Source organism: Prinia subflava, chromosome 4, assembly GCF_021018805.1.
Source record: "Prinia subflava isolate CZ2003 ecotype Zambia chromosome 4, Cam_Psub_1.2, whole genome shotgun sequence".
In the NCBI taxonomy this organism is placed as follows: domain Eukaryota; kingdom Metazoa; phylum Chordata; class Aves; order Passeriformes; family Cisticolidae; genus Prinia; species Prinia subflava.
Window position 1 is genome coordinate 33210830 of NC_086250.1, and position 490842 is coordinate 33701671.

General features: G+C 37.9%; 3 protein-coding genes across 8 annotated transcripts; 1 reads left to right on the plus strand and 2 right to left on the minus strand.

The window, feature by feature from the left end:
* Window positions 1-65669: 65669 nt before the first annotated feature.
* On the minus strand, window positions 65670-302490 carry TMTC2 (transmembrane O-mannosyltransferase targeting cadherins 2). Of its 2 annotated transcripts, XM_063396395.1 has the most exons (12): window positions 301984-302487; window positions 201395-201965; window positions 162504-163332; window positions 148485-148599; window positions 139264-139349; window positions 138230-138414; window positions 136558-136636; window positions 122940-123061; window positions 108086-108167; window positions 95140-95254; window positions 88200-88263; window positions 65670-68568 (listed from the first exon to the last, which is right to left on the minus strand). In XM_063396395.1, exons 1-12 carry the CDS (start codon window positions 302064-302066, stop codon window positions 68389-68391), a joined length of 2511 nt encoding a protein of 836 aa, XP_063252465.1. In that variant the 5' UTR covers window positions 302067-302487; the 3' UTR covers window positions 65670-68388. The 2 variants fall into 2 exon arrangements, with proteins under 2 accessions (XP_063252465.1, XP_063252466.1); XM_063396396.1 differs by lacking the exon at window positions 201395-201965 and having other exon boundaries at window positions 301984-302490.
* A 62536-nt stretch (window positions 302491-365026) lies between these two features.
* METTL25 (methyltransferase like 25) lies at window positions 365027-418747 on the minus strand. 5 transcript variants are annotated; one of them, XM_063396401.1, is made up of 13 exons: window positions 418495-418747; window positions 413460-413624; window positions 408797-408897; window positions 402469-403095; window positions 402111-402255; window positions 391773-391867; window positions 389484-389513; window positions 388325-388398; window positions 386104-386197; window positions 375161-375235; window positions 374470-374541; window positions 372762-372881; window positions 365027-372287 (listed from the first exon to the last, which is right to left on the minus strand). In XM_063396401.1, the coding sequence occupies exons 1-12, from the start codon at window positions 418745-418747 to the stop codon at window positions 372783-372785; spliced, it is 1830 nt and encodes a 609-aa protein (XP_063252471.1). In that variant the 3' UTR covers window positions 365027-372287; window positions 372762-372782. The 5 variants fall into 5 exon arrangements, with proteins under 5 accessions (XP_063252471.1, XP_063252469.1, XP_063252470.1 ...); XM_063396399.1 differs by having other exon boundaries at window positions 365027-372376; XM_063396400.1 differs by lacking the exon at window positions 365027-372287 and adding an exon at window positions 372610-372673.
* On the plus strand, window positions 418705-425337 carry CCDC59 (coiled-coil domain containing 59). The gene is made up of 4 exons (XM_063396403.1): window positions 418705-418951; window positions 420223-420445; window positions 421216-421315; window positions 423972-425337. Exons 1-4 carry the CDS (start codon window positions 418822-418824, stop codon window positions 424131-424133), a joined length of 615 nt encoding a protein of 204 aa, XP_063252473.1. The 5' UTR covers window positions 418705-418821; the 3' UTR covers window positions 424134-425337.
* Window positions 425338-490842: the final 65505 nt, after the last annotated feature.

Below are 490842 nucleotides of genomic sequence, written 5' to 3' on the forward strand. Positions count from 1 at the left end.
AAAGCTGAGTCTTACACAAGGACCTCTATTCCCCCTTAGTTTAGAACTTCTCACAACAAAGATTGCCCACAACCTCTTTTGACAGCTGTTTTCCAGTCCTACTCCAGCTGCATCTTCTTTCTCTCTCTCTCTCTTTCTTTCTTTCTTTCTTTCTTTCTTTCTTTCTTTCTTTCTTTCTTTCTTTCTTTCTTCTTTCTTTCTTTCCTTTCTTTCTTTCTTTCTTTCTTTCTTTCTTTCTTTCTTTCTTTCTTTCTTTCTTTCTTTCTTTCTTTCTTTCTTTCTTTCTTTCTTTCTTTCTTTCTTTCTTCTTTCTTCTCTTTCTTTCTTTCTTTCTTTCTTTCTTTTCTTTCTTTCTTCTTTCTTTCTTTCTTTCTTTCTTTCTTTCTTTCTTTCTTTCTTTCTTTCTTTCTTTCTTTCTTTCTTTCTTTCTTCTTTCTTTCTTTCTTTCTTTCCTTTCTTTCTTTCTTCTCTTCTTTCTTTCTTTCTTTCTTTCTTTCTTTCTTTCTTCTTTCTTTCTTCCTTTCTTTCTTTCCTTCTTCCTTCCTTCCTTCCTTCCTTCCTTTCCTTCCTTTCTTCTTCCTTTCTCCTTCTTCTTCCTTCCTTCCTTCCTTCCTTCCTTCCTTCCTTCCTTCCTTCCTTCCTTCCTTCTTCCTTCCTTCCTTCCCTTCCTTCCTTCCTTCCTTCCTTCCTTCCTTCCTTCCTTCCTTCCTTCCTTCCTTCCTTCCTTCCTTCCTTCCTTCCTTCCTTCCTTCCTTCCTTCCCTTCCTTCCTTCCTTCCTTCCCTTTTCCTTTCCTTCTTTCCTTTTCCTTTTCCTTTTCCTTTTCCTTTTCCTTTTCCTTTTCCTTTCCTTTTCCTTTTCCTTTTCCTTTTCCTTTTCCTTTTCCTTTTCCTTTTCCTTTTCCTTTTCCTTTTCCTTTTCTTTTCCTTTTCCTTTTCCTTTTCCCTTTCCTTTTTTCTCCTGTCCTTTCTTTCTTTCTTTCCTTCTGTACTTGATGGTGAAGCCACAACTTGAGCACTGTGTGCAGTTCTGGGAGCCACAGTTTGAGAATGTGAAGGTCCCTTCAGTGCATCCAGAAGAACGCATGAAGAGCAGCTGATGAAGGGGCTGAAATGAACATCCAGTCCTTACCTATGTGAATTTTTAATTTCCCAAGCCATCCTGCAGTGACTCAAAATTTCTCCAAGAATTCGTTTTAAAATTATGCTTGAAAATGAGCATAGGAATGACTAACAGCTTATTTTATTTCATATTATGATTTCTCTCTTGGGCAAATATACAAGGTAAACCTTCATCAAACAAACTTATTCTTAAGAAATTCTTAAATATTCTGAGTCCCACAAATCTCACATTTTTGTCTCGTATTTCTCTAGACAAATAGATTCCTTATTGCTTTACATCAGACAGCACTCATGAATTTGTAGTATTGTCAACATATCTGCTTTGTTTCTTCCCAAGACTGGAATGCTTTTCCAATCAATCAATTTTTTTTTTCTTAGAGAATGGAAAGTCCCACCAGAGCATCAGAATAAGGATCAGGACTGAAACAAACTTTGTTACCCGCAGTTATAGCTATTAATATTATCATACTTGTATTTTTTCAAAATTTCTGGTAATTGCAGTTCTATATCTTTGCATGTTAAGAGTAGGAAACCCAATTTCACAATAACTTAGGGTCCCTTATTAACTTGGACATGAAACAATGGCAGGGAAGAAAGGCATTTCCAACAGTTAGCAGCCATGTAGAAGACATGAGTTTCTCATTCTGCCATACGTTCCATACATTGCCTAACTCTGATGTCATTACTTCTGTTAATGACTATGAAAAGATGGAAAAATAAATAACACAACTGAATGTTTTAATGCACATAAAGTTGCATTTGATGATGCCATAGATTTAGATGTCTGCTTAAAATATTTTACAACAAAGCCTTTCCTTGGCCCTGTAATAGTGAATCAGAAATTCTTAACCCAGGTCTCTTACAAACGTTATAAAGAGTGATGGTAGGAGTGAAGATTTGTTCTGAGAGACTAACAGACTGCTCTTTAACTTTTCAGCAAAAGACAGTACCTCACAATATGCAATTCACAGTTTCAGCACATAATAAAATATTTTAATTTCCTTCATAAGGCTCTTATATGGAACTTTGATTCTCTTAGTGACTCATAGGATGCCAGGAATCATCCTTTCCAGAAGCACTTATAATTTAAAGAGTTCAGCCTTTCAGAGCTATTATTTATTGAATCTTATCAGAGCCAGAAGCTCATATATTCCTTATGGAATGACAGTCTTCGTTGTATAATGTGAAGCTGGTAGATTCAACTGTTGAAAAACATCCTAATTTGCTTGGCTTGGATAACACTATAACACAATAATCCTTCAGCTTTGTTAGGTCTAGCATTTGGATGAGAAAAAATTCACAGGAGCAAGAATCTGTGAGTGCATATCACTTTTCTTAGAACACCCAACCCGAACTGTGTTATCTGAGTTGATTTTCAGTGGCCTGTTGCACAGTGTCTCTTGCAACTCCAACCGCTCAAAGAACTCTCATGAAGGAGAACTAAAGTAAATACCAATCTTTCAAAATCCTGCACGGGATCTTTTCATGTCAGAAAATGATTAAATGCTTTCCATGTGGGACACATGAGGAGCACTTTGCTTTGTGTGTAGAAGACACTTTGTTTCTGTCAGTCTTGAATCTTTTAGAAGTATTTGGTTGGATAGATGATGGTATCACAGTGATCCAAGGAACCATGATAATTTTTGGCTCTCAACACTGGGAATGTACTTCATGCTTTTACCAATACTTAGGGACATTTAATATCAATAACATTATCAATCAATGTATCAAAAATAACTCTTTTATATTAATTTTTGCAGTGTAAATAATCTTACAGCATTTGGGTATTTATTTCACATCTGTAATATTTTGTCATTTATATAACTTAAATTTAAGTAAGCAAAGAAAGCTTTATTTATTATATGAAGAAGAAATACACTACAAATTTTAAAAGGTCTTCAAAGAACATTATTATGAAGGTATTTAAAAATCTGTGTTAAATGCCTTTGAAATTTTGTTTGGCTTCTAAGAAGAAAATAATAAAATTTACTGTAATTCAGATGATCAAATTCACCACTGATTTGGACAGTGGAAAACACAGAGCCCAAAAGAGGGAAGTGTTACAGCCAGCAGGTATTATGCAGACTTTGATGCATTCAAATATGTACTTTTTATAGATATGTACAGATCTATGTTCTCTTCCAGAATTTTCAGTTTATCAAGATTCATATGCAATATGTAGTTGTTTCTCTGCACACTTCTTAGTTAATGAAAAAGTTGCACTACTATTCATAATGAATCATTATAAATAGTATTGTATACTACTCATAATGAATTATATGAATGAATCATAATGAAGCCTTTTTTGCCAGCTTACATTGATGATTTTCATATCTGATGAACATACTTTTTTATTCTGCTGTAATTCTGATAGATTAGTAGGATTACACATAATTTTAATTTCATATCATAATTCAAAAAGATGTCCATGTAGTTAGATCAAGTATGTATAAGAATCTGGAATACATCTTATGTAATTACTCATCCTTATTCATAAACAGTAATAACATGAGCTATCATCTTTTAATCTTATCTCTTGTCAAAGGTCCTTGCTTTTAAGAATGACAAGGACACTAATGTTTTTCAGTAGGCAGTATCTCACTGCTGCATCAACACACAGCTAGTAGCCATCAAGCTGACTGAGCCAGTTGTATACAAACATGCAATGCAGCATGGCTGCACAGAATACCAGCTCGTACATTTTCACTCAATGCAATGGAGAAGGGATGTGTATCCCACCAGATGTCATGGGTTAGCACTGGCCAGATGTTAATGCACCCATGAGTGTATGTTTTTCTTAATGAGCTAATGAGCTAGTGAGATGTGGTCAAGAACAGAGCAGAGCAGGCTTAAAACTTGAAAACAGAGAACAAAACTTTATTACATTACATAGGAACAGAAACAGAAAGGAAAACTCTAAACACACACACAAAACATAAATGAAACCTTCCCAGAACATTTCTTCTCCTCCTCCAATTTCCACCCCTTACACGTTACCCTCCATAGACCAAACCCTTGGGTTTTAAATCAAACAATCACCACTCAAAAAACTAATCTTCAATTCAGCAAGGGAGAGAGGAGCCTCTCTTGCACCACAGACTGCTCCTCAGAAAACACGGGTCCACCCCTTATGTGTTTCCATGTCACCCGTGGCACCACCCGGAGAAGTCTGCCGTGGTGACGCCCTCCTTTCCATGTCCAGTGTTCTCACTACTGTCTATGGGCTAAAGCTGCATATTGGGCTCTTTTAAGGATGCTTGCATGCTGAGCTCTCTCCATCTTTCCCCTGGGGCCGAGGGTTCTAAGAGCAGGTCTCCCCTGAGGGCAGAGGGCGCTACCACACCCTCCCCCTCTCTTCTCTATTCGCTCCACTCTTAACGTGCCAGTCACTGTAGCAAAAGCAGAGGCAGCTGTATCCACCCAAATGCAGTTTATGTTCAAAAGAGACTTGAGTTCAGTCTATGGCTAACATTATGCAAGAAAAGTCCAGCTCAGACAATTCCCTGCCCATCGGGTTCTTTTCCAGTTGTGCTTTATCATCTCAGTCCCAGGCTGTTTTTCTTTCTCTTCTGAAACCACTAGCCATGAGAAGCAATGTCTGGGAGAAAATTTTCCTTCTGCCAAGAAAGGGTTAACAGTTCCTGGCTCCCGGCAGGGCGCTGCAGGCTCAGGCACTCCCAGGCTCCGCAACTCCCACACACGGCTGGGCACCTTCCCCCGGAGCGGGGTAGGGGGGGAGGAAAGGCACCTCCACAGTTTTCCACCCCTCCATCCTGGATGGGGCTGGCTCAGCTCCAGTCCTGTCCTCTCTCTTCTCCCCCCGGGGCCCAGCTTACTTCAGCCTGGCCGCGTGGTTCTCTTCAGACCGGCCACGTGGCCCCCCTCCCCCACCCAGCCTGGGTAGGGGAGGAGGGAAACCGTGCTCCTCTCTTGAAAGCAGAGCCAGAAAAGAGGAAGTCCCTCTGGGAAGCCTCGCTTTTAACCCCTTGTGTCCTCGGAGGCGTGTCCAACCCCTCAGTGGCCACTGATTGGTTTGACCACAGCCTCTTGAAAAAACTCACTTCCCCTCAAACCAGTACAGAGACTTGAACTGAAGTCTTTACCAAGGCACATTAAAATCCTGTGATTAATTCCCAGATTATGAGATTTATAAGACTGAAAAAGACAAGCCCCAATTTAGAGATGGAAAAATGGCAAATTTTATTATTGTGTAAGGGAAATGAACTCCCATTGATTTTATAGGAGTATCAGTTCCCAAACTTATGTTAATTATTAATAAATAATAGTGTATGACTAGTGAGTCATTTTCTTCAAGACTTAAGCTGATATTTTATTTCTAAAAGCAGAGTTCCATCCATCCATCCATCCATCCATCCATCCATCCATCCATCCATCCCATCATCCCCTGAAGGATCAGGAAATCAGAAATAATAATTAATAAGAATATTAAAAGAAACATTCTTGCTAGGAAGAGACCTGTACATTGAAATATTCAATACTAAGGTTTGTAAATATTCTGGGATTTTATTTTGTGGGACTGAGGCTGGTCCTGCACATGAAGAAAATTAGCTGCAGAAATAGTGCACATCTGGAACATATCTTCCAGTGTGATGTCATCAAAAGAAAACCCAGTTCATGTGCTCTGGCTTCCTTGGAAGATGTGTGAGAACAATAGACAGATTTCACACCTAAAACCCAGTCCTCAACTACTGTAAATCGTAAAATTAGATACATCCTTAGGTAGCATGGTAGGGTTTAACAGTCATAGAGTGGAAAAATAAATGAGTGCATGGTAAGTCAATGACAACTATAAGAGTTTCCATCTTTGAAAAAAAAGCATAATTCTAATATTTAGGGAGAGCATGGCTACTTTGGTTTTGAGTTTTGTTATCACTAAAGGCTAATAGCCTGATTCACCTGAAATAAAAATTCCTTTATTGTAAAACACTGCTTTCATAACCTGGAATTTCGAGGACATCAGAAAGAAATTAGATTTAAATCTTAAAACATGAGCAACAAAGACATTTTTGTGGAGAGAGCAATGTGTCCAGAAAGTTACCAGACAGAAATGACTCAGAAAGACCTGAGTATCTTATTATCTGAGTTCAGCGGAATGGATAAATCAATTGCTGCAGCCCTTTATGGTAAGTGTCACAGTTAAGCAAGAAATTAATATGTGTCAGCTGTCCTTTAATGAAAAGCATGCAGTATCAGAGGGAACTCTGCTTGCTGCCTGACTGAGGCCACATCCAGTACCGACAGGGAAAACCGCCACCGTGCCGAATTTGTTACACCGTGTGAAATTGCTGCATATGGTTACCTTGCAAAGGTTAAAGAGACTCCATGTAAACTAACACCTGCTCTTATGACTTTGCCATGAAACCTGATGAATTATTCCATGATGAGAATATACCTGGGAATTGCATTCCAAGGTGTACGGGAGGAATAAAATAAAGGTATGAAGGATCATTTGTACACGAGTCAGCTGAGAGACTTGTAAATCTTTGGAACTCAGGCTCATGATTCAATAATAAAATCATGTTTATTTTTTTAAGCAAGGGTAGTTTTCATATTGCAATGAAATCAGAGATCCTATTAAAAAAATTCCCTGTGTAAATTATGTGAATCTTCATTAATTCTATTCCTAGTACCAAATCTATGATATCCTGGGGATACTCCTTCAGCACTCTGCACACAGTATAAGAAATTTTATGAAAAAAAAAAAACAGGGGATGAAATCCTGAAAAATCTGTAAAAAATCAAAGTTTAATGTGTGCTGCAAGAAGTGCTGCAGGTATTCTACACTCTGTTAAGGGGAAAATAAATTAAGTGATAGGGTATGTAAAGCTTGATAGATAGTAGGTTACTGCAGCATAATTGATATCAGAATCTGGCCAAATTCACAAAATATGGAAGCTCAGATGGGAAAGCTATCCACAACCTGACACCTGTTTTTTTTCTTCTTTTTCCATGGAAGATTTCCTTCTGAATCAGAAAGTGCACATTCCTCTTATGATTTTTAAAAATAATTTTTGGCATTTTCTGGTTTTTTTACAAACCATTCAGCACAATCTTTCAAAAGCATTGAGATTACCTAAAGGAGTCACTCAGTCAGTCACTGTAGATAAGTTATTAAAACTGTCTGTTACTAATTACTGATCCATACATTACTGTCATGTCATTCAAAACTACACAGCCCACTTAAAACCTAGGGAGCTATGGTAACTTCCATCAGGTGGCAAAGACAATTGCCCATCCATCTCCACTGATATGTGGCCACAAGTGGATTTTCTCACTAATCTCCAAATTTTCAGGATTAGGTAACAAGCAGAGAAGTTTTGATTTAACTACACAGAGTCAGAATATGGTCTTTGCTACTGTTTTTAAGACACAGTTTGTTAATAAAAAAATATTAAAAATAATAAATTGGAACTCAGCCTTTTCATTATCTAATTATCCAGTATCAATTAATAAGGTTAAAAATCAATCTGTCTTCCAGCAGATTATATGTTAGCATTATTTTCTTTTGCTGTTTATTCAAAGAAAATATCTTTTGATATAAATGTCCATATAATATGTAATTTCAAAGAAATTATGATACCAATGTACATTAAATATGCTTTAATTATAGAATAGCTTAACAAATTTCTATTACTCTCATCATTATATAAACTTGTAAGGTCAATCTTCTATCCTTAAGGGAATTTCAGGAGGCACTGCAAGAATTTTCATATTACAAAAGGCAAACTTAGCTGCAATTCTTATCACAGAATTCTTTAGAATATAATATGAAAAGTTATTTATAATGAAGAATGAGAAAGATTTTTAAAGCATGTAATATTTTACTTGTGTATTTAAAATACTCATTCCAAATTTGGTGAAATAGCTCTTTGCAGATTTGAATTCATAAAAACAAGAAAAGGTTTTTTTCAGGCCCATGCCGTACTTAACCATCACAGGAACTCTGCGTGCTGTCTCCTAAATCAAGACTTGTATGCTTGAATTTGATGGGTATTCCAGTTTCTCAAAAACAGCTCAGCTTCCAGATTTACAAGCCTGAGAAATAATGAAAGCGGCTAACATTTAGGGCAGGAATAAAACATAGATCAAGTTCAAACACACTAGTCAACTCAAAGTGAAGCAGCCCTATCAGCTTAAAATAAAGTTGATATGGCCCTATCAGTCATATGAATTTTCAGCATAAATTTGATCACAGCTCACAATGATTCAGATGTTTAAATCAGATTATTTTCCCCTGGTTTATAATACCTCAGCTGTGCTACGGATGTCTTCTTCATTTCAAAAGTCATGATCTGTTCCATCAGCATGGGGAGAGTGCTGTCACTGCATATTATTTTGACTGTGATATATCTTACTGACAACATCACCTCCTTTTGATTTACATTGACAGGACCTAAAATACATAAGTGGAACATTCTCCAAGGCATATAATCAATTGCATCTGCTTCATTTCTGGTATTTCCTTTGCCCTGTTTATACCATTACCATCTCTGCTGAAGCTGTGTTATTATTATAAATGTTTCCAGGAACATATGTTGGCATCAGCTCATAGCACTGGTTCTACAGCACTAACAATTTAAAACCTCAAAGAAATGTCAGAAGTATTGCTACTTTATTGTTCTAATACTCAAGTTATTGTGGCAAATAAGGTGATGAAACATACACAGCAAAATCCTCTGTAGTGTTTTGTTGGTTAGTGCAAAACAAAGTAATAAAGACATGCCATTTTCAAAAATAATTTTAAAACTCTTATTGTCTTGGAAATATGGTAATTAGACTTTTTTTACAAGAGAAAAATTAATGATGCTCAAATACTAATATAGCTAACTTCAAGGAAAATGCTTGTGTAAAAATCATTATCCTCAAAAACTATTTCAGATAATATGACTAACAACAAGTGAAAAAATTGTTTTATTTTTGAGATGTCTGTATGTGCACTAAATTACTCATGTATTTTCTGACATAAGTATTCACATGCCGTTAAATAGCACAGTTGAAAATGAAAGGATTGTGTTAAAGATGGAGGGTAGAAAATGAGCTGGAAAAAAAATCTGATAAACTACAGGGAGCTGAACAGTGGAGAGGAAAATCTATGCATAATTTAAATTAAACAGCATGGTCTGACATAGTTTTGATAAATGGATCAGTCTGAGCATTCTAAAATACAATAATTTTTGTTAATGTGCTTATATAAGACGCATAATGATTTATGAAGAATATCTGATATAAATAACATCAAACTGTTTAACTATGGTATAGACTTGTAATTGTTCCAAATAGTTATAAACAAATAAAAACCCATTAACATTTAATGTGTTCAGGTAAAGAAAGAGAACAGTCAGTGCAACTATTTTCTTTTAGGCAGCTGAAGAAATGATTTGCTGAATCATGCTAAAAGTCTCCTTTTGGTGAAATTCTAGAAGAAAATGATCACATTTTATAAAGAGATCCAGTGAGGAGCTTGTTGAAGTTTATCATTGGAAGTGGTATCAGGAGCAATGAAAGCTAATGAACAACGAAAAGAATTACTGCAGGTCATTTGTGAGCTGCCTACAACTCCCTCATGATAATGCCAAACATGCAATAAACTCAGCTCTATGCTAAACTCCATGTGTGTGGACTGTGAAAGCTCAACACATTAAACCTGGTTTCTGAACAGTGTACATAATTCATATTTCTTACAAATCACATGGTCTACGAAAATGACTGAGGATTTCTTTAGACTAAAAATGTATGTATTAGACTTAATTCTAATTAAATTCCAGAAATTATTTAAATATCCCTTAACTGGAAATTTAGCTTATCTTTAAGAAAGAAAATAATAAAAAACCCCATATGTGCTATCACTGTATTAAAAAAGGAGAGATGTCAGTATTTTCAAGTTAGAAGTGCATATTTCTTGAGTAGTAAAGGACATGTAGCAACTTTTGGATTCTGTGTCTAAATCTGGTCCCTTTTCTTGAAGTTTTTTTGAGATTAAGTGAATTATGTAAAAATTGTAATTTTAGGCTCTTTAAAAGCTCATTTCCATGGAAGAATGAAGGAATAGGGTAAACTGTCATGCAGCATTAATCATTCTGTAATCTGAAATTACGCAATTTCAAGGTCTGATCTACCATATAAATGAAATTAACATCAAAATATAACAGCTCCATGGGCAGAGAAATTTGTGTTATCTTAATCCAGTAAGGACTTTTGCATCATCTAATTCCCTAATGACAAAACACAACTCCTTGACCAAATAAATCACTTAGCACTTTTCAGTGTTGAAGTTTATTATGCCATTGTAGAGGATGCCATTTTATTTAATAATGCTTATAAATAACAAAGGATTTCCTTATATGCTCATTTTTGGGAAAGTGATAAAATAATCTTATTGATTGAATCACTTAAACTATACTTTTGAGTTATTCATATAAAAGTGTGTTTGGGTCTTCTTCCTTAAAACCTGCAGGTTTTAATGGTGCGAAATAAAATAAAAAAAGCTGTTAAAAAGTTCATATTAGTATAATCTAGGTACATTTATCAGGTAAATATTCTCTTACATACATTTTCTTTAACTCCTAGAAGAATAAAATTGCTTCTAAGAGAAGCAGAGAACCATCTCTAACCACAGAGATGGTTTCTGCCACTCACTTTCCAGGGTTCTTGAAAGCCAAGCTTTCCAAATATCAGACAAATGTTACTGACATTCAAAAGGCTCCTCTAAGAAAAAAAATGGACTCAAGAATGAATCAATTATAAATACATTACAGGATCCACTAAATAAAATCCCTGTGAATAAATCATAGAATCACAGAATCGTAGAATATCCTGAGCTGGAAGGGTCACATAAGAATCATCAAAGTTCAACTCCTGAAAAAAGCCCAACCATCCTTGGTAGAACTATGCTAGGCAAACAGCTCACCTACACTGGCAGCCACAAAAGGATGCATGCAGCTGAAGCATCTACTGAAGCAAACTGCTTGCATTTTTCCTGTGTTTCCTTTCCTCATTGTTCTGAGCTTATGAAAATAGACTTTAAAATCATTTTTCAAATAGGGAACTTTATTTGTCTATGATTTTCTCTACCTTTCACAGTATCAACACAGATTTCCTTTCAAATTGTGCAAACATCAAGTTAAAATCTTTACAGTGGATTTACTAGCAGCCATGCACATTTTTGTATCTTGACTGGCAGGCATATACTTAAAACAATTAACTAAAGATTAGGTTTTAAAGTGGTTATTAAACCTTTCTTAAAACTTGTGTAATATTCTGCAGGATTTTTTACATTGTTAACATTCAGAAAATTATTTCTTGATGGGGAAATATCTTTTGAGAACTACTTGAGTGCAATTTCTGCAAAAAGTAGACTAAAATATACATTACATACTTCAGTTAGTAACAAAAACAGTATTAAGACTGGCAGTCAGGCATCCATTTTATATTATAGCTACAGTGTTTGTGATACTTAGTTGGTTCACAAATGCTCCAGGAGAATTAACTTCCAGTCTAGAGTAGAGAAATGGCCAGCAACATCTTGTTTTGATGACAAAAATGCACAGTTTATCTGAAAGAAGTGGGAGATAAGTTTCACACAGCTTTATTAGCTGCTTAAAGATAGTTATAGACAGTCTTTTAAATGAGAAATTGCAGCATTTCTTGTATGTATCAAGAGTTTAGTGGTGTCAACTGTAAGCCTAAAAGGGACATCCAGTGGTCTGAATTCTTCTGCATATATCATATATATGTACACTAGCACATAAGCCCATAGGTAGGACTCAGCATCTTATTATAGGTGCTTTAATATATCCATATAGGAACAGACAGCCATCACAACATGTCCTGGATTGCTCTACCTAAGGCTTTTAAGCAGTGAAGGAGATTTTTTTCCTTACCTTATCTTCACATATGATGTGCTAGGACAACTTAGTATACAGAAAAGATTTAAAATACTTGAAAAAGGATTTAGGGCATTCAATGATGAGCATACAGAGTGCTACAACTTGTTGTGTAAAAGAGATCTCTGGATCAATGCTAGCTCAGATGTAGATGCATTATAATGACAAATTTGATTATAGAACTGAATTTTGTTTTCAAAATACAATTTAATTTCACAGATTTTCTGCCAGTTTATTTCTTCTTGAATATTTAAATGTTCAAAACCTGTTCTTCCAGAAACATAGCACTTCCAGATGGAGCATTAAAATATAAGTAAATCTATTTTAAACTGAAAACAAAGATGTTTAATTGAACTAGTTTAAGCCTGCTGAGTCTAGAGAGACATGTAAAAAATAAAACTGAAAGTCATCTTACCAGGCAGGTTCTTCTAATCTTGCAGGATATTAATCATGCCCCTTGCAATGAGAAAATTCTATTAGCTATTGCATTTTAAATGATGTGCAAAACCATTGAAAACAACTTATTTTAACAACTGTATTATGTTCAAAGTTTTTAATGGAACAATTGGATTCAATACAACATGACATAAAACACATTTGCTATATATACATAGGTATATAGAAGCTCTGTATTTGGGTGACTGGTCATACATTTGGACATGTTCTTGGGCAGTCAGGTTGTGCTCCTTTTCATTCAGAAAGTGACTGTGTCCCTCCACTACAGCTCTAATAACTGAGCAATAGTCTCACAGTGAAAAGATTTTTATACACTGGAAACATCATACACTGTGAAGGAACCAAGATAAATAACCCGTCAAGATCATTTATGTCTCAGCTTGCCAAACTTACTGCAACTGAAACATTTCTGAATGGTATCTAAACTGCTACATTTACCTTGCAGCCAAAAGTGCAACCTAAATTAGAGTCCAGGCCCACCATATTTTATGTACTTCATTAAGTCTTTGGATTCTATGTCCATAATAAAGCCAAACATGATTACTATTAGCCACTCAAGGAAATTGGGCTATATTATAATCTGTGTTCACCACCTAAGTGATGTGAAGGTTTCAATTTCATTCGAGAGACTCCAAGAGCCTTCTGCTCCTCATTTTGCACAGGATTCAGAAGGATCCTGATTTTGGACACCATACAGCTAACCAGTTTTAGTAGCAATTACTAGCTGGTAATTTTTCCCATTGAAAAGTACTGAAAACAAAGGTGAGAGTACTGCAAGTCAACACTCTGCACTCTTGCAACAATTGCAGACATACACATTTGAGCTTCATGTCGCTGACAGCCCATTAGAGAAAGCTTTATATGGAAATTTTATGTCTGCTTTCCCTCCCCAATACTGTACACTGTATTCAAATATCATAAAGTTTTTGGGAAAGTAATCTGGTAGGAAGGGATACTGTACTTCTGATGTTTTGTTTGAGTACATTACCCAGTCATTCTCTGCAATGCCATTTCTCTCTTTTCCATAGATACAGAAACAAATTCAATGAACAGTCAGGCTCTGAATTGGCTCCTGCTCAAATGGTAAGAAATATTTTGTGCTTGTCTCACTGAGAATAATCACTAGAATAAAACCAAAAAATCTTATTCAATATATGTGTTTCAGTGACTTTGATATTTTTCACAATGTATCTCTTGTATATATTGGACTTTTTATTTCTTTGTTTTTGTTGCTTTTGCTAGGCTGTTGAGTAAGAGACACTTTGAATGAGAAACTTAAAATGACAGCTCAAATTAAGTTTTCTAGTTATGAATTTAACCAGACTGCTATTGGACACTACAATCAGTAAATACTAACCGATTGTTAAAAACAAATTCAGACATGATTAGCTGTGCAACATTTACGTATATACTGTATTACTGTAAAAGCTCTGTTTTATTGGGTTTTACTAACCAAGTGCTATTTCAAGTGCTTATAAAATCTAACTATGCTATTAAATCTGGCTCTTTAGCCTGAATGTGATGGATTATGTATTATTCAGTTACTATTTGGGACTGCTGTATGTTGACCTGGATGTTGAGATTGTTAGCATATGGCTCTGTTCTGCTACTGGCAGGGTTGGGTTGTCAGTGTCTTTCTGGCTGTGCATCAGTGAACTCATGCTGCACTAAAAACCAGTAAGAGAAATACACTGTGCACAACAGTCCTGTAAGCCCCCATCATACAGCAAAGGCAGCCTTTCATCTTCTGTAAGGAAGAAATCAATGCCTGAAAATGACTGATAGCCCCATCTTCAAGGTGACTGAAATTTAAGTTTTGACTCATGGATTCAGAGAACTTCTGATGTATGAAGGGACCTCTGGAGACTGCTCAGTTCAACCACTGTGCTCAAAGCAGAGCCAGCATTGAATGTCTTCTAATACCAGCTACATTAGGAAACTTCAACATGCTTCTTTGAATGAGACAACCAAAAAAACAGAAGGATACCCTGGCATTAAAATTCTTGCTAAAAGACACCATTAAAAGATGTTTTTCAGATAAGATGTTTTGTGCCCAATTCAATTTATTACATTCTGATAAAAAAACAAAGCACTGTTATCCTTACATATCCTGCTTGATCTTCAAAACGCATACATTTGTTTAAAGAAGAGTACCCAATTTCTATTTAAAAGAGTTCTTGCACATGATTGTAATATTACAGCTTCCAGATTTACTCTGCCTCAACTAAACACGACAGGCTGAGGGAAAGAGGTTTCAGCTAACACATTATAGTTCAAGCTGGAGTACGTGCACAGTTAGTAACAAATGCTCAGCTGATCAGTAGTGTGTTCATGTGCAGTTTTGGTTTGTATCTGAGACATAATGAGAGACAAAGGAAATCCAGCACCCACTGCCATTGGAAGGAGTGTCTAATGTGAATCTGTGCTAAGAAAGTCACTACGCCATGCAAAGTATTCCACATCATCAAAATGAGTCCAGAGTTACCAGATGCTTTTTTTTTTAATTTTATTTTTTTTTTTTCAGTAGAAAGTGTTCATTCTTGGTTTATAGAACTGAGTCATCACTAAAATCATGATGACTTGGAGCCGTCCATGCAGATGCTCATACACAGTTAAAAATGTGCCTAGGGAAAATGCCTGCATAACTACTTGCTAGATTTAAGCTTTGAGTGTGAGGAAAATGCATGAACAATAACTGAATCTCACACATTTCCATTTTTAGTCTGAAACTCCCCATCTCAGTCTGTTCGGAGAGGTTTCAGATTTTATTGCCATGGTAGTAAAAACAATGACCCAATATTAAGTCCCCATCCAGCCAGTGAAAATTCCAAAACCTAAAAGGCTGATCCAGTAAGATATTTAAACCCATGTGATTCCTTAGTACAGAAGTAGACCCATTGAAGTAAACTAGAACTCTTTCTTTCCTTCAAATAACAGGTTCTCTTAGGTCCCAGTTTTCTGCCAAACTGAGACCTAAGAGAAAGTGTCTCATAGAAAAGAAAACAGCCCTAATTCCTATTTTCTGTTGGGGACTATCAATTTCTTTCCCTAAGTTTTTACATCTGGGCTCAGACTTGCTTGCTTAAGTAATTCAACTGGCATTAGAAACACATAGATTTATTTTTTTTTTAAGAAAGGCTAAGTTGGAGAACAAAAAACTTACAATGAAAAGAAAACAGCACAGCTGAAAACCAAAGAGAAATTTTTCCAAACAACTCTGAGGCAACTCTCCAAATTATTTGTGTTCCAGTAACCCCCTAGATGAAACAGATAATTTCAGCATAGTTAAGACTATTCAAAGATCCAGTGAGCTCCAATTATTCATAATAAATTAAAACCAAACTGTTTACTGAGATTTTTTAGGGAGGCTTTCCCTGATGATACAGAACATTCCGTGACTACATCTTCAGTATACACTTTCATTCAGAGAAGATGAGCTATTTTGTGTGATCAGATGGCATCCTTGTTCAAACCTTGCTCTGTAATGCACAATATTTTAGGCAAATTTAAATACTAGCAACATAATAACTTTCAAGTTGTTTCTGAGCTCTTTCATCAGTAGAAATGTCAGCATATAGAGACGCATACTGCTTGTAACTTAGTATACATCAGATTTTTTTTTCATTCTTGCTAATGTGTTAGGTGACATTGGACTTGACTTTTGCCCTGTTTATAGCCTTCTGACAATACAATAATGAATTATTTCTGGGTGTCTAATTAATACCACACTTTTGCAGAGGGAGTTTTATGACTCACCAAGACCACAAAATCATTATTAGAAGACTCACCCTATATTGTTTTGTCAGAAAATTCTGATTTATGTGTCACCTACTGAAATTTAGTGAATTCAATATGCTTCTAGTTTTAGCACAAACAGGGAAATGCATCTTGTTTTCACATCCTGTCCCTCTAATCACATTCTTCCAAGACAATAAATATCCTACACCTTGTACCCAACCTAGCATACGCATAATAAAATCAAATAAATGTGTTTATGATACCACAACATGTTTTTAACAAATGGATTTTGAAGATCATCAGTCCTGGGAAGGTAATTATATGATATATGGGGTCCACAGTGGCTGTAATCTGATTAGAGAACTGATAGCATTAGTGTTGACCATGAACTTGGAATACATTCTTTTTTACTCAGTGCTTGTTTTAGTGAAGTTAGATTATAATTTTTATGTATCTGTTCCTGTAATATAAATGATTGCAAGGTATAAACTAAATATTACTGTCCCTAATATGTTGTTCCTTTTTTTTTTCATTTTTTATTTTATTTGATTGATTGTTTCAATTTGTTGATGGCAAGAACCTGAAGGAGCCACCCATTATATCAAATATAGATTCTTCTTCTTGAAGGAAATCATACAACAGCTTTTAAGCCTCCCCTTAAAATCATTCAGGCATATTTGGCTCCCAGTATTGCGAAGTAGCAGACTGGTCCAAACCTCAGTCACCTAATGGTTAAAAATCTTTATACTAATTTCCACCCTATACCTATATGACTACTTTGCTCACCTATGTTCACATGCCAAGCACTAGTTTTCAGCTAAAATAGTAGTTTTATTCCCTAGTGTTCAACTTCATGGGCTTTTTAGAGTGAAAAAATATTTTCCAGCCTTTCATTTCACTACCATAATTAAGACAATCCGTTCTAGCCTCCTCTCGTAAGGTTAGCTCTCCAAACTGCAATCAGCCAATACCTTTTCCTATGCTCACGAGAATATGAACTTCTTCTAGACCATAGGGGAGCAGAATGGAATCCATTCTCCTCCGAACTGAACCCAGTATCTTGCACTACTTTCTCTAGTGGAATTGCATCTCGTTGTGTTATCTGCTATCTCTGTTTTCACAGCTGAATCATGTTGATAGCTCACAGGAAACCTTCCATAAATTAAAACATACATATTCTTCACATGCATGATTATGCATGGTATTTTGTGGAATGTTATATTGTTTAAATTATCATTGATTATATACAGTTATTCTTGATAGAATTGCATATGATTATATCTTTTCTAAAAAATTTGATTTTCATTTCTCTGTTTTTTGTGAAATTTTGAATCCAGTCAGTCCCGAGACCCACCTTTGCAAAGCTTTCCAAAGTAGTGTATGCAGACAGGCTGCTTGTTTTTCAATGCCTTCCCCCCACTGCCTTATTCATCCTCTTCTATACATTTCTTCTGAAGTCCAGTTTAAGTAAAAGATCTTCAGGTGAAATCATTACTAGAAAATACACAACAATTCCTTTGCTTACAAAATTAATTACCCAAAAATGTACTAGTTTTGTCAAATATAATCAGCCTTTGGTAAATCCGCTTTCCATCTCCTCAAGTGTCTTGATTTATTGTCTTAATATTATCTGAGAATAATTTATTTAAACTAAGTTACATTCATTTAGTCTTCTGAATGACTTCTTCCTTTCAACCAGCAAAAAATCAATGCTAATGAAGATATAAATACTACTGTTGAGATGAAAGAAAAAGCCTGTTAATCTAATGAAACCTGTTACATCCATGTTCAGTTCCAACACTTCCCAAATATGTCATACTGCCCACCCTTATCTCTAAATCTGGATTTATTCCCAAAAAATAGTGCAGGAAATCGTACATGTTTTATCCACTGCTACTATGCCTATGCCCTCAGCTTTATCCAAAAGGAAAAAAAGTAATAAAAAGAAAATAGTGTTACTTAATTTTAGTGGCTTTTTCCTGCTCACTGAAGTCCCCAAGAGCTGATTAACAAAAATGTTTCTTGGTGCTGGTCATGACCATTTGTATGTTGGTACAGAGCAAGTATTTAGTAATACTGGGTCAGTATTAGTAAACATGCATCAACAGCAGGGATTTCTCATTGTGCTAAAGTGTCACAATGGGAAAAGCTTCCTCTGCAAGTACAAATATATCATGTAATTATCAAATCAAATTAACTGAATTTTTTTTAAAAAAGCAAGGTGTTTTTGAAGCCAGTCAAACTCATTTTTTGTCAAACAATACTTTGAAGCAACTGAAAAAGCAAACTGAAAGCTGAGCCCATTTAACTGTGTGCTCAGCCTTAAAGTGAATTCTTTCCCTGAGAAAACCTCCCTTTGATTTTGGTATAAAATTTGCCAAAGAAAAAAAATAGGAGAAAATTAGCCAGAAGCTTTGCCTAATATAAAAGAAGAGGAAGAAATAACAGAGGAAAGAAGTGTTCCCTGAAAATTTTTAAGTCACATAACGTTAGACATTTTGGTGAATATGGCCAAATGACTAATATGTATAATTTAAATGGTTGAAAAAATATTTCAGACGAGTATTTGGCAACTGTTATTTAACAGTTTACTTAAACTTCCTTCTTTCCTTAAAGATTAATTTAACCTGTAAGATTTTTTATGATAGTGTTCAGAATGATGTGGAAAGCAGACTGGTTTATAGTTTGAAAAGTATGGATGGAACAGTAGCTAGTGAGCTATAGGAAATTGAATTTTTTCTTCAGTAAATGTAAATACATTAAAACTAGGAAATAGAGGGCATTTAACATCTACTTTGTAATTCATCTTTAGAACTATTTTATGTTTTTTTGTTTGTTTAAAGAAAATAAAATACGAATGTACTTTAAATTATTTTTAATAACATATACCAACAACATTTTTTAAAGTATCTGGTAAAAAATAATATAAAAGATACCTTATGTCAACATTTCTCTTTTGCTTAGGGTAAAAAAGTACCTCTAAAACTTCCCTCCTGGTAATATCACCTGTTAATTAACCACAAAAATTCCAGCGGTATGTCAGATGATGTAACGTGGTTTAAATTTGTGTGGCTTTCAGAGGCCTGTTAACATTTGAACATTTTAAAATAAACATCTTAAAGCCACATCCTAAGTTTGGGGATTGAATTTGCCTCCAAGGGAATTTGTTTCCTTCTATTTTATCCGTTTCGGTAGAGAAGACCAATGCCTGGTCCCAGTAAGTTCTCTGGACCTGGAACCCTGCTGGTTCTGGTCCCTGAAAGTCATTTCTGTCTCTCTCTCATTCAGCCTCTCTGCCCACCTGAACCCCCTCCCTGCATTTCTCCTTCTCCAGCTATTCCCTCTATTAATACGTATAAATTCACTCTTTGTGCACCATATTCATCTGCAAACTGGATACATATTAATGACCAGTCCTGACTCTAAACATCCTACCAAAACAAGAAATCTAATAAAATTATATTTAAATGGGTTTTCTAGAGAATATTTTATAGTAAGGCACCAGGTAGGCAAAAAGATTCACTACCTTCTTAAGACAGCAAAGCCATACGCTAAAGCCAGATTGAAAGTCAAAAGCTACTTCTTTGTTCAAGGGTACCTACCCCACCTATAATCCTATCTAAATTCAGAATGCAACAAAACAGCTCAATCATCAAAACTTGAGTGAAAAGCTGTGCAGTATATATCTTACTGCCCTTGAAAATGAACACTTTGGGGGCAGGGGAGCAGATTTTTTCTGACACTGCTTACCAAGTCTCTTTTCCAGTGCAACACTTCCTCTGAATCTTTATGTAGCTTTCAAGTGACAAACTTCATGCTTTTGAAAGCTGTCAGTGGCCTGGTTGGAAAAGACAGAGTGGGAGAGGCTGACAAAGTCAGTGCATTTTGTTTACAGAAATTTTGCCTCAGTGATCAATAACCATGTGGAACAGAAAGATGGTTTTATTCTCCATTTGACGTGGTGCCAGCTCCATTGCCTAAGGACTTTTTTCACTGTCAGACATGTTTTGTTCTAGTATCTATAGCCAGTTTAACAGCAACATAATGTTTTATACTCAGAGGTGCCAGCTATGCTTTCACGTTTGATTTGCATTTATTCCATAAAACGTCAATATTCTAATATGCTGCAGCACCTGGCTTTAAATCACTGGCAGCAACATAAACCTGCTGAATAACAAGTTCAGACTCAGAAAGGAGACATCAGAATGTGGTTTTACTGCCGAGTTTCATTTTCTAGAACTCAATCTTCACAACAGAACCTCAAAGATGATGGCAAAGGTTATTAGTATTCTCAACTATTTAATAAATACAGGTACTTGTGGAAGCTTGAGGTGAAATAGGCAATACTGCTGAGAAGTATGTACACCTTCCCTTCTCCACTTAGATTTAAAAAAGGTGTAAATATGGATGGGGTACGGCATACGGAAAAGCCCACACATGTATCTGGTTGTCACACTGACATTCACTAACATTTATGTCAGGAAATTCTGGCTTGGATTTAAGATTTTTAAAATATTAGTCTGTGTTTATTTTCCTTTGGTAAAAGAGGTTTTTCTTTCAGATTTTCAAGATGAGTTAAACTCACGACTAAATGTTGTCATCCTACCCTGATCAACCATTTTCATACTGACAGCTGAGCTGACACAGCTGACTTGCCCTGGCTGGGACATAAAAATGCATCAGCTCAGTGAAGAACAGTGCTAAAAGTGTGATAGTGGTCAGGGAGACCTTCCACTTATTCAGCAGCTCTAATTCACCTCCCCTTAGCTCTATGTCCCTACCTTTAAAATATGTCTCTGCTGCAGACTACCAGACATAGAGGTGTGGGTTTGGTAGTGTCAAGTTCATGAAGAAAAACCTAAGTAGGTGTGACTGTTTATAAAAGGAATAATTCCAGGGAAACAGTAGGTTGTTTCACTGAAATGGAAATATAGATGAAATGTGAATTTCATTACTTAGATTTAACAGGAAGCCCTGGGTTGTTTTTCAGTTTTGGTTCATTAGGACCAAAAGTCTTAGAACCTGATCTGCTGATGTTTTAGCTAGGAAAACAGAGCTTTAAAAACTCTGTCAGAAGTGGTAATTATGTCTATACAGACATGTCTTTAACTAAATGAGTTCAAATTTTTCCTTCATGTGGGATCAGGTAACAAACAGCCCATTTATCATTGTTCAGATCCTAAAGTTAAGTCTTTATTTCCTTTTATGTTTCTTTCCCCATTGCAAACTAATGGCACATTTTTCTTAAATACAGATTATATAATGAATATAAGAATTTAAAAGAATAAATCATTAAAAAAGCAAGCATTTTGCAACATTGTTGTTTCTACTTGGAAGCCAGTTGTGTAAAACTGTGTCATTTCCAATTACTGTAACTTATTACCTGGAAAAAATGGACTTTGGAAGATAGAAACCAGAATTTATAAGTGTTTTTACCAACTTTGTGGGCTAGCACTGGATCAAGGGGCCAGAGAGGATTATTATTTATACAAATTTTAATTTAGTCCCCTGTGTTAAACCAGTGCTCTAGGAATGAAGTGTTGATAAACAGAAGCTCACCAGTTAGAAGAAACAGATTAATTCCTAGTCCAGAAGCAGCAGAAGACTGAACTGCTGTGAAAATGGCCTTAGCTTGTGACTGCTTTTTTGGTCCTTTTTTCAATTTCTTTATTCAGGCCCTTCCACTTTTTTAGTCCAAAAGCCCAGAAGACACACACACTAAGTTTCAATTTTAGTTACTTAAAAATATCAAGCTTCTGGAAAAGAGATAGGTTATCAAATCATTTAAAATTTTGGTAAGATTTTAAAATATTAATGTATGTGAAAATTTGGAGGGCAAAAACCACAAAAATGTCGCAATCTCTCAGGCTGGGAGGGATTTTTTTCTTTTAGACAAGTACAAAACCTCTTACTAATATTTTTGCAACATCATCACTCATAAAAGGGTTTCTGCTTTGGATAAGACTCTGAAGAAATGTTAGAAAACTTGAAGTGGAATTTCTTTTGTTTGCCAGAGCTTCACAAAAATAAGGCAGTGAGATGCATGGAAAGAAGCTGCTTTATAGCTTTGTTTTTTCCTCATGGAACATAACAGAAGGAAATGTCAGGGCTCTCAGAAGGAAACAGTTGATAGGCAGGTGCTAAAATGATTCAACAAAATTGAATTTGACTTGGGCAATTATAGTGTTGACAGTGTGTGTATGTGTGTGCATGTATGGGTTTTCATAAATTGTTTGGCACGCTCAGTGATTAGAAAAAGGCACCCAAAGTTAATACAAGATTTAGTACAAAGGAACACAAAACCTGATAAAACTATTTAGCAACAGCACAGCATATTTTTATTTAAGAAGCAAGTTAGTCCACTGGTTGAATAAAATTATATTGCAGGGTGTTACACCTGATCTTTTTTCAATTTTATCCTGTTGACCAGGCAATGTTAATTTTGTGCTTAGTAAAAATAAGGACATGTTTTCCAGGAAATAAAGTTAGCTTTGTTTTTGTTTTTTTAATTAATTGTTATGGGAAATAATCTCTGGAAGCCAGAGCAGCTTAATTTCTGCTTATAATTATTTAGGGCCTAAAATGATCTACAGATCTTTAGGGACTTAAGAGTCTACTCACATTTTCTCAATACCAGTACAATTCTTGGGTTTGATTTCTCAATTATCAGAATATCATCTTCATGCACTGAGAATAAACAGTAGAAAGTGGATTTTTTTTTTTTTCCAAATGTGAACACAGCTAGATATTTCTCCTGGGTGATACTGTGAATTTGAAGCTTCTGCAGTTTTACTTTGGTATTTTCTCTAGGATCCACAGAGAAATGTGGAAGGGTCTGTGTCGAATATCCTGAATACTGACACTTTTTGCAAAGGTGTCCTGGCAGTAGCTTTAAACCATTTTGCTATTATTTTTGAATGAAATTATTTCATAGAAGCATTCTAGCTGGTGCAGGCTATCTGTTCTAAGTTTCTCATTATGCAACAGAGTTACAGAGGGGATATCAAGGTCATTGAACCCATCCATCTAATATTTCTCTCTAACTGATATAACAGGTTTGGTCAGCATGATTGGTTTTTTACTTACCTTTGGAAAATTGTTGGGGTTTTTTACTACAATTATAGATAACTAATATTAAATTTTATGTTAAAGTAAAAGTATATATTGAAGTAAGAAAAATATGCTTTAAAAATTAAGGAAGTGAGAGTTAAATGTCCCAACCTACAAATAAAGAAAGGAAATTAGTAGAAAATCTTGTCCAACACACCTAGATAGAAAGATGTGACCACTTGGATGTAAACAGGTCATGTGGTGAGAAAATGTGCACCACTTCTGTTGGGGCATGTTCATTTCTGAACACTGAAAAAGGAAACAACCTTCCCAGTATCCAATGGCCTTAAACTTGATGGAAACCCTCTTACCTTCCTGACTTTTGATGTTTTACTTCTCACTCTTCACACCTAATGTATAAAATAATTAAAAGCATCTGCTTAGAGGAAGGAATTTAGTTTACAGGTATACGTTTACTTTGGATATTTATTAACCTTTATATTTTACAGTTTTCAGAATTGGTTGCCAGCTTTCTTCCTTAGACTAATTTTCTAGGTTGAGAATGGACTTGGTTTTCTTTTCTTTTGCTGCTGCACATTACCTTGCGTGACTGCTTGGGTCTAATTTGTGCAGCACAGGAATAGCTCATACCTTATTCTCTCTCTCGTTAACTGTAGAAATACCCTCACAGGGGAGAAGGTGGGTGCCATTTCCTGAACAACAGAATGAGATGGACTGGGCCCAAGAACATTCTTCAGCATTTAGACATCAATTTGGCAAGGTATGAAAATATGGATGATGGAACATATCAGTTGCTAACAGCCAATCTACACATTCATGAGAATCTACAGCTGGTGTAATTTAGATAAGCACAGTGCAATTAGCAGAGCTGGAATTTAGATAGAACAATGGGGCTATCCCTCTTCCTCTTGAAAATATCATCAGGAGACTATTTTTAATGACAAGCAATTAATATCTTGATTAAACTCTTCCGTGAAAAAATTCAGCTCCAACATAATGGAAAATTATGCAGGAACATTAATTTAATTAATATTGGCAAATAGGGAAGAATATAATCTTACAAAATGCCACCATTGCTTGTTTTAGACTCTGAAAATATCCTATTTTATTGAGGTATATTTTGTACAACTGATGTTCAAGGAGTAGATTCTGAAATGTCCTCCTTTGTTTTATATGCCTACAGATAATAGAAGCCTTTTGTTGAAGGATAGTTTATGGTTTATGTCCTCATATTTAAAGGAGAAAAAAAGGCATTTTACAAGTCCACATAAAATAAAAAGTATCTGATATACAACCTTCAATTCCAAATAGGAACACTATCCTGTGACTTCCTTAAGCAATAAACTACCTTTTTTATTGATTCACATCCTTCAAAGCAGAATAGTTTCTAAAACAATTTATACCTTTCAAAGGGAAAAAAAAGTCATTTTAGACCTGCCCAATCACAGGAACACATCTTGTCAACAGCTCTGCAACAAGATCCAGCAGATAAGTGGTGTGTAAGGAACACTAATCAGGTTTCTGTGTAAACAAAGTGCACCTCCACTTCCAGTTTCTGGAAACTTATTGTCCAAACATTTCACTAAAACAATGACTGCCTTTTTAAAAGTCTTTCTGCCTAGGGTAAGAGATAAGCTTGCAAGTTAACTTTCATGATGTGTTTTTGCAAGTACCAACTCTATTGCTGCTATCAAGCAATTGCTCAATTTGTGTGAAGTGATTTTACAGTCGGGTGATTTGGGTTTCTGCCATTCTAATATTTTAGTAGGAGAGGTATTTGTGTGCATGTTGGTGGTTGTGGGGAAGGAGAATCTCTTCTGTGGTCAATGTGTTGGTATTTTAAATGTTAAGGTAGAGTCCAATAAAAATATTAGAGGCAAGGGCTGCACACTTTCCTCGTGCTCATCTCATTTCTCTAAAGCATACAACAAAGGATGCTGAACACATTTATAGCACAGTGCACTCACTGAACTGTTGGATACCTAATATCAAACCAGCACCAGCAAATGCAGTAAATTCCTCTGAGGCAGCAACTTCAGTGCACAGATTCAGAAGCAGAAAGTCCAGTGTGTCCACTCTAAATTCTGAGCTCTCAAAGCCCAAGAAACATGAAGCCTAAGGCATATAAATTACAGGTCAAAGTAGATCTGTGAAGTTTCAAGGCTTCTTGTTTAAATATTGACCTAGAGAAACAGACAGATGTTAAAGGGTGTTTGGTTTGTATTTCAACTTATTACTTCTTAAACTACAAATTACAGTCTGCAAAGAGAAGAAGTTTTCTGCAGCACAGTGGGAGGATGCTGTGTTTCAGAAAGCAGAGAGGAATGTGAAAGGGCAAACAGTCCCAAATTCTCTGTCCACACAAACTAAATTCTGTATGGATACCTGCTCAGGGAAGGACAAACCAGACCTTCAAATCCCAGAATCCTCCTGGGATTAAGAGCTCTTAAACATGAACTTTCTCCATCTCCCTAAACTTAAAATTTAATTCCAAGTTTTGATCTTCTTTCTAATTCTTTCTAGCATAGTCTAAAGAGAAGACTAGTCGAATAGGAGAGAGGGTACTTGACAGTCTTTCAGACAATGTAGTGTAAAAACATGGGAATTATCCTTTATCTTCTGTCCCAAATATTTTTCCTATGAGCCTACTCCCAATTCTTATAAATGATCCAAGGCCCTGTCTCTTTTCTCCCTGTGGATGACTCCTCACCCCCTGAGTGGTTTGGAATGACATTAGAAATCTCCTCTGACATTACTGTGTCTTCAAAGTGCTACAACACTGGATTCCTGCCATAACAAAGATCATCATATCCTCTTTCCTCCAAACACCCAACCTACCACTAATTCCTGAGCTGAAAATGCCTCACCTTGTCACAACATCCCTATTTTCTCTATCAGAATTTCACCAAATAATCCTTGTCTCCTTCCCCATTTCTTCTTGAAGTTTCTTACATAAGTAACCCAAAAAAGGGCCATCTTGACCCTTCTGTTTCAAAATCATGCTCAAGCAGCTAGATGTTACTTCTTAACTGTTTCCTTCAATTTTTGTCTGTCACACCTGTGAATCCTCCACTTATAGCTGCTATGAATGCCAAGCTCACCTGTGAACAACTGAATCTCCCATTTGGTTCAAAATTATTGAAAGCCTTCAGAATCATCCTTAGAGAGGTAACTGTTCACTAAATCCCTATTCTGAACCAGCCATTCACCTAAATTTGCCAACCTTATTTTTCCCAGGGAATAAAAAAATCCAGATATAAATATTGTATAGGGTAGGACCCTATGAAAGGGAAGGGATTGTAAAGAACATACCTGCGGGAGAAAAAACAAAAACAAACAAACAAACAAAAAACAAAAAAAAAAACCACACACAAAAAACCCCCCACCAAACAAACAAACAAACAAACAACCCCCAAAAAACAAACAAAAACAAACCAGAAAAAACCCCAAACCAATGGTCCTATATTGTTTGCTTAGTCTCTAAGGAAGAAATTGCATACTAGGATGAAAGGTGTATATGCTTAAGATGTTAAGATGTAGTTTTCTTTCTCTTCCAGGTTTTCCCTCTCTTTCAGTAACATAAGAAACAGGCTCCAGGCAATGGCAGCTGTGAGAAATAGTTCCCTTGGTGTCTCATCTGTTAATTTGGTCTCCATCTCAGGCTGCTAGCTGTACTCAGCACAGCTCACCAACTGGGCAGCTGTTTCTCTGGCCAATTACTTGCACACAACCTGTGGGCTCCAGCAGGGAGAGAGGGCACTGCCGGCCGTGAGAAGCTCTGCTCTGGGATATGCCAGGCACACTCAGCATGCATCCAACTCAGACACCTGCAGCCTTCCTGCCTGGGACCATGGAGAGGTCTGACTCAGGGCAGACTGTCTGATGTTCTGGAAAAGAGGGAAGCTGGTAGGTATTCACAAAACTGAGAGATTTCACACAAAAATAATATTGACTCTCAAACAGCCCTAGACATTTACAAGATCTGAGAACACTTTCCAGCGGTTTGCCTCAGGCAAAACCATAAGTACCCACCATTTTTCCACACATTCTCTAATTGCTGTGGCAGGAGACCCCACTGTGGGATTGGCAGTCTGACGCAGCCCACTCCAGCCACGTTTCCCAGCAGCCCAGCCTAGGGACCACAATCCCAGGTGCATGGCACAGAACACTGCCTCTGCTCCAGGAGGTACCAGGACCATTTTTAGCTCAATTTCTTTCTGTCTGCCAAGTAGCACTGGGTTGGTATTTCCTGTGGAACTGTGTGGAGCAATGTTTTGTGCCAGTGAGGAGAAATAGGGAATTCAGGAGTCGAACTGGTAGCGATTGCCTTGCAGGAAAGCCACAACTATCAGAAGGTTGTTGGTCTTTCAACAAAAATGTCTCCCTCAGGTTCCTACATACAATTATTATGGATTAAAACTCCATTTCCATACATATCTCAGTAAGATTAACTGGACAAAAGCTTTCATTTCAAGTCTTTATGAATAACTTCTTCAGAATAGCCCTTGTGCTTTAAATCCATGCCAGTCAATTCCACACCAGACGATTCCACAGTAACTTTCACATGGAGAAGCTCCCCACCCCCATTAAGGACGGTTTAAATCCTTTTTGTCTTGCAGCAACAATAGAAATCTGCAAAAAGTCTGTTGAAGGGTCCAGATAGGTTGTACATGTGGTGATTTCCTACTCAGTAGGAAACTTTGGGAAAATGGGAACTTTGCTCCCATTCATTTGATAAATAATTTTCTGCAACATGTTATTGGCTCAAAGGTTATCCAACCTTTTCGTGCAAGTCTATGCATGGCAATACATATGCCAAGGTGGTAACACCTTGAATTAACAGAGATTTCAACAGCCTCTTTGGAAAGAGTGTTGTTTTTTTAAGTTTTATCAGAATTGTGATGCAAATAAACCCTTATAATGTCATTGGCTTCATAACAGCTGACAACATTTGCATTTTTCTCAAGTTTATCTCCACAGAATTGACAAGAAGTGGTTTTCCCACATCACAGTGCTACTAGCAAATTGTTTTAAAATGGTTAAGATAATGTCACAGGAATATTCATTAATATGACAAAATTTCTTTTAAAGGTGGCATAAAGCCTCTTTCTTAGAAATTGAATTGAATTGAACACCTGCCAAATGCATCTTGTGTCAGCAGAACTCTATTACTGTCTCGGGTTGAAAAATGTAACCAAAGATGTGTATTCTATTTTCATCTGTTGAATCTGGTTGGGAGATATTGTTCTGCATCTCTTGTAACTCTAGGGGTGGAAAGAGGGCAGATGCCCTCTGTTAATGGGACACCTGATAACACCAGATAAGGCAGTGCTTTCTTGTCTCTCCTCCACCCATCCTCCTCCGAGGGACATCACCTGTGAATGGGCCATTTAAGGCCTCTCACAGGACTGATAACATCACCTCATTCCATTGGGAGATGCTCCACCCAGGGGGAGGAGCCAAAGCCTTTCCAACAGCATAAAACCTGCAATCCCAAACACCAAGGGAGCCTGTTTCCACTGGATTCCCAGAGGAAGACTGGACCCTTTTCTTGAGGATCATCTGTACTCCAACGGCACCACATCTGTCACTCTGGGAGGACTTATCTCAGGCTGCTTCCAACACCCTGACCAACAGGGTGTCAGGTTTGCATTCTGACTCTGTCAGTGGTCCTTTGCACTATTGCATTTATCTTATTTTATTTTTATTTTATTTTTATCTTTCTTGTTGTTTGTTCTCTCTCTATTAAATTATATTTCTGGCTTGGAGTCTCACTGGTTTTGCTTTCAAACCAGTACAACTACTTACGACAATATTCCCGTAGACACTCTCAGAAGAACCTGTAGGGTCAGTTGGATATAAATTAGTTCCTACATGATATTTTGAACACATGAGAATAGAACATGTTACTATAATCTCCTGATCTGATTTTCCCCACTTAGAAAAATCTTAATGAATGACCATGGTAGCCCAGCTAAAAAAATGTTTGTGTTAAGGGAGAGCTTTTTCTAAATACAATAGTTATTCCATTTTGAAATGCAATTCTCTTTTGACATAATTAATTTTGCAAATGGATTCTCATGTGGAATTATTCAGGATAAGCTAATTTCTTATGTTACCAAGCTTTAATGAAGCTTCCCATCTCCTATATAATAGACAAAGCAGTATCACCTTTGTACAGACAACAAATTCAAAGGAAAACTGAAGCTATTGGAAGGACTTGAATTAAGACCTCCAGACACTCTTGTATGCACACACTTTGCATTAACTATCCCACTTCTCTCCTTTATAGGTTTATAACCTATCACAGGTGGTGAAACAAGTAACAAAATTGTGTGATTAAAACAAAAATATTTTCTATCTGTAGAAAATCGTCATATTGCTAAACCAAAATAAATCATACCAAATTTATTTATTGGTGACTCATAACTAAAAAAGGGGATTTTTTCCCTTTTAAATGACTGTTTCTTTTAAGAAGAAAATTTGACAAAGCATAGAGATTGCCATCTGGACAAGCAATCCCAGACATACATTTCTGAGACAATAAACCAATAATGTCTGCTAACATACGTATTTATATATTCTTATTGCTTAAAAAAGTAATGATGTCATAATCATGTTTTGGGGTTTGAAAAACTTTTCACATGTGCTTGTTCCCTTGAAGCAATTGTTCATGTCTCCTTTTGGATAACTTATTGACATACACTGAGTATTTATAAATGATTAAAAAATATTTTGCTAATACTTTCCACAAAGCAGGCTGCAGTAGCATTTAAATAAATAAAACCACACTTACATGTCAGAGCTTAACTGAAGTCAATGACTACAGGAATAAACTATTTACTCAAAACAGTGTTATTAGATTAAAACATTATTACATAATAATTTCTCACTAGGATTGACAATTTAATATCCATTTTCTTCTCATAACTGCAAAAATCCTTAATCAAATCCAGTAAATCACCACAAGTTGCTTAAACCCCACTGGCATTAAAATTGTTCTTCTGCTTTTAGGTAGCACTAACTGTAGCTTTGTGTGTCCTCTTTCTTCAGATGACAATTATTTGGTGTACTTGAGCAAGATGAACAACTCCATCATAGTGGACATCCCAGCAGCTTGATTGGCACCAGGCAGAACTCCAGTGTAGCGGTGTGTGACTCTCTTCAGTCCCAGGGCACACAGCGGCCAGGGGTGCGACACCTTCCCCCTGGGGAGCTCTCACCTCCCCACCCAGGGACTCCGATGTTCTCGGCAGTGTCTATTTCGGAAGCAGAGATGGAGTGGAGGCGAGACGGGTCTTGGGGTGAACTGAAGAGGTTTATTAAGGAGATGAGCAACTAAAAGACAACACCCCAAGAAGCCCCGAGCAGGGCTCGGGCAGTGGGTTTTATACAACAAGCTTAGGGGAGGGGTAAAGGGAGCGGTAAATTTAAAGCAACCAATTAGGGTCTGTATCTAGGGTGTTGCATCCGCGGGTAAAACTAACAGAAACCAATCCAGGATGTGTGGGATGGGTTTACACAAGGCGGGAAAGATAATAGACAGATAACTGAAAGTCACATAACATAACAAGTGCACGCATAACTTAAAGCAACTGAAGGAGAGAAAGGAATACTAATGAGGAGGATAGGGCTACATAGAACTAAATTAAGGGCACATAAAGAAGGAAAATGGGGTATGCAAAACTGAGTTATTACAACAAATATGAAATCATAATAAACTAAAAATAATGCACCGCCACACTCCAGCTGCTAAACTTTAAGTTCTTTAAAGCAGTGAATAAGAAACCAAATTTGCATAATAAATTCTTTTGTCTTCATTGAGATTGCTCATATCATTATGGAATTTGATGAGTGAATAAGGAGTCAAAAATCTGACCATGAGAAAAGCAGCCTCATTAAGGCTTATTTCTCCTTTCTGAAAAGAGAATGGATGTGAAAGTATAATGAAGTATCTCTGTGAATTGTGAAGCAGCAGCACATACACACAGAGTAACTGCCCTGTCTGTACAAACTGCAAGATGCATGCTCATACTTGAAAAGGAGTTCCTTGCAGTTCATTTTGCAGAGAAGATAGAAATGGTGCTCATTCTTGTCTTGAAATTGTATTATTACATGAATGGTAAATATTGCTTAAAATGTGACTGGAGTCACTGATTATTATATCTTGTTTCTATTGGCAACTGAAGGGTTGAAGGTACTCACTGACACCAGCTATTAGTGGTCTAACCTTTCCACTCTGAAGACATGAATTCAAGTCATGCTAAGAGCAGGTTTTGTCCTGGTGCCCAAGGACACAGTTTGGCATGCATATTTATAAAACTTGTTTAGAGCTGGACAAGGTATGCAAGCCTTGCTCTCAGGAAATCCATGACAGCTCTCCTTTTGGCTTCCACCAGCTAGGCTTTCCCCTAAGGACAAGAACATAAAAGTGTCACAAGAGATCTGCCTAAACTTTAGCTTCCTCTTTGGCTCTTTCACTTCTTGGCAACACTTCAATTTTTCTTGGCCAGCTTTCCAAAATTCTGGCAAAGAGAATACATAAAAAAAAGAAACAAAGCAAAAACCCAAAACTTTGTCTTGCCTCTTGACTATTTCAGGATCTTGGTTTTCCTTTAAGTTGCATCTGATTCGATCTATTCTTTCTTGCACCAGCCAGAACAGTCCCTTTGGGACATTCTCCTGACTCAAGAGCCCAGAAAATTTTGGACTCCTTTCCTTTCTGATCTGGCAAATCCTCTGTACCAAAGGTTGAGCAGTAAGTGGCTTACATCCAGTAACACAGCAGTTGTTTCCATAAACAGATGTTATTTTCTTTTACAAAATTTTCTCAAACTTCTGAAGACTTTACTTGATTTACTTATACACATGGGGTTTGCTGCTTTTTATCAGGCCCCTCTTTTTACTGAAATCTCATTTTATAGCATGTTTTCTGCTTGTGTCAGTTGCTGTCCTGTAGGTGTGTTGAACTTTAGCATGGTGTTTAGTTATAGCTGTGAGCTGAATGAGCTTTCTGGTGAATTACTTCAGACAAAGCAAGGATAGCCTCTGGTGCCATTCTCTGCAATTATCCATTTTAAGAAGCAGCCACTTAAAATGTCAAGAAATAGTTTTCACAAGCGCTATATGTTTGTATGTGCTACAAGTGGGTATCAGAAGTCCCCACTTTTTTAAGAAGATGGTACATTTTTCTAAGTAAAGGGGCAGAAAACATTTTCAAAGACACAGGACAAAAGAGGTGTCAGACAGCCATCAACCCATGCAAATTTAAGGACTGATTTCAAATTAGTGATGTATTAAATCTAATTTTATGTCAGATAATGCATGAAAAATCAGACCAATCATGTAGGTCAATATTTTGCTTAGATTTGATATAAAAAAAATTAAGCTAAAAATAATGCAAATTATGACTAACTGGAAAGCTTAGCACACAAGGTATGAAAAATATGTAAAGAAGCTGTACGTTTGTGGGAGAAATTCTTATTTATACTTGGCTGGTGCAATTTAACCAGGAAGAATTGTATTTAAGGCATTTTGAAATAAGCAGCATTGTAAGTGGATATGTGTCTTGGGGTCACTTGATGATGCTTGTGTTCCCAGTTGCTTGGTCTGTTTATGCCACATATTAAGTTTTGCACCTGTAAGACTGATTCTGAGAGCCAAGCAGGGGGAGAGAAGAAGTATGGAGTTTGTTTTCAGAAACTGCACTTGCTCCCCTGTATTCTTCTCTCTCACAGACTGTGTTGTCTGCAGCACAGACAGACAGCAGCAGAGAGCTCTCCTTTGCTTTTAGGTAGTTTTTTAGCTAGCTGAGCCAGAGAAGTTCCCTGGACTGTGGTTTTTGTTCTTCTTAGAACTATTCAGGCCTGCTCTGGACTGAAAACCCAGGAAAACACCAGGAGCTCACACCTGTGGCCCACCAGGGCCCAGGATGGCATTTTCCAGCACAGAAGGGACTGAGAAGACACTGAATGAGCCAAGCTACACCCCACGATAAGGACTTTCTGAAATTGCCATCTCCTCAGAACAGCAAGAGGTTTAACTCTTTAATATTATTCATTTTCTATGCTTGTGAATACTTTGCTTGTTAAATAAACAGGGTTTTTTCACTTTTCTCGAAGGAAATCTTTTCCTGAACCAGTAGGGGGAGAGACCTCTTGAACCTGCTTTCTAGAGGGACCCTTTTTGGAGGTCTTCTCCTAAAATTTGCCCTAAACCAGGACAAATACATCTTTTGGCACTCAGCGTGTAGCTCAAGAAAGTGGAAAAAACCTGTACTGATTGATTTTGGTCATGCTTATTCTGTATTGGGATAAAGCAGTCAGTAGCCATGTTGTTGCTTGAATTCGTGATGTCTCTCTGGGTGGAGGCCTTCATATGTCTCTGGTCTCTAGGCTTTTCTGAGGTTTTATTACCTTTCTGGTCCCTGGGTTTATTTTCTTATCCAGAGATGGCTCCAGTATTGTCCCTAACATGCACCTTTTACAGTAGAGGGGCCCAGATTAGAGTAGCTGTTGTTCTGGGCTTGGTGATAATGATTTATAGGAAGTTTACAAAGGTACTGGAGTTCGTTCCATGACGCGGCCTGGCGGTGTCCTCTGAAGGCCACTGACCCCCTCTGGTCAGCTGCTGCAGGTCTTCGGGGTGCCGCGTCCTTCCGCGGCGAGTCGTCCTTCAAAGGACGCTCCTTGCCTCAGAGGCACAGGCACTCCCCAGTGATTCAGCTCAGTTGTGAAGCACGGTTGCCGGGGCACCCGAGCTCGGAGGCCAGCAGTGCCCTCTGAGGGGGAGCAGGTGGAACTGCTCAGCCGGGCAGATCTTCTTCTTCCTCAGGCGGCGCAGAAAGGAGAGGCGAGAGTCAGATGGATCCTCCAGGGCCTTCTTTATTCCGGAACCAACGACCTCCGAAGAACCCTGAGGGCTCTCAGTGCCCTGCTTATATAGGGACTAAAGGGGGCAGGGCCAGCCACTCTGGCCAATCAGAACAGGGATTGAGAACTTGGCCAATCAGGGGAAGGATCCAAAAGTGCACCAATCAGGGTGCAGGATGACAGGGAAATGTAACTTGGACCAATAGGGAAGAAGCAATTAACATAGGGGCAAGGAATCATGGGTTTTGCTCTGGGGAGGTCGCCCTAACAACCTTGAACATGAACAAGGGAGACTCCCCAAAGGGGAACACTGTTGGCTCACAGCATATTTTCTCTCCAAGGGAGAGTGCTATTCTCCTGGAGGGCCTCTTGGGCTCCCACAGTTCCAGATATGCATGGTTTATGGTTTCTTCGTCCTACCCTGCATCGCAATTCCAGTAGCCTGTTTTGGGGATTTATTAGTAATTGCACTCAGTTTCTTAGAGGAGGAGCAGGTGATAAGGCTTTTCAGCCTTTCCTTTCCTTCTTTTCCTTGGAATCCATACATCACGTTTGGAGAATGTTCAGTTTTCCTGAATGTTAAAGAGACCACCTTCCTGGTATTTTATCTGGTAAGTTTCCTCTCCATGGTCTGCAGTGTGTCCAGAGTGAGGACTGAGATTTCCAGAGGAGCTGATGAGACCCCTGACCTAGGAGTAGATGCAGGTGTGGAAAATCCTGAGTGGTGTGGAGAATGGGAGGATATGGGCCAAACCGTGAAGGAATTTTCTGACCCTATAGCTTGGGACTTTCCATGGTAACAGTGTGTATGAGATTGCTGGAGTGACAGATCTACAGATGGCAGTGAATTTTCTCTTCCTGAAGAATTTAGCATGCCAAATCTACCATCCTGGAAAATGGTTTGTTATTTGCTTACTTCCACAAACGTCAATTCTATTCAAATTGTTCTTAAATAGTGTCAATGTTGTTGTTTTCTTCTTTTTTTATGGGAAACTGCAAGGATTTATCTTCTCCTCCTCTTAAAAGCAGATTTGTATTGAAGGCACACATCACTCTCTGAACTCAGTTTCATCTCCTGAAGGATTTGGTTCTATGGTCTACAAGAAGTGCTAATGATTGACATTAGGGGAATTCTCTGCTGCTGGTAGATTCTCCTGTCGCTGCACAAAGCTGATTCTGTTTCCGGGGTCAGTGAAAGGTGCAGTGCTCTGTGATCTCAATTCATCTTCATCACAGTACACAGCCAGTGACGAGATAAAGACACACTCCTGAAACAGTGCAGAATTTCAGAGGGAAACTCCACCCTTGCAGAGCATGAGGTCAGTGTGATTTGTAATAAAGACGAGAACAGAACTCTTTGCATAAATAATTTAAATGCAGCAACTACTGTAGCAACCACACAGAATATAAATTGCTAATTTCAGAGAGTAAATCCCCTGATTTCAATATCAAACCATTAGGAGGCTGTATTTGTCAGACCACAGCCTGTGCTGGCATGGCACAGCTCAGAGAAACTAATAGCACTTCTGCATTCAAATGGTAATTACAAGAAGTAGAAAACCAACCGCACCTTAAACCTTCAGTTATAAATGTTCACTTTTCTCATAAATGAATAAAACAGCACCCTTTTCTAAGGAACACTTTTGAAGTGCCTGTACAGTTAAATGGAACCATTTTGCATGCATGCTTCGACACTCCGCTTCGCACTTTGCCCAATCCATTGCTTTGAGCAGATAGGTCATGGTGATTCACAAGAGTTCACTTCCCCTGGAAGTTCACTATCCCTGCCTGCTCACAGGCACTGCAGACTGTGCACCCTCACGTGCATCTGATGAAGTAAGGAAAGCCATGGGATGAAAGAAAAAAACCCACAGAAAAACCATTGGCTACTAGAGATGTAATGAAAATAATCTACATACATCTGGAAGTCCAAAGTTGAGTATTATTTGAAAAATGCTAAGTAAGTTATGTAAAACAGCTTTTGTGGCATTTTTGAGATTAGTTCCTTTCAAAGCAAGACTTCTAAAAACAAACTGGGGGTCTCTACTCAGCTTTTTATCCTCAGGTGAAAAATGCCATGTAATTTTCAGCCAAATTCAAAAGAATAGGCTCGATTAGCTGCGTAGTTGATTTGCTCATCAACTCATTCATTCTAGTTTGTTTGGGGTTTTTTTAATGCCACTTAGGGAAACTCATAATGTCCTACTAGGACATCTTTTCAATACCAACCCTTTACATACCCAGATGATTCTCTTTGAAAAAGATTTTTCTTATGGTTATTGGTCCTACCTATGTTGTACATGGCCTGTATGGAACAAAACAATAAAGAAAAATTCCAGCTTTATGCATTACTTCCACTTGAAAACTACTCCCTTTTAAGACTCTGGAAGAAATGTTTTTGTCATTCACTCAGTCACACGAGAATGGTGAAGAAGAGAAGATCTGGCATGATTGCAATAACTATGATTTCCTGAGAAAACACTATAGATTGTGAAGATCCCATCTGACTGTTTTCTAGACAGAAAATAAATATGCATTTACAAGAAATGTAGACTGAGGCACAAGCAATTTACTTTATCATACTTTTGATAACCCTGGTAAATCGAAACAAAAAGGTAGAAAGGCAAATTATATTCTCATATTTTCTATTTCACATATAATACCCCAAACACCTCTGCTTAGAAAATTATTAAAATGATGGAGTTGTGTAAAATGTGTAAAATAAGAGATTGTCAGAGTTTCAAACAAGTTTAAGAAGAAAAAAAAAATCAAAGGAATGCTGGTGGCCCAATGAAATTCAGGCAAGCATAAATAGACAAAGTTCCCAGCATAATCTGGTTTCCAATGTGGTTCAAATTACCTGTGTTGGGGGTTAGATTTGTTTCTTTTTACTTATAGAATTTTTCCCCATAAGTTGCTGGGAAATGAACTACTGGGTACTTGTGGGTACTTAAGCAAAACAAAGTGGCCAGAGGAGAGAAGTGTAGCATTTGGCTACACTTCTTTGGTCTCTGGGAGTTTTCTTTCAGAGAAAGAAGATACTGTGAGCTTTGAGGGCAGGTGAAGGACAGGGCTTGGGGCAGCTGCACTGTCTCGCTTTCTGCATCGGAAGGAGCAGGGTCAAGCTGCTGTTTACTGCAGGGAGAATTCACTGTCACCACCAAAGTCCAGTCCTACCTAGGCATCTACCACCATCTGCTCGTGTGTCCAGGAATTCTGAGCTTGCTTTCTCCTGCCCTGCTGGAGCTGGGCTCCCGCTGTCCTGCCCCTGCCACTTCTCCAGCACAATCACTCTTTTTGAAATGCTGTGGCCCTGCACTCCCTGCCCTGCCGGGACTTCCCACAGCTCCAACTACCACCACGGAGCTTCTGGTGCATCTCATCCACCAGCCCGGTGTTCCTGATCATTCCTGCCATCCCAGCTATCACCACAGAGCTTCTGGTGCATCTCATCCACCAGCCCAGGATTCCTGCTCATTCCTGCCATTCCAGCTTGGTGCTCCTCAGAGTCCTGCAAAGACATCAGGATCAACTGCCCCAGGGTTTTGTGAAGCAAAGCCTCTCCTCTATCCTCTCCAGTCTCAGCTGGAAAGGCCGTCACAAGATTCCTGGTTCTGTTTTGTTGTTAATGCTGCAGTTGTCGTTTGTTTGCCTTGTTGTACATACTAGTAAAGAACTGTTATTTCTATCCCCATACCTTCGCCTGAGAGCCCCTTAATTTCAAAATTATAATAGTTTGGATGGAGGTAGTTTACATTCTCCATTCTAAGGGAGGCTCTGGCTTTCCCTGGCAGACACCTGTCTTTCAAACTAAGACAGCCTGAGAAGGATGGCAGCAACCACACCCAGCAGCTGGCACAGCAAAAAAATATGGTTGTGCTGCCTATTTAAAGCATCCCTTTGTATTTTTCTGGACCAGGAGTCAGCCCTTTCCAGCACGGAAACAGAAGGAAAGGAGTGACAAAAAAATGAACATTATCTTGTACTCTGTACAAGGGCCACAACAGTGAAATTCTGATAACTGATAGAAGAACTGAAAAGCAGAGTACTTCCCTGAAACAGCAGACTAGTTTCTCAATGGTTTTGGATTTGCTCACAAAGGAATTTGCTTCACTTGTCTGTTCTCCAAAATAAACTTAACTCACTTGAAGCACATACCATATACCAAAGTATATAGAGTAAACTGAGATCCCTATATGGTAAATAGAAGGCAATCATCCCACTAATTTGAGTAATGGAGAAATAGCAGGACCCGTATCAGACTTCTTACTCTTCCAAAAACCCTGTGGAGAGTGACTTCTTTGTCTTACCACCAGCATTAATAGCACCAAAATTCCCCATTTCATTGTGGGAAAAGTGTTTAGATGATGATGTCTTCAGGGCAATTTGCCTTCCTGATGAGAAAAAAGCCCTAAAGCTCCTTATATTGCTTACCTTCAAAAAAGTGCCTTTAGCACCTGAACATACTTACAGAAAGCAGTTTCCATATGACAAATTGTGGCAGACCGATATAATTGCTACATTTCACATGAGTAATAATAAAAAATCCAGATGCCAATGTAAGACCTTTCTAACTGTCAGGTTTGGCAGACCAAAGTGACAGTAAATGTTTATCCCATCATTACCTTGATTGACAGAATTGTGGGTCTTTGTGCAGATGAGCATATAGTGCACCTCCTGCACCTGGTTTGATCTTAAAACCAAAGGAAATAACTGATGAACATTAGAATAGCAGAATTTGACTTCTCATGAGATTTCCTAGAAATATTCACACTTATTATCAAGCTTCAAATACTTTTTTTGGCACACAAACACATGAATTTTGGTCACTCAGACTCTTTTTGTAATGTGGACTCTGAATGTGAACAACAGAATTAACATCTTCTCCTTGCAATTAAAATCCATTATTTTCCAGATTATGTTAGTTGAATTCAGATAAAGGGTAATAAAAATGTTAACAGAAAGACAGAGGGAGACAAGGTATGAGTGACCAGAGTGTACTGGTCTCCATGTGTTTTTCAAGAGTTGCATGATGGAAGCAATAAAATTAAGGTGATTAGGTTAAAAGTATATAGATGTGATGTAATGTGATGTAGAAGCCTTACTCTAAAGGAAATTGAAGAGTACTGATGTCACTTCTGGTGTCATGATATTGGTTATGTTAACACCAGTTCTTGCAATACAAATACAGTAGGGAATATTAAACAAATTAAAGCAATTGGGGTTCTGAATAGAATTCATCAGGCCAAAGCATAGTGATAAAATAACGAGACAACAAGAAATTACCAACGCACAGTGTACCTTGTGGGCACAGTGTAAAAAGAATTAAGACAAAATGTTATCTCTAAGTGTGTCAAATTTTCTCCTTGGCCAAGACTACCAAGTCAAAGCAGGACAGTTTATGGCTGTGTTGCCTACACAAGCTGTTTCATGCTAGGTTGCTTTCCATTGCATCAAAATTTTCTTCTTCACTGGTAAATTCTCATGAAAAATGATGTGTTTCAGTGCTTTGACTTTACTCATATCTCACTTATCACAGCAAGAAGACTGACTGAAGAATTCCAATCAAACGCCTGCCTGCTTTCTAAGCTGAGTGACAATCTAAAGTTGCAGTTATTTACCCAGCATTTTCGTGGTAAGCCTGTACGATCAGCCAGGAAAGATGATCAGTGTGCAGCTGAACACATCCAATGTCAGCTTAGTGGCATGGAAGAATGTACTTCCTTCTCTTCTCCTGGACTAATATACACACATGGAGTGTTTCAACTGCTCCTGCTCTCTTTAGGCTTGCCTAACAAGTTCTGTACTGCCACCTTTTCTAAGTACTTTTAATTTACATTTAATTCTTATTTAATTCTTGTTATGCAAGTTATTTCTTACAAAAATAAACCAAAAATTATTTTTCTATTATTATAAACTTCACTTCTACTATCCTAGGGCCATAAAAGAAGGTCTTATTTAAAGGACTTTTACAGCAACAGCTACTGTATCCAAGGTTTTCTCTCCCATGATATTCCTGGGTCATTTACCTTCTCTCCTTCTGCTATTGTTATGTCTTCAGAGACTAACCTGAAATTGTGGTGATTGCTGATATTTTTAATGTGCTTTTCAGCATTTTCCCACTTATTTCAATATATTAAACTCTTGGTTTTTTGCTCTCCTTCTATCTCCCTGGCTCCCTTCATCACTAACACCACACCACCACCATGCCCCCTGCCCTTAGTATCTCTTCATGTAGAAGAAGGTATAATAAATGCAATATATAAATTATATCTCTAGAATCTCCACATGGGCATTCAAAGCACAAACAAACTTTGTTTTTTATTCTGCTCAAATAAAATTTTCATAGTAGAAATAGATAATTTATTTTCCCAGAGAAGTATTGATTTAAGTTGTAATAAGTTACAAAAGTATTGGAAAAAAAAAAAAAGAGTACAAAAAAAAGAGTACAATCTGACTGCACTAATAGATGTACTATTTCAACAGCTGAAAGCTTATAAAAGTATACCTAACTCTTTGTCAACTACAATGTTTTGTGACTAATGAAGCAAAGCAATTTTGAAATAAATGACTGATGATCCTCTCTTTCCTGAAAATGTTCTTCTTTCTGCCTTGCTATATTCTATTTTTTTGACACTTTTAAATATTTTATTCTAGTAATACACTGAAAGCTCTGATTTAGATGTTTAGTCCAGCATAGTTCCATTTAGACCTGGACTTCAGACAGATGAAAACCTGAATTGGATTTGCTTCTTATAAGAGCAAGGAAAGATTTCAGAAATTCCTGATCTGCACTAAATCTGTAAATAGTAGACTGTCTTGTATGAAATCCAGGCTCTGGTGATTAGTTTTAATTCAGTCATCCAAATTAATTTGTTTGAACTGTCCCACTTTCCATAAATAATTAAATCTTCTTTGGACTGCAAAGAATAAGACTCAAGGAGGATTTTAATCTAGGTCTCCCACATCCTGCCTAATCATTGAGCTTTTCAGGAATTTTCCTTGAAAAGAAATTACAGACAGATTTCTTTTTTCTTTCTTCAAACATACAAATGCAGTAAAAATATTAATTTTTACAACTTATCAATTCTTTTAGAGAAAACAGTTGCTCAAATGCAGAGAGTGGTTTCCATAGGGAAGAAGAAAACCCCTGCTTGGTGCCCTGGTAAGCCTCTTTCTAAATACAGTAAGCAAAAGGCTACTCACATGTTCCCTCAGTTCAAGCATGTAAATCATTGCTAGAAGGTTTCTCATTCTTTGTGTTACTACTGGTTGATTTTTGGTGCAGGAATTTTTAATATTTCTAATCGTTCTCCCCTCTCCTCAGACCCCGCCTTAACTCCTCCCTACACTGGGGGGTATAAATACCCCTGTCTGGCCCTGGGCCCCGCCTTTTGCCTTTTGCCCCTTGTTGCTGCCTTTCTGCAGTTTGCTGTAATACAGTGTACGCCGTATTGTTTGTTATTTTTGCATTATTAAAATTCCCTTCCTGCACAATCGGATCAAGGCTGCCTCTCTCTATCCAGTTGCCATTGGGGCAGAATCCTGAGGAATCTCAAAGGGTTTGATCATCCAGACTCAGATCCTTGGGAGTCTCACTCAAAGATTCCTGCCCAGTTTTCCTCAGAAAGGTGACATCATTCAACATCCAACTGTTCTCAGTCCCGGGTGCTGCCTCAAGCTGTCCTGAGGGACCAGTGGCCACTGGTGGGGTCAGAACCTTCCACTGGGAGCAGCCCCAGTCTGAGAACACCTCACCTGTGGGGAGACCTCAGGGATGTAAACAAACATATTGGTTTGGATTTAGCAAGAGTATTTATCTTACCCAAGAAGAAACTCATCTGAGTCTGTCTCAAGGTTGCTGTTTCCCTGAGATTCTCCTTGGGGTTGCTGGCCCCAAGGTAATAAGGTTTTTCCCCAGGGTTGCTGTTCCCTGAGGGTTTTCTCTGGGTTGCTGTTCCCAGGGGTAATAAGGTTTTCAGTCTTCTCTTTGCCCTAAGTGTTACACACCAGAGGTAGAGACGACAAGCTGAGTCTGCCGGTGCACATTTCCAAGGTTGTTTATTCTTCATTATCTCAGTCCTTTTTCAGCTCTGCCAGGGCTCCCTGGCAGGGTACCTTATCTTAGCTCTTTCTCAGCTCTGTGAGGTATCCCCAGCAGAGCAGGCAGACTGGGCGGATCAGAGAGCCCCACACCTTATGTACGGTATCTTTGACCCAACCACTGTCTGAGACGTATTTTTTATTTATAAAATTTTACCAATACCTATTACCTATACTAACATGTCAGTTCTACTCTAAGCCAATCTCTAAAACCCAACTCAGCACAAGATGGGGGATGAGAGCAAGAACAAGGAGGACAGGGGCCACTCCCCAATTCCTCCATCTTGTCTCTTCAGCCCCATATGCTAAGAATCCTAATTTCTATATTTATATTCTATAATAAACCATCCACTACTTACTTTAAATTCTTAGGATTTGTGATTCTTCCTGCACGTGAGTGTTCACTCCCATGGACAGCAATCAGAGTCAGTGTTCTCCTGGGATCTGTGTGGGTCTAACTGACCCCCCTGTACAGATCCCAGACCCCCCTGTCCGGTCTCCAAACCCTCCAGGGTGGCCAGAGGGATGTTCTAGACTCCGACAAGTCTGCAGGTTTGCTCGCTTTTCCTTCTCACTATTAGTTTTTAAACAAATATAGGTTCATTAACTCTTGACATACAATTTTGAAGCAGCAATTGATTCTGAAACAAGCACCAAAACAATTAATTTTTAAATTGACAAAATGAAACATTGTTCTTCATGATTTTTTCCAAGGTTGTTTTCCTTGGGTTTTTTTATGAATATTGTTAATCAGATTAAGAATAAATTCTCAAGGTTTTCCTTTCGCTGGTATCTGCTTAGTCATAAATCTAGCAGAGTACCTGCACATAGGTACTGACAATATTTGACAATAAAACACAATAGCTGTTGTATTTTATTGTCAAAAAGCATTATGCAAGACCGTTGTTTATATGAAAAAAGTCTAGCGATTTGAAAGAAAATATGTGGCTATTTCTTTTTCCTGTTGAAAGAAAAACATCTTGAATGTGGCAAGGCTGTAGCTTTTAAATTTCCTTGAACTTAGCCCATTTTCCACTATTCTGTGCAGGACCTGACATTGACAGCCAGGCATTATTCCACTAAACCATCACCCAGGAACCCTGAAGTGTCTTCTGTGATAACCTCTGAGATGTGCTAGGAGGTTTTTATTTTATTTCACATAAGCAGTTTTTTGCTGAACTAGGTGTTTTTGAAGAACTCTAGTTTTATGGGCACAGTCCTGCACCTTCAATAATTGTAAGTACCAATTAAATTTTCACATTTTCAGTGCTCAGTTATACATACAGAAGCTGACATTTGCCCTAACAATTAGGTTGTGGAGGCAAAGCCGTAATCACAGAGCAGCACACTGGCTCACACTCACTTCAGCAATCGACACCACAGCATTTTTAAAATGCCTTGTTCCCAGCCAGAACCTCTCATTCTAACAAGCACAATGGGGGAAATTTGCCCTCCTTTTGGACTGCAAGAGTTAACACTTCCTAAGTATCTGAATTGTTTCATCACATTGTACACCTCAAACAGTAACTGAACTTATGCAACAGGTTTTTTGCCCTGCATTTGAGTTACAGATGTGGAACTAAGTAGAAAGGGCCCATTGGGATTAATCTCAACTGGCCTTGATCCTTAAAATGCTTGTTCACTGAATAATTGCTTGTTCAGTGAACATCCCTTCAGAAGCTGTATCTCTGTTCTGTGTACCTCCATTCTCTGCACACCTCAGCCATCCAATCTGACAGTGCCATTTTCAACATTCACTAATCAGTATTAGGTAACATTTCTGGTGAAAGCAGAGCTGAAACAACAAGTTTATACATATACTTATAGAGAGTCTTTAGTCACACTTGATACAAAGTGATACAAAATTCCTAAATGTGAACCATAATTATATTAGGCACCCAGTAGAGTTGATTTAAATGTGATTTAATTATGTTAAACTTTCAGGCCAAAGATTCTCTGGAAAGGATTGTCTAATCCAGCAATTGGATTAGCTGTTTCACTCATTTTAGTTTCATTAAAATGCACATTTATTATCTAAGAAATCAGAGTATAATACTAAAAATACATTTGACTTTTATCTGTGCTTTTATTATTTTGTGGTTTAATCACATTTACAACAGATAATTTCATATTTTCTAAATATTTGTAGTAGTTACAGAAAAAAAAAAAAAAAAAAAAAAAAAAAAAGTTACTGCCATTTTCTTGTCATCTTCCTTTACCCAAAGGGTATGAGGACCAACCAATGCCTTGAAAGAAAGAGCCCAAGACCAAAATTCAGTCTGTGGCTGAAGAATGAGGACGGGAAAGGATTTCCCCATAGCAGCGTGGAATGGATGCTCATTCACAAAGCACCAGGTGGAGGTTGCTCTGTGCTTTCCCTCATACAACATTTCAAGTATCTGGCAGCCTTCCAGTGGGCATGGTGAGTGCTTTGGATGACTACATGCTGAAGAACTTATCTATTGTGTTGATCAGTCATTTCTTTCCTCTAGACAGTTTGGCCTGTGCTAGACCTATGCATAGCTGCAAATATGCAAGATTGTACATAGATATAAAGAGCAGAGGGGGGAAAAAAAAAAAAAAATAAAAAAAGCTGAGGTACAAACATGTAAATTACTGCATTACATGCTTCAGATCTCCAAATTGTTAATATTCAGGATAATATTAATTAATTTCACTGGAAATTTAATAAAAAGAGAAAAGTAGTCTAATGAAGAAATAGCAACTCATTCGTGCAAAACCAAAATTCTGTAAAACCAAACTGTCCTAAAATAAGCAGAAAAGACATGCAAATAAGAAGCAATTCTGCATTGTTTAATAACAATCAGTTATTCTCATTTCCTAATATGAAAGGGAATCTTTAAAGCAGACTAGAATGCAATTAAGAAACATCAATATGAATGATGTGCCTCCTGTTTGTTTCACTGCCCATTAAATCAAGCTTAGTACTGTAAACTGATAGAATAAACAAGAGCAGGCTAAAAAGGAGTAACTGGCAGTGCATGACTCATGAATGAGAAGTAGATTCCACCACACTGTTGTCAGATACAGCATTCTGTTGATAAATGGAGATGAATTCCTGGTTTCCTTTTTGTGCCTTTTCTTCAACCTTCTATTCTTTGTGTGGGGCATGGTTTGTTTTTCCTGACAGTTTGAGATTTCTGAGCTACTGCATTATGGTGCCAACACACACTGTGCACAGTAAGTGAACAAGAAACAATCTGGCTGTTGTTTCGTGCTTTGCAAATAGCAATTTTCTTCCCATGACTGTATTTTAGATCCTAGTACCAGACGCCTGCTTTTAGAAAGCTAAATGTTTCTGTCCTGATTTTGTGTGTCTAAGATTACAATTCTGATGAAAAATCAAAATTGTCATCCAGTTAAAATAACAAACTATGCAAATAATCAGAATATGTCACAGCACTACTTCCACAAACTAGAGTGAAAAGAATTGCTGTTTCTGTTTATTACTGACCTTGGCTTTCTGAAGAATCCAGCTTCCAGTTACTGAAGTGGGCTATCAGGGTGAAATTCATTCAACTAAATTTAAATCAAGGAGAAATTTAAAAGAAATTTTCATTAATTGTACTTCATTATTACCTAGCATTAAAATAAAAACAATTCAACAAATCTTTTAAATTTAACACACATTAGGTAACAAAAATAACAGATTTGCTGCTCCCACTTACTCTATTTAGACATCCACCAGCTATGGTTAACTTGAAGCCAAATTTCCAACAGGAAATTTCAGATCTTTTGCCAGATAGTAATGGTATCATGTAAAGAAATGCCTAAAACAAACTATATATGCTATAAATATATATGCTATAAATGATATGCCAGATGCTATTAATGATACATTTCATTTCGTTTTAATAGGCTATTTACTGCATGATCTTTTATTATAGATTATCATAGCTCTGTTGAAGTCAATGGAGCCTGTTTATACCAGCTAAATCTCTTCTCCTTGCCGTTGGATAATTAATATTGCTTTTTAATATTCAGTAGAAAAATATGTTGTGATATTGAGGGGCATGAAGAAAAGAACAGGCAAATAAACATTAGAACTGTGTTGGGACTTTTGCAAGGGATGTTGAAAGCCAATATTTGTGTAGAAAAATAAAAGCAGAAATCTCATCATAATTGGTTTACAAGATATTCTGGCTACTTTATTTCAAGATATTTAAATTAACTCCCAAAAATGGAGAGAAGGGAAAGAAGTAGTAATGAAAATGAGCCCTGAATAAAAGTAGTCCTTGATCACACATGTGAGGTAAGAGGACTAATTACCTAGTCGAGACATTATTGAAGATCAGTCTGATTTTACAATAATGACCATTCTTAGACACTAGATTACATAAAATAATCCAGAATCATCCAATTTAATTACTTATATTTTTGTCTCTTCAAGAATGTGACAACTTCATTCGTAAATAATGAAGAACATAAGCTGCTCACATACATCAGCCTTCACTGCACAGTGTTGTTGCTGAAGTAGTATGTTCTTTCTCTTCTGTTCTAACAGATCCCTCTGTTTAAATTGCTGAAAAAAACAGAAGCCATAATGACCTTTACAAAATAATTAAACGTGATAATTCTGGATTATCTCTTAATTAAGACAGAGCTTTGAAACACCCTTTGTGATTCTATCAACAACTGCCTCTAGATAATCTGGGGATAAAACAATTAATCTTTCCTTTTGATTGCTTTCCTTGATCCGTTTTCTGAAAGCAGGTATTAACATTATTTGCCTTCATCATCATCTGTCTGAGCACTTGAATTTAGTTTTATTTATGGGTGTATTCTCATATTTCCAATGGATTTGGAACAGATTTTCAAGATGTTTCTGTCATTCATCAAGGGTTTCCACACTAGCCACATGGAGTTTTCGTGTGTTAAACCCCTTGGTTGGTTCCTGAGAACAGTCATATTTTGATCTTGCAGTTTCAAATGTCTGCTATATAGGCGCATTAGTCTCTGTATTCAGTGTCATAATATCCGAATAGCTGCTGTCAATCAGTCAAAAAGTAGTGGCAGATTTTGGAAAGGACAGAACATGTTAAGGAAATTGGAGTGAAATTTTACTTTACATGATTATTTTAATTGACCTACTTAATTAATGGAAAACCACACAGAATGACTTTAAACCCCTGGAGATCAATATCATCCCTTTTACGTTCTGTATTAGCTCATTTTGGGAAGCTGAAAGTCTGCCATAGAATTGGCCTTACTGGATGTAAAGGTTTTCTAATAGATTGGAAAACAGGATTTATTTAAACCTTTTCTGAAGAGGCTTACACATGTATTAGTGCTTTATTTCTCTTTCATCCCTATTAATCTCTATGAGGGTTGCTCATAAGAGCCAACATTATCCTAACAAGGCCAATCTTTCCCTGTATATTCAATTCAAAAAAGGTGGAGGGCCCTTTAGAAGAGCTACGTCAGGTCTATCTTTCCCAATTAAATTGTAGCAAGAGTGTAGGGAGTTTTATATCACCCTCTGTGAATATCCTTCTCCAAAATTTTCCCATGTAAAAATAGCTATAACAATTTCAGGCTGTTTCCTGTAAACTATAAAATAATTACAACTACCATTTGTCTTTCTTTTCATATATTTCATGTTATCCAGAAACATATTAACACTGAAGCTGCAGTTGATTACTAACAGATATATTGCAGGGACAGATAAAATTTTATAATGAGCTGGAATGAACTGAGTTCTACCAAACCAAGGTCAAGATTATTAAGGAGGATACACAGAAATTACTGCTCTATCAGCAGTCATAGGTGGAAAGTATTTGTGTTACAACTTTTCATTAAAACAGGCTTGTCAAAATGGTGCATGTGTTTTCTTGCTGGTAAAAGGAAATGGAAATTTTGTTTACATTGATAAAGAATTTATAATACTTACACTGTGAAAGCTCCCATCTTTAAGGAATTCCTTGACTTTAAATAAATGTCCTTATTAAATATTTTGTTAAGATGAGAGGAATATGTGGCCCAGTAAAAATCTGTTAAATATATCTGCATTTAGGTGCATTTCTGATGATAAGCACCAGGGAATAAAATGGAGAAATCATTATGTTTCATATTGAATTTCTTCACATGAAACACCTGAAGAGTTTGTGGACTGTTGAGAATAACTGAAACACATAACAACATTGTAGATTTTGTGCATTAGAAGTGTTATGCCACCACTGAAATCAACCTATTATTTTAATGGCATACTTACCACATTCCTGAACTCCTGTATCTTGAACATAAAAGAATAGAGGACATTATGGTTAATTCTGAATAGTTACATTTTCATGTCTGGCAAGAAATAATTTAAAAGCCAGTATTATATGGTCCTTCAATGAAACACTTACTACAGAACATCAAACACTGCCTGTGTTTGTTTGATAGTGATTTTGGTATGCATATAACTAAAAACATTGAACTCTACCTATGAAAGTGAGATTTTCCTTTTTTGCCTACTTTACAGGAGTAGAATTTGCTACTGGTTCCACTCTTCCTTTGTAAGTCTTCTCAAACCATTTACTGGTATTTCTTCTGAATGACAAAGAGGCATCTGAACACTTCTGTCTCTTCTAATTAGTCTGCAAACTCCTGAGACAAGAGGTTGTATCTTGTGTGTGTGTGAAGAATAACAAACTCTTGCTAAGGTGTGAAATGCTGGCATTTCCCCTTCTGTCAGGTTGCATAGAATGGCCTGTCTTTTACTGCCCCTTCCTTGGGCTGGAGGAAGAAAGCCAACTGAATCAGGAAATTGAACCAGGAGTATCTAGAAGGTGGTCAATAGGAAATTGTTTGCAGTTCAGGTTGTCCCAAACTGATGGCTGATGACTCTCTTTTCTCCTAAGAGGCCAGTTCATGGGATTATAAAACCACAGTCCAACACTACCAAAGTCAATGAGAACACCATAAATAATTTACTCCAAAAGGATGGAAATTGAATTCAAGGGGAGAAAAGAGTTATCATGCTGCTTAACTGTTTTTTTTTCTGCTCACATAGAAAATGTTTCTCTCTCAAGGATTAAGAATGTGGGAAGATAGTGTAAGTCTAGCATGTCTAGAAATTGTGAAGCTTTGAAAAAAAAGGAGACACTATGAGCCCCAGGAGATCCACAGCTCAAAGCAGATATCTGGAGATGTAGTACTCTCAAACCATTCATTCAGTGAGGCTCAGAAACTCTGCTGCAATTTCAAAGTGTATGTACATGTATAGCACTTGTTTAATGCTCTACTTGACATATCTCATATTATAATCATACTGCGAAGTTTCTCTTGTCTCAACAGCCACAACAAAGGGCATTGCTGAGCAGTACCCAGACTACCATTTGAAAAGAATTTGAGAAGAATGAGAGAGTGAATGCAAAAAATGGCACTAGCTTTATTTTCTGACTTCAGATGGTAAGTAAAGTATTCTGTGCCATCTGCTGAACAATTTGCCTCCACACTGTCTTGTCTGCCACTTGTTTAACATGTAATGTTATATGTCACTCTGACAGGAGTGCAACATTAACAGGCCCTCACAGGGAATGTCTCGCAATGAGATGACAGCTGACGCCGGCTCTGCCTCTGAAATACCGCCAGTTTCTCTTCTATCCTCCAGACTCATTTCTCAAGATTATTAATGATAGTTTGAGACTGAATTTGCAGCACACTGAGTTTAGCTCCTGACAATTACTCCCTGTCCTTTCCAGAAGGGAGGCCTGTGGGTGTTATGACAATATCATTTTATTATTTTAGCTCAGATCTTTTTTCCTCGCTGTTTTTTATCACACTCAATCTGTCATCCTCTCTGCCTTTTTATGTGATTTTTTTTTTTTAACTTAACATTGCCTCCTTATAAAGAGACCTCAAGAGTCTATGCTCAATGTCTTCCTGCTCTGCCATCCCTACTTTTGACACATGGTCACACCGAGGAATCACTGTGGCAGGGTACAGAATTTTTGGACAAGGGGTGGCTGTTCCTAGTTATGCCTGCTATTAATCCAGACCACAAAATTAGAGGCTGAAGCTATATCATACATACTTCAAACTGGAAGTATCCCCAGATACTTTGAACAGAAAACTATCTATGATCACTAGCTGTTTACTAGAACAACTGTCATGGTTGCTAGGTTTATCTCATTTTTGTATGCTCCTGTCAGACCTGGGTCCTGTATTAATTTTTATGGGTTTTTTTCACAAGTAGAGTCAGAAACAAATAAAAATTTTCAAATAATAATTACTGATAAGTTTGCAGGTCCAGCAGCATTAAAAACATTTCATGCTTTCTCTCTTTGAAAATGTGATTCGCAGTCCTGTTAAAATAGAGTATTTTACATAGTAGTTGGAACAAACCATGGGAGCAACTTCATTAAAAAAACAGTTATAGAGAGGTTATTGAAACAAAGGTAGCCCTAGCACTGGTAAGGCTTATGAGCTCCAGCATGGCAATGCATTAACATGTCTTTTTGGCTTCCAGGCCAGAGCTGGCTTCCATTCAGACAGCTCAGTGTGCAAGCAGATCAAACGCGTGACTGTCTGCACCCGTCTGCGCAGACAAAGCCTCGGCTGCTTTCTCTGGCTCATCCTGCTTAGGCTGGTTTTGATGCTCCCCAAAGGAAACACACTAAAGCCATTAAAAGTATTTATGTGTGCTCTCCTAAGGCCCCAAAAGCTAAGTGCTGGTGGTCAGCAGGTCTTCCATCTCTTTTCTTGTGGAAAAGACTCTGCTAAGTAATCAGACCATAAGCTGAATGCTCATTCGATTACACACCACACACAAGCAAGAAATTACCAGCGACTGATAAAGGCTCAATATTAGCTTTACTAAAGAATGTGCCATCTTGCTAAATTTCACTTAGAAATGGAATTAACTACACTTTTTAACTTACTGTATGCACAGATCATCACAGCTCAGGTTTGATCTGGCAGCAGTAGTCAGAACTCAGTGTAATACAAATCAGCCCCGTGATGAGACAGGCTTCCTAATAAAAGCAGCATATTTTTGCCAGTTTCCACACTGCAGAAAAAGTCAATGATCTTTATTTTATCAAGAAGTTTCATCACCACATGCTGCTATCACACCATGTCTGAACAACAACAAAATGTTCCTTTGTCCTGTTGTGGAGTCACCATCTCTTGTGGAAGTGTTTACCAATGCTAAACATGCTTCTTCATCTAAGAACCATAGAGACTAGCTCAAGTTATCCTTGGCTTGCTTCAGTGGAAAGAGTCAAGTTTCATGTCCGACTAGCCAATATTCGTAAGTTTTCAGATATCTATGTCTAGCATGTAAAATGTTTACATGAACCCCCTGACAAAAATCACAGCATACAGTTTTGCTTTTCTTGCACAACAGAGTACTTCAAAGCAAGGATAAATCTTGCCCAACCATTAGATAACCATTTTTATGCAGCCTGGTCTGAAATTCTTTTATAGATTTTCACATAGTAAAGGTCCAAAGCCCACCCTGGCTTCTACTCTAAGATGCTATATTACATCTTTTTGTGCCAAATATGTTCAGTGGAAGCACAGAATAGGACAGCTACATTAATGATATTAATGATATAAAAAACTCCATCTATTAGAACAATAGCTACAAAGCAGATTGTAATTACAAATTTAAGTCATTCACATACGTTTGTACTCTCTTGTTCCCCAGGAAGAAAATAAAAACAAGCTACAGGACAGCTTTTCAGGTCAGTTTATGAACTTCCACAACATATTCAGATACTACTGTAAACAAAGTCATAAAAAAAATTAAAAAAAACAAAACACAGATAACACAGTAGTATTTCCAATGCTTAAAGCTATATGTAATAAACATAATATTAAATTCCAATGGTCCATGCTCCCATTGAGTCTGTAATTTTGCACCTCCCAAGCAGCTGCATAAAATAAGGAGATCCCCATTTGTTATGATTCTAAATAATTTTGGATACAGTAAGATGAAAGATACAATGTCAAGATACTCTATTTCTGGGTGGCCAGTTTCTAGTTCACTGCTTTTGATGGTTTGTTCCTTGATGTCAGTTTCAAAATATGGTTTCGTTTATTGGAAGATTTTTGTTATAGTACTTTACACTGATCTCATGACCTCCCTTGATCTCCAGGAATCCCATATTGCAGCAGGAAGTGGGTAACTGAGCAAGCAACTACTGCACAGAACCTTGAACATAACACTATAAAGCAGTAGACTTCACAGGGATTCTCTCTTTCCAAAAAGAATTAAGACAGGGTGTCGTCTCAGCTGTGGTTTCTAAAAACCTTGTGAATCTTTGGTACAAGAATAGGGGGCTAACCTCATTATCTTTCAAAATTTCTAAACACATAATTGCATCTTGCTGGCCTACATTCCTCTGGCAGATGCAATTTGGTTTAGTACTGTTTCTCATTGACAAAGCCAAAAGCCTTTGAGCTTCAGTTGTTCTGAAGTGTTAAATATTGCTTTGTTTTGCTTCAAAGGCATTTCTGCCATGGGAAAATTATCACTTTATGACCCTTCTGCATGCTGCAGGAATGATGGGACATTAAAATATTCTGATAGCCTCGGGAAAAGGTATTAGGGAATACACCCGTATTAATAAAATAGTGAGTGGTGTTTTAAACCTTCCTTTAAATCAAAGCTCCTTATGTGACATTGAAATCCACAGAACACACAGTGCATGAGGAGGCTGCTGGTATTTCTCAGCTTACTATATAAGGAATGGAAGTTTTAAAAATATCAAATAAGAATTTTACTATGTGAAATTTTCCTTCAGTGTTAGAAATTGGGTCCGAAACACCTTACGGCATATACCCCAAAACTATGAATCCAGATTTCAAGTCTCAGAAGAAAAACCTGCTAGCACAACTGAACCTCTGTCCATTAGGAAAATAGGCCTGTGAAGCCCAGAGCTAATGAGGCCTGGTTTCCTTTGGGTTGTGCCTAATGGACGTGTCCAAAAAGGTGCAACCTCTTGTTTTCCAGCACTGAAGTTCTCACTCTGCAGTCTGGATTTGCTTTCAATATTTCTCTCCCAAAAGGACTGAGGGAGGGGGAAGATGGGGGAAAACACAATAACAGAATCTTTTTTTCCACTATGCAGCCGCCTATTTTCTGGCTAATAACAGTACAACTACATGTAGGTCACTCTTGATAGAATGTGGCCAAGAAAGGTTACAAGGTGGTAAGAGCAGAATGGATAGACATCTCACCTCCTCTCGCTATCAAACTTCATCCATATCCTTCTGTTTCCAGCCAAATCTTCCCAAAGTTCTTCTGCTTGATGCTTGATGGTCTTCCTTAACCGCTGTTTAGAAAGCCATTCTTCATCATGCTGATCACAGTGTCACGATCCAGGAGTGTGCAAGGAAACAGACACTTCAAGAGGTAAACATGTTTGCTTATGCAAAACTACTAATGAGACAAGAAAGTTAAACTGCACACATGCCAGTCAACAAAGGGTTTTTTTAACCCGATGTTGGGTAAAACACTTTGTTAACTTCAGTTTATGGAGGGTTTTTCTAGTTTCTTTCAAACGCTTGTGCATCAGGTATTTTTTCCTCCTCTCTCTTACCCTTGCTTTATATTCCTGTCAGTATTTGATAGTCTTTTTTAGGTAAGTTCACTTGTTCTGGAGAAATGCATTCCTTCATCACTTTAAAAACAAGGCAGCAACAATGAAAGATGTCATCAAACTTTTAAGGAAGCTCAAAAACAGGTTAATCACAAAGAAAGAATAAAATCTATTCTGTCAAAATAATGGATTAGACTTCTGTCAGAGGCTTCTGAAGTAGAAGCACAAGTAAATCAGTTTATTAAATGTTTGAAATTAATTAACTATAATGAAATGGAACTGCATAATGACTTGTAATCTTGGTATTTTAAAGTAATGGATCATAAACTTCTTAAAGAAACATATTTACTGAGCAATTTCAAATTGAGAATATTTTCAAAACATAACATTTTAGAAATGGATTGCCTCTCAACCAACTGAATAATTCCATCAAAGTCAAGAGCACTTGGAAAAAAAATCTATCAAGGGAGCAAGAACAGTTTAAAAATACACTAAACAGAAAGCATGACAAAATTTCTCTGGAATGTTAAAGGCTAAATTAAACATTAAAAAATGAAGCATCAGTATCTCATATGTGCCAAAACCCAACTAGACATCATCAGACACCTGGAATTAGGAAAAATATAGACTATTTTACTCTTTAGAAAGCAAGTCCTATGTGTACTCAAAAACACTGAGATGTTGCACGCTTTGTTATGGGGACAGCAGTGAACCATCTCAGCTCTCTTGATATTCAAAATGAACTGCTTGGTGTCCTCCAAACTGCAGACAGAAGTGAGGTTGTTAAACATCAGTGCTAGAGTTATCACTGAGATGATACAACCATGTAAGTATGGAAAAAAAATCATCCCAGTTCAGAATTAACATTCATGTATTACCCTTAAACTGAATTGATAATTGGAAAGTCCTAAGCACAAAACAGTTTAAACTATAATTAAATCAAATGTTACTCTTCTGAATTATGTGCAGTTGTGGGAAATTAGGAATCTTTAAATCACAAAAGAGGAGTAGACCTGTGGGTGAAATCAGACCTGTTCTCACCATGAAACAAACGCTTCCCCTTAAGGTTAATGTTGTCAGACTCATCTTTGTTGTAAAGCTCCGGCTCCAGAATGTATTTATCTAGTATCAAAAATAATTAGTGAGCACTCCAGCTCTTTGAATGGCCAACTTCAGTCAGAACTATCTTGAGTCCAAACATAAGAAAAACAGGAAACCTCTTTTGAAACCTAAAAGTGTTGCAAGATGCAGTGACTAATAATATTCGTGTCTCTAACCCACTGCATAAAGGTAATTAGAACTAGTAATTTGCTTTTTTTGTCTCTTTGCAGGCATTATGAAACAAGGATTAGCAAGTACAGAATCAAATGCAGAGCTAGTAGCTATTCAAATAGTTTGGCATGTGTTTGCCATCACTGATTCATCTGTAGTGAATAAAAGATGCTGTTAAATTTGTGTGGGTTTTCTTTAAGGGCTTACTTGGAAATAAATCCATGTCCTATTTAATAATATTCATTCTTCAGCATGCTTTCCTTTTTAAGCTTGCAGTAACAAAAAATAATTATTGCTATTCATACTTATTACCTGTTATGAGGAATAAATGACACGATAAATAACAAGAAGAACCTGGGAACTTTGGGTTCAATTCTGTACCTTAGCTTGTAGTGGGACTCTATGGTTTTTCTAGATATTGAACTGTAATGTGTGGGCATGGCTATAGAATGCAATGAGTGTGGGATTAATTTATCATGTGATAGACAGTTGGCTTTCAAAAAGTTTACACTTCTAATCCTTATTACAGCACTGGACTGAAAACCAGATATGATACAAAGGCCATTTTCACTGTGTTCCTGTAATACATTCTCATGTAATATCCTCTGTCCTTGAAGTATCCTATTCCTCCTGCTGTTGATGGATTGCATTAGGACACAGTAGCTTTTCTTTGACCCGTTTCAAATGTTCTGTGTATTTCAGTCAGTGTTCTGCTATGCTCATGGCTCTCCAGACAGATTACTGCTTGTCCTATTTGGATCTCATTGAGCTCACCTAAAATGGATGTGATCATATCACAGTTTGGTTTTCCTAGTCCTCTTTTTTATGCAGAAAATACTTTTCTTTTTTTTGTTTTGCTCCTAAGAATTACATTTTTTAAAGGATTAGAGATTACCTATTCCAGAATGAGTACTGTGATAGATTACATTAAGGAAAGGCCTATCAGTAGTTCAAATCATTCTGGCTTCTCAGATGGAATAATTGTCCTCATTCACGTGCTGTAGGCATGAAAGACATCAACTCATACAATTACAGAAGCAGCTTCAACAAAATGAACTTGTCAATTTGCTTTGTTAACACTTAAATAAAATTCTAGGTCAGCCTAGGATTCAGCTGTATCACTTCCAGTCATGTTAACTTGTACATCATCAAAAAGTAGATTTTTGCTTTCAGCATGGATAATATTACATAAGTTACTGTAGGTCAGCTGACATACAGTAAACATCCATTAAAAAATTGTTTAGATGCATCAAGTGTGAGGTGACTAGCCTTAAATTAAGCTTCTTGCATTTTTGCTTAATTAAATTAAATTAGCCCATGTTTGCAGTGACTGTTGGTGGTGACTGAACCCCAGCTGGAAAATATCCTGTAATAGCCACAACAGTTTAAAGGCAAATCAACTGTAAATTTTGTACAGGTTTGTTGGCTTTTTGTTTGTTTAGTTTTTTTGGGTTTTTTTTAAAGGAAAAGCTAAAAAAACAAATTACAGTAATTGATTTCTCTGTAAATTGGTTCTGAATTGTAAGATCTTCTATGAGCTTCAAGCACCAAAACATCCTTTGTTAATCTAACAAGGAAGTTTGTAATGAAAGTGCTGCCATCACTAATGGGTTTGAGATTTGGGAAGCTTTCACATTTCAGGTATGTAAGTTGAACCTGTATCTCCACAAGAACATTAAGCCCTGATCCTTAAGCTCCCCAGAAGCCTGCCCCTGCCACTGCACAGACCTGCACGGCAGGGAGAAGCTGAGCGAGTCCCTGAGAAGCTGAGAGGTAATCCACACGCACAACAACAATTAACCTTCCAACAGTTCTATGAAAAGGTAGAGTTCACCAATACGTAATCAATACTAAAATTGAAGATCAGGGAAGATCAAAATACTGCATGTTAGATTCAAAAAAGACTGCTCTGCCCCCCAATAAGCCGCGTGATTCATGAATTTTTAAAAAGCAAGCTTACTGCTTCAGTCATTCTTCAGCTGAATCTTTCAATTGACCTGAAAAATTATTTGCTTTGCCTTACCCTGTAAAACTGGAATCTGCCAGCTGAATGACCAGCATGGTGGCAGAGAATGAACAAACCTGAACCTATTCAAGAGGTGGGAGGTGAGGCTATTAGAAAATTCAGGGAGGGAACTTTTGGAAAAATGAAGTGATCATGCAATAAATCACAGCTGTGACAATGAAGGTAAAAGAGAACTAAACACGAGAACCCAATCACTGAAATTAAAAATTAAATTAGAACAGAAAAAGACATCCATTAGTGGAGTTATTTTTGGATATTTTTTGGTAAATAAAGTGAGGAACACATTTTTTCACTAAAAAGTTAAGAACATAAAAACATTTAAGAGGAAAAGGTTGTTCATGAGGTCTGTGATAAAAGAAAACTAATTATTAAAATACAAGAGTTATTATAACTGGACTTTACAAAAGAAATGTGTAACAGGCATTAAAGATACATTTTACCCTCATCCTCATGAGATAGCATATTTAGAACTAGATTCTTTGGTTTATATCAACTACAACCTACTCTTTTTTATATTAACTTGAGGTTGCAGAAATCCACAGAATTTCAAGAGGCTTGGTATTTATTAGGGGTGATGATTGTATTAGTGATTTCTCTCTTTTTGTGTGTAAAAAACACCAGTTAAAGAACTCATCTAACTTTCAGAAAATACAACTTTTTGTTTCAATTACATTTTGCTAGAGCAGAAGTAAGTTTCAGTCTGAGAATCCTCCTCTTCCTCTTGATTACTTGGCTTCATCCTATCAATCATAATTATTATGTTCCTGGTACAATAATTACAGTTTTTAATCAATTTTCAAACATTGTGCAGTGGGCTGCGAAGTGCATTTGAAGCCCATCATAAGAGAACTTATACTGAAAGCAACTAAAAACTGATGGTTTTTGCAGAATGGGAGGAGAAAGGGTTATACATAGGAATGACAGATCATCTTCTTATCAGGCTTTACCATTAATTCAGTAAAGCACGGAAATAATTACAAACGTGCACTTGACAAACTGAACATAAATTAGTTCTTAGTTGATTACTCCAGTTGCCTTAACAACAGAAGTTCCCCCAGCATTTGGAGCGAATATCTCTTTCAATAAATTTTATTTTCCAAAACATATAAGGAAAAAAATTACTTTTCCAAAGCACCCTTGTTATGATTTGATAATGTGATCTTGCACAATAAAACAAAAACTCAGTTATTGCGTGCAGCCTTTCTCTGCTCCAGCACTGATGTTTAAAGCAGCTTCTGTCTTGATGCTCTTAAATAAACACAGCTTTACATTGCCTGAGAAAGGCAGTAAGCTCCATCAGAAAAACAGTGTACCTGAGTTGTTTCTAGTGTAAAGACCACTACATATCTGTTCCTGAACAAAGTATGTGTAAGAGTAATTTTTATCATGCTAGGAGATCAGAAAAATAATCTGCAGAACCAGCACAAAAATGTTGGTAAGACCTTATCGCAAACAGTTTTCTACAGTGAAAGTTTAGCCACTAAAGTCAGTGACAAAACCATTATCATCTTCAACTGGGACAGAATTCCTTCCTTACAAGCCAAGTAAGTGAAAACAGCAGCACATTGTCTGAGAAGCAGCAGAAACTACAGCAACAATTTCTGTTATTTGGGACCAGGCCCACAAGCAGAAGGACCCTTGAGAAGTTTCCTGTTTGAAATAGTATGTTTATTTATTTTTTCCAGGGTTGTCACATATACTGCTATGTCTCACTCTCTTAGGATTTTGTTAGTAATCAAAACTTCTCTCTTCAAGAGATTTATTGTCCTCTCCCAGTTTTCAAAGTACCACCAGGACAGAAATGTCTGGCAGGGGAAATTACTGCCAGGAAAGTGCCAGCATATTAAAGTATTTATTTAAAAGACATAACTACCTGGACCTTTTCCAGCATTTCAGTATTTCAGACACAGATATAATGTATCTAATACAGAAGGATTGGAGCAAACCACAACCCGTTACCATTGAACTTTGCAGTGAGTGACACTCCACTAAAAACCCCACCCTTCAGTTTTTCTAATTGGGTATCCAACCTTGTGAATCAAGCAGGCTCCAAGGGCTCAGGTATATGCACAGAGTTAGTTACCATCCCCCTTGTACCAGGTCTGCTCCACATGCTCAGAGTAATCATCAATGTTTAATTTAACAGATGGTTGGAATCCGCACGATTCCTCTTACGAGGTACAGAGCATGGTTATACCATTTCCAGTGCTGAATTAAAAGTAGAAATCCAACACCAAGTGATGCTGCTTATTCAGAATAAGTTAATCTATCATTTCTACAGCTGAGTCTCTCTGTTCTGAAAAGTTTGAGGTAATTTCATGTTTTAAGTATTACTGTCTTTTCTTGTCATTTAAGAGGTAAGACCAGAGGTGCATATTAAAAAACTATTAACCTTGCAATGAAAGTTAGATTTGTGTACCCTGTTATTCTTACTTATAGTCCCTTGAATGAAGCAGAAAAACTAATTACTTTTATTTATACAGTCCCATTAGAGCACTTTACGGCCAGCTGGAAGGAACAAATCACTGCTCTCAAGACAGTACTGTCTGCAATGAACATAGCAGGGCAAGTAGGGAGAAGAGCCAACAGTGGGAGTGGGGTTATGGGAAGATTAAGGTTAGGGAAGTTTGAGAGATGATCTCTTCATCTTGTCACTTCCTGAGATTCTAAGCAGGGAACAGTCAGATGAGTATGTCAGCTTGGGATGTGTCAAAAAAATGTAGTCATGTAGTCCCATTCAACCCAAATTTCTAAGAGCCCAAATATCAGTTGGTGTTTCTACAATAAGGACTAAAATGGGGATTTCCTCCGTGCTTTTTCTTTAGATGTTAGGGAGTTGTTATGGCTACTTTACAATTTTGAAGGTAGGAAAAACCCCAAACCAACAGAAAACATGTTTTTGAATCCTCTAGCAAATGAGATCAGTAGGTTCAGCAAGGTGTCTGAGATACAGCATAGCTTTACAAGGTAATAATACATGATTAAAAAAAAAAAAATCTTTTTGAATTTGTACACTTTGATTATAAATGTTTTCAGGAGGGTTTGGTCCAGTTTTGCTAGTTTTGTATTTTGTATACCTCAAGCCTAATGAGGTTCCTGGGATTGCACCTCTCCAAAGAAAAAAAAAAATTATATAATCAGTATAGGTGGTCCTTTTCATATTTTACTTTTTAATAAGATGAATGAAACCATGCATGATTGCCAGCTTCCCTCTCCTCACTGGCCATTCTTTGGGGAACTATCAAGGTCCAGCCTGTTTCTCCTAGCTCAGCCTCCCCCTATGGTCAATGCACACTTGTTAACTCTCTAAAGGTATTTACAGTAGAAATTATGTAAGTCATTTGTAAGTCCCTGTGTAATCTTTCTAAGCATACCCTGCTGAGAGACCAAATCTTCACTAACATGGAACAAGCTATCAGCTTAGGCAGTCAGAGACCCAAGCACCCCACAAGCACCACATCTTCCTGCTTTGGGTGCTGGAAGGCTGTAACAGTTCAAGAGATGCAGGAAAATTTTCTGATGTAATGCTTGCCAGTAGCCATTTTTAAGACTTAGTATATTATATTCTAGGTGTTTCAGGGATGACCATAATTTAGTTTATGCATTTCTTTCAGAAAAAGACTTGATCTTCAGACTCAGATGGGCTCACCTGATATCAGGATTATCAAAATTATGGTAAATGTCCTAACAGGCTGTAGCTGGCATGATCGTAGAGTGAAGATCCTGCTTCATAATTTAGTGCCTCTTCCAGGGAGAGGTGAGATGTTTCCTTATCTTCACTTGGAGTTACCTGGGCCCAGGTGTGTGCATCAGTTTTCTGTGGAACTCTGAGAGTTCTTTGTAGCTAATTATTTATTTATATGGAAACAAAGCTAAAAAAGTAACCAAATACAACCACAAGACTTCTCCTTCCTTTTTCTTATTTCTAAGCTTCTCTCAGAAGAAGAGAAACATTGAAAACATGATCTGTTTGATGACATCTTTAATTAGTAACTTCTCAAAAATTTGAAAATATTATACCTTAAATTTTAAATTGGACATTAAAAAGTGCACCGTAACTGAAATGATGATGACAAAACCAAGGTAAGCAAACAGCAAAGCACAACAGAACTCCAGTAAATATTATTATACTGATCAGTATAAAAAGTATCTGAGTAACTAATCTTTTCACAAATCTAAGTATTAATAATCATATTTGCAGAGAATTCCTTATCTTTCCAAAATCATGATCTTCATTGAGTTAAACAAAAATCTACTTTGATATGTTCACCTCTAATTGACATTTATATATCACTACTGAAAGTCCACAAAAATCCTAAACAGTACCCATCTGAATTCACATAACTTTTTTTCTTCTTCCTATGTCAGAGGGGAAATTTTCATATCAATCAGAATAAACATTACAGTAAACAAGTGATTCAGAATAAGTTGGGTAAATATCTGCAGAACTGACAGGAAGATTATCAGGCTGTGATGGTGCCAGTGGGACACAAAGGTTCACATGGATGCAAAGCATGTCTTTAGCACAATGAAGTGCAAAACCCATCAACTGGATATCAACTTATTCTTAGAATGCTGAAGCCAATTGTAAGTAATCAAACCAAACTGAAATAAAACAAAATTTATTTCTTTTTGGCTTTGGCTAAAAAAAAGTTGTTCCTTTTCTGGTCTCTAAATAATTCATAAAACTAACAGAGGAGATGGGGGAAACAATTTTCTATGCAAGAATATCTAAAGACTCTTTTAATTAATGAGAAATATCAGGAGACATATTCCATTAAAAAAAAATCAAGAAACATGAATTTAGCTAAAAGATTAATTACCACTAAAATTTCATAGAGAAATGGCATTTTGGAGAGAGGAATAGTAATTAAAATAAGAGGCAGAGCCACTACGCTCTATGCATGAATTTTAAGGCATAAGTGCCATTCATTGAGCTCTATTGCTATTAATAGTATGTTTATTTTAAAAAAAATAGTAATTGTTAAAGTCTTTCATTAAGGAAAAGGCCAAAACAGGCTATGAAATTATGGTGGTTGAAAAAAAAAATCCTATTCTACCATCTTACATCTTCATGCTGTCATATCAAAACATTCTCTATCACAATAGGAAAAGCAACGCTGTATTCCAGAAACTGTGGGTGTGCAGAAACGAGACACTTTGGCAATGATTTACTTTGCATATCAGTATAAAGCAGAAAAGGGAATTGATTTAATATAAGGAACTATAGACTGAATTATACACTCATGTACTGCAGAGAAACTTATGGTTGCGGTTGCAACAAACCTGACCAAATAATAAAGGAATCAATTCTATGAAAAGCTAATTTCTCATTGTAATAAAGAAAAATACTGGGCAGGCAGGAACATCTGTTTTCAAGAAAATGAGAGACAAAAGAAAATATTTCTCCAGAAGAGGATAAAAAATGCTTTGCTGACAGGAGAAAAAAAAACCTAGAAAAACCAACAAGGACCCTCAAACAATCTCTCCTTTCCAGGATTACCTGTTGCAGCAAACCACTGTATTATTAGGTTGAAAAATCTGTTCACCTAGGTTAAATAATTACTCATAAATAAATAAAAAATTCAAAACTGAGACCAAGTTTAGCCATCAAAGCTCCATTTCTATCTAGCTCTAAACAGAATCTGTAACTTAAACTACTGAAACTCTGCAAGAGAAAAAACAAAAATATCCATGTGGGAATTGAATGTCATCAGGTAAAGGACCAGTGATGCAAGGAAAGACAGACTCACACAATTCTATCAATTGAAGAAAACCCCACATCTGCTCACAACATGGCTTCCACACCCATTTCTTCAAAAGTAAATCTCAATTAAAAAATATAAAATCTGTGGTTAAATGCACACAGATAGAAATTTGTATGTATAAATAATTTAATCTCCAGCCTAACACATAAATATCTGTCAGCTCAGTAACTTTTGTATGTAAAACCAGGCTTTGCTACTGAAACTATATTCAAAATAATATGAATATACAGCAAGAGTGAATGATTTAATCTATTTCATCTTAACTTTTCTAGAAGCTCCACCATGGTGTTTCTGCCCTTCTGAAAAGCTTCCTCATATGTGACCTTTAAAGCTGTCCAGCTCTAGAACTACAGTACCACTGAAGAGAGTGCACAACAACAGTGTAAATAAGATAAAAAATTTATCTTATTGACTTGAAATGTGAATAAAAATACAATTTCAAAGGTTTTCCAACCAAGTGGCTTAACTTGAGTCACACATTCAGTCTTTTGTGGGTGTCATGGTTTAACCCCTGATGGCAACTAAGCACCACAGAGCCACTCACTCTTTCCTGGTGGGATGGAGGAGAGAACTGGAAAGGTAAAAATAAGAAAGATCATAGGCTGATTTAGGCAAATTTTAATATTTAAAATTTAAATAAATTCAATACGTTAAAGAATATTATTATTAATAATAGTAATAATAATAATGGAATATTACAAAAACATGAGAAAAATAAAGCCCAAGAAACACAAATGGTACAAGTGAAAAACAACTGTACACCAACAAACAATCAGTACCCAGATAGTTCCCAAGCAACAGCTGCCCCCTGCCAAACTCCACTCCAGTTTTATTGCTGAGCATGAAACCATATGGTCTGGAATATCCCCATGGTCAGCTGTCCTTGCTGTGTCCCTTCCCAGCTCCTTGTGCACCCCCAGCCCCTTCGCTGGTGGGGCGGTGTGAGGGGCAGGAAAGGCCTTGATGCTGTGTGAGCACTGCTCAGCAACAACTAAAACATGCCTCTGACATCAACACTGTTTCCAGCACAAATCTGAAACACATCACCATTCTAGCTACTGTGAAGAAAATGAACTCTATCCCAGCCAAAACTGGCACAATGGGGAATATATTTTTATGTCCTGAACTTTATAATACTGTTTCCAAGGCCAGCTTTTCCTGTTGGCAATGTTTGGTTTCAATTTATTATTTTAACAGAAGAACTTACAACTTTTTACAAGTCTGTATAGCTTTGGGGTTTTGTTTTGTGGCATTTAAAAAAAAATACTGATGCATAAGCTTTTCCGTATTTTATCCTAGAATAACTTGCTCTTGGAATAAAGTCTGTCCCTCTAAAGTTTGCTAATTTCCCCCAAAATGTCTGCCTCTGCTCCCAACCCGCCCCCCAACATCAGATGTATTCTATTCCTCTAACCACATTCTTTCAATGTCACCCTACTGAATCTCAGGGAGATTAAATGTTCAGTATCTGTGTGAAGCCAGGCGGGGACTCTTCAAATTGCAGGATCAGTCTACCTAGGGGAGCCTATCTGATCATAACTGGTGCCTGTTATCAGATGTGAACTGGAAGCAGTGTCTCTGCTATGCTATCTGTCTCTGTCAGGCAGAACTGCTATGGGAATGCCCACAACAGAGTGCCAAAGCCAGATCCAAATGAGCTGGTATACTTACACAGATCCATTTAGTGCCTTACCTTTACCCTAGCTGAAATCCAGAAGTGATACAGCCATCCATACCAGCTACCGAGAGCAAGTTCAGATGGGTCTGTGAAAGCAGGACTAAAAAATCACCAGAGAGCTGTCACGTGCCCTCATCAGAAATGGAGATGTAGCAAGTATCTGTTGCCTGGAAGTGTGATTCTTGGAAAAACAGAACCATTGGAAGCAGAGCACAAGGCAGATAGAACAGGATCTCACACAGAAGGGTTCAGGGCTAAGGTGCCAGAGCAGGAGCTCAAGCCCACGCTTAGACTCTACTTCCACAAGAAACAAGTGACACAGTTCAGATGATTCCTTTCATACTCTGCATTCATCATCTGCCATTTATCAGCACCTGCTCAGGCAAGCAATTAATACAATAAATAACGTGTGACAGGTGAATTTGCAAGTCAGTGACTAAAAGACTGCTCTGCTCATGCCCATGTATGTTTACCAATTGTAGAGCAACCTATCAACGCAACAGACTGCAGCAGAACTAGGAAGGTATAAGAATATTAGCGCTGCATGGAGCTAAGCAGGCTCTGTCCATAGAAGATTAAGAGAAAGCCAAAAGGCAAAGGAACCATGTCCTTTCATAACATCTCTGCACAGGAAGGCAGATTTGAAACTCATCATATGACATCGCAGCATGAGGAAAAGGTGACCTCAGACATGCAAAAGACCTTGTATGTCAGCAAAATCTTCTCTTCAGCTTTTGTTACCAATTATATTTTAGCAATGTTTTTACTGACATCATGTTTGTATGGTAATATAAATATATTTTGTAAATAAATTAATCAGCTTTTATTCCTATAGAGTTTAGATACAATAATCAAATATGACAGCTATCACACCCTTTTGGCTAGATTTAGTGAGTATCAATATTAAAAAGTGCTTTCAGGGAACCTTTTTAAAAATATCCACTGAAGTCTAATTGCAATAGAGTATAGAAGAAAGCCAAATGTGACAGGTTGTTTTTACTTATGCTATACATTTCTCCCTTACATAAAATAATCAAGATTACTCATTAAATTAGAACAATTAAAAAACCCAAAGTGCTGTTACAGTAACACAAAGGAATACACAGGGTATTAGTTATCAATGCTTTATTATTGAACAAAATTGAAATTCTTTTATCTGGCACATAAACAATTATTTCTACAAAAAGGAAAGCCTACAAATCTGATAATTTATACAAATAACAGTTTTTCAAAAAATAAAATTTTAATTTAGTAAACTTGTCTTGTGCTCTTTTTTTTTTTTTTTTTAGCACTGTCTGCTATAATCCACCACAAATCCCTGAGCAGAGAGACATATTTTAAACATGTTCTAAATTGATCCCAAAAGAAGTTATCAAGCCAGACCTATATAAAAAAACGTATTCAGGGACATTCTTGGTAAATTTATGGTAGTCCTTTTTTCTTTTTCTTTTACATTTCTTTTGTTTTTTGTTTTTTTAAAGAAAAACAAAACCAGATAACAACGCAAGTATGACACGATATCACAGGAGTGCTCCCCTCTTCCCCCTTTTGTGCAATGAATAAAAATTAGCAAACAAGAATAAGTACAAGTTGAAGGAGACAAATAACCTGGTGAATGGTTAAGACCAAGAAGCCATCGAAGTTTGATGGCTGTTGAGCAAATAAAGCTGCAGGATACCACAGTTCTATACCAAGCTCAGTTACAGTTACTATCTATTTCTATATCTTTTCCCAGAAAGTCAATAAAGCAGGAGAATAAGTTCAAGCTACCATTGTAGTCTAACACTGGTTTCTACGATCAAATAGAAATTCAAATTTTGATCCTTCAATTTTGCTTTTCCAACAAGAACATTATTCGAGGAAAACTTGACACACACGACAAAACCAAATCTTGCCCCTCTGGCCCTTCTGGTGGGCCAGTTGTAAACTTAGCAACTTACAGTATTTTAGTGAGCAAGAGGAAAGAAAAGGAAGCACACATAACTACAGCTTTTCTACTATACTGACTTTGAAACAGCTATTCCCCAATCTATTTCAATACAGATTTAAAATCCAAGTGTAAGGGTAGAATGACCAAGAAGGTAGAGTCTAACTCAAGTGTTTCCTTTCCCATTTGGTACATACACTAACCACAAAACAAAAGCGAGTAAAGCCAAATAAAAGAAATAGCAACACTTAGAGACTGTTGTGTTAATGGCAGGTAACATTGCTGCAGTCAAGTAATAAATAAATAAATACAGCAAAGTGTTCTTTACATTTTTGTTGGAATGGTGCTCAACAGTTAAAAAGGAATACATAAACTAAAAACCCCAAATCCCTTTTCAGTAATAAAGAGTTTTTAACAAAAGATCCTGAAGAAGCTTCAGTTCAAGGTGCTCTACCAATTTAACATTTCATCTATCATTATGAAAGGAATACTAAAGCAGATATCAAAGGGCCATTAAATGAAATAGTAGATTTTCTTACAAGCAATAATACTTATTCCAAAGAAAGAAAGCAGTTAACAAATGGCCTGGAAAAAAATTACTAAAGCTTCATATGCTTCGATTTAAAATAAATTATTTTTACATTTAAAATCTGAAGACTGGAACAGTAATAAGGCTAAATCATTCTGAAACAGAAGTAAATTGAACCTCACCAAAAGCATATTTAGATATTTGACAGCTCTGCTGCTAGCCTGTGTCAGAATACAAACAGAATGCTAATATTTGCTTAGATTCTGAATAGGTTTGTTTAAAACACCAACAATATGAAAAGTAACTGGCAACCATCATTACTGATTCCTCTTAATCTACACTATTTTAAGCATGATCAAATTGAGTCCCTTCATTTATTTGCTAGCCTCATCAATGCATAACATTCTCTTTTCTCTGAGTTGCTCATGAAGTCTCATTTTAGCCTACCCAAGCACTAATATTTTCAAATCTCATTTTAATTAGTAATTGCAAAAATATCATATGCAGAGCCCAATTTAAAGTTGGACTTATCTGATAGCAAAGTAAAGAGAGTCAACCACATTATTCTATAATACCAATTATTTTTTTCTAAGATGACAGTCTGACCACACTAATTTGGCATCAGGGCAAACATCCCTCTTGCCTTTATTACTAAATCACACCTCTGGTCTTCTTTTTACTAGCCTACATACTACATCTGATGTAAAATACAGACAGCTCCTTGGTCATTCTGTCTACCTCACAGAAATTTGACTGTGTATCTCCAGAAAACTGCATTATAAGTTAACAAGCTGAAGTGACAGGCATATTCTTAGTAAACAACTTGCAATGCTGTCATCTAATAATGTGACAGGTTTGAAAAAAATGGGCCATTAAGTTGTGAAATTGGCTAGCAAGTGGTTCAAAAGTGAGATACAGCAGCATTAAGACAAACTGCAAACACACTGGATTTAGTACACATTTTAATGAGTTACAGTATCAGCAAAATACTTAAACCTACTATTACCACTTTAACTCCCATATGGCTTAGTGTATACTGTGTGATTTTCCCTTCATATTTCTATGACAGTATACATTTCAAATACCCACCCAAAAGTAAGCAATATGGGATTTGCTATTATTTATCAAATATACCGAAACAACTTATCTCACGTGCCATTGTTCCAAATATTTTTGTTGCGTAACAAGTTCTTCATGAATCCCTCAAAGTCTCCCTTTTTCTATTTCTCTAGCAGAACAGCTTCTCCTAGCAGCAATTAGGACCTCTGATCCTTGCAGTCAAGTCCAGCAAGTTCTCTGACCTGACAACTGTGTGGAAGTTCTAGTTCTTGGGTTTAATCACTTTAAGGAAAAGAAGTTCAGAGTTTTCATCATCATGTTTTGGATGTTTTCAAACCTTGTTTCTCCATGATATTCCACAGTTTGCGAAGATTGGACTGGGTGATGACATCATCAGGTTTAAGTTGAAGAGCAAGGAGGTAGTTTTCTTCAGCCTCTTTCAGTTTGCCGTTCAGATGGAGAATGGCTCCAAGATTCATTAGGGCAGCTGGATACTGGAACCAATAATAAAAAGGAAGGAGGAATATTACAAATATTTTCAATTTTTCTTTTTAGACAATCTTCTTCCACTTAAATTACTCCCTTATGTTTGCCAATTTTTCATGGAAGCAATTTAGTAATTTAAGCAAATACAGATAACAAGAAAAAGTTTCTGAACAGCTGCTGTGTAGTCTGTGCTTTAAGCAGGTCAAGCTCTGGTGCCTACAGACATAAGACTTCTCTCTTTAATGAGAAAACATAGAACTCAAAAAGCTTTAAATGTGGTAATGCTGGCACAGCACAGGTTCCAAGAGAAAATTAAAGTAATCCAAGAGTGAATTAGCAACAAGAACTTAATTTTAATCAAATGCACTGTTAATAAAGAGTTTATAATCATTGGGAATAGTTAACACATTGGAATTTAGCCCTTTCTTCTCTTTGTCTTAATTGTAACTGGTAGAAAATACAGCCTGCTCTCAGATTCTACGGATGTTCAGGGATTCTAGGATATCCATCTAGATTCAGGCTGTGGCAATTATTTCTTAATGAATGATTGAATAAAATAAACAGTGGTGAAAAATGCTATTTTAATAACAAAAACGTTAAACTTTTGTAACAAATCAATTTAAAAGCTTACGTTACTAAAATTTTTATAACATTTAGCTAACATTTAGAAAACTGAAGAGTCTAACCTACCTTTTGGCACCATAGGTGTTCATGTCCTAGTGAGAGCAGAGTAAAGGCATTTGTCAAACCAGCACTTTGCATTTTAAAGAAAAATGGGAAAAAATACCACACAAAGTTTGCTATGGTTGTCATCCTCAGGTCAGTCTAAGTTTCAATGTGCTTTAGGAAAACTCACTTTCGAAGTCACATAGTTTTGCCTCAGAGGATAAGTGTTTCAAGCCACCACTCATCAGTGTTTTGCACAAAATAATATTCAAAATGTGAAGCCACATGGCATTTCAAGTTCAGACTACTGTGAGGGTGTGTTGGCATGCTTTAGGAACTCTCCAGTGACAATACATTAAGGAAAATGCTTAGAACTGGAACAGGTTGCCCAGAGAAGCTTTGGAAGTGTTCAAGGCCAGGCCTGATGGGGTTCTGAGCAGCCTGTTCTAGGTGTCCCTGCTTATGGCAGGAAGGTTGGCATTGATGATCTTCAAGGTCCCTTCCAACCCAAACCATTTGGTGACCGTATGAAAATACATTAGGTAGAAGTAAGTAAGTAAGTACTACAGTTGGTCATCCAGGCAATAGGAAATCATTATGATGAGGAAGACTTACCTTTGTTCCAAACCTCTCCACTACAAAGTTAAACTCATTGATCTTTTTAATCAATCATTATCCTTTTTAATCAAGCTTCAACAAAATCCCTATAATTCTTATGTCCTAAACCTAAATTCTGTGGTGGAAATCTTGTTAGATAATTCCAATGTTTTATATTCTCATACTATATATTCACACTTTTTCAGCTTTCTTCTTGCTTCTTTTAACCTATTAATATATGCCTCACAAAAACTCATAAAGATCTGAAATCCATCAGATTTTCAGAATAAATGCCTTAGAGAGTTTCAAAATTAAGCTAAAAAAACCTAGTTCAGCACTCCTTATTGTAACATCACAATGCTAATGAAGAGAAATCTGAAGATGTAATTTTTAGATTTACTTTTTCTTGCCTTACCCTGACAGATTTTTCCCACCTTCCGCAAGTCAGTTACTTCATTCTACTGCGAATCAAACAAAAACCACCAGCTGGGTTTTATACCATTTTATCAGTTAAATATTCATCAAAAGAAGGGAAAGTAAGCCCCTGAAATTTAATCTATGTTATGAGTAACTCATATTGGCAGCCATATTTTCATAGCTCCACCTTTGAAATGCCAGTCTTGCATACTGTTTTGTAATGAAATAATATACTCCTTAATTGCAGATGTTCTGGGCACTAACTGAGGTTATTAAAGTGAATAATAGCAAAATTGGTTCCCATGTACATTGATGACTGTCTAAATAGCCCCATATCTAATTTATTTTTAGACTTCAGATTGAGAGAATTGTCTCAAATCATTAGTAGGAATGCCCATTCCCTTTAGTCATGCTATTTGTTTAATGAGAGTTCATGAATGAAAAAGCTTTCCTAAAGTTATTGACTGAGAGCTGTCCTCTCACTTGAATTTATTATAACTCTGTGTGCTTGCACTGAGACAAAGCTTACAATAGGTAAGGACTAAAAAAAATCTTAAACCTAGAAAAACTCATATAAATAAGACTCATTTTAAATGTGCTCAGGGCTAATTCTAGAGCATTCACAAAACTTACTGCGCAGGAAATAACTCAGTTGTCTCATATGGCTTCCAGAATTCCTCTCCATTTCCTCCATACCCTCCTGGAAATATGGTGTATGTATGGGACTAATCAAGAACATCATGTATGTAAGACTATGTGCCTAGCTAAGAAACGCTTCTACCATCATGTCTTTAATTTGATATATTATTTCACAAAAGCAAGCAACAGAAACAAATAAAATGAACAAACTGCATGCCCTTTAATTGAAATTTTCCAACTTCTGTACATAACTTCTGTTTTCCTGGAGGCCTAACAAATTCTAAGCCATTAATGTTCTACACAATGTATCCACAGAAAATGTGAACTGATAAATCATTTCAGGTAGTACTGAATGTTCATTCCAGCTCCTTTGCTTTTTAATAAGGAAGTGCATGGGATTTTGGAAAGACTGCTCCCTAACTTCCTAGGATATCAGTCACCCCAATATCTATGGTTTACTGTAACAGACACAAGAATTTTGCACATCTGCAAGATTCTACATCAGTGCCACTGCTCTCTGGCATCTACAAAGGATGGTCAGAGGATAAGAGAGCAAGAGACATTTGTGGTAGTTTCCCTTCACATAGATTGTCTTTTATTAAAGACAGCTGATAAAACTTTTCAGTACGTTAACAAAGGCAGTCAGCAGCTACCACTGCAATAACATGGGACTTGTAGCACTGTATAACAAATGACACCACCTACTACTTCAGAGACTTGAAAGGAGAAACAGGCCTGCCTTCATTTCCTTGTGGAGACAGATGCTTTACATCAAAAATAGCTGACTGGCATTTCTATTGAAGTTATAAATGCTGTCTTTTATGGTCTATTTGGAATTATTCCCATTATTAGCATTTTATCATGGTGTGCTTGTTTCCTTAGTGGTTTTTGGAGGGCGGGGGGGGAAGGTGCTTGTGGAGAGGAGGGGAAAGGAATAACAGAGTAGTTAATGAATAACAAAATAACACAAGGCAAGCATTTAGTTGCTTGAGGTGGTTTTAGTTTACACTGATGATAATTTTTTCAAATTTTCCCTTGAGTACCAAAATAAAGGGAGAGTATTGGGCCATGCAAAAATCCTATCAAAAAGTCCTCTCTAAAATTAGAGAACCATAGAATCTTCAAATAATTCAAAATCATTCTGAGTAGTATTTCAGGATTACACCACTGTAACCATATACAGTGATGGACCCACAAACAGCAAATGCCATAGCAGAAGTACACTCCCAAACACAAAAGGACAATTTTACTCCTACCTGGTCAAAGAAGTTACGGAGAGAGAAACAAATACTCAAACAATCTAGCACAAATATACCTTTTGCATGGCAGAGAAGTATGAACAAAAAACAGTCTGAACACAAGCAAGGAAACCTGAAATGGTTTTCCTCAAAGCTCTGCTTACAGATGACCTTCTCTGCTCAACATCCCAGAGATCAGGGCAGTAGATTCTGAGATGGAAGTGCATTTTGATGCTGGGGGACTTCTAAGGAAATTATGGCCACCTTTACTACAGTAGAACCACAAGTACAAGATGTTTCTCAATTACCCATTTTAAAAAGTCACTGAAAAGATATTGCCAAAATCCATCTTGCTCTTGAAGAATTACTACTGTGTCTGATTCTGTAGATGTTTCAAAACAACCTCAGGACTGTTGAATGAACACTGTAATAAGGGTGGCCAACCTACCAGAAACACAGAGGCTGTGTATTGTTTTAAAAAAGTGCAATTAAGGACACTTATTATTTTAAGATTCCTTTTGAGTTAAAGAAGGACACAAAACGTCAATCCCAAATGAATATTTCATGCCAGCACTTCTACTTCAAAAGGGGTAAGAATTCAGGTATTTCTCTTTAATAACTGAAGACACATAGGTGGTACAATGACTGAGTAGTCAAACAGCAGAGTATTAGTTTTAAAATGGCTCATGAGTCATGTGAGGAAATAATGGTGGACTGCTGCATCTGATCAGGGGCCACTAAGTAATACGCTGCCATGCCCTTCTTTATCCTCCTACAGGTATGGCAGGAATTTTATCTTGAACTTTTGTTACTGGTGGAAGGAAAAGTAGGGGTGGAACATGCTGAGAGATGATTGCAGCCAACTGCATCTTACTCTCCAACGTAATACGTTGACAACGCTGTAAATTCATCAGTGGCACATGGAAGCAGACCTTTTTATCAGAGTGAGCTGGTGTTTCAGATAAACCCAGCAGCAGGTACGGAAAGAGACTCACATTTCTACCTGGTTCTCTACACTATTAGGCTTCTAAAGAACTGCAGTTTGCCTATGCTGTGTCTGGTATTTTGTCCTAAATGGTACATGAACCACAACTAAGACACTGATCTCCAGTAACCTGGCTAAGACAACTGAAGTAAATTGCTTAGGTACTGATAATTTGGTGCAAAAAACCATTCTGGATCAAGATGACAGGATGTACTGCAAAGTAGTATGGATCAGACAGAATAAAAAAACTAAAATTCAATGTTGAAAGGGATTTCCTGTGTCATTAAACCAGACAGCAAAACATTCAGTTCTGCTGGAAAACAAATAAACAAAAAAATCAGCATCTTTGCAAGCTCGTAAAATGGAAAAATGCTCTGAAACTTTTCCTTTACAATAGTTAAGTACATCACTCAAATTTCAAGTTTGCTTATGAACAATTTTAGTAAGCATGCTTTTGTGTCAACAGCTTTCAGTTTAAACAGTTAAGGGGGGAAATGCAGAGGAAAGCATTTACCCTGCCAGCATTAACTTGAACGCAGAGCACTGTTTCCATGGTTGTTATTAGTCAGAAATGGACCTAAACATCTCTGCTGCAAAGGAAACCTGTGACCCAGTCTAATTACTTTAAGAATGAGTAACATAAATAGCTATATAAATATAAGGAACAATAATCCAAGGCTCTGTAGGAGAGTGGATCCTTGGATTAAGTCACCATCTTTAAGAGCAGTATGTTCTTAACACCAAATAGGGAATAACCTTACCTATTATTTATTAACATGTCATTAAACAGAAAGAGATCTCACTCATTGTTCACCAAATTAACAAATTATTGATTTCCAGGGAAGGTGAACACTCTGCAGAAAAAAAGGACCTCCAAAGACATAATAAATAAATAAATGAATAAAAACATTTTTAAAAGTAAATAGGAATTAAATAGTTTCTGTTGAACACTGTTTACATATAGTCTCAGGGTAGGACATTATATTGCTAATTGCTATATATTGCTAATATGCTAATAAGGCAAAAAATCAGAGTGAGTTAATATCTGGTCACCTTAACAGCTGATGATACTACATGATGAAACATTAGGTCATACATTTTTTCTTTCAGGTTTTTTTTACTTTACACTTGGATACCTTCATCTGGACACCTAAAGCAGGTGGCACTTCAATCCACCTGGTAAAAGGAGGATATATACAGAAATTGTTTGTATGCATCTAACCTTGTGTATTTTGAAACACTGGAGACTCTCCTACCTCAAATTGCAAACTACATGTGGAAATTAAAAAGTGAAGGAAGTGTTTCTCACCATTTTTCTCGTATTTATGGGTAACAGATGTGTGAGTCTTCATCCACAAGTACACCATGAAATTATTCAGTTTGCTTCTGGATTGAGACATCAGCATCATTAAGGAAACCCACAGCTGTGAGTCAGGGAAGAGTTCTAGACTCAGGAAGGAAGCATCAGGCAGTCTTTGTTTCTCAAATTACCACATCAATAGGGGACATTTTAGTATCAAAGTTTTCCAGCTAGCGGAGATTTTTTTTTCCTCAACACCTTGCTCATCTCAACCCTCCAAGACTGCTCAGTATATTATAAACACAGTCACCCCAAACCAACCAACTGCATATGGATACATGTTACATCTGTATGCTGAAAATCTATCTACCATTGGCCTTTGTGTAAGTACAGGGTAGGCCGGTTTACAGATCAGCAAGTTAACAAAAGCATGTGTTACAACTGCTAAAGGCTGTGGATCCTAACAGCTGAAAACATCGCTCAGAAATGTACTTACACTTGTAATTTCTGTGTATCTAGACTTTTTTTCTGCAATGGTCATGCATCAATTGCTTTGGTTTATGCTTAAGAAGTCTCCTAGTAATCACTCAGTTTATATGGAAACTGTGTTGGACATTTTTAGATAACATTCTTGTATTACCATAACAAAAGCTAAAGAGGAACATACGTTATAAGCATTTCATACTACAGTTGTATTTAAAAAAAAAAAAAAAAAGTAACATTTTCCAGACCTCAAAGTGTTTCTAATTAAACTTCTTTGCTTTACAGTTAAATGTTGCCATCAGTACAGGATACGATAATCTTGTTCAGTTTTCCTTGCACTGTAGGATTCCATTCAAAACAACAAAAAAATCGAATTATTTGACTTTTGTTTACAGAAACCCAACTGTGCTGTAATGTGTGCAATTTGATGATTTTAATATATAGTTATGATTATGTTATAAAACACTTAACAACTTATTTACCTTATCCAACACAAATATGCTGCATACTTAGTAGAAGTCTGTACTTCAAGAAAATTAAAAACCTGGTGAACAGAAATGTCATCTGTAGTATCATAATGACAAATAGAAATTGCTCAAAATCTTTCACTAACAGAATTTTGTCCTATTAAAACAAAGTAAGTTTATTAAAATGAAAATCAATTTGTGAGTAAATGTATTTTTGCCTGCATTTCCTTTCTAAATCTTGGAAAACAGAAAAGCAAAGGACTTTGTGTTGTTGCCTAAAGACAAAGCTCACTTTTAATTTAAAAGAAATGTAAAATATTAAAAAAAAATGTAATGTACTTCACCCCAGCAGGTCACATGCTGTGCTGATTACAATAGCTGTCCACATTAACACAATCAAAACTGGCTAATCTTCAGGGAAAACACTAATGCACAGATCATCAGAGTTTTTAAGCACAATTATACTCACACTATTAGCATTCAAATATGTTCATTTTTCCAATCAAGTAAAATGTCATTAGAAAATAAAAATGTTTGTTGAGAATGAATGCACTATCCATTTATTTTTGCCCAGATACTCATCAAATACATCAGCACACAGAGAAGGTTGTAAGCTTTTCCAAGATGCTTGTAACAGGCATATTGCCTTAGCATTTCTGGTTTTGAGTAGAATAGACAACAACTGCAGTTTCAGAAAGAAGTAATGTTGATTTCTAGCCTTGAAAATTTAACTAAGTTCTAGCTAGGGGAATCTCAATATAATGAGATTTCCAATATTTTGACTCATATGTTCTGGTAAACATAAAATTTCCAATAAGCCTTTGCATCTTTGGCTGACAACTGAATTAAATGCTTGAGAACTAGATTAATATTGGTGTGACTGTATGTTTTCCCAAACTATTTAGGTATTTGTAGTTATAAGGCATTGCTTTCAGGGACACTGTGTAAACCAATATGCAATCTGACATACTTGCTCTGAGCACAAAGAACAATAATCTTGTTAATTTTTTTAAGGTTTCCATCATGCACAATCATTATTAAGACAGCCCACAGAAAAAGTGTGGTCTTAGGGCATTACAGAAAAAACCCACTAGGAGATTCTGAGGCACTGCATATTTTTTTCTTCCCTGTTATCCCTTTTCATCTGGTTCCTGTCACTTCCATGCTTTTTACTTATGTAATAAGGTTATACCCAAACTTGTCTTGAGTTTGATTTCTACGCACAGAATTATGAGAGCAGCTGAGAAGAGAAGCATGTACTAGAGGTCTTTTGCAAAATGCTGAATTATGGTGTTCTGTGTAATTCATACAAATTCATGCCTTGCTTTTTGGCAGCCAGTAACTTGCAGGTGTTCCCTGTATAGTATTTAGCAATTAAATGCACAGTACACATTAAAATTAAACTTCCACAGTAAGTGCACGGATTTAATTTTTATTCTTACAGCTTAAAGATTTCAGGGCTGCAGTTTCTAAAATTTGGTCTTTTGATCGTTAATAGTAAGACCACTGGGAACTAATTGCTCACTAGGCTTTTACAAGGCTGTGATTTCTAAAAAATAAAATTACTTGCAGCTAGAGTAGCCTTATTTACCACATCTAAATAGTGACACATTTGTTTACAGTAATTAATATCAATAATAGCAAGACATGTTCAGTGGTAGATCTACACATTCTACTCTGAAAGACTGCACTTGATGCAGCATATGCTGACAAATGCTGTTTATCAAACAGAAGTTTTCTGTATTTGTCAAACTAAGCTTTTAAGAAATGGACACATGAAGCAACAATTTGAATAATATTTTCCTTTTTAAAAAGGAAATTACATCTAATTAATTACATCTGAAGGCACGAGAGGACAATTAATATTTGTAGAACTAGCACCAAGAATTCAAAGTTCAATTCCTGCTTCTGAAATTCAGTGTTAGAAATTATTCAGTGAAACCAGATGCTTGTTCCAAACTGGACCAGAAAAAGCCCTCTATGGCTGGAGCAAAGTATAATCCAGAGCCAGTAGAATTGCTAAGCAATTTTGTACTTCATGACTCAGGTTATTTTGCCTTAATTTTTGCTACACCTATCACCCATTCTATATGAACACCACAGGATCCCACAGAATTTGACTGGGTTCTACCAGTGAACTTTCTGTTCAAGCTCATTTTTCTACCCAACCAAAAAGTTTGTCTCCTGTGCAATTTCCATAATCTCTGTTCAAGAGAGCATTTTCTTCCTCTATTATGGGTAAAACATTCAATTTGTGAACTAATCAGCAAAAAAAACTCTATCAATGCAGCTATCTGAATAGAATTTTCTAAACAGAATTAATGAAGGATCATGGATCTTTCAAAAAGGACAGAAAATATCTGATAATTTTAGGTGTATTTAAAGGCAGTCAGAACGTGAAAAAATACTGAGTTGCAATAAAACTCCACCAAATAACTCCACCACAAATATATTACTCATTCACCCCCACAGAATCTAAGAGACATTTAGCAAATCTTCCAATGGAATTTAATCTAGGAGTTTATTATGGATTTTATTTACTGTTGCTGTTTTATTGGAAGGAGTTTATATTTTCTTTCATGCTGTAATTGTTTGCAATGAGCTTGAGGCAGCCAGATGTTGAGGCAACTGGCACTGTTACAAGCCATAATGTCAGATTAAAGTTATTTGTTGTTAAGGAAGACAATCCTTACTGGAACACCTGAAGAATTAGTAAAACTTCCTCATCTTAGTAATAAAGCTGTTCATTGTACAGGAGACATTTCAGTAGGGCAGGTACACTGGAATGCACATTTACTCTCCAGTAAAACTAACTGTGGTAAAGAGAATCATGTGAAGGCAAAATAAAGACGTAATCAATAAACAGTGAGGTTCAGACAGTCTCAAAAATGGACTGCTCCTCGGGGGAAAGAAGCAACTCTCCACCCCCTTCCCACCACACCTTCTTATCTGCAGACATCTGATCCCTGGACTAACTTCCCAAGGCAAAAATAGGTTCAAACTGACACTGAAGTTACTCTTAAAAACAAATTGAAAGCAAATTACTTCATACAGACACCTGCCACCCAACCCCTTCCTAGCAGTCTGCAAATGTACAGTTCTTCTCAGGCAGATCTCAGACCAAAACCAGCTTCACCACAGGGCATTTCTCCTCTATACACAACACTAAATTCAGCCTAAAGGTGTGGGAGGGTGGGGAGACGACCAGTTGTAGCAAAACCATCTTGTGACAAAGCAACTTTCTCCAGAACTTATGGGGGAAAAAAATATAGCAGGATATGTCAATAAACAAATAAAATCATTCCTAGACTGAGAAATACATCAGAACTACAGCTTAGGAAGAAAATTAGGAAGTTATTTATTGCAAAACATCACATTGAGAATGTACAGTTGTTGGGTTTATTTAATGGGCATTAACCCCATATTCTTACGAGTTCTAACTGCGTGATAAATCCATTGCACTGTTTCTAGAATCAGCACTAGAACGCTCAATTAGGAAAAAGCCTTGCTTTTTAATTGAGTTCAAACAGATGGTTTAATTTCTGAAATGCTAATCTACTGGTGTGAGTTCTTTATTTCATGGCACTTTATTTCTGATTGACACCAAGGGCAAATTTACCAGGCAAAGGCAATCTTGGTCTCTCTGGCAACTGATGTAGGCAGCACAGTATCCCCTGCCACATTACTATCAGACTGTAAATCACAATCAAGTGCATCAATCCATCCATGACATGCCATCTTCAATTCCACAATTTCAGCAGAGATTGCATCTTACAAACTACTACCTCTCATCATCTCAAAGCATAATGATTTGTTTTATTTAACTCAGTAGTACAAGTCTAGACTATTTTGTTTCCTATTAATTAGTTTCAGAAACCTAGTTTTCAAATTATTCAGTAATCATTAAATAAAAACATCACAGTTGAGTACAAACACAAGCCTTGTGCAGTACTTTTCATTCTTGAAGAGTAAGCACAGGAAAAAAGACTATCTTTCTACTAAGATGTGGATGAGAAACACTAAAATACTAGATGAAACAAATCTGCACTCCAAGGGACAGGCCTTGCTGACTTCACATCTTTTTTTTTTCTTCAAGCAATTTTGATGGTGCACTGAACATATCTATACATGAGATAAAGACTTCAGACTGGCATAATGAAAATACCTATTAAAAAAATATACAAGATTTCCATTCAAGTTAATTAAGGTGCAGTCCTACAAATTTCTGAGTCCAAGTCTTGACAATGAAATAGCTCAAGTATTATTTGGTATGAGAATGCTTTCACTTTGGAGAATTTATGAGCTATCCAAGGAGAATTACATCACCTAATTGTACTAGAAGAACAAGGGTAAGTGCCCAGAGAGAAAACAGAAATTATAAATTAATACTTCCCTAATTAACTTCTTGAGAAACATACTAAACCAACAATAAACATGTATTTTTGTGAAAACATGGCCTTTCTCTTTTTTTGAGATTTAGTCACATAACATTTTGAACCTGTGGGCAACAGAGCCTCCAATGGAAAACGGTTGCATCAACCAAAACACCCTGGGGTACTTTTGGGCTTTTTGTGAAGAAAAGAACTTTATCAGCGTCTCCAAGCAGCACAAGGGATTGCCATCAGACATACTTAAAACCTGGTATGACCTATGTGCTACGTGAACAGTGTATGAATTATTGGAGAGTTTCCTTCTCCCAAATGATGTGTTTAGCACAAAATTACTGTTTCAAAAGTTCTTGGTAAGAGTAATTTTTTAGTTAATGGAGTTCTGAAGGTTAAATAAATTAGAGTTAGTATATAGATGCCTATTTCCAACATTTTTTTCCCTATTAAGTAAAAGCGTATCTATACATTTCACTGTTCATGAAGTTGAATGACTTGAAAAACACATTATGCCATTAATTTAACCATAGAAGGACTAATATTTATGGGACATTTGTAAACATTTTTATAGCTAAAAATGAAATGAAAACCACTCTGAATTACCATGACAATGAGTCTCTGGCTTACTTTGCCGAGTGTTTCTGGGTATGCAGCTTACTGCTTGGAAAACTTTAAGCTAAGGATAGCTAGCTCATAGCTGCTTGCATACTTTCACATGAAATCAGAACACAGAGAGTCCAAATTATCTCTCATATGCAGAAACAGAAGCAACTCTAAATGGTGGTATTGCAATGCAGTATCTGTATAAGCGGAAGAAACTTGAATGTTTTTTCATTTCAGTCATTTACAACTTACACAGACAAAACAGTTCTGTATTGATTACAATTTCAATGTACAACAAATTATTCTAGATGGGGAATAAACAGCAACTTAAATACATTTTAATTCAATGTCAAAGCTCCTAAATTACACTGAGCAAACCAATTGATCTCATTTGCGTGTTTAACTGCTTGTACAATCAAGAGAGTACAAATCAACTCCCCATAACCCAGCTCTCACAAAAGTGAAGATGAGAACTGTGATGGCAGGATTTCCACCTTGTTCCTCTGCATCTTACACAAAGATGGATCACAATACTGAGAACTAGATTTAGGTGTTCTATAATTGCCCAAAAGCACATTCAGTCTTTGCTTTTACAGAGCTGCTACAATGCAGGAGAAAACATATGTACGGTTTTCTGGGGTAAGGCAATAAATATTCTCAAATAAATATTTCCCAAAGGAAATTCAGTGTTTTCCACAGCTGAGTAAATCAGTTTTCAAATTATATAACTCATTCTGATATTGTACTTCAGGTACAGGTAAATATCCCCATTCCAGTAGCCTGTATTCTTTCTTTGTCCCTTGATGGAGATCACAGGGATGGAAAACACTATATGAGGTTTTTCAGTTTTTTGTTTTTGTTTTTTTTTTTTTTTTTTTTAAGGTGGGAGACATTAATCTCTGCTGAGGTAGGAATACTTTAAGATTCAGAGAAACAGCCTGTATAGAAGCCTGTCTTGAAGATGACAACTGTGCACAAACCCCCTGCCTAAATGTGTAATAAAAATATTTTGGAGAGCTGTGAACAAATATAATTGAAATTACAGAAAGAAATAGTTTTGTTGAAAGGAATAAACACTCATCTTCCCAAATAGCTGGATGTAAATAATGTATCTGCCTTGTACTTAGCACCAGACAAGAAGGACCTGAAAGGGGTGAAAACAATAACAAAAGAAAATTGAGCTGGGGACTAGTAAGATTTTTAAAAAGCTCAGAGGAGCAGAGAGACTTTGTGCATGGATAAACTCTTTACATGGAGCAGTATTGCTGTTTCTGTGCAAACACTGAAGTCCTTCTACCTGAAATAAAAGGAAGCTTACCTGAATTAAAAGGAAAATTAATATTAACTGAATTAATATTCAGTTAATATTAATTTTCTTGAATTTTTCCATTCTGCACAACCTTTAGGCTAGATCATCTTTATACTATGCAGACTGAAAAATGTCACAGCTATTCTGATATCAAATCTCAGAGTCATTTTTTATGGTGTTTCAACAGGGACAGTCTAACCAATTTACAGTAACCAAGAAAGGGCTCTCTTAACCTCTTGAGATCAGAGTGATGTCCTCTTTTCAATAAGGGTGTCCCATTATCTCCTCTCCCAGTGGAGCTGATCTATGCCTAAGCATTCTACCCCTCTATCTGTCTGAATTCAAACTTCTAAAAGCACGTCATCTGGAAATACAGTTCTCATTAGCCATGCCTATTCTTCTTAGGAAGCCACAGCAGCTGTTTTAGTGCCTGAAAGTCCACCATGCCCTGTTACAATTGGTTCAGTCTTTGGCAGGAAGAGAGAAAGAACCGGATCCTGGGAAGTTTTCTTTTTCCTCACACCTTCAACAGGAGCAAAGAAAGGGGGCATTTTCAGGAGGCCAAGAGCACTGCTGGGCTGGAAGGGATTCACAGCCATTCATATTATTGAGACAGAAAGTTTGGCACACTTGAGAGGAAGCCTTGTACAATGCAAGGCTTAACAGCAGCTGGTGCTGGTAGTAGGAGGATGTGCAGCCCTGACACAGGGCAGGAGAAGCTGGGAGCATTTCAGACGGCACACAGGCAGCGAACAGAAGCTCCTTCTGCTCCACAAGGCCCACTTTCAACTTTCAGTACAGGCAGACAACTGAACAGATGAATCTACTGGATCTTTGCTTAAAAATACAGCTCTGTGGTCAGGCCATAGCACTGGCAGATAACTATATGTTGTAATTATATGTGGATTACTATATGTTCATTACTGCCATCACCAGCAGATTTAACATAGCAGAAGCTCTTTAAAAAGTTAATGAAAATTCTCCCTGGCAATAACAGGACATGTCCTTAACAAAGCTGGCAAAATGCATTAAAGTTTTTCCCCACACAATTAGTCCAAATCCAGTAAAGCTACATGAGGCAATTACTGAATGTTTATGAGAAAATCAAATAGGAAAAACTGTCACAGAAACATTGAAGGAAAAAATATATAATAAAGCAGATCTTGATTACAAATGTTTCAAGAGAAAAATACTACATTTACTTTATTTTTTAAAGATGTATGTACTATTGGAAGTATTTTATTTTAGAAGTCCTGTCATGAATAAACCCCACGAATTATGAACACTTTCCCTAAGAAGGCACTGAAAGCATGTTAACTCCAAGGTGCCTATGAAATTACAGTCAATTATGTAGAAATCATTAGCATTCCTCTTTCACCAGTTAGCTTGAGGTAGAGCTTATTGCAAGTTTGGAGCCCTTGGCATGAAATCTGTATTCCAGCATTGGGGAAAAAAAAAAAAAAAAAAGAAGCACTTGTAGAAACTGCTTTTTAATATGATATTGTGTTAACTGATTACCTAAGTCCTTCAAGTCAAAAAATGGTTTAGTCCCCCACATCATGATTAAACCATCTAGTGGAAATTGTGTTTATTTTGCTTATAGGAACATTTCTCCTTTCCCCCTCACTCTGTGTGTGTGTCTTTATGTATGTTGTTACAGTAAGACATTTAATCAAGCCCTTTTGAAGTGCTGGAGTGGAAACAGCTGTATCTGACAATGTGCTGATGACATGGGGCTTAAAGCTGTCATGAGCTCCAGATTGCAAGCAGCACTAATATGTGGTTGGGATGGTAGTGACTTAGAGGTCATGGCACCTCGGTGAGGAATGCTCCTAAGCCAATCAGCTCAAGGTGGTGGCTCCAAGTCTTAAGGCTCTGGTGAGCTCTCTTTCATTTAATACTCTTGAGGTCACACTTCAAAGTGCCCTTTCTTCTCAAAAGCCATTGGCCATATGTGGGGGTTCTAGAGCAGGTTTTTAAAGACTGGCTGCTTCAAGCTCAGACTTAAAAAATTAGAAACGCAGCTCTATTACACAAATGATATCTTAAAAGTTGTTCAAAGACTGAAGCTGAAGTCAGTATCTTACACTCTTGTAAAAAGCATGCCAATTTAAAGACAGTTTCCGGATGACTGATTTTTCCACAACAAAGCAAGCTTAAAGCTCACATTTTAGAGTGCCTAATGACTTGATAAAACTATTTCCTGCTTTGTGAAGATTACAATATGTAGGGCACCGAGAAATTATCTCTGAATACAGCTTTTCTTCAGCAATACTCACACTCAGAATAATTACTGTATAAATGTCCAAGAAACTTATGGTTTCATTTCTTCATGTAACTGAATTTGTTAAAATTAGACTGATGTGATTAATATACACTCAAGCCAACGCTGCTAGAACAAACACATGTGCCAATGAGGCTCCAAAATGATTTTGTTTTGATCATGGAACAACACACAATGCAGTAATGTACTTTTTGGAAAGCATTCATAAAGATCAAGGGGCTAGGAAGGCTAATCTCTGTAGGTTACCTACAAAGTTGAAGGAAGAAAATAGAGTCCTGTAAGAAATAATTAATTAGAAATAAAAGTAGGTTTGTTTTCAGAACTGGTTCCTGGATTCCTCTCTACCCCTGGGCTTGGAAGTCGACTCTCTGAGTGCTAAAATAGATATAACCTTGACAATGCTTGCTTCTTCAGTAAAGTTAAAGACAAATTGTTCTTATCTTCAAAGCAGCAGTGTGCTCTACAGAAAACACTGTTCTTCTGAAATTTGTCTGTAAATTACTTTCATGGAGGATAAATACCCACCAACTGTAAATAAGGCCAATTGTGAACATTATTAAGAGAACAGCTAGGTCTATATTTCAAACACTAATACAGCCAGACTTGTTTTTAATTTGCAGCCAAGCTCCCTTTCATCTGGTGCAGCTATTGTATCAAAATGTTTTAATTCTTTTACCATCTGCAGACAGAATGTGAATCCAAATGCAAGGATGGTATTCAAGATGTGGATATACATTTTAACGCATCATTGCTGTATTCATTCGTTCCTTTACTGAGCATATTTTTCATGCAAATACTTTACTCAATGTAATAAGGCTTGTAATGAAAAGAATAAATTGTATTCTCAGACCTCTCAGAATTAGTTCAGTGATGGATGAATCATCCCCAATATTGCAAAAATACAATCTTTTTATGCTTGCTTTCTTAAAAACAATAGCCTGCAAGTTTCAGGGAAGTTACATTTTCTGTAACTGAATACTGTGTTTCTGGCAATGTTTTTAGCTGCCTTAGTCACAACTTTTCTAAAAATGGATTAGTTGAATGAGCCCATGACTGAGACATTCAGGCATATTGGTGCTCACTGCTGTTCTCCCATTCTGAGACACTGAAATAAAAGGGCTTGTCTAGGAGACAAACGCAAGAGTGGAGACTGCTGTCTGGAAAAAGCACTAAAATAGCCAATTAAGTATCTCTGAAAGTAGTAAATCAGATTGCCATTTAAACTGGACATGGGTGTAGAAAAGCTCAGCAGAGCAGTTTCTGGATCTTAAGGGCTTATACATTAGGGAGCAGATGAGGAACTGTTGTGCACAGAGTATTGCTTCATTCCAAAAGCAACAGAAATGGTTGAGAAACCAAAGAAAGGGATGCAAAAAGAAAACAATGCTGAGAACAAAACTGTGTCATGATACCTAAATGAGCATAAAAAATTCACTAACAATCAGCAAATATTGCATTTACAGTATTAATAAAATCTCTTATTGCTTGTAAGGACTGTATCTTATAGTAGCAATATTTGAGATATTACACAATATGTAATATTTGTAAAGAAACAGATGCAAGAGAGTGGAAATCGGAGTTTTGTTTCAGGCTGTGCTAGGTGAAAATCTCAGGAGCCAGGCATTGGTCTAAAGTTATTCTAAAGAATAAGTGATAATTTGTCTTGGCACAGTGAAAGAAAGAAGTTGATAACAAAGAAATGCATCTTCAACTTGGGATATGGCCAAGTGACTAGGGAACCAAAGGAAGAAGACATACTGAAAAAAACTGGAGTGCCAGTTTACTTGGGATGCTGCTCCATAATTCACTCATATCAAACAGTATTGCTTAAAGCACCAGAAGAAGAAAGACTCTTGTTAAACAGACCCTTTGAGCACTTAATTATACTAGTAACAAGGCTGATCCACTGCACAGAGTGAGACTTTAATGCTGTCATAGTATTCTCACTGAGAGTCAATTTGGGGACAGACCTATTAGTAGCTAAACAGATGTATACAAATGTACATGTAGGTATGTGTTTGTATACATGGAATGGTAGGAATCTGTGTATTATATCACATGACTACATGTAGTAGTTTGAATTTTCTGTCAAGAAATGTTTCTAAACTATTAGTGATGGATAACAGAAAAACCCCACAAAGATCCTTCAAGCACTTACTCTGTTTAAGAATATTTAAGAATATTTCTTTATCATCTTGACTCACATAATTCTGCTGATCCTTCATATTTGTAAGACAGTGAGAGGATACACAGGACACATACAAAATGACAAATCAACTGTGGGCATTTTCAGGCTGTGAGTATAGTTTCTACACAGCTCTGGACTGGGCCACTGCAGTCTCTAGGACAGGACCTGGATACACTCTAAGCAGCCAGTTCAATCAGCACTAGAGAATAGTTCTGGGCACATTTAATTTATCGGCACAGCTATGAAGAACACAGTTGGTCAATAATTTTCATTCCATAATTCCTTTGGAAAGATTGGGAGCTTCTTCTGTCTTACCATGTATCCATTAAACTGCTTACTACCAAGTAAGCCTCCTCAAGTGGCTTCTTTGCCTCTCAGTCTGAAACTAGTACGGTAAATTTGAGAGTTAATAACAGTAAGAAAATATGTATGACTATTTCTGGGTTTTTTTACATTTTTCAGACACACCCCTGTAAAGTCATCAGACAGTTGATAATGGCTGGGAAAACAGATACAAGTTTCCCACTCTGCACCAAAAAAATATTATTAAGTTATTAATAAATTAAAAAGTCGAGAACCATATGTACAGCATGCTTAGCTAGAAAATTAAACTATTATCTTCTATATATATAATTATCTTTTGAAGAAAGCTGAACACCAGTACCAATTAGATTTTTACTTATGCTAATCAAAGTTAGAAGAAAGTTTCTACAATAAATTGTTTTGATAATCTTATTCTTCAGAAAGGATACTTTGGTCATAACATGTAAAGCTTGTCATCAATAATCAGAAATACCTAACCTTTAGAGTACTATTCCTATGAGCTTGCTACCAGTCACTCCAAAGCTCTCTGACAAACCTCACACATATAACCATATTTATATAAGGTTATACACAATAAACTTATTTCTTAGTTTCTGAGAAGCATTTTGAGCATACAATGAAGCACAGGAAAGAGAAATTGTACCAATTTGCAGACAGCTGAGGGAATACTTTCAACATTAAGGTATCCTCTCAGAAAAAAAGGCAAAAAAGTCTTGCATTATGCAAGCATTATGAATCACAAAGTCTTCATTGTTATTTCACAAAGTATGAAGTCATGAAATAAGTAGTTTTTTGAGAGTTCTTAAGCAACAGTATGAAAATCTGTAATTTCATATGAATAAGTTATTACAGGGGTTTTTATTATGATTTTATTAGCTTGCTTTGAGTCTTAGCTGTTATTGCTTTTGATTCTTAGCTCTGAAAACTTTTACTTTTTTTTTTAAACTTGATTTTTTCCTTTTTTTTACTGCATTTTCTGACTTGTATCCTCAAATTTGCCACTACAGACTTCTGTAACAGAAATTTTTCTGGATTTGATTTATTGCATAGACAAAGTGTATGTATCTAAAATAAATTCTGCCCCATTTACATTCATGACATTTTCCTTAAAATGTGAAGGTAATTGAAAAGAAATGTAATATTAAGTAAAAAATGGTAAGTAAATTTATTTTATTTTTTTAATTCCTGCTGCAATGAAAACTGGAAATGAGCTTCCCTTCTTAAAAAGCATCTGTCACTTAGTCCTACATATATCTGCTCAAACAATATGTATTCCTTTGCCAATATAGAACTACATCAGAGATCAAATCTTCACGTTTGCTGAACAACATTTGCCAGAAGTTCGTGACAGATGAAAATGCATAAATGCATTATTAAAAATGCCTTAAACTGTGGCTCACAGGATAACCTTTCATTCTCTTTTACTAGTAAAGAGATGGAATTGGAAAATCTTTCCAAACTTAAAACATTTAAACATAGATAAATAAATCTAAATCTAGAAGTCTTTTCCAAGTATGTTAGCCAAGTAAGATTTATGGCTAGACCACTTCACTGAGGCAACCTGAAAGTGCAGTGATTGGTTTGACAAATGAACAGCTTTATCTGACGACCCAATAATTAACTATTAAATGAACATACATAACACAGGCTGAGAGATCAAATGCTCCAGCAAGAAGCTCTCCTCAACACAAAGGGTTCAGTACCCTAGCACACTCATCAACTTAAGTAATGGATATCATTAAGAAGGTACTTACATTAGGTCTTAATCCTGCTGCCATTTCATAATACTTCTCGGCCTCTTCATTAAGACTGGCTTGTCTATCAGGATGGAAAAGAACACCATAATTACACCCCATTTTCCTTACCTAAAGAAGCATAGCTAAAAACTAAACACTGCAACTACTCCTGCTGCTTAAGGATATTACCCTAACAAATGCACAAAATATGTAAATCTGAAAGTTTTCTTGTAGTTCAGAATGTCCATTAGCACAAGTCCCCTTCACTTACTTCATTTTCTTTTTAGTTCTGCAATGATGATAGTACATAATGGAAAGAAATACAGGAGGCTGAACACTCATCTCAGGCAAAAACAGAGACATACCAGTCTTCACCAGAAGAAAATGTGGCTCATTTTTTGTTATCAGACATACTTTAAATTCTGACACTGTATATTATATCATAATGTCGTTTTTCACTTTGTGCCCTCCCAAAACCACTGTAATTCCAGTAAAAAAAGGAAAAAAAGTTAGAGAACATAAAGATTTCCGAAAACTAGGTTTCCATGATTGACAGAATTTGTTCAGAAAAGAGTTCTAATTTCAACATTTACTCACATAATTCTGATCAGGCATTTAAATGTAAATCTCATATTCCAAGACAATAACATGAGTTTCTGGATATCTGAAGCAGTATTAGCTCATCACTTTTTCTTCTCCTTACTACTACTGTCAGCATCTACATGCTGACAGTAGTTTAGGTTTTATTTCTTCTTCTTCTGGGTTTTTAATTTCAAATGTCTTCAAACAAAAATGCAATATGTTACCAAAGAAATCCAAACAAGTTTTTGTATCAACAGGCGTTTTTTACACTTCTCTCAAATTCCTTTGTTCTCCTTCTGTCTCCACCTTCTTAATTTTCTCTTAACTATTCATTTTGGCCACTGGTCCAATGAATATCAGTTGATTACATACATGTCAAGAGAAAGATGGCAAATCTGTATGAACAACCAAGCAGGACTCACAGGTGGGCTACTTATCTTCTGCTAAAGTTATTTGCTAATTTCCCATGAAGCATTAAGTCCTTTCACAGGGGAGTTAGGATGGGAGATCTTCAGCATATTTGTGTTAGTTATGTGATTACAGATGCATTTCTGTGATACAAAATGGAAACATTAGAAAACAAGGATAAGACTGTAGGGTTGGCCGTTCAAATTCTTTCTTTCTTCTTTTCCTGCTTTTGCAAATAGTTACTAATTCAAAAAGTATCAATCAACGGAGCACTTGTTTCACGTTGCTCATTACATGAGCCTTTACATTATTTGTTATCAAATTGTGTTCTAATTTTGTTTCTATCCACCCAGATTTTAAACATTAGCCACATAATACTTGGATAGGGAATTAATCCCAAACAACACATTTTGACAGCTATTGGTCTTGGGAGGAGAAAGGATAATCCCTTTGAAGTTTCTCACATAATTCCTGTGCAAACTGAAACCATTTCATGACTAACAATTTGCTAAATAGAACCTGGTTTATATATGTTAACTGTTTTAAATTACTTTGCACGTTTCATTGACTCAGCAGTCGCAGTGGTTAGAAATGATTGAATGTCTAAAAATATTCATTCAACCTGCTTCTGAATCACTCCTGCTGGGCATCAGTAGCACTTGAAACGACTACAAAAAATAAAAAAATCTCATACTTAGGAATTTCAGGATTTACAACAAGGCACTATAAAATGAAACATTTTACAGAGCTTTTTTTTTTTTGTTGTTTGCACAAAACTGTCAGAAACAAATCGCTTCTGAAAGTGGTGCAATAATATACAATAAACAAGGTGCCTTCCCCAAGAGGCAAATACAAACAGTACACTTTACCTTCAAAAAGATTTGCTGGCATGTGAGTGTGGAACACATTAAAATCCTGTCCCCCCTTTCAGCCAGTGGAAATACACGGCCAGTTTTTGTGTCACATGTACATCTTGAAACAAGATCATTAATTGCCAAGTTGAAATCCGTTTGAATATATAGCTTTCTGCTAAAAACAGTTTATAGAAATGAATGCACAACACAGAAACCTGGTCAGGAAAAAGCTAGTTCCATTTTTGGGGTGTTCAGCAATAGTACCTTTAGCTAAGATGCTGCAGAATTCTGGTTCCCATTTTCACTGCAAATGTAAACTAGAAATTAATTATGTTAAGCCCTGAACCAGCTTTCCCTTGAGAAAAATTAAAGGCACAGAGGTAGGAAATTGCAGTAACCCTATGCCACTGAGCAGTAAAGAGCTCTGGATCAATGTCAAATAATGGAAGGATACTATTAAAAGTAACATAACTCACATTAGAGTGAAATATTAGATAAAATGTTGATAAAAAAACAGTGAAGAAGGAAAGGAAGCAAAGAGAGGTTCAGAAGAGAGTCTTTTTCATAGTTATAAGCTATATTTTAACCTCTATCCCAAGCCTTTTCATGAGGAATCACCTTGAAAACAGAAGTGATTTTCCCCACTAACAACTAGCACCCAATCTCATATTAAGGGAAAAAATACTTCCACTTTTTATTCTCTCATATCTCTTAACTTCATATCTCTCTGAGCTTCCAGACCAAACAATTCCCCATATTTAGCTCCAGCTGACTAACAGTGACACCTAACAAATGTGCTTGATGACACATCACTCTGAGATTCTCCAGCTATAATCAGTTTACATTCATTTGATTTTTACATTATTCACTGGAAAAAATGCTGTTGTAAAAGAAAAACACAACCAATGCTGACTGATTTAGATACATGTGAGTGGGAAAGGTTTCGTTTTAACCTGCCTTCTGCTTGATACAAGGCTTCAGACTGTTAATTTTTACTATAAAATCATAGATGTCGGCACAAAGAAATTTTCTTCACCATTTCCTATTTTAAAACACTGAATGCTGATACTTGGCATTCTTAATGGACCTTTTTGTGTGATGACAAAATTATAATCAGGTTTTATAATCAGCTGCTCTGTTGCAATGAACCATTCATCCTCAGCTTTTTGTTTTAAAAATCTATATAGATTATATGCTTTGCCATACATACATATATATTTAAGCATATAGATAGTAAATAAAGGATGAATATAATCTGTTCAGACAATAACATAGGGTTAAGATGTGCCTATGATACTGTATCAATTATACTCCATGTTTGGTCAGTGCATTCTGGACAGCCAAAATACTCTTACAGAAAATCACTGAAAAATAAAGAACATGTCATGTAGTATTGCTCTAATTTAAGACTTCTGTTTTCAACAGTCAATAAACATCCCGTAACTTCATGTCACATGAGATTTTCCCAGAACAACCCTCTCACAAAGCATGGAAAAACAATTACTCCTACAAAATGTGTTTTTAAGCAAAGAGGTCTTTTTCCTAAATTTGTTTTCATGTGGAGGCAAGGTGAACTTCTTCTCCTGTTTCTAATTATTGTGGCGGTGCCACCACACTGCCACCCTTCATTCTAGAGATGACCATTCCTCGCCCCCAGCAGCTGCTGAAGGCAGCTCAGCTGGTCCAGGAGAGCTCAGTGAGGCGTAGCCCTGCTAACACACGGCCCAGGCACTGCAGCTCCACCGCGCAGCACCGCACGCGCCCCGCGCCTCTGCCCAGACACCTCCCGCTCCCCTGCGCAAGAGCACGGCAAACACCACAGACGTAAAACACACGACCAGATACTGCCTCAGCAACCACCCAAAGGGCTGCAGGAGCCTTGGAGAAAGCTGTCTGGAAAAAAAATTTGTTGAGAAAATGAATCTTACAGACATGTAGCATGCAAGTTAAAAGTTACCAGACTGTTGCAAAGAAATTAATTGCGTTCATCCCACATCTCACCCCTCTTACAGATGCCTTGAATCATCTTGCATTGCATTAACAGGATGCTACAGAAGTAATTTAGGAAAAAAAATAGTAACTATAATGTAATTAGGAAAGGGGAGGTCTCTCAATAATGCAAACAGAACTAAGTAATTATTTTTTTTTACTTCAGATTCAGTAACAAAGAGAGAAAATCAGCAATACTGGAATATCTGATTGGAAGAGCAGACATTCTTCTTGTGACTGCTAAACTGAGAACAGGCTATCTATAAATACAGCTACTGCATTTAGACCCAGTTAACAATTCTGTTGCACATTTAAGAAAAAGATTATTAACTTGCAGCACTCTAGTTCAAAATTCTCAGAAGCTGTTAATTTTTATTTAGATTGTATTTTAATTTAGTTTTTTTTCTCAGCAAGGAGGGGGATTTAAAAAAGACTAAAATATTTTAGCACTAGACTAGAAAAACAAATTGCATTTTGAGAGAATGGTACGTTTATTTTCCATCCAAAACAGCTGAAAACCAAGAAACGTCTTCATATTTCTCAGTCTTGTGACACTGCTTAGGCTAATGGTGGAAACAATAGGAGAGGAGGGAAAGATGATTTCTTCCTAATTCAAAAACACATCATTGTGTAAAATATTTGACCTGAAAAAGAAAATATCAGAATACAAAAATCTAAGCTTTTGTTATTATCTTGCAGTCATTTTGGAAACCTTGCATCATCCACATTAATATCAATTTCTGTCTCATTCTACAACACATCTTTAAAATTTATCCCGTGTCTCTCACAAGAGTCATTTCATTTTCATGCTCTGTGAACTTCTGTAATGTATTTTCTACCTCACAGCTGTGCAGTTCATTCAAAATTCTTACTCTTTTACCAGTCAGTTTTTATAGCTCTCTAGGGTACCTAAAGAGCATTTGGTCACCTACATGAAATTATGTCAGCCTTTCATTTATGACTGTCTTTAGCATTCAGTTCCTAGCAGTGTCACTCTGTGCCAGTTGGAGTACTACCTTCTTTCTGTCCTCCTTTGTGTCTTGGTATCTGTTTTCTTCTTGGAATCACCTCAGCTCTCCATTGCTCTAAAGATCCTAAAAATCATCTGCTGCTGAAGAGCCAGACTCCTGGTGAATTTGTAGCTGCTCTGTTCCAGTGAATGAATATGCATTGCCCTTGTCTAACAAGTATTACAGAAGCAATATATTTGAATTAACTGCGAAGTAAAGCCATGAACAAGGATGGACACTAAAATCATAATTTTTAGCAAAAATCAGTCAGATGCTAACACATGGGGTTTTAAGCAAATGTTTGTCAGCACTGACTTCAGCTTTGCCACCCTGAGGCTTGCTAAATCCTACAGATCACTTTAGACCCTCAGAGAGTATTAGGAAGACATTATGATCTTCCACAAAGACAGCTGAATATTAAGTGAAAAATTAGATCAACTGGGTAACTCATAGGAGCACAAGGGATTCTAGCTAAACTAAAGCAGACCTATTTTTTAAAAGTGTTTCAGTTTGGTGCATTTTTTTTGTTTTTGAAGCTTTTGGCTTTGCTCTTACAGTAAAAATTGAGAAGGTAGAGGATCACTGAGAGCTCACTGCTTTCAAGGCCTCCCAACAGTACACTCCCAACCAGATCAAGCAGGGTAACCATGGCTGATGCACAGCACAGCAGCATAGCTGTTATATTAAAATTGAAAAAATACTCATATCCAGATGTGAATATATGTGCCTCAAAGATCTCAAATGCTACATTCAGTGCTCACAGAGAAAGCAGGAGATTTATTAAACCTGTTTCTAAAATAGTACTGATCTACACCACCACATTCTATAATACACACAACCATACCACTAAACCACCTTCTACAATATACTCAGTAAAATCAGGACTCTGACCCCTCCACACCTTTCTAAATTCAGCTGTCATACCTAGCCTGCTATGCTTCTGTCTGTGAATTTGTAACATTAATCTAAGTGTTTCAAATTACTGAATTCTGTCTTGAGAGATATCACCCACAAAAAAATCATGGGGAAGGGAAAGATCCTTCAAATAGCCCATATACCTCTGTCAGGTCTGACTATTATTTACCAATAAGCCATTTGTCTTGGTTTCCTTTCTAATCTACAAGCATTAAGTTATTTTTAAAAAATAACTTTTGGGGCTCATTTCAAAATCACGGCATAGAAACCATAATTCTGAAACACAGCTTCTGAAACTTGCTTGCAGATGATTCTACCTTCTCTTTTATACTATTTGCTTTTTCTTTCATTTCTTATTTAAAATGCTAAAAGTATAATGGAGCCTAGGAAGATATCTTCAGTAATTATCTCAAGAACTGTTTTGTGGTAATGAAGTATATTTTTTAAATTTCTTTTTTCATGCATTTTCTATGCTTAGATACCATCTAAATGAAATCAAGTATCCTTATAGCTGTTAAGTGGACAATAGACAATTATTAGATAGTTATCCTAGAAATAAGCATGGAGGATACCTATTACAGTAATGTGAGTTTAATGATAATGTTAAACTCACAGACAGAAGCTTAATGTTACTGAATAACCAGGTCTGACAGCTTTGAAAGCTAAAGTAGAAGTACAAAGTTTTGTTCTATCCACATAGAATAGAATTAAATATAGGACTACACTTTAAATTACAGATGCTGTGAATAGTGAATTATCAGCCTGGGAATATTTAGATTTTGAATTATCATAATGTTCCCTACTGATATTAACAATATTTTTAAATATTCTCTATTTACATCCAGATGAGAAATATGGTCTCGTCTTTTCAGTTGCTATGCACACTAAAATTTTAAAAATCAGGTAAAAGGAAATCCTACAGAAGGTTCCTCACATGGAAGCAAAATGCATTACCTGTTTGTGAACAACAGAAGTTTGTAAGGTAGGAAATTATGATATGATAAATAGAATTTAAGAAATGCAAAGTGCTAAATGCCACAACAATTTAATTCTACTTCTTTGTATCTTATTAGCAATAATATGGAATTATTCAAAAGAGTTGCTGGGCTTTAAAAGAATTCTGCATAAGCAAAGGCTACAAAGACTTTTTTCCTCCAAAAGAAGAGGAAAATCAAGTGAGGCAGATGTACAAGCACTAACCTGAGCATGTGGGCTGCATTGAAAACAACATCAAATTCCGTATTATCAAGTTCAGCTGCTTTCTTTGCCATTTCAGCTGCTTCTATCAGGCGAGATTCTTCTAGGAGGAACTGACCTGCAATGGAGTACATGAACATCAGCACACAGAAAATAACTGATGTAATACACTTCAGACAGTATAGTCAGGAAAAGGAAGCACAAAAATCCCACCAACCCCCAAACTAATAAACCAAGAAACAAATCAGTGTTTCAGATTCAATCTTTAGTTATTTGTTGATCTGGTCTGTTTTTCAGTATCTTTGATATATAGTCAATGTAGAAAAATTGTAATGAATGTAAGAAGTAATAACAATATTTTTGGAATATATTCAAGGAAAGTGAGACTGATAGAGTAAAACTCAGCCATCAAGAAACAATACTCCAAAACACCAAGAAGCCTGCCATTTGAGAACATGCCTTTCTGGCTATACAATTACCATATTTGCTTCATCAAAACAAATTGAAATAAAATAGTACCTACAAATTAAACACATTCCCAAAGCATATCCCAAAATTTGTTTTAAAACATATCCCAAAATCACATAAAATGATAAATTTTTGTATACATATATGGTAACATTTTTTAAGCTTTAAAATTCTAAGTTGTATTTAGTTTAAAACCAATATATGTATATAAGTATACCTTAATGGACTGGTTTTTTATCATGTATTTCACTAACACTAAAAGAATCACAACAGGCATCTTTTTTCAAGTTTCCTGTATGATACTTACCTCTCACATTAAACAAAAATAGAAGATGGCTAAAATCAAGTGACTCACTTTTTACAAATTACATTATCATTACCATTAAACCAAGTATAAACTGAAAAGAATGAATAATTTAGCATTAACCAAGCTTTAACTGAAGTACAGTAGTTTCAAAACAAAACATGTAACATGCAGTAAAACTCTATAAAAATGAGTTTTCCTTTGAAGAAGCAAAAAAAAGAATTTGGAAGGTATTTTTGCTCCTTTTAATGCTCAACCTTATTTTTGCTCCTTTTAATGCTTTTTCACATCTAATCTGTAAAATATGTCATTTTTTTCAACATTTTTTGTACAAAATTCAGCCATCTAATCTCTGTGCCTACATAACTTTACATTTGGAAGAGCTATCCCAAAGCTTAGTGATTACACATTCCAGCATCTCATCCTTCCCTTTTTGTCTTACTCTGTAAAGTAACGTGTCTCAACCGAAATTCCCCCATGCCACACTAACCACAAGCCTCATCAGGAACCATGAGCAAATGGTATCCTGTCATGGTAAGGGATTTGCTTTTTTTCTTTCCCCCTTCCCTCATGCATTTCCTGTTGCTCACATATTGCTGTGTGCTAATGTGAAAAATTCCCCTAACCAGAGCTAGCAAGGTCTGTACATCGTGAACCCAGTGATGCTTTGGTACAACAAAGACATTTGCAGAAGGAATCATTTCAATACAAAAAGTGATGAAAGGCAGCTTTCTTAGCTTTTTGTTTTCTCTGTGGATACATTTCAGCTTGGGAGAGTTGGCAGATTATTTACTCAGTCTCCTATATCTAATTATTCAGATCTGCAAAACTTGTAAAAACATTTTGGTACCTTCCTGCATTCACAGCATAAGGTTTGCTTGCTTTAGTTACATTCACACTCTAATATGTACCACACTTTGATGCGCTACAACGCTTTGTGCTCACTGTGTCCAGAAATAGATGGTTTACAAAAAAAGCCTTCTCACACAGGAAAATAAGTAAATAAATAAATAAAAAGAGAGAAAAACCATAAGAAGACAACATAGTTGGAGAACAATTTGGACCACAAGAAATTAATTTGCCTTCCAAATTGTAAGTCAGTGGCTGAACTGTTAATGGAAGTCTCTTAATGGAAATTTCTTCTACAGGGAAAAACATTATGACAAAAGCTGGAAGTTTACTTTTTTCTTTTTTTTTTTTTTTTTTTTTTTTTTTTTTTTTTTTTTTTTTTTCTTTTTTTCTTTTGGGTACCACATCAGGGTATGCCTATATGCAGCCAGAGAAACTCAGATTTGAATCTGAAAATTCTCCATGTAAATCTATCAAATAAAAATTCACATCTTTCGATTTGGGCTGAATTCCTATTTTCTTTAAAGTGCAATTTTTGAAATAAGCTTGACCAACTAATATTCCAATTCTCTTCCAATGAATGAAGCAAAACAGTTTCCCAAATCTTGAGGTCCATGTAAAAGCAAACCAGCCATAAAATGTTAACTTTAAGGTACTTTTGCTAATGAAATTCCTGGATTAGCAGAGTGAAACACTGGTAAGTGGATGTGTTACTAATACATTCAACCAGGGGGAAGAAGGAAGATGTAAGTAAAACTTTCAGTTCTTCAAAACAGAAAATTCTAGCACTGTATTTTATCATACACAAGTCTCTCCCCTCTACTGGAGGTGGCAGTAACTCATGCTGAGTGGGTAAGTAGCAGATGATGCATACATGAAACGAACTGTGTTATCCTCCATACACAAGCCCTTAGAGAACTCCATTTTTGGGCCAGTTCTCTCCATAAATGACTTGGATGCAGGTCTTAATGGCATACTAGGTAAGTTTGCCAATGACATGAAACTGAGAGGAGCTCTCAACTCCCCTGAGGGCAAATGCCAGATTCTGCACCTGGGATGGGGCACCCCTGGATGTACAAACAGACTGGGGACTGAGATGCTGGAAAACAGCACCATGGGAAGGGACCTGGGGATCCTGGTAGATGGCAAGTTAACAAGAGTCACGGTACCCCAGCACTGCAAACCAGCTGAGGGGGGTGATTTTCCCACTCTGGTTTGATCTCACCTTGAATATTGTGCACAGTTTTGGGCACCATAACATAAGAAGGTTATGAAGCTAGCTACTAGAGAACATCCAGAGGAGGGTTGCTGATCAAAGATTTCCTTAATTGTATGGGCTACAAATAAAATATGCTGCAACTTTCTCAGTCAAGTGAAAAAGTCAATACCTGAGTGTACAGGTGTGTGGTGAGTCGTCCCCTGCCAATATCCAAGCACTTACACAGGGTGAGGGGAGAAAACAGAAGAGCAAAACCAAGAGAATCTCTGTGTCAAGATAAAGATAGTTTAACATAGGGAAGAAAAAACCCCCTCCCAAACTAAAACAGCAAACAGCAAAGTGAAAGAAATTTCTCAACAGTTCTCACAGGTAGAGTGATGCTCAGCCAGTCTCCAAACAAAGCCACCTCAGAAGCCAAAACTCCTCTTGTTTCTCTAACGCAAGTTTTAATTGCTGAACATGATGTTATATGGACTGTTATATCTATCCTTTTGGCCAGCTCAGGTCAGCTCTCCAAGCTGCATCCCCTCCCAAAAAGAGAAAGCCTTCACACTGCTCAAATACTATTCAGTAACAGCCAAAACACTGGTGTGTGTTATAAAGACTGCTTTAGTCAAATCCAAAACAAGGCATCATCCAAGCTGCTATGAAGTTAACACTATCCCAGCCAGACCTAGTACAAGGTGGAAACTTTCAGCTGAAAATTGATTTGCCAAGTTCTCCTGAAAGGCAAACTAATTTTATTCACACCTCTCAATTTAATTTAAAGCACCTAAGTAGAAAAATACCATTTTGAAAACATTAGCTGCCATTAATTTTAATCCGATATACTACATTCATTCAAAAATGAGCAGGATTGGCAGTTTACTGCTGCACTTTTTTCATTAAAAAACAGACCTGAACCTTTCTTGTCAAAGCCATGAAGAGGTTTTCCCAAGAGAAGAGCACTAGCAGGGTGTAATATTGGCAAGGTGTTGAAGGTGGATCACAAGGTATGATCCACAAGCCCCTGCATCCAGGAACCACTTGTGTGGGTCGAAATTTATACGTAGGATTTTCTTCTCTGACAAGCAGCTGGCAGACCTCATGATTTATGAGATACTGCCCAACATAACAAAGAGAGCTTTCTTATTGCAGGTGTCATGATTCCAGCTCTTGCCAACAACATAAATTATAGTAGCCTGACTGTTTTTTGGAATCACAACAGCTTTTGAGAAAACACCTCCACACACCATACTTTCCTATCTAGAGGAAAGAATATTTTTTATTACTCTTCTTCTAAACTGGAAGTGGGAAATCCATAGTCCAGGAAAAGATGTGACTTTCAGAAACACTGTTCTGTGCCTAGAATGTTACTTTAAAAAATTTTCCACCTTTCTTACTAGACAGCCCAGAGGTAAGAGTAAATATGTAGTCAAGACCTTTGATGGCAGAGAACTGATTCAATATTTCACAATCCTTTCAGTACTTTTTTCCTAAACTATCTAAGAATCAGAAATAGTATTAATGCTGATGAAATCTGTACCTGCAGCCTTGTTCAAATTTACTTTTCATTGCAAACCATCAACAGTGGTTTTGAGTCTATATGTGACCAAAAACTTTTGGGGCAAAATATGCAATCTACTGAAAAGTAAGATGTAAGTATGTATAAGTAATTTAAACAGGAATAAACAATTTCCAGTTCCCAGCAGTTGAAAAGAACAGTTTATTTTCATCTTTTATCAATTTTAAAAAGCATTTATCCACATCAATGAAAGCATATACCTCCCTATCCTGTATCATTGTCTCCCTAAAACAATCATAAACATTTGCAAAGCACTTGTTAAGACAGGCACCACCAACAATTTAAAAGCCATACATCTGAACTGGTAATTCTGCTGCTTTATTGTAACAAGAAAGGTATTAATTGGTTGGGATATGTCTGTGTGTAAAAATCTTTTATGTTCAGTGCACAAAGGCATTAGTGCGTTTCTCTAGAATGGGCTAAACTATTCCTTGCATTCACTGTGAGCCTTTATTTTACTATATAAAAGTGCAATTTGCTTAATTTACTAGATAAAAGTGCAATTTGCACCAATCCTTTAGTAGAAATGTTCCCTCTTTTATGCACTGGCAAACATACAAAGGTACTCTATTCCAGAACAGAGTAGATTTCTGAAATAGCTCATCTTGCTGGTTTTGCTTTTGAAAAGAACTATCTTAAATGTTCTCAGAATGCTGCTGATTCTACATTTACTCAGGTTGCCATGATACACTTGTGTGGTGACATCTTTAGTAATCCAAGCAAAACTGAGTTAACTACCTTCTGAATAATAATGAAAAAAACTTCCAATGCCATCCTAACAAGTGCTGAACATGGAAGATGTGATAGGAGAAACAAAGGCAACTTATATCACAGTCACCTATATGGTAGCAACAATTCAGGTTTTGCTGCCCCTTGTATCCCATTCCAACTTAATCTAAAGGTGTACTCTTTGTTTCTTGCTGGAAGGACTTCTGGAGACTTTCTCCCTTTAATTAGTTTCCATAAAGAAAATTCTTCCATGCAAATAAAATATAATTAAACACTAGGCAAGCCAGTGGGTGCTGCAATGTTATTATACACACTGGCTTAGAAAAGACTTCTTTTTGTTAGCCTTTTTCTTTGTCTGAAAAACTTATCTGTTGCAACTGTGCTAAATATACCACTGGATGTCATTCAGATCACAATCACAGATAAACAGAAAAAATTTACTAGCAAACCTTTGGGACTTGACTAAATCTGTGACCACATCTGGATCACTGGAAGCTCGCACCAAACCAGAAGATTAATGATTAAAATATATACTGCAGAGGATCTCATGATTTACAAATATTGAAGATCCTGAACTCCATATCACTTCCCAGACACCTGATGATGTGTCAGGTTTGTAAATGTAAAATTTGGCTGAAAAAGAACTATTCAGTTGCACTTTTGTAGCAGGTTCATGCTATCTCTATAAAAATCCCCATGATATAGTACTCATAGGTCAAAACATATGATCATTAGCAAAGAAGCCTCCAGCATTGTTCGTGTTCATTTTTCAGTCCCTACAGAAATGCCACATTTTGGCAATATGGAAGAAGCATATAGACACATTTCTAACCCTGTATCTGATCTGCACTATCTATATCACATCTCTTGAGAAGTCCAGTATATTGTGCTGAGGGAGCAGAGTCAACCACATGTTAGAGATGCCAAAATGATTAGATTTAAAGCTAGACCCAAGGGATGAGCCAGAAGCATGGAAATTCCACAGCATTTCAGGTCAGTGACCTAGCTTGCTTGAAAATGCTCTACTGAATTTGGAAAAAATAGTTATTAGAGTGGTCTGTAATCTTCTTGTAATGCTGCGTGATAACAGTAGCCTGGAGAGTAACAAAAAGGACTTAAATTTGGTAGATGGTTCTGAACAGCTCAGTTCTTGTCCTCAGTTTGGAAGCAAAAAATACTGTTGGTTTGTAGTAGCTGAAGATTTTCTTAAAGTTTATAGAGAGAATTCTGTGAGTAGAAAGGTCAGAAGCTTAATGAAGTCTTTCTGTAAGACAGTTACATCTTCTTTTTTCAGGTGTAGGAATCCTGTCTTCTTGGAATTGCATTCATTGATATTGCAGGAGCAGGTATAAGCCACAGAACAAAGTTGGGACCCTGATTTGATGGCACACTAACCTGTCAGTCAGAAATATGATAACCCATTCACTGGATTTATGAATGAAATGAGTATTACTCATTTCATTGACAAACGTGAACACTGACCTACTTGTGGACTAGGGTGACATTTCTACCATCCACATAAAACTCTCCTAAGGAAATCAGTAAGATTTCATGAGTAGGTCACGGTTGATGTTCTTCTTTCTTATAAATACAACATTGATACAGATTCATTAGTTCACTGCTTTCTTCATAGGACCTTTTCCTTACATTTGTGGGCAAAATAATTTTTCCCTAGGCTGCTCTTCAGTCAATGAAGAGAAGGACCACAAAGCTCAAGCACTGAGAACAATGTGACTACATGGAAATATTATAAATACAGCACAAAGAATCATTTAGGTTGGAAAATACCATCATGATCATCAAGTCCAACCTCTGACTGACCACCACCATGCTTGTTAAACATAATACTAAGTGCAATTGATGCCTTAAGTTTTAGCTTTCATGTTTTTCAGATTCTGTGCTGTCTAGGTGTGTAGTTCTGAGCCTCGTATTAAGTGCTATTAAGCTTTCCTCACAGAGCACGTAGACAAACAATTCCTTTTCCTGCTGGAGACCAAGGACAATGAGTACAACTTTCAGGCCCAAAAGCATAAACAATGGTGGACTGAAGGGAGGAACAAGAAGGATGAGACCTCACAACCTGAAGCTATAACTGGACAATTAAACCCTGGTTTAATCACTGGTTGCCTGGGAGAAGAGACCAAACCTCAGCTGGCTACAGCCTCCTTTCAGATAGGTGGAGAGAGTGATACGGTCTCCCCTGAGCCTCCTTTTCTCCAGGCTGAACAACTCCAGTTTTCTCAGCTGCTCCTCACAGGACTTGTGCCCCAGACCCTTCCCCAGCCTTGCTGCCCTTCTCTGGGCATTTTCCAGTACCTCAAGGTCTTTCTTGTAGTCATGGGCCTGGAACCAGACACAGGACTTGAGGTGTGGCCTCACCACTGCTAAGTACAAGGGGACAAGCCCTGCCCTGCTCCTGCAGGTCACACTATTGCTGATCCAGGCCAGGATGCCATTGGCCTCCTTGGCCACCTGGGCACACGCTGGCTCATGTTCAGCCACTGTCACCAGCATCCCCAGCTACCTCATCCCTTGGGCAGTTTCCAGCCACTCTGTCCCCAGCCTGCAGTGCTCCATGGGGTTGTTGTGACTGAAGTCCAGGACTTGGCACATCACCTTACGGAACCTTAATCTAAGAAAATATCCAAGAAAAAAAAAATGAAGTCACACCTGTAAATCTATAGATTTTCTCACATTCACTTATACATGTAAGCCTAAGACTTAAAGACTGAAAAAAACGGTTCTTCAAAACTCACTGCTATCATATTTCAATGAAACTTTGATGCTTAAACCATAGCAATTCCAACCCATTTTCAGGCTGTGGTAAAGCAGCCATCTTTGGAAGTAAGACAGATACAAAGTGCTCATAAATTTAGGTGAAAATTTAGGCACCAAAAAGGGCTAAGAGCCCTTTGCAGAAACAGAGATTAGGAAGATTAGGATGAAATTAAAAAACAATAATAAGAGTAGTTAAGAAGTTAAACTTGTTTAAAAAGAAACAGATAATGTATAAAAATAACTCCTGAATTAGCACAAAGTCAAAAGTGAAAGGCAATATAAAAACAAAAGTGTATTTAGGAATATGTTAATCTGTTCTTAGTTCAATGAGGATACAGCTAATACACTTCAGTTCCATGTAATCTGAAAGTCTCTTAGTTTTACATCTCTAACTGGGAACACACTTAAAAAGGCACATGATCAATGTGAACTGCCAAATTAAGTGAATGCATAATTAATATAATGAGAATAATGCATTTTTATAATGAAAAAGGAATCTTTAAACAATTTAGGGTTATTAGAAACAATGTATTATTCACAGGAAACTATTTTAAAAGGAGGTCTCAACAGCTATTAATAAAACATAGTTAACTGGAACATCCTATTGGGTTCTAGACTTTTCTATTCCAATTAAGCCATTACAAATACAAGGGAGAATGGACCTCTACACACATTTATCTTGAAATCTCACTCCTTCTTTGTCTCTCTCTTTTATTCCCTACTCCATTTTCATAATTTTGGAGAGAGGCCACTATATGCACTTTAAGAGACAGTGGCAAAATCTGTTTTTAGCAGACAAGTAAAATGAACTCTGCTTTAGTGGGTTTTTTTGTGGGGTTTGTTTGGTTTGGGTTGTTTTTGCTTTTTGGGGTATTTTTGTGGGGCGGGGGTTGGTTTGTTTGTATTGTTGTTGTTTGCTAGATTTTTTTTTATGATTATTATTATTTTGTTTTGTTTTTAAACAGCAAATTATAAATAAAATAAGACACTTCTGGAGATAAACTCTTTACACAACAAACATCACTGTAGATTTATTGTGGTTTTCATTTAAGGGAAAGCTAGTGTGGAAAGCTTTCAACAATTTCAAACTCCTCAATTATGCTGCATCCTACTTTACTGAAGAATTTCTTTTGGTTTATTTGGTTTTTTTAGAGATAAGCATGTAAGTAAGTATGTCACTATTTGAAATGCACCTCATCTCTGCGCACTGATGAATTTTATACATAATCTTTCTTCAGCTTCTCCTGAGATAGGCTCAGTGCAGACAGAAATGGAAACCTTTACCTCCTTTGTCATCATATATCCAAATACTACATCCAAAACTACATAGTCTCTGAGCCATAAGGGCACTTGTCTGACCTGACTGAACAGCCCTATGTTGGGCACATTTGTTAAGAAATTTAATGTACTGACTTCTTTAGATGCCATTATGTTCTTAAAATATTTATAAGACAGTTTCTTTTAACTTGTTTAGTTCATAGGTACCTCTTTGTAATTTCTCGCACTGACACTTAGATTCATCCCTTTCATTTCATCATGGCAAGCAGATGAGAAAGAATCAATAGTCCATGCAGACCACCTCAATTATGTCATCAATCTGTCGATGACTGGCATTACCAAAATCTTGCAGGATTCAAAATGGCCTACTTGAGTTACATGTTCAAAGTAGAGTGGGATGCATGACTGGCAATATCTTGAGTAGATGTGGGTATGACAGTTTGAAGAAAACTTTCCCAGAGGAAAAAAATGGAAATTCAAAAATAAATAAATGTTAAGTTCAACCTCTTTTGGTCAAAAGTGTTCATTTTAGGTAATCTTTAGAAAATATGTATTAAAATTATCTAATTAAAAGCTGCAAACCTTACAGAAGCATTCAAACTCAGTATCCAAAAAAATCCTCCAGCGTTATAGTTCAAAAACATGCATATTGTGCATTAAAAAAAAAAGTACTGGTGCTTCTTCACTCTTTCCTCTCTCACTTTTTTTTCTTCCTGATTCATGAGAATTTTCTCTCTTCCATCTGTGAGGTGTTTCTGGTAGCATACTGTGTACTCATCACTCATATATTTGTTAAGACAATGGTTTTGCACTAAGTTCAGATAACTGGCATATGAGAGGAAGAAAGGAAAGAAGGGCAGAAGAAAAGTGGTCAGGTGAGCAGCAGCCTACATCTCCATCTGAGAGGGGACTGCCATCCTCTATGGTCACTAGAGTATAAGCCACTTCCCCTTATGTCCAATGAAGTGGCATCATGTCAGCAGTCTACAGGGATTTATATCTCTCAGCTTTTCCACTATTTTTCCCTTCAGACATCTTCAGGCATAATGAGTCTGGGAAAAACTGCTTAAAACTTAAATCCCCTTAAACCCAAAGTCAGCCAAGTACCTACATTAAACTAATTATAATGCCAGCTTGAGCAGAGAAACATGCTGTAGTGGTATCTTTCAAGGAGCAACCATGAAACTGTTCCACTCCCTCCAAATTTTCATGTGATTAAATAAGCTGTCTCCTGCACTAAGTCACACTTAAAAATAGCTTCGGCTTACGTCTTGAATTAAAGCACATTATAATACAAAGGTAAGCCTCTTAGAAGATACAGCATATTGACAGATTTTCTCATAGCTCCAAGAAAAGTCCAGAAGGTTAGAAGTCAAAAAGAACATCTGCACAACCTGGAAGCACAGATTATAAGTGTATGCAATTCATGTGCACTTGGAGGAAATCTTCAGTCCATTTATTCCTGCTACTCCATCAACACCCTGTTATGTCCCAGCTGACCACTCTTGTCATTTGGCTGCTTTGTGAGGTATGTGTTTTTTTAGGACTGATGCCAACTACTTTATTCTCCCTTCCAACATCTTCATGCTGAGAAAAAAAGAGTAATCTCTAAGATTTACATGCAAAATATGGATGTATTTCCCCATAATTAAACTCTTGGCATATAGGTTGTAGAATGTACCTGTGACAAGGTGTTGGAACAAATTAATGAGATGGAGAGGTAAAGCTTCAAGTGTTCATTAGAGATTCCAATGGATTATTTGGAATGCCCCTGGTAACACACAGTACACAGCTCTCATTAATTCAAGAAATAGGTGGAAAAGAGAAGAGAAATAAAGGTAAGAAAAAAGGAAAGGAAAAAGGGAAAGAAAGAAAGAAAAAGCAAGGATAATTTATTTCAAATTTTATAAAGTCCTGTGCCCAAAGCAATAAGGTTTTGAGATCAGCTGTACTACACAGACACAAAAGGTAAGCAGAAGTAGACCATACCTGTCTCATAGATACTTTGTTATAAATGTAGAATAACATCATGGAATCCGTGAGGTGATCAGAAGTTATATAATGAAAAGATTTCACACACATTCAGAAGAGCTCTCTGGGCATAATGCTCCAAGACCTAGTGACTAATGTTAAAGAGAATCTTCTTGTGTCTATTGCCTTTCAGCATCCCATTTTACTATGCTGTTATTCCAAACACTGACTAATTTTTACCCTTCTCTCCTAACCCGCTGAGTGGGACCTCACTTATGTTGCAATTATCACCTCTGCATAATTACAGAACCCATTTTTTGAACCTGGGACACAATAAAGGACAGTTTTCCAATGTTTTTAGGGAATAATCGTAATTAGGAAATAACGCACCACATTAATATTGTAATCTGGTAATAAAGAAGTATATCAGACATGAATGATGATTTGAATAACAATTCTTTTAGTTTATCGGGTGCTTGAAAGTGAGACAGTGGGAATATTGCAGGACATAACAAGCAAGTTAATGAGTAATGAGCAAATAAGAAAAGAATTCTAGACCTGTAAGGACAGATTTCTTAAAAACAAAGGCTGGAAGGGGCTTGAGTACGATTTCAAGAAACAATCAGCTGTAGCTTTTCCTCATTATCTTGAGATATACATGATACTTACATCCAAATGAAATAATGAGGTTTATATGCACAAATATGCCTATCATCTTTACTTGTACAGGCATAAATAGAAGACAAGGCTATGAAATGCAATGTTTCACAATGCAAAATAATGCAACACTGGGCTACATTAATTTAAACACAATGACATGTTCTAAGTCCAAAGGTTGATTCTGAGCGTCTAACATACAGAATTTCATACTGCATAGGACCAAACAAATACAACATGTGAGCAATTCAGACAAAGACATCACTGAGTAAAAACATGATTATTATGTGAGATTGATTTTCCCTCTTGCCCACTAATTTTTTATTTATTTTACCAGTTGGAACCAGAAGAGGAAATTCAAACAATATACAAATATATATATAGTGTGCTTTGTGGTTCCCTACCTTCTTCCTAAATTAAGATGAAAATTATTACTTTCTATGTTCCAATTGGCACAATGTATTTGTATTTTAAGATTTGTCCATTATCAGCTTTAAAATACAGTAAGAATTAATCCATAAAGATAAATTTTTGTTCCCTGAATCTAAACACATATGGAAATGTTTTTTGCACATCTAGCAAAAAACAATCCAAAGTTACAGATACCTTCAAATTAACTGTGTGCTTTATGCAACATGCATGGCTTAAAAGGAAAGATACAGCCAGCTTGTCAAAACCTTTTGTAATACTTAGCCATATCAAGCCAAGAAGGTATTGGAAGGAGGCAGATGTAAGGCTTGTAAGACACTTCAATATATGGAACTCATGCACACTAAAGTAAAACTTCTGGTTGCCCACCCACCAACAACCAGTGAAGTCAGGCCAAAACTGTTAACAATAATATTCCAGGCCATGAAACTTTGACATACAGCAACAGTCACTTCGTTTCTTTCCCAGAGAGGCAGCAATACTGAAATTCCTCTCATAGGAGGAAAGCTATGCAAAATATGAAAATCTTCACCTGTCCCTCTAGAATGATTGAAAAATTGTAATGAACTAATATATGGTAGATTAGCTTCTTTGCTTTTAAAGAAGACATTTTGCCAGTAGAACTTTTCAAATCTTTAATCACTTGGAGAGATTAACAGCAAGCCTGGAATAGATGTTGAAATCCTATCTATCTGAAACATACCATAATGCATGTAGCAGTTTCCTTTGGTAGGATCCAGCTGAATAGCCTTCATGAAGTACTTCTCTGCCTCGCTCTTGCGCCCCTAAAAAAAAGAGGGGGGGGATAAAATTATTTTAACAGTGTGTCACCCTGGAGCGCTCATGTACAGTTAAAATTTCCAAATTCCAGGCACTGCAGAAAAACAACCACTATTATCACTAGACTTTAACCTAAATAAATACGAATGTTTAAGTGCTACAGTAAGTGGTCAGCTACTTTATGGTGCAGATCTCCAGACTGAGGAAGAAACGTATCCAACATCATCAATGTCCAGGAAGTAAGGAAGTGGTAGAAACATATTGCAAAAGACATTGTGAAGGACTTTGGGGTGAACATCAGCTCCATGTTACTTTCCTGGACAAGCATTATACTTACCCAAGCTAAAAATGAAGGGAAATTAGGACAGAGCGTTAGTCATGCCCTTAAAAAAAGTTGGTGGGGGGTGGGGGAGGGAAAGCATGTTATGGTTTTACGAAATCATAGGACCCTAAGTTCTCATGTTGAAAAGGACCCATAAATATCATTCGCTCCAACTCCCTGCTCCTCACAGGACTACCTAAAACCATGTGACTAAGTGTTTTCCAGATACTTCTTGAGGTCTGACAGGCTGGGTGCTGTAACCACTTCCTCGGAGCCTGGTCCAGTGACCAGTCACCTTCACAGTGAAAAACCTTTTCCTAATATCCATTCTGAATGTCCCCTGATGCAGCTCCATTTCTTCTCCTTGTATCCTAAATAACACTTATACACAGCCAAGGGTAAAGTTACCACAAATGAAAGTGCATAAATCAAAAATATTTTAGGGTTTAATGCGGAAAGTAAAAAAAAAATATGTATTTTTGATTTTAGTGTGGGAAGTCAAATTTTATCAGAAATCAATTCTGACAACCATAAAACAACTGTAATAGAAAGGGTAATTTTTAAAGACAATGGTTAAGGGTATGACAATTGGTGAGGGAAAAAAAAACCAAAACCAACAAAACTAAAGCATAACAGAACTGATGGTAAAAAGAATAGACATTTTCTGATACAGGGATTTTATTATTTGGAATCCCCAAATCACTATAGTTCCATTATGGTATAGATATGCCAGAGCAGATCCATTAGTGATCATTATCCTTGAAAAAACAGCAATATTGGATTAGTCTAGTCTGATACCCAAACCCAAATCACTATCACATACTCAGTAAGACACCTGTGACCTGTTTATCCCCATTCTCATGAAATCAGCTGCTGTGGTTTGTGCTATAAAATAGGCAGCCTGCAGAATAAAAAAGAGTTAAGCTTAACCCCTGTGGAAGAAAGGCATTGTGGTCTGCATCTCTCAAGTTGCCTTGAGTGTTATTTCACAGATACAGCCTTATAGGCTTTCTCAAGTTTTGTGGTCTGGAAACAGACATGGCACACATCCTGCACTATCCCACAAGTTAACATAGGAATAATAATGAGGTCTGTTCATGATTACAGCTGCTTTAGATTCTCAGTATTTCCCTCAGGGGTCTTAGACAATAAAATAGAGCAAAAGAAGTTGTGCAGCACACCAAGAACTATATGAAGACCAGGTTCAACCAAAACCAACATAGAGGCCACATTTCAAGAGATCATCCTGGCAGAGATATGAGCAGGCTTAACATTCACAGGATTCCAATTTCACAAAATGAATGTTCATTGTAGGTAAAAATTCAGCCTTTTTATTTAGTAAACTTTTTTTGGTAAACCCACATTCCTTAAAGCCAAATCCACATGGCACAAGGTTCCTTTCAACCAAAGGGTGCAACGACATGATAGAGTACACTATCTTATACTGCAGTGGCTCATCCTGCTTTATTAAAAAATTCAAGCAACAAACAACAAACCCACAAACAAAAAGCCCAAAAGAAAAAAAACATATGACACATAGCCCAGACTGATTTTTCCTCTTTTACTAGTGCAGAAAAGACACACACACACATATATATATATATATATATATATCTGTCCTGGTTTGAGAGGAAGTGAGTTTTTCAGGAAGCTGAGGTCAAACCAATCAGTGGTCAGGTTTAAATGTTGGCACCTTCGGTGGCCACTGAGAGGTTGGACACGCCTCTGAGGACACAAGGGGTTAAAAGCAAGGACTCCCAGATGGACTTCCTCTTTCTGGCTCTGCTTTCAGGAGAGGAGCACCTTTTCCCCCTTCCCCTGCCCAGCTGCCCAGGCTGGGTGGGGGAGGGGGGCCATGTGGCCGGGCTGAGGTAGGCCGGGGGCCCCAGGGGGGAAAGAGAGAGAACGGGACTGGAGCTGAGCCAGCCCCATCCAGGATGGAGTGGTGGAGAACTTTGGAGAACTCTGGAGGTGCCTTCCGTCCCCCCCACCCCACCCCCCTTGTGCCTGAGCCTGTGGCCTTGCCGGGAGACAGAAGCTTTTAACTCTGAGGCAGAGGAAAACTTTTCCCAGACATTGATTCTCATGGCTGGTGGTTTCAGAAGAGAGAGGGACAGCCTGGGACCGAGATGATAAAGGACGATGAAAAGAACCCCCCTCGATGGCTAGAGGTGAAGAGGAGTGGCTTTTGGGCTGGACTTTTCTTGCATAATGTTAGCCATAGACGGACCCTGAACTCTCCTGAGCATAAATAAGACTGTATTTGGGTGGATGCATTTTGGCTCAAACCCAAAGACTTTGTGGCCTGTTCTTGGAACCCTTGGCCCCAGGGGTAAATGTGGGGGTGACTGCTTGTCCCAATATGAGAAGATGGCTGGTTTTTGGTACTTGTCCAAGCATCCTTAAAAAAGCCCTATATGCGGTTTTGGTCCTTGGATGGTGGTGAGAGCACTGGACATGGAAAGGAGGGTGTCACCCTGGTAGGATTCTCCAGGTGGTGCCATGGGTGACATGGGAACACGGGAGGGTGGACCTGTGTTTCCTGTGGGGGGTCTGTGGTGTGAGAGAGACTCCTCTCTCCCTGGATGGATTGAAGATTGTTTTTTTAAGGGATGATGACTTTGATGGGGAACCCGGGGTTGTGGAAGGTTTAAGCAAGTAAGATGAGGGTAATGTGCAAGTGTTAACTGTTGAGCATGTAAGGGATGGAAATTGAGGGGAGGAGAAGAAATGTTCTGGGAGGTTTTCATTTCTGTTTCTGGGTGTTGGGTTTTCTTTTCTTTTCTATTGTCTGTTGTTATGTAGTTTAATAAAGTTTTCTTTCTATTTCAAGTTTTGGGCCTGCTCTGCTCTGTTCTTGATCACATCTCACAGTAGCTCATTAGTAAAAACATACACTCATGGGTGCACTGGCATTTGGCAACCCATGACAATATAAAACACAGTTTTTTTAAAAATAGCATGTAACTACAGTTAAGAACAAAAAATGAAGAAAATAATCATCAATTAAAACAATTGGCAGGGTGAGGTGATAATCAAATACTCAATTTTGCACATTTAAGTCTAAGGTTGGCAATCGTGGTCTGGCAAAAGTTACAATGGCTTATCTAAGTCTAGCATTGAGAATTCAAAATGAGAGGCACTAAGCATATGTATCATTAATACCGACAGAATGAACATCTACAGATTTTGCATAATTGCCTTTTTTAACAGACTAACATAATTCGATTTAGCTGTTTGCACTCTGTGTCTATTTCTAGAACATCAAAACACAGTTCATTGAATACAGTCACAAAATTGTAGCCTCTACCTACAGCATTAAAGGCCACAAACATTTGTCAAACATGATTAATTTTTATTTACTGCAATCGCCAAAAATACATGACTGCTCTACTCTTTTTGTCACTTTCCAAATGGCAAACTGCACTCAAGTTCAGGCTAGTCAGAAGACCTACAATACATGATGATGACAGGTGCCAGCATACATAACATCCAAAGAACTGTGCTATTTACAGGCTCAAATGGTCATTTCACAGATAAAGGGGAGAAAAATCTTTAATTATATCAACCACGACATGAAGTTATCTGATTAAAAACAATCAGCAAAGCTCCATTTGTTCATGTTGGCCATCACTTTCATTTATCCACATTGGTCAAAAATTATTTTAAAAAATGAATAGAAGTGTTTTCTTGCAGACTGGCATTGTGAGGAGCCTTGCATCACATCAGCTAAAATGTCCTCTTTAATCCAGTCTACTGCTAAAATGTCAATACCTCAGCATAGATTTAATACACACTATTTTTTTGTGTCAAAATATATAAAATACAACCACTTAACAGAATCAGGCTGTTTCACAATTTAAACTTAGTATTTATCAACTTTTTTTCAATTATCCAATATACACATTAGCTACCCAACACAATGCAGACACTGTGTAATGTACTTGACAGTAATCCTGTCATTGTCCTTTTCCCACTGTACCTTCTCAGTGTTAAATAAAACACATGGTGTAAGGGAATAAAATTATAATTTTTAAAGAAAATCCAAATAATTGTTTAAACAGCTGAAAAATACTCATTTGGGGCAGGAAGGCATTTGGTGTGTGTGCTCACTGTCACATGAATTGACCCATACAGATGCAGGAATTGAGAGCCACTGGAAACCTCCCAATTTCTAGCAGCAGAGTTTGCAGTCGTATATGCACAATGACATGCTCTGGCAATTTTACAAAGCAAAAAACTGTAAGTTTACAACCACACGATAGCAGACTTACTTGAAGGATAAAGAAGTTATTCACAAATTTTAATGAAAATACTTGACAGCCCTGAGGATTAATAATGGGATACAAAATACCTTTCTCCTCTTGGCCACCAGTTACATTAGCTACAGGTCAGTAGCTAATGAAAAGGTGCTGTATGACAGCTACTGGTCTGCTCAGCAGAAATGAGTGAGTGGTCCCAGCCCAAGCCCTAATGGAGATCCAGATGCACTGGTGTATTTATGGCTTTTCAGTGCAGAGACTAACAAGAGAGAATCATAACCAATGTCAATCTCCTTGCAGAAGAAAAGAATTTGAACACAGTGAAGATGCTTTAATAATTGATTTAGAAGACTGGCTGATATTTGCCTTACTGGATCTGGACCTAAAGCATATAATGAGGACAAACTTTCTAGAGTTTTCCATTAACAAAGAAAACATCAGTCCCCCTCTCCCCCATCTCATGCCCAAATTAAGATGAATTATCCCTGACTACCATCTTCCAGCAACACCAACAAATCTAAAACGAAAAAAAAAAAGTTTTAAAAGTGCAGGTAAGTAACCTACCAAAATAAGCTGTCCTGGCTTTCAGAAATACCTCCATCTCCACAAATCATGGAGACCCTAAATCAGAATGGCTGGGTGCTTGCAGTTTTGGAAGACAAACTGTTATTTGTTTAAATATTATTTCACAAGCTTGATTTTTAAGACCGGTTCTTTGCAGTTGACTGAAAGAAGTTTTTTGTTTTGTTGGTTGCTTCTTCGCTAGAGACCAAAACAATGTATCTGTGCTTGCTAATATGGTCAGACATACGGCTTATCTGGGCTTTCATACAAATGAAACATAAATGACTGTTATGATCACCAGAAAAAATGAGAGAGATCCAGCTAAGGACAGTTCATACATTAGTAGAAGACTCTATTTATCCTTAAAAGCTGAGAGGAAAACACTGGCATTTTGATATCCACCCCAATTTTTTTCCTCACTTTTCTGGTAAACTGTGCCAAATTCATGTTGAGGCAGCTGTTGTACTTCAGGCTGCTGGAGGCCCAGGGACCCTGCAATGCTAGTAAAACTGGAAAAGACTAATACAGCTGAACAGCTCTGAATAACCCTCCTGTGGAAACTATGATGACACAGTGGCAACCAGGAAGGTGGTTCAACAAATTAGGTGGTCTCTGCAATTTGAACCAACTTTATATTACATAAATATTCATCATTCTCAAAACTTATGAGGGTTTCACCAGTAGGACACAGACTTCATTCTTCAACATAGTTTTACCAACTGTAACTGGTAATAATGTGATTGCATAAAGAACTTAATTTATGCCACAAATGCAGTTGACTGTCACTCTCCACATCTGGTTTTTTTTTTTTTTTTGGCAAGCATTCACATTTTTAATAAAACAGATTCAATTATGAAAAGATTTATTAATGGAAGTTTGATTAAAATGTGCACACTGAATAGAGAAAAACAAGTATTATGTTACATGTCTTTATTCTTCCTCTCTAGAACATTTTAAAGTCACAGAAAATTCAGTGATAATAAAATAGCTTGAACTGAACCTCTGACTTCCTTTCCATGTTTCTTTAACTTATTGCAGACCTGCATATCCTGTTTCTAAACCAGTTCCTTTTGCCTCACAAAAGTTGTGACAACTTAAATGGTGTGATACTGAGTAAATGAGTAATAAATTCTTCAAAAGCTTTTACTCAGCTGGACTAATGAAACAGGAACTATAGAGTTGCATCTTACAACGATGTCATTGACACAGGCAAGCTCTCCACCCCGGACAAAACAAGTTTAATATCTAGTATTTAGTAGCTAAAGGGATTCTTCTTTTTTCCTTCATTTTTCAACTCTTCTCTCTTCACTCTGAATTACAATATAAATATCTTTTACCATAATTTGTATGTGAAATGCTAGACGAACTGAAATATACAGGACTTGGATTATTAACATCAAAGGTCTAAATATTATCTCAGTTTCTATACTTCCTGTGCATTAAGGAGACAAATCCTGCCTTTTCATCTCATCTTTATTAAAATAAAATAATAACAACCAAACATGGCAGAGAACTTAGCTCAGTGTCTGGGAGCATGAACTGGATTATTTTGGAGGAAATTGCACTATAAATCTTTATCTACCAATTCAAAGTAATTCACCATATATTAAACTTTGTAATAAATGTGAAGCAACTTTCTTGTTATTGTCCAGTGTGATACATCCATGAAACTTTGTCACTGAGTTCATGACTAACATTCTCCTTCCCAATCATTTCACTGGACCAGGGTCCTCACAGTACATTGCATACTGCTTGCATAACCCAGGACATAACCTAGTTGCTTTTGGAAACAAGCCTTGGCAGAATCAATAAAACGTAACCTCTTCTTTTAGTTTAATACTCTGTTTGCACCTTAAGTGGTGCCCTTCCATCTCAATATATAACATTAGTCTTCCTTCAAACATCTGCGGATTTATGTTGAGTAAAAATCCATCTACTAGCTTCACTACTACTGAAGTCAGTGTGATTCTTCCATGAGCCAAGGTTAATTGAGACAATAGTAACATGAACTGTGTTCTTGTGCGTACATCTGCAGTGATAATTAAAGGCATGATAACCAGAGAGTTGAGATTGAAGCACTGTCCATTGACTTTTGCAGGAATCTACTGGAGCTTAAGCATTTTTGAATGTGACATCACTGCATGTGAGCTGATACACTGATCTAAAACTTTAAAGCACAACTCAAAACTTTACTGGCTTGGGACATGATTGAGACACTACCAAGCTGATATTTTCTTCAAGTATTACATAAAAAATGAATCAACAATGTATTAAAGCTATTTGACATCCATTTTCTTGGTTTATGTGCTCCCTATCACCAAATTCATTGTTGCTCTACTGAAGTATTCAAAACAATATCAGAACAAAAGCTAGGGACACTGGTTTTTTTCTCCTTGGAGGTTTTTTTTTTTCGGTTGTTCTATTGTGGTGGGGTTTTTTGGTTGGTGTTTTTTTTTAATGATGCATCTATTTTTAGTCTTTCTTTTGGGGTAACTTGAAGTCTAGAAGGAATTTACCACATTACATCACTGCTGGAAACAAGAAATATTGTGTAAAGTCTTAAGTAAACTTTTAAAGAATGGATTTCATTCTATACCTTATGATTTATTTACTGTCGAGACCCTTATGGAAATGTTCACTTCTGTCATTAAGCTTTTTACCATTTTGTACCAAAAATATGTAATGAAATGTGAAGTAAATTTCCAGGTTAGTCCCTTTCTTTTCTGTTTAGTCTTAAACCACATTTTATTGTTTTTGATAGAGAAGTGTATTAATATCTACATTTATTTCACTGGCCAGTCAGTAGAATATAAATTCAGTGTTTTCACATGCTGTTTTCACTGAGTCCTATGTATTTCTAAATTGAGCCTATTTTTCCTTGATTACTGATAAAATTACTACACACAGAGTAACTACAGCAGCTATATTCAACCACATAATAAAACAAAAAAGATCTCTCTTTCGGAGGGTTAGAAATAGATGATCTTTAAGGCTGCTTCCAAACCCAAAGCAACCTCTGATTCTTTTATGAAAGCAGTTTACCCTGTGTCAGTGATGTTCTCTGTAACAAGCTTTAAATTTATGTTGAGTAAAGTGAGAAGTTTAGGGCTCCCCCTTTCCTGCCTACAGGAAGTTAGAAACACAATACCAAAGATGAGATCCCTAAAGGAGGCTAGTGAGGGGTTATGTGCATAAATACCTGTTCCAGAGTCATTTATGACCGAGACAGATATGCTATATTTAAATGAAAATATTCTGGTTTACAATTAATTCTATTACAACTGGCATGCAGCCAAACACATGTCCTAAGGGGACTGGAAAGTGTATCTATGGATGCAATACCTCTGGCACACAGCCAGCCTCTGAAGAAATACAAGCACAATAGATGTCAGCTATTGAAATTTCCACAGTTCGGAAATCCTGTCATTCAGACTGGAGGTGTTAAAGCTCCAGATACAACAGATAACCAAACCCTTAAAAAAAGGGCTCACACTTCTGAAGTCACCCACCGAAGAGGGAAACCCCTTCCTTCTAGCCCCTACAAATGAAGTGCTTGTAAGCTGGAAACAAAAATGAAAACAACTCACATTTTGCAAACTCAGAACTAAATACAAGCAGTGCTTGTATTACTTTTAACCCTCAAGAGATTTCACGTGTCAAGAAAGCTCAAAGTGTCTGTGGCAGGCTCCAAAGACAAACTGAATACAAGACAGAAGAGCAGTAGTGGCTATTGCTTGGCTTAACTTGATTTCTTAGGCAAGGCACTCTCATGGATTCAATATCATTTTTATATTGTCATGATGTGACTTTTACTGAAATATGCAATTTTCATTAAAAAAAAAAACTTCCTAGAAGCAGTACTAACAGCCAAGGGATATAGTTTCCCAAAACAAAATACCTAAGAGGTTTGCTGATCTAATTAAATTGACCTGTTTAGAAAATGCCTTTTCACTAATTAAAGATTTCTCTATGTGTAGGCATTTATTGGTCCCCTAAGTATTACTGAAAATATTTTTGTTTGCTTTAAAGGAGTTGATTACTGAAAGAAGAAACTGTTCTAGAAAATCATTACTAGATTTAACATACAGCATTTCAATGACTGTCTTAAAGACAGTCACGATTCTTTTGACATCATGACTGTTCTCGCTCATTCCTCTTTCATCTCATTTGTATAAATCTAGAGAGACAGAAAAAAAAAGTAGTAATGAACCAGCGACATTAAATGACAATATGACAGATTTTTCCAACAGAAATGCAAATTTCCTTTCTGTGCTGAAACACCAGCAGCAAGTAATCACAGAAATAGTAAACGTTGAATTAGTCTATTCATTGTACACCATTCTCCTTTTCCCCTGCTGTCCCATTCTTTTCTGTTCTTCCCATCTTCCATTTCTTTCTATTTTGTCATTTATTTATATTTATTTTGAGATGACAGTCAAGCACTACACCAATTACTGAATACAGTAGGGTATTTGATAGCAACACTCAGAGTAATTTCAGAACTAACCAAAAATGGCAGGATACCTCATCGGCCTTCTGTTTGTCAGAAATATAAGCAACAAGCAACTGCAGGCAAAAATATGGTCACTCACTGAGGAGCAATTATTTCAAAACTTAAGAAAAGTACTAAACTTCAATGTTGATACTTTTGAATGTCACAATCCTGTAAATTTTATATTAATCCAAAACACTGCCAGTCTCTATCATGTCTATGACTGTCTTTTCCCAATCCCCTTTTGAAGAAAACATTTTAAAATAAAATATTTTATATTATAGATTCCAGAATCTTCTAGGATGATTATTGCTGAATTTAATAGTTGGAGCTCCAGCATCGGAATTTTACAAGGCAAAGTAAACTTTTCTTGCAGCACTTTGGGCGAATTTCCAAGCCAGTAAAAAAAGGAGATTAACAGCACTGTGCGGAGCCATGTAAAATGCAAGAAAACATTGTGCAATTTTTTCAGAGAAATACAGCAAAGCCTGTAATTCCTAGATGCAACACACTAAATGTTACAATATGAGGCTGTCCCTAAGTACTTAAGCACTTAGAGCCACTCCTGCAAACTATGCAGGGTCATTTATGGGCTCAGCTTCACTCGGATAAAACAAAACTTAAAAACATTTATTTGTAATTGAAATAAAGCTTCTAAAACTAGCATGCTACTGTAGCAAACAACCACTGACTGATGGCCGAGAGGCCAGACATCAGGAGGGAATGTTTCTTAAGTCTTATCCTTAGGACTACTAAAGTGTGAGGAAGAAAAAAAAATTAAAAGCCTTACTTGCAAATGATTTTTTAGCATGATAGCCAATGCCTTTTCTTCTAGAAGGTCTGCTCATATAATGGAAAATGAATTACAGTACATGCTCAAGGCATCACCTGGCACTGTCATTTTTGACAGACTCATTTTTATCCTAAAGCTGGGAGCTTTTCAATTTTAAAGCCTTTTAAAAAATTATGCTCTTCTTTGTAATGCAGAAATAAATTACCTAAGCAAGGGATGAGGCTCAGATGCTGCGGTATGAAGCTACCAGAAGATTGGCTACATCAACTAACATGTCACATTGAAAAATAAATTCCTCAAGTAATTTAACAAGTTAAAGGCATGAAAAGCACATAATGCTAAAGCACTGCAGTTCTAAACGGCTACATGTTGTTTCAAAAATATAAAAAAGGACAAACCTAAGCCCCAGACAACTGGCTATTTTCCAATTATTCTAGTAACTGAGCTACTAATCATGATTTTCAACCACTAAATTATGCTGTCCTAACATATTTTCAAGAAAATTGTAGCTTAGTGAGCTGTAATTCTTAGATATAAACATATAACATGAACTAACATAGGAACTAGGAAATTCTTGTGACTTATGATATCAGGTAACAAGATTGTAAATTCATTAGCTATTCCTCTGGAGCTCCTAAGCTGGTCTGATTTTTCCTGCATATACAGCAGCATGCCAAAATCCATTTGGGCATTACTTGTATCTTTCCTAGCCTAAATGATTCTCTGATTCTATACGATGCTGCTTTCAGTAAGCATTAATACTGGCAACAGACTTGAGAAGGCAGAAAAGCTGAGGCTAAAATTAAGCCACTTCATTGGAATTAAAGTAAAGAAGTAAAACACAGCTGAATTTGTGAACTTTACAGGTCTGACTATACTGCTAAGGGCTTATATATTAGAATTGCCTTTGGCTGGAATTTAGGAACTTGTCTGGAAATTACCTCCTCTCTTCCCTTACACCCTCAATTTCACTGATGGAAAAAAAAATTATCTATATTAGCAATTACATCCACCCTTCACTTCCTCAGTGATCTAACGTTTCTCTCTTAGAAAAGAGACACAGAGAAGTGTTATTAACAGTTTTGTCTCAGTACCTATATTCAGAAACAGGTTTGTAAAAAGTTCAAAGGTTTGATTCCAAGAGAAAACGTCAAAGAAGCCTCTAACACATCTCTTCTCTAACATGCAAAAACTAACTGAAGTAGGCTTTTCTCTTTCCTAAATTTACAGGTTGTGAGAAAATTATCATTAACTCAGGTAGCAAAGTGTAACAGAAGAATAAATCACAGTGGTAGCTCAAGTTGGGGTTGGGCTGAAATAACTATGCCAAAGGGAGCTGCTCTAATCCGAATCCAAAGGAAGTTTGTGAAGACTTCCAGGAAGCATGTCAGTTACAGTAATTACCTATTTGCATTGGGAACTAATACTAGGACAGTTCAGTGTGCCAGTGTGCCACAAAATTCATTTTGTGAATCACAGAGCAGACAGTAACCTGCAAGACTGATTAAGTGACCAAAATGGAGACTAAACCCGCATATTTTACTGCCAAATGTCTGCATCCATTTTTTTCTGAATATTTTTTCAGACCTGTAACTCAAAGAACTAATTGGAATTAATGCCAATTTTCAACAGATAAAGGAACTTTATTTTTCATTCATGAAGTAACCATCAGAAAAATATTGTGCCTAAATATCTGTAAATACTTTGTCATCAAAATGTTCCTTGCTATATGTTTATGAAATCCTGAAACTCAACAGGATATCAGCACCATCTTATACTGCTGGCAGTAGAATGGACATCAACACTATCTGTACATATTGCCATGAATATGAGAAGCAACAGTAGTAAAGAAAAAAGTAGTAAAGAAAAAAGTGTCAAGAGATGATAACAAACAAATGTGAGAAGAATAGACTACAATTATGGCACAGAGCAAGTACAGGAAAGCAAGTGTGTGTTGAGAAAGGAAAGGTATTTTATTGCCTATCACAGTGCAGTATTCAGTGTTCAAAGCAGTTCTTCTCCTTGCTGAGGTGCATTCTTCCACAAACACAGCTCAGATGCTCAAGGCACAATTCACCCCAATCATATCTTCTATTTATATCACCAGAGAAATGTAAACCATTCAATTCTACTGTAAGGACTCATGCGGATTTTTCATTGTTTCCTTCTAGAAGTTGCAATAATAACACTAAATTTTAATCCTATACCTGTACTTTCATAATGAGGGGACAGAATTAAAAAAAAAAATAAAAATTGGTGGCTCACAATGTTTGTACACTTCTGGGATTTGTGGATTTTGTTGTTTTGAAGAAAACTGTGAGACCTTGTTTCCCAGAACCATTGCAAAATTTTCCCTAACAGACCTCATATTTCACGCAATCAGCAGTCAAAAAAATTAACCAGAGGAGTACTGGGGTAGGGGTGAGTGTGTATGTGTAACAAAAAGAAACAAACAAACATTTGGATTTTATTAAGAAAACTCTTTACTACCTGTCGTGGCACCAGAACAGGGTTAATTTGCAGTAGCCAAGAGGGGGCATGTCCAGGACCCAGAGGTTATTCTGCACCACCTCCCAATCCAGGAAAGGGGGAAAGGGTTCGCTTCTGGATGGAGGAGTATGGTGGCACAGTCAGTATTGCTGGGGGTTTCTGTGTTGTGAGCATTCGCATGTGAATAGTTCACCTCTCTCGTGCACTTTGTTATTAATATTGTTGCTCTTACTATTTGTTTTCTTATTTCATTACTGTTTGCAGAGAATTGTTCTTATTTAAGCCCACGATCCTTACCTTTTGTGCCTCCAATTCTCCTCTCCAGCAGGAGGAGGAGGGAGTAGTGAGAGAGCAGTCTGTGGTTTGGAGTGTTACAGTGGGAACACTAAATTCAGAAATACTATTCCTAAACCACAACTTCCCCACAGCAATTCCAATAAATTAGCACTTTTATGTCAAAGCTCTGCTAAGAAGAAGCCAATAACATGACTTTCTGCTATTATTCTTAGGTGCAAGATACAAAGATATCTGCTAGAAAAGCAAGGTAAATAAGGAATTTTCCTGTACAAATTATTTGTAGTTCTATTCTAGAAGAAGGTAAACAGTGGGCGCATGTATTTTTCAATATCCCAGCAATTTTAACAGTACCTGAAAATTGTTAAAAAAAAAAAAAAAAGCCTTTCAAAGATGTGGAACTGACAGGCAGTGGGGATATAACACTACCATCTTGACTTCCATTACAACTTAAAACCTTCCCTTCCAGGCAGCTTTTGATAAAGCTCTGCATTTAACATTACACGAAAACACAGACCAGTTTTAAAGTCTTTCAAACTATGTTGTCACCTGCTACGCATACAGAAAACTTTTGTTGTAATTCCTTCCCCTTTTCCAAATTCAGATACTTTTAACGCAATGGATCTCCTGAAATTAATCATGAGCTATTGTTTTCCACTGGAAAAGACATTTTTTGCTTTAAGACTGGACAGCATAATCAACCATAGAAAAAACTTACCACTGAGTGAAAAACTGAGGAATGTTCAGCTGAGGAATATTCATACTGGGGCACAAGAACTCAAGAAAAATACAGAGGTGTAGCAGTAGAGTACAAAAAGAAAATATGAACCCACTGAGGTAAACAATGAAAGTAAATGTAGATTAGATAAAAACAAAAGAAAAATGGGAATGAGAAATGAAAAACAAATGATGGGCAGTTTAAAAAATAATTATTTGAATTAATAAAATAAAAATCCAATTTCATCTTCAAAATGTGTGAACATCAAGGAGGGGCTGGCACTGCTGTAACTACCATATGGGATTAGTTTAGCTGCAGCTACAAGCACACCTGCAGCCAGATTTAAGCAAATTTTACATAAATAAAGAAGTCCAACTCTTCTGGTTTTTTTAGAACTAGCTCTTAATAGTTGAGTAGTTCCTTTCACATGCTGAAAGAGATACTCCTAAAGCATAAATTCAAAGCATGAGATGTTATTCACAAAGTATACGTGACACCCAGCCACAGGCTGCTTCAACAGCCCTGAGTCACACACTGAATATCTTACAGAACTAATTCCATCACTTGTCATCCAAAGAACTTACAATAAAGGCTTTATCAAGAGAACTCCTTACTGTGCATTACAAAGTTTCTGTGCCATTATTACTGTCTTTTTCCAGCACAGAATTGGTACTACCTCAAAAATAGATGCAATGTCCCACAGAAAAAACCCCAATGCTGTCAAAACCGAAACTGTGACAAATCAGACAATACTCAATTTTCAGGCTAAAGCCTTCCCATCCCTTTATCTAACCTAGTCAAAGAACCTGAGACCGCTTCCCAGGAGGTGCTGATAAACTCACCGTCAGAGCCAGCAGTTTTCCATAGGTGAGATGGGCTGGGATGTGGTCGCCCTTGGATCGCAGTGACTCCACATACCAGTGCTCTGCTTCGGGCAGCCGGCTCATTCTCATATAGGCTTCTCCTGCAGGGTCAAACAAACGCTAGTGAGAATGCCACACATTTCTCAAGGCATCCATAATTCGTTTATATCGTAATTTTCTATGTTTTAAATGTGCAAAGATCTAGAAAAAGGTGAAGTGATTTGAACACTTGCTACCACAACCACACACAAAAAGCCTTGGAGACACTTGAGTGAGGAGAGGCCTTTTAGCGCTTATTAAGGCCTTATTAGGGCTGGAGTAGTATAACTCAGATGAAAAGTATTGTTGGAATAGAATTGTCAGAGAGAGTACCACCTGCTAAGCTTTAGTCAAAAGTCTCAAAGTATGAGAAATTTTACCTCATTTACTTTAGAAAAGCTACTTTTCCATTGCTCTACATTACAAAGCATGGAATAGCAGGGAGAACATGGAAAATATTTGCTTTTAATCATAATAACTCAAGAACCTAAATTTTGTTTCAAAAACTAAGGAAGTTTAAGAGAACAGTCCTGAAAGTATATTGAAGGGAGGGCAAGACATTAAAAACCCTAATCTCTGAATGTAATTATATTAGGTCATCTGCCCCAACTTGTTTAAATTAAAACATAGCATCCATGATTTTAAAATTGCTAATCTTAAGAAGTCACATACAAAATGACTGAAACTGAACATTTTTCAAAGTGAAATCCTTTACAATGAGAGGCTGAGACAGGCAACGTCGAAGAACAATATATATGAATGGGATGTCAGAAAGCCTGTTATATGTTTTTATATAAAATATATATTAGTGTTAAGACAGATAATTGTAGTCATGAAGTTTCTGAGAGAGTTTAGCATACACAGCAAGAAAGTCTTTCTCTTTCTTCAAAAAGCAAACAAATTTCTCAAAGGTTGGATCAAGATGAAACAATTATGTAATGGTGAAGAATAACAGCTTTCAGATTACCACTCTGCTCTTACACAACTCTTTCACAAGGACTCTGGATATCAACGTGCCTTTGCCTAGGTCAATGACAGTCTGAAAATGCCAATTGAAATTTCAAGATTTCATCATCCCAGCAGCTGATCCATTTCTAATGAATGACTACGTATCTCCCAAAAATTATAGAGTTACAGGTTATCAAATGTTACTGTTGGAGGATCAAGAGACTACAGCTGACCCAAGTAAAGTTCAGCTAAGCTGTCTTCAGGGTCTGTTCGCAGACCCTCCAGTTCTGCGTTACATAGAAATTAATAGTTGTGAAGGTACTAGGGAGAAGGACCAAAGTTCTTTAATAGAGATTGAAACAAACTACCACACCTCTAAAACTTGGAGAAAAAGATTCTCAGAGAGGAAAAATAAGTAACTCATAGCATGAGATCTATTTTATCTCTTTATCTTGGATATTTACAGAGGCTATGGAAGATTTTCTTCATAAAAGAAAATTGGACAAGGGCAAGTCAGATTTTTTTTCTGTCTTTGTCACCAGAGGAGAAGGATCCCAGGCAAAATGTGGCACATAAGTTTTGAATTTCAGGAGTTAGGGTGTGGTGCATGCAAAATGACCAAACCTCAGACCACAGATAAAATTAGCATAATGTAGAGACAGAAGTCATGCTGAGCCAAGGCTAAAGGAAACCAACATGATTGCTAAGAGCAAATAGACTGATTTCAAAAAAGCGTGCTGTTGTTTGCATCCCTGTTTGGAAAAAAAGTCTAGTTGTTCTAAATCAAAGACCTACATATCTTCCTAAATCAAAGATCTACAAAGCATTTCGTACTCATGCACTGGTCTGGATCATATTACTTAAGCACTCAAGTAATTCTGCTGCTGTTTAGGGCCAAAAAGACAGAACAATTCCCTCCAAATACACCCAGGCTAAATTAAAAAAAAAAAAAGTCCAAAAATCCAAAGAGATAACAAACCCCAAAAAGAACATGAACATCGAATTCAGAGATAGTAACTTCCCATGTGATACTTCCACTATGTCAGCATTCACAAATAAGTGACATAACATTATACTTTTCTGCACCGAAGTCATTAAGTGTTGAAAGGACAGAAAAAGCCAGAAGTCAAACTCTGTGCTCTTCTCAACTCCTCTCCCTAGCTGCATGCTCTAATGCAGAATGTTTAATTATTTGATTGCATACTATTTTTCTCACGGGCCCCTGCTTTGTTAGCATACAGGAAATGAGGAATCCATATTGTCCTTTTCTTCAAGTGGAAAATTCCACCCCAACCTGTTACAGCTTGGCATAGTTTCAAGCAATTAACAACAAGATGCTTTAAAGAGCAACGTAAGCAGCCGTAAGTGACGGAGCTATTATCTGTGGGTGGTAAAGGCTGAACACACTGCCAAATATAAAATAGATCCAAGGTTTTCATCTCTTTTTCATTATGGATTCTGATATAAGAAGAGATTAAAAACTTTGGAGTACTTGCTAATTCAATTTTTAATAGGTTTTAAGAGCTCAACTACTTCACAAACTACACTCATAAAAGTTTGAGGACATTTCTGAGTGGGGCACCTAGAAACAAAGCTACAATATGTCAATCTAAATATCAAACTGTAAGGAAAGAAACTCTATTCCCCTAAACTTCACAGAAGAAAACTGGGAGGAGCTGTTGACTTCCTTGCAGGCAAGGAGGGTCTGCAGAGAGACCTCAACAAACCAAAGAGCTGGACAAACATTAACCATATGAAGCCGACCAAGGGCAAGTGCCAGATTCTGCACCTGGGATGAGGCAGCCCTGGCTGTACTCCCCAGATCGGGGAGTGAAAGGCAGGAAAGCAGTGCTGCATAAAGGGCCCTTGTTGACAGCAAGTTGAACACAAGCCAGCAGTGCCCTGGCAGCCAGGAGGGACAACCCTGTCCTTGGGGGACATCAGGCACAGCATGGCCAGCCGGGCAAGGGAGAGGATTGTCCTGCTCTGCTCTGAGCTGGGGCAGCCTCACCTCCAGTGCTGGGGGCAGTTTTGGTGCCACAATACAGAAAAGATGAAACTATTAGAGAGTGCCCAACAGAGGACAATGAGCATGGTGAAGGGCTTTGAGGTGAAGATGTATGAAAAGCAGCTGAGGTCACCTGAGCTGTTCAGCCTGGAGCAGACTGAGGGGAGACCTCATAGAAGTTATAACTTCATTTGGAGGGGAAAAGGATGGGCAGGCACTGATGGCATCTCTGTGGTGACCAATGACAGGATCCAAGAGAATGGCCTGAAGTTGCATCAGGGGAGGTTTAGGTTGGTTCTTAGGAAAAGGTTCTTCATCCTGGAGGCAGCTGGGCACTGGAACAGGCTCTCCAGGGACATGGTCACAGTACCAAGCCTGGCAGAGTTCAAGAAGAGTCTGAACAATACTCTCAGGCACATGGTGTGACTTTTGGGGATAGTACTGTGCAGGGCCAGCAGTTGGACTCCATGATCCTCGTGAGTGTCTTCCAACTCAGCTGATTGGGCGATTCTGTGACTCTTTGGCAGATAATTCTCTATAGCTGAACTTTTTTTTTCTGAGGAACCTGTATCAAGAATTCCTATATTATAAGTAATTAGAACATAGATTACTACAGAAGGAAGTACTGTTATGGGGTCTATTATTAATTCCATTTTCTAAATGAAGAAAAGAAAAAGTTGAAAATTGACAGCAGCTCCTACCACTGCCAAATTCAAAACCCAGAATAGAATCAAGCAACAGGTAATTGAAACATTAATTCAAACAAGTAAATTTATGCATCAGGCTGATGCAATTTAATAACAGCTATGCCACCTTGAGATAATTTTGCAACAAAATGTCAGAGAAAACATGTATGGGTGGATTTCTGTAATTCAGGATGCATTTGTGCGTCTGAGATTTAAAGAAGAAAGAATATTTGCTATTTACAATCATGTATTCTTATAAACTTGCAACAGAAATGATTTAGGCACTAGAAAGGTAACAAGAGTGTCCATTGGTAGAAAGTATGCAAACCAACACATAAGCAGATTTCTATATTTACTTTAACACTTACTTTCTTTGCAAAATCTTTCAAATCTAATGCTAAAAGTTTGAAAGATCATATGGACACTTGATAAATAAAACTTGTCAGATCTGTAAAGTTCAACAGAGGTAACAACGACAGAGAAAGAAATTAATGGCAGTGAAAACCTTAAGTTATAAATGGCTATTTATTTCCAGTCCCTAATCTGTATCAACACAGACATGTGCGGCATTGCCTGCACAATGAGGGGTGGTAATAAATCCAGCAGACTACTGGAGTAAAATGGGAGCAATCAGTATTTCAAAACTGTTTCCAGCTTCACAGGGATTAGTTCAGTTAAAGTTTTCTGAGTTTTATGAACCCATTTCTTGTCATATTCTACTAGAAAGATCATATATTATTAACCTGTAATTCTCATTTACTAATGTAGTGCAAGAAAAACATTAATATGCAACTGAAACACTATTTAAAGCAGTGCATAAAATGTTCATTAACATTTCTATTAGTATTTTCAAAGAAATCAGAAACAGGATACCTTTTAGCTAGATTTACACCACCAAAATTAAAATCCCTATACTCAAGTGGATTTTATTTAACACAAAGGTAGACCACTTGCAAAACTACTGTTCACCAACCGTATTTTCCCATATTTGCTCATAATCCTTGGAATTCAAAAATAATCCTTCAAAATAAAACATAATCCCACAAAAATACTAAACTAGCAAAAAAACTCCCCACTAAAATCATGCCAGGATATTAATTATAGTTAAATATATTTAATATAGCATTAACAAAAATTAATGTATAATTAATAATAACTAAAACCCATAACAATCATAATAAACAGTAAATATTTATATTAAATAATGATGCTAATAAAATATTAGCTTGCAAGCAACCATTTTCCCTAAAGGCTAATATTGTACATGATAATTAAGTGAAATGTGTTTGTAAGAAAAATAAATTCTAAAAAAGAACACAAGATGTTCCAATACATATCACATATTGTTAAAAAGCAAAATTAGGTAGCATTTATGTGGTTCTAGCTTAAACCTCTCATCTGTTGACTTCACTTTTTTTTTTGTTTCAGATGCATGTAGTCATACCAAGTAAAGCTCATATCCTGGTAGGGAGCGTGCCATACTTTCTAATCAGAAAGTACAATAGAACTGTGGATGTATAAGCACTGTACCTCCACAGGTGTAAGGTTCCCATACTTTCAGATTAAGAAGATAGGTCCCTCCAGTGGTCCTCCTTTTAGGAAGGAAAAGACAACTGAAAAATTATCTACATACAGGAGACAATGTAGGGTAAATATGCCTTGCATCATCTTTATATATGCTAATTATCTGCCCCTCAAATTTCAGGCTGGTAAAAGTGTAATACAGAAAACATAAAATTTGAATGGACAAGACACCAGATGTCAAAAAACAAAGGAACACAGAGATGTCCTTTGAAAATAAAAATCTATAATATATACATTCCATTGGATTTAAATTTAATTTTTCCATCATTTCTTTTATTTGGGAATATAAAGAAGTTGCCTTAGAAAATGATGAAGAGTCCCTGTGCATTGCAATACCACAAGGAGTTTGTGTCTTTGATAATGCAACCGTGCAGCTTTCTCATGCAAATCAAGGCTGCAGATGTGCTTACCATAAATGCACCTCTCTAGATATATGACTTCCCTCTTTTTTCCCTTTGGTACCAGTGCATAAAATAACACCATAAATCCGGAAGCACAGTTTGATGTTATAGTATACTGATGTATAAGATATACTGCAACAGATTAACAGTTTTGGTTATAAATATGCAGTGCATGCACATCTTCCCTGAAACAGCTGAAGCATGTGAACATAGTGAGCATCAAGTTCTGCACAGGGCAAGCATATTGTGAGTCGACTTTTTTTTTTTACAGAACAATTTCCTTGAAGATTTCAAGGAATGTATTGTATTTTATTAGGGTTTTTGATGGATGGGAGTCAATTCACATTTACTTAGGCTGAACAAATTCTCATAGGCGTCAATTAGCTGAAGCAAAGCCTTATCTGATTTAATTAGACCACTAAGCTATTTTTGAAGGAAAATACCCAAAGTAGAAAACAGATATAAATGAAGGGCAAAATAACATCAGTTGCAGCATGGAACAGCATGGACATTGCACAGCTGTTTCCTGCAGTACAAAGGCTTCCAGTGGAAGAAGTATACTGACAAAAATATTTTTGTATACAGTATACAAAATTGAGCTCACACAAGATAGGTAATTTCATCTCCATGCCAGTATGGGTTTCTTTAAAACTCTATTAATACCAGCACTTTCTGTAGAATCGTGCCTAATTGGGATCCCTGTAGTCCATTTTCAGTACTGAACCATATTTTTGGTCTGCAAATGTTATGATTATATTTATCTTCACATAAAACCCTGCAGGTTGAAATAAAAATGCATTTTATCCTTAGAACCAGCTTTTTACTTCACACTGATATAGATCAATAGTCCAAAGAGATAAAACTAAGAAAATCTGGGAACCTGGGGGAAAAACAAAACCAAAACCAAAACAAATAAACAAACAACAACAACAAAAACAAAAAACCAAAAAAACCAAACAAAAAAACCCACAAACCCACACCCACCCCAAAACTCTCAAACATTGAACCAATTACCATCTTCAGCAATCCACTGCTGTTACCTTCATACCCAGCTTGATTCCCTCAGAGCAAAGTTAAAAAATCAGGAGACATTGCAATCAGATTGAAGATTCATACTTAGAATCACAGAATCACAGAATCATTTAGGTTGAGAAAGACATCAAGCATCAAAATCTAACCTTTGACTGAACATCACCTCAACACCAAGTGTCACATCCAGTCACTTCTTGAACACTTCCAAGGATGGTGACTCCACCACATCCCTGAGTAGCCCATTCCAATTCTTGACAACCTTTTCAGTGAATAAATTCTTCCTGATGTTCAGCCTCCCCTGGCACAGCTTGTTCTTGTTTCCTCTTGTATTGCTGGTTGCCTGGCAGAAGAGACCAACCCCCAGCTTGCTACTTTCAGAGAGTTGAAGAGAGAGAGAAAGTCTCTCCTGACTCTTCTCCAGGCTAATTCTGCCCAGCTCCCTCAGCTGTTTCTTGTAGGACTTGTGCTCCAGACCCTTCTCCAGCCTCGTTGCCCTTCTCTGGGCATTCTCCAGCACCTCAAGGTCTTCCTTGTAGTGATGGGCCCAGAACTGGACAGAGGATTCAAGGTTATGGCCTCACCAGTGCAGAGAACAGAGAGTCAGTAACTTCCCTGGTGTGGCTGGCCAGACTACTTCTGATACAAGTCAGTATGCCTGGGCACACACTGGCTCATGTTCAGCTGCTGGTGACCAACACCCCCAGGTCCTTTCCAGTCACTCTTTCCCCCGCCTGTGGTTGTTGTGACCTAAGCACAGGACCCAGCAATTCACTTTATTGAATCTCATACAATTGGCCTTGACCCAACATTAACCCAGCCTGTTCAGATCCCTCTGCAGAGAGAGCTTTACTGCTCTGCAGCAGATCAACACTCCCAACCCAACTTAGTGTCATCTCTGAATTTACAGAGGGTGCATTCAATCCAGATCATCAGTAAAGATATTAAAACAGGACTGACCCTAATCATCACCAGGGACTGGCTGCCAGCTGGATATAGCACTTAGCTACTTAGCTTTGGACACCAGAGATAAACTATCACAGTGTGCAAAGTCTGAGAGGGGGAAGGGTTAAAGCATCAGAATGAGGGTGGAAAGGGGGAGAGAAGGAAGCCCAGCATTTTATTCCCATCACCACTGGAGACAACACCATTCTTATTTCCATGGAACATGTAATAAAATGTAGGTATGGAGGAAAACGAACCCTTTTCCCATCCAAGCTAGTTTTAAAAGAAAAAAAAATATTTGTAATGTAGACTTAGTAAGAAATTGCCAGTAAAACTTCATGAGATGCATACTGATGACCAAAGCTTAGATAAGTGCAGGTACCATACTCTGCATAAGTTATGATGGGTATGTATTTCACAGTTTAATCATCTTTGGATCTTATAAATTAAGTGTTGCTCAGCATGCACAGTAAAACTATACCAAAGGGTTTCCTGGAGTTCTAGACACTATTTTGAAATGATTCAATAAGAAAGCATCTAATGGGAGCAAGGGGTAAATGGGATAGGAGCCTTAACAATATTAACAGGTTTGTAGAAACAGCCACGTTCACCCAAAAGCATAATCAAGTAAAGTGATAGCTATGTTACAATCATCAATACAGAAAGTCTCTCTGCATGCTAAGCCTTTGTACTTACAATACAAACCTCTGCACCAGATGTAAAATCTGGCTCCCCTTTTCTGGACTGTACACTTGTGTATGATTTGTTTTCTGTCCGTGTGCAATCCAGCAGATTCGCAAGGAGAAGTTTAAACTTTGTGCATCGTGAACTGTATTCAGTCCTGCAATGTTAGCTTTTTTTCTGACTTGCATTTCTCATAAAAAATGTTTGTAAGGCTTTGCCTGAAGTGCATTTGAAAATAGACATTCAGATGTTGGTTAGTAAGGGCAGATGAAGTGCAATCAAGACATTTGTCTTTATGACAGTACCTTGCCAATCTAAACCTGAACAGTGCCACCCCACCATTGTTCTTGTTACTGTTTGGTATTAAAAATAAAGCCTCCATGGCCCACTTCACACCACTTAACTGTCAGGAGTATGAATTACTGTAGCAGGTGGCCTAGTGTGGTTTTAAAAGCAATGTAATACAATCAACTGTAGAATATCAGATTTCAAGGAATGCAAAAGACATCTAGAGCAGAGGCTGATCCTTCAGCAATCCTAATATTGGCATTAAAGTGTTCAAGATCCCACAGGGACCATTTTATCTTTTGACCTCAGGCTTTAATTGAAACTTTAAACAAAATATATTACCTATTTAATACAGCTAAGCTGGACTCTCTCCTTTGTAATGCAAGTTACCATGCCAAGCAAATTAATCTGTGTAACCTTAGCATGTACTTTTTAATTTACATCAAAGCAATATGGTATACAGAAAATAAATATCAAGCCAACCTTATACAGCTTGTTGAATAATTATTTTGATCCTAGTTTTAAAGCTTCAATTTTTAGCTGTTTTGGGTTCTCTTAAGAAAAAAAAATGAAAAGGTTTTATTTCTTGATACAATGCCAGAGAAACATATGGTTTCCTTAGCTGAGTTGTTGCACACCTGGCAAAATAAATCACAGCAACAGGAGACCAAAATCTCTGCAACTTTTTCACATGCACAAACTGAGAACATCTGATGGGGGTATTACAGCCCTGTATTTTGTACCATGAAAAAAATGCAAAGTCAAATGGATACCTGCTTCTTGAGCCCCAATACTTCTTTTTCCCATTAAGATGCAATTTCAGAGTGCTTTAAGGATGAGTCTGTCAGGCAGACTGACGCACCAGAGGAATGAGTCACTGGGCCTGTCAGCAAAAGGCCAATAGCAGGAAGCACAGGAAAAGAAGTGTAACACAAACAGGGAAAGCAGGTGGTGTAAAGGCTTAGCACTGTTGGAGTGTTAATGCTACTGCACTAAGAGTGCTGGAGATCAAACCTGATTCAGTTTAAACAGTTCATCTCCTGTTTATTCTCTTTCATGTAGGTCATATACATCATACAGGAGAAAAAAAAACTTTCCAAAAAATCTTCAGTTACATGAATGGTTATTAAAAATTAGAGGAAGCACTGTTTCCTGATATGGCATGCCAATATGTAGCAATATGTGTGCCACTCAACCAAGCAAAGAGATTGCCAGAGACTGGGAATACAGTCATGACAATAACAACCATAGCAGATAATCCTCAAACTCTTCCTGGATTCCACGATAAGTTGTGAATTTTTTCAACATTTAAGGAGATGGGGAAGACTACTTCCTTCTGCTACTTCCCAAGCAGATTGGGAGCACTCCCCAGTTTCTCCCCCTTCCTCGCCAGCAATGCACATACAAAGAGTGGGGACAGCTCAATCAGGTTTATGCTGTTGCAAGTGCATGAGACAGGACTGGCCTATTTCAGTTCCTCTAGTCTCCCTTTTAAAGGCAAGAAAGTGGGCAGACAAGTTTATGTAATGCTGTTTATCAAAGAAAGTGTTATAGCAAATGTGTTTATAATTTTGTCTTGAACATCAAAACAGAAATAAACACTCCAGGCGGCCTTCTGATACTCAGTGACACGAGCTGCAAAGTGGATGCACTCCTGATAATGGATGTGGTTGCCTTGTTCTCCTGGCACATACAAAGCAAAGAGAAGACTGAAAAGGTATTTAGCATTTATCTCACCCAACTTGAGCTACTAAGTTAGTCATCTCAGCTACTTTTAGAGGAGAAGTACGTTTTCAGGGATTATGTGTATAATCATAAATAGATGTCTAAATCAGAAGGGCTTCATTGTGGTATACCAGAGGTATAAATCCTCACTGTGGCTGTTGCTACCAGTTATCAAGGATTCCTCTTCAATACTTGTTTCACTCTTTTTTATAGGCTCCTGAAATACCACAGACCTGGTACCTAAATCAGCTGAATGTTGCAGAAGGATTTTTGCCAGCCTATACCCTCTTTTGATTGGTGCCACGAAGATGGCTTCAAAACAAACTGAGGCATGCAAGAAAAAGTCATTTATCAACCAGAAGGTACTGTACCCTGCATGTACACCAGAGGTATGGTTTTCTTTCCAGACTATAAAGAAGCATAGCTGCCTAGCTCTGTCCTATCATCTCAGGTAGGAGAGACTAAATGCAGCCATGTAGGCTTATGTAGACACATCCAAAACAGCTTTGAACGAATCAGTCTGAGTCCTGTTAATACAGCTGCACTGCATTCTATTCCAGTCACTTTAGGTAGCCTCTTGGATTGCCTTTGTGGCATTACCTACAAGCAACACTTCAGCAACCAGTGTGAAGCAAGCTGTCTTTCCTGCAAAAGCTGCCATCACAACAGCAACCAAAATACAAATATAAGATGGCTTAATGGTAAGTTGAAATTCTCATAGCTCCATAAGGAGCTAAGGTACACTCAGTTGACCATGTCTTGTTATGCCACCAGGACATCCATGAAGTGCTGGCAGCAGCTTAAAGGAAGCAGAAGCCAGAGTATGGGCTAAGGAGAGAATGGAGGAAGTACAGCAGGAGCCAAGCCTGGGCAAAGAACTGAGCTAGTCTTTGTGGTTTTGTGAGTTAAAAAATGCAAACCCCAGGAACCGAGTGAACGTGGACATCACAGACTGTGCTTAAAAGGAAATTGAGAAAGGCCTCCAGAACCTCAAAAAGCAACCAAAAAAGGGAAAAATCTAAAAAAACTTACAGGTCATAGTGGTTTTAAAGATAGCATCTATTCATTGGAAAAGAAAAAGAGCAGTCCAAGCCTGCTTTGCAATGGGACAGGCATTACATGCTAGAAACAGCACTGGTTTACGTTTTCCAATTCTGTATTCTGAGGACCACTTTAATCAGAATTATGATAAATGCATCTACACTAAAGAGGGCAGTCAAACCTCAGAGAATTTGCTGAAGCACTGCAGTATTTCAGTGGTCACTACAGGACACTGATAGTAAGCAGAGGTTTCATTCACACTGTTGATACCATCACCAAATTTATCAGCAAATGCTGACAAATTGTCTTGGGTTAAAAATGTAACCAAAATGTATATTCTATTTTCATCTGTTGAAATCGGTTGGGAGATATTGTTCTTTATTTCTTGTAACTCTAGGGGGGAAAGAGGGCAGATGCCTTCTGTTAATGGGACAGCTGATAACATCAGGTAAGGCAGTGCTTTTTATCTCTTTCATTGACTTCATCTCCTCTTCTGGCGGATATCTTCTGTTAATGGGCCATTAAGGCTCACCACTGCCATGACACATTACATCATCCCACTGTGGGATGCACCACCCAGTAGGGAGGAGCCAACCATTCCCTACCCAGATAAAATGGGGACACAGGGACCCCAGAGCAGCCTGTTTCCACTGGATTCCCAGAGGAAGACTGGACCATTTTCCTGAGGATCATCTCTACTCCAATGGAGCCACATCTGTCACTCCAGGAGGACTTATTTCAGACTGCTTCCAACACCCTGACCAACAGGGTCTGACTCTGTCAGTGGTTCTTTGTACTATTCCATTTATTTTATTTCATTTTCTTTTCACCTTTCTTGTTGTTTGTTCTTCTCTCTCTATTAAATTGTATTTCTGACTTGGAGTCTCACTGGTTTTGCTTTCAAACCAGTACACAAATAAAGCTGATAAACAATAATTTCACTAGGACTGACAATGAACAAAAGTATATGTAATAATCAATTTGTGCAATTTATGGATTTTAGCCATTAGCATCAATCTGGTAAAGCTTAGTGTTCAGGCAGAAGCAACTCTCCATTGAACTGTATGAACTGCTAAGAAAGTGCTTAGACTGACATTAGGTACTTGGTCACTGTGGCAAGAGAACTACTTAATCTAGCATTTACATTTACATTTTTCAAACATGGAGTATCAGTTGCAACTACAATTTTACTTTTTCCTGTGCCCTAGTACTTGCAAGGTACTAATAAAAGATGCCATTCCTGAATAAGTAGTCAACAACTGTGTAAAAGCAATTGGTATCAACCAATAAATTCCCTTGTATGTGAGGCATTGGCTGGGGGGAACCACACAAAATCCCATATGCTTCCTGTTGATCCTCATTGTTTCCACAGATATTTTTAATTGTTCCGCTTTGAACTACTTTAAAGGTTCTTACATGCTTTTCTATCCCAAAGAAGAGAGTACTAGGCCAAACACTGAGGTTGCTCAGCAGAAACACATGAGCTTTGAGAAAGAATTCCACTTACAAGCATCTCTGGAACAATAAGAAGCAGCTCTCTTGATTTCAGATCTGAGTACTAAGTAATAATTCATATTATCTTCTTTCTTTTATCTGTTTAATGTATTCCATATAAAACTGCAATGAAGAATCTGAGGAACTGAAGTTAAACAAAAAACACCTCCCAGATAAATTGATGGTTTTTTGCAGTACTCAAAAAATTCCTAAAATTTTGAAGGACAGATAGCTGGTCCTGGAAGAAAAGTAAGAAGAATTGTCTCATTGTAGACATGTAAACTAAAGTACATCAGCTGGAAATAAGTTTTTGGCACAACCTAAAAAAAAAGTACAACTATCTCTGTGGGTCTGTTTGAACACCTTGTTGGTTTACGAGAAATTTCAACATCTAACACCCACATACATGTGGGTACATGGGGCCTCCAAAGTATTGGATGAGAGATTCTAGAGGCAAAGAAAAACACTAAATGCATTCTAAATGTAAAACTGCTACATTGACACTCCTAAAGGCATCCAGTGTCTAAAAGTCTCATCATCTATGGTACCTTATCCAGCACTGCAGTTGTTGGCATTTAAGCTCTGAACCTAGTTTGGCTTGTACTGAAGGTAATGATTTTTGGGATTTATTAGTCCATTAATTTGAGCACCAGTTGCCTGGATAAGGTCTTTTGTTTCACCCTGGCTCCTCAAATATCATTCTGAAGCACCACCAATGCACTTACCCATCATGTTATATAGGCTCTGTGGTGCAAACTGCCTCGGCATTTTCTGTATTGCTTCTTTGTAAACTGTAAGGGCCTCCTGAAAAGAGACATAGGTGGGAAAACACCAACTTAAAAAGCATCCTTCCACATATACAGTAAAACCAAACTATCTTCCTTCCCCAAATGAAAGGTGAAGGGATAGAGAAAACACATCAGCATCAAAAATGCCACAGAAAGTGCAAAATTTCTCCTTTTAAAAAGGTTTTTTACCTGAATTTTACCAAATTCAGTGAGGCTTATAGACAAGAGACCAAGTTAGTTCCAATATTGCAACTTCTTTTCCAGGCAAAAGTAACAAGGAATTTTTTATACGTCTTAATGACTGTTTTATAAACATAAAATTCTATAGGCTGTCAAAGAATATGGAGTATTATCAAACTGCAGACAAAGGACATTCAGATGATTAACTACACTAAGTGACCTACAAATAAAGAAATCATTGTCTACTGCCACATAATAACAAAGCATAATCCTCACAACTGAAGCCTGCTCCACAGAAAGAATGAGATAAAGTCAAGAAAGCCAAAACTGGAATCCCTTTGCAAATACGCTGTGCCTTGAATCATCTGATCACACATTTAGTCATTCACCACTTTGGATGCTTGCTGATCAGTCTGTTAGCTCTGCATCAAACAGTCACAGCTTATAAAGGCTTCAATGACCACCAGGAAGAAATGTGAAGTTTTATAATCTTAAAAGCTCTCATATTTTGCAGGTACTGAACTCCAACTCTACACTCTATTGGCTGTGCAGACACATGCTGCTGTTCTCTGTATGGATGCATTAGCTGTCTGTGTTTTAACCAATTAGTAACTCCATCTGACTGAGCTGGATGCAACAGACAGATGACAGGGAATCTGTCCAGCTTGTGCATGCCTGATCTTGAACAGCTGACATAACTGTCATGGTCAGGAACATTTTACATGGATCAAAATCACTCACAGCTCTTTTTCTGAAGTATGCCTGACAATGCAAAGAGAGAATGAATTTCTTTCAAATACTGCTAAAGGGCAAACCTCAAGTGAATGTCCAGTTTCAGTTAAGTTCATCAGGGAAAATTGAGAGGAATCACAACAGTCACAGTTGCATGTTTAATTGAGATGGGATGGCTTGGGTGCAGTTTATTGTTACATTAAAAATATCCAAACTTTAGCACTTAGGTCAAGTTATCTGAAAATAACACACACTCAGTCACCAAAGTTTTAAATTATTTCAACTGGGTCTTATTTTTGGAGACTTAAATGCAAGCATAATTGCACCTTTCCAGCTAATGATGGACTTACTGTGTTTTGAATTACAATGCCTCTACACTTTAGGTTGACTGGCCTTTAATCAGGCTTTATCCTTGCATACCCATATGGGTACAAAGCCAAAACCAATGAACTAACACATATCAGATGTGACCCCTGCTAATGTTGACTCTGACATGAGAACATCACACTGCTAATTAACAGCATTACACCAGTGGCTGTAGAGAACAAATATTCTCTGTAGAGAATGCTAATCTTGATCTGGTGAAATTCAATCAGTTCATGTATGTGATGTCTTTTGAAAGTCTGGGTGGAAGCAGTATGTATTATTTGTATATGAAGGTTCTATAAATATATTATGTACAAACCTGGAGTCTTACCTCATAGTGTCCTTGTTCATGAAAAAGTTTTCCTAAATTATAAAGACAGCTAGTAACAGAGCTTTTATGAGCATGAGGATCTTTCAGATTTTCATCAGGGATCTCTGAACACTTCACAAAAGTCCTTCTGGCTTCCTCTGTCTTCCCTTGGTTCATCAGGATGATACCAGTATTTAAATAGGCAGCTGTAGAGAGGGAAAAAATGTTACCTTTTAATGGAGTTCTATTATGCTACATCTATTGTTTCAATTCTAAATAATATCTGGTAGAGATCCCATGATTATCTAATCTGGTTTTTGAATAAGATAGAGCACTCACTGGTGTGTGAACATGTAAAATATTCAAACACATAAAAGGTAGAAGTTCAGAGGCAAGGAAAGAAGAAGGTGACATAAAGACTGAGGGAAGGAGTCACTGGTTAAGCAGGGTGTTCCATTTTGTTCCTCTTTTTAGGACTTTATAAAGTATATAGCACCACTGTTTGAAGTGTTACAAAAAATATACATAAAAACATTTATACTTACAGAGAAGATTAATACTGAAGGTACAAAAGTCTCAGCCACTTCAAACAGCACGAATTAATTTTGGAACCTATTACTGGCAACACCCAAATGATTATTCTCCATTTTCCCCAGACAAGAAAGAAAAAAACGAAAGGACTAAAATATTTGTATTATTCACTCACATAACTATCAGGGACTGGCTGTAAGAAACAGAAAACAGAAGCCTGAAAATTTGGGCAGTAGTACCTGTAGCTCAACACCCCAGACCAGAAGCATTTTAAGTTCTAGTAGTGCTGCTGAATGTTAATTCATTATCTCCTTCTTACTTGTATCATATCAAATGCTGATTAGTTGTTTACTAAGAAACAACTTCCACTTCTACTAATAAACTGTTTTCAAGGGCCCAATTTCACCTTTTGCTTTCTGACTTAAAAGCTTCTGAAAAAAAAGAAAGTGTTAGTAAAGAGTAGGAAAATTTTCTATGAAAACTATAGTCAATATTATACAAGCTTGTATAGTTAAAATACTTACAAGCTAGTGTGGGTCTGCTACCAATTGCCAGTTTATAGTAATGCAATGCCTCTGAAAACCTGCTGTTTTCCTGAAGTAGTAATCCTCTGCATAAGGGAAAAAAAAAAGAAGGAAAGAAAAAAAAAAAAAAAAAAAAGGGAAAAAAAAAAAAAAAAAAAAAAAAAAAAAAAAAAAAAGAGAGAGAGTGAGGTGTGAGGTTCCTACAAAGACTAACTTGAAAACAAATACTGAAAACAAAACTTGGGTAACAAAGACAAATATGTTTACTAGTATTTCAGAGATACAAACACTCACTAACAGTTCAGTGTGAAAATTATTCCATGTATAAAGATGAATTCATAGACATCAGGTGCATCCATATGGCTTTAATAAAGCAGATGTTAAACAGAATAGTTTTGGCTTTCTTAGAAACCAGGAGATTCATTTACTCAGTTGAGAAAATGTTAGCCAGCAAAACTTTTAAAAGTGGATAGAATATGGAGGTATTTGTAAGTTATTAATGATTAGCCTGGCATATTGTCTTATAAGCAGCTCTTTTTCAAATCCTGATTAAGTTAAGCATCCAGCCCTTCACATGTTATGTCAAGGACTCCCCTTGTTGAGCAATTGCACTAGATTATTCACTGTACAGCTAAGGACCTGCAACAGTTCTGGTTTTCCCAGTATTCCTTATATTCTGAACAAATTTACTAACTGAAGAGGTATTAAAAATTATACTGAATACTTCCAGTTTCATAATAGATGGGCTTTAATTTAGCTTTTAAGACAAACACCCTTGTGAATTACGATTTATACCAGCCACCCACAAATTTCTGAGAAGTGGTCTGGATATCACTGACATGAATGTACACTGTATGCTTAAATGAAGGCCCAAAGCATTACAGTTTTCTGAAATTTCAGACGACTGAAAAAGAGCATATACAAATATATTAAAACCAGAATGATTTAAAAAACCTTAAAAAAATTAGTCATTTGAGAGTGGAGACTCAGACCTCAGTATCCAGAGGTAAACATCCCTTGTCATATAACTCAGCTCCAGGAAAACACAGCTCTTCCTCTAAGGTGGAAGCGGTACCATATTTATTTGTAGCTTTCCTAACCTACAGCAATTTTCTTTTCTTCCTCTATGTTTTTATATGCTGATAGCTTCTTGAACTGCAAAGAGCTTGGAATTCTGTTATCTCTAGTCTCAAATCAGAGAAAATTTTATTCTCCTCCAACATCTCAGGAAAACTTTTTGAATGAAACTAGTAAACTTCAAGGGATGAAAAGAGATGGGCAATTAGCTAAAGCAGCCACCGCCTATGTTGTTTGCTTCTTATCACTGGGTTAGGATTTAACAGAATTGAGGAACATATCCTCTTTTTCTTCTATACTGTCCTATCAGCATCACATGACCTCACTTTAAAACTGTTTCCCAATAAACTTCAGATTAGGTAGTAAATATTTTTTTTAATATTAACAGAACATATATTTAGTAGGTACTTGCAGTAAAGTAAGCGATGAGGGAATACATTCAGGATACTTTTTGGCAGGGCACCAAGGTTTGCAACTACTGTCAAGTACCTTGCGAATGGCAAGAGGTATGATCATCAGGATAGAAATAATATTTTCTAAACTTTCTAGAAGTTGAATTTTGTTTACTCTAAAAAATTTTATACAGTGTCCTTACTTCAAGGAAGATTAATTATGGTACTTTGATCCTGTTTGCTGTTCACAGCAGGAGAATTAACAGAAAAAAATGAGGTTCATGGTCTGACATTTAAGCTGCTTAATTTTTTAAAAAGCAACAAACATTCTCACACACACTTTTGAAACAATTATCTAAGAAATTCTATTCTTAGTTTAGTTCTGGAATAAATAATATAACATACTGAGAGAAGTAATACAGTAATGGGTCAACTTCACCAAAACAAATTACTTTGGTTAAGTGCACAACATTTGTGGTTTTGCTATTAAAAGAACTTTTATCTGTAATTATTGCAAATCAATCTTTTCTATTCACTACATGCTCTAATACTAACACTTTTATTAACTGAGATTTTGAGAGGCATTTTTCCTTAACTTCTCTCCCAAAAGACTTTTTTTTAAAAAAGCTGTTCCATTAACTGTCAGTCTGTTGGTGTGTCTCTCTCATAAATATAACCCAAGCAGCTCAGATGAAAGACTGAATGTTGAATTCCAACTAATAATTAGTGTTTTATTTGTATTTGTTATGAGTTTGGGAGAAGAAAGAGAAGAAAAATATAATTTTAGCAAGGCATGAAACCGCCTCTTCTCCTTGTGGAATTGGTCCTGATTGATCTCTAGTTTCCACTGTAGCTTCTGGCAGTACAAACATTACTAGATTTACAAGTGTCCAGTTCTAGTTTGAGATTAAATAAAGTCAGGAAAAAACTGACTTCTCTAGATACAGTGGAAGAACATCCCTCAGCTGGAGTTCACACCTTGCAGGCACTGCAGTTCCAGTATTTCACCCCTCTCAGTGGCCAGGGCACTTGGGTGTGTAAGGAAGTGCCCACGATAGCCAGGAGCAGATCTGTTCTTGACATGTCTTTCACTTTGCTTACATTGCAAAATGGCAAGTGCTCTTTGGAGATTTTTGGCAAGGGGGAGCAGGAGCAGAAAGACCACAAAGGCACCTTCTCACAATACAGTGAGAAACACTGGACATAAGCCAGAGGTGGAGCAGAGCACTCCAAGGGGGTGCACAGCAGACATATGTTGAGTATGTACCTAACTTTAATGGTTACAAAGACACAAAGCCTTCCTTTCTCCTTACTCAAGGATGAACAAAGGAAAGAACATCCTTCAAGTAAGGATGCTTGATACAAGAGTAAGTTCAAGTGATAAACTTGGATGAAGACCTTAAAGTCTTTCTGGCACTTTTAACTTTCTGAAGTTACTAAAAATGCCAAACTAACTAAATAAAAAACCCTAACTACCAAAATGCCTCACAAAAAAAAAACAAAACGCAGGAAAAGTTGCTTCAAGTTGATACTTCCAAAATGTATTCTCTCCAGCTCACCTTCCCAGTTGTAAAGCAGACAAATAAAAATATTAAATGACATGTGCAACTTCTGTGCAAAGACAGTTTACTGGCATAACTGGAAAAATGTGGCTTCTGTAGTTCAATAAGGCAAGTACCATGAAAGAATAAATGAACAGGAGAAAGATCATCACTGTGTGGGTGATCACACACTGAAAGATAGTCCAGAGAGGTTGTGGAGTCTCCCTCACTGGCGTTAGTCAGAAATTGTACAGACCCAATCCTGTGCCACTTGCTCTGGGATTACTCTGTTTGAGTTGGGAGATGGGGCCAGATGACCCACTGTGGTCCCTTCCAATATTACACATTCTTTGATTCTATGAAATACATGAAGATAAGAGTATTTGGAAAAGCTACTTAAACCATAGGACACACAGTGGACAGTTGTAAACTGTCCATGAATTAATTTAAGATTAATTAGGAGACAAGTTCTAACTATCATAACTAACAAGAGCCTTACAACAGATTTTTTTTTTTTTGGCCTGTATTACTTCTAGCTACTTTTACATGGAGTGTTAATAATTTATAAAATAGAGGATATGTGCTGACTGCTTGCAGAAGTAGCAAACTTCTCCAAGTGACTTAGGAAGTGGCTCAGAATCCTGTTTTTTAAATAGGAAAAAAATAAAAAGAAAAAAATGAGAAGGACTGACTATCTGGAAATGTTGCATATCATTTCTGTAGCTAGAATTGCTCATTTAGTTCATGCAGGAAAACACTTCTCCCCAAATGAGATGTTTGCAACCTTCCTGAGTTCTTTAAGCTGCCAACTTTAACCCATCTTGCATTACCAATGAAAAATCTTCCCATCTTCCTCCTCTGCTTTGGCTTTGACCAAAAGTCACTAAATACTAATGGCACAAAAATGTTTTCAGAGACCAGAAGGCAGTCACAGAATCTAAATAAGCAGTAGATGGTCTATGGTCTTTCTCAAGTTTCATAATAATTTCTTCCTGTTGGTAATCCTATTCTAGTCAGCTGGTCTGCTTATGAAGCAAACTCCTCAGTGACTAAAACTGGCATAAATTGGCCAAGTACAATACACAGGAACTGCAACTGTCAAAGTATACATGTGTGTTAGTGAAATATTTATAGCATTTTCAACCCAGGTACAACACTGAAACCGTTTAATCAATTTTGTTTACTGGTTTATAACAACTAATATAGGGCCTGTTAGCTATTACTTTGCCATGACTGCGGTTCTCCCATGCCTTAAGCTATATTTATCCCATTGATTTCAGGTGGAATTATCTACAAAGGACTATATCTACCTCAATGCTGCACTGGCAAACAAAGAAAGGAATGGAAGAAAATCCTTTTATTCCCCACACAGATGTGTCTCCAGTCACACAGCAAGAGTGGATGTGCTTTGCCTAAGGCAACTCTTTCTCTGTCTTTTGCAGGACTAGTGGGTTTTCAGAAAGGTAGGTATGGATGCTACCACAAAACACACTTTTTTAATCAGTAAGAACCCAAACATACAGAGAATAACCATTTCCTTTGCAGAACTCACTATGTAATCCATCACTTCAGTAGTAAAAAAACCCAAAAAATGAAAATTAAACAATCACCCCCAAAACAACCTAGTCCTTCAGACAGCGCAGTAAAACTGTTACATTCTCCCAGATCTGGGAAGAGCTTCCCAAATGTAAGCAAACTCATCAGCAAATGTAGTCTTTTTTTTTTTTCCTGTTACTGGTACAGTTTGGTTGGGAATACTACCCTCTCAGGACCACACTAACTTGTACAACCTCTATTTCCCTGACAGAGGGAGGGCTGCTGTGAGGATTAGGAACAGCACTGTCTCTCTCACTCCTCCGGACAATGGGCACTGCTGTGGTGTGTCTGCAGTCCTCAAACCAGATGCCTATTCTCTCTCATGTGCCCCAGCAGTCAGTACAGATAGAGAGCTGGACAAAACTTCCTACAAGAGGGGTCTTTCTTGAAACTAAATGGCAGATGCAAACCATTATTTTCCCTATTTTATAAAATGGTGGAAGTTTATGTAAGGACTATAAGTGCCCATAATTTCAAGTACTGAGATATATAATTGAATAGCTAGGTCACTGAATGCCTTTCACCTCTCAATATGACTTTGAAAACCTTTCATATAGGCCCCACAAAATGTCCCAGAGAAGAGTTTTGCACTGCAGGAAACCACAAGTCACCTAAGTGACCTTTGGGTGCTACCTCAAGAGCCAGTGTGACAACACAGCAAGATTGTATCAAGACATCTTTGGTTACAGCAAGACACAAATTTCAGCTGCCATCTTTGACAGAGGAAGAACTAGCTGGCCAAGCAGATTAATTCCAAACAGGTTTGCATTCACAGATGAGAAAAACAGTAACCAAGTACTTAGACACCAGATGACACACCCTCTTTGCTTTTTAACTCAACATGATGAATGCTAAAAACTTCTGGGCTATCAAGGAAAAGGAACCATAACCTTGACCTGTTTCCTACTAGGTGATTGCTGCAGGACTTAGTCTGGGGAAGGTTCAACCACAGCTCAGCACAGGTTTGTAGGTCAGTCTGCTTTTGGAGTTTTTTGTCTCTGATAAGGAGCTTTTTATGCCAGCATCCTTAAAAGGCAGGGAACACATTTTCCAACATATAAGCCTAACAACAACAGAGAAGGAAGAATTTTGTTTATATTGATTTTTAGCTTAGGATGCAGAGTTAAACTTTGCTTGTAAAACACTGCAATCCTAGACTTTCTAGGATAGGGAGTCTTCAATAGTGGCTGAAATTTCTAACAGAAACATTAAAAAAATCCACATTTACTGATATAATACTCTAAGTTTTCCAATGTAAAGTTTATGGAAATTCATAATCCAACCTTATTCAAAGAAATTAAATATAACAAACTCGTACACACAGTCTTATATCAGTACAGGCAAAATGAGATACTTCAGGAGAGAAGGAAGGGGATGGCTGATTGCTAAAAAATCATCTTTTATAGGGCACTGTATACTCCAAAATCACAACATTCAAGCAATTAGTGTAATTTGAAAGGAATATTCAATATCTTTGTCAGATTGAGAACATTAGAAACTCAAGGTATAATAGATTACTAATGTGGATGACAAAAGAATACTCTAAGCACAGCCAAGCCTAAACACAAGTGAAATAATATATGCAAAACTATCCTTTAACTGATAAACAATTTTAGTTTAGACACTAATTACAAGCAATTTGAAGCAATACAAAAACACCAGAAGCTTTAGGTAATAATAATTAAGGTAACAAAGACTGAAAAGCCAAAGCAAATTAAAATAGTTTGGTTTTAAATCTACTGAATATTGTGTTGTTTGAAAGAATAAACTTCTCATTTCTCAACACCTCTGTCCTTGGTACTTCACAGCATTAAAATATATGGTTTTCTCAGTTAAAAAAAGCAGATAAAGATAGGTCATTTTATGCTGATTTACTACCCTATGAAATTTAGTTGAAATCTGAAGAGCTACATAGCTCTGAGAACACAAATACAACATGTTCATAATCAGGCAAACCTTCAAATGCAGTAGTCCCAAACCTTTATGTAGTTATGTATTAATGCATTTTAATTTTTTTTAATGGCATAAGCAGCTGTAACTCAGACCCATAAGGTATAAGTCAAAAAACAAAAATACTGAATTCAGCCATTCATCTAGTCTGTTAAATTCTTTGGATGTTAATGTAATCAACTTCTAAGCTAACCTCACCTCTCAGTTTATTGAAAAAGAAGGAAAGAGATCCAGCACTTCTGTTTATGTAGTTTCTCTCTTTGATTGTTATCCATCAAAATTGTGAGTTAAACCTTAACAATTTGTTCTTGAGCAGAGAGCAGTTGGATTTGTTATTCCTATGAGTAAACAGTGAGCTGCACATGCCAATTAATTTGCATCAAATACTGAGGCATAGGTGCTTAGAAACAACAATGAACATGTGAAACATACACAGTGCTTCTAAATAACTGTAAAGATACCTTTTTCCTGGAGTTCTATGGAGTGATTGTTTTAGTTTCAAAGGCACATACTGAAAACCAGAAACAGCAAAACTGACTGGTCTCTTGTAAGCACATATAAGACACATTTTCCATTACAGAGGATTTTTGTAAAGGGCTCCCACAGAACTGCATGCCAAGGATGGGTTTAATTTGCAAAGGAGTTCTTGAGGATTTGTGTTTGAAAGAATTGACTCATTTGTGTATTATCAAAGGACACTTCATTTACCATCTATTTTTCATGTTGGATATTGAAGCATCCAACACTGAAAAAGCCTACAAAAAGAAAAAATGATGCAAGCTTTTTCAACTACTATTGAATAACTGAAGGTTTTGTAAAGCTTGTTTAAAAAAATAAGGAATTCTATTTTATTCAGTGTAGTAGTAGAAAGGCTAATAATTAAACTTTACTTCTTATGCCCTATATATTCCAACCAGCATTTAATTAAAATCCTTCCACACAAATTCAGTAGAATTTCAAAAATTTTTTGTTCAACAGAGATGAAGGTTTATAGACATATATTTTGTGTATCAATTGAAAACTCAAACACTATCAGCTTATTCTGAGAAGAGCGAGAAGACTGAAATCTGACTTCTTTTATGCCCCTATCTTTATCATCCAACCCCCTTTCCTCTTCTTACCCCAGTATTAACTTCGGCTTCTCTCTACAACACTGTAAGAGACAAAGGTAGTGTACGGGCATACAAAAATTTAACAGTTATAATATTCACCTTCAAAATGATAGCATATAGGAAATATACATGTATCAATCTTGTCACTTTATTTCATACAGTCTTCTGCTGGGTTCAGAAGTTATTTTTTGAATGTGAGCAGAAGATTCCTCTTAAAAATATGTTTTTCATACTCACTGCCTAACAGAGAGGGAAATCTGCGCATACATGTATTTTGGCAACTAAATGATTACTAAAATATATATACAGTAAAATACATATTATGGAATATGGATTTCATTTTTGGAACTGGAATTCTATCATTAAATTATTTTGAGTTTCATTAATTCAATTCATTTGCTTAACTAAAAGGGAAATTAATGAAACGGTCAACTTCTTCCTTTTTAAACAAGGAAAAAATTTGTAAAAGATACTATTATGGTAAATTTCATTTTCAATTATATTGAATTGTATTATAAGCAGTAATTTTAAACTGGACTTATAGGCAGAACATTATTTTTTGATTGACTGATTGATTTGAAGAGGCTTACTATTTGAATGTAGTTTTTGCACATTTTATCTTACAGCCACACTTGTCTGCTGCATGCAGGATGTTATTTTCTAGCGGCTGCTGACGGAATGACAGTCACCTGGATTCTGTCCTCCACACACATCACGAGACAAGAGCACACGGCTGGTGGTGACCGGCTTTTCGTGCAGCAGAGCCCTGCTCCGAGGGCTTGTGCTGGCTGGGTCACAGCAGGAGGGGGAGGAAGGGCCACGGCTGGCGGGACAAGCAGGGGCAATGCCCAGCAGGGACACCAGGGAATCAGTCCATCCCTCCCTGGTGGGACACACAGCACCGTCCCACCTCAGTGTGAAGCTTGGCACGATGCTCACTGCTGTCTTCATGATTTGGTATGTTAACGAGATGGGAAATCTTTTCCCCTGACAAATAATTATTTTGATGCTCGTGTTATTTATCCTCTTACTCACCTACAACAGGGTTCAAGTAATTAAACTTTATTTAACCTATGCTGCTCTGAAGTCAGTCACAGGAGAAAAGTAATTTGCTGTTTTAACATTTCAGACCTCCAGAGCTAATGGAAGGGTATTGGCCTATGTTCAAAAGTGCTTACACCCATTCTGCCCACCAAGTGTTATTCACATTTAAAAAGGAAGTCTAAATAACACCTCACAATTTAATTGAATTTCAAACAGATGGAGGGCTCCAGCTCACAACTCATCTATTGGTACTTTGTTTATTGTAGGGGTTTTTTTTCTTCTTTTGAAGCAAACAGATTTGTAGGTTTACCCTTGTCTGTACCGATTATGTGAATATACAATAATGATGACCAAGAAAAAATCCTGTCCACCCCATAGTTTAAGGAGCACAGTTAATGAAATTACTATTACAAAGCAACAAATAACATTGTCTCAATTTCCAGCAAGTAAATCAGTAGCTCAGTAGGTTTCAGAGACAATTCAACCCCAGGACAGCCACACATACTTACAAATTATAAAGCATATCAGCCATGTTGCTGCGGTAGTACAAGGCATTTCTATAGGCGCTTTCAGCTTCAGAAATCTTGCTCTGGCTCTTGAGAACATTTCCAAGGTTACCCCATGCTGTCAAGAGGAGAAAACTATTCAGAAAGAGCTACAATCCAATTACACATGACAGAGTATGCAAGTATCGGGAAGTTTCTCAGGGAGACAAACCCCACAAAGAAACTATTTTTATAGAACAGGAGGGGAGGTTGGTTATTTTTTTTCCCCAGCCCTCTGGTTCTCTGCATCTTACTGTGAGACTCACATTTCATAGAGGTGATTTACATGCACTCTGCATACATATAGCTTTCAGGTGGGAAAAGGAAGTTTTTTACAAAAACATGTCTCTAGAAATTACTGTAACAAAGGGAAAGGACCATTTTATTTCATAACACCTATAAATAAAAATCTCCAGAGTCAAATGTGGAACTGAGGCATCTTTCTAGTTTTAACATTTTTTAAGCCTATTGACTCTAAACAGCAAGAAAATTTTCCAGAGTAGACATAGTCCTCACTGAAGTATTAAAAATTGGCATATGACACAGGAATTGAAAGAACAGTTAGGTAAGTAACTAGTATTAAAAATATGCCATATGGATATACACACACTACACAGATCACTAAAATGCATTTTTTTCCTAGTAGAAAAACATTTGGTCCCTTTCCATACAATTTATTATACAATGTGCTTTTACAGCCCATCTATAAAGGACTTTAGGTAAAAAATTGTTTAAAGCTCCACATGTGCTCCCTTTGCAGTTTTGTTGAGTGGCACAAAAGCTATTTTAAAAAGAAATTGGAACTAACATTTTATGAAAACACAACCTCTGCTACTCAGAATTTAGGAAGCTAATTTACCAGGCATTACAATTACAGTATGTGTGAACACAAAAAACCCCACCACATTATGCTTATAAATACAAAGTTGTTTCATAAAGAAGTACTACTTTCACAGTTATTAAATGAAAGAAACCAATGGAAAGATGATGTGTGTCCTTTCCACCAAACACAATATATGTCAGAATATTCCTCCCTCCAGATGCACTTAAACATTAGCCTAAGTAGCAACTAACTCTGATACTTTAGTTAAGCCTTTTTTTTCCCAACAATTTGCATCAGTTCTAACTAATGCAAAATTTCACGGTAGTTTTAATTTAACACTGCTATGCAGGTTGATAATTGAGATAGGCTTTTTTTTTTCCTCAGAAATTGCATCACTTTCAAGCTGCTGTGGTTTGTTGCAGAATCATCCTACCAAAGGGATAGAAACAGCAGCAAACACAGAATTTCCTCTTAGCAGAATAAACTAGTCATTGCTGGGAAAAAATTAATAAATCCATTTAGAATTCATAAAACCCATATTATTCAACTGAGCACAGCATATTCTGTAAATCAAAGAAAGAAAATATATGCAATACTTCTATAAGAAAAGAAATTATTGTTTCAGTGAGTCAATTCATTTTAGCCTTGTACTTAATGAGAAATAATTTATCAATATTTATCAATAAATCAACAAAAGTCACAAAATGTTCCATCATTTTGAAATACAGCTGCTAAAACTGTTCTCAGGTTCACTCAACTTTTGTACTTGGCTAGCATATGTGCATAATTCTGGAATTTCCCCATTACTGCTACTCTTCCCTTTTTACACAGGAAAAACGGTGGAAGTACTAATGACAGTGACTAGCCAGTCTGCAGGCATTAACCCTTGGAAGAAAAACACAGACTTTTTAAAAATGAATTTGTGAAAATGTAACCTTATTTGTCTTCTGCAGTAAACAAACATTCAGTTTCCCAGAACTGCATGTTTCATATAATCTATAGGGACTTTTGTTTTCACTCTAATCTCCCCTAGCAGAGCATTATGGAGCTCAAATGACCATTTGAGAGATTAATAATAATTTCCTGCCACATAGTTATTTATTACCAACCATTCTGAAGCTCAGTAAATGAAAGGATGCATAAAGGATGATTCAGTTCACCTTTTCATCTGTTAGACTGGAAAGACACTGTTAACACTGCTCAGTTTCTCCTCTACACTTCATTTCACCCCATAGGCTCTAATAGTTACCTAAGTTAACATAATTAAGATAATATTTTAATTTAAATTTTTCAAAATAATCGGCATCAAGCTTTTAATATCAATCAATAATTAATCTGCATTCTTTATTTCAAATTTATTCCATTTAGACTTTTGTCTAAACTTGTAAAAATGTGAATGCTTAGCCTTATATGATGCACTAGAAGAAGTGAAAATAGCAGAAAATAGCAAATATAAAACATGATAATCTGACAACTTATCATTAATGAAAATATGAAAACCAAGTCTTGTCACTTATCCAAACTACATAAATTTGATATAAATATTCCGTCTATTTAAATACAGAACTTGTTAGAAGAAGGATCTAGCTGTGGCTGGTGATGAAGCTACACAGAACATGTGCAGAGATGGTACTCATACACCCTAGGAGTTCAGAACAGCTAATATCTGTTTATCCTCCTGGGTTTTGGTGTCTGAGGAAGCGTAAAAGAGGTTGCTGTACATACATGGAGAAGAGGCTACATGAGCTACTCAAGGAATTTCACTCCTCCCTTGTCTTAAGTAATGCTACTAACCTTCAGGGGGAAAAAAAAGAACTTCCAAGTACTAACTTCCATATCATAAGCAAATTTTTTTCTTCAAAACTGTAATAGCATTGGTTCAGCTTTGGGAACATTCAGAAATAGATGCAAGGTTATACCTAAAGTGAGTCCACATCCCTGTTAAAAGCCCACCCTTATGACTCCAACTAAATTCTAGCACTCAACGATTTTCCATCTGTACATAGTAAGAAAAGAAAAATAAATAATCTTAAAAGAAAAAGAAACTAGATCAGTAATTCTAGAATTTAGAATGGATGTTTATTCCAATTATTCTTTATAAATATTTTCATATTAGACCTATATTAGCTAAGTTGCAAAAGGGAACATTTAACATTCAGAAGATACTAAGGTGTACATATATATGCCACATTTTAATCTTTAATTAAAAATTCAAATTTCCTCACATTAAAGACCTTATTTGCACAAGAAAAAAAGAATGCTGTGAATGGAACAGCTTTGCAAAATTTACTTTTTACCTGTTGCCTAATTCCCTGTCCACAAACTATGAGACCAAAACAGACCCAGATCTTTAAGAAATAATATTTCATCATGGCATGGGAACAAACATAACATTCACATCTCACTGACAAAACAGTCAGTCCATTCAAATTTTATTTAGCTGCCTATTTTTCCATAGATCATACTCAGTAGTGGTTTTATTAAAATTAAATCATATGCCCATTTTTGATATGGGCATATATTAAAATTAAATCCATTTCATCACCTTTATTGTAAGTTAATTATAAAATGAAGACTCTCCTAATGCTTGAGAAGTCCTATGTTAGTTACATATCTCTGCAGGAAAATGAAACTTTTTAAAGGGATTTTGTTCTTCTGTTTGTTGTTTGGGAATTTTAAAAAATAAATAGCAAAAGAAATGCAGCACTAAGTAGGAAAATAAATAGTTGTTTAAGTTCTATAATTTTGACCATATCAAACTAGATCTCTATTGAACTTTAAAGATTGCATTTATGCCACCTTGCAGTGAGAGTAGGTCAAGTTTTCAGGCATTCAATTGCTTTCAAAATGAAAATGACAAATGTTAGTTTCACATTTTAGTGTAACATGCTTAGCTTCTCAACTATCTCAGTTAAACTGATTATTAAGATTTAACAAGACTGAAAAATGCCAGGCTGGAATATTAAACCTTCTCTATGCACTTTCATTCTGTAAGAGTGAAAGACAAACAACAGCCCAACAAAAACAACATTGTCTAATCTAATCAGCCTGGATTTAAGAAGCACATTTTCTAAAGAAAATTAGTAAACTTTCAGCTTGCAACTGACTATGAAAATAAGTAAGAAATAGAAATGAATGTGTAGAAACATCTTTATTTAAATAAAATGTTCCCTTTCTACTGAATCAAAGATCATGCTATGCTATTCAGTGAAGATAATAGGCAACAAAGTGTCATAGGAGTCAGATGGGTTAAAAGCACGTATCTTGATTTCTTGATTCAGAAGTTTGCTTCACATTAAAAAAAAATAACATTGAAAATCATTAACAAAGATAACCCAAAGTATTAAATTCCAATTCCTACCTGGCACCCCCCTATAATCCATGAAAAATTAGGTGATAAAGAAATCTATTTGGAAACTGCCATTCTAATAATATATCTGTTGTCCAAAACATGCTGAAACATGAAGAGGAAAAAATCCAACTAGAATTGCCTATTAAATGACTCAAATACATCCTGGTAAACATTTAAAAACAACATACCAAAGAAAAGGAAAATGCTGCCTTTCCTTGTATGTTATGAAAACATACTTGAAAACTAATGAAACACAATGCAAGACTTAAAAAATTTTTGATACTTAACATTCATTATTCACATGAAATTATTATAGTTTGGTAATACTGTTCTTACCTTATGCTATCAGATTTACTCACACAAGCTAATCCACAAATAGATGAATGCATTAATGAGCGTGAACTAGATTATTATTTGAGTAAAACAAACTGCTCGAACAAAGACTGAAATATTTAGGGAACAGCTCAGTAATTTGTAATCAACTTGTCAGCAGTTCTAAACTAGAACCTTTAGTTCACAGAAAAATGCACATCAAGCCAAGAAAACCTCTATGGAGCTTTAGATATATTTGTGTTATTATTTATTATTCTTCAGCTTGTGAAATTAGAAACAGCAGTTCCAGTTTGCATTTCCTCTCTTTAAAATCCTTCCACATTTCTTCTGGCTTGTCTATGAAAAAGAAGTGAAAGCATGACAACTAGAATCTCTATTTTTTCCTTCAATAGCGTTTAAGGATGAAGCAATGCTGGTCCAGAAAGAAAAGCCTTCACTTTTTTTCTTCAAGGGGGAAATAGTTTCACCAACAGAGGAATGCCAGGCTTCCCCAAGAAAACCTCTGAAAGCTCAACAGCACATTCATAAAAACATAATGAAGAGTTCAATAGCTGAAACAGTTATTTTACAATACAGAGCCACTACCACTCAAAAAATAGCCAGAAGATCAACTAGATCATGTTTATTAAGTGGTTTGAGAATGATAAAATGTATGTAAATGTTACAAGTTGCTACTTTCAAAGTGGGACAGTTTTTGCATAATTTCTGAACTATGGCTTGTATAAGGTATTTATATTTTTCCTTTTATTTCAAAGCAATAATTATTTTTTTAAAATATGCAACAAATTCATGCATATAATTTGCAATAATTTTCCTCTAAAAATTTCACCTGTTAATAGAACATTTTGCTCAAGTTACCTCTTTTTGCTAACTCAACCCCAAAATTGCCCAATTTCTTGTTTTCCAAAGGGATAATGGTTTCTACATAACCATAATTTATGTGTTTAATCTACTTTGCATGTTGATTTTTTTTTAATATCAGTGGGTATGTGGTAATTTTGAGACATACTGTGTTAGAGATCTATCATCTCTTAACTTTTACATATTCTTCTATTTATTAAGGCTGTTATTTAGATAATTTGTTCAACAGTTCATTTGTTGATCAATTGCAGGGCTTTTGTAATGACAGCAGGTGGAGAAAAAAACAGAATTGAAAACTATGCACTGCTTTGAAAGCTATCCAGCAGCATGTCAGCGTGGGTACTGACCAACTCACATTTGGCAGGCAGTGCTTTGGTTTTGTCTCTCAGTTCTGAAACCCTGATGCAAATGAACGTGGATGCATGCTCATCGCTGCTCTACTGCTCATACACCCCCTTCACCCTCTGTGTTACAGAAAATTAACTCTTCCTCCTCAAAGGATGGCAGAGTGACTCTGGCAGCTCAGTGAACCTCAGAGATGAGACTGAGCAGCTGCTAGTGTTCTTGGGCTTCACCATTACCTATCATCCTACAGCCAGTCAAGTTCTGCCACAGCCTCCCGCACACTCAAATGATTTTTGTGAAGAGTATGTCATCAGACAACTAAACTGATCCAAATTAGGGAAAAAGGATGACCACAGTACCTCTGACATCTGATCTACTCACTGTTCTGTTCACAGCAGAGCCCAATCACACCTTTGCACAGCTTTGTTAGCTAAGTGTGCACTGCAAGTGTGTGAATGCTGCAAGACATTAGTGCCACGAAGTTCCCATTCCATGAAACTTCACAATGGTCAGGAACAGAGCCGTGAACAGGGCTCAAAACTCTCACCATATGAGGAACTCTATGAGGAACCTCTCACTATATGAGGAACTGTATTTTATAGAGGCAATGCATATAAATCATGCAAAAAAATGAAAGCAGGACAAAGGAGCAGAAAAATACAAGTGGAATAAGAGGACATATCGGGGCACCTCAGTCATCTCAGGATGAACCCTGAGGAACTCTTCAAAGCCTCATAGTGACTCAGACAAAGAGGTGGCCGTGTACTAAATTTGTCAAATGATGTAACCTTCTTAACAGTAGGCTTCTAAAAAAATTTTCTATGATACATTCAAATTATCACTTATGCCCCAAGTGATGAAGTGCAAGCCAGCCACTGGTAACAATGGCAGGGTGCACTGGAATGTCAGCCCTGGTTCTCCAAGCTAAGAGTAGATAGATCATTGTGGGCTTCCTCCCAGAAAAGGGGAACAGTGAGCACAGTGTCCTGGAAACATCCCAAAGGAGCCACGGCGAGAAGAAAAATCAACATTTGGCTTTGTCAAACCAAGAGAATCTTCAGATGTACTCAAACAATGTATGCCAGACTTGGAAAACTCAAATTAGTTCATATCCAGGTAGCTGGCTTTTTGTAACACTTCAAGTTGTCTGGTGTTGTTTGTTTGGCTTTAAATCACTTAGAAAGCCAAGACAAGAGCCTGTGAAACTTTGCCAGCTGATACATACACCCATTGGTATGGAAATATAGGTGGCAAGAAGGAAGGTAGGTCATAAAATTATCTCCTTCATTTATCAGTGAAACTAATTAAGGACACTACAACTATTAACTAGCATTTTTAATGATCCATATTCAAAATGCCTTCTGTATTTTAAGATCTCAAAGAAAAGTTCAGTGTGCTAGAGCATCTAAGGAAAGAGAAGGAAATGGCATTGAGAATTCAGTCATTCTGTTTCCTGATCTTTTCTGCAATTTAAGACAAAACTATAAGTAAGCCTCTTGTGCATACTGTACATACATCATTTACTGTTTGGATGCATGACAATTGGCAATTATGACAGTTCAGGCTTAAGTAATAAAACTCCCATTCCAAATTCCATCCAATTCTAAAGGAGGGGCATTTGAAAGGCAGGAAAATGATGACATGTAATTCAGGTAAAAATTTTAAATAAAGAGGACTTTTCCCAAGTTATACTTTTTTTTTAAAAAAGGGAAAATAATGAAACAACTGGATGATTATCTCATGCACTTAAGCATGCTCAGCCTGAGAATCAATCCAGATAATCCCATTTTCCTATAATTAAAAGTAACTCTTTCCATCTGAAAAAACCTCAGGCTAATTCTGCAGAACACACAAATATAGACCAAAGGTCACTCTTTAATCAAACTGAAAAATAAAACCTATCATTTTCTGGAAAAAAAAACCCAAAACGTTATGCCATTTTGCTTGATATGCCACAAAAATTCATCTTGCCAAAGCTGATTCCTTCTTGACTGGGCCTGTTTGTTTTGGGTTTTTTTCCTACACTGTAGTTTTTAGCCCAGATGAGCTTCTTGAATTATTTTGCAGAACACCTCAGAGAAGACAGGGGAAGATGTAACAGTCTGACTGGCCTATGTCTCACTGTCTCATATTTGTACCTTTAAAAAAGCCTAACTATTAGTTAATAACAGTTTCTTTCCAATCCCCCTACACTTTAAGATTCACACATTAGAGATACCGTTGTACTGCACTCCAAGGAGAAAAAACCAAATCCTTGTTTCCAGACCTCTACACATATATAAGGGAAGAATACCAAGCTTTTTCGTATCCTGCTGAAGAAGAAGCACATCCCACACTGACTTGGGTTTCAGAGGAAATTACAGCACTTCCAAAGAACTGGAAGAGAGAACACTCTTACTGCAGAACAAATTCAGAGTTTGAACTGAACTGTAAACCACTTTCCTTCAGCTCTCCACCATATTTGGCATAACCAGACTATTTTGCTGAGGGTGGGCTGCCTGTGGCATGCTCAAATGCCCTAAATAACTATGGCTGTTTCCCAAACAACTTACAAATGACCACTCCTTCTACACTCTTTAATCATCCAGAGCAGCACTACCAACCATTTAGAGAGCCCCACACTGTTTTCAAGGGAGTAGGCTTTTTATGTAACTATCAAACAGTTCTATGTGGTTCATTTGAGCTAACTCTTGCAAAGCTGTGTCCTGGTTCTGGCCAGGACAGAGTTAATTTTTCTACAGGAGCCAGGCAAGCTGGTGCTTGTAGTCCCAGCTACCCTGGCAGGCATGGCCAGACCCGAAGGTTATTCTCCCATCACTTGCAAGATCTCTCTCATTCCAGTCAGGGGAGAAAGAGGGCATTTGGGAGAGTCTGGGATGGGACACTGACTTGGGTAGCAATATTCCTAAACCACAACAAGCTTTTAAGAGTGGCAGATATAAAAAGTATTTTAAGAACTTTGAAGAATCCCATAGAACATTCATCCTTCAAATTCTGATATTTTTGTTATGAACAGAGACACCAAATTTATCATGGTATATCCTGCATAGTTCATATGTAACAGTCTAATAGGGTCATATAACATTATATATTAAAAACGATACTTTCAATGTGTAATTCTAACCTATGATTTTCTTACCTAAATAAGATCATTTGATCTCCCATATAATAGCTCTTACAAAGGTTCTTACTGATGGCTGGAAACATTTTACACCATTGAAAGATGATATACCTTAAAGTAATTTCTTTAAAAAGTAGCTAAAGCTGAAAATTATTATAGAAGTCAAGGAAAATATCCATGCAACATTAAGTCAAAAAAGACTAAGTACCAGAAAGTTCTGGCAAAGATATTGGGAATATTGGTGATTACTTGTTACTATGTTTCCCTGGCAAGTTCTAAAAACATTAACTAAAAAGAATGTCAAGAATCACCATAATGACTATATATTCTGATATATATTTATTAACTGGTTTAAAAGGGATATTATACTGCCATAAATACAGAGACATTTTAAAACAACCATGAATCATCAAAAAAAACCCCAAAAATTCAAATATTTTATGGTAATAAGTAATGTGAGTTCCATTCCAGAGTGAAAATTAAGATTAAAACTGTTTGCTAAAAAACTGCAGAAGAGTTCATTGGCAAATTAAAACTAACTCATAAATACCTAACTCCAGATGGTATGTTCATTTCACTGGTATTTCTTAACAGTGATAATATGAAAAACTTTTAAGTGTACTTATAAGCAAGTTTTATATGACAACCTGTATACTGAAATCAGCTTCTCTCTCAAGCTTTCTTCCCCAAGCCTATATTTTCTATTCAGTGCAATGTTATATTAATCACACTGATAATTTTATTATTATTGACATTAAATGAGCCAAAGGAAAAAGAAATAACAACTGTACAGAGCAGTACTTTGGAATTTTACTGACAAGATACATATAAAAAAACCTGAATATATACACCAAAACACTGACACGCAATCACAAATGCTCAAACTATTTTTAAATGCCCAAAGTGGTATTTATTAGGACACACACTGCTATATTTAGGATGTATTAAAAAATATGTAGGGAACAACAAGCTGTGTGTCAGAGCAATAGCTATTGAAAGCTCTCAAGGTATTAGAGGAAATCCTATCTGCATAATGTAAACTCTTACTAATAAGTATATTTGAAGAATGCTGTACCCTTAAGTATTTCATCTCCTTTGGTTTCCAATTATCAGTAGTGATACAAAAATAATAATAATGGAAAATAACATTATACTGCACCTTTTTTGTTTGTGGGAAATACGGATTCTCTACCTAACTTAGCATAAAGTATAGTAACTGTTTTTCCTCACTGAACTGTTAGCTGAATTTTCAATGAAACATCCACTTAGTGTAACAAGTCAACTATTTCCTGGAAGGATCCTCAAAGTCTACTTACAAATGTAATGGTACCAGGAAACTAAAATTTCATCAGTAAATATGACCAAGCAACTAATACCTCTAGCAGTTTAAGCCTCTCTATTTTCTACTTCTTTAATCAATGTCTGTACCAGGTAGGGGAAATATAAAATAATGATCTTTGATGTTCAGATGTGGGCTGCAAGGCATGAAATGGCCCAGAGGAAGATAGCTTTTTGAAGCTTATTTTTGGTACCACAGGGAAAACTAGAGTTAATGAGGCATAATAAGCACAATTATTTCGTGTGTCATTACAATTTTATATTAAACACAAGGTAATCATCACTGCAGAATGACCCTCAGTCTGAGAAAGACTTGACAGCTACCACCCACTTTTAACTTTTTTGTTTGTTTTTACATTTTGAGAGGCCTCCTTTGCTGTGAAAGAACATTCAGATAATGAGAATGATTTCATATCAGTTGGGCTGTTCATTAAGTTGAAGGCAGAACAGAGAAACACTTGTGTCTTTCCCTCCCTACGGTCAAAACATGCATCCACCCACTTCAGAACCCATAAACTAAATTAGTCTTGCATATTTCTCCCTTAAGTGCTGACAAACTGCAACAAGGTACTGCTTGGATCACTTTGAAGTTATTTGAAATACTAGTCATAATCAAAACAGCAGAACAAGACCAGTAAAGATGCAGCTAAGGCATCCTAAGATCTCACAAGGCCTCCCTCAGTACAGGGATGGCAGCTGCCTGTCGCACAGTGAGGCAGCCAGGAAAGCTGGCACACACAGGGTAGTTAGGAGGCAGCTTCACCACCTTCTTCTCACTTGACTCCCCCACTGTGCATTTTCAGGCTTTTTTAAGAGGTAATCCATGCCACATGCTTTTGAGTATTTTTTCCACATTGTCAGTGCTTGACTAAAACAGCCTGGAGAAATGTAAACTGCAGAAATGCTGTGGCTGCCTGCAGGAGCAGAGGTTTCTCACCTGCAGCAGAACACTGCTGTGTCTGCACTGCCTGCAAGGGACCCTGAAGGGACCAGAAAAAAGTACCAGTCAGGTGATTATCACCCATTTCTTCACTGAGGATTAAAGATGGAGAAGCTGCTGAATATGTTTGCCTGCAAGTCCCACAGCAGCAGCAGAGACAATAATCTTACACGTATCACAACACAGAGGACCTGATAATAAACCACCACCAAACGAGACAACTCCATTTGCAAAGCAGCTCAGCCACATTAGTACACAAATGCACACATGCTAAAGCTTGCCTGGCAAATGCCCTTATGACTACAGCAAATCAGCTCAGTGTTGCACAGCATTCATCCTGCTAGCCCAGAATACAGATGGATCCAGAACAAAAAACTCATCTTTTTGTTTTAGTAAAGCTGGTCTTCACAGATTTCTATTTCTTTCTCAGTTTCCACACTGTGAGCTTTTCAAGGAATGCCTCATTGCCTTTTAGATTATGACAGAAGCAGCTCTTGCTCAGAAGAAGTTCTTTTCAGGAGATGAGAGAAAAAGTAGAACTATCAGGGAAAATGATCCTGCCACTCCAGAATTTTCAGAAGTAAGAAAATATTATTAAGGAGAAACTTGCTACTAGTTGAAGAAAGCAGAGAAATAAGGAGAGACAGCCTCTTCTTAGTAGCCTAAAAATAAGGAAAACACTTCTCCACTCTACCATTTGACTGAGCAGCCCATTGTCGCACTCTCTGAATAGCCTATTTAGCAGTAGCATTCATAAAACTAGAAAAAAGAGGCAAACAAAAAAAGATGTTTTTCCTATGTCAACCTCATTTGATTACTGAAGAGTATTCTGAACTGTTGATCTCCTAATGATTTGGCAGGATTGGCAGACAGTCTAGTCCAGTCAGGCTTGCCTGATTATATAAGAAATAGAAAATAAAATTAGCATAGTCAAAGCCAGAGATAATCTTAGAAGTATTCACAATAATGAACAGAATTGGGTGAAAGGTCACATTAGCCAGGGGTTTTTTATACTCAGCCTTGTTACAATGTGTGTGGGCTAGTAAATATTCAGAAGTTTAACAGGATATTTTAACCTGATTTATTTAAGTCAGCTCAGCCTGACTTATCATTGCATCACATTGACATACTGTCTTTCTTTTACACATATTGCAAGACACTTAATGTCAGCTTATATGCCAAGAAACCAGAAGATCATATACACACGAGTGTGCATACTGAGATGTGTGTGATGAAAATAGCTCATCCTGTATCCTGGGAGCATGATACCCAGTAGTCTAATTTCCATACAATGCTGCAGCCAACCCTTCTGTTGGACAAAAACTAGCGTAGTTTTTTTTTGATCACAAAATTTGGCTCATTGCAAGCAGACAACTATTAATGTCTGGAGATCTCCACCAAGGTTAAAAAATGGAATATGCATTAGCTAATGAGGTGCATACACACTTTTCTTTCCAAGGAATTCCAGTGTTTTAATACAAGTTTTATATTGTCACTAAACCTGTAAGTCTCTGAGCTTCATATAATCACTGGTGTGCTGCCTCACTGTTCAGTTACTTAATTTCTTGCTCTCCTGTGCTAGTTTTGAAAAAAGAAGTAAAACAAATGGCATATGCTTGTTCACAATTAAAAGAAGTCACTTACTGCAGCAACAAGTTTAGTAATTTTCCTAGGGTGAGAAAGGATATGAAGAAGAGTTACAAAATCAGACTGACAAACTACTAAAATGCTGCTTTGCTAGGCATTTTATCTGCCAAATCTACTTTTTCACTCCCTATCAGTTCACAGTAACCACCTGCATTTGCCTCTTACTATTACAGCTTTTAGACTATAACTGTCTAACCAAAATGCACAACTCTATCAGCAATGACTTCAAATTATATAACAGGTTTCTGAGCAGAGGTCTGAAAAAACTCAAATACTCAAGTGCTGTCAATTTTTTTCTTTCACAGACAAGCAAAGCAATCAACTAATCCCTTCTCACTTCTGAGGAACTGTGAATAAGGAAGGCTTAGTCAATGTCTACATTAGACTCACAGGTGATATTTTGACCATTTTCAAATAAACTTGCATGTGTGCCAAGAGCAGTACAGCCAGGCAGCGTGGAGTTCAGGATCCAAGCTGGATCTGCCATACATGCTTGAAACCACAAAGCCACAGCTAAGCATTGTTACTGATACCTAAATTAGCAGGTTTACTGCCTGTTTGGATATGTTTACACTAGCTGAGGGCACATCTCATTACAGCATAGATATAACCTTTGAGACATGGCTGGGCAATGTTACAAATAGCTGCTATTTTCTCATGAACAGAAAGGCATAAGTATTTGACAATAACTCTTTACAGTACTTGCAGGCAGGGGGAACTACAGTAATTTCCTAGGCTCAATTATATGATTTCATTTCCTCATTTTTATTATGTAGTATTGACGTTATTTACATCAGACGAAATAAAGGAACAGCACTTACCTGATGCTGTCCTTGACTATTTCTTTTCTTTTCTAATCACAGAAAACAGAACATTTGGTAAATTAACGCAAAGTCCTCATTATCATTCCAAATGGAAAATCACCAGGGTGGTCTCTATAATACTAATAATGTTTCTTTAATTTCAAAATATAGAACTAGTATCACTGAAAAAGAAAGTATCCCCTTACCTTAGGGTCTCCTTTTTTCCATGTTAATGTCAAACCAGTAACACTTAATCAAAACAGATTCCTGCTTTTCCCCATTTTTTACTAATGCACATACCACTGCAACTTGAAACGACATTTCTTAAAGTATTCTCTCTAGAAGTAGCTAGTAAAATCAGACAATTCAAAGGCAAAGACAGGAATAAGTAAAGCATTCCGAATAAAGAGCAAAAATTACCTTTAGCAGGGTTTACTTTTATCCCTGATCTGTACAGCATCTCCTCATTCTGCCAGTCCCCATTCCTGACAACAGTCTTGAGTCCATAGAAAACAATTAATGCAGCAGTGGAACAAAAAACCAAGTTCTTCAGAAAGCGCTTTTGGGCTTTGACATAAAGGGCCCTGACACCTACTGTAACCAGCAGGCAGAAGCCCATACTAGGAACATACAGCACACGCTCTGCTATTACAAAGCCAACATAGAAAAACAGGTTTGTGGCAGGAACGAAGGGCACTATTAACAAAGAGAGAGACAGAATGACAATGTTCTCGGTTGAAGGAAGCTGCAGTTTCTGAATTTCATGCTTTTTTAGGCCATTCTCTTCTTTTGATGCTAAGCTTGACTTCACCTCCAGTGTCTTGTACTCCATCTCTGGGTGGCAGCTATGCCCATTAGCATTTTGCTTGCCATTCATTACAGTTTTCCCATTGCATTCTCTCTCATTGCTGGAGCCCTTCAAGCTAAAGTAGGCAAGGAGGAGGAGTCCTGCATAGAAGGCCACAGTGTGTAGATTCCTCCAGTCGCTGACTGCTTTAAGAAGAGGCACAGCATCCATAGACCAGTCAAAGCTGAGGGTATCTGGGCACAGCAACAGCCAGAGGTTCTTGGTTGGCAAGTAAAAGAAGGTCAGGGTTCGTGTGAGAAAACTGTCTGAGTCAGCGGCTGGATTGTCAGAATTAGAAAAACTTGGGGGCTTGTTGCCCATCCAGTATAAGCGAACACCCAGCAGTGCAGTTCCCCAGGAGGTCAATAAACCAATGCTGAAGAAGAGGGTCAAATTCTTCCTCTGAAAAAAAAAAATAGGACAAATCAACACTAGCTGTGTAAATTACATACAAAAAAGAACCAAGAAAATATCAGATAGAATTTTTTTTCAGTAATGGAAACAAACACAATAGATCTCCATCTCTGACATTTGGACCACGCCATGTTGGAGTACATTGCTGACTACAGACTAAAGGAACTGGCTCTTTCATTTAGGCTGTATCAAGAATGCATCAGAGTCAAGCCTTCAGATACTTTAGGGCTGTCAGTCCTTGCTTATGATTTAGTTGTGTAACGCTCTGGAAACCCTTATTTTAGAGAAATTTCTGGAACCTTATATTAGTTCCTACATAACTTCCCAAATCCCTTCTCTGTTTCCGGCTGTGACCAAAACATCAGTTTGCCTTAGCTAGACTTAAAGTCTAAAGGATGTTCTAGTTCCATTTCCCTTAATCAAAGTCTCTCCCGAGGCATTTCACTAGAGAATTGATTAAAATTTCCAAGAAAGCAAGAGAGGAAAACAGACAAAAATTCCATATTTAGGTCTCCTAACTTCTACCTATTAACTACAGTGATCACTTGGAGCCTTCAGATCTACCTACTACTGAAAGTCCCACTTCATTTTCCATAAGAAACAAAAAGCTTTTGTGCTAAGTTCACCTCAATATGAGGAAGGGCTTCTTCACATTGAGAGTGGCAGAGCACTGGAAGAGGCTGGCTGCCCAGGGATGTTGTGGATTCTTGTTCTCTGGAGACATTCAAAACTCACCAGGATTTGTTCCTGTACAGCCTGCTCTAGGTGACCCTGCCTTGGCAGGGGGATTTGAACTGGATGATCTCCAGAGGTCCCTTCCAACCCTAACGATTCTGTGATTCTGTGGTCTCAGAGCCAAACAATACATTGGGGGTTTTTCTTCAGGCACACCATAATAAGCACTCCTCACATCTTCATATGCATCTAAATAACATTATGGGACGCAGGCAGCTGACTCCACCTACCAATATCATCATGCTAGCAACTTGAAGAATTTGCACATATTGATGGAATAACTGAACGTCTTTCAGCAGGAGCTGCTTCTTGGGTAAGCTCTGCTCTCAATTACAGCACCCTAAATGAGAGCTGGTTTACATTACTCTCTCTCTATGCAGAAGCTAAAATACATGTATTTCTATATTTCACTTTCTCATATGCCTTTTGTAAGAAAATTTAAAAAAAACCTATCTGCCAAATAGTTCCAGATACAGAAGTGCTTTGATAATCTTTTCCCCATTATTAGAAAGCATTATTTGTCAATCATTTTTCACTTCATTAGGTTTGTTTTCTCCATTTCACACTATACATTCCTGAGATGATTATTCAATGTTTACTTAGTTATTCAGAAGCAGAACCTCACAGTAGAATATTTTATCTTATTTCTACAAAACAACCCATTTTTCTCCTTTGTGGGTGACACCAAACCTTGATTTCATGAATTACAGGTGATTGTGTTGCTCCATTTTAGGTGAATTAGTAATAGTTTTCTACAGTTTACTGATGTTCTACTAAGAAGACACAGTCGAGGAATGATAATTTATAGTTTATCTTATAATATATGAGGAAAACAATTATACCTTTTCACATTTCTATAGAGTTCCTCCTTGTGAAGTTTAAAATATTAAACATCAGATTCATTCAGTCAGTTATGCTACATTATGGAATTTAATGGAGGCATTAGTAGGGAACAAACAAATTCATACTGGAAAAATTCATTCACTTGGATTGCAAATATCCAAAAGATGCTGCCACTTTTTATACATAAAACAAAGCCTGGGTCCAGATTTAATTTGCCATTCTAATATCAGTTTGATTTACTAGCTTTTTTACATCCTGGATAATCCACAATGTTTTAGTAATATATCAATCAAAACCCTCATCTACACATCATGATAACTACATTCTCTGGAAAGCCTATTAGAACAACTTACTTTTATTTGTAAGCTGGATAATACTTCACAACTCACTTCACATATGGTCTCATCCATGCTTGCCAAAACTATTTAAATGCTTTTAATGTTATAAAGCTGTGTAAACTGGTTATCACTGAAACTCCCAACTAAGTTTATATTTGGAATACAAAGATTATTCAGATTTCATGGATTTGCATGTATGTCCTCGCATTAAAACCTCATGTCCCTGGTCCAACTTGTCCTTTTAGTCTCGTAATATTTTTCTACATGAATTTTTTTCTGCCCACCCTTCTGGCTCAATAATTTTCAAACTCACTTCCTTCAAACATACATATAAACAACTCTCAAATGTTAAACGTGACCAATTTGCTGTTTCGTACATCCTTCTTATGAATCCCTTATGAAGAGGCTGCAAAGGCAGAAACAAGCTGGGAACTGAAAGATGATTTTTTTTTGTTTGAGTTAGAAATAGTCTTTTCTGGAAGGCTATATACCACTTGAAAGAGTAAGATATCCCAAATACTAAGGAAGTGTTGATTAAGACATCCCAAATACTAAGGTTTGATTAACAGATGAAAAGTGAGCCTTCATGGTCTGATTAGGCTGCTTTGTTATTTTTTTAATACTTATTTAACAACTGGAAGAAAATCTCACTTTTCTGAAGTCCTAACCATTGCACTTTTCAATTAAATGCCAAGAAAGTCCACATTACAAAGTTCTCTGACAAAAGCATGTGAGACCAGATATGCTATTCCTCATGGATAACAGTGAAACCTTCTAAAAATTTTCAGATCTTCCTCATATGTTAACCAAATACTAACTATTAGAAGTTTGCTTTTTGCTCCTATCCCAAAAATGTTAAAAATCTGTAGCTCAGAGCTAATCAATCTTCACTGCTGGAGTAACTATTTGCAGCCTCTCTTATAAGTTTTACATTTAATGCCTGTAATATCTGTATCCTCACACTTGTAGGTTTTTCAAAGAACTCAGATTATCCATATACAGGTTTGTGTGTCATGCTGTAACAAAACCTTTTTTACCATTTTTTAAGCATTTTACATTATTTTCAAATGAAACATCTAAGCATTCACTCATAGAGCTCAGAAATATCTGAGTAGGTTTACCACCCCAGCATATCAATTTATCATGCTGTAAGGCACTAGTCAACTGGAGACTGAGGTAGATTCTTAAACTCAGTTAACTGACCGCATGAGTGAAGTGCAAATTTCCTGTTGCTGCCTCAGACACAAATGGTTTGCATTCTTCCCCATATTTCACACGTGGATCTTTTCAACAGCCAGTAGCTATACAACCTTTTAAAATTAACTATATGTTAAGTACAGTTAGCAGTAACCTGTAAAACACTGACATGCCATTGTGAATTTTCATATTTCAGAGGAGTTTCAGTCTAGAGGCAAGAAAAATCTGTCCCTAATACTTAAACATCTGACACAACCATTTAAAGTATGACAATTTTTCTTTTTAAGTTTTCAAATCTCACATTGGCCTAGAAGGGAAAGACAAACTCATTCCCCTTTTTTTCCTCTCTCAACATTCATGACTTTTGCATAGCTTTTATCCCTCTGTGCTAATATAGTCACAGATAATGAGAAAGGTTTAGCATACATTTTGGCTTTATTTTCTTTAAGAAAATGGTAGAAAATCATTCCAGCAATTTATTAATATTGAATAATATAGCCAGTTCCCCAGTAGACTTTTGCCTCCAAAGGAAGTGCTTTCAAAATGAACTCTGCTCAGACAAGCACTTTCACTAGTAACTCTTCTGAGCCTTGTGGCAGCCTGTGCTACTCTGATCTGATTGTGTACATTCAGTGCAACCCAGGAGCAGAAGAGATTCTCTTTAATGCTTGGCAGAAAGGATTTGGATTACCATACTCATGAGTCCTAATCCAGCCCTTCTGCCATATGTTTTGACACCCCCATAAATCCTCCAGCCTTTCATAAGTAGCCATTTTCATCTGAGGAAAAAAAAATGAGCACTGATTTAGATGAGATTTAGCATGTCTCCTGCCTGCTAACAGGCAAGTACTACCACTGCAATTTTGGTCTTTGTGACTGTAGAAATCTTTTTCATCACCCAACCAAAATCCATCTGCGTGACCCACCCACACTGCACATTTCCCTTGCATTAAATCCTAATTCCTCACTTCATTACATTGCCCTTAAATAAGGCACTGCAGCAGATTTCTTCATTGGGCAGCCACTGCCAAAACTCAGTCATCACTTAAGTGGTATCCAAAGCATCTTCAAAAGACACTGTTCTTTTAACCTCACATTGTCCATTTCACAAGCAGCATTAAATATTGCACATGACTGAGATAGTCCAGATATCAAAATCATCACACACAAAATATTATTCTTAGTATTCAGGAAATGCAGAGATGAAAGAAGATGTGTCATCAGGCATTACTCACTGGAATTTCTTTTCCAAATCAGAGTTCCTTAAATATATGTTGGCTTGAAAACTGGGACTTCCAAAAGTAGTAAAATGCTGCCAGATCACTAGACTGAGAGCATCTTCTTCCCACACTAGGTAGAGGTTCCTGGATAACAGATCAGCCAAGCTGGAGCCAAACTACAATACGAAACATATCCCCACCAGGAATGAAGCTATTTGCTACAACCCCTGCTGGGTCACAGTACTGAGACAGAAGTGGCCTTTAGTGCTGCCTGATCACCTGCCCAGTTTGTTCCTGCTTGCATGACCCACTAAATGAAGTTTACTTATTTTCACTGGTGATGCAATAACTGACCTGAAGGTATGTTTTTCCTCACAGCTGAAACTCTGTCAACAGCTTGTCAAATATTGGGACCAACTGTGCATATTTAATGACATTTATTTCTAGGTTATGACCCCACACAATTCTTCTCCAAGAAGGAAGTCAGTGCATTCACAAAGCAGATTATCTGTACATACTTTTATAGTAATTAGCCTTTAGCACAAGTAAAACAGTCCCTATTACAACTGGTTTCCCTTACATTAATTTGAGTTATAAATACTAATATTAATATGATTTTAATATGATTAATATATATGATTTTAATATGATTTTTTAATTACCAAAACAAAACAACAAAATCACAAAGACTCTAACCTCTCCAATGTAAAATAGTTATAAGGACTACAGGGGAAAAGACAGACTGCATTAAGATCAGAAAGTGCGTGAATGACTGGAGACAGTACAAGAACGGGAGGACTTGATACGGACAGGAGAAGAGAACAACAAAGCCTTCGAGAAGTAGATAAAAGATGTAACTTAGCAAACAGAAGTCATGCAAAACACAAGCAGGATGCCAGCTCAGCTCTGCAAGACTGACAAAGGAAAACAATGATATCACACTTACTCAAAAGTGGGGGTTAAGTAACAGCCATCTGAAAAGGACACTGGACACTGAAGACCACTAAAGAAGACCCCAAAGAATCATAAAAGGACTTGGATAAGGTCTGTGACTATGTAAATAAAGTAATACAAATATATCAAGCAAGTGGGGATAGCTAATGATATGTAATTAGTGCGTATGATAATAGTTCTGTTTACCCAGCACTTGGGGTACTTGAGTGGAAGGATCCTCTGTGGACCTGACATTGGTCTGAACTTAGGCTTCAGGCTATGCCTGTGTGAAAGGCAGACGAGCAACTTTCTCATGTTAGCCTGAGAAATCCAAAGGAGGAATTCAAACAAACCTTGAGAAGTGAGAAACCATCCACAGGTGGTGTTTTTCCAACATATTTACTGGAAAAAAAATGTTTACTGAAGGGTGTAGACACTGAATAACCAATCATGTTCTTTGTACCGAACTACTCTATAAAAGTAGAATTTTGAAGAATAAAGTGTACTCTCATCTTTACCATCATGGAGAGTCATATTGTTATTTCTGTGCCATCCGAAAACCGTAACAACAATCCTCCAAATGCCCAGCGCTGCAATAAAGAATGACTGCTTTGTAATACTCAAATCTGCATCAGAAAGTTTATATTTGGCCAATTTCAGAATGAAAATAAGTCAGCTTGATAAATCTGTTTTCATGATCAGTGCAAGGAAAGGCTTTCTCTAAGTCCACACAGCTGAAGGCTGTGTGACAATGGTGATGCCATGGATATCTACCCAGAGTTAATGTATCTATCTGCAGCAGCAAGTACTTTGCAGGAGATTAGAAACCCATTGGGACCCAAAGACATTCCTGGACTGTCAGACTGCTCAGGGATGCTGTCCAGCACTACTGCTACCACTGCACTGGTAGACAGGTGGTCATCATACCTGCATTTCATTTAACAAATATTGTCTCATTCAGAGGTTTTGCAGAGAAGGACGAGTGCTGCACTTTCCATGCTAGACAAAACCTTGAGAGCTCACTGAACACACAAGTATGTTGTAAGGCAGAAATGGTGTTCAAAATGATTTTGAAATAACTTAGAAATGTTAAGGAAAATAAACTTGTGTAAAAAGCAAGGGCAACACTGTTTGCTTAAAGGTACACAAGTATGAGAAGTGGAGGAAGTAATTGGCTCATCTTCAGAGAAGCATAAGGGATCACCATAGATCACAAGCAACCCTTTTAAACCACTGCTAGAAAGGTAAACACTGTACTCAGGCTATAAATGAAAGCACGCCCTCCAAGATACCTAAAGTAATTCTTCAACTCTTCTCAATACTACTAAATACTAAAAGAATCTGGTTCCAACACAGATCTTTCAGAAATAAAAGAAGGAACTGGATAGAGCAACACGACACAGTAATTTGTTTAAGTTCAAAGGTAACCAAAGGAAGATTCCAGCTGTGTAAAATGGAACTAGTTTCTGCCACTGCCATAGGGACTACAAGGAAGCAGGTCAGTCTCACTGATGAGTGGTACAGCTGAGGTGGGGAGCACAGTTCAGCACTACACCTGAGCAGATGGATCAGGAGGCCTGCAGAACCCCAAGGAGGAAGGAAGCCTTGCCCCAGTCTCGCTGGGAACACAAAGGCTGTACCTGCTGTATAGCTGGCCCGTCCTCTTGCGTAACAAATATACATGAAAATGAGTACCAACATCTAGGCTCACAATATAAATTATATCTTCTTCATCACATTAAGCAAATCTGACCTGACAATGCAATTTACTAAAGCTCTGCTTATTTGAAGGGATAGACATCCCGTTTCTCTTCTTAACAGTTTCTTCTCCTCTTCTATACAATGTACTGCCATGCTTAAGAAAAAGATACAAGTATAAAATGGCTCCTAAGAGCACAGACTGCAATCCCACCAACCCAACACAAAAACTTGTTACGGCACATTTCATGTTTCCTACATTAATAAGAGGGCAATAAAGGAAAATTCAAGCCTACGAGGTGGTTAAATAAGCAGTAAGAGAAAAGCACACATTGTTGGAATGCAAATAGACACACATTGACCAATGGATTTTATGAGCAAAAATGTCATTAAATCCCAGATTAAGCCTCTGGCAATGACTAAACAACTTCACCAACCCAGTAGAAGAACATCATCAATAACCAATTTCTGCACATGGGATAAATAGCAAGTTGGCTCTAGGTTTGACAAAACAACCTCTCTAGGTGTAACAGAAGTCTGTCAGCTGGAAGCCCATCAAGCTACAGCAGGCAGTTGGTACAGTGGATAACAGGATTCTGGATGGATCGTGGAAAAACAACCAGCATCTTATGTGTGGGTCTTTTCGTTTTTCTCTTTGCCTACTGAAAAAAAATCAAGGTGTTTTGTTTACCTTGTACTTTTAAAAAGCATCAAAAGAACAAGCAGCAAAATTGTCTTGAAACTATACTCCAAACAAAGAAAATACATTACAATTTTGAATGTTTAATTGTAATTCTTCTAGTAAAGCTTAAAAACCTAAAACATTTCAAAGGGAAACACAAATAGTATTGAAAGTCCATGCAAAACAGAGAACCTGCTTATCAACTCAGAAGGCATACTATTAAGAAAGATCCATTTAAAATCTAGCAGATACTTGTTTCCTTAAAAAAATATTTAAAGCTGATTTTTGGTGCAGTTTTTTTTATTTTCAGATCCAGCAGTTTAACAGGATAAGGAAAAGATTGTTAAGTGACTCAGAACCTATCTGTGGGACAAACTGAATACAGGCTAGTTGTAACCAAAAAGTTATTCAAAAAAACTCACCTTCCTTCTATACCCCCGGAGTACATTTATTTATGAGAAGGCACCATAGGATGACCAAATAACATTCCCAAGTAGATAAGTATTAAAGTAGATAAGTGTTATGTTTGAAGACAGTACCCTTTCGGAGTAGGAATAAATTTCACAGTATCAGCTACTTACTGGGCATTTATTTCATATGCAGTGCTTATTATAAATAGCACTGAAAGACATCTCCTGCAGTCTGGATGCAATCTCTGTTTAATTACTCATTTTTCTATGCTCCACTAGGATCACAGTTCAAAAAATGGGAGGCACGAAGAACTGGAGAAGCACAGCAATGACTAGCAGTCTTGGAAAGCCTTAACCAAAGTGACTCACGCTGAGAACGACACACCTTCAAGATTCAAAGTCCCACCAACAGCAGATGAAAGGTAATTCACAAAGAATGCTGACAAATGGTACATCATCACTACTGATGAAAAGCTTTGTTCCCAGCTGTACTGACAAGAACTTCCCTCAAACTCCTAGTCAAAACAAGCAGTCTGAAGCACATCTACATGCCTCCTTTCTCACCTAAACTAGTCTTGTTTCCACATAGCTAACCAAGTAGCTATGAAGCACTACCAATTAAATTCTGGATATATGTGCTTGAAAGTTTAAAGACTAACACACTGGAGTAAAAGACAACAACAACAAAAAATCCCCAACCAACCAAAAGCACCCAAAACCAACCAACCAAACAATACCTCATAAAAGAAATTAAATAAACAACCTTTGTAAGACCTGACCAGTAAGTACTGCAATCTTGAGAAGCAATACTGGGAAAACTACCATTTTAATAAGAACTTAATTTGTTCCCCTTTTTCATTAGATTGCAAGCTTTTTCATAGAATTGGTTATGGTCAAAGACTAATTTAAAGAAAAGAGAGCTTAGTGTTTTCTATGTTAATTACTGGGGAAGCTTTTTGTATTCATTCCCTATGGAATACACTAAGCAGAAATGGGAATGAAAACCTATCAAAAAATGAATAGAGAAAACAAATTAAACTTTCTGCAGAAAACATTCTTGGCTAACTACATAAGTAATTACTGCTCAGTGATAGCAAAAAGTGTTGCAAAGATATCACAGGAGTAAAAATGCTCAAATATAAGAACATTTAGCCAATAATTAAAACTTCTAACACTTCAAAGGAGAATTTTCTCAAAAGTATGTTTGATAAAGTAACAGAATACACCTTGAATGGGATGTCCTCTACTTTGTTCCCCTATACATGAAATATGAAGAAAACTACAAAAAACATTGGTGTTAATTTCTTTCTCCTCTTCCTGTAGGGATCCTTTTAAGGTGAATTTAAAAGGATATTTAAGGATAGCCTTTTAAAAATACCAACTGCATTACTAGAGTCTGAATCAGAGACAGAGTAAAAGGCAAAGCATCTCCTGACCTCCATATTACAAAACCAAATCTTCAACATTTTAAATAGAGATTAAAAATGGTGAAGCAGAATATCGATGACAAAACTTACTTCATGACACAGAATGTCGTTATTCTCCATTAAGCTAATGTGAAGAAATGAGGCCGTTTAGCAGCAATCTCCTGTGAACCAACATGAAAATACTTCTCAACCATTGGGGGTGAAGTACTTAAGAGGTCAGTTACTGGTAGTGTAAGAGGTCTGCTGAAACCCCTTAACCATTTACATTAAACTTACTTGAAAGCCTGCACAGTTATCTTGTTTAGCTTAAAAAAGATCTTTAATATTTCCTGTGAGGTAATGATCTGTAGTCAAATGAGTCTACCTGTAAAACAATCCAGCTTCTCTGAAGGAAATGAAAAATCCCCTACTCCTTTAGAAGACAGGAAGAAATTAATTTTTTCTTAAATACATTCAGTATCATTATCAAAATCTTTGTTTTAAATAAATTTCTCATTTTTTACAGACAAAATAGAAGAAGAAAAAGAAGCGCAAACAGAAATCACGCTGTCTGCATGTACTCATCCACATCTACACACACAAACACACAGAGCTAGCCTTGGTAATTCCTGGTTTGTTCAGGTCCAACACATTACAAACATGTTTTGGGCATCAAGGACATAAATGCAATAGTCTTTCCTTAGTGCAACTCTGGTGCAAACAGCCAGCTATTTTTAAATTTATTCCAGTCTCACTAATGAGTGGAGTTTGGAAGTACAGTATTTTTGAGCCATAAAGAGATGATTTATAATGAGAAGTCACTCAGTAGGAAAGCTAAAGTACAGCAGTGCTCTCTGCAAGTTATCGTAACAGAAAGCTATTTAATGTGTGTGGGTTTCTTCAAGAATTCAAAAAAGGCAAGATTTTGAATAGGATGTGTTACATTATGCAGACACCCACATCACTGAACATTGCTGCTACAGTAAAAACCACCAAAAGAAAAATCCTCAAAGTTGTTCTATCTGGAGGTTTTGGCACATTTTTAAATAAATTCTTTCAAATGCAAAACATAGATTTCTAGAGATTAGCGGATAGACACAATTCAGTATATAAAAACTGGAAAGTATTTAAAGTCCATGCAAAACAGAGAACAGTTTAGTTCAATGAACTAAACTAGGTTGCCTAAGGTGAGGCACTCCATAGAGCAAACAAGAAAAAAATGTTTCCTGAAGAGGACATTGTTTGGCAAAGACACAATGAAAGAGCAGAGAGGTACTCTTTGTCAGCAAACTCAGGAGAGGCCTGAGTTACTCGCAGTTCCCTGCTCTGTACAGCACTCTCCCTGCTGGAGAGCCCTAAGGGTGCTGATGACTCAAATCCAGTTACACACAAGCACAAAGCCTCCCCTTAATCCACCTCCAGATCAAAGCTACATCCATCCTCCAATAATTATTTAAAAATAAATACATTTTCAGTAAACTATATGCCATAATCTTTATGCATGTGATGGGGACATAAGGGCTTTGCATGCTAGAGATCATCCACCTTGGCTTTCGATTAAATTATTGAGTTTGCTAAGGAAGGATGCCAGCGAGAAGGTGGGAAGAAGATAGTGGAGCACAGTATGCCAGAATTCTTAAAATCAAAATGTAGGCATAACTGATTCAGGTTGGATTTTTCTAATGAGTAAATTTAGACTATGGCTTCTTGATAACAGAAGAATTTAAACAGTGATGATGCAGTAGGAACTTTTTTTATTTTTTTCCTGTTGTTTCCAGAGTGATCCATTCCTTGTGCAGAGGGACACTGAGTTAGCCCAGTGGAGTGAACAGTGTATAAAAGTGGGAACCCAAAGAAAGTGGTTAACTTTCTTAAGCCGTGACTGCTACCAAAGATGCCTATCAAAATGTGACTTCCAAGAATATCACTAGGACAACTGCAATCTTCCACGCATGGTAAAAAAACCCACATCCATCCCTGCTTCTGCAGCAAACTGAGACTTACAACAGAAATACTTATCTGAGAACAGTTAAAACTGTTATACCTGAAAAAGTAACATTTCATTTTCCTAAGGCTTGCAAAATAAACAAGTTCCACTGAACAGAAGATACACAGTCTACACTAAAATGAGAAGTCCTTGAGCTATCACGCACAAAGAAGGATTACATGGCCACAAAATTCCCTCTCACCTGACAGTCTTAAATATTCCTCCTACACCAGATGCTTGTTTTCAGGGTCACTACACAGATTACCTAGATGTCATGACAGTAAAAGCTCCAAATTTCTGAATCTTTCAGAAAGCTGTGACGTATTTCTTGTCCCTTGGAAGTAGGCATATCTTCAACTTCAAGATAATCCTCAGACAGTAGGATGAACTTCACTGCTGTGTTTGTCTGCACTTCAAACCATCTGCCCAACCCACAGATCCTTCATCAGCTCATCATTCTCCTTTTAAAGGCACCTTAAGTCTTCCTATGAAACCCTCTTCTTCTATACCTCATAGATGATAGTTACACTCAAATCACTCCAAAAAGTGAAAATTCTTCAAAGTTTTGCTGTAATTACCAAGACAAAATGCACCTGATAATAGATCATGATGATGCTTTTGTCACCAGCTCTGACACAGATATGCTGAATGATACTAAGCAGACTGCTTAACCACCTTCTGTCTTCTTTTGCTCTAATACTTCCATATTGCCTCTAAATTCAGTCACTGCATTCCTAACAGGAGTAGGAATTTGCAATTATGCTTTCTATGGAATTTAAGATTCTGCCCATACATAAGTATCTATTATACAGAATCATAGAATCATTAGATTGGAAGAGACCTCCAAGATCATCAAGTCCAACCCTAACCTCAACTAAACCACAGCACCAAGTGCCACATCCAGCCTTTTCATAAACACATCCAGTGATGGAGAATCCACCACCCCCCCAGGTACACCATTCCAATACTTAATTACACTTTCTATAAAAAACTTTTTCCTAATATCTAGCCTATATTTGCCTTGGTGCAGCTTAAGACTGTGTCAAATACAAATAATTAAGCAGTACAGACAGCAGTGAACTCTTCTACAGTGTGATCTGGAAATTGTCATCCAACATGCTTCTGTTGCATATTTATCCAGCCTAAGTAGCAGCTGTCAATGACTTCATTTTCATCTTTCCTTGCCCCTTGCTCCTTTCTCTGTTTCCTTCTGCCAAATATTACCCTGAAATGCAATGCACATTGCATTGGCTTTTCAAAACGATGCTGCCCACCATTTTACATTAAGAGACAGAAATGACAATTGCTAAAATTTTCAAGAGTCTCTATGAAGGGACCTTGAAGTTTTTCCAGTTATTAAAAACTACACCTTTCACAATTCATAGATCTAAACAGAAACTAAACTGTAACAAAAACCCTGCAGTAGTATTTGTAGATCTTTGAAACAAACTCAGTATTTTTGGGATGTAGTCTGAGGTGATCTCTGAGATTAATGTTTTTGATACTAAAATGATTAAAACTATGAAAATTATAAAAACATCACAATGGTCAAAATCCATTTTTAATCACCTACCAGCTTAAAAGTATTGACATTTCAAACATTTGAAAGTTTAAACTTAAAGCAGAGGCTCTACAGAAACCATCACTTTGCCAAGGCTAGTTGCCAAATTCCTCAGAAACCATACTTGTCTTAATTTCACAAACAGAAGAATCAGGCAGTTGAACGTTTTTTTTAGAAGACAATGTATTTTTCTTCCTTTTTCTCAGTAACTTTGCAGAATTATGAAAAAGCCTCCTTTTTAAGAAAAAAAACCAGAATATCCACATTTCAGTCTCTATGCATTACCTGTGATTGACTCCAGACTATACAGACATTCTCTTCCAAAGACCACCATGAGTGCACATGATTTGAGTCCTTTGTTTTGGAGGAGACCTGAGCTATGCCATCTCACTGAGTAAGAATCTTAGTATCTCTTTGAGCATATTCTCATCACACAGAGCTCACCATGCCTACAGCTCTAACGATGCTGGAGCACACGAGGAATAAAACATCCTGATGACAGAGAAGGAGAGATGCACAGCTGGAGAGGCTTTACAAACACTCTGCTCATAAACTGCTTAGTGTATGCCTAAAACGAGGTAAGGATGGTATTCAGGCATCCAGTTCAGCTGCAAGCAGCAGATAAAAGGACCTTAAGACACAACTTTTGGACTTGGGTAATGCAATAGTATAGAATCAACTGTGTCCCTACCTCCTCGTTTGCATCTTGGCCAAGGTTAACATACTTTCCACATACTACAAGTATAAACAAAGAGGAGTTTAAATCAAGAGTTAAATTATGAAGAACACCTCCTACTGCCTGCAACAGGCCTCCCTTGGACTGGAGCATTAACAGCTGGGGCTGACCTCACTTCAGTGAAACTCACAGTCAACCTTTGGGTCTTATCACAGAAATAACTGGAAGGCTAGAAAACCCACTTTATTTTAATTTCTGTTACTTGCTTTCTGAAATCCCAGATTAAAGAGGTTTACATTCTTAAGCACTGGCCAAAACCATGATGACTACATATATCAGTTTGGTTTGGGGTTTTTTCCTATGAAAGCTGAGATTCTCACTGGGACAGATGTTACAAGTGTGTAGTTTGCTGCTCACAGTCTACTGTACATGTATGTTTTGTTAAAGGGCTGTGGCTTGTCAAAAGAGCACTGGGCTGGCTGCTTGTCTTAGCAGGCAGTTTTTATGCACTGGTTGAAGCGGATGTTGGGAAGGAGGAGGGAGCTTGCTCTCAGAGAGCACCGAACTGGGAAATGCTGCTGCAGTGCAGGGCTCAACAGGGAAAGCTGTGGGAAGCAATGAGCCATGAGGAGGGAAACAGGAGGCTTGAAAAAAGGAGGGAACTACATCACAGAGACAACTGCAGACTTTCCTAGAGATCTACAGGAGACCACAAAGATCCAACACGCAAAAAATAAGAGGCTTTTTCCTTTCAAGGATGACAGTAGACAAGGATTAAACCTGCTTTGAAACACAATTATTTGAATATACACCACCCAGCAAATCTGCTCTCTCTTTTGTGAGCTTCTACTTTATTTTAATATTTATATTGGAAAAAAAAACCTAAAAAAGTCTTAAAGATTCTTGGGGTATTCTCTTTAATGGAAATATCCAGACAGGACATTTCTCAGAGCTCTGATATAGCATTATTGGCCTAACATCTAAAGCAGGAAATGCTAAGGAAACTGACACAATTTGGAACTGCAGGATGAGCCTTCTTTCTCAAGATGCAAAGAGGTGCTTTCTTTTCCACTGTAAATAAACTATTCTTTCTACATGGAGGTTCCTGTTTGTTCTAAAAATGCCACTGACCCTGGCAGAAAAAAACCTCACTGAATAAAAGGCCAACTTATCTTTACGAGAGATTTGATTTTTCAAATAGAGAAGATCAACCAGCATTTTGAAACTAACAGCAAAAACCTTCCATTTCTCTAAGGTCACAAGCAAAATCAACATATGAGGAAATTTAGCTCCACAGAGAGCAGAGATTAAAAAGCATGCCCAGAAAGCTGGACTGCCTTGCCTGGGATCTAAGCTAGGATACAGTCCTGGAAGGGTTTCCACCAGCCCAGGACTGCAGTGTCAGGGTGCAGATGCTCAGTATGCGTGTTCATAATCTGCCACTTCCTCACCAGATTCAATTATTGCTTTTGAATCAGTTGCTTAAAGGACAGGAAATTAATAACCAATTTTGAATATTTAAGAGTCCAAGTTAAAAACCAAACAAACAAAAACCCAAACAAACAAAAAACACCACCAAGACCCAAAACCCAAAACAAAACAGAACAACAAAAAACAACAAAAAACCCCTAAGAGAAATGTAACTGGAAAAGTCTTTCATCAAATGCCTGTTTTGTTTGCAACTGGCTCAGGACATCAGAGGATTAGTTCTACAAACACAAGAGTGACAACAGTGGCAGCTTCATGAGGGGGAAGGTGGTGAGACAGCAGAAATGTGCATTAAGATTCTTTAAGTTCCTGTGGATGAGTACAGAATAATGTAGGATGTCTAAAGATTTTGAAGGAATAAAGTTCTCTACTAGAAACACAGATGAGTAGAAAGGGCTTGAGTTTCATTTTTTGAATGCCTTATTTGTTCATTTTTACCCTGAAGCTACCTAAAAGCTGTATTTTAGGTCAATCTGTCTCTTGAATATTTCCCAGCAGTGGACTCAAAGAAGGGTAGTATCTAACCTTTTCTGATGATGCAGCTATTATTGCTAGAACATTTGCTAACTTCTTAGAAGGTAAATTTTCTTTTATCCCACAATTACAATTCATGTAAAATTTATATTTTAAAATGTTAATAATGCTAAGCATGCTGTCTCCCCTATCGCTATAGCCTGGAAAAGGTTGTTTTACCAACCAGTGAGAAAGAAATGGTTTTGATTTGTACATCAAAATACAGACTTCTAAATTTTGAAAAGAAATAGAAATCAAAAAATGGAATATGGCTACTAAAAATTTCAGCATTGTTTATCTCATGTTGTCTTTCTGTGACAACATACCTAGTTAATAGGAAAAGGCTTGTGAAATTGAGAGCATGCTTTAAAGAAAAATACCTTCAGATGAGGACTTATGGATATACAAGTATGGTTAGAAAAAGAAAAGAAGCAGCTAGGAGACGCTTTGTTCTTGAAATTTCATTTTACAAAGACTGTGCTCCAGACAAGTCACTTTGACACCTCAGCACACGTATGTTTCAGTGCCATCTAGCTAATGCTTAAGTTAACTTGTATCACTGCACAAGGATCTTTGTTTTCCTGCAAATATCCTTTCTTCAATAAAAAAAAAGAAGAAAAACGGAGAACTGGCATATTGGTTTTTCTTCAGATCCATCAGTGTGTTGAAGCGTAAGGAATTTGAGTTGTTCTTGAAATACTTGAGCTTTGATGCATTTATGTAAGGAATGTTAAAAATGTAACCCCTAAACCCCTTTATGCTGTGACTGAGTTCTTGATCTGGACAGATCCACATGACTGAGTACTTAAAATACTGCTCTTTCAAGTATAAACATATTAGGTGTCATTATGCAACCCCTCTGTTAAATTGTTTTGTGCCAGATATCAATGGAACAGTTGAGACAAAGAAAAAAAAAAGAAAAATAAAGGAAGACCTTTTAAACTTGTTTCAATAAATGCAAAGAGTATTGATTTCTGCAGAAAAGAAATTTGTAAAAGCAAGTGAAGAATGTATTTTGAAGAATGGTATGCTTTAAATCCTCTGAAACTTTGCCTCTGCCACAGTATAGGTTTCCATATAAGAAAAGATATCTTCAGTCCTGAACATGTCGTTGTGGCTGTGTTTACACTAACTAAAAATGTGAAAGCTCTTGCCAAATTTTAATCAAAATTCTTCAGATTAAAATAATTTGACAGGCTGACAATTCTCCCTCCTTCCCAAAACAGATGGGAGGAAAAATAGTTTTCTCTGACTCAGCAAGGTGATTTTATATACTCTAAATATCATAATTAAATCATAGTGACCCAGTTTTAAATCCTTCTGGCTTGAAGGTGTACCTTTCAAATGTCTTTAGAACTACCAGACTATCCAGGATATATTTGCTAAGTTATGCCACAGAAAATCTCAGAAAATAATAAACCTAAAACCAAAATATGCTTGTTTTCCTCTGTACAGTAACTGGATTTTGGATTGCAGACTGAGAGCATGCAAAATGAATATGCTCAGGAAAAAAAAACACCAGCAATTCGAAAACTCTGTTAAGTGAAGTGAAAAACAAACAAACTAATAAAAAACCCACCAAGAAGTTGCGAAGTTGCAAAAGCACCCACTACATGGTTGGGGATCATTGCAGCAAGATTAAATGTATGTACTAGATAATTCTGCCATGAAGTAACTCTTTTCATCCTATGTTCTTTTTTTGATAATTAATTAATTTCCCTTCACATACCTAGTAAAACTTTTTACCAGCAGTTTAACAGGTTTCTCAAAGGACATCGCAAAACTTTTCAGGAAGGATATCCTGAAAAATAAGAAATGTCACCTAACAAAACATGGGTGGGATTAAGACCAAACACAGGAACTTGCTCCTGAGACCTGTTGTGTTTCCTCTAGTTGAGCAAAAAGCAGGATCTAAAAGCTTCTCTAGCAAACTGATCTTTCCCTCCTCGCCCTTCCACGTCAGTCCCAGCTCTTCTACTCATGCCCACCTTGATTCTCAGTACAGTACAGACCCCTCTTCTCTCCTCACCCTACCTACCAGCTGTCCCAACTCAAACTCCCTCTTTAGCACCCAACTGGGACAGCTCTTCGTTCTGCAGATTGGTAAGGAGTAAGGGCACAGCAGGACAAGGCAGCAGTAAGCACAACAAGGCAGAACAAGCTTTGCACGGCACGTGTGTGACAGTGAAATAAGTCCCTGAATAAAATGGGCTGGTAAGTGGACTAAATACAAGGTGTTTAGCACAGTGACATTTTTGGTAGACTATACTGTTTTAGACTGAAGGACAGTTTCAGATACTGCAGGCCGAGAGAGCACACATAGAGTGAATTGGCAGGGATCTGGCTGGATGAGCTACGAGAATAACTACTTAAGAGCTCTCCCATTCTGCTAGGCACACAATCTCCACAACACCTAAAGAGACAACAACTTTTTTCATTGATTTGGGGGTTTTTGGTGGTTGGTTTGGTTTTTTTGCAATTGTAAATTTATCTGGTTGAATAAAGCAACTGTTCTTTAGCTGACCATGATAGCTTCCAACTGACAAAAACCATCAGCTTACACAAACTGATCTCCTTTTGTGAATTAACAACCTTCATTGTTTCATTAACAGTAACTGCTTAGGGATAAGCCTGAAAGTTTCCAGCAGAGTCTAAAGAGGGTTAAAAAAAGCTTTGAGAAATCCAAGCTTAGCTTTTGGGGTGGATAAACAAATGAAGAATGAAGGAAGCTACTTGGTGATATTTTTGGTTGGCTAATCGTCTTTATGTTATCTGAAGTCGAAAGTTTCTCCTAAGCCTTCACTGGTCTGTACATCTGAACTGAAAAAAAGTATTACTAGATATGTCTAATGGCTGTTTCCACAGCCATAACCATGCCCTTTTAACAGTACTTCCCATAAAAAAAGAAGATATTAGGAGGATGTTAGCAACTGAAGAATCAGAACAGTCCCAATCATTCACTCAATACATAACTGATCTCAAAGTTACCCCACATTCCGCCACTGCATGTAGAAAATAAAACACATGGTGAAGAACACAAAGAGAAATTTTGTACAGTTAGCCTATGCTTGTTATGCAAACACTGAAAGTTACTGAATGGCCACAAGAGTTGTACTTTGCAAAGCAGCACCTCCCTATGACCAGCCAGTTCTCACAAGCCAAGCCTTCTGGGACAGTGCTGAGTCCAGCTTTGTACCTAGACAGAGTTGTGCACATGGTACTTGGCCACAGAGCTCTGTTCATAGCCACTATGACAGACAATTCATATAATACTTTACCCCAGAAACAAAGTTAAAATAGGACTATGAGCCTGGGAAATGTAACATATATATCTGGGAATGCAAAACTTTTCTTAGGAATTAGCTTAGCTTTTTTTACCTTCTCATGTCCATCTTGGATCCTGCTTTGTACAGCCACAGGAGAACTAGAAAGAGCTTGTACAAAATGTTGCTGTCTTCCAAAGATTTATTTTAAGACCCTACTATCATGGAAATACTTTCATGAATAACTTAAGGCAAAGGTAGACGGTTTTTTTCTACATCATATAACAAGCACTTTGTACACATTAAACACAGTCTTGAGTGAACACCTAAAGAAGATTAAAAAAGTCAGAAATTATTTAGAAAGTGATCATCTGACCCCACACAATTTTTCCACAATGGTTGAAAACCATGACTATGTGTTAATTCCATTGCCAACACTAACATTCTTAAAGACACCTTCTACTCTGTTGACCTATGAGATTAGACAACTTGTCCAGTGGATTAAAGTAATTGTATTAATTCCTAGATAAATATGTCTAATGGGAATTCTGCCTGGTTTAGCCATCATGCCTGAGCTGAGGCACTTCCATCAAGTTGTCAATTATCTCCTGATAGGCTTTCACGATTCATGACCCTGCTGGGAAATGCTGGGTGGTGCTTTACCAGGTGCAGCACTCATACAGAGAGCTGGAGGAGGGAAGCAGCAGGGGAGGCACTGGGCAAATCTGTGGAATCTGACCTTTTGCTTTGGGCACCTCTGTGGATTTTTGCCTTGTCCCAGGTGGCCAACAGCCATGCTATTTTATAGAAATCCTTTGTTAAGTATGTGTGATATGTTGCAGCAAAAGATCCTAATGGATTGCACATCTGGCATAATAGGCAAACATGGCCCACGTGAGGCCCCAGATTTGTAGACCAGCAAGGACCTGTACAGGTGGGAAACAACCACTGCTTTAAGAGAAAATCTCCATCGTGCCAAACTAACATAGCTGCAGCAGAGTGAATTGTTGATGAGTAACTGCAAGAGCTGTTGACAGATGTATGGAGATAGAGCAGGTTTTCATTACACTACAGTGGCCAGTGCAGCAGATAAAGCATGAATGAAGAAACTTACCATTGACTAGCACAGATATTTCCTCCAAACCCATGAGATATATATATGCAAATCACATTTCTCTAAAGACTAAGGTATTTCCAGTGTTTAAACTGCTTTCTTTATGGTTATTGTAATTTGACAAAAGTGACTGGAGTCTGATACAGTTAATCTACATAAAAGAAGGGGAAGATCTACCACTTAGTTTAACTGGCACTCATTCCCCTTGAACGAATGAAGGCTTAGTGTAATCTGAAAGAGAGATAGATAAGAAAAATTACTAAACAACTCATTATAATGGAGTTTAATTTAGAGTGTAAAATTACAAATGGAAAAGTTTCAATTTTACCACTAGACAAAATTATCATATTCCAAAATTCTTCCAACACCAGGTCTTTTCTTGACACAAATTACTCTTCAAAATTTTAAGACTGAATATCCCATATAACTTTTTTTCTGATTAAGTCCTATCCGGAAAATTTCTCAGTAAAGGAATCTCATAGACAAAAGAGATGTCTTCTAGAATTGCTGATCTCTTATAAACTTTATGAAAGGATTCATACTTGAAACCCAACACCAAATCCTTCAAGAAAGAGGAATTTACACCATAAATGCCATTTACAGACAATCCCGTTCCTTTCTATTTCTCACCCTGAACTCTTGTGAGCTGTTTGACTGTACTACTTCCAAAAATGTGTCAATAAACTTATAGCAAACCAGCCTATAGAAATTAAGCTTTTTAGAGGATAGCTACTTGTGAAAATCATGGAAACAGTCTACTGTTATCATTCCTAATCCACAGAAAAATAATCTAGACAGACTAATGAACTTGTCTAGGGTAATAATGGGTCAGTGGTAGAAGCTGAAAGAACCTGACATTGCCACAACAGTTTAAAGCATGTTGGTAAACACAGCACATGGAAAGTATTTTAACAGAGCTACTAAAGCAGAGAGGGGTAAAGGCAAATATTGTCAGATTCCTCAGGGGAAAACCTACACTTTTTAGCACTGCCCTGTGACATAAACATTCCTTTTTCTGGTAAATTTCTGCTATAACCAGCTGCAAGAACAGCAGTCACATTATTTTGCCATTTCCTCATCACATTTTCTAGGACTGACAAAAGCTTCTGTAACTATTACAAAACCAAAACAAAATGAAATATATTATTCTAAAATATTAGAACATTTAAAAAACTGCTGTTTTCAAGAAGCATTTCCTGCAACTACAGCTAATTATTTTATTTTCAAAGCAAAAAGAAACACATTTTCTTTGAAAGTTCTGAAGTAGCTTTGGAAAACCTATAAGGGAAGGGATTGAGAACTTCGATCAAGTAGCCACAAAGAACATTCTGCCTTAAAAATTACAAAGAAAGGAAAAAAGAGGGGGAAAACAATTGCTAATTATCATCTTGGGAGCATTTTTAAGCGGACTGGCAAAACCAAAGAATAAAGTGACTCTGTGTCAAACAAAAGATTAAGTATCACTCCTTTATATAGTGACTCATAAATACTAGAAAACCTAAAGAACATTTTTAATAGCTCCTGTAAGGATTTAAAACTTTGGCCACAAACTGCAGAATCTTTCAACTAATTGATGAGCATTTCTCTTCTTACTGCATAAAATGAACTTTTGTGTATATGCATAGGATTCAAACTTTCCCCAAAACTGTTCACTGACTATTAGTTTTGGAATTCCCATGCAAAAGCAAGAGAAAGCAAAATTATAAGAGAATATAACATGACTTGGGTCATAGTGAGCTCAAGTCTATATGGAGAGGACTAGTTTTGTAGCAATCAGTTTTAAGCATTGCCTTTAAAAATAAATTTTAAAACAGACTGAAAACATCCCTTCTGACAAATCCTATCCAGTTATTTGTTTCTGAATATTTTGAATGAGGAAGATTTTGAGTATCAGTGATGAGGACTGAAAGAAAATTTTGGTTTCAATTTAGATGTTTCAACAGAATATTTCCCTATTTCTACCCTTGGGAAATAGGAATATGTATCAGCATAAAGCTTATGTATTTCTGGAGGAGTGCAAAGCAAACAAACAAACAAACAAACTTGTAAGCCATCTACACACAATTAGTTTGCACACATTAGCATTAATGAAGCCTGCCTTCCCCCTGACTGTACATACCACGGCAAGAGACCTCATGCCTGATACAGAACTCAGAATGTGTTGCTGCTGCTTGGATTTCCAGTATCTGAAAAGGTGCTCCTGAATTATTTTTCTCTCAGGGAAACTTGTCTCTTCTCTATTCCTATTACAATTTTAATGAAGCTTTTAAGTGTTTCACCTTTGATAACATTGTTCCTCTGTCAAATTGGCTTCTCCTTGACTGATGGACACTAAAGTAAGTAAGTAAGTAGAAAGGTGGACAGAAATTCCAAGCATATTAACGCAATCTGTGTGTCTTTTAAAATAAGTTTAAACTAAAACTAGTTTCTGAGATAACACCATCAAGATATTGTTACATCACTAAAGATCTTCTGTGAGATAGAAAATTAGCAAATTTTATCTACAGTTCAGGAATATCAAACCTATTTTCTGTCACTTTATGATCTGTGCTAAATTTTGACCTAAAAAACATTTATAGCCAGGCTATAAATTCTAGAAGTAAGTTTGAAACTAACATCTGTTTGTCAAGGCCACTTTAGGAGGATACTGGGAAGAAAGTATTAAAAATATTATTTTGTTGAATAGGTAGAGAGAAGACAACACTGAGATGTCTAAAAATTCCAAGTTTCAAGTTTTATCAGGAAGAGTTTTGAAATTAAATTTCTTCTAGAGTACAAAATAGAACTTGAAGAATTAGAAATGGAAGATACTCAGAAGGAAACACTATTATGCTAATCACCTGTAATTGCCAGACATAGGGTTTAATATATTTCTATTTCTCTGACTCATAACAAATTATCTGCTTCCAGTACTTGGCATCAGGTCTTTGGTTCTTAGAAGAAAGTTCCTAAATGCGTTGTCCCCTGGCCCCTCCACACAAGGAGAATTATACTGCTGAACCAGTCCATCCCCTTGATTCCTGGAGCCCCCAATGACTGTGACAGACATCCTGGCACCCCTTACAGTGCTGGGCTGACAGGATGGTACTTTCATGGTTCATGCCTGAAATATGGTACCAGCAGTCATGTGAGCACTTACAGATTAGATGCTACAACTGTCAGCTTATCTTTTCCCACCAGGTTTTTCTTAAGCTACCTCAGTGATCCAGATCTCAACAAGCTTTATTCTTGCTTGCTATTTGAGGTGTGCCCTGGGGTCTGAAGACTGCATTATAAATATAGTGACTGATCACTTTTATTAATGATGTTACCTTCGGAATGACAAGTTTGGTTTTACAGTGGTATCATACAAAAGGTAGTTCATTAAACAGAAGGCAGGGGACTTCAGCTTTCTGTAAAAAACATATCATTCACTAATTTTGAGGGACAGTATCTTCCCTTTTAGGATTGACAGGCGGCAGAAACAAGAACCTCCCAGTGCTTCACACAGGTTTTTATGATGATTTACCTTACAGGAGAGAGACATGACAGCATAACTTTCTGAAAGGTTAGTAATATCAAGAGATAAACAATGAAATATTAAAATATGCTGAAAGTTCTTCAGCTTATCCCCTGAACCCAAAAAAAATCTGCTGCCACTCAGCTGTCTAGGCGTACTAATCAATTGTTAACATTTCCCTAAATAATAATTGACAGTATGAAGACTGGTGAAATACACATTTATAAATCTTTCTTTCTAATAAGACACTCTACTAGACCTAGAGAGCAACATACGTACTGTTCAATCTCACTGACAAAGTAACTGTTCACATGGTTGAGAGATATGTGGGCAATTTGCAGGTCTTTCAGGTCCAGCGATTTTTTCCTACTTCATTTCCTCACTGGAATTTTAAAGATCATATATTTAGATAAGACTTTAAACTTTTTGGCTTTAGGTTATCATTGATCGCACTAAAACAGGAATAAAGAGTTGGGTCCTTGGGACAGTACAGAGCTAACATGAGAGACATGAGAGCAACTGTGTTTTGTCCTTCCTAAAAGAAAGCCTTCTATGACAAATTTACAGTCTTGGCATGTATAAATTAACAACATTTACGTTTGGCCTGCATTGTTCTTCTAAAGCAAAGGGCTATTTTGCAGAAACTAGTTAAATAAAAGTCTTGTCACATCTTGGCCTGATCTGTTGTATGTTTATGACAAAGTCTGGACTGACATATCTTGCCAATAGGCTTCTACAGCTAACTTGTATTTACACCTCTCTTTCCTTTAGATTTACATTTTTACAGGATATGTTTCTTGTGACAAAGCATGAAGGTAAAGACAAGCTCTTAATATATCAGATTATGAATTAGAAACACATTCCACTTCCACAATTTATCTAGTTTTTTTTCTCCTGATAATGACACTTTCTGATCTGGCTCTATTCACACCATAAAAAAGGTTTCCATCTTAATTTGAAGGAATATTCTAAACACCTGATATAAAAGGTTCATTCCTTGCTACAGAACAAGAAAGAAAGTCCCTTCAAGCATTATGTTTATATTATTCAATTATTTACAAATTAGCAGTGAACTCTCATCATCATGCTTAACTTGCATATTTTGTTTTCTCGTTTCCCTTATTAAAAAAAAATTAGAAGCACCTAGCCCACAATTTTGTGCTGCTTTGGCTGGTTTCTGAACTTTTTTAGCCATAATTATCTCACATGGAGAAAATTCTGAAAAAAAGTTTTAGCTTTTAAATATTAAAATGTTATATACCAAGAAATAACTTCATTCTTGCATTATGGCAGAATGACACAGTCCACAAAATCGATTTCAATGACAGTTTCTCTCCTATCACAGCAAACAGATATTCAGGTTGAATTCACTGATCCTTATCTTCAGGAAGATATGGCAGGACACATTTTCATAATTGGCATCTTCAAATTATTCCTCTTCTAACATCCAGTTCGGATTTTGCAACACCACCACCCATGATTTCTTTACACAGCTGTCCTTTTTTCAAACAAATCCCCTGCATTAACTAGCACTTCCTTCAAACAAATTTTCATATTCATATTTCTAATCAATTTTTGGTAGTAGTTCCTAAATGGTTGCATATATCCTCATAAAACACAGGACTATAAACCCTCTTTAATGCAATCCCAAGGGCAGTCTTCTGAAGTAACAGCTAATAGCATAAGTTAGCAATACTTTGAAGCATTAAGTGGAAGATAGAAATGGCAAAGCTGTATCCTGACTTTAGGTATGGTAATTATTTCTTATACCTGAGTGAACATCTGTGATCATTAGTTTTAGATTACAATTTCTCAGAAGAAAATCACTCTGATTTCTTAAAGCCACTCTGAAATTGCACATCATTAAAACTAGGTCGCATCCCAGTTCCAAATGTGTATTTGAGCTCAACAGAGCACCTATTAAAGAAACATTTGGCATCGTAAAAATTGCAGCAGATGGGCAAGGTGAAAAGAGGCACAGGGGTTGAATCTAGAATGTTAAAACGAAACAAAAAAACCCCTACCCTTTTCAGATCCTCTGTTCTAGCAAAAAGGCAACATACAGAACCACAGACTATGCTCTAGGCACCCACATATGGGAAGGGACCCACAAGCATCAATATCACCTCTTAGCCCTGCACAGAACCATTCTCAAGAGTCACATCGTGTGCCTCTTGTCCAAACGCTTCTTGAACTCTGTCAGGCTTGGTGCTGCCATCACATCCCCAGGGAGCCTGTTCCAGTGCCCACCCACACTGGGGGCAAAGAACCTTTTCCTGATATCCAACTTAAACCTCCCCTGACACAGCTTCAGGCCATTCCCTCAGGTCCTGTCACTGTCCCCTGAGTTTCCTCTTCCCAGGCTGAACAGACCAAGTGACCTCAGCCATTCCTCATCCTTGAGCTTCACTCAAGACTCCTCATCATTTTTGTTGTCGTCCTTTGGATGCTCCCTAATAGTTTAAGATCTTTTTTACGTTGTGGCACCCAAACCTGCCCCCAGCACTGGAGGTGAGGCTGCCCCAGCTCAGAGCACAGCAGGACAATGCCCTCCCTTGCCTGGCTGGCCATGCTGTGCCTGATGCCCCCCAGGACAGGGCTGGCCCCCCTGGCTGCCAGGGCACTTACACCTAAGTAGGCTTTCACTAGGAGTTTGTATTTCTGCAATTAACAATCGGCTGTAGCAGCCAGCTACCAGAGGAATGTATCAGCTTACCAAAATACTGCCTATAGCAAACATGAGAGAGTTAAATTTTTTGCAGCTACTGACAGTACTAACAGGGAGGAAAAATGAGGAAAAACATTACTTATTTTCTTTAATGCACAGAAAAACTAGCTTCCTTAAAAAAGACTTCTAGTATTTCTAGTTAGAAGATTTCTGAGCCATTTGGCTGCATCTCTTCATGTTGACGGGCTTGGAAGAAGTCTGTTGATGTGAAGCAGTAGGGCTTTGGGACTCACAAAAAGGTTAAGTCTGCATTTTCAGACACGTACATTTGGGGTTCTTTTAAATACCTTTTCTTAGAAAAAACATTAGCATTTTAAATTATTTGTGTATCACAGTAATATAACATTTAATCAAAATACTGTAACCATGCCCAGAGGATGAAGCAGCAAAGCAGAGCACCTGACAGACGCACTTATAAAGCTCACCCCGAGGGTTTGAAGCTGTCTGCTACACTACAAGCAAAACAAATAACTGTATTAAAACATGAATTCATTACTCCATGGAGGCAGTATGTTGATTGCTAACCACCAATGCCATGGAATGGAAGGTCACATATCAAAAAAGATTTTCTAAAATTTCACTTTTCATTACTCTGCCAAAATTTACAAGAAAAGGTACAAACGCTGCATACAGTAAGGACAGAGGAAAGGAGCTATATCATCTGGCTGATAAGAACAATTCTGCTGATCAATACAGAGCTATTTGACCTGTACAGGTTCCCCAGTTTTCATACACTCAACTTTACAACCAATGTGGGTTTTTTTCCACCTTTACTAATTTCTCCCTTTTTCCTTATAATTTCAGCAGATAGTCCAAAGACTTGGACTTAAGCAGGCACTGAAATTCTTTCATTTTAAATATCACAGGCAGCAAACCAAACATTTTAATTAGGATTGGTATAGACCTGAAGCTAAAAACACTGAGTAATGAGGAGTAAGTCAAAGAGCATTGTCTTCATTAATAAACCTACTAATAAATCTCTGCTGCTTCAGAGTAAGGTTTTATTCTCAGATTCAGGCCTTAGAGACCAACCTGAGAGGAGAAGGACACATCAACCCTTCTCGCTGCAGTGAGACCACAGATTGCTGACAACATGCCCTACCATGAGCAGGGCAGTGCCAGGGCAGAAATGGTTATTTAATAGGATCTACAGCTAATATAGTACCAATTTATGGTGATCTATATTGGAGTGCAAACCATTTTCTGGTCTGAAAAATAAACAAAACCACCTTTTTTAAATCCATCAAAGTTGCACCTAGAAACTGCATCTTCAAAATACATCAACACAGAGCTATCAAACCAATAATCAAAATATAAACAGATATTAATTGTGCTTGCTCTTCTTATTTTGGTTTTTTTTTGGGTTTTTTTTTTTTTTCCCTCCAACAATTGGGTTATATATAGTACCTAAAGTGTAACTGCAGGTAAGAAGTGGGATTATAGGTATCATGTAATCTGCCACAACTGCAGTCAGGACATAGTTTTATCTGAAAGTATCCTAACACTGAGTAAGAAGCACAATTTTGAGCAAGTAAGGGATTTTTCTTCCCCTTTTTCAAACTTCAGTACTAGAGAGGAAATTCTGAAAAGATTTATTCTACAGATTTGTAAAACAGAAAGCAAATTAAAAATTTCCAAAGTTTACCTCTAAATTATTAACAGTTCTTTCCTATTTTGAAGGGCCTGGGATGATAATAGTGCTAATTTATTTTGACTACAAGGTGTCCTGACAAAGGGAGGGCTCATAAATACTTAAGATCAAATTACAAAATTAGCAGATATGTACCATCTGGCCAGCCTAAAACTTTGCGCACTAGTATCAGTCTAGTATGAGGCAGCCAAGGACCCTAGGCACTTACCTTGCCTCTAAATCCATTTTTGCAGCCAGTACCAAGGTCCCTAAAGTTAGCCAGCTTTTACAGAAGTTGACTGAAAAAATTAATCGTGCTTTTCCAAGCAAATGTGTCACTACCAGAACAAAGATATACGGAGGAGGTGTGATTGGGATATTTGTGTTTGTTTTGAGAGAGTTTTTAAATTTTGGGTTTTGGGGGGATATTTTTTCTTTTCTAGCTTGGTGTAGGGAGGGTTGGGTTGGTATGGTATTGAGTTATGTGAATCAGTAAGAGATCAGAGGAGGGGCAAAGAAGCAAGGTAAAATATATATTATGCATGTACCTTCTAACTGAAAAGGGTTTAGAATTGAGATAAAGATACATAGTTTGGTAATTTTTGTTCTGGAAGAAATTGGGATTTTCTTTGTAACTAAACAGGATTGTGTAATCATGGAACCTGGTGTCTTTCAATCCATATTCTACACCAGAATATCCCACAACCTATCAAGTTCTTGGCTAACAGCTCAGATCAGAAGAGGTAAAAATGTAATTGTTTAAACAAAGAAACAAACAAAAATCACTCCACAAGATTCCTAATGCAGACTTTCCACAGATTTCAAATTATAAACAGCCAAAAACGCTATACATGAAGTAGTCGAAGAAGCAAGAATTAAAACTCAAAAAATTGGCATTTATTTTGTTTTAAAACTTCTGAGAGATATTTTGTGGTGATGTTTTGCTACTTTTAATAATGTTTTAAGGAGAAAAGTTTCTAAGTATAGAGACAGAACTAAAATAAACATATATTTTAGGAATAAACCATAATCTCAAAATCCCTACTAAATGAACACTGCTATTGATGCAACCTTCATTGTACTCTACAGCAGTACAAGCTGCCCAGGATACTTTTAAAACATGCAGACTAAAACATGCAAAAGATTTATTTATCACCCCCGAAGTCCTGTTTTCTGGGAGAGGAAGAATTTACAGAGGCTCAGTAGAATTCTACCCTCTCTTTTCCCTTGGTCTCTCACTGCCTTTATTAATTCAATATGTCCCTACACAGTCAGTATCTCAGTCTAAAGACTTTGTTGCGATGGGAATTTATTTCCATATTTTATTGTCAAGGAGATTTTGGTGATTAAATGTCACAGAAGCTCTGACTTTTGCACAACCTAATCAAATCTACAACCTTAAAAAAAAAATCTGTGTATGTGTTTGAAAGTCTTACAGTTCTGATCATAAAAAGGTACATATGTTCTACCTGGCATTTAAAAGCCAAGTACAAAAATTCTCTCTCCCTTCCCCCAAAACCTTCTGGATAATTTTAACATCATTTCCGCATGCACATTTTCAATTAGTTTCCTAGAAACTCAAGAATAAAATATATTTTGTTTTTCCTTTCTCCCAATGAGGACTATCCACAATATCAAGAGGTTCTTCTCTTTTGTAAGTGACATTCGAGGTTAGTCAGGATGAAAATTCATCTAGTAGTAACTGACCCATAAAGACAGCTACAAAATTGCAAGCATGGGTTCCTTCCCTCCCCATACCTAATCTATATTGCAGCTGGAAAAAAGAAATACATGCAATAGGTACAAAATATTGTTCAGTTCCTCTAGTAAATATGCCAAAAAGTGTTTGCTGTCTTCTATCACAACTGGCTATTTCCACTGTAAACCTCATACTTGTACTTCTTCCCTTTTTAATATTGGAACTGTCTACACAGGTTAATGTTTAGAACTACTCACTTAGGAAAAGTGTGTATATAATCCTTAAATCATTACGATTTACATGAAACTGAGCATAAACCAGAAAGTTCAAAATGAAACCTAGTATCAGAAAGAAATCTCCCTTGTGGCTCAAGGTTTCTGTATGGTTCTGTTCCTTAAAAGAAGTTCTCACAAGTTCAGAACCAGATCTCATGTTTGTGTACCAGGAATGGCTCTGTCTTGTGTAGGACTCTGGGAACACAACTGAGAGTGCAGCTCTCTAGAACAGACTCAGGCAACGCTGTCAGAGGACTAAGTGCTGAAACTTCATGTGACCACAGTTAAGATGTTCAAAAAATCAGGAGACTGATCTTCACACTTGCGGCAGCCTTTCCCAAAGGTGCTGTAACAAACTGCTGGAAGAACTCAGAGCATCCCGAAGCTGCACCTGCTCCCTAATCTATCTGACTCTGATTGAGGACAGATTTCCAGGTTGTTTTTTTTTTTCTGATTTCCAGGTTTTCCCCTCTTCTGGCACTATTATTGTATGCCCTGACTTCTGGGAGCAAGAGGTTTAGCTTGCTGTTTAGCTGTGACTGACCAAGTGCAATGGGTTCATTAGGTAAAGCTCACCAGGACTTACGAGCATACCGCACTTCATCAAACCAGGACGTTTAGGTGTCCAAACATGACATTAGGAGGCTAATGTAAAGTACTTATGATTGAACACACAGTATAAAGTATAAACTTTCTGTGTGGCATTTAACAAGCACAGTCCATACTCAATGAATCCAACCATGAATGCATGCATTTTAACAATGGTACTACACTAGGTTTAAGCAGAAAGGCATAATTCCTGAGGCAAACCTGCACAAAAGAAATTACACCAAATTGAAATGTTTAACTCATTAAAACACCACTGAGCTTTAGCACTGGATGGTGTTTTTCCATTCCGTGGCCAGTACCTGGTCAACTGACCCATGGGAGAAGCAGAGCCAGAAGGGAAAGGAACACTGCTTTCTAGCTGGTGAACAAATGGAAAACTGAAGATCAGCCAAAGCTACATATATATACTTCTTATCCCTCGAAGTTTGCAGAAACTCAAGTCCCCTTACCACAGCATAAAACACATTTAAATATTAAACATATTGAACATTGATTAATCATACCAAAAATCATGAAATTTAACTGTTCTTTAATATTGGTATTTTAAACAGGAAATTGTCAGCTTCTAGGGAAATAGTTTTACAGCATTTCTTTAATTAAGGGAGCTAACTAATCACCAAGATGAAAAAACCTACATCTGTAATAATGTCTAATACTCTGAAACTCAGTTGTTAGACAATACGATAAGCTTGGTGCTTTCAACTGATCCCTTAAATATTATGAAACCATTAAAAATTAGGAGAGTAACGTTTTCTGACTGATATTATTTGCAAAGATTTTGTACAGTCTAAAGTAGCGAGCCCAGTACCCTGTAATTAAAAACCACCATGAAAAAGTCATGCTGTTGATGTCAGTAACTGGCATGTAACCTCAGAAAAATAAATGCTAACAAAAACTATGCAAAGCCTGTGGAAACTTTCTTAACTTGTCCCTTTTCAAGAGATCCCTTTTAAGCCAGGGAGAATGTGCTGGTTTTGTCTGAGATAGAGGTAATTTTCTACATAGTAGTTAGAATGGAGCTATGTTCGGATTTGTGCTGGAAACAGTGTTGATGTCACAGGGATGTTTTAGCCATTGCTGAGCAGTGCTCACACAGCATCAAGGCTTTTTCTACCCCTCACACCGCCCCACCAGCAAGAGGGCTGGGGGCGCACAAGGAGCTGGGAGGGGACACAGCCAGGGCAGCTGATCACAGGGATGTTTCAGACATATAGCATCATGCTCAGCATATAAAGCTAAGGGAAGAAGCAGGAAGGGGCAGATAACCAGAGTGATGGTGTTTGTCTTCCCAAGTAACAGCAGGGCATGATAGAGCCCTGCTCTCCTGGACGTAGCTGATCACCCTCCTGCTCATGGGAACCAGTGAGTGAATTCCTTGCTTGCTTTGCACACACAGCTTTTGCTTTACCTATCAAACTACCTTTATCTCAGTCTCTGAGTTCTTCCCTTCCCCATCCTAAGGGGATGGAGTGAGCAAGGGGCTCTGTGGGGCTGAGGTGTCAGCTGAGGTTAAACCACAAAGAAAAATGGAATAACACAGCATACTTTGTATGCTACCATGCAGTGTAAATCTTACACAGGACCGAAGACAGTAGCAACCTTTCCGGGGCAAACTAACCTCTCTCTGGTAAATTGAAGGTTCTCCACAGTTCCTGTCAATATGAAAAGTCTTCTCTCTTTTGTTATGTACTTATTCATTTATTAAAGAAGACTGTCTTTTTCATCCTTCTAGAGAGGCATTCTCAAATATAGGCTTCTAAATATTACTGTAGACTTCAAGTGGATAGATAAAAGTAACGGGGATTTTAGTGACAATTCCAATGAAGACATTATAGATTTAACATTAAAATATAATCCATATTATGCCAGTGTCAGCGACTTCAGCAAGGCATCTTATGATTCCTCATTTTTAAGAAGATACAACTCTGATAAATTTGCCTTAGGATGCTGTATTTCTGTCATATGTGATCTGTTACAGTGGTTCAAATCACCCCATGAAAATATTTTCAGGAAACAACAGCTATTTATACATATTGATGTGCAATTCAGTACCACTCCACTGACATCACAGAGACCTGCAGGAGATCAGTATCTCTGAGAAGATAGTAGAGGCTAATCTTGTTTTTCTTATTTCAGGATCAAACAGAAAAGCAACAAGGAGCTGTGGGAACTACAAGAAACAGCAGTATTAGCTGCTTGAAATTGTCAAGGGAGAAGTAAATTGGAAAAAGCTTCTTTTGTCTAGGAAATATTGGGGGGGGTGGGGGGAGTGATGGTCAAGACCACACAAGCCTCATGCTGTTGACATCCAGCAGAGTGAAGAGAAAAGCATCAGGCTGGCTCATCTGCAAATATGACCAATGTATGTGCAGGCACATTCGTGTCATCATCTTCAGCATTTTGTACAGCCTTAAAGCTGACAGGAAAATTAACCCCCAGCTGACTACTGCAGAATGAGAGATGCTAGGGGCCCCAGCTGGCAATGGAGCCCCCAATCTCCTCCACAGTTCTTGAAATGCTAAGGGTTACCCAGCCCACAAACGCAATATTTAACAGCTCAGTGCACTTGAATATGTGGCTCTTGTTAGACAAAATGAACCCGTGAGAGGTCAAATCACGTTTTGAATCTGTAAGTTATTTATTATTTTTAACTGGAATAAAAGCAGTCTCTGTGAAAAGCATATTTACTAAATATCTGACTCCAAGGATGAAGTCTGTACTGCAAGGGAGTAGCTGCTACCCTAACAGTCTAAACACTGTAAATACTATACTTCAAAGACATGGAGACAAGAATGGACCATGACCACCCAAAAGAGAAATAACTTACAAAATAATAGGTTTCTGATCAGTTGTGCCAAAATATCAAGACTTCTGGGTAAATGCAGCATAATAAAATTCCTTAGATGGTGAGAAATGAGCAAAAAATAAACCACTGAGTTAGATTTTAAATAATGATGAAACACTACTGCAAAATAGCATAACTTGCAACTGAAGAAGAGATGAACAATAAGCAACATTGACTACCACATTATTAAGGCTTTAGAGCTCCTCAGAAGAGAAGAATAAAAATTTAAATTTAAATCAAGGGCAGCGTTTTATTTTGACACTGCTTTTCAAAGCACAATAGTTCTAAAAGTAGCAACTTAAAAGACTAAAGAATGCAGAAAGCGGCTTACTTGAAGTTTCTCAAAAATCAGCAGTTTTATCTAATACCCAGCAGCATATCACCCACAAGTAAGACCATTCCAAGACCATAAAAGAAAGAAGAGTTTTATAAAACTTGGTTTGGTGGTTGATCACATCATCCATGGAGGCCCCAGGTTTATATCATTACCTTAAATAAAATATAGGCCTCCAATAAAACTGTCTTTTACAAAACCAATACTGTTATAATAGCACAGGAGGCTAGATAAGGCATCCTGCAATCCAATTTGTGGTTTATGTTAAGCTATAGACACCAATAACTAATTCCACATGTGAGACAGACCTCCCAGAGGGAGATTTTAATCAAATAAGTGATGGGAAAAGATACATTTCCTTATTTTGGTATAACAAACCCCCTGTACTAACAATATGTTGATCTGGTAAAATGTTACTGTATTGTAGCAGTGCAACATTAGCAGAATTTATATCTGGTTTAATTATTTCTGTACAGCAGCTTGTATACGTAAGCCACAGAGCATAAAAACTTTCTCACTGCCACTACATTAAAAATTATTTTAAATGCATTTGCCCCATCTTTTTAACTGCCAATGTTATTCAGATCCACTCACACTTTGAAAAAAAAAACAACCAAAGAACCAAGCAAACAAAAGAAAACCTAAAAAACCCACAAGGTGAATAAAGAGCAGCACAGTTGGGTTTGAATCAGCTTTGTATTATTAATTGGACAGACGACTGTTGATTAATGCTTCTGCACTCAAGCTGAATATTGAAAGTACAAATAATTAAGCCTCTGTATTTGCATATTTTCTGTAATAACAAACTTGATCACAGCTCTCTCCCATATTCAAGCTCTGCCCCCCCAGTCCTACACTTCTGGTGGTTTAACTTGCACAATTCCAGCTGCTGACAGGTATAGTCTCTGATACCTGTCACACCTGGCAACTCAATCTGCATACCCGCTATGCAACTTACACTGGAAATTACTCAATGCCTAGAACGCCAAAAACTAAAACAAAAGTCTAACTTACTTCAACAAGGAATGCTTTACCCCAGTAGAACACCACTTTTTCAATTACTCTCATTCCAGACAACTCATTTATGACTGCAATAAATATAATGTCATCAAAATCTTCTGAGTCAAAGACAGTGAATACCTTCATGTCAGCCAGTCAGAATAAAACAGAGATAACCAAATGAAATGGAGTCCAGACTGACAAACTTTTCCAGCCAGGGCTAGAGCATCACAGGCGGACAGGGATATAAGACTTGGGAAAAGAAAAAAAATCAACAGCCAAGTTCTCCTGAATAACCAACAGACATGACTGAGAAAAGCGCTGGACAGTTTAATAAGTGGCTACAATACAAATTTTTAAGATACCTCAAGAATAGCTTCTAAATAAGGGGTAGCATTAATCTGCTCAGCTAGTGGTCCAGCTTTGCAGCTACCTTGTTCAGAAGTCCTGCCAGTCTACTCAAACTGCACTAGGATGTTTTCATGTTCTGAATGTGACAAATCAGGATGCATTTGATAACTGGTCTTGTGCTGTAGCCATCATTTTATATCACTGGATACTTGGCCCAAAGATAAGAACACAATGGAAAAAAATAGGCTTGTCACCCAACACCATATCCTACCATCAGCTGGAGCATTTTTCAAGTTGCTTGAACCAGTTCATACTTTATTGACCATCCTGAAGATGGTCAGTAGTTTTAATGTTCTTTAAACACAAATAATTGTGTCTCAGTTTCCCCAGTGGTATATTCAGTCATAGTTTTCAAAGCTGAAAGCCACAGTCTGGCAGCATACCAGCCCATGTCTCAGCCAGCCACTCCCCCAAATCCGTCTCTCTCCATTCCTTGTTTCTGTGCCCACACTGCATCTTTCCTCTCACTGTTAGCCAGTACAGCTATTTGTAGGGCAATGACAAGGACTGAATATAACTGAACTGACTCAGCTTTAAAGTAACTCCTAAAAGATGTATCTGGGATACTTGGGAAAGGGGTGTAGTATTTAAAGGTTGTTTTTTTACCTGCATTTCCTCTCAGTTCAGTTTGCAGCACAGCCTAGGAAACAGCTGTATCAGCTTGTCAGGGCTGAGCTAAAGGTTAGGTAGACTGAAAGGGACAGGATCTTTTACTGTTCCATTACAAAGCATTCAGTTACTGCTTACTTAGGTAAGTAAGGCTTGGCCTAAAAAACTTTTAAATTATTTTCCTTTCTTTCTTGGCTCCATTCTACACTATTGCCCTCCAACACACTACAAAAGGCTACAACTTTTTCCTCAACTGACCTTTTTGATGTCTTTTTTTTCCCCTTTCTCCTGAAGTTGCCCTCTCCCAATATTAAACTAGGAAAACACAACAAATTCCAGAACAGGTATATGGACACAAAATTCTTCCTAATTTGTTCTGGCTGAGCAGCCAGAACATATGTGCAAGAAACATGCAGCCTAGTAATTTAGTGAATTAAAAAATGCATTTCTGGCCAATTAATCAAAATATTCATATTTTCATTCAATGTAGTCTCTTCCCCATAAAACTGTCTCCAGCAAAAATTAAATCTCCACAAAGGTCCGTAATCCACAAACAGAATTACTATTTCTAGCATTACAGATGAAAAAATAAATTTTCAAAGACACCGGCTTTCTATTCAAGACAACTCTGATACTGGGTGCAAAAACAGCTCACAAGCCAGGCGTCCAAATTTAGAGCTCCACACCTAGGAAGAGAGAACTTGTGTTCAAAAAGTTTGGATGTGGAAGCTTGGATTTCACCTGTGTCATTCAGGTCTCTTCTGGACCAATTTTACTCTGGCCCTGGCATGGAAAAGGAGGGAAAAGGTTTTCTCAAGTTTTCTCAATTAAAAACCCCACCAGAAATATCTGCAAAGATTGTGGGTTTCAGCAATGAACATTCAATAATAAAAACTTTCTAGATGTTCAAAATTTTCTGTACTATGAATCTTTTTACCACTGTCTAAATCCATAGGATAGGGTATCACTTAACTAAACTCCTTGAAGCACTTGAAAAGGTTTTATCTTTGTGCCTTTCAGCATAAAGTCTGCTGTTTCCTTTAAAGGAAAAGATAAATACAACAACCTAATCAGTGTCCTGTTAGTTTCTGCTCAGTATTAGATGCACTATGCACCATACAGTATTTGGCTATAGACACTCAGAGGTCTTACATATGTCATTGTACACAAGTAAAAAAAAAATAAAATACGTGTGTATATATATATGAAATTATTCTTTCCTTTTCCATTTTGTCAGAAAAGAGCATAATAACTAAGTCAACACCTTAGAGCAGTTTAAGAGGAAAGTACAAGTGACTGGGTGTTTTGGGGTTTTTTCTCTACTATTTTCTTTTATATTACAGCTATTGAGTCTGTACAAACAGAAATCATTACTGCTTTATCAAAAACTACAATTTCTTTTCAATCCATTTCGAAAAGAAATCAGAATTTTCAAATAAGGTGTTTGAGATAAGTAAGAAAATTTATAGAAAATTTTATAAGAAGAAAAAACAAACTTTATTTTTGCAATCCACAGCCAACTGAAAAATATGTCAACACATATGAAACACTGGTGTCCTTTTGTTAAGACAGTATTTTTCTGAAAGTCAGCCATTTCACTGAAATTACATATACTCAGCTTTCTCATTTGTACAGCAACTGCTGTAAAGGACTCTTGATTTTAACTGGGGTTTCTGAATACCACTAAAACACACAGTTTTTTGTAAGCTAGAGGATTTGGTGACCTTGTTTGTTTGCTTATTTTATTTGTTTGTTCTTGGGGAAGAAGTTAAAAAATAGGAAATACTTACTTTATTAAGGCAGTAATACATTTCAGTCATAGCTCCTACTAGGGGAAGAAAAAAATACATGCCAAAGGCATGCACCAAGTCCTATGCATCTCTGTTAAACTAGAACAATAAGTGTTTTATCTTTGCCTCAGGGAGCAAAGCTGATGATATCAGCTGCCACACTTGCACGCCTGACCAAACTAAGCTGAGTTTGCAAGATGCAAGAGGATAAGAGCATGAATGAATTCTTTGCAAAAGGCAGTCAGATATCCAGTGCTTGACTCAGATATCCAGTGCTTGACAGTAAATAGAATGAGGAAGCTACTGGAAGTAAGGAAAGTAATTGAAAAAGCTCATCCCCAGCATTGAGTAATAGCAATGGCTAAAAACACATTGCTTAAACAAAATGTAAAAAGACCATACGAAAGCTCTTGGAATTTTCTTTCAGCATTAAACATCTGTGCTTATTTTTGGGAGCTGACTAAACTACTAAGAATTATTGTGTACTCAAAAACTCCTTTAGCACCTGTGCAACAGTGAATGGTACCTCAAAAATAGCTTACCACAAAGGAGACTCACCTTGTATAAAGCAGAAATGATCTGATGCATTTTCAGGCGATGAAATACAAAGATATCGTACACAGCTGAAATGGCCAGAACAGTCACTCCTTGCTCCTTCCACAGCATGCTGCATCCTGCACACAGCCCTGCTCCCAAGATCCAGCCCCAAGTACTCGGTGAGGAACCTCTGGTAGAGCAGTGCTTCACGTAACACATGAGGGAAAGCAGAAAGAAGAGGCAGGCTCCAATATCCGCCCTCCCTACGATCCCTGCTACGGCTTCCGTGTGGATGGGATGAGATGCAAACAGCAGGCCCGCTATCAAGGTCCAGTACCCATCGCCAAAGAGAATCCTGGAGAAGTTTGTGAAAAGGCCAGTGACTGCAGCATGTAAGAGGACATTTACAAGGTGGTAGCCCCATGGGTCCATTCCCCCAACAGCGTGGTTAATGCGGAAGGAAAGTGTGCAGAGAGGTCTGTAGGACTTGTGGCTCCCACTGTGAGTAAGCAGTGTCCCCCAGAAGTCATTGTAGAAAATATGGATCCACGGTGTCTCAGGCAAAAGGTCCTGGTTCGTCTTGATAGCTCGACTACAAAAGACAAATAAAAACCTCATTTTAACAGAAGAAAATGGCTACAAATGAAAGGCTGTGAAAACGCAATCACACTGCTACAAGAAAAAAAATGGCATTGCTTTGGTGCTCCTTCAAGTTTTGAATTTTAACAGGAGGTGTTAAAAAACTACATATCTATCGACTTCCTTCTAGAGCAAAATTTCCATATAAATTGGCTTTTAAAACGTTAGAAACAGACATTATGCTGTTTCCATTAAATTAAAACACCCTTCAGTGACATTCTTCTGAGTCTAACCCAGGAGTAATCAGTTAAGATTTGATGAGTTATAATTAAAATGTAAAAGAAATATGAAAATCTTGCAAACATTATTGTTGAAACAATGGATCCTCCAGTACTTCAGAACTAGAAGCCCAGCTGTCCTTTTACAGTGAAACTTTAATTTAGATGTTGGAATGGATTTTGCTAACACGGATAAACAATAAATATAGAAGTTGGTAGGAGTGTGGAATTTTCTGCTTTTGGACAGGTCACTCCCCTTGTATAATTGTCTTGTGCATATTTTGACTAACATCATTTTCTGCAACACCTTGCTGAAAACAAACAGAACATTTTACAGATGAAAATACACTTTCTTTTTAAATGTCTTCCTTGTATTTCCAAATGAGGATGAAAAAACGTTTTACATTGTATTAGTTTATGAATTCAAGTCTGGCAGCTTGATTAGAAGAAAAATGCTGCAGCTTTCACCATTTATGCTTACAACCACACTGGCAAAAACTCATGCCAGCCATTAGCAGTCTCTAAGCCTAATTCATTACTGTAAAAATCTGTCTCCTATAGTGTTTGTATAAATCCAAAGATTTGCATTTAAATTTATGCAGTGGGAGAAGGTGTGAGACCTGCTTAGTGCAAAGAGATGACTAGAATTTAATTAGTTGTATTTAAGCAATTATTTAAAGATGCATAGTTGTTGTTCTTACTACTGAGCTTAACTCATTTAGCATTTATTTTATTAGGGTAATTAAGAATCCAGCCAGCTCAAGACTCTTCTGTTCAAAATACTAAACAAGAGGGATGATTTATATCTCATTCCCTACTGAAGGCTTCTTCCACCTTACCAATAAATACCCTCCTATAATTAATAATTTTTCAGTTCAGATGAGGAAGGAAAAAAAAAAGTTGTGAAACTCAAGCCCGCATTTAAAATGTGTGACTAATTCATATTTCAAGACTCCCCTCACACTCTCCAGTTCCTTAGAACCTGTATGCAAAACTTTTTTTTTTTTTTTTTTTTTTTTTTTTTTTTTTTTTTTTTTTGTCGTATTCCTTTCGGGAATGTTGCCTTGTTCTGGGAAGAAAAATGCTCAATACTGATATACTGCACCACAGAATCTCCATGCAAATACTCCAAATACCACACAGCTCAGCATTTCCATTGTCCAGAGCATCCTGCTGTAATGCTTTCAGACACGCTTCCTCTCAGCATGTCCTTTTGTCTCTGAGCACAAAGAGGTTATAGAGAGGTCAGCTTAAATCCTTTAAAGATCTGATGATGCTTTTTAGAATATTTCAAAATTTTCATTTTGACTTCTGCTTATGTAGTGGATCAGGTTGCTTTTATTTGTTTTCCCAACCCCACACACATTTTTCTCATTTTAGGCGAGTCACAAAAGAACACTGGAGGAAAACAAGATCGTTGTTTTCACATTATTTATCTTGTCTTTCTGTGTTGTTTTTTCTTGAAACCTAATTCCTCTGTTTGTGATTTACATTTGTAGTATAACTCTCAGAAACACTATCAGAAACCCAGGAATTTGGCAAAAATAAAGCAGGTGTCAGGCAAGAGAGACTCCTTTCTCTGAGAAAAACATAATATATTAGCAACAGGCTCCTAAAGGCTAAGAATGGCTATCAGGTGTCAGGATTTAGAGTTGAAATCCTGAACTGCGAAAGTGCTTCTTCTTGGGGAAACAATAAGAAAGTGGCAACAACATTGCCAGCACAACCACCCTCCTCCGAGGCAAAGCATTCTTCTACACAAAGAGCCCACAGTTCCTAGGTTGTTCCCAGGAAATGGTAGCTTTTAGTATTTCTTTTGCCTTCAATGTAAGATGATAGTTTTCATGAAGGAAACACTCATATTGAACTCATCCCCACCAAAAGTAAACTGTTTGTATCATACAGAAACCTAATGTACATTCCTAAAGGCATTCATTCAGTCAAATCTTATTCACAGCTTTAGCAACAAATTTCACACATCCTTGATTCTTTTCTGTTTAGACCTGTCCATATTAAAAATTAAAACAAAGAAAGACAACAAAAAAAGGCCCCCACACCAAAGAAAAATCAAAGTAGGCCCTGAAGATACAGTATTGATCAAACTGTACTTGGGTACAGATTTCAGCAGGCAGTTCTATAATACTCCTAGTTTCTTGTGCATATCAATGCAATAAATTCTAGTACCTATCTATCAGCTTGAAGAATAGAGAAGCTGATAGTCCCACCTTATTCAGTGTTTAGTCAGATCAAATGCTGTATTTTCTACAGATCAAAATTTTAAATAAAGTTAAAACTTCTTTCTTTATGGTTTCCATATGGTTCCAAGGGCACTAAGGAGCCTTGACAGTCTGATCCCCATCCCAAGGTTCCCACACCCTGCCCACAGTGCCAGGACCTCATGTCAGGTCTCCAAAGCTCCCCCATTGCTGCCCAGGACCTCATGTGAGTCACCCAAGGCCATGTGCCCCCGCCCCAGGGACTGCTCAGCAGGGCCAGCCTTCAGCTCCCCAGGCCCTACCCTGACAAGGGTCTTGCTGAGCTGAGCCTGTATCCCAGCCAGTCCTTGCCTCAGGGAAGTACCCAACGCTCAGGGTTTGGGCTGTCCTGGCTCCTGGCTCTGGCAAGGCTCTGTTTTTTCTCCAGCTACTGAATCACCAAGCTGTGAACCATGTTTGGTCTCCAGTTCCAGCAGCAATTCTGAAAGCAACACCCCCTCACAGCCTGGTAGCAGTGCCAGTAAAGCCTCCTGTGCTAGCAGCCACCCTCACTCTCTGCACATAGAAAATGGTATTAATTGCTGGCTCTGGAAAAGACTCTGGGATAAAGGAAATTACAAAATGCCATATTAGCCTTGCTTACTGCTTCACTCACAGTTTACCTTGAGGTAATGTCCTGCAAATTAGTCCAATCTTGCTAATAGGCATAAGAGAAGCTCTTCAACTGCACTCATCATTCTTCTCCAGAGCTGCAAACTCTGCTCTTGCTAAAAGGCAGTAGGTCACCTGAGAAAGTAATTTCTCAAAATTCCAACATAATTGGCATTTTACTTTCAAGCAGCCTCTGAACAGGGTTGCACACTCAGACAGGGAACTTTCTTTCTTCGATTTGCAGTGCCTGCCCATTTTACACATCCCAGGACAATGGGGTATCTTATTCAGTATACAACAAATGCACATGGTGGGGGCAGGGGGAAGGAAAGGAATTAGATTCAGTTATCAGTTCTTCAGAAATAGAAGGCTGAAGAAAGACAAAAAAGTTGTAAAGACAAAATCATCATTTCTAATCCACTTGAAACAACGCTTCTGCCTCCTGCCATAAATCATGTATTTGCCACAGGTCAGTACACACCTTGAGCATGACTCACTGAGCTTTTATTCATCAAACCTAAAAATGCCAGAGATACAGCTATTCACACGTGCAAATACACATGCATACACACATGAAAAAATTCCAGATGTTTTCAAAATTAACAGCTATATACGTCCTAAACTTCTGTGCTGGTGTTAAACTGATCCAGGTGTTAACACTAGGGCAAAAAAACAGATGCGACATTCTAAAGTGCTTTAACGAGTTAAGCCTTATATCCAGCTTCAGTATTGCTAATGGTCCCCATATGCTGAAAATTACCATCAGCATTTGAAATAGACAATATATTTTAAAGGAAAAAAGAGAATTCCCAACTGTGCACACAGGAAGCCATTGACGAGACATCTCCCACATAATAGATAGTCAGTGATGGACTGGCAAGGTTGAACATGGAGGTTCATTGTTGTTTTTCCTCTGTCATTTTTAAATGGTATTAATTTAGTGCTTTGTTCTTGAATAGCAATGGGAAAACACCCTAGGGTATTTTTACAGTGGATATTAATGAGACACCCTAGGGATGCTTTCAAGACTACATGTTACTTATATACACAACAAGACTGAAAACACATCCAAGAGCCTACTTGCTTGAGTACAAACAGCTTCACATTCCCAAAACATACAGCAGCTAAGTAAATCCTCCAAACTACTTACAGGTTGTTAGGTAGGTGCTGGTCAGAAAGCAGGGAAGTAGAGCTTGTCATACCTTGCCTGCAGAATACTATGTGTATATATACACACACATACATTGTCTGAATTGACAGAATAAAGTCAGAAAATACTACTAAATATGCAGAGCTACCTTATGAAAGTAAGAAGCTTAAATACATGAAAACACATTCATCTAAATGTTTAATTATAGACTCAAGGGAACTATTTGCCATTCTGGCAGAATTCTGGTGACAATTACGTCTAATATGTCGTGTATTAAAGTTCATCTTTCTCAACAGCTGTTAAAGTGGAATTTACATTCAAATCCAGCAGGTAGCAAAGTTTTACTTCACAAAAACAAAACAAAACCCACAACCAACCAAAAAAAACCAAAACAAAACAAAAACAAAACCCAAAAACCCACCAACAAAAAACCCCACACCAACAAAAACACCACAACAGAAGAAGAAGAAGAAGAAGAAAGACCCACCACAAACAACAACAAAAGAACACTCACCCCTAGAAAAACAACACCTAAAAATAAAACCACAAACCTCTACGGTGTGTATCAAGTAGAGACATCTGCAGGAGACTAAAGTCTGTGCAATCCTCTGAGTTTCAAGATAAAGCTTTTTGTTTGTCTCAAGAAAATTTGTTCTTAGTGAATCTCTAAGGAAAATCTAGTAATTCAGCTGTTTTCAGAAAGGAAATACTTGGCAACAACTAACTAAGTGACATATAGGATCTGGAGCTGCTAGCTGGTTCTGAGAATGGGTCTATACATACAGATTGATGGAAACACCTAGGTTCAAGTCATATTTCAAACTAATTAAAGGAAAACAGAACATCACAAAAGGGAAATTCGTTTACTAGAACTTTGTGTCTAGTTAATTTCTGCCAATAATATGGTCCTTTTCTAACTACGGAAATAGCGGAATTTGGAGTTCAAACACTGAAGACAACATATAGTTTTAAAATAATTTTCCTATCTTATGGAATTACCAGTGAAAGCTATTAACTCTATACAGAGTTAGTACAGGACCTCTGGAAAATATGTTAACAAATGATAATATTAATTCTGTGTTTTGGACTATGAAAGTAGTTCTACAGCTAACTTCAGTTTAGTACCAGGACAAACAGGAGCTACAAGTAACAGGTCTGTAAATGGTGTTTTATTTGTAAAACTTTCATGGATGAGACTTTCCTGAATTAGATATAAACAGAGTGGAAAGATGGATGAGTGAGACAACTGTAACTACACCACTAGAAGATTGCAACCACTGCCAAAAACAAAGAAACAAAAATACTAAAAACAAAACAGGAAAACCTCAGAGAAAAACAGTAAAAACACAAAGGTCATGGTATAATATATCACAGAAATTTTTGTATATATTATACCACACAAACTTTCTAAGATTTTTCTATGTTGCACTCTGTCTTTTAAAGAAATTGATCTTTTAAAATAAGCAATAACTTGTTCCTTTTTTATTTCCATCAATGACTTTATCTGCTGTGGTTTGACTTTGTTTGCCAGTAATTGACTATGATCCAGCAGCCCATCAGCTGCAGGCTTCTAGACTTCATACTTTTGCAACTAAAGATGCAGAAGGTTATTCAAATAAGGAAGTGGTGGCAACACTTACATATAACACTGAATGCTATTAGGAATTCTTTAATTACACTGAAGCATGCTGCATCTACTGATTTTCTTATTGACGAAGGAGCTTTGAAACCTTTATGTAACTACAAGTTCAAAACATTTTGGTTACAAGAAAGTCAAGATGGCCTTAAATTTTTTTTTCCACACAGAATATAAGTATTTCAAAAGCTAACTATAGAGATTTTGGACTCTTTCTCCATTGTATAAGCCGTTCAATTTCTATGTAAGTCCTCCCATGGGGAAAGAATACGGCCTTCATATTAACTCTAAATGTACCTCACTCCCCTAGATTTAAGATTTAGCCTGACATAACAAACACTAAAAGATGGACTATGTGCAATCTGAATCCCTAATTAATTCCAACTACCTGGCATAGTATTATTTGATTATTCATGCATAGATTAAAACAAAAACCAAACATTGGTGGGAAATGAAAGAAGTAATTAATACTTTCATATGCTGGACAGTGGGACACCATCATTGTCCTCTTAAGAGACAAAAATGTAAGAACCAGCTCCTGTCTTTGTCTCTGCTCCCTGAGTTTCTACACCACAGCATGTACCATAGGGCTGTGAAAAGATACTTTCATTCCTAAATCAGAAATGCTTTCTACTATTCTCACAGCTATTTTATAACCTAGCTTCACTCCCGACTACACAATGCAACACAAAGTTGCTAATTCTGTTCTTTGGAAACTTCAAGATACTTGCTTTTACCTGATAAATATTCTTTCAAACATCTGAAGTTGTTCTTTAAAACATTCTTCTGTGCCAAATGACTGCCTAGCAATAACTCACAATTTGTTTATTTTACATATGTCATATCAGCTTCTGAAACATGGTTAGAATTCATAGCTGGAACCTCTGTTGCCTTTTTCAAATCTATTTTAGATTATAAAAGTGGGCAGCAGATTTTCTGTTTTGCAGTACAATATGGCACCACATTATTCCTCTTCCCCACTTCCTGCTGAAAAAATCAAATATAAGTAATTTTTGCCACTCAGTACAAGGACAGATATTTAAAGGTTTGAGAATATAGCAATTAGAGTAAAAGTGTTGATTTTCTTGCCCAAGTTAATAGTATGTATATTAAATTATGTTTTTTGACAGGTCACCTTCTGAATATAAAGCCTTTCCAAGACACACACATTTTAAGCCATTATCTGAAAACAGAGGCATACATACTGTAGCACTACAAAAAAAGTTTATCAGCCATACATCAGTCCCATGACTATTCATTTCTCCATTTTTTTTCAATACATGGCAAACTATGGAGAAAATTAGGTTCAGCAATTTTATTTTGGAACAAGTATTTATTTTCCACATTTGTTTTTTGATAGTGAGCATTTTCAGGAAGTTTGAGGACATTGTACAGAATTATGCCTAAGGCCATGACTCTTGTGCACTCTAAATTCAAAGCCTGAAATAAATTTTAGGTTCTGATTTTGAGTTTTTAATTTTAGGGAAGCACTGAAGAGAATAACCAGGAAGACATATCCATACAAATACAGAAATAATGAGCTGAGGAAAAACCACTGAACCACAATATAACATACAGACACTTTCCTTTTCTCATTTTTTGAAGGGCACGGAGGATAAAGAAATGCAACAGGATTTTGGTGCATAAGTTTCCTTCTTCAAGTGTTTTATTTTAGCAGGAAAACCACCCTTCATTAACAAAGGCTGATCTAAACTTAGTTTTCCTGTTTTAACTGAAAAGCATTATTCAAAATCTAATGAGTGAAAACAATTTGGTGCATGCGTATCCACAGAGGTCAATTGAACCTTCACACTGTCTTTAGAACTCATATTGCACAAATATCCATTCTGGTGGAGAGGGGAAAATAATCCAATCACAAAACAACCCAGCTATCCCTTGTCACGTTCATGTTATTCACTGTAAGAATCAAGTGATTCAGAGAAGTCAATCCCACCTTGGCTTTAATTATCCACAGAACTGCAAGTACAAACTGTGCCACACTACAAACTATCAGACATGCACTCACCCCAAATTCTCCTGTCTCCACAGTCTCCTCTTCCCTCCCTCCAGATACATAAATACATAAAACTAATGTTCTGACACACATCAGTTGTACACCCTGTATCACTTTCCCTACCCAAAGGGTATCATGTTAGCAGATTTGTGGGGTAGGTTGTTTGGGTTTGGGGTTTTTTTTTAATAATAGTGTACAGAATAAGCATTTTCCACTTAGGTTAAGTCTGCTTTGGTATCTTACAGATATTGATGCTGAGGCTTTAAAAGACTATTTTGAATGGCAAGAAGCTAGAATTCTTGCGTATTTTTTCTCCAGTATTGTCCATTTTTAGTATAGCTGCCCTCACAAACTGCCCAATTATGTATATAAAAGATTGCCCACAAATACATTAGCAGACTAAAAAAGGTACCATTTTTAGACAGTAAGTTCTGCTTAAAATTTTTCTTCCCTGAAATCAATCTGCTCTAAGAAACCAGATGCCACTTGTCTTTCAAGTCACCACTGTCCTCCTAGTCTAGTTTATCAACTTGCCTGATACGCAATCAGTGATGTTGTAGTCATAGTCCCACTCAAAGGCAGAGATTAAATAAGGGTAAGGGAATCCTCCCTGAGGATTATCAAAATTTATTCTGTGTCAGCTACAAAGTCCAGCTACACTATCATGAACCAAGAGATGTACTGCCATTTCAGTGAAATACTCTTGAGGAAACACAAAAAGAAAAGCAAGCTTAACTTGATGGAAAATGCAGCAAGAAATGTCAACATATAGTTGAGGTTTATATTTCTCTGTAATGATAGTTTACTCACCACTGAATCAACCAAAATAAATTTTAAGTACCTTCTCAGAGTATTCTGAATTAAAAAAACACTGCAGCACTTTTCCTTCTTGGATGCCTATTAAAAATTCCTACATAATATATGAAGGGCCTAAAGTCTGGCTAGAAAGCATTTATGACAAAGTTAGACTTACCTTCAGTCTTTGCATAGACATGTCAGACAAATTCCTGTACGCATTTTTTATAATTTTTTTATTTTTAGCCAGGAAAAAGTAAGACTTGCTACAGACTTATGTCAAAACCAATTTCTATGAAATCTGAACTCTCACAAAAAATTAAAACAACCCAGATAATTAAAACCAGTACTTGTTCATGTGAAGATGTGTAATGACTTCTAGTCAACAGAGAGACTGTTCAGCACAGTCCTGAAGCAGGCTCCCCAGGAAAGTGGTGAAGTCACCATCCTTCCAAGTATTAAATATATAAGCTAACATGGCACTCTGTGGTAAGGTCTAGTGTGCATGGTGGTATTTCACCAAAGATTGACTTGATGATCTTGGAGATCTTTTTAAACGTTAATGATTCTATGAATGAACTACACTTGTTCTACTCTGCAACATCTTTATAGAGAGCACCGTGGGATGCCCTTCAAAAATGTACTTTAACAGAGCAGATGGCACCCACACATTTGGAAAGTGGGAATCCTACTGAAAACAGCTGAAATTATTTTTACTGATTTGTTTCACCTCTGTGCCTCAATAGTTTATAGAGATGCAGGAGTTCAAAAGACTAAAACAAATTTCATGGCATGCCATAGCAATTGTGAAACACTAGAAACTGAAACCATAGCAGTGTTTAAAATACATTTTATTTTTGCTGAATTGCTTGGTTAGAGCATCCAGCTAGCAGGCAACAGTTTGGGAGTGACATCAAGACAACTAATCACAGTTATTGTGGAATAAAAATGTGTTTTACAGTTATCATTACAGGCAAGTTTGTATCAAGTATACTCTTGAGAATTTTACTGCATGCAGTCAAAGATTGAGGTAAAAAGGCAGGAAATGACAAATTAGTTGAATTATGTTATCAGAACCCACAGGATCAAATTCTGATTTCTGCTATATTAGCTTTAGTTCACACTGGTAGTGGAATAACCTGCACTTTATGTCACTGAAATCAGTAGGTTTTACAATCAACTGCAATTGGTATAAGCTTTTATAGCCTTTCTGTACACCTTTTAGACTTCCAAGCATAAAAACAAAACAACCAAACCCCATTCCTTTCTATGTTTTAGAACAGCTATCAGGAGGCAGGCAGTTAGAAAGAAGGATCTCAGACAGCAATTCAGGTAAACTTAAGCCATAACCTGAATCGCAAAACTGATCAACCTTTCATGACAATAAAACTAGAGCCAAGTCAAGCTGAACTACAAAAGCAGGGAGCTTTGAACTGAGACGTGCCAGACTTTCAAATCTCTGCAGTTCTGTGTTTGCCAAGTGCTTGCGTTCTTCTCCACTAGTGATTTCTGTGCTTTTGGGTTTTTTTTTCTCCCAAGTGACTATAACTTTCCAAAGTAGTATCCTTCTACAAATGAAGGTCTGAAGATCTCCTGGAAGACCAAACCAGTATTTAACGGCTAGGCTTAACTGTCCACTCTAACATTAAAGCACAACCACCCTCGACAGCAGCACAACAAAGGACTGCATTTTTTCCAGGCAGATCAGAAACCCAAGTGCCACAGAAGGTTATGGTACTTCATAGCACTTGCCTTTAGACAATGACAGCTGTAAGTTATACCTAGAGAGACCCATAGAGGACAACTGATCACCCACAAAGGTTTATGAAAGGTTTAAAAAAGTGAGTAGTTAGCTTCTTTCAGTAGCCTTCATTAAGTCTCTGAGAATAGAATTTATGTAGTATTTTATCACAACAGAAATTGGACCTTATTTTTGGGGGTTAGATTTGCCTCTTTTTCACTTACAGAATTTTTTCCCATAAGTTTCTAAGAAACCCTAATGACAGTACTTAGCCAGAACAAAGAGAGTAGTTGAAGGACATGGCAGCACAAGGCTACACCTATTGTTTTTGAGTCCCTGGGAGTGTCCTTCAGAGGGGAGAGATGATGAGCTTTGGGAAAGGTAAAAAGACAGATCTGGGGGAGGGGAGCTCACTCTTGCTCTCAGCACCGAGGAGGACGCTCAAGCTGCCCCCCGGTGCAGGGAGAGTTCGCGGCCCTCACTCTGCCTCTGCCTCATCCTGGGAAAGCTACCGTCATCTGCTCCTGTACCCGGGAATCCTGAACTCGCTTTCTCCAGCCTCCCCCCACCGCCGCTGCTTCTTCAGAGCTTTGAGGTTCCCCTGCTACTCTGTAGCCCTGCCCTGCCCAGCCCTGCCGGGACACCCCTGCTGCTCCAGCTGCCAGCGCAGAGCTCCTCATCTCATCCACCAGCCCGGACTTTCCTCCCTTCCAGCTCGGCCTCTCGGAGCCCTGCAGGGGCACCCAGATCAAACTGCTCTGGGCTTTTTGTGAAAGAAAGCCCTCAAGGTTCTTGGTTCTGTTTATTATTAATGCTGTAGTTGTTGTTTGTTTGTTGATTTGTCATATATACTAGTAAAGAACTGTTATTCCTATCCCCGTACTTTTGTCTGAAAGCCCCTTTAATTTTCTAAATTAGAATAATTTGGAGGGAGGGGATTCAAATTCTCCATCTCTAGGGAGGTCCTGCCCCCTTCCTAGCAGATACCTGTCTTTCAAACCGAGACATTTATCTATCAAAATTCCAGCACTGCCAAAGAACAGTAATAATTTTGCTCCTCTTGCCAAAGCAGGAAGATGGCTTGAGATCACAATAAGAAGAAATTTCAAACATGGGGGAAAAACCATAGATTAAGAGGAAAAACATGCAACTCAGGGCAATGAAGCTGATCCATACAAATCAGAAACAGGATGCCTTGGAGAGGTCAGTTGGCACTTTCAGACTTCAGAAACAAAAAAAACCCAGTGGCCTCTGTGTTGTTGCACTTTCTGACAAGGCAAATGTATTCTATTCTCTTCAAGTATCTTCTATGCATATGTGAGAAGATGAGAAATGCAGAATTTCACCTTGGATAAAAGTAGCTTTAAATTCACATGTCTGAGTTTGAACTGAGATTCTTTTCTGCTAGGGCATGAAGACATATTATATAGTATGACATAAATGATGTATGATATGATATATGATGATATATAAAACATATGTTTTATGTACTATTTAAGAAAGAGCAATGTGATGCCTTTTTTTATCCAAAGAGCAACGGTCCATTTGATTCTTTACATAAACTAAGCAGATACCTATTGCCTACAAAGCAAGAGGAAGACTACCTCTTCAGAGTTCAGGAGCCCTATTTACTGTCTCCCCTGTCACTGTAAGCCACTGAAAGTTTCATAAACAAAATTATAGTTTGCTAGGCCATATAAAACACCGGGATGTATTATTTCTGCATAATAAAATCAACCTAGACTAGCACAAGGAATAAGCAGTTTCTGCTCTTCCAGACATACTTCTTTTTCTGGGGCTCTACATTGATCTTACTGCAAAATAATCAGGAATTCAAGATTTATTTCTTACCACAGGAAATCAGTTGTCTGGAATAATACAGTGCTGTGTATGCATCATAACTTCCCAAGTTCCTCATATGCTGTGGTACACAGAAAGACACTGTGTACAGAAATTAATTATGATACAGCCAATAAATAATTACAGCTATGCAACCCATTTGTACCATCCACTAAGACAAGGTGGCTGCAAACGCCTATGAGGATTTCAGTGTATGCTGCCATGTTCCTTTAAGGAAATCCGAAGAAATACTGAGACAGTAAGATATTGCTATCCAACTATTTTAGAAAAAATTACCTGGATGATGAATGCAATCAGCCATAAACACCTCATTCAAATCAACTCCACTGCCCCTTATAGTTCCTTCCTCACGATAGTTTTAGGACAAAAGAATGCAGAAATTGTTGTGGAACACAGGTAGCTTCTGGCTCGTAAGAGGCACTGGGAGTCCACAGGAAACCCAAAAGCTCACCATCACGTTTTAAAAGTCAGTGGAAGATAGAAGTCCCATTCCCTGCAGCAGTCTAACTAGGAACTGCAGCAGTGCTGAATATGAGCCTTATTTCACTCATTTCAATGAAGACATTCAACTGAAATCCCAACCTTACAGTGAATGCTTAACATCGACTTCTAAGAAAGATAAAACAGAATTTCTAGAGACACAAGCAGCTGTTAATTTAATATTACAGGGCAACAAAACAGGTGAAAGTTTTTAACTAAACAACCCTTCTGTAGACTGATATGCTGCAATTTTATGTGTAAATCAAGCCAGGTGACTTATTTCTAGTAAATCTGAAAATAATAAAATTGGTTTCAATGACCTCAGAGATACATATGCTTATTTGTGGTTATGGCCTCAGGCAACCCTGAAATCAGTCACTCCGTTAAGTCAGAAGCATGGCACAAAGCCAAGCTCCTGTAAGAGTTAAAGGTCTTGCACATACTTTCTTTGTGTGTTTATTTGAATAGAATGGTGACTTTGGGTTTTGGGCCACCCATAACTTAGAGACCTCCCATAACATTTAAAGGAGTTGAATCAACTGAATCCTAGCATACACGAGTTATCCTTGGGACACTAGCTCTTTAAACATGATGTAAAATCATTGAAAATTGAAGCAACAGGGAAAAAACATCACAACAGAATTTTTCTGGAGATATTTTAATGTGTATATTCCTCTACAGATGAGTCAGGCAACATTTTGGGGATGATTTAATTACAATAGTAGAATAAAGAACATAAATGCCCTTACACAGCCAAAAGAAATACACAAACTGCCCAATACAATAAAACAACAAATAATGGTGGTAATTATCGCAAAACAAAGAAAGTAATTCATGCCACCATACTTGGGGGGGGGGTTGGGGGGGGGTTGGGTCTTTTTGGTTTGTTTTTTCCTTTGTTCAGGTTGTGGAGTTTTTTATTAAATAAAATTAACTCCTTTTTCCTTTTCTTCTCCAGAGTCACAAAAAGAAGCTGCAACAGCTAACTCATATTATCAGGAACACCACAATGATGTGGGGAAATCAAAAACAAATTAAAATTTAAACCTTCACAAAAACCAGCAGTCGTAGGGGCAACCTGATAACTGAAGAAACATGCAATCATTTTCTCATTCTGGGGTCCAGAGCCTGGAAAGTAATCATGAATTACTTTTTCATTCAGACGCTTCAGAAACATTTTGGTAATTTTTAATTAAGGGAGTTTTCATAGTACAAGAAAACTTCAGACTATCTTATTTCAACCTTTACAGCTGAGGTCTCTAAAATAAGAGAAACTCATGAGAGAAAAAAGCTATGCCAAATGATGAGCAGGAAAAAAGATGTGTCAAACTTGTTATCACACATAACAAGAGCTATACTTACTGCACTGTTTTCTTGCTGGTGATACTGCTATCTACCATAAAAGGTATCTCTCAAAGGCAACACGTCTCACATTGACCCAAATAAAGAGAATGAAGTTTTTAGTACTTCCTAATAGCAGTCATCCTTATCCATTCTAAAATACATGTGCCATGTCTATATTTCAGACTCTAAAGAAAAGTGACCAAACAAAAGAAAGCAGCACGAAAAACATACTAGAATAGGAAAAAACTGTGATGATTTTTTCTTTGAACAGGTACCATAATAAAGGCTGGCAGGTACCAATTCCAGCAGTACCAGTTCCAGCCAGGTCAACTATCACTTTGAACAGCGTGCAAAAAGTATAGAAGTGTGACATACACTGCAATTAAGGAACTGCTGTTTTAGATAGTTCAGTGCCTGCATCTAAAGTTTCAATTTGATTTCTGCATTACTTCTTACTAAATGCCAAGGAAGGAATTCAGTGCAACTTTCAGTAATAATAAATATCAATTAATAAAACCGAATTATTATTATTATTACTACTATTATTAGAGCAACTTTTAAAGTGCTGTTTTCTCTATGGCCTTAAATAAAGAGAGGAAAATATTGCTATGAACAGCAGACACTGAGTTCCTGAAACTCCACCTTTCCTGGGATCCAAAAGATTGCTAAAAAAAGAAAATGGTTGCTCCAAACTGAATTCTGCACAGCTCTTAACATCAAATGGATTAACTCAGAAAGAAAAGTTGTTAATTAAACACAGGCTAAAGACAATGCATCTAACCAATTGCATCTGTGATCTGAAAAACTGCATCTGACTTAATGCTGAGAACTAAAGCAGGATAGAAAACATACACAAATGTTTAGGTTGCATTGATAAGTAAATGTTCTAATGGCCAGCTCAGCTTAAGTGTTAAAAATGGAAGAAAAAAAAAAAAGCCAAACTTGCAGCAGGGTATTTACCACATAAGGCAGAAGAGTTAAGTACTGATTCTTGTAGCAGTTTACCTGCAGTTTATTATGTTCTCTTCATCAAAACAGCAGAAAAAGTAGTTTGCAGATACTTCACTCTGATGTGACACCTCACTGGGCTTCCTTCCCACCGTGCATGTTTTGCCTTTGTGGAATTAACTTAAAGCCAGGAACAACAATCCACCTTTCCTCTTGGTATTTATTACATGGCTTCTTACTCTGTGGAGGATGCTGATGTCTACTAGGTATGTTTTTGTAATTTTTCAGCACTTAAATAGATGCTGTGCAATTACTTTTAAACTGAAGTTTCATGGTGATTTTTTTCAAGCTCAACTGATTAAAGCTTGTTCAAAGGATCTTGAAGAAAATATATTATTCACCTTAATAAGAATTTATGCAAATCACTGCCACTAGCTTTTACAGAAAAACCTTTTCAATTAATTGTAATTAGGCTTTTTTGTTCTAGGTTTCTGGGGGTTTTGCTACTAGAAAATTGTAAGAATGGATTGTTGGAGGTTTTATTCAATTGTGGAAAATAAAACTTCATTGTTGTGATGTAAAAACCCCTTTACAAATGAACTTGTAAGTGCAGAGCCCTTTTCGTCTCTGCCATTCCGATCAGGTCTAAATATATACCCTCAGCTATCTGTGACTGGAATGAAGACACAGCAAATTTGTCTCTGGTGTTGATATACACAAATTACTCCTTGGCTTTAGGAGAGTGATTTTATAAGAAAAATAAATAAAATTATTCAAATAAATAAAGCATTCAAATATTGGCATGTCTTTCCATCACTTTAAAAACCCTTACAAATACGCAAAGATCTCTCTCTAAATATAATATTGTAAAAGTATTTTTGGTACATATTTCAATGCCATTTCAGTGTCTTTGCATTAATATTTAAAAAACCTTGCTTAAGTGGATAACTGTTCTTTGAATATCGCCAGAAATATTCCAGTAGAGAAGCTGCAACAACTCAGAAAGAACCACACACTTAGCAGTAATAACATCTGAACCTTTTTTACAGGTATAGATTTACAGGGAGGAAGACACAAAGCTTCATATTGTAATATTGCAGAGTTTATTATGATTAATAAAGAAGCTTCTCACATAAAAGTGAAATCCTTATTGCATTGCAACTGATTTCTTAAACCCAGGTGATTTTAGCTCTTCCGAACAGAGAGCTACTGAGCACCACTTTGGTTCTCATTTTATTAGCTGAGGCAAGGGAGGGAAAGTGGGAGAAGATTTCTGTTACAATCCTTCCAGTGGAGCATTTTTAGAGAGCAGCACACATGCAGTGAGTCTTGAGTCTTCCCATCAGGCTGGAGTAGAGCAAAATCCTGCCACTGCTTCATTCCACTCTCTTTCTCCTTAGTGAAATAGCATCCCTGACCATGGAAATAATCACTCAAACTTCATCCATTCTATTCATCAAACTCATGATTAATTTGAGAGAAGGAAAGACAATATGGGAAGCAACTGCAAGGCTCTTAGCTAGAACTAAAATTCAGAGAAGCTATTTTCTGTCTGCTCCTATTTCTCCCTTGAAGTCATTGGATTCCAGTCCTAGAACACCAGTGTTAAAAGCAATCTAACATACCTCTTTCTCTGTTCTTTCCATTCTTCAGGTTTTCCCATGCTGGAGAACAGTAGGGGCAGAAATTAGGCAAAAAATGAATAACTGCCTCTAACAACCCATGTTCTACAAACTTAGAGCTACTCATCGACGACAACTGCCTTCATGCCCGTTTTTCAAGTCTTCAGGCATGGCATGTTTTCTGCTACAAAATGGAAGTTCTAATCCACACTGATGGTTGCAATCATAGCTCCTGTTCATAAAACAGAGGAATTGCACATAGAAATATTCCCTCACCTGTGACAATTCTTTAACTCTTTGTCATTTAACCAGAAATGAAAGAGGACTTTCTCTTGGAAAAGCAACTGTGAAAACGACTGACTGGTTCTAGGTTTATAGCCTTCTCATCCAGATCAATGTGCTCACAAAAAGATATTAGTGATCTCCAGCTGTCAGCTCTACAAAAATCAACCAGAGTTCTGCAAATCAAACTGTTCCCAAAGAAGCCTATATGGCCTTTGATTTAGGAGTAAAAGTTTGGTGGACTAATTACAACTGCAGTGACATTCATATAATGCAGTGTTAAACATCACATACCACAAGATATGCATAGGATACCACTTCTGTGCTCAAAAAAGCAACACTGAAAATCAGTGTACAGGACAATCAGTTTGAATTGAACATAAAAACAAGAGTAAGGCTTTGAAGGAGCAAGCAGATTCATTAGAAATTAAAAGGCACAGCAGAATATTAAATAGCCACATATACAAGGTGAAACTGTTCTATGCTTCTAATTTTCAGGCAGGATTTGACAGCTAAAACTTCATTAGCAATTCTCTAGGTGATGTATGAACCAGCTCAGCCTCCCATGACAGTACCTGTTCTGCAGGGCCAGTAGTAGTAAAACTGACATAATAGGTAGAATTATAAAGACAGAGAACACCACTTTTCAACACCCTCAATAAAGCTGATGTGGTTTATCTTTAAGCAGCCACTTGGCCCTTTCGGAAGTGTGGTTATGGTCAGATGACAGAAACCACCTTTTGAATTTCAAAATTCACTGCTAAAAGGATATTATGATGCAAAATTACATCTCCTTGTTTTGCTATTAACACTATCTAAGCTGCCAACTTCTTTCTGAGAGTAAATCAGATCGTGTTTTACAGAAAAATAACTTGCTGGGGATTATTTCTTTTTTAATCCAAACAACTAAAATATTCACCAATTTCCTAGATCCCATTTGCATGTAGATGTGGCACTAAGGGACATGATTTAGTGGTGGTCTTGGACTCCATGATCTTACAGATCATTTTTCAACCTAAAGGATTTTGTAATTCCATGACTTCTAGGAAAAGGTACAATAACTTAACAGCCACTAGAAAAGTGTTCAGGAGACAAGTCCAAATGATTAGGTATCTGGAAGATCTTTAGACCTGGGGTAAAGTGGTTAGTATAAATAAAAACTCAGGCATTCCGAAACAAATATTCCTGTAAAGAATTATTTCTACATGACTGATGCATTATTGAATAATTTTCCTTTTGTAAGACTCATCTAGCCAAACAAAGATAATCTAAAGGAAGAAAATTACAGCAGCAGAGCAATCTAACATTCAGTAAATTTTCATGCATAAAAACATTCAATACTATAATGGCAAACTGGCTTTACGCACTGTAATTTCAAGAACTATGGTTGCTGAGCCTCAAGTATCTTTCTGCTGTAAGGCTTCATGCTTACTCTGCTGTGGTCATGCCGTTCAACATTTCTTTAGTTCTACATCAGATTAGAAGACATTTCTCTCTCCTCCAGCTTTTATTTTTCCTTGTATTCTATATTCAGCCATTTCCATTTAAGACTGTAGTATTACTAAACCACACTGGGGGAAAAAATGTTACACAATAAATAATACAATTACTGCTCCATGCTAAAGAAGTGAAATTTCAATACAAACACATTAAAATTCTCCAAATACATGATGGTCCTAGTCAGAAACAAAAACTCCATCCAATAAATCTTTGGGACTTTTTTTTTTCCTAAATCACTTCCTTTTAAATGCCACAATAATCTAAAAATTAATCAAATTACAGGAAATACTTTTTTCCTTGTTGATAGCTGGACTGAGTACTAGAAGTTCTTCCCTCTCTGCCCAAGTGTCAATTTAAAATGCAGTAGTCTTAGGAACTTAAACACTCTGTGAAGCAGGTGATGAAAATTTCAAGCAATCTGCCTTTTTGGATTGTGCCACTTCTTAATAGTCTGGCTAAAAATGTCTTCATAGCAAGTTCTAAAATCTTGCTCCTAAAAGCAGGTCAGAAGACTTTTACATCTGACTGTGAGCTGTTGTGAATACACACCCTCTCTTTTTCCCCAATTACATCAACAGATTTATCATCAAGCATATTGTTGTTTTATGTTTTTTTAATGTATGTATAAACTTCAAACCTTACAATGTCTCTCTCTAGGCACCACAAACACAATAAATATATTTATGCAGAAATCAGACAGCATAATTTAGGGGGGAGGAAGGAAAGAAACATGGGATTGTTTCTAGCATACTACTGCCCCATTATATCCAGGAGAGCCAGGAGTCTTAAGAGCAAGCACAGTCATCTACTGTTCTTTATGAACACAAGTTAGAATTAGCATACTACATTACACTAAATAAAACAGGTTTTTAATTTAGAACACCTTTCTTCAGTCATTTTTTATTGCCTTGTGGGGACATTCTCAATACTGCTGATGGATATTTAGACACCAAGTTTCTCACCTACAGAATGGTTACAGGGGTGTTTTGAAAATTAATTAAGGTTAATATAGCACTTCGAAAGTGTAAAATACTACATAAATACTACAGGGATCCAGTTAATAAGAGTAGTAGTTAAATCCCACTCATCATACTGAACGTAAGCATTTTATATTTCTAAACTTCACAGACTGTCTATAAAAAGCCTGACAAACATATTAATAGGCATTGACAAGCACACTAAAAGCATGGACAGCCTCAACTTGTTCCTGTAATCAATTATGAATGAAGTCAACTCAGAATAGTCACCTCACAGTTACAGAAACCCCCACAAAATCACAGTTCCCAAATGAAAAGGAATGAATGAGTGCCTTTTTGGCTGTTGTAACCCAAAAAGTAATAGAGGACAATGAGACTGCTCTAACTACTGTGAACTTTGAATCATGTTTTAGAAGCCAACATTTATGAGCTGAATAACAAGAAGAAGCTAGTATCTTCATTACCTAAAAAAATCACTGCAGTAGAAAAGGAAGATCCCTTCACAGCTCCTTGATATCTTCTCCCTCCTCCCCACCACCAGTTTCTGACAATAATATGTTGATTGATTTTCACCTGTGCTGTAAAAATGTCTGGGTTTTAAAGTGTGAAAGGCCACCTGAAATAAACATGCATGCTATAGCATCTACCTGCTATATACAGCCTACATAACCGTTACCAATGCAACAAATAGATTCCTTTATCTATTCAAGGAATCAAATCAAGAAGAATATTTATCAACTTTGAATTTAACTGTACAGTTGGAGAAAAACATCACTTTTGGACAGCACTGCCAATTCCTCAACAGAAAAAATGAGTCTGCAAGAAAGGACCAGTGTTTTTATACACTCTATCCCATCTTCTTGTCGGTCATCCTCCACCTGGCTATGTTTCTCAACAGTGAGATTAAACATTTCATTATGCCTTTATTACAAAAAAAAATTTAGCCGTCTAACAGGAGAATTTATTGTCTTCAATATTACGAAGTCTCCCATTGTCATGGTTTAACCATAACTGGTAATTCAATTAAAATTTACATTGGCTACTAAAACCAGGTAAACTTGCGTAAGGATAGATATACAAATGTATATCTATCCTTACGTAAGGATACTCAAAAAGTCAGTAAGAAATCAGCTCAATTCTCTCTGCTACTACTTCCAGATAACACAAATAGGGCCTGCTATATTCTGTAGAAGCCAATACACTTCAGAATTCAAATGTCTGGTACTACTACAGAGTCGAAGTTTGATGCAATATGAACATGAAATGGGTTCCTAGCATTCACATTTCACTTAAATCTCTAGTTCGAGATGCTTGGCTTCAAGACTAACATTAAAAGAGTTATGACTTCATTTCAGAACAGCATTGCTGTTCTGAAGACTTTAGTAGCAACTTTCACCACCAGTGAGTTTTCTATTCATAGAAGGCAATAGCAGTCAGTCAGATGTTTGTTTAGGGGGCCATACCCAAAAAGATACCTAAACACATGCTGGGTCCTGCCATCACCACTCAGACAAGCCATGCATACCGCTACCTGTTCCCAATAGCAGTGCTATTTATGCACTTGATTTCTGCAGCCTACATTTGTCCACCACACCTGACAGGATCCATTTTATTGGCACCTCCAAGTCTCCAGGGTCTTCTCACATTTATGTACAAGTCATAGTCTGTCAGAAACAACACTATTAACTACAGTCAGGACCAAAAATGGCAAGTACCGGCACTGAATATGACCTGATTCATTTCCAGAGTAAGATTTCCCTTTAGAAAAAGATGAATAGATTGCAAAGCAATTGGAGAATAAAGAGTGATTATCATAGTCTAATGGCAATAAGACCACTCCTAGAATACTGTAGCTAGACTACTCCCCCCAATACTACATTACACTACTTTTCACTATCATTCCATATGGAAATAAAATACTTGAAAAACTGAATATATTAGAACCCCAAAAGCTAATTGTTCTGTGATAAAGTTTTTCCGTTATTAAGCTAAATATAAGTTCAGTTTACAATGCTGATTTAAAAAAAAAGTACTTTAAAACCTCTATGGAGCCCCTGCCTTTTCATGCACTTTTTTTTTTTATAATTAAAGTTGACTGAATAATGCTATAATCCTGATAGTAGCAATGGTATAATGCACTGGCCCCCGGCTTTTTTTGCAAGACCTGCCCCGAAGAGAGAAGTCAAAAATCTTCTGATCCATTTACTGAAGCAGTTTATCTACCTCTCAATCAATTTTTACTCCATTCTCTGTTTCCTTTTAAAAATATCAACAACAGACATGGAATAAAGCAGGAAAATAAACCGGAGGGGATAAATAAAATCCCTATGAGTTACAAACAGAAAGAACAATGTAAGCAACACTTTATGACACAACAGTATAGTAATGTTTCCTTTCTTCAGGTTTTCAGGTCTTCAGGATTCTTGAATGCAAGAATAAAAACCGAAGACAAAAAATGTAATAATTACAGTACCAACACATGAAAAAAAAAATCGTGATTCTTTAAAACATCTAATTACCATTCTGCCTAGGGGCAGAATTGTTCACTTGGAGTCAGATTTTATTAATTAAGGTTCTGTCATGAACAGTAAAACTACTTAATTTGTTGCCGGTTCACTGCTTAAATGATATGTGCTGAACATTTTGTTAGGGAGATGGGTAAAAAGGTTGTCCCTTAACATCAGCTGATTGCTGCAGCTTCAGGTCACCATGAACCATCTGGAAGAGGAAGAAATTACGTCTCCATGTCCCAAAGACTGACAGAAACCTCCCAACCTGGAGGAGCTTATGCAGCTCGCTTTGCCAAGCACATTACCTCTGTGGTCCAATGAAACACTCCTTAGAGACCTGGTACCCATCATCACCATTTGTCACGCTGACATCAAGCAAAGGGGATGCAGCTCTAGGCTTGGTAGTGAACATAACTCAAGATTACCAGAATTTTAATGCCCACCAAAATCACTGAAATACACAGAGAAATTCTTTAGGGTGTGACTTTAAAAAACTTTTTGATTCATAATTACTTCTTTGTAGAAAGGCAATTGAAAAAAAAATTATTTACTGTGCTGCAATAATGAGTGCTACAAAGACCGTGAGGAGCTCAAATGCTATAACGATGTAGGATGGAGAACTCAGATTCAAACGCAAGAAGTAGAGTGAAGACAGAACAAGCACTAACTTGCCTGACAAATGAAAATAATTACAAATAGTCCTTCCTTTTTCCTTCATGTGTTTTTGTTGGAAGACATTAATTTGATGGAATGCAGAGGGATTACATCAATAACGGGAAGAGTACAAGTAATACTGCTAAGATATTACATGTTTCTCTCCTGTTGAAAAGAAAAATAACAGCTCAGTGTTTGGGCTTCCATTCAAGCTCTGCACTGAAGGTACTCATACCTGCAGAGGATTCCTTTTGGGAATTTTCCTTATTCTGTTGTGGATGGAGAAGAATAAAATTATTATGTAAGTAAGCAAAACAGCCTTGGAAGAAAAACATTAAGCACTAATATTTCCACTGAACAACATTTCAGGGCAGACAAATTGAAAAGACACATGCAAGAGTTAAGAGTACATGGAAGTGCATATCTGGATCTTACTTCACTGATGAAAATTGGATTTTGTTAATGAATCAGTTTCAGAAAGACCTGGATTTTTCTGAATAGGCTAGCAATATGAAAAATGGAAGTTCAGCAATGAATCAGCTGGATTTGCAAACAATCACGTTTTATACCAAACACTCCTTTCAAACACTTGTGTCCTAGTAGCACATAAAGTAATTTATAGGCTTTAAACATACCATATACAATGCAGAGTTGCTGCTCTATACAATAACAAAATGATCTATAGAATAACAAAATATCAGTCATGTTAGCCATTAATTTCTTTAAAATCTGATCAAAAAATTGACAGAAGTTTGGAAGTGGTTGCTACTGAACATATATACCTAGAGTCTGCCGTGGAGGTACAGAATTCTTTATTCATACATGTATTACATATATTCACATTTTATTTGTAAATAATGGATTGTACATTACTTATAATACCAAAACATGACTTTTATTTTTAGAAAAACAGATCTTGTGTGACCCTTTCCATGACCACTATGTGAAATGTCCATGTTCCACCACACACTTGAAATAACTTGAAGTCTGCAGTTATCAAACAGTAGCATATTTATGGCATGCCAAGTGAGATGGCACATGAAAATCTTTTCAAGCACAAAAACAAGATGCATGCATTTCTCATGACATTCAAAGACTGTCAGGAAAAAGCAGAAGATGGAGGGAGGCAAAGATTATCCAGTTAACAAAATTAAAAGTATGGAAAGCAATACAGAGTGCACGCAGATAGTGTAATTTAACAATGTACAATTGTAAGCAAAAGCTATCAGCACTAGCACCCTTAATTTCACATAATTTTTTTGAATAATCAGCGTGAATTATGCCTGTTACACTCCTGAGAATTCCTGCTTTGTTTTCTTAAACTTTCTATGAAGTTTATTCCCTACCTCTCTTATTCAGACTAAGTGGCAGCTCAGTAATTTCTGAGTAAGTGGCAAAGACATCTTTATTCAATTCTTCCCCAGATTAGCTCAAAAGGACTTTTACCCAAATGCTTTTATACAAAAGCAAATGTCCCCAGTTCTTAGAAGTCTCATGTAAAAGTCTAACACATCATTCCATGGAAGCAGCATCCAGGGAAAGAGGCATCTATTCACACAAAAAACACACACTTATGCATGGCTTCACAACACAGCCCGCGCAGAGTTGTCAGGCTGTTCTGCCAAAGGCAAATTAGAGCCTTTGAAAGGGAATGCCTACTTTCTGAAGCTGGTACTCAAAGTCTGTTTCTTTTGATACATTTTCCAAAGAGTAACAGAGGCCCTCTGTCCCTCCCACATTTCTGGACTATACAGCAGTAGATCAGTGAAAGGTCACGGATCTGTGAATCAGCTGTGTGTGATACGAGGCAGAAGCAAGGCTGTGCAGCCAGTGTCTGAAACACTTGGACCACAGCAGGAGAGCATGCAGCAAGGGCCAAAAGAGTAAGCTTATGCTGAGCACATAAAACATAACAGGTCTGTAAAGTAATGACTTCCAGCCTTCAAGAAATACTCTGTAGCATTCCAAATCAATATAGCAGCCAGCTCTTTGCCTGCCCTGACCTCTAAGATGTCACCTCTAACAAATGACCCAGATGACTATTATGCCTTTTTTTTTGAGAATAAAGAATTACTCTTTGGCCAGAAAGACAGGATGATTTAGGTGTGAATGAGCATATACTACAGAATACTTTCAGCAGAAACAAAACTATGAAGCAAATTTTACAGCAAAGGCAAGTGAACAACAGCAGACAAGCACTACACAGAAATCAAACTCATCCTGGAAGCCTCTAACAGCTGAACAGATGAAAAAAGTGCTCTGCGACCCCCAGCACACACCTCCCCAATCCAAGATATGTCATTACTTGCTTGGACCCACATATGCCCAATTATCTTCCTTCAACAAGGGCTGTCCAGAAAATAGTAAAGACCTGTATGGCCATCTTTTCCTGCTACCACCAAACTATAAAAGGTGAGGGAGGAAAAAAACACCAGGGACCCTGAATCAAGTCTTAAATAAAGGAAGAAGCTGAGACAAATTGGTTTTTTTGTAATTCTGCTGATCAAAAAACAAGAATTAAAATCATTTCCACATCTCAGGCCATGAAGATGTACCTATCCAGAATGACCTGGTAGCCCAGACTGATCATTCTCATGCTCAGCATCTGCACATCCACAGGACTTCAACCACAACGGGGAAGAAACAACTTACACAACCCTTCTCCAGCTTTACCTCTTGGGTCTTCTGAAGGAGCATTTGAAAGCATCAACGCTTAACATCTGCACCTTCCATGCACATGTACCTACCTGAACAACCACCCCTCATGCATCAGCTCGCCCCTGAGGTAAGCTCCATTCTTGACTGCACTCACAGGACAAAGATGGCAGTCTGTCACCTCTGACTGCTGCAGGGCAGCGTAAGAACATTCCAGAAAAAAGTCAGGAATTCGGTTTGGGTTAATCTACCTCTTTTGGTTTACACTTATCATCTCTACTTGAATGAATCTCTTCAGCACAAGGTCTTTCTCTTGGGTGTAATCACATTAGATGCCACACAACAAAGTCTGTTCTTAACTGGAACCCCTCACAATTCCAGAGCAAGTACAAGTGACAACAGAACCCTTTATTTTCCTCACAGCTATTGAGAAGGTTGTGTGCTTTCAGCTGGAATATGGTGCCTCAGCTGGGAGGAGGCAAGGGAGGGTGACAAGGAACAACTTCAAGCTTTAAGACTTTTAAAACATTCATTCCCATGTGAAAGAACACCTGTCTGTTCAGCTATCTCTGACTATCTCACTGCAAACAGCATATCAAGACAAAAAGCAGCAGCACTCATTATCAATCAAAGCAGTCTGCTATGAATTACTTTGTTATCTCAAAAACTCTAAATAAATGGTATTACCTAAGTATTTCCCAAAGGAACAGACTATACAAAGAATGAAGCAAATGAAGCCAAAGGGCAAGGTCTTCCCAGCAGCCTTCTGACATTGAAATTTATTACCAGGTTATAAATATAATTAAAACCTCCACCCCCCAAAACTATTTTTCCCCATACTCTTCAGGGAAGAATCCATCATAACATTTAGTATAAAATCATTATTCCGCTTTTAAAGTACTTTTCTGAAAAAAAGAAAGAAAAAAAGAAAGAAAAAAACAAACAAAACAAAAAAAAAAAAAAAAAAAAAACACACAAAAAAACCAAAAAAACAAAAAAACAAAAACCCAAGCTTTAAGTGATCCACCCCAAGCTTTAAGTGATCATTATTCTGCTTTAAAGTACTTTTCTGAAAAAAAAACCCAAGCTATAAGTGATCCACACATTCATATCCCCATATATACAAATGTAATTAGTGCCACAATGCATCATTTAAATAACGAAATACAAGGATACATCCAAGTACAGAAGCACCTGATCTTGTTACAGACAGGCTTCCATTCATCCACATAATCTTCGTAATTCTAGAAGTTTATAATCTCAGTAACATCAGATGAGAAATTCAAGTATGCAATATATGCACCATGCTTTAAAATATCAATGGTCTACCCCAAAATAATCAAAATTTCTACATATTAAACTACTAAGGGGTTCGCATGCGGCAACATTTAGTCTACGCATGCATTCACACCCCATGATGGCAAAGCTCTCGTTCATGAACCCACCAATGTGGAAGTTTACATTACATTACAATAGACTGAAGACAAAATTTTGATGGTTTTGAATTTCAACTGACAGTGCCAGTGCCCTGAAATGTTTTAGACAAAGGTAAGATAAACTCAGCTTTGATTTCCTACACACCACCTATAAAACTTATTACATCTACACTTGCTGCTAAATAGAAAAGTTTTTCTTCCCATAAACTGCAACACAACTAAAACAAGCAAACAGCTTACTTAGCTCTCACATTTGAGAGAATCAGGAGAAGTGTGAAATGGGGCAATGAACCCAAAGTAAAAAATAGCAACTATGGTAACTGTTGAAAGGAGTGAAAAGCTGAGAAAATTAAATCAAAGCCAAATGGATGATACCACAGAAGAGAAATACTACATGAAAGAAACACCGTAATAATACCAAATTAATAAAATAAACTATTTTACGGTTTCTAATATGCTAGATTAAGTATGGTGTATAGGAAGAAGTGGACTTCTTTATTCAGGAAGTTTTAAATCCTCTAAATTACTTTCACGGTGCCATTTTCAGTAACAAAATGTATATGCTTTACAAAAGAATGTAACTGAAAAAAACCCTAAACATACGAAGATATAATTTCATTCTTTGCTAGTCGGCATCAGAATAAGAAGACACCAGCACTACCATTTCACTGGAAAATATCTAGCTGCATCATTCATTACCACATACCATCAACTTGAATTGCGGTTTTCTACAAAAACCCTCTTTTATTGAAGGGTAAGCTGCAGCATACTTCAAAGTGAAAAATATCTGGATGTTGACGACTGCGAGGTTGAATCTACATGGAGAGATAAAGCATTTTGATGAGCATTACAGGGATGAAAAGAAGCACAGCCCTTACAAATGAAATATGGCCTCCCTCCACAGTTAGAACTCTTTGGGAGAGTTAAGAAAACAGCAGGCAAGGAAGCAGCCCTGAATGTAGGTTACATGTCCTACATCAGAGGCTGTTTAAGAAACAAACAAAACAAAACACAACCTTGGTAACCACAGAGTGAGTAGTAAAGTCCTGTCACAGTCTGAAAGCCAGCCAACAGGTAGGAAGCAAAGGAGTATTAATAAATGGCAGACTCTCAGCACAGAAAGAAGTTAACAGCGGTGTGCCCTGGGGAGCTGTACCGAGACTTACACTGCTCCATGTATTTATTAACGACCTAGAGGAGACGGGAAAAACGCTGATGGCAGGAAATTATGTAGGTTAGTCAAGATGAAACAGCACTGTGTGCAGTTCCAAAGCAGCCTAGCAAAACTAGCTGCAGGTAAATCTTCCTGCATATTTAAATAAGGCCTATCTATGTACCTTCATGAAAGACAAACTGCATATAAACTTCTAGGTTTACAGTTAACCTCTCAAAAATCTGTTCACTACCATGGCTAGTGCAAGTATGATAGTGAGTCTTGTTTTAATTTGCATTAAGTGGTAGTAACCTTTTCTGTTGATCAAAATCCTGATACAAAACTTCAACAAAAGGAGAACCAGATATAATACTTTCAGACAGAGATAAATGTAATGAAATAAAATTAAACCAGAAAAATGCATGTATTATAATACTAACAAGTACACTAAAGGTTTGGTATCATCTTAACAAATTCAATTTTGGTGATTTCTTCCAAAAATCCAGGGAATTTCCAGAACCACACACAGCTTTTGATAAAAAGTTCCTGACCAAAATACTGCCGTGAAGGATGCAATTAAAAGAAAATGCTACTTTTAAAATAAGACAGCTAGAAAAAAGACAAACCTTATGACAGGCTCAAAATATTCTTAACACCATTGGAATGTCTTTAGAAAGATCCAAGAAGCATCTCTGCTGTTCTCATTTCATTAAATTATTGAAAAAAAGGTGTAGGAAAAGCAAAAGGAACAGTGAAAATAAAACAAGTTTGCTGGGTTAAATCAAATAGTAAAGATTATTGCCAACTTTGAAACATTGCAGAAAGTCCTCACAGTATTTCGCAGGCAATTCACTACATGAAAATCATTAAATTAGCAAATCCTAACATATTCTATAGATGTACATTTAGTCAACTAGAACATACCCTGAGTATACTTATTTATAAAGTAATGGACTCAGACCTAGCTATTGCCATGAAAAAGAAAAAGAAAAATCTCAGGAGTTATTAGATACTCATAAGCTTGAGTTTTAATGCTGATTTATTACAAACTTCAAGTAGAATATAAGGATTTTTAAAAAAATAAAATTTCATGCTGTATACTTGCACATGTACCCATTTATTTATTTATTTAGAGAGCCCATGCTCTCTTTGTTTTTTCTCTTAATAAGGAAACATGAAATCATACAGATATAAAAAAAGGATAAACATATTTCATATAAGGAGCAGCTTAAGAGATTGAGAACTTGCAAATTGGAAAAAAAAACCCACAAAAATGCCATGAAACAGCTATGTGTAAGCATTTGGTGGTATGCAGGAAGTGAACTACAAAGTGAAGGTTTTGCTTTATTCTTTCTAACACTCACTAATAATATAGGTATTCAGTGCAGATCCAAAATGCAGGTTCTTGGTATTAAGGTTCCAAGAAAATATTACTGTGTTTTCCTCTGCTCTCATTCACATCTTTACTCACCTTCTGTTCACTCCTGTGAGCACAATAATAAGATGGATAAGCAATTTGATCTAGTATGACCACTCATACATTCTTATTAGGGAGAAAAAAGCTTATGATCAAAGAATGCTGGGAAAACTATTACAGAAATGACAACTTGGAGGTTAAAATTTGTACGAGACAGCATTAAAAAACAATAATCTGCCTCATACAATAGTCTTTCTGGGTTTTATGTGCTATAATATAAACATCAAATGCTGCTGATAATTAGCACAACAAAACTTACTCTCCATAAATTAAAAGGTTTACTGATAATTTTAACATGCACGCATTGCATGTGACAACTTAAAGGTAACAGCACTTCATCAAAGATGCAGATTTAGAAATCTGGCATTAAAGAAAAGGTTCTGTTACACCTCAAATTTGACTTTTCTTTACCTTGCATTGTACAGTCATTTTTACCAATAGCAGAAATGTTGGTAGAAAAGCCAACAGAGAAAGTCTAAAATGCTGCCAAATTAAGAGTGTAGTGACTTATACCTACTCTGCAACAGCTGCAGAGTAATTGAGCATTAAGAACTGATTTACTGTGAGAAAGAGAGGAAAGAAAATTACCAATTATTTAATGACCTTTTCTAACCCCACTCCACTGGAGAAATACATAAATAAGTAAAACATTCAGGATGCAACAGGAATAATGAAACAATGCTCTTACACCAAACTAGTGGGGGAAGAGAGCTCTCTAATTTAGACGAAAATTAAAAAGAACAGATTTCACTGTAGAAGCAAAAAAGTGAAGTAGGTGGAATTAACTCTTGGAAGACATTGACTCCAACAGTTTGGTAAGAGTAGCAACAGAGATAAGAACAAAATCCATAACTGTAGCAAAATAATACAGCATTACAAAGGGTATCACTACTCAAGTTCAAGGATTTTTTTAAACAACCTCTAGACAGTCTATATTTAGCTATAAAATCAGAGATTTTTATGCTAGTCCTTATATAACTTTACTCACTTTTAGAAGAAAAATATTTACATAAGTAGATCACAAAGTTTTTAAAAAACTTTTAAAGTAGCCCTTACATCAAATGGTTTCAGCATACTAGTTTCAAAATCCACATTAAGAAGTATTTTATGTTGTATCAGAATGTTCATGTAATAGCTCAAAGAGTCACAGATTCTAAGCAAAAATTACTCTGATTTTTATTTAGTAAAAATGAAGCTATTTGGAAGCAAAGTAACATTCATCTGTAAACCAGAGAATGATGAAGGGGTGAAAATCTTGATGCTGCTTTAGTACGAGAAAAGCTGCACTGTGATTAAAAACACCTGAAGAGATCCTATGTGTCATGACATTTTTCTTTATTACAGTTCTTCCTCTTGTTCACTTAATAATAAGGTATCTTATAACTATAGTCATAGACAAGGTGCATGCCAAATACATCAGCCAAAGCACTCTTTTTTAAAAATGAGTCGACAAGGTTTCCTGTTTAAGAGCAATTTGGGGCTGTGATAGAATCACAGAAAGCTCAGCAGCAATCATTCACAGCAAAGACACCGGAAATAAAGCGCACACACATGAAATCCACATTCCTACATTACAAACCACAGACACATGCGCTAAGAGGCTTTTACCCCTGTAATTTTTCTTCTATGGAGTAATTTGTCCATCTGATGAACAACCAAGACAACTCACTGCAATCCAGTTATTATAGAACTTGTCTAAATTTTCAAGCACACCAACAAACACTTAACACAGTAACTGTGTTCACACACAAAACAGAGTAATATTTCAGGTAAAATCAGGCAATTTGACTACTTGTCAAAATTACTTCCTTGTACAACAAGGTGATGGAGGAAAACAAGTTGATATTATCTTTTTGAAATTTAGCAAAGCTTTTGATACTGTCTCTCACAGGACCCTTCTGAACAAAATGTCCAGCACACAGCTGAAGAAACACATCATGTGATGGGTGAGCAGCTGGCTCATGGGTCAGGCACAAAGGGTTGCAGTGAATGGGGTGACATCAGAGTGGTGACCTGTCACTAGTGGGGTTCCACAGGGCTCCATCCTTGGCCCTGTGCTCTTCAACATTTTCTTAAAGGACTTGGACACAGGACTGGAAGGGATACCAGGTTTACCACCTCATCATGGTCTACAGGTTCCTCACAAGGGGAAGCAGAGGGGCACACACTGATCTCACTGGTGACCAGTGACAGAACCCAAGGGAATGGCCTCAAGTTGTGTCAGAAGATGTTCAGGTTGGCTATCAGGAGAAGGTTCTTCACCCAGAACATGGCCATGCACTGGAACAGGCTGCCCAGGGAAGTGGCAAGAACCAAGAACCAAGCCTGACAGAGTTCAAGCATTTGGACAATGCTGTTGGGCACACAGTCTGATGCTTGAGATTCTCCTGTAGGGCCAGAAGTTTGACTTCAATGATCCTTGTGGGTCCCTTCCAGCTCCAGATATTCTATGACTCTATGAACAATAATCACCCCCTGCGTACTGCACTCTATGTTCATATCTGCAATTTTTAAAAACAGTCAGCAGGAAAGTAAGTTTTCCATCTTAGCTGACTGAGTCTTTCAGCACTGTCTAATCACTTCCAAATAATAAGGCCCACAGCTCCTAATTAAAAAGAGACTGTGCAGAGTCTTTCTTGCTCACAAACTTCACTCAAGAAAGCACTTAGGTCTCACAAACAAAATTCCTGAAATCAAAAGCTGTCACATTTTTCAATTAGCCAAGACTATTTCCTTGACTAAGCAAGCTTTATACACCTGCAAATATGCATATACAACTGTTTCAGCTGGTTTTGAGTACGGATATTCTGCAAATATTCATTTGCTAAATACATTAAGAAATCTAACAGAAATTAATTTTTGTGCCTTTGTTAACTCAAAATAGCATGGATTTTAAAAATGGTTCTCAATTTATAATGGACTCATAAGAAAACTTTTTATGTCATTTGTAACACTACTCAAAAGAGGAAAAAAATCAACAGCATCAGCCGTTTCTGAACAGCATCATCATCAACCTTCCTCAAAATGTGAAATCATCATGCAAAGAAAAAGATAGAAAATTATAATCAGAAATTTTAGTTCATATTCTTTCCAAGCCATCCTAGATATCCAAGGACATATCTGTGAAGTTGATACTAGCCTTACTGAGATGGACTTAGGCAACTCAGTTTTCTTTCAAAGTATTTTATGATATATTTACAGGATATTCCAGTTCATTGGTGCAATATAACAACATTATACAAATTATTCAAAAAACAAAAATTCTGTAGGCAAGATTCATAGTTTTAACAAAATCCTGCACAATAAAGAAAGAATGGAAACAGGTCATTTGAGGATAATTTGAACATTGTTTTTGGTTCTATTTAGGCAGCTGCTGCAAAATACTCAAGTTATTTTCTGAAGCCCTGAAACCTAATGCCTATCAGTTCTTCTGTGCTACTGTTACAAAGAATGCAAAGGCAGCCCAGCACACAAAAAGTCTTGCACTATTTTTTATGGCAATCTCTGTGTTTTGAATCAACAGCTACATTTTAAAAAATTAAACCAAAATGTGAGCATAGACAGGCAGGACACCACCATGCTCCTTGCTGAATGTGTTGCCCAGCTAGTCAGAGACCAAGCCAATGCTAGTGTTTGAGCCCTTGAGACTTTAACCTCATTGCTTAATGACTACATAATGCACTTGGTATGGTAACTGCTCACAGTGCAGGCAGTGAGGGCAACTGGGAAAATGTGTTGCATCACTCCGTTTGGGACCACCAATGTGGTCTTTAGACAACATCCTGCTTTCAGGAGAACATGGCTGAAAACAGCTCTCTAATTAGCATCAGACAGGCACAAGCTGGAGCAGAAAGACAAGGGTCAAACAGACTGAAGAGCAGGTCAAGCCACCAAAACTCTATGGGACAATACAGAAGCTATAGGGCAGCAAAGCTTCTTGTCTGTGTAGACAATAAGCTATGCTAAAATCTCTAAACTCTCCTCCTCCCTCTCACTGCCTAACCCAACCTAAAGGAGAAAAAAATTAAATGGCTCTGTTGTTACTGTGACACGATCACTAATTTGCAGTTACAATTCAATGAAAAAAAATCACAAATAAACAGAGGCCAAGACCACATCATTTCCAGTCAGAAATGTTCATGTTGTATTTAAGGGCCCATAACATTAACATTATGTTATATTTAATGTTTATGTTATATTGTATTATATATATTAAATATATAAAATATATTTAATATAAATATATTTAAATTTATGTTTTAATTAGCTGAGCATTAAGAAAGTACAAATATTCCCTAAAAAAACTTCACACTACCCATTATACAGAGGATAGAAAAAACATAGAAACATTTCTGTAAGGAATCAATCATATGTATTCAATGATTCTGATTTATTTAATTACAAGGACTGAGGCTTTAATGATTTTTAAAGGTAGCAATTTTAGTTCAGAAGGTTGTTTCTCAAAAGCAAAATTACTACTGATTGTTGCTCCTAAGTAAACACTCCTCATCCCTGAAGAGATTCTCCAGTGAGAATACTTCAAACTTTAGATGTCTACCTTTGAGAAATTAGCACTCATCCAACTATTTCCAAAAACAGCTTTAAACAAGTCATGCCCATACTGCCTATTTTTCCTGCGGCTTTGAAGGGAGTCCAGAATCCTACCTTAGATGCTAACATCTAAGCTGTCTTGCTGGTGGACCTCTTTTTCCTTTTCAAATTTCATGTAAAATTGAGGTACACGGTCTGGTTTTGCTGAACTGTTACAATTAGGACATGTCATAAACTTCATATCTTTCTTAAACTTTGATGAAATGCTTGTACTTTTTCAAAATTTCCCTGTGGAAAAAAAAATGGCGGGGAGGGAAGGGGGACAGGCGGGGAGAAGTATTGCTCTCATCAGAGAACTAAACTTACCTGCAGCTGCTTTGCTCAGGAACAAGCTGTCATCAGCCAGCAAGACCATCACTTCTCATTGCTTCCCCGGCATCAAATCAAACTTCTCTAAGCCCAAAGGGCCAAACCTCAATATAATGCATAGCAAAGGCAGGAAATGGCAATGGGAAATGAGTGTATGCTGGGGAGATGTGGAGGGCAAAAACCAGGTTTACACACAGGGGAAGAGAAGGGAACTAAGGCAGTAGGAGAGCAAGGGAAGAGCTAGACCAGTAAAGGCACAGGAATGTTGTGCATCAAAAAAAAAAAAAAAAAAAAAAACCTGAATGGGAAATGAAATGGCATACCAAAGATTTTATGAGTCCTCTTGTATTTGGTGTTTTGTAGTGATTACTATAAAATGTAGAATAAAAAATATCATCCATGTGTTAACAGGAGTAAACACATGGAGTAAAAAACAGGGAGTAAAAAAACCCCCAAAACAAAACAAAACAAAACAAAAACAAAAAAAACCAAAACCAAAACCAAAAACAAAAACAAAAAAAAAAAAAAAAAAAAAAACAAACAAACAAAAAAAAAACACCAAGCACTTCCACCAAGGACTCCAGTTTTCTCCTAACCAGCTAAGGAACTCTGCCAAAAAGTGATTAATAAATATCAAGACATCATGTAATTATTTTATTTAAGAGGGTATACACTGCATTGCTAATCCTGTAAGCCATGTACTTATAAACAAATAGGAAAACATTATTTTAGGTTAAAAGGAAGTAAAGGAATGTGTTTTTAAAAATACTTCCACATTTTGGGATGCTTCAGGAATTATCACTGTTTGTTTTCCAAAAAAAATTAAGTGACTAAATGACTAGACCACTAAAAATATAATGAGAGTAAGAGTAAACAGGTGGTCACTGTTCCAAAGACAGTACAAGAACGCACATGAACAGAGTCAGAGCTCAATGACCAAGAGGAATTAACCAAAACATTACGATAATTCTACAGCTCTAAATTCATAGAGGGAGGTGGGAAATGAAGCCTTGGGAAAATGAAAGAAAGGCTTGCTTTTAAGAGTCAAATCAGAAGTCATCATTCACATAAAATTAACACTGAAGAGGAAATTCAGAAAAAGTCAATATATGACCTGACTAAATATTGTTGGCTTCAGACTACTTCAAAACCTAAAAATTTAGGGCAACAGATGTTCCAGAATAATATAGGTCAGAAACAGCAGTTCAGCATGTTAAAATAAATCACCGCTTTCACATTTGAGTGTTGTTTAGAGATAGATGAATTGGAAAGGGAATAACCTTTCCAAACAGAACAATGCAATGGGGCCACTTTAAAATAACACCTGTATATTAACTGTTTACTAACTCGCATATTTTCTATATTACGTATTTTAAATACAGTGAATGCTCTAGAGATGGTGACATTTAAATGCAGATCTATATTTCTATTGGTTCAAGCTGAGAATTTAAGAAATACCTCATGCTATGTCTTAGGAGTGATAACTAACATGGTGCCTGACTTTCAGGAAATTTTCTTCCAAGAAAGGAGAAAAAACCCAACTTATGCTTGTAGCACTATACATGCCTAATACGTGCCATATGTATTATGTGTTAAATATGCATTCAGTCATTGATAGGAATTTTTTAAAAAGTCACTAACAATTCAGAGTTTGGAGTACATTTTTGTCTTGAAAAACAGTTTTTGTTTTTGGTGGGGTTTTTTTGCAATTTCTTTTTAATAGCTTTTCCTTATGGAGTAGTTTTGAATGTAATGGGGCAAAAACTTTTTTTTTCTCATTGCTTATGTGCAATATAACACTATGCTGCTTTGAAGAATGGAAGAGAATTTAAACCTCAGGGAAAGCCCGTCTAACTTCCTTTTTCAAGGTCTATCACTGAAGTGAAAAGACTAATTATTTCAAAGCTTCATGAGACTTATTTTCATGAATTTTTAAATCAATGAGTTAAACAAAGTTGAGGTGGGAGAAAAGACAAAGAATAGAGGTGGCAATTAACCACTGGATTATCTAAGATAAGCAAGTAGCAAGCTGTGCTAAATATTTCAATCAAAGAAATTAAAGAACAAATGTTGTAACAGCAGAGTACCCGCTCTGGTTTAAGCAATTCATCAGCACCTTTCAAAACAGCAGTTTGGGTTGTGGCTGAAAAGGAAGACCATAGATTTTAAAATTAACTTCAGAAACTGTACTTAAATGAGTGTACCCTAGTAAGAAGGGATGGGATCCACCTCCCTAAAAGGGCAAGAGATTCTTTGACAGGCAGCTGGGCAAAGTGGTCAGAGGGGCTTTAAACTGAAGAACACAGGGGTTAGGGGCCGATCTACTAGAGAACAGCTCCATAAGAAAGGACCTGGGAGGCCTGGTGGATGACAGGCTGATCACGAGCTCGCAGTGCCCGTGTGGCCAGGAGGGCCAGTGGCACCCTGGGGTGCATCAGAAGAGTGTGGCCAACAGGTCTGGGGAGGTGTGTCCCTCTGTTCAGCCCTAATCTGGAATACTGGAATATCTAGAATATTGTGATCAATAATTCTGGTCTCCACAGCTCAAGGAACTGCTAGAAAGGGTCCAGCAGAGGTCACAAAGATGATGAGGGGTCTGGAGCATCTCTCCTGTCAGGAGAAACTGAGGGAGCGGGGCGTGTTTAGTCTGGAGAAGACTGAGACAGGATCTCATCAGTGTATTTAAATATTTCAAAGGCTGCTGCCAAGAGGGTGGTGATGGACTGTTTTCAGTGGTGCACAGCAACAGGACAAAGAGCAAGAATCATTAACTAAAACACAAGTCTCACCTCAATCTGAAGACCTTCTTTACACTGAAGGTGGCAGAGCACAGAGCAGACTGCTCAGAGAGGTTTTGGAGTCTCCCTCTCTGTAGACAAATCAACCCACCTGGGTGAGTTTCTATTTAACTTGCTCTAGATGACCCTGTCTCAGCAGAGGGGTTAGCCTAGATGATTTCCAGAGACCCCTTCCAAACCTACCTATTCTGTGATTCAGTGAAATAAGTCTATCAACAAAAAGGAAAACAAATTTTCTGCATTTTCTTTATAATTGCTGCTCCTGTTTTCTGCTACTTGACAGAAGAAGTGACCATGTCTATAGTTAAGTGTAATTTAGAAACCTACAAACTTGCTCTAATTTTGTTGGTGCATTCACTCACACCTCCTCTAAAAAACATTACACTGCATTCACATTCTGATCTGCAGCTCCATCTATTATTTTATCTATTATTTTAATGCTTTTGGAGGAATTAAAGCAAATGCATTATTTTAGACCGAGCTGAAATTTTACTATGCAGAACCCGCATTTAACATATCCTGCATAATAACCTCAAAATTCAGTATTCTTTTTCTTAAAAGCATTTATTGAAGAGAAACTTTTGAGACAATATGCTTAAAACCTTAATGCAATTCATTTATTTGAGAGGGATTCATTTAGGACAGGCCTTTAACTAAAGGATTCCTTATCTAATTACACAAAACAAAATCCAATCTTTCTGCTTTTAAGTTACGTACAAAAACTTATTTGTGATATAATTCCACAGCTGGCAAAAGCACAGCTTGCACAACAGTTCAGAATTTTGCTAAGCTAGACTTGAATACTTTGTGTTTCATACATAAAAATCACAAGTAGCAATATACCTCAACTTCTCTAACAACAGCTTGATCTCCTAAGGCCATTCCTCACCGACTTCAGTATAGAAAAGCTCTGAAGTACTAAGGAATAAGTGGTCAAAATTATTCCACACCTGTAGAGCTACAAGAATCTGATTTAAGGAATTGGAGACTATGTATTTATTCATCTCCCCTTCCTTCCCCCTTTCCAAATGAGACAGTTTAATCATTACCTGGCACATGACAAACAGCTGGAATTTGATGCTATTCCCAGCACTGATCAATCAGGACCTTGACACTAGATGGATGCATTGAGACCCAGAACATTTTTAAGTGCAGGCTTCAGTTCATATGGAGCTGGCACAGGTTTCACTCCCCCCTATTGTTCACCAGTCCATAGAGAGTCCTTACAGATGCTGAAAGTTATACTGCAGCGAAACCAAACCTTTAAAAGAGCAAAAACAGAATGGGATTGAATGAAGCTGCAAACCAGAGTGAAGACAGCCTTTAGCAAGATTCTCTAAAAAGGAAAAACAGGCTTAGTATTTTGCAATGACATAATAAACCCTCCACGAGTTTGAGACTTTTCTTCCAAAAGTCTTCACAAATCTGGATAGAAGCCTGCTTTGCACAAGCAAGCTGAATTCCAGAATACTGACTGTAGCACTTCATTCCATACCTGCCAGTTTGCTGACTGTCACTGTAATCTCTTCTGAAACATCGCTCTGCTTGCAAGATGTAATTAAAATGACTGCAAGGGTATTCGGTCTTTCAGAGAAGATGCCACATACTGTAATAAGTAGCTATTCTGTCCTCTACAAAACCATTTTATTAGCATGTTTGCTTATTAAGGTATGGGGCAATGGATGCCATTCAGAAACTTAGTGAGAATATTTGTTGGACTGTGCTTTTTAAGGTCTCCTTACAGTGTCTTCATTAGGGCGCTCAAATTGCATGTTGGCTGCTTACAGATTTAACTCTGGAAGCCACTAATGGAGTTTTGCAGCACCCTACAAGAATGGCTCAATTCCTTCCTCCCTCACGTGAAGCAGAGTGTTAATTTGGTTTCTATACTGCTGTTCTGACTGAGGGCCTGGGACAGATGAAGAACAGAAGAGGCAGGTGCTGTGCAAGCCAGAGAAAGCTTTGCCAGTACGGCTCACTCCCTACCTACAGCTACCCACCAGCTCCAGCACTGAGTCTCTGCCAAAGACAGGTTGCCAATGCTGTCACAATGTGTGATCTATCTCTGATGCAGACAAACATCCCATAACTTATGAATCCCATAAACCCTATCTCACTTGTGAGTCTTGCCAGAATGTACATGTAAGAATAAATAAATAATAATAATTTAAAAAGCAGCTGTTTAATGTTAAAAACTATAATAATTAAGCATTTTTCTTTCCTTTCTCTTCTGCACCGCTCCAGGAATCAGAGAAAAGTCAAAATGAAGAGAGCAGAAAGGACTTCTCTTTTCTCACACTTTTTAAACACAAACAGCTCTAGCTGGCAAACCTACAAGAACCTAAACCACACGTAACTAAAAATAATTTTAAAAAATCTACATTTCAAAGAGAAGACAAGCTATTATTATAAAACAATAATAATAAAGCCCCTGTACTTCGGAGACATGATTAGAGTCCAGTCTCAGAGTCATATATGATTATGGATATTAAAAAATTGTTTCTCAGAGTATCACTAGGGGAACAAGCAGGTACTCCATCACATGTTAGTATTTCATATTTATTCTCCTAATAAGATATTGGTGTTTGACAGAAGATTCTGCATCTCATCATTTTCACTGGTGGGGGAGCTACACAAAGCTGGGGGAGATACACATTATTCCCTTCCTTTTCATTCCTGATCCCACCAGGCTTTCTCTTTTACACTACTGAGCAGTTTCAACATAAGCACTGTCTTTAAGCGCTTCAGTTGCTCAACAATACCAGTTGAGTTAAAAGAGGAAAATACATAAGGTAAAACTCTTGAGACTCCAGAGAAAAAGAATTTTTGTTTCATTTTGAGGAGGAATCATCAAAAATACAAGAATTTTACTTTAAATCTCAGGTGCCATGTTATACCAGGGAGACTGCTGCTCATCATCCTCAGGACCAGACAGATTTCCCTTCCTTCCTGCTCAACTTCTTGTGTCTCCCCAGGTATGTCAGTTTAACAAAACAAACAGAAACAATGACATCCTTTTTCACCATCATGAATCTTCAAGGTTGTTATCCTAATGCCATCTGCTCTTGCCTGGGTAAGGAGAGCTTCCAAAAGTACAAGACGCTGTGAATGACACTCATCCAGGCTCAAACTCCAGCATTTCCTCAAACAAGTACAACAGTGTTGGTGCTGGCTACCACAATGGCAGAGCAGTGGGAAATGTTGACACTAGCAGTGGACATTTTAGCGAGTATATTACAAAGAGAAGAGAGTTTTTTAGCTTTTATGTAGATCCATGTCTCAAATGGATCTGGAAATAGGGATCCAGAGCTGAAATACTGACAACTGCAGAGACATTCCAATAGGCTCTTCTCCTACCCCTGACAGGCTCTTTCCTTCTCAGCCTCTCTTAGAAGGCTCAGATGCACAACCACTACCTGAAGTTCACTTACATGGGCAGTTCCAGGAGGAACATTCTCCTATTTCACTCCAACTCTTAGTGCAGAGACAGAACTGGGCATTTCCAACTTTTCCTTCTCTACGTGAAGGCACAGCTTCAGTAAATTTGAGCGATTATTCTCCTCCTTGCTCTCATAAGCAAGTGGCACACAATACCAATGGCAGTGCAATATGTAGATGCTGCTTTTTATGGTTAGAATCACCATTTGCATGGATCCAACGAAGTAAAAAAGCAGGAAGCACTTCAATCTTAAAATAGTCTCCACATGGTTTTATAGCATGCTAGCATCCATTATCCTAAGCTTGTATTCCCCAAAATGCCTTTTCTGACAAAAAAAGACTAGACCATTGGTTGCTCATGACATCACCACACAACTATACTATAGTAGTTACTATAGTAGTAACTATAGTAGTAACTATCAAAACAGAATGATAAATGTCTTCAGGAGTACATCACAGGGCAGACACATAATAGGAGTACAGTTGCTTTATCGCTGGAATAGGGATTTCTTGATAAACTTTGGAGTTTGGATCATATTTTCCAAGCAAATTGTTACATTGTTTATCACCTGAGCTAGGGAAAGTAAGCAAGCTGGCAAAAGACAGGAAGGAACACGTCCAGTGATACTGTGAAAGCTGGCAATATTATAGATAACTTAACACAGCTAAGAGACTATTGACCACCCAGAACTAATATGTATGTGAAGTTCAGCCAAAACAATGTCAAAATTGCAAGTGTTGAAGTGCCAGAGCTGGAAGAAAAAGCAAGAACAAGCTATCAGTTGATTAAAAGTTAAAGTCGTCACTGTATAAGCTACTCTGGGAGAGAACACAGGGGCTCAGCTCTTGAGAACAGCTTGAAAAGCACTCCTATGCTCACGAAAATAACAATTACACTTTGGAAACACTCAACATCCCTGTGCAATTGGCAGATAGCAAGATGGCATATCAACCAAGGAAATAAAAAAGGGTATTTAATTTGTATTAACATTTTTCTCTTAGTTAACTTAAATTTTCCCTAGAGGTCTACACAGGAAAAACAGCACACAACATTCAGTCAATGAAGAGCACTCAAACTTACGAGAGGCAAACAAGCTGAAGATGAATCACATTTTGAGTGTTTTCTTGAAAGTGTTTCCTCTAATTTCAAGTAAGTAGTTGGTTCTCACCTTTCTTCCATTCAGCAAGCACAAGGAACAAGAACGTGTCTACAGCAACTGCAGTGCTGAACAAGAAAGCAACAATATTAACTTTGAAGCTGCAGAGCTGCCTGGATCTCCTCTTGACGTCTATCAAGTAACAGCACTGGCACAAGGTGACAGGATTCATTCTCCAGCGTAATTGGTTGGAATCAGGCTCTGGTTAAACTTGAAGTGAATCTGTTGGCCACTGCTCAGAATATAAAACACATTTCACACCACAAAACCACCTAACATTGATGCAAAAGTAGCATAACACACCCACCAGTACCAATCACATGGATAACAAATGTTAAGCCACTGGCACTCTGTTGGACATCAAGGTTATTTGCTATTCTGGAAAAAAATTGTACTGAAAAAGTGCATCAATAATGCAAGAAATGTGGGATGTAGATGATCCTGATGATCATAGTATTACCTTGGATGTTTTCTACTTTGTATTATGAATTATCCTTACTCCTCAAGTATCCCTAGTAAATCACTCAGCTCTGCTTCTGGCACATGCACATAAACCTCACATGCAAGATTTCACAGCACAAAACACTGCAAATACAACTTGCAACACACCCCTCAAATAGTTTTTTTAAATATTACAGTTCATCTACAGCTAAAAGGAACAAGGTGTTCCTGAATTTACTATTTCTTTCTACAGATGTTCATACAATAAATATACACATGAGATCCACTGCACATGGGGAAAAGAACCAGGAAAGGACTTTTGCATATTTTACCGGAAATACGAATTTGCACGGTTTGAGAAGTGTAAACATTTCACTGTTTCCTAGAACTCAAGTTAAGCAACAGCTAGACTTTTAGTAGGGAATTTCATTAACTGGTCAATTAACATGATATTGTAAAGCTCCTTTCTATGTTTGAAGTACTTTGTACATATTAACAAAACAATTTTTATACTGATAGCTACAGAAAGCAACTATTAGGCAATGCAATATGTATCTCAGCCCTAAATTGCCCTTCACTGAGCATGATTATACATTCACACCAATCTGACAAGATTACTGCCTGGGATCACAGATATGCAAGAGATATTTCCAGAGGTTCACTAATGTCTTTTTTTTCCACAAGATAATTATTATATTAGTTCCACTCAACCACTTAAAAGGATAAGGTATACAATTTGTTTTTCCAGAGTTCCAGAAATAAGAGTTGTGATGGACAAGTCATTGAATGGTGAGGGATTTTCCTCAGAGACAACATGACTCTGCTCTACCTCCACCTTACCTGCAAGCAAACCCTCCCCCCAACTTCTTTAAATGACAAGTGATTTTGCTTGTGGTTAGTACAGCTTTCTCAACACATTCCTTTCTTAAAGTGGTTTACAAAAGAATATCCATAAACAGAATTTAATTAACTTAATTAACAAATCTGACCTTGTGACTGTTCACACCCTGTCTTCCTTTCTTGTATTTTGCTTGTATATTGCACATTATGTATTTTGCATATTATGGCCCAGAGACAGACAGAACGGAGTCCAGTGTTTCATTCATAATTTTTTTTTTATTCCAAACAACACAGAATCCAGCTTTGAAATCACAGCACTTCCTTAAATTCGTAAGGCCTGATTTTGATTAAGCAAAATTAACCTCACTGTATGAGAGGTCTCTAGGGAGGAAGTAAATAGTTCCAATTTTTTGTCCAAAATTCAATTCAGACTAGGTGAATGTGATCACAAGGAAGTCTGAAAAAAAGACTGCAACCCTACGAAGAAAAATTAATTGGCAAGTTTCTTATGCATGCAAGTAGACTAGGCCTATAATAAAGCTGTAAGATGAGAAATGTTTGCATGGCTGAATTACAGATCATATTCAGAATTCCCAAGACCTTATGAAAAACAGATTGCATGAAGGTAAGGTAAGGTAAGGTATAATGAGATTTAGGTCTGTTTGGGGTTTTTTTGTGCAGGGGGAGGAGGGTAAAGTTTTTTTTCACTTTTTTGCAAATAGGCAAGTAAAAATTTCATTGTTTCACTAACAACATTAATGTATTTACAGCTGCTTATATTTTGTTATATGATCCTCAAAGAGGAAAAAAATTGCCCAGTATATAACTGTCTATATAACAGTATATTCAGCATTATTATCTTTTGATTTGCAGCTCTTCAGCACAAGGAAGAAGTTTTGATTCTTATTGTTTCTTCAAGACTGTTCCTTCTTCATAGACCGAGGACATGAAGATGCTAATTACTTTTATGTGTATTCCTCCTTAATAATTTAGTAACAGCAAGGATTGTCACTTGCATTCAAAGTTTCAGATACTCTGGATATAGATCAAAAGACATCACTGGAACATGCAATATGCTTTGAAATTTAAATATCAGCATAAATTGGATTTATTTCTCTAAATGAGAGAAGCTGTGACAACGTGTAAGGAATTCTACATCATCCACATGAGGTTTCAAAATTTTTAGTTCCTATACCATCAAAATCATTGCCATAACTCTCACCCTTACCTCCTTTTCAAGTTCTGACATTTCTTTTAACCTTGTGATCTCTAATAAGGTTGTTCTAAAGAATTTAGGGATCGGTGAAGTAACCTGGTGAGTATGTCCAGGTCATAATTCCCAATGGTACCTTTTCGTTTTCCCTTTTTTTAACCAACAAAACAAAGAAAAAAGGATACCTCTCAGTCTAGAAATACTGACAAGACACTGAAGCTCCCTCTCTCTGCTTTATTCAAGCTTAAGCCACGAGGAGGTAACAACATGAGTACATGAGAGTCTTTCAGGCAGCAAGGCTAAGCCTGGCCTGGTGAACACACACCTCTCACAAAACCTTTTCAGTGCTCGTCCCTCTCTACAATGCACACATGATGAAGACTTAAATCTTTGGGGCTTGAATCCAAGGTCTGATGAGGTCCTCCCAAACAATGTGATACTGCTCTTCACTCCATCCTATTATACCAAAATAGTTGTTCAGATTTATAATGAGTAGCAGTTGAGAACTATTCCAGGTTGTTACTACAATACGCGCAAACCTGGAGTAAGCGACCTCCGCTGGTGCAATCTTTCCCTGGAATTCACTTGCTCCCACTGTTTACAATACTTGAACATCAGCTCTGAACCCAGCAAGATTGTTTTCCCTGAAGCACGTTCTAAGTTTCAACCACTTTATCGGATATTTAATCTTACTCACTAAGTGAATAGGCATTAAACCTGTGTGTTGGACTTACATGAGACTTTCTGCTGTAATAAAGTATAAACCAATATTGATTAGTATTTCAGAAAAATAACAAAGAAATGAGAATTTTCTTCTCTGAGATTACAAAACAGAAAAGTTAAAATACTTGAAGAAACTGTACCCATTCTCTTAACAGACTGCACACTCACTACACATATTATCTGTTCCCATCATGCCTTTTTTCCATTACAATTCATTATATACTCTTTTAAAACCTGTTGTACACAAGCACATCATCATAACATGCAAATTCTTTAGTTGCCAACTTTATTAATGTGGGTGAGCTGCATTGAATAATGCTGCTTTTCTCATTTGCTAAATGAAGAACACTGAAATAATCCACAGAGAGAGAAAGAAACAGGAACTGGAAACCAGACAGCTTAAGTCTCCTCTTGAATACATATATTTAGCATTAATAAGTGAGGATGTAAGACGGGTATGTATATCTGGAGATAGCAATAAAATTAAAATTTTATATATAACATATAACATAGATTTAATTGTCAATAGTCTTCCACAAAAGCACATGGGAACAGTGAATGTACCAGCACACATGCATGTGCACACGCATTTTAATGATTCTGTCCTAATTTGCACACACACAATTTGGAAGGAAAAAAAATAGCATAAAGGCTTTTAAGGTTTGGAATGATTGTACTTGAAGTACGCATGTAAGAACTCTGAGAATGCCTGCTCCAGTGGAGTTTATAGGAAGAATGAATTATTTCCTAGGCTCTTACTCCAGGATCCTAACATCCTGTTGGAGAGCCTGTTTACACAATGCGCACAGGAAGCTGACAAGTTTAAGGCTCAGAAGTTCAGAATATTCTTCTTGGATATTTGTATAATAAATGTTCATATTGTTTTGACAGAACTATTTTTCCCACATCCTAAATATAAAGCTAAAACTGCTACATGATTTAATGTAGACAGCTGATGGGAACAAGACTTGTACATTTAACATCAACTTTCAAGTTTAAATATATACTGACATACATACAGAAGATCATATTTTCTTATTTTTCATTTGATGTATCTTGCTTTCATTCTCACATATGGCTAAGATCAAGGGAGAGGGGTTTTGTAAGGAGGTTACAAGCATGCTTGAAGATCTTTCTTTAAAACAACAAGGAACAGTTTAATTTGTGGACTCGACATTAGGAAGCCAACAGCTGTAGAAAGCTCATTTCATTTGAAACCCTATAGGCAAATGCTCTTGCAGTCTCCAAAAGCTACATCAAATCATACAAACTGTTAGCAAGATGTTGTAGTCAAACAAAACTTGCTTACACTCAAAAAAGATCAACATATGTAATTCAGCTCTTGTGTCAAAGTGAAACAATCCAATATTTCTTCCAATATTTTCAGGAAGAATTAGTATACACAAATTTTTCAAGTAATTACTTAGCAAAGATGTTTGTGTACATCATAGAAAATGAAGAGGAACTGAAGCAAGCTCAGACTTCTGCTTACTTGTAAATATTACAATATATTGCATGATAGCAAACCAGAAACTTTTAAAACATTAAATACTGTAATAATAAATTATTTGCTTCTAGTTTTTACTTACTTACTTTACTTACTACGCTTCTAGTTTTTATTAAAAAACTAAAACTAGTGCACCTATGTCACTGCAGAAACTTGCTTTAAAAACTCATAGCAAAGCCTGCTAGCTTCATCTGGAAGAAAAGCAGCCTTCAGTCCATCAGGAGGCACACTTTTTTAGAATATGATTAAACAAATTCTGTGACCTCTAATCAGATCAGGCAATTCATTTTTTAAACTTTGAGATTAGCTATTAATCTACTTACTTGAGTATATAAAAATGAAAAGTTGATCTGAACTACGAAGAATTTCTTGTGCAGTTTTCACTAAACAGTTATTCAGGTACTAAATTACCTCAATATGTAACCAATCACCATAATCTTGTTGAAAACAAAACTGACATTTTATGGGAATGCGAATGGCAGTTCTTTTAAGTACTGTATATCCTCTCTGGGGACATAAAACAATATCCTTTAGTATTCTGCGATAAATAAAAAAAGGTATATTCCCAAATTTCAGAAGGCAAAGCCTATACTACCCAAATAGAGGGAAGCATCCATAAAACAGGAACAGACTGTCAGGGTAGCAATGACAGCCTTGCTGCTTTGACAGACTCATGTTTTGCATACTTATCCTCTTACAAACTACAAGAGGTTTTAACTGTAAAGTGTCTAAGTAAAATACACCGCTTACCTAACTAAATAGCAAATGATATTTTACCAGCAAATGCAGCTGATTAGTAAAACTGCATTCATTGCTTCCCAAATTCTAGAAATCAAATTTAAAAACAATGCTTCCAGAAGGGCTACAAATTTAGTACTTGTCTTGTGAGACAACAACTACAGGGACCTGGTTACACATAGCTACAATATTCTCACATGTGGTTTCAGTTCTTGAAATGTTAAAACGAAGCCATGATTTTAGTATCCATTATATGAAATTTGGGGAGTCCAAGTACTTTACTGTTTTAACGAACTTTAAGTTACTCTCTCAACCTTTTCTTTTCCGTTTAAGAACTATTTTCACACGTTAGTTGGTTTTTGAAACCTCTAGCCCGAGGCAGTAGTACTGACTAGCATTCACACAGGCTACTGCTTTCTACTTTTGGTCAGCCTTTGGTCAGATGCTTATTTTACTGTTCATCTACAGAATACTGTGAACCAGTAGCATCAGCTTGCTTCAAATATTGGATATCGGCAGCATTAAATACTATATTTGCTTTCTGCAGGCATTTCACTCAGAGTCATTTACAAACCTTGATGTAACAAGACTTGACCATACTGACACAGCCTGATAATAATGGCATTACATTTTACACAGAAGCTGGCAGTCAGAAAGCACGGATAGGTATTCCCACACAAGCACAAACATTATTCAGTCTTGGACCTGGATAACTACTAGTGTATACTGTGAGCACTTAATAAAAGGAAAAAAAAAAAAAAAAAAAGAAGGTAAATATTCTGGGTTTATACAGTAACAGGAAAAGTCTGATGATCTACAAGAATTCTAACTATTCCAACTGGTTTTGTCCATTTCATTTTATAAAATTACATATGCCAGTAGACCCCCCCATTCTAATGCTAAACAACAACAACAACAACAAAAGGCCTCTAATCTTTCCTCCTTCTGTCCAAGCTGAGATCTGCAAAATTATAATATGCCAGGAAAAGTCTGGGCCAGAAATGGAAAAGTGCAACACTCATAATTAAGATAATAACATAATTAACAATCATAATTTTGCACCACCACACAGAAATAGCAATTTCATCTACTCTAAGGCAGACTGTGGTGCTATGAAGACAAACTTTTCACTTCACTTGTCAGGTGTTAATGCTTCAATTTCACCATTTGCTTTGTCTGACAGCTGACCTTGAGGTACAATTCTGTCTGCAAATTCTTTTTTTCCTAAAATTCAAACCATGTAGATACTCTGTCACTTACCCAAGCACCTTTTTTCAGATTCTTGTGCACAATGCAGCACATACCATATACAGAATTATCGTAATAAAGAATTATGGTAAAAATTACCATAATAAAGAAATTGGTACCAATTTAAGAACAGAACCATATTGTATATCCAAACCTTACTGCACCTATGAGCTTGATATCACATTCAAAACTATTTAAATGGGTAAAGTTGCATTTATTTTTACTTTTTCCACAGAGGCCAAGCTACTCCACTGATCATCACAAAGACTATGGAACACAGTAGGAGAAATTCAAAGCATTTCCTCTAAAAGTTATCTCTTCTGTACAGAGCCCTTTATGCCTCTTCTAAGTTGGGCAGGAAATAAAAAATTCAGCTTATCTGTCCTGAACTTCTTAGTTGGTTTAGTAATGGGACAGAGGAGGATTTTCAGCTATGCACTGCAATATGAGGGGCAAACTAGAATTTCTACCCAAGACATTAAAGGAAGGTGACAACATTCAATGTTTCACTATTCCTCTTATTAACAAGCCAGAAAGATTAATAATTTAGACTAATGAGGAGGGGGAGATTTCATCTTCTTCTAAAGCATAAGCAATCTATCACAACTATCGAGAGAGGATGCTTTAATGTTTCTACGTACTGATGTTCTCTGCTCAAGCACTTAATATCTTATCAAATCTCCACAGCCAAGTCATGACAAAACTCTACCCCAAGTGAGACTGGCGGAGTGCCACTGAGATTTATAGGTATGTATTTCTCCACATCCTTATTTAACATGGTATATATGCTTACTAAGCAAAAGCCCCTGATGAAACAGACCATTGCAGAGATATTTCCCCCACCTCAGACTTATTTTTTTGAGGCTAATGGCTCCTTCCCAACTCCTAAAACCCATAAGTGATGTACTCAATAGCTAAGAACATATGGTTTGTGGTTACATACTGTCACACAAAGCAGATGAATCCCTCCAGACCAGCCATGTACCACACGCTCTCACAGTAGACATGATTCTAGCCAAATTTTTCCAACAAAAAAGCCCAGCCACAAATTGTGGAGGTCATTTCAGTTCAACTGCTAAGTGAGCAGCTCAGCTTTTAAGACTCAGCTGGCTCTAGACTCTGTAGGCTTTACTCAGCTCTCCTTTTTCATCTTTTGGAGAACTCACTGTCCAGTTTGTATTGAATCAGATTCATACAACTTTAGAGCCTCAGAGCCTAAACTAGATATGGGCCAAAAGTCACTGTCAAAAAAGTACAGACCATAACTTAAGCATGGAAGTTGCTGTAGCCAGAAGATTCACTAATTGATCCATCTAACCAAGTTACACAGCAAAAAGAAAATCTGACACCAGCTATTTACTGATGGCGGGGGAGGGGGGGGGGAACGGACTAAATCAAGGGATGAATTTGAGCTCATTTTCTTAATTATGAATTTAAGATGAGAAGTTATTTTAGAACTTCATTTTTTAGAGTGCTACTTAGAAATCTCCCACTATTTTCATTATAGTCTTCCAGTATTCCTGGTGTCCAAAGACTGAGAAATAATTTGTGTTAGACTGTTTAGAACAGCAAAACGCTCAAAAAGCCTTTACTAACATTGCTGATATTGAAAACTGTGCTTAACATTTGAATGGCATCTTACCCAGCTATCAGCAAAATGCACCATAAGACTTAACCTATATCATCACTATGACTTAGAACAGCTTTTGATTGTATTTGTATCTCTTTGTACATCTCCCAAATGAAGTAAATTACAGAGAATTAAGAGTTTTACTAAGATGCAGCTTGTTGGCAGCATGAAAAGTTTCCTATGCTTGTTTTTATTTCTGTCATTAAAGAACATTTTTGTACCCTGATAATGATATCATGTATGATGACCCCCAGGCTTTACACTGTCATCCTCTAAAGGCCACAGTTCCAAAGGCAAAAACATCTATACCACACTTCAAAGCAATGCTCCTAAGCTAGCTCTAAGCAGGCATTCTCCACAATGACAAACATCAGCCACACCAGATGAAGATTAGTGAAGGGTCAGCTCTAGTAAGATAAACCATCACACAAGAAGGTAACCAGGAACTTCTGCCTAGCCTTGAAGTGACCACATACTTAAATATACTCCAAATATCTACAGCCTACACCCCACTTCTTCCATTTTATGAAAGTGGGTATTTGCAATCTGAAATGCCCTGACCACTCTCTGAAACTGCTTGACTGATTCAGTCTCACCCACACAAAACATCTCCATACCCTCTTGATAAGCACCACAATTCCAATCTTTTATGGTCGCTGCAGTCACAGAATCCATGTCAGGGTTACAAGGGTACACAGAAAAGAAACTTGAAACCACTAAGTCCCAGGAACAAAACCCAGTAAGCACCAGGAGTGCTAAAGGCAGAGTTGTTCTACAATGAATCACTAAGGAACAGCAAAGCTCTCTGGCAGCTAAACTTCCTCTAAACACACCGGCTGGAGTCATCTGCTGCAAAGAGCTGTATTTGCTGTTTCTTTTTTTGCCCCATCTGTTTAAACAGTAGAATCTTGGAAAGGATATGATCAAATTGTGATTCCATGCTCATTTGAAAAAGGAAAGGCTTTCAGTGCTAGAGAATGAACTGAAAAAGAGAGTACATTAAAGAGCTCATTCACTTTAATTTTTTTTTTCTGTAAAATTATTACATACCAAAAGTTTTGTTCTGTTTGTATCATGTGAAATGTTGCAGACATACAAACTTGATGAACTAGGAGGCACCAAAGATATTTTTCATTACCTTGGACAAGATTTGTCCCACAGATACCCAAGAAGCCCATTTTAAAGTCTGTGCTTTTTCTTTTCTGTTTACAGAAATCTTTTTAGAGAATGCTTACAATTAGCAGTCTTGAATTCCTTTCTTGCTATACACATGTTAATGAAATATTTTTCATTCCGTTCTGTTCTAAATTGAAATACTAAACTCAGACACATTGAGCAGCTGTATGCTCCTTGACCAACCAAAAGAGATAAAGAACTGGCTCTAAACAACTAGCAATGACTTGCAACCATTTCAACCATTTGCACCATTTCAGTTAATATCACTGCAAATACATTTTAAATGTAAACAGTCTTAACTGTATTTTCATGTCTTCTTTCCAGAGATCCAGCTTGGAGATCAAGAACACCATTTATATTTACAACCAAAGTGATTGGCTTCCACCTCAACGTGTACACTGGACTCTAAAGGAACTTCATAACTTGGTTTGACATTAGTTCAATGAAAGGCCAAATTTTGAACAATTATCACATCTTTAAGATCCAGTTGCCTGAAGTAAACAAAAAACTTCATTAAAAATTCTCATCTCACACCCCAGATATCTGGACAGCAGTGTGGCTACAGAGAGCTTCCACTTCAGCAATGCATCAGAAGCATTTTCATCCACAATGAATAGTGATGAAAAGGTACTGCTCTGAGATAACTGGACCTCTGTTGCCAAGTAAAAAAAAAAAGATCCTAAATATTTTATTTATTTAAAATTCATTGTTACGGTAGGCACTTTTATTCAATGTCAGATACAGCCAAAACTTCAGTGCATGTATGTGAGTTTTGCTATTTAGTTTTAAACTAAGAATAGATTTTCAAGACAAGAAATGCCAAAGCTAAAGATTTGTACTTGCTAAAATCGCAGAGCAAAAATAGCAGTCCACCCTCACTTTCCCACGAGAAGCTTTGCAAAAACATTTTTAAACTCAATTCATGAATTGTTATCCTGTCTACCTCTGAAAACATTAGTTACAAAAATTCTAGGCTGAATGATTGAATTTTCCTGTGCCAATTTCTCCCCTCCTCTATAATTTGAAGGATAACTTCCCTCATAAAAAAGCTATTCTGGTCTCTTCCTAGTCTAAGGGTACAGCTATAGGAAACTTCCTTCTCCCACTATTTTTCTTCCTAATAGATGCAAAGACTGATCTCTGATAAGACATTTAGTAATGGTAGGTAGGCAGAGAGGAGCAGAATCCCTTTTGCTACACTGAGATTAAAGGAAAATGTTGATTCAGGCCAGATCAGCTGTCAAACAGCTTTATGCACAGAAGTTTAACATTTGTAGCATCATCTTATTGCTACCCACTACAATCATTACACATTCTCTTATGCGAGAAAGAAAATATCTGTCACTTTCAGTTACAATAATGGGAAACACTCACAAATCCTTAATTTGTGATAAGTAGCTTTTTATGTTGGCATTTCCTCTGTACTTCATCAAGCCCACCCTTTGAATGAGCCAACTGAGCATCTCCGTGAATATCACTCACAACATGGTATAGCTGAAATACGTCCTTGCACAGATTTCTTAAATTCCATCTATTAAACATGAAGTTCACCATAGATTTGTTACACTCAGTAATATTGGCCAGCACGTGACGGTTACAAACTGTCAAAGGAGAAGCATTTCACTGCAGGGCACTTCAGCACACTGCACCAATTCTTGAGATATCACTCAGTGCAGGTGTCACTTCTCCCTGTGCCAGGAGTAGGAGGAAAGAGCTGCAAATAGAGGACAGAAGATGCAGCCTGGCATCAAAGCCAGCTTCTACCTTTACTGTATCTACACAAAGTAACTTCAACCAACTCCAACTTGAAGCACCTCAGAATTTCTACATAAAATTAGACTGTCTTGTCTCCCCCTGTATATATTATTTTAAATAATTCATTGCATCCCAAATGTTTCTGCACAGAGCCTACACATTTCTGTTCTGCATGACTACAGCATTGTTTTTAACCTTTCAAGAAAGAAGTAGTTTTATTTAAAGATTCCTTCTCATACTGTTTTTTCTCTTCCTGATAGAAGTGAATATCAATCTTATTAAAGTGGAGGAGAGGAGCACTATGTATGGTTAAAAAGTGATGTCATCTTTGAACTTATTTTGCCAATTTTGCACCATCTCCAAACCGTAAAAATATTACTCCCATTTTACAGATGGTGCTGGAACAAAGTCAGATTTGCCATCCACTTCTGTTACACGATGCAATGAAATCTATTTACCTTCAGGGCTACACAACAGCAACACACTTTGAAAAGTAATATTACCACTATTTCAGTTTTAGATGGAAGAAAAAAATACTGTTCACTACCTTCACCCAAGAAGAATTTTGAACACCACACTATCAAAACCAAGTGAATTAAAAGCAGCTTCTCAATAATCTAGAATGGGGTACTCATATCAACCCTCAGTAACTTCTCACTACTATTTCCAGTGTCAGCATGTAGGAAAGGAGAACACACGAGCTCTGCTCTTACACAAGTAACATTATTTCAAGTACGTTCAAGGCTTCCTTAAACATTTTAAGATAAATCAGCATGGCAGACTGTTTCAGTTTTATCCTTCTTTGCAAAAGGAAGTCACCGTATCCTTGGCTACAAACCATCACTCCTGTAGACTACGCAGATTTCCTGCAATAGATCTTATCTAACCTTCTTTTGATGTAGGCAGAAGACATATGTCATTAGATGATGCACAGCATTTCTTGTTTCTACTAATCCAAGGTTATTCAGTACACAGCTTAAGGGATCAAAGAGATGAAAAGGTCATGTGTTAAAACAAAGGAAAAAAATGCTAAGTTTCTAAGACTGCTATCTATAGCCCTTCCTAATGATTATATGTTACTGTAGCCATCCTATTGTCAAGACAAACACCAAAATGAAAAATACAGATTTTTTTATTTCCTCTCCCCCTGTACAAACAGCAATAAAGAACAGGGTAATTATGATGTGTGTGTTAATATGCAAATTCAAAATAATGATAATGAAAAGTATTGACAATCCTTGTATCTTATCAACTTAGGACAAAAAAATCTCAGCAGTACTTATTAAGTAGCAAAACAGGACACCAGCAAAGATGATCAATACAAATCACCTCAAAACCACTACTCTGCATCTGGTGCCATCATCTATCATTATGGGATAAAAATGCTTTTCAAATAAGCTAACATTTCCAGCAGATTGCATCTTTCTTGGTTGACCTTCAACTACAATATCATCCCCACCCCCTCACCACTGCAGGGAGAGTTTACAGCAGAGCTAGAGACAAATCTCACAGCACCAAAGCTGTGCTTGCCACCACTGCTGACCCCTAAAGCCAGGAGGAAGATCAATGAATCTAACATTATTCATAACCTAGAGACACCTGCAAAGGCAAATAATACTACGCATCTTCTTTCAGTCTAATGTCTTTCTTGCTACAGGATAGCATCTGCTTGATTTCACCTGTAAAAGACATAAATTGGAGCATCTGAAATATGTAATTGTGGTTGTGATGATTCCTATTTTGCTGTGAAGCTAACTAATGGAACAATACTAACACATTACATCAGTTATATGCTTTACAACCTAATTGCATTGTTTCTCAGTTTGCGGTCTGATCTGTCCCTGGAAATGCAGTTTATTTTTCTGCACAAGAAAAGAAATGATACCATGAATATATTTCAAAAGCAGATAAAACAGAACTCCATTCCTAATTATATTAAGAGGAAATAGAAAGGACCGTTTGTCTGAGACAAAAGAACACTGTGTACCATTTCACTAAAGCAATGCTGGGTGAGATCACTGGGCTGTTTTCTCCCTAACATGTTTCATCCACAGTTAAATTTTACCTTTTAATAGTAAAGAGCATCTACAACCAACAGCATTGAACAAATCATTGAACCTGACCAGAGGGCAAATGCGCTCCAGAAACAGCGCCCAACAGACACGCATGACCGGCAGGCATGTGAACATGCATCAATACATGGCCAAACCCTTCTTGCTATATACTCCTCTCACCAGACTGAGCTCCCAGGATACTCACTATATCCCTACTCAGAAGTCAGGTGTCAGGCTTTCTGTATGCAGTTTCTAGAGGACTTGGTGGGGTTGCTTTGCTTGTTTGCTTGAGGTTTTGTTTTGCTGAGGTTTTTGTTTGGGTTTTATTCCCTTCTGAATCAAGCAGGATAGCTGAAGAGTGTACATATGTCAATAGCGTGACTATAAAAAAATGAGATGAGGTTTTATGATATTTCCCAGTGTTCTCAACCCATGTTAAGACAGAAAGCAGGATTCTATCATTATTACATTTCTAGGTACACACCAGTGCTTTTAAAGACACCTCATTGTCCATGAGCACAGGGAGCAGTGCTGTTTTCACCAGTGCCTCCATATCCCAGATTATCCCTGAAACACGTACGGTGCAAACTGAGTAAGGCAGAAACAGAAATCACTGAATGCTCACCTCTGTGGAACTACTTCTCCACCACACATGCCTTCTAATTTCACCACCCACAGAAACTGCATGTCATGGGGAAAGGATATTTGAGCCATAGGGTATAGTTTGAGCTACACATATAGTCACAAAATGACAGTGATTCAGGCCCAGAAGAAATAGGAAGAACTTGGAAGATGGAAATGAAAGAACATAACCCCTGGTTTAGGTCAGTCAGAGAGACCAACAGGATTGCCAACTAAAATAGAAAAAAAAAATGGAGAATGGAAAAGATACTAAAACAGTTCATGAGCATTTTTTCCCCCTATCCTATCCATGGCTCCACTCCCCATACATTCAAGTCCTCAACATTCTATAGTCCTGCCAGGGAGTTGTTTTGAAAAGGTAAGATCTGGGACATGTGAAAACAATCCCAATCGCAGACAGTAAATTTGAGCTGATGATCAGCCCTATTGGTTTTTTGAAGGGAATGTACTGATTAACAGTGCTGTCCAATAATATTTCCCAGTTTCTTTTCCTATATTTAGTTCACAGCCAATTGAAAAACAAAATTACTGTGTTGCTGAGGCACAAGTTTGCTCACAGCACCAATTAAAAACTTTCCCTCCATCTCAGCAAATATTCAATTCAAAGGTAACAAGCTGCACAGAGGGAAAATGTAACAATAAAATCCAGTCAAACAGCCCAAGTTGAAAGGCTACACTATACTAGCTGCTAGAAATTTTCACAACAAAATTCCTGACTTTTTAAGCTCCCTTTCCCCTAAAAGGTCCCTTTCATATACATATTCCTTACACTTCCATTCCACATGCATAATACACCTGGTCTGCCTGGCAAAGAGAGGCAAAGAGACCAAAACAGATTAATTTTTATGCATGCAAAAATGTACTAACATTCTCCAGAACAATACTGACTGCATGACAATACAAGAATGAAAACTTTATGGTAAGTTGTTATTAAAACCCCCGCATAATATGTTTGTCTAAGCACGTGTAGTTCCTTAAAGAGAGAAGCCAGCTTTGACAGCTATAACATGTTTTATGAATACAGCAAGGCTCTATATATTTTCTTTTTATCTTGGCTCATGCAAATAGCTCTATTCAGTTACCAATTTATTCAAAACTGATGAACCTCCAGGGAGTTGCAAAAACAGGAAAGCTTATTTTCCAGTCCATCAGTAAAATGAAAGTGTGATTTCTCTTAGTTCCACAAATAAATCTGGAGGGAAGATGGTAAGCAAAATTAATTAGGTCTAGTCCCTCAACTACAAATACCTCCCTTGGTAAGAAGGCATTAGAGGGAAGGCTATTATAATTTCATCTTAGTTATTCAGTATATATAAGGCAACAAGAACTTTTAAAAAAATAATAAATCCATCATTCATAAGAATATTCAGTGAATCGGCATAGACTCTAGGTTCGGAGAGACCTTTGGAGGCCATCTCGTCCAAGCCCTTGCACCAGACAGGGCTAATTTGGAAGCAAGATCAGTTTGTTCCATCACCTTTACCAGTCTAAGCTGCTTAAGGGCTCCAAGAGCAAAGAAATCTGAGAAACATCTTCCAGTGCTTAGCTACATACACTGTGGGTACTTATTTGCCTTCTACCTAATCAGAATTTTCCTTCAAGAACATGTGACTGTTGTCTGCCATTTCGACTAAATGTGTCCAAGATCTATGCCCTTCTTTAGAGAGCTCAAGTCAGCAGTCAGACCCCCCCTTAGTCCTCTCATCTTCAGCTTGAGCCAATACAAGTTCCTCAGCCTCCCCCCTTGCACTTCCACCTTTACCCCCCAACCTCCTCAACATTCCTCTGCTGGACTCGCTCTTCTCCATAAATTTTTCTCTTGCATTGGGAAGCTCCACACTGGATGCAATTCCCCAGATGCAAGCTCCCAAGGCACCAGCTAAAAGGGAGCCACTGCTTACCTTCACCTTCTGGCTGCACTTTTCCTCATATGGAACACTACCTGGTCGGCCTTAACTGTCTCACAATACAATATCCAAGATACTGCAACAATATTTTACTGAAAGTAGCCTGATAAAAGCTAAAAAACAAACAAACAAAGAAACTTAGAGAAAAAAAAGCAATTCAAAATGTCACTCAGTTTTATAACAAAAGAAAAACTAACACTGAACATATACATTGGAAGAAGAAAAAAGTAACAAAAAAGTTAATTTTCATACTAGGTAATTATATACTTAATCACTATCCAGTATGTCATGATAGTTAGAGATCAAAAAGAATTAAAAGTTCTTTAATTTTTCCTGATTTTTTTTAAAAAAACAATTATTTGGGCAATTAAAATAGCATTTTAGAATCATTCTATTTGGATTTAGCCATTGTGTAGGAAAAACAAAAGATGTTGTCTTTTTTGTGCTGTTTTTCCTCAGTTCATATTAGCTGCACTAGATATACCCAGATCCTCCAAACTGACAGAGGATTAAGCTTTTGAAGAGGCTGCCTGAGCAGCCTAAGCAACGGCACGCATGGAACCAGCGTCCTGTCGGCCAAACAGGCTTTGCTCTGAAAGGCAGCTGGCAACAGAACTGTGGTTTCCATTTGAGTCTGAGGATCAGCAATGAAACCCTACTGATGAACTGCACAAAAAAAGCTGAATTCGCTCTTACGAACCCTTAAATCACAGCAAACTTAAATATCATGAAGCACAAAGTATTTCTGGCAAGGCATTTCCTTATAGACTCTTAGAGAAGACCAAGCCATCTGCTTACTCAAAAATCAATCCTGAAAATTAAATGAAACAGGATAGTATTGCATGAGATCACAAGAATAGCACTTTGGTGTTGCAGAGCAATGTTTTGCACATGGTTGAGCTCAGGATGATGTGACTCAGTATGAAAATTACAAATTTATCACCATCAGTGAGGATCTAAAATCATCATTCAGAGTACTGGTCCAGGAGAAAAATAAGATAAAAAGGAAAACTGGAAAAATGCTTTAAAAATGCTTTTTAGCAAGAGTCAGATAGCAATTTTGCCAGCCTTACAGAAAAGAGAATCTGGCAAGATAAAAAAGCAGCCAGTTTACTTATCTGGAAATCACATGAGTACATACCAGTGGACCAACTTTGGGATTTGGTAGCGACAGTGCGCTGCATGAGTGATTTTCTGGAATCTCAGCACATCACCGCAAACATTACTCATACTAGAAGTCTGATTTTGCTCATAATGCTTAGAATATTAGTTTTGCAATATTGAAGTGTTGTGCTGCAGCAAAAATTACCATGTCTTTCTGAAACAAATGTTTCTAGCCATTTTTTGTTTCTGTTCACTGTATAAAAATAAAACATTTGTATCCCTTAGATGTAAATGATTTTGGACATTTGGGAGGATAAAATGTTGGACTACCTGTCAGTCATAAATGCTATTTACACATTTTGAAAGGTCTGTATTCTCTCATTCAACTTTTTTTTCATGAAACGTGAGGTATCAAGCACTGATTCTGCTCTGAGGCTGCTTCTGGCTGAAAGCCCTGTTAAAACAGATATTTTGATTCTCACCTAATATTGTAAGTGATTTTAACAAACTAGTTTCAGACTAGAGAGATGACAGGCAATATCAGATGAGCATCTTTGACAATCTGCATTGTAAAGAAGTAAAAACATACATTGTAATCTGCGTTGTAAAGAAGTAAAAACCTTTACTGTAAAACATAATAGGAGGCTCAATACCTTATACATATCATGTTTTCAACAGTTCTTTAGTTTTCCCCTTCCTAGGTTTTTTTGTTTTGTTTTCCAGTTTTTGATGTGCCTTTATCTGTGTTTGATTAAAAATGAAGGCTAGTCAGCAACCAGAGAAATGTAGTTTACTCAAAAAACCAAGCAAAAAAACACTCAGTGCAATGAGGGTGCTGCAGTGCCCATTTATGCAGCAGTGCTGAATCTCATCACTAAGAGATTCTCTTTATTTTTTAAAGAAAGGCATACTGATCTTAAAAAACAGTAAAAAAAACCAAACCAAACCAAAACAAAAAACCAAAACCAAACCAAAAAAAAAAAAAAAAAAAAAAAAAAAAAACCCAAAAAAAAAAACCAAGAAAATAAGATAGCAAATGGTTCAGCTGGTAACACCAAGCTTTGAGGCTTTGATTTGCTCCAATACTTGGTGTAGGTGAACACACATCCACTTTCCCAGATCTTCAAAGTCTCCTCTTATTCCCAAGAATCACATCAGTGAGGGTACGGACCAGAGGTCTCCTGACCAGCCACACCCACACGCCCTACCCCAGCCAGGGCAGATCCTGAAGCTTCCCTGAGCCTGTGTACCACAGGGCAGCAGCGGATGCTCCCAGCACACAGCCACTGCTCTGCTTCCAGCAGCAAAAGCTCACGGAAATCCAGGTAGGATAATCACGTACATGACTCACTGGAGCCCACCTGGAAGCAACCCTCAGAGCAGCACCGGTATTGGCCACCAAGCTTCCCACTCTACTGCTGTACATTAACAAAAGGGAAAAAAAGTATAAAGTGAATAAAATACCACATTTTTCCTTCTCAGGATTCAATAGGATTATTGCATTGTGCATCATTACAGAAATCTAGAAACAGCATGAAATAATAATAAAAAAAAAATTTAAAGATGCAGAAGCAACAACACTACATACATTACACAGAAGTGTTGCTTTTACAGCCTGACACTTTTCTATGGAAACCAGATTTTATGTATTTATTCCTTGGCCATGAACAAACTGCAAATATCATCAGGCTTTTTAATAACCTGATGTTGTGTGTGATTGGTTTGTTATCTGATGTACTAATTCTCCTGTAGGGAGTCAGACTGTAAAATCTTGCCCTCTAATTGCATTTTTTGGCTTCAATTATTATTGTTATTTATTTACTTGTGCTACAGATACTGCAACTCAAACGTCAACTAAATAGAAACTTGCTGTGCTTATAAGGCAGTCTGACAGCCCTGCCCCCTCTCCCCTCAGAAAGCTGATGAAGTGAACACTGAGGAGCACTTCAAGAGAAGTGGAGGAAAGACAATTTGGCTTTTCAACTTTTCCAATGGCACAAGAAGGTCCTTTTTTCTGGACCAAAATTTGACCTTCCTCTGGATAACAGAATGGCAGGAAAAGCACTTATAAGCACAACCCACCTCTTAGACTCACTTCAAGCTCTTTTAAGACACCTTTCTTAAACACCAGTGTCCTTTAGTGGGGATGTAGAACTCGTCCAAAACCCAGAGAATACCAATTTTAATAGACAAATGTTCAAGAAACCCACTCACCTCTTTTTCACACTATACAAAAAAAAAAAAAAAAAAAAAAAAAAAAAAAAAAAAAAAAAAAAAAAAAAAAAAAAAGTGAAGTGAATGGGAATGATCACAACTGCAGAAATTCTGCATTAGGCATGGAAGCAAATACATCTGTCTTCAGCTTTCTAGGAGCCACAGATGTGCAGACTGCAGGTCTTGATTAAAAACAAAAGCTGGAAAAACAGAAAAGTACTTGAGCAGAAGTGTTGTATAACCCTAGAATATATTTATGTCCATAATTTAACACTTTTACAAAAGGGATGAGTGAAAGATAGATGCATCTAGTATAATTCAGATCATAGGATGTCGTAACATTTCTTTCATGTGAATTTATGTGAAAATATTGTTTTAATGATTTTATTCAAAGTCCTTTTGGGCATTGACAGTGCTTCAGTTTAATATTTTCTAGTAGAGCATGCAGGCAACAGCAACAGCATACTTGCCTCCTCTTTTTTTTTTTACACTAGGTATCCATAACATTTTTTTGACAGACTTTGCAGCAGATACTCCAAGAACAACTGTCTTACATCTGTATATTACCTACTTCCAGAAAATAGCATCTGGGGATTTAGCAAACAGAATTTTTTCCCCCTGTGGGCTAGATTTTGGCATTAAAAAGCAAATGCTGAGCCAGAAGTTTCCCTCACTAACACAAGTGCTAATTCAACCCTGCAACACCTCAAAATGAAGTTAATTCACAGCAGTAGAGCTCAAGGTCACAATCAGACCCTCTATCACCAACTAACTAGCAACCCATTGTTTAAATGTACTCAGCATCCCTACACACTCAAATGCAGAGAGGCGACCTTTTCCAACTCAAAAATACAAATTTGCAGCCACTCCCACACGCTCCCATTTTCACGTCCCTCTGAACTGACAACATGGTGAAAGCATAACCAGCCTCATACTCTCCTTTATTTGACTTACACTGCTACAGGAGCATCTACCTCTTACTCTCTATGTCGGTTAGGAGATTTCTGGTTTATTTTTAAGGAAATAATTGCCTGGGTATCTTTGTAGACTGTGTGTGTAGCTGCTAGTTCAAAGTCATGTAACCGAACATAGTTTCTCAGCACAGGTGTCTAAACTGAGCGTGGGTTCAAACCAATCTCAAATCAGTGTTTCAAGAAAGACTTTAATTATTAATATAATTCTCATGTAAGTGTCACTTGTCTGTAAGAATGTATTTTAAGTGTCATGCCTACTGGAACTATTGTGCTGCCTGTGCAGGATTCTCTGCACACATAAATCAACGAGATGTCACTTACTGAGAGATGGCACAGAAGGAACAGGAGAGCCCACACATGCAAACACACAAGATTATATGAAATATGGGGTGGTCGTGGAATCACCTCATGCACATCCCTAAACAGAGAAGAGTTTCTCAGTTAGATGTCTTTGTTAGTGATTTTATTACAAAATATTTACCTGAGCTCTTTCATGTTTCCATTTTGTGCAAGGAACTTCTAAATAGCTCAAGTCTGCTATAAGGATGGGACAGAGGCCCTATTATACATCAATTTCAAAGGCACAGCCATATTGAAAAATGAAGAATAGATTATTTCCCCTAAGTCAGTACAAACTATTCCTCCTTCACACTTAAAATATATGTAAACTGGGGGCTAAATAAAATACTGTGTCTCACTCCTTTGGTTCATGCAAGGAAGACTCAGAGAGCCAGCATCCTTCCAGTGGCTGCCTAGCATAAGGAGGCTCAGAAACATGAAGAACACTCCACAACACAGCTACCGGCACTCCCTTCCCAGATCCCAGTCAGACTCGGACTCACACCCAGCCCTCTCCCACTTTTTTTCCTTTTTATTTCAAAATATGATCTCTTACCTTTCAGCAAAATGCTGTAACTTCCAGCTTTCCTGCACTCAGTGGGGAACAGACTCTTTCCTATTGGAACTATTGTCAAAACATACTAAACTTGCAGTCAGACAAGAAATAAAAAAGGTGGGAAGAGAGCTGGAAGGGCAGACTGGGAGAGGCAGGATGCTCACTTAGAGAACAGTAACCTTGACTCCAGTCTGATGCTTACTGAGCATATGAATAATTTTGCTAACCATTTTAGGCACTTTTATTTCCAAATATTACTGCAGGACTAAAATCTTCAGCCCAGAGCTGCAAATCCCATTACTAAAATCATGGCACATTACAACTGCACAAACATTAATAAGGCTAATGCAATCACATACCTCGATTTCTGAAAATCACACACAGTAAAAATTTCCATTTAAAAAGTTCAAAGGGTGAAATAAGAAATATGTAACGTGTCAGAGCCAAAGACACAATAAACAGCACACATACATCTCTTACTATCAGCCTTCCCCACAGACTCAGAGAGTCACATCTGCACACAAAAGAAACAACATAAATGTCAACAGACCACTTCACGAAAGTAATAAGCAGCAACACTGGATCCTAAATTCTTGCTACCTGAGTTACAAAGTACCATTATTTTTGCTCAATTTCACAGTGGATCAGCCGCCTGGGGATGCTGAAGCCTATCACTGGCTCCGGCTTTCTCTGGTGTCTCCCAGGGCCAGTTATTCTCACATCCTTCACACTCTTTGCCTAAAGCCTGGAGGCATTATTCCCTGTAAACAGTCATGCTGTTTCTCGGCTTAGTAACCATTCCAAAGACAACAAAGTAATTCTGTCCTTCAAAATGCACTCTGGTTTCCTATCAGGTGTAAATCCCTACAAGATAATGCTCAGAGCCCTATTTCTGCCTGTTAGTACTAGAGACCAGGGGAAAAAAAATCAAAGCCTTGTTTTGTATTTTTTGTTCTTCTGCATGTTTGCTTTTTAAGCACACATCAAATTCTTTGATACTGTTCTGTGAACACTGAAAAGAAAAAAGAATGTGCTTCTACTTCCTGTATTTATGAAGAAAACAATCCTCTTCTCAACAGAATGTTTTAGATCACTTTATCACTTGAGAGGACTTGACAAGAAATAGTACATTTGCCAAAAGTGACTTCCATCCAAATACCATTGATTTCACACACAGCAGAAAGGTGGACGTGAAGTAATTTTAGTCACAAAATAGGGGGATGATTTTCAAAAACCACTGATCTGCTCAAAGCTGCCTTCAAAAAGGAAAAACCAAACATGTCTATATTGAAGAACCAGAAGACTATTAAAATATTTTCTAATAAACACCACATTAGAAGTTCAGAGTCACAAACAATGGCAGAACAATGCTTAGAAATTTGTTTTCAAAGACACATTCTTAAGTACATGAATTAACCTTATTGTTGTTGTTGTTATGATAATAGCAAGCTGAAAATGGTGAACTGTGAGATCATGAAAAAGCAGGGAAAGGTTTGTTTTTCTTATCTGAATAGGCTGCCAGGCTATCACCAAAGGCTTCTAGATGAGTAGAGCACCAGTGGACCAGGCACAATGTGATTATATTAAAAAAATATATTTCATTTATGTAGTCTTGTGTCACATGACTGACCTTCATAACCTTTACTTGGACAATGGTTACAGACTCAAGCAAGGCCACCACTTCAAAGCCCCCAAAATGTATCCAGAAATAGCATTTGATCCTCACCACAGCAAAATCAGGCAGATGTGCAGGTTCACATCACCAACAGCAAATCCTATAATCCCTCCGTCCACCTTCCAGGCACAATGAATGTGATTTGCTGCAGATGACATTTCACACAGTCCCTCTGAACTTCTCAATCAATGTCGCCCTCCCTCATAAAAACCCAACTGTTCAAATAAATGCCACAGAGCACTGCTGTAGCCATGGCTGCATCTTGCACCGACTCCAGAAGGAAGAACCAAGGTAGTTACAATGACTCAGAAGCTGACAGCCCAACTGCTGATCACTGGGAACAAAGAGCAACCAGGGTGGAAGCAGGGCATTTTAGGAGATTGCCCAGCTGACAGTTGCATATTAGCAATTTTCTACTGGAGAAACGTGTGTCCTGCAAGTTCTGTGGCCTCTATTTCCTTCCTGCTGTAGTCACAGGTTCAAACAGGAAACACATCCTCCCTAGGAGGAAAGCACCTTTTACAAGCATCCCTCCTCTCTTCCTCCTCCAACTATAAAAACAATATAGCAACAAAATCATCACAGTTCCTGGTCAGCTATCATGTCCGGTGTAGGTGTGCTCTCCATAACCTTAAATGACAGAAGACTCTGGGAACAAAGGGCTCCTCTTCCAGAGCTCTTCCTCTCATCCTGCCTTCTTTAACCCACAGAAAGTCAGTATCACTGGAGATGGCCACAAGCTGCCAACTCCTACATATCAAAACAAAACCAGACTCACCTTTCAGTGAGCACCAACCTCCCACTTCTAGGACTGTCATCAGGCTGTGCTAGCTATTATTTGGTTTATAGCTATTGTTGGTTTTAAACAGTAACTATTACACTAATCCCGTTTTTAGGGCTGCGAAGGACCTCCTGAATCTCAGACATGGCAGATGCTCCCACATTCCCTGAAGAAGTTTGAGGGCTACTCAAGAAGTCTCAGGTTATACTGTAGTAAAGATGTCAAGTGCTAAGTGTAAAGAGCATTTTAAAGACAGTTTCCTGACAAATTCAGTGTACCAGCCACCAAAAACAAATGCCCATAAGAGAATGTCTGGTATAGCAATGATGTAAATTTCTCTCTCATCTTTATTTTATCAGATTTGAATGGAAGCCAAATGGGACTCCTGACAAAATCTGGAGCCAGCTCTTCAAAGAGGGGAGGGATAACAGAGTGACTGGCAAACATCTCCCCAGCTTGAGTCACATCTGCATCTCCATCCATCCATCTGTTACCACCTGCAGCTGAGAAAGCTGCCGCTTTAGGAGCAGACCTTGACTACACTCGGATAACCTTTGTTGTTAAGGAATCTGAGCTGTATAACCAGGCGGGAACAACATGTCATTTTTTTTTTTTTTTACTGTTTGATTGTTATGAAAAGCTAAAAAGCTGCTAATTCAAATGGGCAAATATTTCAGCTGGGCATTTCTCCTCTCTACTCTCCTGACTCTCAACATTTCCTAATTAAACCATGGTTGTACGCAGATCCTTATTATGTGTCATCACAAGCTACAAAGGAAACCACTTTAACTCAGCCCAAAAAAAACTAGGAGCATCACTGAATTAAAAAGTATTTGGGAAATCATAAAGGGGGGAGAAGTCTTCATAAATTTTTAGATACCTTTTTAACAACCATTTAAAGTCAGATATGTTCTAGTTCCTTCTTTTTTAATTTACTGTGTTAACACAATGCAAAGTAGAATTCCCAGATGTATACACAAAAAGCTGTAACAATTATCTTACTTTTAATTCAATGTTTTTAGTATATATTTTGAACAGAAGGCTCTTTAAATCAAAACAAGCATTTTATTTTATTAGTTACATGGTAGTTACATACACAGCTACGTTTTTAACTTACTCCTTCATGGAGTAAGTTTTTTTATTCTCATGAAAAAAAGAAAGGAGATGAGTAAAATTTACTATGCATATTTTCTCACAAGTTGTATTGTTTACTTTACCCCTCAAAAAAAATTTAGGAAATATCAGCACTCATAGTTAAATGCTCATAAAGAAAAAAATACTATACCCTCCTATTCAAGATTAGGAAACATTTTAGTAGCCCCAGACTTTTATTCCCAGCAGAAGAGAAGAAAAACGCAGCATGTGTTCATCAGACTGTAAGCACCTCCCTCTTATCAAAATATCAGTGCCATCAGAGATGTCTCTTATTGAAGTTTGCAATAATTCAGAGGGAGTATTAGACTTGATCACTTCTCATTTTGTTTGTTTCCCTGAAACAGCATAAAATGAAGGTACAAAAGCCAACCTTTTTACCTTTACACAACCCACAGCCTTTAATGCTTAGATCTTAAAATCCGAGGCAGAAGGAGAGCACAGGAAGAATACCCTCCTCTTGATTATTTTTTAATATAAATTGAAGGTTTAAAGGTCTACATTCTTTTTGCTTCAACGTAATTCTCTTTCTATTATCATCAAAACCAGATTCAGTGAGTAGAAAAATTTTGCCCCCTTAGAAATTTTCAGACATTGCCCCAAGTGAACCTATATTTATACATAGCCAAAAGCTCTGTTTTTCAGGGTTTCCTGAAAAAGGTTACCAGCTAAATAAATTCTCTTCTATAAGATGTGCTCTTTGCCAGAAACTCAGAGAATACCCTGACTGTGGATGAGAACAGAGTTTAAGGAGAGTAAAGTCAATATAACCTTCTCTTCCTAAAGTCTGGGAAAACAGAATGACTTCACAGCCTGCTTCAGAGCTAATCCTAGTGTAGATCTTTTCATATCAGTGAGAGGGAAAAAGAAACTAAGTAAATTCTGAAGAGAAGAAAATCTCAGAACCAAACAGCCCAGACCCCTCCTAAGCAGCCTGAGTTTTTGGTTTCTCTCCTGAAGTCACATTTCATGTCATAGGCAGCAGAAGACACCTGCTTCTGAGAGCCTATTCATAGATTCTCTTGCAGACTTTGCAGACAAAGACAAGTTACATTTTTGAACTCATACACAGTGGTAGGGGCCACCTAGCAACAGTGAGGGATACCATTAACAAATAGCACACTCTCTTCTTGCATTAACTTCATTCTTTCCAGATATTTAAGGAGTGGTTTAGAACAGCAGTACAGTAACACAGAAATCAAGACCAAGATCTAGATTAAACTAGGTGACCAAAACATTACATGCAGGTGAAAGGTCACCAGTCAAAACTAGTGACCGTATCTCCCTTGTGTGAAGCAAAGGAGATGAAAATACATGACTAAACATAGCCCCTTCTCCTCACTGTTCGCAGTGTATCATGGAAAACCAGTCAGCCATCCATCAATACTGATAATGTGCTTTCTTTTATCCCCAAACTCTACCAGAGAGGTGTCCTTTGTTTCAAGCATACACCAAACAAGTTGGTAAGATCCTTTCTTATCCAGTAAAAAATCACAAACAAACAAACAAACAAACAAAAAAAAAAATTAGAAAAGGAGGGAGACCAGGGAAGAACAGAAAACAAGACATAGTACTGTACTCCACTCTTCCTAACTACTGGTATGCACTCATCATTAACAAAAAAACCATCACATTACTCTCATATAATCATATAATAACTTCTAATTTGGACAAAAAATAAAATGTTATAAATAAACAAATTTGATTTGAAGCTTGAAGATTCATGATGGGACCTATGCAAACTGAAGGGGTAGCTATATAACCATACAGGGAAAGTATGCTGTCATCCTTTGCAGATTAGCCACCAAGGAGTGCAGCATACTTCACTTCTGCTTTACATTCTGCTATCCATATGATTTATACATACGACAGCCATTCATTCTTTTAATGCCTTTGATAAAAGCCTAACTTAAGAATGTTAAACCCTACATGAACCACGATCTAGTTATTCATTATGTACTTTAATGCAGTGCGTACCAGAGCAGTCAGATAAATGAGTCTACAATCGTTTTTGTACATTTTAAGTATAGCCTTATCTCCTCATTTGCTGGCTTCTTTGATAGAACTTCTAACTATGACTAACATGCAGGGTACACAGTATCTTAAGTACCATATCTGTGAGAGGTGAGAGCTTACATTCACCAGTTGAAAGTCAACAGCAACACCATTACTTTGCAAAATGGGACAAAACGTTTAACAATTTTTGAAAAGACAATGTTTCTTTTCCTGCTTGGAAGAAAAGAAAAATAAATATTTGGGCCTTGCAGTCTTAAATGGAAACATTCCTAAATTTCTTGCCAAGAATTTTCCTCCCCTACAATTAGTATACGGTACACCATACAGTTTTCTTTAGTTATTTCCTGATAGCATGTTATTTCTCCTCACCAAGAACATTATTGTACTTAGTAAGCATAATTTCCAGCAGAGGACTGAGACACTACACCATACCAAACAACTCCTAGCAAGGCACTTTCCAATCCTTCCACACTGGACAATGGCAATGTGATACAGGGGTAAGGATCTGGCTTGCTATCAAAGCTAAATGCTGCAAGGACTTATCCTCAAACATCAGAGTTCAGCAATGTCAAGATAAGGCACATAAATCCTTGATGTACCTTCCTTAACTAAAATTTACCACTTCATTTGCAAGCTACCTTTGAAACAAATGTGAAACTGTCCATTTACAAAGCTGATTCTTGTGCTTGCAGCTCAGGACAATCCACGGAAGCCTAGCTTGATGAAGAATGTGATATAAATCTCTGCTCAAGAAGTATGCAAGGCTTCCTGTATCAAGGAGGTTAACACATTTGTTTCTAAATAAATCTCCTAGTTATTAAGTGGTGTTCATACAGCTCTGTAAGGCATTTTAAAGGTAATTAACATTCTAGGATATCAGGCCTTCTTTTGGAAAAGGCTGTACTTTCCCTGAGTTCAGAACACAAATGGATTAGTTCATGTGCAAATTGGATGCACTACTCACTGACATAGTAGAGATTAAATTTCAAATCAATCTTACATTACCAGTAATGACAATACTGTCAAAATAACAGAACTCTATAAAAACATAATATGCAACAGATATATGCCTAACATTTCAAAAATTATGAATATATCATTTAACAATCTTGCAAAACAAAACAAAATTGGAAGAAAACGCAACTATCATGTATCAAGGACACCAAGTCCTAAGTGATACAGAAGAAATTATCTTCACGTAACTAAGTTGGGAACACAGTCCCTCAAAAAATGTTCCCTGTGTCTTTGGTCTTTAAGTATTTTTCTATACTGACAAGAAGATTAGAAGCATACCTGAAGGTCACCTGGAAGCACAAATTAGTACTTACAGACATGATTTTCAATTAAGCAATATTCTTAACAACAAAGGAACGATGCTTTAATAGTAGAATCTGCTTTCACTGAGAAATCGGTTCTAATGTCAGGTAAAATTTTACTGCTGGTTTTATTGCTAAAGTGCTAAGAGTACTCAAGAGGGCACAGAAAATTGGGGATTTATGTGGAACAAGAAACACAGATGGAAATCACTTTTAACTTGTTTATCCATGAATCCAACTCAATTACACACTCCAAAAAATTCTTTCACTATCAAATATTAAACAAAATTTCATAGAATATTAAAAACCAGCCTCTCACTGTGATGCAAGAAACGCATTTGATTTACACATATTAATGTAATTATGCAAATGTCAAAATTTTCATCATGTCCTGCAAATAGTTCCATCCTTTTGGGACTTTCATCTACTCAGTTTATTTTAAAATGTGTTTTTTCACCTCTTAATTGATTTTCTTCTGTCCCGCCTCACCTCCAGGAGTCAGCAAGTAGGAATTGGTGTGATATCTTCCTTGCTAGCCAAGCACACTTCTGACAGCAGAGTGCAGCTGTAACTAAGGATGCCCTCAGTCAGAGAGAAAAAAAAGGCAGGAGAGGAAGACAGAAAGCCAGGCTGGCCTCCTAATCATTTGTTCAGATTCCTGATGCTCTGATGAAGATGCAGAGTGCAGAGTCACCAACACTTCTGACAACCTGGGCATCCTCCCAACACACCTAACACACACACGTGCTAAAGACAAGCTGAAGCCCAACCACAAAGTTTGAGACAGACTGTATTTCTAAGGGCATTCTTCATGCTGTCACTCACCATCAGTGCTCAACAATAAATCAATAATATAAGTCATAATTATATTCTCTGCTTAATAAAGCAGCCTCATGCAGCTTCCTTCCCTTCCCACCAACTGTGAAACTTAAAGGTTCAAGAGAAAGATGCTTATATGAAAAAGGTCATTTTTTTGTCTTTTTCTGCAATAACATGAGCACTATTAAGTTCAAGTGCACTTCTCATGCTACAAGCTTCCTCCACTACAGAACACGAGCACTTAAATGACTTTGCCCATCTCCATTTCTCCTGCACTGCATATCCTTGCCCTGTCTTTCCACAGAGAAAAAGCAGAGGCCCCACCACAAAACCCATTCCCTCATTTGATTTTTGCTCCACAGGAGACAATGATGTTTTTGCCTAGGAAGAGATACAAGGGCACTGTCTTCGCAAGAAACTGTTTCCATAAAAAAGAACAAAGAACACATGGCCACAGGGTACCCTGTAAGAATTCTCTTATAGGAAACCATTTCATAGTGTAATCAGAGAATGCTGGAGTGATTGTACATTCACCTAAGCCACTAAACCCACCCTGTTTCCATTTCACTGTCAACAATGACTTAAGGTAAGACTTCTTATCTGAACAAATAATCAAATTGCTTTAGGAGTCTCAGTTTTACATTATTATACACCATTATATAAGCACAATGGCAAAATAGATGTTATCTAACTGATAGAAGGATTCCCAAATCCTTTGAAGAGAGATTGTCCGTTAACCATAAAATTAAGTAGGCCATGCAATTGCACAGCAATGAAGTGGAAACAAAAAGATCACATTTATAGAGGAGATTGGTTAAATTACTAACCAAGAATATTAGACATGGAGGCATGGTTTTAAAAACATTACTGGAGGCAACAGTATCACAATGCAGAAACGCATGCACATGGCATGGCAATACTTGACAAGATCCCTGTGCTGCTAGCAGGATTCAGTTGTTCATGGAGGGATCAGACCAAAGGCTATTGAAATTCAGAAAAGCAATACATTGCAGGTAAAGTGATATGGCAGCTTAAAATGAAACAGTTCTCAGCTATATGTACCCAAAGCATTTATGTTTTCTTTTTCTTTTAGCTTAGCCAACACATCTTTTAAATAGCAATGATGATATCTTTAAAAATTAGTAAATTGTCTTTGAATTATTAAAAAAAATGCCACTAGGAGCATGTTACTTAACATTACAGGCAAATTGACAAAGCTACTCCCAGCTTTGATACCAAGTATCAAACCAAGTGATTGCAAAACCAACTGTGGACTAAGAACAGCATTAAACTTCTGAAGTCAATTTTCTATATACACGAACACGTGTGCAGTATCATACTGGAACACTGCATCTGCACAGGACAGACCAGCCAGTTCAGTAACATCATCCTTGAAAATGGTCTGTGCATTTTAATTGGTTTTTTCCTCAGGCCATCTATCTATGCTGTGGAATAAATAAAAAACAAGCACACCCAAAAGGCAGTAAGTGCAAGCCACACTGTATTTCAGCTCCTCTGAAGATGTGCATTCACTTGGATTTTATTTCTCTTTTGCACAGTAATTCAGTGACAATTCTTTCTTTTCCATGCAGCATTACTGAGACTCGTAGCTGCTGTGATAACATATGCTCGAGAAACAGCTGTATCTCAGGCAAAGAGACTTCCTAACAATTCACTTCACAATGTCTGATTGTTCTGATGCAATTCGATTGCTGCTGCCGTGGTGGAAGAGATATGCCAGGCTTCTTAAACTGTTTAGAGAACACCAAGGCAGAGGAGATATAAGCATACAACTGAAAATTCTCAAGATGGGAACCTTGTCAATTAAGAACAAACTGTTACAGGCAATAAGCAGCTGCTAACCACTTCCATAGGCTGGGAACAAAAATCACATTGTGTCATAGAGCTCCACACACACTTTCCACCCTATATCCCATCACCATCAAAAATATCTGTGATGCTGTTTCAGATTTAAGGTATTTTTTTTTCCTGTCCGTCTTGAACTCTGTCATTTACAAATACTTAACTTTCACAACGATACTGTGAGGCATAAACTCCTTTTTCATTGTAATTCAAGACTCAGCTTCCTACTCCACTACTTGAAATGAAGAGCAAAGCAAGACAACTTTAGAGCTTACCTGGCACTACTTATTCTCTGATTTCCCTATCCCCCTTTTTTTTTTCTCATCTGGCAAGCATTTCAAAATTTAGCATGCAAGTTAGACAGGCTCAATTCAATTTCTAGATTAGATTGTTTACCCTAGATGTACGAAGCACTTTCAATCCAGGCTCCGAGATGAGGGATGTGAGCAACTCACAAGGTTTTTGGCCCTAAACCTTGCAGATTTCAAGAAATGTAGGGTCTGAAAAACCAGAATCTTACCCTTGTGTCAAAAGGCCAACATCCCTTCTCCATCCAACCCACTATCCTTCATGCATCTACGTTCTCTGGGTCAGTGCCAGGTTGTCTCAAAATGCCCCCAGGGAGGTTGAGAAAGGAACTGAGAAGGCCAGAAATGGTGAAAAAAAAAAGCTTTGTAAGAAGCATACCCACCACCTCCAGCTGATTATATGGTGGTATCACTGAATAATTGCAGCAAAAGGTTTTCTGGGTCTGCTACAATCATGCAAATTTGGTTCAAAATGATTCACAAAGGAGTTACTAAATGAGCGCTGACAGCCTGGTTTGCTAAATTTCATCCAAGCATCTTTCTCCCAATCTTAGAAATACGATAATTGTCGAAGCCTCTGGTATTTCCCTATGAAGAACAAATTACGCTTCAATGAAATATGCAATCTCATTCCAACATACTGAGGCAGAGTCAACCCTGCTTAATATTCCACAGCCAGTACCAAGCAGCTCGTGGAATCCAGGGTAGCTCTGGCAGATGAAGCATCCCCAGTAGCTGGTAGGCATTTGTCTGCCTCCTGCTCCATGTCAGGGATGCCAGGCGTATGAGGAATGCACGTGCTCCATTGTGACAAAGCCACCTGTGCAACATCAGCAGTGGGCTGTCAGCAATCAATGGGATTGCACTTACTAATGTATCCAGAGAGTCCTGAGTCCCATTGCTGGGACGTTTTTAATCACTGCAACTTCATTTTGAATTTTTGACTCCCAAGTCCATCAACAAACATAGCAAACTATTAATTAGGATACACTACCACCATTTGAGAGAAATTAAATGAGATAAACACTACAACAGGTGTACACAGGCAGCCTGCAGTAATCCTATACACTTACCTTGGAAATCCACATTTCAGTTGATTTCTGATGAAAGCTTATCCCATTTCATTTCTATGTCCTCCAGACTTTGAAGGCAGAAATCAAGGACACCTTTTAAGAAGCATAGATTACAAAAGGAGGGACTTCCACATTCTACCCTTCAGCTACTAAAACTGGATTGAATTTTTAAGCTGCATTAGATGTGCTAAGTTAATTTTACAGAGTGAGGGCTTGCATTAGAAGTTGTTATGATTTTTTTAAGATCAAGTGGTGATATCACATCACATGCATGCCTGCTCCTTCCTCTTTATTTTTTAGTATTAGGCAAGGCTTTTTCTCCTTCCTTTTTCTCCTTAGTAGCTAAATCTAGAGCATAACAAAGGATTCTCTACCTAATTTGTCTTCTAGTAAGGCACTGCATTCCTAAACAACCTCTGGGTGCATTTTTACAGAACAAAGAAGTCACAGTACTTTCACAGGTAATGTAACACTTCACATTTTTCTACAGGACTTTGAAAACATACCATGGTGCTTGCAGTAGCAGCAACACAAAAACAAAACCACAGAAAAACAGTCTCCCAAGTGAGACCACAGTGGGAAAGCATGTATTCCTAGAGGAGAATGTTGTTCTCTCACATTTCCCAACATTTTTGTAAAACGAAGCCAGGCAGAATTAGCTATTATCCAAACACTACTTACTCACAGAGCATGGCGTATTTCTCATTCCGAGTGCTGCTCCAAGGGGCAGAGAGGTCCCTGGTCTGACAATAGCCTGCTACCAGGTGGAAACAATTAAGGAAGGAAGCTCTCCTCCACTCCGCAAATTATTTCCTAGCAATCCCCACTAAAGCTCATGCCACGACCTAATTTAACCACTTCACTTGCATCATGTCTCTGCCTTCCTGCATGCCTAGGAAAGACAACTCCATGAACTCTCCTTGTTTCTACAGAATATTTTGATTTCTTTCCTCTGTCCTAGTTAGAGCTGTTCTTAAAAATCAGTCTGACTTCGTCCTGCATCTGAAAGCTGAAATAAGGAACTTTTTTTGTTGTGAGTCAGCCTAATGCTGTTTACTAGCAATGTATTAACTTAGAGCAGCTGAAACTTTAGCTCAGATATAATGGCAGGGTATTTTCCTGGATTTTTAATTTTTTTAAAACATAAAGAACAGAAGAAGGGAATCAGCATAAAAGATGATACCACTGATTTTGTGATATTTTTCTAGTAACCCTGCTTAAAAAACACTGGTATTTGTGTGCACAGCAGATCAACAATAATGCTAGTCTCTCTCTACCTTATCTTTTTATGAGGTAGTTTTCTCATGTAGTATTACAGGCAAAGAAAGATTTTTAAAACAAAGGTTAACATGGTATATTCTGCATATTTTAGCAACACTATTTGGTCATCTTCAATATCTTTGTCCTCTAAAGCAAGAAACTAGTATCCACCACAACGATTATTTCTAAAGCTTATTAATAAACAACCACACTCAAGTTAAAGGAGAGAATCCTCTCATGCATGTAGGAGAAGCAAATGTTTTAAAATATATGACTTGAAATACTAAGCCATTATGAAGGGAGACAGAGAAGGGGAGAAGCCTCTCTGGTAATGAAATTCATAGAGCCTGCACATCTTTTTTCCCTCTGAGCAATATTCTTACCCCTGTAACAACTTTGTTAGACCTAAATATTTTAAGAAGATGAAGTTAGGCAAAATAAATCTTGCTCATACTGCTAGTATGACATCAGGCTCAAGTTTTTAAATCAGAAGCGGGTTACACCGCAAGAACTATCCTATCAGTATCAGACACCACTGAGGACACACACACAAGAACATAGCAGAAAAAACTAGAATTCAAACTGCTTCCAGTTATGTTTCCTCTTTATTCAATAAAAAAGACATCACCATGCCTGCCAACATCAAAAATAAGGAAGAATATCGCTTCCTGTCTCTTTCTCGGAAATAGCTAAGGGAAGAGGATGAGGATGAGGATGCAGCATCATGATCTCAACTGCAGACTAGTCACTCCTGAGTCTTTCACTGACATCCTGAATTTGAAGAGGAAGGAAAAGTCATCAGTACCTGACTTAACATCACTTTACAATAAGCACATATACTCAGCGCATGCAGTAAAACTCTCAAGTTCAATGCCCTTAAACACACAAAGGTAACTGCAACCACAGCCTCTGTATCTTATTTCCTAAGTGCATGGACCAAAGGAAAAAAGAAACTGATAAAAATAACACTTCTCACTATGAAGAGATAAAGTAGGAACGAAGTAGCTATGAATGGGACATGGGGAACAGCTCCTCCTCCCAGGGATGACTTCCAACACCAAAGGAGTTGTAAAAAGCAGCAGCAGGACACACAGCAGGGAGAACTCCAACACACTTAATCCTCAGTCAAGGGGGCCCAGCTTAGAGAGTCTGTGGAGCTTTTTACACCACCACAGGGGCACAGAGTACCTAATTACTTGCTATAATACCAAGATCCATGAAATAGGGAGTTCACTCCTCTGTCACCTTGAGAAGAAAGGTTTGTAGGGGCTTTTAGAGAGGGAGGAGGTGTTAAAATATATTTTAGTTCCATCAAAAAGATTAGTAAGTCCTTGAATATTACATCATCCTCAACAACTGAACAGCCTTGCTCTGAAAATATGAAACTTTAGCAAAACTGTCAACCCCATAACATAATCATTGCTTTACTTCCTTGGCAACAAAGGAAATTTTTAATGGAAAGAGATTTAAAGTACAGTGTGCACATTCCTCTCCAGATTGCAAACTTTTCCAATAGACTCTAGTTACAATACATCTGCTGACTATCTCTTCTAGAAGGGATTTGTAAGGCCAAATAGGTCAAACGCAATTTAAGAACTTACAACCCCACTCAATTAAAAGTACATTACTCTGAAAACAGGAGTTCACCTCCAGCTTCTTCTTCATACATGTTCAGGAAAGAAACTCCAAAGAGGTCAAGAAAAAGCCCTTAAACAGAAGCAGAATTTGATGAAAAGCACAAACTAAGCAAATGTATCTAGGACTTCTGCTTACATACATCTGTGCTGGGGAAAACCCTACCCTGAAGCACAAAATACGTGTCCTCTATCTGCACATTGGATAGATGCTAATTTAAAGCTGACAGTGTGCTTAGCCTGTTGTCTTGACAGGTAAAACTAATAAATGAATAAACAGAAGCGTTCTGCAAATATATTGTCAACTATCAACAGAAGGAAGTACTGCAGTAACTAAGCAGATCTCTTAAGGTTTTGCACTGCCAGTAATACGGCTAATAATACTGCTCAGCAATTCAAAATTAAAACCACTCCAAAGAACAACTGAGTAAATAGCAAAACCAGAAAATACCAGGAAAAGAGGGAAAAAAAAAATCTCTATTTATTTGCCTTAAAGGACCTCACAATAGGTCTGCCTGCATTACACCAGCAGTGCCCAGCTACATCAATGCAAGGACTCAGGTAAAGCTGTCTCACCAAAAGCAGTTTTGTGTCATTTGTTCCAGGGTCACTTTCAAGACTTTCACTAAAAAAAAAAAAAAAAAAAAAAAGGTAGAAATGTAACAACAGAAAAACCTAGACAAACTCAATACCCACATCAGAACGAAAAATACAAACCAAAACCCTACAAAGACACAAACAAAACCAAAGAAACAAAAAGAAACTTCAAGATCTATGAATTATCAGACTATCCATGAATTATCAGGAACCAGAAAGTACAGCTGTTGAGAAACTGCATTTTACAGCGGCTAAAAATACTCCTCCCCATTGTACATTATCTCCTCAAACAGGAGGAACATACATGAATTTAGAAGCTTCAATATTTGGGCAATTCTTCTGGTAGCAAGAATGTCACAAACTGGAATTTCTGAAAATTTCCCTGGATAAGAGACTGTAAATCTGCAAGACCCAGAGATATCCACGGGACAGCAAAGTAAAGCTTGACCAGGCTTAGTAAAGAATGGCTAAAGGAGGATTTGACTGAGGTCCCCACCCAGCATTCACAGAGTGACTGTGGCACACTAGGAGTTACACACACATCACTTTTCAAAGCACAAACAACAGTCAATATGTGAGAAAAGCCTTCTTCAAAATCAGGGGAAAACTAATTCAAACACTGCATTTGCATTTCTTTCTTTCCTGTCACCTTTTTCAGATGAAAAAGGAAAGGGATAAAAGATGGACTCGCCTTTCCAATACATAAATACATAATTCTTGCTTTGAAAGACAGAACAGAACAGACACATTAGGTATTTTTTTTAATTTAGAAAGCCATGAAGCACACAAAAGAAACAAACAAGCATAAAGGGCTCTGTTTCACTCTGGGTTCTTAAATGGTGATAGGATGGTATTCATAACACTGTGCAAAAAAGCACTTAGGTACTAATTCTTCCCGGATGCACCAGCAGTTCAGGCACCCCTCAGCAGGTTCCCATGCTCATGCCTCGTGCCTGGGTTTCAGCAGCCAGAAGCAAGTGTGACCCCTGAGGTCCCCAGACACACTGTGAGTGGGGACTCAGGCTGCTGCTGTCACCCACAGCTCATCAGATCAGTACTGCCAGCAGCAGGACAAAGAGAAATGCTTCAAGACAGCCGACTTCGGAGCTGAAAACATCTTCAGACAGGAGTTTCTGATACCTCATGGAAGGGTCAAAGCCAAGCTTCCAAAGCTTCCACCTGCCACCTAATATCAAAGCCACAACCTAAACATTTTGGTAACAACAAAAACCAAGGGAGGAAGACAAGTTTAATGTCATGACATCTGCAAGACTTTGCAGAAATACTTTTCAATCTTGTACATGTACCATTCATCAGCTATGCTGGCATTAATACTGCACAGAGGGCCCAAGGGTACAAGGGTTATTGCAAAGTCCAGTTCCCCAAAGAAGCGTGTTCGTAGATTGAAATAATAAGGCATAATCTTTGTATCACCCTAGGACATTTCTAGACATTGAAAAAGTTGCTATTAATCCAAATGACGTGGAAGCTGTAGAAAAGGCAATCTGCAATACCTACACACTTGAAAAGGTCTCATGTACCAGGTTCCAATGCTGAAACTACTGATTTGCCTAGAAGAGTGGAACATTATGTCAAAATGAAAAGAGAAAGTAGATTGTGCTAATAGAAGTTAAACCAAGAATAATTTAAAATTAGAAGATTAACACTTTACCTGTAGGAAAACAAATTATTTTAACAGAAAATTATGTACATGAAATGTACGACACGAACAGCAGTTAATCCAAGCAGTAAATGTTCAAATTGTCTATCAGTGTTTACAAAATGATTTAATCACCTACCCTTCTCACTGCCAGCCTCCTCACACTGCGGATCAAACATTAAGCCATTTCCAAAACAGTTCAGTGGGGATGCTCTGTAGGACAACTCAGTCAATGGCAGAGCACCCTTCCTATGTACATTTAGTTCACATATGCATACTGAAGCTAAAAATAATAAGAGCAAACCTTTAAGAGACATGTTTTCAGGGACAGTGAGACATCATCTAAAATAAGGGATGTGCGTTCCACTGAGCCTGACAAACAATACCAAATACAACAGGACCAACTCAGCAGCTCTGTATTTTTGATCTCTTGCTGCACAGCACCCAGCTCCTCACCAGACATCCACTGACAACACCTTCTGCATTGGATCACAACAACAGACAGCAGGTCTCAATCAAATATGAGTTGATGTACATCAGTTCATCTACATCTCATCTACAAACACCCACTTTTTCCCTCTAGCTGTCGCAAGCAGGGATGCTATCAAAGGGAACTGCTGACATCGTATCACTACTCCATACTCAGGGGCACTGGGGACAAGGCACATCACTGAGGGACTGGCAATAGTGGGGAGGACTGCCTGTTACTCATCCTTGGAAATCAAATCGGGGATTTGATTTTGACCCTTCACTTAGCTGAAATAGGGCAGTGGTACACAGGTTCAATGAGGATGATGTTACTCTTCTCTCCAGCAGCTCAGCAGGGGTCAGGGCCAGGTTTCTAGTGTCCCTGAAGCCAGAGGAATCAAAGGGAAACTCCGACAGCTGCTGCAGGATTATCCGAGCAAAGCAGGCAGGGAGGACAAGCCAAAGGCTTTTGGCAAGGCTGACACACCAGTTCTGCAGCAAACACTCTTGGAAATCAGCACATCCTCAGGACTGCAGATGCTCCAGATCTAAAGGTGGTCCTGACCCCAACAAGGGAAAGATTCTCAGACCTGCCCTGCTGGCAAAGGTGTCCTAGAGAGTGTACTGCAGCTCACGAGCAAAACTGAAGAATAGAACACATTTTACATAAATACAAGGGTTTCCTATTATTTTCTACTTTATGATCTCATAGTTTTCAATAACTTCATGTAATATAGAAGAGACACCATTACCTGTATTCACCAACATCAACTCTGACTCTCATTCTGACTAAATACTTACAAAAGTGAGAGGTAGCAGGTTACATGAATTATAAGAATCAAAAAAAAAAATCGGATTTCGAGACGAGAGTAATGACATTTAAAGAATCCAACCCATCACTGAAGATGCTTTCCTGCAAGACAAATACAAGCCCCAAGCAGGTTTGTCCTTCGCCCATAGAAGCTATGTTGTAAGAGTGAAGTTGGAAAGAATACGTGAACATAGACAAAGCAAATGACAACAATAAAAAAAATTTTAAAAAACAAAACATAACCACAAAAACCAAGAGACAGAAAAAAATTAATATTGACTTGTGAGAAGATTAGTTGAGCTTGTATCACTTTCACAGTTCATGGTCTACGATGATATGAAATTACTTTTATTCCCAACATCTTTTTCTGATAGGATTTGGGTTTCGTTTGATATTGAAAACAAGCTTTCCCTAAAGATAAAAAAAGAGAAAAAAACCCAAAAAAACTCCATAACACACAGAAGAAAGTAATGATGAAACAACTAAAACGGAAAAAAATTGTAAAATAGTACTGAAAACCATGCATAGAATTATTTACCTAGAGAAAGCCATAGGCTGGTCTTTGTTAAAGATGCAAATTTTATTCAGTTAATCAATGGATGAGTGCAACTTCAAATATAACACTCTGAAGGCTCACATCACCACCTCAGGCAATTTCACAGATTAGCTAGTGGCTGATGGTTCCAAGCTTAAAACCAAAGTAAATATTTATTAACATTAACTATTCCATTTTGATTCAATGATTTAAGAAATATAACTACCTTCAGGAAATACTGAATCCCTTTTCTCCTAGACATAGTTACACTGGAAGAAGAAAACAGAATTTTCCAAAAGCTTTCTGAAACATGAAGGGAAAGTTATGTGTGTGATTTAAATACATTACAAAAAAAAAAAAAAAAAAAACAAAAAACCAAAAAAAAACACCACGTACAACAGTCCTTTATTAAAAGCAATTAATTTTAATTGTAATAGTCAATCCTTTAATTATGGTTGATGAGAAACACTGCACACAATTTGCTTTCTCCACCACAATGCTCCAGATATAGATTTTCATTATCTCATCAATACCCACAGCATGAAGTAATCAGAAATAAAACATGAGCAAAATGTCTGAGATTTTTATGTTCTTGAAAAAATAAGACAGCCATACCAACGTTTAGGTTTATACAAGCAATCCTACTGAGTAAAATAAAAAATGGGCAGGGGTAAATTGAAGTATGTTGGTTTTGAGTGGGGGCTTTGTTCCAGAATAGTCCTGGTCCTGGTCTCTATCTCAATCTCACTTTTCTGGCTACATCTGCCCTGAAGATAGAGCTACAACTCTAGCATATGCCAGAAATATAACTTCGATTAACATTGAAGCACACAAACAATGCTGTTTCAGCTCAGATTCTGAGTATATTTAGATCTTGGAGGAACTCAAAAGTATGCATTGCCCATATGTCACCCTGGATGATTTCCTGCTTTTAGTCCTTTCTTAGGTCGGACAGATTGCAGTTGTTCCTCATATTTATAGAGTCTCCAAAACTTCAACTTAATTACCTTGAAAACAGAATATTACTGCCACACGAACTTTAGATAGTTAACCAAAACAAGTGATAAAATCATTATGAAAAGTACTAACATTCCTGAATGCTCACCATAGATAATTTTTTTTCTTTTACTTTTACTTATAATAGGTCTTATAATTTTGCCATTATCTACCTACCACTTGAATTGTTTTCATAGCATTACCTTGACCAACACTTTGGTGTGAGCAGCACTTCCAGGGTACAGGAAAACTTTCTGTGCAGTTGCTACTGGCTCACCCGTGAATGGATGCTGCTCCCACACCACATGCAGACCAGTTCTGCCACTAAGTACAAAGCCAATCTCACCACGCACAGAATACAGATGCCCTACAAGAAACGCTGTATCAGCTCAAGGTGAACACAGGCCATAGCCATCAGCACTTCTAAAGCATTCCTCTTACCTAAGAAAATGGCATACTAAAAAACCAAAATGGCAACAACATGAAAATCTCACTATCTTCTCCCTGGTTTAGAATGAGTGGGAGACATACAAACAAGCTAACAGGGATTGGGAATACTATCGCTATTCTATTTTTCATGGTAAATTGATAGGTCCAATTATATAATGCATGTCTAGCAAGATCATGCCAGTATTAAACATCAGGCAGCATATGGGGAACTGCAGGAAAACTTATAAAGCCTCACTCATTGCTCTTGAGAGCATTCACCAAACATTTCAGTAAAACTCCACACTGAGTTGGAGTCTCTGAATACATTAATTGTGGCTACATGACCACTTCAGACCACAAGTTTTGGAAGCCTGGGAGTATAATGTGTCTTTACAAGTAATTTCTTCTTTAATGTAAAAATTAAAGTTTTCCTTTGTCCTTGAAGCTAAGACATGGTAGGAAAGAAGAGGAAGCCCAAGAAGAGAGAGAAAAGCCTATCTACCTGGAATTAAAGATGTGTGTCTACGATAACAATAACCTAAGCAAACAGGAAAAAGAATACTTGTTTAATTCATAACATTTAATCTTATAAATGTATGCCACATGCTGTGCAGTGCCACATTTGACACTCACAGACAGTTCTCATGTTGAGAAGGATTTGAAAATTTTTTCAGTATAAAGTATTCAAAGCACAAGGCACAGGGCCACTTTCAAGAGTTTTCCATAGCTTTATATCAACTATTTCTTCATACACATAGCCCTAAAAATAGCCTTGTCTCTGATGATAGTTCAGCTTGCACTTCCATCCAAACCACTATTGCCAAGAGGAGGTTAAAGCCTCACGCTTCATTAGCCACACAGCAGCCTTGGCAAGGGCCAGCTCAAAGCAGCAGTGCTCTGCATCATCACCGTCTGTCCCAAACTAGGAATTAGTGCGAGGAATAGCCAAACAAGGCAATCATAAAACTGCAGCTTCTGCAGCAACCTAGTTTTTGCACAGCATCAGCTAAGTCTCTGTCTTCAGTCACATTGTTTAATCCATTTTCCCTTCCCAAACAATTTACCTCTTTTTTAGGTCTTACCTCTTTTTTAGGTCATGTTGTGTCTTTCTTCTTGAATGGGTCTAAATGTATTAAGTGAGTCATTGCTAATTTCTCCTGCTTTGGTTCCAGCATCTGTTTTCAGTATTTGTCTTAACAGCTTTCTGTTGTAGGAAACGAGAGGAGAAAACCACCTAGGCAGACAGAACAGGTTAGAAGAGCAAGATGAAAACCCATGAAAGGCAGGAGTGAAATCCCCAGAGACCTCTCTGGACAGGCTTCCTTGGTATCCTCTGACCAGATTATCTGCACTGGCTGCTTACCCTCACTTACCCTGCTAACAGCCATCCCTTCAGACCTGCTGACTGTGCCGATGGCGTGATCGATCTTAGGTTTGCTCCCATCAAGCAAACAGGCTTAGCAGTTTGACCCTGTCTGGCTTCCTACAACAGGAACAGTTGAGAATGCCAAAGCCTAGAGATAATGTATCTCAGCAAAGGCAGCAGCATTCGTACTCTGAGAGCAATTCTTCTCTTAGCTTGTGTACTGGGCTTGGATCTTTTGCATCTCACACACCTAAAAGCCAACAAGGTCTGTATCTCATTTCACCCTTCTCTTTATGTCTTCTGCCTTGCCTTTTCTGTTCACCAGACCTCCCCTATTTGACACCATAATGTTTAGAGATGGCTCTTGTACCTGCAAACACTACTCAGTCTCTAAAACAAAGGATCACTATGCATACACTGCCTCTTTTCCACACACTGCTCTTCTCATACCTTTTGTCCAAAACTCCTCGGGGCAGAAAATCTCTTGTCAAGAGCTCCTGAAAGCACCCTAATGTATTGCTCCCTGCACAGCTGGATAAAGTAACTGAAGTGAATGAAATTGCATCAGTATCTTGTAAGACTGAAACAAATACACTTTAAACCTTAAAAAAAATCAAAAAAGACTGAGTAAGAAGTACAGAAGTATTTGCTCCAGTCATCTGGGCACACAACAGCCAAAGAGGTTGGTACCAGCGCCAAACCTTCTACCACCTTGCTGCTTTACTTCTCTGCCTTTCTGCCCACTGCACCAAGTCTCTATTCCCCATCAACAGCTGGACTGCACAATCAGCAGCAGAGTGCAGCTGGGATGTTCTCCATTCTCCCAACACATAGGCACTATTAGTCTCCAACATGGGGAAGAGACAGGGTTCTACATCTACCTGTGAGAAGAGAGACAGCAAAGACAGAAGAAAGCTTTGCCTGAGTCTGACCTCTAATGTTCCTTCTATCACTGGCATTCAAAGCCATACACATAGAGAAAAACACCCTGAGCATGCCAAAATGAGGTCACTCAGAACAATGAACAGTAACTATTATTTTCTTAAGACCTCAACATTTCTCTCTTTTCGTAAGTTCATTGTACAATAGAGCAGGTTGACTTTAAATGAGAATTAGGCTGCAGCTTTTTAGTATGCCCCAGGTAAAACAAGTGAGCATGCACAAAGGGCACCTGAGAACATTATCTGCACATGCACTATTGTGTAACTGTTTCCATAGGCACAAAGGACTGTCAAGGTGCCATAAGACCTCATGCTAATTGCTTTGTGTATGTTATGAAATGTAAATTAGGACTCCCTCAAAAACCCAGAAAATTGCACTTATCTAAATCTCACAGGATTATAAGAGGGCAGTCATTCAATAATATTTCTCACCAAGAAATGTGAAATTAGGCTCTGCAAAGATGCTCTGCACAAAGAGAGACAGATCTGTTAGTGTATATAACAGTTGTTTTGCTGCACATGCAGCTCCACATCAAAATTGCAAACTGGTGAAACATCTGGAGGGGAGAGCCTCAGATGGTGAGAACCATCACAAATATAGTAATACCCACAGCGTTTCTTTACCAAGTGTGATGTATAATTACGTAGTTAATATACATGATGATTAAAACAGCTGCCACAATTATCAAATGTTGCATGACTCCTACGACTGAAAGAACAAGGTGTGGCAGCTGCCCTGTAATTTCTATTTTACCTTCCCTCTTCCAAAAGGAAGTCTCCTGCCACCAAGTTTTTTCTGAATAATGAAACATAATAATGATACTTACATGTATTTGTGCCAAAAAATATAAAATAAAAACATATTACAAGTACATCCCATAAATATTTTAACTGCTTCATTATTTAGGACCAATCAAGCATTTTATGAATTGTAGTAATTTATGATATTTTATGTACTGCAGTTGTTTATGCACAAAATGGTCCCTACTTCCTCACTGTGGCTCTTCATCGTTCAGCAGCACGACAGGTCAGACTTCAAACCGTGTCGCAAGGGTCTTATTCTCATATCCTTGCAGGCCCTCTATCCTGCAAACACTCAGCCATGTGTTCATGTATACAAGTAGTCTCACTGAACTCATTCATGAAATTCTAGTCTCATTTAAACTGCCACAGGTTTTACCATTGATGCCATTTAGACCCAGATTTCATCTAATGGGACTATTTACATCTGAAAAGCTGAACACATGTCCAAGTGTTTGTAAAACTGAACTCCCAACAGCAAAGCCAAGGCATACACTGCTATTTTATCTCTTACTAGCATGTCAGACCTGCAAAATTATTTGCTTTCCTTTTGATTTTAACTAAGGACAAAACAAACAGATCATCACTAAAGCATATTATTAAGTTATATTTATGCTTCTTTTTGAATATTACTAAGCAAAATCCTCTCCAATCTGCAGGAAATAGTTAATGCATTGTCTATGCACAAACAATGACTCTGCTTAGCAGAAGAGTTCACTTGTTCATTTGTACTTCAAAAAAGAATACATTTTAGGTAGCTACAAGAGTAACAGATTAGTAAGGTGTAGTCTTCTTTCTTTAATTATAACAGCAGCAATATTCAACTAATCTAAATTGAATTCAATTACATCAAAGTTCAGTCAGTTTCTGAAGCAACACCTGAAATATAATCTCTGCATTTGTTTTCTCATTTAGTTTTATTTTAAAACACAGATCGTGTAATCTGACCAAAGGAGCTAACTTCAAACCTTCAGCAGAAAAAAAGAAGGAAACCCAAATATTGCCAAGTCAGAAGTGATCCTTCACTGCAGAAAGTAAAAATTTACCAGTTCCTGATGCAGTTCAGAACAATGACTAAAGAAATAAAGACTCCCTAAACACAAAACAAACAACTTGCTTTTTCTGATTACCGTACTTCTTACTATATTTATAAGCTCAGAAATTCCCAAGGGCGTAACTGGATAATTTAATCACTCTGTTGGAAAAGTCACTGATTGCAGGGCCCATCCCTTTACTCTATCCATGACCTGTGCTGCTGGTGCAGATATAAGATAGCATGTGAGTACAGACAGGATGAAAAATTATGTCTTTTATTGTGTGTGTATATATATATTGTTAGATATGCAATTAAGTATGCATATTAAATGCAACCATCCAGTTATGAAAAAGGTTCTTTTCCATTTTACAACACAAAATTCACCATAACAAGAAGTCTTCCTTGAGCACTTATTCTACAAATGTGCTCACTTACTCTTGGCAAAGGACTAACTGGTACAATTTCAGATTCATTCTTAGAATTATCACAGTATCTGCTCTTCCTTAACAGGACTATTCTCTGCTACTTCACACACTTTATATAGGATTTCAGTCCAAGAAAAATGAAGGTGGAAAACAAATACTCTCCACTACTACAGCATACAGCAGCATATAAAGTATATTGTACATTTCCATACTCTACACACAGATGTTTCCCCCCGATTTCTTATCTTGAAAGAAGCATGCAAAATAAAGTGCTCTCAGTGCCCTTGTTCAAGCAAAAACCTTCAGCCATCATCCCACTATGCCACACAGACCAGATGTCCTTAGAATCTTGACCACACTAAAGATCCAGAGAAATTTGCATTTTGAAGCAGGATTGTTTCAGTTACACTAGACAAGCAGGAAAAAAAATTGGTAAATTATTAAATTATTTCAATCACACTCATCAGTGAAAATTCTCCCCCACATCACTTAGATTTCTCCTTAAATATTTACAGAAAGACTAAGGCACAGGCGTTAATAAAATAACTCTTTATTCTGGAATCCTGTAATCTTTCCCATACTTACATTTACCTGTGTCTTAGTTCTTTATTTATACTTCAGAGTAATTTCACTTATTTGGAAAACAGTCCCCTAACATTAGGATTCAGTAGTAAGAAACTGAGGTTTAAATCTTTTTGCTGTAAAATAAACTCCTGTGCTTTTTCACATTATTAACAATTAGGAAGCATAGTATGAACACAAACTGAAGCCCCCTGCCTATAGTAAGCTACAACACAGAGAACCTCAACAAAATCTACAAATTTCAGTCTGCAAAATGTTCAGAACAAGCCAAGCACAGAATCAAATTGGTAGATTGAAATATCACACACAGCATGTGTTTCTGGAAACTGTGCCTAACAGGGTGGTACGTTGCACCAAGCTACTGCATGAGAGCCTTTCAAGACACGTATGGTACTCATCACCACCTGCAGTACCTGCAGATCTGTACTATCCAAATTTCCTGCTTCCAGAAGCCTTCTTCTCCAACACTATTGTCAAGCAGCACCAAGATCTAGAGCTGCAAAGAGCAGAAAATCTTTTTCCCTGCAAAATTAGTTTATTTCTGTACACATGAAGCCAACAGCTAAAAATTACAATAGAGTTAACACTTATCTTAATGGTAGATGGACAAAATACTACAGGCATTCCTATACAGTCAGTATTTTCATCATTTTTCAAGAGTAAAATACCAAGTATTAATAATTATTAGTTTGGTACACTAGCAGACTATGCGTATGGCACACAAATAGGTGAAAGTCAATAGCTTACGGCCTTTCTTCTTTGTGGGATTCTCTCCTCACCTCACCACGCACTTGCCCAGCCCCTAAATGAGGTGGCCCTCAGCTGTTCTCAGACAGGATTGTTCATATTAATTGAAAACTGAACATTTAGGAAAACAATGGAAGAAAGAGATGACTGTCCCCTAGAGGAGAAGAGTTTCCTGAAAATTCTCACAGGTTTACTGATGTTAATGTATAAACATCACCTTTTTTATCAATAAACTATTTTCTTTTATCATGTGTTACAAGTAGGCTCTAAATTCCAGAAGACTAACTAGCTTCCTTGGTCACTGGACATTCAATCCTTCCTTTTACTTTTAACCCTGTATCAGTCAGGCATGAAACTCCAGTTACTCAACTCCATCAGAGTAATCCCAGGTTCTGCTTAGAACACATACAAACCTACTCATTCAACATTAAACAAAACTGATTTAAAGAGACTTTCACAGAATTGCAGCTTTGGGAGGGACCTCTGGAGGTCATCTTGTCCAAGATGCACCCCATTCTGTCCAAATAAAGTATGTTCACCTGGAGCACGTTGCACAGGATTGTGTCCAAGTGGGTTTTAATTATCTCTAGAGAAGGAGAATCTCCAAAACTCCTCCTGTCTTTTAGTTAAAGCAAGTACAGTGCTACAGCAAAACACACTCCAGAAAAACCAAAACTGCTCCAGCTAAGCAGCATCTAGACACCTCACAGCTCTTGGGGAGGGGCAAAGTATACAAAACAAGTTCCTTTCTTTAAGCCCAAGCTGTCATTTCAAAATAGCCAGTACCCTTATGAAGGCTTGAGCCACATGCAACCATCCAGCACAACAGAATGTTAAAGATGCGGCTTCAGCTGCCACAAGTTTGCTGTCATAATGACCAGGAATAGGGCGGGAAGAAGCAAAGCAGTGAGAGATGTAGTGACTTGCAGCAGCACTCAGGTCCCATCCTGACACACAGCCCCAGGCTCATTTGGGTAGAGCAGGTACCCATCTGAGGCTTCACCTGCCGGCCGTACTGCACAAGCCACATCACCACAACCACCCCATAGTGGGAGCTGCTTTCAACAGCCAGGCAGAGCAGGAATGTGCCTGGCAGCAAACAGCAGTGCAGACAGAACTCCAGATGACCCAGCTTGGGCTTGGCTTTTTTACCATGAGCGCAGTAACGTGAGGAACCATTTTCTCTGTGGCCTTTCCTTGTCCTTAAGTCTTTCATCTTCTGGATAAAAGTATATTTTGAGAACTCTCCAGAAGCATGATGTTTATTAAAGAGAAATACTAACATTTGTAACAAGCCAAGTGATTTACATGCAAGAGATGAGTAATGTACTGTGAAATGGAATAGAACATATAACTACATCTTTTCACAAAAATAGAAAATTTATTCAAGTACACTGGTGTTACAAAGAAGCTATAAAGAACTGTGCTACAAAATAAGAGCTGCTAGACACAAAAACGCCATTTGATTAAATTTTTTCATTATGCTCTAAGTATTTTTTCTTTCGGCAGGCTTTATTTATACAGCCATGCAGCATTTAAATTATTTTTTTGGCACTGGAACCTTAATTCAGATCAAAGTGATTTAAAAAGCCAAAGTTTTCTTCTCCTTTAATTACAAAAATGTAAGACATCAGAAGTTTAATTACAAATAATTGGTAAAAATAAGGAAACCTTTCTTCTGCAACTAATGTTAATTTTGCCAGAGCAACCTCCTTTTCTTTCTTAAAAAAAAAAAAAACAAAAAAAACCCCACGAAAAACAAAACAAAAACAGAACAAACCACCTTTAAAAGTTACCTCAAGTACAACTGAAACTGTTTGAAGAAAATGAAACACATACACTGAAAATTCATGGAACTTATTACAAGGAAATTCTTGTTACAACTCAAGATTTTGCAGTAAGGAAATACATAGATAGAAGCATACCATACCTAGAAGTATCTTCCCAGTGTTTCTTTTTGGCATGGGAGCTGGAAGGAGACCTAGAAAGCCAAAGAAAGGACAGCAGAATGGGAGCAACCTTGCTAGAGACTCACGAACCAAACTTCCAAACCAGAAATTATTTCAGAGAGATGATTCTCCAAGATGATTCACCAACTAGATACTGACACCAAAAAGGTCAGATGGGCCAATACAGAGAGGCTTAATCCAAGATATAAATATTCTTATCATTTTAGTGGCATCTAGAGTGCTGTTGTGAAACACAAAATTGAGGCTTGTTAAGATCTTGCCTCAAATATGAGTCTTATTTCTTTATCTTCGTATATAAAATATTAGAACAATCAACACTGTTGCCATACTTAGTAGTAATATCAAATAAGTACAATGTCAAATACAAGAGAAGGTATGATAGCACCTTCCCTGTCATATAACTATTGGAAATGACAGGATAAAACAAGGTACAGTGGACCTCAATTTTTTTTATTTGAAAAGAATCTGTTTTTAAAAAGAGTATGAAGCATGAAAAAAAGAGTATAGACCAGAACATTCATAACCTACAGAACAACAGCTGCAAGTTCCACCCACAGAGTCACACTCAACATTATATGGGCTCCTTCTACTTCAGTAAGGGAAATCCAAAGTGTTATTTGGAAATAGGAGACTTAGGAAAGTTACTCTAATGGCCAGAAGTGACTGCAGGCATCTCATCTGAATTTCCAACTGGACCTAATCCTCTTCTCAAAGTAGCCCAGTACAAGTCCCCTCAAACAAAGAAGCCAGCCAAACACAACTGATTCTGACCCAGGAAAGCTGACAGGCTGTGAAATGAAACCAAGAATATTCCAAGGTTTCCAAAGTGCTACAGTATCACAAAGACTAAAAATACCCACAGGATCAGTCTGTGGAGGAGAAACTACTAAACTGCCTATAAAGGCACAGGCATTGTGTGCTTCAAAAGGAAGATTTTTTAAGTGCATTATTTAATGTACTGCTTTGCACATTTGGCAGCAAGAGCCTCCAATGCCTTTTCAAAGGTCCAGCAGTGAAAACAGTACCAAACTATACACACACAAAAGACTTGGAGGAACCCAAGTTAAAGTCACAGAAGTGGCAGACTTTTGAAATTAATTCCCACTTCAAGATTTCATGTGAGACCTGAAACAAACCAGTTATTTATCCAAAAAAAAAAAAAAATTAAATTATCCTGGATTAAGAACTCCAGTTCTCCCCAGCTTGCCTCCAAGACGTTGGTTATTACTTTACAATCCAATGAATTGCACGTTTCAATGCAAAGTGTCTACAAAAAGCCTGTCAAGTGTATAGGCATTAATACAGTAAAGAACTTCAACTTGACAACTCACAACCTCACTTACAGCAGGTTGAACCCTAACCATGCTACAAAACATCTCTGGGAAACACCCTGGGGTAAAATGCAGGCACAGGAATTACCACAAAACAAGCCACACACTGAATATTTACAATTTAAATGACAATGGGACAGACCTCCTCTGCCTACCTTCTAGAGGCAACTTCAGCACACCCAATCTTTTCTACACACAAGCTGGTTTCCTCCCAAAGCCTTTCATCTCCTATTGGAATCTGGATAAAGACATATCAAGGGGCTCTTTGATAAAAGCAAAGAGTTTCGTGCTGGTTGGCTGGATTTCAGGGCTTGGTTTTAACCATGATATTCCACAATAAAGGGCTTGGCTGACCCCTATCTACAGACAGGTTTTTATTTTCCTTAATTCTTAAAGATCTTTGTAATAGACAACATCCAGTAATTTGGGGGTTTTTCTTCCTTCCCCCACTAGGTAATTATGTCACCTTAAAACTGCTCCAATCACCAACTTTAAGAAACTAATTTCAGTGGAAGAGTATTTCTTAGTGCTTTATTCATACACTAGAACTCCATGTTGGCTTTTTTAGTACCAAAGTAAATAACCATTACCAGCTTCAGTAGTTGCTAAGAAAACATAAAAGCTATTTTAAAAAGCATCAGCTGAGAAATATTCCTGCACAGAAATCAGAGGCTGGATGCTGCAAAGGCACTCCTAATGCATCATGACACTGGAAGCGCACACATTTAGCCCAGCACCACCTCCTAATAAAAGTACCTGATCCACAGAGGGCTCTCTGTGAAGCCATACAGCTTTGTGCTACATTCCCTTGTATCAGAGGGAGAGAAACAAGCAGTTAACTCAAGTTACACTTAGAACAGGCAGCCAAGCAATCAGAAACACTATGTACAGAAATTAAATGCTATCTCTAAGTTTGGGCTACAGATAAACATTTGGGTGTATCTTTTAGTTAGGTATTTGAGAGTGTTCAGAGACTAGTCCCCCACCTAAACACTGGGTGCAGGTGATTCTACAGCAATGACGTGGAAGGGGAACACTGGAGTCTGGTTCCTGGGCCCAGCTTCCAATTATGAACTGCTATATGTAAAAAGCCAGAGGTCAGAAGTGAAGACTGGACAGAGGTCTAGGAGGGCATTGGCTGCTGTTGAATGGGTTTGTTTCCATGACAATATTGGTCACTGAATAGTGATCCTGTTTCAATAGTTCAAGTTATTTTTGAGGATTTAAGTACGTAAATTACCAAACTGCATGAAAACAGCATCCAGGCACTGGCAGGGACTTCACAGCAATAGTTCTGCTACCAATTACTGCATTGTTCCACTGGACGCAAATTGGACTAGCTGACTAAAACATGTAGGAGCTAAAAATCATACAACCTTCTCATTAGCAAAACAGCCAAGAGTAACACTAAATTCAGAAACACCAATCCTGGACACAGGATGCTAAATTCAGAAAAACCTGTTCTCCCTTGAAACCCAGGTCAGAGGTCAGGGCAGGGCTTTTGGGGTCCACTGACAAGTTGGTGAACAATAGGGGACTCCACAGACCAGTCCAGTCATCTAGAAACAATAGTTTGTACCATCATATAGAAAATCCACGTTCAATTATCTGTCAGTCTCTGGCTTCCCAGGCCAGCTGGGACTGGGAATGCTGCTGAGGCCAATGCGTTTAAATCCTGGAGAGAAGGAAATGATCTGAGGCACTCAACAGTGACCCCCGTGAATATATTAAGGAGCCTTTGTGGCAGACTAATAGCAAACCTGTCCAGCTCTGTGCTGGAAGAAAGATGCCATAAAAGGCAGGGTCTCAAATTTTAGCATACAACAGAATTCTGCTAATTAATATAATGCTAGTATATACACCCACAGTGTTTTTACAGATTACACTGATTCTTAACAGTTTTTGAAGCATTAATATGGGTTACTTGAATAAACCAAAATAACTATGATATAAAAGACAAAAAATCTTATGCTGAAAACACAATATTTCCAATTGAAAAAAAAACCAATTAAAAAGATGAAGAAAGGAAATACAGGACATGAAGATAGTAAATGAGTACTATTTACCTCCAACTGAAACCTGCCACTATTCTTGAAAAATTTCCTCATGAAGCCACTAAGACAATGAAGGCTAACAGAGTAATTCATAGTGTCCAAGGGAACACAAGGATTAGTATTCAAGGAAGCCACTTTTACTTTTTCTCCCTCTAAAAGCTTAATGAGGCCAGGAATGGTCAGTGAAGCATCACTGATGAACCTTCCCCAATTACAGAGGAGAAGAGGCTGGGTCACAAAATTTTATCAGCTTCAAACAGTGATTTACCAATTTTCTTTTTCCTTGAAGTAAAACAGAGATTGATAGATTACTTGATCCTTGACTGTTGCCTCAGTGATCCAGCTTGTTCCTTTGTTTCACAATCAGCTGTCATATACAAACAGCAGCAATCCTGTGCTAGCCTGAAGCACCCTCTGAAGACAGAGCCAAGTGCATGTCGCTGCCTTTGGAGATGTCTGTCATAAGCCATTCATAGGTCCACAAAATATTTCAACTGTCCTGAAGTAACAAACTGAGCAGTAGAGTTGACATGTCAAGCAATATTTAGGATGCCATTCCAAAGAAACACTTTCCTCTGACTCTTCAAGTTTCATTCACCAACAGGCTAGCCTTTGGGGAAAAATGGTTTAGTATAGAGCTCTGCAGAGGGTGAAACTGGGAAAGAAATTGCAAAATTTACACCTTCTTACTGGGGAGGGACTGCCTGCACAAAAAATAACACATCTTAAGTCTGGATGACCATCCTGAGACATGATAAGAACCTGATCTAGCAGATGTGAAATGACATCCTACAGCCATCCTGACTTAAACAACCTGCCCACAAAACAAGCTTCAACTCTAAAGGTTCATAAGGAGAGTGTATATGATCCGCCACCCCAAGTGGGAAAGCAGAAGGAGTCAAAGGTTGCAACGCCCCAAGGCAAAGAATAGGCTTCCACAATGGAAAGAGATTCCAAAATTTATTTTAAAACTTTCAGCATAAGGTTCAGGTCTCCAGATAAAATACTTCCACCTTTCAAACAAGCACTTCAGACAAAAATTAGTGTTAAAAGAACAAAGGAGGAAATGGGCATTTTAAAAAGGTTTCTTTTCCAAAAAAACAGTGTTATCTCAAAATCTGAATAAAGCCTATAAAATATTTAGAAATAATTTAAAAAAAAAAAAATCTAATGTAAAACACTAGCCCAAAGAACAGATTCACTTTTACACAAGTAACAATAACACTAAGTATCTCTACCTTCAGATTTAGTCTGTATCTCCAGCTTTGTTTCTGGAGCAACTCTCACCACAGGTTGCCAGCAGTCTTGCCTCAATGTCAGCATCAAATATTTCAGCTAAAGAAAGAAACTCCATAAACAAACAGCAAAGTCTGATTCAGTCAACTTCACAGAATAAAAATAAAAACCAAAAAACAAAAGAAAAAAAAAACCCACCCTTGCAGCAAATAACAAGGAAAGGGCAAACTTCCAGATGGGGGAAGCAAAGGAGCTCTAATTCATCACTCTTGCAGCTATCAGATGGCTAACAAATTGAGATGAGATACTTCTGTGCCTTTCAGCGACTTTCGCTCTGGCAAACTTAAAGGATTCAGAAGTGCAGCTGGAATACATATGGGAGATGTTGGAGAAAGTTGATCATTTGAATTTGTAACTCCATTGTGTGCTGGAAGAACTTCCTGCAGATGAGGCGCATCCCGTCAGTGACTCAGGGAGACTCTCCGTCTACTAACAGGCATGAATTTATTCTCTGAACCAGCTACCAGAAGTGACATGCTTTATGTCAGTGTTACATATGCAATAAGAATCTTAAAATAAAGCCAGTGGGGACTTAAGTTCTTTTTTGCTTTCTAAAACCTCTATACTACAGCATCTCAAATGGAAAAAGAAAAAAAAAAAAAAAACCAACAAAATAAACCACCCACCAATATTTTGATGAAACTAAGATTTCACACTTGGATCAAAGTGTTTCATTCCACACAATTTTTTATGCAGAAACCATTTTTAAATCAAAAGCCAAATACATATTTAGGTTATGTTCAGCATTTATACATATTTAGGTTATATTCAGCATTTAAAAAAGAACTGGTATTAATAGAATATTATTGTGCCAGGTTCATCCCATTAGACAATCAGTTACTTGGTTAATATAAGTGAACAACAAAAAGTCAACTACAAACCTTTACCAGACAGCCTAAGTTACTCAAGCATCTTCTCCGAGTTACCTTTACTCCTTTATGAATATGTTCAAGCTCCTGTTTCATATAAAAATTATCTTTATGGTAGTTTGAAATTAGCATGTAAAGACGCAACAGAGGCAACAAAAGGAAAACACTACAGAGAAAATACACAAGTTCCTGTCTCCCCATCACCAACCTCAATCCTGGATTTCAGAAGATTGTAGCTACCTGTAAACTGGAGCTACTAAAAGCTACTGGAGAGGTGTACTTGGAGCTGAAAAAACTGAGAAGACGACAAAAAGGGGCTATAAAAATCACAAATGTAAATTAATAATCAAATATACATACACAACAAGGAGCCAGATGGTGAGTAATTTTCCCCAGTGCACTTACACTTGTTCTTCTAGTGCATGTATTTGGGTCACTTGCTAGATTAAATCTCATGTGGCAGACCCAACAGAGGTACTGTCAAATGTGTAAGGGCTCGGCCTATTTTAAAATGATGCAAGTCTGACACTACAGGGTGAAAACATTTAACAGGATTTTTTCAACACTGTCTGGAATATTGCCCAGTGACTTTGAAACAGGGCTGATGGATATTTTCTGCCATCAGCAAGGCTGCCCCATTCAGGCCTGCTAAATAAAATGCAGTGTAAGCTAGAGAAAGCTGGTCTGTGCTACCAAATTTCTTGGAAGAGCCCTACACAGACACAGACAAATCTGTACATATTTTCCAGAACACAAATTTTGACAATGTGTCACTGAGACAACACATCACTCAAAGCTTCCAACCATACTCTCCCTAAAATATGCCTTTCTTCTGAGATTCAGAAGGAAGGACCACCTCAACAGATGAGTTGCTTTTGCCATGTTCACTGTAACAATGCATGACCTTGGATACACACCACCCCAGCTATAAACCGACAGTGACCTGTCTCAGTCAGCACAGGCCACAGGAAGGATGACAGCTTCAGTAAAAGGCACCTGCAGGTCAAAGTGCCAGGTGGGCTTGGTGGGGCTTAAATGACCGGCAAAAGTAGTCATTCCTATACAGCAATGGGTCTCCTTGCTGTAATACTGGTAGACACTAGCATGAAACACAATCTGTGTGCAGAGATTAGCCCCCCTTCATCTAGTAGGAAACTGGATTTAATACGGTGCAACAAGCAAGACCTTCAGCACATCTGCAGGAATGGAAATTGCATTTCTCCACACCCAGAGAGAACTCATTTCTACTGTTATCAGTTTCAAGATGATTTTGCTTAACAATAAATAAACCTTTATTAAAAAGCAATGTGAGCTACTGTGGCATTATTTTCCCCCCTTTCTCTATTCATCTCTTGTTTTGGGTTACTACATGCCACATTCAGCTTCAAATAAACAGGTAAAAAAGAAGGGGAAAATACATCTATTTGCCCCTAGCTGAACAAGGAGGTTTTGAGCTGGGATGGGGAAACTCTCAGTAATAATCTACACACGTAACTAGGAAATATCACAGTTGTCTGTAAGAATGTGGCAGGGACAAGGGTGGCAGAAGCTTGTGTTTTCTAGGTCTACGTCTACAGAAAAAAAAATCAACAACACTGGCTCTTGTGTTTAGAAATTGACAAGTGACACTTTGATTCAAAGTAATCAGTAAGTCAACTGCTCAAAAATATCTGGATTGTACCGATTATGTGCAATATATCTGCTTAGCCTGAAAGAAACGAGTTAGGCAGACTAATGACAAAAAGTAAGAACATGTACATTTGCTTGCTCAACTTCCTCAGGCTTAAAATTCATGCTATTTCAGTTTAAGTGGGTAAAGGGTGAAAAACAAAATATTGAATCCTTTGATACAGAGTGAAAGCCCAAACTAAAGCAAGTTTGTTATATCACTCACTGTTCATACAGTCTTTAGTTTGGCACCATGCTGCTGCTAAAATACTACATCTTACCATTGGAAAATTGATTTTGCTATAAGAAGTTTTATGATGCCACTTAATCTTGCCCAACCTACATAAAAAAATACAGAAAGCAATTACAGACACCCTTTATGTGTTAAGTTTGGTCACTATATTAAAAAGAGAACAGTGTGATGTAATTTCAATATAATAGCAAAGGAAGTAGGAAAAAAAAACCATAGCAATATGCTACCCTCCTGAAACAGACATTGCTGGTTCCCAGCATAAATGCACAGTCTTGGTTCAGTTCAAGTTAGCAGCATAATCCATCTCCCACATGGAGGGCTGTGTCCTGCAGCTCCAGCATCGACCTCCTTTTCCACTGTTACATTTCAAGCCGGCTCCTGCAGGGCAGCAAGATTCTGTGATTACAGTTAAAAGAATACTTTGGGTCTGAGAGCCTGCCTCTTTGAATAGATAACCCTTTCTAGTTCAACAATCACTAGCATGGAACAGCTCTTTCTGCCTTGTCCCTTCCAGTGCTGCAATTGAAAAACATCCTAATTAGATGACCCCACATACAGATGTGCCACTAACTGGCTTTCAGAGCACTCTAGTCAATGCCTAAATCTTAGCTAGAATGATGAGAAGTACTTTATTTAGTTAGGAGATAAACACATGAATAAAGCAGTCTTTTAGGACACCTTTTAAACAGTGTGGGATTAGTACTAGCAAAATCGGTGTGTGATTATCTTTTTCACACTTTCAGAGATGCCACTCAAATACCACTTTTTTCTAACTGCATTAAAGCACGCTCAGGCAAGATCAAGAGTAACCTTGACCTCCACATCAACAGCACCAGAAAGTACTTCATACTGCTTTCCCTGCCTAGTCCATTTGAACTGGCCCGCAGGACAGGCTTTTAAGCTTGTGCTTAAACAAACCAGTTTTGCCCAAACATCGCAATATATGCTATATAGGGTTATATAAATATTCCACAACTCCTACAGTTCTTAACTATAATAAGCGGGTTTAAAATAGCATCACTGTATCAAAATATTCACCACTTCCTATTGATCCAACTCAGACCTGACATTTCAGGGCAACAGCAGTCTTTTCTCTTTCATTGTTTATGAATTAAGCTTCAAAACTTTAAAACAGGTTTAAGAAAAAGAAGTGTAGAAAATTGGAAGACTCACAGAAGCCTAAAACCACTTAATTGCTCGCAAGGCTTCAAGTACATGTAAATGACCTGGAGGGCTGAAGCCTGAATTGCCACATTCTGCAGCCAACTCAGTTCCCAGCCAGAGACCTATACCAGGAGTAACACTTGGCATTTGCTTCCAGTATAATAGGTTTAATAGTAGTAAGCCTTGAAAACAGGGGGGAGTATTCTGGAAGCGGTGACAGATCTTAAACACGGCAGGTGCACTGCAATACCGCTTAAGGGAGAAAAATTCCAAGTTTAGTAACTAATTACTGCAGGACAGGCAGGTTATTTTCCAAGGCAAATGCCTAATCAACGACACATCTGACCCTTTCGCATCCCATCAGCGCGCCGGGAAGTTCAACTCATCCAGCAAATATCTTCCTGATCAGGCATATCCCTCATCCCTCTCACGCCAAAGGCTCCAAGGCACCGACCCCGCCTGACAGCTGCTCAGGGAGTTCGCTGGCACCACGAACCTTAGCCTCGCCGTAAGACCCTCCGCTCACACACCTACCCAGGGGCACTCCCCGCCCTCGCCCCGCACGGGCAGCCCCGCACGCGTGGCCGGCCCCGGCTCCCGCAGCATTCCAACCGCGCTGCCGGGACGGGCCGGGCCGCGCCGGCCGAGCCGAGCCGGGCCCGGCGGAGCCCCCAGGCACCCGCCCGCGGGGCAGACGGTGTCTGGCCACAGAGGAAAGAGGCCGATGAAACGCTGTCAAAGTCAATCCCAGCTCACTTCTTGGATGGTTTCATTCCAATGGAGCATGAATCACGCCAGGACGGTTTATAAGTTTAGCCAGGCGTGCTGTTCTCCCTAATAATACATTATAATTATGCATCTGTTTTAAATGCGATCAGATTAAGTCACCGGAAAAGGCACAAATCGGAATTTCCCCCGACTAAGAACAGCGCCTTTCCGCAGCTCCGGCGGGCAGGTTCGGCCAGGAGAGGAGCAGGTGGGCAGCCCAAGCCCGCCCAGCGTCGCTCCCGGCCGGCGGGGCTCCGCTCCCCGCGGCCGCCCAGCGCAGCCCCGCAGCGGACGGCAACTTCCCGTGGGCGCTCGGTCCCGGCGGAGCGAGGGGACGGGACGGGAGGCGGTCGGGCACCCCGCTGACACCGCGCATCAGCCCGGGACATGCCAACTTGGAACGGCGGGTCCCTTCCCGCTGCGTGGGGCTAGAGAGGAGCGAGTCCGAGCTGTCAAAGCCCCGGGAGCAGAGCGTGCCGCCGCGGCCACCCGGAGCTCCGGAGCCACCGGGACCCTCCGGCGCCGCCCCCGGCATCAGGAGGGGGGAGGCTGAAGCTTCGATCCCGACAAGTGAGCAACCCCCGCCCGCCCAGCCCCGCCGCTCCCCGCCCTACCTGTCATCGTAGCAGAAGTCGGCGCTCAGGGTGTTGAGGTACAGGGCGAGCCCCACGGCGCTGCTCAACAACTCCGCGATCATCTCTCCGCCTGCCGCCGCCGCCGCTCGCACCGGGGCAGCCCCCTGCCCTGCCCGGCCTCCCGCGCCAGCCCCGCCGCGCCTGCCCCTCGCGCCGCTCCGCGCTCCGCCGGCGGCCACAGCCTGACGGCGTCCCCCCGCTCCGCCGCCCCTACCCCATGGCAGCGGGGCGATCGGCGGCGAGAGCGCAGCTGGGCTCAGCGGGGCGGAGCGGGACTGAGCGGAGCTGAGCGGGGCGGGGCGCGGCTCCGGCTCTCCGGCTCCCGCCTTCCTCCCGCGGCGCCCCGGCGCTGCCGCAGCTCCGTTCCCGGCCCGCGCCCCCCTCGCTGCCGAGCCGGGCGCCGCCGCCGAGGCTCTGGGAGCGCCCGCGTGGGGCGCCCCGGGCTCCCACCGCGCCTGCGTGCGGGCCCGCCCCGCGCCGCCCCTCCGCGCCCGCCCCGCGCCCCGCCCCGCCCCGCCCCGCGCGCCCGCGGCTGAGGCGGCCCCGCGCCCGCTCCGGCACCGGCCGGGCTGGGCCCCGGGCTGCGCCGGGTTCCGCTACTAGCTGCGCACTCTCAGGGTTCATTTTCCTTCCCTTTTTCTCCTTTTCCCATTTACGTTAGCCATTCTGTTTTCTTTTCGACTTCTCGTTCTCATTTCTTTCCCCTTTTTTCTCTGTTCCCCTTTGCTCTTCTTCCTTTTCCCGTCTTTATTTTCCTTCTTTTCCTGTTTCTCCTGCTTTTTCTTTCTTTTTACTCAGCCCTGCTGAATAGGTCAGATTAGTAGGAAAGAGAAGGGCTATACCTACATTGGGGGTAGGATGCCAGAGCAGCGGTCTCCACAGCGCACTTGCCCATAGCGTGCTATTTCTCCCTCTATCAGTGTAAACATCCATAGGGAGCTCTTAGCCTAGCTTAGTTAAGCAAAATCACTGAAACTTGGCAGAGGGGGTCGGAAACAAACACACCCCAAGGCAAGGAGTGCTGCGAGCTGGTGCTCCCTCAGCACAGCCCCACAAGTGCTGCCCATAAGAGGAGGGGGTGGGTACAGCCAGAGATGCGCCCTTTGAGTAGAACAGATAAATAGCCTGGAAAGGAAAGCCAGCTGTGGAAAATAATGCACTGAAACACTGAAACAGTCTTACAGAATTCATGGGATATAGAGGCATGAAGTTATGGAGGGGATTTGGGTCCATCAAGCTGATTATTTTGTTTTATAGAGAGTTTTTAAAACGTTGCCTCCTTTCGCTGCTAGCCAGCCCATTTATGTAACTGTTTCCTCATGATTTCCATCAAATGGCACATCATGCTGTCCCAGAAGAATGGGAGTCTGTTCATCAAGCTGTGTCTAATAAATTGGGGAGCTTTTAACAAGTTTTCTTTCTCCCCTATGTGATTATTTAATGCTGTTCTTTGCAACCTCAAAATACACAAAGTGCATTAAGACCTCTTTTCAAGCAATGCTTAAAGTGCTCCTGGGAAGTCTGCCCCAAGTGTCACAAACATCTCAGCTGCTTCTACTTAGATTCGGGGAGTGTGTTATCACCATCAGTGGCAGTAACTGCAGACATGGGGGGAGGGTGCATTTTTTTCAGAATATGAAGGCTTTGAGGGGCCTTATTGAACCCATTAGCAGATCACATTGAGCTGGCATTAAACTTTTCAGCCTGAAGCATTGAACACAGTAACCTAGATTTTAAAGAGTTAGTACTCTTTGTGAGAAGACCTGTGATCCTTCCTTTTGAACACCAATTCTCAGTATGTTTCTGGACCTACTGCCAAGATCCCAGTCATCACGACTTAGTCCTTGCTGCAGTGGAATTGCTGAATTCATGCACTAGGTTTGTACAGCTCCTTCTTTGGAGCATCCTAATAAACTCTGCATAAAAAGCAGAGCAGTGTAATTGCTGCTGAGTCATAGTGGCAGAAGCCTCTTGTTATCCATCAAAAGCATATGTATTTTTTTCTTCAAAGAGGTAGGACTACTGACTGTGGTAGATGAGGTCTGGCAGAAAAGCTCTAGAAACAAAAGAGATCCTCCAGGAAAAAAAAAAAAAAAAAAAAAAAAAAAAAAAAAAAAAAAAAGTTTAACAAAACCAGGCACTGTCTAATAAAAGCAAATATCAAGAAAGGGTGGAATGAAATGTGTAGACTGTTTAGAGTGTGCCTGTTCCCCAGGACATCCCAAGTGCTCCAGGGTGACTGGAACCAGCCTGTCCAAGTAGATTTAGCTGCACTACAAGAATCCACAAAGTCTGTATCTTGCAGAGACATTTCTCTATAAACAAAGGACGAGATTTCTCCCAATGGCAAGAGCTGTCTCCAGTGGAGATAGCTTTGTAGAAAGATACAGATGGCAACATGTGCATGTACCACCCCACCTGTCAGCTCTGGGACTCCACAAGCCAGGCCATGCCAGGGGCAGCAGACAGAAACAGCCAGTGCAGAAACCTGGAGACAAACTGAACATAAAAATTATTGACCCTGTTAAACAGCACCACAAAAGAAAACAAGAGGGTAGAAATCAAACCATGATATAAGAATTCCTTCTCTTCTTACTTAAAAGCATTAAATGCATGTAGTTATGAAAAACAATATATTTTACTATGTCATTGGGAGATATCAGACAGCATTCTGACTCAGAGCAGATTTACAATGTGACGTACAGAAACCACAAGGTGTCAGAAGAGCTAATTTAGAAGTTCAGATCTGTCACTAAAAAGACATTGCAAAAACAGTCTAACTCCAGAAAGTCACAGGCTGTGATGCCCGGAGAGAGGGAAGAGGTGTAGGGTTGTAATAACACATAATAATAGCAACAGTAATTGTAAAGATAACTACAGTTACATAGTCTAACAGCTGATCTACTGTGTAGAGCTTAGTAGACAAATTCACTTTGTTTTGCTTTATTGCAAATATGACAATCACAAGGATCTGTTTAATACCAGCTGGGAAATTTCTTCATTAAAGACATTATGGACTCTGAGTCACAGTGTTACAAGATTTTTCACCTAAATGGTGCCTGAAAGATTAAGTTGTGGCACAGCATGTAGAAATACATGTCTGTCACAGTGACAGATTTGGTTAATTGGTCACTGACTATGAGACCTTAAATGTCAGGGTAATGCATGTGGTACAGATCCCTCAACAGATTAGATTAGACACTTCAATTTCTATACGCTGGGTTCGTTTGCTGGAGCTTGTAAAAAAAATTTGTGCCAACTTCCTTAAAGCATCTGAGAAGAGAAAGGCTGACCCCTTGAAAGCTGCTGGAGTTTTGATTAGAATGAGGTAACTGGTTATTAAATGTTACTATAGTAATAATTAAGTGGGATTTTTAATTTTTTTGCCAGTTCTTATGCTCGGATACCACCAAAGAAATGTCGTAACATACTGTGCCTAATTTTGAACAATCCAAATGACACCCAGAGATGTAGCTTAATGAACCTCAGAATTATAAACTTTGGTGCATTTCGAAACATCCGCGCAGTCAAGAATAAACTGGTGTTATCTAAGAAAGGAAAAAGTGATTTTACTTGATCAAAAGTGGAGAAAGAGGAGTAGAGCAGAATGCTTTAGCCAAGTGATGCCTTCACAATTACTCAGTGATCCAAAGAAGTAAAGTTGTTGAATTCTGTGGACTAGGATCCAAGCTGTTGTTTTCCTTTCATGCTAACAAGATCATGTTAATCTTCAAAGGCACCAGTATTTCTGCTTTCTCTAAGAAACTGCCTTTTTTTTTTTTTTTTTTTTTTTTTTTTTGCTAGTGTTATGACAATAGTAATATCAGCAATGACAGCCAAAGTAAAAATAATTTGCAGCTCCAAAACGGTAAAATTTCATGGAAATCTGTATGAAATATGACAACAAAAACGAAACAGATGCAGGAACAAAAAGTACACACAGGACTTCCATCAGTACTTTGAAGAGATTTTAACTGAACACATTTCCTAAGGATGTCCATTTCTGGGAGGCACCAGTTCCTACTTTAGATCAGTCAGTGGAGCTAGAGTATTGCTGCAGAGCTGGAGAGAGAGAAGTGAGAGAAAGGGAGAGAGGGAGAGAGAAAACCAATGCATTTTTAACTTGACCTAATCTAATTATGCAGACTCTCTCTACAGAGAAACAAAAGTTCAAGGGAAATTTCTTGTATGCACAATGCATACAGGAGCATTTGTGTGACTCATAGGTGAACATATCTCACTGGCAGAGAAAAAGGTAATTTTTAGTTTCTTCTGAATTTTCAAGGATTATTTTTTAATATTACTCTATTCTAGACTAATCCTAATCTGCTTTGCATATTTATCTCCTTTGTCCATTGAGATAACCCAAAGAGAGATCAAAAAGAATTTTTAATCCTTCTTGTTCAGAGTAAGTTGACAGTATAAACTTACTAAATGCAGATATGTCTATTTGTCATCTCCCAGAACACGATCCTCTTACTGGTTTTCTCATGCTTTATAAAAATAGCAGTATAAAACACAGTTTGGGTTTGTTTTTTTTTTTTTTTTTGGAGGTTTTTTGGTTTGGTTTGGTTTTGTTAGGCTGGGCTTTTTTGTAGTTCTTTTTTATCAAAACAGCTCAAAGAAATACAGATTCTTAAAAGATGGCTCTGGAAGTAAATTAGAGTTAACCTCATTTTATATAGGTGGAATTCAAGGCAACTGTCATTTGTGTCAGTTTATTCAAATCTTATGAGAACTCTACAGCAGAAGAGGCATCTATTCAAGGTCCCAGCCATGACTCCAAGTCATTCATTTGCTTTCATCATGAGATCATCCTTCCACTCACAGTAAATGATATTTCCTTAGACAAAACACAATGGAATTATCTCAGGGACTAATTTGGCCTAGGACGCTAATTCTGAGAAAAGTCCTGCTTGACAGATGGATGCCTGCAACATAACCAAGAGGTCTGTGGTGCACAGCCTGGATTTTGTGCAGGTGGAGGATAGGGAGTATGAGTTGTGTATCATATCCTGCCTCTCATCATTTCTTGGCAGCTGTATTGCCCAGTAGATGGAAAAGTTTCATCAGCAGCTGAAAATCTGTTCCTTGTCATCTTCCTTCCCATGGAAAGAAGCGAATCGTTGTGCTGTCCATAAGTCCTCGACTTCTCAGGCTATTGACATTTCCCCTGTGATGCAGATGTTGAAAGACAGTTTTTACTCTAGCTCTGTCTACTTCTACTTTATTTGTCCTTCAAATGTACAACCTGGGATATTGGCTGTGAAAACTGGACAAAAAATGATCCATCTCTATGGCAGCAAGATCAGATCTTCATCCCACAGCAGAGCAAAAGCAGCCAAAGATGCAAGTGTAATTTCCACCTCAATCCCTGAAGATTTTCTGTGGAATAACCTAATTTACTTCTTTACTTCAGTACAATCCTGCCTTCCTGCTGTATAAGCATGAAGTAAAGCCAGGAAAACCATGATGACTCTTATTTCAGAGGGAATATGTCAACATTACCAAAACATATCTAACACCAGCACAGTTCTCAAGAGTTAAATAAACAAGGGAAAATTATTATAGGGAGTAAACCTTTGAACCCCTCTAAAGAGAGTCAGTTTGATTTTTCATAATAATATTGGATCTAAATGACACTTTTTACTGCAATATAGACAAGCCCAGAGAGGATAATTCAAGGAGTTCTAGGTTCTTAATTAACAGTATAGCAGAAAGAGCAACTAAATTAGCAGGAAATAATGTTTCTTCTCATTTGCTTGGTCAATTAGAGGAAACACCTTCTCTGTATATATGAAATCCTGAATTAAAATCTCAGATGGCCTCTGTCTCCATACTTCAAAATATAATTAGCACATGCTAGCAATAAAGTCATATTAAATTGAATTTTTAATGAAATAAACACATTTTTGCATTTTTTGTGGTTTAAGGGCATTTCTGCATTGACTTAGAGATAAGGCAATTCCTTCTTTTATTTTCAAATATGGTAAGATGCAAAATATGAAACATGAGGGGTTTTTTGTGCACAAGATTTGTAGAAGTTTAATCAGTTCAGCGGAGCATCTGCAGCTTTTAAGTGACTGCAGTGACTCAGGAAATGCAGGTGACCCAGATTTCTCCCCTGCTGTGTCACATGAACAGATAGATACAGAATTGTATACTCTCTGGGAACAATGAGTCGATTGCTTGGCTTCCAGCTATTGCATTTACATGCTGGATTCCAGTTACATTGATGTGTTCCATAGGATGCAATGAAATGAAGGTTATAAACTCCACTGTGCACACCAAAAATAAATTTCTTTGGAGACTCTATTCCAGTACTTTTCCCTCCCATGTACATTGGCAGAGAGGAGAGAAATCCCTGTGTTCTGCCAAGTAGCAGCTTTCCAATTTATCAAATATCTTCTTATTTTTTATTCTAGTAATGTTTACTGACTTTTTTTGCTTGGAAAAGTATACCCTGGAAAATATACCTAGCTCTAGCTGCCATGAAATTTACCACCAGCAAACTGGCCCATTTATACAAAGGTCTTTCTGCACTTTTAGAAGCAAATTTTAGAGATTTCTCTAGTGGCCTTGAGGAAAATTGAGCCTCGTGAGATTGTTTGTGTTATAATTTTTAGATAAAGTTGGTAAAAAGAATGTTTTTCCTTTCTATTTCCATTAGGAATTTTTGGAAAGCAACAATGTCCTACTGAATATGTCTCATGGAAAATACTGACTTCCTGTGTTAAGGCCTTAATTTAGTTTCCTGAATCAGCTAATGAGTAAAAGATGCAACCTGCATGATCAACAATACGATTTTCCCATATGCTGGCTACCATGTGATTAAATCCTTACTTTGTAGGGCAGGTACATTGTCAGAGATTTTGGATCATGTTTGCAGCTGGTATAACTTGTCACATCTTCAGCAGAAGTGTCACAGTTTCAATCATCTAGTGTTTATTCCTTACTACAGAGGGAGGCAGGAAAAGAGGTAAACAGGTCTAGAGAATGTTGACATTTTGAATTCCTTCCTACCATATTTTCACAAGAAAGAGCATTAAATTTGCTGTGTAAATAGAACCCAGATATTAAAATAGCCAGGTTCTCTTATGCATCAAGGAGAAAGAAAGATATAGACCAGAATTATTGGCTTTCTGTAATATTTTATATTCAATTTTCTCTTGTTACATTCATGCCATGTAATTGTGTGCACATGTGTACATGCGTGGTCTTTATTGTGCAGGGTTGCAGCCAGATTCTTGTTCACATGCCAGAGCTCTACCGGGGGTTCAGGGAGTTGCTGCCGCACTCTCCTTTATTCTGTGTACAACAATGAATGCTCCTTCCCATATCTGACAAATACATGGTTTGATCCCATTGATATCCATTTGGCATCAGGCTGCTATTCACTAACCCTTCACCACAGCTATTAATCACGTGAACACGCAAGGTAGGGCTGCTCAGTTGTCTTGTGCCATTAAAGTCCATCACTGAAATACATTTTTCCAGGCGATTCCTGGCTCTCCAGCAGGAGAGCCTGCTATTCCCAGCACCCACAACATATAGGCCCATCCAAATCACCAGGCATATTCCAATTGTTTTGAAGAAACTGTCTTTTCCATTACCTCAGAATTACCCCCTTTTTCCCCAGACTCACCCTCAGCACTGCACTGTTGTACATTGCAGCATATTTTAGCGAGGGACTTGGAAGAAGCCCACACACTTTAGAATGCCATTTTGAAAATTTAACTAACTGCAAATTCTTCATTCTTCATATGGTTTGATCTCAGAGACTTTCCTAATTTGGGCTGGTTCAGACAGCTTCCATTAGCAGCAGCAGATGGTAGTTGGCTACAAGGTCCCTGTGACACAATCCTCTGTGTGTACAAATAACCCACAAACAACCCACAATGTACTTTTTTCCCCTGGCCATGGCTGAAATCAGATAAGAAAAAAGGTTCTTTATTTGCAATTCCAGCCCTCTTTCAATAAGAATTTAACTTTAGAAGGGTTCTGACAAAAGTTAGTCATAAATACTGCCAGATAAATGTTGCCCCAGGGCTACCAAGCAGTACTAGCCAGGCAAAAGGACTACCAAATAGGACTCCAAAAGTGCTGCTGGTAGCCCAAGAGCTTTACCAGCAAAAAGAAACTGAGCCATGTGCAGGTTTTGTGAATGAGGAGCAAATCCTTAGCTAACTTACATCATCATTGCTTTGGTACAAAGACACCAAAGCTGGTGTGACTTACATAGGTTATCTGTAAATGTACCTCTGTCTTTGCCATACGCTCTATGGGGAGAGTGCTATAATGTTATTTATACACATGCCATAAGAGAGAAATGTCTAGTTTTTGCACATATTTGAACTCAGCTTGAGAGAAAATTTCTGGTAGTCTCTGTAAGATGCTTTCTGAAAGCAAACCTGCAGTGGCAAAACATATGGAATAACAAATTATTTTTCAGTAGAAAAAACAAACTCTTGTCACAGGGACAGATTTATCTGATTCATATTCTCCAATGTTCACTTTTATTGCAGCTTTTTAAGCCAAATGGTTTCGTTTGAGTTTATAAGTTTTCTGATGTTTAAAGATTGGCAGTGGATAGACAAAAACACTCATAGCAGAGGACATGATGGAAAAAAGGGAGAACAGGGTTGCAATGCTGAGCTCAGGGTCCTGCTGCAGGCAGTCCTGGAGGTCAGTACCCATTATATGCAGTGCCCAGTTTCCCAGTTATATTCCTGGAGGTATTTCTTCTGGTGTTCCTATCACAGAATTGGATGCCTTTGGATGCTTTTTAGAGCATTTAGGGAGTGCAGAATTACAGAAACAGATGTCAAACATCCCTAATTCTCAGTGTAGCCATTAGAAATCATGTTTTCTTAATCCTGTTGTCAAAATGGAGACAGGACAATCTTTACCACAATTAATGTCTAGCATTTTCCCCAGCCTACTTTCCTTATCAGGTGAAATGGTGAAGTGTTTGGGAAGGCCTCCAAAACTGAACAGCAAGCTCAGCTCTACACGCTCAGACAGATATGCACTCATCACCACCAGAAAAGGTTCCTACTTGGTGCTGTACTTTTAGCAGGTCTTTAAATGCCCAGAGCACTGCAGCAACAACTTTTTTCTCCTTTATATGAGGAATAAACATGTGTGGCTGCACAACTTCAGAAAGGATGAAAACTTGTCTAGGTTTGTCAAAAGAGTTTGAGGAACTTGGAAAAACAATAATTTTTTTAAAAAAGTAGTATTGCTGTCAAAATTGACCTTTATTCTAAATGAAAAGAAGTGATTACACAGGGCATGGCTATCCACCCTTTCCATTAATCATTTCTGCTGGAAAGTACAGAGGGGAGCATACAGTGATTAATCCAAAAGCAGTGGGAGGATGCAGTCTAGAAAGGGCACAGAATTCCCAGGTCCAGAAGTTCTTGGTATACAGTAGAGGATGATATCACTTCAGTAGGCAGTTACAGTTCAATGCCACATTGTCAAATTTTACTCTGTAAGTATATAATATAACAGATCAAGAAAGAAGCATGTTGTTCTTTCTAAATCACAGGGGTTGAAAGGTAATAATTTCCTCTGTCTCTCTTTCTTCCTTTCTGATTGCAGTATTCTCTCTCCTCAAATCCTAAATAAAGCTACCCTAGAGCAAATGGTTTAGAGTGTCTTCCAAAATGCCTTTGAAGAATTGATCATGAATTGATGAAGGAGTTTACTTTCAGGCAGTATTTTAAGTTAGAGACATTTCATAACAAAAAAAGGAACCATGTTTGTTAGCAGGTGCAGAGGATAACTGTCTCCTTTCACTTAGAGACACCCCATCTATTTTCAATCTGCTTTCAAGTTTGCTTGAGATTATTTTACCAGTGCAGAGGCTTAGGAGGTTTTAGAAAGCATGTGTTCCTGCAGTTTAGAATATATACTCTTGGTTTCTCGTATTCTTAATCTGAATTGATTTTCCCCCTGTAACACAGAAAAAAAAATCAATTTTCCATTATGTTTTTTAATCAGTCATAGTAAGATTTAAATGGTCCTGGACATTGCAGGTAAAAGAGCTGATAATCAGGTGGGGAGTTCTCTCATTTATTACTCTGAGTTGACAGGGGGTTAAATTCTCCCCTTAGCATCCTGATGAGGCAAGTAGAGCAGTGGTGCAAGTACAGTGCTTGCCAGAGCCCTGCCAGGTGCTCTTAGAGACAGTCTGCCATCCTAGAGTAGCTCACACTGATGACCAAGACATCTAGAAGGAAAGAAACAGCTAGAAAGAGGCAACAGCCTGCTGTCAGAAGCCTTTAGGATGGGGATGTGATTCTCCAATCTAAGCATTAGTTAGTCACTAGCTGGGAGAGCTTGATCTGCTGCCGTATTACAGAGATGACAAGAAGTGCTGAGACCAGGGCTGCCCATGCAGTGACTCACCCAGGGCCTGAAGCTGCTTTCCTCAGAATCAATGGGAGCCTTTCAACTGGTTGTACAGCAGGAGTTTGTTCAGCAGCTACCCCTGCGTGCTGGGAATTATTTGTCCAGTGGAAAGTGTGATGAAAAAAACAAACATTCCCATATTCATCATCCTTGATTGACAAGAAAGAAAGGACCCTGGTAAAATAATGCAGTTTCAACCAGAGAAAAGGACACTCATGGAATCTGAAGACTGAGATAAACAGATCTTTTTCTTTCTTGATCATTAATTCAAGGTTAGGAAACTGCTCTATGCAGTAACTCTCTGTGGCCACAGCTTCAGTTTCGCTACTATGACTCACCCTTGATTACTCTTAGGTAAGTGCCAGATGCCTTCTCATTGCTCTCAAGCTTCAGTTCAGCAAAACTCATAACCATATGCCTAAATACATTTCTGAATAACAATGATCGTCACAAATAATTAAAATTCAAAGCACACTTAAAGGCATTGCTGAATCAGGGACTTCATGCTCAAAATGAGTGATTAAAGGATCATAATCTAATTGTTTTTGCTGACAATGTGACAATTTTTCATTGTATCTATGTAAAATTTGGATATGATTTAATTTCATTAAAATGAAATTAAAGAACACCTTTAAACTAGCTAATCATTATGGTACTGAAAAAAACCCACCAAAATGAAGGCTCAGGTCTCTACTGGAAGCAAGGGAATTTAATTGTTCTATTAATCACACTTTTGCACTGACCGTGACATTAAAGTGTAAAACATCGATCAGTGGTACCTTCCACATAAGTCAGGGCAATTTATAAATCTTCTCCAGATTCTGTGACCTCTCTACTCTGTACCTCCAAAAAGAGGCCAGTGCTGGGCACTCTCCTGTAACTGTCATTTACAGGCTCTCAAGGCCATTTTCTCAACCACTACTTTATTTATCTATTTATTTATTTCAGATATCTGAATGGTGTCACAGGGATAATAGGGCAGAAGATCTTAGAAACAACAAGAAAATGCTGCCCCTTGGTGGTCACTCCTTCCTTATCACTGTTGGATGGCAAAGGACTAGTTACTAGTCCCTGGTTCCACCCCGTTTTTTTCAGGCAAATCCAGCCAACTTCCATCACTTCTCGGTGTCAGTCTCCTCTCTGACTCACATACAGAATTTGCTTTGCCTCCATGGTGCTCTGGGTACAGTGTAGAGGTATGCATGAAACACAAAGAGAGTTGAATCCTTCCAAACAGTTTGGGTAAAACACCCGTTCCTTTTTGCTTTGGCAAAATACTAAATGCTTCTGCTGTGCATGGTTTCAGACAACACTAAGTTGCTAACAGCAATCCAAAAAAGCATTGCTTTTCTGTAGGGATGTTCTGGCAGATCCCATGCTGTAGCTTTCCGGCCATTGAGCCCTATCAGAGATATCAACTAGAAGTCATACCATTAGGTTAACTGCATGCACTGAGAACAGCAGGGTTACCTAGACTTGTAAATCGAGGTTACATGTTTTGTGTTTTACTCTATTTTGCAGTATGTTAATTTTTAGCAAAAAAGCATGTGACACCCTCATGTGCTGCAAGTTTATCTTGTGCTAGTCCACCTTGTGATTCTTTCTGTTCATTCCCGTTGACACCTCAGTAAGTGTTACTCTTTGCCCAGATGCTGGGACATCAGGCTCACCTGCAGTCTTGTGCAGCTGGACCACTGTGGCTCACAGACAGTGTGACCCTTAGATTTTCTTTTTCATCATTGGGTGATGGTGATCCAGGGGTGAGCATCTACAGACACCAATCACTTTCTGACATAATCCCAAAGACTTTTGTTTTCCTTAGCTGACAGAGAACCCTTAGCCAGCTGCTCTCCCTCATAAGGTCATTTGCAGGACAAAATGCTTTCAGACCCCAATTGATCTTACAGACCACTTTGTGTGATGGGTAACCGAGGAATGGCTATTTAAGTCTAGTTTCAACTTTCCCTCCTGCTGCTCTGCTTTTCCCCCCTTGTATACACTCCCCCAGGGATGCTGCTTTCATTGCTGTCATCTGTCCTGATCCATCCTTGAGAACACGGAGCCAGGGTCGCCCACATAATTCCTGGTGCTCTGTGAGGAAGTGTCTGGGTCCCTCCTGGATATTGCTTGGCCGCCTCAGTGATTTTCTGCACTCAGGCACTTCTTCCTCTCTGCCAGCAAGCACACTTTGTGGTTTCCTGTATTTGGCCATTGGTCTAGACCACATGAACTCCTGCTATTGTTTTGTTGCCTGCTTTAAGACCTTCTGCTAGGATGCACTTTTACCACACCCAGATTTTGTTGATGCTCTTTCAAGTCTTCTCATGTGATCCTAAGTCATAATAAATCATCCCTCCAGGCTTTGTTTGTGCTTCTTACCTCATACTTCCTGCTCTTGTATCGCTCTCCCTTTATCAGGAAGATAAAATGACCAGCCACTCTTTAATTCTATTACTTGAATCTAGCCTTGTGACCCCTTAGCTCAGCACCTGCTGCTTGGTAAGCTGAGGGTACCACAGGCACAGACCAGACTGTATCTGTGAGATAGCTGTCCAAACTGACAAAACTTCATTTTTCAGGCCAAAATTAATCCCACTTCTCATGGGTAGTTTTCCCAAGCAGAGCCATATGATTTGTGGTTGCTTTCCAGCATAGTTCAGAGAATACCCCTCTCTCCACCAGTCCAGTGAAACTAGGTCATTCTTAATTGACATGTCCTGTCTGCCTTGAGGGTAAATGGCTTCTTCAGCTAGATTATACAGAGGTTCTTTATCTTCTTGAAACCACTCTAAAAGCTGATAGACAGAGGTATTCCAGCTTCTAGTCTTTACTTGTGGGATGGGTAAATCATGAAGGTTTCTTAATCCTGGGTCCTGTACAGTAGATTATTTTCTGCTACACTCAGAGTGTCAACAAAAATACACATCTTAAAAATATATAAAAAATTAATAAAAGTATGCATAGTAAAATGATTAGGGGAAGTGGGGAAGAAGATGATTGTGATGGAGGCAGAGAAAAAACTACATACCCCAGCGCCAGGAGTAAACTGTCACAGGTCAGTACTTCCCCTAGGATATGCCTGGGCATCCATTGCTGCTCACCACAGTGCAGCATTGTTCACTTTTATCTCCTTCCAGGCCTTTTAGCTTATTCATCCAAATATCACTATCTCTTAAAGTAAGCTGGTCATGTAAGAGTTATAGCCACTCTAATATTAATCTAGCCACAAAAAAAGCCTCTGCCATCTTTCCTGGATTACATTCCCTAAACACTCTTCACTCCCTTATAAACAGTAATGCTGGAGCAGGGGGGGGAAGTGTATTTTTTTAAAATGCATTTTACTTGAGCTCAGCTTAAGGTGGTTTTTTTACCGCCAAAAAAAAAGCAAACACAAGTTCCCAAGTCTACTGTTCAACAGGGAAGTCTGACAGACAGCAGCCTTTTAAGTTTTAGCCACTGTGTTCTTCACCTGTCTGTTACAGGCAAGAAGTTTAACATGAATCTGCTTCTCTCCATCTTCAGGTTTCAACTGGATAAGTGTAAGTATGGATCAATGACTAAAGAAAAGTGGCTCTTGCAAGATATGGACATTGTGAAGGCTAAGTTCTTTTCAGTTTGGGAAAGGACATTAATTAGTTTTTGATTTGTGTAACATTTGTATTTGCCCCTTTGCACCTAAAACACCATACGTACGCATTTAATATGTGAGGATTGACAAAAAGCAACACAGACCAACTGTCTTGGATTGCATTTTCCATGATGATTATCAAGGCAAGAACCAAGAAAGAAGGAGTTAAATATTGAAGCATGGTTGTAGAGGCTTTATGGTCTTCTGGAGCATGGCAGAAGTATGTGCCCAGTTCTGCATTTCCTGGGGTTAGTCTGTGTCTAACAAAGCCTCACTGACAAGTGTCCAGCCTGGACACACACTTTTTCCATTAAAAAGCAAGTAGCTGGAGTATCTTCTCTTGTACACCCAGATCTACTGGCAGTAATGAAAGACACCAGGTTTTTAAAGGATTGTTGTGCATTGCATTATTATTATCGGTTATTATTAATTATTATGTAGTATCTACTACATATTATATTTAGTACATATTTGACATCATAACTTATTCTTACATACTCATTTTTATCTAATATCATCAAGCTTTTTACAATTCTAATTCTATTTTACTTTGTTGGTTCAGAGGCAGTTATCAGTAATACACTGATAACACAGTAACAAGTGGCAAAACAGATAAGTTAAACGACCTGTGCACAAATTCTTGGAATTTCTGGGTCTTTACTCTGATATTGATTCTATTTAACAGAACAAACCACATGGTAAGCAATTTTAAAATCTTTTAAAGTTTGTTGCACTGTGAGAGGGGAAGACAACATTTTCTAAAATTCTGCATCCTGTCTACTTTTCAGTGTATATTTCAGTAAGAAATGCCCATGTATCCAAAGATAATAAAATGCACATCAAAGCCTTATCATCAATGTTTATCAGAAAACTCATAGCTTTATAATTTGTACAAATATAAAACATAGTTTATTAAGCTATAATATCTGTAGTACCGCTTATATTCTTGTATGATATGCTTTATCTCAATTGTTTTCTCATGGCACGAGAAAACATAAATAGAGGAAGTATAGCCTATTTTAGAAGAAGGTTGAATGTAACTCTTGGAATGTCATTGTGAGAAATGTAAGAATATGGTGACTTACCAAATTTATGTAACATAAATTCCAGATGGTAGTCAAATGAGTAATCATTTATGTCAAACACACACGTGACATTTTCCCTGATTCAGAGATTTCACTCTAGCTCGCACTTTTGGTTTTAAAACTAAAGAAACAATTTGATGCAACCACAAATCTTTTGTATGTTGGATCAAATTAATGATTATTAACACACCTGTTAAATAAGCAAATATGTTAATAATAAACCTGCTGTACACAAACATACATAATTTTCTCTGGTACTGTAAGAGTCATTTACACTAAAAGATTTGACAAGTTAACTGATTTAGTGCACGCAAAAGAAAAGTGCAGAAGAAACTCTCTAGCTCTCCACTTCCCAACAGAAAATTTACCTTTCAATTTACCTTTCCTTTAGACTTATCTGGTAGTTGTACTTTCCCACTAATTTGTTCTGTCATAGGAAACCTCATCTCTATCCATTGTGTTAGGAACTTACATTCTCCATTCTTACACTACAGAATCCCATTTTTATGATCTGAACTTGGTGTTAATGGAAGTTTTGTCTAAGGCCTCAGTGAGGCCAGGGCTTTGGATACAGCCCAGTTTCTTTTAGTAATTAATATAGTACTATAGCTACAGTCCGTATTTACGAAAGAGTCAGCAGGCGTCAGGAGGCAGCTGTGTGGAAAAGACGATGGGGGAGAATCAGTACTGGCAGTGCTCATTTTCCATCTCTCTGGCCCTGATTCAGCAGAGCACTTAACCACATGTTTAATTTTAGGCGCATGAGTAATCCCATCTCTGCAGAGCAAAGTGTGTGTTTCGTTCCCATTGACTTTAATGGGGCTACATAAAGACCCATCAAACCTTGTGTGCCGAGTGTGACACTTTCACCACTGCTTCCACCTTGCCCGCCCCTGCAGCAGGGCCTCTGCTCTGAATCTTTGCAAAACGCCAGAGCTCCTTTTGCTCTGCAACCCCATGAGCCTTATGACCTTGTTCCACCCAACTGTGTCCTCACAGCTGCATCTGGCCTCTGGGCAAATGCACTGGGAGTAAGTAGGAGCTGTGGTATTTATTCAGAGCATTTCTAGACCAACATAAACCAACTTCATTTTATTATCCAGCTTGTGCAGTCATGGTCAAATATTTTGCTGAGTCAGGCTCTACCATCCTAATCAGCTGAGATTTCAAGTAAGGATACTGAAAATAAGCTGAGTTGGAAGGCACGCACAAGGATCATCAAGTCCAACTCCTGGCCCTGCATAGGACATTCCCTAAAGTCACACCATGTGCCTGAAAGTATTGTCCAAACAGTTCTTGAATTCTGTCAGGCTTGGTGCTGTGACAGCTGCCTTGGGGGCCTGTTCCAGTGCCCAACAAGTAAAGAACATTTTTCTGATATCCAACCTTAAGCCCCTCAGCACAACTTCAAGCTGTCAACGATCGCTACGGAGCAGAGATCAGTTAGCTATCCCAAGACTGGATAAATACATACCCCTGATGGACACTACACAGGACATATGCTTAAAGCAAAAGAGGTGAATGACTAAAGCCCAGATCCACAGTTCTGCAAGTCCTATTTAGGAGTCTGATTCTGCAGTTATTAAAGTCAGTGGATGCTTCCAGTAAAACTGGAATCAAGATAGGTCTTCATTCAGTTTAAATATTTAAGCAGATGTTTACTTTAAGGACAAGATTAAGTCTCTTTGAAGTCACTGGGAATGAAACACATGCTTAAATACTTCAGTGAATCAGGGATCTATTCCAGCTTTGGATCCACAGTACTGAAAGGTATCAACAGAGGCAGTCCAGCAATTTCCTGTTGCTGCCTACATCTCTGGCTGCAGCTATGATATCATTATCAGCTTATTTTGATAAATAAAGTACTCTTCCCATTTCAGTATGTTTTTCCTTTAATATGGAGGATACTATAAGTATGTAATTGTTGCTGGATTAATCATTTTCTGAAGTGAAACTGCATGCATGGAACCTGACGCTGTTTTATTCTACTTCAGCCTTTCTTTAGATTTTTGCTCTGGCCCATTGATTGAATCATGACAAATGATTTCTTGAGCATGCTGACTGCATTCAGCCCTGATGGCATGTGCAAAAGCCTGCTTGTGATGGCAGATTTCATTTTCAAAACTTGCAAGGGTTATTTATGAGAAAACAAAAGCCCTTTAAGAGATACCTAACAATGGATTCGGCTAGTTAGTTCATTTACTGTGCAAAAGAGGAAAACAATCAGCAGCTCTTTCTGCCTGTGTTCTCTTATGAAATAATACATTTGGTTTTGAGTCATCAGCTTATCAATCTTTCATGCCAAACTGGCTTTAGAGGTAAAGACTAAAATCTTTACTACAGCTATTATTGCAGTGCCAGTCAGGATAATGGGATGCATAATTTGGCAGTCTGCAGCCATAGAAGGAAGCACTTTTCACCCATTAGAATAAAAAATAGACTTTTTGACTAGAGATCCTGGGGAGCTCTGGAAATGTCCAGGATCAACAGACACAAAAGCCACTCTCTGTTGGATCGAGCCCAGTGCACATTATTCTTATGTCAGATGTATAGGAGTACAAAACTGTACCACAATACATTGAAAAACTTTTCCTTCACTTGTGCACAGTTGGAGAATAGCTTGACTTTGGAATTAGATCTCTTGATCAACGTGAAAAATACTTAATATTTTGTTTGGAAACTCATTGTGTATGGCCATATACGAGAGGCAATAGCTTATAAGAAATAGATGTGACAAAGTCAATAAATGGCATTTTCAAGGCTGACAAGGACTCAAGTTTTATAAAAGTAAAGCTGTCTACTGGGTATAGAAAAGGCACTAAAAAATAGGGATTAATGAGATCATACTATTTCATTTCAAGGGCTGCATTTTTGATTTGAAAGCTTCAGTCTTCATAGGATTTCTCTTTCAGTTTATTAAAGTTTGTGGGACTAAAAGAAGCAGAAACTGGTAGAGATGAAGAAAATTAACAAAAAAGTACACTGTGTACTGTATGTGCAGCCATACACCAGTTCATGGCAGCCTAGCCAAGGCACGTGGCTTCCTTCAAACAAAACACAAGTACATTTTCTGTAAAAAAAGGGAGTGTTTCAGTAGAAACTTCTCCCTCAAAAATGTTTCAGCCATGAGAGAAAATATTTATAAATGTAAACAAATTCTACAAGCCTAATAATCCATCTGTGAGATTAGTTGCACTGAGGACAAACAAAACTATTCAAAGTGCTTGAACATTAAAAAAAAAGCCAGCAACCAGTGGACAAACTTTTGGTAAAGACAGGCAGCCTGTAAATAAAAGTTCACAACAATAAAACCACAAACCAGTGTTCTGTTTTCAGTGCTAATATGCATTTGAGACCTTTGAAAACTGTTGCAAAGATATTTGTATGTCTTATAGGCTCTGATGTTAAAGGAAATTAGGCACGTGAATGCTTCTGAAACATTGTACAAGATTCAAACTATTAGTGATCTTTAAATAGCATTTAAATTACATGGACACTTCCAAATAAGAATTTCATGTTACTCTGTTATTAATTTAGGCACTTTTTAAAACAGTGTCTGATTAGCCATTTTTTCCAAGGTGTATATTCTGACATACATTTTAGTACATTACCTGACTCGTATCAACAATAAATAGAGATTTTTAGCCATGCTAAAGATATAAGAATACCCCATTTCTCCTTATCAGGTTCAGGGACAGCTTTGTGTATAAAAACAAAGGCAGCTTTCTCCTTCATCAGAACTCCTACTGTACCTTTGCTAGAGGACATGCATTGGCTGCTCCAGAGGCAGATGCATCTCAAACCACCACTTCATGGAGAATAAATCTTTGATTTTACCTTCTTATCCCATTTCTCTGTGGCAGCTGCAGAAACAGGAAACCCTGCTGCCCAGGCATTCTGTTTCAGTGCTTTATTTGGGGTCTGTGAAGGCTGATGGACTGAAATGAATGAAAATGAAGGTCCCTGAAGGAAGACCAGTGAGAGGTCCACAGTTCTCCCCAAAGTCCCCTAGGATATCCCAAATTACCCTAACTGCTCCTCTCTCATTGGTGTGTCTATGCCAATACATGTCATGCATATACTGAGCTCATTCTTGACTCACAGGCTTTGTTTAGAGAAAGCTGGCAGGGCTGAGAATATCTTACTTTAAATTGTCTTGTGGTGGAGGATGATATAGTGTGAATACCAGAGGAGATGACTTTCCAAAAGTGCACCGAGTTGAGAGACACAGACATTGTCAAATGCAAAGTTTTTTACTGTCTCCTTACAAAAAAGAAAAAAAAGGCTGTTTGCAATATGCGAGCCCTGAAAGCTGAACCAAAAATAACAATAACACATAGACCCTCTGGCCACAGAGTGAGTACTGTGTGAAATATAGAGGATATAAACACTAGCATTCCTGCTTGAGTTAGGCAATTTGCTGAAAGATATACATGGAACATAAAGACAGCCCCTTTCATCTCACTCCTTTAAGTAATATGACAAATAAAAAGTGTGCTTAAAGCTTTAAGATTTATTTGGGAAGAAAACGCAGTGGCTTTCGTCCACTGTGTCCTCCAGTGCAGGAACGAAGATTCAAGAATGAAGGATGCACATGCTCTAAAATTAACCTTCAAAATCTAGGGCTTCAGCCTGAGATTTTCAAGCAATAGATGCTTTCACACCTGTCTTAGGTTGCAATGCAAGATGTAACCAAAAGTATATATTCTATTACCACTTGTTAAAACCGGGTGGGGCAGTGTTCTTTATCTCTTCCATGACCCATCCTCTGCCCAGGGAGATATCTCCTTTCTTGAGCATGCTGACTGCATGGGTCATTAAGGCTCACTGCACGACTGATAAAATTACAACATCCCATTGTGAGATGCTCCACCCAGTGGGAGGAGCCAAGCATTCCTACCTGGATAAAACCTGAAAGTCAGAACACCAGGCCAGCCTGTTTCCACTGTGTTCCCAGAGGAAGACAGGACCCATCTCACCACCACTGGACCTTCAGAAGAAAACTACACCATTCTACAGCATCATTGCTCAACAGAACCACATCTGTCACTCCAGGAGGACTTAATTGGACTGCTACCAACACCCTGACCAACAGGGTGTCAGGTTGTATTCTGACTCCGTCAGTGTTTTCTTTTTGTTTGTTTGCTTTTTTTTGTACTACTACATTTTCATTTTAATTTTGTTAGTAAAGAACTGTTATTCCTATTCCCATATCTTTGCCTGAGAGCCCCTTAATTTCAAAATTATAATGATTTGGGGGGAGGGGGTTTACATTCTCCATTTCAAGGGAGGCTCCTACCTTCCATGGCAGACACCTGTCTTTCCAAACCAACCCCCTGTTTTGGACAGGCTTGCAGCAATGTGCTGTTTTCGGCTGCTCCTGTAGGTGCAGGATGGTGAGAATCTAGGGAGACAAGCAGACAGCTGAGATGTGCTCCACAGGGAGGAGGTATTGCAGGCACTGTAGGAAGGGCAGGAAAAGGTGGTTGTAAAGTGCAAATATTTTCAGTTATTTTAGTTATCATTTCAGATATTTTAGTTATCATTAACCTCTTGTGCTAGGAGCACCTGATCATTCTCAGTGAAATGTACAGCATACCAACCTGGCCTTTCATCACAAAGAGAGATCATGTCCCACTGTGAAAGTTCTCAGATTTTTCCCTTATTGCTTAACCCAGTATTTTCTGTCCTTGTTCATGGTCCTCCATCATGGTCACAGAGATAGGTCCAGGGCAGGCCGAAGAGGGAATCCCATGTGGAACAGATTATAAAAAACACAAGTCTGCATTTGTAGACTCTTTGAACCTTCTAGTCAATATAGAATTTATTCTGCTTATCCACTTCCCTTGAAGTCCATCCTCTGGACAAGACCTGTGAACTCATTTCCCTGTTCTGAACACTTTCATCCAGGATGCAGCATCTGGAAGAGCCCTTTGATTTCCATGCTGCTCTCTGCACGTGTTGACTGCACAGCAAAGGGAGAGTGACCAGTTCATATCAGAAGGGGCATGGACTCAGATCACAGTGAATGATTTGCAGACTTTAGTGGTCATCTGCTGAAGGTGGTGGCAGTGATTTGATAGAAGAGGGAGAATAAAGAAATATCAGGCTTTGTGCATAAGAAGGAGAGAGACAGCCAGGCTGTCTTGTTGATATATTACTGCCTACTTATGGCCTCCATCACATTTCTCTCTCTTCAGATTGTGCAGCCAAGCGGGGCTTTGGAAGACTTCTTAAATATTGTAGTGCCAGAATTATTTTCCCAGTTTTCCAGACCAGGCTTGGTGTATCCTCTCACTTGCAGTCACACTAATCTGGTATTTTATGCCCTTACTTCAGTTCCCATGGTGTGAGAGCTGGGTGTGTTTTAATGAGCTTCAGCCTCATTAAAAGCTTTCAGGAATGTGCAGGAACTTCCTGGTACATGAAACATTTTCCTATGTCACTGCCCAGGAGTGGGCGAACATCTGGAGAGTGAGAGACAGTCTGCTCAATGAGGGTATTTGGCTCTTGGGCTTGTCACAGAGGGTGGAGAAAAAGGATCCTTCTGTCTTTGGCATGGAGCAACAACATGAACTGACACTTCAGAATGTCAGAATTGACATTCACTAAGGGCTCTCCATGTCTGTTTGAGAGAGACCCTTGTCAGGACTTTGTCCTCAGCTGGGCTGCAAGCTTCTCACAGGAGATGTTAGAGTCTGCACTATATAGTGCACCATTCTTCCATGGGAGCAAACTTCCTGTGCACTAAGAGACACAGGCAATGCCAGTTAGGGTAAGTCTGTGAAGGAAATAAGCAGGCAGACAGGTATGAGTGTCTGTTCTGGGGCTTCAGGATGGACACCTGCAGGTCCAAGTAGTGTTACAGCTGAGGACAGAGCACAGGACTGTTAAGTGTTGCATTATGGACCAAAAAAGAGCTTGTGAGCTGCTGCTTCAACACTTTCCTTCTGCCACCCACTGCAGCCACTCTGACTTGGCACTAGCATGGACAGTGAGAGAAAAACTTGAGCCTTGAAGATGCGTCGGTGTGCTCACAGAGAGCCAACGGGCTCTGTCACCGCTGGCCCAGACACAGCGACAGAGTGTTATGGGGTCAGTCTGCAAGCTCGCAAGCAGTACTGACTCCCGTGGGTTCTTTGCCTGGTAGAGGCTTATGCGAGCGATGGAAATCCGACGGCAGTGGAAGAAAGGAGGAAACAATTTCAGACGAACAGAGGGTTTATTGCAAACACCTCCTCAGCCCGAAACTGCTCGGGGGGAGAGGGGTGCAGGGGGTTTTTGTCCAAAGGATTTGGAGGGGGGACAAAGGGGGTGGCCAGCCAACCGGGGCAGGTTGCCAGGGGATACAGGTGTAATAGAACATCGCTTGGACTAATCAGGGGAAAAATAGGAGGGGTTTACAAAGGCGGGAGAATTGACAGACAGCTAACCGTGTGTGTCGCATGGCAGGTGCTGGAGTCATGTGAGTTAAACAAAGGAACAATCGAGGCGTGGGATACAGGGAACCCAACAAGTACAAAAGTATAGAAAGCCTAACCGATTAAATTAACACACTGCCACATCTCCCCGTTTTCTTTTTACTAAAAGAACAGAAGTGAGGGGGGTCCGGCAGATGCTCAGAGTCCAGGTAACATTTGGCGAATCGAGGTGGTTGAGCTGGCCACTAATCGTCTGCGAGGCTTTCGCCGTCACTTTCTTCTTCAAGCTCCTTTTCAAGCTCCTTCAGCTCGTCTTCAGGAGCCGTGACCTTGGCGAGCCGAGCAGCAGCCGGAGAGGGGGTAGATGTGGAACTTAAAACTAACTTAATTAACGATCTCCTGATTAGTCCGAAAGCAAGACAAACAATTAAAATAATAAACAAAATCAACAGACATGTTTTTAAAATGGACCCGGCCCATCCAGATAAACCCCAACCTTTAAGAATGTAAAGAGCACGGTCGGGAGGCTTAGCATCTTGGGTCCGGGTCTGAAAAACAAAACTGGGGGGCCAAAAATTATTAACTTGGGTCACAGAAATAGGTAAAGGACAGGTCATGGTCCCATTCCCACAGGATGGGAAGAGAGGGTCTGGAGGAGACTCGCCTTCGACGGCGGAATGCCGCCGAAGCCACCTGCGGGACGCTGTCGTCACGCTCCCTCTTCCTTTTAATGAATGGTTTTACCCATTTGGCAGGTACCCATTTGATCCCGGTAGGCGTGAGGACACAGGCGTACCCACGCCCCCACGTCACCAGCTCAAACGGACCTTCCACCTTTCCTGACTCAGGCGATCTCACCAGCACCGGGGGCTTGGGATCGAACTGCCACTCCTTGTTGCACCCAAAGTGTATGGTAATGGGCGGATTGGGATTTTCAAGGGAACAATTTAGAAAATTGATGACATAAAGGGCTCGGGCTAATCTGATTGCCGGCGGTTCCACCTTTAATACCTGTTGCTGCTGTTTAAGGACCCTCTTGACCTCTTGGTGTGTCCTCTCTACGATTGCTTGGCCTGTGGGGGAGTGGGGGATGCCTGTCTTGTGCTCCACTCCCCATTGCTGCAGGAAGCCAGCAAATTCCTTGGATTTGTACGCAGGGCCATTGTCTGTTTTGATTCTCTTGGGGATGCCCATGAATGAGAAGGCCTGAACAAAGTGTTGGATAACATGTTGGGCCCTCTCACCTGCGTGCGCAGAGGCATAGACAGCGCCAGAGAAGGTATCGACGGAGACGTGAACGTACTTCAGTCTCCCAAATGATGGAATGTGGGTGACATCTGTCTGCCAGAGTTCACAGCTCTCCAACCCACGAGGGTTGACTCCGGCATGCAGGGTAGGCACAGCGTGGGACTGGCAGGAAGGACACGAGCCAACAATCGCCTTAGCTTGTTGACGTGTGAGGTTAAAACGTCTAGCCAAGCTAGGCGCGTTCTGATGGAACAGCTGATGGTTGAGCTTGGCCTGCTCAAAAACGTCAGGCAATGGGGCTATCGCTACAGGGGCAGCAAGAGCGTCAGCCCTCCTGTTACCCTCAGCAATAAACCCAGGCAATTCAGTGTGCGACCTGGTATGCATCACATAAAACGGTTGCTCTCGGTGGGAGACAATTTTGACCAATTTCGAGAGCTGCTCATACAGAGCTGTGTTGGACACCTCTTGTAAAATTGCCTGATCTGCTCTAGATACCACCCCCGCTACGTATGCGGAGTCGGTTACAATATTGAGAGGTCCAGAGAATCTCTCAAGTGCTCTGACGACAGCGGCCAACTCGGCTATTTGAGGTGAACCCTCAACTACTTTAATATCTGCCTCCCACTGCCGAGTTTCAGGGTCCTCCCAAGTCATTACTGACTTATGAGAACTTCCGGACGCGTCTGTAAAAACTGTCATCGCATCGAGAGGTCTCCTGCTCTGGACACTCTTTAAAGCCAATTTAAATGTTACGTCTGAATTAAATAGTTTGTGGGCCGGCCGATGAATTGAAATTTGGCCCGTAAAGGAATCTAGAGCGAATTGAAGTGCTTCATTTTCCTGAAGCAGGTGTTCCAACATGGGTTTGGTCATTTGGCCTGTTGACAATCCAATTGGCATGTGAATACATTCGAAGTCGCACCCTGCCAAATCTTTCATCCGCGTTCTTGCTTTGCGGACGAGCTCAGCCATAAGCTCTTGTGGCTGTGTCATTCTTTTGGGCCGATGGTGGCTGAGAAAGACCCACTCTATAATAAGAAGAGGGTCCTTTCTGCCTTGGCCCTTGGTGTTGTGTGCTGATGTTTTTGCACCCGTGTCCCATTGAAAAATGATCCCATGTAGATGTGGCAGCTTACCCAGAATGATGAACCGAAAGGGAAGCTTGGGATCGCATCTGTGTGCCTGTCGTGATGTCATTGCCTGCTGGACCTTCTCCAACGCTGCTTTTGCCTCTGCGGTAAGCACCCTAGGAGAACTGAGCTCCCCTCCCCCTTTCAATAAATTGAAAAGAGGGGCTAGATCCTCCGTGGTCAGACCTAGCCAGGGCCTTACCCAATTCAAGGCACCGCAAAGCTGATGGGCGTCCACAAGGGTACGGACATTTGTCCGAATTTCCAATTTTTGAGGCACAATGGTCCTCTTACCAATCTCCAGGCCCAGGTACTTCCAGGGTGGCATCATTTGGATCTTATCTTTTTGCAGCTCGAACCCTGCAGCAACTAACGAATTGGTTACAAGGTCAAGCGCTCGCGTAAGTTCATCTTCGGTCGGCGCGCAAACGAGGATGTCATCCATATAGTGGTGGATGACAACCCCCTCCGTGGCTGCACGCACAGGGGACAGCAAGGAAGAGACGTACTGCTGACACATCACTGGGGAGGCTTTCAACCCTTGCGGTAGCACTCTCCAGTGGTACCTCTTCCTTGGGGCCGCCCGGTTGATGGAAGGAACCGAGAATGCGAAACGCGGGGCATCATCCGGGTGTAGAGGAATTTGGAAAAAGCAATCTTTTATGTCAATTACAGCCAGATTCCAATTTCGTGGCAGCATGGTTGGGGAAGGCATCCCAGGCTGGAGAGACCCCATATCTTCAATTACTTCGTTAATTTGGCGGAGGTCGTGGAGGAGGCGCCATCGTTTTTTGTCACTCTTTCGAATGACAAAAACGGGCGAGTTCCATGGAGAATTGGTCTCCACGATGTGACCTTTAGCTAATTGCTCCTCCACGAGCTCCTCAAGCGCCTGTAATTTCTCTTTTGTTAGCGGCCACTGCTCAACCCAGACTGGTTTATCTGTCGTCCAATTCAGTTTGAGGGTCGGGCGCTTCTCAGCAGCCGCTGCCTGAAAATTTTGCGAGGGGTCGGGAATTTCGATTGTGACCCCCCACTGAGCCATGAGGTCTCTTCCAAGCAGGGGTTCCTTGTAATCTAAAACAAAAGGACGGATGGCAGCCAATTGTCCTTTTGGCCCCGTAATTTTTACCACGTTTTTCGACTGTTTTGCGGATTGGAACCCTCCTACACCTTGGATCTGCCCGTCCACGTCCTCCAGGGGCCAGTGCGACGGCCATTCCGCGGACGGAATGATCGTCACATCTGCCTCTGTGTGAAAAAGCAGATCTTTATCTATTGATTCATCTCCCACAGTGAGCGTACATCGCACCAAGGGCTTACGGGTGGAAATGTGATGTACAGCATTTACAGTAAAGGTAAGATGTTCTGGGTCACCATAAGGAATTGCTTGTGCGATGACCTGGCCCTCGGGTAAAAATGTGGGCGGATGAGTGCAGCGCAGCCAGAGAATGAGGGCCCTGGGGCTATTGTGAAGTGTCCCCGGGACTACCTCAATCTCCTGCGGAGTGTATTTGCAATCACCGACGATGATGAACTTACCTTCGCCAGTCATTGGCCACTGGTGTAACTTCTTTGGGTCTATGGTCACAAAATGGAAGTCTCTATCCGTCAGGTACAATGGTCTGGTGAGATGCAACCTGTAGGGTTCAAAAAAGGAAGAGGTGGTGAGAATAGGTTTTGCTATATCATGTTCAGGTGTTCTTGAGTCTGGTGTAGAATGTCCATCCAATTGACCCCCTTTGGAGTTCCCTGCCCGGTCTACCCGATTGGAGTCGTCGCGCTGGGTGGACCCGCGCTCCCCTTTCAGTTTTTTTGCTGTGCCTGGGAAGGCACCGGTGTTCCTGGAGATGTATTTTGAGTCCGCTGTAGTAAAGGTTTCTTAGGGCAGTTGGCAGTCCAGTGTCCTTCCTCATTGCAGAAGAAGCAGCGACCAGGGCAATTGCCGAAGGAGGGTTGCCGCCGAGGCGGACGATGTCGAGGCCGTTGGGATGATTCTGCAGCACGCACAGCCTTGGGCGGAAAGGTTGCCTGGGAGGGTGGTGGTGGGTTCCTCCGGGCAAGGAAGGGCACCTTCATCTGGCACACCTGGAGCATGGACTGGAGAGTGCGGGGCAGATCTGGGGGAAGACTCAAAATTGCCTGTTTACACAGGTCGTTAGCATTAACGAAAACAAGCTCCCCTATAATATCTTCCCGTGCACTTTCTGTTTTAACTTGAACTTCCACTGCTCTGGTGAGCCGCTCTACAAAGGCAACAAATGATTCAGAAGGTCCCTGCCTAATGGTGGTATAGGGTGGTAATGGTGCGTCTGGCTGCAAACAAAAGAAAGCCTTGCAGGCTATATTTTTTATAATTGAAAGGACTGCTGAGGGTATTAAGGCTGCCTGGGACTCAGGGGAAACATAGGAACCTTCACCAGCAAGCAGCTCAAGAGAGAGGGGATTGCCCTCTTCATCAATGGCTGGAAAGGGCAACTGAGGCATTGCTTCTCGCAGGGCCTGTTTAAATGCTGCATCCCAGAGCTTAAACTCTGTGCCATTCATCAGGCAAGAGAAAAGCTGCCGGAGGTCTGCTGGAACAACATGGACACCTGCGAGATCAGCAGTGAGGAGGCCACGGAAGTAGGGACTCTCCCTGCCGTATTCCTTGTGCGCCTTGCATAAATCCCGAATGATGCTTTGGGAAAAGGCATGCCAATTGGGTTTTGGTGTGTCACCACCACGTGTTCTGCGGTAGGTGACAGGCGCAGCAGAGAGAGTGACCCCCGGCTCACCCTCGCTCATTTCTTCCGGTTCCCAACCGTGGGAACCAGAAGAGAGGGCGTGGGAAAATTGCTGGCAAGATGGCGTCCTTCCGGGGTGGGGAGAGGGACTCGGCCCCGCCTCAGGGGCGTGTCGAGGGGCAGGGTGAGTGGGCGGGACCTTTGGGGAGGCGGGAGGGGTCTGGGAAGGGGCTATGGGAGGGGCGGAGGGAGGAGCTGAGGGAAGGAAGGGGTTGGAGGGAAGAAAGGGGTTCAGGGGATGGGGGAAGGGTGGCGGCCACGTGGAGGAGCGGGCGCCATTAGGTGGGTCACTGCCGCCATTTTGTGTCCAGTGTGACGCGTTTAAATTAAACTGAACCTTGGGTTTGAAATTCGGGGAAGCAGGGGGAAGGAAAGGTCCTCGGTCAGCTTGGCCAGAGCCTTCCGAGGGGTCCCCAGCAGTCTGTCCCAGGCTACTGGGGCTCGGGGTCCGGGAATTTTTCGGAGAGTCTGGGCTGACAACTCTCTGAGTCGCTGCATTCCTCAAAATTCCCTTTCTCGGGGCAGAGGGGCTGGGATTGGGTTGAAGGGAAACCGGGGCTAGCTGGGGTTCCTGAAAGCTTTTCTGCACTCCCTTTTTTGTCGCTGCCGTCTTTAATTGCAAAATTAAAAAGGCTAATTTCTGTGTGTTCTTTTCCCCGGCGTTACCTAATTGTAACAGTTTCTTTTCCGCCAGCTCCCAAAACCGGGGGCTGTGTACCATCGGCGGGGACGCCGTCGGGTAGTGCAGGAAAAGCCATCGGACCAGCTTTTTTAAACAATCCTTAGAGAACTTAACTTTATTAACTTCTAACAACGCAACGCAACTGTAAAACACTCCTTTCTGGGAAGCAGACAGAGAAGCACCCATTCTGCCTGCGTGATTTCTGGAGCTAGCAAACGAAAGACGCAACGAAAAAAAACCCGCCGCCGCGCTTTTTAAAACCGCTGTTTCACGCGCCCGTCCGCTCTGCAAAAAGCCAGCGCACGCGGCGAAACCGAAACTGGCTGGCCGGCGAAAACCCGCGCCTGCCGGCAGCCGCGCTGTGCGAGCTCGCGCTTGCGCACAAAAATAAAAGCTTTAAATCAAACCGAGGGAATGAAAATCCGCCAGGGGGGGGTGAGCCCGGGACAGGGGCCAAAAAACCCAAATCCCGGGGGCCGCGCGACCTCAGCCAGGGGGGTGCTGTTCCCCACAGGCTGCCAGAAAGGGAAACGCCGTCCCCACTGACCCGCCCCGCGGACTAGGGGGGTCTGCTTACTTACGAACCCCTGGCGCGGTGCTTCAAAGCTGCTCCAGAAGATCCACCGCCGGAGAAGGACCGTCTTCGGGACGCGGCGGAGACGGCTGCCCTCCTCTTCCCCAGGGAGCGATCCCTCGCGGAGGGCGCTCAAACCCGGGCCGATGTGACGTCCAGGGATTATTTCAGGTGAGCTCAGCTCCTTGCTGAGACGCACCAATCCTGCCCGTGGGCTCCGTAAAGGTGCTGAAAGCCCCTTTCCAGTGCCGAACGGTGGGCGCCACACGTGCGTCGGTGTGCTCACAGAGAGCCAACGGGCTCTGTCACCGCTGGCCCAGACACAGCGACAGAGTGTTATGGGGTCAGTCTGCAAGCTCGCAAGCAGTACTGACTCCCGTGGGTTCTTTGCCTGGTAGAGGCTTATGCGAGCGATGGAAATCCGACGGCAGTGGAAGAAAGGAGGAAACAATTTCAGACGAACAGAGGGTTTATTGCAAACACCTCCTCAGCCCGAAACTGCTCGGGGGGAGAGGGGTGCAGGGGGTTTTTGTCCAAAGGATTTGGAGGGGGGACAAAGGGGGTGGCCAGCCAACCGGGGCAGGTTGCCAGGGGATACAGGTGTAATAGAACATCGCTTGGACTAATCAGGGGAAAAATAGGAGGGGTTTACAAAGGCGGGAGAATTGACAGACAGCTAACCGTGTGTGTCGCATGGCAGGTGCTGGAGTCATGTGAGTTAAACAAAGGAACAATCGAGGCGTGGGATACAGGGAACCCAACAAGTACAAAAGTATAGAAAGCCTAACCGATTAAATTAACACACTGCCACATGAAGACAAGGAATCCTATGGTGATTCAATCAGAGATAATTCTAAAAATATACTATTAAAAATTACAATAAAATAAAATCTTTACCAAGTATTCCTATACTGACAAATCTGACTGTCGAGAGAAGGGTGTCACTGGTTCTTCTGGTGGCATTCTCAGAGAGCTGGGAAAGGGAATGAATTTAGCAGTCCTAACAGAGAGAATGGCTGTAGGTGATGATAGACAATAATCTAAGGGGTCAGGGACCTTCCAGGTTCATCTGCAGGTGATACTAGGCAGATATTTTGCATCCAATACTTAAAAATAATTGCTCAGAATATAAATCCACCTCAAGTGCCCACAGAAAGAGGGGAAGAGAGTATGTGACTGAGCAAAAATGAGAATAAGGCCTCATTACTGCAAGACACCTCAATTTGTACACTTGCCCAAAGAAGTTCTCAATGAAGACTCTACAGTAGAAGTCCCTGTAAAACTAATGGTGGGGATCAGGGGTAGGGTCAATGAATTAATCAGAAGTACTTTATCGCCAGATTAAGCCTTTATATGATGCCAACCAAAACAATTGTCAGTTAAACAAGAATGTTTTTCATTTATTATATTTCATTATATAATGAATTGGTTGTCATTGGTGTGACTTCAGAAGGCTGCAAGTAAGAAATGCAGACTAAAGCCAGTAATGTACAAACTAAGGTGTACAAAGGAATACATTCAAAATGCTAATCATGGGGCTTTGGGAAGCAGGCACAAGGAAGAAAAGACAAATGAAAAAGAGATAGAATAGTTCTCTGCAAATTTATGGTGTGCCCTAGAGACTAGTTATAAGAAATAAAAAAGCATCACAGAGAGATCTAGCAAGGCTAAGGTGTACTGGCCAAGTATAGAAACAGTGAAATGCTGCAAGTCATCTAGAAGAGAGCTATATAAAATTATCTACCTTCCTAGAATGAAAGTGGCTGAAACAGCTCCCCACTAAGCTTCACAGGGTCTGCTGCAGTCACAGATGATCACATAATGATTTTATGCCCAAGCTGATTTTGAGCCAATTGTGGTGGCAGTACCTTAGCTGTCAGCCTGAAGGCATGCTCTCTTGAGGAATGCATGTGGTGCAGGGAGCTCGATTTGCAAGCTGCAGATTGACATGCAGGTTTAGCTCTGGGAGGAAGCCCGAGACAAGATGCCATGAACTGCCAACCTTTTGGTTGGCAAATGGCACAAAGAAGGTGGTGCCAGCCAGCTGGATGGACCCTGGGAAACACAGCAGGAAGGGAGGCCTCAGGAGCAAAAGGGGGACTTGCACCTGGGTAGACTTTGAGGGTATGAAAGCCCAGAGGTTCCTTTGTTGGGGGTTTCTCCTTGGAGGCACCAGCCTGGGCTGGTTTTGTGTTACTGTGCTGTAATGAATGGCTTTATGGAATGAGACATCTCAGACTTTGGTGTGGGAAACCTGGGGTTAAACCAGTCAGGAACCCTGGTCTGACTGTGAGTGGGGTGTGTGGGGCACCGTGGGCTCACTGGAGCTGCAGAGGGGCTTCAGTCCCAGACTGCCAGAGAGTCTTGTGAATGCTCAGACTGGGTAGTTTCCTTAACAGGTCTGCCAATTCCTGTTAGGCTTTCAGCACACATTTGGTTTCCTGATGATCCTGTTGCTAACTGGGAAAAGTCAGTAGATGCACAAAACCACTGCTTAACATCAGCCTCTCCTTTGCCCTAGCAACAGATGTTCAAGTCACTGAAAAAGAAAGGAGGGCAAAGTACCCCAAGAGTAAAGAGACTAATGCATAACAAGACAGCTACTAATATGGCTAGAAAACATGCAGGCATGGATCTTGACATGTTTAAATCCATTCTCAAGGTTTCAGTATATATGATTCTGGGCCTCTGTCTTTCCTGAACAACCTGGATAGGTATTCAGTGAGTAATAGGTAGGTTTCCTCACAAAGGTATTACTGTGACCCCTGGCTGAAGGGGAGTTTTGCAACACCTCTGTGAAACACTGGCTTTCTGATGCTCTCTGAGGTTACAGAGCTCTCCAATATCTTTCACTGCAATTCATTTCTCAGTAGAATAGTATTATTCCGTACTGTGTGAATTGCCTCAGGCTATGCAGACTGAAAATACAAGACTGCTGTTTGTGCAAGAAAAAACAGAAATGAAAGAAGAAATTTTTAAGACAGTTCTTTCCTTGTGAATTCTCTTCTAAGAGTTTCTGGACAAACCATAACTGACCTGAATGTTGGAGATTTGAGGTGTATACATCTACACTGGCATCATGTATAGGACTGCAGGATAATGTTGAGATAGGCAAGCTAACTTTAATTTAAATAGCTCAGATACTGAAGTAGCATTGAGAGCAAAGTATCACCAGCTTATAAATAAATCCTTAGTCAGGAACCACGACTATCAGAGGAGGTTAGAATAACATTAGGTAATGGACCAGTTTTACACCTCAGTTGATTTTCTTTATTGTTTCTTCATATTACAGCCTTACATATCTAAAAAACATGATCATTTTTACTCTTGTTCAAAAACTCCAAATAAATAAGAATATCAATTTGTATTCCTTACAGATGCAACTTAGTTTTCTAACCTTTATTTTTCAGCAGTCAGTGGAGCTATTTCAGTGTAGCTAAAAAACTGATTTTCAGGTGGTCCCATGAGTCCTTGCTGCCTCCAAAGCCCCATTTTCTGATTCTTTGCTATGTTTTTTTCACTGGACCCATCAAATTGTTTGCTCTAGTCCTATAGAGTAATCATGTAAGGCCTGTGCCTCATGAAATTTTGTGGTCTGCAGCTGGCATAATCCAGCCATGACTGGTACTGGCATGCCACAGTCACTGCAGTATCAAGTTGTGCCACTCATATCACACAGTCTGCACTGTCCAGAACAGAGTCATAGAATCATAGACCTATAGAATCATAGAACAGCTAGGGTAGGAAGCGATCTTAAAGATCATCTCATTCCAATCCTTCTACCATGGGCTCCATGCCACATGGTTTTTGAACACTTCCAAGGATGGGACATCCACAACTTCTCTGGGCAACCTGTTCCACAGTCAAAAATTTCTTCCTAACATCTAATCTAAACCTACTCCCTTTCAGTTTGAAGCCATTTCCCCTTGTCCTATCACTACAGGCTCATGTAAAAATTCCCTCTCCATATTTCCTGTAGGCTCCCTTCTGGTACTAGGAGGCCACAGTTAGGTCACTCCAAAGCCTTCTCTTCTCCAGCCTGAACAATCCCAGTTGTGTCAGCCTTTCGTCATAGGAGAGGTGCTCCATCCCTCTTGGTAGACTCCTCTGGACTCTCTCCACCAGGTCCCCGTCCTTCCTGTGCTGGGACCCCAGAGCTGGATGCAGCACTGCAGGTGGGGTCTCACAGAGCAGAGGGACAGAATCCCCTCCCTGGCCCTGTTGCCCATATCATTTTGGATGCAACCCAAGATATGTTTGGTTTCTGGGCTGTGAGTGGACACTGCTGGGTCATGTCCAGCCTCTCGCCCACCTGCACCCCCAAGTCCTTCTGGGCAGGGCTGTTCTCAATCTGCTCATCCCCCAGCCTGTACTGACCCCAGGTCAGCCCTTGTCACTTCATGGTTACTCCCATAACTAAGGATTTTAACTGAAAACTCAGAACAAGCTTGAAGACTGAAAAAAGCACATTTGTTTCATGATATATAAATAGTGTCATCTGTAACAATCAGATAATGGGTATAACAATAACATGAATATCATTTGAGAAACTGATTTTTCATCCCTGTTGTGCAATTTATGCTAGCTCAGTTGTTTTACTTAATTTGGCTGGGATTACCATTAATTCATAATATCTTAAAATGTGTACAATGACACTGGAGTGGATATCTAGGTCAGGCCCGGTTCAGAGGGAACTCATTCTCTAGGGACTATGAAAAAGTCACTGCAGAGTAACTGCAGAGTAACAGGGCAACTAATGCAGCCCATGGCTTTCATCGACTGTACGAGAACTTCACTGGGTAAGATGTGAATTAATGCCTCAGTCTACTCTACACATGTTCAGAAAAGGAGGATTCATGGCAGTTTATTCAAGTTCAGCTTCTTGCTCTCCAGGATCACTATTTCATGTGAAAAATGGTGTAAAAAGCAGTCCCACATATACTTTCCTGCTGTTGTTCAAAATATCTGCACTGTGTTCTGCTCCTCAGCTGGGAAAGCTTGCCTCAGGAAATATCTGAATACAGCCAGACAGAAACCAAAACGGGGCTGGAAATAAGGTCTGTGTATCAAGGAACTTTTCAACTATCTTTCCTGTAGCTCATCATCCACAACCAAAAATTTAGAATAAGGACTAGGATAATCACAGAAAATTTGTCAGGCCTATTGACAGAGAAATTCAGCCAGATCTGCTGACATGAAACAACTGGAGATACTGAAGCCCTTAATAAATGGCCTCTCCTGATGAGATTTACAAGAACTCTTGATCTGCCATCATGCTGGTTGCATCTGTCACTTGCACCTGGTATGAATATCTTAGTTAGATGTCATATATCACTTTTATGTGGTCCAGCAGGACAGCTGGAATTACTTTACCTTTGTGTCAAGACCTTTAATAGTTAAATGTGTTTTATAAGATTCATCTGTGCCATTACTAGCATCATTTAATGTTGGATTCTCCTAAAACAACAGGCAGTCTGAAGCAGTCTCCTCCGCTGGTGAGGCTCAGCTCTTACTACCAGTATTGTAAAATTATCTGTGTTTCTTTCCTCCCGTTTACAGGTTGTCATGTACAGAGTTGGTTCGAGGAAGGGAGATCCTCTGGGGACCTATTTCAGCCATTATCTGGAGCTTGTATTTTGATTTAGGCATTTTATGTGCCCCTCCTTGTGGACCACCTGCATTTCAGAGAAGGCTCTTCCTTCACAGATGTTAGGATAGATGAGCATATGACCTGAGGTTTCCATTATACATTATTTCTTTCTTTGTTCTGATGCTACTGTCACTACAAATAGTGTTTTTACCATATCCTGATGCAACAAAACCTCTTGATTTCAAAACCACAGCTCAGCCTGTGTCAGCTTGGTCCCCTTCCTCAGCAACAGCTCTATCTCCTAATGGCTCTCCAGGTGCACATGGAAGTCAGGAGACTGAAGTGCCTCCACTCAGACGAGATCCAAAAGAGAGCCATACAGACTGGAGCAGTTGCATAACTTAACCAAGACGAGTAGCTATCATTACTAGGGCAACTTTCTGCAAATGAAACTGAACACAATTATCAACATGGCACAAAATTTGGATCTCTCTATTACAGACCTTCTCCACAGTCAGACTGCCCAAATTGTTCTATGGAATGCTACCCATTTCAATTTAGGCAGATTTAAAATGGAAGAGCTTCAATTGCCATGTGTGATAATAAAGGTAACTTCCTCACTGAAGTTATTTGCTGCAAGGTGTGACACAACTGTGTTTTAATACTCAATGCAGATACACAAAAAAGTGACTTTTACAAGTATTTAGCAAGTCTCCCAGTCTATGATTTTGGGAGTGTATCATCACTATGATTCACTCCCTAGATTTATGAAGCACTTACAGTTTAACACAACAAAATAATCAGGCATGTCACCTGCAATTGAGTAATCAATACCTATATCAATTACCTATAAAGCAAAAACTGTGGATCTAAATCATCCACCCATTTCTCCACTTTCCTTTTAAAGTTACATTTCAGCTATAATATTTACATCCCTGCAAAAAATGCTATTGAATCTCTTTACCTAGAATTATTATAAGATGAATATTTTTTTTCTGTAATATGTTACATGCTAGGTAAGAGTCTAATAGCAAAATATTAAAGACATTATTCTTCCAGGTGAATAATGACCTTATCATGTTCCCTTTTCCCATATTCATAGGCCCTTGACAATATTCCTTTAAATTTATTTTCCTTCAATGTAAATTCATGATTCAGTCCTCCATGTAGTATTATAAACCAGTCCGTGACAATGAAATGCTGAATTTTTCCTCTCATATAATGGTTCTTCTCCTATTGTTTCCCAGTTTGAATTATTTCCATGTCTCCTTTTCCCTTGCACACTAGCCTAGTGAATCTGAAAAGGATTTAGTGTGTACCTTTGTTTCTATCAGGCCTTGTTGTAGCTTTCCTTGTTCTTTACTTTTTATCCTCTCAACTGTCTCTCATGGACATGCATTCAGGTATAATTTTTATTCACTCAGTGAATCCTTTATTTCGCCAGGGGAAACGTAAAGAGGACTTTGTGTCAAAGAGAATAAGATATTGGGTGAAAATGCAGGGCAGGGCAAACAGAGTGGGAGGAAGGGGAGGCTGAAGAAAGGCAGCTGACAGCACAGGTGAGCTGTGGAGGGGTCAGTGCTCCATGGAGGTGATGGTGCATGATGGTGGCAGAGCAAGGCAGAGCAAGCATGACCAGAAAGGGCAAATACAGCTAAGGTTCGCTGCCTTCTGCTGCTCCAGGGGAAAAAAAAAAAAAAAAAAAGGCAAGGGAAAAAACTCAAGGATAGCTGGAGGGAGTGGGGAGAGGGAAGAGTGATGACAGTGGGTGCGAAAATCTCTTAAAGCTCTTGGCTCTGGAAGGGCCTGACTAACCCCTTCCATCTTCCCACTCACATGGGCTGAACCTGGCTTTCTCTTCCAGCTGGCCTTTTCCATTGGCTAGAACTTTTACTGAGATGAGCAGTTTGCAGCTTATGCATTTTCAGGAGTAATTTAAATTTAATTTTCAAGATGTCTCTCCCCATTTCTCTCCAAAGAGTCCATGAAGGAGTGAACAAATTCTTTGATGTACATTTCATTAGGAAACCTACTCACCTCATAGTCAACATCAAAGGAAAACTTTCATAAAAATACAAATGTCAGTGTAATGAGCCCCAACAAAAATGTGTTGAAAAAGATGTCTTTGGCCATAGGTGAACTAAAAGAGGAAAAAGAGAGGGAGATGTGATAAAGCATTCAAGCATCCATAGAAAATATGTGCAGCTTTAGAACCCACATGCAATAAGTCTTCAAAAAAGGGATATTTGAGCACTTCCAGAGCACTTGGAAATGATGATGAAACACCAAGGAGGGAGAGGCATCCATGCGCAATACAGTTATAAACCTGACAGATCACTATGGTGTTGAGAAAAGGAAAGGAAAAGAAGTCACAGAAAGAACAATTTTTTTCAAAGCTATACTCTCTTAAGCCATGCCAGCTCAGCAGCATTGGAAAAAAGTAATACACTAAGGTTATTTTCATGTCCGGGACATCGTGGTAACCTGCAAGTTTATCTGGTGACTGACACAAGCTGTAGGAAAAGAGAAAATGCATGACCCTGGAAAACCTACTGAAGAAACATTAACAGTGAAAATTAAACATTAGCAGTAAAATTGAAAAGCAATTAGCATGACAACATGCTTCATTTGAATAAAATAAGAGATATTAATATACTGAAAATACTAATAAAAGTAGGCCAGCTGTGAAGCTATTCTTTCTTGTCACCTGTCTTTGCAGCATGTCACTCTGAACTTCTTCAGAATGTTTATATAGCAATTTTTACACCCTTCTATGAAAAGATGAAAAATTATTGACAAGGTCACTTCTGAAATGCAGCTATATGAGATCAGTTTGTGGGGATCAAGCAAAGGTGACAGAAGCATAGTTACTGACAAATTGAAAATATTTTGAATAAGGCTGTATTTGAAAAATATACAGAACCTGTTAGATGAGAAAATTATCCCTTAAATTGTATCGAGTAAATAAAGCAGAGTGTATCAGTCCCTTTTCCTTGACCACACTTCTTCTAGCTCTTCATCACTGAAAGTACTGTAGGTATTTCTACTGACCTAAGTTTTGCACACTATAAATCTCAATAGTGTAAAAGTTCTCTATGTAGCCAGTGTAAATAATAGCCAAAACAAGCAAGAGTAATATTAATAATAGCTATAAATAAATTAACCTTATAAACTTGGATAGGATTTTCCATTTGACAGAGAAAAGATAAATGGAGAAATAATTACTTTTTACTGAGCTGAGTAGAAGTGGTCACTTAGTAAAGCAAGACTTTTAACAGGTCTTGCTGAACTAGTAAGCCAGGCAAACTTTAGGAAAAAGCATGTTTTCCCAAACCCTCAGAAATTTCTTAAAAATGTTAAAAAAGCATTCTACAAAACATCTATAGTTCCTTACCAAAATTATTTCAAAGTGATGCATTCGCTGGAGCATTTCTCAATATTTAAATAGAAAAATACTTATCATCTAAGATATTCCAACTTAAGCCCTTTTATCTATGATTTTAGCTAGAGGATAAGAGCTCTTCTGTATGCAGTTTTCCTGCCATAGAAACTCAGATGAAGTGTGATGGCAGGGAAGGTAGCTCTGTTGTGTCAGAAAAGATTAAAATGTGAAAAGCATTAACTATCCTGAAGTCCTTTGAAATTTGTGTCTCTCTTACATGTCTCTTTACTATTGCCAGGAGATCATTTCTCACTGAGTAGCTGGTTTTGACATGAGATTCAAAATATAGTTTGGTTCATGCTTTTTAGGGCTCACATTAAATGCAGTGCGCTTCCTCTTGGAGTGATATTGATGGGAAATTTTTGTAAAAATCTGACTTCTGGAAAGGATTGTATTCCAGCATTAGAACATTTCTAGCAGGTTCATTCACGGCTTACAAGGAAAATGTTTTTTACTACCTGCTGGCTCTTCGGACAGCCAGGCTTCCTGGTGGTAGAGTCACCTTTTTTATAGCCACACCGTATGGACTGCTAAAAGGGAAAAGGCTCCTTCCATGCCCTGTGAAAAGGGTTTTTCTTTCTAATGACCTGTCTCCAAAGTGCCATGAAGGGATTTAGATTCATAAAATTTCAAGACCAAAAAGAAAACTTCAGAATCATATAGACAAGTTTCCTTTGGATCTTAGATTTCGTGTGCTTATCCCTGGGTCAGACCAAGTAAATGCAGCTTAACACAAGCATAAGACATAATTTTCTCTTGTGTTTACTACTTCCATTTTCCTGTGGCTTACTACAGACCAAAAGCACCACAGAATGGCAGTAGATTTCCATATGAATCTTGCCTCCCTTTTCTAACTGGAAGAAAAGTCATGAAGTGACAGCTGCATTGAAAATGACAAAGGAAGATATGATAATCTTTTAAGCATGGTTTAAGGAAGTATCTCTAATTCTGCTCACAGACTTGACTAGCACTAAACCAAGCTTAGTGAATCTGAATTAAAGCAAACTAAGTCTTGGGAATTCATGGAGTTCTTCCATAACACAGGGTATTTGTTTTCTATTTAATTTTGCAGAAGTGTTTTATAGTACCAATCAAAAAGTATATTCCATAGAAATGGACATGGACCTCAGACAAAATCAAGACCAGTTGACAACAAAGGTGCAATTTAAAGGCACAATCAAGAAGCACTTGAAAAAATAACCACTATTTAAAACTTGTGAACACAGATTTCTAAGCCCCTTTCTTTTCTAATGCACTTATTTAGTGTCATCAAGATTACTTTTTTCCCCCCAGTGACTAATGAACTGTAGGGGTTACAACACTAGGTTATTTTGCTTGCCTTGGGTATCTAGATCTTATAGAGACTTCTCTGGGATATTTTCACTAGGAAAACAAACTCATTTTGAATCCAGATATTTTTTTATGGGCTATAGCCACTAGCAAGGAACACACTATCCTTTCATTTTGCTCAGAAGGTTTTTTTCTCTCTCGTCTTCCAGTGTTCCCTCTGAGCTCTGCATTTGTGGCTATTTCATCTTGAGATTTGACCTTTGACTGATTCTTTGGTATTTCTTATGCCTCTTTCTTCCCTTTTTCTTTCTTTCACCACAAAGACACAGGCAGACAAAACATCATAAACAGATAGGTAGAGTTGTCCCGCATCTTTCCCTTCTTTCCCTTGCCTTGCCATGCTTCTTAAATTCAGGCTTCCCTGGATCTGCCCAAAATAGTTTTCCATTGCTCCTTCTTTTGTTAGAAGAAAAAAGAGGCAACAGCTGAGCCTCTAATTTACTCGGAAGAAGATGTGGTTTTCCTTTTTGAAGGTCCCAGCACATCAATGTGCTGCCCAGCACCCCTCAGTGCTGAAAGTATGGCTTTACTTCTGCAAGTTAACTGTATCTTCAGGAATCTTAACTGCATCTTGGATTTTGTCTGATGCTAATTTATTAAAGTTATTGAGAAAATGGGTTATTAAAATAAGCCTTGTTGTGGGTTTAAAACAAATACATTTAGTTTTAGAGTAAAAGCTGGTTTAAGATAGAGATAGCATGGTAATAGTAAGATGCAGGTATTTCAGTTAAAAAGAACTAGAAACCACCATGTCCTTATCTTATGTAAATGTTACATTGTGAAAATACTCTCAGGCTTAGTATGACTTAGCATGTGTAACATTTCAGCTGTTATATTTCAACTGTAATAACAAGCAAAGTGAAATCTTAACAGATCTTATCAAATCACCACAATCCCTCCACATTCAAGGGCAAAATATCTCCTCATGAGTGCTATGTACTCTGTATTTAAGGGTTCTTCTGGGGTTTGGGACATATATCTTCCTTTTCTTCCGTGTCTGAAGGAACCATCAAAGTATTTGCTAAAAACTGGCCCAGTGTAAGTTCCTGGGAGCTTAAGAACACTGTTTCCTTGTGGATTACAGCTGGCAGCTGTAAGGTGTAAAGTTTTACAATTTACAGTGCTGGAATTTCTTCTCCATTTTAATCTCCACCACTCAAACCCCCTTAGTTTTCATGGTGAGCTGTGAAACTTTAGATTACTGGTTAAATAGAATGTTCTGCCTGCAAATATTATAATGTATATATATGGACCAGAGGGAATGTATAGTAAATGAATGCAAAATACATTAATATTGTCTAGTCTGGGGAGAAAGGGTGAAACTGCAGGGAATTTTAAGCAGTTACAAGAACTGTCATAAGGATGAAAGATAATTTAAAATGTGAATTAATCTTTTTCTGTCTTTATAGAGAAATCTTGCTACAGTCAGTGTTGAACTAGAATACATCTTTAACAGAATGGGCATATTTTTCCATTAAGTTATTTAGACTGATTTAAGATATCTTTAGAAATGAGTTCTATAATATTTTACAATACTAATTTTCTCAGATTGAGTAATTTAATTTCTGTGGCCTTCTATGCACTTGTCCCATTGGATTCATTATCATTATGTTTTTGCATTATTTTTACAACAGCTGGACCACATCATTCCCTTCAGTGCTACAATCCTCAAAAGAGAGTTTTAGAAGAAGACAACCTGGTGAGGACTTCTTTAGAGAGAGATGCAGGCTCTTCCACTGGAGAGCTCCAGTTTTCTTCAGTCAAAAAAGGCACTGAATTATTAATTTTTTCAAATTGTTAAGCAGATGACTATGTCTATTCCTGCTTGCTTTGGCCTCAGGCAAGACTTCTGGCTTATTGACAAAGTTGCTTTATTGTACCTGCACTGTATGGGGTGTCCTCTGGCTCTGCCTGACCCTAATAAAACCCCAAAGAGACTGAGAAGAAATAATAATATCAGGACCCTAAAGCACTTGTGACTAGAATGGATGTTTGCCATTTCCCTAAGCTCCATCCCATTCACTTCTCCTTTAGCCTGTCCAGTCTTCCTTTAATCCCCGTGTAGGAATTATGTTTCCTCCTGTCTAGCCTGTCAGCAGATGAGTGTGTAGTACAACCTACCCCTGAAAGAACCTCTGAGTGGAGATGCCATGTGCATACAGTAGGTATCCAGTCAGGGTATTTCAGTGACAAAATGCACACACATATGTGTCCCCCTTCTTATTTCAGGAGACATGCCACCAGCTATTTCTACAGGCCTAAAATGATGGTTAACACACTTTGTGCTGATCCAGCTTTGCCTTCATTTAAGAAATGGCCAACAAAAGGCCACTGAAAACAGTTCAGAGAGAGTGGGACAAAACTCTTATCAGTCATTAGGCTTTGCACCCTTCTGTTCTCAGCCACAAAAGAGATATAAAACAGCCACTTTGATAAAACACTTCACTCACAAACCATTTTTAAAATAACTTCCTTAAATTAGCTGTGGCTTCACATCTCTAATTTAATCTCTGTCTCTGCAACAGCTCCCTCAAGGCTCCTCACTGACACATGCTTGGTCTCTCCCTCTTCTTCAGCCTAACTGCTGTGCTTCTGCACCAGTCTCAGAACACAACATAACCTATGGACAGAATTTCAGCTGCATTTGCAATTTCATCATCTTTATGAGATGAAGCAACACCTTGACTTTGGTTTAAAACTCACCCTTCTTTCATTTTATGCTAGTTAAAAAACAAATGGAAAAGCCTCTTCAATCAAAGACCTACAAGAGACTACATACAAAATGCTGCACTCCAGTATTTTGAGAAAACTTAACACTTAGACAACTTTGTGTTGGCAACACTTTCACGGCAATTGAATTTGAATTATTGAGTTCCCCCTTTCAAACAAAATCAGTTTACCCTATATTTTGCAGATATATTAAGGCCCTATGGATATTGTTGTCCTTAGTCTGAGAACATTCCTTCTACAGACTCTCCATGAAAATACCCAATTGCAGCTGAGTACACTGTGGTATCAGCAAGAAGTTGTGCACTGTTAGGAAGGCAAAATACATTAAGAGAATTCATATGTTTTAAACTTTGTAATCATTTGTGCTAGCAAACACAGCTTACCCTCTTTTTCACCAGCTGGACATCTATAGTTAGCATCGTGGTAGTTCATACATTATTTGTAATTGTGCTTAGCATGGAGCTTGAGCTTTACTTCAGAGCTAAAATGAACACATTTGGATTTCACTGTATTGTTAATGTGTTTTAAAGGGCATAGATCGGACATTTTGCAATTTCTCTCAGAGGGACTGGACAAATTACAAGGAATAGTGTAGGATGATTAGTTAAGCAGGATAGTTTGCAAAAAGATTTCCAATTCATGGCAAGAATCTTGAAATGGTTATTAATTACAAACACTTTAATGTTTGTATTCTCTTCCCAGCAGTCAATTATTGTTGCAGCATTTGCAGTGTTCCTCCCACCATATGCAGCCATTTGCTGACTAGAACTCTTTCAGAGTTTCAGATCAGTTCGAGCCAGTTAGGTGACTTGGTGCCCAGCCCACTTCCCAGTTGAAGTCTGGAAGCAGGTGGAGCTTGATGTGTGGTGACCTCTTCTTCCTGTGAACTGCTATAGTCCTACAAGGTTTAACAAAACACAGCACTGCAACAAATGTAAGTACTTCAAGAAGAAAACACAGAATACTTTTTCTGCAATGTTAGCTTGGACTACTTTGGGAAGGTTTCAGATAACCACCTGCACAGCAAACCACTTGAGTCTAGAAAAACAGTGTATCTCAAAGAGGGTGTGCCTCTTTCACAGATTTATAATAGTATTGGAACATTTCAGCTGAAATGCTGTCCAGTGTAACTCCAGGTGTTTGGCCATGTCTGTTGTTTACCCAGATGAAAATTGTGCATATTGAATAAAATACACTATCTGTAATTTCATTTTGTGAAAAAACTTCATTATTAATTTCTAAATTATAAATTCCAAAATTTAGCATGCAATAAGGTATAGAAGCATGCCAGAAATTATTTTCTCTGTGCAAAATGCTATCAACAGCTTATCAGCAACCCATAGATTCTCCATACAACATTCTCTCATTCTCACTTCCCAATAATACTGCAGAAAGAAAACTGTATCAATACAAAATTATGACACCAAGAACAAGATCCATGACTTTCACTCACGTATGTTTTGTTGCAACCTTCAGACTCTTTTCAAAGTCTGAAATGACAGATGATATAGAAGATGGGAATACCTTAGTCAATATAAACAGTGCTACCACTTCACTCTTTTTCTGGAACAAAAGACTTTTCCAGGCTACCTTTCTTTTTCCTTGTCCAGTCACTAAGGTTATTTATATCCTTTCCAGAAAGTATGACAGCACCCATTGCTGAGTGACATTCAGTTGCTGAGACTGTGATATTTGTCTAGGACCCTTTGATAGATTCAAGATTAAAAACATCTGACATGCCACATCTCTTCCAGGGACATTTTATGTCATGCAAGGCCTGAACAAAAGTCATTTGGCGTTGGTTGAGCCCCAGGAATAAAATTAATTTAATAAAATTCTGTTCAGGATAAAATATTTTAAAGAACTGATGTTGCCTTTACATTCCCATTTTCCAGCTTTATTCTTCTATGTTCTTATTCTTCTTTTAAGTGACAAAAACAAAACAAAACAAAAAAAGGGGAATCAGGGAAAGAAGAGAGAAAACCCAAGCTGGTTTATAAATCCTGAAACTCTCGCATGACTAAGAGATTAAGGTGCATGAATGATTCCACAGGTTAATTGCAGGTTAGTACTTCATCTGTGCATTACTGCATCTGTGTTTCATCCAGTATAAAATAATCCTCAAAGATTACAACAAGAGCACCTGAAGATTATTGCAGGATGCCAAAGGGGATTTCAGATATGCAACACCTCTAAAGAGCAAGTAAATGGTCCCTGGGGCAGAACAGCATCGCCGAGATGATTCCACGCTGCACCGCGGCCCCTGGAGAGGGCTGGCCCGGGAGTCCTGGCTAAGCACTGCCTGCTCAAACTGCTGTGGCACAACTGAGACACACAGAAGTTTTCAAGGAGTTTACTGCACCCAGAGGATCCTTGTGGATCTCTGAGTTTGTTTGGCTTGGTTTAGTTTTCTTAAAAAAGAAAACAATTACAGCAGGGAAGAGGTAAGGAACATTTCCTTTCAAGAACCTGTAAGGAGGCTTTAGTGAAAAAGGGAGCACTTTTGCAGCATGCTTTTCTGCCCACAGTCTGCACACACACAGGGCGTGTAACACCAGGAGAGGTACAGGGGGAAGGAAGGTACACTGCCTGCCAAGGCCGCCATCCTGGGGAGAGAGCTGCTGCCACTTCCCCTTTCCTCTCAAGCCTGTGGGGGTGGCCATTTTGTGGGCAGGGCCAGCCGCCATTTTCCTGCAGTCGGCAGCAGGAGCCGCCATCTCGGAAGGGGCAGTACCCCAAAAATTCGGGTGTCTCTTGGTTCTCAGGGAAACCTGAGATTTAGCAGTTTTGTGTCTAGGTATTATTTACTGTCATCTTTTGCCTGTTGCAGTTTTGCTTGTTAGTAAACTGGGTTTGGTGGGGTTTGTTTTGTTTTTCCCACTTTTATCCACTGGTATTTGTTCCTTATTGGTGGAAGGGGATTGGTTGGAACTAAGGGGAGGTAACTCATTTTAGTGTGTCCACCTCTTTAAGTTATCTTAAACCAAGACAGATTATTATTGCTGCTCTCTTTCAGAACATGAGTCAAGGTCCTTCAGGGCTTTCCATGAAACATTGTAGAAGTTAGTGCAAAAACAGTGCTCTAAGACACCACAGTTACCTTGGATTGATAGTCTGCACTTAGATCAGGAAAAAAATCCAGTAATATCCAATAACAAAATACCCCATAATACAAGTGTTCATAATTATCAAAGATAACTATGTTATCATAGTTATCTTTTTTTAAAGAGAATTTAAGTTGCTTTTTAAAGGAAATAACTTTAAAAATAATAATAATAAGGAAGACGGTTCCTATTAAGCCTCCCATTCAGACTTTCTCATGCCTGCTACTGTTTAGGCAGTGAATATTCAATATTCATGAATATAAACATGATTTGTAACATCTGTATACCAGTGGTAGAATGTTAGCAAGACATTTACACTCCTTTGTTTGGGATATATACATTTTTACAAAAAGAGAAAGTTTCCCTTGTGAAATTCTCCAGAGATAATTTCACACTCCAGAGTCTGGCTTTAAAAATATTCTAATGTCTATCATATGACTTCTCAGAGCAGAAATGGAAGGAGGGAGTTTCCCAGCCCACAGCCAAACTTTTCTACCTTGCTAGAAAACAACAAAAAAAAGAAGTTTAATTTGTGAAACCACTTTACAGCCTATCTTCTGAACAATAAAACCAAAACAAAAGTTGATTGCATCTGGGTTTGTCAGTATATAAAAATTCCATCTTCTGAGTTAAAATTCCCCTGCTCCGTGGCATTTCTTTACTATCCCATTTAAGTTAGATGAGGTGACATGGCTTATCACATGACAAAGTCACACTAATTTACTCAACCACCTAGTCTTTAACAATCACTTGCAACCATGTGAAGACTGTTATTTCAGATTCCCACTCTTTATTTTTGTTCTTAAATTAACTCAAAATCATGACCTTAAATGACCATTTAAAATTAGTGCCTACCATTTTGTGCCTGTTCCCACAGGTTTTAATGTGTATTTTCAGTTAAATTAAGAATTTAACGAAGTGGAAAGTTTCTCAAGGTAGAAACCTAATCTAAACCAGTTAGTTAACAATAGCTAGGAAGGGTGATACCACACTTGCTGGTGTGAGGTGTGTTCAGCGATGAACACTAATAAAGACTAAGAAAACAACCATCTGTGACCTGATTACACTATCTTTACGGGCATCTGGTCACAGCCAAACCTCTTAAAAAGTTTTATCACCTAGATAATATCATTACCAAACTTGGGTGTGCATGCTCATATCTCAACATCTCATCTGCTGATGAATTACCTAAAGCTACCCTTCTTGAATAGCAGAACCACATCTTGCTCAGTGGCTTCAGCACACTTTCTTACCTTCTGGTCAATTTGTTGCTCTGCACTGTTTGCAAGTAAGAGCATAAATAATTTTGGTAATCATTTTCCTCCAACTTACCACTTCCAAATTTTTCTCTTCCTGAGTCTCAGGTTCCTATCCTGTATAGAATTCTTTACATGTTCATCACTTTGCACTTAGAAAGAAGCTCTAATTTGTCTATTGACTTTTAGCAGTTCAATCACTAACGTGGAGTTGGTAATTACATGTCAGTCACAGCTGGCAGTCCTTCCTGACTTGGAAGTGGGAGAGAACTCACAAATTCAGGATTCATGGAAACTGAAATGAAAGTTATAAAATACTCTTGACAGAAGGCACAGGATTGCAGAATAGTGAAACCATTTTTATCACTTGACAGTGTAGAATGAAATATAGTCTGTGATACACCAAAATGCTTCTATGAGAATTTTAAAGTTTTACTGCAAATGCACGTCTGTGATATGAAATGCAGCCTTCCTGTGATTGTTTTGTTTGATTTTTTTAAACCAAGCTGTTGTGTGTTATTGTGGTCCGCCACGTGATTCTGTCGTCAGCACATCAATAATATGTCCAGTTCCTTTGGAAAGAGAATTCTTTATTAAGAATTAAGTTATAATCTTTAATTGGATCTGAAGCATTTCTCTTCTGGGATGAGAGCTGTTGCCAGTGCGCTGAAAAATGCCATTAAAAATTCCCTCTGTCATATTCCTAAATCTTAATCTGAATAACTGTCACATTCAGACTTCTCAATCAGCACAAAAACAGTCCATCTCAGCTTCTGTATAGATAAGATAGGTAGGCTTGAGTGGATTAGTCTATCCTTTCCTGGTTCTTAAGTGTTGCTACATACAAAATACAGATTCTCTGCTAAAACTACATGGTATGAACAGTCAAATGGCTTCAGTTATCCTGTTATGTCCACATTTCAGATTGACTCAAACCTTCTCTTCTGGAAAGCCTGTAAGAGAAAGATTAATGGAAAATAGGAAGCTTTAGAAAACACAGACATCTGGAAGTAAAGATATCATAGTGGTGTAAGCCACAGTGGAATAAAACATTTGTTTAATTCAACATTTAGTCTCGAAAGCCAGTCAATATGGAAGGAGGGCCAACAATTTAACAGCACACAGTTGTTTACATAAGGTCTGCTGTGCAAAAGAGTCATCCAACTTTTTTGCAAAACCAGCAGGTGCTGGGTGTGGTGAACTGTCAGAGGACCCAGTCCCTGATTCTAACTACCTGTCATGACTCACATGATCCTGAACCCCTTCTGGCTGGCTGATGACCTTTGTCACCTCCATGAGCCCCTTCTTGCTCAGCCTCTTGCAGTAATGCAGGGTCAGAGAGGTGCAGGGAGGAAACCAGCAGTAGTGACTTCACAGGGACTGCCCACATCTACTCCTACTGCTGCCCAACACAAATCCTAGGGCATGTCTCACCTGGATGAGTGCAGCTGCTGCACTATGGGAATAGCTGGCACAAAAATTCAAGTGTGGACATGCAGGAGTGTTATTATAAAAAGTTCCTAGCTTTGAATATGATGAACTGTTTTGCTGGTGATGTTTACATTGTGCTGATTTTAATTTCCCACTCAGCAGGTTGAAAAATTTTCTTCCAGACTGTCTTTCTCCTTAATCATATAAGTCTGTTTCTAATTGAAGCTGATATTAAAATTAAGTAATTATTTTTCCTAATGGCATTTCCTGTGGTGCATTAGAATTCTCAAACATCTTTCTTTGTACAGTAGCATTGTCAATAGGTAACATAACAACTACAAGTACAGTATTTTTTAGCATTCTGATTTGCAAGTAGCATTGCACCATGAGAAAATTATCCAAAATAATTTGCCCTGTGTGATCCTTCAGTGAAGAACAGAGGTTCAGTTTAGTATTTTGTAGACTTTCTACACATGAGAAGACTTTATCTAGTAGATGGCTTGGTAATAGAAAGTACTTTAGAACATCAATAAATGACACTAACAAATGCAATCTTTTCAGCTACTGAATTTAACTTCTGTTAAATTTAAATACAATTTAACTGTGTGTTTAGGCAAGGTTTGAGAGACCAACAATGATTTACCAAATACTGGTCACAATTCTGTAGTGCAGTGAGTCCCCTCCATTTTATTCAAGTCAATATAAGTCAAGAGTATTTTGCTCTTTGCAGAACTGAATGATAAGATCAAGGATTATTCTATGAAGAAAGAAAATCAGTTGGGGGGCATCAGGTCCAGTCTCATAAAGCCACTTTCAAGCTTATGATTAATTAAGCTAAACAGTAATTAAAAACCCCCGTACATTCAGGCTGGAAAGAAGAAAAAGAGGGGGGAAAAAGAGAAAGGATGCACCAAAATCACCTTGGGGGGAACACTGGATAGGCAGCAATTTTCTAGTCTGAAGTTTTGCAATAGAAGTTAGCAAATATCTAATTCAAGCATAAGAATGCAATGTAGGCATAAAAGCTCATTTCCTTTGTTCAAAATCCTGCCAGCTGATTTGACACTTTTTCTGTTATTAATTTAATTAGAAGAGCAGAAAAATTAACTACCAATAGCAATTAAGTAGTTTAGGATCCTAATCAACTTCTACTTTATCTGACCGAATCAGATTTTTCTGTGTTTGAGAATCAGGTTTCATTCCAGGATATAAAAAAGAAGCAACTGGCAAAACAATAACAAGGTTCAAACTGTATTAGGAAAGACTGCAAAAGATTTGTTATTTTACACTGAGCAAAAACAGGTTTCTCAAAAGCATGGAAAATTCCCAGCAAATGAAACCCAGGTATCATGCACACTGAAAAGAATGTATCATAACTTACACCTCTTGGTCATTGCATGTTTCAAATCATACATGGACCCAATTTAGTAGAATTTCTGAAAGAGCAATGCAACTTAGTCCTAAGACTTCATGTACAGACTGCATATTTCTAGGGTGGTTAAATTCTAAAATGTCTCACTGTTACCCATTACTTAGGGAAACAGTGTTTGAAGGAATGGGATACATTTCCATTTTAAAGGCTCAGGAGTCTTTTTGTTGTTACTTTGAAAAGGACAGTCCCTACCCTCACAGCCAGACTCTGAGACTCTCTTCTGGGTTAAGCAGAAAAGTCTTCTTTTGGAAGACAAAAGTGCAATTGATAAATCAGATAATTTCATGCTATAAGCAGGATCTCAGCAGAAATGTTATTGCCTGTTATAAATGCCAGGACAATTTATTACCAAATTCAAAAATTTGGTTAATTAAAAATTCAAATTACAAAATTTGGAATCAAATTACAGAATTTTAAGCAATAACCCCCCCCCCCCAACAGCGACACTTACTTGACAGAGTTTCTCCCGGGAAAAAGAGAGCCAAGGGTGACCCATAGACACAGACCCTGGCCGTCTGTATCTCTAGCTGGGTACACGAATTTGCCATGTTCGAGGCTTGGTTTTTATACTCTTTATTCTGCCTCTGGCAATATTTCCCCATATTTCCCTTTGTTTCTTGGTTGCTATTCAAACCCAAATTTGTCTCCGGTCGGATTGAAAAGAGCTCCCCTCCCAAGTCCATGTGTTAATGTTCAGTTTCTATGGATCCTTATAGTTGATGAATGTTCGAGATATGGGTGATATTGCTTGATGGTCTGTGAAGGTGGCTCCCGAGGTGTGAGTTGCTGATAAGGCTCATCTCAACAGGTCCCCTCCCAATACTTGAGAAAGCTGCAAAGTCTTTTGTTCCCTTCTGAATGGAGAAACCTCCTAAAACATAGACTTTTACCTGATATAAATTTATACAGCTTTATAATTTTCCAATTTACCATAAGAACATGAATTAATCATCTCACATTTTTCACATTGCCCATCATCTCTGATGAGTAAAAATCTGGTTTTATCTCCTTACACAGACATAGTAAGTAGATTCTCAGCCCCACAAATATGTTTCTCATAGAAGATCAGCTGAGACTGCTGTAAACTAGAAAAAGTAGTGAATACATTTAAAATTTATTTTTAAACTGCCTCTTGCTTCATTCCCTTTCTCTTCTGTAGCATTTCTATCTGCATGAGTCTTCCACCTTTTTTTAAAGAGCTATTCGTGGGCTTTGTCTTCTCAGAAGTGCTTATATCACATGCTAATTGGTTTAATTAACTACAAGTCATAGCTCCAACAAAAGCGTTTCCTATCTAGTCAATGTGACCATTAAAAAGTGATTTGCATTACATTTGGAGAAGCAGACGCTTAGCTTGTGAAAGGGGCTAATGAAGCATGTGTTCTCGGCACACAAATCAGGTGCTAGAGGTATAGAAAGCAGTACACAATTCCTTTGCAGAAGCAATTTAGAAGACTTTAACTAGTGGTTTTCCAATAAAAATGGACATTTTTGCTTGCAATGATAAAATAATTAAGAGAAACGAAGAACATCATCTCAAGCAATTTGACAATTACAAGAAAAAGCAGTCTTTTTTGGTGTCATTCACAAAAGTGATTCCACGTATATTAGGTCGGAAAGTTATTCTGTAAATTATAATTTGAAAATAGAATTTGGAAGGGAAAGTGCAGTGATCAAGTGTTGCTAATGACCTGCCGAGACAAACCTGCATAAACACAGGGCTGTGCTCTTACAATCAGTAAGAATGTGGCACTGCAGACACCAGAAAAGGACACCATTTCAGATGAAATTTAGGTCACATGTGCCAATGTACAAAAACATAATCCTGTGAATCTCTGCACAGCTGCTAACAGACCTTGGATTTGCTTAAACTCTGTAGGCACTCTTGTTTTCATCACAGACTTCCCATTGATATCTGTAGCTCCTATTCTTGGCATGTGTACATGTATTTCTTGTTGGCAGGGCTAAGCAGTGCTGTCTGCGCCTGGTGTTACATCTAATTTAGGACTAGAGGGATGGAATTGGGAGCCCCTGCCCAAGGCTGTTGCATGGTCTGGGAGACATTTTCAGAGCACATCTGAAATGCCTGCAGTCCACACAGCACAGGTAAAGCAAGTAATCCCTTCAGATTATGGCCAGGAGAAACAAGTGTTTAATTGTCTCCCTTTTTCCTTCTCTTGTTCTACAGTTGTGATCTCCACAGCCCAAGAGCTGTGAGGAAGACTAGACTGTATCCCCACCACCTGCTGTGTTCTGGCCACTCGCATGACAAATGGAGACTGCTGCATCTTCATCTTAGCTTTTTGCTGACTTTGGAGTAAGCCCTGCTTTGGGGCTGACCCCCAGAGGTCCCTTCCAGCCCAAGTTATTCTGTAATTATAACACCTGCTACTCAGATTTTAAAAGCCAGCAGTAGTCCTTGCTACTTTTCTGCAAGAAAAACTGAGAATTCTGCAATGAATAAGGGGGTAGGTATAAATAATATGAAATACTAAGAAAAGTAAATCTTGTTTGTGGAGTTTTTCAAACTGGTGAGATGCAGATGGTTTACTATGCATATGGATGCTTGATTCTGCCATCCCATAAGAGATGTCAGGTACTACTTAGTAGTACCCAGATCTCCTGGGTGCCTGAAATTTCAGTCCCTAAAATTCAGATGGGATACCAACAGGATTGTCTTTGGGGAAAAGGAACTTCAACTCCAGCCGCTCAGATACCAGCTAAAATGCTTTTTGGTTTCTCAACGAGATCCTTTATTCAGCAACTCCTTTTTTGGTTTTGCACTAAAGAAACCTGGCAGGGAGCTCTTTTCACTCCTCCACCATTTCAAGCTGAGCAGCAAGCCCACAGATTATGGCTCTGGTTAGAAAAGAGCTTCTTTACGTTTTAATACCTTACCACTCTTTTTACCCAGCTGAAAGTAAACTGAAAATCAATAACTGGAAATCATGTTAATGCAGAAAAAAAAAAATCAAAATATTGTCCAATCTCTCTATAAGATACCAGCAGAGCACAACTAGACTAGAGATCATGTCTCTATTCATAGGCAGAAATTAGAGGATGCAGATTCAAGATAAACTCCTAATGAAGCAGCCTCGGAGAGGTGCTGGGCTGTGTCATTTGTCCTGGGTTTGGATGCTGTTCGGGGTGCTGGGGTGCTGGGCTGCAGTGGGGGCAGGCTCCTGGGTGCAGAAGGGCAGGGCCTGGTTCCAGGCCCCATCCCACCTTCCCAGCCAGGGACAGCCTATCCCAGGGCTGAGGCCGAGCCATGGGGCAGCAGTGTGTGGGCAGCTGGGCTGCGATGCTGCTGCAGAGCTGCTGGGACATACACTGGTGGCTCAGGGGCTCATATGGTGTCACAGGCATGGGCAGGGTGGGGGCAGCGCTAGGAAGGGGATCAGGACCCTGAGAAAGGGCCATGGAACATTCCAGATAGGAAAGGATGGATGAGGCCATCTTTTTTGAAGTAGACACATGGCTACAAGCTCTGCAGACCTTCTTCTCCCCAGGTGTGAGCTCTCCCTTTTCACTAGAATGGCCAATAAACAGACATAGTTTGAGATATCCTGGAAATGTCCCATGACAACAGCTGTTGTAAGTTCCCACTCTCAAACATATGTATCATCTTCAATATCTATGGGCAATCCAAAAGGTTTTGTCCTCATTCTGCTCACACATTAGGCCTGAGTCTTTATGCATTTCTAAGTCAGTTCTCAGTGGCAGAGCCACCTTAAAACCCACCTGAGTTTTTAAGCTCTGGCTCTTGGGTGGTGGGGCAAAGGGGCACCCTCTGGCTGTGGCTGACTGGGCATTGGCTCCTGCTCTGATCCCCGTGGACTCCTCCCATCTACACATGCTGCTGGGATTACATTCCCTTGCAAAGGGCTGGCTGCCTGTATGCTTTACCATGGTCATCCCTAGTTTCTGTTCCTTATGCTCAAATTAAATTGTGAGGTTTTAGATTTGTACCTTTGGTAATGTCTGGCACAACACAAAGCTTCTGGTCTTGCTCACAGGCTTATTTGTGCCAGCTGTGAGATCCTGTGTGGATGCCTAACAGTAAGCAGAACTTTGCTGGAAGTGTGCACTGTCAGTTCTGTCCGACCTGGCAGGTACTCCTTTGGGAGATATGTTATCTACTGGAAAGCATCCTTAAACTCTTCCTCAGTATTTTGTTTCTTTCAACAGTGATTCTTCTCAAGAATATAATTTACAAAAAATGAACACTTTTTGGGGGGGGGGGTGTCAGAAATTGTGACATTTCCAAATCATTTTTACCTATCTACATTTTTCCTTTCTTAATAGTTGAAAGATCACGCCTATTCAACCTTAACTGTTACCTTCTACTAAGTCTGGCTTTTTTTTTCTGTGATAATATTGTGGTTTCTGGCCGCACACAGGCTTGTGCACCTGTGTTCAACTTAAAAAGGATAAATGTTTCATTTGTTTTGGACTGGTGGTTAATTCATCTTCTGATGCAATGACATCCAAAAATTCCTATTTCTTCATTCTCTCCTGGCCCCTGTAAACTCTTACAACGTGGTGTAATTACTTACAGTGTCTGCATTCTCTTCTGAAGGCCAGGAATTGTGTTGTTTATTGCAATGCATGGAACTGTTCCATGTATGCTGATTTTCACCTCCACATGCTTTATTTCTTCCTATTGCAGTAGTTAATCATCTTTTGCATCTTCTGGGTCAAAATTGCCTTCACTTCTTCAAAGCAAAAATCCAAGTACATTTTTAAAGATTTGAAACTGGATCTCTTATTAATTTAGTATCTTTTGTGTCAGATTTCCAATGTGATTTCCTATACAGAAACTTAGCTTCCAAATTTTGAGGTGTTTGAACCCTCTGTAAGCTGGAAGGTCTTGTATTGTCTCTGTTCATGCTGTGATTAAGAACACCTCTCTCCCATTTCATTTAACATGAAGCAGAACATTTCTCCACTTCTCTGAGTTTCAGAGTGTGCCTTTTCTGTCCTGGTGTTTGTATTTCTTAGTTTCCTTTCTGGCATCCTGCGTCCATTAGGAAGCACAAGTATCAAAGAGCTTGACAAATGTCCACTTTAGGTTGTAATCTCCCAGTCATTAACACTGTATCGATGCATTTCCAGATCACTGGTAATATATTCTTAATCAAGATCAGGTGCCGAGGCCGTTTCTATTGGTTATAGGTCTTAAAAGTCTAAGAACATTTTAAGGTCTAAACAGAGTGGTTTATTATGTGAAAGCATGTATCTGAAGGTGCGAGAGTCCTAAATGAGCAGTCTTACAATGTCACAATCGGTTATGAGTATAAAGTATATGAGTATAAAGTCTTAGAAATAAAATTCCAGAATAAACAGTAGTCTTAACATGGAATTAAACATAACATTCCAGCCTTAGGATAAAACAAGCTTCAACACCTGACCCCAAACAGGGTTTCTGGTTGTGGGGTCACAATAACAGAAAGGGATCACGAGATCACAAATCCCAGACAGGGGTCCCGGCCGCGGGGATCACAGCGACAGAAAAGGTCCCGAGATTCTGAACCCACAGAATCCACTGCCGGAGGGTCATGAAGGCAGTGAGGGATCCCGAACCAGAGAGAGTCCCCGGCCGCAAGGTCACGATGGCAGTGAGGGATCCCAAACCCAGCAGGGTTCCCAGCCACAGGATCGCAGTGACAGGAAGGAGGTCCCAGGGTCCCGAATCCCATGCAGAGTTCCTGGCCACAGGGATTGCAGGGACAGGAAGGGGTCCCAGGGTCCCGAATCCCATGCAGAGTTCCTGGCCGCAGGGATTGCAGGGACAGGAAGGGGTCCCAGGGTCCCGAATCCCATGCAGAGTTCCTGGCCGCAGGGATCGCAGGGACAGGAAGGGGGTCCTGGGGTCCCAAACCCTCGCAGAGTCCCCGCAGCCCTGAACAGAGTTCCAGGGCAAACGCCACAAGGGGGAAAGGGAAGGGACAGGACCCCAGGGCCCAGATCCCGGGCAATAAAGACTACAATAGATGATACCTTTAGAATCCCATTTGACTCCCTGGCAGGGCTCCTTCCCCAGGCTGCAGAAGGTGGAGGTTGGATTGATAGATCAGATTGATCAATCGATCCCTTCACTTCCAACCCAGAGGCTTTTTATCCATAAGTTACAAATGCATATTCATATCTTTATCTACACACTACCCAATCTAGGTGCAATTTTCTAAGTTTGTAAAACTATGACAAACTACGAAAAGCAGCATCAAAACCCCACGCATATAGCATATGTATCAGTGCAAGAACTCTCTATCTTGCTAGCGTAAAAGTTCTATCTTACTGTGCATAAAAATTCTATCTTGCTATGTGAAAAACTCTATCTTAACACACGTAAAAAACTTTATCTTATTTGCGCAATATTCATACCAAAAATTATAAACAGTACTCTACTCTATTTTTGTTGTGTCTAAACTCTATCACTAGGCCTGAAGCTCTGTACTTCTGCACTAACAACTAGGCATTTAGTGCATGTGAAGCTTAAAACTGAGGCCTAGGTTTCTACTTTATGCATATATGGCTTTATATATTCTAATTTTTCTAAAGGTTTTAATTCAATCCCTTCACATTTCACTCTCGGTGGAGGATCCATAGAAACATGGACTCCAACAATCATGCAAATACTGTTTCGTAAAATTAAGAGCACTCAACAGGGTGTTAATGCTGCCTCTATACTGTGTGATTTTTGATCTTGCACTATAGACTGTAAACCTGGCTGCAGTGTGCAGAGCATGACCTCAGTGCCTGAGTTGTAAGCTGGCAGCTCACGCAGAAAGTGAGCCTCAGCAGAGCACAATGCATTCCCTGCAGCTTTTGAAGGGTTTGTGACATCTGTAGCTCCCCACTACTTTAGCAACTTACACAAAGGAACCTCAAAGCTGAAGATGTGTAACAGTGTATTTTTCTTGATACACAATGATATAGGTCGTCTTGATATTTAATAAAAAGTTTTAATTTTTTTTTAATTTTCTAATAAGTTTGCCATCAGTCTGTATATTTTTTCCCTGCTTAGATATTTCAGAGTCCAGAATTGCATCATCACAATAGCTTTGGGTCTGAATACAGATTTAAATATACATTTGGTGAATGTCAGTATATATTTAATTGATTTTCAAACTCAAATATTAAAGTGCTCTTTAAATACTACTGATTTTTTTTTTTTATTCCTCTGAGATATGCCTTTAATTCATATTGTAGTTTTAGTCTATGAAGTCGCTAAAATAGACAGGGAGACAGGGAGAAAGTTGCAGATTAACCAAAGAATATTTTACTTCAGAAGCCCTGTCATGACAAGGTGAATGTAATTGTCCTAAAAGTGAGCAAGCTGACATGTAGAAGGAGAACATCTACTTCCACTTTGTCTCTTTTACAGAACACAGTTTATTATATTTGTCTTCACTCTCTCATTTGCAAACTAGGCAAGGAAATGTATTTCATTATTCTTAGGGTCAAAGCTAGGAAGAAGCATCTATGAACATATTCTTTATGTTGCTATGAGTGCCAGTAGTAACCTTATTTCATAATTCACAAAAGGCTTCAGTGGTTGACTAAAGGACTGGGAAGACTTGAAACCTGACATTGTGTAAATTGGTATTTCTAGCTTTGATAAGGAAAGTAAAACCTGTGGAAGATGATACACTGGGATAAAGACATAAAGATATGGCTCTGGAAGGGCTCTCTAGGGATCATGTAGCCCTTTTGATTCTAGTGAGTGGAGGTCACCTATGAATTAGATTGGATATCAAGCTTTGCCAGAGCTGAGTTGGCTCTGTGCCAACTGAACATCTCCTGTGTCATCATTTTTACATAAAAGCATCCTAATGCAGTGAAGCTTGACTGCCCCTGGAGGCATAAGCTCTGGACTCAGTGAGAGATGAGGATGGAGATGAGTGGATGTGAAGTGGCGAGCAGGATACAGACACAATGCTGCACTAGGAAGGCTGAAGTGAGCATTCATCCCATATTAATGCTCATCTTCCTGCCAGCCCTGTGCTCTCCACTGTGTGCATTGAAAGGCTGTATGCTGTGAGTTACAGTGAACAGAGCGGGAAGATAACCTTACAAAAGATGGGATGGGAGATGGGGAATCCTGTGCCTTCGGAGCCAGTCATATATAGAGACATAGGAGGCCTGGGGTGGTAGCAGAGAAAAACTGATTATCTGTGACAGTCAGTGAGTTACAGCACACATCAGTAGAAAAATAATTTTTTCCATCCCTTGTTACATGGCCCTGTAGCATCTCTCTCCCTTACTCTCAGAAGAGAGCTCTGCAGATTTTCTCTGAACCTTCACAGGTATTCTGCCTGTGTTTGGAGGAAAAAGAATTTTGAACAGGAAACATTCAGTTGTGAGCTAAATCCATGTGCAAGTCCTAAAATTTATATTCTGTGGGGAGCTAAATGGATTTCTGAGGTCTGCAAGCTTAGAAGACTGGAAAATTGCCAGAAGCTTGGCAAGGTGACATCGCCATCCTTCTGCAATTACTGCGGTATAACATAACCTAAGTTTTCTTGAGGAGAAAACAATCCATACTAAGTTTGTACAATAGGCCTCTGTCAAGCACGTCCATTTTCAGGAATCTACAGTGTAGACAATGCTTTGAACTGGAGGAAGTCAATGAATAACAGAGGGGTTTATGGAACTCAAAACCATACATGAATCCATTCCAGTTGACCAAGAGTGACCTATAGTTCAACACTTTGAATTCATAGTTTACTTTTCCAGTAGGATTTTTACAGTCCAGGTAGGACTTTAAAAATATAGAAGCAAATGACACGTTTATATGTACATAGACCCAAAAGTGAAATCTGAAAGAAGGGAAACATAGCAGACAAAATTTAAGCTTATTTTCTTGGCAAATGTAAGGATTTTACTTCTAAGATAACTATAACATTCCTTGGTTAATGTGGGGTGGTGACTTTAAAAGTTCACGCCTTGAAGGCTTGATACTGGCATTCAAAATTTGGTTGATATGGTGAAAAAGATACGGTGCAGATTGTTAATACTTGTTTGTAATAGAAAATGTACTGGTGTCCTTGCTACATGCCATAAAAATGGTACAAAGATCAGGAAAATTCCTTGTATTTTTCACTGAGTACAGGAAGTTTTGACTATATAGGTCACACAAATAACTGTTCCCATCAATTCACTTTTTCCTTTTTTGTAGGCTATACAAGAAATTCTGGACTAGTAGGAATACAGGTAGGAATGCTGATTATTTGGCTAGTGATTAACTGTCATACTAATAAAGGAAAATCTAAAAATATTTCAAGAAAATTGCCACAAATATCTTTGTCTACAACTTGCCAACATGCAACACTTCATATATAATCTTCAGAAGGTAAAGCTGACTTCACTGGTACATGGAAGTTGCTTGTGAACTCCAACCCTTTCTTGCCAGTATTTTTTGCATTAAGGTACAGCCCTGTGAAATCACATTTGGCAGCTTTCCTTGAAATGCTTGGAGTCAAGTGGCTACAAAGGATCTCCTCAATTTAACAGGTATTATCCCACTCAAAGAGTGTTGGATATGAACCATGCACTTAAGAAAGCAGGAAATGCATTAAAGTAAACAAGCAAATAAAAACACTTTTTTTCTCTCACCATTAATAATACTGACTTCTGAATGCCTGATAGGATACCATAAAGCAGTCTTTGTTCAGATCTGAGCAGAAACTGCTCCTCCTTAAGTTTTTTACACTGTTAGTGCAGGAGAACAATGCAAAAAGACTCACTCATGCCAAATAAATACAGAAAAGCATGCTCGGAGACTAGATTTGTCACAGGAGTGATTCGGAAAAAAAGCAGGCAGAGAATACGTTCTAAGAAAAGCCAACAAGGGTTTTCAACACTGCTTCCTCCCACAGCACTATAGCATTAAAACAGGCTTGCATAAGGGAATGGGAAATGGGAATTTAAAAGCTCCTGGGGCTACCATGTAATGTTTAGATTTGTATTAATGATTGACATAACAGATTGAAATTGGGAAGATGTTCCTTTCATGGCAGTATTACCTCATCTCATATTCAATAGACAGCAGTGAGAATATTTACTAAAACAATATGAAAAGGTAAGGTGACTTTCTTGTCCAGAACTGAAAAAATGAAATTGAAAATGAAAATAGAGAAACAAGATAAAACTTAATGGAAACATTATTATGGCTTTGTCTAATTTGCAGCTGTCATCAAATCCTGAGGTATTTGTAAAAACTGTGAAACACGATCTAGACAGAGTAAAATCAATTACAGAAATTCATCACTCTGTGCCATTCAAAGCACAATACTGCAAGGGGTATATTTATACACCATGACAGTACACGTGATAATTTTTCTAAATCAAATAGTCATATTCAAGCATATTTGAGTCAAACACCTAGCCTCACATCTTTAATGCTCACTAAGTTGGCTTTGAGTATTCCCATTAGAGATAATTATTTATAAAATTTTGTGTCTGTTGAGCATACAATGTATAAAAATAGATACGCTAACTGGAAACAACTCTAATTTATATTCTGTTCAATTATTTTGGTTTACATTTGTTATGTTCCAAATGGTTAACATTTTTTTTTCATTAATTAATTCAGTCAGTCTTGCTTTTGTTTTCTGTTTTAGCTAAACAAAGTCTAAAAAGTTTCTATTGTTGCTGTTGCGGTGTTTCCAAAACATCCTGTGGTATGTCCAATTTGCTACATATTTGGCTATTTTTCTGTACTTTCTTTCAATGTTCAGTCTGCCTATCATGCAGTGTTCTTTCTGGCATCAAATATCTGATTTTCCTTCCTAGATTCTCTGGTATTGGTTCACGGCATACTTAATTTGATCATGATACAAACATAAATATTATATGTGTATATTACACATACCATATTAATTTTGTAGAAAAGTCTGGGGTAAATATGTTTCAGACACGTTTACTTTCTTTACCTAATTTATTTTATATATGTATTTCTTTGGCTTTGTTTATGCCTATTTGGTGTACATGTTCCATAAATACTTTTGTAAATGCTCTTCATTAAGTGAGTAGTTACAACTGCTAATTTTGATCAGATGCCTTATAGTAGCAGGAAATACAGTTCATAATTTATATACCATCATTAATCCACATTTAATCTGCCATTGTAGCTAGCTTGTGATCCTGGAAGATATATCCCACTTATTTGTACTACAATGCAGTTCCTCGTGACCTAGACTAGACTAAAGGCTAAGCAGATGAATCAATGTCTGCACAAACAGATTCTGCTTTTCTGCAAAAATTATCCAGTCAAAGCAGTGGAAAATAATTGTTACATAGGATTTGTGAACCATCTGCAGGCCAAGTTATTCCCTGAAGAAATGAATGTATCCTTCAAGCCAACAAGTATGAGAAATAAATAGGATCTGTTAGTACAATTCACATCAAGGAAGAATCACAGCAAACAATGAGACAGAATCAGGTAGGAATCTTGCAGGCTGTTTTTTTAGCTCTTCAAATAAGGTTTAAATTAGATATAAGTAGATAATGTAGTTTATACCTAGGATCAGAATTCACATAAACCAAGTGAAAAATTAAATTAACCAATCAGTCTGTTGGAAATGTTTTCCTGTTCTTCTATGCAGGAAATAGACACTCAATAAAAAATACTCTTTTTACAAGGAAAGATGACATTCTGTTCAAAAAATGAGAATGCTTTGTAGTATTCTTCTGATAGGGTTTACTGAAGCATCCTTGTTTTGTATGGGAAGTAATTTATTACCTGTCTGCTTTTTAGGGCAACTTAGCAACAAACTGCAGAGGTAAAAAATCCTGGCATTTTAAGCCAACAAACAAATACACAATTTTTCAGAAATTGATTGTAAACACTTCTAAGGTCACTTCCAACAGAAGATACACACATTGTGTGATTAGACACACACATACACACAAAAAAAAGTAACTTTAAAATATTAATATGTCTGTAGCTGGCTTTCTTAACCAACATCAGAGATTTTTTTTCACATAAAACTGCCTGTCTAGAATAATGTGCTTAGGTTTTTGGGAAAGCAGAGCACTGGAATTCACATTGCTCAGCACATCACTGTTTTTGAAAGTCATACAAACTGTTTTTGAAAGTCAAACAAACTGCATATATTGACTGTGTATATTGACATTAGAACTTTATAAGTTTAAAAGTTTTCAAAGGGAACAGAGCTTTTCAGCATCTACAAAACAAAATTCAGATTTCTTATCTGTATGAAATATTTTTTTAATTAATCCAAAATATATGTTACAAACTTTTACTTCAACTGGAAAATTGTACTTCTCTCTAACACTCCATTATCCCTCAACTAAAGAAAAAACCCAAAAAGAACAGGTGGAGAGTCCATGGAAATTAGAGATAAAAACTACATTTATAATCCAGAAGATAGTTGTCCTGAGGAGATGTTTCAAGAGTGAAGGTCACTTTTTAAAAACCACTTTGAAGAGCATTTTATTTTTAAGGGAGTTGTCAGAACGCAAATGTAGTGATAATGTAGTGTATGTGCTCTTCCACCAACAAAGGGGGATATTTATGATTTATCACACATACTCACCTGTCTGAACATAAAACTGTTTTTGTTTTGTTGTGTTTCTTTTTAATAATGTCCTCTAGGCAGCCTGGGAATGACAAGATGTATTGCAATGTTCAATGGCAAGCCCATGATTTCCCTGCTCAAGGGAAGAACTGCAGTTCAATAAAAAATGCTCAGAACAACCTGGAACAATCCACCATACCATACTGCATAGCACAGTGTCACTTCTAGAAGGGAAAGTAAATCCTGCACCAGTTTCATGTAGAGAACAGTTCTCTAACTGACCACACCTTTTCATTAATAAGGCTTCTTTCTGCAAGGATTGGACATAACAGGTACAAATCAGGCTGACTTCCACAAAGGGAATTAGCCAGCCTTTCGTGGCAGCCTGTCCCAGGCACCAATTACATGGAAGAGATATATATAGGAGCAATGCTTGACCCTCAGGAACTCTGTGAGCTGTTCACTGCTACTCTTAGACAGTAAGAGAAAACTTGGCCCAAAGCGCTTGAAGGTGTAACACAAGCAGTGGGTGGGAGAACAGCAGTAATAAAACATTTTCCTTCTTCCTTGTTATCCTGTCTTAAACACCTAGATAATGCTCAGAGCATACACATGCTTTTCCCCTGGGCTGTACAGGAGTAGAACCGTATCAGGGCAGCACTGCACCACAGTCTGGTGATGCAGAGCATAGAATGAATTTGGGGGAATCTCAGACTAACAGGTTTATGTAGCCTCTGGAACACAAAGTACCTTATACAGAAGTTTTACCTGCTGTAAAGTGAATCTACCTTTCCTGAGATGGAGAATCAAAATGTGAAATTGGTCCCAAACCTTAACTGACTAAAAAGCAGTGAATTAAGCTGACATTAACTTCTGATGACAAACCGATATAGAAACTAAATGCTTACTGTGAACTGTAATCCTCTCTTGCATGTATTCGGATTTGTTTTGGCAGCTTTTTTTTTTATGGAGAAACATGACATTGCTTACCATATCACACATTTCTATTTCATTCAACAGAACTGTAAAACACTACTGTATAAAAACATGAATATTCCCAGATTTGCTCTTCCAAAATCTTAGGTGCAGTTTGCCAAAGACAAGTAAATTAGCAACATATGAGGCTGTAATATTTCAATAAACTAGAAGTGAATGAATAATTGTGATACCTTTTACACTTTATTAATTTCTGTGGTTGCTAAATCATAGCAAACAGGATTTGTATTAAATTATCCCCACAGACAACCTGAAATATTTAATTCTCCACTGAGATTCTACCTCCAGTTACATAACTTGCAAGCTCCTGCTGTAAAATGTTTTCATATAGCCACCTTTAAAATGTTTTCTAAAGAAATCCATTCTTAAAATATATCCTAAATGGAATTACAAAAACAAATCATAATTTTCATTGACAATCAGCATTTATAGGTTCTATTGAATTCACGGGCTGTGCAGAAAGAGTTATTAATTAACATTCCTTTCTTTAACACATGGTTCATGAATAAGGGATGTGCTGCTTGGTAAGTGCTGGTAGAGATGGCTAACTGGTGAAACATACCCCTCAGATAAATTCAGTCTTTTCTTGTACAATATTTTACAAAATTTCTGCATACAAAAAAGACAGGAAGGCAAATACAGGGGAAAATAAAAAGTGAATAAAAATTGCAATCTCACTATAAAAATATTCTGTTAGAGCACTGTGACAAGTGTTGCTTTTTTAAGAGTTAAGGCTAAATCTTACTTTCCTTATTCATAGAATCAGTTCTAATGGTGTTCATGGGAATTAAACCATTGGATTCAGTCAAAGTACAGGCTGTGACACTTCAGTTGTTCTTAAGAACAAAAAGTGCTGTTTAACTCTGTTACTGTAGTCAGTGCCCTCGTTGTTAAGGACTAATGAGAGGAGAAAAAATCCTGAGAGTTTGGATGCATTCAAACATATTCTCTGAAACAAAAAACAAATCAAAACAAAACAAAATGCCATTTAAACCTTCTCTTGTATGTCAGGAGGATTTCAATGATGAACCAGCATTCACAATCATTTCTATACTGTTCAACTTCAACACGCATGAATAAAGGAAGCAAACACGATCTCTTCACCTTCAGAAATGTAAATTTGGAACTGCCCTCGTACAAAAGGTATTTGATCACCCACACTGTTTGTCTTCAGCAGATGCTTTTGTATCTAAGCCTGCTCCCTTGGAAATCAACAGAAACTAGCCAGTGACTCAAAAGACGATGCAGGTCTTCACTATACTGTTTGACAGATATCTTTTACTTATCTCAAGAATTTGTCTAGGCATAATCTTAATGATATGCATTTTTATTATGTGACTCTCTACCCTTATTCATATTCTCAAACTAAAATTAAAATTTCTGTGAAATGAAAGCTTTTTTGTATTAGCTAATAATTGTCAATAAACAATGGAGAGCTTAAAATTGATAAAACTTATTTTATATGCTGCTGAGTATTTTGTGAATTGTGTTCTTTGAATTGATGCCCATGCCTCAGCACATAAAAAGCTTAGCAAATGGCACATTTATTCAAGCAATGTACAGCTCTTTTTGCCGTTTTTAACATCTGTTGAGTCCTCTTGATGACTTTAGACTTTCTAAGACTAACAAGTGAATTTAGGATTTATAGCAGAGAAACAGCATGGTTGCTTCTGCTGTCAGTCTTTATTCATTACTCTAATAATAGGAGGTGTAATAAACAGCACAGATTTACAACTGTACATTTTAATTATTGTCTCTGAAGGTTTGTATAATCGAGAGAGGTGATCACTGCTCCTTTCCGCTTTGGAATTTTCTCCTTCAGTGCCAGACACTACTGAGTTATTCAGTAAGCAGACAGCTTTGCTCTTTTCATCAGTGAGTCATGAAAGAGTTGACAGTGTGTTAAGGCCATCTCAGCTTCAGTCTAACAATCTGATTTGTTGCCTCAGTAGATTTAGTGCATCTTGATTTTCCTGATAAATTCCATCTGAAACCCAATACCAGCTACCCTGACAACATCTTTATCTACATCAGTAAGTTCCTACTGGTCAAGATGCAAAAAGAAAGAGACTTGTACAAATCTGACAATTTTGTAATGAAAACTTAAGAGTTTCACGGGTTTCACATGCAGAATTTTTTAATCCACAGATAAATGAGTGAAATTCAGAAGTGATATTCTGCTTTTGGATGGTCTTTGTTAATCTTAAACAAAGATACAAAATAATTGTATCTTGTTAGCATGTGGTAGTTACAAGAAGAAATAAAATCTCCTGCTTATTACACATAACCACGGTGACTGTAATTGCAAAAAACTGAAAAGAGATAAATTAATAACCAACTCCTACACACACAAAAAAAACAAAAAGCAAAAAAAGGATATACTTGGATTATAGAACAGGGACAAAATAAATGTTGTGTAGGAAACTGCTTGATTTCCCGGGGTGAACAGTGTATCAGATGGATGCTCCCCAAAAATCTGTCACTTTTGCAGCTAGTTCCTAAATTATAAGCAAGTTTAAAATGTGACTCTCCTGTTTACTTAATGAAAGTTCCAGTTTTCCTGTATTCCAGTTAAATAGCACAATTACATTTCTTCTTAGGGTTTATAAAGGACAGCAATACACTTTATGGTAATGGCAAATCTCTGAGATATCTTCTCTGTGTAATCCTGTCTATGTGTTCTGTATTTGTGAATTATCAAATTCTGGCCAAGAGTGCACCCCATGATGTATGACATATATTGTGCTTTCCTACCAAGAACACAATTACACAGTACAATTTAAATTTCTTTTACATTTAATTGGTAATCTCCAAACTATTTTCTGAGGTACTTCAAATGCACATTTCTGAGAAAATTATGGTATATAGCAGGATTCCACTTGGATAAAACAAATCTACTATAAAATCCATAAATAAACCTAGGAGTAGCTATCACTCCTAGCTATTAGTTGAAGTAATTTACTGTTTGGACAAGTGTATTGAGAGAAAGGTCCACCTGTGGAACATAAACCACCGGACATTGTAGACCTGTTGATGACAGTCAGTAGTGACTGAAGTAAGTAACAGACTGAACTGACTGAAAAAATCTGTTAAAAGAATTTCAATAATGGTATCAGGAGAAATCTTTGAATGTTTGGCATACCCATTCTAGGGGTTCTGTTGCCTTTTGGCATCAAGCAGAGAGTGGACTGCCATTCACTTTCTCATTTCATGAACAGCATCACTGTGAATGTCAGACAAGTGTCTATTTGTTTCCAGTTTGATACAGACACATTGCAGACAGCCTTGAAGAGAATGTAGGTTTATACTGGGAAGATTGTTTTAAGTTTGAGGCCAATCTTCATTATACTGGTGGATTCCTTAGATGTCTGAGTTTAATGATAATGTGCTCTGGAATTCCTGTGAAGAAAATGCTTTAGAGCTCTTGAATTGAGAAAGACTTGTGAAGAGAAGATATTGTGCACAGTAATTTTTAATAGCCTATGCCTCCCAGAATGTCTGGTGCTTACTAATCTTTCTGATCATCAGGAATTAATTTAAGGGAGAAAGCAACAAGAAGCATAACTGTGGTGTAGCTTCTCTGAGGCATCCTAAATCTCAGAAGTATTTTACTCTATCTAACAGTACACTGAACTACAACATTGACAGAGATAACAAGCAGGGATAAGCAAATTCAAAGAAACCAACTTATTCAGCAGTTGCCTAGAGATACAGCATATAGACCCACCAATGTGAGTTGGTTATTTCAGATAGGGAGAGAACTACAGCTGGATTCCCAGAGAATTAAGCCATGCTCCCATCTGGCAGGACTTTGAAACTCAAAATTTGAATTTCAGAAATTTAGGGAGCTAAACTCACAGTTCTAAGGGTTAGATGGCTGGTTTAAGTGTCTGGACAACTATACCTCAGTTCTGATTTGCTTACAAATACTGAAAATTCTTCACGGCCCAGAGCCTAGCAAGAATTGCCCTCATTTCAGTGCACTAGACTATACATCAGGAAGAAGGAGAACAGATATCAGTGAGGATGCTAAGACTCATGGGATAAAGAGATTTAAAGATGCTAATAGTGATTGCTATTCAGTTACTTCCCTGGGAAAGGAAAGTCTGAAGCACCTCACTAAGTTGGCTAGTTCATACATAAGTAGGGAAGACTTTCTTGGTGCTGGCCCTATTTTACCATTTGCCCTTAGTACCAGTGATATCTGCCAATATAATGACACAGTTTTCATGAAAAAAGTAAATATAAGCCAATAAGTACTCCAGTCATTTAAAAGACATACTGTTGCCACAAAGCCAAATACATTTAGCTTGTGCGGATTTTATGCCATCACAGGACAGAGTCTCAAGATTTTAAGTCCATCAAGACCAACAAGCTAAAGCATGTTAACTCTGAGTAGATACTAAGCATTTAACAATAATGAATAATGTAAATGAAGAAGATAATTTACTATAAAATATACCTAATATTTAATCAGAAAAAAAAAGAAACCTTGAAAGTAAAATCCCAGAAACTAAAACAGCACAAAACTTTTTGTGGTGTCATGTTACAAGTCAGGGATCAGACCTAGAATCATAGAATCATAGAATGGTGTGGGTTGGAAGAGACCCTGAAGATCATCCAGTACCAATCCCCCTGCCATGGGCTGGGACACCCTCTACTAGACCAGGTCTTAGAGCCCTATCCAACTTGGGCTTGGACACCCTCTGGGATGAGGAGTCCATAACCTCTCTGGCAACCTGTTCCAGTGCTCACCATTTTTTCCTAACATCTTAATCTCAGCCTACCCTCCTTCAGCAAGGGAGACCATTCCCCCTCGTCCTCCCCAGGTCTCATCTCAATCCATTATCTCTGCCCAGCCAGTGTCTGTGCCTGGGATTGCCCCAGACAGGTACAGTATCTTCCACTTGGCCTTCCTGAGGTTCTTACAGGCCCATCTCTCAGGCCTGTCAGGATCCCTCTGGATGCCATCCCTTCCCTCCAGCACATTGACCACACCCCACCACTTGGCATCATCTGCAAACTTGCTGAGATGCACTCCATCACACTGCCCGTGTCTCCAACAAGGATGTTAAACATCAGCAGTCCCAATACCAATCCCTGAGGAATGCCACTCGACCTGCAGAATTAAAGTTTGTCACAAAAGCAGGCTTGGAGATTTTACAGCTACACTGATCTCTTGAATGTTAACGTTGCACACATACCCTGCATATACTCTTGTTCCTCCATCTAAGAACAGGTTTCCACCCTAAGAAAGATAAATAAAACAGTCTGAATCTGCTAAAGAATGCATAGCTGTGCCACAAACAGAATTAGACAAACACCTGATGGAAAGCAGGTATATCCTCTGTTCCTTAGGGAGCACAGCAAGATAGATAATTGTCTGCAACACTGAAAGAAAATGGAGATTCTTTCCTATCAAAGGACTTAATCATATTTAGAATACAGTTTACTTTATGGGAAAACTTCTGGCAATAACCATGAGGAAAAGTGGTTTTATTCATCTTGATTACTGTCAGGGATTTTTCCACTGTGTAAACAATAACTCATAGGTATTCAGGCGCCCAAAGCCTTGAAACAGCTTCGAGAGCAGCCAGCAACTGACTTTGCTTGAATCCAACCTCATCATATAAACCTCTTGATAGTTATTATTCTAAGAAGCACATTGCCTCTGTTTTTGCCTGCACAGACTACAAAGTGCATGAAAAGCACTGAAAAGAGCCTGAGAAATTGCTGGGGGAGGGAATGCAAATTTATTCAGACCTTTTTAAAACAGTAGACAAGCACTTGTGCTAATCCTAGAGATGTGCTTGTTTTTCTAAACTGTTGTAAATGTTCTCTTAAGATGGTAATAAAAATTTAGCTTTGAATTTATCTAGCATTACAGACATATCACATCAAATTAACACTAGTCTGTATACCCTTTGCAATTTCGACCGTGTTCAGATTAGACCAGACGGGGCTTGCTCAAATGAGTATTTTTGGACCATAAAAAGGTACTCTTAAGCCCTTGTTTTCAGTGGGAAACTGCTTTCTTTGTTTGAACATCATATATGCCTAGTTTCTAGAATTTGGTCTGAAAATGTAGAAGAACTGATTTGTAACAGGAAAAAAGGCAATTTCTTCCCCAAGTACATTTTTTGAACAGCACATAAAATAGGGATGACAACACTGTAACACTTCAGTAACAATTAGTCATCATGTCTTACCAGAACATAATATAATAAAACCTATTTTTCTAGGATTTTTGTTCACCTTTTTTCTTTTTAACATCATGTACTTTAGATTGCCTTTTTATATAGGATATTATTGGTTTTTTTCCTTCCAGATGCTTAGAGGTTAGGAAAGGGTTTTCCTTCTTTTGATTCCTCTCCTGAGCAAAGAAATTCAGCAGCTTGCTAGTTTCTTCAGTACTCTCTGTACAACAAAAGGTGGCATATATGGAAGGCCTTGTTTTTCCCTTACTACCGTTCCAGACCTGCAACTTCTGTTAATTTCCTTGGGCACTGAAGATGTTCAGCAGCTCTAAGGATTGAATATACTCAGACCAAAGAAATATCAGAAGCTTATACTGGAACTGGAATTAATACGGACTGGAGCTCTAAAACAGACAGCAGTGAGTTTAGACATAAAACCAAAATATTTCTTCCAAGTGAATACATCAAGAAAGATGTGACTTGTTAGGAAATTACCTTACTTCTCTTTACTTGAGTGGCCATGTTCACAAGCTCTCATCATATTTTGCAAACTGCAACAGAGTAAGATCCATTCATACTCATATCTCAGTCTCAGTCTAATTACTTTCATTATACAATTAATATAAAAACATTTTTCATTATTCTCATCCTCCATGTGTAGTCTCTTCCTCTTTCTCCCCTTTTTCTTCATCTTTAATGCTGTATTTTATTATTTATTTGTTGTCCTTTTTTCTGTGCAGTAGTAGTTAATTATATTTTACATACGGTGGAAAATTCTAATAAAAGCATTAGGACTTAGAAAATAAACTTTTTTTTAATTGATAGAAAATCTGCAAGTTTAATTAGGCAACCCATTGAGATAAATGCATCAACAAATAAATTTCCCACTCATGAATGCAGCACAGCTAACAAGAAACTGCCTAGGAAGATTCAATTCATTTGGGTCCCCAAGTATTTATACCCAACAGATTCGAGCCAGATAACAGCTTTCCAATACAACCCAAGGGTCACAGAGTGAACGCCAGCAGGGCAGCTGATTCTTAAGCACTGGGAAATCTCCCACTGGATTAGAGCACACATACTTTTCTTTCAGAGTGACAGGCAAATGAGTGCATGCCAGGAAAATGCCTGAAGGAAGAAGGCGTTGATACAAGACTGTCCTTTGCAGGTTAGGCTCTTCTTAGGCTGCTTAGGCTCTTCTGTGCTGCTCTATAAATAAGCTGGTCCTGATGTCCTGAAGCAGACGTAGTACAAAGATCCTATTTAGTCTATGAGCCTCTTGTTTACAGTGCAGGTTATTTTTCTGTTTATACTCTGCACCATCTGAATCCAGAAAAGAAAAAAGTGAGCCTAGTCTTAGACTATTGATACGAGCCACTGGTAAAAATTCAGGTTAACTTGAGATTAGAAGTATCAAGAAAAAGCATATACAAGCATAATACCTTAAAAAGACAAAACATAAATGCTATTTTAAATAATAATCACACACTCTGGACCATAACATTTATAATAAAGTCAGATGTTCAACATTAATAACTGACATAAGGAAGCAATCATATTTATAAAGTAGATATTTATTTCTGAAGACTCAAAGAGGCGTTGCACTTTTTTCTTTTGCATCTGAAAAGCAAACATTACACTTGTGGAACCAATTAAAAATAACAGTATAAAAGAGAGGATACAGCAATATTAGTTCAAAAATTCCAACCTCTTTGCAATTTGCTTCCACTTAAGAACATGACTGGTTCTTCAGAGCAATAACTGCATAGCATCTGGGGGACTTCACAGGATCAAATAACTTCACAAGACCAGACCAGGCAATGTTTTCCTGAAAATGATATATGATAGAAGTGCATAAAAATGTGTTTGACTTATAAGCTAAAATATGGTAATAGGTCCACATTTTGAAATACAAAATTGAAAATAAATAGAATTATCCTAATGCAAAGCAGGAAAACCACGTATCTAATAAGAAAATTGGGGGAAAGTTTGTTGTGAAAAAAAGGATACCCAGAACAGGATGTATTTTGAAGTCATTTAATTATTTCTAGTGCTGAAGCTATCTGAAGTGATAGCTTCCCACCTGCTTCATCAATAAAGCTTTGCTTTTTAGTTGAACTAGAGCAAAGAAATTAGGGATCATGTCATACTCACTTTATGTTGCACATTCTACTACTGAAGCTAATTAACTGACTTTTCAAATGAACCAGGTCAGCTGGATCTGGTCATCATGCTGCATTTGGCTTTTATAAATTTTATTTTTCTTCTTAAACATATTTTGTGAATCAATTAGTACAAGATTAAATCCATGCATATGTTACATTTAGAAAAGGCGAATTAGTGCTATATGCAGCAAGTTTGATCTGCCATCTTGGAAATCATACTGATTTCTATGCAATTTTTAACTGGTTGGCATTCAGGAAAATACATCATTATTTAACTATTTCAAACTGCTTCTATGTAAAAACACCATTTAGAACAAAGGCACATATTTATTACAATTCAGTTGTTCCAAGTGTACCGTCACAGAGAATAAAGTGAGTTTTCACTTATGATAAAATTGAGCTGTTAAAATGAAAGGTTTGTAGTAGAAAAACACAGCTATTCATATGAGTGAGTTTAAACTTTATTTTAGAATTTTATTTTGACCATGGCCCAGAGCAGAAGCTGCAAGATGCCACCATTTCCTCCTAGGAAATTATTATTTGTCTGAAAAATGTTGACTGGTGCAGAAAAAGTATTACCACTGCTTTCAAGTTAACCAGGCCAAGCTCAAAATCAGTGTTAAAAGAAACAGTGTAATAATGGAAGAAGTCAACATGGAGTAAATGTAGTAGCATTTGCTTATTATATCACAGATCTATACTTGTAAAATATATCCAGCCTGTCTGCTAGTCAAATGTACCTCAGCTGACCCATATAGTCAGAAAAAGTGCGCTGTCTCTCGTTATTGATCTTCATTAAGAAACAGTAAAAGAAAGTCATAAACATTTTGGATCTAATTCAACCTTTTTTGAATTATATGTTCCAAAGCACATAATTGGAAGTTCGAGTATTAACAGCACAATATTTGTTTAGTATTTCCAAAAATTTTAAAAATTATTAAGTATCTCATTATGTTGTATAAAGTGAGATTTGCTGCATCTTTGATTAATTTATTTTTTACAATCTATTGACTAGTAATTACCACACAATTAAAAGAGCATAAAATTTACTGTTGTTGCTTTGTTGAAAATAAAAACATCTGCTGGGCATATGTTTATATTAAATTGAATGAATGCTTATACTTCTGCAAATATGATGAGAATAATAATTCTGCAACAGAGACTTTTTGTCTGCACGGTAATAAATTGACTGAAATAGCCTCATTTCTGTGATGTAGCCTTTAGGTACAATAAAAGAGAATGCAAAAATACCTGCTCCTTGAGGTAGCAAAGACGATCCAGAAGTATCAAAACTTCTATGCAAGGAGCCAGAACAACCTTCAACTGAAAGAAAGATTAGATGCTATAATCCTTTTGGGAAAGATAGGCAATACACTTCCAAATGGCTACATTTCCTCAGAACAATTCCAGGAAGGTCAATCATTTTTAGGAGTTCTGTTGTACAAATGTCAGCTTGCTAATATTCCCTATGGGACAGACATCTTCAAAACAGATTATATTAAAATCAAAAATACGTGGAATGCCATAAAGTCAGGGAACTATGTTATTTAGTTGGTTTTCAGGCATTGTCCAACAGGAAAACAATATTAAATGTAGCAGAACAATTTTAAAGAGGAAAATAATGAATTTTAATAAAAGGAGTTTTTTATAAAATAACTGCATGGAGACCAGTCTAGATTTAAAAGGAGACTGACATTCCATTTTCCAGTGCAATAGTCCCTCTTGAAAAAGAAGCTTCCATGTGTTCACTTTATTACTTTACTTACACCTAATATAGTTCTGGAATAGAATATGCTCCAAAGCATAGAAGGGGGAACTGCTTTGTTTTTTGAGATTGCATACCATAGAGTAAGACAGTCCATACCCACATAAAACTTAACAGGGCTTTGTTCTAGACTAGCACATATATGCAAGGTAGTAGTATTAATCCTGTAACTTTTACCATATTGAATGCTTCAAGCTCATTCATTCTGTGCTTGTACTTTTCATAGTAATCCATTATACAGCTGTCTGGGAGCTGCAAGGGATTAAAAAAAATATATCAGAGTTATTCTAGTTATTTTCATGAGAACTTTAGAATTAAATAGTCACACTACAAAATGAAATCTGTGTTTCATTTTTTAAATTAGCACTTTGCTAATATTTATAATAATTTTCCAATAGCAGTTCCCCAGTTCTTATTTACAGTAACTGTTCTTCACACAGCATTTTCCACTGACATGAAATACTGAGATATATCCATTATTCAGAAAGCTCCAGTCATTCTCAAATGAGAATTACACAGTAAAGTGGAGATAACATTCTCATTTCCTTTCCATGTACCTTATCCCCTACTCACTTCCATTCCTAAGAGATTTATTTAAATAGCTGAGAATTAAACTCTGGTGTGAGGGTACCATGCTACTGCTATGCAACCTACTATCAGATTCTGGAAATAATGCTTTGTTTCCCCATGCCTAAAATTACCCATCTTTAAAACAGAACTTTCTCTATTTCTATTTGCTTTGAACTACTTCATGTTTGCTCTCCTCTTTTCCCAATCAGCTGATGTGAGACTGCTAGCACTGCCACCATGACTGTAAATGCTGCGATTTGGGGCTGAATTGACAGCCAAACACACAGGCAGCTCAGGAACCTGACCAAGCCTTTTCAGCCCTTGCTGGCCAGTGCAGCAGAGCAGCATGCACTGTGACCGTGACTGCTCTTCACAAAGCATGTTCTCTAAAGGGCAGCCAGACCTCCACATCTCCTGGCTTTTGAAGGTCATGATGTGTCTGCTCTGCTGACCACAGTCCTGGACACCAAAAAAGACACTTGAGCTGGCCATGAAAGGAATATGCCAAAGAAGTGGCAAGTAGGATGGCAGCACTATTGCTGATAGAGGCTGCTGGGAAGAGCAGAGCTGAAAGCCTGATGCACTTCTGCAGTACTGGGAGTTTTGCAGTATGGCTGTTCTGTCATGGCTATGGAATGACAGAGTCCAAACTTAGCAGAAAAGTAACAGCTCTGACAGATGTGTAGATATGGTGCTGAGGGACATGGTTTAGTGGTGGACTTGCAGTTCTGAGTTAACTGTTGGAATTGCTGCTCTTAAAAGTCTTTTTCAGCCTAAATGATTCTATGACTCTATGACAAAAGACTGGGAAAACTGAAGTGCTTAATAAATTTTTGCACATTTTATTAGAAGAATCATCTGAGAGCATGTGGCTAATATGGTTGCAAAGAAGTAAACCAGGAAACATTTAAAAAATACGTAAGTTTTCAAATCAGGTAAGCATTATAAACTTTATCCTGGGACAGGCAAGAAGGGACTGAAGTGATCTCAGAACTATTACTCATTGATTGTCACTGAAAAGTTCTCAAAGAGAGTATGTCAGACAGATGGCAGATATATATCTTTTATTATACAGTAGACAGTTCAGATTCAATGCACTGAAAAAAATGGAACAAATAGAGAATTTAAAACCACTGAAAGATAAGCAAATGAGTACTAACACAAATTCATCAAGAATAAATCACAAGTCAGTCTATTTCCCTTGTAAGGAGGGTAAAAGGATTCATGACAGAGAAAAACAACTGGTTCTCCTATATTTTGATTTCAAAAAGATTTTTGATAACGTTTCCCATATTAATTCTTTAAGCAAGTTTAGGAAACAAACTTCAGATTAAAGTACTAAAAAGTGAGTGAAAACTTTGAATGACCAGAACCAGAGAGTGGTTCCTAATGAGTCTCTGAGCAACTGGAATGAACTGCTGACTGGAGGTCCATTACAGAATGCAGTATTTTCATTAAGAATTCAGACAATAGAACAGAAACTACATTAGCTAAGTCTGCAAATGTGCAACAGGAAGGCATTGCTAGAACTTTAAATAACTTTCAGAAACTGGAGCATTGCTTAGAGAAGTTTGAAATGCTGTACAGAAAAGCAGAAGGGACTAGGCTCAGGCAGAAATAATCAGCTGTTCAGGATGTGACAGCCTGGAAGATGGAGCAGATCATAAGCTGAGTGAGAGTCACAGTTGTGCTACTGCAAAAAAAAGCAATCACCATTCTGTGACATGTATGGGAGAGCAGCCTGCAAAGTGCAGGAAGTAATCCTTCAACTCTGGCAGTGGAAAAGCCCTAGCTAGAATACTGCTTCCATTTTTGGGCATCAGATTTCAAAGAAAGAAATGAACTGTCTGAAAAATCCCTGAAAATAGATCAGAGATCTAGAAAACATGACCTATGAAGAAAGACTCTGAGAACTGGAACTGATCAGGCTAAATGAAACAAAATTGAGAGTGGGGATAATAACAGTTTTTACAAGGCTATCACCAAGAAGTAGGGAACAGTTTGTTCACTGTGTGATAGGGAAAGAACTAGTGGGCTTGAATTGCAGAAAAAAAAAAATCAACCAAAAACTTGGAGAAACATTTTCTCTTAGAGGTTCATTAAGGACTGGCAAGGTTGTCAGTCTCTATCACAGGCAGCTTTTAGAAGATCTGACAAATATTATTTTCAGACATGATGGAAAATTCTAACTCTGCTTTAAAACAAGAGATCAGAAAAAACTTTTGTAGTATTTCAGTCATATTTTTTTAATTTAGAAAGTACATTCTCCCAACTGCAAAGGCAAGGTTGAGTAGCTTATCTGGCAGTACTAATGTGGACTAACAAGAAATTTTTTGGTCTTTTGTTATTTTATTTTCTGCGAAGCTGTGCAAATATTTTAGACATCTTTTTGTTTTTCTCTTCTGCTCTAAACAGTCAAACCAACTCAAATATATCAGTCATGAAATAAACAAAAGAGTTTATTAACCTCTGCCCTATAAGCTTTTCATTTCAACTGAGTATTAATAGGGTTTTAGTATAATGGATTTTTGAAATTACAGGCTATTTGGAATTAAAATACAAAGATCTATATTTGGAAAAATGTGATCTTGAAACCTTTCTGCTTTTCCTTCCTTTATGTTCTCCATTTTTCAAGATGAAGCATTCAAATTAAAAGAAAACAAATTGTGAAATGTTTTGCAAATAAAAAGTGGGTCAAAAATGTCTCTTGCACACTGCCCTACTCAAGTATGTGCTTTTCCATTCCTTTCCTGCGTATTACACATTCTGACTGAACATATTCTGCTGTCATAGATAGACTAGGTGCTATTCCAAACTGTGCCTCAGATAAAAGTTTGGTGAGGGAACCAATTCAATGCAACGGCTCGGCTCGAAGAGAGAAAGTGTCCACTGAAAAGCATTGGTAGAGAAGGGCATCAAAAGGGTGACTGATAGTTAGCCATGTGGTCAATTTATTGAAAGACAACTAAAACCCAGGTAACACTGGCTTTGTCTGAAACTACAATAGCTTTCCATCTGCCTTTGGTACTTAACCATCAGCTCTCTTTCCACAAAGAAGTAGGAGTAGTTTACTCTTGGCATTTTTTGATGAAGAATTGTACTTCCACATGCAAAGCAAGCCCCATTTAGCTACTGAAATTGTCCAAGCAACTGTTCTCTGTGTTTTCACTCACTTGTGTACCCAAAAAAAAATTCTTCACATATATGCAACTGAAATTTCTTCCTACATTTTGATGTTGATACTATGAATATGAAAAAACCCAAATATATGCATTTGTCTTAATAATGACTCTGCACTCAAAAGATCTAACTTACGTTACTGACACTCAAGTGACCTTCATTTAATTTTGGCCAGTATTTTTTCCCTGATACAGCTACAATGTCTCCTGGTCTTTATCAGGTTATGAAGAAAAGGACTTCATCCCTTTGCATTGTGATGGTGGTGCAAGCTTTTGAACAGATTTCTTTGTGGATTGATGTGGTCACTCAAACAAATGAAACAAGCAAGAGGATCTAGCAAGGTCTCCAGTGACCTAGTTGTAACAATACCATATATACCTTAAACACTGTGTGGTGGAGATGGCACTAGACTAGATGGCCACAGGACTGACTGATCAGCTGTGAACACGGTGAGACTGTCACAGAGCTCTGAGAGCACGTGAAATATCACACACCTCAGCACATGCACTCTGGACTGCAGCCCCACAGCTGATAGAACACAGGCTGAAAGGCAAATATGCAGGCACAAGGTGGGAGGCAATTACTGATACCACACCTCTCATTTTTTCAGGGAGCATTTTTTGAGAGCTGTACTCATTCCTAGACTAAGAGTATTTTCACTGAATGAAAGTATCTTTTACTGGCCAATGCTGCACATGCCCACCAGAGAGGAGACAGCCTAAGGATGCTACTCCACAGTCTGTTAGATGCGATTCTTCTTTGCTGCCTCAAAGGGACTGCTTCTTCCTGCACTGACTGCACAGTTCCATGTTTCCTCTCTCTACTTGTACCAGCACTGTCAGGAACGCTAAAGAGAGTACAAGTAAACTGTAAGGCAATCCTTCTAGCAGAGCAGAGTCTTAGATCAGTTCAAAACATTTGGGAGAACATACCTAACAGGAAAATTTACAACTTTTCCATAGCTAAGGTAGTTAAAAATAATGTAATTTTACATACTGTAAAATATTGTAAAACAGATAATTAAATTACTGAGAGGCTTAAGTTTATTTAGAACTTTGTTTAAAATGCATTTCAAATGAATGCAATCTATATTATTTATAATTATACCTAACTAAGATACAAGTCACATCTCTTAGGAGTCCTTGTCAGAGTAAAATGCTACAGTAACATAACTGGGATAGTATTTTCTCTATGTGAAAAACAGTTGTACTTAAAAACAGCATTATGTGCTTACACTTTCAGAGTGCTATGCAAGTGTTACCTGAGCTGTCATTTAGTACTTCCCTAACAAACAAAGGAAACAGGAAGTCTGTGAGATGAAATTCCCTCTGTCGAAGAAAACAGTGAAGAAAGTCAACTCTTCAACAATTGTAAAATGCATTAAGTGTGTAAATCCATGTAGTACCTTCATTTCTTGACTGCTTAGTGTCAGTTAATTGCTGTTTCAGGATTCAGGGGAAAGTGGAGAGCATTGTTTTGGCTTTGGCTCCATGTTTGCTCAATGGCTGAACACAATAAAACATATCAATTTACAAATATTCTTAGCAAAGACCAACCAGTTTCAGATATTCACTGTCATTTCAAGATATCCACACTGATGTTGGCTGATAAGGATCGTAAGAAATCTCAGGCTAAAAGTCCCTCTCTTCCCCATTTTCTGCAAAAAATCTTTTTAGTTCCCAGTACAGCTGCATATATTCAGGTTAGTTAATGTCTTAATATATTACACAATTCCACTGCTGACAGTTTCCCAGTCTTAAGTGAGTGGCTTTTCAACACTTTTTAAAGCAAGAGAAAATTAAACCATACAGTAAGCTTCATGTTATCTCCCTTCATTTGCAAACTGCATTTTATGATATTCCACTAGTCACTGCTGAGGAGAATTTACAAGTCAAGACAGTCTATAGTAAGCAAAGAGTAACCCACCTCCACTTATCAAATGTAAAAAAACCCACCAAGCTTGTCTGATAAAAAATAAGCAATTAATGGAAAAAAAAAAGTATTTTGCACAAATTCTGATTTCATTCTTGTTTACCAGCTTTAAGACTCAAAATTAAATAGTCTGGAGTTTGCAAAAGGACTAAGTCAACAGATCTCAAAGGCTGTAAGACACACATCCAGGCCTTAGCTTTGCAAGCACTGTCTCCATTTAATCACCTTAAGCTAGCCCCTATGAAAGATTTTTTGCTAATCTACTCCAGTAAAAACAGGACACCAGGAAACCTAAAGAATTTTGAGTTTTCTTTCTTAAAAACTCTAGAAATACATAAATACTTATATGAGGATTTTTCACCATGGCAATGCTATTTGAAGCACTTATTGCCTTAGGCAGCAATCAGATGAGTTAATAAAGAGGCTTCAATTTAAATGCATTTGCAAAGCAGCTACCAACAGCTGAAACATGCTCTGAGCTGAAGAGGAAGGAATTGCTCTCGCTGCTTGAAAGCAAAAAGGCTCACAAGTATCAGAGGGGCCAGCTACTCTAGGAGAGAGGACAGGGATGAATGCTTCATTCTCCCAAAAGAGGGTTCCCCGTTCATGTTAATGAGATAAAACAGTGAATAAAAGGGAAAAGAAATCTTGTGATAGAAAGAATTTCTCCAAAATCTATGGGACCCTTAATGCTCTGTCTGTACAACATAAGTCTATAGGAACAAAGTGAACTATGACAAAGAAAACAATCAGGAACAAAATGCTGCTTTGGTATGTGTCCAGACCAATTACTGCACCCCTGTGCAGGGATCTCTGGATATAGCCCTCTACAAGCAAAAAAGGAGCAGCCTCACTTTCACAAGCCCTTGTCCTCATGGGGCACTTCAACCACACCACTATCTGCTGGAGGGACAACACAGCAGGACATATGCAGCCTAGGAGGTTCCTGGAATGCATTGATGAGAACTTCCTTCCTGATGAGATAGGGGAGCCAATGCTCTCAATTCTCACCACCAAGGAATGCCTGGTGAGGAATGTGAAGCTCAAGGGGAAGACTGGGCTGCAGTGACCATGAAATGGTGGAATTCAAGGTCCTTGGGGCATAGAGGAGAGCACAAAGCAAAGTCATTATCCTGGACTTCAAAAGACCGGACTTCTGGGATCAGCCTGACAGAGTACCATGGCATAAAACCCTGGAGGGAAAAGGGGCCCATGAAGGCTGGTTAATACTCCAGGGTTACCTTCTCCAAGCTTAAAGAGGGAGTCAGGCAAAAATATCCTGAGGTCAGCATGGATGTCAACAACTTTCTGGCCAACCCAAACAACAAAAAGGAAGGCTACCAAGAGTGGAAGCAAGGACGGGTAGCCTGAGAGGAATACAGAGATATTATCCGAGCACCCAGGGATCAGATTAGGAAAGATAAAGCTCTCACAGAATTAAACTTGACTGACATCAACAGCAACTAGAAAAGCTTCTATAGGTACATTTGCACACTCTCCAGAATAGGAGACAGTTTACACAAGCTTATGGAGAATGCTGAGATACTCAACAACTTTTTTGACTGAGTCTTCATGAGAAGTGTTTCAGCCACACCACCTGAGCTGCCGAAGACAAAGACAGGGACTGACTTAATGAAGAGCTGCTCACTGTAGGACAAGATCAGGCTCAAGAACATCTTAGGAGCCTGAAGATGCACAAGTCCATAGGACCTGATTAGATGCACCTGTAGGTCCTGAAGGAACTGGAAAATGAAGTTGCTGAGCCACTACCCAGCATATTTGAGAAGTCATGTCATCCTAGTGAGGTTCCCGTGGAAAAAGGGGAACATAATGCACAACTCATTTTCAGAAAGGGAAAAAACTGAAGGCCTGGGGAACTACAGGTCAGTAAGTCTCACCTTGATGCCTAAGATCATACATCAGATCCTCCTGAAAACTATGCTAAAGCACATAGAAAACAAATAAGTGATCAGTGAGAGCCAACATGGCTTAATTAATGTCAAATTGTGCCTTCAAATCTGGTGGCCTCCTATGAAGGGATTACAGCATTGGTAGATAAGGAAAGAGCAACTGACATCATTACCTGGACTTGTGCAAAACATTTCACATTATCCCACATGACATCCTTACCTTTAAACTGAAGACCACTTGGTGGATAAGGAATTCGCTGAATGGCTGCACTGAAAGAGTTGTGGCTAAGAGAAAAGCCTGGAGAGATGAAGGCTCTAAGGAGACCTTAAAGCACCTTCCAGTACCTAAAGGGGTCCTACAAGAGAGCTGGAGAGGGACTATTCACAAGGGCATGTAGTGACAGTACAAGGGGGAATGCCTTTAAAATGAATGAGGATAGGTTTAGACTACATAAGGAAGAAATTCTTCACTATGGGGGTGATGAGACACTGGCACAGGTTGTCAAGAGAAGCTGTGGATGCCCCATTCCTGGCAATGTTCAAAGCCAGGTTGGATGGGGCTTTGAGCAACCTGGTCTAGTGAAAGATGTCCCTGCCCACAGCAGAGGGTTGGAATTAGATGATTGTTAACATCCCTTCTACAATTTTATGATCTATGGCACACAGAGCAATTCCATTAATTCTAAAGCTATAAGCAATATAAGCATACCTGTGAAGCAGCATGCTTCACACTGAAAGACCCTTCTCTGCCCTCAGACAATGAGAACGCTTTGTCAGAAATTTCAGCAGTCCTGGTTTATACCTCATTTTCACTACTGAGGTGAACAGATGTGTGAAGGAAGCGGTCCTGTACCAAAAGGCAGAAAAAAGTATTTCATTTGCATCTAAGTGTTTAATTGACAGGCTCTTCCACACTAAAAGCAACACCATAAATGGAAGAAATTATTTTGTCTCACTTAATAGGAAACTTCAGTCTTTGAACAGTAATTCTTAACAATGAGCAATGCTAGGTTATTGAAAGATGCCTTTTCCTTATTTTTGTAAAAAAACTATTTTACTATGTTGCCTTACTCTAACTGATTTCTTATTGAGACCCTTTTCATAAAGAGTCTGATTCTTGCTTCACATAAGTAAAAACCTCACATATATTTCACAAAGGAAAGAAGCAGAGGGGTTTCTTCACATGAATTATTGGTAGGATTCAAGAACTTACCTTTACTTAAAATCAACAGAAAAAAACCCCTTAGTATTTGAATAATTATACCTGATGAATGTATTATTTATCAGAGTAATATTTAGCAAAAGGCACACATAGAAATGAGTATCAAGGCAGGTTAGATGTTTTATATATTTGCACTCTTTATCCTGCCTCCACAGTTGTCCAGACTAGAAAATGACTGGATTGCACCAGGGCTACCTTTTGATCAGAAACAGAGGTATTGGAGTGTATAAAGGAAGCAGCTGTGATGCTTATCATGAACCATTAAGTTTGGGAGAGTGTTTACGTCCCACAGTACAGATTCAGCTCCAGTGATAAAAACCATGCAAGATTTTACCATACATGACAAGCAACCAAACCCTGGCAGGGACTCCTGGAAACAGTGCCTCTAACCCTCTATTTTCCTTTCCAGTACTTTTATTATTATACAGAGATGAAATTCTTTTTAATATTCTGATAAGCCTAGTAAAAGACTGGAAACTCGCAGTTTCTTGACTTCTGTATTTTAGAAAATATCTTTGCACATGTAAAACAGAGACCCATATGGAAACAATTTTTTCTCATAGTTCTTTGGTTGTATTACACAGTGCCACTAAGTTTTAGCTGCTTTTTAAATATAACCTAAATATATTTATGCATTAAGACAATGATTGCTTCCCTTTTTTTTTTTTTTTTTTTTTTTTTTTTTTTTTTTTTTTTTTTTGTGAATGACAAGGACATTTTGGATTTTTCTGGAAGTATGCTTCATATATCCTTACTCCCACCTTATGATTCCTCCCAAGGCATTTGTTTTTGTCCACTGTCTGCCAGAGACAGACATTTGGTCTATGCAGTACAGCTGCTCTTTTGTTCATTTCTAAATAGAGCTAAAAAACCCAAATTCCACATACATTTCTCTTTGATTTTTCTTGTCTTTCAGAGCAAATGTTTAGGCTTAATCACATTTCTAGTTAAATAAGGGTTTTTTTTCCTGAAGAGAGGCATTTAACGCATTCTCCAATAGTGTATAGATATAGTGCTGACTCCACCATGAAAACTGAGGGGTCAGAACCACTGTTAAGGGAGCAGTAAGAACTTTCCTCTGAGTAGTATCAAAATAACACTGGTTTTGTGCTGTTGCAGATTTCAATATAGCTGGGAAATAAAAAATAATATTGTTTACATCAGCATAAAATCCAGTCTTCAGTATGCAGCCAGCTGCACATAAAATGAGGAGAAACATGAGCAAAAGCGAACATTTACTTGAATCAGGTCTTTAGCAACCACATAAATGTGCAGCTTGAAGTAGTGTTGACAGACATCTTTGTCTCAGGGCAACCTGCATTTGTCCAGACCCTTTTTAGCAAAAGGCAACATATCTAAAATCAGACCTCTTGACACACACTTTCTATGATTACTGGTTTTAAAGAAAACAGTTTAAAGAACAAATCTACACTGGCAGAGTTTAATCAATGATCTTGTGAACTGATTATTTCACAAAAAATCCACTACTGCTTTTGGGTGATTGTACACACATGAAGAAAGACATAATTTTATTTCTAGCTGGGGTGAATGCATCCTGTTAGTGCCTATTCACATAGAAAAGCAAACAGGTAACTACATTTGCTAGATGTGATTTGCTAACTACAGAATTAAATATAATCCTTTTAAAATACAGCACACTTCAGGCATAAGTCCTTTTCTTAATGATGTTAGGCTGACTCCAATGTCATTTGAATTTACTTGCTTATTTGGTTATGCCTGTTTCTCCTAGCTCATACTTTGATGTGCTTGGCAAATTTTAAGTGATTTGACATTCTGACTACAGGTTTTAAACACTACTTTACCAAAGACTGCAACATTTACCTTAAATATTTTACATGCTTGCCACTCCCACTTTTCCTTTGATTGTACTTAATTTGTTAACAACCTGTCTAGTACTCTCTAGTGTCTTCTTTGCACAACTTGTTCTCACAACATGGTTGTGATCTTCACAGTCATATTCCATGCTTAATGCTATGTTGCCATCTGTTGACCAATTGAGCAGTTGTAGGACTAAGACAAGATACTCAAGAACATAAATGAAATCTCCAAAAGATTTTAAATCTCTACTTTGTATTTACTTTTCTCTCTATCTAACAAAATTATTTAAAATCTTCACATATTTCCCTAACATTCACTAATTTAAAGGTATTAAGTCTTCAAATATAATATTCATACGGCGCTATATGACATAAATCAACTCAATGGCTCGAACACTGCATTGTGGTGGTGACTTAAGAACTTATATGGATATAATAATTTCATATAGTCACTAATTAGTGACTCACCTTTGAATCATCCAGTTCCAGCTTTTTCAGAGACCGTCTGACATAATCTATGAAGGAGGATGACTTGGAGAAGGTTTTTCCAACATGTCGATCACTGCAATTACAGTACTGAGGTGTAGGCTTTTATACATCCAACAACAGAAATTCAAGTATTTTTAATAGGAGAAATAAGTCAGTTGGATGGCAACTACTGCCAACTTAGTAACAACTTTCCTTTTTCCCCCTTCCACTTAAAACAATCTAGCTAATACTTCATCTAGACACAGCAATTGTATAACTGTATTATGGTTCTAATGCAGTTATTATTTTACCTAAAATTTTGAGAGATAGTTGAAGTTTCTTTTTCATTTCTTCACTAACATCTTTATTTCCTTATATGAATGACAAAATTATTATTTCCACTGACAGACATTTCCTTCTACACTTCTGTATTGCTTCCATAATCTATCATAATGCTGCTGTAATTTACTTAACACCAACCACTCGACTGAGCAAATGCCACTTTTGCTTGTTATCTGGTGTTCTAATCCTTTCAATTTTTATTTCATTAAATGATGCCAGAATTCTGTCCTGTTCACAACTCAACAGCTTGCATTTCAAGCCAGATGAAAATGTGTGTTGTTTCAAAAAATATGTTAAAATAATGCACAAAACCATAAAATACATATAGGAAGAATGAATCTTAGCAGACCATTCATATTTGTTCTCCTCTGTGCTTAAAATATCTTGGATAAACAACACACAAAGTTTTTTTAGTCTGAATTCACTTTCTTGACTGAGTCTAACATTATTTCTCCTCTAGATGTGCAATGTAGGAGTTAATACTCAGGTATAGAATTTTCAGCTACTGAATTACTTAACAAGAGATACACTCTCCCTGCACCCTCTCAGTGAAAAACTGAATAGAAGTATCTTAGTTTAAAACTTTCCTCCCTCTTTATTCTTAATAAAACTTACCTCCTTATCTAAACCCCAGAACTAACATCTGAGGTCAACAGAAAGATTTCAGAAGATTTCACTCAGTGGTAGTTCTAATGCTGTTTAGCTGTCAAGGACCCTCACTCACTGAGAATCATTTCTGTTGTCATATTTAATATTCAGATGCACCTAAACATTTAGGCTGATGCAGTCTGAAAATCAGTTAATGATTATGTTGTTATGTCATTCCTAGGAAGATGGGCATTTAACATTATGCTCAGAAAAAAAAAATGGGGGTGAGGGAGGTCTTTCCAAGGTAGCCATTGTGTTCATTAGAGACATATAATCTTAATTACTTCCTCCAAATTATACTTCCTTCACAAAATGAAAAATATAACTCACAGTTTTTCTTTTCTTTACAATTTAGTGGCCATGACTTTTTGTATGATACTTTAAACAATTTTAAAATAAAGAAGCATTTCTTCTTTCAGGTATTTGACCTCCTGAAGGGTAAGCTGTCTGCCTCTATATGTAGCAAAAGTTTAAAGGGTATTTGCATTAGCACTTATTTTAGGAGTATACTTCTGAAGTGAGTTTTCTGGTTTTCCCCACCTCTCATGCCTTGGCTCACACCGTGAAATAGTATCAGAGCTCAAAAAATGGGTTATTTTCAAACTAAATTAAACTGGAAGGTGTGCTTCTGGATGAGCTCCAAGTGCTAACAGGCATACATCCCACAGAATAAGATAAAATCTAACACAACTGCAACCACAGAAGAGTATAATGTAGATGTCAGGTCCTCAGCAGCAGCTCTCCAAATCCCATTCCTACAAGGAAGCACTTGCCAGTGTGGACAGAGACAGTGAGAAGCTTTTTAGAGCCATGATGGCCATCGAGCTGTCAGCAGTTTTTCCCAGGACAAACAGAAATGCCTTTTTCCTTCTGCAGTATCAAAACTGCCAGGATCTCTGCATGAAAGGGTAGCCCAGGACTGCGTTGACTTTTCAGTGCATTTGCTGAGTATTCTCAGGTGAAGATGTGCTTTACCCACATACCCAGTACCAAAGAGGGCCTACTTCAGCTACAGGTAAAGGAAGGGCAATACATTTGTGATGTGGATTTACAATGAGCAAATCCATCTTGCATTTGAATACCAACGTGCACATACAACCTGATGAGACTGATTCCTACGTCCCTCTGCTTTCCAAAACTTTCTCTACAACAAAACTTTTCTCTGCAACAAGAGGTGGAAGATAATCAGGTCAGTCCTTGGTTGGTATTCTGTGAATTCTGAGCTTCCTACCTTTTGGTGACACCATAAACTTCTTCTATAATAACCTGAAGAACAGCTCGATAAAACAATGATTCTGTAGGCAGCTGCAAAAGATTTTACAACAGCAAGGGTTTAAAATTGGCACTGAAATTAAGATCAGAGTAACAAAACTAGTATTGGCTTCCTTAACTATTTATTGAGTTGTATACTTTATGATCAGTCATACCAGACTTAAGAGGACAATTTACTAATGTTCTTGCATCAAGTTAGTATTATGTTTTTAAATCAGATTCTAACATAACCATAAATGCAAAGAAAAAAAAAACCAAGCCCAGATTCTCTTGATGGAAAGAAAGACAACAGAGGAAAAAGCACCGTTCGTGATCTGAATTCTAATATGCAAAATAATAACAATTATCTAAGCTGTTTTGAAGACAAAAGGAGTAATTACCTAGCTGAATCATCTGCAGTCAGACTGTAGACTGAACCATGCAGAAAGTACTATGCTAAAAAAAATACTAAAGATTTCATATATTAGTCCATGGAAAATCTGTTTGCATAAAACTAATTAATGATTGCCAATTAAAAATTCACAGAAAAAGACTGCTGGAGTCAGTGGGCTTCCTGAATGTGGAAAGAAGTCTCTCAGACTGGCCTTTTAAATACTTGTGCAGTTTGTGCCCACCATTCCTTAAGGATAACTGCATAAAAATAATTCAAAATATTCACAGGGAAAAAAACATACAGAGATTAAAAATGAAAATGATGATGTTTCTAACAGGTTCAAGCTTTTGTCATAACAGTGTCTATTTTTACATTAGTTGATAAAACATTGGGATAGAGTGATCCAAACCAGGGATACCAGAAGGAAATTTGCACTGAATTTATGTATTAAATGAAAGATAGCAAAGGAAGTTAGGAAGGGTAGTTTAATGCCTTAAATTTTAAGCTGTGCTTTTTTGCTTAGACTCTTAATTGTCAAAAGGAAACAGATTCACTAAGTACAACCACAGCAATAAAAATGTGATTTCATGATGACACATGCTATCTATCAGGATTTGACATAGTCTAGGCCAGTCTTTCAGATTCCAGATATGCAGAAGTTCAATAAAAGGCCATGGATTAAGAACATTCAAGGGGGAAAAACACATTTTATCTTAGAATGGCTAAAATAAACAATATTACTTACCATTTGGCCAACTGCAACTCGCTCCAAAGCCTTTAAGAGTCAAGGAATTAAATTGCTGATATGTTTATTCTTTATCATAACATTTTATAAACACATTGTAAAAAAGTCAGAGGAGATGACATTTTAAAAGATTAATGGTGTGACATTACATGAGCTTGCACACTTTAAAGTGTTAATACCTTTAGGCACTCATAAGCAGCTACTCCTGTGATTCTGGTTTATTTATAGGAGAAACAATGACATCCAACTATGGAAACAGATACATGGAAAATTTGCTTGTTTTTCTTTCTATTGTACAAGAATTTCAGAGGATTACTTTCTGTGAATACTGTGCATTATTACTAGAATCTTCATACTATAAATGCTGACATAGATGTGAGATGTGACTTGATTTTTATGATGCATAGTGATAAAGAACGACAAATAATTAGAAGCATGTAATATTCTTCCACAGTTGGAAAGATAGTGTGCCTACAAAAATTTCAACAGAGTTTTAAAGATCATAATAGAAATGAAGACAAAACCTCAGTATCTGATTATGTGATACTACATCAAATTAGGTAGCAAACCAAAAATGCCTTGCCATTTGCAGATTATTACCACATTTAGTCCCAAACTTCACTACAGTAAATAAGACTGTGTGTTACACAATCACCCACTCCTCCTTCTCCTTGTTATAGAACTAATCTTGTATTTCACACTGTTCTTCAAACACAGTCCACATAGTTGCAGTTCCTCCATTCATGACTTTGGCCAACTATCAGGTTTCCCTTTTGCTGTGTAAGCTGTTTTAGCAGCATCTATCTGCTGCTGCCCAGGAGATGGATATGGGTTCCAGGACATATTGTAAGGCTCTGAAACTGGAACTCTTGCTTAGCACCTCTGGCCCTTGGCAATTCAACCACTTGGAGCTCTGACTGTCATTGCTCAGCAGACTTTCTGCTATCCAGCCATTAGCCCAAGAAATGTGAGTGCTTAGTGGCTCTGTGCCGGCTCCCTTGTACATCCTACATGGCAAGGGAAATCCTAGACATGAAAAATGCATGTAGACAATTACAAACCTAACAGGAGAAGTATCTAGTTACACAGAACTCTCTGCCTTTTGTGACTATTCAAACAAAAAGGTTTTAATTGCCAAATTTCTGTGATTTCTGAGACATCTAAAATAGATATATATAGCATGATCAGTACTCTCTTGGGGGTCATTTGCTTACAAAATTTATCTTCCTACCACTGCTGAAAAACAGCCCAACCTTTTTCCTTCCAAAAGAAATGGAATAGGAAACAGCTAATGTGTCAGCTGAGGAGCGACTGGTATTGTATGACACTGACAAGAAAAAGAGAAAAAGCAAATTCCTTTAGAAAGCACTTTTCTTCTGCTAAGTTTTACAGCTACCTCTCTAAAATGAACAATTCTTTTCTTTTACTTTGCTAAGGGTAGCACATTTAAGCCTTATGGATCCTAAACAACTGTCCTCCTATATTTTCTCCTGATAGCATTTAATTATCATGGTAGTTCAAGTTTACATAACCTCAATACATTAGTCCACACTAGCCTTTGGTCTATACTCTTCTCTGTAATGGAGGTACAAAGCTAGCAGCAGAGCCTAGCCAGAACCTAATGTGATTTATCTGGATACCATAAATTAAAAATTAACAGAGGGAAGGAATAGTGGTCTTATAAGTGAAACAGTGGTCAAAATTTTCAGTATCTATATGTTTTTTCAAATTAGACAACACCTCATCATCCAATCTTGATGAGGCTAAGTCTTTAAAAGTATTTCATCTCTTGGTGCAATGTTAAAAAGATGTTTCCAGACTCTTAAGCCACATAGATTTTAGAGCTCTTCTAGTTTTTGGAATAGCCAGGGTTGTTCAGGTTTAAAACAGCTAGAACATTCAATATTTTGAATCACGAAGTCATTGGGGGAGTTACTGATTGCACTCCTTCTAAAATTACTTTGTTTCTCCCTAAGTCCTTGGCCAAGAACTATTATCCTGAGGGGTTACCTTGTTTAGGTTTCAGCAAAGTTTTGGTCTTTCTGTCCACTCTTCAAATACATTTCTGTCAATACTCATTTTTTCATGCCTTCAGCAAGTATAAAATATATAAAGCTGGAAGGTCAATACTATTTTTTTAGCTACAATTCATCATGCTTACATTAATGATGTTATTCTGTAGATTCTTGGATTAAAGTCATGGCTTCAGGATCAGAAGCCAAAAACAATGAATCCTGTAACATCTGGACAAAGCTCTCTGTATGAAAATGAAAGGAAGGGGAATCATACCAAGCATGCTGACATCCTAGCATTGCGACCACAGCACCAGCCTTTGTCCTTTAAGTACTGACACATGGGAAATCCCCAGACTTGGTCGTGGCATTCTGCAATATAGAGGGGGAAAAAAAAGGCACAGCTTTTCCTCTTATAGAATACACAATGAATTGAGCAAGATGAACAGTAGGCAATGTAGCAGAAACACTGAACTGTTCTCATCCAGTACCAAAACTTGTGATGCTGCTACAAAAAACGTTTTCTCCGTAACAGATGTTTTTGGTTTATGCTGAATTTCTGATAATTTCACATTTTCCAAAACAACTTTAAGTGAGTGTTCTTTACATAAAACCACTGAAAAAACAGTCAAAGGGACAAGAGAAAAGTTTGCACATATTCATGGCAGGCTACACCATGCCACGAATCACAAAATGTAGGCCAAGCAGTCATTCAATGCAGCAGGGCTTCAGTACCACTTCTCATTGTCTTCTTACTCTATCCCAAACATCCTTCAAAAATCATACAGAACAACGTGTATTTGTTTATTCCAGTTCTGAAAGACTATTCTGCTGTAAGGCAGAATGTTTGTTTTCCAGAAAACAGCAGCTGCAAAGGATCTTGCTGTTTCCTCAAAACACCACGAAGCATTTGCATCACAATCTGTGCTCAGTCTCAGTATCATTTGTATTTTGAATAACAAGACAATTATTAATGTTTAACGCTAATGCAAATGTGGGAAAACTGAAATACAGAGATTACTTTAGAGATATTCTTAATATTCTAAATGTCCACAAATTCTAAATGTTTAGAGTTGTCATTAACACATTATCAGCTGATTTTTTAGAATGGTGAATAAGAAGTTACTGCTTTCTTAAAAAAAACCCCACAAACTGGCTGAGATCCTTGCTTTTTAGCACAGGAAGGTGACTGGGGCAAATTTCAGAATAAATCATGTAATGGTGTTAAAAAGAGGGTACAGCAGAAAACTTACCAACAGTCAGAGACACATACACATAAATAGAATTCATTCCATAAAAGTTAAGCAAAGAAAAAGAAAAAACTATAAAGAACCCTCTCCACAACTCGTGACAGCATTTGGCTTTCTGGCAGGAGTGCCCAGTCTCAGCTGACCACTAGAGAGTAACAGCAAGAAGGCAAGAATCCTTTGCAGGCAACCTCACACTTTGCTCTCCTTTTAGCCCTGAGGAATGCCAGAGGCTCTTAGGGGCTGAATACTGAGAACTGTGATTTGAGAATAGCATTTTCATTACAGATTATTAACAGAAGGAGAAAGAAAATTCTTTAGAAATAGAGATGAAATTTGACCAAACAAATTACAATTGGTTTCAGAACTAGGAATGTACTAAGAATTTGTAAATGCTTCATGACAAGCTCTAAAATATTAATTAACTTCAAGTCTAACTGTGGAATACATGGAATCCATGGAGATTTCTACTGCAGGGATGGCAGTAAGAACTTATTAAATATATTTATTTTACAAAGAAAACAATGACTGACATGGTTCCTATTGTAGGATTCTCACTAATATATCTTTCTAATATGTATGTTAATATATTTCAAAATAAAAATTTGCAAACTGAGTTAGAAAGATGAAATCCTTGATCTTATCAAGCAAATTCCTTCCAATTTATACCCTGTCCTCCAGGCAAACTAATCATTCATTCAAGTTAAAGTTACTACCCTGTCAGTTACAATCTCAATATCAGTGCACTGTACTCATGCATAATTCTGATAATCTTTGAAAAAGATTATCAGTCCAAAGCACCATCTTCATTTAAATTATTGAAACTGTAAAATAGGAGAAAAAGAGATGGAAACTAATGCTTTAAGTTAGAAAGATTTTTTATATGTATCAAAAGTTGACCACCTGTCTACAATATTGCTTTATGTTCTATTTATTTTTTCACATCCAGTCTGCTCTCAAACACACTTTAAAAAAATTAGGATTAATGTATCGCTATAAAGTTCATATATTTAGAAGCTACATGTTAAAAAACTAGAAAATTCTTTCAATGCCTGCAACAATTTCAGATATACTATATATTATATAGCTCACTAAATACCTTATTGTGCTTCTATCTAACAATACAACAGCTGTTCTAAACTGTACAAATCTCAAAAAATATTCAAGAAACATTTTAAGTACATTTTAAGTATTGCATGGAACATTTCACAGGAACAGCTCAAGCGTTCAACAGCCCATGAAGCAATCACATTGTAATTCAGTACAGAGCAGCCAATCAGATAGAATTCCTTCTATGAAGAGTTAACAAAATGGGAAATTTTAGGTAATCATTTGATGAGCTGAACTGAAGCTTTACTGGTGTTTCATATCAGGAGACATTAGTTAAATAGCAAGGACTTTACATCTAACTTCTAAAAAAGACTGAATCACAGATTTTATAAAATGCTGCAAATATCACAACAAAGCATCAGTGTTTCTTTAATTGATATGGTATTCATATAAAAAAATAAGGCAATACAAGTAAGATAAAGGTAAAATTCTTTTCACAGTTGCTAACTCTATATGTGCACAAATGATGACATGGAAGTTCAAGAGAATGGGACAAGCTTCTCCAATACCTTTAATATTAGGCCATCCATAGATTTTCATCTCTAAGAATAATACGACAACTTTTAGTGTCCTAGTATTCAAATTATACTTCACAAAACTTCACAGTAAAATATGGTCGTTATACAACAACAGGACCAACAAGCTTTAATGTTACTGGGAAAAATAAGCCTGACTTAAGTTCTATGGGATGAGTCAGATCAGAGAGGTGTGGAGACAGCAATGTTGGTGCAGTGTCGTGTTCCCCTTGGCATGCCTCTTCCAGCCCTGGTGTCCCTGGAGCTGTAGGCTTTGTGGGAATCTTTTAACCCTAACCCTAAACCTAATGGCTGCTTTTGGCTGATTATGGAGTTCAATGGATTGAAATGGCATTTTTCCATCTGAGATTTTTCAGTGGAAATTAATCTTTATTAGCTTCTCCATATTTTTTTCACATACACCCTACTTTGTCTCTTTGTGTATATTGTGAACTTCATCAAAGTAGTACTAAGACACAAAAAACCTTTTTCACGTTCTCCATAGCCTCTATCTTCCACAACATTGTAGATTTTCAGTCTACATCTGATATTCCAAACAAAATAGAAAACTACTAAACTGCCTTTTTCCTTCATGGGAAAGACTAGATCTTCCTTGGCCATGTACTTTACTGTTACTTGAATTTTTATTTTTCAAAAAACGTCCCCTGACTAAGCAAGATTTTGCTGGGGGAAGCAGGGGGCAGTGGGGAAGAAAAATGTTGTCAAATTCCAGGAAACAGAATCAGCTGTCACCAAAATAATTTCCAAAACCCCAACCTAGAGTATGTTTTAATTAGGTGCATTAAAACTTTATCGTTCTCAATTCTAACCTTGTACTTTGTACACACGGAGAAAAATGCAAGATCATTTCAGGTTTTAATATATTCTTGCTACATTTATTAATGAAAAATACCATAATAACTTCAATAGGTAATAGTTTCATTTAACATCTGTAAAGCTTACCTTGTTACTATTTTTTTAAGTTTCTTATTTTCTTCAGAATAAATTTTTATAGAAAACATCTGGGCCTTAGTGACTAGTTAGCTGTGTCACAAATACATGGAAAAGTTCCCTATGCACCAATTTCTAAAGATGCCTTGGGAAGGAAATTAAGCTTTTTGATCTGTTGCTTGGAAGTGTTTTCTTGTGTTGCCATGGTATCAGTGGTAGCTATTTTAAGACTTTGGCTGTGGAATATCTTTGAAAATATACCTAGGCTACACATAAATCATCTGTACTCTAATACCCTGAAACAGTGAGTAATCTTTCATATTTGAGTGGAAGAGAGTGATATGAAGCTGTTATGTTTGTGTAAGTAATCCTTTAGAGAATTCATTTTGAGAGTATTTGTCCTCTGAATCCACCTTACTCAAGGCTTTCCTAGGTTTCGCAAGTGTGTTAAAATCCTGTGAATTTTGCCCACCCTTTGCAACCCTTTTGGTTCCCTTAATTATGTTCAATAGCTTTTAATAGTCAAAGTTTATTCTGCAAAAGCTTTGCTGACTTCTTCCAGAGTGCTTTAATGAGAAACTACTTTCCACAGCTTCCTGGAGGGCTTTTAGAACTCCTCTACCCAGCAGTGACTTGACATTGGAAATCCTTACACAATATGGAGTTTATGTTTTGTAGTATTTATGCCAACCTCAAAAAGAGCTTCTATCGGATAGCTATCACTTAAAGTATCTATACAACTACACCTATTTCTTCAAATTACAGAATCAAAGAAAATGCTGCGTTGGAAGGGACCCAATGAATCATCAAGATCACCTCTTAGCTCTGCACAGCACCATCGTCAAGGATCACACCATATGCCAGAGAGCAATGTCCAAACACTTCTTGAACTCTGCCAGGCTTAGTGCTGTGACCATGTGCTGAGGACTGCACATGATCCAAAGAGGTAAAACTTCCCCCCACAGGGTAGGTACCTGGGCATCCCCACCTGAACCTGAGCATATATTAACCCTTGAAATGTTTGTTTCATGGCTTCCCCCACCCCTGACAGATCAAGACTGGGACCATCACTTTGCATCTGAAGGGCAAAGTACTCCCGAAGTGCAAAAATAATGGGTGGTGACATCTTTCCTGCCCCTAGCTACTCTTATCATTTCTTTCTCTTGCATATATATTTTCTTCAGTGATATTTTCATGCTTTTATAATGTCATATTAGTAGAGATAATATCAAAATGACTACATTTCCATTGCAAACAAATTGTTCTAAAATATATATACCTCCACACATACACACACACATACATACACACATGTACACAGACCTGTCATGTGTTTCACTCTAATCCACCCCGAGGGATATATTAACAAGAACCTCAGTTACCCCATCTCTGTGTTACCCCATCTCAGCTACTGTCTTAACAGTAGCTCCAGAGCAAGAGCAACATTCATGTGTTTTTTTCCTCAAAACAGAGGATATAATACTGAAGAATTTCACTGGTTTCTAGACTGGTACTGATGTATTTGGTGGTATGAAGGATGGAAAGAAGAGAATCAGAACAGAGAAACCTAAATTCCTTTTCAAGGAAAGTAAAACCTTTTTTATAATATGTTAAATTCTCAGTTCTTCTCTGTTAAGGGATAATCATAGACCAGCTGGTACATAGCCCCGAAAATGTGTCAGCTGAATGTAAGAGAAAACAACTCTCAAAAATCCTAAGAATATCTCCTGAACAGAGGAACAGAGTTTGTTTTAACCTAAAAATCATTAGCAAACTGTTTTTTTTTCCCAGAAAAACTGACATAATGGCTCACTATGTAAATAGGTTTATGTAAAATGTCTCTAATAAATAGTAAAATCCTTTCTACTCTGATGTAATTGACTACCCAATGCAGTAACAGAGAAGAAAACCCCCAAAGGAATCAATTATACTAATGGCTACATATATTTTATCCATACAAGAATCTCTACATAAACAGACAATTCTCCTTAGAGAGAGCCAAAATAAAACTACTTAGAATATTCCAAGAGCTGTCATATTATTCCTTATTAACTGAAACTTAGAATTTCATACTGCTTATAACAGCAGTGAAATTTAAGGACAGGTGTTAAAAGACATTGGCTTCAACTTTTTAAAATTGAGTTGAAATTTGACATTACACAGCACCTCTTGGTTGTTTTAGCTACTAATAAATCAAAGCAAAGGCTTTCATGATCTTAACAGTTCAAAATTATTCCCAGCATAATTGGAAATGCGGTCCCATTATAAAAATTTCCAGATGAATTCAGCTTATTTATAGACACATAGAAGGACACTATATACTGATTGCATTATTATTCAAGATTTTGACTGCTGTCACCTACTTTCATCAGAAATGCTCCCAAAGTATTCACAGTAGGTCCAGCAGCAAACTGAATCAGCCAGTCTTGCAATTTTGAGAGAAAAGTGAGAAATGTAATGCATTATTCCCTGAAGTCATCTCAGAAAAAAAAAACCAACCCAAACTTGTGATAGCCAAGGTAATTCAGCAGCACAACAAAAACACCATAGTAACATTTTGTTGATATTTTGTCAACACCTCAGACTTCTAAACACTATGTTAGGCATCATAACAGGTAAGTTTTATTCCTATGAATATCAGTTAATTCCAGTTAATGTGAAGTGAAAAAGTTATTTTTCACTGGCCTCAAACAAGACTGATGTTGGTATTAAATCTTAAATGCCAAAGAATATATTGTCCAGCCATACCAAGTTATGGCAACCAGAAGTCCATTGCAGCTCCTCTGTGAGTGGGCTCTCCTGCTTCAACTGTGCTTATGAGAACAACCCTCTGAGTTTACATTAAAGAAACAGCAAAGATGAAAAATGTGCTACTTTGGGGGCAAGAGCTTTGAGGTGGATTTGCCACAACCTTGGCTTTAAGGGTGCAGACCTCAAGAAAATAAAAAAGCTTTTAAAGAGGACAATATCTTTAAAACAGATTTTGAAAAACTTTGAGGCTACTCAGTCAAGACAAAATAACTGTAGAATGCTTTGTTACAGAATTTCCCACTGTAAGCCCTTGCTTACTGGACTGATTTCAAATGAGTAAGTCATTTCCTGTGCTGATCATTTCCTCATTTCCAAATGAGTAAGTCATTTCCATTTGCAGCAAATTCTGCCCAATTCTATTTGCATCTTAGGATGATCTATCCATCACTGCAGAGATGTAGCTCTAAACTTGCTTCCTAATGTTCAAATTAGTCTCTCCACATAAAGCATCTACATGTCTCTGCAATCTCTGGTTGCTACCTAGAGTAGCCACTAGCTTTCCTGAGTTCAGTGTCAGAGCCTGGGCAAGCTCTGGACTAATCTAGAGATTATATTGGCTGAAGTACCACATAAGCCAACCAGAAATATACAACTGCAAGTGGCCAGATGGGATGCATTTCAGGATCACAGAACTCACTGGTGTCCCATGAAGACCATACTCTATCATCTTTGACAGGTCATGTCTGTCCTGATTACAGGAAACAGGAGAAAACCACACTCATTTGCACCTGAATAAACTCAGTTAATCTCAACAAGTTTATGGAGCACATTTTCCTGGAAACTATGCCCAGGCCCATGAAGAATAATAAGGTTGACACTAGCTGGCAGGAATTCATCAAGCACTGACAAACAACTGCCTTCTGTGATGCAGTGACTGGATCCATGAACTAGGGGACAGCAGAGTCATAGTTTATCTTCATTTTATGAAGTCTTTCAGCAAGGTTTCCTTAGAGCCTTTACAGACAAAATGGGAAAATATGACTCAGACAGATGGACTCTAAAATAGGTAGAAAATTGATAGTAATCTGAAGCTTGAGAGTGAAGCTTGCAGATTAAGAGATGTGATTATTCTCCCTTTTTAGCACTTGTCAGAGTATCTGGAGTGCTTCTTTGGGCTCTTCAGCCCACCATAATGACTGAAATGAATTTATTGGTGGCAAGAGCACTAAAGCACTTCACTGAAGGTCAAGAAGAGATCTAACTGCTGTTTTCAACTACCTAAAGGAAAGAGAACAAAAAAGATTAGGATGGACTATTCTCGGCAGTGCAAAATGAAAAAGACAATAGATAATGCACAATAGCTGCAAACTGAATAGACATGAGATGTGAAAAAGGCATATTGTATATGTGGCTCTACGCAGATATTTACTATATGTAATCTGATAGATAGAAAAGTTATACTATATTAACATTAGAATAATGTAGTGAATATAGTTTTGTAATTAACAATAAGTTATAGTACAATAGAAGCTGTGTATGTATGTTATATTTTTTTTGCTCAAGAAGAAAAATTCCTCAGCAGAGAGATAACATTCACAGAGGCCCCTAAACTTTACAGAGGCCTCTAAACCTTCTAGTGAAGAAGAATTTATGGCCTCTTATCCACAGAACCTAACTTTCTCAAGGACGTATGCTCTCATGTGTTCTTTTAATTAACAGAAAGCTTTTGTGACAAGAAACAGCTGAAAATTACTTGTTTTACGTAAGATATGAATAGTCATAAACTGAAGGCTTAAAAAAGAAGACTTCTCTTTGTTCTGGGCCCTTCTCCTTCCTAGCCTTTGTCTGGGAGGGAGGGGGGACAAAAGCCCGGGCTACCTTCTTTGCTCTTGTTGTCTCATTATTTGTCCTGTCTCTGAAAACTTTTTTTAAACTTTTATTATTGTATTAATATTTTTGTAACCAATTTTTATTCTTTATTAAATATTCATAAATTTCAAAAAATGAGTGATTGGCGTTTATCACATGAGAGAAAGAACTTCATGGTGAGGGCAAACATTGAAATGGGCTACTGAATCACTGCCCTTGGAAATATTCAAAGCATGAAAGGACAAGGCTCTGAATGAAATGATCTAAGTTGGCCCTGCCTTGTGCCATGATCTGGTCCAAATGAATTCCAGAAGTTACTTGCTACTTAAATGCTATGATTTGGTCCATTCTGGAATCAGTATTAAAATCCACTTGCTTCCAACAGCTGCAAGAGGAGTTCGTTTACTGCTTGTACAAGTGAATTGTTGGATCAATACCATCTGATTAGTTACAGAATGCTTTGTCAGTTTGAAGTCCATGCAAAGGAAATGCAGATACAAGACAGAGTCTGAATTCTTCCCCACCTTCCCTTTGAAGAAATCTTAACTCTTAGATCCTCTCAGCTCTTGTTCTCTTAGCCATCTGCTGCATATTTAAGAACAAGCCATATGGTAAATGACTTAGTATGAGAATACAATAACATTATACATTTTAGAATATGCACTCTCATAGTAATAGTAAAAAAATTATTATTCTGAGCATTAATAGGACAATATTTGTATTCTTTCCCAAAAAAAGGATACTGTAATTTCCTTTTGTTCTGTCCAAATGTCCTCCTTTGAGACTAATTTTGTCCTTCAAGCAGAGTAAAATCAAACAGCTAGAAATTCTAACATGCAATCTGACTTCATTTCCATACTGCTATGAAACTGCAGTATCTCTTCTAATCATGCACATATATCTGTTTGTTTGAACTTTGAAAAGGTTATCATGCCTGATCCTTTGGTGGTGTCTGAGTTTATGCAATGGTCTGCAAAAAGTAATCCTATATAGCTAGCACAGGAAGCTGTGTCCTCTTTGCAATAATAAGAAACAACCAGATGTTTCGGACACTCCAACTTAATGACAAGTACCTGAAAAGTTCTTCATTTCTTAAAACTCTGATGTAAAAGTAATTGTATATTTTTTCTCTAACTGTATTTCTGTAGCACAGAAACTTCAATTGTATTTTCTCTTTCTTTGCTTTTGGAGTGACATGAAGTATTTTGAAATTACTAAGACTAACACACAGAAAAAACTCTTAAAATAGTTGCAGAACAAATTAAAAACAGTATGAAAAGATTATGAAAGCAAGCAATAGCTAGCATGTGTTATGGTTAGTGTGGAGCTGTGCTGTAACTGCCTAAGCAGCTAACTCTTAAATAGCAATACCTGGGTACCACGTGCCTTTGTGTCTGTGAAGTTCTCTGAAAGAGCTAAAGGAAACCTTGCCAAGCCACCCTTTTCTCAGATTTGACTGATATGATGAGCAGGTCCTAGGACTTTGGCAGCTGGTCATTTAGACAGCTCAGCTATGTACCACTTGTGTCAGGAAAACCAGCTCCTTAAATGTTTTTCATTGCACAGAATTTCAAGTAAAAATACCAGCTTTCTCTCAAAAGTGAATCCCTCCCATTTGTAGGAAAATTTGCCTTTATTCTGAATCCACAAATAATTTTCAGGTTACCTCCCCTAGAAAAACTCTTATATATGTACTTTCATGATGGGCTAAACAGGCAACAACCAGCACAGCATCCAGATGAGTGAGGTTTTTTGGGTTTTCTACAAAAACTTAATTATGCTCATTGTTTCATATGTACCACTTAACATAATTGGATGTTGCACACAGGCAGCTGAGGAAAAAATCTGCTACAAAATATTTCAAAAGGATGGAAACATACTGGACTAAAAGAGCCTATACACTTATAAGTGATTTAATGGAATAAAACCATCTGTAGTCATAACTACATAAAACATTATGCACTAATGTCCCTAATCTCAGTAAAAATATTATGATTACTGACATGACAGAAAAGCCACAATGCATCTGAGAATGAATGACCCTCATAAAGTAATTAAAACCAGTACTAAATAAGCCACTGAAAAGGAGCAAACACAAGGAGGTTATTAAATAAAGGTATAATACTCTCAACATTCAAACTGGCAGCCACAAGCTAAGCTCAGAAGAATTACCTTCTTGGTTTTCAAACTGTTCTGACAACAGATGGTAGCAGCAGCCCACACTGCAAACGGCTTTGATTTCAGGCTTGGCAGTAAAAATTCGTAGTGTATTAGCAGCAAGATCTCCACATGTATGTAGGCCCACCATCATACAGTCCTAAGAGGAAAAAAACAAAGGCAACAATAAATCATCTCCTTCATCAACTGAAAGAGCATACTTCTGCTACCTGGTTAGAAACCATTATTGGGCCAGAATATTCATTTACACCAGAGACAGCATTCTATGTACACTCAGCAAACGTACACGTGAAAATAGCAATACAAAGACAATGGACAATCTAAACCCAGTAAATATTTACAGTAAAATAACCTCCAGATCTGTTATGATGTCATTGAGTTCTGTTTCTGCAGTGATGCAGGAGGTCAATGGAAAATACAGGTTTGATTCACTTGACTTTCTTGCTTTAGTCTTGAGAGATGTCATTTTTCTTTGGACTTTTTCCTCTTCACAGAGCTCCCTACAGTTATAACGAGATGAAGAAAAATCCTCTACAGCATCAGCAGGAAGAACATTCAGAACAGCCAGAACGTCTTCAGAAAGTTTGGTCTCATGAGATTGTGTTCCAGTCACCAAATCAGCTTCAGTTTCTGTGTTGGTTTCAGGTGTAGCCATTTCTGTGGAACTGTAAGAAGGATCTTGGATAATCACTTGGTCCTGATTTGGAAGACTGCTGGCATTATTTAAGAGCTCTTCATGGATTGCTTTACAATTAATTTTACTTTCCACTGGCCTGTCATTTGCCTTATCCAAACTCTGGCTTTTGAGGTTTTCTCTTCCTCGACTCTGATATGCTTTCCAGTGTTTCTTCAATTTTTTATTTCTTTCATGAGCACCATTTGTGTTGGAGCTTGAGGAGTCAATTCCATAAACTTTTAAGTTATATTGCATGGACAAAAACGAACTCAGGTAGCCTTTTCCAGAACCTATATCGATCACCTAGATAATGGGGAAAAAATAAAGGAAATTTTGCTGTATTAATGAGCAACAAGCACACTTCAAATGCAAAATAATTCCCTAAAAATTTAAGCATGGATTGAACAGCTACCTTACTAGTATCATACTTCTTAATGTACTCGGTTCTTTTGCTTTGTTGATCCACCTTCTGACTTTAAAACACGAAATTAGGTCTTAACTGATGTACTCCAGAAAACAGACTGCAATGTTTATGTAATGCACATACCCTGCTTCTTGTAAAGACTTACAGTATATTTTTTGACACAGACCTTTCTTCTAATAAAAAAATAACCATAAACCACAAGCAATTCTACCTGCCCTTGCTAAACTGAGTCAGAATTAACAAACAAACCACTCACACTAATCATCTTTAGGCACGTAATTCCCATACTGAGGAGCCTACTACCAATGGGTGTAGAGCAAAAAGCTTCTTCAGTATCAGTGCCTAATTTAATCCCTTCAGATTTGACCTAAAGATGGGTGATATTGATACCCTTTTATGTCAAAATGCTTGTTTATTCTGCTTTCCCATTCTGTGAAAACAATCCACACAGCTTTGTTAACCATGTGGATGCTTTTCCAATAAAATAAAGGGGCTCATAAGCCACATGGACTTTGCACTGCCCATTCTGGATGAAGGAGTGGTAAGTGACAGTTTAGTTTGTCTCATAGCTGATACCATGTGCTAGTTTAGTGACTGATGTAACCCCAGAAAGAAAACCACATACAGAATATTAGCAGAAACAAGAGTATCCTGAGATCTTTCAGTACATAATCACAGCTTTATATAACATCCTATATATATAGCATGTTTTAATATATAATAAATACATAACACAATATTTTATGAGAATTGGCAGAGTGACACTTCTCTAAAGACAAAAACTTCTGTTTTTCTCCTTAGGAAAACTCTCTCCAGGTACCGACCAAAAATAATATTGATTAGATATAATGACTTTGTAGAAGCTCCTGGAAGTGTTTGATTCAAGAACATCTCTGTTTTGTTCTTGGTGTGTCACATGTTTGTAAGGAAGGTTACAGTGATACTGCTAAACCCACATTGCAGCATACACTTCACTGATGCATCTTAAACCCAACTGCGTAATTTTTTACCAGATAAAAATATTCAATACAGCAATATTCTTTCTCAATGAGAAAGAAAGGTTTATTCATTATCTTAATAAAAAGATTTGGACAGTCATGGAATTAGGAAGGAAAAATTGAGACAAGGTCACTAAAGGCTATGCAGAACAGCAGAGAATACACAATATTAGGTAAAAATTGTTTACTCAGGTGGCACATGGCTTTCTCATCAGTAGTCATCATGTGATATTGATAAATATTTGTAATCTAGACAAACTATAACCATAAAATCTTCTGAAATAAATCTGTACAGGAATGAATTCAGTGAAATGGAATTTATATAACCTAAGCATACTTTTTAAAATTTCATTCATTTGTCACATTTATCCTCAATATTCTGCTCTACTCAGCCCTAGTGAGACCACATCTGGAGTGCTATGTCCAGTTCTGGCACCTCAGCACAGGAGAGACACGGAGTTCCTGGAGCAGGTCAAGCAGAGGGCAGCAAAGATCATGAAGGGACTGGAGCACCTCTCTTATGAGGAAAGGTTGAGGGAGCTGGGCCTGTTCAGCCTTGAAAGGAGACAACTGAGGGTATCAGTATCGGAAGGGAGGGTGTTAAGAGGATGTTTCCAGGCTCTTCTCAGTGCTGCTGAGCAACAGGTCAAGAGGCAATGGGCAGAACTGATGCATGGGAAGTTCCATTTAAATGTGAGGAAGAAATTTTTACTGTGCAGGTGACTGTGGACAGGAACAGACTGCCCAGAGAGGGTGTGGAGTTTCCCTTACTGGAGATATTAAGGAATAATCTGGATGCAACCCTGTGCCATGTGCTTTGGGATGACACTGTTTGAGCAGGGAAATTGGACCCGATGACCCCCCGTGATCCCCTCCAACCTGACCCGTTCTGTGATTCTGTCATTGGAAACGAGAGAGGTGTTGAATGAATAATTTTACCCACTCTTTTATTTAACAGACATGACAATTATGTAGAGTGTGAACTCCTCCACTTCTTCAAGTTCTGATTTTTTTCAGTAAAAAACAGCATTTGGACACAAGAGAGGGGTAGTGAACTATTCCTAAGCATGACCCCTGGTGGCTACGGAGACCAGCTGCAGCTTGGGCAGTTTCTCAAGTAAACAGAAAATAGTAATGCATTGTTAAATTAGCACTGGGAGAACAGTTTAAAAGCAAAAGAAAAAATTGACTAAAAATAGCGAGCAATGATCTTGCACTAAACAAACAAACTGCACTAAATTATTCCCTGCTTTACCTTCCACTGATTACATAGGAAAAGGTAATAAGCAATCCATAGCATATCTGTCAAGCATGAACTTTTAAAATGAAATTTCCATGATATAATAAACTCCAAAGGTCTTGTCCACAGCGAGCTGGGTCCTGTGTTTAAACATAGTTTCTGGCACAATCAAGCATTCCAACATATCCCATCATCAAATCACAAATGTAATGGATGCTGAATGCAGAATTATATCATCTTTACATTACACACTTAAACTTTTGCTGCACATGCTGCAATTTCCAAGGAAAACTTTGACCAATAAATAAAACAAATGTGCACTTAAGCAAAGAGGAATCAACATTGGCTGCTTTTCAGTGTTTAATCAAGAACGTCTTTCAAAAATAAAGTTCCACTTGTATGATAGGAACAGTGCTTAAAAGGGTCAGCAAACTACTGAAAAAAAAGCCCTCTAATTATTTTGCTTTAATGTTTAAATTCAAATCATTAACCTAGAAATGATCATAGAAGTAAAATTTTTGCTTTTATTCTTATTTTACTATTTACTATTGTACATTATAAAATACCAACAGAGAGCAATATCCTCTACCACCCATTATATACAGCCTGGATATGGAGGTGAAATGGAGGGCATTTTTCAAGCTGTCAGTGATCTGTAATATCTGAAAGAAACACCCTGAGGACACATGCTGCTGTAAAACATGTGGTGTTTTCATGGCACTAGATTTTTTAATTAAATGCTACATATATTTTGTTTTGCAAGAAGGATGGAAAAAACTCAATAAGGAAAACCTCCTAAATATTATAATAGCTACTTTTTTTTAAGTTGAAAGAAAACAAAAACAAAAGGAGTTGCTTTTAAAAGACTGAGAGGGAGGCCTTTTTTTTTTATGTTCCAAAGTAACAGGAAAGCTCTTTTCATATATTAGGGATTTGTATGTTTGCACAAATAAATATTGTTATAGTTTATGACTAAAATGGAAAAAAGTTAATATAGAGCAGTCAGCATTTCATATTCAGTGATATACTGCATTAATATTTTTCTGTAAATGTTATAATGTTTTTAAAATGTAAATAGAAAATAATCCCAGGTATAAAGATACTCCAAGTTTTTTGATTAAAGTGTGTAATCACTGGATGAAATTGCAGCATATTGACAGGTACTTAATAATGATTGGTTTGAGATTTTATTAGTAACCAGCTACATTGAAACTTCGGTTAAGTTATCAAGATGGCTTTACTTTTTTACTTTCTGAACAGGGTTTTTGCTTTCCTTTCATCCCTGAATCTCACAGGAACTATTTAAAGCTAAATGAAAACGCTATATGAAACACCACTTTCCAGCAAGCACAGAGACAACTTACTATTACAATGTAAGCAAACTATACTCTCCTACAGCTTTTCCAGTACGTGAAAGTCTTCAGTACCTAAACAACTAATACTTGCCTGAAACAAAAGGTAAACAAGGCCAAAAGCATGCTCGTGACAGAATACAAGACTTTCACAAATGTGCTGCTAGTGCATTTCTGTCCTCTGCAGGGCACAACCTCTTCAGGGCTGTGGAGGGCACCCAGGCTGGTCACTGTGGCTGCTGGAGCGACCGCCTTCCATGGCTGTAAGAGATCGCAGGTGCTCACAAACTGATCGTGTCTCACCCAGTAATGTTTGGCCTTAATTAAAGCTCTCTATTGACTTGACAATCCCAGTTTTAAGAACACTGCCTAAAACTTTGTCTTCATCAGCTGTTCCTCACAAAACAGATGGTCAGGACTGAGAATTTTGATCTCTGTTTCCAAGGATGCCACAGGCCTGACACAAATCTAGCAGGAGTTCAGCATTACTTATCTAAATTAAACTCCGTCTGAGCCAAATAACCTCCTAACCAAAGTTCAGCTTCAGCAATTCAGAGCCAAATCCAAGTTTTGGGGCTTTCCCTGTGGTGGGAGCATCAGCAACTTGGGATGCTGCAGGTACATTAATTTTAAACTATACTCATATATATTTATTTACAGAAAAGAATACTGAGAGAAAATACCCTCACCATAAAATCTGGGCAGGTACCTTATTAACCTTTGGTTTTAAAAAAACATAGTTTGTTCTCCACAAATCCTTGTGGGAATGAATTATTAGCCTGGAGGAAGTAAATCTCCATTTACAGTTACAGCCCCCTGCATGGAAAGCAAGTGCAGCTCAGATGTAGAAAGGAATCAAATGTGTGTTGAGAGCCCCACATCACCTCTAGCTTAAAGCAAGGATGAAGCTACATTGGCCAGTTACCAGCATTAGAGAGATTAAAATGAGTAAGTGAACTCAGCTCACCCAGGTACGGAAAAATTTAGCCTTACCCCAACACAGGCCTAAGGTATGGCATCTAACATAAGGCTTAACACTGAAAAAGCTTACCAAAAAGGCACATGTATGTACACTGAGGAAATGGTATTGGTGCATTTTGTCTAATAGAATGTGTTATACACTATTCAAAAAAGTATTGCTGGGGTGCTTGTGTTTTGTCAACAGATCCATAAATAAACCTCTACAAGGTTTTACTGAAACAGTGATCTAGTGCACTGTGCGATCGTAATTGTATGCATATAAAAAAGGTTTAAGTTACAACCAGTTTTGAGAAGGGAATCCTGCAATTTTTCACCACCCAAAGACAAAACTACCATCAGATGTACAGCCACGTCAGAAACAACCAGCTCATGCAGTAATTGTTGGGTGTCCAGGCCTCATATATGTTCTACCAAATGTATTTCACACAGACTCTTACATAAATCTCTGCTTAATTTGGTTTCTCTTCAAACTAAAACCATCATAACTAAGTTTCTAATTTATAGACCTCAATCTATGTTGAATAAAGGTGAACAGTATTAAACAATCAGAAATAATTTAAATCTTGCATCCAAATAAGAGGAGTTTTCAAAATTTCTCAAGATATTCCACCTTGGTCTCTAGGTAACACCCTTGTGTGCATGACACAAGGCAGGTCTCCTACTGACACGTGCAAAACTGCCAGCAACATAATACTGACAAACAAGGCAGTACCAGTCCAAAAAGCAGAACAGTTTTTAGCTGCTCAACACATAGAGGATGATCATAACTTTTTAAAATTACTCATGAGAGATTATGAGTCACTGAAAGGCAGCTCCTTTGGAACAATACATTTATAAACAAAATTGTCCTTCAGTTTGGACTCAACAGCTCTTCTTTAGTTCCTATTACAAAAATATATAGGAAAAATAAGAACAGCAGTGACAGAATATCAAAGTGATGTATTTGCACACAACGAGGAGAATAACTCAGAAGGTACCTGGTAACACACAGCAAGAAATGCTTTCTTACCTGCTTTATCCCACAATAATTCGCTATGCTGTCTACCAGCTCTGACATCACCTGCACTTCATGTGATTTCTTATTATTCATAAACTCATCTGGTGTGATACCTGCATCACATTAGGAAAAGAAAAACATATTAACACAACCTGCAATAATAAGGATTTGTGATCAATCGGGAAAAAAAAGCTAATATATACTTCACAGTTTATATATTTTCAGGATAGTAATTTTTAATTAAAAACTCACTAGATTATTACAAGAGTAAACTTCTGAATCATGGATGAATTAGCAACATTCAACACACTGTAAAACTCAAGATTTTAAAGATGCAGCATATTTAATACCTGACCAGATATTAGACAACAGTTATAACTATAAAACTATATTATTTTTTCCTTTTCATAGAATATTTATTTTTTCCCGTGTAACACATTTACCTTTCCATAAATGAAATATAAGGGCAGGGATAATAAATAATCACATTGTACAGCTTGTTAATGCTGCAGATTTGCTGACAATATCAAGAGGGATATATCTCTAGTAAAAGTTATGAGTGATACTGGGAAAATTCAGAGGAAGATGAACTTTTCTTTATTTATCCTATGGATTGGTTATAGAACTGTTACATCTTTATGGCAGAAAATCACTCATTTCAGTGTTGCTGAAGAATGTGTTAATGAGATGAAGTCAACCTCCATCATGGGTTAATTGCTTGTGGACAACACCAAGAACTCACTTGCCAACCTCTGTGCCACCCAGCCAAAGAAGGAGCTCAGAAGTCACTCCCTTGGGAGAAACCCACATATTTCTCTTAGAGGTCCAATGCTGCAGTACACTTGGATCTAGTTAAACTGATGGTAAGTCTGAGTGATGGTAGAAAAAAGTGGATCATTACTGATGAGCATGCTCCTAGAAAACAGGACTTTTCTACATGATTAGGCAGATTAATGTACTTCCTCATTTTCTGCTCTATGCACAGTATGTGTTCATCTGTCCAGAAACTGATCGTTAGGCAAAAACCATGTTCATTTCTCAGATCAGATCATGCTGGGAGCAGAGCCAAGTGTGTTACTTCTTTAAAAGAGAGTGGGGAATTGAACTGAGCTCATAAGAAACCCAACGTTTTCTCTATTTTTCCCAAACCCCAAGGGATCTGTCTATTCCTTAAACATCTAGGGTTTTTATAATAAACTGTTATGACAATACTTAAAATCTGATATAGACTCTAAGAACTGACAAAAGGAAAATTAAACTAAAAGACTTCAACAATACAAATAGCAGAAACATTGTCATCTCATTGAAGAATCTCCTTAATTTTAAAATTGTAAAGATCTACACAGCATCCCAAAAAGCTCTTAATTTGTAAGCATATCAGGTTAAAGAAAAACAAACAGGAAAAAAAATTAAAAAAAAAAAGGTCTCTCTTTTTGCTTATGTTGGAACATTTTTGCATCTGGATAGGCTCATCAGAAAAAAAAGCAGAATTGGAATGAGAAGAAACAAACATTTAACTTCTTGACAGAAATAAAAGTTGTTTTTCTCCAAAGCATTTTCACTTTGGATGATGACCACATTCTGCACCTTTACTCTTTTCTCTATTCTGTCAAAAGACAGAATGGGGTAATGCTAGGTGAAGCACTATGTCAGAGAGCACTTAATTCAAATCAAGTATTTCAAACATGGTAGAAATCCAGAACAATTACCTAACTTATAAAAGCTGCAGTTCCAGACAGAAAAAACATAATTTGTTTATATCTACATATATAGTTTATTCATCACCTTAGCTACAAAAGTTTCTTAAGAATTTTTTGACTTCATTCCCTGCTTTCTGCAGGATAACACACTGCTTATATTTCAGCTCGGGGACAATTATACTTTTTGGAGAAAATTACAGTTTTAAAAATAAATTTTGTTTTTCCTGCTTTTTATGGAAAATTCTGACAGGTTTGTACATTATTCTGAAAAATAAGCAGATATTACAAACTAATGTAAACAAATGTATCTGGGGACTGTTTTATATTACCCAGACAACCAAAAATTTGAATTAAAAAAAAAATACTAGCTTGACTCAAACTGTGTAAATCCTTTCTGCTGTCACAAAATTACTTTCTTGAAATAAATAATTATACATGTACATTTCCTTATTTTGTGTACAACTGATGTAGGCAGAACAACTACCAATTTCAAAAACATCAGAAATTTATAGAACCATCTCCCTTTGTGATGAAAAAAAGATAAAGTGTGGTTTCAAACACTTCACAGAAGTAGCTTGGATATGACAGAGTAACAAAAAGCTTAATGTTACCAGTTTTAGTTGGTAATGAAATGCTGCTCATTTCCATTGGGAATCCCTAGCATGAGTACCTGTATTCCATTTGAAGAACTGCTTTAACTCTGTAGTGCCATTTACAGCTACATTTTTAGTTGTGAAGCTGAGCAAATTGAGGAGAGACTATTTTTATAAAGGGCTAATACAAGTTTTTAAGATCTGCTATGGCAGAGTGCAGGGGTTTTATACCCCCAGCTACCTGTGAAAATTCAGATACACCAGACAAAAAAGTATAAATCCATAGTCCACACCATACAATACCATCTATACAGAAGTTTACTAAGGTGATTTAACTCCAGGATCTAGAGGAACTGGACTAACCATATACTCCAAAAAACCCTTCTGAGGCAAAGTGATATTCCAGCACATGGAATTTAAAGATGGATTCATTAGTAGTCACTGCATGGCATGATTATTACCTTGGCCATAAGCACACTGCACAGGTGGAGTAGTCTCAATCCCACCCTCACTTCTGGGTGGTTACAAAGCAAAGAGAACACCCTTCAGAGTCAGAACTCCATTCTGAGTAGTTGTGTCCACAACATGCACAAAAATATCCGTGCTTCCCAATTATTCCCAGGAAGGATAGCAATATATCTACATTAAGATTGCGAAGAAACTAGAGAAGTATGTCAGTATGCAAACTGTGGGAATAGGCTCAAAAGTCTCTCTTAGAAGAAGAAAACGTATTAAAAACGTCTGAAACTAAACGGAATTATCCTGATGCAGATTTTTCAGAATATAAGCAACACCATCATAAAGTTGCCAGTCTTCTCAGACTTACATTTCTCTTGACCTGTAAGCTTTAGTATGTCAGGGAATGAGCATATCTTCTGAAATACAGAAATAAGTCCAAAATATCTGAAATAGCTAAAAATTAAAAGATCACATCTTTCATTTGGCAACTTGCACATTATGAATCCATAAGTTGGTATTTTGCCTTTGCCAGGAACTTCAATTAAGTTAATTTAACTGATATTTACTGCCAATTCAGCACAAAGGTTTTGAGTTATAATTCTATTATACACATTTGGAACACATTTTATTTTTCCCAAGAAGTACAACTCAGAAGTACTGCAAAAATACAAACCCAGGCCCCAGTTCCCCAACTAAGCATCACTCCTGCCACACAGAGAACAAAATATTCAGCAATTGCCTTATTCCTGACGCTCCATTCTGCACGACAAAAAGATAAAAGAATCCTTACAGTTTTGGCTAAGAAAGTTAATCCAGGTATGAACTCTAGTACAAGTATAAAAAGGTAGAACTAGAGAATTACAGAAAGTTAAGAGGAACATGGGGAAGGAGATAGAGTAAAATTTAAAATAGCTAAAAAGTTGGTGGGAAAGAAAAGCAGCATACAGTTACCACAGAAGAAAAAAGGGTTTCCAATGAACTAAGAGCATAGGGAAAGAAGCCAGAAAGTAAGAGGAATGCACTACAAATCATTAGGAGTAGCTCAGCAATGGCATTCTATACTTCTGAAAAAACCTGGGGAGCCAGCCATGAAAAATGGCAACACTGGAAAGAGATCACTGCAGACAATGGGAGAGATGCACAACATTTGTATGATGGTGCTATCACTTAGGATAAGAAATGTCAGGAGTTTTAATGCATCCCAGAAATAAAAAGCGCTAGAAGGCAAAGGTAGAGAGCTGCTCAGTCTGTCTCTTAAAAATTAATGAGCAATCTCAAAGATTGTGACAAATCTAGAGAGGCTGAGGATTCCATGAATAGCATATTTGCAGTGAAAATGAGCAGTCCAAGCAAGCATAAATGTCAGTTTATTATCTGATTTAAAAATTATAATCAGGGTAAGACTCCCAGTGTCCAACTTGATGCCAATTTAAGAGCATTTTAATTCAATTTCTTTAACTACAGAAAATGAAATTACTCTTGTTTTATCACATATAATTGGTATTATTCCCAAAAATACAGAATTAATAAAATCTTTTTTTTCTAAGACCTCAAACATTTGCTGTATTTTAGGGTGATACTTCTAAGAAAAGCATGAGTAGCAACTATGATTCTTGACACTCAGGGACAAGACAAACAAAGAGAATTAACAAGGTATCTCAAATAGTGATGTGCCCACTTCTCTGTCCCATCCCCTTTAAAACTGAATCCCATGATGGGTCTATAGATACCAAATGCTCAAATTTTAGCAAGAGAATCCGTTTCATAAACAAAGACAATAAAGAAACTATCCAAGAACAAATAAAAATGGAAGTGAGGATTATGTAGGAAAAACCCTCAAAAAACAAACTACCTTCCAAAACCAAAGCTCTCATATAGTCCTACCGTGAATAAGTACACATTAAAATACAAATGTAAATATACCTGTTGCACCTTCACTGTCTCCTTTCAGTGCTTCAAGCACATCTTCTAACGGGGTACAGACTCCAAGGTTGGACAAAGAATAATACTTAGCAGCCAGGGCAAACAAATGTACATTGATAAGCTTCTCAGAGTTTTCACAAAAGGCACTGGAAAAGATGTCATCATCTGCACATAAAAGAAAAGGAAAATATTTTGTAAACAGTGCTTAACAGCTCTCTGGTACTGCTGACAGAACTACAGGGAATAAATACTTAGTATCAGACATAACTGGCCCTTTATCTTGCTTCCCTAAGTGCAAAAAATCATCATTTCTCTTCAGCTGTATTCCCCCTTCAGAACCGAGGTCAAATTTTGCTCTTCACTGAATCAGTGTAAACGTGACAAAATCTGTTGTTTCAGCAGACCTACTTTAGTATAATTGACAAGCTAATTTAGTCAACATTATCACTTCTCTCCTGTTTACAAACTTGCTCCTTTATAAATGTCCTAGCCATCTCTATCTGCCAATGTGTGCTGCTAGGGTTTTTTTTAAGGAATGCAGCTGTTCAGTATATGAAATGTTTGGATTCACAATCACTCAACTCACATACTTTCCACGCTGCTTTAAAACTTACGAATACTGGGAAAATCAAATTAATTTTTATTTCCCATCAGGTGTGGGCCAAAGTTAGATTCCAATGTGTATTTTGTTAGATTCATGATGAAATACTTCATTTTGGTATTACTTAGTACTGAGTTTCAAAAATGTATATATATTTTTAAGCGAAACATATTAGTATGAATAATTTATTAATTCTGATATTGTTTTGTATTTTCTTATTCCTCTCTATTTTACCTGAAACTATTTGTGAATTCCACATGGTTTTGCTAATAATTTTTATATATTTGTAATTATTTTCAATATATAAAAGGCAACCAGTCCAGCAATCCCATTGTTCCAAAGATTTGGGAAAAGTCTCCTGGTCTCTCTTTTGAGTCATAGGGAGATTTTGGGGAAGTACATACCTAGAGCAGTAGCTTTCCTGAATCTAGCATGAAAATGGATACAGCTGTTTTGATTGACCTCAGCTCTAATGCTCTTAATTTCCTTCCATGACCACAATTAAAGGTCATGCATATATTACAACCCACTGAAAACAATCCCAAACCATGTTAATTTTTGTGATATGACACTACAAAGGCACACCGACAGCAAACAGATTTTGTATCTAAGAAAGCATAAAGATTGTCTAAACTATGACCAGAATTAACATTGTTTCATTGGCTGCACAGCACTTCTTACTTTACTTCTCTCTGCTACAAAATCTAAAAAGAAAGCCACATTTCTTCATAAACAACTTCCTTGTCTGAACAAATTTTAGTTATTGTAGTCTTCATGAAGGGTATGATTGTAACAGGGTATTAGAGACCAGAAATAAAGATCGCAGCTTTTAGGGAGAAGGGGCAACTTTGCTTTCCAATGTCTCCTCTCTAAGATTTACTACAGAAAGATAAGAAAATAGGTGTGCCTTCACTTTCTCAGCAGCTGACATAAAATATAATTACTGTTCTTACAAAGCTCACTTCACTGAAATCCAGTGCAGCAATACCTGTGTTTTATAACACTCCTTAACTTGATTATCTGGTGGAAGAACATGATAGAACTAGCAGGATCTCACACCAGATTGCCAGTGTATCACCTGTAATAACTGTCCCACCGAACTTAAATTGTTTTCCCAGTCTGACAGTTGAAAAAAAGGAACCAACTGAATTAAGGCATCTGAATGTCGCGGTGCTTTGAAAGCCTGTTGCTTTCTGCCGGGCTAGCTCGTGCACCACGGCACAGTAAAGCAGGGTCAACCTGCTGCAGGCTGAGCAGAGTTGATCTCTTTGGGTTCTTTTTCCACTAAGAGAGGTTTCTCGTTCCTCTCCAAGGCTTTCCAAGCGTGCAGAAGCAAAGAAGGGAGGGTCCAGACGCAGCGAGAACAGGAACGGATTTATTAACACAACCAAGAACCAGGCAATCTGAACCCAGAACAATGCTGTGCAGCAGCTTTTAAGGGACTAGAATAGGGGCGGGGAAAGGGGTGTCTCCTTACCTCTAGACAAATCAAATACTATCTCTGGGGGGTACAGGGGAGGAGTTGGGAATCCAGGACCAATCATGAGGATTGGGGAGGAGAAACTCAAAGGCGGGAAAGGGGATTGACAGCTAACTGCTGTGCTAAACATAGAACTGGCTGTAAGTAACTCAGCAGGGAGCCTGAATATCAATTAGGGAGGAGGGGATATAGAGAACTAAACCCATACAAACGTAATATAATTAAACCTTAATAAAACATTCCTAATGTCATTTCCGTACATCCCTATTTCACCCACAATAGCAATCCACTCCAAAATCCTTTTCTACTTCCCCTATCTCAGTTTCTTCCCTCCTTAATCCTTCTGTCGACGCCCTCAGCTACTACTCCAAATAGCCCTTCCAGAATCTTCTCCTTCATCTGTCCACCAGTCCTCCTGACACAAACCTTCTAGGTCACTTGCTAAGTCCTTCATAAAGTCTCTGTCTCAGCTTTCATCAAATGAGGGTTCACAAAAGGTCTAAACAAAGCTCATAATCACAAACGCACACCGCCACATCTGAAGCCTAACCTCAAGCTACAGAACGGTAGTTGGTGAAATTTGCATTATTTATGAATATTAAAAATGTTAGGGTTTTTTGACACGTTTCTACTCTGGATGCTCACAAGAGGAAATCTAGCATGTCTTTTAACCAGTCAGTCTATACACTTGCAAACAAATCTTCAGAGGAAAGAAACATATGCCCCAAAGTTGGAATCACAGTACAAACAGTAATTTACAGTAAAATATGAAAATACTTAAACACAGACTTGTCTGTGCCTGTATCCAATTAACAGAAATTATGTGATGAACAAAATGCAATATGGCAAGTGTCAGATTTTCAATGTATTCAAAACAGTTCCTGAAACTGAAAAGGGATCTTATATTTTTCTGCAGAGTACAAGTGAAAACAACCCTTCCATCCTTCATATGGTCATTATAATGAAATGACTTGAACAAGGAAGAGTAATCGCTGTTTATACTGGGTTTCAAGACCTTTTAATAGTTGGTTTCTGATCTCGAATGTTATTGAGTTGCACTAATGCACTCAAATAAGCTATGATACTACATTTCCCTCTCTCTCTCCTAATTTTAATACAGGTTAGCAGTGCATTATTTTGCAAATGTAAGCAGATGTTTGCAGGTATCTTCACTGAAAAACTCATATTCTACTACGAAATATTTTCATCATATGAGTGGATGGACAGATACCGTGCAGTCAAATGAGTCAGGTAATGAATCAACAAATCAGCAAGCATATGCCCCCTCCACTAACAGTGCATTCTCTGAAATAGCATATTATAATTTTAAAGGCAGAAAAAAGGGGCAATTCTTCCTTTTCCCTTTTAATAAGTAGAAACAATCTCTGCAGAAACCAAAGAAAAAATGTCATATTTTAGACACAGTACAAAAGCTTCATACTCTTTAAAAGACATGCTTAATTTTAGACATAAATTGTTTTTTTGTTCTAGTAATTTCTGCATCAGATTCTGTAACATGCATTTTGAATGCAAATGATTAAATTATTTTCTGATTTTGAAGTCTATAAAACAATACTCTGCCTTTCTGATTCTCATTCTACTCTACAGGCCACCACTCAGTGTTTGAAACATTCCATGGACCTTCTCATAGAAGGTTAGATCAGAGTAATTTTCCTTTACTGTTTTCTTTATGATGATTTCTTCTAATAATTAGTTTTGTTCCAGCCTCTAGTTACATTCAATTTTATGTCCTGTTGCTCTGAATCAGTTCTGACTCTGACATTACCTGTCAAGAACATTAAGCTTGTCCCTGCTGCTTCCCAACACTTTTGCTTGCTGACCAGACCACTGTCTTGTTTCCATCTGGCTCTTGAAGGTAATTCATAATCCAGTGTCTTTTCCATGCACAAATAAACTCTGGGATTTTTCCCAAATAACTCAACCCTTTAAAAATGAGTCTTACAGTTAATATTTTGAGAGGTCTTTAGACTGAACAGAGAAATGTTGCTAGTGATGTAGCAATTCATAGTTCTTCAACCTCTTTCTGAGTCCAAACCATTATTTTAGCTTGTCCTCTATGCCAAAAAGCACAAGCTACTTTCCATGGAGCCTTCTCCTACACACCACACGCTTTCCTGCCTCGCGTGCCATTTAACGGAGGGTTTCAGAGTTAACGCAATGTGACAGCTACCTACACTCCATACGCCTTGGCACGGCGATGGCTTTTCTCAGCTAAGTGCTTTGTCAGAGACTTCACCTTGGATTTTAAAATGATCTCTTTGCTTGGGCTCGGTCCCCCCAAATACCACGGCTTTCAGATGCTTTATCTTCATTTCTGTGCCCTGCCTGGAGGAGCAATGCTGGTTCGTTTCCCTCCTACTTGGACTGCAGGACATTCAGCAGCCTGGCTGGCTTCCTCTTCAGTTACGTGAAAATTACTAAAAATATGAAGTGCTTCTTAAACTGATCTCGTCAGCAGTAAAACAGCTGCTTTCCTGTGCCAGACACACTATTACAGATGCACAGGAAAGCGGTGTCTAAGCCATTTCCAGCTGTCCTCCGCATCTCCAGCTCCAACACTCGGAGGACTTTTAACTGTTACATCTTTGAACTGGTGGAGGTTTTTTGTATGTCCTGTTTGATTCGGTGTTTGGGGTTTTTTTGTTTGTTTGTTGGTTGGTTGGTTGGTTTTGTTTTTGGTTTTTGGGTCTTTTTTCATTTTTATTGTGTTCTTCGGGAGTCCGTCAGAGGGAAGGAATCTGACATTAGAGTTTCGCTTCGTTTCCAAATGAACAGGACGAAACTGACGACACGAGGCCACCGTCACAAGCCCACGGCCGCCAGCCCCGCCGCTGAACTCCCTGAGGGCTGCGCTCCGCCTGAGGCGGGCCGGCTCCCGCCCCGCCCCGCCCCGCCCCGCCCCGCCCCGCCCCGCCCCGCCCCGCCCCACTCACCGCACGGCGCCGCCGCGGCGCCCGAGCCCGCCGCCAGGGGGCGCGCCAGCGGCCCGGCCGCGCGCAGCGCCTCGAGCACGGCGTCGGGGCGCGGCGCCACGAGCCGCTCCCAGAGCCCGCGCGTGAAGAACTCCACGGTGTGCGCGCGGCACAGCGGCAGCGCGCGCCGCACGAACCGCGCCGCGCGCCGCAGCGCCCGCGCCGCCGCGGCCGGGGACGGCTGGGCCGGGAGCGCGCGCAGCGGCCGCGACATGGCCCCGCGTGCGGCCCGTCGGCGCGGCGGCGCAGCTCGGTGACGTCATCTCGGTGCGCGGCTCCGGGAGCGCGATGGCGGCGGCGCGGCGCGAGGGGCCCGGGCCGGCGGCGGCCAAGGCGGGCGCGGCGTCCCGCGGGCCCGGCCGAAAGCGGCGGTGGAGGCCCGTCCTGCTGCGCAGCGTGGTCGGCAGCGTCCAGGAGGGTGAGTCGGGGCCGCCGGGGGGCCTGAGGGGGGCGCCGAAAGAGGCCCGACTCCTTGGCCCAGCTGCGAGCTGGCTCGACCCGAGCGTGCCGCCGGGGGCCGGCCCTGCCAAGCTTGGGGGCGGGTTGGGCTGGCGGAGCCCCCAGCCCCCCTCGCCCCCGGGTGTTCGTGGCCGTGGGCTCGGGGTTGCAGGGCTGGCTGGGGGCGGCCTGTGTGAGCTGGAGCTCCCGGGCTCGGGATTGCAGCCCCTGGGCCGGGTGGTGATGGTATTCGGGCGTGGGACTCGCTTTGAGTTTTCTCCATAGAAAAGTGTGCTTTAAAAAAGGAAGTGTGTCTGAGAAATTCATAGGTATTTATGATTATTCATTCTGATTATTCATAGGTAATTATGTGGATGTAAAAATGAATAGGTAAAAGAACATGGTTTTCAGCAGCACTTTGCTGAAGCGTCAGCTTTGGAGAAAGAATAAAAGGAAAAGTTGGAACTCATTTGATTTTCCTTTAGAAACTGTTTTGTTAGTGAATATTATGAAAGTCAATAGCTCTTAAGGCTAACGCAATAAAAAAATAAGGTATTAAGAAAAAAGCATTAGTTTCAGCTTTCATAAGTTTTCTTTAATGGTCAAGACTGAAACAGCCCAAGTCTGAGCTTTCCTTTAAGCAGAAATCATTCTATGATGTAGCTGTAGAAAAGCTCTTCCTGGACGTGTAGAAAGAAAGTAGTAGGAATAAAATACTATTTAAATGAAAAGATGTAGTGGATTATTAATGTAGAGTGATAGGATGATTTAGGGAATTTTTTCCCTGTATCACAGCTGCCACACACTACTGGTACCAGCATTATTATCAGTGGTTTCTTGAGACTGCCTTTAGGAGCTTATTTTGGAATCTATTTTGATATTGCTTTAGAAGCTGTCAAAAGTAGGAGTGAAGTGAAATGTTGATACATCTTTTCACTGGGTTCTAAAAGCATTGGCAAAGGTGTGTAATGGTGAGTGGGCATTAAGTAGCGATGTTGGCAATGCTCTCCTGGGGCTTTAGGCAGGAATTTGCAGTAAATCTGTGCCAGCTGCACTGATGAAGTAGGGAACAACCTAATAATAGGAGTTTTTCCCTTGAACTTATGACTGGTCCTTACTAAAATTGCCACATGTAGTCGCTTTTCAGTTTGGAAAGAAAACAGATTGAAAAGGTCCAGACAAAAGTGGGATGGCTTGGTCCTATTTTAGTGCTGTTTTAGGTATTTAACTCCCTTTTTCTGATGCTTTCAGGACGAGGATTTGCGTTTCGGAGGAAACAAAAGATTGAACAACAGTACAGGAAATTATTGAAAAAGAGAAGACAAGTGCATTCCCAGCAGGCTGACCAGTTTACTGATACCTATCCAGAGCACTTGAAACATCTTTACCTTGCCGAGGAGGAAAAGCTTAAGAAGCGGAGGAGGACTCCAGATGATTCGGTGTCATCAGAAGAAAAGCTTAATAAAGCAGCAGAGTAAGTTTTCAAAGTATGTCTTTTAAAAAAGTAATACTTTCACTAAAGAAATATTTTAGATCTTAACAGTTCACGTGGACTTTAGTGTGGTGATTTGCTTTACTAAAAATGCCATTACGTCTTAAAGATATTTTCCTGGTTGTTAGAAAAATAAATGGCAGTGTAACTAGTTTTGTACTTGAGACAATGAGGCGTCATTGCACAGTATTGCCACCAGATGGAGATGAGAATAAAAGCAATATTTTTCCTTTTTTTTCCATAAGAGAGTGGTATTTCTAAATGTTCTTGTCTCTCTGCAGTTGCTTCCATGTGTTGGAACTAGAAAGAGAATGCAGCTCTCAGCTTGTATGTTGAGATTTTCCAGCTCTGAGGAGCTTGAATGATGGGGAGTTCTGCCTACTTTTAGGCAGTCTTTAAGCTTCAGGAAACACCATCCATGTGAAGATACAGCAGAAAAGGTGTATGCATTACTAAAAGCTGTGTGCACTCTGGTCTTTGGTGCATTTGGCATTGAAGAAGTTCAGTTTATGTTTTCCTGCTGAGTGCTTGTGCTTGGCCTGGAGTGGTGTTGGGTATCACATAAGAGTGGTGCAAACAATCCATTCAGTGTAGAAGGATGAGCGTTCTGAAACCTGTGTTTGTAGTTAACTTCCCTGCGTACACGAGAAGCAGGGGAAGACTGTGCTGTGATTCTGCAGTGGCTGTGGTATCTATGGTTGTGTCTGCTGGATGTTAATCAGTGTCTCAAGAACGAGTACTTTTTCTTCCAGGTCAGTTGTGACTCAAGAGAAGTTTAAAAATAAAACGTCCAATCAGAAGGCAAAAGAAGAGTATGAGAAAATAAAGGCTGAGCGTGCTAGAAAGAAAGAGGTAAATCTTAAACTGAGTTCTTTCTTGATTTTAAACAAAATCTAGATTAATACCATTTCTACCTCTCAGTCTTCCATGTGAACCCAGAGAAGACCATAGGAGGTATTGGAACTTTCAGTCTTTTTCAACTTGACAGTGGTATTCAAGCACGTGGGTGTTCAAAGGATCATTCTCTTTGTTCTTACTAATTTTATCTTGCAGTTGCTGATAGCAGGATTTTATTATGTCAGTTGATACATCAAGAAAAGCTTAGAGCTTAGATCAGCATACCCCAGGGGATTGTACTAGACCTCTTAAATTTTGTAGAAGGGGAAGTAATAACAATACCATCATCTTGTGGTGAAAAATGAAATGCCCATGCTGTTTCTTAGAGCATTATCATAATGCAGTCTTCATTTTACCTTTTTATGTACTTTAACTAACAGTGAAACAATTAAATGTAATAGGATCCACAGTCAAAATTTTTAGTAATTCACTTCATTCGAATTTAATTGGAATTGTTTTACAGGGCATATTGTAATATCATTGTCAAATACCTCTCTTGAAGGATTGAGAGGTCCTTATTAAACTAGTTTTTTTCTCTCCCTGGACATTGTTTGTTGCACTGTAAAATGACACACAGTGTAACATTGTAGAAGCTGTGTAACTTCCTGGTGACATACTAAATATCAGTAGCTACTGTATAAAGCTGTATACAATAAAACTGTATCTTTATACAGCTGTATAGCTGTATAAAACATACTGTTACTTCAGTTCAGCTATATTTAATTTTATGCAAACTGATCTGTGATTCTGGGTGAGTTACATGGTTATTCAGCTGATGGCTGCTTTTTTACATACTAGCTACAGATTGTGTCAGAAGAAATTAATGTTACGACCAGTTTATGTAGAGAAGATGGAAACAAGCAAAGCCCCAGTAAGACTGCAGGGAGTTCTCTTTGAGCAGCTCATAGGAGTTGTCTGGGTGCGGGTGTTGGCATTTTTAGTTTTGTCAAAGATAATTAAGCAAAACAGGAGCTAAGTGCCCCAATAACAGTAATCATTTAGGTGGAGTACTTAAGTGGAGCATGAAAAAGTAATGTACTTCGCTGTCAGATGTATTAGCCAACACTGGATTTGCTGTTATTTATCTTGGGAAGAGAAATAAGCCTAAAGATACAATTTTGGCCTTCTCAAAGGCCTTTTTTGGCCAAAAAACCCCATAGGATTTAGTAAAGATCACAAAAAATATGAATATAAGTTGCAACTGTGTAAGTGAGGTGAAAGTTCTTGCTTTGAAGTAAGCATTTGGTTGGTAGCTTAACTGGGTGTTGTTTACAAGAATATGCTGAACAGCAGAAAAATTATAAGATAGGAAGTGAATTACAGGTAAGTTAGAGCTGATGCTGCTCTGGTTTTTTTAAAAAAGGGGGAATAAATTGTATTAGTCACTATGGTAAAATAGCTCAAGGATTCTGAATGGAGAGAGGTTATCTGTGCATATTTCTGCATATGTGTTTATTGGATTGTTTGGGGTTTTTTCCTGAGGCCTCTTAGATTTCTGTTCAGAAATTTTTCCTTGAGTTATGCCCTGTAAATTTTCTATCAGAGAGCAATTCTTACTAGTTTTTGTACATCACTGAAGCCATCTATGCTGTGGAAAACAAAAATATGATCCATAAATTATCATCTATTCAGGCATTCTGCAGAAATGCTTGCGTATGTGATCAGCATGGCACTGCATTTCAAAGAACAAACTTTATGAGAAGAAATTATCCAAATGTAAGCAGTCTTTCAGTCTGATTTGTGGTGTCTGGCATATTTTGGTAGGACATGATAAAAGTGAAATAAGCTGTTTATCTGGCTTGTGGATGTTTGCCCAAATTACTGAGCAAAATTACAACACTAGAGAAGGGGGTGTGAGATGTTGGATAAAATCTGAACATAACATTGTGGTGACTATCTATATAGTGTTGATAGTCCCTCCATATACAGTTAACACTCCATTAGTAATTTGGTTGTATGTGTGCTTCATGGAAGGTTTTACAGGTGAAAATTTGATTAGGGATTGTAGGTTTGTTCCATCTCTCCTAAAAATAAAGACAGCAGTCTGTGTTGTTTGAAAGAGGGCAGGTCACTAGTAGTTTGGTCTGGATTAATTTTCCCTAGATAATGCTGTCCTAGTATCACAAACCCACCCAACTCATGGTCCAGATATGTTCCATATCCTATCAGCCTATCCCATCCCTATCCCATATCCTAGCACATCTGGATTGGCAAGATACTCACATGGGAGCTGCTGCATCACCTTTTTCTTTCTTGCACTCAAGAAGACAAAGTGGGGACTTTTTTGTGAGTTTGTCATTTAAGGAGAGTAGTCAAGGAGCACGTTTCACAGAAAGGAAGTAGTATACATTGCAGCAGCACACCTTATTGTAGGATGTTCTGCTGAAGAAAACTTGGCTTACCACTTGAAGCTTGAGGCTGTATAATTTGTTTTAATTGCAGTATGTGCTGAAAGAACTGATTCAGCTTTAAAGAAATGGTGTTTCTATTGGCAGTACAACACCTAATTACCAGTACCTATACAAAAATGGACTTGATTGCTTATCAATAGCTTTACAGTCACAGGTGGTTTGTAATTGTTTCGTAATCTTACATATTTATTTAATTTCAGGAAGCAGAAAAAAGAAAACAACAAAGGGAAGAAGCTCAGCGTTTGTACAAGAAAAAGAAAATGGAAGCTTATAAAATACTGAGTAAGAAGACAAAGAAAGGACAGCCAAATCTAAATTTACAAGTAGAATTTCTTCTTCAGAAAATACAGAAAAATACATAACCCATGCATGTATTTAAGTTAGCTGTGGACATTTTATTAAATTACTTTTAATAAATAATGTCTTTTTGCTTCTGTATTACTTTAGTTATTGCTTTGATTTATCCCATCAGTCCAGTAATGATATATTCATCATTCATGCTGAGAGTGAAAGGGATCTGTGTTTCTAAACTGAAATTCTATTAGCTGTGTGACATCTTGAATTCAAAATAACAGGCTGTAGCACTATCTGACCACGAATCTAATACTTCCTGCAATTGTGACTACTAAAATTGCACTCACTTGGGAGGACTAAAATGATGCGTGTGACATGTTTCATATCTCAAGAACTGCCAGTCCTAGGAGCATGTTTTGTGTGCACTTGCATACGTTTGGCACATGAAAACAAAGTACATGTGCTATACTAGGATGGCTATTATCTGTCATTCTCCACAAAGAGTAAAAACTTGCCAAAGGTCCAGGAATGGTTTGGTAAAGATCTCGATAAAATAATTGTTGGCCCATTCATAAAGCTGCTTTGTAACTTGTAACATGTGAATTGCTCTACCTTTTGTGTATAGCTTTGTAATGAAATTTGTTTTCTTTGATGTAGCTTTTAATTAACAGCAGTTTGGATCAATATTTTCAAGTCTGGGTTTATGGTTTAACCCCTCCAAAAGAGGGGTTATCCCTACATTTGCATCTATTTTTTTAGTATCTTGCCATCAACCCAGTTGAGAAACTATAGTTGAGGATCCCACTTTGTGGTTGCTCACTGGTGACAGGACAGTTTTCCAGGGAGGAATGGAAGAAGCTGCCCTCCACAGCTGGCCATCCCCTTGGCAGGAAGTTATCTGGTCTCAGCTTGTAGGATTAGCTGTGCACATAGGAATTCTCCTTTCGGTGTGCACACAGTGTATCTGATGTGGCCAAGATTCATCAGATGTATTGCAGGAAGCTGATTGTGCAGATACTGAGCATTTGAAGCTTCTAGAAATTTTACAACATGTTTACATGCAGGGCACAAAATCAGCTTTCTCAGCATCCCTGGGTGTTGACAACACGACTTCCAAGTCTGGATCCACGCTACTGCATATTTAAGTTATGTGAAAACATTTGGTCATCAAACTTCATCAGACAATGTTCTTGGATACAAAAAATTCACTAACACCAAAGATTTAATAACCCTATTTTTTAATAAATAAAAGCCAACCTTATCTTTTATAAATGCGGTTTTCAGTTTGCATCTTCTTTCCTGATGAGAATTAAAAATCCCCCAGCATTCTGAACTTAGAATCAAGGAACATATATCTGCTGAAGGCAGCATCTCCTCACCCTATAAAGATGTAATGTTATATTTTGTATTCCACTGTAATCATAAATGTGACATTTTGTCATCTTAGATAAATAAGTTAAAATATTTGTGAATACAGCACATACATTTAATTCTCCAAAGACAATGCAGTTAAAGCTTTATTTAATGCTTTTTGATTACTCAAAGTGGTCCATTCTGTAGAAATTATAGATATAAAAAGCATGAATTTATTCTGTGTCAACATTTTTACTGATATTCATGATTTTTTTCTCTTATTTAATTTTGACAGGGTTTTATATTTTGCTCCCTATAGATAATATAAATAAAGCTGTTATCTTCAGTGGAAAATGGTGTTTGAATTTAATGAGGTAGACAAGGTTCCTTTGAAAGTAATCTGGTATGCATTAAAATACATTTAGTGGTTGATAAACCAACAGACATTAAAATATCAATGTATTTGAGGTGTATTTTGTGCCACTATTGTATAGGTGTCAGTATGTTGAATTGCACTGCAGGTCTGAAGACACAGAACTAGTTTATATGCACTGTGCTCAAGAATAAAACAGAAGGGATATCATTACACACCCATATCTTCACATATTTGTAAACACTGGTCTGATTTTCAGGCAATATCTTAAGATATCCACTTTTGATTTTAAAACTGTCATCTTGTCCAGGTGGTAGTGATTACTGTTGTCAATATTATTTTAAACCAAATCTTTTATGTATATATATATATATAATTTTTTTGGTAATTTCAGTTGCTGAACGTTCAAGTGTATGAGCTGCTACTGCTCCTCGATCCATACAGTACTCTGCTCTGGAGGCAGTGGAGGTATGGTGATAAATTGCCTTTGCACTAGAAACAAGAAATCATGCCAAAACTTACAAGTGTTTTGTATTTAACAAATATTTTCTTTGGGAGTGCAGAAAGGGTACAAAACACAGTTACAGCATACACGGGAACACCTTCCACTTCTGCATCGTATTTTGTATTAGAGCAAGTTACCCGATTTTCAGCTGCAGGAGTGGGGCAGGGCAGCTCTTCCAGCCCACACCCTCACATCCTGCATCTGTTCACAGGCAGCACACCTGGGAATGGGCTGCACCTTCAGTCAGTGGGGCTTAAGCACATTCTTGATGTTAATCATATAAAGTAAGAGAAACAAAAAGGAAAAATATAAAGCTACCTCTTTGTTCCTCTAACCTCTCATCTTGTTCATTTGGGTTTTTTCCCCTGAAGTTGCAACCTATATCTTATTAATTTCTGGCAGAGTAGTTTCTGGGTTTTTTGGTTTGTTGTTTTTCGGGGTTTTTTTGGTGTTGTTTTTTTTCTTGATCCTGCAAGCTACAGGTATTCTAGAAAAATAATATATAGTCATAACTTTGACACTAAGACATTTTTTAAATATTTTCAACTTTCTGAAGATTCTTGGGTTGTACTGTAAACTCTTTTAAAATAAGTAATTACATTCCTTGGATTTGGATTCACAAACCAAAAACATCGGTAGGGTAAAGTTTGCATATTTACTATTTAAGGAAAAGCTTCTAACTGAAAACCAAAAAAAAAAAAAAAAAGGTCAGAAGTGAGCTTAACAGCTTAACCTGAAACTGTAATGTGTAGGTAAAATTCTTTCCATTTCCCTAGAATGTCATTTGGCAAACGTGAAATCAAGCTATCTCAGACCTTTAGCAGCTGTAAAAACTCCACATTATGAAACAAAAAAAAACCCCAACACAACCCCCTGCAGAAAGTAGGAATAGCTAGAAGCATCTCTGTCTGTCAGTTTGTATTAGGTATCTCTCAAAACAGTGCAGTCTCCTAGAAAATTATGAACTGGATACAGAAATGATTCTTTGACCTGTGGTGTAAGAAATGTAAGAACAGAAGATTTGTGTATGACTTCTTTGCAGTTTGAATTATTATCTAATATGTTTGGGCTATTATTCCTGCTCCACCAAAATCTAATTTGTACTGAAGACTGCAGCTTTTCTCATCTTTTAAATAGTTGCAGATTAATTACAGGCTGAAAAGCTTTTCATTATCCTTTAATTTCATTGTCTTTTAGTTTCAGTTCTATGGTAGTATTAATAAATTGTAAGCCGATCTTTGCAGAGAGTAGCAGAGCTATGGTATGGGAAAGAGGTTTATTCTGGAGGGGTTTTGGTATTAGATGCAAGGAAGATGTCATCATTAAAGTGGTGGGGGAACAGAAAAGTGTATTTTGTATTTCTCAGTCTGGAATGGAGGAAGGGATCTTGTTTTTCTTCCTGGTTTGGCATAAAAGTGTTTCCCTAAACTGTGTTTTCTTCTTTGATATATTAAATGTGCACTTCCTTGTGAGTTTATATTTTTTAATGTATAGTGACCCACCACAGTTTAGTTGGAGGCCTGACACTAAAGAAAGGAATGGAAAGCAAAGACAGTTGGAGGACTGATAACAACTGTGTGTTTCTTAATGTAAGCAATATTCAGCATACATGAACCACTGTTTTACAAAACCATAAATCTGATATACCTTATGTAATTTAACAGAGAAGTTGACATCTACAGAACTCATTTTGTTATAAGGTCTTTAGGATATATATCCATGACAGTTCTTCCAGTTTAAGGCAGGAGTGCCATTGCAAGTCAATAAATAATCTTAATTGGAAAGAAAAAAAAAAGCTAGAAAGTACTTATCCTTAGTTTAAGTATGGAAAAGAAGTACTAGGAAGTAAAGGATTATTTATAATCACAAGCCACTGATGTAATCTGTTTTGCATTTATTTTAAAAATTAAAACTAATTTCAGATTTTTAGATTAAAAAAAAGCACTCTGAAATTTAAGGTTTTTTGTCTGGTGTCAACTAGATTTGGATGCTTCCTAATTACCATTTCTACAGCAATGGCAAACATATTATGGAAACAATAATAAAACATTTTTTAAAATCTCACATTTGTAGTTGTCTAGCTGTCAAAGGTAACATCAAATACCTATACATTTCAGTTAGAGCCACTCTACTGAAAAGATGGAAAGAAATAATTCACACCACCAGTGCTTCTGCTGGTACTGTGTGTGCATGCATTTTTTAGTCTCTTTTTGTTCTTAGCAAGAAAAGTGTTAAGAAAAGCCCACTGGGTGGAGGCATGGAGCTAAATTTCATCAGGAGATAACCTGTAGATTAATAAATGTAAAAAAAGGAAGGGATATTAGGAACAAAACCCAGCAGCCCTATTTAATGAGGTCTTTAAGACTTGCTAGCTATCTGAAGGTGTGCACATCTGCCTTAAAACCTCCTGATTATAGTTAAGAATTATGTCTGCATTAGAGAATCAATGGAAAACTTTTTTGTATTGCTCAGATGCATCTGTTTTAATTTTATGCAGTTCTCTTAAAATTTTGGCCATATCCTGCTAGTTACACAAACAATATTGTGTAACAGTTGAATATGTATTTATCTTTCCTGAACTACTTAGAAGGAACCCTGAATTCTTGCAGTATAGAATCTGCTTCAGTAATTTTTTGACTCTTCTGAGAGCCAGTTTATCAACATTTTTCTCTTAATAGAGGCACGAAAGCTGAGCAAGGCTAACTGTTCTACAAGCCATCATGCACTGCCCAACACCTTGTTTTCTACTATATTATCCTCTTATCCAATGCTAAGTAAGGTAATAGTATGCATGAACAACCCTTCTTGCAACAGAAACTAATCACAATTCCACAGCTTCCCTGGGCTCAGCTTTCTCCTGCAGGTGCTGACAGCTGTGGCTGAGCATTGTGGTGGCCCCAGTGTCACAGGCAGCTCAAATACTTTCAGCCATGTGAGCCCCTGCTTTAGGAGGCCAATACAAAATGCACAGGGGATGTGCCTGCAGCCCCCTGCAGTGATTTTGTTGGAGGAGTTGCTTCAGCAGGGTCGGTTCAGCAGACAGAACTGGGAGCAAAGGGCCAAAAGCAGATTATTGACATCCATTACATACCTACACAGGGATTGTTAGTGGAGAACTGTGAGCTGCTGGGATTTGATAATCTCTGCCTGATCTGTTTTTCTGGGTCTTGGACACAGTTTCAGCCCAGGACCTCTATCTGTCAGCTGTAATGGTGGTGACATCTGTCATTGACTGCTCTTCTGTTGATGCCTCTCAAAGCAACTTCGTATAAAGTCTTTTCTTCAGAACTGTGTGGGAAGAAAAAACAAAGTGAAATGAGACCTTGTTAGAGTTTTGACAAATATCCACATAGTCAGTTCTAGTTAGTGGAGGCACAAGTACCATGAGGTCAGGCTTTGTAATTTTGTCTAAAGATGTCTATTCTGTGCTCCTTGTTCTTGGGAAATGCTTGTAGAGAGTCTCCAGAGGAATTGCAATTACTAAGAGGAGTCTTGGCAAATACTGACCCATCTGTGAGACAAGTCAGTGTCCCAAGGTCAACCCATGAGACTGCTGTGCTGCTGCATTGCTGGTGTACTCCCATTTGGGCTGGTTCACTTGGGCATCTTCAGCCAGGCATAATGACAGCCTGAAGTCAGGATAGATACACTTGCACTTTTTTAAAGTAAAAAAACCAAAGATTTATTATTTAACGTGAAAGAGATCGCTAGGAACGAGCTGTTAGTCTAAACAACAGTGTGCTTACAACCTTTGGTGTGAAGAACCTTGGCAGACGGTCTGGAACCAGTCAGAAGGAGGAAGGGTTGGACACCACCACATATCCTCACTGCTTCAGCGTGCTGTCTGCCACCTGCAGCAGACAACGCTGCCAGTTTGACCCAATGCTTCACAACTCGTTCTGAACTCAACAGGCCATCCCAACTAACCTCCCTCTGTTTCCCCATCAGGCTTTTTCATATTTTCATGCTGGTATTTTCTCTCTTGTAGCTTTGAGCTACTATTGATACTGTATCAATAATACCAGCCCTCAATGAGGCTTTTACAGACCTCCCAGCACTCTAATGGCAGTCTGAGCCCAGTCTAGTGTCACATGAGACCTGAGTCTTGGATGACCCGTCCACTGGGGACAGCGAGGGCAGCCTCCAGATGGGGTTACAGAAGGAAAGTTTCAGCTTACACAGTGGCCCAAGGATAGATAAGCAGGAGTTCCTTCCTCTGGAGAACTGAATTCCAGGATTACTGGTTCTGTTGCTTTTCACAACGCAGCATAAATTACAAAAAAACTTGATCATAGAAGCATTATTTTCATCCAGTTCAGGAGTGGATCGTATGATGGGGTGCCAGGTTCTTCTAACCCAGTCCAGGGCTCCCATTTTTCCTTGCCCTGATTTGCCTGTTCCTCTGCCCTGCCTAGGTCTGAATCTAAGTCCTGCCACTGCCTTTGAGCATGGCAATGGGTATTCCCAGTTTTGTGCCCAGGTCACTAATAAATATGTCAGACAAGACAGGACAGACCTTTGTGTTATTCCACTTGTCACTGGCTCCAAGTAGCAACCCATGACTCTCTTTGAGTGCAGTCCTCCAGTAAGTTCTAACCTATCTTGTAATCTGTTAATTATATATTTTTAAATGGTGAATATGCAGTGTGTATCCCACTTTCCTTTTTCCCCAAATAGCAAGTAGAAATATTTATTGAAAATTTAGGTAATTTATGATTTTTTTTTTAATCAGTTTTTTACTGAAATAGACCTGATAGGATTCTTTCTGTCCTGAATAGAGCTTAAATTAGTTTTATTTTCCTTACTGTCTGCTATGGAGTTCCCTTGTTTAATAGAGGAAATTAATCCTTTAATTTCCTCTATTGATTTTCTGCAATTTCTTATTGATATTCATTTAACTATCCTCCTTTGTTTCTGCTCTCTTGAACATAAGAATATTTTTTAAAAATTAATCTGTGCAACTCTGTGATGTATACATGTAATAAAAATGAAAATGTAGAAGTACTAATTTATGTGCATAAATTCAGCTCATTTGGTATTATTTAAAAAATGAGCATCATAAAAGAGGCAGTGATACTCCACATAAAAATAGCAATAGCCGTTATATTTGTAATGCCTAACGATCCTGAAGTACAAGAATATTTTCACAAGTATTTTATCCTGTTTTCTAAAATAATCTGTATATTCTTGTATGTACAGCTTCTAAGGGGAAAAAAAGATGCCTTTCTGCTGAAGATTTTAAACCCAATGTTATCAGCTGTACCAAGATTATTCTAAAAGCCTTATAAAATTATTTTGAAAATAACTTCATTCAGCTCAGTAATATTTGATCTTATCCTTCACCCTAACAGATGATGAGTTATGTCACAGCATTACAAATTTTTGTAGCTCAGTTCCAGTGGCCATGTCTTGGCTATATTTCAATTATACTTGTTGTGTGCAAATTACATACAGGGGAATAATACTTGAAAAAATCTTGGCATGCACTTCAATGCAGGTATCTCTTCATTCTAGCAAATAAAACAATGTTATTGCAATATAAGGTTGTAAAATAGCTTCTTTGTGTCTTTGCATACTTTTATCTTGTAGATTTATGATGAAGTATGCCAATCCAAAAATTTACAAGAGAAAGTACTCTTGTGCATTTATGCAGATTTTATCCTTACTGTTAGTCTCCCAACACTAAATGTGTGGTATATATAAGTTGTGGCAACTTACAAATTTGATTTTTCTTATGAGTTTCATGGGTAAATGGATGTTTTCCAAGTGAAATAATCACCGAGAGCTTGTTTACATATGATTGACAAATACCTCAGTACAATTACTCACATACTGTGAAAAAATTCCTGGGGAATTTTTGAAACTGAAGAGATTACTTTGCTGGAGCTCTAGCAGTATTCTAGCAACAACAGTGTATGTATAACAGGGAATGTTTTATGTAACGATAAGTGTTTGTTAAATGCTAGGGCTTTTTCCAGATGGCTTTTGGAAACACAGTCCTGATAGACCACTGAATTTGAATTCTGCAGATTGAGATTTCCTTGATTCCTGCTCAGGATAATTGTGCTGGGTAATAATTGTGGTTGGAATCTGTAGGTTAGAGCCATAGCTGAGGAAATAAAGCAGCAATTTGTGCAGAGCTGGAGTGAAGCAGGGTGAGAAGGGCACATCCTGCCAGTCAGTGTAGTGTCTATCATGTGAGGCTTCAGGGGTCATGTCAGTTAGAACAGGGGACAGGTTGTTGACATCTCAGCTCCTTTCTGTAAATTGCTCCCTGCTAAAGATCTGCTTCTGTTAAGGTGTGACTGTAACAGGAATGATGCTGGCTTGGCACCACTCTCTCCTGCGAGGTGCAGAGAACCCTTTTTGAACAGTATCCAGCAGAACCAGTGCACTAGTGGGCATCAGGAGCAAGTGGGGCAGATAAGTGACTGTTGTTTTGTATCATTAATTCATCCCTGTTTATCCAGTGCTTTTTGGAAACACAATTCAGCCTGCACATTATGCACATCTTCTTCTGCTTACGGTGCAATAGGATCCAATATAATATATTTACATTCTGATTGTTCTATCAAAACATTTTAAATAGTAGAATGATTGATAAGTAGTAGATAGTAATGACTCTTTTTATTCTTCGTTCTGTACCTTCATAAAAAGAATATGAATATCATAGTATTATCTGTAACATTATCTGTTCCGCAGTCTTCAACACCTCTGCAGTTTCAACCTGCAGAGTGAGACTAACAAAAACACTGGTTTTGTGTGTCCATGCCCACACTCATGTATGTGTACATACATACATACATGTGTATACATGCTTAAAATGTCAAGATTTTACATACCAAGCATTGCTGCATACATCCGTAAAACAGTTTGTTTTAAGAGTGATCAGTTCTAGAGAAGTAATGGCTTTCTTTATACAAAGGAATAAAGTACAATTTCAAAACAGATATTAAGAAGCCATGGTAAATTGGAGCCATACCTCTGAAGTAAATTATACTCTTCTTTGCCCATCTATTTTGAAGGCTGTTGTTATTTTTCTTGCAGCACTTGATGCTAGTAATATCTTGATACTTTTCCTCTACACTGGTTATATTATTTCAGTACCTGAAAATTGGAGTAAGATTTCTTCATTTGGATTTGTCAGAGCCTGCAACCGTTCTGCTGGAAGTCAGGAAAATTGATGTTCAAGTCTGAAGATGCTACTTTTTTACGCTCACCACCATATGAGGAGCTTTTCTTAGCTGTCTCAGAGCAAAAGTAACTGCCAAATGAAGTCTAGCCCCTGGGGAACAGAAAATGAATAAACTTATGGGATGTTGCTGGTAGCTTTCTAGAGGGAATGGAGTATACGTTCCAAGTCAATACCTTGATTATGCTTCTTTTTTGAGGGTTTTACCATCTTCCAAAGTAAAGAAAGAATGAACATGAACATTTTCCCACCACTTTTCTTATTAATAGACCTTTGTCACAGAGCTTCACAACAGTATTTTCTTCAGAGAGCCTTAAAACAAAGTATCTCTTCCAGATCGAACAGCTTTCTTTTTGGTTTCTCTTCAAGTCAGCAAATCTTGCTTTCTTGGCCTCTGTCTTTTTTCAGTGTTGAAAAAAATTAATGAAGCAGGCACGTTTGAAGCTGATCTCTATTAGCAGTTTTAGCTTTGCAATTTACTGGTGTGCAGCTTGAGCCCTAAAAAAACCCCAAACCAACCAATCAACCAAAACCAAATTAAAAAACAAAACACAGAAACCCCCCAGCTCCCTGGATCCAATCTCCACTGCTGAATCTTCTGCTGGAGTTCTTCCTTGCTGTTACATGAATCAAAAGAAGAGTCAGAAGGCAAATCTCAATGTAGGATGAGGCCATTACTCATAACGGGTAGATCTCAAACAAAGTAAAAGTCATACTGGGTAGCAATGCCCTGTGGAGTTAGCATCTGGTTTATTACATTGTATGTTAACATACCATAGCAACTATAACTCCCAGAAGATAAAGTAACAACAAATAATTCCATTGTTTTTGAACTCACTAGAGCTATTCTAATGACAAAACAGCAGATATTTTTAAAGTTTGTTTCACTAAAAGAAAATTAAATTTCTGTCATAAAACCATAGTAGTAATATCAGTAATTATTCAGATACTTTATTCTTTATATTATTCAGATTATTACTTTATATTATTCAGATACTTTAATAATTAAAAAGGAGGCACGTATTCAAGTGTGACAACTAGTCATAAATGAAGCAGCTTGTATTAACTTCATTTCATTTAATTGATTCTTGAAGTACAATTTTGATCTTTTGAAGGCAATCAGATTTTCACCTTGTGTTTTCAACCTCTGTTTCTTTTGTTAACCTTTTTTTGCTCCCATTCTAGTCCTTCATTTCTTGAAATGATGGAGTTCAAAGATCTGACTGCTACACTTGATAAATCTTGTGGACCATAGTCCTTTATTTGATGTGTCAGTAACTTTTAAGCTGTAAAAGCAAGCTTGCTAGACCTCCAGATGAACATATTTTATTTCTTTTTGCTAGTGTATGAAGATGGTAACACAAACACAGTGCCTCAAGACCTGTCTATCTCTGTAATAAGGAACACATAGATTTTTATGAACTCAAAGAAAAATGCAGTTAATTCATGTTGAACTGCTGATTTCTCATTACACCCTTGCTTTTAAAATAGCTACAGCTAGAGACTTGTGCTTGAAAATACTATGTAACAATGCACAGTGAGTATTGCATCCTGTAACAAGAATAAGTCACCTTCCCTTTCCTGTCGATAAACAAATGCATCACCTCAAATGTGCACCCAGGGTCATGTCCTTGAAAGGGAAAACTGTTTGGTGATGTGACAATGGCTCAGGAAAGCATTTTGTAGAACCTGCATCTTTCATGAAACACAGAGAGGGCATTTCAGGGCATTTCAGAAAGAATGTATATTCCAATAACTCCTAGTTTTGATGCCCTCTGTTCACTTTAAAGGCAGATGAATGAAACTTTCTTGTATCCTTTACAAAAGAAAATGAACAATCTTAACAGAAATCATATCATTCCAGATTTCTTTTGTTTATCCCAAGCAACATTTTCTGGAGAGAAAGCCAAACTGTCATTTCAAAGCACTGTTGACAAATGTGTAGTCTGAATAAACAAACCATTCAACCACTAGGTCAATAAAACATTTACAAAACTCTGTTCCAAAAACAAACTGCACACTTCTACAAACGAAGCTCAGTCCTTATGTAGTTACTAATTTTACCACTTCATGGATTTAAATTTACCAGTGGATTTCACGCTAGTGTAAAATGAAGTCTAAGTTCAGTCAAAAACAATAATATGTCTAGGTTATTTATACCCTGTAATATAATCTGTTTTTACTGCCCACAATCCTGCCACAGCATACTGTTGCATTATGCTGGAGTGTGAACATCTGTGTCACTGTGTCCAGTTGCGGATCACAAGAAATTTTGCAGTGATGGCCTTGAACACTTTGGGAAAAAAACCCAAAACAGGCAAACAGATTGCTGCATGACAGTATATGGCCTTCAGGTTTCTTGAGAAATATTTTGTTAGCTAACTACATGTAGTTCATGGAACCTTATGAAGGTGTGGATCACAAGCTATGAAGCCATCTTAACCATTGGAAAATTCTATTTATGACTGGGGTCTGGATGCTGCAGTTAAGCCAGAAACAGTTAAGCATAAAAAAAAAAGCAGCTACAAATCACATTTGGAAACAAGGGAAAATAAAGTTAGAGCAGTATATCAGATCTTTAGTTACATCTTTTCACCAGAAAGATTTTTCTTCTAGATGGATCCCTTTCAAATCAGCCTTTTCTTAATGTAGTGATGCCATAAAAGCAGAACTGGAGTCCTATACCACATCAGAAAATAAGCTGGGAAGTTAGGGATTGCTTGCAAGTAAACATTATAGTTGGGTTTTTGTTGTTGTTGTTGTGGGTTTTTTGTTTTTTGGGGTTTTTTTTTTTTTGTTTTTTGGGGGTTTTTTGTGAAAGGTAGAGTCAGTTCCCTCATGTATTCCTTCGGTGCTGCTTTACTTATGACCATTCTGCCATTTGCATGCACCATTTATCTTTACTAAATTTGTGGAGGTTTTTTGTTTTGTTGGTTTGGTCTGGTTTAGTGCTTGTTGTTGAAAGACTGCTATTTTCCACTATATGATACTTGAGACACTTCCTCTGTGGTGAAGCTTTTGATTTCTTTTTTTTCCTGTCATCTAGCTAAAACTTCTGGTTTCTAAGAACCTCACATAATATCAGGAAACACAAATTGTGGATAAATACAGTTTTAACAGACCTGAACTGCTGTGCAGCTAATCTGGTTTTATGCTAAACTAGAAAATGCAGGCAACATTGCAAGACACATGTTTACTGCACAACAGTGTCTGGCATTCAGCATTTCTAAAGTTGTCATAATAAATCTGACTTCATGCCGTAAAAGACTGCTCGGTAATGATATGCTAAGACTGTGAAGAAAAACACACTTTCCTACAAGATCTGATTCCATCAGGACCACTGCTAGTGTGACCCTTTAAAATCCATGGAAGATTTTTGAACCAAATCCTGAAACTGGATATTCATATATTATGGTATTGTATTTTAAATGAGGATAATAGCAAGAAATGCTTCTTCTTAAAGGATTTTCTGCTTACATTTCATGATTCAAATGTTCACATTGGTTTATATTTCCTCTTGCTTGCCTGCATGTGGAACATTTAGAGAACTAGTGAAAAATATGTACATCATATTCTTCCCTACACCGATACCCTTTCTAAAAGGGTACTTTCTAGTGAAAGAGCCAGATCATTGGTAAAGAAATCTTTTTATACTGTGTGTACATTTATAAGAAGCCTGATTTGTGCCTTCTTCAGCAAATTGCTTTTCTATATGTGGATTTCTCAAACGTAACATATAAAAATAAACAAGTCCTAAAAATTACTAGCAGAACTTGAGATCTTGCTTAGTTGCATTTTCAAGAGGTATTTCCTAACATAATGAGAGTTAATACACGGCTGAGAGCAACAGTACTTTCATCCACTTACTGGGGAACTGCAGAGTTCTGGATGCTGTGCTTTAGGATGAAAAAAAAGGAAAACAATCTCCCTCACCTTACAAGTATTTTTTTTCTTAGTGAGAGTTCAAATTATGTCAGAGTTTGTCACAGGAAACCAAGAAGAAATATTGGTAACATAAGTCAGTCAGTTGGGAGTGGAGGAAGAACCAATATAAGTCTCAGTAAGTGTTCTTCACAAGAGATACCATGTACCCAAAGAGAGGCTTCACTTCAATTACCTTTTCCTTCAGATTTCATCCACTGAATTATGAATTTTGTACAAGAAACTTTATAGGAAAAAAAAAAAAAGTGTCTCTCTTCTACAGAGAAAACAGCAAACTCTCAAATAATGAGCTACTGGATTTGTGGAATTGCCTCCTTTGTTGTCATGGAAACCAAAGTTATAAAAAATTGAATGAAAGAAGCTGATGATGCTTCATGTAATTTTTCTGTGACTCCTGGAGCTCTTAGTGCTCCTTAACACAGGTTATTATTTGTAAATACTTTGAAACAAATGATGGAACAATATGAAGTTTCATTGAAGAATATCTGAATATTTATGCGCATAGCTGCAGCATGCTAATGCTTCTTAATAGCCTACAGATGAATATTAAAAAGTCATAATCTCAGTAAAGTTAGGCCAACTTGACCAGTAAAAACAGCAGGAACAGAATTTGATCCCAGTGATCAGGAATTATTGTTCTTCATTCTTGGGAATTTCTACCTTTGGGAATTAATGTCTTTCTAAAGGTTAATGACAGGTATTCTATGACTACAATATTCTTCAACAGTTACTTCCACAGGGTTAGTGTACAAGAATCTTAAAAAAAAAAAAAAAAAAAAACAACCACAATAAAAATTTAAAAAAACCCCACCAAAACATAAACAAACAAAAAAAGCTCTGTCTCCTACAACAAGAATTACCTGAACAAAACCAAGCATTTTGTTTAAAAGAACTATCTTGTGGGATCAGTCCTGTAAAAGCCTCCGGGTCAATTGATCTAGCCTGTTTATATTTATGGTCTTCATTATATTTATTATTGGCTTCTGAGAAAAATCCTGAGCCCTCAAGGTTCATTAACACGGGCATGTTACTTCTGTAATCAACTAGATCAACTCCTATTAAGAAGTTAATATATCATCAGGGAAGCAGCCAAATCAGAGCTACTTTGCACCTGAAACGCTGAGCATCAGTTCAAATCCTAACTCTGGTTTATCTTTTCTTCTTGATTTTACAAGTAATTATTGCGCTTTGTGTAAACAAACACTGAAATCCCAGATCTGCTTCCCCTAAATCATGCCTTTTAAGGTCTCTTCATTTAACCACATTCCTTTTCCAGAACTGTCTCCTGGATTTTTGTGGGTAAGTAAGAGCTTACTTACTTGCTCAAAGATGCAAGTTTTCTGTTTGTCTTCTCTATTAAGCATTCTCTCTTTATAGAAATACATAAAAACCAGAAAATTACTTAAAAAGCCTGTAAGGGTACACATTCCAGAAAACAAATAAAAATAACCTCACAGGGTTCTTTTTATAGCTGTTTTTGTAACCTAGTGACTTTGAGGTTATATCTTCAGTGATATAGGATCAAAATTCCTAGACATATGTAGCAAACAATGACATTTTTCAAGACATATAATTTTGTTTCAGTGAAAGGAAACAAAAAAAAACCCCTCTAGTCTTGCATATAAATGTGGGGGTTTTTCATTATAAAAGGAAACAAGGTTTTGTTTTAACCTTACAAAGAATGAAGACTGAGAAATGCTATCTTAGATATGATAAGGAAGCTACATTTAACCACTGGAACATTTTACAAAGCTCGTTCTCCAACAGTGTATGTTTCCAGAAGGACTCCTCACAGAATTCTTAGACCCTTATGTATATCTATCTTATATACATCTAATATATTTTTCAATACTTGTGATTCTGATTAATCACTAATTAACATTTTGATTCAAGATTAGGGTTTTTTCTAAAATGTATGCTCTCGCCCCAGTACTAGTACAAGTTATGAAAGAATAAATAACTAAATCCTGTGGACTTTTGATGCCATTCTGAAAATTGTAGGGGATTAATCTCATCCAACTTTGAATTTCTCAAGTTTAGGCACCTTGTTTGAGTTGATTGTTTAGGAATCATCTATATGCTATAAAGAAAATCGGTAGTGCTTGACATGGCGTTGTGCTGCTTTTAAGACAGGTGTCTAAGGCAGGAGAGACAGTGTGGTCATAGCTCGACGAGAAGCATTAAGCAGATGATGCCTAGTTTTCTGTTAGTTAAAATGAAGGACAGTAAAACTCATTTTATCATGAAGTGCTCATCACCGTAGTTTTTCAACACCAGGAAATTCAGATTCTTGCCAGTCTCTTTCTGTGCCGTAGCCCAGCACTAGCATCAGTGCTTTGTCGAGCTCCATAGCTCCTCTCTGCTGCTGCTGCTCCCAGCTCCACCTTCATGTGGCTTGTGGGGCCACGCCTGCCTCTGCCTGGAGCCCAGACAGAAACTCTCTGCCCCAAAGGACCCACTTTGCATAGAGGAGTGGAATAACAGAAATTCATCTTCTGAGCAGATATCGTAGCCCCGAAGAGAAGTTATGGAAAGGCCAAGACAAAACATGAAGGACAAAAAGACTGAAGAGAAGTAAAGAAACAGGAAAAAGATAGGTGTAGCAGAAGAAACAAAATGTAATGCTTATTTGTGTCTGCATAAAACCAAGGTGATATGTAAAGAACCACAAAGGAGAAGGCTGTTGAACACATGAAGAAGCATAATTCAGATTTTATGATGGACTTGAGTTGTCTTTGAACAGCCTGGTTTATGAATAGTTAAACTGAATCTCTTGAATAACCTATAGAGTGACATTTGTTTCCATAAATTATTCACTGAGTACCTACAAACAACAAAATCATATGTTGTAACTGGCTTTCAAGCAAAAAAACAAAAAGGTGATTTTTCCAATATATTATTCAAACAGCTGGAATTCAGATATGTTTTTATGTATGCTAGCCACAAAAACACTTGAGGTGTTATTAGATGGCGAGTGTGATAAACTGGGCATTTCCTCTGCATCAAATGCTATTGATCGTGAGCTCGGAGAGCCATTGTCTCCTGGAAACGCGGAGCATTTGAGCCTATGCCAGTTTCTTGTTGCTGAGCAACAGTATTTGTCCCTTCCAGTTTCTTTTGTGTATAGTTTGTACATATGGATTAAATGGAATGTGGAACAAAAACTATCTTAACTATTTAGTGACTTTATAACAGAGATCCTCCGTTTAAAACGACCTGCCAAGCAGTAAATTGTCCTGGGCTTTCTACGCAGTTTGGGTTAGAGAGGGGACACAAGTGCAGGCAGCGGGGAGCCCAAGGGAGCCTGTGCCGGAAGGGCAAGGCTTGGAGCCGGGCAGGGCGAGGAGGGGAGGGAGGGAGCGGGGCAGGGCGAGGGAGGGAGCGGGGCAGGGCGAGGGAGGGAGCCGGGCAGGGCGAGGGAGGGAGCGGGGCAGGCCGAGGGAGGGAGCCGGGCAGGCCGAGGGAGGGAGCCGGGCAGGCCGAGGGAGGGAGCGGGGCAGGCCGAGGGAGGGAGCCGGGCAGGCCGAGGGAGGGAGCCGGGCAGGCCGAGGGAGGGAGCGGGGCAGGCCGAGGGAGGGAGCCGGGCAGGGGGAGGGAGGGAGCCGGGCAGGGGGAGGGAGGGAGCCGGGCAGGGGGAGGGAGGGAGCGGGGCAGGGCGAGGGAGGGAGCGGGGCAGGGCGAGGGAGGGAGCCGGGCAGGCCGCGGGCTCGGCGGGCGCAGTGCGGGCCCGGCTCCTGGTGCCGGGGTGGGTGCGAGGATCAGCCGCAGCATGGAGCCCACACGGCCCCGGGAGCCGGGCGAGGCCGTGGGGGCGGCAGCAGGCTGAGGCCGGCTGGACGTGCGCCCAGGGGCGGTGCGAGGCTGCAGGGGTGCGGGATCGCTGCGGGACGGAATGATGGCCCTGCGGGGGTCCTGGGACTATGGCAGCGTGGGGGAAGCCCGGGGGAGCTGGTATGGGGTCTCGGGCCACGGGCAGGTTTTGGGGAGCCGCAGGAGTCTGACATGACACCGTGGGAGCCCTGAGCACCCCAGGACCTGACAGTAGCGTTGGCTAACACCTCTAGTCAAGAGTCACATGTTCCCCCTGCTGTTTCTGGATCATTTTAGAATACATAATTTCTGAAAAAAAAAAAAAAAAAAAAAAAAAAAGACCTTTTCCTACATTTTATGCAATGTCTGTGGGTTTGGTTTGGTTGGTTTGGTTTCTTTGTTTGTTTGGGTTTTTTGGGGGGGGTTTTTTGGGGTGTTTTGTTTTGTTTTTTCATTCCATTGTGATTGTGCAAACAAAAATGAAAGCGTATTCATTAGCAAAGAACGTGTTCTCCAAAGCTTGGACTGTTAGCAGCATCTCACCATCATGGAAAATGAGAGCATCTTTGTGAGATCCAAAGATAGGTAAAAGTGGGATCAACATAACAGTGCTAAAGATTATTTTGACCTTTTCATCAGTCACTTAGAAATGTCAGATATTTTGAACTGACTCCACAGAACACCTTTAGCTCCATTAGGCACCTGTTTTCTATCTGATATTTTAAATTTTAATAATGAGTTCAAATAGCTGCATGTTAATTAATACAAAAGTGATTTCCATCGCCTTTCCAAATAGAGAATGTATAGATAAGTTCAAGTTCATTTCTTTTCAAGTATCAAGTCATCACCAAACTCAGTTTCCAAATATTTTAGCTCCTATGAGATCAATGGTACTTAATTAGAGCCTGTTTTGGATGGACCCACTGATAAAGACCAACAGCAAAGTTAAGTGTGGTGAGAAACAGTAACACAGGATTGAGTTACTCATATCTGAGGGTGCTTTGGTCCAACTCTTTTTTTCGAGCAATTCTGACTGGAGTTTTAGCTCCTGTCAGCAATGTAACTTTTGCCTGCCAGCTGAAAAAGTAACCAGTAGTAATAGAGCAGGTGGAGACTTTTCTAGAGGATATATGATGACTAGAGGGAATTATTGGCTTAAACTGAAGTTCTGAAGAGCTATTACAGATTTCCGCTAAGAGGTAAAGGTCATCCCAGGAAGTGCTGGCCATCATTTTCTCTCTACATTCGGGGCTGTCTATGTCAGTACCAAACTGGTGTTTGCTGTCTCCTTCAAGAACAGTGTAACGTGTACAGGAGATGTAATGCTAAAGGATGACTGTCACAAAAAGTTAAGTAAGAGAAGTTTAGTGAGCTGCAAAGTTTCCTATGAAAATGCCTTTTCAGGATCAGGAAAAGAAATCACAAAGAATAGGTGAAATCCACGTTTAAACAAATGAAGAACACTTAATTTGTAATTTCAGGAAACCTGGAAGTCTTCTGTTCTTCTATATTGCCTCACTGGGTAAATTAAAAGAATATGAAAGAGTTTTTCATATGCAGTTCATGCATAAAAATTATTTCTATATAAAAGGTCTCACAAACTTATAAAAATAATTATTCATTATATACATCTGAATTGTTCAGCTTCTCTCGACACAGATAAATTTTATTTGGATATATCAGAGCACTCCAAACATTTGAACTATTTCTGACTTTCACGCTAGTCATAAAACTTCCTTCCCCCTCTCCAGCCCAGAGCCAAGAACAGGCAGGATTTAGGTCTGCATCTCTTATCATTTTCTTCAAGATGAAGAAAGTACAACCAGAGTATCTTCTCAATGAGGCTGGTAATTGAAGGTAGAGATTCCAAGTATGTCATAAAACAGATCAGGAAATTAAGCCTTGCCTTTTTATCTTACTTGCAGATGTATTGAATCATGAATTTACCTTTTGTGTTAGATCAAGGTTTCATATAGTTGAATTTGGATTTACCTAAAAAGTTAATGGGATGTACATCTTCCCTCCAGTCCCTTGTAGTTATTATTTTTTATTAAATTGCATATATCTCCTGGTCATATGGCATAGAAGCTCCTCTAAAGCACCAGAGGATCTGCATTAAAGGTGGTGTTTAACTTGTGAGGGCATCACTAATTACGCAAGGAGAGCTGCAGTGCCACTTACCTGACACAGTCCATGCTTGGAACCAGAGTCATTTTAGTTTGCTTCAGCTGCTCCCCAGAATTTGTGCTAAAAAAATAGATTATGAGATAGTCTAAGCTGTATGTTCAGAGAGGCATCCATTTAATAGTCTTATGAAACAAATATGCAGATGGCTTTGCAAAGCCAACTGTTTTGTGGCAGTATAAATGGGAGTAATGATCAGTGGTGAATATTTTGGTACAGAGCAGGCGTAATTTTACTTAGGTTTTGGAGACAATTTAATAAAATTCTCTTCATAAACAAAGAAGACTCCAAGTTTGAAAATCCTGAAGCTGTACAACTCCAATTACAGCTGTAGGAAGGCTATTTTCCAACTGTACTTCTGCTGAAAGGCCATCTAAATTCCAACCAAAATTTATTCATGGCCAGTTTGTTTCTACTTGTTTTCATGCCAGCATCATCCCTTAGATTAAATAGTTCTTATTCCTCTCCCTTGTCTATCCCCAAAGTGTTTATAGCGAGTGAATATATCTCTCTCAGCTTTTGTTTTGCTAGGCTAGACAAGGGAAGCTCTGTTGACAGATGGTTGGCCAGAACCCAGCCAGGCGAAGCTAACGCACCAGCTTTGGGAAGCCAGGAGCAGTCACTCTTTGGAGGTTGCCTCCAGACTCTAATGCAACTCATCAGAGATCCAAGAGCAAATAAACATTCTCTTGGGCTGTGGCTGTGTCACTTCTTTCCATTCCCTAATTGCGAATGCTCCATGAACTAATGGTGTTTTTTAATAACTGTCAGTCAGAAGCTCAAATCTTTTTATAGACATGGGGATTGGAATTGTAGCCGGAGTTGACATAACTGGACTGCTTTTGATCTAATTAACTTGTACACTAAAAGAAATGAAAGATGGGGAGCCTGAAGATAGAACAATAAAAAGCCATCATGGATCTCAAGTTCTTGTTTCACAATTTGAGATATGGTGAAGTCCTTGCTATCAGTGTTCTTGCTTCCTCTGTTCCTAAGAAGTTTTCCTATATATACACCTGTGTGGCTGTCATACTGATGGCTGCTGTGTGTACACATTTTCCTCTAATCCTGAAAAAGAGCTCTCTGAATGCTTGTGGAAAACCGTGTTAAAATTATTGATAAATCCTGGATATTTTCCCCTCTCATTGCTTTAATATGGAGCTGGAGAAAACAGCTAAGTGGAGAATCAGTTAAGTTTCTCCTTTCAAGCCACAAATGTAGTGGATAAAATTCAAACTAAGATACCTACGTTCTGCCAATATAAGAGAGGAATTGCTTCTTTCAGATTTATTCTCCTTCCCTATCTTAAAAATATTTTGCAGTCATGAAGTGGCTTCTTACCAACAGTGCTGGCTGCATGTCAACATGGGTGAGGTAATCCCTACATATAGTGCTCGATCTTAGGAACTGGCTAAAGACTGTAAAAATGACTAGCCTGGGCTGCTGAAATAGGCTTTGAAATCTTGTTCCTGTAAGTCTTATACAGAAAAACATGAACTCTACCACTTATGGATACTTTTACAATCAAAAATCTGGGCAGGAATTGCCCCTATTACATGTTTTGCTTTCAAAGAAGACAAAACAAAAAGCAGTATTTATCAGCACCAGTGATCCATAATTGGCTATTTCCCTCCCTCCCTGCTTAGTTCCTGCCATCCTCTCCTCTCCTCTCCTCTCCTCTCCTCTCCTCTCCTCTCCTCTCCTCTCCTCTCCTCTCCTCTCCTCTCCTCTCCTCTCCTCTCCTCTCCTCTCCTCTCCTCTCCTCTCCTCTCCTCTCCTCTCCTCTCCTCTCCTCTCCTCTCCTCTCCTCTCCTCTCCTCTCCTCTCCTCTCCTCTCCTCTCCTCTCCTCTCCTCTCCTCTCCTCTCCTCTCCTCTCCTCTCCTCTCCTCTCCTCTCCTCTCCTCTCCTCTCCTCTCCTCTCCTCTCCTCTCCTCTCCTCTCCTCTCCTCTCCTCACCTCTCCTCACCTTTCCTCACCTTTCCTCACCTTTCCTCTCCTTTCCTCACCTTTCCTCTCCTTCTTCTTTCTGTTACTCAGGTTTCTCTATTTTATCACCCATCGTGGGATGATTTCTGCTGCTCAAATGTTTACATGTTCAGATGAATCAGGAGCATAATTCTAGTGCCAAAATAAGCCCAGTAGCATTTTTTCTTGATTTATTAGGATAAATATAATTTGATTACTTTATACTAAAATTTTCTGAGTTTTATCAAACTTGTTCCTTTTCAACATATTTTTCCTTACTTCCTCATCCTTCCTATTTTTCTTTGTTTTCTTGTTCAAACTGCATTTAAAGGAATTTGACAATTATGAGAATTCAGCAAATACATTACATTTGAGACTACTGACTCTTTGCTTATATGTTATGTCATTTTCCCATATTTCATCCTTCATGTGGGTGAGCATGATTAAATACTTCAGCAGGAGGTGAAGCTTTGTTGGTTGTGGATGAACTTTTGGCTTTTCAATGCTATCATAATAAAAATAATGTGTTTATTCATTACACTAGCTTCAGCAAAGAATGCTGCTGCACAGGAGAAGAACGTTTACCCTTCACAGGTTCCCCATCCTGCTAACTGGGATTTTTCAGCTGTAAAATGATCCATTTCAATAAGGGTAGCTGGTAGATTGTACCCAAATGTATATCACATATCCTATCCAATATCTCAGTAACCAGTCTTAATACTGTCTGTTTAAATGCTGCAATTTTCATCAACAAAATTCATACTCACAGTATTAAAACAGCAGTTTTTCAATATTTGCAGATGTAATTTTAAAGCAAACCCCAATTTTATTTGTATGGTGACTGCATAGAGAAGACCTGCTGCAAAATAATCTAACCGGTTCACTTTGAAAGATAAAATTCTTGAAAGTATAACATTACATATACTGAGCATTATCACAGGTACAATACATTCATTAAAACATGTTTGCTCAAAATCTTTAGTGCATATGTGAGTGTAGGGGTAGGGACTAGACAAAGAGTACTGCAGGAAAGGCAGCAGCTACCAGTGGAAAGGGAAAGAGGAAAGGGGAAAATAGGATAGGAGAAAAGGAAGACAAAATATCCCTGTCAAACAACTTTCCATCAGTGTTTCCCGAGCAGTGATATTGAATGGCCTGAGGTGAGTGCCACGAGAACAGGGCTTGACAGATGTAAAAAAAAAAAAAATCCATTAAATATAAGAGCAGTGCTAAAATACCTGTGTACTCAGCATGGACAGCAAGGGACCCAAAATTATTCCTTACATACAGTATTCACAGTGTCACCGTACACTTACTACTTCTTCTTTAGAGTTTCTCTTTGCCTGACTGGATTTCCATATGTTGTACTCCACCTTACTGCCATATGGTGTAATTAAATGTAATAGCTTCTACATAAAGTTGTAATCAAAGCATTCCTTAACAGCTGAAGGATCACATTGCAGTCTTTTCGTTGGAAGTCATCCTGTAAGTTTCTGGATGATTGTCTCATATGATTTTTATTCCATTTACCTTGGTAGCAAACATGTATTGCACACTGTTTTCTTTGCATTTATATTTTGAGTGGTTCCTTTAAAATATTTAGCTCTCAAAAGGATTCTTCTGCTTTGATTTTCTTTCTTGGCTGTTGCTGCTTTATAATTGATGGAAATTTTTAATATTGGTTCTTCACAATAAAAAGGTTAACACTTTATTGAAGTATTCAATATGAATTGTTCAGTGTTTTCCAGTGAAAATTTTCTAGAATTTTAGTGACTGATTCTTGATTATTAGCTTTTACAAAAACATGTTTGTTTTTTTTTTAATGAATGAAACTCCAGGAAAGAATTAATAAATGACTGATGAAATGGAACAATCTATATTCTGTGGGGGGAGAGGGGGTCGGAGCTGTTGTATTTTTCTTGCTTTAAAACTTGCTCACAACTCTTTACACTTTTACTACACATTTTATCATGTATATATGTGTTAGCTCTCTAACTTCCTCAAACAGGATGATGAAACATGTTATGCCTGTATTGTACATGCCATACAGGCAGGGCTAGATTACAGTCATTCTTGAAAAGATGACTGCCAGAGGCAGAATTCTTTCCTGGGGCTACCTGAAGGGGATGTAAACCTGTTTAATTGGTTGGTTAAGTGTTTCTTTATGAAAGAATACAAAGTCCTATCCTTGTGCACTAAGCTGACTCTTGAATGTGGCCACAGACAAAACTGACTCATTGGCAGAAAGACCTCACTTTCAACTTAATTCTGTTTTGATAGATAAAAGCTTATGTATACATTCATTACTATATTAATTCAAGCAGCTGATATCACAGTAAAACAATTAGCTCTGTGTCATGTGCAAGCTCATGTAACCACTTTAATACCTGTAGATGACTTAAAGTTTTCAAAATTCTGAAATGTTCATTATAAATGTGTCGTGGTTGTGGGGGGAGGTGAATTTTTCCAGGGGGATGTGGGCAGGCCAATCAGTGATCAGCTTTTCTGCTGGCACCTGGATTGGTCACTGGGAGGTTTGGACACGCCTCTGAGGACACAAAGAGTTAAAAGCAGGACTCCAGGGGGGTTCGGTCTCTTTTTGGATCCCGGCTTCAGCGGGGCAACGCCTCCCCTGGCTGGCTTTCAAGGCTGGGTGGGGAAGGGGAACCACGTGGCCGAGCTAGAATAGAACCATGCAGCCGAGCTGAGGTGAGCCGGAGCCCCGGGGGTAAAAGAGAGTGGACAGGACTGGAACTGAGCTGCCCCGTCCAGGATGGAGGGGTGGAAAACTGTGGAAGTGCCTTCCGTGTGTGCTCACCCCCCTTCCCCCCCAAACTCCGGGAGAAGGTGCCGAGCCTGGGAGTGCCTGAGCCTGCACCCTGCCGAGAGCTAGAAACTGTTAACCCTTGTGTGGCAGAAAGAAACTTTTCTTAGACATTGATTCTCATGACTGGTGGTTTCGGAGGAGAGAGGGAAGCGGCCTGGGACCGAGATGATAAAGCACAATTGGAAGGAACCCGATGGGCAAAGAATGAGAGGAGTAGCTTTCTGAGCTGGACTTTTCTTGCATAATGTCAGCCATGGACTAAACTTAAGTCTCTTTTGAACATAAACTGCATTTTGGGTAGATGCAGCTGCCCTGCTTTTGCTACAGTGACTGGCACGTTAAGAGTGGAGCGAGCAGAGAAGAGAGGGGGAGGGTGAGGTGGCGCCCTCTGCCCTCAGGGGAGACCTGCTCCTGGAACCCTCGGCCCCTGGGGAAAAAGGGGGAGAGCTCAGCATGCAAGTATCCTTAAAAGAGCCCAATATGCAGCTTTAGCCCATAGACAGTAGTGAGAACACTGGACATAGGAAAAAGAGAGTGTCACCCTGGCAGACTTCTCCGGGCAGTGCCATGGGTGACATAGAAACACATAGGGGGTGGACCCGTGTTTTCTGAGGAACAGTCTGTGGTGCGAGAGAGACTCCTCTCTCCCTTGCTGAATTGAAGATTGGTTTTTTTTAATTGGTGATTGCTTGATCTAAAACCCAAAGGTTTGGTCTGTGAAGAGTAATGTGTGGGGGGTGGAAACTGAGAGAAGAAATGTTCTGAGAAGTTTTTATTTCTGTCTCTGTGTGTGTTTAAGAGTTTTTCTGTCTCTGTTCTTATGTAATGTAATAAAGTTTTGGTGTTTTTTTTGTTTTCAAGGTTTAAGCCTGCTCTGCTCTGTTCCTGATCACATCCCACAGGAGTTGTTAGGAAAAAAACATATATTCATGGGTGCATTAACATCTGGCCGGTGCCAACCCATGACAAAATGCCAAACCCAAACTAAAGATTTTCCTGTCTACAATGAGTTTTCAGCACATGGAAAGGAGTGTTTCTTTGGATTTCTAAAACAGTTACAAACAAATCTGTCTTTTAATAGAAAGCACTGTTTTTGCTCCAGTAAATGTGTGCATACCACAAAAAACTCCCTTAAGGAACCTGGAATTAAGCAACTGGTGCACAGGAGAAAGGGACTGAGTTCTGAGGAGTAAATCTACTGAATGAATCAAGAAATGAGATACCAGCTATGTTTAAGGAAGATAAAAGGGTAACTTTGACTATTGCAACTGTGTTGAAGGCTGCTCAATGTGGAAAAAAACAAGTCAATAAACTAGATTAAATTAATTCTACTCTTGGAGGATATATTTTTGTTGTTTTGTTTTAATTCTTATTTTCCATATTTTACAGGTTAAAGGTATTTGCTAGGTACTAAAAGTTTCAACCAAGTTGTTAATACTTGGACATTCAATGTTGTATTTAGCAGTACCAGAACTTTTAAGAGGCATGCTTATCTGTACTTGCAAAAATCTGCTAAAATATGTACTTAAAAGTAATAGAGAATTTATATTCAGTACTGTCTCCATTTCTATTATATGAGTCAGAGCATTGTAAAAAAATGCCTGCCAGTTGCCTGTTTGCAGCAAGATATTTTCAACTGTTTATTTTGAGTGTAACATTGATTGAGAAGATGTTGGATTCATTTCCCAGAAGTGGACAAATATATCTTGAGGAAGAGGGGAAAAATATGAAGACAGCTTTGTAGCATATTCCTTAGCAGATGTTGCTATGTGATAGACATTGGTCCACAGGGAAAGCCACAGAAATTTGTGCTCCTAAACAATGCTTTATGAGAGACAGAAACGTTCCCAATGAGAAATAGATGCAATCCAAACTGTATCATCTATGTGGAGGCCTGGTTCTCACAGATAAATATATAATTAACAAGAAATAAAAGCTTGTACTGATGACTTAACTTGAGAATATATTGCTCCAGAAATCAAAAATCAACACGCTCTCTAAGACACAAAGCCTTGGTTACATTGCTACTAAGCAGACATTCTCTGGAGGGAGCTGGCTGTTCTAATGATTGCATCTGGCATTTGGTTTGAAGCCTTTCATGCTTTTTGAATTATCTGGTTCTGAAAGTACACACACTGGCTCTTAAAAGTTGTACTGACAAAGATAGACACTGAGGAACCTCTTGAAGTACTCAGCTCTGATAATATTTGCTAAAACATCCTAGATGGAGAACTTGAAATAGAGATACTAAAATATTTAAGTGAAAATTTTAAAAGGGAAAGAAAGGGGTTAGATTATTTCAGCTGTTTTCAAATAGACATTTTTTATCTGTGCATCCAAGCTGCAGTGTCTCAGAATTTGCAATTAATTTTGAAAGTAATGCTCTCATTGAAAGTTCGCAAAGCAAGTGCATTAAACATGTTTTAATATTTGCTGCATTGTGATTTATCACTGGTTCTTTGATATCCATAATTTGCCATGGCAGTCACAGTCAATTCATTTGACGTGTTATTTCTTTAGTGTAATAGTGAAAGAACCAGAAATTCCTGGGACCTTTTGCTGAGCACTCTCTTGTAGACAATACCTACATTTAATATAGAACTTCATGTGGAAGTATCTAGAAGGAATGTGAGACCTAATTGTCTTGAGAGCCTTGGTTTTTATTTTTCTAAACTCAGAAGGCACAAAATTTACTGTGCACTTAAGTATATGTAAGCTGAAGAAATTGCAAAGATACATTTGTATAAACTAAATATTCAAAATTTTAGGTTTGAGGTTGAAGATTAATGCTTTTTATAATTCTTTAAATCTAGAGTAAAAACTGAAATGAAAATTGTCTTCTCAATAAAAATTCTGATGAAGGGGTTGTTTTTCTAGAGCACTTAATATTCTTTTTTTTTTTTCTCTTTATTATTGCCGTAAAATGTCTTTTGCTATGAACATTAAGTACAGCTAATAGGTGCAGCTCCTTCTGGTTTTGAGTGCAGGGCACAGGTCTCAACTGATGCCTTATGATTTTGACATCCAGTTTAGTCCTTGGAACCTGATTTTTGTAGTTCCTTATTATTACCCACCTGGTACCCACCTTTTCACCTCTGAAGAGAGGTCATATTGCTCTCTTCTTCCTAATGTACCATGCTAAGTAAGCCATTCTCTAAGTAAGAGACCATTACATTGGAACACAGTCCTACAAATTCATACCCCCAAGGACTCAAAAAAAAAAAAAAAAAAAAAAAAAAAAAAAAAAAAAAAAAAAAAAAAAAAAAAAAAAAAAAAATTACAGCTGATGAACAACAGTTTCAGTGTGTTATTTTCATTCTGCTTGGATGCATTCAATTCCCTGATTTAATGTTTTTAGAGTTCTGTTTACTTTGCACTCTCTACTGCTCAGACACTTAATGCTATTAATTAGCAATAATGCATATAACCGTGCACGTTAAAGGCAGATAAATGCTTTCTACCATTTTATTGAGACACAAAGGACAGGCCTATTTGTTAAACAGCTGAAAGAGAAAACATTTTTTTGATGGCCATATATAACTTTCGTATCTGTTAGTAATAACAAATTGCATAGTTAAAACAGGTTGTCAAAACCAAATGTCTATAGTGAGATTTTTGTATTAAAAATTCAATGAAATATTTTTATTTATTTTGGTTTAGATCATTAGCCACAAAGATTTTTCTCTTAATAGGCAGCAAGTTCGATTTTTCTTAAGTAGTTTGCTTTACAGTGCTCCAATCAGAATAAAAAGAGAAACATTTAGATAAATTTTTCTCTTTGTCAAATCTTTCATTGCTAGACAGAATGTAGCCTGTTTATCTCATCATTAAATCCCAGTTGCCCAGGCTTAAACAAATCTTTCACTATGAGTTTGCTAAATTCCAAAATATAACACCTGTCATAATAAAGTTCAATACTAATTTAACTAGGGATTTTGCTTAAAATAACCATTTGCTTCTGGATGATACATGAGCTATATATATTATAGGTGTTATTTTAACTATTGCTTGTAAACATTAACAGTTTCTCAACCTCCTTTTGAATTTTTTCTAAATTTGTGCCATAGCTTGGCTTGCATTCTGCTGATTAAGGACATGCTCAGGGGAAGAAGACTGAAAGGTGGAGAAGGTTTGAGACTCATAGAGTCGTAAACACATACCCATATCTGAGCAGAGCAAGTGGAGTTGTGAATGATCTGGTTGCTGTCTGTCTTTGAGTCACTGACACATTATTGCTGTTTGAGACACAGGAAAGCATCAGCACCATATCTTGAGAAAAGAATGGTTTGTCGGGAGGCTGAAATGACACAGCTCTTGTACATTGTAGAGACACCACTCAACATACACTGCTGCTAGGAACTGAGGAAATTTAGATCATGCTCAGTAAGAGTTTGATTCTACCACAAACCTAATGCAAGTTGCACTTGTGCCACCAAGGCATGGCATCGCATAAATGAGATGGAAACTTGGTGAAGAATGAGCACACTTCTCAGCCAAAAGGCACCAGTGTAGTTGTACTGCTTACTGCTCAATAACTAAGCTGCTTAACCAACAGAAAATTAATGAAAGCTAAGCAGAAGCTATTGCTCTGTCTGGGTTACATTCACTGGTAATGAACTTGCACAGAAAAAAAAAGGTTAAAACCTAGCACATTCATGATTACTTGACTGCTTTTGCTGGGAAAAATTGCATCTATTAGGGCTACTTTTCAAACCAGGATGCTTCTCAAAGGTTAAAAACGGTTTTTCCACATGCTCTGAAATTGAAATAATTTCTTTTTCAGCATGTAGCGAGCAGGGAGGTGAGGGAGGAATGGTTGGCAGGACAAGGACAATGCACAGCTAGCAAAGCACAAGCATACTCAATAATCCTGAGATACTCAGCAAGATCATACAACAGAGACAAGCAGGGCTTGCTTGTGCCAGCAGACAGTGCAGCAGGTACCCACATCTCTGGAACAACTCATGGAGCTCAGAATGGCCTGAGAGTCTACCCCTACCAGTGGTTAAAAAAGAGAGTAAGAGCAAAGCAAAAGGCAGCCAAGAATGGTGGTTAGGCACCACAGCAGGAGTGGCAGAGAGAGCACAAGAAGGCAAGAAGCCCAGTGCTGGAAGAGGTAGCTGTGCAAAGGGCAGCCAGCCAAACAAGGAACTATGCAGAATCAATCCCTGCACCTTATCCCCTCTCACCTTATCCCTTAGATTCCAACCAGGCCATGCTTCCCTGCAATACTTAATGATTACTTAACTACAGAACCCAGCAGCTCTAGTAGTTGCTTTCCCAGGGGAAGAAGAGCATAAGTTTTTACAGAGCTGCCTTTCAGGAGTTATAACTCTGCTTATCTACTTTTAAGAGTGTTACCCCTGCAATAAAAAGATGAACATACTTAGATTATTCTTGCAGGGGGACAGGGAATGGGGACTGTGTTTAGTTCATCACGTGTTGTCTCTTCCATGCCTTTCCTCTCAGGCGGGAGGACTTCTCATACTCCCCCCTGGTCCAGCATCGGGTCTGCCATGGGAGACAGTCCTCCACAAACTTCTCCAATGTGAGTCCTTGCCAGGCTGTAGTTATTACTGAATTGCCCCAGTGTAGGAGTCTCCCTCAGGGTGCAGTCCTTCAGGAACACACTGCTCCACAGTGGGTGCTCCATGGGTCACCTGTTCTGTCCCCAAACCTGCTCCCTGCGGGCTCCTCTCTCCGTGGGGCCACAGCTCCTGCCAGGGCCCTGCTCCAGCACAGGTTTCCCACAGGTCCCAGCCCCCTTCAGGCCTCCACTGCTGCAGTGTGGGGCCTTCCAGAGGCTGCAGTTGGATCTCTGCTCCTCCATGGACCTCCAGGGCTGGAGGGTCACATCCTGCCTCACGCTGGGCTGCACCCTGGGCTGCAGGGGAATCTCTGCTCCAGTGCCTGGAACACCTCCTGCCCCTCCCTCTGCCCTGACCAGTGTCAGCCTGGCTGTGCCTCTCACACACCCTCACCCCTCTTTCCCAGTAGCTGATAGCCAGCAGTATTTTCCCTTCTTAGATCTGTTATCCTAGAGGTGCTGCCACCATTGCTGAGGGCTCGGCCTTGGTCAGCAGTGAATCCATCCAGGAGCCGTCTGGAATTGGCTCTGGGGGATGTGGGGGATGCTTCTGGCAGCTCCTCACAGATGCCACCCCTGTTGCCTTTGTACTAGCAAAGCTTTGCCACACAAATCCAATACACACTTAAAAATACAACATGGTATAATAATGAAATTCAGCAATTTTTAAAACTAGATTCAATTTTTCACTCATCTTTTTTCTAATTTTTTTTTTTTTGTAACAGGTGCTCAAGTTGTCCTTAAAAAAGAAAATATCATCTACAGTTAAGTAAACCAACCCAGTTCAAAGTAGGAATTGACATATGATATTTAATATGCTGAGTTACAGAAAACATCAGAATAAGAAATTCATGGACTAATGTTTTCATTATTAATTTTCATGTTACATACACCTGCTGTTACCTGTGCAGCTGATCATTTAAACTTGCAAGAGATTAGGAAAAAAACCAGGCTATTTAGTAGGCTAGAAAATAATTGTAGCCACATACCATTGTTAAAAGCAAAACAGAACAATTCACTCAAAGGTTATTTATGCTTACTTTGAAAATACCTTTTCACTATTAAAAACAGATGAAAATTACAGCTTATAGTTAGTCATTTTGTCTTTACTTGTTCATGAATAGATAAGAAGATTGTTTAAGTGTGCAGTGTATTAGTTTCAGAGGGATAATGCAATTGTGTAAGCACTGGGGATTTGTGATTCTCTTACAAATCAACACTATTATTTGGTATAGAAAAGTTGCTGCTGTCAGCTGCTGAAAATTGCTATAACCCATCAAAGTCAGTGGAAACATGATCATATACACTAGCTGCCAGCAGGATCAGAAGATTCAGCTTCAGAACAATTTGAAAGAATCAGAACTGCCTGCATGAAATAGCTACCAAAATAGAGTACAATTGTAAACAATACTTTGGCATGAGATGTAACAACCTCAGAAAAAATACATAAAGATGTGTGGATATAATTAGAATCCTTTGAAAAATATCAAGAAATACAATGAGAAATACAGTAGTTGAACCAAAATAGAATGTAAAGGCTAAAGTAAATTCTGGGTTAATATCAAAGCAACCAAACAGCAAATGTGACAAGTAGCAAACAGATCTGCACCATGAAGGCTCCAACACTCAGAACAGTGACTAAGACATGGGAGTCTCCTTCCTTTCATACAATCACCAAATAACTTGCCCTGATACTTGTCTTAACTATGTTCATTATTTCTCCTTATGTATTGATTTCCAAGAAAACTAAACTAAAACCTCTTATTTGAAACATTTGTATTTTCTAATTTTAATTTCTTAACTTAATCAATGTATTATTTGCAATGGGTATTTTTGTTTATCCTCTTCAGCCCTCATGCATTTTCTCTTGCAGGCCTTGCTGGCACCTGAAAATTAACTCATCTTTTCCATTTTTCCATTACTTCTGGAATTGAATTTTTGTGTGATAGATATTCAATATTAATCTCTTTAAAAACCCCTTCTATTCTGCTTGCATAACATTAGGCTGCAGGAAAAATTGTCTTCTGGTTACTATATATAATAAATCCAGTTAGTCAAACAAATTTTACTTTTGAGCTAGCAAGAGAAGGTCCAACTTAAGTAACTGAGAGGTTGCATTAATTCCAGCTGAGTTAATGAAGCTGGTGTGTTAGTCAGTTAGTATTAATTACTAAGGGTCAACATCTAAAAAGGAAGAGATTACCTAAAATGGGAACTGGTTAAAAGGTAGGATGGTTTTCAATACTAATAAACCAGCATTGAAGTCCAAGACAGGCATCCAAACCCTCATTTTCTGGTTTCAGGTATTTTGACAGATCAAAAGTCAGGATGAAGTCCACTGAATCTATAAATATAAAATTTTACTTGATCCAATGCCATTTTATTCTGAAGTATTGCAGGCTTAAATGACATGGGATGAAGTAATTCCTGTTTCAAGGGATTCCTGAGCCTGTGCTGGACCTTATGAAGTGAATATCTGGGATTTTTTTTCTTTCAAATCCCCTGCTGTGTAGGTAGTTTTCACAGCTGCAAGTGCATTAGCTCCAGTACACTTTGGATTTATATCTTTGAACAGAAAGGGAAAAGAGGACCACATGCAATTTCAGCCATCTAAAAAGTTAGGGTTTCAGCCCAAGTTGCCTATCTATGTTTTTTCTACTGCAAGTAAGACAAAAGTGCACCGTCACCTGATAACCATCGCTTAGTTTTAAGGAATATGTCTTAGGATCTGGTGAGTCTTAAGAAGAAATTTGGTTTACCTAAATTTTTTCTGTGGGGGAAGTTTTTTTAAACATGATGGATGCTCTTGCCTGTAGACATGTTACATACAACCGCAGTAAACTCCACCAGCGTAAGAGACGTTGCTATGGCTAGAACACAAAAGGCAGAATTCTCTCTTCTTCAAGAACGAAAAAGGTAGCTGAAATATATTAAGTTGCAAATAGAGAAGAGTAAGGTAATATTTAGTGACTGATAACTTAAAATTCAGATCTTCATAGGTTAAAAAAAAAAGAAAAAAGAAAAAAAAAAGAAAATATCCGTCTCTGTGGAGGAAGAGTCTTCACCAAGAGGGTGGTTGAGTACTGGCACAGGCTTCCCAGGAAAGTGGTCACAACACCAACTTGACAGAGTTCAAAAAGCATTTGGACAATGCTCTTGGGCACATGGTCTGACTCGAGGATGTCCTGTGCAGGACCAGGAGTAGACTCGATGCTCCTGATGGATCCCTTCCAACTCAGGACCATTCCATTCCCTACTAGAGATGAAAACAAAATAAATACAGTGACACACCCTGAACCGTTTTAGCCCTCTTGGATGAGCAGGTGCAGATGAAATTAAAGATGCAAATTTTCTTCTCCACAAAGAAAAATGGAGAAGAAAGCACCACAGGTAAGAAAGATTTTCAGACTAACCTGTCTGAAAGGCCAAAAAAAGGTATGTGGATATTCAAATTGCTACCAATACTTTTAGTTATTTCTGATTTTAATTGCTTTTGGGACTCAGAATAACTGCAAGGATACAAAAGACACAGCAGATAAAGAGCCTATCAAGTTAAAAGTCTAGTGTTATCAATTAAACTGATTGAAAAGAGGAAACTGATTGAAAAGTGAGAGGAAGTCTACATTGATTGAATACTGCAAAGACACAATGCTGGCTCCAGCTAATGGAGTTATTTAGGAAACTTTGGGTTCTACTCCCAAAAGTAACTTCTCATAATTAATTAATTGTATTTTATTGCTTCTGCAACCCATTAAGCAAGAATGTTTTCACATGGAAACTTATAATATTGTCTCTTAAATGATGACTACAATGCAATTCCTAACCACAAAAGATTTTTTTTTGAGAATTATATGAGATAGAAACCAGGATAAATATAAAGTTGTATAAACAATTTTATTACAAAAGTAGAGAGATGGAAAAATGCCATGGAAAAGCTTTTCTGTATTTTTGCTCCAAAAAGACATAATAGGTTTTGGGGGCAATCATGGAAATTTTTTATATCCATCCATGAAGTAATGTTCTAAACTGGACATGTAAAGGAGTTTGTACATGTATTATACCCTGACATATATAATTACTGTATATCAGGTCACATGCTAAACCAAACAGTGAGGCTGGAGGAAAGCACATCTCTTCAAAACACAAAGTACATTCAAATATTCAAAAATAACAATTTTTTAAATAATCTTTTTGTTCCATGTATTCTATTATATTGTGAAATTCTGCTGAGTCAGAATTTCTCTAGGCAGTTGAATCAACCATTTTTCCTTAAATATCTTACAGCCTAGAATTCAAGATTTCAAGACCTGTATCTAGTATCTCACAACATTTGAAATTAAAATGTAGATAAATCTGTGGACTAAGTATTCTGAAAAGGGTCCAAACTCATAAACTTCATCAGTACAGAAATCACTTGACTTCTAGAAGATTAGGAAGATAATTTTTAATAGAACTGGATTAAATATAACAAAAGATTGACTCTGTTCAGTGTAGCACTATGAACAGAAATAGTTTCCAATATAGTACCAGCAGATAATTAACACAGTTTGTATTATATGGATGCTGATAATTTGATGTTAGTTTTCTTAACCAGAGAAACTAAGTAGTTCAAAGTTGTCAAATAGAAGAAGGAATTGTTTAAATTCAGGCATTCATTTTTGACATCAGTGATGGACTACCACACAGAAATACATTTAATGATTAAACATTCTTGTCTAAACATAGGAGCCAGAATAATTTTTCTGACTAACAGTAGAGTGCCTTTTCGATGTAGTTCAATTACTTATGTCAGTCATCTGAGAACATGCTTTATTTCACACAAATTTATATTCCTCCACAGAAGACAGGCAAAATCGTATAGCTGTGGTGATGGCAGACTCCTTTCTCTCAACTCCCTGACACTTCGCAACTCACTGTGGCCCAAGCAGGCTTGTCTGTCCCATGCCCTCTGGGATCATGCTGGGATCTCCAGGAGCCATGCTTATGCATGGGGAGCAGACCAGAAGATCAACACTTCTCTGGGTCCTGTCATAGTGGCTCTTGAGATTATGGATCACCCCTGTTCCACTCTGATCTCAGGGCAGGCATCAAACTATGCTCACTGTATTGCACCAAAGACTCAGAGAGGTGGCAGGGAATCTGGAGACAGTCCCTGCTCATCACAGGAATATGAGGCTATTGTGCACATCTGTAATTGGTGACCCAGGGGCTGGCATCCTCCATAATGACAGAGCAGCTGATAGAGGATGATGGTCTGGACAAGCTGAATACCGTGTTAATGCCAATGGGGCATGGGAGACACATAACATAGAACTGTGGAGCAGGTATTCCTGAAAACCTGCTCTCCCAGAAACCTTCACATTGCACAGTAAATGACCAAAATGAGCACTGTTGATATAAGATGATCAGCCTCTTCCCCAGTGTGTCCAGCAACGTGGGCAACGTGGACAAGCAAAATCTCAGCTCATCAGGTTCAAGTACAGCTTCACAGCTTTATGACTAACATGAAAAGCACAGCAGAACTTGTTTTTCTTTCTTCTGTAGATCTTGCTAAACTAAAAAATACTGCACTTCCCAAGTAAATTTCAAACTGATCAAGATACTGTGAGACCACCTGATGTGTCTTTTCTTTAAATTCCAGATATTATGTTTAATATATTTGGTGCAAATGACAATATTTTATTAATTTTGTGCATCAGTACATGTATCCATGTTCGAAGAATTACACAGTGAAGGTGTGTATTTCAAGCTTATTGCAAATACAATTTTGAAAGAAGCGTTTTGTTGCAGAAACAGAGATATATTTTTGTATTGGCAATTTTTATTTTCATTGTAACTGAACAGTGAACTGAACATGAATATAGGGAATATTCAATATGTATGCCATACTTTTAACAATTACACAAATTTTCAGTACATGTCTAATATACGCCAGCTTCTGGTGTGGAACAAAGGTTGACTCCATAATATGAGGGTAGAACTTCAAGCTAGCCATCAAAGTCAAACTTGGCCAGGAAATGCAATCCTGATTTAAACCATCTGAAATAGACAGGAGATGTCTGACTACTTCTTGGTTACACCGAGACTAAAATTCTCGAGTGGGGAGCTAAAGTGTCACATACTTACCAAAAGAAGGCAGATTTTTGTAAAGGTACTTAATAACCTGAAAATGTCAGTGGATACCTAGTGGCACTTAGCAAAGTTTTGCTTTGAACTGCCCAGATGTCCCTAAGGGTACGCCCTTAGCTGTGTGTGCCAGCTTTCGAGTTCAGTAATGTAGTTCCACATGCAATTTTTCAGTGACAGCACTGTCTAAAATAATTTTAGTGTTATTACTGAATAATAATATTATTGCTTTCCAATAACTCATTTCCAAGGCCAAAATATAACCAAGAGAAAGTAGGATTTTTCTTTTTATAAGCTATAAAGTATATAAATCGTCTGGTTTGCATTTAAAGTTGAGCCTGACTTGGTTGAGAGCCCAGCCCTTGAAACACTTGTGATGGGGGCTCTGAGGGAGCAGCATCCTAAAACAGACATGGCAGGTAGGAAGGGTCAGGAATACCTTAAAGCTGTTGCAGAATATGAACCTTTGTCTTTAGGCCTTATTCACTTTTGTGCTTCCAAATATGTCTCTCTAAGCTCTTCTGGTGGTTGTAAGAGCTCCCTATTCATCTTGTGATGTGGGGATGGTTCTATCTGTATGTGGAAACAAAAATACAGGCGTGAGTAAGGAAACTTTTGGAGCTGTTTAATTCAGGGTAGAGGTAGGTTTTTGTTTGTTTGTTTGTTTTTTACAAGATGTTGTATTTTATTTTTCAGTGCAGTGCTTCATGGCTGTCTACATTTTCTGATATACACAGAAGTATGGATATTCAGTGTACTGAATCCCTCAGTGGAGGGATGCAAGTCTAACACATAACGCAAGGCACTTTTATTCAGTGAATCGTGTCATTCTGTAAATCATTATAATACTGTCAGTAAGTTTCTCATTTAAGCTTGGAAAGGTATACTTTTATAACATTAGGATCGAATGAGGTTTGCCAAAACCCATTGCAAAATCTAGAATGTATGCAATAATTCATCATTAAGGAGAGATAATCAATGATTGTTTAACTTATTATCACTGATAATATCACTGTTTAACTTATTATCACTGATAATTAAACAGAAGTTGTTTCCATGTTATTTAGAAGGAGAAATTTTGATTAAAGCAATAGATTAAATGATTAAAACAATTATATTACATCTTGCAACCACTTCTGCTTACATGCTCAGGAAATTAGGGTGATGTCTACATAGTTTTGTATTTCACTTCCCAGGCTCACTTGTCATTGCCCTGATAATTCTACCTGGTCACACTGGTCAGTTTGTACAAGCACCTTACTCAGTGTGGTGCATCACACAGAGGTAAAATGTCAGACTTTAGGGAAAGAAAAATAACCCTGAGGGACTCTCAGACATGATTTCAGATGAACTACATCCTGCAAAGAAAATTACAAGAAAAATTTGAAGGCATGTGATGAATCTGGTTTGTCTTTAGTGTACAATGGAGATGACATGGGAATATTTTTTTCAGCTACAGCCTGTACCACACTTTTGAAAGCAAGTGTAAAACCACTATGTTAGATTACAATCAATCTTACTTCTTTTGATGTGCAAGGAAACTAGTGTGTGTTTGGAATGAAGAAATAGGTTGATACTTTATACAGGAATTTAGAATTTAAGGTGACCCATGCACAAAGTCATTGAGTCAGTTTGTTTTTAAATAGTCTTAGTTTAAAATGCAGTCCCCAGCTCAGACACTTTAAGCAAGTTACTCTGCATAATTCCAAGCACATAATTTTTCCCCCAAGCAGGATAGTCAAAATAACACAATGTGAATCTCTGCTAAATCTTTAGATTTAGATTGCATCAATTTGTAAAAACTTGTGTGTACCTGTGATGAAAGCAAGGAGGACTCTGTTTCTTTGTGTGTGTTGTTATAGTTGATTCAAGGTGTACTGTGTATATTATAATACTGAAAGGAGGCACTTACAATAATAAGGAGGCAGCACAGTAAGGATTGGAAGAGATGCAGAATAATATAAACACAATTGTTGGCAAATAGATGATGCTACCTCCTCCTCATAATAGACTTAGGCAGTAAGCCTTGGTCTACCTGACTGCAAATTTGTAACCAAAACTCCTACATTCTATTTACTTTCCAGCATCAAACATAGTGGTTTTGTCAACAGATTGGAAATACTCATCTTTCACATGCCATTAGAAGCTCACAAAATAAGTTGTCATTAAATGTACTATTTCCTTAGTAGCTTTACAGCTCAACCAGTATTACCGTGCTATCAATAAAATTCATATGCAATTGCACTGAATTCAGATATACCTAAAGCCTTATCTTTGGCATATTTCTAGCTGAATATATATCTTGCTGCATAAATGTTGTAAAGCTTGAGATGTAGAAAATTTAGGAAGAGATTTTCATAATAAAAATACTTTTTCCTGTATAAAAATTGATTTTGAAAACAAAACTGTAGTTATAAAATACTAAACTAACTGTCTTTTATGGACTCACAAAAGAGTTTCTCATTATATTATTACATATGTTTTCCTATTCATCTTATGCATCAGAATTCCAGAAATTATTAATCTAAGAAGTAAATACGTATTCTAGGAAAAGCAGTGAACTCAGGCCTTTCATGGGACATAAAATCCATTAGGAGGCTCTCATCAGGGAGAGCAGATGATGATAAAAATGTCAGGACAGAGAGCTTGTTGTTCTCTGGTCTTCATTGTAAGTTAATTGTTTTAAAAGAAAATTTTCCTGTCCTATGGCAGACATGTGCAGGTCGCTTGGCTGTCACAATGTACAGTTCAGGATAGCCTCCTACCAGCTTCACTGTCAGTGCTTTGCAATCCTTCTTGGTAACTTTAGGCTACTGGTGAGATTTCCATGTTTAGAAAATGATGGACATTTAGATCCTGCAGTGATTCATCTGAGGTTCCCTTTAAAAGGTATTTTTGCACATATTTGCTATCTGTATATATTAAGGACTCATGGTCTACGATTTTATTCACATGTCTATCACACACATATGGGTGTATACATCCCCTATGCATACATGACTTCAAAATTAGGAAGAAGTGATATAAATCACAAGCAGGATGCAAGCTCAGAAGCATATATGGAGATGTAGATTTGTAATTCCTTTCACTAATGATGGCATATTTAGCCTCCAAACATGTTAAGTTAAAAGATTATTTTATACCTTTTAATAATACAAGGTTTCTATTTATGTTGGTAGGTATATACACTGGGGTGTACTTCAGAATAAATGTGCAGTATAACTTACCACTGTGCAGAACTGTATATTTGTCAATGAATTGTGGTGTTTTTTGTGCTTGTACATAAAATAATCTACTTAATAGCCTTACCATTTTGTTACACAACATCTAAAAATAGAAACAACAAATATATGACTTAAAAAAATCTGTTGTTATTCCTTATAATAGAATATTGCTTGGTTTATGTGTTGTTTAAGCAATAATTTTCTTTGGTTTCTGTGATCAAAAAGACTATTCCATGTGGAAAAAAAGACATTAAATAAATGTTCCTAAACACAGTTCGTTTTATCTGAATATTTTCCAAATCATTAAAAGAATCAAAATCAAAACAGACACTTAAAGCATTCCTGAACTTACTGTTATCTTGCTGAGGACAGACAAGGGGATGGATTTTACACGAAATCTGTAATTTTATTAAATTATTATAATAAGGATTTTTCATTTAAATACAGTAAGATTAGAAAATTGGACCATTTTTAAAGAAGATTGTAATATCTGTCTCTGGGGAGCAATTATCTTTAACGTACTGCTAACATTTCCCTGGATTGGAGGTCTTCTACATGGGAAAGGTTGAAGTGCTAAAATGTTACTTTTATCCATTAAGTTTTTGAAGTTTCCAATTCTCAGTGGCACTGTGAAACTTTGCACTGATATTTCCTATCACTTCTGCTATGAAGCTACCCAGGGTCTGCCTGGAAATGTTGAGAAGAGTATAGAACCCTATTATGCCTCTGTAAATTTTGGCACTAACCAAAGAAATTACTTCCTGACACCCCAAATATTGAATGATTCCTTTTTCATGCAGGATTCATGTTTCAGAATAATATTTTCTTTATTTTACTGAACATGTTTAATATGAAATTAATAATGAAACTTTAATCACATGTCAAATTATATAACATATTTAATATTATATAGTACGTATTTACATACACATGTACATACATCATGCATAATATAAAATTGCATATACCTGTATTGAAAAAAATAATAACTACATTGTTTTAGAAGTTAAATTAAAAAGTATTCATGACATTGTACCACGAATGTATCTCCATATTACTCTGTCTTCTATGTCAGTACTTACTGGAGTGCTGTTGGGTTAATATGAAGAAGGAATGGCTGGAACTGGTTAATTATGAGAAGGCTTTATCTGCTCATGACTTCTAGATAGCTCCATTTCCCTTGCAGAGATATTCCCCTGACATAGTAGTAAGGTCCTGACTATTTCACCAATGTTAATTAAAACTAAATCTTTACCTGAAATTGTCAATGACTATTGAACTTACAAGCAAATAACTTCAGATCTTTAAAAATTAGAGAACCTTCATAATTTCCTTTAGCATTTATTTCAGCTGTGTTGGAGCGGTCCCTTCAGCTATTTCTGCAGGCATGGTAAGAAAATTTCAGCATGGATAGGACTTAAACTGCATTCAAGTGAAATAACAGCTATATTAGAAGCTGTTAGATGTACTTTTCATTTTCATCAAATTGTCTGGGTTTTTTTAAATTGTATAGAGTTAAAATAAATTCCCATCACTACTGTCATCTTTATTGCAATCTTGGAAAAGTTTGCAGCAGGAAGTTGTTTTTTTTTTTTTTAAATCTTAACATAAGTTATGGAAAATTTTTACTTGGTGTGTAGACAAATATAGCCAGATAAAAGTTCATACAATCCATGAATTGCAGTCTGGTGCTTTCCTCTCCCCCCCGCAAAAAGATGGCTTGTCTTTAAAGATGAATATGAGGGAAATCCACACATTAACAAGCACACCAAACCTGATCACACCACTAGTAAGGTTTTTGCTGTATTTTTTAAAGTACTGTGGGGACAGAACTTAGGCTGGAAATATTATTTCAAAGTTGCTAATGGTGTGATTCTTATGTTTTTAGGCCTTGCTCTTGATCTGTAAAGAAGATAAATTTCCAGTCATTTAACATTAGATAAGCCATCCCATCACCCAAAGACTATTTGCATTACTGACTCTTCCACTTTCACTCATGTGCCCATAGGCAATTAGATTCCTGAATTATGATTAGCTAAATGCATTCTCCATTGGACCATCTCCACTAGCATATCAAATCTTTCATTTTGTATGATAATGTGACATACAGCAAAAGGCAATCTTTTCAAGAATACTCTTCTGGGTCATAGTCTCAAAGACATCACCAATGAATCTCTCAAGATGATTTCAAATTTCTTTGCATTTAATACAAATAATAGGTATATGACTATTAGAACAGAATTTCAAAACATGTTGTAGGAAGCTTATGCTTCACCAAGCCAAAAGTGCTTCAATTAGTTTTCCAGTAGTTTGTAAAATAGGAAAAAATGTTGCAGTGAAGCAGAAAGACATAAGGTAATGTCTTACATATCTTAGGACAGTTCCTAAGTTCCTAATTGTTCCTCAGAAGTGCATATTCCTCTCCATTTGCTATCTGGGAGACTGGAAAACCTAGATATACCATGGATTTTAATAATTATATTTTCAGATTATTATCATTATGGAAGATGAATTCCATGTTAGCACTTTCTAAAGAAATTTAGGAATCCAATAAAGTTAGATGGGAACAAATTTAATCCAAAATTCAATGTTTACTCAGAAACTTATGACATTAAGTTATATTCAATATTTATTTTGCATTTTGTTCTGCATCTGCAGTAATTGTATTAGGGTATAGAACTGACACAGAACACCGTCAGCATTTGCTTTAAGTGACTGGATAGCTTTTGCTTGGTTTCCCTCTAACACGCATTTTAAAAATTCTGAAAGATTAAAAGATTATACCATTAGTTTCACTCTTTTAATCACCAGACAAAAGGGAAGAGATCTTAGACTTCAAACTATAAAGCTCAGGGACAGGGGCTTTTTTCACCCAGGTCTTGCAGGATTGTGGTTTTTTAGGCGGATTTGCTGACAGGCTGCTGAATGAGTGGGTATATCCAACTGCAACAGCACAGGACAGGCAAAGAAAGTTGTACAGCAGTTACTCTCCTTCAGGTATAGATTATGTCTGGCCAAAAGCCTTTGCTCAGCTGTCATCCCCATGTCTTCCAAAATGCCAACTGACAGAACTTAGAAAAGCTGGTCACGAGCAATTTGTTAAAGATAGTTATAATTTACAATCCTTGGCTAAGCTTTTCATGAATAAACAGCGGTCCTTCTGAAAGGTAGAAGAGATATTTTGAATTAAGATCTCTAAACATCTTCATTAAACTGAAATACATTTTGTGCCACTATAGCAAAGTGTATTTGCAAAAAAGGTTCTCATTATTTTTCCCTCCAGACTGAAAACTTTCAGCATTTTATCATATTTAATCATAACTATTCTGGTATCAGCCTTTACCTCAATGTGCTTGATTAAACCCTGTTTACTTAAACTTCAAACTGCTTGCAGCTATAAGGAATGATTACTCATTCATTTGAATCACAATATTGTCAATTTACACTTCAGTTAGGGAAGCAAAGTTACAAATGGTTACATGGTTTCAAATAATTTATAATATTACAATTTTTTTCTTTGTTTTCAAGTATAGTCTGGGGGTGGAGAAGCTGGGCTATTTCTCGAGTGTTTCTTATTAACATAATGAGTAATTGGTAACCAAAATCAGAAGTTGCCCCATGTTTACATTAAATCTATTTTTATGATTTGCAAAAAGTATAAGCAAAGCTTTGGATAATTGCTCATTTTTGGTTCACAGGGATTAAACACATCAGCTTCTCACATTAAAAGATCACAGAAGTGAACATATTATAGGATTAATGTTTTGAGTCACTTTTAGATATTTAAAATATTTGACTAATATGAGGCAATATTATATTCACACTTCAAAGATATTTTTAAATTAGTTACTCATCCAGGACTAATCCAGTAAAAAAGAGAAATTAAGTAAAGAAAGGCTTTTTTAACATCAAACTAATAGTGATGTGAAATTTTTGTTAGTCTCAAGAGTCCATGTTTTCTCTATCTTCCAGAAAGGGATAATGCAAGTAGAAAGATTTGTAAATAAAGGGTAAATTATTAAATACTCCAATGCCTGCTCTTGTTTTAATAATAAAAAAAGTAAAATCCAGCTTGAAGTAATAACATCTTAAAACATCCTTAACAGAAAACCTGGAGTTGAGCCAATTTGCATTAGAAGGGAATCTAAAAGGAAACCAGGCTGGACTAAAGACAGTCAAGCAAAATGCAGATGAAGTACAACTAGGCAGAAAATGAAAGGCCTGCTTATTTCTGTGGGATGCTCTGCTTATTTCTGTCGGATGCTCTGTGTTTGACAGGTAGTTTGCACTTGGCATAGCATTTGTATAAAGCAAATGCTGGAATACAGTCAGAAGAACAGAGCCTTGACAACAATCTTATGTTGAATTTAGCATTTTCTGCAAGATGACAATGAATATTGACCTTGAGAAAAGCGTAATGGGATATTTTTAAGCTCTTAGCCACACTTCATTGCAGTGAATTGCTCTTCAGAATGGTTTTTCCAATCATGTTTACATATAAAATATAAAAATGGTCCTAGTTGTGGTAGAAAACCTATTCCTCTCTCTGACAGAAATGAAACATTTGTCAAATTCAAGCTCCTGAATTCTGTAAGGTATGACTTGTAGATAAATGACAAGCATTAGTCTTCATGCTGCTTGCCTACATTCTTTCTTATTTTTATAGTACTGTAAAAATGTCTCATGATGCAGATTTTACAGTTAAAATGCCTTTTAGGGCTGTAGCCATTTCAGATGTTCTGTGATGTGAAATTCTGTCAAAAATGGGTCAACCATGAACTGAAGGTTGGTTCAATGGAAGACAAAGGATATTATCACAGAGAAAATGAGCGATTCCTTTCACATTGTGCTTGTTTCACTGTGGTAACAGTTTTCACCCTGTTCCACAGATACATGTTTTTCCTTTTGTTATGAAAAGGGTTCTGTATAATTAAATGCAGGAATGTGCAATAATAAGAGTTCATTATATCACTAAATCCAGTACTTTAGGTTTTAGGATGACAGCTATGTTTTTGCATGAATAATACATGAATCTTATAATTTACAGAAAGTGAGAATGTATGTGTGTACATATATACATACATATTTTTATATATAATCTATGAATGTATATGCATGATCATAATCTGTATACTTGTATTCATGTTCATTTGTGTGTGGCATAATTCTCATTCCACTCTATTTTCTGCCTTTTTTCTGCATATATCAAATCTTCTAATCAGTGGTTGAATGTTTAAGGTTTGTGGGGACTTTCCTCCAAGGTTATTCATTTTCCTGACACCTATAGTCTTGATAACTATGTGAAAACTGCTATTAGTTGTATGGCAGAATTTAAAAGCTGGGAACCTATAAATAATCCAAGACAGATTTATGAAGGGAGCCTGGTGACAGCTGCACACAAGCACTTTTGAAATGAAAACAATCACCTAGGTCCTTAATTTAGAAACCTAATAACATGAGTATGAGTACCAAGGATACCCATGAGTGCTCCTTATGTTGAGAAGTTTATAACCTGTGCTTATACCTTCATATGTGTTTGAAACTGTAAATACCAAATTATATGTACAACAATTATCACTTTACTTCTCCCCCAGAACGTCTGTATTCTTGAATTACTGGGTTGTGATTTGCAACCAATATGATGACAAATCATATTTAGGACAACAGACTGAGAACCCACAACTTGTAATGGTATACACTTCATGGTACAGTAAAACAATCTGGATATATTAATCCACTTTTTCAGAATTGTTGTTTTATACATAATGATGCACATACTTTTATACAAATCTTTACTAATAAATGATATTTAAAACACATTAAAAACTTTCTGAGTAAGTGGAAACTAATAAGAAAGGCATATAGATGGCATTTGGAAGATGTCATAGAATCATGTAATATCCTGGGTTGCAACAGACTCAAAAGGATCATCTTTAACTCCAAAGATAAATTTGTATAAAGGAGTAAAGTTCAGAGCTAAGGTCTAATCTAAAGAACTTTGCCAAAAATGATATGTGTGATATCTGATTCACTTTTTCAAAACCAAGTAGATTAATCTTTGTCCTTTTCCAAATCAGGACACTTTAGATTTTGATGCTTCTGCTAATCGTACATGACAAATTTCCCATGTCCCAGGAGATGTGCCTCTCCCTAGACTCAACACAAGAAAGTGCAAGTATAGTAACACAGCTGTAGGCACAAAAATATCCTGATATTAATGGAGAGGGAGGGAGGAGGGTGCTGAGCTTGCTTTCCTCCCTGTCTTTTCCTCTGCAGTTCTCACTGGGTACATAGCTGGAGGCTGGGTTTTTTGCTGGGTGCAAGGTGGGCACATCTCCTGGTAGGGGTCTTATATGCTCTTTTCATCCCCCTGCTTCCCCTGCAGCATTTTGGCCCCCATTACCTCTCCAGAGCCCTTGTGCAGCTTTTCTCTGCCTCTGTTAATGCAGTAAATAAGGCCTGGGAGTCAGAGCAAAACTGCAGTTCTGCAAATATGAGCAGCATACGAGTCTCATGGGAAGGAACAGCAAACGGGCTCATCTCATTCTTTTTATTTCTTGTCTATAATTACTGTGCTCTAGAGGCTGCAGCAATATGCACTAGAAGGAAGTGTAGATTTTATAACTTCTAAACTTCAGGAATTTGGATCCCTATTTCCCACTTCTGATAAAGTGCCATAACCAGCAGGTGAACCAGGCAGGGTAAGGTTGTTTGAGCCTCCTCGTGCGAAGTCTCACATCAAAAGAAAAAAGCTTTGTTAAGCCAGAAGAAGAAGAGGAAGCATGACTCCTTCAATCCAAACAGGAGAGGAAAGTGGGTTTGGCACCCAGGACCACCTGCCCTTTTCACAATAATGAGCTGCTTGCCTGAGTCCATACAGAGCAGTGGGCCAAGTCTAGATTAACTCAAGATGGGGGGCTTAAAGCTGGTTACATAAAGCAGATTGTAAAACTCATATAAAAACAAACTTTGAAAGAAAACAATGAGCCAAAGTTACTGATATTTATGTTATTATTCCACATACACATTTTTAGTTAAAGGCACCATTTTTCTCTTTGAGGTCAGATAAGGATCTTGTCAGTGATGCCAAGTCTTATTCTGGTACGTGGAACTAAAAATCCCAATCATCACTGTCAATTGTACTGAGCTGAGAAAACTTTGTCCTTTATGTTTTTAATCCAATATTTAAGCATCGGTCAATTAAAGGTCAAAACATACAGGCACACTTTAAATGAAAAAATACATTTATCCAACTGTTTCAAATGCTTGTATCTCAAGAGAACTTTCCATTCTGTAGATTCTCAGGAAACTGTCTTTTATTTGTTAACTTCCAAGTGAAATAATCATAACAGTAAGATGTAGATAAAGAATATGCAATGAAACATAGAGTGAATTTGTAAATTAAATTTATTCTGATTTAAAAATAAATTTGCATCACCTGTGAGGTTGATGATCTACAAGAATGATAGTCTTATTTATTTTATACATTTTTTAGGGTTTTTTTTTAAAGGTTGCTTATTTTTAAAGATGGCGGAATAGTTTTGAGAAAATTAATTTCATCATTTTTTTTTCTTTTAATTGTCTGAAGGACAAGAAATTTTCTAGTGGATTGTGGTACCTTCTCCACTGGTGTTTTTCTGTTTTTACTTCAGCTGCTGCACGTTTCATTGAACACCACTCTTATTCTACCCCAATGATTTTCATACTTTAGGATCTTCTTAAGTACTCTTACAATGATTTCATAGAGAATTCCCACATATTCTTTCATCCAGGGCTTAGTCAAGCCTAGGTCCATCTTCACTCTGAAGATGAAATGTTGTTGGTTTTACTCCTCCATGGATTATCCCATACATAACCCAAGCTTTGCATATTTTGTTAAAGAAATTCAATCGAGTTGCTGAATGTTTTTGACTATCAGCAGAATATTTGGGTACCCTGCATATCTTTAGACTGTAATAAAAATTGAAATTAATCAGCAGTCAGGTAAATGGGCAACTCAGGTATACCAGCTGTTGTGTAACCACAGGAAGAGAGGAAGAGCATAGAGGTTTTGGAAAGATACCATCTTCCAGTTCATAGAGCTAAAATTAATATCCTTAATTCTTGCTGTGTTGTGTCCTAAATTAACACTGCAGGGCAGGTAATCAGAACAATGCAATGTCACTAACACCACTTTTGGTCAAATACTTACATACAATTATTTTTAATGCTTTTAAGACAAAACTTACATAAATAGCAGTAGGGTACAAGATACCAAAGTGATCTGAAGGAAAGGCGCATCTGCACAGCTCATCTGGGTTTTTTTGCTGCCTTGTTATTTAGTTTACTTAAGGCCACAACAGTTGCAGTAGATGTCCTGAGCATGAATTTATTCTTCAGGGAACAATATCCTCTACATGATAAAAATAAGTGCCAGAGAACTCAGTTCCTGCAGTAGATGAAAATATAAATAATAAATCTATTATCACTTTATTCATGTATGTTTTCACTCTGGTTTTAATAGTAGAATCATTTTGGCCCTTGCATCCAGAATTTCTCCATCACTTTTATTATTTTTCCTTTATTTTTAATTTCAATGATTATTATTTCTGAGTTACAATGTCCAGAATTAAATTGGTTTATAAAAGTCACTTTTTTTTTTTTTTTTTTTTTTTTTTTTTTTTTTTTTTTTTTTTTTTTTTTTTTAATGCAGTCAAGGAATTGCTATTTTCTGTGGGATTTCACAGATTTACTGGCTGGTTGAGGTTGGGGAAAAATCTCTGGAATGCATCTGGTTCAATCCCCCTGCTCAGTTAGGGCCACCTAGGACCTGTTGCCCAGGACCATGTTCAGATGGCTTTTGAATATCTCCAAGAATTGAAACTGCACAGCTTCACTGGGCAGCATGTGCCAGCTCTCAGTCACCCTTCACAGTAAAAAGTGTTTCCTGATGTTTAAAGGGAACCTCTCATGTTTTGTTTTGTGCCCATGGCCTCTGGTTCTGGCGCTGAGAACCACTCTGCGTGGTCTGTATTCTGTTAAAAGTTCTTAATAAATGTATTTCTAAATCTAAAACCAAAATTTATGCAAGGAAGAAATTATATCAATGCTTGATAAAGCATCTGAGTTCCATAAATTTTCCATGTAATGACAGCATATGATATGTTCAATCAATTATTCATGTTTGTTGTAGATAGTTATGAAACAGATTAAATTAATTTAATGAAACAATGGAGTTTAGAAATATGTTCCCCATGCAGATGTTAAGCCATGTCAGAGTAAGTAACAACTGTGAAATTAAGAGTAATTTTAATTCTGAGATTTGGGGTTTCCTAATGCTACCTTTCACGTAGCTACAACATATGTCTTATTCTTTAACCTATTAATTACAAAAACATACTTTCAATCTTATTTTAATTTTAACAGACAGTATTCCTGTTGGTATACCATATGATTTTTTGGTTTGACTTCAAAAAATTTAAGGTTACAGACCCAAAAGAATGTTCTTAAAGAACATGCAGACTCCAGTCTAAAGGTTTTAGGTCTATGGGAAAAAAGATTTGCTTTTATTTTAGCTAACATTTACAAACTGCATTGTAGAAAACAACTGACAGTTTTTCTGCCAAAAAAGGGTTTTTAGGAGCTCAAGGTAGCAATGCTATAGGCTGAGATCCCAGTGCAGATGGTCAAGCAAATATACAATTGTAAAATCTTTCAGGAGCAGTCAGTGATAGAAGCAAAGAATTCATGCTTTAATTCTTCTGCAACCCAACAGAATTATTGCTGTACAGTAGTACTATAGCGGTCCCAAGATTTCTAACATGAATTCCTGTTGAGGAATATAACTATTACATGTGAAATCTTGTCTTAATAGAAGGTTATTAAGAGTAGATAATAAAACACTTGAAAGTTACAAAATGCCAGAGACATTTTGCAAAGGGGCAAAGCCATACCTATTGTTAGCTTAAACAAGTGGAATAAACAAGCAGCTTTTAAGCACACAAACCAGTGACTGAAAGACCAGCAGGCAACTTCAAAGTAAATAAAATAAGAATTTGTGCAAGAAAGAAGGGTTAACATACTTGGAGTCAGGATGAAAAATGAAGATATATCATGCAACTTTCTTGGCACCTGAATTAGTGGTGTTACACAGGCTTTGGTTTCCAGTGCTACCTTTAGAAACAAATTAGTACAATTGAACTTCAGTTTTTAAAATTGAATAGTATGTCCTGGTATTTGGCTTGTTTGTATGTCTGGTTCACAACTTAGTTAGAAGTAAAACACAGAAGAAATAAAAAAAATTCATGGTCCATTCAGGACATGGAAACAAATACTCCATTTTCTCTAAAAGACTTTAAGATAAGAAAATCGCAGCTCATAGGAATCTATGGAAGTAAACATAATCAGCATGGAATGGAAGTTTCCTAAATTAGAAACAAGGAGCTCCAAATAAGAGATTTTTAATACACTCTTTGGATTTGGTTCCTGAGCCACCCTATTCTATTCAATATTTCATCTGTTTTTTCACTTGACTAAATGAAAAAACTTCAGGATACTGTATGTGTTTTGTTTAATGTAGGTTTTACAGACCTAGTCTGAACCTCACCAGAGTACCCATTTTAAAAACCTCTTAAAACCCATACTTTTATGGGAGGTTTGCCTTAATATTTCTGCTGGAGGAGAAATACTCTTGCTGTTAACGAAAAGCCTTACTTCCCATTGAATTTTATTTTCCATTTTATCTTCTTTGCCTCAAGCCTATGCTTTTCTCTGCTGTCAGGAAGCAAGAATTTTCCTTTTCCTAATCCATCCATTTCATTCATCTGGTTACCTTTTTCTTTTCATTTTGTGTGTTTGGAGTAATGTCATGTAAGCCAGCTGTTCATCCAAAAGTGGATTTTTTAGAGCTCGCATCTGTTTCCAATGTTGCTGGCTTGACAGATGTCTGTGGCTCATATTAAGATTAAATTAGCTTCCTGAGGCAGTCTATACCTTATAAAACTGTTTTGGATTTTGCCACACTCTGCTGTACCACTACTAGGCTGCTTTTTACTAAAGAGCAATGCAATTTTCCAATTTCACATGTGTTAGTTTTACATTTTCAACATACTGGCATCCATCCACTGGTTCCCTGGTTCCCACTCCCTTTAGGTTTGAACAGGAGAGATTTGTAACAATGCAGCAGATTTTGCCCAAATAGCACATCAGCTTCAGTAAAGTCAGGTCATAATAATCAGTGTTTCATGCTGTAGCATGGGATTACAGCAAGGAAGAGACAGAGCTCATTTTTTGACTGATTTGTGTGCATTTCTTCATTTTAGTGATGTTTATTCTATTAATGGAGACTTATAATAGTCTGAATTCCCTTCAGCAAGACCAGCTGTACTCTTTTGCAGATGTCTACAATAATGCCAGACAGCTGAGTAATTTTGTGGAGGAGCAGCATAATCCTAGCATTGTTTCCCTAAGGATGTGGCATATTTACCCATTACAGACCTGAAGAAGGTGGTTTGGGAAATCATGATGATAGTTTATGCTACTCCCTTACCAAACTGAAGGTGAAAAAAAAGACCTCTTTTTAAGGGCATGGTAAATCTAGTGAAACATCTAGAAAAAGCCACTCTTCATTTACTGCACTTGGTTTCCTTCTAACAGAACTTGATTTCTGTATATTTATTTTTTTTACATGTTAAACTTCTGACTATTTCTTGAGCTTCAAATACTGGTATGTTCTTTATGAATCCACTTAGTTACTTATAGACAGGCTTCCAATTCAGTGGAGAAGCAGGAAAAATATGCAATTTCTTTCTAGGACAGATTGAGCTAGTGATACATTTATCTATATATTCAACTTTTAGCTATACCTTTTTCCAGTTTATATATTTAACGGAAAGCATATTAGAGGAAAAATAGCTTTAAAATTAAATAGCAGGACCGGAAAGAAACTTTTTTGCTTCCACTCTCCACTTCCATCTTCTGAATGAGGTAACTGGGATTCATTCTGCTGGACATGCAGTGCAATTTTCCTTCCCAGCGTGCCTTTTGCAAATCCCATATTAAGGGCCATGCCACAATTTAGGGAAATTCTTACAAAAGAAGCTGCAACACTACGTCTGAGAGACATGTCCACCTCTGTATGGCCTCTCAGCTCTGTCCTATAATAACTCCTGGGCTCTTCACTTTGGAAGGGATCATGCCAACACACAGAACAGTCAGGACCTAAGGCTCAGGACTTTTCTGGAAGAGTCTTGTTTCAATTGTGAATATGTTGGTATACACACACACACACACACACACATACATATACACATATACCGATATATGAACAAGGAGACCTTCAGTCTGTGTAGAGTTGTATCATAACTAGTAGAAGAAAAACTCTACAGGATTCTTCAGTGGCTGTATGTTTATAATACATCTGGCTCAGACATGATATGACATGTTCAAAACACATTTCTTTGATCAACAAAGAATTTCACATATTGCAACTTGTATGTTTTACCTGTTAACTTATGAGTATTCCATCTTCAAGAAGAATTTCACTCTTTTTCACCCTACCATCAAGCAGCAGAAGACAGCAGTGAGGTCTCCTTTACCCTTCTCTTGCCAAGGGTGAAAAGACCCAGCTCTCTAAGCATCTCTTTGTACTCCATCTGCTCCAGCTGTTCATTGTTGCTCATTGTGAAATTAAACCTTCACAAATAGGGTACTATGAACATTTTGATATCACGACAGAAAGACTTGTCATCTGTATTCATATAGTAAAAAAAAAAAAAAAAAAATAGTCTCATCCTCCTCTAGCATGTGAAAGCAGCACAGGTTCTGAGGTATACTGGAGGAGAGATGGCTTCTTATATTTTCATGGTTTTAAAACCATATCAGATGTCTCTCTACATCATTGGCAAACATTAGCATTAGGCTCAATATAGGGTAAATGAGAGAATTGTATTGGTCTGCACTGTTCAGTCCAGCATATGTTATTTTCACTCTCTAGTGGCATTTCTAGAAGGTCTGCAAGCCTTGAGCACAGACCAGATTTGCATAAATCGTCCAATAGTCCTTTCTGGTATTTCTAAAATTTTTATCTATATGAAAATCCTTACAGATTTGAAACCACAGATATGCATCCAGTCTTTTCTGAAAATCAAACTGAGCAGGGCAGCTCAAATACAAGCCAACTTTTGAGTGGGCAAATGAGGTACCAGCCACAGCTGGCACAGGCTTCAGCAGAAGGATCAACAGCCAAAGTGGAAGTCACCATTCCAGCTGATCCAGGGCCCAGCTTGTAATGCCCAGATCCATGCATCTGCAGACCTAGCTCACAGCAGCTGTGAATAACAGAGGAAAGGGAAGAAAGAATAGTTTTGAGAAGTAACTTACTGAGACAGGAGATTATATTACTGCAATACTTCATCTTAAATAAAGAAAATAATAAAACAGCAAAGGGAAATCATCCAAAGGAAATGGAAGCTCTGTAATCAAGTTGATGGAAGGCAGTTACAAGGAGTGGAAGAAGGTGAACAAGACCTTAATCATCTCAGAGCAGGAAGAAGAGTGCGTCTTTACTATGAAACACTCCTAGGCAGGAATCCAGGCCAAAGAGCCACAGTGTGGGATGAAAGGTCATGCCAGGGGAGACAAGAGAGATGAAAAAGACTGATGAAAGAGATGTAAAAAATTCACTGGTACACAAAATCATGGAAAGCAGAGAAAGAACAAAATGAAACAGCAATGAATGTGAGAAATAGAAGAAGAAAAAGGATGCAAGTAAAGATGATGGGGATTGGAATGCACTTCTGAAGTTGCTAATTTCTCTGCACTCATAGTTACTCATAGATGACACAGGCTGTATGGAAAGAAATATCAAGATGTGCAATGTGACAAAAAATTAAATTAGTTTAAAAAATCAGATAGTGTAACTGGAAATAACTGCTTGAGGGATTATTCTGTTATCAACACACATAGTAGACTCAGTGGCTATATGCTAGCACAGAGTCCATGCTAGTGAGAGTTGCAAACTGCCTGTGGCTGACTGAGAGTGATCCCTGCCCCATTCCAGCTGCTGAGCTGTGGCAAGGGATGGCTTCGGATAGCACTAACTGGTTTTGGAAAGTTCCTGCTGAAGAATTTTCTAGTTACTGGTATAGTCATGCTCAAGTGGGAAAAAATGTTTCCAGGCTCACAGGAATTTACAAGAATATAAGTGAATTCTGAAAAATATATAAATAGCATGAGAAATGGAGCTTCACTTCAGTCACAGGAGCAAATCCAGCCAGGGAGAAATGACAGCTGAAGGTGCTCTAAGAGATGATTGTCTGATCGAGAGAGGGAAGGAACCAAGGACAGTCAAACACCAGTACAGACCTCCTGCTAGAATTTTAGATGAGTGACAATGAAACTGTCAAGGAACGGTCAAAGCAGGAAAGAAATGTGGGATTATAGATCAAGATTTCAGCTTTAGCAAAGGAGGAATTTGAAGTTTCAACATTTATCCACCAGCAGCATTCCTGTCTGCACTGCTGCATGCAGTTTAATAAGTGATAAGAAAGGCTGCTGTTAAAAATTAGACCATCCTACTAAAAATTAGACACCATTTCTCAAAACTGAACTTCCAGCCTGTTTTAAAATATCTCTCTGCAGGAATCATCATTTCACTGGTGGGTGTGCTTCAGGACACAAACCCCTTCAGGACATTTATGGCTTCTAAAGCAGAACAGAATTGGTTCTACTCAGCAGCAACATGAACTTGGCCTTTATTTAATATTCTGTGGGCATATTCATAAAACGTCAGTGCATATTTTAGACACTTCACTGCACTTCTGTGCGTCACTTCATGTTTTTAGTTTCTGTTATGAAGTGCAAATATATGAGGCAACACTGAAAAACCTTCAATTGCCATTGTACTGTCTCTGCAGTTTCTTTTGATCCATCATAATAGCTCATCATGGGAACTGTTTCTTGGTACACTTACGTGTATACTGCTCAGGGAAAGTTCTTTGGCAAGAGACATATATCCCCTCAAGGGAAGGAAGTAATTTGTTCATCTCTTGCCCCACAAGATCAGGTGTAAACAAGACCTGCATGGGTAATGATCCTGTGTGTTGGCAGTTGATTCTTCCAAAGCTGTTGCTCCAAAGCTGGATGGCATGCTGCTTATCCTGGTTGGTTTTATATTTTGAATTAAAAAAAAAAAAATTAGAATATTTATTTTTTCACATCAAGTCATTCAAAGTCAACAGAAATGCTTTTGAAAAAGAAGTGAATAATACTGATTTAAAATGTTGATTCCTGTCAATGCAAGTGCAGTGCTTTGATGACAAGTAAATACTATTTTACAGCTTATGTGAAATAGAAGCCGTAGTCAAAGTCCTGTGATTTATTTTTTAAATCAGAAGTATCAAAAGTAATATTGAAAAAAGCAACCTCCTACAAGGCCTTGAGCTGTGTGAAATTCTAAAGGAAAAACAATGAACCTTGAGCTAAAATCCTGTAAGATAGATCTGCTTCTTTTTTCAAATACTCAGTTTTATTTTCTTGAATTACAAGGGAAAATTGATAACAATAGTAGCTCAGGTATGTTATTTTAGAGGCATGAACATTTTTTCAGGATATATGTTTTTCATTCAGTGACAAACGGTTGTATTTTCTTCAGTAATACAGATTCTGTTTGCAGAATTTTATGATCAGGTACATATGAAACATTGTGTTCACATTCCAGATTTCATTAAGCCTCTCTGCAATAAAGGAAAAGATTTGCTTATGTTTTTATTTGTTGCCTTCCTTTTTGCAATACTGAAATGGACAATAAAATTTTGACTTACACATATTACAAACAGCTTGGGCATGTCATTCATTTATTTTATTGGTAGGGAACATTTGGGACACAACTTTAGAGCTGTGGACTATTTAGCCTTTCATTTTTGTGGAAGTTTAGTTCTTCATCTGTTTGGAAGGCAACATGGACCAGAAGATCAGGGTTGGGACTGCAAGCAAGATTTCTGGATGCTATTTTTGTTTGAGCCAGTGGCTTGCCAGATGACTACAGGCATTTGCTCCTGGCCTCAGTTTTCTTACAGATAAAGTAAAAATGACAACACCAGATATCCTTTGCAAAATGCCTTGAAAACTAGGAAAGAAAAAAAAAAGGGGGGAAGGATCATGAAAGATGTCTCAGAGCCAATGATATAATTTGGGAGGTAGTTACATGAATACTAGACAGAAACTAGCAAGGCCAGGTACAGAAAAAGTAGTGCTGCTACAGCAGAGAGCTCAGTATGAATTGCAAAACCAGCGCAGGACCTGAGTAAATATTCTGTTGGCTAACTTGCACATAAGGTGAAGTCAGCACGTCAATACCAAGAAGAAGGACTAAAGGTGCTCCTGCATGTCTGGGGTGAGCTGCAGCTCCATGTCTGAATGTAGACAAAAATCTCCATCAGGAAATTAAATACACAGGACTTAATAGAAAGGTATTAATGAGCAGCTGACAGTGGAAAATATTTCAAGACTATTAGGAGTGAAATCCTGAAAATCAGATGAATCCTGAAATATTCAGAACAAATTTGAATGCAAGTCTGCCACGTCTCAGTTCCTGCATCTGAGATATCCATGCCACCTCCTTTGGCATGTTCCTATACATGTTCTACAGCAAGATCTTCTAAATTGAAAGCACAGTGCCCATCTCCAATTGCCTCCCTCCACGTGAGGTACTGCTGCTTGCCTTACCTGCCACCTGCTTGGCAGCCAGGTTGTCCCAGTGTACTGGAGAGAAAAGCAGTTGTAGCACTGCCCTGCCATGAAGTGATGGTCTTTCCACCAGTTTGTGATCAAGAAGAGCACACACAGAGCTCCAGCCTGGCACCCTGCCTTGCCCCCATTTTATTGACTCTGCATCAAAGTTCAGAATTATGCCAGGTTTCTTACACAGTAAAAAACCAGAGACTTGTTCAATATAATATGCTCAGAACTGAAGCTTTAAAGACAGGGCGTTTTTAACAGTACTTGATAGGCCTTCAAATAATTAGGAGTGAGCATAAATCTGGGGAAAGGCTTGGCCTCATTTTCCAACAACTGAATAGAAGATTCAGCTACAGCTACACAGATGTAAAACACACAGTATAAAGGAGCTTAAAATTGTCAAGTAGTTCCTGAATAAATGAGTGGCTGTGCATGAAGTGATTGAAAACGGATAATATTAGCATATAATCTTTGCCAAAGTATGGCACTGAATATCTGGTTATTACTGCAGATCCCTAGCATCAATTCAGACACAATTTCTCTGCAAAATTTCTACTTGGCTATGTGACATATCAACTTGTGGTCAACCAACAAAAAGGAATTATGTAATCAAGAGAAAATTAAAATCTAAGTAGAAGTATCTGTGGTTTGTGATGATGGATGTCATTATGAAACACAAGTACAAGAAAAGCAAACAGAGATGATGCAGAACAGATTACAATGCAAAACTTTATGCAACTTCACATAGGTTTTTTTTCAGCTTCCAAAGGGTACAGATTCTCATGTGAACACAGTCAAACAGCTGACTGCCTGGAAAGCATGATAGCTGTCACATTGCAAAAGCTCTTTTTATGTATCTTTTTATATATCTTCCTGTAATACAAATACCCTGCAGAAAGCATTTCTCTGTATCTTTGCCTCATCGACTCAATTTTCAAATTTCAGCTGAAAAATTTATCTTCTATTTGCCTGCCTACTCACCCACCCAAATTCTTTCTTCTCTGTACTTATGTTATATTTTTTTGCTTTCCCCCTGTTATTTATTACTAGAAATGATTTAGAAACCTGAAAGATGTTATATAAAATTCAACTGTAGTCAGTAAGACCCATTCAGCAAAATAAATAATGTATGCCTAAGCTCTGTTAGAACTGCGTTCACAAGTATTTGGATTAATACAGCAAGCTGACATTGAGGTGCTTTTTTCAGACATCTTTCATTATTCTGTCCTTTCTTCTTCTCTCTGCCTTCTTCTGTCCCTGGCTGTTGGGAGGGGACAGCCACACTGGGAGCTTCACATTCAGGGGAGCTCAGCTGTGTGTGGAGAGGCAGCCTGGGGAAGGCAGTGAGAGGGTGTGGGATGGCTGCAGAACACAGCCCGGCAGCAGCAGCACAGCCAGCTGACCCCAGCAGGGCCGTGCCTGGTGCTGCCCAACAGGGGCTGGAAAGGAAGGAAAGAGAGGAAATCAGAGTCCTTGCCTTAGAGCTGAAATGAAACGTTGGCTCTCTTTTGTAACACAGAACTGTGTGATGAAAACCTGCCTGAGAGCAATCACCCTCGACCTTCTGAAATTTTGCTTCTAGAGATTACTCTCTCCGTGTTTTTATTGTTTGGTTTTTTGGTTGGTTGGTTGTTTTGTTTTCTATAGACAAACCTTCATTGAACATAAAGAATAATCAGGTTTTCCCTTTGCTCTTATCTGACAGGTTTCATATTCTGTTAAAAGCTTTCTCCTGCACTTTATCAGAGCCAGTATTTTTCAATATCAAGGAGTCTCATAGTCCATACACTCCCTGAAGCACAGGACACCCTGATTATGGACCTGGCCCTCCTCAGAAAAGCCCCTGGTAAGACCTTTGCTGGCCTGAAGACTGCTTAGCCTCTCTGTGTGCTCACAAGTCTGGCTTCACCCAGTGGAGGACTCTCCAGTGGAGAAGGCAGTGACAGTTGAAACAGTCCCTATCAGGTCGTAGCAAAACCTGCTGATTTTTGTGTTCATTACAAATTAGTTGACAATTGGCATTTTTTATTATTATTATTATTTTATGTATTTCCACATGCCAGTTCCCAATGACAGTGCTACAGAGTTGCCCTTTGCCTGTAACACTTTGGAACAAACTTGTGCATTACTCACAGCTCAGTCCAGTGTTGCATTTCCTACTGCAGGCTCCCTAACCAGCAGACTCTCTATTTCTTCCAGGAGCCAATGATGTTATCTAAAAATTCTCTGCTTCACATCCGGATATGATGTTTGTCTAGTCTGTCTGAGAGTAATTAAAGTCTCTCATTACAGTTGTATTTCCTGCTTCTGTATCTCTTTCAGCAGATCCCAGTCAGTGTTGCTCTCCTGCTTCAGTCACTGGTAATACAGACCCCATGCTGTATTTTTATTGTTTGGATTGAAACACCAATTCAGATATAATCTTCTCTCTGGGTCACTTTCATTGGATTTTCCCCTTGCACAAAGAGAAGCTGGGTATATGTAATTTAAGAGAAAGTCATTATTTATTAGCTATTGCGCACACTAGGGGAACAGACTAACGAGTTACTAGGCTAAGCATTTATATATTCACTCCCATTTCAGTGAAGCAGCAGTAGAGCCTTTCCTCACCAGACTATTGCCAGAAAGAAGAAAAGGTTTATCCGTGGTTGCTCCTTGGGCTTTGCCTCTCCTCTGTCCTATTGCCTTCTACAGATTCTCTGTTTTCTAATACCTGGTGTGTGTTCAGTTTTTTGTCTTGCATGGTTTAGCTCACATACTTTCTTTTACCTTCATAAGGGTTTCCTGAGTAGGAGAGAACAAAAACTGTTCTGTGTTGTACCAGCCTAGACACTGGATCATATAAAGCCGAGAGCCATTCATAGTGGCATCTGTAACTCATTGAGGTGCTTGGTTTATTAACTTCATTTAAGGTCTTAATATGTGAGCCTTCTGTATGATCTGTGTAATTTATTCCACCTTTCTTGGATATTCTCTTTTTTTGGCATAGCAGTGGCCCAACATTAAGAATCTAGTAAAATAATGTCTCAGTTAGGAGTAGATGTCATTCTAGGTCTGTAACTTTACTCCTTAGTTTGCTGGCACTGGAGAAGAAGCAGATGCTGCTGCTCTGGTTCCCTTTTGTGAGTTCCAATCTGATTTGCACTGTGTGTGTTTGATTACCCACGAGACAATATGTTAAACACTCACATTTTCAAAACTGGAAAATGAGCATTTCTTTGACCGAGGTGAAATTGAACCTGAAAAAAACACCTCCTGCTGCCTTTCCAAAATCTTTCCTTGATTTGTCTTTTATCACTCCAACCACCTCACCTGTGTTTCATGATATGGCTGTTTCCTGATATACCCTGTGTGCTACATTTACCCATAGCTCAAGTGCATTTGTCTTATTATGGAAAGTCTGCTCTTCAGTTCTTTTCCCTCTCTGTTTAATTTCCAGTCTTGGTGACACCTCTCAAAACTTGCTGTCTTCTCATTGTCCACCACTAGCCAAGGGACCACATGTGGGTTACTCTTTGAACAGAATATATGCCTGTTGAATCCCCCTCTGGGGTGACCTGTCCCATTCTCACCACACTACATTTAGCTCAAGTTGTCACTTTGAAAACGATCTTTTGTAATAATTTCAGAACTTTTGTTCTTCATTTCCATATTATTACAAAGTCAGTCCTGCCTCCCAATCTGCCTCCAATTTTTAAAAATAATTTTCCTCTTCATCTGCTTTTTGCACCTTCCCTTCCCTTCCCTTCCCTTCCCTTCCCTTCCCTTCCCTTCCCTTCCCTTCCCTTCCCTTCCCTTCCCTTCCCTTCCCTTCCCTTCCCTTCCCTTCCCTTCCCTTCCCTTCCCTTCCCTTCCCTTCCCTTCCCTTCCCTTCCCTTCCCTTCCCTTCCCTTCCCTTCCCTTCCCTTCCCTTCCCTTCCCTTCCCTTCCCTTCCCTTCCCTTCCCTTCCCTTCCCTTCCCTTCCCTTCCCTTCCCTTCCCTTCCCTTCCCTTCCCTTCCCTTCCCTTCCCTTCCCTTCCCTTCCCTTCCCTTCCCTTCCCTTTTGTCACTGGGAGGGCAGATACCCAATTCTGCACCAACTCACAGAGCCACACCCAGTGCTCCTGCACAGGCTGTTGTCACCATGGGCAGCTGCAGCATGCCCCAAGCATCTGTTTCTCCATGCACTGCAGCTCCCAACAGCTGGCAGCTGGGAGTTCACTCTCATGCTGCTCCTCTGGTTTTATAACTTGGCTGTTCCAATATCCAACTTGATTAATCAAGCCCAGCCCATGCCAGCTGCCACATTAACTTATTCCACTGGGGACCTGAAGGAATCTCTCTGTCCTTAGCTCTTGCATCTTTGGAAATGTCAGTTTCTTTTGTTTTTATTAGACTAGGACACTGTAATCAACTTTTTGATAAGATTTTTAAAAATTAAAACCACTTCACATATATATATATCTATATATATTAATATGTATATGTGTGCACTGACAAAAATATAGGAAATAAAAAGTTGTGTGTAACCACCCGTTATACATGGAGACCCTGCCAAAGAAATTAGGGATTAATATCAAAAAACTGTTGTCACTCCATTCCTGTGAGATTGCTCAAGCAGTGAGCCATTACAGCCTGAGAGTGTAAAGAAAAACAGCTACAGAAAAGCAATGTCTTGTATTTTATTGATTTGTAATAAATATAATTATTTTTCCTTTGTGTGACTGTGGGATTGATATCAAATAATTATTGGCCATGTTTTAGCTACCAGTCTGAGGTCCTTGTCAGATTTTGTAACGAATTCTTCTCAGTTCAGCACTTGTTTTTTTGGTAATGGGAAGTCTGCCAAGTTCTGGAATTTGATTTAAAGCTTTTAGCTAATTGTACTTCTTTTCTATTAGTTTCATTTAACAAATTTGTTGCTGTGAAACTGCAGTTTATGACCTTTTTTTTCTTCTAAGCCAGAATGAATGGCTATAACATTTCACAGTAGGGTAACAACAATTTTGCCTATAAAGCTTGCACCCCCTCAAAATATTAAATTAGGAATTTTTTTAGATTAAAAATTGTAAACCAAACAAATTACTAACTAAACAAATATATAAACTGCTGAGATTTCCCCTACATTTTTATTGAAGTTTAATTTCACAGGAATCTTTTTTGGAAGTTCTAATGGTTTTAGGGAATAATGAATTTCAACACATAGGTATATTGGCACATCTTCCTTCTTTGCTTGGACTAATAACCTTCCCTGATTAATTCCTGCTGATCAATGACTTCATTCAAAACAGTAATAATCCACCGTGGAAAGGCTGACATTACAGATGAGAAATCAAGGGGAAGTATGAGTAGAAATACAGGGCAGGTTCAGCTCAGCCTCTTGGGAACTCCTGGGACCATCATGCGGAATTTTGCCGAGACACAGTGGACTCTGCCCTGCATGTGCAGTGAGTCTGGTATTACTGGAGGAGTGATGGAGAGTCCTCTCTGCACCCGAGGAAGCATCAGTGTGGTGGGTGGGTGGTCACTGGTGTGGTTTAAGCTGACCCTGAGAGATAATGCCTAAAGGCAGCTCTGAGTCAATTCTTTGTTACTGGTGAGTAGTTCTGGTGTTGGCACGCTACTCTGTGCACTTCCTATTTCCCACTGTCATCATGTTAGCCTCAGCTGCCGACAGCGATGAGGATAACCTCAGTTTTGGTGAACTTCGCTCATTTTAAATTCAGTGTATCTCCAAACACTTTTTCAGTAGTTATCAATCAAGCTTGCACTTAGAAAAACTTTGGGAAAATATGTTGTACTTCAATGTATTAGCGTGCCTGGGAACTATTTATAAGTAAAGGTAAATAAGTAAATGTTAATTAATCCATTAATACATTACGTGTTGCACGCTATTTCATGTTCCCTTCAGTAAGAGAGAATTGAACTCTTTTTTTTTTTTTTTTTTTTTTTTTTTTTTTTTTTTTTTTTTTCACCTGGCTCTCCAGGTAAAACTTATAGAGCAGCTAGCCACCAAGATACTTCTTCCAAATTCCTTTATGCTTTCCACTTATTAGGGTTAAAACAAGGGAATGTGACAAATATGTTAAAGGCTTCCTGCTGTAAGTATCACACAAAGCACCAGATTCAAGGTCTTTGTCAGATTGGTAACTTCTTACTTTCAGTCTCATTTTTGCAAACTGTTCCCACCAGGCTGAACCACACCAGAGACACCCAGCAGAAAAAGACGAGCTTATCTTACAGAAACATGATCCAGGCAGAACATAACTTTTATGGAGAAAAATAAACTATCTCAACTGTAACATTGCTTTACCAGTTTGAATCAATTGTAACTGCTGGCTCTTACCAATTACTTATTTGTCTGAGATGTATAAAATATGCCCATATTCAGAGAGACTAAACAGGACTGTAAACAGGAGAAGATGTAACTTTCAGCTTCAGAAGTTGCAACTTTGTGTTGTCATTCATATATTGTCCAACTCTACAGGTTCTTGTGTTTATGTTTTAGTTTCTTTTAGAGCTTTTTTTTTTTTTTGGTCTCTGCTGTGCTAATTATGTTTTTACTGAATACATACTTAAATCAGTCAGTTCTACCGAATACAAATGATTGAACAGGTACTTAAATAATTTACATCAGCAAGCAGCAATTGGAAGGAAAATATACATCTTTGATAAACAAAGGAAGAGCCATGAAAGGCTGGACTGGGAGCAGGACAGCACTGTTTGCTTTCATTTAGAGCAGACATTTAGTCTGCGTTTGCTGTTCTCCAACAATACCAACTATGAGCTAAACCCATCCCAAACCTTCATGGTCAAAAATTACTATGCTTGCTACTAGGAGATGAGACTCAGTCAACAGTTTTAATCACTTCATAAACAGAGTACTCAGATTAGGAAAAAGAGTTAGCACATTTATTTGAATGGAGGAAACGCCATTAAAAGCCATTTTAATCAATTTTAGTAACAACTGCCCACTTTGGCATCTCTAAAGCATACACAAGTTTGATTTTAGTACTTCCTTTGGCTAAAAGCCTTTCTTCTCCCCAGGGAAAATGAATTATATTAAGACACCCTAGGAGTCACAAAGTGGGAACAATTCTGGTGTAGTATTAAAATTTTATGCAAAGTTAATATGCTGTTTTCATATAAGTACTATCAGAGAAATGTTAAGAATAGCTGGTATTTATTTAAATGCCATTGTTTTGTTCAAATTTCGGTCTAACTTTTCAAGTGATGGAAATGGTGCTAGAGTTTATTACAGGTGAGAGGTTAAGGATCTCAAAATGTTTCACTGTTGTGCAGGCTATCAGGAGCAGACAGTTATCAATTGTTGTGCTCACATCATGTCTGATTGAGTTGTCTGGTGGACACAGGTCAGTGAAACATTCCTCCCTGTTCCAAATCAGCACCAGAGGCAAAGGTGAGGGATTTGGACTTTCAAGGCTGGAAGAGGAGATTGTTCATAACAGGTAAAGTTACCAGCCAAAAGAGGAAGCAGGTACTGAAAAGAAGTAAAACCCTGGGTATTCTTTTTGGAGGATAATGGAAAGTAGGATGAATGAGGGGAAAAAAGATCTTTTTAATATATCTACCAAAATTCAGCTAAAGATAGTCAATCATGATAATTTTGTGAATGCATTTGTCTTTCATCTCTGCTTTTTCTATACAACTGTGACAATACAGTATGTTCTGAATGCAAAAATAGCTTGAATTTTATTTTGCTAGCTTTGCTTGAGCTAGGTAATTTTAAGTAACATGATTACCTCAAAATATTATTTATTCAAGATATGGTAAGGTTGCCTTGGAGAAATTCTCAGTTATAACTTTGGGTACATTAATTCTGTCAGTAAAAAACCGGACTCTTTACTCCAAAAGCAAGCAGTTTTAAGGACTAGATTTAAATAATAAAGTACAACTATAGGCAATTTTCATATCTTTATTTAAAATATTTTACTTTTACTAAATTTGAGGTCATTCAATTTGAAAAAAACCTTTTAAACAGTGGAACTTTCATTGTCCAGGTGACAATCTTTTGTTTACAGATGAAAAATTATTGTCACTAGCTTGTTGAGTCTCCTCTTCGGTTTGAGAAAAAGCAGTTACCTCTCTTCTCCTTCTTGAAGAAGAAACAAATAATCCCTTCATAATTACCTGAATTATCAGGTATTTTGTACATATACCATGTTTAATTATGTACTTCAGAAAAGCAATATTTGAATCCAGGAGAGTTTATGCATCACCAAAGTTTGGGAAGAAGTCCAACAGGCCCACTCTCACATTAGTTTTGATATGGAAGAAATTGTCTGGCAGCAGCTGGAGGTAATACTATTCTCCTTTGTTTTATTGGTTTATTTAGAATTTAACTTTGAAACAATCTGATAATCTCACTGTTTGTGGGTAATCTACAGAAGTGAAATCTCAAAATTTTAGGCTTCATATCAGTTCAAACTCAGATGTGCAGCCAGGGTAAGGATGTATGTTACATAACAGTGCATTTTTTTTACAGGTTTGCAAAACTAACATACCAGTAAAAGACCTAAATGTGTGGTAGTAACGCTGGTAACACTGTTGAGATCCCACATAACCTAAAAACTGTGAATTTCAAAACAGCATAATCTAAATTTTTAAGAGTTCTGTTAACCTATGAATTTAATAGGAATGAGTGGAAGCAGCCTTGTGTGAGCTGTGCATGGCAGAGCATCCAGGGGAAACAATTATCATTCAAACACATTTTAACATGAAACCACATTCAACTTCAGTTTTTGCTCAACATAAATCTTATGGGGTTCTAGATCTATGGTTTAAGTAGGAGCTATAGAAATGCACATATCTGAAACAAACAGTCAGAAAGAGAATAGGAGCTTGGGATCCCCTTGCTTCCATGGTGGTGCTCCTTCCAACAGAGTAAAGCTACAGCCTGTGACAACAGTTCCTAAATGAAACAGTAATATAAGTAATATTAGCAACAGCAAAGGTATTGTACCTTGAATAAAAGACCATGATATTTCCTTTGAACTCACTAGCAGCTTTTTCAAATACATGGTTTCAAATCTCACAGGAAAATATATTTTGAAAATACCAAATGTGTAACATTGCATGTGAGGAATACCCTCTGAAATTATTTACTAATTATTCAGAGGTGATTTAAGTTACGCAAAACAAAGTCATGACAGATGAATATTTTTTTAAATTAAAAAATACTTATAACATTTTTTTCTTTATACATTTTCCTGCTTTATTCAGTCAATTACCTCATCATAATCACATTTTTGGTAGCATTGGTACAATTCAGTCCCTTTTAAGAGGAAAGTGTGAACATCTTGAATTGCTATAGCATTACCAGAAACCACTCTCAGTTATTTTCTAATTTCTATTTTTTTTCCTTTGTTCTTTTCTTCTGTACAGGACTTCTGTACAAGGCTACTCTCATAGTTGCCTTGGCAACTTTTTGGTCATTTATGTTGATAACACTGTTTGTAAGCTAGAAAGAGGTTTTAGAGGAGACAAGGCTAGTATTATGGACTCTACCAGAGCTTGAATTTCTTCTAGGGTAAAGGAGGGGAAGGGGTAGGAGAGGGGCAGAGAAATGTCTGTGCAGATTATTTCTGTGGCAGTAGCAAGTTATGAGAGAAAAATAATGAATGCATGCAACTTTGAAGCCCTTTTAATAAATGAACATCATCATTTGAAGGACTCCTAAAAAACCCTAGACCAAAAATTAAAATGATTAAATAATATAATAATGATTGAAAGACACTACTAGAACTCAGAGAGAAGAAAACTACAACAGAGTAAAGGCTGTTGCTTATTGTGAACTGCAGCCTGATATAGAAATACCACTCTACTTCAGCTAGTGAAATGTCACACCTCTCCACTGGCAGTTCTGCTCTGTTTTTTAGCAAGTTCACAGAGCTAGTGCTGGTCCCTCACACTATGACTAGACAATTTCCAACATCCCCCTTGTTCAGAGCTAACTGGGGTCTCTTAGCTCATGCTGCTCTCAACAATGCAGAAAAAAACACAGGCTATGAATCAAACAGCAGTCAAAAAACTGCAAACAAGATTTTCAATAGTGTAGACTTGCAAACTAAAATTTTATTACAGTCAAAATCATAATTACTTATGAACTCCAGATAACAGTATTCTGCTGTTTGACATATGGTTGGAAAGCCTGATTTCTGTGGCCTTTGCTCTCACAGTACAGCACTGAAAGGAGCACTGACTTACATTTCTCATTAGGACACAACCAGCAGACCAGTATTCCTACAGACAAATATCTCAAATAACTGTGAAATCCTCAAAGTACTTCAGAAAAAAAGGAAGTAAAAACCATTTATGACTGAACCATTATGTTCAGTCTTGTATAGCATGCATATCCGTTTCATGGAGTACAGAACAGCTGAAACATGAATTAGCAGAAATTGTATGTGATTTAACTGAGGATCAATTATTAAAAAATCCACTTAAAAATTAATAGCAAAATCTTATAGGTAGGAATGTACAGTAACAGTTTTGACTCCAGCTGAAGAATACATGGAAGTTGGTTTCAACATAAAAGATCAATATTAGACTGACACAATCTCTCCAACACAATAACATCATAGATGCTGCAATAAGAGCAGCTGATTATCAGGGAACTGCACTGTGTGGGTGAAGATGCATAGAATTATAGGAAAAACAGAAAAAATCCCTCACACCCCAAAATGGAAAAAAAATGGAACTAGGAAGCAAACAAAATGAAATGGATAACAGCAGCAAAAAATCTGAAGAAAATGCCGAAAGTGATGATAATGAAATACTGCATCAATTCCCATTTCTAAGTACTTGGTTGACAAAAATAATAGTTTCTAGGAAGAATAAACAAATAAAAACCCCTCTCTACAGTGATAACAAAAAAGAAGAAAAAGTATAACAAAAATGTTTCCAAGAGCAGTTTGTAGGTTAGTGTTGTAGTTTAGATTTAAGGGGGGTCCGGGGGAGGGTTCCCCGGGA

Coding starts and splice junctions, on each gene's coding strand:
- TMTC2 (XM_063396395.1), bottom strand. CDS start 302,066: ATGATCGCGGAGTTGTTGAGCAGCGCCGTGGGGCTCGCCCTGTACCTC. Junction 148,600..162,503: donor AAAAGTAAACCCTGCTAAAG/GTAATTTTTGCT, acceptor TCCTCTTGACAG/CATGGGGTAACCTTGGAAAT. Junction 95,255..108,085: donor AAACTGCTACATGCATTATG/GTATGTTTCAGA, acceptor ACTCCATTGCAG/GTCAGTTCCTCCTAGAAGAA.
- METTL25 (XM_063396401.1), bottom strand. CDS start 418,747: ATGTCGCGGCCGCTGCGCGCGCTCCCGGCCCAGCCGTCCCCGGCCGCG. Junction 389,514..391,772: donor CTAGGATGTCAGCATGCTTG/GTATGATTCCCC, acceptor TGACTCTTAAAG/GCTTTGGAGCGAGTTGCAGT. Junction 386,198..388,324: donor GTTTATGGTGTCACCAAAAG/GTAGGAAGCTCA, acceptor CTGTAATTGCAG/TGATCGACATGTTGGAAAAA.
- CCDC59 (XM_063396403.1), top strand. CDS start 418,822: ATGGCGGCGGCGCGGCGCGAGGGGCCCGGGCCGGCGGCGGCCAAGGCG. Junction 418,952..420,222: donor GGTCGGCAGCGTCCAGGAGG/GTGAGTCGGGGC, acceptor TGATGCTTTCAG/GACGAGGATTTGCGTTTCGG. Junction 420,446..421,215: donor AAGCTTAATAAAGCAGCAGA/GTAAGTTTTCAA, acceptor TTTTTCTTCCAG/GTCAGTTGTGACTCAAGAGA.